Raw genomic sequence first — 576716 nt, forward strand, 5'->3', positions numbered from 1 at the left:
ACTTTATGCAAAGATTTAATTGGTCTGGTGAAGGCATTGAAAATTTAGCAGAGTCCTGATCAATGACAACTGTTCATCGACGGTTAGAAGACAAGTCTTAAAGCAGTACTATAGCATAAAGGAAAATAGTTTCCTTCCTTACCTGTAGAGTATGCCACAAATACAAAAGAAATATATACGAATATGGAAAACATCCTGACAGGAGTAGAGATAGCAGTGGGAAGTATGTGGAGATTTTAAAGTCATTGCGATTTTATTAGGGGTGTAATCCGGCTACACCAAATCGTGTTGTTTCGTTTGAAGGTGGGATAGCCGTCCTAAAGATAAAAACTATTCTCAGAAATGCTGGCCCATGAGACAGTCATTAACATGAAAAGCATGCTCTACAAACCAATGATAGAGTGAAACATTGTCTCCCAGTAGTACATATAAAACTGGGACTTATGAAAGATTATGTCAAAGCTGAAGATTGACTTGGCTCTGCATTCACTTGCGTACGTCAAAAGTTCCTTAGTCGCAGTTTTGAATAATCGAAAGCAGATGTGTTTTTTCGCCCACATATCAGAGAAGACAGTAAGTCAGAATTAACGCAAAATGATAAGGAGGAAAGAGCATGGCAGTCATTTGATATTAGCAGTGTCATTCATAATTAATCTTGCGGCTCACAAAGAAGTACTGTAGATTTTCGTATTTCATTGGCAGAGTCATTACAGCACACTTTTGGTTGGCTTGGTAATTTTTGACGCATTCATTCCATACCAGGGTTTCTAATCTAAAATTGGCGCATCATCTATTAAAAACTGCATCATCATCATTGAGACGCCCTGTATTCTACAGGGAAAAAAAATATTTCGTGAAAAGCGAGAGACGGATTTAAACCCTACTCCATAAATTCGAAGAACAGCATAATGTAACCACCTACCAACGACCTGACCGTCTCGCAGACACATTGTACATTCGTGCTAGAGTAGCTCTGAAAACTCCCAAGCCGGTTTCTCACAAACGAGGGACAGAGTGCTAGAATCCGTAATAAGTGGTGACTATAATTGTGCGAAATTCCTTTCAAATTTACTGCCCAGAAGTTGTCGACCTCTCCTTTAAACCGTGTACGAGAAATCAAATCTTGACTGTTCGGCTCTTGCTAATACAGATTCCGCCATTGCTATTCTCGTAGGCACGCTTAGCGGCGAAATGAGCAGCGGAGGAACCTCATTCCGCCCGCGGCGCGGCCGGCCGGCGTGATCTCATATCCCTCAAATCCCACGGGGACGCTCATCCGCCCGCGGCGCCCGTTCCAATTGCCCTGCCTCTCCTCCTTGCCGGGTTTCTTTCGCGGGAAGGCAGCAGCGGCCCTCATCTACTGTCCTCAGCGACGTGACTCGAGTGCGGAACGGCAGTGCGCCGATGTGGTCGCCCGCCGGCTGGAGTTCTCCCCTGAAGATGAATGGGCTGCTCGAAACAACTTCTCCCTCACGGCTGCCGAAAGTAGGATGAGGAAGTGCAGGCCGAATCTAAAGAAAGTGGTTACCTTACCGAGAATGCCTTTCAGGAGTCTGCACAAGCTAGAAACTGTTGTCTGTTCACCAAACAGAACAAGCTCTCGTGTTAAACTAAATAACAATTTTTTTTAAAGTACTTCTGATGTCTTGTGAAACACAACTACCGAAAATGACCTAAAAAAGCGTAATCGCTTCAATATCACACACATTCACACACAACAAATCTTTTATTGCAAGTCATAAAATAATTTTCAAAAATTATGTTGAAAATGGGAGCCCTGAACTTTAAAGTATATTATTGCTTCTGAAATCACATTCGAACTCATTTTGGGCAGAACTGAAACTTCGATTGCTTCGATGCTTCGTCGTACGATTTTCTTCTGTTAATCTACCGTTTTAGGAGTGATTTCGTATACTTTTCCTTTCAAGTATCATCACAAAAGAAAAATCGCAAGCAGTTGAGTCCAATGAACTATGTAGCCATGTAGACACCAATCTTTGCTTTCATTGCGTTTTTCTATGAAGGTTTCGTGAATACGAAGCACCGATTGATAAACATTTAGCAAGTAGCGCCATGTCACTGAAAGGGCAGTACTGCATTTCAAGTTTCTGTCACAGAGAGCACAATTTCTTCAAAATTTGAATCTAAAGGTCGGTATTGACGGTGGCTTCAAAGAACTCTGGGCCGATAAATCATGAACGAGAAATCAAACAGCAGAATCTAGAAGAGTTGTTTCATGCACAATATGAGATTTCTCGACACACCAGCAGTCAATTGTCCATCTACTGACATGGCCAGCTATACGAAAACAAGCTTCGCAACTCATAACGCTCAAGTTCATCAGCCACAATCTTCTTGAAGTAACCTCTCCAGTGCTTGCTTTCTTTGATTTATCATCTAGAAGTAATGCTTGAACACGTGTGATCCTACAATATTTCAGAATGACAAGATGGGCGATTGTTGTTGTTGTTGTTGTTGTTGTTCTTGTGGTATTAAGTTCAGAGATGGTTTCATGCAGCTCTCCTTGCAACTCTATCCTGTACAAGCTTCTTCATCTCTACAACCTACATCCTTCTGAATCTGTTTAGTGTATTCATCTCTTGGTCTCCCTCTACGATTTTTATCCTCCACGCTGCCCTCCAATATTAAATTAGTAGTCCCTTGATGTCTCTGAACGTTTATACCCACCGATCCCTTCTTATAGTCAAATTGTGAAACAAATTTCTTTTTTCCCCTATCCTATTCAGTACCTCCTCGTTAGTTATGTGATCTACCCATCTTATTTTCAGCATTCTTATGCAGCACCACATTTCGAAAGCTTCTATTCTCTTCTTGTCTAAACTATTTATCGCCCATGTTTCACTTCCGTACATGGCTACACTCCATACAAATAGTTACAGAAAGACTTCCTGACACTTAAATCTATACTCGATGTTAATAAATTTCGCTTTTTCAGAAACGCTTTCCTTGCCATTGCCAGTCTACGTTTTATATCCTCTCCACTTCTACCATAATCAGTTATTTTTCTACCCAAATAGTAGAACTCATCCGGTGCTTTAAGTGTCTCATTTCCTAATCTAATTCCCTCAGACTCACCCGATTTAATTCGACTACATTCCATTATCCCCTTTTTCCTTTTGTTTAAGTTTATCTTATATCTTCTTTTCAAGACACTGTCAATTCCGTTCATCTGCTCTTCCAGATCCTTCGCTGTCTCTGAAAGAATTACCATGTCATCAGCAAACCTCAAAGTTTTTATTTCTTCTCCATGGATTTTAATTCCTACTCCGATTTTTTCTTTTGTTTCCTCTACTGCTTGCTCAATATACAGATTGAATAACATCGAGGATAGGCTACTACCCTGTCTCACTCCCTTCCCACCCACTGCTTCTCTTTCATGCCCCTCGACTCTTATAACTGCAATCTGGTTTCTGTACAAATTGTAAATAGTCTTTCGTTCCCTATATTTAAACCCTGCCACCTTCAGAATTTAAAAGAGAGTATTCCAGTTAACATTGTCAAAAACTTTTCTATAAGTCTACAAAATGCCAGAAACGTAGGTTTGTCTTTCCTTTATCTAGCTCCTGAGATAAGTCGTAGGGTACTGCCTCGCGTGTTCCTGCATTTCTGCGGAATCCATACTGATCTTCCCCGCGGTCGGCTTCTACCAGCTTTTCCATTCGGCTGTAAAGAATTCGTGTTAGTATTTCGGGGCCATGACTTATTAAACTGATATTTCTAATTTTCACATCTGTCAACACCTGCTTATTCTTATTGAAGTCCGAGGGTATTTCGCTTACCTCATGCATCTTGATTACGAGATTGTAGAGTTTTGTCAGGGCTGGCTCTTCCAAGGCTATCAGTAGCTCTAACGGAATGTTAGAGCCCTTGTTTCGACTTCGGTCTTTCACTGCTCTGTCAAATTCTTGAGGCAGTATCACAAGAGAAGAACGGCTGTGTTTGCCAAATAGTACACAGCCAGTCGCAGTACTTATGTTCGCCGCGAGGAGCCGCTAGGACACTTCATGCGCAGCAGGGGAGTAGTGCACTTGTGTGTTAGGCTACAGTTCGCAGCTGCGCTCAGAGGGCAGCCAGCGCCGAAGTCTGCAGCTCAGTCATTGCTGCCACAAAGTTTTTGTAGCTCCGTCCTAAGTTAGTCTCCAGATTCATCGGATTCCACATCCAAGATTACGAGAGATTAATTCGTCACTGCAAGATTTGTGACTTGTAAATTATGTCAGTCTGCAGACGCTTAGTCTAGTCACGTCTTCTATAATTGTCAACCAACTGATCATGGACTACAAAAAAGTTAAGTAATAAATACTTCCTTATTTTGTATTCATGGTAATTAATTGTGTTTCCCTGTTGTAGCTACCAAGCACTCTTGGCATAGTAGAACCCACGTTTCCACCTCCTTGGCTACCTCATATTTGCCACCTCATGTTGATGGACTCGATTATGGTGGGAGATCGGAAGCCATCAGTCACCATCTCCCATTTCATCTTCATCTACGTCCTCTTCCATTTCCATAATATTGTACTCAAGTACATCGCCCTTGTATAGACCCTCTATATACTCCTTCAACCTTTCTGCTTTCCCTTCTTTGCTTAGAACTAGGTTTCCATCTGAGCCCTTGATATTCATACAAGTGGTTCTCTTTTCTGCAAAGCTCACTTTATATTTCCTGTAGGTAGTATCTATCTTACCTCTAGTGATATATGCCTTTACATCCCTACGTTTGTCCTCTAGCCATCCCTGCTAAGCCATTTTCCACTTATAGACGATCTCATTTTAAAGACGTTTCTATTCCTTTTTGCCTCCTTCATTTACCGCATTTTTATATTTTCTCCTTTCATCAATTAAATTCAATATTTCTTCTCTTACCCAAGCATTTCTACTAGCCTTCGTATTTTTACCTACTTGATCCTCTGCTGTCTTCACTATTTCATCTCTGAAACCTACCTATTCCTCTTCTTTCCCCCTTCTTGTCAATCGTTCCCTAATGCTCTCCCTGAAACTCTCTACAACCTCCGGTTCTTTCATCATCGCCATATTGGCGTATCACCCGGCGTGATGGTATGGGGTGCCATTGGTTACACGTCTCCGTCACCTCTTGTTCGCACTGACGGCACTTTGAACAGTGGACGTTACATTACAGATCTGTTACGAGCCGTGGCTCTACCCTTCATTCGATCCCTGCGAAACCCTACATTTCAGCAGAATAATGCACGCCCGCATGTTGCAGGTCCTCTACAGGCCTTTCTGGATACAGAAAATGTTCGACTGCTGCCCTGTCCAGCACATTCTCCAGAGATCTCACCAATTGAAAACGTCTGGTCAATGTTGGCCGAGCAACTGGCTTGTCACAATATGCCAGTCACTACTCTTAATGAACTGTGGTATCGTGTTGAAGCTGCATGGGCAGCTGTACCTGTACACGCCATCCAAGCTGTGTTTGACTCAATGCCCAGGCGTATCAAGGACATTATTACTGCCAGAGGTGGTTGTTCTGGGTAGTGATTTCTCAGGCTTTATGCACCTAAATTGCGTGAAAATTTAATCACATGTCAGTTCTAGTATAATATATTTGTCCAATGAATACCCGTTTATCAACTGCATTTCTTCTTGGTGTAGCAATTTTAATAACCAGTAGTGTATTTGCTTTTCCTTATTAAAAAAAGTACAATGACGTTCAAATTGAAAACTTTTGTTCTTTCAACGTTTTCAACTTTTCCAACCAAATTATTTCCTTCAAATATTCGTTCATATTGTATATTGAAAACTGTGTACATGGGAGAACAATATTCTTAATATGAAGACTATGAAGAATGATATGTTTATTCGCTGGATTCCCAAATTACACAAGAGCCAGAATGATATTTGTCATAAAAACACTCGAAACAAGAGATGTTTGAATAATTTGCTCATCAAATAAATGAAGATTTTTTACACGAGCAAAAGGTTTTTAGGATATCTGTCGAAAAGCAGACCTCGTTAACATTTTTAATGTGTCTTTCTGCATTTAGTTTCGACGCGAACCATGCGTATTGGATCATATTGGGAAAAACAGGAGATGGTGAACGATCGAGTGAATGTTAATACTATTTTCTCGTGAATTAATCTCTCGTTCCTGTTCAATTAACGTGGGGCAATTTTGCAGGCATTTAATGAAATTTTTCACCTGTCTGTAAAAATAAACATCACAGGGCTGCACTAGTGGTGTACACTTCGGTGGAATAACTTTGAGGGTACAGGTGGGACGTTGTGCGTCGCCCTGGAAAACCTCGTCATACAGTTGTGGTTGTGTTTGCCCTACCAGGTGTCAACGATGAAGAGAAACCTTTTGTTCCCAACATAGGGCTTCAAAGATATTTTAAGGAACTCGTTGTGCGTGTTTGTAGTCAGCTTTTCAGATTTTGATGACGCCATAATGACGTTCTTCTATGTTTTGGTGCATTCATCGAACGTCTTCTGGACTCGGGGTCCAAATGCATCTGTTGTCTCCTGCAGGCATACGGAAACACTCGGCAGGACACGCCCAGAAAAAGTAATAGCATATTGTGTTGTATATGAATGCGTAACTTTGTTCATGTCCACTCTCTTCGCAAGTACGGTCTTGCCTCGTTTGTGGGTGAGAGTCCGGTTGAAAGTAGACTGGTACTGACATCCAGGAAGCAAATGAAACAGAACGATATTTAAGGACCGAAACGATTGTACAATTACACGATTATATAAGGAAATTATTCAAATGGGTATTCGTTGTTTGAAATACCATTCATATAATGTGATTTCATTTCGTGTCACATACTTGTTTTGTCCGTGTTAATAATATAGTCCTTGTCAAAAGTGGGTATTAAATCTCGAGTTTGAAGCCGGAAAGTTTCTGCAACAGCCAACGTTTCTTCCAATGTCACTGTTTACTTTCGTGATACGAATTTTGTTACTTTTCGTTGACGAATTCGGTGCCGTTGTTTAAACCTCGCCACCCATCGGCTAGAAGCTTTAAATTCAAAGTTTTCATATCGTGCGGCCGCTGCTAAAGCCCATTGTTGCAGATTTCGAGTGATAACTTGTTGGTAATTGTGCCTAGTTGCGACAAAACGATCGTAAGTCCACGAATCTATCGCTGTGTATTTGTCAAATATAGTTCCACCCTTTTTAATTTCGTCTTCCCATCATTATAAATCCTCCCCCCATGAACCATGGACCTTGCCGTTGGTGGGGAGGCTTGCGTGCCTCAGCGATACAGATGGCCGTACCGTAGGTGCAACCACAACGGAGGGGTATCTGTTGAGAGGCCAGACAAACGTGTGGTTCCTGAAGAGGGGCAGCAGCCTTTTCAGTAGTTGCAGGGGCAACAGTCTGGATGATTGACTGATCTGGCCTTGCAACATTAACCAAAACGGCTTTGCTGTGCTGGTACTGCGAACGGCTGAAAGCAAGGGGAAACTACAGCCGTAATTTTTCCCGAGGACATGCAGCTTTACTGTATGATTAAATGATGATGGCATCCTCTTGGGTAAAATATTCTGGAGGTAAAATAGTCCCCCATTCGGATCTCCGGGCGGGGACTACTCAGGAGGATGTCGTTATCAGGAGAAAGAAAACTGGCGTTCTACGGATCGGAGCGTGGAATGTCAGATCCCTTAATCGGGCAGGTAGGTTAGAAAATTTAAAAAGGGAAATGGATAGGTTAAAGTTAGATATAGTGGGAATTAGTGAAGTTCGGTGGCAGGAGGAACAAGACTTCTGGTCAGGTGACTACAGGGTTATAAACACAAAATCAAATAGGGGTAATGCAGGAGTAGGTTTAATAATGAATAGGAAAATAGGAATGCGGGTAAGCTACTACAAACAGCATAGTGAACGCATTATTGTGGCCAAGATAGATACGAAGCCCACACCTACTACAGTAGTACAAGATTATATGCCAACTAGCTCTGCAGATGATGAAGAAATTGAAGAAATGTACGATGAAATAAAAGAAATTATTCAGATAGTGAAGGGAGACGAAAATTTAATAGTAATGGGTGACTGGAATTCGAGTGTAGGAAAAGGGAGAGAAGGAAACATAGTAGGTGAATATGGATTGGGGCTAAGAAATGAAAGAGGAAGCCGCCTAGTAGAATTTTGCACAGAGCACAACTTAATCATAGCTAACACTTGGTTTAAGAATCACGAAAGAAGGTTGTATACGTGGAAGAACCCTGGAGATACTAAAAGGTATCAGATAGATTATATAATGGTAAGACAGAGATTTAGGAGCCAGGTTTTAAGTTGTAAGACATTTCCAGGGGCAGATGTGGACTCTGACCACAATCTATTGGTTATGACCTGTAGATTAAAACTGAAGAAACTGCAAAAATGTGGGAAATTAAGGAGATGGGACCTGGATAAACTGAAAGAACCAGAGGTTGTACAGAGTTTCAGAGAGAGCATAAGGGAACAATTGACAGGAATAGGGGAAAGAAATACAGTAGAAGAAGAATGGGTAGCTCTGAGGGATGTAGTAGTGAAGGCAGCAGAGGATAAAGTAGGTACAAAGACGAGGGCTGCTAGAAATCCTTGGGTAACAGAAGAAATATTGAATTTAATTGATGAAAGGAGAAAATATAAAAATGCAGTAAATGAAGCAGGCAAAAAGGAATACAAACGTCTCAAAAATGAGATCGACAGGAAGTGCAAAATGGCTAAACAGGGATGGCTAGAGGACAAATGTAAGGATGTAGAAGCTTATCTCACTAGGGGTAAGATAGATATTGCCTACAGGAAAATTAAAGAGACCTTTGGAGAGAAGAGAACCACGTGTATGAATATCAAGAGCTCAGATGGCAGTCCAGTTCTAAGCAAAGAAGGGAAGGCAGAAAGGTGGAAGGAGTATATAGAAGGTTTATACAAGAGCGATGTACTTGAGGACAATATTATGGAAATAGAAGAGGATGTAGATGAAGACGAAATGGGAGATACGATACTGCGTGAAGAGTTTGACAGAGCACTGAAAGACCTGAGTCGAAACAAGGCCCCCGGAGTAGACAACATTCCATTAGAACTACTGACGGCCTTGGGAGAGCCAGTAATGACAAAACTCTACCAGCTGGTGAGCAAGATGTATGAGACAGGCGAAATACTCTCAGACTTCAAGAAGAATATAATAATTCCAATCCCAAAGAAAGCAGGTGCTGACAGATGTGAAAATTACCGAACTATCAGTTTAATAAGCCACGGCTGCAAAATACTAACGCGAATTCTTTACAGACGAATGGAAAAACTGATAGATGCAGACCTCGGGGAAGATCAGTTTGGATTCCGTAGAAATGTTGGAACACGTGAGGCAATACTGACCTTACGACTTATCTTAGAAGAAAGATTAAGAAAAGGCAAACCTACGTTTCTAGCATTTGTAGACTTAGAGAAAGCTTTTGACAATGTTGACTGGAATACTCTTTTTCAAATTCTAAAGGTGGCAGGGGTAAAATACAGGGAGCGAAAGGCTATTTATAATTTGTACAGAAACCAGATGGCAGTAATAAGAGTCGAGGGGCATGAAAGGGAAGCAGTGGTTGGGAAAGGAGTGAGACAGGGTTGTAGCCTCTCCCCGATGTTATTCAATCTGTATATTGAGCAAGCAGTAAAGGAAACAAAAGAAAAATTTGGAGTAGGTATTAAAATTCATGGAGACGAAGTAAAAACTTTGAGGTTCGCCGATGACATTGTAATTCTGTCAGAGACGGCAAAGGACTTGGAAGAGCAGTTGAACGGAATGGACAGTGTCTTGAAAGGAGGATATAAGATGAACATTAACAAAAGCAAAACGAGGATAATGGAATGTAGTCAAATTAAATCGGGTGATGCTGAGGGAATTAGATTAGGAAATGATACACTTAAAGTAGTAAAGGAGTTTTGCTATTTAGGAAGTAAAATAACTGATGATGGTCGAAGTAGAGAGGATATAAAATGTAGACTGGCAATGGCAAGGAAAGCGTTTCTGAAGAAGAGAAATTTGTTAACATCGAATATAGATTTATGTATCAGGAAGTCGTTTCTGAAAGTATTTGTTTGGAGTGTAGCCATGTATGGAAGTGAAACATGGACGATAACTAGTTTGGACAAGAAGAGAATAGAAGCTTTCGAAATGTGGTGCTACAGAAGAATACTGAAGATAAGGTGGATAGATCACGTAACTAATGAGGAGGTATTGAATAGGATTGGGGAGAAGAGAAGTTTGTGGCACAACTTGACTAGAAGAAGGGATCGGTTGGTAGGACATGTTTTGAGGCATCAAGGGATCACAAATTTAGCATTGGAGGGCAGCGTGGAGGGTAAAAATCGTAGAGGGAGACCGAGAGATGAGTACACCAAGCAGATTCAGAAGGATGTAGGTTGCAGTAGGTACTGGGAGATGAAGCAGCTTGCACAGGATAGAGTAGCATGGAGAGCTGCATCAAACCAGTCTCAGGACTGAAGACAACAACAACAACAACATCATTATAAATATTCCTTTTTTTCTTTTTTTTTAACGCTGACATCCTTTACTTTTCAGCGCCTGCAGACTCCATCGAGGATGGGCTTTCGCAATGTTGACGCATTGTATTTTGTATTCTAGCGGAATATACGTAGGCTCTTTGGATTCTTTCCCTGGAGGATCATACTCGTCCGAAGAATCGTCTATCGTAACCTCTTCACTGCCTTCATTCTCGTGAAGTAACTCTTCATCAACCACGATAGCGTTTTCACTCAGTAAATCTATCATAGCGTTGTACAACTTCTGTGCCATCAGCATAGCTTCGTGTGGAATCGACGGCGAACCTTCTCAAACTAGTAAATCGTTTTCAACCAACAGTGCACTGAAATGGGTAACTGCATCTTTGACCAGCAACTCCGATTTCTCGCTGTGTAGAGAATCGTCGTTAAGTCCCTCAGAACTCGCGATGTGTTCACTTCAAGCAGTGTAACCACAAAACGTTAGCAACAGGAAAAACTTTCACAAACGCGTACTCGTTCCGAGCGCGCAAAAGCGACTGGTAGGTTCTTCTTCCCTGTTTGTAGTGCAGAGAGCGCGGATGCGCGGCTATCCCTTCGCTCTCCAAGTTTGTCAAATGCCCTTTGTGGTATGCACTCCGTCATCAGGCCACAAGTGACCCATCGGGACCATCCCACCGCCGTGTCACCCTCAGCGCAGGATGCGGATAGGAGAGGCGTGTGGTCAGCACATCGCTCTCCCGGTCGTTACTATGGTTTTCTTTGGCCGGAGCCGCTACTACACGATCTAATGGCTCCTCCGTTGGCATCACGAGGCTGAGCGCGTCCCGAAAAATGGCAACATCGCATGGCGGCCCGGATGGTCACCCATCCAAGTATCGGCCACGCCCAACAGCGGTTAACTTCGGAGATCTGACGGGAAGCGGTGTATCCACTGCGGCAAGGCCGTTACCCCCTTTGTGGGGACCCTCGTTTATAGCAGTCTCACGACACTGAAGTCGATCGTGTGCCTGAACTAGTCGGATAGAAGCCGTATGCTCCTGTTCGACGGATGTTATGTATAATATACATGATAGAAATGAAATATTGTCAGTATACAATACGAACGAATATTTGAAGGAAATAATTTCGTTGGAAAAGTTGAAAATGTTGAAAGAAGAAAAGTTTTTAATTTGAACATCATTGTATTTTTTTAGTAAGGTAAAGCAAATAGATACTTTGAAAATACGAAGCACGAATTGTTATCAATATTGCGTCTGCCACCGCGCCATTCAGTTCAATGAGCGGACGCATGGGTATTATATACTGTAGGACTGGAAGATTCGGAGCGTTTTTCTCGTAAATAGCTGGCCATCTGGCCGTGTGGCTGGGGCATTGTAACTCGGTGCGGTAGGGCTGCAAACACGCGCCGTCCCACTCCGAACTTCATTTCCCAACCCTGGCACTCTGCTTGTAAGGACTGACACAAGTGCGCCTGTGTTTACTAAAAGCATATATTGCTTGTTCTGTAGTATGCGTAACAAGCAGCATTCTCTCTCTGCATATTTACCTATGTGCAGAGTCTTACTGGGAATGCCTTTCCTCAGACGATGGTTTCCCATCTGTGTTTAACGGAGCCTTTCTCTGGTGATGCATTCTTGTGCCTCATGACCAACTCGACTGCTGTTACAACAGAATGGTTAGCGACGTTGCTTCTGAAGATGACCCTTACATCCACATCTGTAGCACTTTACGTCGGATGCTAATCTCCGATGGACATTACATCCTTTTGTAGCAATGTCGATTTCTTCTAACTGCGTAATGATCCTAATAGATTTGGCCAGATGAAATGCATTCTTCATCCTGCCTGTGCTTGACATGTTGGCGGAAATACCTTCTAAAAAAGAATCGATGACTCTATTTTCAATTTCACACGACGTAATTGCGTCAGCTTCTACCTTTTGTGTCACCTCGTACGTTTGTGTTTTAATCTTTGGGATGCTATCCGAAAAAGATTCCACTGGGTCATTAGGCGCCTTCACTAAACTACTCAGTTTCTCTCTAAAAATCCAGCGCTATTCGGGTAGGGCAGGCACAGACTATCAGCCAGGTCTTTGCTAAGTACCTGACGATACATTACATATATTTTAGCCTGTCGCATTAACCTAAGTTAGCCATACAGATACACATTTCATTCGCTCAAACTGCACAATTCTGGGGTAGCTGCTACATCTCTAAAGAACACAGTGACGTCCTCCGTTGTTTTTCTGCAAAAAAAAAAAAAAAAAAAAAAAGGTTCAAATGGCACATTGTGACTTAACATCTGAGGTCATCAATCCCATAGACTTAGAACTACTTAAACCTAACAAACCTAAAGGCAGCACACACTTCCATGCCCGAGGCAGAATTCGAACTTGCGACTGTAGCAGCAGCGTGGTTCCGGAATGAAGCGCCTAAAACCGCTTGGCCACAGCGGACGGCTGTCTGCAAAAACTCATTAAAATTATACTGAGTGATATGGCGCACTGGTTAGCACATTGGGTTCGCATTCGGGAGGGCGAAGGTTCAAACCCGCGTCCGGCCATCCTGGTTTAGGTTTTCCTAGATTTCCCTAAATCGTTTCCGACAAATTCTGGGATTGTTCCTTTGAAAGGGCACGGCCAACTTCCTTTCCTCCCCTCCCCCGAGTCAACCGACCAGCCAGCCAACCAAATATCAAATTTGCTATTGATGGATAGGGAGTTGGGGGGTGAGTTCACTTAAGGTGATCTTAGCTTCTCCTGATCCTGATTCCAACTGCTGAACCAAACCTTGTATTGTATTGTATGTTAACTGGGGACCTAGCAACGACGGAGAGGCTCCATCCCCGCCGCAGCCGCGGTGGTCCACAACCCCACGACGACTACCGCAGTCCACTTCTCCCCTCCGCAACCCTACACCGAACCCAGGGTTATTGTGCGGTTCGACCCCAGGTGGACCCCCCCGCCCCCCGAGGGAACGTCTCACTCCAGACGAGTGTCACTCATATATTTGCGTGGTGGAGTAATGGTTGTGTACGCTTACGTGGAGAACTTGTTTGGGCAGCAACCGCCGAGATAGTGTAGCTGAGGCGGAATAAGGGGAACCACTTCGCATTCGCCGAGGCAGATGGAAAACCGCCGAAAATCCATCCAAAGACTGGCAGGCTCACCGGGCCGGATTCGTGCCGGGGACTAGGCGCTCCTTCCCACTCCAGAAAACCGTGCGTTAGACCGCTCGGTTAACCGGGTGGTCATGTTTCACCTTACTTACGAAGGTCTTCATTTTCTTGCTCATGTAGTTTTATTCGTTGTGTTTAAGCGGTGACAGATTGACTAGTAGTAGCTATATGTGTTTCTACCATTTTGCCGATTGTGTTACTGTCGTAACATAAGAAAGAGATGAGAAAACTGAACTTATATTACTTACAACAATAAACAACTCCTACACTGGATCGTAGGCCAACTCTGAACAGTCCTGTGGCAGGTGACAGAACGTTCTACAAATGTCACTCATAGCTGGTACTGACTTGCAATGCAACACATGTCCTAATAAATTATAAAGTCTGCATCTCGTTATCATTAAATACATCTCCCTGGTGTTTCCTCTACACAATGTCAAGTGTGCAGGTTCGTGTAGTTTAACCGACGACACTCTGAGCATGTGGAATTAATGTCAAAACGATTCGACATGGCCACAAACTACAACACAATCAGAAAGGCCAACGGAAAAATTATCACTCACCACACTGCACTTCATGGAGACGGACGTCTAGTCGATGATGAGGATGATGCTGCAGAGGTCGTTCTGTTACGATGGCGGCAGCCGACACAAACACGTCTGATGCCACTTTGTATTCGCCTGATTTTAGATATCTACTGTTGTCGGGATGACGGAGCATGGAGTGAAGTGGAGCACGTTGGATGGCACGCTGGGTGTTAATCGTACATTACCGGAACACGGACCTTCAAATTCAACATTTACAGTCGTGTATTCTCCTCTGTGCTGTCCCCCATGCCAGCAGCTCTGCAGAGCACAGACACGGCACTTGTTGAAGAAACCTCAGAAACTTCAGAGGACGTCACCCCGGCAGCGGCTGTTCAAGTAAACCCCGTGTCAGGTTGGCGGCAGGTCTCGCTGGCGGCCGACGTAGCCTGTACAGAGCAGCGACAGCGTATTACCGGACGAGCCGTGTGGACATCTAAGGGCTGTGCTCGGGTAATCTCTCAGCAGCTCTCCGCGGTATGAATATGGACAGCAGAATAGTCCTTTCACCAAAGAAAGCCAGGGTTGTCGATGATTACTTGCAGGTACTAACTGAGGTTGAAGCTGACCTCGGGGAAGATCAGTTTGGATTCCGTAGAAACGTTAGAACACGTGAGGCAATACTGACCTTACGACTTATCTTAGAAGAAACATTAAGGAAAGGCAAAGCCACGTTTCTACCATTTGTAGACGCAGAGAAAGCTTTTGACATTGTTGATTGGAATACTCTCTTTCAAATTCTGAAGGTGGCAGGGGTAAAATACAGGGATCGAAAGGCTATTTACAATTTGTACAGAAACCGAATGGCAGTTATAAGAGTCGAGGGACATGAAAGGGAAGCAGTGGTTGGGAGGGGAGTGAGACAGGGTTGTAGCCTCTCCCCGAAGTTATTCAATCTGTATATTGAGCAAGTAGTAAAGGAAACAAAAGAAAAATTCAGAGTAGGTTTTAAAATCCATGGAGAAGAAATAAAAACTTTGAGATTCGCCGATGACATTGTAATTCTGTCACGGACAGCAAAGGACTGGGAAGAGCAGCTGAACGGAATGGACAGTGTCTTGAAAGGAGGATATAAGATGAAAATCAATAAAAGCATAACGAAGATAATGGCATGTAGTCGAACTAAGTCGGGTGATGCTGAGGGAATTAGATTACGGAATGAGACACTTAAAGTAGTAAAGGAGTTTTGCTATTTGGGGAGAAAAATAACTGATGATGGCCGAAGTAGAGAGGATATAAAATTTAGATTTGCAATGGCAAGAAAAGCATTTCCGAAGAAGAGAAATTTGTTAACATCGAATATAGATTTAAGTGTCAGGATGTCGTTTCTGAAAGTACTTGTATGGAGTGTAGCCATGTATGGAAGTGAAACATGGACGATAAATAGTGTGCTCAAGAAGAGAATAGAAGCTTTCGAAATGTGGTGTTACAGAAGACTGTTGGAGATTTGTTGGGTAGATCACGTAACTAATGACGAGTTATTGAATAGGATTGGGGAGAAGAGGAATTTGTTGCACAACTTGACAAAAATAAGGGACCGGTTGGTAGGACATGTTCTGAGGCATCAGGGGATCACAAATTTAGCATTGGACGGCAGCGTGCGTGGTAAAGATCGTATCAGCAGGCTCATAGGTGTTCTTGTGAAATTAGGAAATCAAGCTGTGGTGCTGTTAGAATGACATTATATCTTCACCTCATTGACGCCATGTTGCTGAGTTTACGATTCAGGCCTCTTGCTCACATGAGGTTAGCAATCTTCCGGGTTTGCTCTGCCATTCGCAATGTTAGCTTTCTGCCTGTTTGTAGTTCTGATTGCGACACAGGTTGTTGGCCTGTCTTGATGCTGGTTGGATAGGACTGTGAGAAAATACATTGCCCTTAATACATTCCTGCTGTGTGAGACCAACACATATCCGATTCGTGTAAAAGAAGAGAATTTATCCAGTTTTTACTAACAACTGCAGAAAATAAGAACGTAATTTCCATTGCGATCAGTTCTCAAAACAGTAAATCGCAATATCAAATCATTTAGATCAAAGATAAGATTATCAATACCTCATTGAGTTTGAACGTGATCGTGTAGTAGGACTAAGAGAGGCTAAATGTTCCTTCTGCGATACAGCATAAAGATTTGGCACCAGTAAAGCCACTGTATATGATTGCTGTCAGCGGTGGTCACGAGAATGTATGGAAGCAAGGAGACGGGGATCTGGACAGGCACGTAACACTACCGAGGAGGCAAGACCGTCGTGTTCAGCGTATGGCTGTGGCGCATCGTACTGCATCTGCAGCAGCAATCTGAGTAGCAGGTGGAGTAACAGTGGCACAACGACTCGTTATAAATCGGTTACCTCAACGGCAGCTCCGAGCCAGAAACCCTGTATCGTGCATACCACTGACCCCAAACCTCTACCATTTGCGGCTTCAGTGGTGTCGATCTGTTCTATTTTCTGATGAAAGGTGGTTCTGCCTCGGTGCCAGTGATGGCTGTGTGTTGGTTCTGAGGAGGATAGTTGAGGGCCAGTAACCAATCTGTCTTCGAGCAAGACGCACTGGAACTAAACCGGAGTTACCATCAGGGATGCATTTTCGTATGACAGTAGGGGCATTTTCATAGCTATCCCACGCACCCTTGACTGCTAATATGTAGTTTAATATCCAATAAAATAATACCAGTCACCTTTATTTAGGTTTTATTTTTACTTTTAGGCCTAAAAAAATAAAACCTAAACAACGGCGATTGGTATTGTATAACTGTAAATTGACCAGCCGTAATCCTACACTCCAGCCAGAAGATGGAGTTACATTCATCGTACGTTAATATGGTAATTCGACCTATTCATGAACAGCATTACGGGGGAAGGGGGGGTTCCAACAGGATAACACTGGCCCACGTACTCCTGTTGTAAACTAACATGCTCTACAGTGCCGACATGTTGCCTTGACCTCCTCGATAAGCAGATGTGTTCCCAATCCAGCATATACGGTACGTCATCGAACAACAACTCCAGTTGAACCACTCCTGGAAATGGAAAAAAGAACACATTGACACCGGTGTGTCAGACCCACCATACTTGCTCCGGACACTGCGAGAGGGCTGTACGAGCAATGATCACATGCACGGCACAGCGGACACACCAGGAACCGCGGTGTTGGCCGTCGAATGGCGCTAGCTGCGCAGCATTTGTGCACCGCCGCCGTCAGTGTCAGCCAGTTTGCCGTGGCATACGGAGCTCCATTGCAGTCTTTAACACTGGTAGCATGCCGCGACAGCGTGGACGTGAACCGTATGAGCAGTTGACGGACTTTGAGCGAGGGCGTATAGTGGGCATGCGGGAGGCCGGGTGGGCGTACCGCCGAATTGCTCAACACGTGGGGCGTGAGGTCTACACAGTACATCGATGTTGTCGCCAGTGGTCGGCGGAAAGTGCACGTGCCCGTCGACCTAGGACCGGACCGCAGCGACGCACGGATGCACGCCGAGACCGTAGGATCCTACGCAGTGCCGTAGGGGACCGCACCGCCACTTCCCAGCAAATTAGGGACACTGTTGCTCCTGGGGTATCGGCGATGACCATTCGCAACCGTCTCCATGAAGCTGGGCTACGGTCCCGCACACCGTTAGGCCGTCTTCCGCTCACGCCCCAACATGGTGCAGCCCACCTCCAGTGGTGTCGCGACAGGCGTGAATGGAGGGACGAATGGAGACGTGTCGTCTTCAGCGATGAGAGTCGCTTCTGCCTTGGTGCCAATGATGGTCGTATGCTTGTTTGGCGCCGTGCAGGTGAGCGCCACAATCAGGACTGCATACGACCGAGGCACACAGGGCCAACACCCGGCATCATGGTGTGGGGAGCAATCTCCTACACTGGCCGTACACCTCTGGTGATTGTCGAGGAGACACTGAATAGTGCACGGTACATCCAAACCGTCATCGAACCCATCGTTCTACCATTCCTAGACCGGCAAGGGAACTTGCTGTTCCAACAGGACAATGCACGTCCGCATGTATCCCGTGCCACCCAACGTGCTCTAGAAGGCTTAAGTCAACTACCCTGGCCAGCAAGATCTCAGGATCTGTCCCCCATTGAGCATGTTTGGGACTGGAGAAGCGTCGTCTCACGCGGTCTGCACGTCCAGCACGAACGCTGGTCCAACTGAGGCGCCAGGTGGAAATGGCATGGCAAGCCGTTCCACAGGACTACATCCAGCATCTCTACGATCGTCTCCATGGGAGAATAGCAGCCTGCATTGCTGCGAAAGATGGATATACACTGTACTAGTACAGACATTGTGCATGCTCTGTTGCCTGTGTCTATGTGCCTGTGGTTCTGTCAGTGTGATCATGTGATGTATCTGACCCCAGGAATGTGTCAATAAAGTTTCCCCTTCCTGGGACAGTGAATTCACGGTGTTCTTATTTCAATTTCCAGGAGTGTAGATACAAGATACTAGTTGAACAGTAACAAATTTCATGCAACCTTTGAGCGACAGACGTGTGTGATAAGAGAAGCGTCGTAGCAGACGCAGTTGTCAGAAGCTGTAGTTCAATGCACACATACAGCCAACTTCATGAACAGGGAAAAGAATGAAGTGGCCCACAATTAACTGCTCAACATAAATTCGCAAAGTGCTGCTGGTGAGTGCTTAAGTTTCATTGTAACAACTAACTGGAAGTGCATCAGAAATCTTCTCATCTTCGGCTCAATAATTCAGTTTGTACCACCTATATTCTCAGGTTGTGGCAATACTTCTGTCTGTCTAGTCCCTTTGGTACACTGTTTACAGCTTCACACTCTCGTCACGAATACAAAACAAGGAAAGAAGGAAGGTTAGGGCTGAATGTTGCGTCGAGTCCTTAGAGACAGTATAGTCTCTTAGTGTTTCAAATTGTCCATTGTGCTAACCAGCCAGCCACCTTTCTCACTCGGTGACGTAGGAAACTTTTGTTCACAGATTATTCAGAATATGTTTCAATAAGTTTTTCGTCCCAAATGCTCACTGGTTTCTCTGACACACTATTAAAAAGAATTGGGGATAGGACGTCACCTTGTCGTACACCTGTTTTAATTTTGGAAGGCTGTGAAATTTCTCCCATAAATTTTACTTTACAGACTGTATCTGTGTCTGACAGACTATGTTTGCCAGTTTAGACTTAAGGCCAAATTTTTGAATTATTTTACCTGTAGGTACTCTTTCAACAAAATCAAAAGCCTTTTTGAAATCCACAAACACAACTAAAATGTCTTTTGAATTAAGTAATCTCTGGCAAATTACTGACTTGAGATTAAATATTTGTTCTGAGCATGACGTAATCATAAAGTTTTAATTTCTTAATTATTTAATGGAATAGGTTACAACTGATGTTCTACTTCAGATTTCAGATACACCTGACGGTGGTACTACAATCCCCAAACTTGGTGCAAGACTTCGGTCAATAGAGGTATTTTACTACTGTGGCGGATTTGTTTGCATGAATATGTTGCAGAACAGTTGTGGATGTCCCACAAATAAATATTTAGTCTAATCATGAACGACAGCAGTAGCCGCTACTTGACATGCGGAACAGGGGGTCTTCTTCTCTTTTGAGAACTGTGGAAGCCAGATATGCAGCACAACTCTCTGGTCACATCATCGGGACGAGGAGAAGGGAGCCGAGACTCAAAGAACAACGGCACGGAAGAGATACGGGCGACTGAGAATTCCCCGAACGCAAAAGCGACCTGTCGGAAAAGCGGGGTCCGTAAATTGTGCCGTGCAGGGCCCCTTGCCAGTAGAGTGGCTGGCGGAATATTTTCCACCGTATCGAGGAGACAGATTGCAAACTGGCGGATGCCGTGAAAGAGACGGCATTATGGGAAAAGGACGCGGCAGAGGGCGCCGCAGAACGCCTGCAATTCGTCGGCGGCGGAGCAGAAAAAGTCCGCAGGGCGCCGCGCAGGAGATATTTACTGGCGCCAGCGCCGGCGCCGGCGTCGTGTTGTTAGGAGCGACGCGGGCCCGGCTAGCGGCTGTTTGTGGCTGCGAGACGGATGGCGGGGTTAGCGCGGCGGGAGGTCCCTGCCGTTTGTCAACGTCCCTCCTGACCTCCCTACCTTGCTCCACCCCCACCCAATAGCCTCCGTTTCTCCCTCACACTCCCCTCGTCTCCTCTCTTCATCATTACCCTTACCTTCCTCTCATTCGTACTCCCGATAGCGCTCGGACTGCTGGAGATCTGCATTTACAAGTCTAGCGCACTTTCCTCTTAGAGACATCAGTGGCACTAGCAATTTACCACAGGTATCAGTATTTCCTGAATGCTGTGCATAGTTTAGTCTCTCCGCCTCCTGTATTTTTAACAGTTTCTTTTACGACGGGTTGCCATAATGTCCCCTCACGAACAACTGACGTTGCCGACGCAGGGTGGCTGCATTCCTCAACCTAATAGATAGCTGTACTGCAGATGCAACCAGAACAAAGGAGTATCTGTGGCGAGGCCAAACATGTATTTCCTGTAGAGGGGTAGCAACTCTGAAGAACTGACTCATCCGATCTTACTGTACTGGTACTGCGAATTTCTACAAGCAAGGGGAAGCTACAGCCGTAATTTTGTCCAAAGCCATGCAACTCTATAGCAAGGTTAAATCCTCTTGATTAAAAAATTTCGGAAGTAAAACAGTGGCTCATTCTGATCTCCAGGCGGAGACTGGTCATCAGAAAAAAAGCCAAACTCTACGTATCGGAAGATGTAACGGTACATCTCTTAATAGGGTAGGGAGGTTAACAAATTTGGAAAGGGAAATGGGTACGTTGAAATTAGATAGTGCAGATTAGTGAAGTTCGGTGGCATGAATAACAGACTTGTGGTCAGGTGAGTACAGGGCTATAAACACAAAATGAAGTACAGGTATGCAGGAGTAGGTCTCATAATGAGTAAGAAAACAGAAATGCGGGTAAGCCATTATGAACGGCAACTGTCGTAGTCAAACAGAAAGCCAACACGTAACACAGTAGTCTGTATGCCAACTGTCTCCGCAAATGATGAAGAGATTGAAAAAATGTATGACGACATAACAAAAAGTATTCGAGTAGTTAAAGTAAAAGAAAACGTAATTGTGATGGGTAACTGGAATTCGGTAGTAGGAAGGGAATGAGAAGCAAAAACAGTAGGGGTACATGGACTGAGCGAAAGGAATGAAGGACCAAACCGCCTGTTAGAGTTTTGCACAGAGCATAATTTAATCAACGCTAACACTTCGTTTAGGAATCATAGTTCAAATGGCTCTGAGCACTATGTGACTTAACTTCTGAGGTCATCAGTCTCCTAGAACTTAGAACTACTTAGACCTAACTAACCTACGGACATGACACACATCCATGCCCGAGTAAGGATGCGAACCTGTGACCGTAGCGGTCGCTCGGCTCCAGACTGTAGGAATCATGAAAGAAGGCTGTACACGTGGGGGAGTCCTGGAGACACCGGAAGGTATTAGATTAAGTATGTAAAGGTCAGAGACAGATTTCGGAACCAGATTTTAAACTGTACGACATTTCCAGGGACAGACTTCGACTTTGACCACAATCTGTTGGTTGCGAACTGCAGATTAAAACCGAAGAGTTTGCAAAAGCGTGCGAAATGAAGGTTAGGAGACCTGGATAAGTTGAAAGAACTTGAGTTTGTTGAGAGTTTTACAGGGAGCATTAGGCAACGATTAACTAGAACAGGGGAATGGAATACCGTGGAATACGAATAGGTAGTTTTGAGAGGTGAAAGAGTGAAGCCAGCAAAATATCAAGTAAAAAACATAATTCTTAGCAGAAAATCTTAGATATCACAGGTGATACAGAGTTCAACGGTGAAAGTTGAAAATAGAAAAAAAAAATAGTAAACGAAGCAGGCAAAGGGGAATAAAAACGACTAAAAAAGAAGATGGATTGAAAACGTAAAATGTTATTTATTTATTTATAAAAGCTCTCTATTACTGTTGGATTAACTTGTTTGTAATTAAATGTGACGTTTGTTTGAGTACTAAAGCCTTTTAGTGTTAAAGTTTGTGCATTTTGGTCTGGAAGGTAATTCACCCTTTTACTAACAGAATGTCCATCTAGTACTTAAAAATGAATAAAAACATTGTCAATGGCTATGCTACTGTTCCCCTGCACCATAGTTGGAAAAAACACTGTCTGCATCAGATCATATGAATTTATGAGACCTACCAACATCCTTTTTCTTGCACCATCGTATACAAAATTAATACTGAAGTCACCACATGTAACTAATTTCTGGTACTTCCTACAAAGTAAATCAAGAACCCTCTCTAGCTCGAACAGAAATGCTCTGAAGTCAGATTTAGGGGACCTATAAACAATAACAATTACAAGTTTAGTTTCACTAAATTCAACTGACCCTGCACAACATTCAAATACCTGTTCAGTGGAATTATGCTTTGTACGTACATAGCCCCTCCCCCAACCCGCAAGGAACTTCTTGAAAAACAGCCAGCTAATCTATAGCCTCTTAAAGGAAGCCTCTGAATTGTCAAATTATCATTACGTCCTCTGAAGGTGAGCCCTTAGTTAGAGAGACTTCCTTTAAACAGGTATACTTATCGACTGACTTCAATCTAAAAAAAAAAAAAAGTGCAGCTCTATCTCCAACTACTACAGGAATTTTTCCATGAGTGATCCCACCACCCACTACACTGTCTAATCAGTGGTGGTTAGAGTACAAATGTAAGTCTATAGAAGTTTTTAGAACGAAAGATAGATAGCGCCTATTGGGCACTTAAAGTGGCCTATGGTAAAACGAGAAGTAGTTGTATAAATATCAAGAGCTCTGATGGAAAACCAGTACTAAGCAAAGAAGAGAAAGCTGAAAGCTGAAAGGTGGAAGGAATATATACAGGGACTATACAAGGAAAATGTACTTGAAGGACTTGAAGGCTATATTATAGAAAAGAAGGAGGAAGCATACGAAGATGAGTTGAGAGATAGGACATTGCGAGAAGAATTTGATGACCATTGAAAGATCTAAGAGGAAACAAGACCCCTTGAGTGATGACATTCCCCCAGAACTGCTGATGTTCTTAGGAGAGCCAATCGTAACAAAATTATTCCACCTGGATTGCGAGATATATGAGGCGGACGAAATGCCCTCAGACTTCAAAACCAATATAATAATTCCAATTCCAAAGAAAGCAGGTGCTGACATGTGTGAATATTACCGGGCTAACAGTTTAATAATTCATGGCTATAAAATACTAACACGAATTACACTGGCGTCCAAAATTAAAGCAACAAATCGTTACTTCAGCGTCCCGTGTCTAATTCACGATGTAATCATACAAACTGTGAACAGATGTTCGGCGTTGATGATGACGTACTGGTCAATAGATAACGACGCCAGCAATGACATCAGGCCACCGATCAAACGGGGTAGTGTTTGCCGGTTAGTTGCACATCCACAGTCCCTGTGTGTACAATCACAGATGCTGCAGTATGGCACATAGAAGACGCCTGCCAGGCTCTCTATGGAGGAAGGCCATAGTAAGAATGTAAGCAGGACAATCGCAAACTTATGTGGCCCAATGGCTTAGTTTGAATCTCTCTATTGTTTCCCGGATGTGGCGACAATTTATAGAGACCGAAACTGTTTTGGCCGTAAAGGTACGACGATACTTCACGGTAACAGCCATCTGTCCTGCAACATCCACACCACCTGTTGTATCGAGGTAAATAATGTACAGCAGGCTTCAGCTGAGTAGCCTTTATTGACGGAGACCTGTGATGTGTGTTCCTCTGATGGGCTTTCACAGAAGGGAACGTCTAGACTGGAGTCGTCAAAATGTCACCTGGGCGGTCGAACAGTGTGCTAATGTTATTTTCACAGATGAGTCCCGATTTGATCTGAGGAGTGATTCTCGACGGATTCACATTTGGAGGGAATATGGAACACGATTTAGGAACCCAAACATTGTTGAAAGAAACCTAATCCAGGAGGATCACTAAAGGTGTGGGCAGGGATTATGTTGACCACTCGAACACCTCTTCATGAACTTGTATGGGTAAATTGGAAAAATGTAACTGCTGCCAAGTATTGTTACGAGATCTTGGGACGTCATGTGCGGTTGCTGCATATTGATGGACGATAATGCTCGACCTCATAGAGCATGGGTTGATGTTTTTTTTAGAATTGGAAGATATTGCGGGCATGGCGTGACCCGCTCGCTCTCTAGATTTGAATCCGATGGAGCATGTATGGGATGCGCTGGGGAGACGGGTGGCATCATGTGAGCATCCACTAAGCACTCTCCAACACAGGCGAGCAGCTCTGCAGCAGGCTGTTCCAACCGAGCTCCATGGAGCCGGAGCGCTCCGGAGCGCTCACTGTGGCAGCTCGGAGCCCGCGTGGAGGGGGAAAGCGAACTCACTGCCCCTGGCCGCATGCAGCTGCAACTGACGCAATAATCTGCGTTCAATGACAGCTATGACTAGCCGTGGGTGTCCTGTGCCTCTATTGGACGATACCTTTCTATTCATTGAGAGGGATGGTCGTCTGCAGTGTCTTGTATGTCATGAAGTATTTAATTCTGCGATTAGGTACAACATACAACGACATATTCACGTCTTCACGCAGAGCACTACGATCAGGTAGAAGGCGTTGCACGCAGAGAACCGGTAGCCAGGCTTAAGAAAGACATACCAGGAGACGTAAGTTTAAAAACGGTTTCCTAATACGGAGGGTATCAAACCATGCAACATACTTCGTGTTCTGTAATGCGTTTATAATTTTCAGGTGAATGAGAGCGGAGAAAACACTACAGAATCTGCAATTCGAGCAAGCTACAGGGTCGCTCACGTCATTGCGACGAGTGGCAAGCCATTTTCGGTGGGACCACTCGTAAAATCGTGCACGGTAGGAGTTGCAGAATGTTTCTTTCCAAGGAAGGTGCAGGCAATTGAAGGGGTTTGCCTGTCGAAGCAAACAATGTCTCGTCGAATCCTGGATATGGCAGCGCATTTAGAGACACAGCTCAGGAAAAAGGCGGAGAGCTTTGTTGCATTTTCGCTAGCGCTTGACGAAAGCACCGACTGTGATCAGCTTGCAGTCTTTGTGCGTGGTGTCCACATGGAGCTGCAAGTAACTGAAGAACTCTTGGATGTGGTACCACTCGATTAAACCGCAACAGGACGTGATGCTGTTTGTGAATCAGTGGACAATATGAATTTGCCGTGGGATAAGCTCCATTCTGTAACGACAGACGGTGCACAGCAGATGATCGGGCGTCACCAAGGTTTTTCTTCTCGTTTGAAAAGTAAACTCAGGAACGAATTCGGGAAAGACATTTTGACTCTTCATTGTCTTATTCACCAAGAGGCACTGTGTGCTGAAAAAGTAGAGCTAGATAGCCTAATGGAAGATGTAAAGTGTGTGAATTTTGTGTGGCGTCACTGTACGACTTATCGCCAATTCAAAGAATTCCTCAAAGATAGGGACGCGGAGTATGGGGATATACCCTACCACAGTAGAGTTCTTTGGCTGAGACGGGGAAAAGTTCTTTATGTTTTCTTTGCCACTCGTGAGGAAATATTCCTTTTTCCCGAAATGAAAGGGGAAGAAATGCGTTGTCTGAAAGATATAAAACGGATATCAGATCTGGCGTTCTTTGCCGACATAACTGTGCATCTGAATAATTTAAATCTGTCATTGCAGGGCAAAGGGCAGCTAATCGTTGACATGCACGACCAGATCAAAGAATTCAAGAAAAAGTTACGTTTATTTGAGAAGCAGATGAGTAATGGACATTTAAGTTTGTTCAATCGTCTTGCTTCTTTAAATTACCTGAAGGTACTTCTTTCGGAGATTACCAAGCAAAGTTAAAGCAGCTCATCACGTAGCTTGAAACACGGTTCCGAGACCTCACTAGTTTGGAAACGGAACTTAAGGCGTTCAGCACTTGTTTTCAGTTTCCCCCGATGTCTTGTCATCGTCACTTCAATTGGAGATTATTGATTTGCAAATTTCAACTTTGTTGAAAGAGAGGTACTACAACACATTGGATTTGTCACTATGGTATCGTTCATTACAGCAAAAAACATTTCCCAAGCTCCACAACAATGCCGCTCAGATCATGTGCATGTTTGGATCTACGTATTGCTGTGAGCAGCTTTTCTCGGCAATGAAAAGAGTAAAAGGTAAGGAACGATCGTTCCTTCGGGATGCAACAATGAAGGCCATCCTCCTCATTAACGCTGCGAACACTTTTACGCCTGATATTTCCGATCTTGTAATGAAAAGAAAATGTCAAGCTACAGAGGCCCAATAAATTTAGTATGCAATTTCTTGTAAAACAGTTGTTTCTTATTTATTTCCTGAACATCGTATTTATTGGTTTCGCATGTCACCACGTCTTAGCAGCTGAGAGTACGAAGTTGCCGATCTTGTAAGACGCAGCTGGCACATCAAAACGCTTGCCTTGGCGCCTGCCTCAGCCAGCCGTGCCACGTGCCCGCGTGCCGGCCCATTTGAACGGTCTCAGCGAGCGACACGGCTCCCTGGAGCAGGGAGCGCTCCGCGGCTCACAACGGAGCCGACGAGCTGGAACAGCTTGCTCTACGGGATGAGTGGGCGTTATTGCCTCTACATGAGATTAAGACAGCATTCACAGCAAGCCTCTTCGTTGTAAGGCCCACGCTGAGCGCAGTTGCCGAAATGCGTGGGGTAGATCAATCAGGATTCCAGAGAAATACTGCAACACGTGAGATAGCTTCGACTCTACAACTTATTTCGGAAAATAGGTTAAGGAAAGGCGAACCTACGTGTATAGCATTGTTAGATTTGGATAGAGATTGTGACAATGTTGACTGCAATATGTTTTTCAAAATGGTTCAAATGGCTCTGAGCACTCTGGGACTCAACTGCTGTGGTCATTAGTCCCCTAGAACTTAGAACTACTTAAACCGAACTAACCTAGGGACATCACACACATCCATGCCCGAGGCAGGATTCGAACCTGCGACCGTAGCAGTCGCACGGTTCCGGACTGCGCGCCTAGAACCGCGAGACCACCGCGGCCGGCAATATGTTTTTAAAATTTTGAAGGTAGTTAGGGTAAAATACAGGGAGCAAAGGTTATTTACAACTCGTACAGAAACCAGACGAAGGGTGGAAACACATGACACGGAAACGGTGGTTGAGAAGAGAGTAAGACAGGGTTGTGGCGTATCCCCTGTGTCATTCAATGTGTACACTCAGCTGAGAAGAGAAAAACTTTGAAAGAGAATCAACGTTCAGGGAGGAGAACTAAAAACTAGGCCGTTTGACGATGATATTGTAATACTGTCAGCAAAGAACTCGAAAGTGAAGGTAACTGGTTGGACAGTATTTTGACAGTAGGATTCAATGTCTTGACAGGAGGATTAAAGGTGAACATCAACAAAAACAAATTAAGGGTAATAGAATGTAGTCGAATTAAATCAGTCGATGCTGAGGGAATCATATTACAAAATGAGACACTAAGAGTAGTAAATGAGTGTTGCTCTTTGGGCAGTAAAATAACTTCTGATAGCCGAAGTAGAGAGGATGTAAAACATAGAATGGCACTGGCAAGAAAAGCGTTTCTGAAGCAGATAAATTTTTTTAATGTCGAATATGAATTTAAGTGTTAGGAAGCCTTTCCCAAAGGCATAACTTGACTAAAGGAAGGGGTCGGTTGATGGAACACGTTCTAAGACATCAAATGATCAGCAATTTAGAATAGGGGCGGGGGGATAAAAGTTGTAGAGGGTGACCAAGGGACAAGCACAGAAACAAGGTTCAAATGGATGTGTATTACAGTAGTTATTCGGAGATCAAGAGGTTTGCACAGGATAGAATGACGTAGAGAGCTGCATCATATCAGTCTTCAGGCTGAAGAACACAATGACAGTCATTACGGTTTAATTAACGCCTCGAAAACATCAAGCTACGACCAGGTGTCTTGGTACTACTTCCTCTCTCTACACCTGCACCCTTCAGTGCGATACTTTTCTCCCAACTATACATGAGTTGGCGGAGACGCTGAGTATAGGAGACTGCAATTTGACTGCTTAGAAAACTTGTCACCTCGAAAATCATCCCGTCGTAATTATGGAAATTAAATCCATGAATGATTTCTTCATCGATTGAAAGAGAAGAAGTCACTGGGTGCCATGACAGGGGTGTGAGGCAAAATTTGGTAACACAAACGACCAACATGTGTGACTGCGTCCTGTGTAGTTACGGAAAAGAAGCATAGGCTTGCAAAACGTCCCGTGACGCTTTGTCTCGATAGTCTCCCATAACCTCTTCGGGATATTTCTGTAGTACGATCCCGTGGCGGTTTGTCCTTTACAAGCATTATTTGCCCAACCATGGCAGTTCCAAAACAAAGCATAACCTCACCTCTTCGTCAAAGTGATACGTCCACTATTCATCAATTGTGATAATTCATCTGGATTTGCCTGAGACACATGCAATATTTCCGCTTCTGCATCAGTTCGACGGATTTTTGAATGGTGTTGGCAGACGCGGACCTCATATGGTGCTAAACTTTCTTATTATATGAAACTTTCTTATTATATGAAACATACATGTAATACTTTCTTACGTTCGATCCATTATGCAAGATGTTGAAAACTAATCCCTGACTGTTCAAATAACTAACGGGAACGCAGCTGGTGACATGGTCGACAGCAGCCGATATTTCGACAGAAGCGTGCCCTGCCGGTTTCATTTTCGTGGCATAACTGCAGCAAGTAAGCGCTGTGCAAGGAAATTAAAAACCGCGGTTTGCAAAGAAACTCCGGAAATATATCACACACACACACTGTAAACGCCAGCAGCACCACAAAAACCGAAGATGTTCGATGTCAGAAGTTATCGATAGTGAAATTAGTAATCAAGGAATGAGATAACATTAACAATGTCCCTATTTTCTTTGACAAGGGAGAGGGCAGGATTCCAAGCACAATTTAAATAAAAGCCACTTTCTTCTTTTATAGGATTCCTTGCTAATTCAAATCCAATTGCTTCGTTAACAACACTATCCCAATAGCTACAAGTGCATGTCAGAATCTCCGCGTTGTTATATTCTATAGAAACACCATGTTCTGCAATGGCAGATTTGCTCGGCTGTGCCGCGCTGAGAGGCCGCGCGGTTAGAAGCGCCATGTCACTGATTGCGCGGTCTCTCCCGCCGGAGGTTCGAGTCCTCCCTCTGGCATAGTTGTGTGTGTGTCTTGTTCTTAGCACAAGTTAGTTTAAGGTAGGTTAAGTAGTGTGTAAGTCTAGGGACCGATGACCTCAACACTTTGGTTCAAATAGTTCAAATGGCTCTGAGCAGTATGGGACTTAACAGCTGTGGTCATCAGTCCCCTAGAACTTAGATCTACTTCTATCTACATCTACATGACTACTCTGCAATTCACATTTAAGTGCTTGGCAGAGGGTTCATCGAACCACAATCATACTATCTCTCTACTATTCCACTCCCGAACAGCGAGCGGGAAAAACGAACACCTAAACCTTTCTGTTCGAGCTCTGATTATCTTATTTTATTTTGATGATCATTCCTACCTATGTAGGTTGGGCGCAAAAAAATATTTTCGCATTCGGAAGAGAAAGTTGGTGAGTGAAATTTCGTAAAAAGGTCTCGCCGCGACGAAAAACGTCTATGCTGTAATGACTTCCATCCCAACTCGTGTATCATATCTGCCACACTCTCTCCCCTATAACGTGATAATACAAAACGAGCTGCCCTTTTTTGCACCCTTTCGATGTCCTCCGTCAATCCCACCTGGTAAGGATCCCACACCGCTCAGCAATATTCTAACAGAGGACGAACGAGTGTAGTGTAAGTTGTCTCTTTAGTGGACTTGTTGCATCTTCTAAGTGTGCTGCCAATGAAACGCAACCCTTGGCTCGCCTTCCCGACAATATTATCTATGTGGTCCTTCCAACTGAAGTTCTTCGTAATTTTAACACCCAGGTGCTTAGTTGAATGGACAGCCTTGAGAATTGTACTATTTATCGAGTAATCGAATTCCAACGGATTTCTTTTGGAACTCATGTGGATCATCTCACACTTTTCGTTATTTAGCGTCAACTGCCACCTGCCACACCATACAGCAATCTTTTCTAAATCACTTTGCAACTGATACTGGTCTTCGGATGACCTTACTAGACGGTAAATTACAGCATCATCTGCGAACAGTCTAAGAGAACTGCTCAGATTGTCACCCAGGTCATTTATATAAATCAGGAACAGTAGAGATCCCATGACGCTTCCCTGGGGAACACCTGTTACCACTTCAGTTTTACTCGATGATTTGCCGTCTATTACTACGAACTGCGACCTTCCTGACAGGAAATCACGAATCCAGTCGCACAACTAAGACGATACCCCATAGGTCCGCAGCTTGATTAGAAGTCGCTTGTGAGGAACGGTGTCAAAAGCTTTCCGGAAATCTAGAAATACGGAATCAACTTGAGATCCCCTGTCGATAGCGGCCATTACTTCGTGCGAATAAAGAGCTAGCTGCGTTGCACAAGAGCGATGTTTCCTGAAGCCATGCTGATTACGTGTCAATAGATCGTTCCCTTCGAGGTGATTCATAATGTTTGAATACAGTATATGCTCCAAAACCCTACTGCAAACCGACATCAATGATATAGGTCTGTAGTTAAATGGATTACTCCTACTACCCTTCTTGAACACTGGTGCGACCTGCGCAATTTTCCAATCTGTAGGTACAGATCTATCGGTGAGCGAGCGGTTGTACATGAGTGCTAAGTAGGGAGCTATAGTATCAGCGTAATCTGAAAGGAACCTAATCGGTATACAATCTGGACCTGAAGACTTGCCCGTATCAAGCGATTTGAGTTGCTTCGCAACCCCTAAGGTATCTACTTCTAAGAAACTCATGCTAGCAGATGTTCGTGTTTCAAATTCTGGAATATTCCATTCGTTTTCCCTGGTGAAGGAATTTCGGAAAACTGCGTTCAATAACTCCGCTTTAGCGGCACAGTCGTCGATAACAGTACCATCGGCACTGCGCAGCGAAGGTATTGACTGCGTCTTGCCGTTTGTGTACTTTACATACGACCAGAATTTCTTCGGATTTTCTACCAAATTTCGAGACAATGTTTCGTTGTGGAACCTATTAAAGGCATCTCGCATCGAAGTACGTGCCAAATTTCGCGCGTCTGTAAATTTTAGCCCATCTTCGGGATTTCGCGTTTTTCTGAACTTCGCATGCTTTTTCCGTTGCCTCTGCAACAGCGTTCGGACCTTTTTTGTGTACCACGGGGGATCCGTTCCATTTCTTACCAATTTATGAGGTATGAGTATCTCAATTGCTGTTGCTACTATATCTTTGAATTTGAGCCACATCTCGTCTACATTCGCATAGTCAGTTCGGAAGGAATGGAAATTGTCTTTTAGGAAGGCTTCTAGTGGCACTTTATCCGCTTTTTTAAATAAAATTATTTTGCGTTTGTTTCTGATGGATTTGGAAGAAATGGTATTGAGCCTAGCTACAATGACCTTGTGATCACTAATCCCTGTATCAGTCATGATGCTCTCTATCAGCTCTGGATTGTTTGTGGCTAAGAGGTCAAGTGTGTTTTCGCAACCATTTACAATTCGCGTGAGTTCGTGGACTATCTGCTCGAAATAATTTTCGGAGAAAGCATTTAGGACAATCTCGGAAGTCGTTTTCTGCCTACCACCGGTTTTGTACAAGTATTTCTGCCAACATACCGAGGGTAGGTTGAAGTCCCCGACAACTATAACCGTATGAGTGGGATATTTATTTGTTACGAGACTCAAACTTTCTCTGAACTGTTCCGCAACTGTATCATCGGAGTCTGGGGGTCGGTAGAAGGAGCCAATTATTAACTTAATTCGGCTGTTAAGTATAACCTCCACACATACCAATTCACACAGAGTATCTACTTCGACTTCACTACAAGATAAACCACTACTGACAGACACAAACACTCCACCACCAATTCTGCCTAATCTATCTTTCCTGAACACCGTCTGAGACTTCGTAAAAATTTCTGCAGAACTTATTTCAGGCTTTAGCCAGCTTTCTGTACCTATAACGATATCAGCTTCTGTACTTTCTATTAGCGCTTGAAGCTCAGGGACTTTTCCAGCGCAACTACAACAATTTACAACTATAATTCCGACTGTTCCTTGATCCAAGCACGTCCTGTAATTGCCAAGCGCCCTTTGACATTGCAGCCCATCCCGCACTTTCCCGAGGCCTTCTAACCTAAAAAACCGCCCAGTCCACGCCACACAGCCTCCGCTACCCGTGTAGCCGCCAGCTGAGTGTAGTGAACTCCTGACCTATTCAGCGGAACCTGAAACCCCACCACCCTATGGCGCAAGTCAAGGAATCTGCAGCCAGTACGGTCGCAAAACCGTCTGAGCCTCTGATTCAGACCCTCCACCCGGCTCTGCACCAAAGGTCCGCAGTCGGTTCTGTCAACGATGCTGCAGATGGTGAGCTCTGCCTTCATCTCATAAGCAAGACCGGCAGCCTTCACCAAATCAGATAGCCGCTGGAATCCAGAGAGAATTTCCTCAGATCCAAAGCGACACACGTCATTAGTGCCGACATGTGCCACCACCCGCAGCTGGCTGCACCCTGTGCTCTTCATGGCATCCGGAAGGACCATTTCCACATCAGGAATGACTCCTCCCGGAATGCACACGGAGTGCACACTGGATTTCTTCCCCTCCTTAGCCGCCGTATCCCTAAGGGACACCATTACGCGCCTAACATTGGAGCTCCCAACTACCAGTAAGCCACCCTCTGCAATTGCCCGGACCTTGAAGGCTGAGAATGATCCTCTGAAACAGGGCAGGCAGCTGCATCTGGCTCAGCCAGAGACAGTGCCTGAAACCGGTTTGTCAGACGCACCGGGGAGGCTTTCTGATCAGACTCCGGGGACGCCTTTCGCTGCGTGCCACGCCTAACTATCCTAAGGACAACACACACATCCATGCCATAGGCATGCGACCGTAGCAGCAGCGCTGTTCCGGACTCAAGCGCCCAGAACCGCTCGAATCAAGGAAGGAAAGACAGCCATGACTCACTGACATCAGGCCAAAAACAAAAGTAGTGTCTACATAAATGAAACAACACGTAGGTTTCCAAACAGCCTACTCCAAAGCACATCCTCGACGTCTCTCATGATCAAATTGGCAACAGTAAGTGACAATAGGCTTCCCATCGCGTGTGCTCATTGTGTTGGTCACTGAATAGAACGGAAGTAGATGTCGACACATATCGATATAAGTTCGTTGGTTCAACACGAAACTAACCTAAAATAACCGTACCGAATCAGAGTAACAGGAGCGAAGAGACAGATCACATAAAAACTTACAAGAATATCAGAGTCATTCAACGCATCCAATCGAAGTAAGAATTCCGAAAATTTCTTAATGTGGTGCTCACACCAACTTACTATGAGGCTGAGCAGAGTGCCAAGGTGTTGTAACACCAATGTTACTTACAATCGAACGAAGAGGAGGTGCTTCCTTTTGGACCGTAGGAAGGCCTCTCAAAATATTTTGTGGGGTCAGCACCGATCCTGCAATAAGCAGACAGTCAACACTGCATCTTTTGAACGTAATCCTGCTTGTCGAAAACAATGGCAGCATTGCCCTTGTTCAGAAGAAAAATAACAAAATAACAATATCCGAATCAACTCTAAGTGAACGTAAGGCAGTCTCCTCAGCTGCTGTGCCATTACTCAGTGAACGCGCCCCAGTTAACACACGAACTGCCTCCCTCCTAGCCTCCTCTGAAACATCACAAGGTAGTTTAAAAACAGCCTTTCAACAGAACTAATAAAATCGACCACTGACAAATGCTCGTGTGTCGGTGCTAAATTTAAACTTTGCCCTAGCAGGGATAGAACTTGTCGTCCAAACCTTTCTCTGTGAGAGTAATCACGGGAAGTCGGAGTATTAGACTACGAGCCACGTCCAAACTGCGCTAAATGCCGGGCAGTCATGGAATAAAATTCCCAGCCCGACTGCGGCCGTGGAGCAACGTCCAGCCAGGCCCAACAAAAATCCGATATTTTTGAAGAAATCATTAAATGTAGTCGGAAATAATTCCTTGGAAACAAATTCCATCTGTCGACGAGTGTAATGGATCCTTTCACGAACAAGAGGTAGGCCAGCGCGTTGCTTCATGCTACTGGCGACAGAAGAATTAATGTGATGCACAGCTTTGGCAGACGTTGAAACAATATTTTGATCACGATATTTCAGTAACAATAACGCGCATTTTAGTCTTATCCAACCTCCAAAAGCGACGATACATTTCTCGTCCTTAGAGATAAACAATATGACTCCTGAGTTTCTCGCGGCTATACAGTGTTCACATAACTTACGGTTGTCGACGATGTCACCCGGCTGCTTTCCTTTAAGTTATTTGAGTAGTGTACAGGGCACCGACTTATAAAAATGTTTATGTGGGAGGGGGGGGGGGGATACTGGGGGTCTTGCCCTGGCAAATTTTCTAACTTTTAGGTGAAAAATAGTGAGATTCTTAAAAGCATTTTACAGTCATATGATCAACATTAGAACGGATACCACTGTACCCTTATATCAAAGTAGTCAGACAGTACTGCAGTATAACTTCAGAGTCACTCTGCGTTACTAAAAATTATCGTTCACGACAATATCTTTGAACACGAGATCTGACAGAATTGTGACAACTAAACACTATAATTAATGATCTGCTTACTATCAAATATATTCTAAAACGAAGTTAGTTATGAGCGCGTCCAGTCTCCTTTGTATGTTTCTGTTGTTTCCTGACATAGTGAAGTTAGAGATTAGTGATCTATGAATGTTAAAATAATCATTTATTAGTCAAGATCTCAAAAATTATTCATGATCATTGATAACTAGTTTCGGCTAAAAAAGCTAGCATCTTCAGATCAAATAAGACAAGCACTGTCTAATCACCAGGCTGGTAGGAGACAACTTGACATCAATAAAGTACAGGGTGTTTCAAAAATGACCGGTATATTTGAAACGGCAATACAAACTAAACGAGCAGCGGTAGAAATACACCGTTTGCTGCAATATGCTTGGAACAACAGTACATTTTCAGGCAGACAAACTTTCGAAATTACAGTAGTTACAATTGTCAACAACAGATGGCGCTGCGGTCTGGGAAACTCTATAGTACGATATTTTCCACATATCCACCATGCATAGCAATAATATGGCGTAGTCTCTGAATGAAATTACCCGAAACCTTTGACAACGTGTCTGGCGGAATGGCTTCACATGAAGATGAGATGTACTGCTTCAGCTGTTCAATTGTTTCTGGATTCTGGCGGTACACCTGGTCTTTCAAGTGTCCCCACAGAAAGAAGTCACAGGGGTTCATGTCTGGCGAATAGGGAGGCCAATCCACGCCACCTCCTGTATGTTTCGGATAGCCCAAAGCAATCACACGATCATCGAAATATTCATTCAGGAAATTAAAGACGTCGGCCGTGCGATGTGGCCGGGCACCATCTTGCATAAACCATGAGGCGTTCGCAGTGTCGTCTAACGCAGCTTGTACCGCCACAAATTCACGAAGATAGTCCAGATAGCGTGATGCAGTAATCGTTTCGGATCTGAAAAATGAGCCAATGATTCCTTTGGAAGAAATGGCGGCCCAGACCAGTACTTTTTGAGGATGCAGTGACGATGGAACTGCAACATGGGGCTTTTCGGTTCCCCATATGCGCCAGTTCTGTTTATTGATGAAGCCGTCCAGGTAAAAATAAGCTTCGTCAGTAAACCAAATGCTGTCCGCATGCATATCGCCGTCATCAATCCTGTGCACTATATCGTTAGCGAATGTCTCTCGTGCAGCAATGGTAGCGTCGCTGATGGGTTGCCGCGTTTGAATTTTGTATGGATAGAGGTGTAAACTCTGGCGCATGAGACGATACGTGGACTTTGGCGTCATTTGGACCGGAGCTGCAACACGGCGAACTTAAAATCGAGGCCGCTGTTGGATCACCTGCTTCACTAGCTGTGCGTTGCCCTCTGTGGTTGCTGTACGCGGTCGCCCTACCTTTCCAGCACGTTCATCCGTCACGTTCCCAGTCCGTTGAAATTTTTCAAACAGATCCTTTATTGTATCGCTTTTCGGTCCTTTGGTTACATTAAACCTCCGTTGAAAACTTCGTCTTGTTGCAACAACACTGTTTTCTAGGCGGTGGAATTCTAACACCAGAAAAATCCTCTGTTCTAAGGAATAAACCATGTTGTCTACAGCACACTTGCACGTTGTGAACAGCACACGCTTACAGCAGAAAGACGACGTACAGAATGGCGCACACACAGACTGCGTTGTCTTCTATATTTTTCACATCACTTGCAGCGTCATCTGTTGTTGAAAATTGTAACTACTGTAATTTCGAAAGTTTGTCCGCCTGAAAATGTACTGTTGTCCCAAGCATATTGCAACAAACGGTGTATTTTTATCGCTGCTCGTTTAGTTTTTATTGCCGTTTCAAATATACCGGTCATTTTTGAAACACTCTGTACATGCTAGTGCATAATATCATTCATAGCCGCAACTTTTTCTACGCGTACAGCTCGATGAATGTTTATATTAGGTTCACCCAACTATATGAGATCTTCGTAAACATTGTAAAATAGCGTTGTATCAACTAGTACCTGCATATGAAGAGCGCTTATCACAAACTAGCGGAAAAATTATCCCTGTCACGTAACACCAGTAAACAACAGATTATATGTTCGTTCAGGGCATGTAGACCATATGCTTTGTACGTTTATTTGCGTGTAACTACTCAGCGTTTTGACCTAATTCAATCATTCTTGACGTATGTGCTCGATGGTCCATCCAGGATGGTCTCATATCATCCTGAGCTGGGACCTGGTCAGTATTGGGCTAGGTACAGAAACAGAAAATGTTTTTTTTTTTAACTTTTCGCTAATGTTGGAAAAAATTTCGAAGCTTTTTGTATCCTGACGTGACGTAAATCGTCATTTTTGAACGTAATTGTCGTAAGCTACATTTATTGGCTTTATTTTATTTATATTAGTAACCAGTTTAATTTTTTAAAAATGGTTCATTCAATAGCGCGACATATTCATAAACCCAGATTACCCTACAAAATGTTTATATACCGCAGTGAGTTCACCAACTACGCCACTCATGCTCACAGAGAAAATGTCACAATTTTTATGAGAGCAAAGTCTTCTGTGCTGTAAATACAGCTCTACCTGTTGGATGCCTCCCAGCGCATAGTAATGGAATAAACCCACAAAGGTCGTGCAAGAGAGGCCACATATTTCGCAAGTATTTAATCTAATTTGAGTGCTTGTATCCATGATACTTTCTGGCCCTCTTGCGTACTGTGAGTTCTTTATAGGATAGGAACGGCAGGTACTATTACGTAAACCACGGAAAATTCGCAGACTGACGGTAGTGTCATCTAATGGGCGCTATTGTAGTTCATGTGGGTTTCGACGGGGCATATACGAGAAAAAACGTGTCGAGTTTTCCCTTAAGATAAAGTCTCTCTCATTTAATAACTTTCTGTTTATTTAATTATTTATTTTGTTTTAAATCTGGGCCAGTCATGCAAACGTTAAGTTTATCTGCATCAAATGATATAGTGTTGGCTCATTTTTGATTGCGACGATCCCTTGGAAGTCGGTTTGAATTTTTTTAAAGGGAAACTGTGTTTAGCTAATCGCTGACAGCAAAGTAAATGACTACCTGAAATTTTTCATTCCATTTGGTTCATAGTATCTTCGGTTTGAAAACATCAGTGGGTGTGAAAAGCACCCAAAACAGTCAACATTTGACTGTTAAAGCTAAGTTATGGTTAGGTGTATGAGTAGATCCGATAAAAATATGAACAACTCATTTTTTACGATATTCTGCTCATTAGTGAGTTTCAGATAACGATGCCCTCTACATGTCATTGTTTTGGAAAAAAACAAACTACCACTCCGATGTCATTAAGTTCAAATCGAAGTACCATTGTCTGAAAATTTTTACTGTTGTACTTTTAATAAATCTGTTTTGGCGACGTTTTTCTCAGTGAGTTACCACAAATTCGATAGCCTGTGCTACAGCGTGGTTTTACAGTAGTACGCTTCCAAATCGTGACCTTCCTTTGTGGTGGACTCAAGTTACCCCCCTCCCCCCCTCGCCAGCCCCTTACAGCATCCAGTTGTTACCAGTAAGACTGCTAGCAGGCAGCTAGCGATGCTGCACATCATTTGCCTTGCAAGTTCACTGCCGAATAGAATGCTGGCCTCAAGCGAGTAGATACTCGTTACTGTGGCTGGTAAAGGACCTCTGCGGCGCTGCCAAAGCCGACTTAACCTCCGACATACAGGAACCGCTCCTCTCTGTGGCTCGACCGCGCACACAGGACGCTAAGGGCTTGTTGCAGACGGACTTGAAATACCCCGGTAAGCGTTATTCCACTATTAGCCCTCTGTCCTTACACATGCAAATGATTTGGAAGCTCTCGCCGATTTATGATGTAATTTTTCCAATGTGTAAAGCGTTCAAGAGTTCCGGCCGCTGCAGTAGAAACTGAAGATACACCATGTGGGATGGGGAGTGTGTACGAGAACATGCTTCGTGGGTGCAGTGTCTGTAACAACGTTGGCGGTCGCCACATCGATCGGCTGTCTTAATGCATCTGTACTGTTCGGTACGTACAGTATGCTGGCATCTTTATTGGTTCAAATAGCTCTGAGCACTATGGGACTTAACATCTATGGTCATCAGTCCCCTAGAACTTAGAACTACTTAAACCTAACTAACCTAAGGAGATCACACAACACCCAGCCATCACGAGGCAGAGAAAATCCCTGACCCCGCCGGGAATCGAACCAGAGAACCCGGGCGTGGGAAGCGAGAACTCTACCGCACGACCACGAGATGCGGGCCGTCTTTTTTGGTTTGTAATAACGTAAACTCGTAATGTTTAAGTCTTAACACAAAGAAACGTGTTTGAGTGATAAATGGGTGTTCCGTTATGTTTCCTTTCAAACTGTCAAATAATGATTGTACTGCTGCACGCCAAATTCAGTTTCTCAAGCAGAAGTGTATGAGTTAAACATCTGAATTGAAACCGCCGTCTAACGGAAACGATACGTTTTCGGACGTGGGTTCCTATTCAAAATATTACGTTCTCACTCCCCTCTGCACGTCCTAGAAGTTTCGGCAGGGAATTTCCTAACGCCCTGTATGAAACAATTAAAAGTTTTTACTAGACAATACTTTTTGCGCACCACCAGAAACTACCGTATTTCTCTTAGTAGCACGCTTGTCCAAGTGTGTCTATCTTTCTCAAATCAGTAACCTCCAAGAGGCCTGGAGCATAATTTAGATAATAAAAATGTTGTTGGCTGTCTCGTAAGACAATATAAGCAAGGATTTTTAATTTCCATTCAAAATTTCGAGTACAGATGTGTTTTAAAGACTCGAACTGAAATCTCAGATGTTTTCTCTTAGTCATTTGTCAGTAGTTACGTTGTTCCCACTGGAACTTCTGTCCAAATGCGTACGGAGATAGTGAAACAGTATAGAAGAATTGTAAACTAAAGTATCCCAATAGGACACTAGTTGACAGCAACTACTGACAGTCAAATACTGTACATTGTTGTGTTTTTAGAAATGCGTGATCTGTTTTCAGATTCACATGTTCTTCAGACGCCTTTCCACAATTATTTCGAGTCATTTATTTAGTTCTTATTACAAAATGTCGACGTTATCCAATTACGGTGCACGAGTTAGAACTACACAGCCGGCTTTACGTGTGAATAAAATGGCGTGGTCTAGCGGTTCTAGGCGCTCAGTCTGGAACCGCGCGACTGCTACGGTCGCTGGTTCGAATCCTGCCTCGGGCATGGATGTGTGTGATGTCCTTAGGTTAGTTAGGTTTAAGTAGTTCTAAGTTCTAGGGGACTGATGACCACAGATGTTAAGTCCCATAGTGCTCAGATCCATTTGAACCATTTTGAATAAAATTGTCGTGTGGTATTTACATTGACAACCTCTTCCGTTAACAAGGAATCTTCAGTATATACACACTGTCTAGAGCAATGTGTGTTTGTACTGTGACACATGGCTGTGACCGCCAACCTGTCTTCGCACCTCCATGGTTTGGCTTTCCTATGTCCATATTTGACGACTGCGGATTTCGCTTTAACGTCATTATCTCAGTGGCCTTTCAATAAGTCTTTGCGGTCTACTATGTACAAAATAACGTCATTTTTAACAAACCATTTGCAACAGAGACTTTTCTAATTTTGGAACACTGAACCACTGTTGCTGCATCTGACCAAAATGGAGTGGAATAATGTATACTTTAATTACTAGTTTCGTTTCATATCGTTTCGCATCGCTGCAGATGTGTCGACGTTAATTGAATCAGATAGCGCATGATTAATACTGTTTCCGAAGATACCCGTCTGTGTAAGCACGATTATCTAGTTTCAACCAAGCAAAACCCCCTACAGATACCTGCCTGCAATAATTCTCCAGACACGACGTTGATGTCAGCAAACAGTCCCAATTGTTCAAGCGAAGTATAGGACAGGTCTTACTCAACTTCCCTCAGTCAGTCCTGATGTTACCGTATTCTGCACTCACAGTACAGAATAGTATTCTAGATTCTATCACTGAAAAACTCATAAAGTGCATCATATATTTCAATAACTATTCCATATTCTCTGGTCTTTGTTAATATTCTGCAGTGTGGTACAGTGTCACTAGCGTTCGGAAGCACAACAATATACACTATCTGACCAAAAGTATCCGGACATCTGGCCGAAAATAAAAGTATCCGGACACCTGGCCGAAAATGACTTAAAAGATCGTGGCGCCCTCCATCGGTAATGCTTGAATTCAGTACGGTGTTGGCCCACCCTTAGCCGTGATGACAGCTTTCAGTCCCACAGGTATACGATCAATCAGGTGCTGGAAGGTTTCTCGGGGAATGGCAGCCCATTCTTCACGGAGTGCTGCACGGAGGAGAGATATCGACGTCGGTCGGTGAGGCCTGGCACGAAGTCGGCGTTCCAAAACATCCCAAAGGTGTTCTGTACGATTCAGTTCAGGACTCCGTGCAGACCCGTCCATTACAGCGATGTTATTGCGTGTAACCACTCCGCCACAGGCCTTGCATTATGAACAGGTGCAGTCGCCATCCCAGAATCGCTCTTCAACAGTGGGAAGCAAGAAGGTGCTTAAATCATCAATGTAGGCGTGTGCTGTGATTGTGCTTCGCAAAACAAAGGGTGCAAGCCCCCTCCATGAAAAACACGTCCACACCATAACACCACCGCCTCCGAATTTTACAGTTGGCACTACACACGCTGGCAGATGACGTTCACCCTGCCATTGGATCGCCACATTACGTACCGTGATTTGTCACTCTACACAACGTTTTTCCACGGTGCACTCGTCCTCGCAGCAAGCGAGGCGTCGTTTGGCATTCACCGCCGTGATGTGTGGTTTACGAGCAGCCGCGCCACCGAGAAATCCAAGATTTCTCACCTCCCACCTAACTGTCATAGTACTGGCAGTGGATTCTGATGCGGTTTGGATTTCCTGTGAGATGGTCTGGACAGATGTCTGTCTATTACACATTACGACCCTTTTCAACAGTCGGCGGTCACTATCAGTCAGTAGACAAGGTCACCCTGTACGATTTTGTTCTGTAAGTGTCCCTTCATGTTTCCACTTCAGTATCACATCAGGAACAGTAGACCTATGGATGTTTAGGAGTGTGTAAATCCCACGTACAGACGTATGACACAAGAGACACCCAATCACCTGACCACGTTCGAAGTCCGTGAGTTCCGTGGGGTGCCCCATTCTACTCTCTCATGATGTATAACTACGGAGGTCGCTGATATGGAGCACCTTGCAGTAGATGGCAGCACAATGCATCTAATATGAAGAATGTATGTTTTAAGGTGTCCGGATACATTTGATCACATAGTGTATATCGCAAAATGTAGAGGTGGAAATCACAGTTTTGTGTATATCATTAACGACCCTTTCTAAATCCGTGTTGACTTTTGAACAGTAGCTTTTTTTCTGACTCACTTTCTCTAGAAGAATGATTGTCTTCAAATCTAGAATATGCTCAAGAACCCTACATCAGGCGGACGTTAGAGTTATCATTTTGCTCCTCCGCTCTTTCGCGCTTCGATTTCGTGTAAAAGTGATACGCTCTAAAAGAAAATTAAGAAATGAGCCAATGCTGGAGAGTGCTCCTAGCAAAACACGGTTCTAAACTAATGCGTTTGTGGCACCTATCTTTTTTTTTTTTAGATATTTCCCTTGCTTCCATTTGGGAGGTAGAGTGGCAGTTGAACAGTGGTGTCTCTTAAAACCTTGTACGATTTTTTCGGTGTGAAATTAAGGACTGCGGCTTTCCATTTAGTGAATCATGTTTCTGTACAAACTTCTCGATTAATGATTCAAAAAAAGTTTGAACCCGCAAAGAGATTTTGCATAGGACCAATATTTTAGAGGATTTTTCAGGAAGAGTTATGACTTTGAAAATTATACGCAACGCACATAAACCTCCTTGTAAACGTATGGATTTCTAGTAACTACCTCTCGGCATGTCTGCCCTATTTTAGAACAGTATTGGCATAAGTGTTCCCTCAGCATCTTCCGACTGCTGTTATTAAACGAGGATTGCTCTTTCCCATCCTTGAACACTGGGACTTGCAGCTGGTATGCTCTTCCAGAGTGTTGATTTATTCTGAGTGTCCACAGGAAGCTCCAAACCTCTAGCGTCAAAATTATGTAGTGGTGCTGGATTTTAAGTAATTTGAGATGAGGAACCAATGGCCGAAAATGAAAATTTTGTGTCTGTTATGTAAATTGAAGAGGGACTGGGGAGGAAGAAGAGGAAGGGGAAGGAATTAGAGACATCAGATGCATCAGAACTTTGTGTGGAATCGGCGGCAACGAGTAAAAGTGTGTGCTGGACCGGAGCTAGAACTCGGGGTCTTCTGCTGGCCAGGCAGTTGCGTCAAGCACTGGACACCCGGACACAATGTTTACCGCAAATGGTCGGACTTTCTCGGCACGCTACCCGGCCGACTCACATTCCCACTAAGCGCCACTGTCCGCACTCCGCTCCATGTCCTCCAGGGTCGCTAATTTTTAGATTCCCGCTGGAGGTCGAACGTAAACGTGGATCTGCACTGATGGTTGTCCGAAAGAACGGACACCACACATTCCTATAATTGATTCGGACGTGTCCGTAAAAACAGACACCACGCATCCATACACTTTATTCGCCTCGATGGGCAATGAATCCACAACCCTCTTAAGTGGGAATGTGAGTCAGCTAGGTGGCGTACCAAGACAGTCACCGCACTGGCAGTTACCACGTGTCCTGATGGCGCAGTGATTCGAATTACGGTCCGACGCAGCTGATGTTAACAGTTCCTTCCCATTCCTTTTCTTTCTCTCCCCTCCACCTTCAGTGTACATAATAATAACTGAAGTTTCTGGCTACTGTTCAAAGTGACGTGCGCCAGTTCCCTTGCAGAAACTACAACACAATCCATTATGTGTGAGATGCAACTACTGCTCCACCAGTAACTTTCGCTCAGAAGGGGACAGGATTGTACCTCAGGGCCTCTTCCAGTCTTTCGTCTTTAGCCTGCCATATAATAGATTAATATATTTTCTTAATCTATTTTTTAATGACAGCGTTCAATTCTTATGGGCTGCAGTGTCTTTCTGAAAATAAAAAAAAATTGTTCCTGAAAAATAAAATCCTTCCAAATGTGAAAAAATGTTCCAAGGTACAACATGATTATGTGTATCCGGAACAAGTATTCTATTCAAATTTAAAAGCGTTGCAGTCGAGAAAATCTTTTCACTACTGTGGCTCTGAGCACTGTGAGGCTTAACATCTGAGGTCATCAGTCCCCTAGAACTTAGAACTACTTAAACCTAACTAACCTAAGGACATCACACATATCCATGCCCGAGGCAGGATTCGAACCTGCGACAGTAGCAGTCGTACGGTTCCGGACTGCGCGCCTAGAACCGCGAGGCCACCGCGGCCGGCTTTCACTACTGTATTTAATCGTCTGTCTGTTGCACAATTAATCCACTACACAGAAATAATCAGTAACGATAAGTATAATCAAAAACCAGTTACAAGTGGAATACATTTAGAAACAGGAACTGCCAGACTCTAACAAAAATTTACATTTCCAAGACAGGTAAAACTATCATGACATAAAAGAATCTTAGTTCATTTGCGGGAATAAAATGTTCCATGGTAAAAGAGTTTCGTCTCTTTGGAGGTACAAGATGGTGCTGGACCGACAAAGAATGGCTTAACTGTCGACAAGTTATATAAATAGTTCTAAAAATATGTATCATTTTACTACTCATAAAATTCTGCAACTGAAAAAACTGACAATATGTTCCAAATAGCTGTAACATATTACACAGACAACATGCTGTTATCTTAGAGCTCATGTCTAACATCAACAGAAACTGCTTGCTGCTATCTCTAGTGCACATTCCTTCATCTGATTCTAAACTTATCTACTAGACTGAAGCACCTACCAAAAAATTTCATGTGCTGCTAGGTTCACTATGCTCTAGGTACAAAACTCGATACTCTGCCGCATTCCTCGCAGTTCGCATTTCTAAGGCCATTTGACTGGCGTGTACTGATCAGTCATCCCCCTCTCGCCCTCTCATTATATCCTCTAATTCCAGTCGAGACACGAGCCAGCCATCTCTCTGAGTCTTAAACATCCACTTTCTCGTACGTTTCGGCCCACAGAGATAAATTTCTTCCAATTAGCGCGATGCATGTTTCGAAACATTTCGCTCCTTCCTTTTTGCGGGTGTCCTACAGGTGATAGCATACTACCTAGGTACTTAAGCTGTTACATACTTCAATAAGGTGTCCGTCAATGCTCCAAAACATAGACATTTCGTCTTCTTAAAATTAATTTTCAAACCCCATTTTTTTACACTCTTCAAACAACTTCAAGTACGTAAGAAGTAGTATACATGAGAACACCGAGAAATTTAACATCACGATTGATGGTCACGAAGTAGATGAAGTTAAGGAATCCTGCTACCTAGGCAGTAAAATAACCAGTGACGGACGGAGCAAGGAGAACATAAAAAACAGATTAGCAAAGGCAAAAAGATTATTCCTGGGGAAGAGAAGTCTACCAGTATTAAACATAGGCCATAGGCCTTAATTTGAGGAAGAGATTTCCGAGAATGCACGTATGGAGTATAGCATTGTATGGTAGTGAAACATGGACTGTGGGGAAACCGGAACAGAAGAGAATAGAAGCATTAGAAGATGTGGTGCTACAGACGAATGTTGACAATTAGGTAGATTGATAAGGTAAAGAATGAGGAGGTTCTTCGCAGAATCGGAGAGGAAAGGAACATATGGACATCACTGAAAATAAGAATGGACAGGATGGTAGGACATATATTAAGACATGAGAGAATGACTTCCATGGTACTAGAGGGAGCTGTAGAAGGCAAAAACTGTAGAGGAAGGCAGAGACTGGAATACAGCCAGCAAATAATTGAGGATGTAGGTTGCAAGTGCTACTCTGAGATGGAGATCAGCACAGGAGAGGAATTCGTGGCGGGCCGCATCAAACCAGTCAAATTACTGATGACCAAAATAAAGTACGTACGGTATATCCTCCTCATAGTCTGCTGCAACGACCTGATCATCAGCGTAGAAAAGGGTGTGCATTCGCTGGTTCCCTACTTGAATCCCCATGTCCATGCACATTCTACTTCTCAGACCCAATGCCTTCTACACATACATGTTAAAGATTCTAGGAGACAGACTGCATCCTTGCTTCACTGAAGATTTCTCTAGAAATTTTTGCCCCTTCTTTAATGATTCTGCTACTTGTTTTATGACACTTCTTACACAAAGTTTTGGCAGTTTCCCTGCCCACAGCATCTCAAACAGTAGCTTTAGTGGCACAGTGTCATATGCTTACTCAAGATCTTTTGAAACCAAATGACAGCTTAAATTCCTGTCCAATCTCGTCTCCATGGTCTGTAGTAAGGTAAAGGTGTTATCTAAACATGACCTGCCTGTTTAAAGCCACTTTGTTCTTCCACTTCTTTTACAAACTTCTCCACTTTTCATTTTCAAATCGTCCCGTACAGCCTGCTAATTACACTTGTGGCACTTATGCCACCAGTAATGCTACATACTTTCTTGATTTTTTTTTAATGTATGTGGCTTAGATGTGCTATGTTCCACTCTGCAGGAATTTCCTTCCTATCCCACATACATCTATTAAATAACTTGCTTCGATATTCACACAAAATGCTTGGGCCATACCTCACTAATTCTAATGGTACATTTGTACGCCCTGTTGCTTTCTCAATTTCCATTTGTGCAGCAGCCTTCTGAACCTCTTTCGCGGTTATTTTCTCTACCTGTTCACTCTCCTTGTATTTCCCACTTTCTTTCCTTGGCCTCTGCCCATTATTCTTCTAACTGGCCTTTAAAATGCTCCTCCCAGGCTACCATAATGACAATCGGCAGGTATGCTCTTTCTTTTACTTCTTTCCACAGCCTTGCAGTTATTTTCCATACTTCTGGCACTTTTGTGCATCGATCGACTTCGTATTTATCCTCAGATGTTTCATTTTTCATTTTTTAGATGTCCTTTTTTACTTCTCTACTCATTCCAACACACAAGACTCTATCACATTTGAGCCGTGTTCTCAACCATTTACTAAAGAACTTTCTTAGGTTCACTCTTTCTCAGTGCTTTGAGTTTACTATTGTGGGCGTCACATTTTTCTTCCTCTTGCGGCTCCAGAGCTTCAAATGCTGCTTAATGAATGCATTCTCTAATACCTCGGTACATATGCTCCACCGTTTCTTCTTCTAAGTGCCCCAGTTTGTTTTACAACCACAATATATAAAGAAATTGTTTCAAGCTATCTAAGTTTTATTTCATTTCTCTGTTAATTTGATTGACCACTAAATCCTTCTGTTTCGTTTGTTAGGCATGTCTGCAAGTTCCTATAAAGAGTAATGATCTCTCTTGGACAGCCATGAATCATAAACTGTGATACCCTCTATCACATATCATAGGATCCCGTACATCGTTTTCCAAACAGTGCCAGCCATGTCGAGATGGTAGGCACTTGTTTTTACATCTGCAGCCAATATACGTACATACAGTGTTTCGGGGGCCATCTTGCGGCGCGTGGCAGAGAGTATCTCTGGTAACACCATCATTTACCACTTTCTCCGTACAGGGGAGGAAGAGTGGTGAGGTAGTTTGCGGGCAAGGGCGCAGGTAGAGGGGAAGATGGTTTAAGAATTAAATTGGTGAGTTCTCCTTCTCCTAGTGTTTCTGTCTTCCGCATACGAAGAGAAACCTCTTCCTCTTGTAGCGACTGTAAATGTAAGCTGTAATTGCATTGTCATTTCGGCAGTGCCACTTCGTTCAAGTAGCATAATAAAGATCCGACTGTTAGAGTGAACGGGCGTCCCTCGCTAACTTGATTTGTGTGGCAACAATGTACTTGGCTGATACAGCTGCCGTCACAACTCGCTCCTGTTCTTGAAACTGCTTCATTACGTTATTGTAAGATCTCAAAGACCGGAGAGTTGAGACAAATATGTTATTTTGTTCACATTTGCCATATTCTAGGTGTACACCTTTAATTTGATTACACGTAATCTGACTACAGAGCTTGTCAGTCAATGCTCACACATATTATTTAATGATTAAACCGGTTTCGAGACTAGTGTCATTTCAGGAATCCATATTACTTTTCAGGCGATGGTTGCGTCAGTGCGTAGTAGGAGACTGCAACTCCTCAAGTCTCCTACCTATAGCAAATGACTTGAGTATCCGGTTTAGCCAAAAAATAATATTTATGAGTTTTAGTTGATACTCTCTGTAGTTAAATATGACGTTTGACCGAAGGCTTGTAATGTTTGCTTATTTCTGACGAGCGAGGACAGAAGCGAAACACTAGTGGAGAAGGCAAGCAAATCAGGTGTAGCTCATATATAATTTACTTGATCCTGCAGTCAGTACTTTACCTGCTGTCAAATTTCGCTGCTGTGTACATAAAGAAAAATTCATGGTTAACAATATTAAGGGAGTTGTTGCTCCTTCATCAGTTAGGTGTATACTCTGTTTATCTAAAAACAAGTTGAACCCTCGTGTTAACAAACGTGTGCTCTGCCGTTGGTCACGAGCATTTCTCAAGCATCTGGGGTCTTAAGAGCGCTGGGAACTGGCCTCATCTATGTATCAGATAGTTCTTTTCATTTTTAAGGGTAATCAAACTCATCCATCCGCTAAAGCATCAAACGTCTTACGTTTCTTTGCTAAGACTGTGCCCGCATCTCGTGGTCGTGCGGTAGCGTTCTCGCTTCCCACGCCCGGGTTCCCGGGTTCGATTCCCGGCGGGGTCAGGGATTTTCTCTGCCTCGTGATGGCTGGGTGTTGTGTGATGTACTTAGGTTAGTTAGGTTTAAGTAGTTCTAAGTTCTAGGGGACTGATGACCTAAGATGTTAAGTCCCAAAGTGCTCAGAGCCATTTGAACCATTTTTGCTAAGACTGTGCAAAAAGTTTAACACATGAACCTTCCTGGCAGATTAAAACTGTGTGCCGGACAAGACACTCAAAATCGGAACCTTTCCCTTTCGCAGGCAAGTGCTCTACCAACTGAGCTACCCCAGCACGACTCACGCCCCGTCCTCACAGCTTTACTTCCACCAGTATCTCGTCTCCCACCTTCGAAACATAACAGAAGTTCTCCTGCGAAACTTACGCGACTAGCACTGCTCGAAATAAAGCCGTGAGGAAGGGTCGCGAACCTTGCTTGGTTAGGTCATTGTTACTTTTTAGAGCACTTGCCCACAAAGGCCAAATAGGCCGAGTTCGAATCTCGGTTCTGGCACACAGTTTTAATCCGTCACTAAGTTTCCTATCACCTCAGCCCCATGCACAGTGAAAAATTCATTCTTGGAACATCGCCCAGGCTGTGGCTAATCCGTGTTTCGCAATATCCTTTCTTCCAGCAGTGCTAGTGCCGCAAGTTTCGCAGGAGAACTTCTGTGAAGTTTGAAAGGTAGGAGACGGGGTACCGGTGGAAGTAAAGCTGTGGGGGTGGGTTGTGAGTCGTGCTTGCATAGCTAAGTTGGTAGAGCACTTGCCTGCGAAAGGCAAAGGACCCGAGTTCAAGCCTCGGTCCGCACACAGTTTTAATCTGCGAGTAAGTTTCATATTAGCGCACACTCCGCTGCGTAGTGAAAAATTCATTCTGGATATAGTTCTTATACAAGTGTCCCTGGAAGTGTCGTTCGTTTGCACGTATGCGAGAGTAGAAATAGTTGCAGGGTGGAAGCTTTGGCATACGGCTCTGCGTGGTTACAGCGGTTGTGGTTACGAAAGGTAAGCGGTTTGTAACCACGTACTTCACACGCATTGTTCATTCATGAACTTGTACCGCCTGAAATAGTCATTTCCGAGCTTTGGTTCCTTATCTCAGAATACTCAGTTTAGCGTCCTTTGCCATCCGTATAATTTCAGCCCCCTTGACTTTAGGACACTCCAGACATCAGAGGAAAGGAAGATTATGCTATCGGTGTAAGTCGAGCGTGCAGTTGGAGTGTTAGCTACATGATTATCCTTCGACGTTTCGACGTAACGCGGACTTCCATCTTGTGTTGCAGTGGTGGTGCAGAACTACGAGGTGCAGGTGTACCGGGCGCATGCGCTGCTGGGCAACACGGCGGTGTTGCGCTGCGTCATCCCGCCCTTCGTCCGGGACGATGTCTCCGTCTCCTCCTGGTTCCGGGACGACACCATCATCCTGCCAGGCAGCCACGAAGCAGGTGAGAGCGATTTCTTTCTCGTGAGGAGGTCGCGAGCGAGACTACGGGGATCTACGCTACTGGCCATTAAAATTGCTACACCACGAAGATGACGTGCTACAGACGCGACATTTAACCGACAGGAAGAAGATGCTGTGATATGCAAATGATTAGCTTTTCAGAGCATTCACATAAGGTTGGCGCCGGTGGCGACACCTACAACGTGCTGACATGAGGAACGTTTCCAACTGATTTCTCATACACAAACAGCAATTGACCGCCGTTGTCAGGTGAAACGTTGTTGTGATGCCTCGTGTAAGGAACAGAAGTACGTACCATCACGTTTCCGACTTTGATAAAGATCGGATTGTAGCTTATCGCGATTGTGGTTTATCGTATCGCGACATTGCTGCTCACGTTGGCCGAGATCCAATGACTGTCAGCAGAATATGGAATTGGTGGGTTTAGGAGTGTAACATGGAACGCCGTGCTAGATCCCAACGGCCTCCTATCACTAGCAGTCGAGATGACAGCCATCTTATCCGCATGGCTGTAACGGATCGTATAGCCACGTATCGATTCCTGAGTCAACAGATGGGGACGTTTGCAAGACAACAACCATCTGCACGAACAGTTCGACGACGTTTGCAGCAGCATGGACTATCAGCTCCGAGAACATGGCTGCGGTTACCCTTGACACTGCATCACAGACAGGAGCGCCTGCGATGGTGTACTCAACGACGAATCTGGGTGCACGAAGAGCAAAACGTCATTTTTTCGGATGAATCCCGGTTCCGTTTACAGCATCATGATGGTCGCATCACTGTTTGGCGACACCGCGGTGAACGCACATTGGAAGCGAGTATTTGTCATCGCCATACTGGCGTATCACTCGGCGTGATGGTATGGGCTGCCATTGATTATACGTCTAGGTCACCTCTTGTTCGCATTGACGGCACTTTGAACAGTGGACGTTACATTTCAGATGTGTTACGACCCGTGGCTCTACCCTTCATTCGATCCCTGAAAAACCCCACATTTCAGCAGGATAATGCACGACCGCATGTTGCAGGTCCTGTACAGGCCTTTCTGGATACAGATAATGTTCGATTCTGCACTGGCCAGCACATTCTCCAGATCTCTCACCAACTGAAAATGTCTGGTCAATGGCGGCCGAGCAACTTGCTCGTCACAATAAACCAGTCACTACTCTTGATGAACTGTGGTATCGTGTTGAAGCTGCATGGGCAGCTGTACCTGTACCCGCCATCCAAGCTCTGTTTGACTCAATGCCCAGGAGTATGAAGGCCGTTATTACGACCAGGCGTGGTTGTTCTGGGTACTGATTCCTCAGGATCTATGCACCCAAATTGCGTGAAAATGTAATCACATGTCAGTTTTAGTATAATATATTTGTCCAGTGAATACCCTTTATCATTTGAATTCCTTCTTGGTGTAGCAATTTTAATGGCCAGTAGTGTACAACAGTGGTGGCGCTGTTCACACACATCCATGACCGAGGCAGGATCTGAACTTGCGACCGTAGCAGTCGCGCGGTTCCGAACTGAAGCGCCTAGAAACCGCTCGGCCACCGCGGCCGGCTCTGTAATTATCGCACTGTGGATATCTGCATACACTCCAGCACGTCTGTCAAGATCGTGCTTGCCTGCATCTCCGAATAACATAATCTGCTCTACCCACCGGATGTCAAGTGAAGGCTGCAACCCACCCTTTCCTTACCCAGCTGTCATCCGATGCATCTTTCAACACTCACATCCTATCTATACTTTCCTTGCACATAGACAGCCCGAATCCTTTTCACTATAACATCCTCTCCAATACTTCCTTACGCAATGTTATCAGCAGCCACCATCACATAATTTTCATAACGAAAAGACTGTACAACACAATGACCGTGGAATAAGCATCTTCATTAATTTTTAAATTTATTTAATAAAAAGGCTAAAGAACGGCAATTTGGCCATTGTTAGGTCACTTCCATTAGCGAGCACGTAAATAACTGTTAAATATAAAATAACAATTTTCAGATGTGATTTTTCCTAAAAATTAGGAGTACCTGAAATTTTAATAGTAATAAAAAATTAATATCGCTGACTACCATGTTCAGCAACGTAAGATTTGATGCATTGTCTGTCTGTCCACAATACTGATCAAAGGGTGTATCTCATTATCCTCTGTACATTAAGAAGAAAATTTCTTGCAATTTCCTTATAGTATGGTGACAAAGTACTGTTTGCAGATGACGTGGTGTCGTCTATCGTAGATGCTGTGGACACTAGGTACATGACTAGGAAACTTGAAGAATGTAAGAAGTGGGGCCTCGAAATAACTTCGACAAAGAAAGAGTGTTTAGTTGCAGAATCTGATGAACAAGGTTTGGATATTTATGGGAACATTAAGGCTTGCCAAGAGCATACGTACCATGGATCTTTGTTTGATAACCATTCGATGGTAATAAGAATAAATAACACTGAATGAACTATGGTCGTAATCGGCGTATAATAGCTAAATGGTGCATGGTAAAGCAACACCAAAAGAAACGAATATTTTCAAGATTATTGAGGGACTTACGGCACAGCCTCGAAGCACAGAACGTCAGCGAAACTCAGACGAAAATTAGAAAACAATTTTTCTTATCGTTCATTTGTCAGTCCCATTTGCACCCAGTAAAAATGAAAGTTTTGCGTATAATTACTTCAGAAGTACGTACAACATCGTAGAAAATTGTTTCATGCCAATTCCTCATTAAAATTGTTACGGGACTCCTGAAATGAAAATAGTATTGGCATGATAGGAATCAGCATGCAACTATGTGTCTATAAACGTTTCCACAATACCTAACATGAAGCTACGCTAATTTCTTTTTCATGACAATGTAATGGCGAGGGAGCACAACTGTACAAACCTCGATATACGGGAGAAATTCAAAGCTACCTTTATTGAATCATCTACAGGGTGTTACAAAAAGGTACGGCCAAACTTTCAGGAAACATTCCACACACACAAATAAAGAAAAGATGTTATGTGAACATGTGTCCGGAAACGCTTAGTTTCCATGTTAGAGCTCATTTTAGTTTCGTCAATATGTACTGTACTTCCTCGATTCACCGCCATGATTTCATACGGGATACTCTACCTGTGCTGCTAGAATATGTGCCTTTAAAAGTACAACAAAACACGTGGCCCATGCACGTGGCCCAGCACATTTCAGTCGAAGTGTTTCGTACGCTTCTCAACAAAGGGAATCGGTAACCGATGGATTGGTAGAGGCGGACCAATTCCATGGCCTCCACGCTCTCCTGACCTCAACCCTCTTGACATTCATATATGGGGGCATTTGAAGGCTCTTGTCTACGCAACCCCGGTACCAAATGTAGAAACTCTTCGTGCTCGTATTGAGGACGGCTGTGATAGAATACGCCATTCTCTAGGGCTGCATCAGTTCATCAGGGATTCCATGCGGCCGGCCGCGGTGGTCTCGCGGTTCTAGGTGCGCAGTCTGGAACCGTGCGACTGCTATGGTCGCAGGTTCGAATCCTGCCTCGGGCATGGATGTGTGTGATGTCCTTAGGTTAGTTAGGTTTAAGTAGTTCTAAGTTCTAGGGGACTGATGACCACAGCTGTTAAGTCCCATAGTGCTCAGAGCCATTTGAACCATTTGATTCCATGCGACGGAGGGTGGATGCATGTATCCTCGCTAACGGAGGACATTTTGAACATTTCCTGTGACAAAGTGTTTGAAGTCACGCTAGTACGTTCTTTTGCTGTGTGTTTCCATTCCATGATTAATGTGATTTGAAGAGAAGTACTAAAATGAGCTCTAACATGGAAAGTAAGCGTTTGCGGACACATGTCCACATAACATATTTTCTTTCTTTGTGTGTGAGGAATGTTTCCTGAAAGTTTGGCCGTACCTTTTTGTAACACCCTGTATGTTAGAACATAGCCGGTGTCTGAACATATGGCTCCATTATCACATGTGTACCACCAGACTGTATATTTTACATAGGTAAGTCGGAAATCAGAACACTGTAGCAAAAAAAGTAAAGTCGTATGGCGTCGTCAATAGGGGTACTTCGAAAGGCAAGTTCAGCTAACTAATTCTGAAGTTTTTTCCTTTTCATCGTACACAGGGGCAGCTTTCCTTCACGTAGCGTCAGAATTGTGTGTTCAAATTCATCTGAAAAATATAGATGATTGTAATGAGTGTGCTTGGTGTGGTGCCGTGTTCATTTGTGCTGGACATACACCGCCCACGTTGACGTCTCCATCTGATGAATTACAATCAACAGTATTACATGCCGTCAATTCATGAGACACGGCGGAGAGGTTTGAAATCAACTCCAGGACACTGGACCAGTATTCTTAGGTCACGACCTCTCCTTCCCTTTTACCGGAAATACAAAGAGAAAGGAGCTAACAGCACGTGGCGTAGTAGCAGTGGGGTTACCCATACAAGAGGGCTGACCGTGCCCAATGCTGTTCAACTGCAGTTATTCTGAGTAATACTATAGCGACATGCAGGCAAGCCTGCAAACGGTTGATGGTTGGTACGAGGACTAGCAGCTGAATCATATTGCGGGTAAACAGGCGGAAAATCCACCACTCTTCGATTACACGATTGGCGAGTAATCATTGGAAACGGTCACAAAACATTCAGTATCTAAGAGCATCCATCCAAAGCGACCTAAATTCAAATGACCACATAAAATTACTAGAAATAATTCAAAAGCCAAGATCGCTTAAATACTGTTTACTGGATAACCGGTTTCAACACACTGAAGGAGCCATCATCGGATCTGTGACGATATAACATGACAGGTTTGAGGGGGAGGGGGGGGGGCCTACTTGAGTTACACTGTATGCATTACTATTAGTACGGTACCACATACCTGAATGTACAGTAACATTTATAAACCATTTGGATATAACGATGCATGAGGGAGACCAGCTGATACAAAATCACTGTCACATAACATTTGAACTAACAACTGTAAACAACAGATGTGCATTCGACCAGTTAGTTGTGAGAATTAGTGTTAAGTATTGGAGGTGAGGCCGTAGTGTGTCAATGTTGTTGTGTCACAAATCGCAACGGGCAACGAATTGAACATTTGTAAATCAAGCGTTCACGGCATTCTCCAGAATGTTTTGAGGAAGTGACAGGTGTGTAAAAAGTTTGTCATTGAGAGTTTGACTCTCAAACAAAAACAATGTGGTGTTGACGCCTATCGTGACTTGACTGAAATGCAAAACAAAGTGGTGACGATATAGTCCAAAATGAAGCCAGCGTGACGCGCGAGTTCAGCAACATCCCGAAGAAAAACAATTTCACATGATCGTATGAACGTGCTGTATTCTTTGCTCAAATGTGGAGAGACTATGTAGAGCACCTTAACCATTAAAACCATTGTCTTCACTTCTCTCTCTCTCTCTTTTTGTATTAATACAGTCTTCAAAATTTTTGAGCCGCGGGGGCTATATAACTGATGCAGAACTTGCCTACATACGATCTCCCGTGCACTGTTCGCAACTGGAACAGGATATGAGAGAGGGTGTTAGTTGTACCCAAATACAATCCTGGAAATTGAAATAAGAACACCGTGAATTCATTGTCCCAGGAAGGGGAAACTTTATTGACACATTCCTGGGGTCAGATACATCACATGATCACACTGACAGAACCACAGGCACATAGACACAGGCAACAGAGCATGCACAATGTCGGCACTAGTACAGTGTATATCCACCTTTCGCAGCAATGCAGGCTGCTATTCTCCCATGGAGACGATCGTAGAGATGCTGGATGTAGTCCTGTGGAACGGCTTGCCATGCCATTTCCACCTGACGCCTCAGTTGGACCAGCGTTCGTGCTGGACGTGCAGACCGCGTGAGACGACGCTTCATCCAGTCCGAAACATGCTCAATGGGGGACAGATCCGGAGATCTTGCTGGCCAGGGTAGTTGACTTACACCTTCTAGAGCACGTTGGGTGGCACGGGATACATGCGGACGTGCATTGTCCTGTTGGAACAGCAAGTTCCCTTGCCGGTCTAGGAATGGTAGAACGATGGGTTCGATGACGGTTTGGATGTACCGTGCACTATTCAGTGTCCCCTCGACGATCACCAGAGGTGTACGGCCATTGTAGGAGATCGCTGTCCACACCATGATGCCGGGTGTTGGCCCTGTGTGCCTCGGTCGTATGCAGTCCTGATTGTGGCTCTCACCTGCACGGCGCCAAACACGCATACGACCATCATTGGCACCAAGGCAGAAGCGACTCTCATCGCTGAAGACGACACGTCTTCATTCGTCCCTCCATTCACGCCTGTCGCGACCCCACTGGAGGCGGGCTGCACGATGTTGGGGCGTGAGCGGAAGACGGCCTAACGGTGTGCGGGACCGTAGCCCAGCTTCATGGAGACGGTTGCGAATGGTCCTCGCCGATTCCCCAGGAGCAACAGTGTCCCTAATTTGCTGGGAAGTGGCGGTGCGGTCCCCTACGGCACTGCGTAGGATCCTACGGTCTTGGCGTGCATCCGTGCGTCGCTGCGGTCCGGTCCCAGGTCGACGGGCACGTGCACCTTCCGCCGACCACTGGCGACAACATCGATGTACTGTGGAGACCTCACGCCCCACGTGTTGAGCAATTCGGCGGTACGTCCACCCGGCCTCCCGCATGCCCACTACACACGCCTTCGCTCAAAGTCCGTCAACTGCACATACGGTTCACGTCCACGCTGTCGCGGCATGCTACCAGTGTTAAAGACTGCGATGAAGCTCCGTATGCCACGGCAAACTGGCTGACACTGACGGCGGCGGTGCACAAGTGCTGCGCAGCTAGCGCCATTCGACGGCCAACACCGCGGTTCCTGGTGTGTCCGCTGTGCCGTGCGAGTGATCATTGCTTGTACAGCCCTCTCGCAGTGTCCGGAGCAAGTATGGTGTGTCTGACACACCGGTGTCAATGTGTTCTTTTTTCCATTTCCAGGCCTCATAGCGTAAGGCGGCTTGCAGAACGCAGATGTCGATTATTTGCAAACGTTTCTTAGTCACGAAGTTCGTCATGCATTTCGAAGTATACTTTAGTACATGGCCCAGTATTTAAAAAATGTGTGCGAAATCTTATGGCATTTAACTGCTAAGGTCATCAGTCCCCAAGCCTACACACTACTTAACCTAAATTATCCTAGGGAGAAACACACACACCCATGCCCGAGGGAGGAGTCGAACATCCACCGGGACCAGCCGCACAGCCCATGACTGCAGCGGCTCAGACCGCTCCGCTAATCCCGCGCGGCTGACCCATTATTGCCAGTAGAATATCTCAACTCAATATGTGTAGGATGGACTGCCGTAGAAGTTCTTGTAATTAAGCTTATATTTATTTCATTGCTTTACTGTCGACGTTGTACATTGACTGGATTCACCAGCCCAGTTACTTAGAGCACAATATGAAAGTGTTATTCAAAACGAGTAGATTGTATTGGAACGCTAAACAGCTGATGGTGGAGGGAGATCAGTAATGCGTCACATAACAAGAGTAGGAAACAGATTTTCAAGCAGAGTTAGAAAGACACTGCTCAGTCAACTTGTAAGATAGGTGAGGCACACTAGTCTTCCAGGTGAGACGTATTTACTGCTGTGGCCTTCTCCACCAGACATCACGGCGCCTAGAGTATCAGCAACCAAACTGACAGCCTGCAGCCGCGGGTTGCCCGCCTTCGCAAGCACACCGAAGCACTACACAACCGACAGGCAATATTGATTAACGGCCACAGCAACAACCACAACAACAACACCACCGCAAAGACACCAGCCGCCACCAGGGGCCACTACCGGCCCACATAAACATAAGGAAGAGGTCACTGAAGATCCCGGAACTATTTTCTCACGTCAACCACTGGATGGAAAATAACTCCGAGGTACTCATCGGCCGAAGCGCTATAAACGCCGACGCTCGGCCTGACGTCGGCAGTTCATCGACCGCCAGCAGACTGGGATAGCTGCCGCCCTGGCAGCACGGCTTGAATCTTCTCGCTGCTCTCTGGATTAGGCTTGGTATATCGGAGAAGTCTCTGGCGGAGACTAGTAGGAAATTATTTCAGTTGTTTTCTATCTTGTATATAGTTTTGATTCGAAGACGGATCGCTGTTTTATATTGGTATTACAGTTGGAGAATTTGTTTTGGTTAATTGAACAGCCCAATAAATTGTTTTCGGACTTTGATCGTTAGTTTCTTCTGCTTAGAAAAAAAATCAGAACACCAAAAAAATAACTGATGTAGAATAATGAAATTTCGGGAAACGTATTAGTCTAGGTAATATTGGAAGACCACGGGTTATAAGCGCGAGATAAGCCATTCTAAATGTGAAATGCTGGTACATTAATAACCGCTATAACCGCCATAATATTGAATGCATTCATGCAGATCTATGTGCTTTGTACTGTACAGGTGTGGGATGTCAGTTTGTGGGATTAAGCACACTTTCCGATGCACTTGGTCGGGCAATACGGGGACAGTTTGCTGTTTGTGTCTGGCGCTAGAGGTGTCGTCCAATGATGCCCCATATGTGCTCGACTGGAAAGAGGTCTGGTGATTGAGCAGGTCGAGGCAACATGTCTTCACGCTGTATAGCATGTTGCGTTACAATAGCGGTATGTGGGCGAGAGTTATCCTGTTGGAAAAACACCCGCTGGAATGCAATTCATGAGTGTAGCGCAACAGGTCTAATCACCAGACTGACTACCGATTTGCAGTTTGGGTGTGTGGGATAACTACTTGAGTGCCTCCTGCTTTCATATGAAATCACACCCTCGACCTTAAATTGAGGCGTAGGTCCATTGTGTCTAGCATGCAGACAGGGTGCTTGGAGGCCCTCAGTTGGCCTCCTTCTAACCAACACAATGCCGTCACTGGCACCGAAGCAGAACCAGCTTTCATCCGGAGACACAGCAGACCTCGACTCTGTCCTCCAATGAACTAGACACCAATTGAATTCACAAGTGGCGGTGGTTTGGGGACAGCGGAAGACACGCTACATGGCGTCTGGCACGGAGCTGTCCTTGAAGTAACCGATTTTTAACAGTTAGTTGTGTCAATGTGTGGCTACTTTGCATGAAGAGGCAGCTGTGTTCAGCGCGGTTGCCTATGCGGATGACCTTCTTGTGCTGGGGCAATCGAACTCTAGAAGGCGACTAGAGGAACTGGTAAAGGCGGATATGACGTTTTTAATGGATTGGTGACAGAGGTCAAAATTGGGAGTTGCAGCTTCCAAAGTTATAGTATGTTTAAAGGTAAAATTCACTATGAGATAATGAGGAGTCAGACGTTTGCGAAATAGCTGCGTATCCACCTCGACCAGAGGATGACCTTCGACACACATATAGAGCAAGGAAGTCACAAAACTATTGGTTTGCATAATAAAATACTCACAGGAGGTCTCCTCTTCCTGCACATGTTATTAATATCTGTCACAGTAGTCTTGGGGTACCGAGCGAGTGTCTGGCCCCACTGGCTCAAGCTTGTCTGGCTGTGTTTGGCCGTTAGGCGAATACAAAGAAATTTAGTAATACAATCAATTGGGGCATTTGGCACTACAGGAACAGATGTCTCGGCAGTCAGTATGGGCTTATCTCCAGTTGGCTCATTTATAGGCAAAGGGCTGCCACATATTTTCTGAGTGAGAACTACTTCATTAAAGTAGAATATATCACGAGAAGGAATTGTCAGAATGTAAGGGTAATAAAACTGTTTGTTATGCACTAAATCAGACGGAAAATTCAGCTTCTAGTAGCCCTATTACGCGACCTCGTTCAAACGCGGTGAAGTGTTCATAATGGTATACTTGTCGCCTTAAAGGCATTCTTGACTAACAACAATTCACCACATCGAATCTTTAACGCTCACGACCTTTACAGCGTGTATTTAAAACAAACCTGATTTGCATCCTCATGCTGACATTACTTGCGCAAGTATTATGCGACAGGCGCGAAAACTGAGTAGACACCGTCTTCCAGGAGTAGAAACACGACTACCAACTTACGTTTATTTCGCACAACTCCTTCTTGGTGTAACAATTTTCTTTCCGACAGTGTACGTAAGGCGAGTAGTCACTGACAAGAGGGCTAGATGGGGAAAAAGTAGGGAAGTATTCTACATTTTAATTTGTTTCATTGCTGCACAGCGCATAAAGCAGAAGACCAACCAAGTACGTATATATATCATTGGCTTTTGACGATTCCGTGCGAGAGTTAATGTATTCATATTTAGGGCTGGGAGACGCCCTGCAATATTGTTTGCTACCCTTATAGAATTCGGTTGCAACCTTGTTGGTAACAGACGATACTGAACAGGTAATAGAGGTATAATACAAGGAGTTTAGCTACGGCGCAAGAGCAGCGTCCATCTTGGCGCGGGAAAGCAGGCTCTGGTCGCCAGCGATGGTGTGGCCCGTTCGTCGGCCTCTGGCAGTTGGCGTATCCAATTAGACAAATTAGAGGCGGCTTCCAAGTAAATACGGGAAAATTATTGCGTAATTTAGCACTGCATATTGGTGCGCCACTAGTACACATGGCTGCATTCTGGTGTGTCAGTACTACACAGCTGTTCACAACCTCACACTGATAATGCCTTACACCAAAAATTAGCAGTTATACTGTCACTGACGCTGCAGGACGGCTTAGAGCGTATTAGCAGGCAGGTTGTTTGAGCAAGCGTTCACCTCAACCAGATTCTTATTTAAAAACCAGTGTTTTGAACAACCAGAAATGCCCTATCTCTGGTGGCAGTGACGAAACCGGCACCCCACGAATATTAACCTAACTAGAAATGACCGTAATTGTTAATGAAAGTGAACGGAACCATGTGGCGTATCCCTTGATTTCTCACATTTGTAAATTTTAAGGTAAAAGAAACTTTTCCCAGGAAAATTTCTGTTGCGATACTGACAATGTTGAGTGTTTATGAAAAAATTTCAAGGCAATCGTAAAGTGCGTTTTAGACAGGTACGTGGCGAGTAAAACTGTGAGGAGCGGATAAAACCCACCGTGGTTCAACAACAAAGTTAGGAAACTACTGCGAAAGCACCGCAAGTTTAAACGCAGCCAAAACCTCTCAGACAAACAGAAGCTAAACAATGTCAAAGTTAGCGTAAGAAGGGCTATGCGGAAGCGTTCAGTGAATTCGAAAGTAAAATTCTATGTACCGACATGACAGAAAATCCTAGGAAGTTCTGGTCTTACATTAAATCAGTAAGTGGCTCGAAACAGCATATCCAGGCACTCCGGGATGATGATGGCATTGAAACAGAAGATGACACGCGTAAAGCTGAAATACTAAACACCTTTTTCCAAAACCTGTTTCACAGAGGACGACCGCACTGCAGTTCCTTCTCTAAATACTCGCACAAACGAAAAAATGGCTGACATCGAAATAAGTGTCCAAGGTATAGAAAAGCAACTGGAATCACTCAACAGAGAAAAGTCCACTGGACCTGACGGGATACCAATTCGATTCTACACAGAGTACGCGAAAGAAATTGCCCCCCTTCTAACAGCCGTGTACCGCAAGTCTCTAGAGGAACGGAAGGTTCCAAATGATTGGAAAAGAGCACAGGTAGTCCCAGTCTTCAAGAAGGGTCGTCGAGCAGATGCGCAAAACTATAGACCTATATCTCTGACGTCGATCTGTTGTAGAATTTTAGAACATGTTTTTTGCTCGGGTATCATGTCGTTCTTGGAAACCCAGAATATACTCTGTAGGAATCATCATGGATTCCGGAAACAGCGATCGTGTGAGACCCAACTCGCTTTATTTGTTAATGAGACCCAGAAAATATGAGATACAGGCTCCAAGGTAGATGCCATTTTCCTTGACTTCCGGAAGCCGGTCCATACAGTTCCGCACTGTCGCCTGATAACGTAAGAACTTACGGAATATCAGACCTACTGTGTCGCTGGATTGAAGAGTTTTTAGCCAACAGAACACAGCATGTTGTTATCAATGGAGAGACGTCTACAGACGTTAAGGTAACCTCTGGCGTGCCACAGGGGAGTGTTATGGGACCATTGCTTTTCACAATATATATAAATGACCAAGTAGATAGTGACGGAAGTTCCATGCGGCTTTTCGCGGTTGATGCTGTAGTATACAGAGAAGTTGCAGCATTAGAAAATTGTAGCGAAATGCAGGAAGATCTGCAGCGGATAGGCACTTGGTGCAGGGAGTGGCAACGGACCCTTAACATAGATAAATGTAATGTATTGCGATAAATAGAAAGAAGGATCCTTTATTGTATGATTATGTAATAGCGGAACAAACACTGGTAGCAGTTACTTCTGTAAAATATCTGGGAGTATGCGTACGGAACGATTTGAAGTGGAATGATCACATAAAATGAATTGTTGGTAAGGCGGGTACCAGATTGAGATTCATTGGAAGAGTCCTCAGAAAATGTAGTCGATCAACAAAGGAGGTGGCTTACAAAACACTCATTCGACCTATACTTGAGTATTGCTCATCAGTGTGGGATCCGTACCAGATCGGGTTGACGGAGGAGATAGAGAAGATCCAAAGAAGAGCGGCGCGTTTCGTCACACGGTTATTTGGTAACTGTGATAGCGTTACGGAGATGTTTGGCAGACTCAAGTGGCAGACTGCAAGAGAGGCGCTCTGCATCGCGGTGTAGCTTGCTCGCCAGGTTTCGAGAGGGTGCGTTTCTGGATGAGGTATCGAATATATTGCTCCCCCCTACTTATACCTCCCGAGGAGATCACGAATGTAAAATTAGAGAGATTCGTACGCGCACGGAGGCTTTCAGACAGTCATTCTTCCCGAGAACCATACGCGACTGGAACAGAAAAGGGAGGTTATGACAGTGGCGCGTAAAGTGCCCTCCGCCACACAACGTTGGGTGGCTTGCGGAGTATAGATGTAGATGTAGGTGTAGATTAACTGAATATTACGCTCACACAGGCAGTATCCACACGTCTGTCAAAATAAAGAAAAAATCCCATATAAATATTTCACCAAACACACCAGACAAATCGCGATGGGCTATTGTTTGCTAACGTAATGGCGATTCTGCATTACGCGGGTGTTTCATCGACACAGGACAGTACTGCACATGAAAATTAGCACAACTACGAGAAAACATGCAAATGCAGGTAAACACAAATAGCACAAATAAATACGCATAAGCGCCCAAAAAACGAAGAAAAATGGAGGCTGAATAACTTTGGTCTCATTAGGATTGACTATTTAGAGTAATAAGGAGAGTGTCGGAAGATAAAGGGTTTGCAGAATTATAGCGTTTACAGTAGAAAATGGTTTAATCCTGGAAGCAACTGATAATTATATTTCTGAATATTATTGAAAAGGAAAAATGCAGTTCAGTATGCTACTTTGAAGTTACCTAAAATCAGTGACAATGGGAACTTACCATTGCTTTTGCAAAAAAATCGTAACAGCATTATTTATGAAATAGTTCGCGAGAGCTGAACTTTCATCAGCGATTTTAAAAGTTATTCTCTTCTTAGCTAGTGATGTCGCCTAGTCGTCTACGTCCGCGTCGTTGGTGCATAATCCTTGAGCGTGCAGTACGGTGATTATCGTCGGCTTGCTGTTTCATTTGATCGTAACCGCCCGCAGAGAATGTAGCAGCAACGCTTCTACGTGCTTCTACGTGCAACGACGAAAGTAAGATACGTTTCATTCAATTAACGCGTGACGTATCCCGACGTCATAATACCTGTTAGCTGTTTCTAGTCAGAATTTCAGTTGTATGGTTTTCCCTTCGATGTCGGCTCGGCACATTTCAGAGGAGAATCGTCCGCAATAACAAAGAACATTAATAATGTTGTAATTTGAATTAAGAGTCTGCGGTGTGTACCAAACAATCCGCTCTGTGGAGAAAGTCACAGTCCAGTAACAGAAATCTTGGTGCGATTCGCACACCGTACATTGTCGATAAAGTTCTTACTTTCACTTCACGATAGTGAAATCGTTATCATATTTCTTTCTAATTTCACTGTCCGTGGTATGCCCTAAAAAGTCTGTATTGTCTACAACCAAAACAGAGCACTTGCAGTATTTCCGCACCTTAGGGGACTGCACGTCGAAGTTCTTAATATTAATGTTCAGAGAAGCAGTTCCGACTACAAAGTAACGCGACATGCATGGTTATTAACTTGCTGTCCGCCGTACACACCGAAATCACAAAACATATCACCGCTCAAACAGTTATCTTCTATCGGCCACGGACAGAATACACCTTAGTACTGACGTTGGAAGACAATCACCTTGATGTCCTCGCTCTCGAATCATTGTTGGCGCTTTTCTCTGTCGCACTATCGATATGTTTCTGTCTTCACATTACATTTTGTGAATTCCTAGTGGATCTATTCGCAGTTTCGGACAATATTACGACAGCACATACTTTGTTCATGGAAAATGATTTTAAACAACAGTTTAATAAACGAGATAATGATTAGTATGAGAACAAATGAAAATAAGAATTACATTCATGATCACTGCACGACATAAGCATATTTATACAAAAAAGTAAATTTGCACGAGAAACCCTGAAATAACTCTTTCAATGTATTACGAAAATAACCGAGAAAAATGGAAAAAGTAAGCACAGGAAACACGAAAAGAATCTATATCGTACTGTAATGGTAACTTCCCATGGGTAACTCTTTTATGCGAGACTTTGAGGAAAAGCACTGCTGCCGGCATCTCTCCAGTCTTCCTGTTTGTAGTGGTATTTGGATGATACATTTGTGGTATGGCTCCACGGAATAGACTCACTACCCATGTTTCTCCAGCATATGAACTCGCTCCATTCGAATAGTCAGTTCATCATGTACGTTATGATTAGAAGAAAAGCCGAAAGAAAGCTGCGATATTTATCTAGCGCAAACCAAGTAACGCTGGTCTTATTTCCAGGCCAAACCCTGTTATCACCCAGTCTTATGCTCCCTCGTACATAAAACACACGTCTTGTCACATCATCCCAGCCTTCTATTGTTCCAGAGAACAGTAATTCTGATAAAGGTACGTAATGTACTCCGATCAAAGTTATTTGGGACAAAAATGAAGATGCGGAGGCGACCATTGCAGCGCCCTTCTTGTCATATTTTGGCGGCATGTCTTCAAAAATCGAAAAGATTAGAAATACCACATCAATTGCGTTTTTCGACCACTAGTAAAATTGGGGAACTAGTAATGTTCTGTCAAACACGCTGCTGTCCTTACAAAAGTCGGCTTAAATAACAACCTAGGGCAGTGTGGGTAGTTTATATAGGGCAACTCGGCACATATTGCATGTTGCACCGTGCAAGAACTTTGTGCTGAACGCAATTGACATCCAAGCCTGGGCGAGCCTGACAAATCAGTTGTGGCGGAGTATTCCCTGAACACCGTACGTCGTATGTTCTGTAAAAGATTGAAGTTCTATCGTCAGCAGCATCGTCTCGGAATTGTGTTTTAAAAGAGGCCAAACGGACCTGTACGACAGACAATTTTATCAACAGGTTTGCGTAATTTCAACTAAGTGCTGCCTGTAAGCCAGCACTGGCTGCCCTTAAATTAAAATGAAAGAAACAAGAACGTCACCTTTCTGACCCGACGCAGTGCGCTGCACAAAGTTCGTCCAGGTTGCAATCACAGCAGCGTCCGACGCAGTCACTGCCAAATGCCCCTGCGCGGAAGGTCTGTCTTGGGTTCCCAGCAGAGGGCACTACGAGCGCTATTTTCATACAACTGTGACCTTGTCTCCATGCATCCATAGTTCCAGCTCCTGGCACGTGAAAAATTGCGAAAGCCGCACAACGTTGTTCGGAGACGAATCAGAGAAGTGTATTTGCAACAGATCCGCCGGTAAAGCCTGAAAAGTTCGTCTCCTCAGATTTTATAACTCCATCTAATTCTCAACATCTGCCTATAGCATCACATCTCAAATACTTCGTTTCTTCAAGATAAATGAAAACAATCCAGTTGTACTTGACAAATTGTTTATTTGCATAAAACCGTACACTCGACAGGGAATCCCATCTTCAGACACTTGACTGCGTACAAGAAAATCGTACTAGTCATGTAAGAAATCCAGTAAATTTATCATCAACCTGAGATGAGATTTACATCCTGAAACCCGGGTTGCATTTGCGATTTTATCCAAATATAGAATTCTTCAAGTACCACTGGAGCGGTATTTTTATCATGAAAAATTTTAGCAACAGTTGTGGATGCCCTCCAAAGAGTATATTATGCTCCGATTCTCTTCTTTTTCGGTTTCCCTACATTCCATGATTTAATAAGATACAGTCCTTGCTCCAAACGACATTCTCAGAAATTCATTCCGCAGATTAAAGCCGACGTTTGATACAAGTAGAATTATTTTGATCAAGAATGGCTTCTTTGCATGTGCTACGCTTATATCCTCTTTGCCTCTTCCGTCATGTCACTTTGCGTCCAGAGTAGCAGCAATTTTTCTCTCTGTCTACTTCGTGGTCACGAATTTTGATGTAAAGTTTATCACTAATCATATTTCTGCTATTCCTCGTTACTTTCGGCTTACTGAGCCAGATGGCACTGTGGTTAGCACATTCGACTGTCATACGGGAGGACGACGGTTAAATTTCCGTCCGGTCGTCCATCTTTAGTTTTTCTGTGATTTCTCTAAATCGCTCCGGACAAATGCTGGTATGGGGTTCGTTTTGAAAAAAGCGCTCCCGATTTCGTTTCCCATCCTGTCGTAATCCGAGCTGGTGCTCCATCTTTAATGACCACGCTGTTGACAACAGGCTAAACTGATCGTTGCAAACCAAGACCAGACGACAACGTCGCTTAAGAAAGTCTGTTGGTGGCCACCGGAGAAATAAACGAGGGTGAGTCAAATGAAAACCTTAATATTTTTAAAAATTATTTATTCTGCAGAAGTGGAACAAAGCTGTATCACTTTTCAACATAATCTCCCCCACGCTCAATGCAAGTCCTCCAGCGCTTAGATAGTACATAAATTCCTTTAGAAAAAAATTCTTTTGATAGTCCGCGGAACCACTCATGCACCGCGTGGCATACCTCTTCATCACAACGGAACTTCTTTCCTCCCATTGCGTCGTTGAGTGGTAGAAACATATGGAAATCACTTGGGGCAATGTCTGGTTAGTATGGTGGATGAGGAAGACACTCAAAATGCAGGTCAGTGATTGTTGCAACTGTTGTACGGGCAGTGTGGGGCCTTGCATTGTCATGTTGCAAAAGGACACCTGCTGACAGCAATCCACGTTGCGTTGATTTGATTGCAGGCTGCAGATGATTTTTTAGGAGATCTGTGTACGATGCACTGGTAACAGTGGTCCCTCTAGGCATGTAATGTACCAAAATGACGCCTTTTTCGTCCCAAAAGAGTCTGCATAACCTCCCCTGCTGGTGAATCTGTTGGAAACTTCTTTGGTTTTGGTAATGAGGAATGGCGCCATTCCTTGCTCGCTCTCTTCGTTTGCGGTTGGTGGAAGTGAGCCCAGGTTTTGTCCCCAGTAATGATTCTTGGAAGGAAGCTATCACCTTCTCGTTCAAAGCGCCGAAGAAGTTCTTCACGAGCACCAATACGTCGTTCTCTCATTACAGGTGACAGCTGCCGTGGCACCCATCTTGCAGACAGTTTGTGAAACTGAAGCACATCATACACAATGTGGTGTGCTGACCCATGTAAACATGCTGCAATGTCATTCAGTGTCACTCGGCGGTTTTCCTTCACTATGGCTTCAACTGCTGCAATGTTCTGAGGAGTCACAACTCGTTGTGCCTGATCTGGACGAAGTGCACCTTCCTCCGAAGTCACACCATTTGCGAACTTCCTACTCCATCCGTAGACTTCCTGCTGTGACAAACATGCATCACTGTGAGGAACCTTCGTTCGTCGATGAATTTCAGTAGGTTTCACACCTTCACTACGCAAAAACCGAAGAACAGAACGCTGTTCTTCCCTGGTGCAAGTCGCAAGTGGGGCGGCCATCTTTATACCGATACTGCGACGGTATATGTGTATCTACACTATGTTGCCATCTACAGGCCATCCTGCACGCTGTTTGTAGCACGCTTACCAACTAACAGAATAATGGCGCGAAATTTCGATTTGTTATTGCAAATTAAAGGTTTTAATTTGACTCACTCTCGTATATCGGACAGACTGGTAACCCACAAATTTAGTACTTTCAAACGATTGCTTTTTGTCCGATTGCTCAACGGTCGCCCTCTTTCTCGTGCGACGCCTTTCGCCGCTGGTGGATGCTCACTGCACTGCTGCCGAATGCAAGCTACCCCATCTCGTGCAGCGCCTGATAGCTGAGTTGTCAGGAGACATTACTCGCCGCTGCAACAAGGCGATGGTATCGCAGTCGTTGGGCGCCGTGTGTAATGACAGTGGTGACCGAAGTACTCCCCAAAAGACGACAGGAGAAGTTATATGAACATTTCATCGACGGCGCGCAAACGTCACCCTTCCACCCTTCCGTCGTAAGGGTAGAAATCACGCATTGGTGGATTCGCTCAACTGTTTCGGAGTGCTGCGCGAAAAGTCACACGATCGGCATGGAAGTGGCTGCTGATGTAAACTACTCCCAGCTGGCTTGGCTTCTCACAAGGGCAAGAGTTGTCTCTGTTCGGAATATGTGGGCACAATGGGCCAGAGATGGAGTGTGAAGCGCGATGGTCCGCACACAGAAGCCTCGCAGGACAGTAGCAGCGCCCCTGAGCCCGTGGCTCCGTAATTAAGCGGGCCCACCGGAAACGCAATTAGTTTCGGTCAGTGTGGCCTCTCCAGGGGACCTCGGCCACAGTGGGATGCGCTGGCCCGCGCCGGGTCCGCTAATTACGTCTGCGCTCCGCCGGCCCGGGACAACTTGTTGCCGCCGCGGAATGGACTTCCTGCCCGCTGTCTGCATTCTGCTGCGGCCGCAGGAAGCCCAGCGAGGCTGCTCGCGCAGCTACGGCATGCAGCTGACCGCTATGCGATCTCTTAGAGCTAGCCACGAATTCCAGAACTCTGCACACAGTCACGTACTTTACAAAGAACACCGGGGGATGTTCGTAAGACTAATATTGTTCAGGTTGAATACTGGTGCAACTAATTGTGGTGCTTGTAACCTCTGACTTTTTGGAGGTTTTCGTAAACACTATAGTACAAACACTGCACTAATTAAGGTGAGCAGTGAATTGCAACATGCCATGACCATCGGTGACGCCACAATATTGACTTCCAAACCGTTACCTTTGAAGTACTACTCAGAAAAATACGACAGTTACCATTTTCGTATTCTGAAAGTAGAAACAATAGCATCCTGAAAGCATAGTCTCTTAGTTCCACAGGGCTCTGTTCTGGGTCCAATTTTGTTCTCCTATCTGAATGGCATCTCATCATTTTTATCCTCCCGTAAACATTATTTCTGTGCCTACGAGGTCCAGCTACGATTACGAGTAAGTGTCCAACCTAATGATATCAGTAATGTCGTCCAGATGAATGACGATGTCTTAAGTTTTCTGTTACCGAGCAAGGTGGCGCAGTTGTTGGCACATTTGACGCGCCTTCCGGAGGACGATACTTCAAATTCCCGTTTGTCTATCCTCATTAAGTTTTTCGTGATTACAGTAAATCGCTCCAGGTGAATGTCAGGACTGTTCCTTTGAAAGACCTCTTTCCTTCCCCATTCTTCGAACAATCCGAGCTTATGCTTCTTTCTGATTACCTCATTGTTGACGGGACGTTAGACCCTACTCTTCCTTTCTTCCTTCATTCGCTACTCTATGTACACAAAATTTAAGACTTCAATGCGAAGGAGTTAGAAGTATAGTCTTCCATCAGAAATTAATTAGTCCTGAAATTCGTGAACGTCTCTCAATTCCACATCAGAGAATGAGAAGAACTTCGGTGTAACTTTAGACCAGTGTCTCCAGTTAGCAGAAAATACTACCACCAACTACATCATACTCCGCAAGTCACCTGACAGTGTACGGCGGAGGGTACTTCTGGTACAACTAAATGATCCTGCCTACCCTGTACCATTCGCGAAGAGCGTGTGGGAAGAATGACTGTCGGTAAGCCTCTGTATTAGCTCTAATTTCTTGTATTTTTCTCTTCGTGGTCATTATGCGACACGTTTTTGGAAGCAAGCAATATGTTGTCTGGCTCTTCCTGGAGCTCTCTCAAAATGTCAATAGTAAACCACTCGGTGATGCACAACGCCTCTCTTGTAACGACTGGCAGTGAAGTTGGTTGAGCATTTCCGTAACGCTCTCGCGCCGACTAAACAAACCAGTGGCGAAACGAGCCATTCCTCGTTGGATCTTCTCCCTCCCTCCCACCCTCCCTCTCTCTCTCTCTCTCTCTCTCTCTCTCTATCTCTATCTCTCTCTCATATCAATCTTATATGGTAATGATCACACGTCGATGAACAATACTCAAGAACAACACTCAAGAACCGATAGAACAAGCACCTAATAAGCCACTTCCTGTGTGGATGTGTTACATTTCATTAAAGTGCTTCCTATGACTCTCAGTCTGGCGTCAGTTTTTCTTAATATTTGTTTGACGTGATCCTTCCACCTACCGTCACACTAAATAGTTCCTCCGAGATACTTTAAGGTAGTTACTGTTACTAGCAGTCCCGCACCTGTAGTGTAGTTGTACAATAGCGGCTTTTATTCCTGTGTATGCGCAATATGTACACATTTACCCAACCATGGCTAACAGAATAAATGCTAAACGTCAACTTATACAATTCTGTCGTACCTAAGCTATTACGATGTATTTCATCATGACACGAGTCTTAAAGATTCTAGGCGGTTATAAACAACCACAAATGCTTGTGTGCGCAACATTAGTAATGCCTGTCCATCTCACGATGTCAGTGCTTCATACAATCAGTCGGTATGGTAAGGGGCAGACGAGTTAAGTGACTACCCTACGCTATACGTACTTAGTCATCTCCTCAGCGTGCACGCAGCCTATTAATTGTTCTCTTTTCATAAGCCCAAAACAAGGTCTCATTTATCTAGTATACCAGTTGTGTCTACCTAAAAACCAATCATTTCCAGACTTCTCTGTTGCTGCCATGCGCTCTAGGAAAAACAACCATAAACTCTGCACACAGGTGTATTCGTAGTTGCGTTCAAAACAGGCTGAAGCACTTTCTTTCGTCAGTGTCATAACTTTTCCAAAACGATTAACATATACGTTAAATCAAATACTCCCGTTTTATCCCAGTTACGCTCGTTTCTCATTTCTTCTCTGAAGTTGGTGACGCTGCTCTCTTTCCCCACACCCCTCCTGTACTTGTGTTCCTCTTTCTCGCGCTCTCTCAACGTTTCCTCTTAAGTCCCTTACTGCCAGTGTCACCAGATTAAATCTAACTGCACGAAATTTATCTTTGTAGTTCTACTTTTCCTTACCTAAAATAAACTTGGATACCTGGGGTTTAGGGGTAGCATCTTTGTTTAGTAATCAAACCATCCTCGGTCCTGGGTTCGAACCAAGTCACAACTAAAATTTAGATTAATAATGAACATTGGCGGCCGAAGAACTCCGGCATAAGAACTCACCCTAATTCTGCCATCGGACATGTCAAAGAGGGCAGAGGAGCGGACAGAGGTTCAGGTCACTCTCTTGTCCTTCGAGTGGGAAACTGACCCTAAAGGTGTAAGAATCAATAATGGTCAACGGAATAAGGATGCAGAAGGCAATGGAAACCACTGCATTTACGACCCATAATGTGCATCCACAGGACATGTAGTCTATAATTGAAAAGTGTCATGATGATCTTTCCATTGGCAAAAGATTAAGGAATAGTCCCCCATTCGGATCTCCGGGAGGGGACTGCCAGGAGAGAGGTGAGCATGAGAAAACTATAGAACAACCAGCGAAAGGATAAGGTTCTACGAATCGGTGTGTGGAATGTCAAAGTTTGAATGTGGTAAGGAAGCTAGAAAATCTGAAAAGGGAAATGCAGAGGCTCAATCTAGATATAGTAAGGCTCAGTGAAGTCAAATGGAAAGAAGACAATGATTTCTAATCAGATGAGTATAGAGTAATATCGACAGCAGCAACAGTTGTAGGCCGGCCGTCGTGGTCGAGCGGTTCTAGGCGCTACAGTCTGGAACCGCGAGACCGCTACGGTCGCAGGTTCGAATCCTGCCTCGGGCGTGGATGTGTGTGATGTCGTTAGGTTAGTTCTAAGTTCTAGGAGACTGATGACCTCAGAAGTTAAGTCCAATAGCGCTCAGAGCCATTTGAACAGTTGTAGAATTTTGGAACACGGCTTATGTTCGAGTATAATGACTTGGGTTTCAGAAAAGACGATCGTGTGAAACGCAGCTCGCTCGCGCTATTCATCCACGAGACTCAGAGGGCCATAGACACTGGTTCCCAGGTAGATGCTCTGTTTCTTGACTTCCGCAAGGCGTTTGATGCAGTTCCCCACAGTCGTTTAATGAACAAAGTAGAGCATATGGGCTGTCAGACCAACTGTGTGATTGGATTGAAGAGTTCATAGATAACAGAACGCAGCATGTCATTCTCAATGGAAAGTAGTCTTCCGAAGTAAAAGTGATTTCAGGTGTGCCGCAGGGGAGTGTCGTAGGACCGTTGCTATTCACAGTATATATAAATGACCTTGTGGCTAACATCAGAATTTCACTGAGGCTTTTTGTGGATGATGCTGTAGTACATCGAGAGGTTATAACAATGGAAAATTGTACTGAAATGCAGGAGGATCTGCAACGAATTGTCGCATGGTGCAGGGAATGGCAATTGAATCTCAATGTAGACAAGTGTAATGTGCTGCAAATACATAGAAAGAAAGATCCTTAATCGCTTAGCTACAATATAGCAGGTCAGCAACCGGAAGCAGTTAATAAATTACCTGGGAGTAGGCATTGGGAGTAATATAAAAGGGAATGACCACATAAAATTAATCCGTCGGTAAAGCAGATGTCAGATTGAGGTTCATAAGAAGAAACCTAAGGAAATGCAGTCCGAAAACAAAGGGAGTAGGTTACAGTACACTTTTCCGCCCACCGCTTGGATATTGCTCACTGGTGTGATAGAAGAGATAGAGAAGATCCAACAGAGAACAGTACGCTTCATTACAGCATCATTTAGTAATCGCGAAAGCCTTACGGAGATTATAGATAAACTCCAGTGGAAGACTCTGCAAGAGAGACGCTCAGTAGCTCGGTACGGGTTTTTAGTTGAAGTTTCGAGAACATACATTCACCGAAGAGTCAAGCAGTATATTGCTCCCTCCTACGTATATCTCACGAAGAGACCATGAGGATAAAATCAGAGAGATTAGAGCGCACACAGAGGCCTACCGACAATCTTTCATTCCACGAACAATACGAGACTGGAATAGAAGGGCGAACCGATAGAGGTACTCTAGGTACCCTCCGCCACACACAGTCAGGTGGCTTGCAGAGTATAGATGTAGGTGTAGATGTAGATCAAATGGTATAACAGGAGAAGGATTCGTTATGAATGTCAGCAAGTCTTTCTGAAAGTATTTGTGTGGAGTGTACCCATGTCTGGAAGTGAACCATGGAAGTAAATACTTTAGACAAGAAGAGAATAGAAGCTTTAGAAACGTGGTGCTATAGAATAATCGTGAAGATTAAACGGAATAATCACATAACTAATGAGGAGGTACAGAAGAGAATTTGGGAAAAGAGGAAATTGTGGCACAACCTGACTGAAAGAAGGGACAGTGGTAGTACACGTTCTGAGGCACCAAGGGACTACCAATTTAGTATTTGAGGGAATCGTGGAGGTAAAAGGTCGTAGAGTTGGACGAAGAGATGATTACACTAACCATAATCAGAAGGATGTAAGTTGCAGTAGTTACTCTCAGATGAATAAGATCGCACAGGATAGAGTAGCATGGAGAGGTGCATGAAACCAGTCTCTGGACCGAAGACCACAATAAAAACTACAGGATATTCAGAGGGTACTACAGTACGTAAAGGAAGATGAAAATCTGCCACGGGGGACAGGAATACAGGGGTAGGGGAAGGAGAAGAAGAAACGGTTACAGGAGAATATGGGTTTGGGGTAAGAAATGAGAGAGGAGAAAGACTAATTGGATTCTTTAATAAATCTCAGCTAGTAATTCGAATACTCCGTTCAAGAATGACAGTAGTAGGAGGTACACTTAGAAAAGGCCGGGTGATACCTGGAAGATTTCAGTTCATTACATCACGGTCACACAGAGATTCCCAAATCAGATACTGAATTGTAAGGTGTACCCAGAAGTAGATTGGTCACAGCATAGTGGTGATGAAGAGAAGGCTGAAGTTTAAGAGATTAGTCAGCAATAATCAATACGCAAAGAAGTGGGATACGGAAGTACAAATAAATGACGAGATACGCTTGAAGTTCTTTAAGGCTTCACACACAGCAATAAGGAATAGCTCAGTAGGCAGTACAGTTGAAGAGGAGTGAACATTTCTACAAAGGACAATCACAGAAGATGGAATGAAAAACATAGGTACAAAGCGAGTAACTGCGAAAAAACCATGGTTAACAGAAAAAGTACTTCATTTGATCAGTGGAAGGAGGAAGTGCAAAAATGTTCATTGAAATAAACGAATGCAGAAATACAACTTGCTGAGGAACGAAATAAATGGGAAGTGCAGTGAAAAATGTAAAGAAACGAAAAAAGAAATAATTGTTGGGAGGACTAACTCAACATATAGGGAAACCAAAACAACCTTCGGTAAAATTAAAAGCAAGGGCGTTAACATTAAGAGTGAAACTGGAACTCCACTCTTACACGCAGAGGAGAGAGCGGATAGATGAAAAGATTACATTGAAGGCCTCTATGAGGGAGAAGATTTGTTTGAGGTGATCGAGAAAAGGGAGTAGATTTAGAAGAGATGGGGGATCCAGTATTAGAATCAGAATTTAAAAGAGATTTGGAGGACTTAAGGTGAAATAAGGCCAAAGGGATGGATAACATTCCATCAGAATTTCTAAAATCATTAGGGGATGTGGCAACAAAACGACTATTCATCTTTGTAGGTAGAATATATGAGTCTGGCGATATTACGCCTGACTTTTGGAAAAATATCATCCACACAATTCTGAAGACTGCAACAGTTGACAAGTGCGAGAATTATCGTACAATTAACTTAAGAGAACATGCAACCAAGTTGCTGACAAACATAATATACATAAAAATGGCAAATAAAATTCAGGATGTGTTAGATGGTGGTGAGTTTGGCTTTAGGAAAGATACAGGAACCAGACAGACAATTCTGACTTTGTGGTCGATAATGGAAACAAGACTAAGAGAAGTCAAGGCACGTTCATAGAATACGGGGACCTGGGAATTGCGTTTGACAATGGAAAATGGTGCGAGATGATCGAAACTCTGTGGAAAATAAGGGTAAGCTATAGGGAGAGGCGGTAATATACAATATGTACAAGAGCCAAGAGGGAATAATAATCGCGGACAACCAGGAACGAAACGTCAACACCCTCCGTGTTCTGAGTGGTGCCTGCTGGGGAGCGGACCGAGTAGTCCTCCGCCTCTATCGCGCCTTAGTGCCCTCGAAATTGGACTGTGGAAGCATAGTTCACTCCTCTGCACGACCGTCTATTCTTCGGCGTGTATTCTGTCCACCACCTCGGATTGCATTTAGCGCCTGGAGCTTTTTACACCAGCCCCGTGGAGAGTCTTTACGCTGAGACTGCTGAACTTCCACTGTTCAATCGGCGAGCTGTCCTTCTGAGTCGTTACGCTAGTCATTTGCCTTCCATGCCAGCTCATCCGACCCATGCCATTTTTTTCGACGCCTCCATCCATTTAGGGTATGCAGCCAGCCCTTTCTCTCTAGTACTGCCAGAGTCCACTTCCGTCAACTGCTACATTCACTTTCCTTCCAGTTTCCTTAAACTTTCTTGACAAATGGGGGTATGACGCCACCTTGGCTTCGCCCCCGGATCTGCCTTCCCCGTGATTTTTGCCAGCTTCCCTAGTACTCCCCCCCCCCCCCCCCCCCCCCCCTCCTATACTTTATCGTCGGGCATTTGCTACTCTGTGCACACAGATGGAGGGTGCCACATTTATTTACACTGACGGCTCCAAGACCAATTTTGGTGTCCCTATATTATTGACGACAACCCTATTTGATTTCGGCTTTCCGACCAGAGTTTGGTTTTTACTGCGTAGCTTTACGCTTTTCTCTAGGCTGTCCAGTACATCCGTCGCCATCAGCGGATACAGTAGACAGGTTGTTTCAAAAGCCATATAAGTATTTTGAATGCATATATTTATTAAACTTTAAGACATGCGAATATGAAACTGTACACACATATTTTCGAACCTCTCAAGTTCAGATTACAGATGTTCAACCAAAGGAAAGGAATTCATGGTGGGCTACGTCAAACCAGTCAGAAAACTCATGACGCAAAAAAAAAAAAAAAAAAAAAAAAAAAATACAAACTATGTTTCTTCTACTACAGCTAGTACTGTTTACATTATTTACATTAAAGTTATTTCTAAAGTTTGTATCCAATCTCACAACTTAATTATAATAAGTGTGACGTAATAAACATAAAGTGAAAAATGGTAATTCCTGGTTTACATGCAGAAGAGAGCGTGATGTCCCAAATTTTGCCAGAATAATTGAATCAGTAAGTAAAATAAGATAACTAAGCCTAATATTCAACGAGATCTTGACAAGATCTAACAGTATATCCTGGAGTATTTTTAAAAAGGCAGTTTTAATGGACACAGGTTAGTTGGACTAGCGGGAGAGTGTAACATACACTCCTGGAAATTGAAATAAGAACACCGTGAATTCATTGTCCCAGGAAGGGGAAACTTTATTGACACATTCCTGGGGTCAGATACATCACATGATCACACTGGTAGAACCACAGGCACATAGACACAGGCAACAGAGCATGCACAATGTCGGCACTAGTACAGTGTATATCCACCTTTCGCAGCAATGCAGGCTGCTATTCTCCCATGGAGACGATCGTAGAGATGCTGGATGTAGTCCTGTGGAACGGCTTGCCATGCCATTTCCACCTGGCGCCTCAGTTGGACCAGCGTTCGTGCTGGACGTGCAGACCGAGTGAGACGACGCTTCATCCAGTCCCAAACATGCTCAATGGGGGACAGATCCAGAGATCTTGCTGGCCAGGGTAGTTGACTTACACCTTTTAGAGCACGTTGGGTGGCAAGGGATACATGCGGACGTGCATTGTCCTGTTGGAACAGCAAGTTCCCTTGCCAGTCTAGGAATGGTAGAACGATGGGTTCGATGACGGTTTCGATGTACCGTGCACTATTCAGTGTCCCCTCGACGATCACCAGAGGTGTACGGCCAGTGTAGCAGATCGCTCCCCACACCATGATGCCGGGTGTTGGCCCTGTGTGCCTCGGTCGTATGCAGTCCTGATTGTGGCGCTCACCTGCACGGCGCCAAACACGCATACGACCATCATTGGCACCAAGGCAGAAGCGACTCTCATCGCTGAAGACGACACGTCTCCATTCGTCCCTCCATTCACGCCTGTCGCGACACCACTGGAGGCGGGCTGCACGATGTTGGGGCGTGAGCGGAATACGGCCTAACGGTGTGCTGGACCGTAGCCCAGCTTCATGGACACGGTTGCGAATGGTCCTCGCCGATACCCCAGGAGCAACAGTGTCCCTAATTTGCTGGGAAGTGGCGGTGCGGTCCCCTACGGCACTGCGTAGGATCCTACGGTCTTGGCGTGCATCCGTGCGTCGCTGCGGTCCGGTCCCAGGTCGACGGGCACGTGCACCTCCGCCGACCACTGGCGACAACATCGATGTACTGTGGAGACCTCACGCCCCACGTGTTGAGCAATTCGGCGGTACGTCCACCCGGCCTCCCGCATGCCCACTATATGCCCTCGCTCAAAGTCCGTCAACTGCACATACGGTTCACGTCCACGCTGTCGCGGCATGCTACCAGTGTTAAAGACTGCGATGGAGCTCCGTATGCCACGGCAAACTGGCTGACACTGACGGCGGCGGTGCACAAACGCTGCGCAGCTAGCGCCATTCGACGGCCAACACCGCGGTTCCTGGTGTGTCCGCTGTGCCGTGCGTGTGATCATTGCTTGTACAGCCCTCTCGCAGTGTCCGGAGCAAGTATGGTGGGTCTGACACACCGGTGTCAATGTGTTCTTTTTTCCATTTCCAAGAGTGTATATGCTGAAAAGTCTCAATTCGCAGTCACTAGATTCTTTTTCTTTATGGTACTTCAGTTCCCCATCTGGGGCTGGCTGGCAGCAGTATAGGCGCCGCTCTCCAGCCGAAAGACATTAATTACACAATAGAAGACAGGTAAAATAACATCTACATCTACATGATCAACATCTACATCTACATGATTACTCCGCAATTCACATTTAAGTGCTTGGCAGAGGGTTCATCGAACCACAATCATACTATCTCCCTACCATTCTACTCCCGAACAGCGCGCGGGAAAAACGAACACCTAAACCTTTCTGTTCGAGCTCTGATTTCTCTTATTTTATTTTGATGATCATTCCTGCCTATGTAGATTGGGCTCAAAAAACTATTTTCGCATTCGGAAGAGAAAGTTGGTGACTGAAATTTCGTAAATATGTCTCGCCGCGACGAAAAACGTCTTTGCTTTAATGACTTCCATCACAACTCGCGTACCATATCTGCCACACTCTCTCCCCTATGAAGTGATAATACAAAACGAGCTGCCCTTTTTTGCACGCTTTCGATGTCCTCCGTCAATCCCACCTGGTAAGGATCCCACACTGCGCAGCAGTATTCTATCAGAGGACGAACGAGTGTAGTGTAAGCCATCTCCTTAGTGAACTTGTGGCATCTTCTGAGTGTCCTGCCAATGAAACGCAACCTTTGGCTCTCCTTCCCCACAATATTATCTATGTGGTCTTTCCTACTGAAGTTGTTCGTAATTTTTACACTCAGGTACTGAGTTGAATTGACAGCCTTGAGAATTGTACTATTTATCGAGTAATCGAATTCCAACGGATTTCTTTTGGAGCTCATGTAGATCACCTCGCACTTTTCGTTATTTAGCGTCAACTGCCACCTGCCACACCATACAGCAATCTTTTCTAAATCGCTTTGCAACTGATACTGGTCTTCAGATGCCCTTACTAGACGGTAAATTACAGCATCATCTGCGAACAACCTAAGAGATCTGCTCAGATTGTCACCCAAGTCATTTATATAGATCAGGAACAGCAGAGGTCCCAGAACGCTTTCCTGAGGAACACCTGATATCACTTCAGTTTTAGAGGAGAAAACATGGCGGTACATAAATATAAAAAGAGGGAACATTATGGAAGAGAACAGACGAAAATTGGGCAACTGTAAAATGGAGAAAAAAGCCTTAAAAAGTAGTGCTCACAAAAGAACACACACTGGGACAATTAAAAGAATAAAAGGTGAAGGACGGCCGGAGCACAAAAGTTGTGACAGTCGCCGTATCGCAGAACAATCACAGACAGCAACACTATGTACAAGTCCAGCACACGATTGAAATCTTAGCTCTTGACGTCACTGGAGAACAGCACCAAACACAAGACATACGCAGCACACTGATGACAACAAACAAACTGAGAGGATCTGCCAGGTGTACAGAGACGAGGGAGAAGGGAAGAAAGTGGGGACAGCCGTGCCGAAGTGGACCATGGAAGGGGGTGCAGAGGCTCAGGGGGGGGGGGGAGAAGCAAAAACTGCTCTGGGGCAAGGAGTGGAGGGGAAACAGGGGGGGGGGGCTGGGGAAAGGGAGGGCACAAGGCCAACCTATAGTTGGTAGAAAGGGTAGGTGTCATGGTGAAGTTCACTATCTGGGAGGGAGAGGTGTTGGAAATTGCCCTGATGAAGGAGATGGAGGGTGTGGAGGTGGAGAGAGGGAGGGATACAGCGATAGAGGTGCAGCAACAGGCAGGGATGGAGAGGAAGGAGGACACCAGGAATGGGGGGAATCAAGCCTGTGGACAGTTCAAAGAATGTGTATGTGTTGGAGCAAAAGGAGGAGGTGGGGGAAGGGGATAAGGCCATACAGGAACCGTGTAGGGGATGATAGGCAGATCCAGAAACCAAGGCAGGGCACATGGCGTTCGAGGATTTGGAGGGCCGTATAAAAGTGGGGAGGGGCGGGGATCCAAGCAACGCTGGCATAACACATGATAGGATGGACGAGGTATTTGTAGGTGTGGAGGATGGTGGAAGGATGCAGTCCCCATGTCGTGCCAGACAGGAGTTTCAGAAGGTGGAGGCAGGAATGGGCTTTCTGTTGGATTCTCAGGAAATGAGGGATCCAGGTGACTGTCGAAGGTGAGGCCAAGGTATCTAAAGGTGGGGGATGATCTGGATGCACCGGCCATAAATGGTGAGGTAGAAATCATGGAGACAGAAGGGGCAGATGGTGCGGCCTATGATGGTTGCCTAGGTTTTGGAGGAGTTGATATGAAGGAACCACTGATTGCACCAAGTTGCGAACTGGTCATGGTGGGTTTGGAGGGTGCGTTGGGGTGGTCACTAGAAAAGAGAGGTCAGTTATTATGCTTTGACTTTGTTACAAAGTCCAAGAATCGACTTTCAAGACAAATAGGTTCTCATATCAGTTCAAATTGATACTTCGATTACTGTCAATGACTGAGCATAATTTTTGAATCTTATCCTGAATGCTTTAGCAGTTAATTTCAAATTAGGTTATAATTTTCTACTGTAACGCAGTGAAGATTGTTTGCCAGCATATAAATAAACCACAAATGACCCACTTTTGGCCGCATGGTACGCCTAGCCACATCTAAGTACTCATGTGGCGCACAGATGGAATGGCAGTCATACTCTGTTCCCTGAGTAATTGGCTCTAAGGAGCAGTGCATATTAAGGGGGACCCTGGTGATGCTGGTCAAGAGATTTGCAACCGAAGTCATCGCCCAATCTACAGAACCTCTGGTTTAAACCTTCCACCTGGCTCCAAATTCCATTGATCCTCTGAATGATGCTAAAAATCACGAACTGTGAGTTCACCCCTTGAACTAGGCTTTTAACCTTCACCTCTTCAGTCGCCACCAGAAGGAAACTAGAACGGCCGAGCGCAGGCGACAGACCTAACTGGCGCCCATACCAGCCATGACTTAAAGCTCGCTGCACCCAGTGCCTTCATCAGCTATCCTCTACGTCTCTGATGAGATGCATCAGATAAGCATGCAGAGTCAACATTTAAATTTTTCCTAAGAGGCTCTATCATCATCATAACAGAAACCACACCCGAAGAAGTCCAGACCTTGCAAGAATCTCGGCGAGCCTCAGTTGGAGAGATTGCTCCTGCTTGCTAAACCCGTTTGTACACCTGTGTGCCTTGCGGATAGGCGTCGTGCGCCTGTAGCTTGCTCCACGTCGAAGTAGATGCGCAGAGTGTGAATTCATGTGTGAATGGAATCACTCGCACGAACATGTTGAGGAAGAGGCATGCAACCCTCACTCGCGCCTCTACTTGCGTGTAAGCCACGCACAGTCTCACGGCGACTAGCCGCAGGGCACACTGCTGTAAACGGATCTTTAGTCACACTTTCAGCAATGGACAACACATTATACCTCTTGCTAAGGCGGGCATGGGCAGCCAAGCACCTTCAACAAGTTATATGCTGCTCCCTTCTGTTGGGAAGGAGGAACCGGCCAGACAAACTGCGTCGCCAGGCGCAACGGTGTCAGCGTTGCTTTTGTATCGTAGTTCATGAGGAGAACCTGCACAGCATTTGAAGAAACGAATGTGGAAAACCGCTTAAACAGCCGGTTTACCAGCCTGAGGATCGCTAACATGCCGCGTGGATTCGGATTTGGCTCATATCTCCGTCACGCAAACGTTACGCATGGCAGGTAATTAGAGGCACGAAATCACGGAACCTTATCAGAATAAAACGACATACTCCGGCAAATTGATCATTAATGCTGAAATGTATCAGAATGCATAAAATATAGCAGGAAACAAGTATAAAGAGGAGACTGATACTTTGTGGTAATTTATAGAGAATGAATGACAACAAATTAACCAAATACACTGTCAAATACCATTGTCAAAAATAGTGAATTATAAGCTGTGCTTTGAAGGTCAAGAAAAATTTAGAGATAAATCACGTACGAGAAGAAGAGAGGGTAGATAGGGATATTTTTATAATAAAAGTGTAACAGGTGGAAGGCAGGAAAGAAAAGATTCAAAATAGACTGAGGTTACGAAAGCGGAGGCAAAAGATGAGGGAATATTGGAGGGAGAGGAAGAGAAAACAGCAGAGTATGAAGTATTGGAATTGGTACGTGATGCCGCACGAGGTGGGAAAAGAGTCAAAAGCCAAGCTTTTCATCTTAGAGTAGCACCTACAAATGACGTCCTGGCTTGTTTGTTGGATATATTCCAAGTTGTGTCGTCCCCTACATTTTTCCCTCCATTCCTCAAAAATTCTGCGAAGGCTCTCATTATTTCTTACTAGCCCGTTTTAAACATCCTCTGTAACACCGCACCTTCGATTCTTTACTTCTCCTTATTTTCTCACAGTCCTGATTCACTTCCAAACAGTGTTGTGCACCAGAAGTATATAATCACAAATTTCTTTCTCAAACGATGGCGTACGTTTGATGTTATTAGACTATTTTCTTATATTTATTCCCTCTTTGCCTGTGCCAGTCAGCCTGTCATATTCTTCTTGCTTCGTCCTTCAAGCGTTATTTTGTTTGAAAGGTAGCAAAATTCTTTCACTTCGCTGCTTCACACTTCCCGAGTTTGATGTTAAGTTTCTCGCCAGTCTCTTCTGTGCAACTCTTCTTTACTTTCGTCTTTCTTTGATTCATCATCAGTCCACATTTTGTGCTCATCAGGCTATTCATTCAATTCAACATGTCTTGTAGTTCTTCCTCACATTCAAAGAGGATACCAGTATCATCAGCGAACGTTATCGCTGATCTTCAGTTTCATACATTAACCTTTTTATTACCCCCGTTATTGCTTTTCCTTTCGTACAGGGCAAACAATGGAGGAGACAGACTGTATCCTTGCCTTATTCCCTTTTTAAACTGAGTATTTCTGTTTTGCTCATCCACTGTTACGGTTACCTCTTGGTTCCTCCCCAACGCTAACGATAGTAAAATACAGGAAATATTAGTGACTTAAAGGTACTGCCAATCACTGGGTAAAAGGAAACGCAACCTTTCACCCCCCACCCCTCGCATAAATGTCTATCATTAATACGGTCAGATTACGGAAATTCCACCCTATAAAGACACGCGTGCCCTCAGTGAATAAAACAATACTGACTCAGTGACTGTTCTCCACCGCACACCTTACCCCGGCCTGTATGTTGTGCATGCAGGTGCCGTAAGGGTTTTTTTTTTCCTGGAGTTTCCAGGCGTTCCATCTACACATGGTGCCCTTGCTTGGCTGCGCCCATGTCGACCGCTTTGCGACGCGGGGACTTCCCGTAGTTGCAGGGGCCAGGGCTCCACGGCTGTGGAGGCGGTTGCGCCCGTTGTTCGCAGTTTTAATGGTGACCCCCGACTGTGCTTTGTTCTATTGTTCGCTGTGAACCGCAGCAATGCTGTATCAGGCACTGTGGGGAGAGTTGTGGGCTCAGAGGAATCCATTCATGCCTATTGGTTAACACTCCATCACTTTTAGCTAGTAAAAACGAAAATTTGGCAGCCCATCAAACTCTTTCACCTGCTCAACTTTTATTCCTGCTCTCAACCTCGTCTCTCTCTCTCTCTCTCTCTCTCTCTCTCTAGACACACACACACACACACACACACACACACACACACACACACACACACACACCTGAAAATGTTTCCCTTGCGTCACGATCTCCATAGAAAAAAAATGTATGTGGAACACAAATATCTCTTTTTTATTACAAAGCAGGGTGCATTTAAAGCCCTGAAGGCACATCTTCAGGCGCTTAAAATCACTATGTCGTCATACCTACATACCTGTTCCAACTGACCTTGTTAAAAAAAAACACAGTTTCCTGTAAACTGAGGGTGGAAGGGGGAGAAAGGGAAGGTAGGGAACTGTTGATGTCATCTGCATCGGGACTACAGGCGGCATCAACAGCGACGAGTGAAAATGTGTGTAACGGGCGGCGATTCGAAACCGCGATCTGCCGCTTGCTAGACAGTTGCCTTAACCACTGAGCTGCCACGACACAGTGTTTACAGCGGGCTACCCGGGCATGCCTCTCGGCCGACCAACTCTCAAGCCTAGCGCCGCCTATCCTCAGTCGGTCACTAGTCGCCGCTGATTACGCATAAACTCCTGACGCAGCTGACATCAGTAGTTCCTTCCCTATCGTTTTCTTTCGCTCCCCATCCACCTTCAATTTACATGAAACTGCATTTGTTTAACAACGCCAGTGCGAGAAGTTACGTGGATATGATGACATTGCGATTTTAATCACATCCAGATTTAAGAAATATGTGTCCATTGTCCGAAAGAAAAGACACCAGGTGCTCATATAAATACAGTTTCGTTAGATCACCCATAAAAGGTTTAAAATTGACAAAGGCTCTGTACCCGCTCTTCTCCAGGCGAGAGATGAATTTAGATACCAAGCTCCGGCTATATCACTCCGTTGTCCTACCCTCACTAACATAGGGTCCTCCGCATGGGCCACGATTAGTAAGTTCCGGATGTGACACTCCAGCGCCTACAGAATAAAGTTCTCAGGTGGAGTCTTCACGCCCCTCTGCTCACCATGATTGTGACTCTGCATGAGGAGACAAATTCAGCCCTTCTCAAGACGACCAGTTCGCCGAAAGGCTCGCCAACTGTACAGAAAAGTGGACGTCCTCCGTGAGACAATCACTGGACCCCAGGCCATCGTCACCGCAGTTCCACGGCGCTGGCACCGACACCCCGTTCCGCTCACCATCCTGCAGGACTCGGATTCGGGCTATGACTGACGACAGGCCCAATACGACCACGTTTTTCTCTCCGATTTCGTACAGTCGCTAGCAGTAGCCTGTTCTCGTCCAGCCACTTTTTTCTTTGTCCATAGAGTTGGCGCATTACTGCACCCCTCCTCTGTACTTCCACCGTCGGAGGGTGGCACTTATAGTTCCACCGCCACACCTTCAACGTGCTATCCTCGGCTGTTATTCAGCCGTTGCTTTGAGTGTCCTCTCACTTTTCCACCGAGACAGTTGGACCGTATCTGAACCGGTGACGCTGTGTATTACTAAACAGCCAAAAAATCATAAAATAATTGTTACTAAAACAAAACAAACTGATTCTGTGTCGGATTGTACAGACTTGAATCAAGGATCACTTCTTTGCAAACACAGGTTTGGCACATTATACTGGTTTACTTGCACAAGATCAGCGTTCTGAACACTTGTGTACTCTACTAAAACGTGAACGTACTAAAGAATAAACGTACGTGTGCAGTGCGTGTGGACCAACAGTCCACGAAGACGAATGCAGATATCCCACAAGACTATGCAATGGTAGACTCGGTAGATAAGTGAAAATGGAAATCAATTATTACCTCTTCTTTTCGTGAAGCCTGTATTAATTTTTCAGAGCTGCTCTTATGTACCTCATAAGGCACCAGGTTGATCAGCTTTCTGTCGTTGGTGAAAGGTAATCTGGTTTCACGTAAATTATTGATGCCGGTACTGGCGGTTGAAATTTTTAGTTCCTTCTACTTTACTGCTGATTCTTTCCTGCTCCCCCAGGCACTTTAAATTGGTTGCCATGTGTGACGAGGAAAATACTAAATACCCCTCTAAAGAAGATACTGGTCGCTTTGGATAGCTGAAAAAATTATATACAACTGGTAGTGACCCTCCACCACTGACGTAATCATGGTAATGAAGTGATAGAAACGTGTCGGTAGTTTGCATGAAATCAGCGCAGTATGATGGACCGATGTGGTGACATGACAGAATGGCAGGAACAAGCTACCGTGTTTATATGCGCCCATCTTCATACTGTGAATGAGGTTGTCAGATTAGTTGCTATTTTAGCGTGGTCTGTGTAGCATGTCTACAAGGACCGGTGTATCACTTCCTATCAGACTCCCGATGCCAAACGTCTTGTGGAGGTCAAAAAACAATGGTGGGGCTTTCAGTTGTTCAACCCAGAGCGTCCCATCCATGTATTGTGATAGAACCGTTCACTACATAGTTTGTCATTTTGTAGATTCTCCTCCAGCAGGCCAAGAACGTGCGGTCGTTCTATATCCACCAATGAAAAGAAGTGTATACCGTTGTAACACATCAGCCGTACAGATTGTACCCACCACAGACCCACTACGAAGTATATACAGAAGCGTACCTGTGCCTTATATGATATTACCCCAGATTAGAAATATCACACCGCCATGTTGGACCCCTTTTCGCCGTATTGGCAGAATTGTGAACTGTCCTTTGGACGTGCAACAAGAACAGAGAGGGAGACTTTTCTTCAGAGTATAGCACGACTCACATTCGCAAGGATACTAGTAAGTTCGCGGAGAGCAAGGCAACGCATTTGGCGAGGCAAGTGTTGCCTTTGTGAGGCGAATGCGTCAGACGATTCACCACGGCCTCTCAACAGAAGATGTGTCGCCAAAGACTATTGCAAGGCGTCTAGCCACGAAATGTGTTGGGGCGATTGGAAATTTCGAGCACTTACGGCAACGATCCTATCGCTGGGTTGTTCCACGTATCCGAATTGGTCGGTATTGCATTTGCATGTGTCCTACTCCCTTATTATTCCCGATAGCAGTGAATAACGCTACAGGTGGCAAGCGTCTCCCACCCAACATCGTCTATCAATAAAGCTACCACTCACAATGTCATCCAAATGTGCTCCCTGTGTCACTCTAATTATCCCTTTGTTAAACACAGACAATGTGCATTGTCACCCAAACCTATGCAAGTGCATTAGGCGGGCTCATACTCTATATTAGGCGGGCTCATACTCTATAGCCATGTGCGTCAGATGTTTGTCAGTTGTCATATCGTAATTTTTCTGCACAGTGTCAAATTGATACATTCTTAATCCGTGAAGCTCCCTTATAAGAATTTGTAGTAATCAGAATCCCCTAAAAACACTCGATGAAAGCAAAATTATTTCTGTCAAACATGACCAATCTACATCTACATCTACATCCGTACTCCGCAAGCCACCTGACGGTGTGTGGCGGAGGGTACCCTGAGTACCTCTATCGGTTCTCCCTTCTATTCCAGTCTCGTATTGTACGTGGAAAGAAGGATTGTCGGTATGCTTCTGTGTGGGCTCTAATCTCTCTGATTTTATCCTCATGGGAGCAATATACTGCTTGACTCTTCGGTGAAGGTATGTTCTCGAAACATTAACAAAAGCCCGTACCGAGCTACTGAGCGTCTCTCCTGCAGAGTCTTCCACTGGAGTTTATCTATCATCTCCGTAACGCTTTCGCAATTACTAAATGATCCTGTAACGAAGCGCGCTGCTCTCCGTTGGATCTTCTCTATCTCTTCTATCAACCCTACCTGGTGCGGATCCCACACTGCTGAGCAGTATTCAAGCATTGGGCGAACAAGCGTACTGTAACCTACTTCCTTTGTTGTCGGATTGCATTTCCTTAGGATTCTTCCAATGAATCTCAGTCTGGCATCTGCTTTACCGACGATCAACTTCATATGATCATTCCATTTTAAATCACTCCTAATGCGTACTCCCAGATAATTTATGGAATTAACTGCTTCCAGTTGCTGACCTGCTATTTTGTAGCTAAATGATAAGGGACCTATCTTTCTATGTATTCGCATCACATTACACTTCGCTACATTGAGATTCAATTGCCATTCCGTGCACCATGCGTCAATTCGCTGCAGATCCTCCTGCATTTCAGTACAATTTTCCATTGTTGCAACCTCTCGATACACCACAGCATCATCTGCAAAAAGCCTCAGTGAACTTCCGATGTCATCCACCAGGTCATTTATGTATATTGTGAATAGCAACGGTCCTATGACACTCCCCTGCGGCACACCTGAAATCACTCTTACTTCGGAAGACTTCTCTCCATTGAGAATGACGTGCTGCGTTCTGTTATCTAGGAACTCCTCAATCCAATCACACAATTGATCTGATAGTCCGTATGCTCTTACTTTGTTCATTAAACGACTGTGGGGAACTGTGTCAAACGCCTTGCGGAAGTCAAGAAACACGGCATCTACCTGTGAACCCGTGTCTAAGGCCCTCTGAGTCTCGTGGACGAATAGAGCGAGCTGGGTTTCACACGATCGTCTTTTTCGAAACCCATGCTGATTCCTACAGAGTAGATTTCTAGTCTCCAGAAAAGACATTATACTCGAACATAATACGTGTTCCAAAATTCTACAACTGATCGACGTTAGAGATATAGGTCTATAGTTCTGCACATCTGTTCGACGTCCCTTCTTGAGAACGGGGATGACCTGTGCCCTTTTCCAATCCTTTGGAACGCTTCGCTCTTCTAGAGACCTACGGTACACCGCTGCAAGAAGGGGGGCAATGACTCCTTGACTTTATTCAGTTGGTCAATCGAGTTGCATGTAACGGGAAAAGGTGGTCAATGACGGTCAAACATTAAAAGACATAGAGTAAGGGAACAACTTCTATTGTTACTGTCGATTTCATTGCACAACAATCAATTATCAAAAATATCACATTAACTGCAAATAACAATAATTACTGAATGGAGATCAATCAATACATAAACTGCAGGATTCTATGTAATCCAGCAGCAGATTAATCATGAATTAAAAAAAAAAAACTATCTCCGCAATCAGGCCCAAAAGATCACATGATACCGACCGCCCATATGGCGTCATTTGGGTACAGTACAGAGTGGCACGCCATCAGTATACCGCTTTCTTGATGACTGTCAGCTTTCTGAATCTTGGAACAGCTACTTTTTATTTTCTGATTAAGCTAGGTCCTCAGTTGGTCTCGTGTGTTTGAGTGCAACATGTTCCAGTCCTTTCATCAAAGAAAATTCTCTGGCAGCAATAAGATCTATACCAGGACCCTCCGCAAGACAGCCAAATATGATGGCCATTTACGTGCATAGGCTGACTGAATTAAAGCAAATATTGAATCACAGTAAGCTCAAAATGTGCGTGGGATCCAGTCACGACTGTGCTCGTTAATAACTCCCCAGCAACTGTAACGAATGACTATAATGAACAACTATAATGTGGGCGGCGCCAACCCACTATCCATTGTTTTCGGACATTATCAAATCGGAAGACAGGTGACCTGGTATGTTAAAATGTGCGAATCAAAAAGCCTTTGTCAAGATAGCTAAAACTCCTTTATTGATTACTAGTTTGTGTTCATTGACGAGCCATCTTCAGACCAATGAAAATTATTATTTAATTCAGTGCGTATTAACCACCAGGCATCAAACATCGTCATTATTATTTAGTTCAACGGATTACTACGATGTCTAAGACCTGGAGGCTGATACACAATGAATTAATGCTAGGTTCTCATCCAAATGAGAAAAAATAGGCAAAATTTCGATTTTATTTGAGGGGGGGGGGCTGTGAAAAGACATACAAAGCATCTGTTTCGGGATTATGATTGATCATACTTTGAACTTCACGAACTTTATTTTAGATTTTAAAAACAAAAAAGGAAAATGGTGCCCATAATCATGGTTTTTTCAAGGGACTGCGAGTTTGAAGTTCGCAGACTGCACGTTTGTAGCCCCTCAGGAGTTATCTGAAACAAATAATTGATGACATCAGTCGATACTTCATTTAATTTATGGGAGCTTATACCTAACCACAATGAAGTAACCTTAACCCTAGGATGCATATACATGGCCTCAAAGGCCCTTGTATGTCTTCATTTTTAAAAAATTCTGTAATTTTTTGTTTGATTTCAAACTGCTTTCCAGTACTCTTTCACTAACACTGTGCAGTCCTCCTATCAAGTCTGAACCAGATACCTTTTTAAAGTTTTTTGTATAATTCAATACGTTTACCCATACACTATGAATGCATAAGCAGGGCTTCAAAAGCCCTCACACATTTATAAATGTTCTTTAGCCTATATTGTCTTCAACATTTGTTTGGGAGCAGTTACTAATTCAACAATAACTGTAGTGATATTTCCAGCAACATGAGTGTCAACAGCAGCAGTAGCTGTAGTAGTAATAGTATAACTAAAAAATAACACACACTACATTCACATATTGGCGATGTCGGTGTATTATTGATCTTTTTGCTATCAAATGTTTTATTATTGCATAGTATTGTTATCCTGTGCTGCTCTTGTCAGCCTCATTGTTGCTGTAGTTTGTTTGTTGCTGCAAGGCCCATATTGTTACGAGTATGATTCATTTAGTGCTGCACAAGCTGCTGTTCGAGAGACACGCCAATTGCTATGGCTTCGACACGCAAAGCAAGAGAGTCAGTACGTGCAAATGCACCTAATGTTGAAAGAGTTGTGGCTCAGTGGTTCGAAGAAGATGATTCTGGTGATGAAGGAAATATTTTTGAAGATGCAAGTAGTGAAGAATCAGATGTGAATATTGCGGCAGCTGACAGTCCTTCTGATAATATTACTTCATCAGAGTCTGAAAATGAAGAACCACGACAAAAAGGTATAGAAGACCACACATGCATTAGTCGGAAGAGAACGATTTGGAAATTAGATCTTCCTGCAACTTTTCGTTCACCTGTCCACAATATCGTGAAGAAGGCACCTGGTCCAACTCGTGGTTTGAAAACCTGTAAACCCAAGGATGCCTGGGACTATTTCATCTCCAAGGAAATACTAGAGGAAATCATCAACTGCACAAATATTGAAGGCAGAAGAGTGGCTGCTTTACGTGGCAAAACGTGGAAAAACGTTTCGCTGGCCGAAATGGAAGGTTTTCTTGGTCTTTTACTGCTTTCTAGTGTTGAGAGGAGTTGGGATGTCCCTATTAGAGAATTATTCTTGGATGAAAAGACAAACCCTACATATAAGGCCCCATGTCAGTAAATAGATTCGATAATATGAGGAGAATGATTAGATTTGACGACAGGTGTACCTGTGAAGCTCGATCTGCAGATGACAAACCTGCAGCTGTTCGCTATGTGTGGGAACTATTTCCTGACAAGTGTAGAAATAGAATGATTTCCAATGATTCACACACAGTTGACGAACAGCTAGTCCCATTCCGTGGAAGATGCAGTTTCCCCCAGTATATTCCCTCTAAACCAGCCACGTATGGCATAAAAATATTTTGGTTATGTGATGCTACAACTGCATATGTTTTACACGGAATTGTTTACACGGGAAGGAAGCCCCATGAACCTATTCAGAAAAATCTTGGATTGAATGTGGTGAAAGATCTTGCTAAAAGAATTGAAGGATCATCAAAACATATTACTGTTGACAACTTCTTTACTAGTGTGCAGCTGGCAGAAGAGATGCTTCAGAAGCAAATTACAGTGGTGGGAACAAGCAAACAAAATAAACCAGAAATTCCTAATGAGATGAAAGCATATGCCTCAAGAGCGTTTCATTCCTCTTTGTTTGCATTTAGAGGTGACATCACAATGGTGAGTTATGTTCCCAAAAAGAAAAAGTTTGTAGTTCTCATTAGCACAATGCATCACGACAGAAACTTTGATGAAATTCATTCAAAAAAGCAACCAGATATAATAATGTTTTATAGCTCTACGAAGGGTGGAGTAGATCAAATGGACCAGAAAATTCGTTATTACGCTTGCAAGAGACAAACAAGAAGATGGTCATTTGCATTATGGATGAATATGATGGACGTCGCAGCAATGAACAGTGAAATTTTATTTTCCGCCCAACATCTGACATACCATAGTGGAAGAAGTGATAAAAGGCGTTTGTTCCTAAGAGATTTAGCACAGGAAATGGTAAGACCACTAATGGAACTTCGTATTCAAATCCCTAATCTTCCAAAGAAATCTTTGATGCCATGCAAAGAAGTGGTGTTCAAAAATATGTCATACTGCCGAACCAACTACCTGTTTCAGTAAAAAAAAGAAGATGGAATTATTGTCCATATAATAAACACAGGAAAAGTTTTATGACATGCATTAAGTGTAAAACCAACATTTGTAAGGAACAAAGTGGCGTTCTTTGTTCTTCTTGTTTGTCACATGTTGAAAACTAAGAAAAATACAATTTTATGTGAACAACGAATATTAACTTTTTGTCAAAATATTGCCTATATACATAATATTGTGAGTAATGAGAATGTTTTAATTGAAAAAAGGCAGTAATAAATTTTATAAAATGTAAACTGCAACTTATAAGTGAATTAATAAAATTATTTGTATATGTTGTATGTAAATGGATGAATCTAATAAAAATTCACTCTTGGAGATTTTAAAAAATTAATAAAATGTTAATCAGGCCAACTAGATCCTATTACTGTAAATTAGGAATCTTTCAATATGACAATAAATTTGACAGAAATAAATTTAACTCCAAAGAATGATTATATGAAAAGAGGAAAATTTTAAATTAGGGCAGGGTCTTTGAGGCCCTGCATATGCATTCGTCTGGGTTTTCGGCACCATGTATGCTGGGGTTAAATTTGTTAACTTCATGTTCGATTTTTGGAGGTTTTGCTCACTCTCTATGGCTTTACAGAAATTGTTAATATTATCAATTTTCACGTCTTGAGGACATGAACTCCCAAGAAAAGTGTTTAAATTTCAGGGGTCAAAGGTAGAAGTTAATAGGTTGAACCGTTTTTATTATATGTTGCATGCAGCTTTCACAAATCATTTCTCGAGAAAAATCTGTTTGAAGTTTAGGGAAAACTTTTATATGTACTATTAGCTAATTTGGATAAAAAGTACATGTTATTATATGCTGACAACAAATCTGAAGTTCGATTTTCAAAATGGGTAATGCAATAAAGTTATGTTTTGGCTAGTTTTGACCAAAATTTCACAAAAAAAGTGTTTTCGTTACTTACGTTCAGTCTGCAATTCCAGGATGGTTTATCAACCCTTCCTCTACCTAGAACTGTTCCACGACATCAATTCCTTCGTTCTTCTTGGCGAGAAAAGCTGATCTGGCTGAGATGAATATGCTGCGATTGGAACCCTGCACATGTAGTTCGTCAGCTATTTCAGCGAATATGTTTGCATACACACTGCAGTATAAACCATTTTGTGAATGTTCTTCCCGGCACGACAAGTTTTCTACCTGAGCCGGTCATCTCCGGCTCAGACGTCCCACGGTGGTCTTGACACTGCTTCAAACAATGGGTTGTAAAACTTCTGTAACGCACGAACTAAAAATCCTTTTCGTCACTACATTCCAGACACAAATACCTTTCAGAAAAAGTAATAAAAATTTAATTTTCTACCATTTTGAATGAGAACCTGGCCATGAGTAATAATTTTTATCGATCTGAAGATATCTTGTCAGTTAGCTGAAACCAGTAATGAATAAAAAAGTTTCAGAGATCTTGAAATAGGATTATTTTATCCACACATTCCATTACCCATTGATGCGAGCAAAGACTTGTGATGATTTTTCTTCCATTGATCAACCGTTCCTTCGGGGAACTATCTAGAGGTCAGAAATCAATGCCGATAGTTAGCCAGATAAGTAAATAAATCAGACAACAGATAAATAATACTCTACTGGCCATTAAAATTGCTACACTACGAAGATGACGTGCTACAGAGGCGAAATTTAACCCACAGGAAGAAGATGCTGTGATATGCAAATGATTAGTTTTTCAGAGCATTTACACAAGGTTGGCGCCAGTGGCGACATCTACAACGTGCTAACATGAGGAAAGTTTCCAACCGATTTCTCATACATAAACAGCAGTTGACCAGCGTTGCCTGGTGAAACGTTGTTGTGATGCCTCGTGTAAAGAGGAGGAATGCGTATCTTCACGTTTCCGACTTTGATAAAGTTCGGATTGTAGCCTATCGCGATTGCGGTTTGTCGTATCAAGGCCAGATTCTCATTCATAATGGTCGGGATGACAGGCATCTTATCCGCATGGCTGTAACGGATCGTACAGCCACGTATCGATCCCTGAGTCAACAGATGGGGACGTTTGCAAGACAACAACCATCTGCACGAACAGTTCGACGAAGTTTACAGCAGCATGGACTATCAGCTCGGAGACCATGGCTGCGGTTACCCTTGACGCTGCATCACAGACAGGAGCGCCTGCGATGGTGTACTCAACGACCACCCTGAGTGCACGAATGGCAAAACGTCATTTTTTCGGATGAATCCAAGTTCTGTTTACAGCATCATGATGGTCACATCCTTGTTTGGCGACATCGCGGTGAACGCACATTGGAAGCGTGTATTCGTCATCGCCATACTGACGTATCACCCGGCGTGATGGTATGGGGTGCCATTGGTTACACGTCTCGGTCGCCTATTGTTCGTATTGACGGCTCTTTGAACAGTGGACGTTACATTTCAGATGTGTTACGACCCTTCATTCGACTCCCGAAACCCTACATTTCAGCAGGATAATGCACGACCGCATGTCGCAGGTCCTGTACGGGCCTTTCTGGATACAGAAAATGTTCGACTGCTGCCCTGGCCAGTTCATTCTTCAGATCGCTCACCAACTGAAAACATCCTGGCAATGGTGACTGAGCAACTGGCTTGTCACAATATGCCAGTCGCTACTCTTGATGAACTGTGGTATCGTGTTAAAGCTGCATGGGCAGCTGTACCTGTACACACCATCCAAGCTCTGTTTGACTTAATGCCCAGGCGTATCAAGGCCGTTATTACGGCCAGAGGTGGTTATTCTGGGTACTGATTTCTCAAGATCTATGCACCCAAATTGCGTGAAAATTTAATCACATGTCAGTCCTAGTATAATATATTTGTCCAATGAACACCCGCTTATCATCTGCATTTCTTCTTGGTGTAGTAGCTTTAATGGCCAGTACTGTAGCTATCAAAATTCATAGCAACCGAGACAGGAGGACATAAGATCTTCACAACATGAATCCATAAAAACTTTGGTCTCTCGTTGGAACCGCAATCAACGAGTGCATTAATGTAATAGAAGGTATTATGACAAAAACAGCCTATAAAATGTTGCACACTTGTATGGTACCGCAATAAGACACCTCTACAATGTTGCAGGCGGCGGCCGCTTCGTGGTGGCGAGCACCGGCGACCTGCTGGTGAGGCGGGCCACAGCGTCGGACGCCTCCTCCCGCTACAGCTGCCTCACGCTGCACGCACTCACCGGGGAGCGACGCAGGAGCACCCCGGCGCAGCTGCTCACCGTCACAGGTAGGGCTGCCACAGCCGCAAAACCTTCTAGTCAGAGAGGCTTGAAAGACTCGTTATAAATGCCCTGCACCAAATCCCGAACTAAGTGCCTAGTGGTCGCAAAACAGGCCACAGGCAGAGAATAGTGGTAGGAAACAGACACTGCTGCCACTCAACAGGTGGCAGAACGTCACGAACCTTTCTTTCTCCGCTATCGAAGCTTCGTTTCTTCAGGAGCATTGCAATACGCTAGCCGTAAATTATGCAAGTCACCAACTAGCTCTTTTCCTGCCTTGTGAAGTAAATACTGTACAATCAGCTATCGAAACCTCGAAATTAAATTAAATGACTCCAAATGCGTTCCAAACCCCATATCCACTCCAATATGTGACACTTCTTAATATGACCCTAAGGCCCCAACAACCAAGCCGGAACTCACAGTTCACATCAAACCTACTGATACATCTCTACATAGAAACTGCAATAAATAGTCCTTGTTACCTATTCTGAATTTCATCTCAGTACCAAAGAAATCTATTCGCTCATCGAAGTTCGCTCCATTTCGAACCACCGCGACGCTTAAGCTTACATTCCTTTCTTAACTCCACCCACTGCAGGTTATATCATGGCATAAGAGCAGTATAACAATATTTTCTACAATGTCCCCGCCCTATGAACAAAAAAATCTTTATATCACACTTGGTTGCGAAGGTCACGCAATAGCCTTGTACGCAGACAAAATTACTCGATTTCAGGTCTGCCTTTTATGCAGAAAACAGTTTACATCGATTCCTACATGTTTCGGCACCTTTGTGTAATTGCCACTGCGTGCTCTTCATTCACTTCTTAAGATTGTGTTTCCAGTAAGAAGAGAATAAATAGTACCCACTGACCATTACACATATGTGCTGAAACATGTTGGCGTTTATATACAAAAAAGCTGCTAGCGTAACATGCGGACTTCATACCCAATAAACAACTCTTTATTTCTCAAAACTCTCGTAGTATCAAGTTCATATTTTCATCCTCAACGAAACTTTCTTTTAACCTTATCACAGAATAACGCAGCTTTCATGGCGCGTGACGGAGCTTCTCCTATCTCTCTCTCTCTCTCTCTCTCTCTCTCTCTCTCTCTCTCTCTCTCTCTCTCTCTCTCTCTCTTCTCTTTTTCCCTGAAAACGTCTATTCGCTCTCCGATCGAACTTTCTCGTGTGATAAAATACCGCCAGAAATAAATCGCTAATAACTGCGAGACTAATAATGCCTAAACAATGGTTGGAGCCACAAGGGACCGATCGTGTCCGTACGTGTTTCACACGCAGCATTTGTTTTACTTGTGACTTCACAGCCCCACTTGGGTGTCTGCTACGAATTAGCTTTGTGTAAAGATATAGAGTGGTGTAGCTTGGAAAAGTGTTGGGCTAAGGCATTGAGTCGGGCGTCATTGTGAAGAGGTTGGGGGGCACTACTCAGACCCAAAGTGCGACAATACAAATAGTCACTGGAAAATAAGTGCAAATCGGCATTACATTAAACTTGCAAAATAATGAAAGCTGTTCTCTCATACGACTGGTAATGTGCCTCCAATTAAAGAAAACGAAAATCAGACGAAAAGTCGCGTCGAATGGAATCCAAAGATACTAAAAATTTCAGTTCCAAGCGAATGCGAGAGCTACAGCAGTGTCGAAAAAGAATTAAAAACTAATACATAATGAAAGACATCGATTCGTGTGACTCGTAAGTATGCTCCGAATTACGGTGTATACGTCACAAATTGGCACAACTCATACTCGACTGGTGAGCTATCGTCCCTGAAATTTTCGTGCTAGGTGCTAAGAGAGCAGACAGTTTGTAACTACAAGACCAAGAGAGAAATCCGTTGTTTAAAAAGTGTGTAAACAGCTTGTCTCCTCTACTGTATAATCTACACATCGAAAAGCAATGAAGGAAATAAAAGAAAGGATCAGATCAAAATCAGGGAGATCAAAATTCAGGGTGAAGTCACAGGTAAGGTCGAGATGAAAGGAATTCTGAAAACCTGAAAATCCCAGAGTCGAGTGAATACGAGAACTTTGGTGAGGTCGAAAAGGAAACGAAAAACGGTGCAGAGCCATTACGTAATTGGCACAATGGCCATTCAGAGGCCAGCGAGAGCCCAAAATTATAGTTTATCTATTCTGTAACCATTATACTACTCTGTGCAACCATTGCATTAAAGAGATTGACAAATTACGTATTAAGACTTGCTATGATTTTATACCGACGTTTTATACAACGCACACAGAATTTTTGTTTCTTTCACAGGTTTGATACGACCTCCCAAGAGTTTGTCTCCTGTCCCAACGTCTTCATCTCAGAGTATCGCTTGCACCCTCCGGCTTCAATCATACGTTGGACACATTCCAGCCTCGGCTTTCCTCTACAGTTTTTACCCTCCACAGCTCCTTCAAGTACCATGGAAGTTACTTTTTGACGGCTTAACGCACGTCCTATCGCTTTGTCTTCTTGCCGATTCTGCTGAGAACCTCCTCATTTCTTATCAGCCCACCTGATTTTAGCATCCTTCTGTAGCATTACATCTCAAGTGCTTCGATTCTCTTCTTTCCCGCTTTTCTACTGGCTGCGAAAAGAATATCAAAAATGGCTCTGAGCGCTATGGGACTTAACATGTGAGGTCAACAGTCCCCTAGACTTGGAACTACTTAAACCTAACTAACGTAAGGACATAACACGCAGAACCGAGAATCGCTCGGCCACAGCGGCCGGCAAAAGAATATTCCTGTACGGTCACAGCGTCCGTACAATTCTCCTACCGAAGACTTCATCTTCACCTTAATCTTCCTAAGCTTAAGCTTTACCTGTGCCGTTGTTTAACCAGTTTCACGCTCGTCATTTTCAGTAGCCCATATAGGCTAACAAGTAATATGAGTTGTTGACAAAGACATAAGAGCAGAAACCAGTTTAGCCATTAAACAACACTTGTGAGCGTTGATTTTCAACATTTGTAGTGAAACGTGGGCCGACCTCAACACTATATGCCCAATACACTCCGCTAAAAACTGTAAAGCCTTCTACGGCGTTTCACTGATAACAGTCATATTCCATACTATGATCACCCATTTCTTAGTAATTTAAGTCTGCATACTATATCTCATATACTTTTACATTTCCTGGTGGTGAATAAATGTTTCAAGGAGCTCTTCCCGCGTCACATTTGTCAATCTCAAGCTTCCTGCGACCTCGTCCACAGTCATCGTAAGATTGGACTCCAGTAGGCCGTTCGTTGATGTCTATGACTGAAAAACATTGGTAGCGATGCTGATTGCATTAGATGGTGAAAGAGTTAATTGATTCCCCTGTTACTCTTCAGCATCAAGCGCCCGTTTCCATGCACCATTGGGGTGCAGTCACTATCCCGGTTAAAGTTTTTTTGTTACAATTTCTGATATCAACGGCTTCTCTGATGACAGAAACCCAGCAAGTAGATACGTGGGATAATATTATCGTTTTATCACACATAAACGTATGTTCATTCATGAGGCTGTGTTCAGCAAGAACAGATCTGTCCAAATAGCGATATTTAATATGATGTTAGTACTCTGTGGATCATTCTGAAATTATTCACACTGCTGATTCATTTAACTTCTAGCACATTGATAAGGTTTATATTTTATGAAAATTTCAGGAACACCGAGAACAAGGTACCTCCGGAATACGTTTATTAGATATCTGATCTCGAAAGTCCCCAAGCATCAACTCTTCATTTTAGTGCATCAGCAGCACGAGGTGGTCTGTGACCTAAGGTATGCATACAACCTTCAGTTTATGTGGTTTCCCTAAATCGTTTAACGTGACTGTGGGAAAGGTTACTTTTCAAGGAACACGAGCTGTAAGCGCCGCATCTGAAATTGTGCTAGTCCCTAATGGCAGGACGTTAAATCCTACAGGGTGTTTGAAAAATGACCGGTATATTTGAAACGGCAATAAAAACTAAACGAGCAGCGATAGAAATACACCGTTTGTTGCAATATGCTTGGGACAACAGTACATTTTCAGGCGGACAAACTTTCAAAATTACAGGAGTTACAATTTTCAACAACAGATGGCGCTGCAAGTGATGTGCAGGATATAGAAGACAACGCATTCTGTGGGTGCGCCATTCTGTACGTCGTCTTTCTGCTGTAAGCGTGTGCTGTTCACAACGTGCAAGTGTGCTGTGGACAACATGGTTTATTCCTTAGAACAGAGGATTTTTCTGGTTTTGGAATTCCACCGCCTAGAACACAGTGTTGTTGCAACAAGACGAAGTTTTCAACGGAAGTTTAATGTAACCAAAGGACCGAAAAGCGATACAATAAAGGATCTGTTTGAGAAATTTCAACGGACTGGGAACGTGACGGATGAACATGCTGGAAAGGTAGGGCGACCGCGTACGGCAACCACAGAGGGAAACGCGCATGTAGTGCAGCAGGTAATCCAACAGCGGCCTCGGGTTTCCGTTCGCCGTGTTGCAGCTGCGGTCCAAATGACGCCAACGTCCACGTATCGTCTCATGCGCCAGAGTTTACACCTCTATCCATACAAAATTCAAACGCAGCAACCCCTCAGCGCCGCTACCATTGCTGCACGAGAGACATTCGCTAACGATATAGTGCACAGGATTGATGACGGCGATATGCATGTGGGCAGCATTTGGTTTACTGACGAAGCTTGTTTTCACCTGGACGGCTTCGTCAATAAACAGAACTGGCGCATATGGGGAACCGAAAAGCCCCATGTTGCAGTCCCATCGTCACTGCATCCTCAAAAAGTACTGGTCTGGGCCACCATTTCTTCCAAAGGAATCATTGGCCCATTTTTCAGATCCGAAACGATTACTGCATCACGCTATCTGGACATTCTTCGTGAATTTCTGGCGGTACAAACTGCGTTAGACAACACTGCGAACACCTCGTGGTTTATGCAAGATGGTGCCCAGCCACATCGCACGGCCGACGTCTTTAATTTCCTGAATGAATATTTCGATGATCGTGTGATTGCTTTGGGCTATCCGAAACTTACAGGAGGCGGCGTGGATTGGCCTCCCTATTCGCCAGACATGAACCCCTGTGACTTCTTTCTGAGGGGACACTTGAAAGACCATGTGTACCGCCAGAATCCAGAAACAATTGAACAGCTGAAGCAGTACGTCTCATCTGCATGTGAAGCCATTCCGCCAGACACGTTGTCAAAGGTTTCGGGTAATTTCATTCAGAGACTACGCCATATTATTGCTACGCATGGGGGAAATGTGGAAAATATCGTACTATAGAGTTTCTTCTATATCTTGCACATCACTTGCAGCGCCATCTGTTGTTGACAATTGTAACTACAGCAATTTCGAAAGTTTGTCTGCCTGAAAATGTACTGTTGTCCCAAGCATATTGCAACAAACGGTGTATTTCTATCGCTGCTCGTTTAGTTTGTATTTCCGTTTCAAATATACCGGTCATTTTTGAAACACCCTGTATTTCTCCTTCAGTTCATTCGGCCCAACTAAAGCAATTCTTAATCCGTGCTGGATACAGAACTTCAACGAAAATAACGAAAACTGATAAGTCAGAAAAAAAGCTAAGAAGCACAATAACAAACAACTACGAGATTGGTGTGCTGTGTACCAGGGTGTATGCCTCGCTAATTGATTCAACTCATACAACACCTATCGACCGTGGAGTTTGGTTGTGAGGTCCTAAAGAGCAGAGAGCTTCTAACTCCAAGACCAAGAGACATTTGCTTGGAGTAACAGGGTTGTAAGCAGGTCTGCAGCCTTTCTCCCTTACTGTTTAATCTGTAAATCGAAGAAGCAATGAATGATGTGAAACAAAGGGGGGATTAGAAGTCAGGATGAAAGGATATCAACAATAACATTTGCTGATTACATTGCTACACTATTGGCCATTAAAATTGCTACACCAAGAAGAAATGCAGATCGTAAACGGGTATTCATTGGACAAATATATTATACTAGAAATGACATATGATTACATTTTCACGCAATTTGGGTGTATAGATCCTCAGTAATCAGTACCCAGAACAACTACCCTTGTCCGTAATAATGGCCTTGATACGCCTGGGCATTGAGTCAAACAGAGCTTGGATGGCGTGTACAGGTACAGCTGCCCATGCTTCATCACCATACCACAGTTCATCAAGAGTAGTGAATGGCGTATTGTGACGGATGCGACCATCATGATGCTGTAAACAGAACTTGGATTCATACGAAAAAATTAAGTTTTGCCATTGGTGCAACCAGGTTCGTCGTTGAGTACACCATCGCAGGCGCTCCTGTCTGTGATGGAGCGTCAAGGGTAACCCTAGCCATGGTCTCCAAGCTGATAGTCCTTGCTGCTGCAAACGTCGTCGAACTATTCGTGCAGATGGTTGTTGTCTTGCAAACGTCCCCATCTGTTGACTCAGGGGTCGAGAAATGACTGCAAGATCCGTTACAACCATGCGGATAAGATGCCTGTCATCTAGACTGCTAGTGATACGAGGCCGTTGGGATCCAGCACGGCGTTCCGTATTACCCTCCTGAACCCACCGATTCCATATTTTGCCAATAGTCATTGGATATCGACCAAAGCGAACATCAATGTCGCGACACGATAAACCGCAATCGCGATGGGCTACAATGCGGCCATTATCAAAGTCGGAAACGTGATGGTACGCATTTCTCCTCCTTACACGAGGCATCACAACAACGTTTCAGCAGGCAACGGCCATCAACTGCTGTTTGTGTATGAGAAATCGGTTGGAAAGTTTCCTCATGTCAGCACCGTGTATGAATGCTCTGAAAAGCTATTCATTTGCATATCACAGCATCTTCTTCCTGTCGGTTAAATTTCGCGTCTGTAGCACGTCATCTTCGTGGTGTAGCAATTCTAATGGTCAGTACTGTTGTAAGGTGTCAGGCAAATCCAACACCTCCCATGAAAACCCTGACATGATAAGCAAATCCAGTTGTATGTCACATAGCTCCGAATAAATCGTGACATTAAATTAACCAAAGTAATACGAGTAACGAGTGAGCAAATGGAATACCACAGACTAACACAAGAATGCCTGAATGCATGTCGTACCTCCCAACGTGAGACCGACGCAGTTCCGAGGGGAGAAACGAGAAAAGAAGACGAGAGCAGAACCGTGTTAAGCTAGAAGGCCCTACGATAAGGGACGGACTGGACACCCACGTCGCCAGCCTACCTCTAAGACTACCACCCGCACATTTTAGCGTGAGACTGTTTCGAGTCTCTGTTACATCAAGTACCACCCCCAGCCCATGTTAAAAGCTAGAGCCCTCCAGAAAAACAGTATAGATCTTACGATAACACAAAAAGGGCCACTACCACCCGCAAGTTATAGTGTGAGACTTTTTCGCGTGTCTGTTACATTAGCACCACCTGCCAGCCCATGTTAAAAGATAGAGCCCTCCAGAAGAACAGTATAGATCTTACGATAATGCTAAAAGGACCACACCAGCTGCAGGTTTTAGCGTGAGACTCTTTCGCGTCTCTGTTATGTTGCAAACTTTAAAAACATTGCCCCACCGCGAAAAGTATAACGTTTCTCATTGGATAGACAGAATTTTTGTAGGCGGGGCTTAAGGTTAATATTGAGACCCTGATTGGTCAGCTGAAAACACAGCCAGATAGTTTTTTTAAACCAACTTCGGTAAAATTGTAGTAAGGAGAAGTTAGGAGGGAGTTGTTTCCGAGATGGCGAGGTGAGCGGAGCTGTGCTGCCCGCCGCTGCCCTGACGCTGTCTAAACACCGCACGCAATGCCGCATTTTTGAGCGCATAAAGCTTCACTCAGAACTGCAGAAGTCTCATCTGTTACACCTCCTTTTTTGCGCAACACTAGTGTCGATCGTCAATTGAAGCTCATGGTGTTCACATTTGCCACTTGAAGTAAAAATCTGAAACGCGATGATTTTTCTGTTATATAGTTATTGAGAAGCCACATCAGCCACTGTAATTTACGACAAGTTAGATAAGTTATTAAAGATAATTGAGGGTCACTGTAGACAATTTTGATAGTTTTCTTTTTTGTGAAACTTAACTTAAATGTAGATTATAGACGTGATATGGCATAGGTCATCCTTCGATCCATTGTAGAACTTGGAAACCCATTCAGGGAATATTCGTTCACATTTTTGTTGAACGCAGTTGGTTTTTACCATCCTGTTTTTTATCAACAGTGCAAATAATGAACCATGTTTTGTGAGTAGAATAAAATTTCCAATGGTAAACTTAACTGCTTTTTCGACGTTATTTTACCAGCTAACTAAAAATAGGAAAGCCTTGAACCCCTTCCACTAAATTTAGTTAGTATTAAGTTTCTTTTACAGGGAGTGCAGTGGAGCTGACGCTGAGATCATTTAGTATATTCTTATATCATCGCTAGTCTCACTGAACTCTTCTGAATTCTACATGTCATGTGTGGTCCGGCGTCTCCTTACCAGCAACAGGTCCCAGGTTCCAACTAGTCAATTCCCTAAAAAACACGCTCAGAGCGTCGTTGCGCGAAAGTGGTAGGGAGACACGATATAGAACAAACAGACACCCCCATGAATGTTTAGACTGCATCTTCGGTATAAGCCACGAAAAATTACAGGACCTGTTGGATGAAATAAATACTGTAATAAGCAAGGAATATGTGCTGAAAGTAAACCAAAGACAGAATTAATTATTGAGAAGCAACAGAAGTGATTAGGTGTAATGTGGGCTCAATGGAGGTTACATCTATCTGATGTTTGAATTTGTATCAGTCTCTAAGCGCAAGTTTTCCTTTACTTCATTACTAGTTCAGATCAATTACGACAATGTTCGCAAGTGCCACTGGGGAGGTCCGGCTTCGAGTCCCGGTTTCTACCATAGATTTTTTTGCTGGCCCCAGGAGTGGAACGCGGTGCACACCACATCGTGTTACCAGCTGAGAAGCTACTTGACCCATTAGCAGAGGCTGCAGGTCACGAAAACTGACAATGGCTGGGATAGCGGTGTGCTGACCCCACATCCCTTCACACCGCAGCCAACGAATCTAGTGGCAGGGGATGACACTGCGGTCGGTCGGTGCTGGGAGGGAGGGCCGCCAGGGCCTGTGGACGGAGTTTACTTTTACGTCTGATAACGTTGAGATTGGTTGTCCTTGTGCTTACTTTTCGGGGCTAAAACGCACACACAGAATACATCATCCTTGTCTTCAATGACTTGATGTAATGCATAAGCGTGCTCGTACGTGAAGAAGGAACCACATATCTGTAGATTATCGTAACTGACTGGAACTAATAATAAAATAAAAAAATAGAAAATTCTTGCTATCAGAGATTGATGCAAATCGTATAGATTCTAAAAAGTACATGGGGAAAGATAACAACAACAAACTTAACATTGATGTTGCGGAGTACATGTTAGTAAAAATGAAGAAGCACTGTAATCTTTGCAGCAACGTAACACGTGACAAGCGAATCATGAAGGACACAAAAAGCGGAATAGCATAATCGGAGAGGGCTTTCCTCGCCAAGAGGACTGTACTGTTATCAAATAAGGGCCTTAATATGAGGAAAAAATTTCTGATAATCTACGTCTTGAACAAAGAATTTGTGGAAGTTGCGCGGTTCTTTCCGTCCCTTTACGACGAACCTGCACCTACCTGTGAACATCAGTAGGAAAGCCGAGTGAAATCTACTGTACTTCGACGTGAACCAGGCTGCAATTAAAGTCACTAATCTACCTTCCGGGAGAAAGTTTTCACACAAATGAAAGGTTGGAAATTTTGTCCTCAATTAATATATTCTGAAACTTAGGTGAACAAGTATCACTGCCAAGCCCGTGCTAGTGTTACACAGTCACTCACAATCCCTTTCACTCACGTTAGCAAGTTTATGGTGTTGCATTTTCCGAACACGTAATAGCTACAACAATACTGATTGTTTTTGATTGATACTGCTCGCCAAATATTAAGTCTGTCGGTACCAAATGCAGTCACAGTGGCTGACCTGCTCAATACGCCAAAAGAAATATGTCTTTTCTCGTCACAAAACTCACTTAAAAATTCCGAAATTTCTACACGCCCATCGGAATAATTATGCCGTCACTTTACCACACTTTTGATGTATGAAACACTGCTATATCCGGCAACGTATCTTTTCCATCGGAACTACTACTACACACGTCAGATCTGTTTCATGGCTAGGCTCCGACGCTTCTCTATAATACTCTTAGTCTTCTCTACCAGCAGAGAAAGGCGCGCGAAGAATATTGCTTTACCATTGGCCAGTTTACTTAACAGCCAATAGCAAAACAACTCTCTTCCGCGTCAGTCCGCGCTTTTCATCAATAACCAATCGCAAAATAGTAAACCTCACAACTGCACTTTTTACCGACGTAATTATCTAATATGCTGAAGTTTTGTTTATGCATAAAGTTATTTACTAATGCTTTTTATACCTGAATTATCTTTCCCTTTACCATAAACTTACCTTACAAATCTATTCTACAAAAATCCCCTTTGTCCACATCCATACTTCTGCGAAACGTTCCCACACTAAATCCTACTACATAACTCGTTAAACAATTATCTTCATATTAACCTTAAAGCACACTCACACATCATTCATACTGGTAAAACACATTTATAACGTTTTACATACACAAAAAGACATAATAACACTTTATGAAAATACTAGAACAGTTTATGAAAAACATTCTGTTACTTTAGTGCACTCTAGTGGGCACAATCGAAACTAAAATCACAGTCGCCCTTCTCCAATACTGTCCTCTTTCGGCTGATACATAAACTACGTGTGCGTCCAGTCTCGCGTCACCATCTGTCACTATCCAGCTCTGAGACACATCTCCCACTTAACCACCTCCAAGGCAGGATCGTTATACGGCGCTACGACTCAAAGTGAACTGATAAGTACAGAGGTTTCCATAGAAATAAGTGGAAAACAGTAACAAGAAGGAGGGGCCTGATGTTAAGGAATGGGAAATAATTTCCACGGTACTAAAGAGATCCATGGACGGCGCAGTTTGCGTGGGACGACAGAGAACGAGACATGTCTAGCAAATATCTGAGGATGTTGGCTGCCAGTGCTACTCTGAGATGAAGACGTTGGCACAGGGGAATCAGTTGTGAGACAGATGACAAAATATGAATATAATCATCTTCTCCATTTCCTGCACATCAGATCTCATAGCACTGTTTAATAAGAGTGAGCACCCGTAGAAATCACTGAATACTTTACATAGAGGACACTTTCCTTTTTTAGAAATGCTGAGGTTTCCCAACCATCGAAAACTCCGTGGAAGATGTTGTGCAGGCACTTTGTGAAACCCTGTTGGTAGAGAATAAGTTTGCTTGGGACTTTAAAATTTCACGCAGTGCTCGCTTTAGTCGTGGCGTAAAGCTAAGCTGAAAAACTTTGCGGAATAACTGTGGAAAGAACTTGTTGGCTAACCTAAGGCCTATGTAGTTATTCTGTGTGGAAAGAGCCTGAGATTATTTGAACTATGAGGCCGCATCCCGTGAGACAGAAAAGTTCACAGTCGCGGAAAGTTTTTACGCCGACCATATTACCGTTTCTGTTCGCAGAGTAGAAACTTCGGAACAGCTATAAAAATAATGTATAGCCATCGAGGACACGCTCGGTGTACCTCTGAATTTTACATGCCTGTTTGTGACCAACTCCAGTGCGGTTCTGTGAAACTAGTTTCAGGAATTGGTGTGCCTCTTGCCGGCTGAAACATAAACGACTTATTACAGTCGGTTGGGTCGCTGATGCTATCATCATTTTGCATAATAGTCGTACCTGCGCTAGAAAAGGGAATAGCAGAAGCATACTTTCAATAAAAATAACTTAAAAATGCATTCAGGACTTAATGATGTGCTAAGCATTCTGTAACAATATGGTAATGATAAACTAATAGGAAACACATAGAAAACAGAAAATATGTTGTTAGGATGTGCGTCTGGGAAGTTTTGTTCCTATGTTATAACTCATTTTTCGCAAACCTTCAAGTGCATTAATCGTGGTATGCATAGGAATAGGGCTTAACAGCAAATCATAAGAAAATCTGTCGTATATAAAGTGTGGGAAATGTTTGATGAATTTACAATTTGATGTATTAACAGTACTTGATAATGTTTACTTGTGACTTATGTCGGTTGCTTAGGTTGACAGGCGATGGCTCACTTCATGCATTACACTTCGTATCGAATGCTTAAGAGAGCATTACAAACTTTGCGAGAAGATAACTGTTTACTAATATTCATGGCGAACTTAGTTTTCGGTATAATGCAAACCTCTTCATCTCACAATAGCACTTACATCCAACAACCTCAATTATTTCTTGGATAACTTCCATCCCTGTTTTATCCTACAGTCTTAACCCACTACTGATCACTATAGTAGGAAGTTATTCCCGTACTAACACATGAGCCGGGTGAAGTGGCTGCGCGGTTTGAGGCGCCATCTCACGGATTACGCGGCCCCTCCCGCTGGTGGTTCGAGTCCTCCTCGGGCGTGGGTGTGTGTGTTGTTCTTAACATAAGTTAGTTCAAGTTAATTTACGTAGTGCGTAAGTCTAGGGACCGATGACGTCGGCAGTTTGGTCCCTTAGGAATTCACGTACGTTTGAACACTTATTAACACATGGCCTATCATCCCAGTCCTTCACTTTTTCAGTATTTTCCACATATTTCTTTCCTTGCCAAAAATTAGGTGGACTGATAAAAATAGAAATGAGGGGGTTCGCATAATCTGCTAGGGAATTCATAGGTGGAAAACATCGACGAGAGAAACGGACAAGGTGATACTACATTAAGGCATTGTACTGGAGGTAGTTATAAAAGGTAAAATTCAGGACGCTGGATGTAAGTGCTTCCCTGAGATGAAGAGGTTGGCACGGGAAAGTAATTCGTGGAGGGCCGCGTCAAACCCGTCAGAAGACTGAAGGCCCAAAAAATAAAAATAAAAATAATTGAAAATAAAGTTTCATACACTCGACAGTGTAGTTCCGCGTATCATCACGATCGGAGAAATAAATCCTGTACAAAAAGTACCCTCTGCCCGCTGAGTCTTTAGCAGCACAGATAAAGTAATTAAGCGGACTGTGCCAATAGGTGGAAGATGCCAATACCCAATGGGTGGCAGTCCCATCCATCACCACTTGTTACGGAAAACGTTTTGTTTGTAGGAAGAAGAAAGTTATCCCTACTTCGTCATTAAAGGCGAAGAAGAAACCTGAATTTACCCAGTAAAGACGAAGTAATCTGAGAATCATAAGCACGCAACTTATATTTCCTTTCTTATTTATGTTAACAGTTTTTTCGTGGTTGTTCGTTTTGAACGTGTTGTCAATATGTGTTTTGAAACGGCATTGTGTGGCTTCGAGACAGTCAGTTTAGCAACTTTTATTGCAGGTTATCTGGAAGAAAATGTAGAGTTCATCTTCTCCATACGAAATGAGTAAGATGCCACTTCATTAAATAATTATTCTCTGAGTGCCGGATAACTTCAAAAGAGCTCTTTGGTGTAAAGGTTACTTGTCATGCCCCGTCAATACGAGAAATAAGCAAATAAAGCTACTGGCTACAGAAGAAATCAATAGTGGAAAGATGTCCTTATTAAATGTATCGTAACTCTACCAAATACCATACAGAATACTGAAATGAAGAACGGAAAACAAAAATTTGGCCAAAGGTCTATCAGGTCCTGTACGTAAGAATATTATAATAAAATCAACAGTGGCGCCAACTTCCCCGTTACGATCGAAGGTGGTATTTTAGTAACAACAAATAAGTAACAGTAATTCACTTTGAAAATTTATTCAGGACACCTTGGCGATGAAAATGAGAGCAAAATTGTGGACTGTATACAAAGACTGTACGGTGCTGTATATCCACCATCGCCAAAACCAGTTCAGCGATTAGTGTTTTCATTTGGAAGAAGACTGGAATATCTAACTAATTAAATAAAGTAAGTATGAAGGCCGACTATGAATGGTTGAATCTATTCTTAAAAAGACATCCCATTGCTGTTGTAAGGAATGTCCAGGATTTGTCCTGCAAGAGGGCTGGAATGTGTCGAGAAAAAGCTGAGACCTGTTTTTCCCTCTTGTTACACGCCTGTCAGGCGGAAAGTTGTTTAAGCAGCCAGGGAGAATATATAACATGGCTGAGTGTTGACTTCAGCTGAACAATGAACATGGGAAAGCTGTTGCAGTCAATGGTTTAAAGATCTCCAACACGAAACGTCAGTCCAAAAACGGTGAAATAATATCCCCAATCGCTTGCTGCAACGCCAAATGGAAATTCCTGAATTCGACGAGGTATGCCTCCAGGTTCCCTCGTCGAAATTAATAACAGTTCTGCTTGTGTAAATACGGATAGTATTATGAACTGCTTGAATGATCGTGTTTTTCCTAGGAAGGTATCTGGCAAAGTATTGCTAATTCTGTGTGGGCACATCACATTGTTTTGATGTCAATCTTCTTGGTCTTGCAGCTGAGAATGAGATTATTCTCCTCTGCTTTAATGGTCATACTATGCAATAGTTGTAATCCCCAGATCGGACCTCGTTGAAGCCCTACAAACATTTTGATAACACGCTAGCAACAGTCGAAGCCACAACCATCCAAGTCACAAAGTTACTCGTCTGCAGTTTGGGCGATTGTTGAGATCTGAATGGAATTGTGCTGTAACTACGGACAACGGTACCTCTGGAGTTTCGGCCTGTGGGTGTTATCAGCACCATCCATCTAAAATCCCAGACCACGCATTAGCATTATCCGACAGAGCGAACTGTAATACAATTGACGGAAAATTGGAAATGGAAGCTAATGTAACACCAACATGCATTGTAGAGCTACATAGTGGTTCTGCTGTACTATTCACAAGCGGTGCTTCAATGTCTACTCCTGCACCACCGCTACGCACACCCGAAGCAGGACCATCCGGAAGTCGTGGAGAACAATCTATTAATTCCTCGTCTGATGGCATATCCTGTTCTTTAAGCCTTAGAATCCAGGCTAACCAAGACGAAAACGAAATTTCAGAGGTTCTCAGTCCAAGAAGAAAACAGTTAGAGGCAAACCACAAAAGAACGAATCAAAACGTTGTATTCTGCAAAGAAAGGAGTTGACACCACCAATCAGTTCGTCTTAAAGTAACGAGGAAACTTTACATTTGAGTAACACTAACACGAATGGAAAGAATGAGAGGGCCGGCAATGTTCGTCTAGCCTGTAAGGTCTCCTTTTATGACAAAAAGGACCAATGTGTGTCTGGATACATTGGATGTAAGAAGTGGTCGCATAAGAATTGTGGAAACAACAGTAACTACTGCTGAATTTGTAAAACGAAACAGGTAACACTGAACAACAAATGAAAGCCTTAATCTAGCAACTGCTGACTGTTAGAGTATTTTGTCTGTATTTTTCGTAATCAAAATAAATTTTGTTCTGTGAGTCACACTTAACTGATTCACAAATTTTGTTTCTTTCACAACTGCATCTTCCCCCCAGTACAGGTGGCATCCGTACAGTGCTTTCAATATAAATTTGTATCTATCATTTATTAAAATATTCATTGTTTATATTTTCAGTGTAGTTAAATGCAGGATCATACTTTAATTCAACAGGAATTTCAAGTTGTTTGGATCGGTGTTTCAACCGTTAAAGAAGAAAGTTCTTAACTAACGCATCTTCCACCGACTTAGCTTACAAAAACTGTAGCTCAAAGCTAAAAATATTGTTGTATTTTGTAAGAACCTGTTGAATAGTTTTAGACCAGTTTCGTGGAGAGTTTGCTTTGTTGGCATAACGGGTTGCCTGTAAGGACGTTAGCTGACACTTTGCCCGCTGTTTGCTTGCAGAAGCGACAGGAGGGATGCCGCCCCGGCTGACGCAGCGCTCCAGCACGTCACTCACGGCGGAGCAGGGCCGTGACGTCACGTTGAGCTGCACTGCACAGGGAAACCCGCCGCCCACCTTCACGTGAGTAACACACACACACACTCTGCCGACCAAGTAGCCTCAACTCTGCTTCAGACCAAACAGGATGTCACCAGGCTCAGGCAGGTATACACAGAGAGTGCTGTGACGTCACAAGGACGCGGTGTACCTTCCTGCCGCAACTCGGAGTCCAGTCTTATCGACGGTGCACATACAGTGTGAACAAAAACCTATGATTTTCTCCTTTGCGCTACTCTGCGAAAAGAAACTGAGAGGAGTATCAAAGATATTTCCGGAGTCCGGAGTTATTAAGCTCTGAATTTTGTCATTCTCTCCCCCCCCCCCCCCCCTCTCTCTCTCTCTCTGTCTATCTACCTATCTATCTATCTATCTATCTGTCTCTAACTCTCACTCATCACCTTCGAATGCTCGTGGGAATACAGATGCCGTAAAAGACAGTAATCGCTTCAGATATTCTCGAAATCACCTTCCATTGCATAACTTACATACATAAAAAACTTGTTTTTTTTATAAATTATGTAGAATACAATGTGTTAACCTCATATTGGAAATTAATTTATATGGTGATCAGTTTGTTAAATACACTAATGGAGTGGTCAGTGATTACTCATATTACTCAGCTTGCTAGTTAAATCTACATTCATTATATCCATTAATTGGAAGCAAGTGCACATCAGCGTAACATTTGAAATCAATATCAAATAAACGTGTTAGGTATGCCAGATATTGCGAAAGCACATTAGGTACATAACAATCGGTTTTATTGGTACAAAATTTATATGTTTAAGCCTGATTCTTCGGACTTCGCAATAATTAACACCTTTCAGTCATACTCTAAGATAAAAAGAAAGCAATAATATTCCTAGTGTGTTGATAATGATCTCCGAGTAGCATTGCTGGATATAAATTAGTGCTTCGAGTAAAACAAGATATTATCTGGGGAACTTTTATAGGAGTGTTTTGATGGATGTTGTTCCCAGGCAGCTATTCATCAGTCAGATACTATCTCTCAGTTGCCATTAGGCACCCAATTCCCGCATTTGTGGCACACTCTGAACAGCTGCGTAACCCCCTGCTCTTGGCTTATTACTCTGTCTCAACCAACCTTTCAGCTACCGTCTTATTTGCCTTCTGCTGTTACTTGCATCAGGGTCGCCACTATCACCTCTATCACCTAAGTACCAGTGCCCCTTAACGCTGAGGCTATTAGTTACTAGTAAATATGATAGACCACTCAATTTTATTTGTCACAGGTTCAAGCGATCTTTTCATAAATTCCATCGAGATATATGAGAATTCTGTGTGTGAGTGAGTCCTCATTAGCGACATACAGACACAAACGGAAGAAAGATAACAAAAAACGTATGGTACTTTCAAATAAACAATCTCTTCTGTGTTCCTTTCAAACCAGAGGATTTCAGGGATGAGGCCATTCGTCCATATTCCACACTGAAATTGGAGTTTCTTTATCTTACATATTCCTGAGTACATCCCTTATTATCGATATGGAAAATCCCTCTCACCGACATTCTCTATTCTAGTCCATAATCGCAACCTACTTCATCTTACATCTCCATCCTCTTTCCAAACTATCGAACTACAAAACACTTCACCCTCTCACTACTCGGAACTTCGATTCTACTCAGAGTACGCGAAAGAACTTGCCCCCCTTCTAAGAGCCGTGTACCTTAAATCTCTCGAGGAACGGTTCTAAATGATTGGAAAAGAGCACAGGTAGTTCCAGTTTTCATGAAGGGTCATCGAGCAGATGCGCAAAACTATAGGCCTATATCTCTGAAATCGATCTGTTGTAGAATTTTAGAACATGTCTTTTGCTCGCGTATCATGTCATTTCTGGAAACCCAGAATCTGCTCTGTAGGAATCAACATGGATTCCGGAAACAGCAATCGTGTGAGACTCAACTCGCTTTATTTGTTCATGAGACCCACAAAATATTAGATACAGGCTCCCAGATAGATGCCATTTTCCTTGACTTCCGGAAGGCGTTCGCTACAATTCCGCACTGTCGCCTGATAACAAAGTAAGAGCCTATAGAACATCAGACCAGCTGTGTGCCTGGATTGAAGAGTCTTTAGCAAACAGAACACAGCATGTTCTTCTCAATTAAGAGACGTCTACAGACGTTCAAGTAACCTCTAGCGTGCCACAGGGGAGTGTCATGGGGCCATTACTTTTCACAATAAATTGAAACGTCCCCTTTGTAAAATTATACACGAATGTGATTAAACTGACACACAATAGTTTTTTGGCGCAACGCAATCTGACTTCCAAAAATCCCTACGAAAGAATGGCCCTGACTAACATTAACCTATACGTTTCACAAATCACGTACCTCACAAAAATCTTCGTTACTCGAACTACTGCAATACAGCGAGCACCACTACTGCCAGCTAACTAAAAGATTCAAACTACGGAAGGCATTAACTACTGATAGGTATAGTTAGCAAATGAAAGGTTTTAATGGAAAACAAACAATGTATTTACCTTAATAGTCATAATATATATATCAGTTCATGACACCAATTCTTACAAATTTCAAAACTCCGCCATCTCTCTCCCCACGTCCACCACAGCTGGCGGCTCAACTCCAACTGCCCAACGCTACGCGCTGTTAGCATCCAGCTGCCGCTGCCCGACACTACAATGGCAGACAACAATGCAAACTAAACACAGACTGCGCACAGCACAGCCAGTGATTTTTCATACCGAGCGCTAAGCGGCGTTACCAATAAGAAAACCTAAACAGCCTACTTACATAGCCCCCATGCTCCCCACAAAAAAATTTTACAAATTGTTTTGGGCAGTGGCCAATAATGATTTGATAAAATTTTTCATAAGTAGGCTGTTTAGGTTTTCTTATTGGTAACGCCGCTTAGCGCTCGGTATGAAAAATCACTGGCTGTGCTGTGCGCAGTCTGTGTTTAGTTTGCATTGTTGTCTGCCATTGTAGTGTCGGGCAGCGGCAGCTGGATGCTAACAGCGCGTAGCGTTGGGCAGTTGGAGGTGAGCCGCCAGCAGTGGTGGACGTGGGGAGAGAGATGGCGGAGTTTTGAAATTTGTAAGAATTGGTGTCACGAACTGCAATATATATTATGACTATTAAGGTAAATACATTGTTTGTTCTGTATTAAAATCTTTCATTTGCTAACTATGCCTATCAGTAGTTCGTGCCTTCAGTAGTTTGAATCTTTTATTTAGCTGGAAGTAGTGGCGCTCGCTGTATTGCAGTAGCTTGAGTAACGAAGATTTTTGTGAGGTAAGTGATTTGTGAAACGTATAGGTTAATGTTAGTCAGGGCCATTCCTTTGTAGAGATTTTTGGAAGTCAGATTGCGTTGCACAAAAAATATTGTGTGTCAGTTTAAGCACATTCGTGTATAATTTCACAAAGGGGACGTTTCAATATATATAAGTGACCTAGTTGATAGTGTCGGAAGTTCTATGCGGCTTTTCGCGGATGATGCTGAGTATACAGAGTAGTTGCAGCATTAGAAAATTGGAGGGAAATGCAGGAAGATCTGCAGCGGATAGGCACTTGGTGCAAGGAGTGGCAACTGACCCTTAACATAGACAAAAGTAATGTATTGCGAATACATAGAAAGAAGGATCCTGTATTGTATGATTATATGATGGCGGAATAAAGACTGTTAGCAGTTACTTCTTTAAACTATCTAGTAGTATGCATACAGAACCATTTGAAGTGGAAAGATTATATAAAATTAATTGTTGGTAAGGTGGCTGCCAGGTTGAGATTCATTGGGAGAGTCCTTAGAAAATGTGGTCCATCAACATAGGAGGTGGCGTACAAAACACTCGTTCGACCTATACTTAAGTTTTGCTCATCAGTGTGGGATCCATACCAGGTCGGGTTGACAGAGGAGATAGAGAAGACCCAAAGAAGAGCGGCGATTTCGTCACATTGTTATTTGGTAAGCGTGATAGCGTTACGGAGATGTTTAGCAAACCCAAGTGGCAAACTCTGCAAGAGAGGCGCTCTGCATCGCGGTGTAGCTTGCTGTTTCAAGTTTCGAGAGGGTGCGTTTCTGGATGAGGTATAAAATGTATTGCTTCCCCCTACTTATACCTCCCGAGGAGATCACGAGTGTAAAATTAGAAAGATTAGAGCGCGCACGGAGGCTTTCCGGCAGTCGTTCTTCCCGCGAACCATACGCGACTGGAACAGGAAAGGGAGGTATTGACACTGACACATAAAGTGCCCTCCGCCACACACCGTTGGGTGGCTTGTGGAGTGTAAATGTAGATGTAGATGTACTTTAGTGTCAGTACGTCCAAACTCTCTAGCCCAGCTGCTACCGTCCCCCATCCAGCTGTTCACTAAGTGTGTGTTGGCACATCGTTGATCAAGTTTGACACTCCCTCCCTCTGCCAATCATTAGGCCTGTTTGTCGCAGTGTTGACACTGGACATTTTGAACCATTACTATTGTACAAAAGTCTGAATTAAAATAACATTGCGAAGTTTAGTGCAGGGGTATACAGATTTGCTAGTACCGCGGGCCAAAGACACCTCACTGTCACTACGAAAGGGATATCAGTATAAATAAATAAAAAAATAAAAGTAAAAAACTGCAGTGTTATGCAAGTACGCAAATTCAAAACTACGTGCCGTTGGAGACAAATTGTTGAGATACCGCGCCCATTGTCAGCTAAAATGGCGTTACACAAAAGAACTGCGTTGCACAGGGGTCCTCCCTTTGCTTTACGGGAGGGCATGAAAGAAGAGTATTAAATAAGATTACGAGGAAGTACACAGAGGGAGGGGCCGCATGCGATCAGCCGTCTGTGGACCACCTGTTTAGTGTGATTGTTTCACATTTTCTGTAAATTTAACATTATTATCCGTAGCGAAAAAATAGTAGGTCCCACCCATTCATTTCTCATCCAAAGCGTTTCTACTAATGCGTTTACTCCTCCTTAGTAAAAGCAATTGTTCCGCTCCCTAGGAGTTGGGTCAACGCCTCAAAAATCGCAGTTTCAGTTGATGTATCTTGATTAGTGCAGTCACTACATTAAGAATGATTTCCAGTACTCGCTAATTCTTTCTGTATTTCTGTCTCGAAACAATTAGTAGTATCTAACGTTTGTAAACATTCCTGGCAGATAAAATTATTCATCTGTATGACATTACTGCAATAGTAAATATTTATCGTTGAAAATGTTTTACTATATTGATAAATAAATCAAAACAATAATCACAGTGTAAGGTAAAATCAAAAATTTCTTAACTTGAGAAATTTGGCGGTGACATGGGCTGGACTGGGAGAACTTCAACATCACTACTACAATTATCAGACGGAATTCACGCCCAGAAGTTCCTGGCAAACTGCTGCTATCTCGTGGCAGTTCAGAGAAGCTGCTGGGGCACCCATTTTCCGGCAACAGTCCCGGCATTAGCTGTTCTTATCAGCGTCTCGTCTGCGTGGTGCGTTATTGTTACTCGCTAATTTGCTGAACTTTGCTCCCATCATATTAACACTTGTTTTGCTAGAGCTAGAACTTCCTAATGTTGCAAGATATATTTTGAAGAATCCTTATAACCTGCGGAAATTTAAAAATCTTCTCACTGTTTCGTTATATGGTTTAATTTGCGCCTGATACTCTGAAATGGAAATTCCTCGGTCGTTAATGCTGCCCCACATGAATCCTCTGTAAGCTTATCAAATTCTCGTACCTCATCGACCTTTTTCGAAACATACGTATGTCTAACTAGTTTCATTCTCCAACATTTCTCCATTGCTGCGATTTTGCCAACACCCCCTCCACAATTTTACACTTACACGCCTTTAGTGTATAGTTACAAACCAACGATCACCACCTAGGGCCTGAAATCCGACATGACTCTTGGCCCTAGTTTTCCAGCTTTCTCAGCCCTCGTCTTCTCTTTCTTCTTTAGCACTATAGCACTTGATTAGCTTTGGCCGCTTTGGCCTCTTTAACAATCTTCCTCCATACGTTTTTCTTCTCTACTTTTCTCTTCCATCCTCGCATCTCCATCTTGGTAAGGTAAGCCAGCACAATATCTGTAGTCGGCTGTCTCTTCTGCCTTTCATTATACGTTTGGTCATGCTGCCCTAAACAGTGCATTCCTTGAGAATTAATAAATTGTCTTTTCCTTGTTTAGGCCGTCGAATTTTATTGATATATCTTATTCTTCATTTTCCTGCCTCTCTCATAGGATTTTCCTGTCAAATGCTCTTAGATTCTTCACATCCGCTTCTGTCAACATCCGCATATTCGACCCATATGTAACAACTGGTTATGCAAGGGAATAGTATAATCTTAACATTAGATATTTGTTAAATACATGTAAGTTCTAAGTAGGCTCTATTTCCTCCTGATATTCTTCCTCTAACACACACTGTCATATTCTAATGCTTATTAAAAGGACACCTAGGTAATTGAAGCAGCAGACGGTTTTAAAATATTTATTAGAAACCTTCAGGTCATGCGATATTCGTCTAGCCTTAGAATTGGACGTTATCATGTATTTTGTCTTGCTTTAGTTTACAGTAAATCCAATTTTTGCTCCTTTTTCTTTTCTTATTTCGCACATTTCTTCGAGGGTGTTCACATCTTTAGCAACAATTGCAATATGTACCTTTCTGACTCTGTATCAGCACGGGAACAATTTGCAATGTCGTGGACTCCGAAGAAGCTTTCAAACGCCAAGATCGCTATTAAAATATTTATTCGATTCAGATAAGCAGTTTTGGCAAGACTATGTTACCATCTTCGTATCTTATACTCTATAATATTACGCAATCTTACAGTACTGATAAAAACCATGACGCATTGTTATGAAGTATAAGATCTTCACCAGGTGCACCATTGTTTTTTGCAATTTATACATCGCTGACTCCACCTATTGCATTTTTGGTATTTTTGCTTCTTCCTTTTCCTATTTTCTTCTCTTGCATTATTGTGCCCTCACACATGTTGCCAAGGTTATTTCGAGTACATAACAGAAGTTTACTTGGGAAGTCCTTACACATCCTCCATACAGTCCCGAAGTCTCCCCATGTGATTTCCATATTTTTCCAGCCCCTGAAGAAAGACATTCACGGTCGACTATTTGCTTCTCACGAAGAAGTGCACATCCAGGTACCATTATGGTTCTGCACGCAACCATAAACTTATTTCCATGTAGGCATTGGCCAAGTTGCCTCACAGTGATATGAATCCAATAACAATTGTGGCGATAATTTTCGAAATAATAAACAGTTTACTTACTTTTCTCCCCACATCTGTATCGTTTTCATTTGACTACACATTATAGTTTCATTACCAAAACACAATCGAACATTTATGTTTTTACTCCTCAGAAAATTTCATTTTACCCCTCAGGGATAAATAATCACCAAGTTGGGAAACACTTCTGTTTTCTAGCAATAAAGCATAGTCTATGGTTCGGCTTCCCAACAACATTTTCTATGTTTTTCTTTTTTCTCGTAACTGTAGGCCCCTGATATTTAGTTGAGTTTACAGTCTTCAGATTTTTGTAATTTATCGTGTAACCGAAATGTTACGGACTACTTTTAGTACCCATCAGAATGATCTCACACTTACGGTTTTTTAGAGTCATTTTCCACTTTCCACGCGCTACAGATCTCTTTTCTGTATCACCTTGTAGTTCGATTAGAACTTATGGTGACTTTGCCAGACGGTAAACGACAGCGTCATCTGCAAATAATCTAAGAGGGCTGGTCAGATTGTCTCCTAAATCGATTATGTAGATTAAGAATAACAGAGGAAAACGCTGGATATCACTTACTCGATAACTTTCCTTCAGTTACTACGAGCTGTGACTTTTCTGAGAGCAAATAACAAATCCAGTCTTACAACTGAGGCGATATTTAATAGGCATGCAATTTGATTAAAAGCCGATTGTGAGGAATTTAATAGGCATGCAATTTGATTAGAAGCCGCTTGTGAGGAACGGTGTCAAAAGGCTCCTGGACATAATGAAACATGGAATCAATCTGAGATCCTATGCCGATAGCACTCATTACTTCGTGGGAACAGAGAACTAGTTGTGTTACACAAGAACGATATGTTCTGAATTTGTGCTGATTATTTGTCAAGAGATCGCTTTCTTCGAGATAATTCATAATATTAGAACACAGTATATATTTCATAGTCCTACTTCAAATCGACGTCAGTGATAAAGGTCTGAAATTCAGGAAATTAGTCCTGTTTCCTTTCTTGAGTGCTGATGATATCTGGGCAACTTTCCTGTCTTTAGGAATGGATCTTTCTTCGAGCGAGTTGTTATGTAGTATTGTTACGTATGGAGCTATTATATAAGCATACTCTCTGAAAGGTACCTAACTGGATTACAATTTGCACAGGAAGATTTGCCTTTATTGAGTGAAGTTGCTTCACTACTTAATTCGGAATACGTTCCAGGCGGCATGCGAGCGGAAAGACGCGGCTATGCAGAGGAGGGTTGGGAGGGGGGTGTGGAGGGGGAGGGGGGAGAGGGATGGACAGAGAAGGGAGGAGGAGGAGGAGGACATGTCTGCAGTATATGTGACGTACACGTGCACGAGCGAAGTCGCTGAAAAAAAAGTAGTGTTATTAAAAATGTATACATAATATCATCAAAACGTTTAAAATCTATTGAGAAATTTCGCACACATAAGACTAAACACAAGAAAATAATTATTTAAATAAAAATAAAACTTATTATATAACACGTTTTTAAATAGGACTAAAAAGTATAAAGTAACTTCTCCTAGTCCGGTAAACATTCCTAGTTTCGTACAGATAATGCTGAAAATTTGTACTTCCGTATTTTTAATAGCTATCACAAGAGTTGTAGGATGTATAACAAACACGTGAGGCGCATGGAACAGATAATAGTTAGAAGATGAACTACTCATTCGTCAATTGTGTACTGCATGCGTCCGCATTTTCGTTACAAATCTTACAAGTACTGTCATGGGTATTAAAAATTCACAAGCACAACTGTCGAGAACTTTCTGTGTAGGGTGAGAGATCTATATGGGGCGAGGAGAAATTATTTTATACTTTTTAGTCCGATTTTAAAACGTATTCACCACCATCGAGAAGGTTATCTCCACCGTTGAGGCGCATGCGTTTTCCTGGCGAAAAAGGAAGATGGAGACGAGTCTCCTCTGTCAATCATAAGCCATTCACAGCATGTTCTTCCCAGGGGAAATCAGTACTTTTGTCTGCGCGTCAACATTATCCGTCGCTGGAATTTCGAAAAAGAATTTCCAGAGTGCACCAACAGGCACTACGTGACCCCTTTTGTATATATAACCGATGAATCCCAGTCACACGCTGTCCGTTACACTTGCGTTAACTACACTGCTACGAAAGCAAACAGAGAATCGCTGTAAATTAAAACGTACCTATAGCCCCACAAACAGAAACTGAACGAGACCAAAATTAGCGTATGGACAGCCATGTCTAAAGCATTCAACAAATTCGAAAGAAAAATTATATCTAACGACTTGTTAGAAAATCCTAAGAACTTTTCGTTTGATTTAAATTAGTAAACGGATCGAAGCCATCTGTGCAGACACTTTGAAATCATAATGACATCGAAACGGGGAATGACAAAGACGAGACTGAAGTACTAAACACCATTTTCCAAAACTGTTTCACTGAGGAGGCTTGTACTATGGTTCCTCCTTTCAATCTTAGCGCGAACGTCAAAATGAAGATTACCGAAATGACCACTGGATACAAAAGCAACTAAAATGGAACACCATTCGACGTGATGGGATGCCTATACGATTGTACATAGTGTATACGAAAGAACTGCTTCAAATTCTGAGTGCCTGTTGGTACGTGGACACGGAACTGATATTCTCTTAATTTCTATACACGAGGGTTGTCCAGAAAGTAAGTTCCTATTGGTCGCGAAATGGAAACAACAGTGAAAACCATACATGTTTTATATGCAGCAGTTAGGTACACCTTCCACTTAATTCTCTACATAGTCGCCACTGCAAGTGGTCGTAGTGTTGTATCAAGTTTCCAATATCCTCGTCACAGAAAGTAGCCGCTGTGCTTTCGGCCAGTTATCTGCACCGGTGCGCAGCTCGTTGTCGGTGGGAAAATTTTGTCTTCGTGGCCAGCGGTTCTTGTGAGCAGAGATGAGACTCAAGGGGAGCTAATTACTGACTCTATTGCGGTGATCAAAGACTTCTCATCGGAAACGCTGCAGGAGCGTCTTCATTGCCCCTGCAGTGTGCGGCCGAGAATTGGCGTGAAGAAGGAACTACTCGACACTTGTGTTATGTGGGCTGCATGACACAGGCGAAATCTCTAACCAGGCCCTCATACTTGGCGGGAGACCCTATTCCCTACGCATCTTTACGTGCTTACTATTCACCCAAAACTGAAAAGAGCGACGTGACACGATCGATGGACATGCTAGGCACACTGCCCAACACATCTATGCAAAACTCTGCCGGATTTTCACAGTGGTTTCCCTTTCGCGACTGACCGGAACTTACTTTCTGTACAACCCTCGTATAATTTCATTGGCTAGAAATGTTTACTAGCAAGCTCGACATATGTGATGTTAGTCGCGTGAAGTGAGCTTAATTTTAATACGATCAACCAACCCAGAGCACGCAGGAGCACCATCTGGTGCACGGTGCAGGGTGATATCGCAGCCACATTTCCGGCACCTGGCAGTAACGGCGGCCGTACATCGCCGGTGTTTACACCCCGATTGAGCAGACAGATAAGCGACGCGTGGTGGGCGCCCAGATATTAACGGCGCCGGCGAGATAGCATTGCACTGCGAGTCCGGCACTTCGGCGCAGCCATTATATGTTGTGGGACAGCCGACGCTCTACTGACGACCGCGTGGAGACAGCTCTGCCTCGGAATACGCTTTCGAAGATAAGCCCGTCAGCAGCCAGCCACTCACGTTCCGGCCCAGACTGTACGTACAGTCCGATTCTGAGAAGACTGCGTACGACAGAACGCGGCAGGAAGTCGGAAGTACAACGTGAATTGCTCTAGAGCAGAACTATAACGAGTCTATCCTGCGCCCCTGGCAGTATAGGCAACACTAAAGCCATCCTCATTCGCATTACCTTCCAGTAAACCTATCCTTCAGTAGTCTTTCTGCAGGTTCAGCAAATTGTTTAATTTTCAATGTGGAGTTAATTTAAGTGAAGCATTATTGCTCATCACAGAAGATTTATTCTTCTTTTCTTGTATACTACTGGCCATTAAAATTGCTACACCACGAAGATGACGTCCTACAGACGCGAAATTTAACCGACAGGAAGAAGATGCTGTGATGTGCAAATGATTAGCTTTTTAGGGCATTCACACATGGTTGACGCCGGTGGCGACACCTACAACGTGCTGACAGGAGGAAAGTTTCCAACCGATTTCTCACACACAAACAGCAGTTGACCGGCGTTGCCTGGTGTAACGTTGTTGTGATGCCTCGTGTAAGGAGGAGAAATACGTACCATCACGTTTCCCACTTTGATAAAGGTCGGACTGTAGCTTATCGCGATTGCGGTTTATCGTATCACGACATTGATGCTCGCGTTGGTCGAGATCCAATAACTGTTAACAGAATATGGAATCGGTGGGTTCAGGAGGGTAATACGGAACGCCGTGCTGGATCCCAACGGCCGTAGTATCACTAGCAGTCGAGATGACAGGCATCTTATCCGCATAGCTGTAACGGATCGTGCAGCCACGTCTAGATCCCTGAGTCAACGACTGGGGACGGTTACAAGACAACAACCATTTCCACGAACAGTTCGACGACGTTTGCAGCAGCATGGACTATCAGCTCGGAGACCGTGGCTGCGGTTACCCTTGACGCTGCATCACAAACAGAAGCGCCTGCGATGGTGTACTCAACGACCAACCTGGGTCCACGAAAGGCAAAACGTGATTTTTTCGGATGAATCCAAGTTCTATTTACAGCATCATTATGGTCGCATCCGTGTTTGGCGACATCGCGGCGAACGCACATTGGATGCGTGTATTCGTCATCGGCATACTGGCGTATCACCCGGCGTGATGGTTGGTTGGTTGGTTTGTGGGATTAAAGGGACCAGACTACTATGGTCATCGGTCCCTTCACCCGGCGTGATGGTATGGGGTGCCATTGGTTACACGTCTCGGTCACCTCTTGTTCGCATTGACCCCACTTTGAACAGTGGACGTTACATTTCAGATGTGTTACGACCCGTGGAACTACGCTTCATTCGATCCCTGCGAAACCCTACATTTCAGCAGGGTAATGCACGACCGCACGTTACAGGTCCTGTACGGGCGTTTCTGGATACAGAAAATGTTCGACTGCTGCCCTGGCCAGCACATTCTCCAGATCTCTCACCAATTGAAGACGTCTGGTCAATGGTGGCCTAGCAACTGGCTCGTCACAATACTCCAGTCACTACTCTTGATGAACTGTGGTATCGTGTTGAAGCTGCGTGGGCAGCTGTACCTGTACACGCCATCCAAGCTCTGTTTGACTCAATGTCCAGGCGTATCAAGGCCGTTATTACTGCCAGAGGTGGTTCTTCTGGGTACTGATTTCTCAGGATCTATGCACCCAAATTGATTGTAAATGTAATCACATGTCAGTTTTAGTATAATATACTTGGGAGCAGCACAATTACTAGCTGGTGGGTAAGTGTGTACATATCGTCTCCATCTTATTGGAAGCCTTCGGTCAAACAGCATATTTGATTCACTACCCACTCGCTGATCTTTGACGTCACACAATGCCGTAGCGAAGTAGCAGCGAAAGCTCCATTGTCGGACATGGACGAGATGTGTAGACTGCCAAGCACACTGTCGCGGTATAAACCTATTTGGCACAGACGTTTCTTAGGTATTAGTCATTACTTCATGATACTACATGGACTAATGATCCTGTGAGAGCAGCACGCCTTTATAGTGTACCACCCCACCCGTCTGTTAGCTGGTTTTGGCGTGTGTTCACACTAACTAATTGACTAACAGATCAACAGAGAGTGCAAAACTCCCGCAATATCGGATAACGGAAAAATGTAATATGGACCTGTGACTCCCGATTGAACTGCGGTGGCAGTGTTGACATTAATTTATTCAGAATTTATCACTTGTAATTAAAAAGGGGTGCACATTGATGTTATATTCAGCTATTGAACACCAGATGCAAATGTTGAACATAAAATTAATTAAGAAAGTGACTTGGGATTTCAACTACTTGATTGAAAACAGATGTAGTCGATTAGCACAAATTTATTTTAACTCCCGACCTTCAATCATCACATTAAAAGACTCTCCTATCAGGCAGTGGTAATAAATTGCGTTTGTGTGGAGTAAAGCGCAGTAATTCAAAAGTAATTCCTATCGACTGACCCAGGCGTAATGCAAAGTGCGAGAAGAATTCTACAATACATGGCCCATGAAACCCTCGTGGAAACTTTGCCGACGTGATCCAACAAATTAATCAGTGGCCGGAGAGGGCGCAATGTCACCGAATACAGCGTGGCGGAGCGTCGTCGTTGTGCAGACGTCGGCCGACCTCGTGGTGCTGCAAGGCTGCACTCGTCTATTCACTCCTAACTATCTTGCTCAGTACATACACCCTAGCTGAACCAAAACTTCCTATCTCCAAGCTCAATCATTCCATTTGCTAAGTCCTAAACTGCAGATATGCTCACTCTTTCTCAGGCCAGCTGATTAATGAACGCCACATCCGCACTCTAGGCAAGCTGGGAACGAAAGTTATGGATATTAGACGAAGCCCATTTTCACCTGAACGGATTCGTGAACAAACAGAATTTTCGTTATTGGGCACAGGACAATCCTCGTGAGTGTCACCAGCGACCACTACATAGCGCCGAGGTCACAATATGGTGTGCTTTATCATGCCATGGTGTTATCGGCCTTTATGTTTTTGAACGTGAGGATGGTAGTGCAGTGACAGTAACATCTGCTCGATATGTTGGAATGCTTCAAACATTTTTTACACCGTGACTGTACGAGCTTAATCTTAACGTCGAAAACATGTGGTTTCAGCAGGACGGAGCCACGTCACACACTGCTCGACAATCGATGGCAGCAGTTCGTCAGTTGTTTGGAAAACGCACTATTGCACTTAACGGTGGCATTGCATGGCCTGCGAGATCCCCTGATCTCAGTGTGTGCGACTTCTTCCTGTGGGGATATTTTAAAGGCAAGGTGTACCGTACAAGTCCTGCAACAGTCCATGAACTGAAGGAGAACATTGAAAACGATATTACTGTCATTCCCCAAGATTTGCTACACCGCGCATTCCAGAGTTTTCATAACAAGCTGTTAGAGTGTGAACGCCGAATGGGAGGACATCTTTCCGATGTCATCTTTAAAAAGTAAAGAGACACTTTTGGACATTTTGATTGTAAAGACATACTGAATAATGGCATACTGAATACATTCACTTTCGTTAATAAATTACTAGTTTTATGAATTTATTCATGGAAATGACGTTATTTCGAAATTTCCCGTTTCCCTGCACCACCTTGTATATTAATCCTATTAAGGACATTATTAATAGTATCCTCAGATTTTTCACAAATGATGCAATCATTTATAGTAACGTACAGTCAGAAAGAAGCTGGACAGATATTGAGTCAGATTTTGATAAGTTTTCAAAGTGGAGCGTAGAGTGGTAACTTGCTTTAAATCTTCGAACAATTAAATTGTTCGCTGCAGAAAACCAAAAATCCTAGAATCCTGTGCCTATAAAATCAACGAATCGCAACCGGAATCTGTAAACTCGTACAAATACGCGGGTGTAACTCTTTGTTGGGACATGAAATGGAACAATCACATCGGATCATTCGTGGATGAAGGAGGTGGCAGACTTCCCTCATAGCCTTTACATCCGACCGAAATTTCTTTGCGTTTTGTGAGAGATCTTTCGATAACATTCAGCTACGATAGTCTTGAAGGCTTCGCGCACTGCTCTCTAGACAACCAACTGCGTTTAATTGAGCGTTTATCTATAGTCCTATGCTTCATTTTATACCTATTACACAGTAGCCTCCGTTTCTTTAGAAGTTTCTTTACAGTGACTATACTCCAGCATGAACTGTTCTACTGGGTACATATCTATCCGGTGCATGATTATTTAAGATGTACGATGAAGGAGATCACGAATGGTGACAGGTAGTTTACTACGAGGCAGAGTGTCATGGAGATTCTGAGTCGGTAGGCACTCGAAGATAGACGCAAATTATTCTGAGAATGACTAATTACAAAGCTGCAATAACTAGCTTCAAATGATGATTCTAGGAATACGCTGCAACCTCCTACCTGTCGGTCCCACAAGTATCATGAGGGCGAGATTAGATTAATTACAGCTCGCACTGAGGCATTTCAATAGCAATTATTCCCACGTCCCGTTGTAAGACGTCGTGGTCTCCTGACCTTCATGCTTACATATTCCACCCTTGCAATCATATTGCGTACATCAAGACGCTTCATTCGAACCCAAACTCCATAAGATAAAGTCAGTGTTGTATGAATTCATGTAAATAACTAATAAATCGCAAGTGCGCACCGTGGTTGAAATACTCGAGGCTGGTATACACACATACATTTCAGACACGGCGGTCACAGGAGCTTTTATTTAGAGAGAAGCAACCACACGCCTGGAGGCCAGTCCAAACACATCTATGTCGGCCGGTGAACGCCCGCGGAGCGGACAGCGTGTGCCCGAGGAAAAGGAGTAACGACCCCGTGTTCGGCTTAAAAGCAAATTCCGCTACATTGTGTGGGAGCGGCCAGCCTACGCATTCTTTACACATAGCATGCAGTTTCAGAGATTTTCACAGGGAGACAGCAAACGCCAAACGCCAATGCTACGGATTTCCGGATTGGTCGCCTTAAACGAAACGTCATCCTCCCGTTTTAGAAGAGCAATGCTGATTGGCAGACGATATTTCTGATGCCTTGAGCTGAAGGAGTAATAGAAGAGACCGAAAGATATACCACTCCACATCTGGCGTGGAGAGGGACCGTTCCGTTGTCGCTCTTGGAGTGAGAACACGTAACGAGAGCGTGAGCGCTCGTACGTGTACTCAAAGAATGAGGAACAAGTCTCTCCTCAGTACTTCACTGGGAGAGCACCTCTATCGAGAGCGAATCGAAGTGCGACTCCATATAGAGTCCTTGCGTTTAAGCGTTGCTCACTGTGTTGGCGGACACACTTATTGTGCTGTGTGAACGGAAAGAGTTACAGTTAAACGCCTGCTAGCGAATTTTTGAGTGGCATCGCAGTGGACTGGTTATCTGACTGGTGTACCACGCCAATAGTTAGACTAGGGACGAATAGGAATCCTTGACTTCATCAAGGCGTAGGGAGAGTTTAATTGGCGAAGGTCAATCCAGATAGATTGAGAGTTATCTTATTTGTCAGCAGCGAGCGGTGCAGACAGCAGTCATCGCAGCTTATGGTATTGTGCGCTACAACTATTGCGAGCCCTGTATTTCCTGCACAACAGTACACTTCACTGCATTTCACATGCGACAGCATCGACCATACCTAACAACATTCTAAAGGATAATTATTTAAGTTGAGTAGGCGCGCCTTTCAGCCATTCTGCCAAGTCAACTACCATCTTAAGCTTTGTATAGAAATTTCATTAGCGAATCCTATCCTTGAGAGGTAACTTCACATTCCGAAAAGAACCAGGATATAACTTGTTCAATTCATAACTAAAAATGCCATTATGATTACTCAGAATTTTTGCAAAATAAATAATAACTTTCGTTAGTTTCATCTTTTTCTTACACTAACTAGCACTACTCCAGTACCCAAGTATCCCACTAGTTACGTAAGAAAATTTGTGAATTTTTGTGTCATTTCCTTACAGCAGACGACTCCAGAAGATATTTATTGCTGAAAGTTTTTCAGGCATTTCTGTTTAGAACGTTAGGAGCGTCTGTCTGACTTCTGTAGTAGTGTGGGGGTGGAAATTGCATCTTGCAGGAGCCACAGGGTAAAGGGTACACCTTAGATTAATCCGTTGCGCGGAATGACAGAATCTCAGATCAACCCCAAACTCATACCATATATGAATGGAAGAGGGAAAAGTCCTAATAATTGGTGTAATGAGAAGTACACTCTCCCATGTGCTTCATCCCAGTTTGCGTAGCACGGATGTGGATGTAGAAACAGACGTAGTTTTTGTAGATGTAAGATTGTGCGAGTGTATTGGTACGAAGTTTGTGAGAAGTTTAGGATACCTGTAGATGTACTGTAAAGTTGTGGAGAGAATGAAATTTTGTGTTGTCTAAGAAGCATTTATAGTGAACTGCCGAATTAATTTCGGAACTGATACGGCTAGACTGCCAGACTGTTTTAGACATCGAAGGACACACTAGTAAACTCTGCGACGATCTTGTGTCTTCCACACGTTGCAGGTGGTGGCGTGAGTCCGGGACACCCGTGGGGTCTTCGGGACGTGTGTGGGCGTCGCAGGAAGCGCTGCACATCCGCGGGGCGCGGCCGGAGGACGCGGGCAGGTGGGAGTGCCGAGTGAGCAACGCCTTCGGGGAGCAGCGGGTGCACGCCTCGCTGCAGGTCACCGCGCCGCTGCAAGTACACGTCACGCCGCACCTGCTGGTACGTCACCTCACAATTGGCTAGGCGCCAAATACACTGGTGTGCAAAACTTAAGGACGAAAGTAGCGTTCACGTGATGTCACTGCAAAGTAACATAGCCTGATGAAACTTGGATCATACATAGTAAGAACTGCTATAGTATTGTACAGAAAGAAACTGAGAGAAATACACAATGAAACGGATATGACTCATTTCAGGGGGGTAGGACGTGAAACGGGCCGACTTGGAGCAGGAGAGGCACCACAGGACATTTTAATTTGCACGGTCTATACTTTTACAAATAAATTTATAAAACTTTGTCAACATGAAGGATTCAGGATTCACATTCATAGCAGAGGAAGTTCAAAAACATAACAAAACAAATATTTTTACATGTGAAATTTCATCATTATTTCACTTGGTATTGGCTGCATTTGTTGCTATAGGTACACTTTTCTTCATAAGTAAGAGACATTCTTCGATGAATTTTGCGCAGCATACAAACAATACTTACAGGTGAATGAAACCCTAGAATGTCCCAAATCTGTTAAAAACTGTGGTAAAAATTGAGATAATTAACTATAAATTTCGAGTTTTCTGTAAACACGAAGTTTAAAACGTAACAGCGCATTCATTTTTCCATAGATTAAATAAATTCTAGAGTTTCATACACCTGTAAGTATGGTTTGTAAGCTGTGCAAAATTCATCGAAGTATCTCTCTTACTTATGAAGAAATGTGTACCTATAGCAACAAATGCAGCCAACAGTAAGTGAAAAAAATCATGAAATTTCACATTTAAAAATATTTTTTCGTGTTTTTGAACTTCCACTGTTATGAGTGTGAATCCTGAATCCTTCCAGGTCATACTGACAAAGTTTTATGAATTTATTTGTAAAAATATAGACAGTGCAAATTAAAATGTCCTGTGGTGCCTATCCTTCTCGAAGTCGGCGCGTTTGGCGTCCTATCCCCCTTAAAGATAGTACGAGGGGTATTCCAAAAGTAAGATCGGATTGGTGGCGCAATGGAAACCAATGTCAAAATCGAAAATGTTTTATTTGCAAAAGTTGTCTACACTTTCCAGCTACCTTTCCACACAGTCGCCGCTGCTATTGAACATCTGTCGTACAGTTGTACAAGCTTTCCAGTACCCCCGTCATAGAAGGTAGCCGCCTGTGGTTTCCGCCAATTCTCTAGGTCGGTCTACAGTTCGTTGACTGTGCTAAAAAATTGTCTTTATAGCCAGCGGTTCATGTGAGCAGATATTAATCTCAGGGGAGCCAATTATGCGTTGTATTGTGGGCGATCCAACACTTCCGATAGAAAACGGTGCAGGGGCATCTTCATTGCCCCTGCAGAGTGCTGCCGAGAATTGTCATGAAGAAGGAAACGTTTGATAGTTATGTTATGTGGGCTGCATGACATTAGGCGAAATCTCTCACCAGGTCCTCATTCCTGGCCGGGGGCAGCAACTTTCTAGGTACGTTTAAGTGCTCACTGTGTGCTCAGACTCCAAAGAGCAACTTGACTGAAAAGAGCAACTGGGCGCGATCGAAGGGTGTACTAGAGACACTGCACAACACATCTTTGCAAAGCTTCATCGGATTTCCGCTGTGGTTTCTATTTCATGTCCGATCGGACCTTACTTTCCGAATAGCCCTCGTAATTACACTAAAGTCACCTCGAATCATGATGGTCCACTGGACATTACAAAAGATAGGACACAGTTCTTAACCGTCTCACTGGTACAGGTGTGCTCTTTGCATTCCGTGCAGGGGTCCCTTTTGTTATAGCTTTACTTCTCGCCAAATGCTGGTTTCTACAGTGAGAGATAGCGTTCAGCCGGTATGAAACTATTATTATCAAATTTTTCGGAAACTATTAAGCGAAAAAAATTGTTTTTGCACATCTTACAATCTATTGTGTTCACTCAGTTTCTTTCCGTTATCCCTCATACTTACTGCACCGCATCAAATCAAGTAAAACATTGCAAAACATCTGAAAGAGTTCCCAAATGTAAAAACGAATTGCGCAAACTTTTTGTGTGGTTCATTTTAGCTCATATATTGCATTGAATGAAATGTACATAAGATATCGAAATTTTATTTAAAATCTGTATCAGAACGGTACCTCACTTCGATCTCGAATTACGGGTTTTATACGAGGGTTGTCCAGAAAGTAAGTTCCGTTCGGTCGTGAAATGGAAAGTACTGGGGAAATCCAGTAAAACCCTGCACAGATGTCTTGGGCACTGTCTCTAGAATGCCTGTCGATCGTGTCGTGTCACTCTTGTCAGTTTTGAGTGAACAGTGAGCACGTAAAGATGCGTAGTGAATAGCGTTTCCCGTCACGTGTAAGGGCCTGCTTATAGATTTCGCCTGTGTCATGCAGCCCACATAACACAACTGTCGAGCAGTTCCTTCTTCGTGCCAATTCTCGGCCGCACACTGCAGGAGCAATGAAGACGCTCCTGCAGCTTTTTCCGATGAGACGTGTTTGATGACCCACAATACAGCCCGTAATTGGCTCCCCCTGAGTCTCATCTCTGCTCAGAAGAACTGCTGGTTATGTAGACAAAATTTTTCCACAGACAACGAGCTGCAGACCAGGCAGATAACTGGTCGGACGCACAGGCGACTGCTTTTTATGATGAGGATATTGGAAAGTTGATACAGCACTACAAAACTCGAAGTTGGAGCGGCGACTATGTACAGAAGTAGGAGGAAGGTGTACCTAACTGTTGCAAATAAAACGTTTCCGATTTTCACTGTGGTTTCCATTTCGCGACTGATCGGAACTTACTTTCTGGACAAGCCTCACATACGAAGGATGGTCGAGAAACAAGCGCCCAGTTCCATCCATGCGGACTTGCCAGTTCCTGTAAAATACTTATCATCCGTTCTTAAGAAAACTATTGGATGAAAAAAATCTGATTTTTGCATACCTTACAGCCTGATATCTCTCTCGATAAAGGATTAAAGTTCTTTTCGTTGTATGCCATAGTTAGTGTGCTGCCTCAAATTAATTAAAACATTTCCAGGGGTAAAAACACATTGCGTAAACTTTGCATATGTTTGATTTTAGCTCATATACTGCGGTGGATGTAGTGTAGATAAGACACAGAAATTTCATTTACAATTGAGAGCAGAAAGATATCTCATTTAGTTCTCGAGTTATCGTGTTTTATATATGAAAAACGGTCGCGCTCGACACGTCCATTCACGTCACTGCGCATCGCGAATCATGTGGTCATAACAATCGCTATATATCATAAACGGTTCAAGATACCTAATCGAATTTTTTTTAGCATGCAGTGGGGTGCATGTGTTGTGTGATAAATACTCAAAACTGTTTCATTCACCAAAATTAGAAGTAACTCTTCCGCAGCAGTGACAGGTCTGCTGTTGAGGACACATTTAAATGTCCGCAGCACAGTAAGAAAATGCAAGCGGAGCGCGTGTACAGACCCACGACACCCGGCGAACGGTGTGTCAGGACGTGAGTACACGCCCACAACTGCCAAAGGGTGGGGCGTGTGATGGCCACGAGCAACAGTGCACGCTCAGCAACGTGCTCCCACGTTGACCGAGGTTCGTAAAGAGTTTTTGCAGCAGAGCATTCGATGAGGTCGTGCATTGTCATCCATAAGAATGAAGTCAGGGCCGAACGTATCCCTGAAAAGACGTACACGGGGAAGGACAGTGTCACCATAACGCTGATGGGTGAGTGTACCGTGTTCAGATATTTTGAGGTCATTGAGAGAAAACAACATTACGCCTCCCCGCTCCAGAACGTCTGGACCACCGAAACGATAATGTTCGGCAATGCTCCTGGATGGATTACCCGTTCCCAATTGTCACTTCTCATCGGAAACGTTGCAGGAGCGTCTTCATTGCTCCTGCAGTGTGCGACAGAGAATTGCTGTGGTAAGTTGAAGGAAATAGTGTTAAAATGAACTGTGCACAGTCTCGTAAATTTTTATAATTGTTAGGCACACATTTCCAAAATTCAGTGTACTGTTGAGTTTCCGTTTGCTATTATAGAGAGATAATATTTTGTAAATGATTCTCCCATTATTATTTTAAGTATGTACTGCGGTTTTGTGATCACTAATGACCTGACGACGGTACTGTGTACCGAAATCGGTAGCCACTAGACAACATAAGAAGATTACGTCTAAAGACTGAAACAAATATTTTTTTCTTCGTTGGTCGCTGTTCTAACCGCCAGTATCTCGAAATATGCATTACGATTGATTACCTCAACACTTCATGACAGAGTCCTCGAAGATCTAGCCTGCAGGTATACACTTGAGGACAAAGAGTTTACAGCAAGCGATTTACATGGCCATCGCTCAAATGAAGGCAGACTTCAGCATGTCTCCTCATCGATGCCTGTACAGGTTCAGAATCCCAAGGCGTCTTCCGAATGCACTGAAAATATGTTCCCCAAGCTCATAGACACTATTCATAGAGGGAGAATACATAAAAGCTTTTAAATATCTCCTGACAAAAATGGCCATTTCGATGTTTTTCCCATAAGAATCATAGTGTCCCACGAACTTCAACTTTGGGGTACGTTTCCAGTTGCCACACTATTTCGATTACACTCTGATATGTACCTGTTACCTATACCACACCACAACTGTCTGCTGGAAACCCAGGTCACTTATTATCTTCTGCAATGAACCTCTTTTGTTGCGCCATGGTCTTAATGTGGGGCGATATAAGTAACTTACTTTCTGAAGTTCCTATGTTTTTAATTAAGTGTAAGCAACATAACAATAATAATCATAATAAAAATAATAATAATGAATAACCAAACTCATTCACCTGAATTGATAACACTGTAACAAAAAGGACTCAACACCTCGTTTGTAATGTACTGGCGTCTCAGAAAAAAAGTAAGCGCCTAGCATACCTCAAGGTAGTGTCATGGTCCCCTGCTATACCCGATGTTTGAAAATGACCTGCTGGATCAAGTCTTTGGCCCAGTGATGCTGTTCGCAAACGATGCAGTTTGTGTACAGTGGGATGGCATCATTTAAAACTTGTTAGGAAATGCTGAGAGACATCTAGATCATAAGCAGTTATTGCGAACGTTGACAGTAGACCCTCACCACAAATAAACGAAAATATCCGATATCGCTGCACTACGCGATCGGAAATCTGTCACTGGAATCAGTCACAACCTCCCAGTATCTAGAATTTTCAGTATGGAGCCGCTTACTCTGGAACGAGGATATAAAGCTAGCTGTGCAGAAGGCTCATACGGGCCTTGGTTCTTCTTAAGGTTGCTAAGAAAGGGATCTTCACACACTAGATAGGTCATTTACAATAACCATGTCGACTGTTTCATAATTTGTTTGTCGGTTGGGGACTATTACCAAACTGGATTAACGTAAGAGGCAGAAAAGACTCAAAGAATCTGTTTAGTCAGCGCGAGAGCCCCGCGCAAACATTAAAGAAAAGAATTGGGACAAACTTCCTGGCAGATTAAAATCGTCTGTCAGACGGGGACTCGTACCTGAAACCTAGGTTTTAGTGGACAATGTTCTTCACGTCCGAGCAATCCAGGTGCTAACTATGACCTGTACAAAGCTTTGCTTCCGTTAGAATCTCTCCCTTACTTTCCAAAATTCACAGGAGTTCCTCGCTGTAGAACGAAAGATTCATTCTCGAACCAGCGCATAGGCTATGCTTAAGTTATTCATGGTAATGTATTTTCTTACAGAATCTACAATCCAGGAGAACTGCTATGAAGACGCCCCAAAGATGAAAACCTTATTTCGGTTGTTAAAGATGACCTAGGACTCCGAAAACCAAGGCTGTACCACATCCCCTGCCAGTGTAAGAAAATGTGCGTAGATCAGTCCATCCAAACGGTGGAGGAATGATGCGCGGATTGGAAGCGTCATATAGATAAGCCAAAACTAAAGAATCTGTAGGGATCTGGAAACACAATGAGCTGATAAACGAAGACAGCGGTTCCAGATGGTCCCAGCGTTGAGCGTGCTCAAACCACGACAGTCTATGGGGAAAAAGTACGACTTCTGGTTTTATTTATGTGACACAAAAGAAGTTGATGAGCACTATATGTAATACAAGACATACCAAGTGTGCCTAATAATGACTCACGACTAAAATTAGCTAATAGCATGACTTTAATAAATCACAATACAGCATACAACGAACAATGCATTCTTTTATTAAACACTTATAGGCTGTGGATCCCCACGGAAGCAAAGTCTGTGGTGAGACGCATTCATCTCCACGGAAGAGCTTACGTCAGTAACATCCCGACCCTCGCAGTGATGATGTTTGCTTTGTGGGGCAGTCAACTGCGCGGTTATCAGCACCCATTCAAATTCCCAATCTTTACTCAGTCCCGTCTCGCCACTTTCGTGAATGATGATGAAATGATGAGGACAACACAAACACCCGAACCCCGGGAGGAGAAATTCCCGCACCCTGCCGGGAATCGAACCCGGGACCCGGTCATCCAGAGGCAGCAACGCTAACCACTGGATCACGACCCCCGCAGTGATGACGCGAACCGGACACACTCTTCCCCTACCACCTCGCTAGAGAAGACATCCTCGGTTATTATAGACGTGTGTATACGTGTACTGCCTAACAAGGGCCCCGAAGACATGATCGTATGTCAGTCTAACTTCGTACACATACACGTCATTGGCGGCTAAGCAAATGATTATAGTTTCAATTCTCTATGAAACGTTGAACGTCCACCCGAGTGCATTTGTGTCGTTGGTGTTTAGCGTAGTGATATGGCGCGTCACATGCTGAGTGATCACTGTGGTACACGGAGATGCCGCGTGCTCTTGTGACGCAGCTTTATGAGAACCTGTAAGACTTCGAAAGGGTCCAGCTAGTCGCATCGGCGCATTCCCCACATCTGTGGGGCATTCGGATGCCCGTTGTTGAAATGCATGGTAACGTGAGGGCAGGTGTATCCGCCGCCAAGGTTTCGGTCGACCTCTCCTGACCGCTGCAAGGGAGGAGCACCGACAACAAGTCGAGTAATGGACTCCCCGCAACGCTCTGTGCCAGTCCGCGCCACTGATCGGAGACCAGCAGCAACCAAACCAGGGAATTACTGTCACAAGCATAGGCTGCCGTTACCACAACAACATAAACTGGGACTGCAACTGCTGTGCTCGGATGCAGGCTGAGTTGGCATCCCTTCACTCCCAGCTCCAGGCAGTGTTGGCTTCAGTCACACAGCATGAGGCTGTTGCCAGTGGGCATCACTGTAGGGGTTCGGATGGGGGTTTGTCGGGGACGGCCAGCTCGTCCCACGCATCCCACTATCGGACTACAACTGTGGCGTCCCGGGATACTGCCCACATTGAGGCTGATTCCTGACCTGTGGTACAGTGGGAGGTCGTCTCGAGGTGTGGCAGGGGGCGAAAGACATTCCGGAGGGCTGAACGGAAGGCCTCTCCAGTTTGTCTGACGAACTGGTTTCAGGCTCTGCCTCCGTCTGATACTGATCTTCGGCCGGAGATGTCTACTTGTCCTGTTCCAGAGGTTTCCCCTCAGTTTGTAAGATCCGGGCAGTCGCAGAGGGTGGGCTTACTGGTAGTTGGGAGCTCCAACGTCAGGCGCGTAATGGGGCCCCTTAGGGATATGGCAGGGGGGAAGAAAACCAATGTGCACTCCGTGTGCATACCGGGGGGAGTCATTTCAGATGTGGAAAGGGTCCTTCCGGATGCCATGAAGGGTACAGGGTGCACCCATCTCCAGGTGGTCGCTAACGTCGGCACCAATGATGTGTGTCGCTATGGATCGGAGGAAATCCTCTCTGGCTTCCGGCGGCTATCTGATTTGGTGAAGACTGCCAGTCTCGCTAGCGGCATGAAATCAGAGCTCACCATCTGCAGCATCGTCGACAGGACTGACTGCGGACGTTTGGTACAGAGCCGAGTGGAGGGTCTGAATGAGATGCTGAGACGGTTCTGCGACCGTGTAGGCTGCAGATTCCTCGACTTCGTTATAGGGTGGTGAGGTTTCGGGTTCCGCTGGATAGGTCAGGAGTCCACTGCACGCAGCAAGCGGCTACACGGGTAGCAGGGGTTGTGTGGCGTGGACTGTGCAGTTTTTTTAAGTTACATGGCCTCGGGCAAGTACTGAAAGGGCAACAGCATCAAAGGGTGAAGGTCAAAGTCAGGACATGCGGGGACCAAGCAGCAATCAGTATTGTAATTGTAAACTGTCGAAGCTGCATTCGTAAAGTACCGGAACTTCAAGGGCTGATAGAAATCACCGAAGCTGAAATCGTTATAGGTACAGAAAGCTGGCTGAAGCCAGAGATAAATTCTGCGAAATTTTTACAAAGGTATAGACGGTGTTTAGAAAGGATAGTTTGCATGCAACCGGTGGTGGCGTGTTTGTCGCTGTTAGTAGTAGTTTATCCTGTGAAATATTATGGGTGGAGCTTACACTCAACAACCGAGCTAGGTTAATAATTGGCTCCTTTTACCGACCTCCCGACTCAGCAGCATTAGTGGCAGAACAACTGACAGAAAATTTGGAATACATTTCACATAAATTTTCTCAGCATGTTATTGTCTTAGGTGGAGATTTCAATTTACCAGATATAGACTGGGACACTCAGATGTTTAGGACGGGTGGTAGGGACAGAGCATCGAGTGACATTATACTGAGTGCACTATCCAAAAATTACCTCTAGCAATTAAACAGAGAACCCACTCATGGAGATAACATCTTGGACCTACTGATAACAAACAGACCTGAACTTTTTGACTCTGTAAGCGCAGAACAGGGTATCAGTGATCATAAGGCCGTTGCAGCATCCCTGAATATGGAAGTTAACAGGAATATAAAAAAAGGGAGGAAGGTTTATCTGTTTAGCAAGAGTAATAGAAGGCAGATTTCAGACTACCTAACAGACCAAAACGAAAATTTCTGTTCCCACACTGACAATGTTGAGTGTTTATGGAAAAAGTTCAAGGCAATCTTAAAATGCGTTTTAGACATGTACGTGCCGAGTAAAACTGTGAGGGACGGGAAAAACCCACCGTGGTACAACAACAAAGTTAGCAAACTACTGCGAAAGCAAAGAGAGCTTCACTCCAAGTTTAAACGCAGCCAAAACCTCTCAGACAAACAGAACCTAAACGATGTCAAAGTTAGCGTAAGGACGGCTATGCGTGAAGCGTTCAGTGAATTGGAAAGTAAAATTCTATGTACCGACTTGACAGAAAATCCTAGGAAGTTCTGGTCTTACGTTAAATCAGTAAGTGGCTCGAAACAGCATATCCAGACACTCCGGGATGATGATGGCATTGAAACAGAGGATGACACGCGTAAAGCTGAAATACTAAACACCTTTTTTCCAAAGCTGTTTCACAGAGGAAGACCGCACTGCAGTTCCTTCTCTAAATCCTCGGACAAACGAAAAATTGGCTGACATCGAAATAAGTGTCCAAGGAATAGAAAAGCAACTGGAATCACTCAACAGAGGAAAGTCCACTGGACCTGACGGAATACCAATTCGATTCTACACATAGTACGCGAAAGAACTCGCCCCTCCCCCCCCCCCCCCCCCACTAACAGCCGTGTACCGCAAGTCTCTACAGGAACGGAAGGTTCCAAATAATTGGAAAAGAGCACAGGTAGTCCCAGTCTTCAAGAAGGGTCGTCGAGCAGATGCGTAAAACTATAGACCTATATCTCTGACGTCGATCTGTTGTGGAATTTTAGAACATGTTTTTTGCTCGAGTATCATGTCGTTTTTGGAAACCCAGAATCAACTCTGTAGGAATCAACATGGATTCCACAAACAGCGATCGTGTGAGACCGAACTCACTTTATTTGTTCATGAGACCCACAAAATATTAGATACAGGCTCCCAGGTAGATGCTATTTTCCTTGACTTCCGGAAGGTGTTCGATACAGTTCCGCACTGTCGCCTGATAAACAAAGTAAGAGCCTACGGAATATCAGACCAGTTGTGTGGCTGGATTGAAGAGTTTTTAGAAAACAGAACACAGCATGTTGTTATCAATGGAGAGACGTCTATAGACGTTAGAGTAACCTCTGGCGTGCCACAGGGGAGTTTTATGGCACCATTGCTTTTCACAATATATATAAATGACCTAGTAGATAGTGTCGGAAGTTCCATGCGGCTTTTCGCGGATGATGCTGTAGTATACAGAGACGTTGCAGCATTAGAAAATTGTAGCGAAATGCAGGAAGATCTGCAGCGGATAGGCACTTGGTGCAGGGAATGGCAACTGACCCTTAACATAGACAAATGTAATGTATTACGAATACATAGAAAGAAGAATCCTTTTTTGATTGATTGTATGATAGCGGAAAAAACTCTGGTAGCCGATACTTCTATAAAATATGTAGGAGTATGCGTACGGAATGATTTGAAGTGGAATGATCATATAAAATTAATCGTTGGTAAGGCGGATACCAGGTTGAGATTCATTGGGAGAGTCCTTATAAAATGTGGTCCATCAACAAAGGAGGTGGGTTACAAAACACTCGTTCGACCTATACTTGAGTATTGCTCATCAATGTGGGATCGGGTTGACAGAGGAAATAGAGAAGATCCAAAGAAGAGCAGCGCGTTTAGTCACAGTGTTATTTGATAAGCGTGATAGCGTTACGGAGATGTTTAGCAAACTCAAGTGGCAGACTCTGCAAGAGAGGCACTCTGCATCGTGGTGTAGCTTGCTCGCTAGGTTTCGAGAGGGTGCGTTTCTGTATGAGGTATCGAATATATAGCTTCCCCCTACTTATACCTCCCGAGGAGATAACGAATGTGAAACTACAGAGATTCGAGCGCGCACGGAGGCTTTCAGACAGTCGTTCTTCCCACGAACCATACGCGTCTGGAACAGAAAAGGGAGGTAATGACAGTGGCGCGTTAAGTGCCCTCCGCCACGCAACGTTGGGTGGCTTGCGGAGTATAAATGTAGATCTAGATGTAGATGAAACGGCTACGTTTGGACTGCTGGTGAATGGCGTTGCATTGCTTTCAGTGACGAATCGCGTTTCTGTACTACGGATGATCATCAAACGGGGAAGTATGTGGCAACCCTCCGAGAAGTCCCATTCTTCCAATGGTTTACAGTGGCAAAGTGGTGTTGCTGCGGGCGTCATCGAGTGGGGAGCCAGCGGGTATGAACTGAGGTTATGGCTGCTAGTGATGGAGGGAAGTGTGACGGCATGATGATACGTCACGGACATCCTTCGTCCTCGTGTGTTACCTCTCACGGTGACTAAAGTAATGGCACTTTTCTACTGAGCTGCCGGCCGGAGTGGCCGTGCGGTTCTAGGCGCTGCAGTCTGGAGCCGAGCGACCGCTACGGTCGCAGGTCCGAATCTTGCCTCGGGCATGGATATGTGTGGTGTCCTTAGGTTAGTTAGGTTTAATTAGTTCTAAGTTCTAGGCGACTAATGACCTCAGAAATTAAGTCGCATAGTGCTCAGAGCCATTTGAACCATCTACTGAACTATGTTTGTCCTCACATGGTACGTGTCTCTACAGGCTGTTTACGTGCTGTTGAGGCACTCCCGCGGTCAGCGAGATTCCCGGATCTATCGCCAATAAAAACCCCTGAGGGAGCAGCTCACCAGCTCACCAGCTCCGTCCCAGTGACAGTAACCACGATATCAAGGAGTAGTTACAACAGTTGTGGGCCAGCTTGCCTCAGGGAAGGATACGGCGACCTTCTCTATTTTGTAATCAATGTAATAACATCATATATTGTCTCAATCCACGGAGTTTCATTTTATTTCCTCCCCTTTTGGGTGCTTCACTGTTTTGTCAGGCAGTGTATTATAACTGAAGAACATTCCCAAAAATTATATTTTGGGAATGCCAAAAATATGCAGATCTCACGTAATGAGCACGACAGTAAAATTAGAGAAATTCTGGATATGTACGAGGTGCATTCAAGTTCTAAGGCTTCCGATTTTTTTTCTCCGAACTGGAAAGAGATAGAAACATGCGCATTGTTTTAAAATGAGGCCGCGTTCATTGTCAATACGTCCCAGAGATGGCAGCACCGTATGGCAGATAGAATTTTACCGCCAGCGGCGAGAATGAGAACTGTTTTAAATACTTAAAATGGCGACGTTTTCCTTACTTGAACAGCGTGCAATCATTCGTTTTCTGAATCTGCGTGGTGTGAAACCAATTGAAATTCATCTACAGTTGAAGGAGACATGTGGTGATGGAGTTATGGATGTGTCGAAAGTGCGACCGTGGGTGTGACAGTTTAATGAAGGCAGAACATCGTGTGACAACAAACCGAAACAACCTTGGGCTCGCACCAGCCGGTCTGATGACATGATCGAGAAAGTGGAGAGAATTATTTTGGGGGATCGCCGAATGACTGCTGAACAGATCGCCTCCAGAGTTGGCATTTCTGTGGGTTCTGTGCACACAATCCTGCATGACGACCTGAAAATGCGAAAAGTGTCATCCAGGTGGGTGCCACGAATGCTGACGAACGACCACATGGCTGCCCGTGTGGCATGTTGACAAGCAATATTGACGCGCAACGACAGCATGAATGGGACTTTCTTTTCGTCGGTTGTGACAATGGATGAGACGTGGATGCCATTTTTCAATCCAGGAACAAAGCGCCAGTCAGCTCAATGGAAGCACACGGATTCACCGCCACCAAAAAATTTCGGGTGACCGCCAGTGCTGAAAAAATGATGGTGTCCATGTTCTGGGACAGCGAGGGCGTAATCCTTACCAGTTGTGTTCCAAAGGGCACTACGGTAACAGGTGCATCCTACGAAAATGTTTTGAAGAACGAATTCCTTCCTGCACTGCAAACAAAAATGTCCGGGAAGGGCTGCGCTTGTGCTGTTTCACCAAGACAACGCACCCGCACATCGAGCTAACGTTACGCAACAGTTTCTTCGTGATAACAACATTGAAGTGATTCCTCATGCTCCCTACTCACCTGCCCTAGCTCCTAATGACTTTTTGCTTTTTCCAACAATGAAAGACACTCTCCGCGACCGCACATTCACCAGCCGTGCTGCTATTGCCTCAGCGATTTTCCTAAAGACACTTTTCCTAAAGAAGCCTTTTCGCATCCAGATGGAATCATGGCGTCAGCTTTGTGAAAAATGTGTGCGTCTGCAGGTCGATTACGTCGAGAAGTAACGCCAGTTTCATCGATTTCGGGTGAGTAGTTAATTAGAAAAAAAATCGGAGGCCTTAGAACTTGAATGCATTTCGTACAGAGGGCTGCTGACTTTATTCCCGCGAACTGTGTGCTAATTAAATAGGAAGGGCAGACAACTCTCCGCCACACACCGTTCAGTACTACAAATGTAGATGTAGACATACAAGCACTCTGAGAAATAAAATCCGGAACGAACAGTTACGTCTCACCCAATAAATGAAAGGAAATGACACAAATGAGGTGCCAATCGAAAAGACCAGAATTTAAATCCTCCTCTGGCCATCTGAATTTTTTCTCTAAAACTATTAAGATCTGGACGGCTGCTCCCAAGAGGACACGGACAATATCGAAGGGAGAAAGCTTAGAGTTTAACGTCCCGTCAACGACGGGATCATCAGAGGAGACAGAGCATATTCCTGGATTTGGGGAAGAACGGGAAGGAAATCGGCCGTACCCTTTCAAAGGAACCATCCCAGCACTACCCTTCAGCAATTTAAAGAACTCAGGAAAAAATTAAATTTGGATATCCAGATGGATATTTTAACTGTCGTCCTCCCGGATAGTGTCCATTGTCTCAAGACCACAGTGCTTCATTCGGTGTCCAGTTTCATTTTCCACGCTTGTCCAACCACAGCTCGTGCGCCCTTAATGCCTTCCTCATTGACACGAATGTCAGCCCCCGGTGGCAGAGTGCTCAGCGCGACAGAATCTCAATCCTAAGGGATCGGGTTCTAGTCCCGGCTGGGTCGGAGATTTTCTCCGCTCACCAACTGAGTGTTGTGGTGTCCTAAACATCATCATTTCATCCCCATCGACGCGCAAATCGCCAAAGTGGCGTCAAATCGAAAGACTTGCACGAGGCGAACGGTCTACCCCACGGGAGGCCCTAGTCACATGACATTTTTTTTTCGACAGGAATATTAAACCAAACTATTCCTTTCCTTTACATCTACGCTGCAGTGACAAGTCGTGGGATAACTTCTAACATCGTGCCCGGCCTCCTTTTGTCCTGCTTAGCGCACCAACTTAGACGTGGTATGTACTCATCAAGTCCCCTATGGAAATATTGACCAATGCTGCTTCCATAGCCGTCCACAATTGCGTGTAAGTGCTGGATTTTGTGCACGAGCTGACCTGTCGACTATGTCCCATAAATTTTCGATGGGATTCGTGTCAGGCGATGTGGGTGGACAAACCACTTACTCGAACTGTTCTCTACAATTATGGCCAAGTGGCGGGGTGCATAATCATCCATAAAATTTCCATCGTTTATTGGGAACATGAAGTCCATGAATGGTTGAAAATGGTCTCAAGTAGCCGAACGTAACCATTTCTAGTAATGACTGGTTCATTTGGACCAGAGTACCGAGCCCATTCCATGTAACCACAGCCCACACCATTATGGGCCCACCACAATCTTACACAGAGCCTTGATGACGACTTGGGTCCATGGTTCGTGGGGCCTGTGCCACACTCGAACCCTACCATCTACTCCTACCAACTGAAATTGGTGAATAGTTCACGATTTTCCAACAGTCTAGGATCCAACCGATATTGTTACGAGCCCAGGAGAGGCGCTGCAGGCGATGTCGTGCTGTCAGCAAAGGCACTAGCGTCGGTCGTCTGCTGCCATAGACCATTAATTCCAAATTCCCCGCACTCTCATAATTGAAACGTACGTCGTACTCCCACATTAATTTCTCCGGTTATTTCACACAGTGTTGCTTGTCTTTAGCGCTGAAAACTCTACCCGAACCCCCCTAATTTTAGTCGTTAAGTGAAGGCCGTCGGCCAGTGCGTTGTCCTTGGTGAGAAGTAATGCCTAATATTTGGTATTTTCGGTGCACTCTTGACACTGCGGGTCTCCGAATATTCAGTTCCCTAACGGTTTCCAAAATGGAATGTCTCATGCGTCTAGCTCCAACTACCATTCTGCGTCTGCTAATTCCCGTCGTGTGGGCGTAATCACTTCTCCAACGTTTTCACCTGACTCACTTGAGTGCAAATGACAGCTCAGTTAACGCACTACCCTTTTATACCTTGTGCACGCGATACCGCCGCCCTCTGTATATGTGGTTATCGGGTTGCACCTCATAAGAACTTCCGTGATATATAAAGTGCTCTCAATATTATATGTTATAATAATGCTACCCCAGACCCAAAGATTTTTCTTGTGAAACAGGTACTTCAAGCCAACGTCTCGCCGTAGCGAGAGCCGTTAAAGTGATTCATGTTTTTATACGTCGTCAGTCGAAGTCGACGAGAAATATTCCGTTCGGCTCACAGCCCTTCAGGCAATAAATTACACCCATTCCGGTATTTTAACGCTGTTACTAAGATTCATGCTGCTCTGGAATAAGCAGTATTTTTTCAGTATGAAAATTATTACCTCTCGTAAACATTGACGGGTTGGATATCCATTTCTATTCATGGTATTACGACACGCACACGGAATGCCGAGATTTACGACCTATCTGCGTGAAGATTACACATGTATCATCTGAAAGTTTATCGGCAATAGCTATTGATTCCACCCTCAGCAAAGAAGTTTCTAAACACCGTCTTGGAAAAGCACTATTAATTTGCTGCATGACTTAGATCTGCAGTTAATGTATTATAGCTGTCATTATTATATTCTTTCATAAACATGTAGTACTTACTTGGTTTACAATAATGTATTAACATAGTAAGACATTGTATGTATGTAACTCTGAATATTTTCATTACACAAGTGAATTAGGAGTAAGCTACGATCCACTATTGGAACATTAGCCACAAATGGCACTGTATTGCTGGCCTCTCCTACGGAATGCAATTTCTTGTTTATCTTGTCTCACAAGTTTGTGTTTCACTTTATGTGACATAATAGCAACGAATCTGGGTCTTCAAGTGGATCAATATAAACTATTGTGTGAGTAAGGTTAGTTCCCTCTCCCTAAATCGCCACAATCTCTTCTGCTGTTATGTAGTCTAAAGAAGAAAAGAATGAATAAGAAATTCTCAAGCTACATGGCGTCAGTGTTCTAAAATTAGAACATTATAAAAGCCCTGTACAAATATTTTGCTTTTACCGCTGTTGTGGGAATTATACCAAATACAAAACTAGAACCTTCAAAGTGAGAAACTCAACGTAACTCACAAACATCTGATATTTCGATTCTTTGTTGCAATCTCATCCTTTCTGCTGACTCATTTTCCCAGAAAACTGTTATATGTGCTTTTGAAATTCTGATTTTTTTTAAAAAAGTGGTGCCAGCAGTTTTCCGTAACATTTCACTTTTGTTGCAAAGAGCACTAATGCATTAATTGTCCCCAATAGTAAATTTCTTGTAAACTGAATTTTAACTCTCATTTTCGTAAGACATATTTCCATTATGGTATCTAAGGATCACCTACCACAGATCATTAAAATAACCTTGACCATGTAACACAGAAAGTGCAGACATTTTGCAGACGAAAATTCCTATTCATTTTCTTTTGTTTAACAGTTTAGCTAATATTAAACGTCAAAGTTTTTTTTTCTTTATAGGAAAAATTTATAGAAACTGGCTTTGGACGGAACAGGGGGCTGCATTCAGGCGTTTGAAGAGAGACGAGCGAAGCTCACATCTAAGCCAAAGTAGAGCACTACCAACCAAGCCCAGAGGAAGTACAGTCAAGGCTGCGGCGCAAAGTAAGAGGGACGGAAGCGAAAACTGACACTATGAAGTCATACGAGTGAAGTGGGGGGCGGGGGGGGGGGGGAGGGATGATATGAATGATAAGTCGCTTGTGTGGAAAATGTTCTCGAAAAGGCCATGAATACAGTGCCTCGAGAGTTACGGATCCCCTACTGCTTGGATCAAGACAAACTTTTCTATTATATTTTGACCGACCTGCTTTGTTTAGACCAAACGGTTTCATTATACCTTAGCAATTGGATAATTTTACCTAAGAACTGGTTGGATTTTTTCTTCAGGCCACATAACGTAACTTCCTTGCAGGTCATCTCCTTTCGGTACAAAACTTTTCTCACCGTATTCTAGATCACACCTACCTACATCTCGCCATTGGCAAAAAAAAACTGATTTTTAACACGTATGCGTCCCTATAAAATTTCAGCGAATGGCGCTGGGTTCGAATCCCTATACGTATTTAACATCTTTCGTGTTTAGTTAAGACGAACAGTAGTTCCTGGCTAAGATCCCTGGTACAGTACAAGTATTTTCGTCATTTAATTTCAAGATCATACTTGCTAACTGATGCTGACCAAACGTTAGAAATTTCACGTCGCATCACGCCTAGTCAACGACGACTATCATACTGTCTCGGTATATCCGGTCAGGCGCGAAAGCTCTGCTTATTTCTCATTGACTGCAGGCAGTGGGTCCAGAACAAAATCGTTCAACACGTTATTTAAAGTTCGAACATGCGCACAACTAGATGGTCATAAATACCTGAAATACGCATTTAGTGTCACTTTACGCTAGATAACAAGGGCGATAGTTGTTGCACATAGTTCAATGTGTCATCATGAGTACATCGAAATTACTAGTGATACGCTGTTAATGTTGAGCTTTCCATAGAACGCTTGACGCTGTTAATTATGGTTTATCTAACTGGTTAGTTCATTAAGCAGTTCATGCAAAATCATCCGCCAAGCTATCGACAGTAAACAGGTGATCAGAAAATCTTTTAGAGAACAAGAATACTTACTGGGAATGCACAAAATTACATAAACAGCAAAAACACTACACCTCACCTGAGATCACACCTTACCACCACCCCATATACGGTGCAGGAAAACCGCTGGCGCTCAAAACAGCTTTCAGTCGTGTCGGAACAGATAAATACAGGCCCAGTATAGTTTTCAAGGCAATCTTATACCATTCTTCTTGTAAAATAGTGCCAATTTCAGATAACGATGATAGAGCTGGATAGCGATCAGCACCTTTCTCTCCAAAACAGACCACAAAGACTCGATAATATTCAGATTCTGTGGTGATCAGTTCAGATGCAACCATTGATCATCATTCTCACATAACAGCAGTCCTGGACGATGCAAGTTCTGTCAACTGGGACATGCCTTCTCGGAACACAGAATCACCATTGGGGAACCCCGATGATCACATATTCCAGTAACACGACCTTACAGAGTCACAATGGGGCCAATTGAATACCACGATATGGTAGCCAAAATCATCACGGAATGCTCGTCAATTTTTGCTCTTGGGATGTAAGTAAATTCGACCAGATGTTGGAAACAATGTGAAACAAGACTCATCCGATCGAATGACATTCTTCCACTGCTCCATAGTTCAGGTTCTACGGCTTTTCGTCACGTACTCATTTACTGCCATTTGCATCACTGTTGAATGGTTTTGAAATTCCAACTCGCCCTGCAATTCGCGTCTTATTGACCTCCCTCCGTGTAGTTCTGGTGTGAATAGGGTTCGCGAGTAAGACATCCAGTCCTGCAGTGACTTTTGCACCTGTCGACCTAACACAGTTCGTCGTCACATTTCTCTCTGATGACCGTCGCTACCACTCAACACACACTTTCGTCCGCGTTGTGACTTAGCGGATGCTAATTTTCAGCTTTCCAGAACGTGTTTTAGATATTCGTCAAGGTGCCTACTGAAACGCCGATCACTTTCGTTCTCTTGGTTACAGAAGCACCCGACATGCGAGCACCACCTACCTGCCCGCGTTCGAGTTAGCTTAGCTTCGACGTAATGCAATCACAGCTGCACAAAACACTGTTCCGACCAAGGGTGGCACTTAGACAAATAAAAGAGGCCAACCTGCAGACTAGCCTAGCACCCTCATTTATGTTCAAGTATACATTTATCGAGGTGTTTCCACATTTTTTTCAACAACTGTAAGTTCATTACAGAATTTTGGTGGACATGATATTCTTGCCAAATTAACTGTTCACAAAAATTTAATGTTGACTACGGACTACTGAATGACTTTTGTGACAAAGTTACAAGTATTTGTTGTCTCCGATACTCAGGAGAGTGGTGACATTTTTCAGTCGTAATAAATTCGAATTTACAAGCGTTAATATTGTAATAAATTTGAAATTACAAGCTTTAAGGGCTGTCTCATCTCTATTACCGTGTTTCCTGATACTTGCAACACCGTGGTGTTAATTTACACCTGCATTCATTGCCACCCAAGACCAGTGCTCTCTCGTTGTTACTACTGATAACAATTTTGCATGGTCAGATGACTGTAAAGAGATTAGATGATCAACAGGGAAGTTACGATATGTGGGCTGCAAATCAGGTGAAACGCTATTCAGGTCATTCGGAAATTTTTTGAACATGAAGGTACTTTATCTGATTTTATGCACACGTCAGAATGTAATGAAGTCCGCATTCCTATTGATTTGATTTTATTGGAAAAGTTGCTACGTTGGTCTCCATATATATTAACTTACTTAAAAAAAGATGTTAATTAAAAAAGAGAAGAGAGACTCCATAAGTCACATGGCTTCAGAACAAATACGGAGAAAAGCAATTAAAGCTTTAATGTTGCATGGAATCGACAATCTTTAAAATATATCAAATTTCTGACTCTTATCCTGAGATTACACTCAAATTTTATATTCCTATATTTGTTTACTGTGTAAACTAGCATTGAATACACTTTGCCACATAGGTAGGAAGTGAGGAACTGTGTTATAACTTTAAATGATGTTTTTACTTATAACTTTAAATTGTATATTTACTTAAGCAAGTTAAGAGACAAGCAAAGAAGCACAAAAATTTCTCAGTATTCACTCTACAGGTGAGTCTGTCAAACTCCAGTGTTAAGCGAAATGAACACTTGTACGAGATTTCAATTCCCTATCAACATGAATGATGTGCAACCTTTCTGTGAGTCAAGATCTGAAATGTTCTCATGAAAATTTGGTTGTAGATTGAGAAAATGATGTAGAGGATGTGAAGAAACTTGAGTTTATCTTAACATTGTTGTTTTTATAGATACAACCAAACTCTCCGAAAATCAAGGACTGATGTTGTTTGGACAATGTCGTTCCCATATTCCTAATTTCCTTATCATACGTTTATTTTCCTCTTCTATTTCAAAGCTACTGTCCCCTGCTCTCAAATCTTCATTTTATGACAATGGAACAAAACAGAGCGAATTAGTAGGAGATACATAACATTCTAGGTCTCATCGGTTACACTAATTTCTTCATGGAAAATTAAAAGGCCCTGAGTGCGAAGGATGCCGCGATTCCACTTATTCACTAAATATAGATGTGGAAGGCTTCGGTAGTTCCAAGTACTAGTTGAACAATTTCTCACAGAACATTCGTACAAAGGGAGACCTACTATCAGCCATTTGATAACAAGTTGGATAATTTATGCACGCATCACGGCCTTAGCTGTACGCACATGCGTTTCACCTGCACGTCTTCTGGCGTCATGTACCCACATCCGGTCAGGTCATTGCCTGAACCCAGTAATAAAATTACGTGATATATCTACCGTCTTTTCGCCTGACTGCATACCTTGCTCGTCTTCGTTTCATTTTCATTATCGTCATAATTATGTCTTCGACTTCCCGATCTGTATATTGTTTTCCTCCTCCTCCTCCTCCTCCTTCTTTTTCTTCTTCTTCGTTTTCTTCTTTCATTTCAAGGAGTGGGTGTTTCACCGATCCGAAACTAAAGGAATTTGAGAGAACGGTTGTCTCCATGTCGTCGCTGGCCATCCTATATCCCATCTTCCCATGTTGTTAAAATATAATGCTTGTCATGTCAGTCGCTCAGGTGGCATCATTTTGATGTGGTCATACTGTTTTTTCCTAATCTCTTCGGTCACCTTGCCTTCACGTGTAGTTGTTGTCTTACGTCCCCAATTTGCACACTACCACTTAATGTTAATTCAAGAAGTGACCTCATAGACCTCATCTCAAAACAATTCTTTGTCCCTATTTTCTTAGATTCCAGTTTTCACTACCACATATAAGGGCAGGCTTACCCACCACGATGTGCAGTTTTAGTTTTATCCGTTTTCTAATTGTTCTAGAAAGGTACTTCCTTCTACAACCATTTATAGCGTTACATTTCTGTATACTTTGAGCCACATCTGAATTAGTTTTGTAGATGGATATATCTATCCCTAGATATTTAAACGAATTTATCTGTTCTCTTATCTTATTGTTTACCATTACTTTTGCGCTTCTTACGTGTTCCCTTTCCGTTGCATTTACTTTTATTTTATTTGTAGATAAAGCCATTCGGTAAGTTTGTAAAACATATTGTGGGCCAACCATATTTTCTTACTAAGTGCTTTCTCTGCCTGGTAGGAGTATTCCGTAATCCACAAATAAAATAGTGTTAATTAATTTGTTCCTTCTACGGTGCATCTTCATGGGGTTTTTAGAATGTCATAATCCTAAAAATTTGTTGATAAGTATACATATATCGAAAGTACTTTCTCTGTCTGGTAGGAAAATTCCGTAATCCACAAATAAAATAGTGTTAATTAATTCGTTCCTTCTACGGTCCATCTTCATGGGGTTTTTAGAATGTCATAATCCTAAAAATTTGTTGATAGGTATACATATGTCGAAATCGGTTCTAGAAAGACCAAACGCTTGTTTTACTCCCTGGTTTAAAGTCAGTAGCTCTTCGTTTATAATAATTTTAGTGTTATCGCACAGTGATTCAGTAGCATTCAACAATACAAAACATTTATCTGCCGAAAGTATACCGAGTAAGCCAAAGTTTTTGTATGGTATTCCCACTAAAAGGCCTTGTCTCAACGTATGTTAAAACTGGCAGCAGAAACTGGTCGTAAACTTTTTGTTTCAGAACATTGAAACCTTAGTTTTGAAAGTTCTACTTAGTTCTTCAAATGCACTCGACATCGTATTTCTTTTTCTGTTTATTTATTTTGCTGTCGAATATTTTCAACTGCCCTGCGAAAAAATAGTCATCTGGTTGTCATTGTTAATGTGCAAATTTTTTTTCGATCGAATTTTGGTTTTTGGCGTCCTTGCTTCTTGTAATTTCAAATAGAGTCCAGTTGATCCTCCCATCTCTTCTCAGGACGTCCAACATTTATTTTCGCCTGAGGTGTATATTTATGCATTAACTTAGGTGTTCGTTCATCTGAAATCCTTATAACGTGTTCGTGTCATTTGTTTGTGTACGCTTCGTTTTCTGAAGTACACTTCTGAAGACCAGTTCATTTTCAACTACTCTACGAAAAATGTCATATGGCTGTCATTGTTAATTTGTACAATTTTTTTTATTGATCCAGTCTTGGCTACAGTATCCTTGCCTCTTGTAATTTCAAATAGATCCCAACCGATCTTTCAATCTCTTCTTAGAACGCCCACCACTTATCTTCCATTGAGGTGCACATTTATATATTAATTCAGACATTCGTTCATCTGAAATCTTTATACTGTGTTCATGCCATTTCTTCCGGTACGCCGTCATTTTCTGAAATACATTTTTGATGCCAAGTTCATGTATTCAAATTACTCTGCTGACCTGTAAAATAAAGTGATCTGCGTAATGTTTACGGCAACTATCTAGTCTTAGCAATTTCGAACGTGTACACAAATTCCACATTGCGCAAAACAACTAAAGCCCGGACCTCGTGGTCGTGCGGTAGCGTTCTCGCTTCCCGCGCCCGGGTTCCCGGGTTCGATTCCCGGCGGGGTCAGGGATTTTCTGTGCCTCGTGATGGCTGGGTGTTGTGTGTTGTCCTTAGGTTAGTTAGGTATAAGTAGTTCTAGGGGACTGATGACCATAGATGTCAAGTCCCATAGTGCTCAGAGCCAAAACAACTAAAGGGTCGAACCCCCGTAATTTCGTCCCATTGCGGCACCGACGTTTGAAACTCGGCTCAAAAGTGTCTGCAACCTTCCTCTTGTTATGATGCAAACGTTCGTTGCCTGCGACGTCTCCGTTGGGTACGGCGGCGCTTCCAACAGCAAGTGTCGACACCTGTATCAGTGCTCGCAAGTTCACGTCAGGAGTAAGATGGCTCAGTGACGTCACAGTGGCACCAAATTTCACTACAATTCCACTCAACGCAGTCGGGCATGTGTCACGTGATGGGAATGCCGTCATACACCTCTCACGCAAATTTTATGCCTCCGTTTCACGCCTCTGCAACGGAGGTCAGAACCGCAGCGCTCAGAGTTGAAGTCACGATGTTTTCTTATGGATAGCTGAGGAGAATATTTTAGAAACACCGGCGCTCAGTGCTGACCCGTTCAATACCAGCCTCGTAAACTCTCTAAATGCTTTTGTTATTCCGTACACAAAATGACCTCCATAACTAACACACTCCTTTCGCTCGCTACATTAATATAGAATAATTACACATTCTTCCTACGATAAATGGAGGGATACTGGCATTTAACATCCAGCCGACAGTACGGTCATTAAGGACAGAAGACACAAACTCAGGCTGAAGGAGGACAGGAAAGGAAAGAAGCTCTGTCCTTCCCAAGCAACCACACAGATTACAGCCATTTTCTGTAAATGTGCACGTGTTATGATTCTCTACAACTATATAACTATTTGTTAATCAGATTTAAGTATTTGGCAAGGTTTCCCGACCGTGTGGTAAAAGTGAACATTTCAATCTTTCAGTCTTTCCGTGCTAGCTCTGATATCTTTTATTTCGACGGACAATTCTCCGTATATGTGGGAATCGACAAATATGTTGATATGCGGGGGAACAAACTTCTGATTGAAATTTCGCGAAAAATCTCGCCGTAACCAAAAGCACCTTGTTTTAATGATTTCTACCCGAATTCGAATATGTTATCCCTGACACTCCCTCCCCTACAAAGCTAGCTTCCCTTACCTTCTTTGAACTTTTTCGATGTCCTCCATCAACACCCTCTCTTAAGAATACAGTGCTCTAGAAGAGGACTAGCAAGCATAGTGTAGGCAGTCTCTTCAGTAAATTTGTTGCGTCTTCTAAGTGTTCGTCCCATTTTTTAAACGCAGCCTTTGGTTCGTTTTTCTCACATTTTATGTGATCAAATTGAAGTTGCTCGTAATTATAATCCCAAATTAGTTTCGTTTATCCTGTAGACGAAATTTAATAGAGGTTTTTATTACTTCTGTCGATGATATGACATTTTACTTTTTAGGGTCAATTATCACTTTTCACGTAATACAGATAGCGTGTCTGAAACATTTTGCAATCCATTTTGATCTTCTGAAGATTTTATTAGACCATAAACGACATCATTATCTGCAAAGAAGGCTGTTCAGATTGTTTCCTAAATCGTCTATGCAGATTACGAATGGCAGAGGACCTATAACGTTTGCTTGGGAACACCTAGATACGACTTTTGTTTTTCTCGATAACTCCCGGTTGCACAACTGATACATTACTCCAAAGGAATTCATTTGGTTACAAACCGCTTGTGGGAAACGATGTTAAAAGCCTACTGGGAATCTAGAAATATGGAATCTACTAGTGATCCCCTGTCAATAGCATACATTACTTCGTGTGACATTTGTTCATCACAAGAACGTTTTATTCTGAATCGGTGTTGGTTATGCGTCAGCAGATCGTTCCCTTCGAGACATTTCATAATGTTCGAGAGGAGTGTATGTTCCAAAGCGCAGGAAGACCTGACTGCGGATGGTCGTCCGGAGACTTTTATGGCTGCTTTCCCTTATATGAGCCAAGAGTCTAACCACTCCGGAACCTCGCTCGGTTTGTCACAGTCCATTACTTAGCATAACGACGTTACACTGGGCTACAGCTCTCGGTCTCAGTTTACTAAAACCGCAGGTTGTGGCATAGTCCATGCACCACAGCGTCTCTCATTTATTACTATTTGCAATAGACAGCGCATTACCACCAAACCAGACAGATCACTGCCTTCAGTCTGCTGATTCAGCCCCTGGTATTTTACTGTTGTGCCCAGCTAGGAAAATTAAGTTTAGTGACAATAACTTTTCCATAACTGAGGTTGTGATCGAATAGAAAATTTTGAAACTTTTTTAAAGTAGATGGCAGCCCCACCGATTACAAATATTTATGAAATACCATGTTGCGCATCGACAGCTGCAGAAATAAAATACTCGTATGTTACCGTTACGAGTTTCAAGTTCTTGCAAATCGTGGAGCATTTAGTTACAAACCTAAATGGACTGATGTGAAAATACGAAAACGTAAGTAGTACTACCCTATAAGATAAAGTATTTACTCTTTTTTTATTTACAGCGACTGTGAGGATATATACTTTATGTTTCGTGCCACTCTACACAACGTCAAATATACGCTAGTGGCCATAATATCCGTGAGTCAACATATGGTGACGTTTGCCAGACAACAACCATCTGAACGAACAGTTCGACGACGTTTGCAGCAGCATGCAGTATTAGCTCGGAGGCCGTCGATGCGGTTACCCTTGACGCTGCATCACAGACACGAACGCCTGCGATGGTGTTTTCGACGAGGAACCTGGGTGCACGAATGGCAAAACGTCATGTTTTCGGATGAATCCAGCTTCTTTTTATAGCATCATTATGGTCGCATCCGTGTTTGGCGACATCGCGGCGAACGCGTGTATTCGTCTTCGCCATACTGGCGTATCACCCGGCATGATGGTAGGGGGTGCCATTGGTTACACGTCTCGGTCACCTCTTGTTCGCATTGACGGCGCTTTGAACACTGGACGTTACATTTCAGAAGTGTTACTACCCGTTGCTCAAATGGCTCTGAGCACTATGGGTCTTAACTTCTGAGGTCATCAGTCCACTAGAACATAGAACTACTTAAATCTAACTAATCTAAGGACATCACACACATCCATGCCCGAGGCAGGATTCGAACCTGCGACCGTAGCGGTCGCGCGGTTCCACACTGCAGCGCCTAGAATCGCTCGGCCACCCCGGCCGGCTTACGACCCGTGGCTCTACGCTTCATTCCATCCCTGCGAAACCCTACATTTCAGATGGATGATGCACGGCTGCATGTTTAGGTCCTGTAGTGGCCTTTCTGGATACAGAAAATGTTCGACTTCTGCCCTGGCCAGCACATTCTCCAGATCTGTCACCAGTTGAAAACGTCTGGTCAATGGTGGCCGATCAACTGGCTCGTCACAATACGCCAGTCACTACTCCTGATGACCTCTGGTATCGTGTTGGAGCTGCATGGACAGCTGTACCCGTACACGCCATCCAAGCTCTGTTTGAATCAATGCGCAGGCGTATCAAGGCCGTTATTACTGCGAGAGGTGGTTGTTCTAGGTACTGATTATTCAGGATCTATGCACCCAAATTGCGTGAAAATGTAATCATGTGTCAGTTCTAGTATAATATATTTGTCCAATGAATATCCGTTTGTCATCTGCACTTCTTCTTGGTGTAGCAATTTTAATGGCCAGTAGCGTATTAAGTACAGCTCCGAATAAACGTAAATTGACAAATTTGGCGTCGCCGCGGTCTTGTACGTGTGTTTTCAGCAGCTTTGTCAGCCCAAGCTGGTTCGCTCGTGCCGGCAGGTGGTGAACTCCGGCGAGCCGGCGACGTTCAACTGCTCGGTGTCGGGCTCCCCCGTGGCCGGCGTGGAGTGGCTGCACAACGCGGAGGCGCTGGCCGCCGGCCGCGCGCGCCTCCTGTCTCCGCTGGTCCTGCACGTCGGCGCCGCGACGCGCGCCCACCGTGGCGTCTACCAGTGCGTCGCCAGGGGGGGCGACGACAGCGCGCAGGCGTCCGCGGAGCTCAGGCTTGGAGGTCGGTGCGCGGCGCCGTGCTTAGGGTCCGTACACCACGAGGCCAGGCTAACACCTCTGACGCGGGCCCTTGCCATCAGTGAAAAAGAGCATTGCAGGCGCCTTTTCGATTTCAAAGCGCGTACAACAGCGTCTGAGGTTTATTATCTAAGTGAAAAAAATTTAATGAATTGGTGTGATTAAAATACGAAAAGAAATGGTATCAGAAATGTGTTCATTACACTTTATTAACATTGCTATACAGGATGAAAAGTATTTAAACCGACAAACTCTGGGAGGTAGTAGGGGACGTCAAAACAAATATTTTTCCCTAATGTCATTTTTTCTTATGAGGATTATTTAAACCGGTGGAGGCCGTATTACGTTCTTCAGTTGTTAGAGGGCCTATTACGCTCTTCAATTGAAGGCAACTGGTGTCCACCAGTGTAGTAGTGCATTGTCTCTGTTTATTAATGGAGCGGTACATCTGGAGTGAGTACTCTGATATGGTTGGCGCGTACTACGTAGCGCACCACAACGGACGAGATGCACAGCGGGTTTATCAACAACAATATCATAATCATCCGTATCCCGCATCACATGACCTTTGCTGCTGTGTACCAACGTCTGCGTGAGACCGGGTCATTTAGCAGATTACCTGGACAGGGACGCCGTCCCACGGTAAGAACGCTACAATACGAGGAAGCTCTCTTGCAGCATGTGGAGCGGGATCCTTCAATCAGCACTCGTTCAATTGCACGTAGCATGAGGACGAATGTAAGAAGAGTCCTTCGAGAGCAATTGTTACGTCCATTTCACATACAGCGTGTCCACAACCTGGAACGACTTGATTATCCAGCCAGAGCACAGTTTTCGCAGTGGTACCTAGAACAGTGTGAAACGCATCTTACATTTCCATCCTCTCTGTTGTTTACCGAGGAAGCAACGTTCGGGCTTGATGGAGCCCACATGCACAATTCTCATGTTTGGAATGAGGATAACCCACATGCCACAGTTACTAGCGCTCATCAAGTGCGGTTCTTCGTTAATGTGTTGGTCGGTGTTGTTGGGAACTGTTTAATTGGCCCGTATCTGCTACCTAGGCCATTAAATGGCAGGCACTATTACAATTTTCTCGCCAGAGCATTGCCAGAATTGCTGGAAGACGTCCCGCTCCCTACAAGACAACGCATGTGGTTCCAGCATGACGGGGCGCCGGCACATTTCAGTCGTCGTGTGCGACGATTCCTGGACCGACGGTTCCCTGAAACGTGGATTGGCAGAGGTGGTCCTGTACCATGGCCTGCTCGAACCCCAGATATGTCGCCTCTGGACTGTTTAGTATAGGGAGAGATGCGCAACCATGTTCACGCAACTCCTGTTGCATTAGAAAAGGATCTGGTTGCCCGGATAGTAGCAGCAGCAGGAACAATTCAGGATACTCCTTGGGTTTTTGCCCGTGTCAGACAGAACATGATCCAAGGGTGTAACCTTTGGTTGCGTGTTAATGGAGCCATTTTTGAAAATCTACTGTAATTGAAATTGGGTTGTGTAAATGTGTTGTCTCTTGGTCATAAAACAATGGAAAAGTGTTTGTTGGTTTAATTAATTTGCCACCAGAGAAATCTTCCTCTGCCGGTTTAAATACTCCTCATAGGATAAAATGACATTAGGGAAAAATATTTGTTTTCATGTCTCCTACAACCTCCCAGAGTTTGTCGGTTTAACTACTTTTCACTCTGTATACAGGGTGTACATAAAGTAATTTAACACTTTCAGTTATGTATTGCACAAGAACCAAACATTGTACACATATCATTCATATGTCATTTTGAAGAGAAACACCGAAAGTTTTTTTTCATGTATACCACCACAGCGTAGTTTGGTAATTTGCCGACAGTCAGCTGCTTCATCGATGAGTCGGCCGTGCTACAGAAGCGTACAGCTGTTTCATGAAATGGCCTCCCCGATCATAAGATATCACGCCATGTGACTTTTTTCTGTGGGGACACATTGAAGGTCTGCTGTATGTTCTGCCTCTACATGTGATGTAGCAGAGCTCTGGGAGAATGTACGGCAAGCGACTGCCACAGTCAACGATGCCATGCTGGGACGGGTGTGGCAAGTATTCTATTACCGTATTGACGTCTGCCAGGTCACTCATGATTAGCATATGGAATGTTTGTTTCTCTTCAAAACGCAATATGTATGACATCTGTATAATGTTTGTTCTTGTGCAATAAATAATTGAAAGTGTTCCTGGACTTTATGTGCACCTTGTAGTGTAAAATTACCGTAGACTATCATAAGTAAGCATAGACTACCATATTTTCACAGTAGCGTTGGTCGGTTAACATCATACCCGCATTACCTGTACGCTAGGTGTGTTGCATACCTAATGGACGTTACCTCATAATGAGCACTTTCCTTATGTATGCTATCACTATCTTAGGAGATTTCTCTGAAAACCAGAAATGGTGTGATATGTCTGCGTAAGTAGAAGAAACTAACGATGAAAGTCGCTGATAATTAGTGACTGGAACAACAAAGCAAGGAAATTTAAATGATATACGAAGTAACCTACACCACATTTACTTATTTATATTTTTTGCGTACAATCTCGTCATTCATCACCTATTATCTAATGATGGTCATATTTGTAAACAGCCACAGAAAGTTATATACAGCTGTGATTAAACTTTCGTTTCCTGATTTGTTACGCTATGTGATCAAAAGTATCCGGACACCCCCAGAAACATACGTTTTTCATATTTGATGCATTGTGCTGCCACCTACTGCCAGGTACTCCATATCAGCGACCTCTATAGTCATTAGACATCGTGAGAGAACAGAATGGGGAGCTCCGCGGAACTCAAGGACTTCGAACGTGGTCAGGTGATTGGGTGTCACTTTTGTCATACGTCTCTACGCGAGATTTCCACACTCCTCAACATCCCTAGGTCCACTGTTTCTGATGTGATCGTGAATTGGAAACACAAAAGCGTAAAGGCCGACCTCGTCTGCATACTGACAGGGACCGTTGACAGTTGAAGAGGGTCGTAATGTGACGTCTGTCCAGGCCATCATACAGGAATTCCAAATTGCATCAGGATCCACTATAAATACTATGACAGTTAGGCAGGATGTGAGAAAATTTGGAATTCATGGTCGAGCGGCTGCCAGTAAATGACAAACGACACCTCACTTGGTGTAAGAAGCGTAAACATTGGACGATTGAACAGTGAAAAAACGTTGTGTGGAGTGACGAATCATGGTACACATGTGGCAATCCGATGGCAGGATGTGGGTATGACGAATGCCCAGTGTACAACATCCGCCCGCGTGTTTAGTGCCTACAGTAAAATTCGGAGAAGGTGGTGTTATGGTGTGGTCGTGTTTTTCGTGGAGAGCACTTGCACCCCTTGTTTTGCATGGTACTATCACAGCTCAGGCCTACTCTGATGTGTTAATCACCTTCTTGCTTCCCATGGTTGAAGAGCGATTCGGGGATGGCGATTGCATCTTTCAACACTATCAAACACCTGTTCATAATGCACGGCCTGTGGTGGTGTGGTTACACGACAGTAACATCCCTGTAATGGACTGGCCCGCGCAGAGTCCTGTCCAGAATCCTCTGAATCCTACAGAAGACCTTTGGGATGTTTTGGAATGCCGACTTTGTGCCAGGCGTCACCGACCGACATCGATACCTCTCCTCACTGCAGCAATCCGTGAAGAATGGCCTGCCATTCCCCAAGAAACCTTCCAGCACCTGATTGAACATATGCCTGCGAGAGTTGAAGCTGTCATCAGGGCTAAGGGTGGACCAATACCATACTGAATTCCAGAATTACTGATGGAGGGCGCCACGAACTTGTAAGTCATTTTTAGCTAGGTGTCCGGATACTTTTGATCACATACTGCATGTTGTATAAGCGCTTGCAGTAACTGCTAAAATTAAATACAAAACTGAAAAAGGAAAAACCATGCTAAACCCTTAAACCATGATACTACATCACTAACCACGCAGGGTCTCTATATTTACAGTACAATTTCCTTCAGATATGCATGCAAGCATATCGTATTGTGAAGATACAGACACTGTATAAAAGCAGTCATTTTATCAATTATCTATCCATGCCTCGGCGAGCGAGCATAAGAGTTGTGATAAAGAGATGTGTGGAAGTATGGATAGGTCCTGGGGACGTGCTCGGAAACCAGACGTAGTTGAAGCGACCGTCTGCCATAAGGGAAAAACCAGGTTTGAGTCCCAATCCGGTACAAATTTTCATGCGTCGCAAACAGCTGACGTCAGAATGCGACTCTGTTTCGCATAATACCACACTTGACGATTATCAACACTACCATCGCAAGTAGATGGCTTACTAACAGCTGAAGTTCTTAGCCATTGGGACACCCTCAGGGTTAAAGAAGTTACATTCTTGAGGAATCTTCTGTTGCGTAAGTCTGCATCTACGAGTTATGCTAACACTATTTACGCCTGTGCTATTGAGCCTCTGATTGCTGGGGACAACATGCTAGAATCGGTGTTCCAGGAAACATTACCATACCCAAACCAACTCGAACTCCAAGCAGGCCAGCATCGTCATCTGCAATCCAGGGTCCGCACCTCGTGGTCGTGGGTAGCGTTCTCGCTCCCCACGCCCGGGTTCCCGGGTTCGATTCCCGGCGGGGTTCAGGGATTTTCTCTGCCTCGTGATGACTGGGTGTTGTGTGATGTCCTTAGGTTAGTTAAGTTTAAGTAGTTCTAAGTTCTAGGGGACTGATGACCATAGATGTTAAGTCCCATAGTGCTCAGAGCCATTTGAACCATTTTGCAATCCATTTTGCAATCTCCACCCCCCCCCCCCTCTCACCCGGAACCTGTTCTTGCTGGGTTGCTCAGAAACATGTATCAGTCACCACAAGTTATTCATTCTGCCGGTTCTGCCATTGCTCCCACGTTGTTGTTAGCTGCTTATCATCGTCCGCTGTGGACGGTTAATTCCAGAGTGTGTGAATCCCTCGCTGATATTCACTGCACTCTCAGTATTCAGTTAAGCATTATCGCATACAGGCGGGTTTCCTCTTACCTTGCCACATTTTCTAAATACTTTCCTGGTTTCCTCCCGGATACTTTATTTGCTGCTTCGTTGCATTTATCTCCAAAAGTTTAAATTTACACTGTCTGTTATTTGAGACCACAGATCTAAAGGGCATTCTAATACCTTAGGGTCTGGTGTACCAATGGCACCACGTACACATAGGTTTGCCAGTTGTTTCACTATTCTACATAACTATTCATGATATGGGCCATGCCCTTTCAGGCAGTGCATCATGCCTCTAGATGGATTTATATGACTCATAAGCATCCCCTCCTTGATGTATGGAAATATGCCGCACGCCATAAGTTGGCTTTCAAGGTTTCAATGTACATATACACCTACGTGATTACTCTGTATTCACAATAAAGTGCCTGGCAAAGGGTTAAATGAACCACTTTCAAGCTGTTTCTCTACCGTTCCACTCTCGAACGGCGCGTGGGAAAAACGAGCACTTACAATTTTCTGTGCGAGCCCTAACTACTCTTATTTTATCGTGATAATCATTTCTCCCTTTGTAGGTGGGTGCCAACAGAATGTTTTCGCAATCGGAGGAGAAAACTGGTGATTGAAATTTCATGAGAAGATCCCGTCGCAGCGAAAAAGAGCGTTTGTTTTAATGATTGCCACTCCAATTCACGTATCGTGTTTGTGGCATTATCTCTCCTATTTCTCGATAATACAAAACGAGCTGTCCTTCTTTGAACTTTTTCGATGTCACCCGTCAGTCCGACACGATGTAGATCCCACACCGCACAGCAGTACTGCAGAATAGGGCAGTCAAGCGTGGTGTAAGCAGTCTCTTTAGTAGACCTGTTGCACCTTCTAAGTGTTCCGCCAACAAATCACAGTCTTTGGTGTCCTGTACCCACCATATTATCTATGTGATCGTTCCAGTTTAGATTATTTGTAGTTGTAATCCCTACGTTTTTTGTTGAAATTAACGGCCTTCAGATGTATGTGACTTATGGCGTAATCGAAATTTAGTGGATTTCTTATAATACTCATGTGAAGAGCTTCACACTTTTCTTTATTCAGGGTCAATTGCCAGTTTTCGCACCATACGGATATCTCATCTAAATCATTTTGTAGATGTATATGTAAATGTAGACGCAGGCAAAGCTAGAAATGGTAGAGGTATCCGAAACACACTTTGCCAGGACATTCGGAGCCCGCAGTAAAACTATTTCCTAATCAATAAGTTACTTTTGCAATATTCAGAGCACCAACTTCAGCGGTGAGAAGTGTGAATGTTACTCAGTACACGATTCAAAACATGACAGTCATCTGTTAAAAGGAACGAGAGAGATTCGAGTGTCGAAATCTACAACACAGCTGTTGCTCGGTCCCCTTTATTGGCATTCATCTGTGCTGTCGGAACGCGGGAATAAAACCGTGGCTAATGTAATGGCAGCACATCACATGCTGTGACGTTAACAGCGGTGCATCCCGCTTTTCGCTGCTCTTTTTGTGGTTACCGTAACGGGATGTAATATTTGCATTTTCACTCAGGGGGCTGTCAAAGCGGTGTAGTGCTCTGCCTTAAATTTAAAAATCAACATTAATAACTGGTCATCACGCAGCTAGCAGATAAATTTAGAAACTGCAACGCTGTGGTTTAATTTCTAAAGTAAAATAAAACATCCCTCTTTAATGAACCAACTTGAAGGGCGTCAGCTAGTTCTGAGTTCCTTTTGTGTGGTTAATTAATTGCCTTTCCTAACCGCAGAAAAGCCGAGGTAAATGGAACTACACTCCTGGAAATTGAAATAAGAACACCGTGAATTCATTGTCCCAGGAAGGGCAAACTTTATTGACACATTCCTGGGGTCAGATACATCACATGATCACACTGACAGAACCACAGGCACGTAGACACAGGCAATAGAGCATGCACAATGTCTTCACTAGTACAGTGTATATCCACCTTTCGCAGCAATGCAGGCTGCTATTCTCCCATGGAGACGATCGTAGAGATGCTGAATGTAGTCCTGTGGAACGGCTTGCTATGCCATTTCCACCTGGCGCCTCAGTTGGACCAGCGTTCGTGCTGGACGTGCAGACCGCGTGAGACGACGCTTCATCCAGTCCCAAACATGCTCAATGGGGGACAGATCCGGAGATCTTGCTGGCCAGGGTAGTTGACTTACACCTTCTAGAGCACGTTGGGTGGCACGGGATACATGCGGACGTGCCTTGTCCTGTTGGAACAGCAAGTTCCCTTGCCGGTCTAGGAATGGTAGAACGATGGGTTCGATGACGGTTTGGATGTACCGTGCACTATTCAGTGTCCCCTCGACGATCATCAGAGGTGTACGGCCAGTGTAGGAGATCGCTCCCCACACCATGATGCCGGGTGTTGGCCCTGTGTGCCTCAGTCGTATGCAGTCCTGATTGTGGCGCTCACCTGCACGGCGCCAAACACGCATACGACCATCATTGGCACCAAGGCAGAAGCGACTCTCATCGCTGAAGACGACACGTCTCCATTCGTCCCTCCATTCACGACTGTCGCGACACCACTGGAGGCGAGCTGCACGATGTTGGGGCGTGAGCGGAAGACGGCCTAACGGTGTGTGGGACCGTAGCCCAGCTTCATGGAGACGGTTGCGAATGGTCCTCGCCGATACCCCAGGAGCAACAGTGTCCCTAATTTGCTGGGAAGTGGCGGTGCGGTCCCCTACGGCACTGCGTAGGATCCTACGGTCTTGGCGTGCATCCGTGCGTCGCTGCGGTCCGGTCCCAGGTCGACGGGCACGTGCACCTTCCGCCGACTACTGGCGACAACATCGATGTACTGTGGAGACCTCACGCCCCACGTGTTGAGCAATTCGGCGGTACGTCCACCCGGCCTCCCGCATGCTCACTATACGTCCTCGCTCAAAGTCCGTCAACTGCACATACGGTTCACGTCCACGCTGTCGCGGCATGCTACCAGTGTTAAAGACTGCGATGGAGCTCCGTATGCCACGGCAAACTGGCTGACACTGACGGCGGTGGTGCACAAATGCTGCTCAGCTAGCGCCATTCGACGGCCAACACCGCGGTTCCTGGTGTGTCCGCTGTGCCGTGCGTGTGATCATTGCTTGTACAGCCCTCTCGCAGTGTCCGGAGCAAGTATGGTGGGTCTGACACACCGGTGGCAATGTGTTCTTTTTTTCCATTTTCAGGAGTGTATTACTGAACGCACAACTCTGAATGAGATAGTTATTCTTAGAATCTAAAAGGGGGAGAACTGAAGTAAGCTCCTGAAAACATTTACACAAACACTACGTATTGTCAGTTCTCGCTATTGATTTGTTTCCTTTTCACCAATCAGTGAAATATATTACTTAAAATCAATTACCCGTTTCTCAGTTGGTATTAATAAATTGAGCTGTCACAATACTGCCGATGAAATGAGACATTGGCCTGGTAACCATAGCATAAAGAGTCCATGTAAGGAGAATAAATAAGAGAGGCCTGGAGTAGTCACATGATGCCCCGCAGTCCCCTGGCCGTTAATGTCGGCTGCAGAAACCAGAATCGCTGCTTCTCAGAGAAAATCCTCAGCTACGTTCTCGAAGATGTGTGAGATCCATCAGGTCCTCCCACGATAATAAAAATCTTTGTTGGAGTCAGCAAATAAACTGAGGTGACAAAAGTAGTGGGATAGCTGTAAATATCGTGCAGGACCTCGTTTCTAGCAGCGAATTGCAGCAACTCAACTTGGCATAGACTCAACAAGCCGTTGGATGTCCCCTGCGGAAATAATGAACAAGCCGTCCATAGCCGCAAAAGTGTTGCCGGTGCAGGATTTTGTGCACGAACATAGCTTCTAGGCGGGGAAGACGTCCAACGTTCACTCGGTGTGCTTGCCGGGAGGCCTTGTCCAGGATGTGGAAGAGGCTCTTCCGGTGGCTATCGAACGTGCGGGGTGCAGCCATCTGCAGATCGTTGCGCATGTCGGCACCAACGATGCCTGTCGTCGGGGTTTCGAGGAAATCCTTGGGTCCTTCCGACGGCTGGCTAAATTGGTGAAGGCGGCCTCCATCTCTCGAGGAGTGGAAGCGAAGCTGACGATCTGCAGCATCGTACCCAGGGTGGACCGGGGTCCTCTGGTTTGGAGTCGAGTGGAGATTCTAAACAAGAGGCTACGTCGACTCTGTCACGAAAATCGTTGTAGATTTCTCGACCTACGCTATGGGATGGAAGGTTGTAGGACGCCGCTCGATAGATCAGGAGTGCACTACAAACAGGAAGCAGCTACGTGGGTTACACAGTACTTGTGGCGTGCACATGGTTTTTTTTTTCGATTATGTTCCTCCCCATGGGAAACAAACCACTGCCCGAAAAATTACCATTTCATGACACTGATGCGGGCGTGCCAACTGTAAAAATTGTTAGTTCGCCTAAACAGGTCATTCCAAAGGATTTAAATATGCTTAATATCATGTTAGTAAATTGTCGAAGTGTCTGTAGCGAGATCTCCGAAATAAACAGTAGCAATGCCAATATTGTATTAGGTACCGAAAGCTGGTTGAAATGAGATATAAAAAGCTGTGAAATTTTGAACTCTGATTGGAAAATGTTTAGGAAGGATAGAACTGATGCTATGGGAGGTGGTGTGCTCATTGCAGTTAAAAGCTGTTTAAGCGCATTTGAGATCGACACTCGGACTGTGAAACTGTCTGGATAAAGCTGTCAATCCGACAAGGATTGACCATTGTATTAGGATGTTTTTTATAGACCACCAGCATCCGCAACAAACGTCGCAGATTGTTTTAGGGAAAGTCTTGAGGACATAGGAAGTAAATATCCAAATATCCATTAGTTATAGGTGGAGACTTTAATCCAGCATCCATTGACTGGGAAAATTACACATTTATCACAGGGGGCAGAAGCAAAGATTCGTGTGAAGTAACTCTACGAGCGCTCTCAACATACAACCTTGAGAAATTGGTTAGAAAACCAACTCGAGATGGGAACATGCTAGATATCTTGGCGACAAACGGACCTGATCCTTTTGAGGAAGTTAATCTAGAAGAAGGTGTTAGCGACCACAATGTCGTTGTGGCTTCTATGTCAGTGGAAGTTGAAAACAAAAAACAACAAAGAAAAAGCGTAGAGTTTTCTTGTTTTGGAAAGCAAATAAAAGAGTCATTAATAAATATCTTCATAGTCAACTCCAAGCATTCACCGTGGAACACAAAGATATTGAGCATCTTTGGTCGGAATTTAAAGCTATTGTCCACCATGTGCTACAGAAGTATGTGCCTAGCAGAAGTATAGGGGAGGGAAAAGATCCACCTTGGTACAACTAGGAAGTACAACTAGGAAGTTGCCGAGAAAGCAGAGAATTTTGCACAGTCGTTTTAAACGTAGTCACTGCCCGCTGACAAACAGAAGTTATTCGAAATGAAAGCAGCTGTCAGGAGGACAATGAGAGATTCTTTTAACGAATTTGAAAGCAATATTTTATCTGCAGATTCTAAAAATAACCCCAAAAAATTTTGGTCGTACGTAAAATCTATGAACGCTACAAATAATTCAATACCTTCTCCTGCTGACAGTACGGGTAATGTAATTGATGATGATAAACAGAAGGCCGAAATTCTAAACCTACCTTTCAAAAACTCGTTAACGAAAGAGGACTGCAGCACCATTCCCCCTTTTCAATTATCGAACAAACGAAAGGATGGCTGACATAATGTTTAGTGTATCTGGGATTATAAAACAGGATCCTTAGACGGCAGGAAGGCATCTGGCCCAGACGGTATCCCCGTAAGATTTTATGTTGACTATGCTACAAATATAGCGCCATTCTTAACCGTCATCTATCAGAGATCATTGGAAGGGCGGAATGTTCCACGGAACTGGAAGAAGGCACAGGTCATAACAACCTATAAAAAGAGTAGAAAATCGGATGCACATAATTACCGGCCAATTTCAGTCACATCGATTTATTGTAGAATCATGGAACATATTTTATGTTCAGACCTTTCTAGACTCAGAGAGGCTCATCTGACAACAGGCTCTAGATACCGGCTCTCAGGTTGATGCCATATTCCTCGTCTTTCGAAAGGCGTTCGACTCAGTTCCGCACTGTCGCTTGCTACAAAAAGTGCGCGCTTACCGTCTATCCAATGACATATGAGGTTGGATGGAAAGTTTTCTAACAGACAGAGAGCAGTATGTCGCCCTAAACGGGGTAACTTCAACAGAAATAAGAGTAACTTCAGGTGTGCCCCAGGGCAGCCTAATACGTCCTCTGCTTTTTACGATTTACATAAACGATCTGGTTGATGGTATTGACAGTGGCCTTAGACTGTTTACCGATGATGCTGTAGTCTACAGAAAAGTAGTATCACACGAAAGTATTGAACAAATCAACGAGTATTTGCAGAAAATAAATGCGTGCTGTGATGATTGGCAGTCATCTCTCAATATTAGTAAATGTAACCTATTGCGTATAACAAGGTGAAAATCCCCCTCAGTGTATGAGTACAACGTAAATGACCAGTCTTTAGAAACGGTAACATCAGTCAATTATCTGGGTGTGACTATTCGAAATGATCTCAAATGGAATGATCAGATTACACAAGTAACGGGTAAGGCGAACACTAGATTGCGGTTTATTGGTAGAATCCCGAAGCGATGCAGTCCTTCAGCAAAAGGAAATATCTTACAATACGTTAGTTCGCCCAGTCTTAGAGTACTGTTCGTCTGTATGGGACCCTTACCAGTTGGGTCTGATTCAAGAGAATGAGAAGGTCCAAGTCCGCAGCTCGTGGTCGTGCGGTAGCGTTCTCGCTTCCCGCGCCCGGGTTCCCGGGTTCGATTCCCGGCGGGGTCAGGGATTTTCTCTGCCTCTTGATGACTGGGTGTTGTGTTGATGTCTTTAGGTTAGTTAAGTTTAAGTAGCTCTAACTTCTAGGGGACTGGTGGCCATAGATGTTAAGTCCCATAGTACTCAGAGCCATTTGAACCATCGAGAAGGCCCAAGGAAGAGCGGCAAGATTCGTGACTGGTACATTAGCCATCGCGAGAGCGTTACAAATCTCATAGAAAGTTTGAAGTGGGACAAACTTACAGACAGACGACGCGCTAAACGGAAGGCGCTGCACACTAAATTCCAAAATCCGATCTTCGCCGAGGATGTAGGGCATACATATTACCACCAACTTTCAAATCGCGTAATGATCATCATTCAAAGATAAGGGAAATAAGAGCTCGTACTGAAGCGTTCAGACAGTCATTTTTTCCTCAAGCGATCCGCGAGTGGAACAGAACGGGGAAATATGACTTTGGTGCGAATTGTGCCCTCCGCCACACACCTCTTGGTGACTAGCGAAGTATATATGTAGATGTAGATGTAGAACTGGCCTCTCGACCATGATCCATAGATATTGGATGGGATTCATGCACGTCGGGCGATCTGGCTGGTCAAATCATTCACTCGAACTGTCCAGAAAGTGTTCAAATCTACAACGAACAATCGTGGTCCGGTGACATAGCGCATTGTCATCCATGAAAATTCCATCGTTCTTTGGGAACATGAGGTCCATGAATTGCTGCAAATAGTCTCAAGTAGCCGAACATAACCATTTACAGACAGTAATTGGTTCAGCTGTTCCAGAAGACCCAGTCCATTCCTTGTGGATACAGCCCACATCTTTATGGAGCCATCGCCAGCTTCCACAGCACCTTGTTGACAGCTTGGTTCCACCCCTTCGCGGGCTCTGCGCTACACTAGAACATTCACCATCAGCTCTTACAAACTGAAATACATGACCAGGACACAGTTTTCCAGCCTTCTAGAATCCAACCAATATCGTCGTGAGCGCAGAAGAGACTCTGCAGGCGATGTCTGTCAGATCGTCAGCGAGAGCGCACCGCTAGTTCCTGCTACTAATAAGGCGAGTACACCGTTCGCTTGTTACATATTTTTAAGAGCTTCAAAGAGGAGCGACTGCAGTAATGGATAGGAAGTATAATTGTTGTGTACAGATGCGAGCTGAGCTGGCGACCCTTCACTCAGAGCTCCAGGCTGCGTTGGCTTCTGTCACACAGCTTGAGGCTGCTGCCAAGGGGCGTCACTGTGGGGGAACGGACGCGGGGATGCGATGGACGTCGAGCACGTCCCACGTGTCCTCCGATCTGTCCACTGCTGTGACCTCCCCCGGCACTGCCTGCACTGAGGTTGACCCCTCACCTGTGGTCGAGTGGGAGATCATTCCAAAGTGTGGCAGGCAGCGAAAAACTTTCCGAGGGGCATCGTAGGGCCTCCCCGATTCGTTTGACGGACAGGTTTCGGGCGTTATCTGTGGCCGACGATGTCTCTAAGCGGGATGCAGTCGTCCACCCTGTTCCAGAGGAAGCTTCTCGGCCCGCAAGGTCTGGGCATTCACAGAGGGTGGGTTTGCTCGTAGTTGGGAGCTCCAACATTAGGCTCGTAATGGGGCCCCTTAGGAACATGGCTGCCAAGGAGAGAAGGAACCCAGTGTGCACTCCGTGTGCATTCCGCGGGGAGTCATTCCGGATGTGGAAAGGGTGCTTCCGGATGCCATGAAGAGTACATGGTGCAGCCAATTGCAGGTGGTGGCTCATGTCGGTACCAATGACGTGTGTCGGTTTCGATGGGAGTAGATTCTGTCTGGTTTCGGGCGGCTAGCGGAAATGGTAAAAACTGACAGTCTTGCTTCTGAGATAAAGACGGAGCTCAACATCCACAGCATCGTCGATAGAACCGACTGTGGTCCTTTGGTGCAGAGCCGAGTGGAGGGTCTGAATCAGAGGCTAAGGCGGTTCTGTGACCGTGTAGGCTGCAGATTCCTTGACTTGCGCCATCGGGAGGTGGTGGTGAGTTTCCGGGTTCCGCTTAATAGGTCAGGAGTCCACTACACACAGGAGGCGGCTACACGGGTAGCGGGGGCTGTTTGGGTGGGACTTGGCGGTTTTTTAGGTTAGAGGGTCTCAGGGAACCACAGAAGGGGCGTCCGTCTAAAAGTGGGCAGGTAAAACACAGTATAGTTGTAGAAACAATTGGTACTGTAGCTGTAAATTGTCGTATCTGTGTTGGGAAATAACCAGATCTCCAAGCCCTTATAGAAAGCACTGAAGCTCAAATAGTAGTAGGTACAGAGAGCTGGCTAAAGCCGGAAATAAGTTCAGCCAAAAATTTTTCAAACGACCTAACAGTGTTCAGAAATGATAGGTTAAATACAGTTGGTGGTGTAGTATTTATTGCTGTCAGAGGTCGTTTGCCTTGTAGCGAAACTGAAGTGATATGGTATGGGTAGAGGTTATACCTGACAATCGGACTAAACTATCAATTCTTCTAAGTACGCCGCTCATACAAATATAGTCGGTGGTGACTTCCATCTACCCCCTATATGCTGGAAAAATTATATGTTTAAAGCCGGTGGCAGGCATAAAACTTCATCCGAAATTGTACTGATCCCCCATGGTACACAAAACGGGTCACAGAGGTGTTGCAGAAGGAACTAAAAAAGCAGTCCAAATTTAAAAGAACTCAAAATTCCCAAGATTGGCAAAGTTTTACAGAAGTTCAAAATATTGCGCTTACTTCAATAATAATTTCCACAACGAAATTCTGTCTCGAAATCTGGTAGAAAACCCAAAGGGATTCTTGTCATACATAAAGCACACCAGTGGCAAGACGCAATCAATACCTTCACTGCGCGATGACAGTGCCACTAAAGCAGTTACTAAACACGGTTTTCCAAAACTCCTTCACCAAAGAAGACGAAGTAAATATTCCTGAATTCCAATCAAGAGCAACTGCCAAGATGAGAAACATCGAAGTAGATATACTCGGCCGGCATGAGTGGCCGAGCGGTTCGAGGCACTTCAGTCTGGAACCGCGCGACGGCTACGGTCGCAGGTTCGAATCCTGCCTCGAGCATGGATGTGTGTGATGTCCTTAGGTTAGTTAGGTTTAAGTAGTTCCTAGTTCTAGGGGACTGATTACCTCAGATGTTAAGTCCCATAGTGCTCAGAGCCATTTGAACCATTTAGATATACTCGGTGTATCAAAGCAGCTTAAATCACTTAATAACGGATCCCCCGTGGTACACAAAAAAGGTCCGAACGCTGTTGCAGAGGCAACGGAAAAAGCATGCGAAGTTCAGAAGAACGCGAAATCCTGAAGATGGGCTAAAATTTACAGACGCGCGAAATTTGGCACGTACTTCGATGCGAGATGCCTTTAATAGGTTCCACAACAAAACATTGTCTCGAAATTTGGTAGAAAATCCGAAGAAATTCTGGTCGTATGTAAAGTACACAAGCGGCAAGACGCAGTCAATACCTTCGCTGCGCAGTGCCGATGGTACTGTTATCGACGACTGCGCCGCTAAAGCGGAGTTATTGAACGCAGTTTTCCGAAATTCCTTCACCAGGGAAGACGAATGGAATATTCCAGAATTTGAAACACGAACATCTGCTAGCATGAGTTTCTTAGAAGTAGATACCTTAGGGGTTGCGAAGCAACTCAAATCGCTTGATACGGGCAAGTCTTCAGGTCCAGATTGTATACCGATTAGGTTCCTTTCAGATTACGCTGATACTATAGCTCCCTACTTAGCACTCATATACAACCGCTCGCTCACCGATAGATCTGTACCTACAGATTGGAAAATTGCGCAGGTCGCACCAGTGTTCAGGAAGGGTAGTAGGAGTAATCCATTTAACTACAGACCTATATCATTGACGTCGGTTTGCAGTAGGGTTTTGGAGCATATACTGTATTCAAACATTATGAATCACCTCGAAGGGAACGATCTATTGACACGTAATCAGCATGGCTTCAGAAAACATCGCTCTTGTGCAACGCAGCTAGCTCTTTATTCGCACGAAGTAATGGCCGCTATCGACAGGGGATCTCAAGTTGATTCCGTATTTCTAGATTTCCGGAAAGCTTTTGACACCGTTCCTCACAAGCGACTTCTAATCAAGCTGCGGAGCTATGGGGTATCGTCTCAGTTGTGCGACTGGATTCGTGATTTCCTGTCAGGAAGGTCGCAGTTCGTAGTAATAGACGGCAAATCATCGAGTAAAACTGAAGTGATATCAGGTGTTCCCCAGGGAAGCGTCCTGGGACCTCTACTGTTCCTGATCTATATAAATGACCTGGGTGACAATCTGAGCAGTTCTCTTAGGTTGTTCGCAGATGATGCTGTAATTTACCGTCTAGTAAGGTCATCCGAAGACCAGTATCAGCTGCAAAGCGATTTAGAAAAGATTGCTGTATGGTGTGTCAGGTGGCAGTTGACGCTAAATAACGAAAAGTGTGAGATGATCCACATGAGTTCCAAAAGAAATCCGTTGGAATTCGATTACTCGATAAATAGTACAATTCTCAAGGCTGTCAATTCAACTAAGTACCTGGGTGTTAAAATTACAAACAACTTCAGTTGGAAGGACCACATAGATAATATTGTCGGGAAGGCGAGCCAAAGGTTGCGTTTCATTGGCAGGACACTTAGAAGATGCAACAAGTCCACTAAAGAGACAGCTTACACTACACTCGTTCGTCCTCTGTTAGAATATTGCTGCGCGGTGTGGGATTCTTACCAGGTGGGATTGACGGAGGACATCGAGAGGGTGCAAAGAAGGGCAGCTCGTTTTGTATTATCGCGTTATAGGGGAGAGAGTGTGGCAGATATGATACACGAGTTGGGATGGAAGTCATTACAGCATAGACGTTTTTCGTCGCGGCGAGACCTTTTTACGAAATTTCAGTCACCAACTTTCTCTTCCGAATGCGAAAATATTTTGTTGAGCCCAACCTACATAGGTAGGAATGATCATCAAAATAAAATAAGAGAAATCAGAGCTCGAACAGAAAGGTTTAGGTGTTCGTTTTTCCCGCTCGCTGTTCGGGAGTGGAATAGTAGAGAGATAGTATGATTGTGGTTCGATGAACCCTCTGCCAAGCACTTAAATGTGAATTGCAGAGTAGTCATGTAGATGTAGATAAGCCAAGGCCACTGATCCAGATTGTATACCAGTCAGGTTCCTCTCAGCGTATGCTGATAAAATAGCTCCATATTTAGCAATTATATACAACCAATCACTCATAGAAAGATCCGTACCTAAACACTGGAAAATTGCGTAAGTCACACCAATACCCAAAAATGGAAGTAGGAGTAACCTGCTGAATTAAAGGCCCATATCACTAACGTCGATTTGCAGTAGGGTTTAGAACATATACTGTATTCAAACATTAAGAAGTACCTCGAAGAAAACGATTTATCGACATATAGTCAGCACGGATTCAGAAAATATCGTTCTTGTGAAACACAACTAGCTCTTTATACTCATGAAGTAATAAGTGCTATCGACAGGGGATGTCAAATTGATTCCACATTTTTAAATTTCCAGAAAGCTTTCGACACCGTTCCTCACAAGCGTCTTCTAACCAAACTGCGTGTCTACGGAGTATCGCCTCAGTTGTGCGACTGGATTCGTGGTTTCCTGTCAGAAAGGTCACAGTCTGTAGTAATAGACGGAAAGTCATCGAGTAAACCGGAAGTAATATCCGGCGTTCCCCTAGGAAGTGTTATGGGCCCTCTCTTTTTCCTGGTCTATATTAACAACATAGGAGACAATCTGAGCAGCCGTCTCAGATTGTTCGCAGATGATGCTGTCATTTACCGTCTTGTAAAGTCATCAGATGATCAAAACGACTTGCAAAATGATTTAGATAAGATATTTGTATGGTGCGGAAAGTGTCAATTGACCCTGAATAAAGAAAAAAGACTGCTATTCATTGCGAGAACACTTGGCAGGTGCAACAGGTCTACGAGAGAGACATTACACCACGCTTGTCGGCCCTATTCTGGAGTATTGCTGTGTGGTGTGGGATCCGTATCATATGGGACTGACGGATGACATAGAAAAAGTACAAAATAGGGAAGCTCGTTTTGTATTATCTCACAATAGGGGAGATAGTGTCACAGACATGATACGTGAATTGGATTGGCAATCATTAAAACAAAGGCTTTTTTAGTTGCGACGGTATCTTCTCATGAAATTTCAGTCACCATTTTTCTTTTCCGATTGCGAAAACATTCTATTGGCACCCACCCTCATAGGGACGAATGATCATCAGAATAAAATAAGAGAAATCAGGGCTCGCTCAGAAAAATTTAAGTGCTCGTTCCTGTCACGCGCCTTTCGAGAGTGGAACGGTATGGAGACAGCTTGAAGGTGGTTGATTGAACCCTTTGCCAGGCACTTTATTGTGAATAGCAGAGTAATCACGTAGATGTAGATGTAGATGTCGTGCTGTTAGCAAAGCAAACTGATTCCTGCAGATTTTTCACGGAGCGTTGCTTGTCTGTTAGCAGTGACAACTCTACGCAAACACCGCTACTTTTGGCGTTACGTGAAGGCCGTAGGCCACTGCCTTGTCCGTGGTTGGAGGAAACGTCTCAGATTTGGCATTCCTGGCACACTTTCGACATTGTGGATCTCGGAATACTGAATTCCCTAACGATTTCCGATATGGAGTGTCCCACGCACCTAGTTCCCACTACTATTCCGTGCCCAAAGTTTCTTAAGTCCCATCGTGCGGCCCTATTCACGCCGGAATCCTTTTCACACTACTAGCCTGAATACAAATGATAGCTCGGCCAATGCACTTCCCCTTAAAACCTTGTGCACCGGTGATACTCCGCCATCTTTATATGTACATTCCCTATCGCGTGGCTTTTGTCACCGCTGTGTATAATACACATAAAACAAATAATGGTTGTATTGAGCCACGTATAGTGTTGAATCACTCGACCCTTTACAGTCTATTATCACGAAGTGCTAGTGTTCGATTCCTCGTTGATTTGAATACAGAATAGTAGCCTTTGTTCCGGTTTGCACTGTGTGCCAATTCATAAGCCACACACTTTTTATGCTCACTTACAAACTTAAAAGAAACGGAATTGTAGACGACATTTTCTGTGTACACCATCAAAAGTTGCTTAAAATATTATTGTCTGCAAGTGGGTCGACAGTTTACGTTATCATCCGGCAGTTTCAAAACTTAGAGTCTGCGGTGTTGGACCCTTCTTCTTCGCTGAGAGAAATGTCAGTGCAATCATGTGTCTCGATTTTCTGCAGTTGTGATCCGTGGCACAACTTGAGACTGGCGGCAGCTGTTTCATCTTTCTAGTTAGGTGACACCTCTCCATATTTCCACAGCTGCATACGACCCTCACTGAATACGACGTTGTCACATCACTGGATCAGTCGTTTTTTTACCGCTGACCTGGTGGTACTTGATTTGCCACCAAGGTCGCTGAGCTTGAAGACCTGCGATTTTTTTCTTGCGGGTTTATATCAAGGACAGTGTTCATGTTCCACCAGAACAACGAAACCTCGAACACTTGCGACACTGCATCGCAGCGGCTTTTCTTACCGTCACTCCTGATATGCCTGGTCGGGTTTGGGCAGACTTGAACGCCGATTATATGTGTGCTGTGTGACAAATAGTGGAGACGCAGAACATTTATCGACATTGTAAATAAGATGATAGTTTGCCTTTTCCATAACTGCATCACTGTTACGTTGTTCTAGCCCATTTATCTGTATTTATTTTTTATAAAATGTTTAATAGACTTCATAATTACCCTGTACAGTTTTAACCGTTTTCGGTGGTACACAAAAAAACAGTTTTTGAAGAAGATTGTGTGAAGTATAAACCTGTTGAAGAAATGGCTCTCTTATTGCCAAGGCGAATGGAATGTCTCGTCACGTGGCGTGATTGGGATGACGTTAGCTTGACACTGATCGTTGACATCCAATTTGCGCGAAGAAGGGGCAAGACGCACGATAATAAAGCGGTTTATCGTACACAGGTAGTGGGTGGCCAAGGCATTAGTCATTCCAGCTCCTGGTTATACAGGCACTGGGATTTTTTCATGGAACCGTGTCAAGATTGTACTGTAAGTGTGAAGATTCGGAAAATATATCCACCGTCTGAGTCAGCTGTTGCGGACAACAATAGGAGTTTTACGGTGGTAAGGGAATCAACAGCATCGCTATTCTCTCGCGATTTCAACTGTGGACAACAGCCAACTGTGAGCAGCTATACCATTCAGAACCACCACCAAGATCACCACGCTATCGGGTATAAAATCCGCCACAGTGTAGATGAACCTGTCCACAATCGCATCTTTCTGAGTATCACTTCCCAAGTTTAAACAAGTATTTTGGGCAATGACCGTGCCACTGATAAGACTCACTGTGACCTCACCTCAGTTATTGTATTTCGATTTTGGTTCAAATGGCTCAGAGCACTATGGGACTTAACATCTATGGTCATCAGTCCCAGAGAACTTAGAACTACTTAAACCTAACCAACCTAAGGACATCACACAACACCCAGTCATCACGAGGCAAAGAAAATCCCTGACCCCTGCCGGGAATCGAACCCGGGAACCTGGGCGTGAGAAGCGAGAACGCTACCGCACGACCACGAGCTGCGGACTTCGATTTTGGTCTCTCATTAGTACCAGTAACTATACTATGAATTCTGCTAGATTTTATAACTTCCTGCCATTCATACTGCCTCTCGCTTATATTCTAGAGTTTTAGGCTTTGTTTTTTCGTTATCCTGGGACCTACAATTTCATTGACCCTGTCTACATCTTTTCGCTGCAGCTGTCGTTTCGCAGCCAGATATGTCACATTTATATTGAACGGTCATACTCCAGGAATCACAAACAGGGTTTTGGCGAGTGTAGTCTGAAAGCTCCGGAGATTCTTAGGTGTAAAATCAATTGCGCTCACCTCAGCATTACCCTGTAACGTTTCAGGCAAAATCGAAGTGCATATACATTCGCTCGAAAGCTTTTGTTCTGAATACAGCGTTTTGATATACACGCGTAACGATAGTTAATAATCTGCAAAGATGGAACGGGCCATCATGTAAATTTCATTTTACTAGAATGCCATGTAATCTACAGCGGGAGTCCTTGTCACAGAGAGACGAGAATGGCCGATATTTAATGTCCCTATACAAATAACGGTGGTGGTATTTCCCGAATTCACCTAATAGAGACAGTGAAAAGCAAAGAGAACAGTAGTCTGTTTTTAGTATAAAGAGCAGTCAAATTAAAACAAGAATTTTGACAAAAGTAAGTAAACTGTTTATTGTTTCAAAACTAATCGCCATAGCTATTAATATACACTCCTGGAAATTGAAATAAGAACACCGTGAATTCATTGTCCCAGGAAGGGGAAACTTTATTGACACATTCCTGGGGTCAGATACATCACATGATCACACTGACAGAACCACAGGCACATAGACACAGGCAACAGAGCATGCACAATGTCGGCGCTAGTACAGTGTATATCCACCTTTCGCAGCAATGCAGGCTGCTATTCTCCCATGGAGACGATCGTAGAGATGCTGGATGTAGTCCTGTGGAACGGCTTGCCATGCCATTTCCACCTGGCGCCTCAGTTGGACCAGCGTTCGTGCTGGACGTGCAGACCGCGTGAGACGACGCTTCATCCAGTCCCAAACATGCTCAATGGGGGACAGATCCGGAGATCTTGCTGGCCAGGGTAGTTGACTTACACCTTCTAGAGCACGTTGGGTGGCACGGGATACATGCGGACGTGCATTGTCCTGTTGGAACAGCAAGTTCCCTTGCCGGTCTAGGAATGGTAGAACGATGGGTTCGATGACGGTTTGGATGTACCGTGCACTATTCAGTGTCCCCTCGACGATCACCAGAGCTGTACGGCCAGTGTAGGAGATCGCTCCCCACACCATGATGCCGGGTGTTGGCCCTGTGTGCCTTGGTCGTATGCAGTCCTGATTGTGGCGCTCACCTGCACGGCGCCAAACACGCATACGACCATCATTGGCACCAAGACAGAAGCGACTCTCATCGCTGAAGACGACACGTCTCCATTCATCCCTGCATTCACGCCTGTCGCGACACCACTGGAGGCGGGCTGCACGATGTTGGGGCGTGAGCGGAAGACGGCCTAACGGTGTGCGGGACCGTAGCCCAGCTTCATGGAGACGGTTGCGAATGGTCCTCGCCGATACCCCAGGAGCAACAGTGTCCCTAATTTGCTGGGAAGTGGCGGTGCGGTCCCCTACGGCACTGCGTAGGATCCTACGGTCTTGGCGTGCATTCGTGCGTCGCTGCGGTCCGGTCCCAGGTCGACGGGCACGTGCACCTTCCGCCGACCACTGGCGACAACATCGATGTACTGTGGAGACCTCACGCCCCACGTGTTAAGCAATTCGGCGATTCGTCCACCCGGCCTCCCGCATGCCCACTATACGCCCTCGCTCAAAGTCCGTCAGCTGCACATACTTTTCACGTCCACGCTGTCGCGGCATGCTACCAGTGTTAAAGACTGCGATGGAGCTCCGTATGCCATGGCAAACTGGCTGACACTGACGGCGGCGGTGCACAAATGCTCCTCAGCTAGCGCCATTCGACGGCCAACACCGCGGTTCCTGGTGTGTCCGCTGTGCCGTGCGTGTGATCATTGCTTGTACAGCCCTCTCGCTGTGTCCGGAGCAAGTATGGTGGGTCTGACACACCGGTGTCAATGTGTTCTTTTTTCCATTTCCAGGAGTGTATTTATCCCACTGTGAGACAAGACGATCAATGCCATCACGGGAAAATGTTTCGTGGTTGCCTACGTACCTACGACGTGGCGGCTTTTGTACCCGATTCGGTGGTAGAGGCGGTGTTGGTTTTGAATGGTATCGCTGCTCACAGTCTGCTACTGTCCACCGTTAAAATAACGAGAGAACGGCTACACTGTGGCTTCCCTATCCACTGGAAGAATGTGCAGCTTGTTGTCCGCAACAGCTGACTCCGACAGTGGATGTATTTTCCGAATCATGGCACTTAAAATACATTCTTCATATTTACCACGAATTAATCCCAATGCCTGCATATCCCAGGAGATGGAACACCTCATATGTTGTCCACCCTCTATCTCTCCCTATGCCATTTTCATATATTCCGTGCCATTATGAAAGACGTTCGTGACTTTTAATTTGCTTTGGACGAAGAGGCGCAGGCCTGGATTCAATCATGGTTCCGTAGGCGATCGCAAACATTTTTCTATGAAGACACTGAACGTCTTATCTCACAGTGGGATACATGTATTAACGGTTTTAATTATTATTTTTGAAATAATAAACAGATTTCTTGCATTTTCCCATGTGTCTCGTTTTCATTTGGCTGCCCCTTATAGAATGCTTTATTCTGTTTATAATTTCAATAACTTTAATCAAATAAGTATCATTTGTGCCCTATCTCTATTACAGGCTTCTTTGAATACCGTATAGTAACATATTACAGACACAGATAGCTACATCCGGTGAGGGTGTTACTCGCGTGCCTGTAAAATATTCGTTCTCTGGCAACATTCCATCGCAGCCGTAACGTCGTAGCTCCATCCATTTTGCATGCCACTCGCAGTTTTCTCGGTAACAGTCGATAAAGGCGGAATGGCGGATGCAGGGTTGTCACATTACGCAAAACATTCCAGTGCAGAGGTCGTGAAAGTTTACAGTCCTAACGGTGCTGTGCTTTCTCGACTACAATCTTATACTCGCATATTACGCATATGTGTTGTACTATATGACACGGAAGTGGAGAAATATTATATTCACTCCTTTGTGTATAGTTGAATGTATTTGTTAACAATGAATAAAAGACAGAAAATAATTATTTTTGCGGATATTTTTATGTCAGAGGTAAAAGCAAGAGAGTAGCACACTACGATTTTGTGTTCAAACAATTTGATTGTGATTAACCTAAGAAAGCATCTGAAGCGAAGGCATCCAAGAATCTAAAACAATCATCCTGACGCTAAAAAGTAAATGTTGACGTAGGGTGGATAATATTTCCAGTAAGACACAAAACGTTGTGCCCTGTAATACGTAACGTTAGTAAGATCCGACATCATCAGGTGACAAAGATAAACGATCAGCTATACTCTTAAAACTTTTTTTTTAGTCTTTTAGCTGTCCTGATGTCAATAATACATAACTTTACAACTGACTACTAGTTTCGGTTGCTAAACAATCATCTTCAATCAGTAAAAGTAACAAAAAACAGAAATTAGCCTTTAGCTTAAAATTACTTTTAGAATCTTCAAGAATTTTTTTTTCCAAAGTAACGAAAGTTAAGTAGCGAAAAGATACCACTCATGCTGGAGACTCTGTATCTTCATACACTGTAGGTTAGAATGCCACCATCTGACAGTGTATGTCGTATCTATGTAAATAAATGGAAAATATTTACCAGGTCAATGCAACCGATTTTCAGTTTTTACTACATATATTATTCAAGTGGATGTTACATCGCAAATTGAACTAATAAAAACTTGGCATGCTCCTAATTAGCTAGGTTTTGAATGGGACTTAACTTCTGAGGTCATCAGTCCCCTAGAACTTAGAACTACTTAAACCTAACTAACCTAAGGACATCACACACATCCATGCCCGAGGCAGGATTCGAACCTGTGACCGTAGCGGTCACGCGGTTCCAGACTGAATCGCCTGGAACCGCACGGCCACACCGGCCGGCGACTGGTATTTATATTATTTGGTTAGTCATCTTTGAGTTGGTGTACGTATTCCTATTTCAGAAACGTGAGTCATCTTCCCAGTGCCATGTGTGTGGGTTCCTTTCTCATGTGAGTCGTGTTAATGATTTTGGTACTTGTTAATGGGGAAACTAGGTGAAGTGGTAAGGAGCTGGCTGGAGAATATAGAAGTGCTGGGACCACAAATTAAAGTATTTCTTAACAACAGTTTATTAAAATCAATCACAAATCTTTACAATTAGAAAAATAAACCAGTAAAGCAATGTCAGGAAAAAATTTCAATTAAAATAACTTGCAATTCAAGTAGTGATCAAAGCATAACAAGACAAGAAAAACAAAAAAAAAAAAAATTCTTTAGGCCACATGACATGTGTCTTCCAAAACATAGTACTAATGAGTAGCAAATCAAAGCCAATATTAACATAATTCCTTAACAGTGACTGTTAAATACTTTGATAAAATTAGCAACTGTTAAATTGACTTAGAGCCCAATAACAGACACGATTCATCAGTAAGTCAAATAACTTAAGGTTACAAGCAGGCACAATACAAACCAAAACATAGCAAACTGCAAAACTGACATAAAGACCAGTTGAAGATATAGTTCATTAGTTCGCAAAACCTTCAAGTTAGTACAACACAATATAGTACAGTTAGCAAGGTAACAGTGTAAGGCAAATTCTGATCATTCTTGCAAATTGCACCAATGGCTTATCGCAGTGAAGTAAATGGTAGCAGTGAGTTTACCAAGAACAGTTACAGCGTAACAACGTAAATACTAAAACTAAAATTTTAGCCAGATCTAAAACTTAGAATTTTTCTTAAAAATAGGATTTTAAAAGAAAGACATATACTGACTTAACGGTCAGTGGCCTCACGAACAAATTTTACAGTCGGTGAAGAAGCTTTAAGGTTTGCCTGAATTTCACCTAAGACGCAAGAACTCGGTTATGGCTGTACGTTCTAACCGTCACTACCCTCTTGTAGCTTAAAGTAGATTTATTAATTTTGAAGTAAGTTAATAATTTGGCTGGCTGGTCACATTATCACAGCACTTGGCACGGTGAGTTAGCGACACATTGCAGCGAGAGATAGCAATGGTAGAACTGGTATAAACAGTTTTCATAATACTCATCTTTAAATTGTCCTTCATTGTTGAAAGTTGTAGTCTCGAATTCCTTCCTGAAATGCAATTTTTTTATACTAGTCTAGAGGATGCTCGGTTTCATTTTGTTTAATAATATCAACACTGGCGGACTTTCTGTTGTTGAATATATATATTTGCATTCATTTCACTTCAAAAGACAAACTAACATCAACCACCATGCTAACACAACAAGCACATAATTTATACTTCATCCTCGCACTTTAAACTTGTACCACTATCTGCCCCAAGGCAAAGATTTACCTCTAAAAAATGTAGCAAAGAAAATGCTATCAAATACCGATCTACATTCCTGGAAATTGAAATAAGAACACCGTGAATTCATTGTCCCAGGAAGGGGAAACTTTATTGACACATTCCTGGGGTCAGATACATCACATGATCACACTGACAGAACCACAGGCACATAGACACAGGCAACAGAGCATGCACAATGTCGGCACTAGTACAGTGTATATCCACCTTTCGCAGCAATGCAGGCTGCTATTCTCCCATGGAGACGATCGTAGAGATGCTGGATGTAGTCCTGTGGAACGGCTTGCCATGCCATTTCCACCTGACGACTCAGTTGGACCAGCGTTCGTGCTGGACGTGCAGACCGCGTGAGACGACGCTTCATCCAGTCCCAAACATGCTCAATGGGGGACAGATCCGGAGACCTTGCTGGCCAGGGTAGTTGACTTACACCTTCTAGAGCACGTTGGGTGGCACGGGATACATGCGGACGTGCATTGTCCTGTTGGAACAGCAAGTTCTCTTGCCGGTCTAGGAATGGTAGAACGATGGGTTCGATGACGGTTTGGATGTACCGTGCACTATTCAGTGTCCCCTCGACGATCACCGGAGGTGTACGGTCAGTGTAGGAGATCGCTCCCCACACCATGATGCCGGGTGTTGGCCCTGTGTGCATCAGTCGTATGCAGTTCTGATTGTGGCGCTCACCTGCACGGCGCCAAACACGCATACGACCATCTTTGGCACCAAGGCAGAAGCGACTCTCATCGCTGAAGACGACACGTCTCCATTCGTCCCTCCATTCACGCCTGTCGCGACACCACTGGAGGCGGGCTGCACGATGTTGGGGCGTGAGCGGAAGACGGCCTAACGGTGTGCGGGACCGTAGCCCAGCTTCATGGAGACGGTTGCGAATGGTCCTCGCCGATACCCCAGGAGCAACAGTGTCCCTAATTTGCTGGGAAGTGGCGGTGCGGTCCCCTACGGCACTGGGTAGGATCCTACGGTCTTGGCGTGCATCCGTGCGTCGCTGCGGTCCGGTCCCAGGTCGACGGGCACGTGCACCTTCCGCCGACCACTGGCGACAACATCGATGTACTGTGGAGACCTCACGCCCCACGTGTTGAGCAATTCGGCGGTACGTCCACCCAGCCTCCCGCATGCCGACTATACGCCCTCGCTCAAAGTCCGTCAACTGCACATACGGTTCACGTCCACGCTGTCGCAGCATGCTACCAGTTTTAAAGACTGCGATGGAGCTCCGTATGCCACGGCAAACTGGCTGACACTGACGGCGGCGGTGCACAAATGCTGCGCAGCTAGCGCCATTCGACGGCCAACACCGCGGTTCCTGGAGTTTCCGCTGTGCCGTGCGTGTGATCATTGCTTGTACAGCCCTCTCGCAGTGTCCGGAGCAAGTATGGTGGGTCTGACACACCGGTGTCAATATGTTCTTTTTTCCATTTCCAGGAGTGTATTTTTGTACAATCATCTTTCAAACACACATAAATAAGGTGTAAATAATTGTTTGTCACTGCTCATCATTTTATGAGGTCCATAATCATCAACGTTATTACATTGTTTATATATGTTTAAGTTTACACATTTTCGTATCGCTGTATGGTAATGGGTTCCTGGGTTTTGATTCTTCAACTTGGGAATCCGTCATTTCATTTGATCCAAGATCGGTTATTACACTTATCTCACTATAACCAGTTTTATTACAATGTCAGCACATAAACAACTGATGATGCCGCTTCTAACGGCGAAGCGCTTGGCTCAGCAGATGGCAATGAATTAAGGCTCGTGCCCTTGCATGATTACACTGAAGCGCCAAAGAAAACGGTATAGTAGTGCGTACTCAATTACAGAGATAGGTAAACATGCAGAAAACAGTGCTGAGGTTGGAAACGCCTATGTAAGAGAGCAAGCTTCTACAATGACAGGTTATCAAGAGAAGTGCGTTTGAACGGGGGTTACAGTCTGCGCAAGTGAGATGTGACACAGCATCTCAGAGACAGCGACGAAGTGGGGATTTTCCCGTACGACCATTTCACGAGTATGCCGTAAATATCAAGACTCAGGTAAAACATCAAATCTCCGACAGCGTTGCGACCGGAAAAAGATCCTGGAAGAAGGGGCCCAACGACAACTGAAGATGATCGTTCAACGTGACAGAACTGCAATCCTTCCGCAAACTCCTGCAGATTTCAACACGTGTCAGCGGGCGAAACATTCAACCAAACATCATCGATATGGGATTTCGGAGCCGAAGACCGAATCGTGTACCCTTGATGACTGCACGACACAAAGCTTTACGCCTCGCCTGGGCCCGTCAATACCGACATTGGACTGTCAATGGCTGGAAACATGTTGCCTGGATGGACGAGTCTCATTTCAAATTGTACCAAGCGGATGGACGTGTACGAGTATGGAGACAACCTGAAGAATCCATGGACCCTGCATGTCAGCAGGGGACTGTTCAAGCTGGAAGAGGCTCTGTAATGGTGTGCAACGTGTGCAGTTGGAGTGATATGAGACCCCTGATACGTCTAGATACGACTCTGACAGATAACAAGTACGTAAGAATCCTGTCTGATCACCTGTGACCATTCGTGTCCATTGTGCATCCCGATGGACTTGGACAATTCCAGCGTGACAATGCGATACCCCACACGACCAGAATTGCTACAGAGTGGCTGCAGGAACAGTCTTCTGTACTTAAACACTTCCACTGGCCAGCAAACTCTCCAGACATGAACATTATTGAGAATATCTGGAATGCCTACCAATGTACTGTGCACCGCCCCCTTGTACTCTTATGGATTTATGGACAGCCCTGCAGGATTCATTGCGTCAGTCCCCTCCAGCACTACTTCGGACATTAGACGAGTCCATGCCACGTCGTGTTGCGGCACTTCTGCGTGCTCGCAGGGTCCCTACACCATATTAGGCAGGTGTACGAGCGTGGTGAGCATACTGTAAGACCTTCAGTGCACACACCATCGGATTAATTGACTTGTCGCTCTAACGAAGGAGGCGAGAGTCAGCATATGTCTCGTGGTCTTATCGTGGCGTGTTTATCTTCTGCCGTTAGGTCAGACGATAGAATTTCCACTTGCACGCTTAGAGTAGCAGATTGACAGTGACCAACTTTAAACAGAACTTGATCAATTTTCACACACATTTATTAAAATAATAACAAGCATAAAAATTACTTAACTTGGTTCTGGATGCTATTTACAATGACAATCTGAAGTTCCTTTGGTCTTGGTGCGTTAATCTTATTCTCACATATATCTCTGATACTTGACAAAAGTGTCTATACATTTATCTTCATGGCTATGTAGTGGAATATGGTAATCTTATTAGGCGCAGGCTGAAACTTGACTATAGACTGGTACAGACAAATGTAAAACTCATACAGACTGGTACAGACAGATGCAGACTGACTAATCGGAGGTCTGTACACTTGTTATAATAGCTCGCGCGTTCATGTATCACTGCGCGAGTGTGATCCGCGAGGAGAAAAGGTTCTACATTAGCAGCAATCTCATTGGCTGCATTACATATTAATACGCGGATCGGCGGAAGTAGTATTTGGTCCGTCTCTATGGCAGCGCCATCTCGTAGTGCGGAGACGGACGAGCGCTGCGCCTGCGCTGTTGTGTTTAGCGGGACGCGCTCTAGTAGGAAAGTTGTGTACGCGCTGACTACGCGGAACTATGTACACAATAACGAGTTTCTTTAGCTCTTCAGTGTATTTGGCACAAACTGTGCACGGCACCGCTCTGGCAACGGCGAACAGTCTGTGTGCGAAGTTACAAGGTCTGGCTGGAGGAATTTTCGCCACCGGCCTAAGAGAGGGCTGCGTCGCGTTGCAGACACGGTGCCGGAGCTGCAGTGGACGTTCGTGGAGCAGGCGCTGAGCCCGGGCAGCCCGGTGTCGCTGCGCTGCGCCGCCGCCGGCAGCCCGCCCCCGCAGTTCACCTGGCATCTCGACGGCCGGCCCCTCACCGCCTCGCGACTCGGCCACAGGTAGGCGTCGGCGCCGGTGTGCACCGCGCTCAGCTTCTGCAGGACATGCGCAATTCGCTCCATCACCCTGACTGGCGTCCTCTTGAGTTCGCCAGGAAAGTAGCGCCGGCGCATTTATTCTCCCTATATAGAAATTTGCTACGTCAGGTATTGCTTCATTAACCATGTACATTTTCAACGAATTTTCTATGGTAACATTTCGTAGCATTGTCGCGTGATCCCAGATTTTGGTAGAACAACTTGTGTTCAGAAATTCCTGCAATTCAAAAGAGTAAGCTTGTTATTTTTGTTGTGGTCTTCGTTCCGGAAACTGATCTGTTACAACCCTCCACCGTAGTCCATCCAGAGTGTGGCTCTTCATCTCCGCATAAGATTAGATTATATTAGACTAAAAATTCATTCCATAGACCCATAAAAGAGGGAATCCTCCTGGGTGTGGAATATGTCAGATAAACAAATTACAAAAATGTAATTAGAAAAACCTGAGTTTCATTCATTTTAATGATACTCAGTCAATAAACAATAAAACTATGTACGCGAATTAAATTTAAACTTCTAACATTTACAGGTTTAATAAATGGCTCTGAGCACTATGGGACACAACTTCTGAGGTCATCAGTCCCCTAGAACTTAGAACTAATTAAACCTAACTAACCTAAGGACGCCACACACATCCATGCCCGAGGCAGGATTCGAACCGCAGCGAACCGCAGCGGTAGCGCTGTTCCAGACTGTAGCGTCTAGAACCGCTAGGCCACCCCGGCCGGCACAGGTTTAATACTTACATCTGCTTTCATTAAATCCATCATTCAGACAATTGCTAGTTTCTTGGCTATTACAACCAAGTATTGTCAAAAATTAAAGTAAATTATTCATTTCAGTCACCCTCAGTTAAGAACGGTCAGATTATGTACAAGATTTCAAATTAAACTTCCACTATTTACAGACTTAAGACTTACATCTGCTTTCCATCATCCATCATTCACACATTAGGTAGTTACTTGGCTGTTACAACCAAGTATTGTCAAAAATTAAAGTATAATAAATTGTCGTTAAAATGGTCTACTGCACTTGTTGAGAAAGTCATGGATGCAAAAGAAGGAGTTGGCCACCAAACATTCTTTTAAAATATTTTTAAAATGTGCCTTGTCTGAAACTAAACTCTTAATGGTTGCTGGTAACTTATTGAAAATATCGTTGGTGAACACTGGACTCCTTTCTGGGAAGACTAAGTGATTTTAAATCTTTATGTATATTGTTCTTATTCCTGGTATTGATACTGTGTACTAAGCAGTTAGTTGGAAAAAGTATTATTTACCACAAACTTCATTAACGAAAAAATATACTGAGAAGCTGTGGTTAATACGCCCAATTCTTTGAATAGGTTTAGACATGATGTCCTTGGATTTACACTACTCATTACTCTTATTATACGCTTCTGTACTCTAAAAATGTTTTCTTTGTTTGTGGAGTTACCCAAAATATGACACTACATGACATAATGGAGTGAAAATAAGCAACATATGCCAGTTTTTTTATCTTTATATCTCCTATGTCTGACATCATTCGCATTGCAAACACAGACTTGCTTAGACGCTGAAACATGCATCCACTAGAATGTCAAGTTTTGGTCTGGCTCCACTATGTCCTCTATCAACCAATTTGCGCGATATATCTCTTATTTTTTTCCATTTATTTGGGCAGTACCTATCATAACCGCAAAGAAATACGTCACAGCTAGAGAGACACGTAGATAACTAGGCAGCCACCAAGAGATGCACCGACTGTTTCAATAGCGCTCAGATCACCTGTTTGTTCGCAGGTACACTATCGGCCAGTATGTAGACCAAGTCGGTGACGTCATCAGCCACGTGAACGTCTCGTCCGTTCGCGTGCAGGACGGCGGCTTGTATACCTGCAGCGCTGCCAACTCAATGGGCATCACATCTCACGAAGCCAGACTCAACATTTACGGTTGGTATTCGCTTCAGCTTCCTTAGGCCCTTCTCTTCCACACACGTGCAGTTTTTACTTTTACAAAGCGAGGTATTAAACTCATAGCCACAGCGTACTTCTGTGCTTCTTTGACATTCATCAGGTATGCACTGTATCTAAGATCTCGACCTACTCCTGTCAAGTTTGTCACAGCTGTTGGTAAGCTGGCATCAGGATATGGAATTAAGAGGACTGACACGAGTTTCGTAGTAAAAAATTTGTGGTTTTCTGATAATGAGACATTGTTTCGAGAACATGTGACCACTGCTAACAGTTGAGAATTTTTGTGTTTTATTTTTATTTTGTATCAAATTTTGAACAACTGCATTTCATTAAAATTCGCTTATGTCAGTTCAGGCAGCAGCTGTTCTCAATGTCTATAAGTAGTTGCCTGTGTACACGGCATATAACCTGTTACTGTGGACAGGGGCGCCGTCTTTAAAAAATATTGGAGGGAGGCGGCCACACTGGGGTCTTGCCCTGGAGAATTTTCTAAATTTTAGATGAAAAATAGTGAGTTTTAAAGTTTTTTAAGCATTTTTAGAGTCATATGATCAACATTAAAACCCAGAAAACTGGACTCTCGATAACTCGACACTCCGAGAAACTCGACAAGCCCAACACATTTTTTGGCTTTGAAAAAAGAAACAAAACATAAACACGCACGGTATTTTCGTAAAAAGCTAATTTAATTTACAGTAATAATCATGCTTATAGACTGTCGCATATATAGCTCTGAAAAGACTGAAATTATGTTTAAATAAATCCTAAACTATCATTAAAAGAATAAAACATAAAATATTGCTGTCGCACAGTAATAGCACTTTGATTAATAAGTGAAATAGCTAATTTAAGCTTTATTTGAATAAGGCTCAGGTTTCATTAAATAAAAACAATACTCAAAGTTAAGGCTTTAATACAGTTAATAAAATTAATAAAGTACTCCTAATACTTTCAGTCAAAAAGTAAGTAAATAGCTCTTACACCCTAAAAATATTTAAGTATTTGAAAATAACTAATGCAGTACTACAGTAATATATTAATACAGTAGTAAACTAGTACTAATATTACGAAACTGAAAATTTAACATTATGTCTGTATTTAACTCTCTATTTTATAAATTTTTTAAATATTTCTCTAAATGCTATTATTAGGGCTAGAGTGTCTCTAGAAAGGTGCAAATGTCGACCGTCTGACTGGATTACTGAATATGAGGTCGTTGATGACTGGTCAGATATTCAGTTCATCCAAAACATCTCGATGGGCATGAAGAACAGCCAAGCTGTTCAATCGCTTCTGTCATATTTTTGATCGGAGATATGACTTCAGGCGTCTAAGGGCGCTAATGACCGTTCTGCTGTTGCTGTTGTGATTTGAACTATTTGGAGAAGCTTAATGCACTTCACTACTTCACATAATATTTCTCCAACTGCAGGCTCTTGTGTAATGTACTTTCTTACATCCAGCATCTTTTTTAAGACTAGTTGTTTTTTTATTAGCCATATCGGCTAATACAATCAAGCGCAAGCGCAGTCTTTCAATGTCTAGGTCATTTTTGAAAAACTCTGTTGATTTTTCCAAATTTGTTTCACCTCTGTTTATTATAAGCAAGCACTCATGTTCAACTGCAATAACTTGTGTGAGTCCAGTTGAAGCAAACCGGTCAGTAATGCAAGATTGCACCGTTTCACAAACTTCGTTGCTTTCATACTTCTTTTGTATATTTCGATTCCGTGGAAGCGAAGCATCATCAACTTGTGGAGGTTTTTCTTTTAAACACAATTCCCAAAAGCGTTCAAAACTATCACGCCTCACGCCATCCATTCAATATACAAACCAAGCCCTCATATATTTTTTTCCGGATCAGCAACTCTTACATGAGGGCATTGAAGTTTTTCATTCACATCCTCTACTGGGTTCATTGCATAGCAATAAAGACGTAAAAAGAAATAAGTCTTGAATTGTAACATTGACTCAAGGTAGCCTCCACATTTGTAACCTGCCTCCGTTTTGTCCTCAGCAGATTATGTTTCATGAAACTCTAGAAGTTCTTCAAAGTTTTTCAACATTCTCAAGATACTAGAAGCTCGCGTAGTCCGTCGAGTCGCGCAAAGGGGTCGTAGACCAGCTTGGTCGTTGGCGCTCTCGCAGCGTATGCTTCTGAAAAGTCTCATCCTTTGGTTGGATTCCCTTACGGTGTTTATTAAGTCCTTGGCTAAAGCCATAACATCCCTCATAGACGTAAGATGGCGGAGACTGTCTATAACTGCTAAGTCTAAACTGTGAGCGGTGCAGTGCACATAATGTGCTTTTGGTTGTATATACAAAACTAACTTTTTTTTAGTCCTTTAACTTACCTCATCATAGCACTATTCTCTTAAGTTATCCATTGACAAATGCAGACGAGGTCTTTTAAAATACTAAGCACAGTTTGTGATTCAGTGTTGGGGGTCTCGTATAAGCCAATAAAGACCTCGCTGATTAAGGAATCATCGGCAGTACGAATGCAAAATGACACTTGTTCCTGAATCGAAGAATCACTTGTTTCGTCAACCATAATAGAAAAATGTTCAGCCTTCTTGATTGAAGCCAATATCTTTCTCATCACAGACTTTCCTAGTAGATCAATGAACTCGTTTTGAATATCATGGGCCGTCCACTTATACCCCGAATGCCCTAACCAATCTTTAAACTCAGGTATGTCATTCTTTCGGAGTTCCAAAAATTGAAAAAAAATTGAGTTTACAACTTCGTGCCCTCTAATTGCAAGTTCTTATCAGCGTATATGTTGCACTGTAGTGAAAATTGTATCAAGAGCTAAACGGCCTTTCTTCGTATCACTATCTAACTTTTTATTCAATTGGGAGGCCACACTACGGTTAGTGATAGAATTCAGTTTCAGGACATCTTCTTTATGCGTAAACGTATTTTCATGAAAAAGGAATTTTTCCAAAGCCTTTTTTCAGTTAGAAATCCTTACGGAAGTAAATGCATCTTCTTTTTTTTAAAGAAAATTGTAATAGATTTTTAGCATCTGCCTCTTTGCAGGTTTTGCAAAAAACTTTTTGGTAGGTCCTTCACATTCTAGCCATTTATATTTGATCAATAAAGACTTCTAAAATGATCTTCCGTTACCGGATTGACCAAGTTTGGGCTGTGAACGGTTCTCGCCTGAAGACAATGAGGCAATTGACGACACAATAACTGTTGGAGGTTGACTTGCAGTATTATCAACTTCCAAGCGCACGTTTTTGGTAACAATTTCATCCAATGCAAACTTAGTTCACAATACACTAAGAGACTAAAGTACACGAATAAAATATAGTCATATAAAATAGTCCACTAGACACTAAAGTCAGCACACTAAACACGGGTGCAGTGTACACTGAACAAAGCTGTCCACATTGAATGACTGCGACAGCAGGGTGGGCTTTGTATAGCCGCGACGTCGTAGTGTCTCGAAGCGTCAAGGCGACGCGAGGCGGAGGGTTCCAGGCGATTCTGCTCCAGTCCTTTTGAGGTCACCGCGGCAGCAGCGCTGGCCCGCTGGCTCCAGACTTTACCTGAAGGTTCGCACACCGGGACAAATTCTATGTGCGCCCGCAGCACTGTAACACTATCATGATTCACACCACTCGTTTTCAGTTAACCTGCTTACTACCGTAACAATTATTTGTTTTAAATCATTACTGAATGTCTTTTTAAAGGTAAATATCGTTAAACAAGGAAAAAAATTCAAACATAATTTTGTCATTTCACAAATCATAGTACAAATAATAATTTTCTTAAACTATTGGAATCGGCACCTGTGACCGTGTATCATAGACGAGCTGCTGAGGGACCTGAAACCATGACAATAGAAGCCCGTAAGATGAAACACAAAACGTTCATGCACCAAAGCTGCAGGTGTTCTCCATTACTAAAGGCAGCATTAATTAAAAGCTAAAATGATGAAAGACAGCTCAAAAGAAAAAAGCCTCTTAGTAATAAGATATCTCTCATATGCAACAATCTGTTTCTACTATTAAAAATACATGTGAACTACGGACATCTGATGTCAGTTGGGGGCTTCTGAAGACATTATATTTTCAGTTTGGTAAAGCTGGTCGGTCAACTTCCACAAAACTACACACACGTAAAAAAGCATCGTTCTTCATGGGTATCGCATGCTTTGAATGGATCTCGATTGTTGGTTGACTCTCATAACGTACCGTATCTCGTGAAGATAGCGCAATTATTTCGTAAACGGCGCATCTCAGTTTGGATAAAGAACTGCTGCAGGCAACAAAACTTTACTACTATAATAATCCCATCATTTCTCAGAAGTGGAAGTTCGACGAAGATTTACACAGTTCGCAACACAAATGTCGTGGTCCGTCAAGTCGACAATGGTGATCACTAGACAGCGGATTTTAGGTAAAAACCTATTTTGTTCCTGAGTTCCTATTTGCGTAAAAATTTGTACTTATGTGTTTCATGACTATTTACACTTAATAGCGTTAATTCTATAGGACCTAACAAATCCTATTTCGACGTTAGTGCCTATTTTTGCATATTTCGACTTTAATATCCAAAAAAGTGCCTATTTAATCATATAACACAGTGGCTCCAAGTTTTTCCACACTATACTGCCCAGCATGCAGCAAGATGGTTAGTTGATATGCGCCCATGATTAGTATTTGCCTAACACTTCGGTCTTTTTTCTTTTTTTATGTCGCTATCCCTGTTAATACCAAATACTCTTTATAGATAATCAAAATATCCAAGACTGTCAGTAGTTTCATCCACAGAAATCCATATACAAGATTCTCCAACATCTTCTCGGATTCTGTGCAATGCAGCATTGCAAGCTGAATCCACATAATTCTTACGTAAAGTTGACTCTGCAGGAATAGACTGATGGCAGTAATTCTGAAGAAAACCTCTGAAAATAGGATTTTCTAGTTTCCGAAAGGGGATGTTTGCTGCCACAAGTGCATAACACAAATCACTGCATAACTTATTTTTTTCGGAGGATTCACCAGATTCACCAGATTTGCTTCAATTTTGACTTTCGTTCAACATTAGCTTCATGTGCGATTTCTTAACACTCGAAACCTAATACGAGACAACGCATTCTTTGCAGTCGAAAACAACACTGAAAAAGCTGCTTTGACTGCTGTGACTGTTCGAAACCAGCGTGCAAAGTCCTTTGGAAAAATATTTGTCAAATTTGTCATAACAACTTGTTTTGAAAATGTTTTATATATTCAAAATTTCATCTGATTTGTAAATTAATTTATAAAATCTTTATTTCCTGTTACATGATGAACTACTGTCATTTACTGCTGTTAGCTTTATATTTTTCAGTAATGTATGTATTATTTGTCATACTATGCTAAATAGTATTTGTTCGTTTCAATGATTCTTCTTATGTTTTATGAAATGTTCAATAAAAAGTAAGTACACTCTCATATTTCCACTGATCACAACAATCGTATAATAAAAAATACTGACATTATACGTATTATTGGCTTTGTAGCACTGTAAAAAATTACCAATATTTTGTAATAAATGTTGCATCTTGCTTGTTTATTATTACTTTGTATTACTCCAGAAACTTTATATTAATAGAGGCAATTTAGAAAAACGTGAGGTAAAGTTTTACCTCATCTAGTTACTTTTCTCAGAGTTCGCACCTTTTTATTCTAGGGTTGATAATAAAATGCTCGAGGTGCTGCCCCACAATGTCAGTATTGGCGCAGGAGCAAAAGCTTTGACGACCACTGCTGTAAGGTTATACATCCTGCTCAGCTTGTGCCGCGTAATGCTGCACAGGTCCGCCGTACGTCCGATCCTCCATGAGCCCCGTGCGCGTCCTGGAGTCTGCCGACGTGACGCTGCGCTGTCCGTACGCCGGCTACCCAATCAGCGGCGTCTCCTGGGAGCGCCGGGGAGTCCCCGTGACAGCTGACTTGCGACACGAGCTGCGCGACGGTGGCGCCGCGCTGCACATCCGCGGCGTCGATCCGGCGGCCGACGCGGGCGCCTACGTCTGCCAGGTCCGCGGCGCCGCTGGGGACGTGGCGCGCGGCGAGCTGCTGCTGGCCGTCGACAGTGAGTAGCGCCTGCGTCAGGGATTAAAGGCTCTGAGCTGGAGCCGCCCCAAAGCGTACACCAAAATACAGAGTGTTTCAGAAAGAATATACGTGTCACAGAGGGTTCTCTTGCCAAAACTATCGATCGCTGCGCCACGGCTCGGTTATTCGAGGAAACAATACATTGTCTAGTTTTTATTCGTTGCTGCTAGATGTCGCTTGTCTTCTCTTTGCTTCGTTATCATCACACGTTGCAAAATGGCTATTCCGCAGCAGAAATCATTTTGTGTTCTCGACTTTGCGAAGTGTAATTCCGCAATTACAGTACAAAGATGTTTCAAGCTGAGGTACCAAATTGATCTTCTCAATGGATAGAACATTTGTAGATGGTATCGACAATTTGTAGACACAGGATGTGTATGTAAAGTAAAGTAATGGCGGCCCTCGTATTTCCTCCGAAAATGTCGCACGAATTGAAACTGCTTACCATCGTAGGCCTGCAAAATCAGTCGCCATGCCAGTTGAGGATTAGCACTGCCTACAACAACAATTTGGCGTGCTTTGATATGTCGGCTGGTTATGAAGCCGTACAAGTTACAGATGTTACAGGTTCTGCGTCATGGCGACAAATGCAAACGTGTGGCATTTTCTGATGAATTTCAGAATGCTTTGCCAGTGATAACAGATTACCACAATGTATCGTGTTCAGTGATGAAGCGATTTTCCATCTTAGATGAAAAATAAACGAACACCATGTTCGATTTTAGGGCGTACAGGATCCCCATGCACACAATGTGCATATATGAGATTCACTCAAGGTCAATTTATTTTGTGCGATATCCCATGACCTTGCGTCCTATTCTTATTTGAAGGAAACACGGTTAACGGTCAGTAGTATCTTCCTATATTACAAAACTGTTTACTTCCGAAGCTGAATGAGGACAACTTTATTTTTCAACGAAACGGTACACCGCTCACTGGAGTCACCAAGTGCGTGAATATCTGACAGAAACTCGATTGAGCGACGGGACTGATCGCCAAACAGCCAGCGACTTAGCACTTCTCAACTGGTCTCCGCAGTGATGGGATTTGGCGCCTTGTGACTTCTTCCTGTAAGGTTTCATTCAGGACGAAATAACAATACCTACCACAGAACCTAGTTTAATAACCGGATGTATACTGCCCTAACAACAGTGACGATGGACATGCTTACCCGAGTGTGGAAGGAATTCGACTATCGATGTGATATTATTCGTACAGAGGACTTATTGAACATTTGTAATCTAAACGTGAGAGTGTCGTAAATATGTGTACCAAGTTTGATAGTTGAATGTCTTTCAGTTTAATAAATATATGCACTCGGAATACACTACTGGTCATTAAAATTGCTACACCACGAAGATGACGTGCTACAGACGCGCGAAATTTAACCGACAGAAAGACGATGCTGTGATATGTAAATGAGTAGCTTTTCAGAGCGTTCACACAAGGTCGGCGTCGGTGGCGACACCTACAACGTGCTGACATGAGGAAAGTTTCCAACCGATTTCTCATACACAAACAGCAGTTGACCGGCGTTGCCTGGTGAAACGTTGTTGTGATGTCTCGTGTAAGGAGGAGAAATGTGTACCACCACGTTTCCGACTTTGATAAAGGTCGGATTGTAGCCTATCACGGGTGCGGTTTATCGAATCGCGACATTGCTGCCCGCGTTGCTAGACATCCAATGACTATTAGAAGAATATGGAATCGGTGGGTTCAGGAGGGTAATACGCAACGCGGTGCTGGATCCCAACGGCCTCGTATCACTAGCACTCGAGATGACAGGCATCTTATCCGCATGGCTGTAACGGATCGTGCAGCCACGCCTCGATTCCTGAGTCAACAGATGGGGACGTTTGCAAGACAACAACCATCTGCACGAACAGTTCGACGACGTTTGCAGCAGCATGGACTATCAGCTCGGAGACCATGGATGCGGTTACCCTTGACGCTGTATCACATGTATCATAGACTGGGGCGCCTGCGATGGTGTACTCAACGATGAACCTGAGTGCACGAATGGCAAAACGTCATTTTTTCGGATGAATCCAGGTTCTGTTTACAGCATCATGATGGTCGCATCCGTGTTTGGAGACATCGAGGTAAACGCTCATTGGAAGCGTGTATTCGTCATCGCCCTACTGGCGTATCACCCCGCGTGATGGTATGGGTTGCCATTGGTTACACGTCTCGGTCACCTCTAGTTCGCATTGCCGGCACTTTGAACAGTGGACGTTATATTTCAGATGTGTTACGACCCGTGGCTCTACCCTTCATTCCATCCCTGCGAAACCCTACATTTCAGCAAGATAATGCACGACTGCATTTTGCAGGTCCTGTACGGGCCTTTCTGGATACAGAAAATGTTCGGCTGCTGCCCTGGCCAGGACATTCTCCAGCTCTCTCACCAATTTAAGACGTCTGGTCAATGGTGGCCGACCAACTGGCTCGTCACAATACGCCAGTCACTACTCTTGATGAAATATGGTAACGTGTTGAAGCTGCATGGTCAGCTGTACCTGTACACGCCATCCAAGCTCCGTTTGACTCAATGCCCAGGCGTATCAAGGCCGTTATTTATGGCCAAAGGTAGTTGTTCTGGGTACTGATTTCTCTCTCTCTCGGTATCATGGTATGCACAGTGTGTTTGTGTTTGTGTGTGTGTGTGTATGTGTGTGTGTGTGTGTGTGTGTGTGTGTGTGTGTGTGTAGTCATCTAATTCATAATTTCTTTATATCAATATATCTCACATATTTCCAATACTGTTGTTGTTGTGGTCTTCAGTCTTGAGACTGGTTTCATGCAGCTCTCCATGCTACTCTATCCCGTGCAAGTTGCTTCATCTCCCAGTACTTACTGCAACCTACATCCTTCTGAATCTGCTTAGTGTATTCATCTCTTGGTCTCCCTCTACGATTTTTGCCCTCCACGCTGCCCTCCACTATTAAATTGGTGATCCCTTGATGCCGCAGAACATGTCCTACCATCCGATCCCTTCTTCTTGTCAAGTTGTGCCACAAACTTCTCTTCTCCCCAATCCTATTCAATACTTCCTCATTAGTTATGTGATCTACCCATCTAATCTTCAGCATTCTTCTGTAGCACCACATTTCGAATGCTTCTATTCTCTTCTTGTCCAAACTATTTATCGTCCATGTTTCACTTCCATACATGGCTACACTCCATACAAATACTTTCAGAAAAGACTTCCTGACACTTAAATCTATATTCGATGTTAACAAATTTCTCTTCTTCAGAAACGCTTTCCTTGCCATTGCCAGTCTACATTTTATATCCTCTCTGCTTCGACCATCATCAGTTATTTTGCTCCCCAAATAGCAAAACTCCTTTACTACTTTAAGTGACTCATTTCCTAATCTAATTCCCTCAGCATCACCCGACTTAATTGGACTACATTCCATTATCTTCGTTTTGCTTTTGTTGATGTTCATCTTACATACTCCTCTCAAGACATTGTCCATTCCATTCAACTGCTCTTCGAAATCCTTTGCTGTCTCTGACTGAATTACAATGTCATCGGCGAATCTCAAAGTTTTTATTTCTTCTCCATGGATTTTAATACCTACTCCGAAATTTTCTTTTGTTTCCTTTATTGCTTGCTCAATATACAGATTTAATAACATCGGGGAGAGGCTACAACCCTGTCTTACTCCCTTCCCAACCACTGCTTCCCTTTCATGCCCCTCGACTCTTATAACTGCCATCTGGTTTCTGTACAAATTGTAAATAGCCTTTTGCTGCCTGTATTTTACCCCTGCTACCTTCAGAATTTGAAAGAGAGTATTCCAATCAACATTGTCAAAAGCTTTCTCTAAGTCTACAAATGCTAGAAACGTAGGTTTGCCTTTCCTTAATCTTTCTTCTAAGATAAGTGGTAAGGTCAGTATTGCGTCACGTGTTCCAGTATTTCTACGGAATCCAAACTGATCTTCCCCGAGGTCGGCTTCTACTAGTTTTTCCATTCGTCAGTAAAGAATTCGTGTTAGTATTTTGCAGCTATGGCTTATTAAACTTATTGTTCGGTATCTATGCACTCAAATTGAGTGAAAATTGAATGAAAACAGTTCTAGTATAAAATACTTGGCGAATGAATACCCGTTTATCATCTGCATTTCGTCTTGGTGTAGCAATTTTAATGGCCAGTAGTGTATTTACATTCTTTTTGAAACACCCTGTATTCTTCTCAGTCGTATATTACAGAAATTAATTTAACAGGAAGCATTTCGAAAATTTCCCACAGAGATTTAAATATACCATTCTTCCTAGAACTGTTGCTACGTCTGTAAACTGAAGAGGGATCAGATTAGTATCCGCTCCCTCTACCAAAGTACGTCACAAGAAGCACCTACAGGTTGTTTCCCAATGTTATATCGTCCCTTCTGTTCGGGTCGTCGAAACGAGTGGCAACGCAGTGCTCCTACACGCTTGTAAGTCTATTTTATCCACTAAATATGTAAACAATAAACGGAATACAGAAATGAGTAACTAATAAAACAAACCGAATAAACCTACATCAATAAATTTTACGTCCGTCGCCGTACGCTGCACTGCCCTGTAGTCAGGAATAGTAGGCCTAATCCTTACGGCCACAAGGCATTCTCTAGTTCCCCCATCACAAGCACTGCTCGATCTTCAGTTTACAATCTATATCTATCGACTGAAGCGTCGGTTAGCACAATGCAGCAGAGGTTTGGGGACGTAGCTTCTATAGAAACTTCTATATGCGTTGTTGTTGTTGTTGTTGTTGTTGTTGTTGTTGTCTTCAGTCCTGAGACTGGTTTGATGTAGCTCTCCATGCTACTCTATCCTGCGCAAGCTTCTTCATCTCCCAGTACCTACTGCAACCTACATCCTTCTGAATCTGCTTAGTGTATTCATCTCTTAGTCTTCCTCTACGATTTTTACCCTCCACGCTGCCCTCCAATGCTAAATTTGTGATCCCTTGATGCCTCAAAACATGTCCTACCAACCGATCCCTTCTTTCAGTCAAGTTGTGCCACAAACTTCTCTTCTCCCCAATCCTATTCAATACCTCCTCATTAGTTACGTGATCTATCCACCTTATCTTCAGCATTCTTCTGTAGCACCACATTTCGAAAGCTTCTATTCTCTTCTTGTCCAAACTAGTTATCGTCCATGTTTCACTTCCATACATGGCTACACTCCAAACAAATACTTTACTTTCAGAAACGACTTTCTGATACATAAATCTATATTCGATGTTAACAAATTTATCTTCTTCAGAAACGCTTTCCTTGCCATTGCCAGTCTACATTTTATATCCTCTCTACTTCGACCATCATCAGTTATTTTACTTCCTAAATAGCAAAACTCCTTTACTACAAGTGTCTCATTCCCTAATCTAATTCCCTCAGCATCACCCGATTTAATTTGACGACATTCCATTATCCTCGTTTTGCTTTTGTTGATGTTCATCTTATATCCTCCTTTCAAGACACTGTCCATTCCGTTCAACTGCTCTTCCAAGTCCTTTGCCGTCTCTGACAGAATTACAATGACATCGGCGAATCTCAAAGTTTTTATTTCTTCTCCATGAATTTTAATACGTACTCCAAATTTTTCTTTTGTTTCCTTTACTGCTTGCTCAATATACAGATTAAATAACATTGGGGAGAGGCTACAACCATGTCTCACTCCTTTCCCAACCACTGCTTACCTTTCATGTCCCTCGACTCTTATAACTGCCATCTGGTTTCTGTACAAATTGCAAATAGCCTTTCGCTCCCTGTATTTTACCCCTGCCACCTTTAGACTTTGAAAGAGGGTATTCCAATCAACATTGTCAAAAGCTTTCTCTAAGTCTACAAATGCTAGAAACGTAGGTTTGCCTTTTCTTAATCTTTCTTCTAAGATAAGTCGTAAGGTCAGTATTGCCTCACGTGTTCCAGTATTTCTACGGAATCCAAACTGATCCTCCCCGAGGTCCGCATCTACCAGTTTTTCCATTCTTCTGTAAAGAATTCGCGTTAGTATTTTGCAATTGTGACTTATTAAACTGATAGTTCGGTAATTTTCACATCTGTCAGCACCTGCTTCCTTTGGGATTGGAATTATTATATTCTTCTTGAAGTCTGGGGGTATTATGGGCAAGTGGGAAGCTGTCGGGCCTGGTGTTCAGTCAGAGAACTGGTCCCCACATACCAGAAAACTGAGTGAAGTTCTTATCGATGGAATTTGGAAGATGTCACAGAACCACTAATGAAAATCTACGAAGAAACAGATCGAAATAAAGACGGAAAAACTGGTAAGCTGTGTGCTTCGGAACTGTAAGGACGTGGGTCCGAATCCAGGTTGGAGTATGTAACATTCCAGTCTACTTTCAACCTAGTCTCCACCTTCCAATGATGTGAAAATTCGTCATAGGCAACACATGGTTCGCGAGTTTCAACATAGTCGTATTACAATTCTATAGTAATCCAGGAAAAGCTTTTCTTATATTTATTCCAGTTACAGACTACAATATTTTACACCAGATGATTAATTTTATTAATTGTGACCGATTTCAGACCTGAATGGAAACATTTTTTCACTCAAATACACCCAAGAGACCCAATATACGTAAATATGGTACAGTAAATGTAATAGGCCAAACAAGCTGCGTAGTTTTTATGCAGAAATGTGAGTACCGCATACAGTACTCTAATAAGCATGTTGTCTCTATACAACGTCTTAGGTACCTTATGTGCAGCGATAAAATGTCTGTTAGCACTATGGGGGAGAGGTCTGGGATCGTGGATGCACGCCAAACTGCTCAGATGTCGTACTTGGCCAAAATTTTATAACAGTGTATATGGTACTTAAATGTTTACATAAAAACGATGAAGCTTGTTTTGTTTATTACTTTGTACCATATTCACACGCACAACACCGTCCATCCAAAAAGTTGCGAGACTGATTTTATTCTTGGCTTATAAGTGACGTCTGCGTCGTAAATACGATGGCAGTTTGTTCTAACAACAGGAAACGGCAGCTGTACTTCTCGAATGTCAACACTGCTGTATAACAAACTGCAAAGGAGCAACATCTCTAAATCAAGTGTTCAAGACATTCTCTACAACGTTTTGAAGAAGATAAAAGTGTGTTCAAAGTTTGTCCTGCACACCTTGACTCCAGAAACTGGGCCGGCCGGTGTGGCCGAGGCGCGTCAGTCTAGAATCGCGTGACCGCTGCGGTCGCAGGTTCGAAACCTGCCTCGGGCATGGATGTGTGTAATGTCCTTATGTTAGTTAGGTTTAAGTATTTCCAAGTTGTAGGGGATTGATGACCCCAGATGTTAAGTCCCATAGTGTTCAGAGCCATTTGAACCACCCAGAACATGAACAACAACGACACGTGGACGCCTGATACGACTTGGTGAAAAGCAAAATGCGGGAAAAATCATCGCCTGTGATGAGACTTGGTGCTACTAATACAGCCTATAACAAAACGACATAGTCCAGAAATTCATACGAAGGGTCAACGCTTTGACAAAGTAACCGACATTCAAGTCAAGATGATGCTAGAGTTGAACCACATCCCAAAGAAAGATTTTCTGGCACTTTCACACGGTTGTATGAACGTTCTGTGCGTTGTACTCAGCTGGGACGGGTGGCGACACAGGGGTGGGAGATTATGTAGCACACCTGAATCATTAAAATCACCGTGTTAACTTCTCTCCATTTTTTTTCATAAACCAGTCTCAAAACTTTTTGGATTAATAAGATGGATTGGCTCTATGTAATTGAAAAATTATTTGCACACAGGTCTGAAGATGGTCATCATAGACCAAAAGTAATACCTGGTATATAATATTGTGGTCCGTAATTACAGGAAAAGGCGAATGATGTGTTTTCTCAGATGTAGCATTGGTGCAAGAACAGCAAACTGGTTATAGCTGTTCATAAAACTTCTGAATGGAAGACTTTCTCTTACCAGAAATCCTTCCTTGAGGCTTGACGGAATACCTCTAAAACGCAGCACTGTTTGTAGATACTTACGCTTTCTTCTATGGAGAAAAGAAACTTTCTAGAAAACGTAAACTCTGTTACTTAGAAAGCGGCCAACATTATGCATAAGATTTCCCGTGTTGGATCTGCGGACTATAAATTACCGCTGCATATGATGCGGTCATAACAAGAAACTATCTTCGACGCCACTGTGGGCTTCGCTATTGTTATAAAACAATACTGAGACGAATTCAGAGAAGTGTACTTCTGAGGCTCAACTGTGCCTTTTTCACTACACCTGTCGAGGGTTTACAGGCGGCTCTCTGGATATATCCAACGGATATCGCGGTATGTTGCAGGGCAGCGCTGTATCGGTTGGGACGTGAGCAATACGCTCCTGTGTACGAGGTCATCGGAACTCATATTACTGATGAAAGACTCTACGAGCCTGGACGTTAGATGAATGGCAGTCTGATGGTTCAAATGGCTCTGAGCACTATGGGACTCAACTGCTGTGGTCATTAGTCCCCTAGAACTTAGAACTACTTAAACCTAACTAACCTAAGGACATCACACACATCCATGCCCGAGGCAGGATTCGAACCTGCGACCGTAGCAGTCGCACGGTTCCGGACTGCGCGCCTAGAACCGCGAGACCACCGCAGCCGGCGTGGCAGTCTGACTGGTGCACTAGGAACACTGCAAGGCGTATTTATAGCATGTTCCCAAACTGCGCGACATAGCCCCTACTCGAGGTACAGTGCATTTACTAACACTACATAATCCATATCCGAAACATCTGCATCGAGTGGGATGTAGTAACACACTAATCTGTGAATATGGATGGGAAGGTTCCGCTGATCATGTCGTTCTCAGATGCCCTCTTCTTCACGTAGAGAGAGACTGTGGACAACTAGACTGCGATCTGCAAACAATTTTTAGTGCCCCAAACTTGTGGACAACAGTGAATATGACAAAATTGTTCAAATGGCTCTGAGCACTATGGGACTTAACATCTGAGGTCACCAGTCCCCTAGAACTTAGAACTACTTATTCCTAACTAGCCTAAGGACATCACACACATCCATGCCCGGGGGAGGATTCGAACGTGCGACCGTAGCGGTCGCGTGGTTCCAGACTGTACCGCCTAGAACCGTTTGACCACAGCGGCTGGCTCAATATGACAGCAAGTCGAGTGTCTACAAGGTAATTGCTTAACTTTCAGTGTGTTCTGAATAAGGAAAAGAAAAAATTCAAATAAAAAGAAAAGAAAGAATGATATGACCACCAACACAGGTATGCGTAGACTCGAGGATTGCCGAGGCACGCACCTATTAGTGTGGGTGATGTAGAATAATGCAGGGACAATTAGTTTAGAAGTAATAGTCAGTCGGTAAACCTCAAGCTATTCCGATGCTGCCAGTACAATATCTAGTAATGTAAGCTGGTAGTTATTCACTAGGGATTTGGGTTAATTCCTTTTATTTATTTTTTTACATTGGTTCTTATTTTTCAAGTGTTCAGTTTTATTTTCACATCAATATAACCAGTGGTTCTGTTACCATGATTTATGACTTCATACAAAATATAAAACAATGTAACTCCCCATCATTATTGAATATATACGACTTGTGTAGAGTTTCCAGTAACAGGTTTAAAATTCGTTGAAATAAACTTAACTGAATTGAAGAAAATGGTCTACAACTAGATTCCTATAAAAAAAAAAAAAAACGCGGTTCGGTTTCCACGTTAAACTGCAGCACCCCTTCGTCCGGTAAAATAATTGGATTTGCTTAGGGACATGTAGGTCGTCGAAATGACGTTCAACTGGAAGAGTTGAACCATGCTGTCGGGCCACACGAATTTATTACCAGTCTAGATCAGTGGTTTCCCACTTGAAGGTACCTAAACCCATGAGTGGTGAAATGTAGTTTTCTGAGGGGTAAAAACAAAAGTGTTCGACTGTGTTTCTGTCACGAAATTAAATTATTTTCTAAAGATCACTACTATGTTACTGTTTCTGAAGACTGTAATAGTGAATATATAAGCTATCAATAATTAACTTCTTCTTCAAATATTGGCATTGATGCGTGAAACAATGTTGTGAGGATTACAGCTTGTGAAACGAATGCACGAACAACTTCCCCATATAATCTATCCACTAAACACGTACGCTGCACGTTGCACCAGGCATCTATGACAGTAAAATTGAGGCATATACATCACATATGTTTAAATATATCATGGAAACGCCTTCTCGCAGGTTTTGGTGCTTCCCACTTTGACCACAAATTCAGTTCCCAACAATAAACAATCTAATTGACAGCACAAACAACAGTAACTATGTACAGGGTGTTGCAATATGCTTGGGACAACAGTACATTTTCAGTACTTTCGAAATTACAGTAGTTACAATTTTCAATAACAGATGGCGCTGCAAGTGATGTGAAAGATATAGAAGACAACGCAGTCTGTGGGTGCGCCATTCTATACGTCGTCTTTCTGCTGTAAGCGTGCGCTGTTCACAACGTGCAAGTGTGCTGTGGACAACATGGTTTATTCCTTAGGACAGAGGATTTTTCTGGTGTTGGAATTCCACCGCCTAGAACACAGTGTTGTTGCCACAAGACGAAGTTTTCAACGGAGGTTTAATGTAACCAAAGGACCGAAAAGCGATACAATAAAGGATCTGTTTGAAAAATTTCAACGGACTGGGAACGTGACGGATGAACGTGGTGGAAAGGTAGGGCGACCGCGTACAGCAACCACAGAGGGCAACGCGCAGCCTAGTGCAGCAGGTGATCCAACAGCGGCCTCGGGTTTCCGTTCGTCCTGTTGCAGCTGCGGTCCACATGACGCCAACGTCTACGTATCGTCTCATGCGCCAAAGTTTACACCTCTATCCATACAAAATTGAAACGCGGCAACCCCTCAGCGCCGCTACCATTGCTGCACGAGAGACATTCGCTAACGATATAGTGCACAGGATTGATGACGGCGATATGCATGTGGGCAGCATTTGGTTTACTGACGAAGCTTGTTTTCACCTGGACGGCTTCGTCAATAAACAGAACTGGCACATATAGGGAACCGAAAAGCCCCATGTTGCAGTCCCATCGTCCCTGCATCCTCAAAAAGTACTGGTGTGGGCCGCCATTTCTTCCAAAGGAATCATTGGCCCATTTTTCAGATCCGAAAAGATTACTGCATCACGCTATCTGGACATTCTTCGTGAATTTGTGGCGGTACAAACTGCCTTAGACGACACTGCGAACAACTCGTGGTTTATGCAAGATGGTGCCCGGCCACATCGCACTGCCGACGTCTTTAATTTCCTGAATGAATATTTCGATGATCGTGTGATTGCTTTGGGCTATCCGAAACATACAGGAGGCGGCGTGGATTGGCCTCCCTATTCGCCAGACATGAACCCCTGTGACTTCTTTCTGTGGGGCACTAGAAACCAGGTGTACCGCCAGAATCCAGAAACAATTGAACAGCGGAAGCAGTACATCTCATTTGCATGTGAAGCCATTCCGCCAGACACGTTGTCAAAGGTTTCGGGTAATTTCATTCAGAGACTACGCCATATTATTGCTACGCATGGTGTATATGTGGAAAATATCGTACTATAGAGTTTCCCAGACCGCACCGCCATCTGTTGTTGACAATTGTAACTACTGTAATTTCGAAAGTTTGTCTGCCTGAAAATGTACTGTTGTCCCAAGCATATTGCAACAAACGGTGTATTTCTATCGCTGCTCGTTTAGTTTGTATTGCCGTTTCAAATATACCGGTCATTTTTGAAACACCCTGTAATAGCTACTACTCGGTGTAATGGTACATGAATTACGCAACCATTACGGCACCTCACCTGAACATCTCGCTGCCAGTAACATTCTACTGTGTTTCTGTAGTACTACTTAACGTATTTATGAGACAACATTCAGATTTGATTCCATTTTTGATACATTGATAAACTTCATGTTGCAATGCTATTATTCTTATGTGTATTCTTTCTTTTGTCACTATGATCTTTAACGTACTTGTAACTCTGATTTTTGGGCGCATAAGCGATTATTAGTTAGTTGTTAACTTGTTAGAGAGTCGGACGTTGAGAAAGTCCAGTCTTTGACGTCATGTTGAAAAGACGCATATTGTAGTTGGCTTCTGAAATGTGAGGAAGATGTTTTGTATTGTGAAGTGATGTTTAGTGTGTCGCATGATATTGCAATAAAAGCAATTAAAATGAAGTGTAACTTAATTTCGGAGGGCAGATTATTTTTTTACATCACCATTGTCCAGCAAAAGCGTGAGCTTCAAGAATGGTTTGTGAAGCCCATCTACAAAACTTTTGAATATAGCAGAATAAAACCTAGGCCTCTTTGCATCCGAGCTTGGAATCATAACCACCTAGATTTTCAACGATTGAGCTATGATTTTACGTCGAGACCAGCGTGGGAAACACAAAAAGATGAGTGCCTAGTTTTTTCATTATTACATGAAATGACTATTAACTGTGCTCTAATGACACCTGCCACATAATATGTCTGTTGTTGTCCGATAATGTAGTATTTAGCAGTGACTAACACCAGAATCGTTATTAAAATTTTGACCTTTGTTGTGGTAGGGTTGTTAGAACTGGTAGAGCGCCCGCACAGTATTATTATTATTGGCGGCAGCGATCAGATACAAAACAGTGACTGCTTAAGGTCATCCAGTTTAACTAAGGAATCCAGCAATCAAGTGATTTACATACAGTAACATAGTGCACACGTTTTAATTTGGTTGATTCTTGATTGTGATCCTACCTGTGGGTGTAGCAATACTGCACACGAGGGTGTTTTTTAACAAGCGTCTCTCGATATAGTTAGCTTTCATTTATGAGAAGTAGTTTTAGGTAACACTCGCAACGCACCGAAATACCTTCTCGTACCAAGTTCACTTGGGTGCTAATCTTGATTATGATGGTGTGAGGAAGGGGGGGGGGACTAGCTAATAACTGACTGATCTCAGTAGTAATTGTTTCAGAAAGACTGAAAACGGGTTCTAGATGAATCAAGTAGTGGAGCCTAAAGCAGTTCTACCAACATCCACAAAATTACAAACAGCGGGAACCAGTACTGCGGCTGAGCTTTCCCCTGTCTGTATCTCTCTATTATGCTTCGATACGTCCGAAAAATTAGAAATTTGTGGTAAATTCTTATGGGACCAAACTGCTGAGGTCATCGGTCCCTAAGCTTACACACTACTTAATCTAACTTAAACTAACTTACTATGGACAACACACAAACCCATGCCCGAGGGAGGACTCGGACCTCCGATGGATGGAGCTGAGCGAACCGTGACAAGGTGCTTCAGGCCGCGCGGCTACCTCACGCGCCGTCAGTAATCGTCGTTTAATATTAATATATTATTGTTTCTGGCTATGTCAATTCCATCCATTGTAGTAAAGGCATAGTACATACGCGTGGCGCGACAATCACCTCCCCTCTCTTCTTCTTGCTCCTGACCCTTTGTTGATGCCTTCACTTCCGACATAATTCGACATCGCTCATACAACTCGCATCTCATAACGCTTTCGAAAATTCTGTTTACATCGATTTACAGTTTTATACTAAATAACAATTTCAAGTTACTTTATCCATACAAAATTAATTCAAAAATAATGTTAACAAAAAAGAAAGTATACAGCATCAGAATAACTGAAAATCGCAATCACCTTCATAACAACTGCATTATGTCAACGGAAACATAATTATACTAGGAATTAAATTTACAAAACTCAATCCGAAATAACCTTTTCCGTGTATGATGAAACTAAAGCAGGAAAGACATAAAAGAAAATACAGTAAAAAAATTGTATATCAGCCTATAATGTTATCTTCGTAAGGTCTCATTCTGCTGTCTATCCCTGAACTGTGCAATATGGATTTTCACCGAAGTCAAACGTTCTGGGTTGAGTTGTAAAACTACCATAGGATACTGTGGACTGTCCCAAGCAAGTGTTGACTACAGTAGCTTAGGAGTAACCTTGGTCAGTTAACATCGTAATCGCGTTACCTGCACGTTAACATGTGTTGAATACCTATCGGGATTTACCTCTATCGATCTTTTTGTTGCGTATGCGGTCAGTGTCTTGCTAGATCCCCTAGAAAATGGAAGCAGTCAACCGTATTAGAAATGAATGCGGATACATAAATGGCCGTGTAATATATGGAACGTTAATATTCCACATAGTTATGTCCCTGTTTGTTACTTAGAAGTAAGAAGTATTTGTAGCAAAATTGAAATTGGCAATGTTTAATTCAGGTTTCTTTCGAAAAGTGTTGATTTCTAACGTGAACTAGAGGAATGGTGCAGAAAAAATTCATGTTTATCATATAGCGCTGGAAAACGCAGTTTTCACCCCAGAACAGATAGAGTTCAAAAATAATGCAAAACATAAACATGTCATATATCTCTTCAATACTCCACCGAGCTTATATAAAACATGTTTCTGTTATTCATAAACAACTTGCGCGTTTATCAATAATAAAAGGAAATTTTGCTTTTGATCATGATGAAAAACGTTTAACTGCGTAAAAAATAATAGCCATTATATAGATTTCTTTTATATTTCTGCATGGAAAACGTACTTGAATCAAAAGTAATTGCTCCAATTGCATAAAAGCGCAGGAATTACACGACGAACTAATTTTTATTACTTTTAAAACGCAGTTATGTTCCGTAAGGATATAAAATACACAATGGACTAAAATTAATTAATAATGATGTGCAGCTGAAATTACGTGCAAAAGAAACAAACAAAGAAACAAACAAACAAAAAGAGGAATCGTCGGCTCCTAGTTCTTCTCTTTCTTACACATTAATTTTTCTTTCCTGTTCATTGCCACTAATATTATAGGTAATCCTACCATTCAGTACGTCATTTACGTGGCTTACAAAAACTACCGCACCGTCGTTTTGGCAGAGCGCAACTCCAGTGTACCTACAAATGTAGAAAGACGCGAGGAACTTTTTGAAGCTGAGTTTCTGACTTCATAACTGTGTTGAATGTTACTTCATTAATATGCCAAAGACGTTTTCGGACATACTGTATTTTGGAATTTCTTTCTTGTTTTCCTCTGAGAAATCCGCCTCCAAAATCCGTAAATGTATTTCTCATAAACGTGCGTGTGTCCGTGCGTGCATCCATGTGAGCAAGGCGAGTGATATGCTTTCGGGTTTACATGTTAAGCTGATTCTTATCCGATAACACATTCATCATTACCGACGTCTCGAAGTTACATCGCTAGGCAAAGAGCTATTAATTAAATCTGATCCTCGACTACTGGATCTGTGGCCATGAAGCTTAACTGTGCTTTGTTCACAACATCATGATTGTATGAACAGACGGCTACCCACGTCCCAGGACTAGTAAAACGGATACGCGGAGGCACAAAGGTCGCTAGGCAACGAGTGTACACGATGCGTGTCGCATGTTGACCAATGAGCTTTAGACTGCGGCAAGGTAACGTACCACTCTGTCACAAAATGAGCAAAACTGACGTTTCAGATCTGGTTATTTCCTAAATACGAGGATAGTCTTTTAAGTTTTTACAAAAACAGTGAAAAAAACTTGTTCCCGTACAAACCGTTTTATAGTTTCTCGAAATATTACCCTCTGCAATTTACATCTTTTGCATGCTTTCGAAATAATTCTGAAAACATTTTTTCCACGTTAATGTGTGTACCTCACAGAGACAGTTCTGTAAGGATTCAACAGCTTCTCGAGATGATGAAAGTAGTTTTGCACACATATTTTCTTCGTGAAATGTTCTCTGCATGCCAACTGAGTGGCAGCATCATCTTAGTGAAACTGATGCGCCATGAACGTTGATTTACAGGATCGAATGCTGAATAGTATTCTACAATTTGTTTGGGAAAAGCCATTGAAGAAATCAGTAAGTACTGTAGAAAGTGCCACATCATCCTTCATCATGACAGTGCTACAAGTCATATAGATTATCTGACGGAGAAATACGTCGAATTAATGACTCATTGTCCGCATTCATTCGATTCAGAGTTAGTCTCCAGTCATTCAAGGACAAGGCGGGGACCTGATATTGACAGTAGCAGCCGAGTGGCAGTGTCTCCATGTGGCAACGTTTCAACAAGTCTCCGACTCATTATCTTCAGGCGAAAGTTTTCATCAATTAAACTCTCCTAGACAGGCTGCATTCCCATATAAAGGTTGACAATTATCGAACTATATGATATAAAATCATCATAACTTCTGAATGGTTGGTGTCAGGAGGCTCAAAACTGGACGGTTGGCCACGCGGCATAATGGAAATTAGTACGCGCATACATGGGTTGGTTTAGCGACGAAGCCCACTTTTGTTTGGATGGGTTCGACAATATGCAAAATTGGGGTATTTAGGGACTGAGAATCTGCATTTCACGATCTATCAGTGTCTTCACCCTCAACAGGTGATTGTGTGGTGTGCAATGTCCTGTCACGGAATAGTCGATGCGCTATTCCTTGACGACACGGTGACTACCGAATGGTACGTGAAGGTTTTGGAAGATGATTTCATCCTAATTATCTAAAGTGACCCTGATTTCGACAAGATGTGGTTCATGCAAGACTGAGTTCCACCCCATTGAACCAGGAGGGTGTTTGATGCCCTGGAGGAGCACTTCAGGGATAGCATTCTCGCTCTGAAGAACTCAGAGGCTACTGGCGCTGGCCTCGATTCGCCGCCATATTCTCCGGATTTGAACACATGTGACTCCTTTTTGTGGGGCTATATTAAAGACAAGGTGTACAGCAGTTACGCCAAAACCATTGCTGAGCTGAAACCAGCCGACAGCATCGATATTCCGACGCTTCAGCGGGTCTTGCAGAATTTCGCTATTCTTCTGCGCCACGTCATCGCCGATGATTGCAAGCATACGGAACATGTCATAATCTAAATTCGAATATCTGTAGCGACGTTTACATGTTGATCAAAGTGTGTGAACGCCGTAGTTCGTAATTAATTTACGTTTTTTCTTATAGTTCAATAATTGTCACCCTCTATAAACAATTTTGTCTAACATAAGGAAACAAACGAAGCCGTTAAGCAATAAATCAGGTGAATACGGGAAATGTGACATTAATTCGATGTATTTCTCCACCAGATAATCTGTTGTTTGATGTGTTGTGTGCGTTATTGGCAGTGTCAGGAAGAGTGTTGTGACGTTTTTTGTAGTATTTGCTGATTTAATCAATAATATGTCCCAAGAGAACTGTTGTATGTTACTTAGTATTAATTGTTCTTGGATGCTGTACATCACTGTTCACAACATATCCAGTACAACCAGAGAAACAAACCATTTTCTTCGAAATGCTTCGTGAACGAACCACTTTGTTTATCTTGGAACACACAAGTACATGCTTGCAGCTTAGTTTGCGACTCGTACGAACATATCAAAATTTCATATTCTATGCCATGTAAACGAATATTGCATTTCATCAGTCGTATTTTTTTTGCGTTTTCTTACACGAACTGACACTAGCACTTTTGTAAGCTTTGGTCAAACTGTGCGTTTCCTTTCAGAATCAACATTTTTTGCAGCTAAATGTTCATGCAGCGTCGAATACACTGCAGTCTTCGATATGCCTGTCACATGCCGATGCCATTTGTGTGTGTGGAATCTTATGGGACTTAACTGCTAAGGTCATCAGTCCCTAAGCTTACACACTACTTAACCTAAATTATCCTAAGGACAAACACACATACCCATACTCGAGGGAGGACTCGAACCTCCGCCGGGACCAGCCGCAAAGTCCATGACTGCCACTTCCCAGACCGCTCGGCTAATCCCGCGCGGCCCAACGCCCTCTAATCACGCTGTGCACAGCGATGATTTTTTTAACAATAAACGATTTTTGTCAGCGTACATGGAATTCATCGCTGATGTGAACAAGACCACTACGAAATTATGGAACCCAGTAGCAAACAGCCTTCGCTGAAGGTAACTGAGAGCCAAACGTTGAACGAACGATTGTTGTTGGGCTGGTCCGTTATGAAAATCGTCAAACGCGCGACTGGCTGTAAAACTTGAAGCCTTCAAAACAACCCAAAGAACTTCTGGTCGTATGGAAAGTTTGTTGGTGGTACCAGAGTTAATCTCCAATTATTCACGGACAAGACAGGAATTGAACTGAGAGTAGCAAAGCAAAAGAAAAAAGCTTAACTTCGTTTTCAAATATTCTTTTACAAAGGAAAACAAGCAGTATTGCACCAAATTAATAATCGTACCACTGAAAAGGTGAGCGTTATATATATTAGTGCCAGTTGCACTGAGAAACAACTGAAATCACTGAACCTGAACAAAGAGCCAGAGCCCGATGGAATCCCTATTAGATTCCATATCCAATTTTCAACTGAGTTAGTGCCTCTGTTAACTGTAGTCTATCATAGATACATCGGACAGAATACGGAGTCCAGTAGCTGAAAGAAAGCACAAGTCACACTCGTCTACGATATGGATAATGGATGTGATCCACAAAAGTACCGTCCAGTATCCTTGAGATCCAAGTGTTACAGCATCTTATAACATATTCTGAGCTAAAATATAGTGAGGCAGCTCGAACATAATAAGCTCCTCCTTGCAAACCAGCATGGATTTCGAAAACTTCAGTCATATGAAAACCATTTCGCACTTACACTGAAAACCATGGATCAGGGCAGTCAGATAGACGTAGCATTTATTGATTTCCGAAAATAATTTGTTTTAGCAGAACACCTGTGCTTGTCATCACAAGTACGATCCTATGGGGCATAAAGCGAAATTTGTGACCGGACTGAGGATTTTTCGGTAGGGAAGACGCAGCAAGTTATCTTGGATGGAGAGTAATAGACAGATGACGGAACTTCGGGGTGCACCTCAAAGTATCTGTCATGACAGTAATACAGTATCCTTTGTTTGCAGGTCCTCCAGTGGTGGAACCCTTCAACTTCCCAGTTAACGTGCGAGAGGGAGCCAGAGCGCAGGTGACGTGTAGCGTTTCTTCTGGGGACCTCCCGATTCGTTTCTCATGGCTCAAAGACAACGCACCGATCCCAAAGGATCTTCAGGTACTTATGTTGTATGTTTTTCTAATAAGTTGTTAATTTAAATATCGTAACTGTTAAAAGTATTTATTTATCACAGATTACAAAAGATTTACGGAACATTGGCTCCTCAAAGACACACAAAAAACATTGTACTAAACACGTTTTTGATTTTACCAATTCCAAAGATTCCGCTGCACTTGCACAAGAAAGATATAAAAACTCACATATTACAATATACTTCATATTTTCCTTTTCAATGATAACGAAGTTTGGCACATTGATAGCATCCTTCCGTGGTGATTGCAACCCAAGTTGCACTAAGGTATGGTTCGAATGAGTGATTCATTGAAGATGTCGTCGTTGAATTCGAAGCTCAGTTCAGGATGAGCTTGTCGGATTGGGTAGAGTATGACATCAATCATACTCTCTTTGAAAGAGTCCCATAGCTGTTTTGAAATTGATGAGTTACATGTTTTTAGAATTATGTCAATTTTTTTCAGCTGAGACCAGCTAGTGTTAATTCCCAGTGGTTGTCGTTTTCCACTATTCCTGAGCGTTGGCACGCTTCTCTGTACTTCTGGCATAGGTAATCGTCTACAATCTTTAGATCAGCAAAACTTATTGGTCCCCGTAATTAGTGTAGTAACACCGCAGTACAAACATTCGGCATTGTTCGGATGTATGGGGTATACTCGGCCTAGTGTTCCAGTTTTCATCATTTATGACTGACTTTCTATTGGAATTCCTCGTTTTCGTCATTGAAAGAGTTTTCCTGTTGTGTTCCGCGTGTTATAGGTAGGGACGCCGACATGTAGTGTTATTTTCGAGAATGGATCCGTTTGCTGCAGTTGGTAAAAAAACCGTTAATGTCATGTTCTGAGGTGGTTGTCTTGCATTTTTCCTGGCGGCGTCTTTTGAGAAATAAATTCTCTGTCCATTCTCCAAATGTGGTGCTGGATGTTGCACAGTTGGTTTCCGTTCGTATATGGGATAACTGAAAATCGCACACGCTGCTTCGTTACTGTTGACGTATCTTCCCATTTGATACATGAGGATCTCGTCGTTTCCGTTTTGTTGTTCGTTTTCTTTGCCTATTTGAAATACTGCCATGTCACTGCCATTGTTCACAGAGTTATAAATATTTGATGAATTTCACTGAAACCCCGTATTCTACATTTATGTATTCTAGGAACATTTTGGAAAGTAGTATGTTGTATGGTACTACTAATTGATTACCTACTTCCAGTTCGTCGCTGCCACGTATTTGCATTTTTACTGTGAAGTCAGCGTTTTTGGGCGATCGCCTTCGGCATTTGGAATAACCGTCAACTCCGATTTGTATGTCGACCATGCATGATTTTTCGTAATTTTTGTACATATTCCATCACTCATACATGGCGAATTGAGCTTTAATGGTCCGCATGGCCCGTGAATCATGTTTTTCATTACTATGCCGTACAGTTCGAGATCACATCCGTGGTATGAATTCTGTTGTGTAGCCATATGAGATTGTGTGAGTGAGGCAGTCCTCGTTATTGCCATTCGATTGTGTGCACCCAGCGTCTAACAGTTGCAAATATATGGTATTTTGAGACACTTAAATTAATCTGTAAGAAACTCGGGCTATTATATCGTGTCGATGCATGGGGGCTTGTCCGTATCTTAGTTGTTCTTTGATTTGTCGTCACGACGAGTTGCATGTAAATGTTATGGAGAAGTCGGGGTCGTCCATATTTTCTTATGTAGGTCATGGCATCTTGAGTGTATTCGTGCATGTATCTCGGTTTTACTGTGTATGATGAGGGTAAGATTATCATTGTTCCAATGTCGTCAATGTTTCCGTGATTTATGATTGCGTCTCGAAGGTGGATATATTCTTTCGCGCGTAGTTTCTTCTGATTCGTATAGCATCCGTTCCACTTCTGTTTCTGCGCACATGTCTACCAGGAATTGTTCGAATAAACGGCGAGTGTTGTGAATGTGATTCTACGTTTCACTGTTTCTGATCATTAAGCGGTAGGCGTAGAACTCTTTGGAAATGACATTTTGTTTGTTTCTACGCCTTTTTTTAGGTAGAACTTGTTACGCATTAAAATGATATCCCACCTCTCCGTGTGGAAATATTAATGGATGTTAGAAGGCATCACATGGAAGGCGTGACTCTACAGTCCGTCGTGCTCCTCTTTTTCATTGTACAGTCAGTCAAGGTTGTGTTTTCATTGTCCACAACTACGATGGTGACTTCGTCTGCTCGAGGTGCATTAAATCGACATTCATTTTCTCCATGTGGTCTTTTGCAGAAATTTATGATCTTCGTTGTGTAGTGGTAGTAACGTTCCCATGTTGTGATAGTTTTGTCCTTGGATGGAAAAAGCATAATAGACTTCACCGCTGTTTGTGTAGATCGAAGTGACACAGAAAGAAGTCATTTGGAAGTGGGCGTTGTACGTTTTTTTTGCATTTTGAAGGTTTTTTGTTTCTGGAGTTCTCCCGGTCATGTAATGTAAAAATTCCTGCGGAGGTGCTTCCAGTGGTGGTAACCGAATTTTTCCATTCATGCAACAGAATACTGGCGTTTCTCTACTGATTTTTTTCACTTTGCAGAGTTGACAAATGTTATCCATTTTTCCGAATACGGCGTGTTTGTGTTTCTTACGTTCTTTCATCGGGGCGTAGTGGAATGCTTCATTTGTTAGGTTGTACTGTTTATTTGTCCTCGTCCGCACTTCTCGTAGGGTGATATTTTCATGACTGGATTAAGGACACGGTTTTTTTTTTTTTTAATAAGACTGTGTCGCAATTCTTGATTCTTCGTTGTTCTTCGGTTTCTTTGCTTCTCATGGTGCTTATTTCGTTCACTGGGAACTTAAACGTGCTTCGCGCTCTCCGTCAGTTTCGGTTTTTCGCTGTTCTTTTTGTTTTCGCCGTTTTGCTTCTGAACTTGCTAGATCTCCTCCTCTTTTACATGGGGGATTATCTAAAACATAAATCAAATCAACTTTTTATTAGAAAATACACTAGGTACACTTTACACACTATATTTTCGATTTACAGTGAAGAGCCAAAGAAACTAGTACACCTGCCTAATATCGAGTAGTGACCCCTCGATCACGCAGAAGTGCCGCAACACGACGTGACTTGGACTCGACTAATGTCTAAAGTAGTGCTGGAGGGAACTGACACAGTGAATTCTGCAGAGCTATCCATAAATCCGTATGATTACGATGGAGTGGACATCTCCTCTGAACAGCACGTTGCAAGGCATCCTAGACATGCACAATTATGTTCTCGTCTGGCGAGTCTGGTGTCCAGCAGAAGTGCTTAAACTTAGAAGAGTGCTCCTAGAGCCACTTTGTAGCGAACCTGGACGTGTGGGGTGTCGCATTGTCCTGCTGGAACTGCCCAAGTCCGTCGGAATACACAATGGACATGAATGGATACAGGTGATCAGACAGGATGCTCACGTACGTGACACCTGTCAGAGTCGAATCTAAATGTATCAGTTGCCCCGTGTCACTCCAACAGCACACGCCCCACACCATTACAGAGCCTCCAGCAGCTTGAAGAGTCCTCTGCTGACATTCAGCGTCCATGGGTTCATGAGGTTGTCTCCATACCCGTACAGGTCCATCCTTTCGATACAATTTGAAACGAGACTCGTCTAACCAGGCAACATGTTTCCAGTCACAACAGTCCAACGTCGGTGTTGACGTGCCAAGGCGAGGCGTAAAGATTCGTGTTGTGCAGTCATAAAGGGTACACGAGTAGGGCTCCGGCTCCGAAAGGCCATATCGATGACGGTTCATTGAATGGTTCGCACGCTGACACTTGTTGATGGCCCAGCACCGAAATTTGCGGAAGGGTTGCACTTCTGTCACGTTGAAAGATTCTTTTCAGTCGTCGTTGGTCCCGTTCTTGCAGCATCTTTCCCCAGCCGCAGCGGTCGAAGAGTTGATGTTTTACCGGATTCCTGATAACCACGGTACACTCATGAAATGGTCATACAGGAAAATCCCCGCTTTATCTTTACCTCGGAGATGCTGTGTCTCATCGCTCGTGCGCCGACTATGACACCACGTTCAAACTCACTCAAATCTTGATAACCTGCCATTGTAGATGCAGTAAACCGATCTAACAAATGCGCCAGGCACTTGTCTTATATATATGTTGCCGACCGCAGCGCCATATTCTGCCTGTTTCTGTTATCTCTGTATTTGAATACACACGCCTATACCAGTTTCTTTGGCGCTTCAGTGTATATTCAGTCACTGTATTAGTCTGACTACTTACACTTCACTGTCTGTTTTTATTCACTCGTTGCACTACTTTTTCGGTTCCTCTATTCGTTGGTGACGGTCGAACCCACAGCGGGTCTTGCCTTATGTAGCCCCACCAGTGGCGAATTTCAGGACATATCGAAAAGGATATCTTCCAGGCTATTCCCCAACATTCCAGGACATCGCAAATCATTATGGAACATTCCGGAACATTCTGGAATCTTGTGGAATGCTCCTGAATACTCTCGAATGTTTTGGAATGTTCTAAAACGTTCTAGAAATTTCTAGAGGTCGAAACTTCCCCCCGCGTATATCTTCAAAAGCACACCCTTCAGATAGAAACGGGAACCTTCTTCAGGGATTGGGGATAGAGGGTATCTCACCATATAACTCTCTAGATCGTACCGGAACTCGTTTCTGAGTTTTAGCGGCACGAAGATTTTACATTTATTTTTCTAACTTAAAAACAGATTGATTATTAGTACCGATGTCATATAACATAATACATCGTGTCAAGTGAAGTAAGATGATACATGATGTCATGTCATATAACATGAGATATGCCATCGTGTCATGTTTACTATGGCTGGTGAATGTTCTGGATTTTGGGCGCAGGATCATGGATTTTAACCAATAAATTGCAAAATACCGGTGTTCCAACACCCTGCACCTAAGAGAGCTCACTGTACTGGGGAAATAGGTAGAGTCACGGTCCAACGTAACAGTCAAGACATTCTGTCGCGTTTTTGTTACCCATAGCGAGAACAACGCCCAAGTGGTCAGCAAGCGACACTTCTGAATACGATATCGGATGAATGCCAATACTAAAGTTTATACTGGTTTGTAACATAGCTTTTACAATAGGGAATGTATGTAATGCACTAAAAATCAACAATTACTACCATATAGCGCCATATTTGTCTATGTTTAGTTTCCTAAGGACGCTAGGAGGTATGAAGCTGTATGTTACGGAACAGTTTATTTACAATTCTCTTACAACGTAAAGACAATTACTGAATAATGTCACTATCATTTGGTAACAAAAAAATGCAAGTAATTATCAGACGACCCGAGCTCTTGCAGAAAGACTAAGCAGAGTTTTGTTCGCTACGCTTTCAGCCGAATCAGTAAATATGGAGCGTAGGAAACCTGTATGGCATATAGTCCCTGTGTTAATTTACGTACCAAATAAGCCAACACAACCGTAACTTAAGGGAAAGCGAAACAGACGTGATAATTAATCGTCAAAAGCAATAAAACTGTTTCCCAAAACAAAAGAAAGCAATTCCACAGCTGTTGCCAAATCCGAGCCACAAACGGCAAGACTATTAAAAAATTCGCTTTTGAAGCAAAAGTAATTACATTTACAAAAATATCCATGTATTACAAAGTCGAGTGAAATTTAAGAACGGGTTAATCATTAGACCTGATAAACTAATTTTTTTTCTTTTAGTATCAAGGAAAGTGCCTATGATAACAACAACAGACCACTTGCCGCATAGTCGGCAGAACCGATTGTGGACCTCTGCTATAGAGCCGAGTGGAGGGTCTGAATCAGAGGCTCAGACGGTTCTGCGACGGTGCAGGCTGCAGATTCCTCGACTAGCGCCATAGGGTGGTGGGGTTTCGGGTTCCGCTGAATAGGTCAGGTGTCCACTATACGCAGGAGGCGGCTACACGGGTAGCAGGGACGGTATGGCGTGGACTGGGCGGTTTCTTAGGTTAGAGGGCCTCGGGAAAACACAAGAAGCGCTTCAGTCCCATAGGGTGCAGGCTGAACACAGGAGAAACGTAGACACAGTTTTATTGCTTTTGGCGATTAATTATCACGTCTGTTTCGCTTTTCCTTAAGTTACGGTTGTGTTGGCTTATTTGGTACGTAAATTAACACAGGAACTACACTCCTGGAAATTAAAATAAAAACACCGTGAATTCATTGTCCCAGAAAGGGGAAACTTTATTGACACATTCCTGGGGTCAGATACATCACATGATCACACTGACAGAACCACACGCACATAGACACAGGCAACAGAGCATGCACAATGTCGGCACTAGTACAGTGTATATCCACCTTTCGCAGCAATGCAGGCTGCTATTCTCCTATGGAGACGATCGTAGAGATGCTGGATGTAGCCCTGTGGAACGGCTTGCCATGCCATTTCCACCTGGCGCCTCAGTTGGACCAGCGTTCGTGCTGGACGTGCAGACCGCGTGAGACGACGCTTCATCCAGTCCCAAACATGCTCAATGGGGGACAGATCCGGAGATCTAGCTGGCCAGGGTAGTTGACTTACACCTTCTAGAGCACGTTGGGTGGCACGGGATACATGCGGACGTGCATTGTCCTGTTGGAACAGCAAGTTCCCTTGCCGGTCTAGGAATGGTAGAACGATGGGTTCGACGACGGTTTGGATGTACCGTGCACTATTCAGTGTCCCCTCGACGATCACCAGAGCTGTACGGGCAGTGTAGGAGATCGCTCCCCACACCATGATGCCGGGTGTTGGCCCTGTGTGCCTCGGTCGTATGCAGTCCTGATTGTGGCACTCACCTGCACGGCGCCAAACACGCATACGACCATCATTGGCACCAAGGCAGAAGCGACTCTCATCGCTGAAGACGACACGTCTCCATTCGTCCCTCCATTCACGCCTGTCGCGACACCACTGGAGGCGGGCTGCACGATGTTGGGGCGTGAGCGGAAGACGGCCTAACGGTGTGCGGGACCGTAGCCCAGCTTCATGGAGACGGTTGCGAATGGTCCTCGCCGATACCCCAGGAGCAACAGTGTCCCTAATTTGCTGGGAAGTGGCGCTGCGGTCCCCTACGGCAATGCGTAGGATCCTACGGTCTTGACGTGCATCCGTGCGTCGCTGCGGTCCGGTCCCAGGTCGACGGGCACGTGCACCTTCCGCCGACCACTGGCGACAACATCGATGTACTGTGGAGACCTCACGCCCCACGTGTTGAGCAATTCGGCGGTACGTCCACCCGGCCTCCCGCATGCCCACTATACGCCTTCGCTCAAAGTCCGTCAACTGCACATACGGTTCACGTCCACGCTGTCGCGGCATGCTACCAGTGTTAAACACTGCGATGGAGCTCCGTATGCCACGGCATACTGGCTGACACTGACGGCGGCGGTGCACAAATGCTGCGCAGCTAGCGCCATTCGACGGCCAACACCGCGGTTCCTGGTGTGTCCGCTGTGCCGTGCGTGTGATGATTGTTTGTACAGCCCTCTCGCAGTGTCCGGAGCAAGTATGGTGCGTCTGACACACCGGTGTCAATGTGTTCTTTTTTCCATTTCCAGGAGTGTATATGCCATACGGGTTTCCTACGCTCCATTGGTATAACAGTTGTAAATTGTTGTAGCTCCAAGCACTGATGTTTAAATCGTTATAGGCACTGAATGCTGACAAAAGCGAGATATAACGTCAGCCGAAATTTCTGCGAAGAACCTAATGGTGTTCAGAAAGGAGAGGCTTAACACGGTTGGCGGTGGCGTGTTTGTTGATGTCAGAAGTAGTTTAACCTGTCGCGAAATTGAAGCAAAGTAGATACTTCCTTTCATTTAGTAGGGGCAGAAGTCATTGTTGGCAACCGGAATAGAATAATAATTTGACCCTTTGTCAACCTCCCAATTCAGATGATACAGTTGCTGAAAGATTCAATGAAAACTTGAGTTTGATTTCAAACACGTACCCGACTCATACGATTATAGTTGGTGGTGACTTTAATTTACCCTCGATATGTTAGAAAAATTACACGTTATTTTCGGAGCTACGCATAAACAAATCGTCCGAAATTGTGCTAAGCCCATTCTTTGAAAATTGTTTCGAGCAGTTAGTTCATGAGCACACGCGAGTAGTAAACGGTTGACCTCTTAGCAACAAATAATCCCGAATTAATAAAGAGCATCAAAACGGATACAGGAATTGGTTCAAAAATAGTTCAAATGCCTCAAAGCATTATGGGACTTAACATCTGAGATCATCAGTCCCCTACACTTACAACTACTTAACCCTAACTAACCGAGGGACATCCCACACATCGATGCCCGAGGCAGGATTCGAACCTCCGACCGTAGCAGCCACACGGTTCCGGACTGAAGCGCCCATAACCGCTCGCCCACAACGGCCGGCAGCAATTAGTGAACACACGGTTGTCGTAGCGAGATTGAATATTGTAACCCCCAAATTCTCCAAAAATAAATGGAAAATATACTTATTCAAAAGAGCAGATAAAAATTCACTTGACGCCGTCGTGAGAGACAGTCTCCATTCCTTCCAAATTAACCATGGAAGAGTAGACCAGATGTGGCTTGAATTCAGAGAAATAGTATCGGCAGCAGTTGAGAATTTATACCAAATAAATTAACAAACGGCGGAGCTGATCCTCCTTTGTATACAAAACGAATCAGAACACTGTTCAGAAACAACGAAACAAACATGCCAACTTTTAACAGACGCAAAATCCCCATGATTAGCGATCTTTTGCAGTAGCTCGAAATTTAGCCCCGACTTCAATGCGAGATGCTTATAACAGTTTTCACATGAAATTTTGTCTCGAAATCTGGCAGAAAACCCAAAGAGATTCTGTTCGTATGTGAAATATGTTAGCGGCAAGAAACAATCAATGCCTTCTCTGCGCGATAGTAGTGGAGATATTAATGAAAGCGGTGCTGCCAAATAAGATTTACTAAACACAATCTTCCGAAATGTGTTAACAAAAGATGACGAAGTAAATAATCCAGTATTCAAATCAAGAACAACTGCCAACATGAGTCACGTAGAAGCAAATATCTTCGGAGTAGCGAAGCAACTTATCACTTAATAAAAGCAAGTGTTCTTGTGCAGACTGTATACCGATTAGGTTCCTTTCAGAGTATGCTCCTGCGTTAGCTCCATACTTAACAATCATATACAACCGTTCGCTCGACAGAAGATCCGTACCCAAAGACTGGAGAGTTGCACAGATCACACCAATACTCAAAAACGTAGTAGGAGTAATCCACTTAATTACAGGCCCATATCATTAACGTCGATATGCAGCAGAATTTTGGAACATATATTGTGTTCGAACATTGTAAATTACAGGGAAGAAAACAGTCTATTGACACACAGTCAACATGGGTCTAGAAAACATCGTTCTTGTTAAACAGAACTAGCTCTTTATTCGCATGAAGTGTTGAGTGGTATTGGCATGGGATTTCAGATCGATTCCGTATTTCTGGATTTCCGGAAGGCTTTTGACACTGTACCACACAAATGGCTTGTTGTGAAATTGCGTGCTTATGGAATATCGTCTCAGGTATGTGACTCCTGTCAGAGAGGTCACAGTTCGTAGTAATCGACGAAAAGTCATCGAGTAAAACATAAGTGATTTCTGGCGTTCCCCAAGGTAGTGTTATAGGCCCTTGTTGTTACTTATCTACATAAACGATTTGGGAGACAATCTGTTTGCAGATGACGCTGTCGTTTATCGACTAATGAAGTCATCAGTAGATCAAAACAAATTACAAAACGATTTAGAAAAGACACCTGAATGGTGCGAAAATTAGCAGTTGACCCAAAAGAACGAAAAGTGTAAAGTCATCCACATGAGTGCTAAAATGAATCTGTTAAACTTCGGTTACACGATAAATCAGCCAAATATAAAGGCCGTAAATTCAACTAGACAATGTAACAGATCTACTAAGGAGACTGCCTACACTACGGTTGTCCGTCCTCTTTTAGAGTACTGCTGCGTGGTATGGGATCAATACCAGTTAGGATTGACGGAGTACATCGAAAAAGTTCAAAGAAGGGCAGCACATTTTGCATTATCGCAAAATATGGGATAGAGTGTATCTGAAATGATACAGCATTTGGGCTGGACATCATTAAAACAAAGACTTTTTCGTTGCGACGGAATCTTCTCACGAAATTCCTGTCACGAACTATCTCCTCCGAATGCGAAAATATTTTGTTGACACCAATCTACATAGGGAGAAACGATCACCACGATAAAATAAGGGAAATCAGATCTCGCACGGAAAGATATAGGTGTTCGTTCTTCCCGCGCACTACACGAGATTGGAATAATAGATAATTGTGAAGACGGTTCGATGAACCCTCTGCCAGGCACTTAAATGTGATTTGCAGAGTATCCATGTAGATGTAGAACAACAGAAATACATGCTTATCATGCGTATCTTGCTTTCGGTGGAAAAAACTGCAAATATATTTGCCTACACAAGAATGGTTCTGAGCACTATGGGACTCAACATCTTAGGTCATAAGTCCCCTAGAACTTAGAACTACTTAAACCTAAATAACCTAAGGCCATCACACACACCCATGCCCGAGGCAGGATTCGAACCTGCGACCGTAGCAGCCCCGCGGTTCTGGACTGCAGCGCCAGAACCGCACGGCCACCGCGGCCATTTGCATACACATACGAGAGTATTTCTTCATGAACAAGTTGTAGCTTATGTCATTGATTCAGTGTGGTTTGGATTTTTTAAAAGTATTTCACAATAATTCAAGTATCTTGGTAATTTACTAACGCACGGAACGCAAAAATATAACAACTATTTCGTGAAACGAGTAGAAGATAAACAAACAGTATCCTCAAGTGCTAGCGTCGCTCAATTTGTCAAACGGTAACAGCTTCGCACCAGAGTGTGTCGTGAGTGATGTATTAAACCAGTGGTTCTCAAACTTTTTGAGCTTCGGGCGCATGTAAAAGGCCGCTAATAATTGTGGACAGACTATATACAAGTTTTTGAGGAATATTTTGCAACAGTCAATACATAATATAAATACTGTGATAAAATAACAATTACGTCATTTTAATTTGAATCTCGCGTCCAGACTACGGAAAATGCAACTTAACATTAGTAAAAAAGAGCCTACCCTGCCAAGACGAAGAGGAAGAGAAACTCTGAAGTGAAGCGTATTGAAATGAAACACTGCAATAAAACTAACGATTAATTCAAATTTTAGAGAAAGTAACAATGCAATACAAATGAAACGTACCTTACGTCTACTCTTTAGTGTTTATGAGAAACATGAGCCTGATGTGTCCTCGCGATTTCTTCAATATTTGGAGATATATTTGAAGGACAAACCCTCATTTCCTCGTCAGTACACTGAAAAGTTCCTTTTAAAATTTAATTGTGATAAGGGCGGAATATCCCAATTCACATAAATACCACGTCGAAAACTGAAGTAAAATGTTCAAAGCCTTTTTAGATATCGACACATATTCTTATCTTATAGAAATCAAAATGCTTCAAGAGACAATTCCTTATTGTTAATCATCAGTCCATGATCAGAAGATACAGCTGTAATTTCTTCTTCTGTTAACGTTAAGCCGAAATCATCTGAATTTTCCATGAATGGGTTTCGAATCCAGTCGTACTGTTCAGTGTTGAAGGATGGAAAATATGAACCCATTTTCTCTTCTAAACTTATTAAATAATCTACTGTGCTCCTTACCGACGGGAACATTTCCAAGTTACCTTGAACAGCTTTTCTTTTCCATATTTGTAGTTTTATGTGAAACGCTTTAATTTTGTCGGTGGATGTGAGGATATTTTCTTCTTTCCCTTGCATGCTAGTATTCAAAATATGGAACTGCTGAAATGGATCGGCCAAATACTGCAACCTGACAATCCAAAATTCACTCCAGAAGAGGATGCAAAAATCTAAATGTTTCATTTCTTCGAAAACACGAGTTCTTTTCGTACCTCATGCACATGAGTAAGCACTTTCCCCCTCGACAACCACCAGAGTTGTGTGTGTAAAAGCAACCGCCTTTGTTCTGACTTCATATCGATACAAAGTTTTTCTAATAAACGAGTTTTCACAAGACATGTTTCAATAAAATTTACCATCTCTCAATTTTTCTCCCAATTCTTTTGCTGTTAAGGCCTCCCTATGAAGGAAGCAGTGAGTTACGATAGCATCTTCATTTTATTTTATTTTTTTTACAAAAGAAATAAACCCCTTAACACAGCCTACCTCTGAAGTTGCGCTATCTGTACAAATGCCTATACACGACTTCCATGTTAACTGCCACTTATTAATATAATAATTTACAATGTCGAAATCGTCCTCACCTTTAGTAGACACACTGGATCCTTTGCAAAAAAAGAAACTGATTTACTATTTGATCTCGATTAATGAAACGGACAAACGCTAAGAGTTGCGACTGGTTGGTAATATCTGTTGACTCATCAACTTGCAATTACAGGCTTTGGAACTGTATCATTAGACAAAGTAATCTTGCTTATTTTCATAGCTGCCCCATGTTCTAGCATCACCGTATGTATATTTGCAGGCAAAATAAGTGACTCACCCTATAGTATGAACTTTCATACTCATTAGTTTAGAAACTTGGTGGGAAGTGATTAGAGTTTTATCAGAAACAGACTTTACACTTTTAAAAGGATTTGCTGCCCTTGTTTGCTGTTCAGACAATCTCTTGAAAAAGTTTACAGGTTTATCTAGCAAATGTGACTGCATTGTTTTAAAATGTTTGCTCATTTTACTAGGAAGCAGAGATTCATTTGCCATTTTATAGTCACATACTAAGCATAGTAGGAAAGGATAATCTTCACTCCCAGTCCAAGTGAAACCATAACTTAATTATCTTTCATTGTGCTTGCGGGTAGACCGCATTTGGTACCGGCAGTATGAATGAGCCGGATGTGGTGGTGGTGGTGACTACGGGAGCGGAGGAGACTTGTCCCTGTCAATGTGTTCTGGCATATAAGTTGTTGTTGTTGTGGTCTTCAGTCCTGAGACTGGTTTGATGCAGTTCTCCATGCTACCCTATCCTGTGCAAGCTTCTTCATCTCCCAGTACCTACTGCAACCTACATCCTTCTGAATCTGCTTAGTGTATTCATCTATTCATCTCATGGTCTCCCTCTACGATTTTTTCCCTCCACACTGCCCTCCAATGCTAAATTTGTGATCCCCTGATGCCTCAGAACATGTCCTACCAACCGATCCCTTCTTCTAGTCAAGTTGTGCCACAAACATCTCTTCTCCCCAATCCTATTCAATACCTCCTCATTAGTTATGTGATCTACCCATCTAATCTTCAGCATTCTTCTGTAGCACCACATTTCGAAAGCTTCTATTCTTGTTTTGTCCAAACTATTTATCTTACATGTTTCACTTCCATACATGGCTACACTCCATACAAATACTTTCAGAAATGACACCCTGACACTTAAATCTATGCTCGATGTTAACAAATTTCTCTTCTTCAGAAATGCTTTCCTTGCCATTGCCAGTCTACATTTTATATCCTCTCTACTTCGACCATCATCAGTTATTTTGCTCCCCAAATAGCAAAACACCTTTACTACTTTAAGTGTCTCATTTCCTAATCTGATTCCCTCAGCATCACCCAACTTAATTCGACTACATTCCATTATCCTCGTTTTACTTTTGTTGATGTTCATCTTATATCCTCCTTTCAAGACACTATCCATTCCGTTCAGCTGCTCTTCCAGGTCCTTTGCTGACTCTGACAGAATTACAATGTCATTGGGTAACCTCAAAGTTTTAATTTCTTCCCCGTGGATTTTAATTCCTACTCCAAATTTTTCTTTTGTCTCCTTTACTGCTTGCTAAATATACAGATTGAATAATATCGGGGAGAGGCTACAGCCCTGTCTCACTCCCTTCCCAACAACTGCTTGCCTTTCATGCCTCTCGACTCTTATAACTGCCATCTGGGTTCTGTAAAAATTGTAAATCGCCTTTCGCTCCCTTTATTTTACCCCTGCCACCTTTAGACTTTGAAACAGAGTATTCCAGTCAACATTGTCAAAAGCTTTCTCTGAGCCTACAAATGCTAGAAACGTAGGTTTGGCTTTCCTTAATTTAGCTTCTAAGATAAGTCGTTGGGTCAGTATTGCCTCACGTGTTCCAATATTTCTACTGAATCCAAACTAATCTTCCCCGAGGTCGGCTTCTACTAGTTTTTCCATTCGTCTGTAAAGAATTCCGTATTTTGCTTCTGTGACTTATTAAACTGATTGTTCGGTAATTTTCACATTTGACATTATTTCATACATAGAAAATTAATTCAAATACAATGTTAACAAAAAAGAAAATATACAACATCAGAATAATTGAAAATCGCGATCACAATCATAAAAAGTGAGTGGTGAGCTGGCTGGCGTTGTTGTAGCAATGAATACAGTTGATCTGCGATGTAGAGAGGAGAGATGAATGACTCGAAGGAGTGCAGTAGCCAGTGGATCTGTAGGTCAGTAGGCAGTTGGCAGACCACACCACCAACAGTCTGACGTCCAGCTGAAGGTGGCGCCAGAGTTGTAATGGGGTTTGGTCCCCCAGGTGTTCCTCATACAAGGTCTTAATTATTAATTCTTGTGGTGAGCAGGCAAGGTGTCCTATGGTCGTCTTCTTCGCAAACTCGTATTTCGGTGGAGGTGGTGGCGAGGAGAGTAGATCCCAAATTAAGTCTGAATAATCATGGGCGTGCATGACGAGGCGCACGTGTCGTCGGACATGTGATACAACTTGAAAAGATACTTGACAAGTGCAAACCATGACACAGGGTTGTCCTCGTATAAAGATGGCAGCTGCAGCAGACGATGTGGGGTTGGGGACGAAGGCAGCTTCGGTGTCTCTTGGAAAACTGACTGATCTGTGGCGGAAGAGGCTATACAGCAGGCTGCCGTGGTAGGCACGGGTGTGTTTCTAGCGAAAACGTCCATAGCAACGGCGGACTGCATTGTCCTTGATGTGTCATGAAAAAATGATGCTACTGACACGGTCAGTACCATGGGATCAACTAGTTGTGCAGCAGGTGTTGGGCTCCTGTAAAGTGGTCTGTAGGCTACAGGCACTGATTTGAATTGACCTGCCATGGAAATAATGCAGAAGGCTGGTGCGGTAGACACAGGCGGTGCTGTGGGAGAGGCGGGCGGCCAAATGGCCGGAACCTGGGCACCTCGCGAGAGCGGGGGGATTTGGTAACTTGTGTGACCAAAGTTTAAGTTCTTCACCCACTTGCATTTTGAAAGAGAAAGACATTGCATGCAATCAGATTTCATCAATTACATGGATCTGTAGGACACTATGAATGAATGATTTGATAGTGGTTAAACACAATACAGACTGTGACACTTATTCCCCTGAACTTGCTAATAGTAAATCATTGTTGAAATTTCCAAAAGTTAGCAAGATGAGATGTTGATATTTTCATCCAGATGGGAAGGTATAAACAGTGAAATTATGTAAAATCTTTACATTCTTGGTTTGCCTATGAAAGATTCCTACTTTTATGCAGGTAACTGAAAAAGAGAGCAGTGAATTCTACAGCATGCTGGTTTTCACAAAGCTGTCATCAAGACACAGTGGCATGTACACTTGTGTGGCTTCCAACAATGCTGCCAGTGGCAACTACTCTGCTCAGCTTCGAGTGAAAGGTAAGTTTGTGTAAGTTACTGAATTGCTCAGGTGCTCTCAAAGTGCATATACTTCACATAAGTACATATCTTAAAACATTAATAATTGGTTTGCCTCATTGTCATGTTAAAGCCAATTCCAAATTAATATGAGTGATACTTGAGAAATTTTGTCACTTCATTTAAAACTCTTTTTTTTCTTTCAGTTGCAATTTCTTAGCTTTTCAAAGATGTCACTTCACAATTAAAGTACTTCTGCATTCATCATCACTTAAAAAACTCATTGCTTCAAATATTGCATTTAATGATTCGTGTTCTTTGAGTAACATGGCATTTTCATCAGAATAGAAGCACCCATTCTTCCAATGCCATGTATATAAATTATTCACCTAAAGTGAGCTCTGCGTAACATAAAGCATGTGACTGTAATCAAACACCGTTGTGCCACACCAGTTGACTGCTTTAACTCTGACAAGCTCATGGCCATTATGAAACAACATTAATTATTCTAAATGGCCACAACATATTCAGAAGTCTGAGATGGCAACACTGACATTGTAAAGATTGTTGAGATGTTGAATCACTATTAAATTTGACTATTTTAGTGATAAAAATCTGCAGTAAAAGTACTAGATAATTAGAAGTTTGATTCTGGTGTATCTATGTGTTAACACACACTTGTTTACAGTCATTAAGTGACAATAGACAGTCTTCCAAGGAAAGAAAACTAAAAGATATAGTACCATATAATAAACAACAGTAAATTTATTACAAAGGATGGTTACTAATTTTTCAGTGATACACAGGATAAAAAGTAATTATGTTCACTTTTTTGCATTAAAGAAGACCACTCACCAAAGAAATAAAAAGCACAGACGTGTTGAGTCATTGATAGGCATGCAAAGAAAAACAAAACAACCTCCACCACAACTAGTTCATCTGCAAAAATGCAGTTCTGCTTTTTGGTGGTATCTTGTAATCCAAAAGTATTTTTATTAATTTCATTACTGTATGTTAGTTCAAATTGTTTGTTCATTTTATACTTTATACATGGGAAATGAACACAAACCTAATACAATCTTATTCTCGACTCTCTTCCTAGTTAAATCACATACATAAATCATGAATCTCCATTAAAACCCTTATGTTTATATAACTCAATAAAGTTTATAAATGATCTATACAGGTGCCTCCCATAAAATGTCATGAGTCATTTGTTTTTGAGAAAAATCAAACAGAAATGTGTAAAGAATTGTATATTTTCATAAACATGTATCATTAAATAATGTGTCAATGCTAAATAAACACTGTCACTATGAACAAATGTACAGACTGCCATAGAGAAGTGTGAAATGATTGATATTGTGGTGCTTGTGTACACTGTCATGTTCAATGTTGTGAAGCTACCTGCTTGTGTGGAGATGTGGCTGGAATTTGGTGCTGTGATATTTGTGTATAATGCTCCATAATTATGGAGATGGAGTAGTTGATTTTAAAAGTCAAGGTAGTTCTGGTGTAACACAGGCAGAATTAGAACATTTGTTATTTTCAGTTGGCAGCAGTAAGATGTGGAACAAGGTAGAGGACTGTAATGTAGTCAAACAAGCCACATTGGGCAAGAGGTTTAAAATATGTTTCAACTCTGCTGGCTCATTCTGAATATCTGCAAGTGAATTACTGCTCTGGAGACTGGACAAAAGTATGGATACAACCCAAGAAGCTTGAGAATAGTCTGAATAGACAAGGAATAAAGTGCAAGTAATGGCTTGAGTTAGCCAAAGAGTTGAAATGGAAAAAATGCTCCTTCTGTCAAGGGTAGTCATGAAAGAGTAATGTACACTGTGCAGGATGGCAAACTTATCCTTTTTGAAGAGGAAACCCCATTTAAAAACACATTCTTTCAGTGCCATGGGTTGGTGAAGTTTGAGATTGTTGGCATCAAAGCTCCTTTTGATTGTGTTTGGAATTGTAATGAGTTAGGCAACCCATTAACCATTGGTGTAAAGGGGGATACATGAAGAGCACCTATGGGATTATTAGTTCATTGAGCAGGACAGTGAACATATAATTTCTGATGCCAGAATCCACAGCCAGAAGTTTGTGGTTTGGTTGATGTGGGACATCAAAATTTAGAACAGTTCAGATATGGTGGTGTGCTGGCAGGGCTGTATTTAAGATGTATAATACCCCTGTGCTGTAATTTATTTTATGTTCTCCTTCCAAAACTTCAGCATTGCTATTTGTTTATGGACTACCAACCATAAAACATTGTAGTCACTAACTTCAAGTTTAAACTTATTGAAATATTTTAACACTTTAATGTACAACAGAAAGCTTATGTGCAAATTAAATGTTCAGAAATGATAAAATTACTACCACAGTTCAATAGCCTCTTTTACCGAATAATTATGAGAGAAAAATCAAACATGGACACAATATATAGCAAAAATATGAAGAAAATCGCTACAGTTTAATATACTATACCAAAATTATTTCACTTAAATGTGAAATTTAGTCAGTGCAAAATACAGGATGGAAAACCATTTACTTGACTGTTACCCAAATTTAGCCACCTTAGACAAATGTATGCTGTTTGGGAATTCATTTATCACTTCCTCCAAATCAAGACTGACTATCATTCCTTTTGATTCTATGGCTAGTACCACAAGAATGACCAGGTTTTCTTGATTCTCTACTGTCCATAGGTAGTTCACTTCAGTTCACAATTTTACTAAAACAGATGGCATGGCTTACAAACATGAACAGCCACAGGCTCCACAAAATAAAGCAGTCTCCTGGATACCATTGCTTTTGGAGGTACAGTCTTGAAGGCAACATGATCTTCCCTTCCTCTTACTTGTGGAAGAGCATTTTGCTAAGACTGAAGGATCAGAAGAACCCACCTGTAGTGAGGACAAGGGACCAGATTTTCTCTCTTGCAATTTGTATTTTTCAAGTGTATTTCTTTTGATATAATATTATTTTTCCATGACAAATACAAAACATTACACTACAAATAAATATATATAATATAATTTCTTATTTACTGCCCCCTTTTAGCAACTGTCAAAATGCAGATATTAATTCATTATCAATGAAATAAATTAGCCAATACCATGAAACACTGGATCATGTAGTACAATCCATGAGATGTTACTGAACAGTTTGTCCAGACCACTATGCTCAGTATTTTGAACAACTACTATAAATAGGTAATAACCACCTCTGATCTGTAAAGAATTATGACAAATGAAAACAAAGTTGGGTTAGTTGATAGTAAAATATATGCTGTCTTAGATTCCTTTCTTCCCTTTCTTTCCCCTCTCTCCTCCCTGATGAAAGAACATTTATTCCGAAAGCTAGGAACTTAAATTTTCGGTTGTTTTTTGTGTTTCTATCGGCTGTACTGAGCTGAGGTAAGTACTGGCCAGCCCCTCTATCTCTTTGTTAGTAATTGTTTCATTCCTTGTATCTAAACATTCACCCGACACCCATCGACAAGTTACCTCAGATTTTTGCCAGAGTCTATGTTTGTAGATAATATGGGAGCCACCAGATAAATATCAGGTATCACTTATCTTCATACAAGATAAGTCTTATACATGTTGTCTTTTTTTGTTTATTAGGCATCTTTTTGCAATTGCAGTTCGGTACTGAAAAAAAAGTATAGATGATCAGCACATTGCTGTATTTACAAATGCATGTGCAATGTGAGTATAAAATGACCTTTTCCACATCATTATGATTAATTGTACAAATGATTCATGGAACATGAAACTAACTAACAAGTTATATATGATCTCTTGTGTCTGTAATAAAATTCATATTTAGAACAAACACATTTCGCTTTATTTTAAAGCACCTTCAGCAATCAGATTTTTTGTTTCCTACTTCATTCCTGTCATTCATCTAAACATAGATGTTTGATTTTAATACACTGCTCTTTCCTGACAGGGAATATGTTTTTGGAATGAAATTTTCACTCTAGAGCAGAGTGCACTGTTATGAAGCTTCCTGGAAGATTAAAATTGTGTGCCAAACCGAGACTCAAACTTGGACTCTTCACCTTATGTAGGCAAGTGCTCTACCAACTGAGCTACCCAAGCATGATTCATGACCTGTCATCACAGCTTTACTTCCACCAGTACCTCATCTTCTCACTTCCAAACTTCACAGAAGGTCTTCTGCAGACCTTGCATGACTAAGACTCCTGGAAGAAAGCATATTGCAGAGACATTGCTTAGCCACAGTGTAGGGGATCTTTCCAGAATGAAATTTTTGCTCTGCAGTGGAGTGTGTGCTGAAATGAAAATTCCTGACAGATTAAAACTGTGTACTGGACCGAGACTCAAACTCAGGACCTTTGCCTTCTGGCAAAAGTAAAGCCGTGATGACGGGTCGTGAGTGTGCTTGGGTAACTCAGTTGGTAGAGCACTTGTCTGCAAAAGGCAAAGGTTCCAAGTTCGAGTCTTGGTCCAGCACACAGTTTAAATCTGCCAGTAAGTTTGAATATATTTCTGTTTTCATCTGTTGTACATCTATGTTAGTGTATAACTTTTATTACTTATAAAAAACAATTTTTCAGGTGTGTGTTAAGCTTCCTGGCTCATTTATAGGATAGTAGTTTTATTCCTTGCATCATTGTTTTACAGTTTCCCCACGATGGCTCGTTGAACCACAGGACATGTCTACACTAGCTGGCAATCCCCTCCTTGTTAATTGCAAGGCAGAGGGCTATCCTCAGCCAGTTGTGTCGTGGCTGCATGGTCAAGGTGAGATTAGTAACGTGCTTGAGTTCATCTTGCTGTGAGCTGCAGAGTGCACTTATCACACAACATAAAAATATTTTATCTCACTACTTCCTAAAGCAGCATGTCAGACTGGAATAATTCTTCCTCATTTGTGAATATATGATGAATATATTGACATGCCGGCCGCGGTGGTCAAGTGGTTCTAGGCGCTTCAGCCGGGAACCGCGCGACTGCTGTGGTCCCAGGTTCGAATCCTACCTTGGGCATGGATGTGTGTGATGTCCTTAGGTTAGTTAGGTTTAAGTAGTTCTAAGTTCTAAAGGACTGATGACCTCAGATATTAAGTCCCATAGTGCTCAGAGCCATTTTGAATATATTGACATGGTGATGAATATATTGACATGACCAGCCTTAAGCCTCAATTAACAGTCTGCTTTGCTGCCTTTAGCCTTCCCTTGTGTCAGCCATTCTGCACCTATAGAATATTCTGAGATACCCTCTCCTGATTTTTTACATTTGTATCTGACTTGTTTTGTCACATTTCAAAATATTTTCACACCTCATGCAGCTCTCTTGGTTGTTTGTTAGCTGGGCTCTAACCAAGATCACATCCTCTGCTGATGTCCTTCATTTTAGCTGGCTTGCAGCACCAGGACACACACACACACACACACACACACACACACACACACACACACACACACACACACACACACACACAGAGAGAGAGAGAGAGAGAGAGAGAGAGAGAGAGAGAGAGAGAGAGAGAGAGAGAGAGAGAGAGAGAGAGAGAGAGAGAGAGAGAGAGAGAGTTAATACAGGCTATTAAGAAGTTACTGAAGCCATTAAAAATGTTATTTCATAATGATGGTTTTATGATTACTTTACAAATTATTGTAATGTTATTTTTATAAATTTCAGAATGAAAACTGTTCCATGAATTTGCTGAAAAAGAAAATGACTGGATTACAGTTTCTGTTTAAATTTTAATTTTTATATTTCAGACAAATTAATAATGATTTTAGTAAAAGTTGATTTACTGACTGGTCACAGTTCTCTTTCAAGTATGTGAAGAACTTATGTGCTGTATCTCCCCACTTAGGTACAGACTATTGTTTATTTTGCATGGAAGGCAGTATTTTCCACAAATGCAACAGAAAAAAGAAATGATGTAAAATAGATTTCAATTTTAATGTAGCCAGTGATTCTAAATGAGTACAGGAATGTCCTGTTACATAATTACCCATTAATGTGCTGATTTTGTGTACGCTTTCTTATGTAGTGTACAACAAATGGCTCATATTAAAACAAAACAGATGTGTATACAGTATGAGAACATACAGTGTAGTTTAAGACTCCAAGTCACAGTTAAGGACACATATTCTTCGTATGTTCTTCCTTCTTCACTGCAAATGGTTTACTCCCCTTTCCTTACTGACACAGAAAGCTGTTCCTCTTTGTACTTAGTTTGTAAACCACATATTTTTTTATCTTACATTGTTTATACAAACATCATTTAAGCAAGCTAATATTTTCATCATTGTATCTTCTACAGTGGACTGTTACTGCATGGCATGGATCTCAGAAACTAGAAATCACTTTAGATTTTGGTAAATTGACTTTACAATCACTGCTGATAAATGGAAATTAATTTTATTATTGTTGAAGATGTCGTTTATTTAATTCACAGAATGCTCTCTTGCTGTTTTGTTTTAATTTAGGTGGGAAAGCATCAGACTTTCAGTCGCTGGATACATCAGAGGTTCACATCATGGTGTTGTCGAATGGGACCCTATCAATCCCAGCAGCAAATTCAGAAGATGAGGGTTTCTATCTCTGCCGTGCTGATAATGGGATTGGGGCTGGTCTCAGTAAGGTTGTGAAGATAACAGTGAATGGTAACAGAATAAACTTAGTTATAGTCAATAGCCATACATCAATCTGCTCCAGTCATAGAAATAAAGCATGCTTTTGACACTCTTCCTAGAGTTAATTTGTTTTTATTACTTTTTTGTTCATTCTATTAATCACTTTAGCTGTAAATTTGCTACAATATGGAATGACTTGGTGTTCCTTTTTTTAAAAAAACACAAACGTAATAATTTGTTTTTACACATACACTGAGGTGACAAAAGTCATAGGATACCTCCTAATATCATGTTGGACCTCCTTTCGTCCAGACTGGTTCACCAACGCAACGTGGCATGGACTCATCAAGTCATAGAAAGTACCCTGCAGAAATACTGCACCATGCTTCCTCTATAGCCATCCATAGTTGCAAAAGTGTTGCCAATGCAGGCTCTTGTGCATCAACTGAACTCTTGATTATGTCCCATAGATGTCTGACAGGATTCTTGTCAGGTGATCTGGATGACCAACCATTCTCTCAAACCATCCAGAAAGTTTTTCAAACCACTCGCAAACAAATGTGGCATGTTGATGTGGCACATTGTCATCCATAAAAAGCCCATCATTGTTTGGGAACTTGAAGTCCATGAATGGCTGGAAGTGGTCTCCAAGTAGCCTAACATAAGCAGTTCCAATCAATGATTGGTTCAGGTGGGCCCCTGGATGCAGTCTGTTTCATGTAACACTGTTATGGAGCCATCACCAGCTTGCCCAGCACCTTGTTGATAACTTGCGTCCACGGCTGTGTTTTGTCTGCACCACACTCAAATCCTACCAGGACTCATCTGACCAAACCATGATTTTCCAGTCATCTAGGGTCCAACCGATGTAGTATCGAGCCCAGGAGAAGCACTGCAGTTAGTAAAGGTCACATCGATCATATGTTACCACAGCCTATTAAAATCAAATTTCACCACACTGTCCTAACGGATGTATGTCCCACATTGGTTTCTGTGGTTATTTCACTCAGTGTTGCTAGTCTATTAGCACTGACAGCTCTAAGAAAATATTAAGTGAAGGCCGTCAGCCACGGCGTTATCCATGGTGAGAGGTAAAACCGGAAATTTGGTATTCTCAGCACACTCTTGACACTATGGATATTGAATTTCTTAATGATTTCCAAAATGCAATGTTCCATGCCTCTAGCTCCAACTACCATTCGGCTTTCAAAGTCTTTTAATTCCTGTTGTGTGGCCATAATCGTGTCAGGAACGAATCACCTGAGTACAAATGACAGCCCCACCAATTCACTGGCCCTTTACACCTTCTGTACATGATATTACCACCATTTGTATATTTACATATTCACGTTCCATGTCTTTTGTCACTGTCATCTCACTGCACACTGATCTCACATCCCAGTAATACCAAAAAGCTATGTACCAGGATGCTCATTTATGACAGAAAATACATTAGCTGAATAAAATGATTTTTGCATCTGGTAGTCGTTCAATTTTCTCTTGTATTCTAGTGTTTCAATTGCTAGACTTTTGATACTGTTGACAGGCCACTAATCACGTGACAAGTGTATAGTGATGGTAAGATATAATTGAGGTACAACATGATATGCAATGATAATAATGTTTCATTGCATGGATATTTACATGGTAAAAGGTACACATTCTTCTCCTTGGGAGCTAAGAACATACTTACATCTGTGGCCAAGTCAAGTAGCAACATATGTAACTGGATGTTCCAACAGAGCCCCTCCCCCCATAGTGTAGACTACTGAAAGGAAGACAAGAGTGGGGTCGTTGGCTGCTTCTGCGGGGGCTAATGATGTGAATGACCAGTCATAACATGGCTGGTACTTTTGCAAGAGACAATCAAGCCGTTTCTTCAAGTTGCCGTAGGAATGGTTGAGCACTGAACAGATGGTATGGTTGTAGCTGACATGGGAAGTGCCCAGTTTGTCCACATGGAACACTATCAGCATGATTGGAGAGACAAGGGTGGAGTGCCAGAAGTGAGGATGTTGTCAGGTGGATGCCACACAAGCCAGTGAAACTTGTATCTGTGTATGTTGAGGGGGTCATGGGATTGATGCCAGATGGTAATTTATTTGCTGGAGCAAACTTCGATGAGTGTGGTATGCATAGAGGCAGTCCATGGAAGAGCGAGTGCCATGAGTAAGCACGAACACAGGGTATCAATCTGTTTCACATCATGGTTGAAGTCAGTGAAGCCAGAGATGCGATCTTGAGAGATTGGCATTGTTGTATTGAAATTGTGCCAGGAAATGGTGGTTTAGTTGTCAGTGGTGGTTTAGGGTGAATTGTGCAACTAAAATTGCTCAAAAAGGCATTGTGTTTTGTTTCGTTCCTCCACTGTGTTCTGGGTGTAGTGCTGTAGAGCATCAGCAACCTGTGATAGTCATGCGGTAGTCAAAAGAGAAACTAGGTAAATATAGCTGTCATGTGAAGAAGGGCAGTGAGTCATGGTCAAGTTGCATGGTGGTGAGTCTAATCAAAAGTTTGAGGTTGGTCCAGGAAAAATTATGTTCCGGATCCATCCTCAGTGCAATGCGAATGTTCACAATCTGGACAGCCGGCAGCAGTAAACGTGGGTGTATCCAATTTGCAGTAGGTGTGGAAGGTGCAGTGCCCATAATGAATGAACACAAATCTGAGCAACCAGAATGTTACACAAGAGCTGCTGCCTGGTGTTTCTGCAACATGGGAATGGCACTGAGGTCCAACAGTAAAACATTTGTTGCTTTCAATTGTTTGGCACCAATGTCATAATTTTACTGTGATTTTGTTTTGAACCACAGTACTGAAGCTCATCACTTGCAAAACTGATCACTGTACATGGTCAAAGAGTCAACTGAGAAGCACTGCACTATCCAGAATGGAAAACATCAGTGTGGCATGCAAATTTTGGCACTTTATAGTAGTGGAGTATCTAGTGCAATATGTATTTGGGATAATTCAGTCATTGATGGCCATCAATGTGGTAGGTGTATACATATGATATAATAAAAGTGTGACATAGTACAGAACAATAATAATGCCTTATTGCATGAAAATTTACACAGTAAATGGTACACCGCTGTTCACCGCTGTTCTGCTTGGGAGATAAGAAGGCACTAAAGTCTGTGGTCAAGCCACAGATATTCCACGTATCATACATAAGTTATGTATAGTGGATGTTCCCACAAACACTCTCATGCCTGAGTAATTTACTGCTACTTTCACATCGCAATTTCTGTTTTAACTTCATATTGTGAACATGACATCAACTATTGAGTGTCAAAATTGTTACATGTTTATAATATATTTCTTGCTTACATCCTAGTTTATAGCAAAAATTGGTACAAGAGATGTGAAATGAATCTCAAATAAGCATTCATGCAAATTACTTGCAGTTTCTGTGTTTCACTATGGCTTTAACATAGAAATAGCCAACAAACATCCACAATTGTGCCTTGATATTGGCAGAATAACTGACCCCATCAACATTTGATCTTCAGGCACATAGCATGACAAGTCTAATCATTTATAAACAAAAAATTAGATGTGAATTTCACCAAAAATGATGCAAATATCTCAATAATAAGTGGTAATTTTGCCAAAAATAGGTGCCACATTTTCAGTTTTCAGGTCCCTAGGCACTGTTATGACCTCATTCTCATCACTTGATTAGCCTAGCTTGTCACACTGTCAACAGGTCCTTGCTCTCATTTGACAACATAGTCAGAATGATTTCTTTAACTCAATGGAGAATGTTTGTGCATACACAAACAGCACTTTTGTGCACACTAGCACATAGTAGAAGCACGTTTAATGATATTTCAGACAATGTTAGCAATATTGCCCAATACGTTTATGAGCAAGGTAACAATTATAGACATAAAAATAGCAAGAAAAATATGACAAGTAATGATGAACTGCAGAAGATGCTAAATGCATCATCAGAATACCTTAAAAGCTATCCCTCCAATATCTTAGTCTTAATTTGCATAGGTGGCAAATATGGAAAAACTAATATGTATACAAAACATTTCAATGAAAAATATTTAACCTTTTTGTGAGCCATGAAGATATACTTTCCACTAAATGTATGTCGTTACAGTGTTTAAGGGAATATGTGTTACCAGTTATGCTCACTCCTGGCATCTAGTGGCAGTCAGCTGCACCAGTTGTAGTTTCTGTTATTTGTGAAATATAGTCTTCAGGATTTTGGGAAGGGGAAGCAAAAGTAACCATTTTGTCAGGGATGGCAGGAGGGAAAGCAACTTTATGCATGGTGGAATGGGTTCGTTACTTGGTTCAGTAGGTGAGGTGTGAGAGAAACATTGGTGGTTTTGCTAACAGTCATTTATTGAGGCATAAGACCCTTTAAACAAACAGAGTAATACAATGTGTTTTAACATGCTTAATTCCTCTTGGCTCCAGAACAGTGGAGTTGTAGCGTGCAGGTTCCATTGATCACTGATACAACAATGGCTCGTGTTGCAGCAGAGGGCTGGCGGCATATTCTTCCATTCAGTACCGTGCATGTGACCCACTGTGGCAGCAGTGCAGTCTTCTCCTTGTAAATCACTCATTGCATTCTTAACAAACAGCTATGGCATGGCACTGAGTGCTCTGTCCTGGAATAAAACCAGTGACCCTCAGGTTCAGCATCTTGTGGTGGAATTCATCAACCTCTAGGTTCAGAGGTGACTCATTTGTTGAGGCCACTGTCCCTTCATCCACAGCAAACCTGAGTAAGTACCACACAAACTTGAATGTTTGTGGTAACGTCTGAGATGGCGTCTTCTGCATTGACCTATTGGTGCAGTACTGACATCTTCTTCTGTCGAGCAGTGTAGTGGCTGAGTCATTGTAGTGAAGTAGGACATCACTCCACCCACCCAGGTGACATTTGTTCATGTCTTCTTTCTCTCCTTGGAGGACCTCCTCTAAGGTCCACCTCACACAAATTTGTCAGAGATATTTATTCTGTGTTTTCGCAAATGTCGTGAAGTTTCTAGGGCAGTAACTGAGTCTTCCGTCATTCATCTATGCTTCTCATATTGGGCAGAAACATGATCAATGTTGATACACGTTTCGGCTTTCCATTGTTTTGCCTGTATGCTGACATGGTCGGGCTTTGCCATTTTGTCCTCTTCTGCATCATCAGATACGTCACGCACGTGAGTTCAGTATGCTGCCAGTTCCTGGAGCATTGACTGCTGATGTGTAAATTGAGCTGGTCATTGTTCTCCTTGGAAAAATTGCCCATCTGCTCGGTCACTGATCTGCCGAAGTGCTGACTGCTGTTGCGCAAACTCTGCTGGCCATCGGCCTTCTTATGTTGGACAAAATTGTGGGTTAGTGTGTCAAAGTCTCTAAAATGTTCACTTAACCTATAATAAGTCTTTATGTATTTTTCTGCCAGATCTCTGCTTTGAACAACCATAAATGACACATAATCATTATACACAATCATAAACAAAACATAGTTATTATAAATCCTAAACCACAAAATAATGGTGTTTTAATTATTATTGGGAAGTATGGTTTCCACCAAAGTTGTTTCTGGAAGGGGCTTGGGAAGTATACTTACTACAAAATTAATCTGTCATTTGTAGTCCATGGGAAGCATACTTACCACCTCAGTTTATGTGTGACATCTTGTGGTAGTGCACAGTTTCTGTTTGTTGATGGGTCACTTTTGTTAATGGAACACATTGCTTTGCTTTTGAAATATACACTCCTGGAAATTGAAATAAGAACACCGTGAATTCATTGTCCCAGGAAGGGGAAACTTTATTGACACATTCCTCGGGTCAGATACATCACATGATCACACTGACAGAACCACAGGTACATAGACACAGGCAACAGAGCGTGCTCAATGTCGGCACTAGTACAGTGTATATCCACCTTTCGCAGCAATGCAGGCTGCTATTCTCCCATGGAGACGATCGTAGAGATGCTGGATGTAGTCCTGTGGAACGGCTTGCCATGCCATTTCCACCTGGCACCTCAGTTGGACCAGCGTTCGTACTGGACGTGCAGACAGCGTGAGACGACGCTTTATCCAGTCCCAAACATGATCAATGGGGGACAGATCCGGAGATCTTGCTGGCCAGGTTAGTTGACTTACACCTTCTAGAGCATGTTGGGTGGCACGAGATACATGCGGACGTGCATTGTCCTGTTGGAACAGCAAGTTCCCTTGCCGGTCTAGGAATGGTAGAACGATCGGTTCCATGACGGTTTGGATGTACCGTGCACTATTCAGTGTCCCCTCGAGGATCACCAGAGGTGTACGGCCAGTGTAGGAGATCGTTCCCCACACCATGATGCTGGGTGTTGGCCCTGTGTGCCTCGGTCGTATGCAGTCCTGATTGTGGCGCTCACCTGCACAGCGCCAAACACGCATACGACCATCATTGGCACCAAGGCAGAAGCAACTCTCATCGCTGAAGACGACACGTCTCCATTCGTCCCTCCATTCACGCCTGTCGCGACACCACTGGAGGTGGGCTGCACGATGTTGGGGCGTAAGCGGAAGACGGCCTAACGGTGTATGGGACCATAGCCCAGCTTCATGGAGACGGTTGCGAATGGTCCTCGCCGATACCCCAGGAGCAACAGTGTCCCTAATTTGTAGGGAAGTGGCGGTGCGGTCCCCTACGGCACTGCGTAGGATCCTACGGTCTTGGCGTGCATCCGTGCGTCGCTGCGGTCCGGTCCCAGGTCGACGGGCACGTGCACCTTCCGCCGACCACTAGCGACAACATCGATGTACTGTGGAGACCTCACGCCCCTCGTGTTGAGCAATTTGGCGGTACGTCCACCCGTCCTCCCGCATGCCTACTATACGTCCTCGTTCAAAGTCCGTCAACTGCACATACGGTTCACGTCCACGCTGTCGCGGCATGCTACCAGTGTTAAAGACTGCGATGGAGCTCCGTATGCCACGACAAACTGGCTGACACTGACGGCGGCGGTGCACAAATGCTGCGCAGCTAGCGCCATTCGACGGCCAACACCGCGGTTCCTGGTGTGTCCGCTGTGCCGTGCGTGTGATCATTGCTTGTACAGCCCTCTCGCAGTGTCCGGAGCAAGTATGGTGGGTCTGACACACCGGTGTCAATGTGTTCTTTTTTCCATTTCCAGGAGTGTACATTATTGTGACCTGTATCAGCTCATACCTTTGTTGTGTGATAAAGTTTCAAGGATTGTTTTCACATTGTGATAAATAAACTTTAATATCAGCAACAATTTTTTTAAAATAAAATAAAAGAAAACATAAAATAAAAACAGGAAACACTTCATTACAAAAAATGCACCCAACTTTTTTATGACTTCTTATATTTATGTCTGCACATTTGATGGCTTACTGACCATTCAAATCTGCCTCCTAGTGGAACTACACCACACTGAAACCTATTGTAAATAGGTAACCAGCAATTTTCGTACACGTAAATATTTTTATTCATTTTAATTTTTTTTGTAAATTATTTAAGATGGTGCCAGTGCCAGCTCAGCAGCACACCTAAGAAATGAAAGTGTGAAGCAACAATCCCAAAACCCAAGTTATATCTTAATGGCATCAATGTTTATTATTTTGTTGGAACATTTTATGTCTACTGAGTTATTTTCTAGCATATAAAAAAATTCTCCCCCCCATCTCCCACCCTCTAGACATTCCCTAATGGTTTCCCTGAACTACTTGAAGTGGTTCTCTACATCCATCACATACACATACTCACACACACACACACACGCACACACACACGCACACACACACACAAGCACATTGTGTTATTGTAATTTGTAAAACTGAATTTTCAGGCAAGATTATCAATATTTCCAGATTTCTCAGATTTCTAAACTATTTCCAATGTAACATTCTGTATTACATTTTTGCGTAATGTAGGTAGAAATGTGCATAACACATAAATTAAAGTGATAAGATCTGAAGCCTGATATGTACATTCTGTAAAGCCTGAAACAAAAAATTGTGAGACATTTCTTTTTAACATAGAGGCAGATCTCAAGAAACTGCAATGCAAAGTATATCTGCTGCACACATTGTGTTTCATAATCCCCACAATGAAGGAAAACATTCTGGCAACAAAGCATCCAACAGCATCAACAACTTCCTTCTCACATGTAACATTTCTTCTGAATTAGTTATGTAAATGGCCTTTCCTTCCATCCATCACCAATAGAGATTTCCATTATGTGCTTCTACTTGCTATCCGATTCCTTATCCAAACAAATGAACTGCTTGAGAAATACTTACATATGACCTCTGGTTCAATAATATGTGTGCTATTTGTATTGTGCTTTTTCTTGCTTACATAGTTCATAAGTAAATATGTAAATCCATTGTCATCTTATTTTCCTTGTCAATACGAAGTGCTTTGTTTGTTGCTTGTATGGTTTTCTATATTGGTGTTGAACTTTGCTCTTTAGGACAAACCAACTTTTATTTTTCAGAGCCTGTGAGCTTTGATGTGATGGAGAAGAATGTAACAGCTCGCCATGGAGAACAAGTAACTCTCAAGTGTGATATTAAAGGTGATCATCCCATACAAGTTGACTGGCTGTTTAATGGGCAAAGATTAAATCACAATTACAGGTCTGTTCCTCAGAGCTCTTTGAACGTATACCTAAGACTTGTAAAAACAGGTATCATAACAGTTACTCAGTTACAAATAACAGTTCCAAGAGTTTTTTTTTATTTGTATAAGAATGGGGCAATCAAATAAACAAGTATATTTCAAACTTGACGTTGTTCAGTTATTTATCTTACTCCTCTTTCATAAAATATAACAACTACATAAATTTCTTTTCACTACTGTAAAACTGTGTTCTTGCTTTAATTTATAGTAAGTACTCATCTCACAATATTCATGTGTCTCTTCTGTCAAGTTTTATTGCAAGAAATATGATTGTCTACAGAACCTCCCCCAATCAAATGTCAAACTAATTTTTACGTTGATCAACTAACAATAGCTACTAGAAAAAGAAGTTGCTTACTACAGTAATTTCTTCAGAATGGTAATAGAAGGAAATGAGTCAAAAAACATATTAACATGGTTCATCACCAGCAGTGTTATAAATGAATATTTCAATAATTAGGACCATTTCATAACTTCAGTTTCAATTATCATAGTAAATACTTTAATTTCATTTTGCATATTATTTAGTTGAGCTTTTAGTTGGCATAGTTGGAGACTTTCTTAGTTTGTTGCACTGTTGAATGCTAAATAAATTCTCACTCCTTTTCGTTAAAAAAAAGTAATTATTTGGTTATATAGACAACCAATTTTTAAAAAATTTAAAATAAATTTGAACACCTGGCAATTGAATAACCTATTTTGTAACATTCAAATGTTGATGCTGACATTAACTTGGCCACATTGATAATACTGCAGCTGATAATACTAATGGTTTTATGTTTTTGGTGTCAAAGGAGTCAGCTCTTGAAAAACTAGAATTGTTTCTGTGTGAAAAACATAAGATGAAGCTTAAGAGCATAAAAATGATATTTAACCCCTTGGTTATCGAATTTAGTAAAAAGCAGAGATATTTGTTTGTTTTGTGTGTGTGTGTGTGTGTGTGTGTGTGTGTGTGAGAGAGAGAGAGAGAGAGAGAGAGAGAGAGAGAGAGAGAGAGAGAGATTATTATTATGAAAACCTACAAAAAAGTTATAGTTTGCTATTTAATGTTGACAGAACAAGCATGTCTGAAATCAAGACAGATAGTGGCCTGCAGTCCCTGCTGGTTATTGCACAGGCTGAGCGACATGACTCAGGTCTTTACACATGCCAGGCAGGCAATATATTTGGTCACAGCAAGCTTATTATACACCTGGCTATACAAGGTTGGTTAAGTTTTCTTTCCGCTTTTCTTTCTATCCCTCAATATATATATTGTCACCCAAAAAATTTGGTAATAGTAATTTACTTTCCTTTAGAAATCTTTGTATAACACTCCTCCTATTACTTGTGTGTACTTACTCATGTTTAAATATTATGATAGACATAAAATCTCATTATTATTTGCTATATTCTTTAGCAGCACTATCAGAAGTCTTGCTGCCCTCAAAATAAAACTGCTTTCAAAGTTTAGACCCTCCTAAATGACTGTTTTAATAGGCATTGAGAAAAATCAGCTTCTGGCTTCAGAATTCACGAATTCACTACAAAGTATAGTATATAAATGTACCAAATACACAATAACTCCTTTATTTGACAGTTATCACTAGCCACACCTCTAACCTCTACAGTTTTTATGCACTGACATCAGACGCAAAAAAAAAAAAAGCCACAGTATTTGATTACCTTTTCTTTATGAAAAGTTCTTTCAAATGCACAATATTCCCCCACTGCTTTTAATCATAGTTACTGTAACATTCCCAAAGGACCACCTTGATTGGTTGAGCTTAAAATTCTGTGGTAACTTCTTATTTACACAAAAATTATTCATTACACGAAATAAAATACTGTAATTAGAATTAAGTTGGCAGTTCATGTATGTACATTGTGCAGGAATCTGTTTAATCAATTGGGAATACTAAATGTATCCCCACAATACATTCACCCACAGATGAAATTTGTTGTCAACAATCCAATGAACTTTGATATTTTAGAGGTATTCACAATACGAAACTGCAAACGATAATGATTTGCTCTTTCTTCTCTTGAGTGTAGCCTTCTTGCAGAAAATAGTGAAATGCACAGCTATACAACTTTCTGAGAACCTCCCCTGGCAATAAACTGACAGACAGCGTGTTTGTCAATGAAAATATTCAGTTTTTTAAAAAGTAATGGACATAGTGGCAGAAGGGTTGAACCGGAAGGAATAGGGGTGAAGGTAAGGGACTGGTGAGGTATAGGGGAAGGGGTAAAGAAGTCACTCAGAACTCAGTGTCAGAGTAGACTTGCTGGATCGGATGAGAAGGAAAGACAATCTGGTATTTGAATAGACACCTTTAAATGGCCAAATGTAATGATGTATATTATTTTTAAGTGTCTATGCAGTCTTTTCTTGAGTTGATACAATCCACTTCCTAAGATTTATCTGTGGAATGTAGAATGAACCAACTAAATTCCTAAACCAATGTCCACCCACTACCACTTTAGCTTGAGAAGTTGTTGTGATATCCAGAAGATGCATGTTGTAAAAACTAGTCATATCAACAATATGGGAAGGATAGATAGATACTTGCCACATCAAGGGGACACTGAGTTGCAAACAGGCACAATGAAAAATACTACTACAATACAAAACACATATATATTGACACAAGCTTGTAAAAAGCTTAATATTTTAGCTGACTTTTTCACTGTGCCTGTGTGTCTACAACTTGATGTCTCCTACGTGTGCTGAGTAGCAATCAATCCTTTTCATTCTGTTATTATTCCATCCAGGACTTTCCACTGTTTTATCAGTTCATATCAGTATCATTGCATTGTTGTAGAGCATATTTTCAAACATTTTACTGAGCATTGCCATTACACAGTGTCTTCCTGTTCTCATTCACAAATCACACTCTTTGGATCATAACATGAAGGGAAATCCTCACAAGCATTGAACAAATATTGGAGTATTTAGTTAGCTTTTATGAAGTGGTTAGGTGTGGGGTACTAGCTGCTATTATTATGAGCAATTGTAACTAAACAACATTAATCAACAATATATAATTTCTTTGTGTATTTGTTTATTCTTGCTGACAACCTTCTGAACATCAGGCCCATATAAAACACTAACATCATTTGTGTATGAGTTAACAAAAAGTATGGATATTCTCTGAGAATTGTATCCATTTTTGATAATGACACGCCAAGAATGAACGTATAACAATAAACTGCTAGCCAAGACCACAGGCATTCTTTTTATTCCATGATTACCGGTTTCGGTGAAACTAAAGCTGCCATCGTTGGATCTTAGGACACATACAGGTTACAACATCAAGGCAGACAATGGTGATATTAATAGTTGCCTATAACATGCAGGCCTTACAAAATCGTCATACGTAGCACATAGCACTATGTGGCTACCAGTTTATTGTTGTACAACCATCTAGATCACTCCCACATGCTCCCTACCAAGAATGAATACTAGCAGGGGTACTCATAGAGTAACTGTAAGCTGATTATTTGCATGCCATTCTTTATATACCAATGCAACATCCACAGTAGTTGTATCCCTTCTTTGATTTTCCATCCTCTCTGTTACTTCAGCAAATTTTGTCTCCCAATATTCCCCCCTCCCCAACTGCAGAACTAGAAGGACAAATTTAACTTTTTGAGCTTTTAAAGTAATCTGGCTCATGTGAAGCAAATATTTATTATTGGCTTATTTCATTTGAGGAAGTACAGATATTTTAATGTTTAATAAATGTAGACATGGTCCTTAGTAGGCTGCAATGTGATTTTTATTTCTTCACATGATTAGCTAATTTCGAACACTTGTCATTTCCAAGCTTATTTTATGATTAAATAAAAATCACATTACAGCCTACTACACACCATGTTTATGTTTATTAAACGTCTGGAGGCTGTAGATCGCTACTTATGCAAAATATTTTAATGTGGTTGTGATCATGTAGATTCAGTTCATTCATACATTTGTGTCTTAAAAATCACAGTTTGATACATTTTTCAGAGCCACCAGATCCACCGCTTGACATAGAAGTGGTCGAAATAAACAGTAGATCAGTTCGTTTATCATGGCATCCTCCATTTGATGGACACAGCACTCTGATTGGTTATCTGATACAGTATAAGAAAGGTACCAGTCTCATCAATGATTGGCATCATTCTGGAACAGTCAACCTCTCCCTCCCAGCCTATGGAGCTGAATTTACAAGTAAGAAGTGAGTACTTATAATATAGCTGTAAAGAGCAGCCCAGGCAAAGAGTGAAACAGGCTTCAGTCAAAGGTAAAACAGATGGGCTGATAGCAGTTTCCTTATCAAGCTAGATTAAGGGAAACATCTATAGAACTATGTAGTGTCTGTTATGCATTGGAACAATAACTGTCTGCGAGAGTCCCAAAAATGAAAAATCACCTAATCCATGTGGAGTGTTTACATTCACATTGTGTGACAATGATTCTAAGACACAAATTTCACTACTTACTGTTTACTTATTCAGCATAGAATCAAAAATCACAGCCTAATCATGTGATAGTCACAGCTGATTAGAAAAAAAAGAATCTTTATTCCTGTATCATTCCAATGTGGGATAATGGGCAGCATTATGCCACTGTGGATTTATACTTTACACATTTACTTGCATAATTCTGCAGTTATATGAAAACAAGTGCAAAAAAAATGGACTAATCTAGAATTTATAAAAAAAGAGTTTCTTGCAAATGAGACTGCTAAAACATATCAAATTATTTTGTTATTTTTATAATAGAAATTCATAAAGAAAGGATGTGTTACTCTTTTTGATCTGTCATATTCTTTATAATGCAACTTAATATGAGAAATAATAATTTGCTAATGAAGAAGAACAATATTATGTTAAATTTTTTTGCATATTCTCAAACATCCATAATTACAAATTACCACTAAGTCCAGTAAAATGTATTTTTTTTTTTTTATCCTTAAAACAGTATAATAGGGTTAATGTATTTTAAATGCATTTGCTCCATAAAAACATTATTGATTAACAATAATCAGTTTTATCAAACAATGCATTGTCATTAATATTTTCACAATATGTATCATGTTAACATTCCTGCTTTGCTCTTAATAAACTGTTACTCCATAATTTAGTAATTCCTGTCAATCCTTTGGTTGCAGGTTTTGTAAGTTTTGGAGCATCATATTTGAGAGGAAATGTCAAATTAGTGATGGAAGGACTACCTGATACTTGTTTGTCCCCCCCCCCCCCCTCCCCCATAATATTGCCAGTATCAAAATTTTCCAGATTAGCGTAACTACATTTAAACAAAAACTTAACAGGTTGATCTTTAATAATTTTCAAATATTTAATCTCACTTAATACAACTTCCTGCCCAGATTTAGATATTTAGATAGTGTTTGTCTCAGTATCTTACGAAGCAGAGGTTTTACAGCAGTAAATATGACAACTGTCATTTATGCAACACCGAAAGGTATAATTACTCTTGACTTTTTAACAAATTCCATCCACTGATCTGGAATATAAATGAAAGATACGGTATCTGTCTTTTATTTTTCTCAGTTAACTCAATATTGTGCTCACAGGGTAAATAAATATGACCAGACACTAGAAACTTATGTTCCTGACTATGTTAAGTACATCCAAAAGCTAATCAAAGCTTGGCCAAAACAAGAATCTGAATACACCGTAAGGTAGTGTAGATTGTTGGGAATCAATGCTGTAATATGTTGCTTAAGACATGAAATAGTGGCATCTACCCCCTATCAGTTACTTACTCTGTCAACATAAACATTTTGCATATTAGACACATCATGTACGTAGAAGTTAAATGTCATAGTTGGTGTTTGTAGAATGTGATTTCCACAGGCAAGTAAGGTGTATGGCATAGGTAGACACTGATGCATGTTTAAAACATTGACAGTAACAGAATTATTAGTTTTTAAGTATTCTGTAACCAGTTTCAGTTTTCCATAGACAACACTAGCCTGTTTAACATGGAAGTTCAGTTTTGCTTCTAGATCATTCTTTTTCTGGGTGTGTTTCTCAGATAGAAAACAAACTTGACACTTATCACTACATGGTGTTGCAAAGACAATATCGAAAAACTGATAAAATATTGTATGATACATGCCAAAGCTAAAGGTGTTCCTTATTGCTGTCTTTGTGCTAATCTTGAAGAAGATTGTACATCTAGCTAATGTTTAGATGTGTATACAAATATTTCATGTTGGGAATCTTTTTACTGGAATAGAGACTTGACTGCATAGGAAATAGGAAAACTATTTATAAGAGCCTGTGCAGTTTTCCAGTCCTCTTTGCTGCATTTATTTCAGTGATTCTCAAGGGTAAAAGACATGAGATTTTATCTTACCTCTTCGACAGGCACAGTATAATATTAATGAACAGAAATGCATATTCTAGTTAATAAGTTATCCCTTGTTGTAATGGATTTTCTCTTCATCACAAAAAATTGCAACCAAAATCAGAAGTGAAATAGGGGCAGTATAAATATTGGGGAGCATGCTGCCCCTCTACTAAACCCTTGGCTTTGGGCCTACATAAATCTCTCCTTGTGAATGTATGTCTAATGTTTTGTTGTATTATCAAACACAGAAACTTGCTTCAGGAGTTCTAGATGTTTTCTTTTGTTGAATCACACCAGATAGTCATCAACTGCTTATACCGAATATTGTTATAAAAACTTTCTCACAAATCTGAACATCTGCTTCACCTACAACAGCCATGTAGATGTTGGTTGTCTGCTAACTACTCCTCTCTGGATCATCAGTATACCTCGTCTTGCCAAAATTCATAGTCACACATTCAAATATATAACAATTTTGAAGATCACAGTTACTTAGATTCTAGAAATTGAGGAAAAGCTTCTCTCATGTATCTGTAGGTACAATGTCCAAGCATCTTCTGGCACAAGCACAATCTGAACGTTGTGATATTTGCCTTTTCACTACACCCATAAATTCCTGTTTTCTTTACCGCTGTTTAGCTCCGTTTTCTCAACTTCTTTGCATTAATTTAGTGGATTATACTTCCTCCTCTGATAATTTCCACAGATTTTCATAATTTTGTCAGTGTTTCCATTTCTTAAATCTGCCATATTTATTACCTGTATTCTCTATTGAATGTGCCAGTCGAACACTTTAAATGCTCTAAACCTAGTTCATAAATTTATTTAATTAAACATTATACAACTTTTATATTTTGTGTTTACTGGCTTATAAATTCCAATACAATCTACTTTTGCCACCCCCATGCCCCTGCCAAAGCTTTTAAAACCCAGCTAATTAATTCTTGTCTTTTTATCATTTTATGCTGTGGTGACTATCTTCCTACTCAGCTGTTCAGCTCCTTTTCACTAGAGAGAGGCTGCCATCATGCAGTGACCTTGATAATGTGTGTTACATATCCTATTCTTTGCCTGCCTCCACAATTCTTTCAGTGTTATGTTAACTTGTCAGCTGATTTTCATATCCTATTTTTCATTTTCTCCTACATTGCCATTTTTGCGCTGTCGTTGATATGAAGATGCCTCAGATGACGTAGCAGATCAAATCTGGAGTGAAACATGAAATCCCATGGAGGGTGCAGGGTGTGTCTGTGTCTAACAAAGCCTGCATCTGTGACATTTTTCATTTCCTGCCTTCAACATTCCTTATCAAAATGTAAGACAGTAGCTGAAGTAGTTGTGCAACAGTGATTACAATCTTCTGCTGTGGTGCACCAGTTACTCAGTTCGGTGTTAAGACTCTTTTGATTCTTCTTGAATTGGCCGTTAACATGCTTCAAACAAGCACTTCGGGGTCTCACTTCATTAAAAAAAAATTTGTTGAAGAATTTGTTGTTTCTCGATGTGACTTGTTGTTTCTCATCTGCTGGACATGCCCAACCCATCTGAGTGGTGACAAGTAACAGTGGCTTCTATACTGTACATCTTTGCCTTCTTAAGAACAGTTGTTGTTGATGCAGAGTCAAAACACCATCAGTTTGGTGCATGGTGTCAGAGCTTTATTCAAGAAGACTTAATATAGGAAATATCCAAAAGTAACATATGCAACATGAATCCTGGTCTTCAAGTCCTTTTCCAGTTAGCAGTTGGTTGATAATATTGCTCCTAGATAGAGGAATGATCTACTTGTTCCAAAGGTGTGCTGGAAACAGAGATAGTGAAATCCAAAAGGCAGTTCCAGGAGTAAGTTGTGTGAGTGTCTTTGTTTTTTGGATGATGATGGTCAGGCCAAACCATTCAAATGTAGTTTTAAACAATTTGCAGATAATTACAGCTCTGCAGGTCTGTGAGCTGGAAAGCATTGTTATCTGCATACCATAGTTCAGTTACTAGAGTGAGACTTGTAAAACTCTTAGAATCAGTCTGCACTGATTAAATAGTGCTCTATCAAATGTGTATGGAAGTCCTACACCTGCATTGTTTACAAACAATGTCTCATAAAACATGGCTACTAGGCACAAGGACACATCCTTGTTTGAGCCTATTAGTGATAAGAAACTTGTCAAATCTTTCATTCTGGTGCAGCACCTGCCCAGACATTTCTTCATGGAAGGCTTGAATCACTCAAACAAATTGTTCAGGCCAGCAAAACATTTTAACACCTTATACATAACTTTTCTGGGCACTGTATCAAAAAACTTTTCTAGGTCACAGAACACAAACAATAAAGGTTTATGTTGTTCCCTGAACTTGTCCTGCAGTTGTTGTGCACTCGAGAGGGGGGGGGGGGGGGGGGGGGGGGGGAAATCCTCACAGAGATTCAAAATGTATAGTCTTGGAAAGAGTCTGGAGATGATTCAACAGAATTCTGACAAAAATTGCACCAGCTGCAGGGAGAATGGATATAACATAGTAATTACCACATATACGCTTCACTCATATTTTTTTAAAAATATGGTGACAGTTGTGGAGCTTGCTTTAGAAGAAACACGGAGAAGACCCCAGTTTTTCGAGCCAAAGTAATCACTTTGAATGATCTCCAGAGGAATGTTGACAGGCTCAGGTGCCTTTCTTGGTTTCATACTATCTAGAGCCTTGTTGAATTCATGAAATGTTGGTGAGACCATCATCCAAGATTGTGTTGGATGTTGTGTGACATTTTTGAGAAAGTCATTAGCAGCAGTAGAACTAAAGTTTAAGAGTGAGCTGAAATGCTTTTTCCAGCAATTCAAGATGTCCTGACCATAATTGAGGATGGTTGTACTATCGGTGCCTTTCAGGGTTCCTGATGAGAATTGAATAGACCATATATTTATTTTATTCCAGTGTAAAAGCTCTGCAAGTCCTTGATGTCTGACACACTTGGAGTACCCTGGTTTTTTACTGCCCCCAGTTGTTCTTGATTGTTCTTATTTCAGTTTGAAATTTTGGTTCATCACTTGAAAGCATGTTTCCTTTTCCATGGAGCATGGACCTCGAGCAAGAGATAGGTAAGCGTCCTGCTTGACGCTTATGAGATTCTTAATCACTTCATTATCATCATCAAACCAGGCACTTTCTTCTTCATTTCAAAACCAATGACCTCTTCTGTATCTGTTTGGTGGTGTTCTTTAAAACAACCCATTCCTGAATGAGATTTTCACTCTGCAGCAGAGTGTACACTGATATGAAACTTCCTGACAGATTAAAACTGTGAGCCCGACCGAGACTCGAACTCGGGACCTTTGCCTTTTGCGGGCAAGTGCTCTGTTCCCAGGAGAGCTTCTGTAAAGTTTGTGGAAGGTAGGAGACGAGATACTGGCAGAAGTAAAGCTGTGAGGACCAGGCGTGAGTCGTGCTTCGGTAGCTCAGATGGTAGAGCACTTGCCCGCGAAAGGGAATGGTCCCGAGTTCGAGTCTCGGTTGGGCACACAGTTTTAATCTGCCAGGAAGTTTCAACCCATTCCTGTTCAACATCTGTGTTCCCAGAATGATTTTTACACTCTGCAGTAGAGTGTGTACTGATATGGAAGTACCAGGCAGATTAAAACTGTGTTCTGCACTGAGACTCGAACTTAGAACCTTTACCTTTCACAGACAAGTTCTCTACTTTCATATTAGCACACATTCCACTGCAGAGTGAAAATTTGATTCTTGAAACATCCCCCAGACTGTGGCTAAGCCATGTCTCCACAATATCCGTTCTTCCAGGAGTGCAACTCTTGCAAGTTTTGCAGGAGACCTTCTGTGAGGTTTGGAAGGTAGGAGAAGAGGAACTGATGGAAGTAAAGCTGTAGGGCATGTTGTGTGTCATGTGTGGGAACCTCAGTCAGTAGAGCACTTTCCCATGAAAGTCAAAGGTCCCCAGTTCATGTCACAGTCTAGTAGACAGTTTTAATCTGCCAGGAATGTTTCATATCAGCACACACTCTGATGCAGAGTGAAAATTTCATTTAGGATGTTTCTTTTTATTTAATTCATGACTTTTTTGTGCTTGGATTGCTCAGATACCTACAGTTGTTGTGTGAATTGCCATCCTTTCGGTACTGAGCATAATATCCATATAAGTCCATAGTTCTGGCAACACTGGTCATGACCTTCTTTTTCTGTGCGGATGCACACATATTCCCCGAACTCTTATGGGACTGGGTAAGACTGTCTTTCATGAGTCATGAGTGTGTTCGGGTGGGACATTACGAATGTAGTGTGTTGACATACAAGATGAGAATATGGGTCGCACGGGATGTGTGCTCGAGATAGTCCCTGCAGTCGCACACTGTCCTCTGTACCCTCAGTGCCTCAGATGGATAGAGCATCTGCCATGTAAGCAGCAGATCCTCGGTTCGAGTCTGGTCAGGGCACACATTTTTACCTGCTCCTATTGGTATATATCAACGCCTGTTGGCAGCTGAAGGTACTAATGCAATTATAAATGGATGCAGGTCATCAGTGGTGTTTGTTCTTTCAGATATGTTTGAAAGAACAGACACCATATCCATATAAGTATAGAGTAATGTTATGTTTTGTGTCCTTACATAGTGGCAAGAACAATAAAAAAACAGCACCAACTGTGACAATGAAAACAATGCACTTATTGATAAGCACGTAATCAATCAGTTCACAATGCTGATGTTAGGATAGAACTAATAGCTACTTCAAGTGGCTGCTTGACTGGAGTCCCACTTCATATCCTTGGGCAGAGTCCAATTGGTGTCATAGGATGAGTCTGACAGTGCTTGGGTTAGTGTCCAGCTTGGTTAGATGTAGTCTAACCAGTGCTAGTGCCGACTGGGAGACTGGGTTCAAACCGAAGGCCACCACCAAGACACAAGGGTGCTGATGTGTTCGTTCAAGCGCTGACATCCTAGGTGGCGTGTGGACAGTATCTGGGTTAGAATACACTCCGAGTTCTGAAACTCACTGGGTTGGTGTCTGGTTGGAGTCTTGAACTGCACTGGAACTGTGTCCAGCCAGATCTTGGGCTGTGTTTGCAACTGCTGCTGGTGAATACTGCAGATAGATTGGATGTCGAGTGCAGCCAGCAGACAGCCCAGAATGTCAACAGATGATGTGGGCTAGTCATTGCACAGTGTCTTAAATAATCTGTTGGGAGAATTTCTGCGAGTTGGCACTTGATGCGTCGAGGTAAAAGGCCGTGCGTGCAGCACCATCGTTGTAGAAGCACATGCAGCTAGTGGGTGATGGTAATGTGTCCCAAAGAGCCCATTGGAGTCTGGTAGATACACAGAGTGATGTGTTGCTGTTGTCATCTGGCATGTACACTGTACACAGACTGATGTGTTGCTGATGTAGTAGTCCAGCAGTAATGGTAAGCCAGAAGTCAGACTGGCTCCATGTAAGCTGGCTTCAGTGGATGACGCCTGGATTATGCCAACCCACCAACCACGGGTTTACAGGCAGTGGCAGAGGCCAGGTGACTGGCCTGGCTACAATATTCCTCCTTGCTTAGACTAGACAGTTGAGCCATCATAGTATTGTAGGGCCGGTGGGATGCTGACAGGCTCATCAGATGGGAAGAAGGATATGTCCAGGTAGACAGAGATAGGGCCATGGGTAGTGGGCATTGCCTCAGTGCTGGAAAGAAGTGAGCAGGAAAAAAAACCTGAAGATGAGATGGAGAGTGCATGAACCTACAAGGTGCCCAAAAAGGCAGACAGTGGGTTTGTGATGCAGAAGCACCAGAGATGAATAAGGTGCTAGTGGTGCCCGAGGAAGAATGGGGTTAGAACTTGCAAAAAAGTTAGCACTGAAAGGAAAAGTAGAAAACCGGTGCAGGAAGAGGAACAGTAAAGGAGAACATGTGCATTGATTAGGCACAAAAGAAAACTGAAGACATTTCCAGAAGTGACATCTGACTGGGTAAAGGGTGGAGCAGTTCCAAAAGCAGAAAGATCTGAGACCACAAAACTGGCGAGGAGGCAGCAGCAGCATTATGCTTGAAAACATGCAAAATTATGGCAGGGAAGCTTTGTAAGCATCATGGTGCTGTTGGTGCAGCCAGATTCTGACTGGCCAGAGGGACATCAATCAGTATGACACTGGTGCCCAGTGGGAGACAGGAGTTCAAACCAACAGCAGCCGCTGGGGAAACAATGGTGCATGGACTTGGCCAGGCAGTTGTATCTGGGCAAGACACAATGGCAGCTGAGTCTGGATGTGACTGTACCACGCAAGTACCCAGGCAATGGAAAACTCATTACCAGCTTTTGGTGGTGTCTTGACATTGAGCCACTCACAGGAACAAAGGGCAGCCATGGCTGCTGGCTTCTGGGAGAAAGTGCAAGCAACATTGGTATGGCTGGTGGAAGACAGCTGCCAGGCAGGACATGGGCATTGGACAAGGTGGAGTTGTGTGGGACCTGTAGTCAACTGCTTGCTCACCAACTGGTATGTTCCTGCACGGCTGGACCATCTTGCACCAACTTTTGTGTCCTTAAAAGGTGATTAGGACAGCATATGAAAAAAGGCAATTCCCAGGATGACAATGAAAGAAACACATATTTTGGTAAGCACGCAAATGAAAATTTCACAGTTCTGACATGCAAATGTAAATAATAGCCACTTCAGGTAGAATGATACAACTTCTTGACTTGAGTCCTGCTTGGTATCCTTGATTTGAGTCTGGATGGTATCATTGTCGGTGTCGACCATTGCCTCTCTTTGTGTCTGGCATAGATGGGCGCAAGGCTAACCAGTTGTACATTGGCAGAGTGCTGGTGGCCAATGGGAGACCTGTGCTTGAACCAACAGCAGTCACTAGGACATGAGGATTCCGACAAACTCAGCCAGGACCAACGTACAAGGCAGCGTAGAGTCATTGTCTAATCTGGAATCCAGTTGAATCTTGGGCTATGATGGATTCATGCTCAAACAGAGTCCTGGGCTGCACTGGAACTAAGCTGATCAGTGCTACCAATAGATGGGTTGTGGGGTGCAGCTGCCCTTGAGCAAGGAGCATGAGTGAATGCTGTCAGTTAGTTGTGGTGCAGCATCTTAAATAATCCAGCAGAAGAATTTCTGTAAGATGTCATACAATGAGCAGACTCGACATACTGCTGTGCTTGCAGCGTCAAAGTTCGGGATGCATACACCACTGGTGGGCATTACTAATTCATCTCATGGAGTCAGCTGGAATCTGTTGAGTACACAGAGCAATGTGTTGTTGTTGCCATTTGGTGTGTACAAAAATAAGCATGTTTCTGCTGTGGTTCAGCAATGTTAGTAAGTGCACGAAGTGTTAAGCCAGAATTTAGATTGGCTGCATGTAGGCTGGCTTTGGTAGATAATACTGGGCAACTGGCCTGGTTACAGTAGTAAGCATTAGAAAGAAGACAAGTAATTCATAGAAATTTAATCTGTATTTTATATCAAAAATAAACTATTACTATATTTCTTAATGCTATCTGTACATACATACAGTTGCCACAACTTCTTGTGCATTTTGTAAAAATTCTACAGCTCTGTAATCTGCTCCTAATGTCTTTCTTGCTTTGGCCACACTTTGTAATTTCATTTCCTAGATTCCCGGGGAGGAGAATGAGGATCAGCTCAATCCTTATGAGCTCATTTTAGACTGATTCCTATCTTGTAACTGCCTCTTCTCCTGCTCCTAAATCATTTATAGCAACCCTCACCCATCTACTTCTCTTCCCCCCCCCCCCCTCCACTTTGTTTTATGGTCTAAATAGTACTGTTTTCTCAACAGTGCAGCCCCAAACTGTCCCTCCGCCTTTTTTTCTTTTACCCATGTTCAGCATATGTAATTACAAGGGGCTGCGTTTGAGCAAGCTTCTCTGCCCCCATATTCCTATATTCTGCAATATCATTCCCTTTCATACTACTTAAAATTCCTTTCCATTTGCCTTTTTGATTATCATTCCACTCACTCCACAACATTCAATCAGCCAACCCAGTCAGGCTGCACATTAAAGTATCTCTTTTACCCTCTCTCTCGGTATCATGGTATGCACAGTGTGTGTGTGTGTGTGTGTGTGTGTGTGTGAGTAGTCATCTAATTCATAATTTCTTTATATCAATATATCTCACATATTTCCAATACTGTTGTTGTTGTGGTCTTCAGTCCTGAGACTGGTTTGATGCAGCTCTCCATGATACTCTATCCTGTGCAAGCTTCTTCATCTCACAGTACTTAGTGCAACCTACATCCTTCTGAATTTGCTTAGTGTATTCATCTCTTGGTCTCCCTCTATGATTTTTACCCTCCACACTACCCTCCAATGCTAAATTTGTGATCCCTTGATGCCTCAGAACATGTCCTACCAACCGGTCCCTTCTTCTTATCAAGATGTGCCACAAGTTTCTCTTCTCTCCAATTCTATTCAATACCTCCTCATTAGTTATGTGATGTACCCATCTAATCTTCAGCATTCTTCTGTAGCACTACATTTCGAAAGCTTCTATCCTTGTTTTGTCCATACTATCTATCTTACATGTTTCACTTCCATACATGGCTGCACTCCATACAAATACTTTCAGAAATGGCTTCCTGACACTTAAATATATACTCAATGTTAACAAATTTCTCTTCTTCAGAACCTTGCAATACTAGTACTGAAGTATAACTAGTAATACTTTGCCCTCCAATATTTATACAGAAATTTATGCACAATAGCCTGTGTGAAATTTTAAAACTATGAGGTACAAAGTAGTACATGTCACAGTGGTCATAATTTGTTACTGTTATTTTATAGTTTTGATGATGGCCATTGTAGGCCAACACTGGTTAATATTTTGAAGCATTTGGTGACTGTGTCAGATGAAAATATAGTGTTAGTAGGTTAATATGTTCAAATGTTTCATATGTACTTTTTCTTACCTCCCATGAACCATGGGTGTGGCCAGGGTGGATGACTTCAGTGCCTCAGCAATACAAACAGCTGTACCATAGGTGGAACACCAACAGAAGAGTATCTGTTGAGAAGCAGATTTGCATTTCCTGAAGTTCAGTGGCAACAATCTTGTCAGTAGTTTGCAGTGGTAATAGTCTGGATGATTGGCTGATTGGCTGACCTGCCCTTGTAACATCAGCCAATATGGCCTTGTGCTAGTATGTGAATGGCTGAAAACTACAGCTGTAATTTTTCCTAAGGATATGCAGCTCTACTGTATGGTTAAATGATGATGACATCATCCAGAGGTAAAACAGTCTCCCATTTGGATCTCTAAGTGGGGACTATGTAGGAAGATGTCGTCATCAGGAGAAACAAACTGGCCTTTTATGTTTCAGTGTGTGCAATGTCAGGTGTCTCAATTGTGTGGGTAGTTTAGAAAATTTAGAAATGCGGATGAATAGGTTGAAGTTAAATATAGTGGGAACTAGCAAAGTTTGGTGCCCAGAGGGGCAGGACGTCTGATCAGGTGAGTAAAGGGCTATAAACAGAGGATAAAACAGGGACCTGGAGACAGCAGAAGGTTGCAGATTGGTTATGTAATGATAAAACAGAGATTTCAGAAGCAGATTTTAAACTGTAAGACGTTTCCAGTGGCAGATGTGGACACTGACCTTAATGTATCCATTATGAACTGGTCCAGTCAGTGAAGGAAAATCAGGGAAAAAGATGGAGGAGTCACAAATTTTTCTACAGTGGTAGAAGGGAGTGTCATGAACAGTACACTAACACACTAAAAATCCTGACTGCAGATATTCTGTTTTTCATGAGTAACTCAAAATTGGAGCCTATAGCGAAAATGATCCCAGTATAAAATTAAACTAAATTACATTTCCAACAAAAGGGGCATTATTCATCTTTTTCTAGGACTAAAAATTTCTTCATTTCAGGGGATGGAAAAATCATGTATTATTAAAAATATTGTTTTAATGGTATAAAGTTAACATTTGCTGTTACATAAGTGTGTTATGAACAAATAGTTAATGTATGTACTTCATCTAAGTCCATTAAAGCTAGGTTGCCAGATTCTCGTCTTGCACTGATCCTCTTCATGGTCTACAAACTGAAGGAGAGGTTGTGATTCCCTGTTCTGTCCACTCCTCAACATCACAAGAAGCACTGCAGGGTGTTTCACAAAGTTAGACTGATCCTCTGCAGCATGCATTTTTGAAGCACTGGTGATGAAGTCATAGACATGCCTGGGGGTGTTAATTTTCCCCAAATTGCATTAACACTCCATGTAATACAGATATGAGTTACTAATAATACTTATATAAGAAATGCATATGTGCAGAATCAGTCAAAATCTCTACATTGCTAAAGGAGAAATTGATTCTTAGTTGTTCTGTATGATAACAGTAGCATTTCTCCAGCAAAGATAACTTACCCCACCATGAGCACTGCTTCCTTTTCATTTTACAAACACACTCTACCTGTCCAGCATTTCTTGTTCAGTTTTCTTCTGTGGGTAGGCAAAATAACTTCACTGAGCTCATGTTTATAAAGTGGAGTTATTTTTAGTTCATTAAATGAGTACTTAGCTACAGTTGTTAAGTGAGCTTTTGTGTGAAATGTATTCCTATAAACAATGACTGAGAAGTCTATAATTTGCTACTGTTATGTTGTCAGTAACCTTTGTAGTGTTGGTGGGGAAGGGATTGGATTGCTAAATGTGGTACCTTGCTGTTGTTTATTGTTGACAGCATGTTGTTGAGCCATGTAATTGTGTTGTAGTCACTTGTAGGTGAACTAATGATTGGCTAGAAAGATACTGCACTTCTCTCACCCTTAATTGTGTTACTTGTAAACTGCATAAATCTCTTCCATTCAGAAATTACTGGCTTCTGTAAAGTAGACTGCATTGAGCGGAGCCACTTACTACACACCTACATTATATCTTCCAAGGTGAGTGTGGTTATGTCTGATGGAATGGGACTGATCAAGTTCAAGTCCTGAACAACAATCAGCTGTAATTCATTGCTTGATTTATATTGAGAACTACTTATGTTGCAGAGGGAAACAATTTAAGCCTCTATACCTCTCCAGATTTTGGGAGACCTGAGGCTGGTGTGACACATTTGATATCCCTCATGCTGTGAGGACTATTTCAGCCAGGACAATGGAATCTATGTTGTCGAATATTTACTAGCAGCATATTACGCTTGTGACACACAGTGTGGTAGACAGTTGACATCTCCAGCTGTTCAACATTTTTATAAAATAGCTCATTTAACAGTTGCAAATAAGAAGTCATTTAATAAACTGGAAGTAATTCTACTATGTAAACATGAACTTATAGAAGTTATTTTTTTCATTACATAAAAGAGATGGAAAGCAAAGAAAGCAAGTTCAGGGGAGGTACAGACTGTCTGCAAAAATGAAAATTTGGCAGTGCATGTTGTGGGAAAACTTGCATTTCCCAGAAGAATGCTACAGCTGCCATACCAGATTGACTAAGAATCAGTTAGCCTTCCAGCAGAGCAGAACAGCATGCAAAGATTTATGCAGATTGTTTTTCAAGTGTATTTCTTGCATTAGTAATATAAGTTATTAATATCTTTATTCCATGTGGTGTTAATGCACTTCACAGAAAATAAACACCCCCAAGCATTTTGGATACTTTGACAGTAATTCATAAGATGCACTATGCAGGATCAGTATAACTTTGTGAAATATCCTGTCACTGCTTATTGTGATGCTGTGGAGTATATAGAGTGGGAAATCACCTGCTTGCTCTTCCCTCACACTTCTACATTCCTCTCCCTCCCCGTCAATCCTTTTACAACTTCTGACCACAATTTATTCCTTAATATGGCTCTACTACACTTGGAGGTCGTACACAATTTAACATTTGCTCTTCACACACTTCATTTAACAGTAAATACTAAAACACTATTTGAATAACATGTGACTTTCCATCTCCGGCACGGTGAAAACTATTTGTCCTAGGGAAAAAAAATGAATAGGAACTTTTTTGTAGGAAGTGTAAGTTAATTTAAGTTTAAGAATGAGATTTTCACTCTGCAGTGGAGTGTGTGCTGATATGAAACTTACTGGCAGATTAAAACAGGTCCCGAGTTTGTGTCTCAGTCCAGCACACAGTTTTAATCTGCCAGGAAGTTTCATGTGAGAGCACATTCCACCGCAGAGTGAAAATCTCATTCTGTAAATATCCCCCAGGCTGTGGCTAAGCCATGTCTCTGCAATATCCTTTCTTCCAGGAGTGCTAGTTCTGCTAGGTTCACAGGAGAGCTTCTGTGAAGTTTGGAAGGTAGGAGACAAGGTACTGGTGGAAGTAAAGCTATGAGGGTGGATTGTGAGTCATGCTTGGGCAGCTCAGATGGCAGAGCACTTGCTCGTGAAAGGCATAGGTCCCGAATTTGAGTCTCGGTCCGACACACAGTTTTAACCTGCTAGTTTAATTTTGTACTGGGAAACATTTTCACTGAAGACCACGGTTTTTGAGATATTCAAGAAAAATATAAAAAGTTATCTTTAAATGTGTCCCCACCCACAGGAATCTTAATGTGTTGTTTATGTCCTTCATCCCCCACCACTGAACAAGAATTTGCAGCTACACAATTTTTTCCCGTATTCAATCTGTTTCTTTCTTCTTTTACTGTGCTAAACTGTAGATTAAAACTGAAGAGATTGCAAATGATAGGAAATTAAGGAGATGAGATCCAGACAAGTTGAAAGGATCATAAGTTGTTGAGAGATTCAGAGGGATCATTAGGCAACAATTGACTACAACAGGGGAAAGGAATACAGAATGAATGGGTAGCTTTGAGAAATGAAATAGTGAAGGCAGAAGAGGATCAAATGGGCAAAATAACAAATCCTAGTAGAAATCCTTGGGTATTGCAGCAGGTATTGAATAATGAAAGGAGGAAACATGAAAATTCAGCACATGAAAGGGAACACAAACGTATATGAAACGAGACAGTCAGGAAGTGCAAAATGGCTAAGCAACAATACCTAGATGACAAATGTGAGAATATAGAGATACGTATCACTAGGGTAAAGATAGATACTGCCTAGAGGAAAATTAAAAAGGCCTTTGGAGAAAAGAGAAGCAGCTTTATGAATAGAGCTTAGATGGAAAATCAGTACTAAGCTAAGGTGAATGGAGTACATAGAGGAGCTACACAAGTGAAATGAACTTGGAGGGAATATTATAGAACCTAAACATCGAGCAAGCAGTAAAGGGAACCAAAAAACTTGGAGAAGGAATTAGAGCTCAGGCAGAAGAAATAAAAAGTTTGAGGTTTTGCCGAAAACATCGTAATTTTGACAGAGACAGCAAAGAACTTTGGAGAGCAGTTCTATGAAATGGACAGTATCTTGGGAGGAGGATATAAGATGACCACCAATGAAAGCAAAACATGGCTAATAGAATAGAGTAACATTAAATCAGATGATGCAGAGGGAAACAAGACACTAAAAGTAGTAGATGAATTTTGCTAATTTGGGCAGTAAAGTAACCGGCCAAAGAAAAGAGGACATAAATGTAGACTGGCAATGACAAAAAAGCATTTCTGAAGAAGAGAAATTTGTTAGTCTTTTGACTGAAGGTCACAACAATATTTGTTCATAAAATGAGATGTGTTTGACCTGTTCCACTCATTCTTCTGTCAGCTGTTATGGTCACGTACCTCATTTAAGATTAAAAATAATATACTGGAATGAATTTTTGCATGCACTATTGGACTATTGCTGTATCATGCTGTAAAATTATGTACCAAAATTTGTGTCTCTATTGTAAGTGCTTTCATTATGGTATGTATGACCACAGTGTTATATATTCTGGTGATGATCACTAGCAATAGTGGCTGGATTACTGGTACAGCATGACATGGTCTACAACCCAAAAGAAATTTGTGGAAATTGACCTTGAAAGCTTCTATACTTACAAAGATGGTAAATGTCTCTTACTGTTACATCTAAGACACCAAATTTTACCTTCTGTTTTTATTTTGCTTATCATTCTAAGTGTGTATCACCACTTTTTCACAGGTCATAATAAAATCAAACTTTGTTTTTGAATGACAATTCATACATGCACATCTATGTATGGTAACTGCAGCATTAACAATATCATTGAAATACGTATGTTTCAATCTGCTGGGTGATGAAGGTACATAAATTATTTATCATCTTCCAGTTGTCACCTTCAGGAGACAAAAGTCCAGTACCATTGAAGGACATAGGTAAAAGTTGAAACCCTAATCTCAGCTTTCAGAACGGTTAGTTCCTTTATCACAGGGGGATGAAAGATAGGTTTTGGAAGGTTGAGAGGAAGGAGCAAGTCACTCACACCACATCTTGAAAGGATAAGGAGAGACAAATAATGGAGAGACAACTCACTGTGGTGGCACTGTGAAATTCTACAGAGTATGAAGTTCCACTCACCTTGTGGTGATTCTCTTCTCACACACATGCCTCTTTGAAGTTACTGAAATGCAGTTCTCAGCCCGAAAAATATACAGAAAAACTTCTGTACACCTAGTAACCACAAGTCACACTAAAAATTGTTTTGTTGGTGGAAGGTTAATAACAGTTAAATGAAAGTAATTATGTGCATAAATTTCACTTTTTTATGGTAAGCTTGCATACACCAGTTACTACCAAACCTTACTCTAAGCTGTACAAAGTCTGGAAAGTCCACATGCACACATCATTCATAACACTAGCCAGTTTATGGTAATTATTAATTATCCTTCACAGAAAGTTCACAAACGGATTGTTTCTTTTAGAATAGCTCACTCAAATGCTGTTATAATCAGTCTCATGTTGCAAAGTGTTCACATTAATGAGTGAGCACTACGCCAGGCAGTATTTAGTTATGTAAAATGTCACCATCAGTTATGAATTTCATACCGTACATTAAATCAATCTCTCTTCCACACTTTACAGCACTCCTCAAACATTTTGGTACCAAAATACCAAATTTGTCACTGAATCAGAGCAGTAAATTAATACAAATAAATTTAAAAAACCCACAAATACAAAATTAGCTCACTATTAACAAAACTACTTTACCAAAATAATAATCTCATTCTCCCAGTACCATAAGGTGACAAAATAGTTTATAACAAATTCCCTGTTACGTATGACAACGCATACATTGTTCTTGAACATTCCTCACAATGCCAGTTACTTCAATGTATAGTAAAAAAACTTTGCATAAAACATTATTTCACATTCACACCTTCATTCACTCTCATAACTAAGCACAATTATAATAGTTATTAATAAACAATTAGACAATTAAACAAATAGAACTGCAAATAAAAATGACAGTATTTTGACTGCAGCTCAAACAGTGTCTGTCAGCTGCCCTCTACTATTGTGGGCAGCTCTAAATTTCTAATATCTGTTTGCTAATGACACTAGCTTTGTAGTGAAGTATGTTGTGTGCAACAGTTGCTCAGTTTCAAATAGTGCAGTACATGACCTAAGTTCATGGCTTGTAGAAAATAAACTAACGCAAAATCACAATAAGACTCAGTTTTGAAAGTTTCTGACACACAATTCAATGAAACCTGACGTTTTAATTTCACAGACTGGGCATATGGTTAGTGAAACTGAACAGTTCAAATTTCTAGGTGTTCAGACAGATAGTGAACTGTTGTGGAAAGCCCACATTCAGGATCTTGTTCTAAAACTTAGTGTTGCCATTTTTACTGTTCGAACGGTATCTAAAATGATTGATCGTTTGACATGAAAATTGGTCTACTTTGCTTATTTTCATTCACTTATGTCAAATGTTATTTTATGTTGGGGTAACTCTTCCCATTCTAAAACGATATTTTTGACTCAGAAATGGGCAGTTGGGGCAATAAGTGGTGCAAGTTCATGAACCTCTTGTCGACCCCTGTTCACGAGTCTGGATGTTTTGACATTGGCCTCCCAATAAAGAAACTTCCACATGGGAAAAATATATTAAAAACAAAGATTCCAAGACTTACCAAGCGGGAAAGCGCCGGCAGACAGGCACAATGAACAAAACACACAAACACACACACAGAATTACTAGCTTTCGCAACCGATGGTTGCTTCTTCAGGAAGGAGAGGGAAAGACGAAAGGATGTGGGTTTTAAGGGATAGGGTAAGGAGTCATTCCAATCCCGGGAGCGGAAAGACTTCCCTTAGGGGAAAAAAAGGACAGGTGTACACTCGCGCACACACACACACACACACACACACACACACACACACACATATCCATCCGCACATACACAGACACAAGCAGAAATATGTCTGTGTATGTGCGGATGGATATGTGTGTGTGTGTGTGTGTGTGTGTGTGTGTGTGTGTGTGTGTGTGCGAGTGTACACCTGTCCTTTTTTTCCCCTAAGGGAAGTCTTTCCGCTCCCGGGATTGGAATGACTCCTTACCCTCTCCCTTAAAACCCACATCCTTTCGTCTTTCCCTCTCCTTCCTGAAGAAGCAACCATCGGTTGCGAAAGCTAGTAATTCTGTGTGTGTGTTTGTGTGTTTTGTTCATTGTGCCTGTCTGCCAGCGCTTTCCCGCTTATATATATATTCCTTACTGTCATTTTGTGTTAACGATATTGGCTTATTCCCAAGTTTAAGCAGCTTTTGCTCAGTTAATACTCGGCAGAAATCAAACCTGCATTTGGATCGGACTTCCATAACTCTTGTGCAGGAAGGTGTGCAGTATACTTCTGTATCCATTTTCAATAAGCTACCACTAGAATTCAAAAATCTTAGCAGTAATCCATGTGCTTTCAAATCAAAACTGAAGAGTTTCGTCATGGGTCACTCCTATTCTGTTGAGGATTTCCTTGAAAAATTAAGCTGATTCTTCTTGTGTTATTGACTGTGTTTACTTAAACTTATGGCTTGACTTTTTTCAGGTTCATAAACATTTTATTTTTATCTGTTATTACTTTTATGTTGTAATTTCATGTACTGAAAGTTCTATGACCATGGAGATTTGCTCCTCAGTTTGGTTCTACGTGTACATAAATAAATAGATAAATCACATAAAAACTACATACACTCTGGCACCTGACATCACATGTCCTGCATGTGATTCATACTGCACATCTGTTCATTGTTGTTCCTATCTCAATAGGCATGCTATAAGGTGCTTCGCCTCATCATGTTAGTTTTGCCATATATGATGGATTACTTTAAGACTTTGCAAAAAAATTGCTGTGTGCAAATTTGATTTTCGAAGACTTTTTTCTAATGGGGATGGAGGCAACTGTTTCATGTTGGGTGTGTGCACATGAAGGAGGTTTTATGGATGGAACAGTTGCAAGGATAGCAACCTTTGGGAAAAGATAATGATCCGAGAAAGTCATATACAGGGTGGAGCAGAGTAAATTGTTTTTTTAGAATTCACATTGTGGCTACACTGTTTGTCGAATAGAGTAGAGTGGGCATGGTTAATAGTGACCAGTGGGAGGTTTGTATTCAATTGTTGTTCAGTTGCAATAATGCAGTAGACGTGTGAGGAGCGCTCATTTTGAGCTGAAGTGTATTTCTCGAGTTCCCACTCGATTATTGCAATGAAGGATGCTTTTCAGTCGTGATTTGCATTAACCCCACATGGACATGTTCCTGGACAGCAATCAATTTTAAATTGGGTAACTGCATTCATTTCAACAGGGGATGTGTCATCTGTACAAATAGGACCTGAGAAAAGTGTTACAACAACACAAAATGTTGAATGAGAAATGCTCAGCTCAGAAACATGCACTTGTTCTTGGCATTTCAAGACATTCTCTCCACCGGATTCTTTATAATGTACTGAATTTTCAACCGTACAAAATGTGCATGGTCCAGCAATTGTCAGTACAGGATTATGTTACATGAAGAACATCTTGTGAAGTGAATACATGCTTGCAACCATGACCCATGATGCAAATGTGTTCTTTTCTTATGAGGCACATTTTCACTTCAGTGGGTGTGTAATCAAACAGAATATGCAGTACTGGAGTGACATGAACTCCAGACAAATTCACCAGAGACCTCTGCACTCAGACCACATCACTGTGCGGTGTGCCAATCACTAGTAGGGATCATTGGCCCTTACTTTTTCCAGGAAAATCATCTTGCTGTAACTGTGAATTTTGATCATTACTTAACTACACTGCAAAAGTTTTTCCAGCCAGCTTTCGAGGCAATGTAATTACAGGATATCTGGTTTCCAGAAGATGGTGCCACTGCATACACAGTGGGCATTATCATGAATTTTTTGAGGCAAATGTTTCCTGAAAGACTTCTCTCTTGGACAGGAGATCTGAACCAGCCCGCACGCTCACCAAACTTTGCCCAATGTGATTTTTTTCTTTCGGGTTACCTGAAGTCAAAGGTGTATTGCAACTGTCTCAACACCCTGGAAGACCTACAAACCAATATTGAGGCTGAAATTGCAAGAATACCAGAAGACATACTTAAAAGAGTGCATGAGAATTTTAGAAAACATCTGCAGCAGTGTATAAATTGTGAAGGTAGACATTTGCCAGATACACTGTTTAAGACATATAATTAGAAACTCTCATATTGTCCAATATGAGAAAAATAAAAATGCAATCTTTTAAGAGTTCATTATTTTTTTATTTCATTCCCAAATCAGCAATTTATCGGATTTCACCTTGTAGATTGATGAAGACATTAAGGAGATTAGACAACAGTGGGTGGTATAGGAAGGATATGAGGGGGAGATGATGTCATTTTCAGATATCTAAAACTACATATACGTACATACTCTACAAGCTGCCACTACTAGTTATTTCCTTTCCTGGCCCACTCACAAATAGAGCAAGAGAAAAAAGACTGCCTATGTGCCTCCCTATGACTCCTAATTTTTCTCATCTTCATGATTCTTACAGAAAATATACATTGGCAGTAGTAGAACAGTTCTGCAGTCAGCCGCAAATGCTGGTTCTCTAAATTTTCTCAGTAGTGTTCTGCAAAATGAACATTTGTGTTCCCTCCAGGGATTCCCAGTTCACAAAGCATCTTTATAATACTCAAGTGTTGACTGAATCTACCAGTAACAAATCTAGCAGTCCATTTCTGAATTGCTTCAATTTCTTCCTCCAATTCAACCTATCACCAAACATTCAAGCATTATTCGAGAATGGATGACATTAGTGTTCTACATGCTTTCTCCTTTACAGATGAACCAAGTTTTCTTAAAATTCTCCCAATAAACCCAAGTCAACCATTCACCTTGTCTACTACCATTCTTATGTGCTCATTTCATTTCATATTGCTTTGCATCATTACATCTAGATGAAAAAGTCATAGCTTGACACACAGTAATGAACTGATGCATTCAAGAACATAGTGCTAATGTGTGACAGTGACAGGGTAGTGACAGCTGTGTTTTATGGAGGTTGAGAGAAAGACATTGCCTGTGAGATTTTTTTATGTACAAAATACATGTAGTTGTCAGAGACACATGATGTAGATGTTCAGTGTTTTGGTGCTCAAGCAGATATGTTTTCCTTGAATGAATAGGCTGTTGGGAGATAAGTGTTTATGAGGGAGGGTTGACAACTATCAAAGTGAAGATACAAGCACCAAAACGGCTGCTGGACTAGAATGATTTTGCCCTCTGCCATATGGCATTACGTGAGGAACAGCTGCACTCATATTATGTGCAAAGTGGCAGACCATGGTCACACCTGACTGCCTGGATTGCCTTCTGCCAGTGAATGAAAGACACAATATGGGAATGATCCACAGTCTCTTGTGCATGTGTTATTTATGTTATTTACAGATGAATCATGTTTTACCAGAGACCATGTTATGAACATATACAATATGTACATTTGGACTTATGAGAAATCACATACATCACATCAACAAAGATTTTGAATTATGTTTTTGCATGTGTCATTGGGTGAGTAGTTCATAGGTCTGCATTTCACATCCTAGCTGACTGCAACACAAGCCAATCGACTATTTGGATGATAGGTACTCCAACTTGAACATTAATGTGTGTGTGTGTGTGTGTGTGTGTGTGTGTGTGTGTGTGTGTGTGTGTGTGTGTGTGTGTCCCAGCCCTGTTAATAGTATCAATATACTTCAGACCATTGGTTTCTGGACCTATGTTTATCAGAATTATTTTCTTGTTCATTTGTGCTGTATTTGCTTTTTCATTTGTATCTGCTGTGACCAAACACCCTAACCTATTGCAGTTACAATTAAATATTTCATTTTATACTCAATCAGCAGTGTAGAAACAAAAGAAAAAAATAATTTAAATATAACAGGAATTGATTTTTCGATTAAGGTCCACTAAGCACACTTTATCAGAAACTCTACACTGATAATACTGAATACATTATATTTTTAGTACTATCTCACAGCAAGGGGACACTTTCATTGGTCCACAATGTGACAAATTTCGAAAAGAGGGCATATTTTCATTGGACAATCATATGAGTAGCCTCATGGTGAGGGCACACTTTCATTGGTCTGTCGTACGTCAGACACCCTAGCAAGGGCACACTCTCATTGGTCTTTCATGTATGGGTTTCAGTGGTAAAGGGACACATGCAGGACTTGGAGCCTCACAGAATGGGATGACTAGAATGGTTGTTCCTGTGTATTTTGAGGTGTAAGGGGAGGGTAGAGATGTGCAGATCAGGATGAGTAAGGAGTTCTACAGATGAATTGTGAGCCTTTGTCAGAGGCCTACAGTTTTCATTATTTTCTTCAGGATAATAAGGATGTAAGGAATATGGTCATTAAGCACACTTTTGTATGTCAGGGTGTCAGGGATCTGACCTATTTCCTTTACAGCATACTCCCTATTTTTCAAGTAACATGTTGTTAGTGTGTGACCTCCCTCTCATTCCAACCTGGAATTTTGCCTCCTGAAAGTAAGTTCTGTAATTCTTGTAGTTTATAGTTTCCTCAAGTGAGTTCTGCTTTTGATGCATGTATTCATAGCTTTACATTTAAAATTTTCTTCTTTTCCACAACAGAAACTACATGAATGAATGAAAATGTTTCAGTGCTGATTCCATGAGAACTGCAGTCATAACTGACTTACACCCTGCCACAACGTACCACATAAGAATGCTTGCTACTAATGCTATTGAGGCTAGCCCTTTCACAGATACCCTCACTGTGAAGACACAAGAAGAAGGTAATATTTATTTGAAAGTGCTGTCTGAAAGTGGCAACTTTTTTATTCTTCTCTGAGTATATTATATTTCATGCATAATTTCCTAAATGAACCTCAGATTTTGATTGTGAAATAAACTACTGCTTCTAACAAATGACTATCAGTTCCAGCTGCTCCACCACAGGACCTGAATGCAGAAACTATTGGTCCTGATGAATTGCTGATATCATGGAAGGTACATTTCATTTCTCATGAAAGTAGGGGGAATAAGAAATAACAGTCTGAGTATCAATAGTATTAAAAAAAATTTGGCACAGAGAAACTAAAGTAGCAGCAAATATCTTCACACTGGTTTCTTTTTTTGAACAATGGGAAGTCCACAATGGAATACAAACAATATGAACAGGGCAGATTGTTACTCACCACAAAGAGAGGGCACTGAGTTGTGGGCAGGCACTATGAAAAAGAATGCTAAAAATTTGGAATAAGGACTTTGTCTGAAAGCTTAAATATTTCAGGCATCCATTTTCATTCTGTCTGCCACTCAATGTCTCTTCCATATGGTGTGTGGCAATCTATCCTTCCCATATTGTTGGTTTCTTCTTTTTTCACTTTTCTTGTAAGGCAAGCATAAGATTATATTTGTTCTAAGGGAAATACATTACAATAGATTACATATTATTAAAAAGAAAATGAAATCAGCATAATGTTTCAAATTTTTGTTGGTACAGAGAGAAAAGGAGAAGAATATTTGAGAATTTTTCAGCACTTAAACACATAATACGCTCAATATCTGTATGGCCCTGTGAGCATGCAGAAGAGCCACAACATGACATGGCATGGACACAACTAATGTCTGAAGCAACACTGGAGCAAATTGATACCGTGAATCCTGCAGGACTGTCCATAAATCCATATGAGTAAGAGGGGGTGGAGCTTTATTCTGAACGGCATGTTGCAAGGCATCCCATATATGCTCAATAATATTCATGTCTGCGGAATTTGGTGGCCACTGGAAGTATTTAAACTCAGAAGTGTGTTCCTGGAACCAATATGTAGCAATTCTGGACATGTGGGGTACCACATTGTCCTGCTGGATTTGTCAGAATGCACAATGGACATGAATGGATGCAGGTGACCAGACAGGATGCTTAAATGTGTGTCACCTGTCTGAGTCATATCTAGACATATCAGGGGTCCCATATCACTCTGACTGCACATGCCCCACATCACTACAGAAGTTCCACCAGCTTGAACAGTCCTCTGAAATCTTCAGCAGTTTGCGAAAGGACTGTACTTCTGTCATGATGAAAGAATCTCTTCAGTTGTCATTGGTCCCGTTCTTGCAGGATCTTTTTCCAGCTGCAGCAATGTCAGAGATTTTATGTTTTATTGGATTCCTGATATTTACAGTACACTTGTGAAATGGTTGTACAGGAAAATCCCCTCCCCACATCATTAATATATGCGGGATCTGTGTCCCATCACTTGTGTGTTACCAACTATAACACCACCTTCAAACTCACTTAAATCTTGATAGCCTGCAATTGTAGCAGCAGTAACTGATCTAACAACTGTGACAGACACCTGTTGTCTTGTATAGGCATTGCCAAAAGGAACACTACATTCTGCATGTTTACATATCTCTGTTTTTGAATGTGCATGTGTATACCAATTTCTTTTCTGCTTCAGGGTATAAGTTGTATAGAAGTGAAGTTAAAGCTGAGATCATTAATAATCACTTGATTAATTATTCATTATGTAGTTGGTGATGCTGAGAATGTAGGCATGACAGTCCAACAAAACACGCAGAATGAGAAATATCATACTGCCAAAATATAAAACGGATTCCAAATCATTTTTACTGCTCTTTCCAATTTTCTTTAAGCGTTCACAGCAAACAGCAGACTGGATGGTTGCATTAGATCTGTATAAATGCACCATCTATATACATGACTGTCATCAGGAAATCATACCATAAGTTGGAATCATTTGAAGCTGTGTATTTTGATTGTATTTTAAATAGACCCAGTTTCATGAAAGCCTGATGTTCACTCATTCATTCACACATAGTGTTCCATAAATCTCATCATTAATCTTTATAGGAGAGAGTGAAGTTGCAGCCACTTCAGGCCATTCTATCTTAAACTTGCAAATGTACTGAACTATGGAGAAATCAATTAACCAATTCTTATGTTCACAACTTGTTTAAAGATATCGGTATTTGTTTAAAACTTTTGCAAACCCTGAAATGCTGTGAATGATTCCCCCAGTAGTTCAAATTTTACTGCCACAGATGAAACTGATTTTTTTAAAACCATCTTTTCCCCATACCATGTTTATTATTTACCCTTTAAAATCTTGCTATGCAATTTAGATAGGGTTCTGTGGAAGTCACCTATACGTGCCTATATTCCTCCTAGAACACACTGTGTGTTCATTATTAATCTTCTCCCTCTCAATTGCAATTTAAGGAAATTTTATCAGCATGTAATTGCTAAATATCTTCTCTGAAGATTTGTTTGAGCTACAGGAATAGTTCTTTAGTGTTCATGTTTCTTCTCGTAGCTGCACAGAGTGGTCAAATATTCTTAATGCACACATATGCTCTGTTCTCTAGTATTTTTTCTGAGAATACTGATGGTATTATGTTCAAAAAAGAATATTGTGACTCATGGTGTCCTTTTTTATTTAAGTAGCCTCCACCACCTGACACTTGGAATGGAAATATACTTGGATACATTGTTCATTGGAATATTCACGGAATGGCTCCATTGGACACAAATAGTACAAACACACATCTGGTTAGTAAAAACAAGCACAATCTTTTGTAAGTTAGGAACTGTAGTAATAGCTAAGAACTCACACCAGTGCTACAATAACATTTCATGTTTCCAGGTAAGAGGTCTAATGACTACTGAGGCACGATTAAAGCAGCTTAAAAAGTTCACAAGATATGATGTGTATGTTCAGGCATTCAACAGTATGGGGCCTGGACCAAAATCATCTGCTGTCACTGCTACAACACGGGAAGGAGGTCAATTACATTTAATTCTAATAGTCACATAGGATTAAGAAGTCACATTAACTCCTTCTCTTTCCGTTGTAGATGCCTAATAAGGCTTGTTTCTGTAACTGCTGAACTAGCCTACAGTCCTTTTTTATGTTTGTGTTTACAGTTACATCAAGTTTCTTGAAATAAGTGATTTTCCTGCAGCATGGAACTATTTAATTTGAAACAAACAAATAAAAACCACTTTACATGGGATAATGAGTTTTTCAGAAGTGCTTTACTAGCGACTTACATTTACGTTATCAATGTGATTTAGAACACTGAGTCTCTTATTACATTATATGATTATTCTTTTTTTACCTAAAGGTGCAGCCAAGGCATTTTTAACAACTCTAAGAAATAACTTCCAAACAAAATTAGAGCATTAGCAATTCTGCAATTAGCTTTTAGGAACCAGGTGCAGAATCTTCTTAAACTCAGCAGCCCATCCCAAGAATGATCACTTCTGCTCTGAGAGACAACAAAACCCAACTTCAGGCCGTTGGGGAGAGAAAATGATACATCCTCAAAATGTAATAAAGAGGAAAAAATACAAATGTGGGTAAGCTACTGTGAACAATGTAGTGACTGCTGTATTACAGGTGAGATATACCAGGTGCAAATTTTAAGTTAACAAACCAGAATAACTCAAAACATAAGCTTCACACGAAAAAATGTGTAGAATCAAAAGTTGATTATTTTTGAGGGGAACATCTGCTGGTGCTAAATTTAGCCCACCACCCCAGCCTCCTGGGGATGGGGCAGAAAGCAGCTTTCAAATTTCAAATGGAAACCCCATTTTTTATCGCAGAATCAGATTCTACATAAAAACTATGTACATTTTGTCTTAAACATTTGCTTTGATTCTTGGTAGCTGGCACTGTAATTCAAGGACATCCATGTTCTCATTTTTGCATGGAAAATGGTTACACATAAATAAAAAATACTTATTTACTTCGTAAGTTTTAATTCACTCAAACTAAAACTCTCCGTCTCTCTCACCATAGGGTGGTGTTTGAGAGAGAGGAATTAGAGTTTTACAAATGTTGACCCAAATATTATTGTTTTCCACAGATTTTGATAAGTTTTGTTTGTTTCTTGGTTATGAGGCCACACAACTTTTAATTATCAAACAAATCATCTAACTAGCTAAATAACTAACCAAACATCCTACTTACTAATGATTGAACTCGTTGACTAAAAAACTAACTGGCTCACAAATTTAATTTTTATTAGTCTGGAGTAATCACCATTGTTTCCCAAAAAGTCTCATAACTGAGGTGCTTTCTTAGTTTGAGTCTTTTAGTTTCAGGTGGAAAAACATAGAAAACGACATTCATAAATTTATTGACTTAAATCATATTGTTCACACCTTTATTTTATTTTGGAATATCGTGGCTGTTATATAATCTATATCCCACTTAGCCCTGATTGATAATCAATGCTCTTATCCAGCCCTTGCTGATGAGTGGTGTAATGTTTCAGAATGCCACTGATAGGTAGCGCAGGGATGAGAAATTCGCCCTTTCTTGTAGTAAGACAGGACTTCAGAAATATTAAGTATTAATATCATAAATGCACTTTAACTTTTACCCGTCTGAGCATTCAGACAGCAATACATCATTTATAAGTATTGTCTTTTGAGTGACTTATGTTTGATTAACTTGTGCAACTTCTTTCATGGCTTTTGCTTGCTACCAGTCATGTTTGATGTGGAGTTAGTATTGCTAGGTGGAATTACGCCGAGTCGGCTACTCCTCGCTCATAGAAATTCTAACGCTGCCTTTCTCGATGCCCCTTATCTTTCCTCTCTTGAGATTAACATGCGGTATATGTCTGTGGAACAAAAAATTGAGATGGTCTACATTTATGGAGAAAGTAGGAGAAATTTTGATGATGCAGTCATGATTTATGCGCTGCGTTTTCCCGTCCAAGTACGATCATGGTCCTCTTTTGTACGAGTTATTAAACAATTTTCTGCAGAAGGTAGTGTGAACCAGAAATAAAGAATCTGTGCAGCTACTGTTTGTGGAGAAAACAATCAATCGGCAGTGCTAGCCACTGTGACTCATAATCCAGATGGGAGCACAAGAGGAATATCAAGGCAATCAGGAATTTCACACATGAGTGTTTGGAAAATCCTGAAACTCTACAAATTTCATCCATACCCTGTATCCATGCATCCGGAACTACATGGCAATGACTTCCAAAACCATCTAACATTTTGTCACTGGGCAGGTCAGCGGATGCAAACATTGACTTTTCTCCAATGAGGCAACATTCACAAACCACAATAAAGTTAATTGCCATAACATGCATTACTGGAGTGAACAGAAACCACATTGGATTCGAGAAGTCAGCCATCAGCGACCTTGGTCAGTTAATGTTTGGTGTGGTATATTTAGCAATAAACTGATCAGTCCATATGTTATCAATGGTAATTTGAATGGCAACAAATTCTGAAACCTACTTGAAAATGAACTGCCAGATCTACTTGAAGACCTGAGCATCAAACTTTGACAAAACATGTGGGTACAACATGATGGTTGTCTAGTGCATTATTCATTAGTAGTGCATGATATACTAGATTGACTTTACCATGGTCACTTGATTGGCAAGGCTGGTTCTGTGAATTGACCCGACAGATAGCCTGACCTTACCTTGCCAGATTTTTTCTTATTGGTTTATCTAAAAGATATTGTTATCAGGAAATGCCTAACACTCATGAAAGCATGATGCAAAGAATAAGAGATGCTTGCACTGCCTTACACCAGACATGATATCAAGATATGTGCAGGGATTTACAGGACAAGTCAATAAATGCATCAAAGTTGGAGGTCATCTCTTTGAACATTTGATATAATAAAATGGTGAGATGCAAGAGATTTATGGACAACAAGAAGTTTGAAAGTGAGAGGCAAGGGGTCTCACTGGAGACAAGCACCCTGAAATTCATTTATTTGCTAGTATTTGCAAATAATTAACAATAACACGAAACCAATCATTCCTTTTCAAGATCACCAAATCTCAAATGGGATAAGTTCATCTTTAGTTGGTGAGTGGGTTAGTCTTTTCCTCAGTTAGTCTTTTATTTTGTTTACTCTGTGAGTTAATGAGTTCACTCATTAGTAAGTAGGATGTTTCGTTATTTAGTTAGCTAGTCAGATGATTTGCTGGTGTGGCAGACTAATTTTAGCACCAGCAGATGTCCTCCTCGAAAATAATCAATTTTGGATTCTACACATTTTGTTGTGTGAATTATTTTTTGAGTCATTCTGGTTTATTAACTTAAAATTTACAACCTGTATATAAAGGCATCACCCACTGCCATAGTACACATTCATGCATACTGCTTCCAAAGGTGATGAAGAGTTTGAAATGATATATCATGTGGTAAAAAAATATTTAATTTGTTAGGGGTGGCCAATTTAATTTTGATGGGGGATTGAAATTTGATAGGGTAAGGATGAGAAGAAGAAAGGAAAAGGGGGTGAAAAGGGAAGGTGCTAGTACAATGTTGCATGAAAGACACTATAATCAATGTAAAACCTCAGTTTAAGAATCATGAAAGATGGCTGAGTATGTGGAAGCAATAGGAAATGACTGACACAATGAAAACAGAAGATTGATTAAAGTTGTGAAATATTTGAGGCAACAGGGGATCAAATAAGCAAAAACATACTTGGATAACACATGCTATATGGAATTTGAATGATGAAAGGGGAATATGCAATAACTGTAGATGGAGACTAAGGTTTTACTAGAGTGACAACATTCAAATGGGAGTAAATTAGCACAGTTGAGACTGGTGTAGAGGCCACATCAGACCAGTAACCAGAATGGGGACATTAACAGCAGCATCAAGAAAGGGAAAAAAATTGTAATATTAAGTTGAGCACGTATCACAAAGCTCCAAAACAATACTACAACCACCTGTGTTTGTTATATGGAATCTCCTGATAAGTTCGACACTGAGTCAAAATTCAAACACTGAAATAAACTTTTTTATTCTTATAAAAAATTTTCAGTCTTGTTATAAACTAAATGAAACAGATAAGAATAAAGCATAGCTAATGTTCTATTTTGTATAGTTCCAGATGCTGCGCCACAAAATGTAAGTTGCTTTCCCTTGTCATCACAGAGCATGAAAGTGAACTGGACTCCACCACCAGTACAACACCATGGGGGAGTCATACAAGGCTATAAAGTTATTTACAAGCCTGTCATCAGTGATTCCAGTAAGCTACATATAATATATTTGTGCATATCTTTTGTAGCCTACATAAATGAAGTAGTAATCATAATATATATCTTCTTTTTAATTGTTTTAGAACATAGAAATACAGGAAATAATGATCTCCCATATAATGGGAAAGAGCATGACTTTTTCATTTGCCAGGAACTATGTAATCCTCAGATTTACATATACTGCATAAATCTCCATTAAGTCCAGATACATTTCTTGGTCTTGTATCATTGTTACCTGTAAAATGTAAAAATAAATGTCATGTGACAAGGGCCTCCCATCGGGTAAACCATTCGCTGTGTGCAAGTCATTTGATTTGACGCCACTTCGCTGACTTGTGCATCAATGGGGAGGAAATGATGATGATTAGGACAACACACCACCCAGTCCCTGAGGGGAGAAAATCTCTGACCCCACTGGGAATCAAACCCAGGCCCTTAGGATTGACATTCTGTCGTACTGACCACTCAGCTGTGGGATACAGACATTGTTACCTGTAATTCTTACAAGAACATGCAAACATAGGGAAAGATTTTTCTGTCCAAATTTTGACAAATGTAGTAATTTATATTCTCCATTCTCGTCCTTTTACTCATTAAATTCACTACTAGCACCAAACCTCATTTGAATCTATATAGTTAATAGCCTGCTCTGTGGCTCTGTGGCAAAGCATAATTCAAAACAATGTAATGCTTCCACTTTAATGTAGCATAAACTGCAACAGTTAATGTGCTCTTTTATGTCTTTAAAGTATGAGAACTGTAGAGTGTACGGAATAAAATGTGTTATGAAAAGTCAAGAATCACTCACAATACTAAGTTCAGGAACAAAGGAACCTTCTACTGCACTAGCATGCTTACTAAATATATTCTGCAGAATAGAAATGCATCTCTCACTCTTACTTCCGTATATGGGGACAAAAAACTTTCAAAAAAATAAATAAATAAATAAAAATGTGGAATTGGTGGTTTTTAGCACAGTAAAGCTAAATTAGTCATTTTTACAAAGTGTCACAAAATTTGGACTTTTTCCACATAAAAATGTTCCTAATATTCACAGCTAATGGTTACTGAAAGTTGAAATTGGATTTTGACTTCTTTGTCCCACCTTACAAAGAATGTTCATTACCCATAATGAGCTATGATGTGATGTCCTTCTTCCATCAAACTCCATTCAGTAACAGTTTTAATCACTTATATTACATTTCCTAGTACTTTTGTACAACAAATAAAACAAAAATGAAGTATTTTGTAGAGTTTTTATGTGGTTCATCAATTAAATTACATAGTTTTATAGTGTGTTAAGTATAAATAAGATGACCACCAAATATGGCACTTCAAACATAAATGTATTGTATGCTAGCCAAGATCTGCCAGGATACTTGATGTGACAGAAACATCACAGTTGTCACATAGGACATCCAGAAGAATTTATACCATGTTGCACAAGTAGTATAAGCGATCACTTATGAAATCACATTCATCAGTTTCACCAACTCACAACCAATTGATTACCTTTCAAAATTACCTAGACCTCAGTCTAACTGCATTCAGTAGTAAAAATGATACTGAATAAATAATGAAATAATCATTCTTAGTGTCCTGTTTACTGCCAGAAACATGTCTGCATGACATCAAGTGTCCTATGCTGTGATTTACTGATAGAAGCAAACCAAGGAGGCACCATGTTGATTTACATGTTTGGGAAGCTAAAGTACAGATTTGGCTGTTTTCGTGTTTATGCTTGTGTACTACAAAAATATGTAATTTAACTGATGTATCACATTGATAATCTCTCCAAAGTTCATCTTTTTGGTTCAGTTTGTTGCACGAAAATATTAGAAAATGTGACACTGCTGAATAAAACTATTATCTCTATTTCAGGTTAATTATTGTGGGAAAAGGAATTTTGGGTAATAAAATGAGCAAGCTTCTGAAAAATGTAATGGGACAAATACTTCAGACAGGTATGAAGGGAGAAACTGTTATGTACTAGACTGCACAGTCAAATTTGACTAACACCTCTTTCAGTCACAGATCCATGCAAGTCTGTGTTCACAGCCCTAGGTCATTGTTTTAACCATGGAATGATAATTATAAACTCTAGTAATGCTGACATCACAAAAACACCATTAGCTTTATCTGGAATGGCATGTCTCAGCCATGTTCACATTCTAAACACAATTTCCTTTGTAATTTAGTGGAAATACTACTTTACATGCAAGCAGGAAATGTGGACAATGTCAAATGTCTTGTGTTGTGCTGAGTGAACACAATCTGAAACAAATATATGTAAATACCTTACTACTGGCATTGTGAAACAACACTGAATGGCAACACAGTAATTCCACATGACACAGTTATATGACATAACTTTGGATGCAACTCAGAAACACATCAACACTTCTTTTATATACATACACTCAACAAAAAAAAAAATTAAAACAACCCAGCCAACTCTAAGTTTGTAACTGCAGCAATTTGTAGCTAGTTAATCAATGCAAAGGTTAGAGGTCAAATAATGAGACCAAATAGTTTTAAATGAACATTATCTACAGTCTGTTTCAATTCTGCTTCAGTTGTGATTCAGTTTTGTTGATATATTAGGAAACAAAGAAACATCCCCAAATTTATGAGCAGTTTCTCACTCGTTCCAGAAGCACAGATCTGTTTTGTGTAGACTCAGAAGTTTTTCCAGTCAGCTGTTCACTTCACTGTCCCTTAATGTGCAGTAAGTAAGTGCATGCTCAAGTTCCTAGAGTGGTTGCCTGGCTTACACACTATCATTAGATGGCACTGGCTGATTTTGAGATGAGTCAAAGAAGGTGCTACAACATCACAAGGAATGGATATAGCGCTGCTAGTGATGGATTGCATTGAGAAAATGTACCATGATCTAATAGCGTCTGTGTGTGTGTGTGTGTGTGTGTGTGTGTGTGTGTGTGTGTGTGTGTGTGTGTGTGTGTGTGTGTGTGTGTGCGAGATGCCGTACAATAGATATCAGAACCTCTTTTTTATGAAACAAGCACTGGGAATACACATATACAATTGTATGGTTTAGTATTTTATGAAAATAATAACATTCATACAAAATTAATTGAATTAAATATGAAAATAATTGAGCTATCCGTAACAACCTGTAGCAAATAAATCTGAAATATAGCAAGACGTAAGTAATACCAGTTTATGTAAAATGTGAATAGTTATTTTTCTAATGACAAAATGTAAATCAGTAGAGTATATTGCTGTTTTGATAAACTGCAATTTTTTAAATCTTTGTTGTAGATCTTTGGGCTGCTGGGAGTGAAGTGAAGAGAACTGCAAGTCTTGATACTTACCTCCATGGTCTCCTTAAGTTTACAAATTACTCTGTGAGGTTGCTGGCTTACACAAGTATGGGAGATGGTGTACTGAGTCGTGCAGTGTTTTGTTCAACAGAGCAAGATGGTAATGTTAGACAGCTGCAAGAATACTTTCTTATTATACAACCATAAACTTTCATCAACACATCTATTATGAGGGGTATTCAACTTAATTATTACCTCAAAAAAATAAAGCTGTTACCATGGAACTATGGATGACTTGGCAGAGATCTTGGTTGCATAAGTTTACCTTTTGGCTGATCAGGAAATATTCCACCTAGAAAATAACATTATCATCATTCTGCAAATGCTTGCCATCCAATGGTTTCTTCATCTGAGAAAAGAGGAAGAAGTCACTGGATGCCACTTCAGGAGAATATGGGAACTAAGACAAAATTTCATAGACTAAAAATAGCAAGTGTGACTGTGTTCTAAATAGTATGAGCTTGGGCATGGAGTGTAGACAACCTCTTGGACAGCTTTCTGTGATGCTTCATGGTGGTGGTGAAGCCATGTTCCCTACTTTGATCCTTTGTCTTGGGTCATAGTGGTACACCCAGCATTTCATGGTGACTAGCCTTTTCCCCACAGCTTCATGAGCATATGCATTCTACACATATATTTCAGACATCTCCCCTTCCACCCTCTTCCTGCCCATCTCTTCTTCCCCTGTCTCTCTGTCCACCTCACCCTCTCCCTCCCTCTGTCCACATATTCCTCACCCCTCTCTGCTCATCTCTTCCTGCCCCCCTCAACCGATGCCCATGTCCTCCAGCCCCCATCTCAGTGTCCATCTCTTATGTCACACTCCTCCCTATTCATCTCCTTCTCTCCAGCTCCCATTATTCATCTTATCCTGCCCCCTCTCCCATCCATATCCCCCTCCCCCTTGCCATGTCCACCTCTTCTCCCCCCTGTAAGTCTGTTCCCATCTTCCTACCATATCTGTCAATCCATATCTGCTCACTACATCTTCATCTACATGGATACTCTGCAAATTACACTTAAGTGCCTCACACAGGGTTCATTGAACCACCTTCAAAATAATTCTGTATTATTCTGATCTCGAACAGTGCACAAAAAAAAACACCTATATCTTCCCATGCAAGCTCTGATTTCCCTTATTTTATTATGATGATCATTTCTCCCTATGTAGGTCAGTGTCAACAAAATATACTTGCATTCAGAGGAGAAAGTTGGTTATTGAAATTTTGTGAGAAGCTTTCATCTCAATGGAAAACGCTGTTGTTTTAATGATGTCCATCCCAAATCCTGATCATGCCAATGACACTCTCCCCCATATTTCACAATTATATAGAAATGTGCTTCCCCGTTTTGAATTTTCTTGATGTACTCCATTAATCCTATCTGGTAAGGATCCCACACCACACAGCAGTATTCTAAAAGAGGGCAAACAAGCATGGTGTAAGGAATTATTTTAGTAGATCTGTTACAATTTCTAAGTGCCCTGCCAATAAAACACAGTCTTTGGTTTGCCTTCCCCACAACATTTTCTAAGTGCTCTTTCCAATTTAAATTGTTAAACTCTACTTCTTCTTCTCCTCCTCCCCTTTCTCTTTGACCATTTCCACTGCCACCTCTCTCTGACCGTACCTGCCTCCCTGTCCATTTCCTGTGTCTCCTTTCCTCTCCTCCTCGCATCTTCCTAGCCCATCTGCCCAGTATCTGTCTACACTTCCCACCTCTTGCAGCTTCCTCATTCCCACTTTTTGTCCATCTCCTCTGCCCATCTATCTCCATGTTGTCTCCTCCACACTTTCTCTCTGTTTATCTCCTCCTCCCCTTTCTCTCTGCCAAGCTTCTTCTGTTCCTCCCCACCCCTTGCCCCCTCCACCCCCTATCCATATCAACCTTCCCGAGCTGTGCCTATTCGCACATGTCGCCCTTGCAAAACAGGTCAGTTAAGCAGTTCAATACTACTACAACACAAAGCCTGAATTATTTCCTTGTTTCCTATCTGTCCATTACCTCCTTGTTCTGTACCTGTACATCTAATCCTCTCCCTCTCTCCGTTCATCCCTTCCCCTCTTTCAGTCCATCTCATCCTTCCCCTCCTTATCTGTATTTACATATCCTCCTGCCCCCTCTCACTACCCATCCTCTCCTACTCCACCCTTCCTGTCCCCCCCCCCCCCCCCTCCTCTATCTTTCACAACCTTCCCACAGGCCTGCTCACACGTGTAGACCTGCAAAAGAGGCCAATAAAGTGACAGATACTATACCCATAATACACTGTTTGTTCAGCACAGCCTATGTACCAAGGCTGTGAAACCCTTTTTTTTCCTATGTCATATAGGCTGCCAGGCAAAGCAGGATGATACTACTACTACTACTACTACTACTACTACTACTACTACTACTACTACACATGACTACTGCTGTTCTGGGCAGCTTATGCATTGGGGGCTGGAAAACCATTCCTTCCTGGGGGCTGGAAAATCATTTCTTGTCCCTGACATGTAGGCTGCCCTGCAAAGCAGATCAATAAGTTCAACTGATATTATTCCTATGCAACGCATCTGTTATGAAGGGCAGCCTATATGGCAGGGGCTTAGAAACAAGCACACATCTGTATCTCCATAAATATTACAGTGTTACAAGCCCCCTATGTTGGTCCTCTCAGGGCAAACAGTTTGTGTGTCAGGTTTGGCCCAGTTTGGTCCAGGGGCCTGAGAGAAGGTGTGTGTGTGTGTGTGTGTGTGTGTGTGTGTGTGTGTGTGTGTGTGTGTGTGTCTGTCTATATATAGGAACACACACACACACAGAGCCTATTCCCTGCGGCTTTGCCCGTGTACATGTTCCCCACTGTACCCATCACTTCTTTTTCCCCAGCCGGCTGGGATGGCCGAGCGGTTCTAGGTGCTACAGTCTAGAACCGTGCGACCGCAGGTTCGAACCCTGCCTCGGGCATGAATGTGTATGATGTCTTTAGGTTACTTAGGTTTAAGTAGTTCTAAGTTCTAGGGGACTGATGACCTCAGAAGTTAAATCCCATAGTGCTCAGAGCCATTTGAACCATTTTTTTCTTCTTCCCCATTCCTCTGTACACCTTATCGTCCCACGTCCATTAGTTCATCTCCTCCTCCCAATTTCTTCATTGCCTCTTCACCCCATTCACGGACCATCTCCTCTGCACTCTTTCCTGACCACATCTTCATCTCACTCCCTCTGTCCATATCCTCCTCCCCCTCTCTGTATCCATCTCCTCCTTCCCTTCTTCCTTTTCCATCTGCCTACTATGCACATACACTTTCGAGCTGCCTTCTAAATTCCCCCTCCTCCCCACCTCCACCACACTCTGTCCATTCCTCATCCTCCTCTCTCTGATTATCACCTTCTCCACCTCTCTTTGTACATCTTCTCACAACACTCCTCACCCTTTACTCTGCCCATTTTATCCATTACCCCTCCCTGTCCATCTTAACCCATACCCCCTCTCTCCGACCATTTCTTCCCTCCCCTCTCTTTATTCCACTGCCTCTCCCCATTTATCTCCATCTCATCAGCCTCCTCCCTCTGCCAATCTCCTCCTCCACACAACTCTCTCTCTTTGTCCACCCCCTCTCTTCATACACCTAGCTGCCCCCACTTCCTATCCATTGCCTTCCACCCCACTTTCCCTACACATCTTTCTTCCCACTTCACTCTATTCATCTCCTCCTAACCCCTCTCCATATCCATCTCGTTCTGCCCCTCTTGCTCTTAGTGAGCAAGATGTATGAGGCAGGCGAAATACCTTCAGACTTCAAGAAGAATATAATAATTCCAATCCCAAAGAAAGCAGGGGTTGACAGATGTGAAAATTACTGAACTATCAGTTTAATAAGCCACAGCTGCAAAATACTAACACGAATTCCTTACAGATGAATGGAAAAACTGGTAGAAGCCGACCTTTGGGAAGATCAGTTTGGATTCCACAGAAATGTTGGAACATGTGGGGCAATACTGACCCTACGACTTATCTTAGCAGCAAAATTAAGAAAAGGCAAACCTATGTTTTTAGCATTTGTAGACTTAGAGAAAGCTTTTGACAATGTTGTGTGAAATATTCTGAAGGTGGCAGGGGTGAAATACAGAAAGTGAAAAGCTATTTATCATTTGTATAGAAACCAGATGGCAGTTACAAGAGTAGAGGGACATGAAAGGGAAGCAGTGGTTGGGAAGAGAGTAAGGCAGGGTTGTAGCCTCTCCCCGATGTTATATTGAGCAAGCAGGAAACAAAAGAAAAATTCGGTGTAGGAATTAAAATCCATGGAGAAGAAATTATAACTTTAAAATTTGTCGATGACATTGTAATTCTCTCAGAGACAGCAAAGGACTTGGAAGAGCAGTTGAATGGAATGGACAGTGTCTTGAAAGGAAGATATAAGGTGAACATCAACAAAAGCAAAACAAATAAAATGGAATGTAGTCGAGTTAACTTGGGTGATGCTGAGGGAAGTAGATTAGGAAATGAGACACTTAAAGTAGTAAAGGAGTTTTGCTATTTGGGAAGCAAAATAACTGATGATGGTCGAAGTAGAGAGGATACAAAATGTAGACTGGCAGTGGTAAGGAAAGCGTTTCTGAAAAAGAGAAATTTATTAACATCGAGTATAGATTTAAGTGTCAGGAAGTCGTTTTTGAAAGTATTTGTGTGGAGTGTAGCCATGTATGGAAGTGAAACATGGGCGATAAGTAGTTTGGACAAGAAGGGAATAGAAGCTAGCGAAATGTGGTGCTACAGAAGAATGCTGAAGATCAGATAGGTACATCACATAACTAATGAGGAGGTACTGAATAGAATTGGGGAGAAGAGACGTTTGTGGCAGAACTTGACTAGAAGAAGGGATCGGTTGGTAGGACATGTTCTGAGGTATCAAGGGATCAACATTTTAGTATTTGAGGGCACTGTGGAGGGTAAAAATCGTAGAGGGAGACCAAGAGATAAATACACTAAGCAGATTGAGAAGGATGTAGGCTGCAGTACGTACTGGGAGACGAAGCAGCTTGCACAGGATAGAGTATCATGGAGAGCTGCATCAAACCAGTCTCAGGACTGAAGACCACAACAACAACAACAACAACATGATGATGCACTATTGCCTTACAGTTTCACTTCCTCAGTATCAACTTTTCTTTTTAAGATATAATTGCGATTTGACTGTACAACAGGTTATATCTTTCAAAAAGTTTGTTACGATTGTATGGAATGTTGTCACTTTGTTTTCTTTCAAATGTGGGAAAAATTATGGTATGATACTCCACTTTATCAATGTGGTGTGCCATTTTGTTTTGGCTCCTCTAGCAGAGTGCTTCAGGACTGTGGCTTACATATTTCATACATACCAGGACAGCAGCTAACTAACTACAAAAAGGCAAATAATTCATTGGTTAACTTTTTTTAAAGTTTTAATTAAATATTTGACTAGCCCTCACGATGGTGACCAAGACAGACATCATAAATTGTTCTGACCAAATGACAATGAATCTGACATATCAACTGCTGGATCATGGCCATTATTTGTGAAAAATGAAATAGTTTCTCTGTAGACTGGATTAATTAATTTGATGGATGTTTAATGGATCTTCTGCATAATAATATTGTATGGTGCAGAGTACTTCAGATGGTTCAAAAATGTGTTAAGTTTTCCTGGCACTCAAATTCATTAATTTACTCATACACATTTATATTATAAAGGAGAGCCTTCAGGGACAAGAAACTAGACCAGTTTTACATTAAAAGGTAGAAGTAGCCACTGCAGTCTACTTCTGTAAAGTAGACTAAAAAAAAGACTAGTTTTAACGGACTTGTATTGTTAAGTATTGGAATGACTTTTAAATTACTTCATGTAAATAAGTATTGAGGTCTGTACATTGCTAGAATTACTCCCTAGTGTTTCCAAGTCTATTACTCGAGTACATTGTTCAAAGATCTACGCAATGCATTACTCATTTAGGTGTATGGCCTGTGGCTTCATTCTACTTTTTATGTGTGTAGCTCTTCCACCATTCCTGATATTATATCTACAGTACTCTGATTCTTGTATCTTCATCTACATACGTACTCTACAAGCCACTGAACGATGCACGGCAGAGGTGTACCGCTGCTAGTCACTCCCTTTCCTTTTTCACTTGGAAATGGCTCAACTGTCTATATGCTTCCCTATGAGGCCTGGTGTCTCTTATAATGTATTCACAGTCCTTATGTGAGATGTGTGTTGGGGAGGGGGGGTAGGATTGTTCTGCACAAACGCTGTTCACAAATGCTAATTCTGTAAAATTCCTCAACAATGTTTCCCATTTGAGTTCATGAAGCATTTCTGTAATACATCTGTGTTGATCAAACCTACTGATAACAAATCTAGCAGCATATCTTTCAATTGCATCAATGTCTTCCTTTAATCTGACCTGGTGAAGGCCCCAAACACTTGAGCAGTGCTCCAGAATGGGTGACACAAGTGTTCCAAATGTAGTCTCTTCATAAATGAGCTATGCTTTCATAGAATTCTCTCAATAAACTGAAGCTGACCACTTGCCTGCTCTAATACTGACCTTGCATGCTCATTCCATGACATGTCACTTTACAACATTATGCCTAGTTATTTAACTGACATGACTGTGGCAAGCTGCACACCACTGATACTTTATTGAATGCTGTTACCATTCATGTGCACGCTGTTAAGTGTTTTTGAAATTTTGCTTGCACCTTTCTTGATAAATAAGTTGGAAATGTCCATCAGCAGGAGGACCACATTCGTGCCATAAATTTCCTTACTCTCATACATACTGACATTCAGTTTCCTAATTTGGTCCACATAACTCTCAATGGACTCACCCCGTCTTTATGAAATACTGCTTAACTGCTCATGATAATATCTGAAACTATTTATTCTCCTTCGACACTACAATAGGCCTTTCCTCAGAACTCATAATGGCTGAGGATTTGTTGATTCCTCATGATACATCACATACTTTCACACTGCCTTCTAAATGTAACATAGCAATATATAACTAATGTCCCTCTGACCAACAACTCTGCTGTCAACAGGTTGTCCACAAAAACTAACACATCCTCTTATGCTGTACCTGAAAAAGAAGAAACTGGGGTAACAGCACTGGTATCCAAATGGGCACTGAGAAACTGGACAAAGCCTCTTTTAATGCATCTAATCATCTATGCAAGTCTGTGTTATTTGCCCTCATCTGAGCCATTTGCTTTAGTACTGCACCTTTAATGGTAGCCCCTTTGTTACCCTAGTTTGCTCATTTTAAATCATGAGTCTACAAAAATAGGACAACAGAGGGAAATACTTAACAAAGCTTTTTCATCTTTACAAACACTACGTAATCCCTTGCTTGAGTGCTAACTGTGCATGCTCTTTGCAGTCTCTGGGATAATGACCAGGCCTATACATTTAAAACAGATGACATATGACGTAGGTCACTGTCACAGACTATTCTGACACCAGTGTAATAACGTGAGTTGTGGATGCTGTTATACATGGAAATGGCTAATTCAGAATGGCATGCAGGATGCAACTGGGAATGGCATGCAGGATGCAACTGGTGGTTGCAAAATCAGAAATGCTCCATTAGCAATGGAGATTCTCATACAGAGGTTGCTGGCAGTGACTTGAAGGCAAGCATTGACCCCCAGGCAGCTGTATCCTGCTTGGGAAAGGCAGCATGCTCAGATCGTGGCAGGTGAGGATGCCCAGTTGACTGTGTGGTGTCTCAACAGAGGATAGCAGCAAAAAGTGTTGCTGAGGGAAGACTGATGTCAAGTACCTGGCAAGCTGCAGGCGCAGAACATTCAGCCACTACTGCAAATGGTCAGGTGTGTGGTATGTTGTCCATGAACCCAAACCCTACACCCAAAGGCCAGTTGGAATCACCCTGGATGTTGCCCCAGCTGGTCGTCCCTAGTTTGTCGCCCCAGCTGGTCGTCCCTAGTTCAAGCACCAGCATCATCAGATCTATTGGTGACTCATAGACCCCAGCTATCTAAGATTAATGGCTAGATATAGTTCAGGCTGAGTCACACACATTGGGCCATTGCCCGGCACGGAGTATGTCTCAGTGTCAATAGCAGTCAAAGACAATGTACTGCTAAGTCTGAGTGTTGAATAATTGTGGTAGAGTTACCCATCTCTGTTATGACTGGACTATGCCTTTGGATTGGTAGGGACAGAGATGGTGCATTGTCAGGTCATGGCCTTAAGTAATGCAGCTCACAAATGCCGCAGACTCGGCAGACAATTCATGCAAATCACCTCAAGCAAAATTGTGGCCCTGGCAGCGTAACTGTACAGATAGCTAGCTAGACTGCCTGGCCAATGCTTGTGAAGTCTGTTCGGAGGGGTGTTGGCACAACACTGCACTTCATACATAAGTGCAATGGGAAGCAGCCCTAATAACTGGTACAATGGGAAGTGCCCTCAGGCATGCACTTCATAGAAGTTTGCAGAGTATGAATGTGGATGTGGAATGGAGTGGAGCAAGGGGATTGAGATGTACCTCAGACAAATAATGTACCCACAGAAATAGAACTCATGTTCAAGTTAACTTATATATACAATACTGAAAAGCACTTTAATTTTTTACATTCAAAAAAAGCTGAAATTGTCTTCTGAAGTGACAGATTTGCATTATGATATGCATTGATACATTGTACAATCATAACTGCAGCTGCAGCTATTGACAATGAACATTTGCATTAACTGTTTTGACTTATGAGAGACCAAACAAGGTAGTGCAATGGTTGGCACACTGGAATTGCATTTGGGAGGATAACAGTTCGAAAATGCATCATGCCATCTGGGTTTAAGTATTCCATTGCACAGCCAATTCCCTGCTCCATCCTTCCCTAAACAGAGCTTGTGCACCATCTCTAATAACATGCTCCTCCTCCTTAACTTCTAAGAGCCAACAGATAATAAAAAGGCAAATGCATAGTAATAGTACACCGCAATTATATCCACAAAGAAACTACTAAATTAAAAATAAGCAAATTAGAACAAAGTGTAGCCTTTCTTTGTACTAAAATTGATAATTTCAAAGGTGACTGATGTTCTTATACTTAGAAATCTCTTAAAAGTTGAAAATGTGTGATTTTGATTTCAAGCTCTTATTCGTAAACTTCTGCAAAAATTATTGGTACTAAACACTTTCATGTGACTGGGAAAATCCACATAGGCTTAGAGAGAACAGGCACAAAGTAGATGTGACTAGCCCACTTGTTAAGCACAGACAAAAATCTCAGTTACAGTATTTCATTCACTCTGTATTCAGTCTTTATGGCTAACTTCTGTCAGGCACATATTATACTTTTCTTTGCCTTATACACAAAGTACAAAAGGAGGGAACAACTCTGAATTTTTATCCAGTCTCAAGGCATTCCTAAGATTTCAAATCCAACAAAGAAACCAAGGCTCATTTCTACATTTATGTACTGGTAAAGAAACATTTTCACCAGAGATTGTTTGTTATGAAAAGGATAGATTGCTAGTCACCCTATGGCAGTCACAAACAGACGCAATCAAAAGCCTACCAAACATTTTAACTTTAAGGCCAAAAGGACTTTTCCTGAAGTAGAAAAGACACACACATTCACACAAGCACAATTTTCTCACACATGACCACTGACTCTGGCCACTGTCACTGGACTGAGTCTGGCCAGAACCAGAGGATATGTGTAGTGAGTTGTGCTTGTGTGAATGTCTGTTTGTTTCCTACTCAGAAGAAGGTCTTTTGACCAAAAGCTGAAATGTATAACAGTCTTCTTGTTGTGTCGATCTGTGTGTCTGTCAATGTCTTGTTTATATGGTGAGTAGCAATTACCTGTTTCATAATACTGCTGCTATCCCATTCCAGATTTTCCATTGTTTAGTTTTGCTCTTTATTATTATTGTAGTTATTATTTTATCCCTGAATATTATTCTTTTTGAAGGGATAAATGAAAAAAATTATGTGTCATGTTTAAGAGTTCCAGAGCCTTTGGCATTAATTTAGGAATTCAAGCTGTCTCCTGTGTACTCAATAGGCACACAGTATTTGCAAAAAAATATTAAAATCATATTCAACAACTGTCATACCGCTCCTATTGTTGTTGTTGTGGTCTTCAGTCCCGAGACTGGTTTGATGCAGCTCTCCATGCTAGTCTATCCTGTGCAAGCTTCTTCATCTCCCAGTACCTACTGCAACCTACATCCTTCTGAATCTGCTTAGTGTTATAACCTTTAATCTCCAATATTGCATGGATATTCAAACACTCTCACTAAGGAACAATAGCTGGTTACATGATAGCAACTCAGTATCTCATATTCGACTGCCGTGCCATGACCTGCGGCCGGCACCGTTCGTAGCTAGGTGGCGCTCCCGCGCTCAGCCGAGTTGCGGAGCGCCTCTATCGCCGTTTGCGCGTACTGTCGTGTTGGTACAATTAAATGTCGTGGCACTGTGACAATACTTTTCCTCCCTTGAAAAAAAAACTCACTTCCTTGGAGGCATGGACAGTGCGGAGACATCCGTGGCCTCTTGTGAGGCCCAGAGAAGATCCCGCGGAGAGACACGAGAGTATGGTCGAAAATGTCCAGGAAGGAAGCTCGTGCGTGGAACGTGACTCCTGGATGAGATGATGGGTGAAAACTCCAGAGCAGCATCCATAGGTGTCATGGGCCTGGAGGTGTGCCCCAGCGAGATGGGTCCCGGAGAAGGCAGCGTCGCGACTGGGGCCGGTTCCAGCGTACTCTGAAGTGGTAGCGACGTCAGCTGCATCAACACGTACAGTAGATCGGCAGCAGCAACAAGACTGGCTTCTCGGGCTGGTGGAGGTGAAGGAAGGGGAAGTGGCACCGGCGTGGCCACCACTCATGGGCGCATCTGGCCATAATGGCGAACAACCGTGCCATCGTCCGTACGTATTTCACAAAGCCGGCGGCCCCAAAGAGCCTTGACCACCCTTGGAATCCATTGAGGGCGAGATCCATACCCTCGTGCCCACACATCGGCGCCCACCGAGTATTTTCCCGCACTTGGGGACACAGCACAAGGCCTGACAGGGTGAAGCAGGTGCAGTAGAGTGTGCGGTTGGCGGCCATGCAAGAGTTCAGCAGGGCTGCGATCACCCAGAGGCGTGAAGCGATAAGAACTCAGAAATTACAGCAGAGCATCATCTGTGGAAAAATCACTAAGGAATTTTTTCATCTGGCTTTTGAAAGTGCGGACAAGGTGCTCGACCTCCCCATTTGATTGCGAATGGAAGGGCGGTGCTGTAACATGATGAATCCTTTGTCCGGTACAAAAATCACGGAAGGCCTGTGAAGAGAACTGAGGGCCATTGTCTGTGACGATCGTGGATGGAAGACCTTCTAGTGCAAAGATTTTGGACAAAGCCAGCATCGTCGCCACAGTGGTGGTCGACGGATATCGAACAACAAACAGAAACTTCGAGAAGGCGTCAATCAACAGTAGCCAATAAGTACCGAGGAAGGGGCCGGCTAAGTCAGCGTGCACCCATTCCCATGGCTGTGCCGGATCAGGCCACGGAGAGGGCATTGTACGAGGTGCAGCCAGTTGTTGAGCATCTCCGAATCAATACCGGGCCAATAAACGTGCCTGCGGGCCAGGGACTTAGTCCGAGAAATACCCCAATGGCCTTCATGCAACAATTTGAGAACATCTTTGCGAAGAGAGGCTGGCACCACGACCCGTGGAGATGCACCACCCATGGCCAGAAGAACAACACCATCACGAACAGACAGACAAAGGCACAAGGCATGGTAGTTGCGAAGGGGATCCGATGCCATGCCCTTGGTCTGTCCAGCCAACCCCGTTGAACAAAACCAATCACCTGACGCAGGACCGGGTCCCACGCAGTAGCCGACGCGACCTGCGAACCTGTAAGTGGAAAACCCTTGACCACACGGCGTTCTTCCTCATCAATGTGGAAGCAGAGTAGTTCATCATGATTGAAAACCGGGTCGGGGCCCATCGACAATCGCGACAATGCGTCAGCATTGGCGTGCTGGGCCGTGGGGCAATAGTGAATCACATAGTGAAAACGAGACAAGTATAAGAACCAACGTTGCAGGTGGTGAGCTGCCTTATCCGGAAGCGATGCTGCTGGGCTGAACAGAGAGTCGGTGATGAGGTGAAACTTAGAACCATACAAAAAAACGCTGAACTTTTTTAGAGCATAAATGATAGCGAGCGCCTCCTTTTCGATTTGAGAGTAACGCCGTTGTGCATCGTTGAGGGTCTTGGAAGCATAGGCGATGGGTCATTCTGACCCATCCTCATACCGATCGGCGAGAACAGCCCCTAGGCCATACTGTGACACGTCAGTCGCCAGAACCAAGTGCTGACCCGGACAAAATGTGGCAAGACAAGGCGCCGACTGCAAATGAGCCTTCATGTGGACAAAAGCCTGCTCACACTCTTCGGACCAACAGAAAGGGACGTTTTTGCATAACAGCTGTTGCAGAGGATGAGCTACCGCCGCCGCGGATGGAATGAATTTGTGATAATAAGCAATCTTGCCTAGCAGCGCCTGAAGTTCTTTGACCGTAGACGGCCGGGGTAGAGCGTTAATGGCCGCAACGTGCTGACTTAGAGGACGTATACCCTCAAGGGACAATTGGAAACCAAGATACACAATGGAGGGTTGGAAGAACTGTGACTTCTCCAGATTGCACCTCAACCCAGCCGAATGCAAAACCCGAAACAGTGAAAGCAAATTGCAAAGGTGATCCTCAGTGGAGGCCCCCGTGACAACAGTGTCATCCAGATAGTTCATGCAGCCGGGAATGGAAGCTGTGAGCTGTTCAAAAACCGATGAAAAATGGCCGGCGCGCTAGCGACACCAAATGGTAACCTTTGATACAACCCACAAGGAGTGTTGATGACGAGAAATTCCTTGGAAGAAGCATCCAATGGCAACTGATGGTACGCCTCCGATAAGTCAAGTCTGGAAAAGAACTGTCCCCCAGCGAGCTTAGTAAAGAGCTCTTCAGGACAAGGAAGAGGATAAGTGTCAATGAGGCTTTGAGCGTTGACAGTGGCTTTAAAATCACCATACAATTGCAGACTCCCATTTGGTTTAGCAACCACCATTCGCTGGAGGTAACAGGAAGGAGAATCCCTGAAGCTGTTAACCTGTCTATCTCAGTCTTGACACGTGCACGCAACGCCACCAGAATAGGGCATGCTCGGGAAAACTTAGGGCGAGCTGTAGGTTTAAGAGTAATGTGGGCTTCAAAATCCTTGACACAACCCAGTCCAGCAGAGAACACTGACGACAATTCAGAACACAATCCATCCAGCTGCTGATACGGAATATCCGCAGATATGAGGTGCACACCATCATCAATGCAGAACCCAAACAACTGGAAAGAACCGAACAGGTTTTCAGTGCCCGCATGATCCACCACATAAAACATGAGGGGTCTAACAACAGACTTGTAGGCAGTGGAAGCATCAAACTGGCCAATGATAGGAATTTTCTGTTTATTATAAGTTCTCAGATTTCGCGTAACTGGAGAGAAAGGAGGGAAGCCCAACTCCAAATACGTGCAAGAATTAATGAGAGTCACTGCAGAGTCAGTGTCCACTTGCATGCGGATGTCTTTATCCAGAACACGAACAGTAACAAATAACTTATTTGCTTGAGAAAGCTCTCAGTTAACATCCATTTCCGATGCCTCGTCCTCGTCGACGAGAACTTTAGGGGACTGACACACAGAAGCAATGTGGCCTCTTTTTCTACATTTGGAACACGCGGCCCTGTCATGCTGTACGAAACAACGTGGACAAGAAGGAAGTGCGGAACAAACCTGCTTCTGTGGTTGCTGTTTTCGCTGCGAGCGTTGCAGCCCAACGCGACGTTGTTTACATGAGTGAACCGCCACCACATCTTCATTCTCCTGTGAAACAGGCAAATTGTCCGTGTCGAAAGTGGACTGTACAGCGCCTACATCACACCATGCGTCTATTTGCACGCCAGCAGCGTGAGACACTTCAAAGGATCGAGCGATGCTTAGAACTTCCGACAACGACGGGTTTGGCAGTTGTAGGGCACGTTGCCAAACTTCTTTATCAGGAGCAAGCCGTAGAATAGCATCCCTAACCTCTGAATCAGCATAAGACTCATGATGAGTGTCCGTGACAAACATTTTGTGCTCAGACCGTGTAGTTCCGCCGCCCAAGCCCAGTAAGATTGATGGGGCTGTTTATGACACCGGCAGAATGCTACGTGGGCGGCAATGATGTGGGTGTTTTTGAGGTAATAGTTAGACAATAAGTCACATATTTCTTGGAAGGACAGAGAGGCAGGTTCCCGCAGAGGGGCTAACTGAGATAGCAGCTGATAGATCCGTGAGGAAATCCAAGATAGAAATAACGACTTACACATAGGAGCGTCGACAAAAGCCAAGAAGTGTTGCCGCAAATGCTTCTCATAATCCTCCCAGTCTTCAGCGGCCTCGTCGTAAGGAGGGAATGGAGGCGGAGTAGAGGAAGACAGACGATGAGTAAGCGACGTCGACAACGCCTGAATCGCAGCCGTCAGCTGTGTTTGTTGAGCCGTCAGCTGCGTTTGTTGTGCCTGAATAGCAGCCATCAGCTGTGTTTGTTGTTCAATGAGCGCTTGCATAATCTGTTCCATGTCTGCCCCGTCACGAACACACAAATCCACAGCGCAGTGAAAATATCCCATCCTCGTCGCCAAAAAGTGTTATAACCTTTAATCACCAATATTGCGTGGATATTCAAACATTCTCACTTAGGAACAATAGCTGGTTACATGATATCAACTCAGTATCTCGTATTCGACTGCCATGCCATGACCTGCGGCCAGCGCCGTTTGTTGCTAGGTGGCGCTCCCGCGCTGAGCCGAGTTGCTGAGCACCTCTATCGCCGTTTGCGCGTACTGTCGTGCCGGCACTATTAAATGTCGTGGCACTGTCATAACACTTAGTGTATTCATCTCTTGGTCTCCCTCTATGATTTTTACACTCCACGCTGCCCTCCAATGTCAAATTTGTGATCCCTTGATGCTTCTGAACATGTCCTACCAATCGGTCCCTTCTTCTTGTCAAGTCGTGCCACAAGTTTCTCTTCCCTCCAATTCTATTCAATACCTCCTCATTAGTTATGTGATCTACCCATCTTATCTTTAGCATTCTTCTGTAGCACCACATTTCAAAAGCTGCTGTTCTTTTTTTTTGTCTAAACTATTTATCATCCATGTTTCACTTCCATACATAGCTACACTCCATACAAATACTTTCAGAAACGACTTCCTGACACTTAAATCTATACTCAATATTAACAAATATCTCTTCTTCAGAAACGCTTTCCTTGCCATTGCCAGTCTACATTATATTTCCGCTCTACTTCGACCATCAGTTATTTTGCTCCCCAAAAAAGCAAAATTCTTTTACTACTTTAAGTAATCTAATTCCCTCAGCATCACCCGAGTTAATTCGACTACATTCCATTATTCTTGTTTTGCTTTTGTTGATGTTCATCTTATACCCTCCTTTCAAGACACTGTCCATTCCATTCAACTGCTCTTCCAAGTCCTTTGCTGTCTCTGACAGAATTACAATGTCACTGGCGAACCTCAAAGTTTTTATTTCTTCTCCATGGATTTTAATACCTACTCCAAATTTTTCTTTTGTTTCCTTCACTGCTTGCTCAATATACAGATTGAATAACATCAGGGAGAGACTACAACCCTATCTCACTCCCTTCCCAACCACTGCTTACGTTCCTATTAATTTATGATAAAGTTTACTTTTATCTTCTGAACAGTTAATTTTCATTATCACAAGAAATGAAGAATTTTCTAGCTTAGAGCTGAATAGGCCAGCAGATGATGACTTGGCAGCTACTGTGTAGGATAAATCAATAAAGGCAGCCCATCTTTTTTTTGTAAAAGTAAGTGGAGGAGCATGCTTTGATATATGTAGCTGACTGACCTGGTAACGGCTGTTCTCTGACCACGACAGGAGAATTGTGAAATTCCAGAACATAGTTGTATGATTAGGTCTCAGAAACTTAAAGCTGTGAAAGAAAATCATAAATTCACTTCATATTATTGTAACTAGTTTGCAGTTACTTCATCAATTATGTACTCATGTAGTTCATGTGATTTCTACTTTAAGAAACTTCAGTACAACACAATTTTTATCTTTGACTTTCTCTTCTTGAGATGTAAAAATGACAATGTTGCCACTCAGGTAAGGATTGTCATTAGCTTTAGTGCAAACAAGGCATGAATATCCTGCAGAAAACCAACATGTTTCACATCAGTAAGATAATTGTATATTGATTTATTTAACCAAAATCTATGTAACTGTAAATACCTACAGGAATAAAACAAGTTTAATAAAGAGTGTGTCTCATTAATTCACCCATTTGTGGAAAAGCAGATTGGCTTTAAAATGCTTTAAAAGCGCAGTTTATTGATTTGCTATCTCTTTCTTTTCAGTTCCTGGCTCACCAGCTGCCATTAAGGCAATTTCACTGACTTCTGACTCTATACTTGTTTCATGGTTACCTCCTGAGAATGCAAATGGAATTATTACATATTACACTGTCTATTTTAAAGGAAGACATCATGTAACAAAGGTTTGTTGTAATGATATTCTATGTAAAATAAGATTCTAATTAAACCACCTCTTGGTACTGGTGTTCTCATTGCATCACTTATTCATTGTAATGTATTTATTTATTTGTCTTTGGAGACCCCATTACAGTCTCTGACATCCTGATTTCCATAACATCAGTGGAAAATAATAATTCCCCCCCCCCCCCCCCCTCTCTCTCTCTCTCTCTCTCTCTCTCTCTCTCTCTCTCTCTCTCTCTCTCTCACACACACACACACACACACACACACACACACACACACACACACACACACACAGCAAAGGGACACATTCCCACTTTCCTCCACCATCCACTCCATCTTTCGAATGATTCAATAACCTCTGTCCATATGAGCTACACTAATTATCAACAGGCACCTCCATTTAAATAGCTGTCATCCCTCTCACACTGAAAAGTCTCTCCCATACAGACTGGACACGTGAGGAGGGCACATAAAGCAATCCTTTTTCTCAATAGTTTTCTCAAAAAATAACATCACCTTCCCTCCAGGGATTCCCTCTTCAGTTCCCAAAGCATCTCTGTAACACTTATGTTTTGTTCAAAGCTAACAGTAAGAATTCTTGCAGCCTGCCTCTAAATTGCTTCTATGTCTTCCTTTAATCCGAGATGGTACATATCCCAAACACTCAAGCAGTACTCAGGAACAAGAATGGGTTGAACCAGTGTCCTATATGTGATCTCCTTTACAGGTGAACCATTCTTTCCTAAAATCTTCCCAATAAACCGAAGTTGACCGTTTGGCTTCCCTACCACAGTTTTCGCATGCTCGTTCCATCTCATATCACTTTGCAACATCATGCCCAGATATTTAAATGACTTGACCATGTTTAGCAGGACACTAGTAATACTGTACCTGAACATTACAGGTTTGTTCTTCCTACTCATCTACAATAACTTGCTTTTTTCCACATTTAGGGCTAGCTGCCATTCATCACACCAATTAGAAACTTTGTCTAAGTATTCTTGTACCTTCCTACAGTCATTGAACTTCAACACCTAACTGTACACCATGGCATCATCAACAAACAACTGCAGATTTCTGCCCATCTTGTCCACCAAATCATATATATATATAAAACAACAGCAGTCCTGTCACACATCCCTGGGGCTCTCACTATCAATGACACCCGTCTCTGATGAACACTCACCATTGAGGAAAACATACTAAGTTCTATTATTTAAGAAGACTCTGAGCCAATCAGATATCTGTGACCTTATTGCTATATGCTTGTAACTTTTTAACAGCATGCAATAGGGCGCCATGTTAAATGCTTTCCAGAAATCTGCCTATTGTCCTTTATCCAATTTGCAGTACATCATGTGAGGAATGGGATAACCAAGTTTTGCACAAGCAATGCTTTCTAAAACCATTCTGATTCATGGACATAAGCCTCTCAGTCTCAAGAAAGTTTATTACATTCAAACTCAGAGTACCTTCAAGGATTCTGCACCAAACAGAAGTTAGGGATATTGGTCTCTAATTTTGCAGGTCTGTTCTTTTACTTTTCTTATATACTGGAGTCACCTGCATTTTTTTCCAGTTGCTTTGGACATTTTGCTGTGTGAGAGATTTACAATATATGCAAGCTAGATAAGGGGCCAATGCTGTTGCTTACTCTTTGTAAAATAGAACTGGGATTCTATCCAAGCTGGTGATTTATTTGCTTTCAAATCTTTCAGTTGTTTCTCTACACCAGTGATGTTTATTACTTTGTCATCATCTGTCTGATGGTCAAATGATGGTATGTTTGTATGATTCTCCTGTGTGAATGATTTCTTGACTGGGAAATTTAAAACTTCGACTTTCGTTTTGATCTTCAACTGCCACACGAGACTGGTAAACAAGGGACTGACAGGAAGCCTTAGATTGGCTTAGCGATTTTACATAACACCAGAATTTTCTTGGGTTCTCTGCCAGATCTTTTGCTAAGGATGATGGTAATTGTTGTATGCTTTTTGCATAGTTCTTTTCAAAGATGCACGAGTCTCCTCCAAACTTCACTTGTCATCATTTGTGCATTCCCTTTTGAACCAAGAGTACAACAGTCTTTGCTTCCTCAGCATCCTCCGAATTTTGTTATTAAGCCATGGTGGGTATGTCCCGCCCTTTATCCACTTACTACGCACTTAACTCTCCAGAACACGACAATTTACAATCTGCTTAAACATTGCCCATAATTCCTCTACATCCATGTTACTGGAACTAAGTGATGCCAATTCACTGTTTAAGTGAGATGTCAGTAACTGCTTATCTGCTCTATACAGCAGAAACTCTCTCCTAGCCCTTGTGACTGATTTATTAACTTTTGTAATCAGAGTTGCTATAATGACATCATGGTTGCTAATACCCGTTTCTATAATGACAATGTCAATAAGGTCAGGACTATTTACAGCTACAAGGTCTAAGGTATTTCCATTACATGTGGGATGTTGAGCTAGCTAGTCAAAACAGTGTTCACAAGTATTCCGCATGACTGTCTGTCTGTACCCCCAGCAATGAATCCATAGACATCTTGTTAGGTTAAAGTCACTTCCAACAAGTATTGCGTGATCTGGGTCTTTATGCACTATCGACCATAGACTTTCTTTTAATGACTATAGAACTGTCACAGCAGAATTGGATGGCCAGTAAAAACATACAACAATTAGCTTGGTTTCACATACTTCTTTTATGTGTGACCAGATGACTTCACTGTCACACTCAACTTTGACTTCAAAACAGACCATATTTTTGTCAACTGCAATGAACACTCTCTTTCTTATGGTCTCTAATCTGTCTTTGTGATATACGTCTCTAATCTGTCTTTGTGATATACGTTCCATGACTCTCAGAGCTTCCCTCCTCGGGTTACAGCCAGCTTTCACACCCCAAAAATAATTTGAGCATGAGGACTTTCCTGGAGGGCTGTAAATTTGGGAAATTTATTACAAATACTTTGACAATTTACGGATAAAATTATGACAGCTGAAGTGTCTTTATTCTGAATGCTGTTTGATTTCCCTTGCTGTGTATCAGCTGGTGGTTGTTCATCAGAACACCTTAAACTACTGCCTAACCTAAAAAAAAAAAACATCATGAGCACTCCACAAGTACTCTGCCACCCGAATAGCTGCTTCCTTTGTGTAGTGCGCTACTGACCTATGAAGGGGAGTTCTACAAATCCCCAAACAATAATACAGGTCTAGAAATCAACAGTGAGGACCATCAAAAGAGTCAACAAAGCCTTTGGTTGAGGCCTTCCACTCGGATCCAAACCAAAGGACCCCAATCGACTCTGGGAACAATGCTGCAAATTGTGAGCTCTGTTTGCACCCCACTACCCACCAGCTACCTGTACCTGTTATCCACAGGTCCTTTCCAGTTACCTTTCGTATACCTCAGTTTGTTTGGCCATCTCCTAAGACTGCCCTCTAAGAACTTTGAACACACACACCATAATTCCACAGTATTTCAATATCTGTCCTCCATGTATGCTGATCATTCCTGACAGTTTTCTTGAACCTGAGTCTGTTTTTCATGGTTACTAAATCACTAAATTATATTTTGGGCTAGGTAGCCTGTAGAATCTAATACCTGTTTTTGGAAACTCTGTCTTATCATGATGTACTCTATCTGGTACATTCCTTTTTGATGGCTCCTCCTACTGTGATTTTTCAACAGAGTATTTACTATTACGAGCTGAAATTTACTGTAGAACTCAAGAAGTCTTTCTTCTTTCTTGTTCCTATTGCAGAACCTGTGTTACCCCATTAGTCTGCTTTCTATTCGTTTCCTTACTTTTGTTTTACTGATAACTGGGCAGATCACTGCTGTGAAGTACCTAGAGTTTGCAAATAAAGACTTGCACTAAGTCAGTGGTCAAAAATGCAGTAGAGAGTGGCTGTTACAACTGCAAGAAACATGAGTCCAAACCGTAGCCTCCAGGACTTGTTCCTCTCCAGGCAATGGGACTTCACTTGAAAACTGGTTGCCACTATAAAAAAGCCCTTGTTTTTAAATGTAGTTGCATGAGTAGGAATGAAATAGTCATGTGTTCATTAATGTTAACAGTAATCTTGTATACATTTCCAATAAACTGACTAGTTCCACATCATTTTGATAAAAGTATCATTCAAATGATCTATGGAATTGTAACTAACTAACTAACACAACTGGGGAAAATGGTTCATTCCCCATAGACTCTCCACTGCTTAAAGGCTATGTCTTGGCTTAGTAAGCCTGCAGTGTGGGCAGAGATGATAACCATGCCTCGCAGAATGTTGAGGTGAGGAGCTCTGGCAAGTAGTGAGTGGAAGCCTGGGAGGCAGCAGTGTGGACCTTTACCAGATGGGAGGCTTAGTTGGCAGTGGTGGGAAACTTGGTTGTTTATATGGATCCTGATGAGGACATAACATCCCTTAGCTGTTGTGAATAGTGGTGACTGGGATGATACACAAGGTGCTCTGGGCAACCACTTGACACATTTGATGTCCTCAGTGACAAGTGAAGACATCTTCAGTCCACTCCAGTATTGATTGTATGTAAGAGATCAAGAATAGTAAGGGCATGACTGGGCATGCTGGGTTATGTGCAGAAGACCAAAAACAATACGATGCCTGTGCCAATACATCATCATGGCTGCGTTATGGTTGCATACCGAAATTGATCTGTATGAGGTGAGGAAGCTTATCAGGGCTTCCTCAGAGGTTGCCATTGTTATCATCTTGTTCATTTGAGCCTTAACATCCTGACTCTGGTGCAAGATAAAAATTAGTAATGTTAGAAGTATTATGCTGTTACTTTGGCAAAAGAAATGGAACTCGCCTGTTGTCAACTGTGAGCTATTTTCAGATATGGTTTCAAACACTCTTTCCAAGACATAGATCATATCTGGTGCCCATATTTTAGTTGCTGATGTCACTGATATGAGCAAGGTTTCATGAATGACTGGGCGTCAGCTGTGAAGAGAAATGTCACACTCTTTTTGAAAGCTGAACCAAATATTTGTTGTTAATGTCAATGTTCCACAACATGCATTGAAACAGAGTTCCAAATCAAAGTTGAGGTCCAGAATTGTGTGGTAAAAGCTGTAGTCTAGAATCCGCATAATGAAGGCTCCAGTATTGAGAAACAAACAGCCAGTCAACCTGTCAGGCAGATTCTCTTTCCTTTTCTGAAGAGCATCCTCCTCTAACCTGTGTTCTATAGCCCCATATTCAAAGAACTGAAGGTAGTGCTGTGCGCCACACAAATAATATCACTGTCCCTCTCCAAATTCACCTCCATGGTGTTGGAGTCGCAGGATATTGGACCTGCTACAGTGTTCAAATCCCCCTCCCGCATGACTATGAGATTTCCACCTCCCTTTATATACTGTGTTACCCATTCAGTCCTCTCATTTACTTCCTCTGTTTTTCCATCTCCTGCTAGCGAGATTGACATATACACTGGAACTATATTTGTGCTGTTGGTTTTGTTTAAGTTCTGATGAAAATCATCCTATTACTCTGCTGTCAACAGTATCTCAGTCTTTGTGAGCTTTCCTGTTCACAGAGAGTCCTGCTTCCATTACATTATTTATTGATGCAGTTGATAATACACTAAATTTATCTGACCTTCATCTACTTTTCATTTCATGTCATCGACCCCTGCTACATCAAGATTCAGCAGCTGGCTTTTGACTTGTGATCTTCAGTTGATGTTTGTTTCTAATTTTTTCAGACGTTTCACCAACATGGTTTTCAGCAGAGTAAGTATGATTCCTTATATCTTTAGTCTCACGACTCTATAGGTGAAGATTTTTTACTAAAAATCTATACAGTGGTATGGATCAAACACAATACACAGGCCTTTTAAGATTAGTAGTCGAAGACATTATTCCTAGACCAGTCCATTCTTTCTTCACATACATTAAAGTTATGTCAGAATCAACATTTTCCTCACAGGTATAAGAAACATGCCGAAGCAAATGCCAAATACTTTATGACATCCCAGTTATCTGGACACACTCTTGCAGGCTCTCCCTGCCCCCTCTCTTGCTCCCTCTCCCTTCTCTTCCAGTGCTGAAAGAGAAGGGAAATTTTTCCATCCCTATATTAGAGACATTCTGGAATGGTAGTTGCTCTCCAGATATTTGCTGTCTTTGTGCAGATTAAATTTTCATCAACGTAAAACCTTAGGAAAAAATTAAATTTGCTCTACAAATGAGTTTAATTATTTTATGAATTATCACTGGAGCTTTGGCTCACAATCACATCAGCTGATGAAATATAAATTAACTATAATCAGTTTATGAAATACAAATTGACTATAATAATGATGCTGATTCCTATCTTATCAATAATCATATGATTGAATTTAATACTTCTTGTGCTCTGTTTATAATATACACTCCAATATTTCTGAATTCCATTATTTACAGCCAATGAGTTTCAAGGTAGGACCTACAATAAACACTCATGAAGTTCGAGGTCTGAAGGAAACAGAGCAGTATGAATTCTGGGTGACAGCATCTACAATTGTGGGAGAAGGAGAAAGTGGAAGACCAGTCATCCAAACACCAAACTCAAAAGGTAGCAGAATTAGTTTTATTATTAATATAGCTAGATTCACATAAGTGCTATAATCAGCAATCATACAAGAAATTACTTGTACTCAAAAAACGTTTCTTCATACAGAAAGTATTAGTGATAACTAAGGGATTGGATATAAAGCACCTACCACACTTTAGTTACATTGAAAAGGATTTCGAAAAATGAAACTACAGTCAAACAATGATGACATAGTCTTTTATCAACCAGAAAACTGTGAACATTCCAACACATCCTCCCATCTGTAGATGAACAGTGTTATTAATAATTAAAAAATGTAGACACTTTCATAGTTAATATCTTGAACAAAATGATATATTGTTGCAATTTTGCATGTTAGTGTAGTCCATTGTTATCTCATAGGTTCTTGGTGTGAATTTTCCAGCAGATGACAATGCAGCAATGAATGAAGTTAAGAATGTTGTTTGAGTAATGCAAGGCAATATTGAAATAGGATGTATGTAAAGAAGGGTTTGGCTGACCAAAAGCATCAACTCCATCTTCCAGCACTACTGTGTTGCAACATTTTACAATGTCACCTCAAAAATCTGTGAAGCAGGTTCCATGCGAAAGCGGGGTAAGCCGATCAAGCATATGGCAAGTTCTGGAGATTACAAAGTGGAAAGTGCACGCTACAGATGAGGAAAACCTTGACTGAAGGCTGGGGTACTGAGAGGAGTGAAGGCATGCTTCGCGAGGATGAATAGTTTGCAGGGATGGTTATCTGGTCTGATGAGGTGCAGTTCAAAATGAATGGTACAGTAAACTGCCACAACTGCATGTATTGGGCTCCTGGAATGCTCATGTTCACTTTGACATACGTTTCTAATCTACTGGGTGTTATGTGTGGTGTGGTTTGTCATTGCGTGGTTTGATTGGATCACTCATCTTTGAAAGTAGCATCACAAATTAGGTTTATATTTTCATATCCTGCAAACGTCAATTTTACCTGCCATACTAAAGGTGTTTGGAAACGAAAGGTTTTACCTACAAAAAGATGGTGCTCTGCGTCACTACCACAGAGAGTCAGAACATACTTAGATGAAAATCTACCTGGATGATGGATATGTCGAAGAGGAGCTGTTGAGTACCCACCACAGTCTCCAGACCTTACACCTCTTGACTTCTACCTGTGGGAGACCTTTAAAAAAATGAAGTTTTTCGACAGAAGCCACCTACACTGAATGAGCTATGAGAAACCATTGAGCCATCCTGTGCAGGAATCACAAAGGCAACACTGACAGCCATAGTGATAATATCATACATTTTCAACATAAATACTATTGGATTAAACAAGACCACTCACCAAAAAGTAGAAGCATTGAGTTGTCAATAGGGATACACAAAAGAAAGAAAACTTGGTAGACTAACAGTGCCAATGTAATAGTTTAGCAGGTGGACTGGCTGTGGTGGGGGTAGTTTTTGAGAGGCTGGATAAAGGGAGAGGGAAGTGGGAGGCAGAGAGAGGGACTGGGGGTGGGTGGCTAGTGATTTGGAGGGAGACAGCCAGTTTGCCAGTTAGGAATGAGGGAGGGAGAGGTGGCGAATGCATGGGCTTGGCATATAATACACAAATGTTCAGGCTGGTGGGGAGTGGCACATGCTCAAAGCGATGTGATGACATGAATTGGGAGGGGGTGACAGGAAGGAGGAAGGGGAATCTTTGGGTCAGACCCTTCCTCCATCTGTTCCCCTTACCAATTCATGACCCCGTGTCACCTGCAGCAAGTGCTGCTCCCCATCTTCCCTTACATTTTCACAATTGCCTTTGTTATGCACACATTTTTTAGTTGCTGACCAATGTGATCAGTGCGTGATTTTTCAGACAAACTATAGCATATGTTGTGACTGTTATGACTGTGTTGCATGCTGTTCGTTCTACACATTACCCATCCATTGTATCACAGTTGTAACACCTTCCAGCAAGCAACTAATCACTATGTTTAACTGCTGAATCCACCAATCCCTCTTCACCTATTGCTCCCATCAGAATTTTATGTTTCCTCCTTTTTTCTCACATGACAATATCTTATGCATGATCAAATATACATGCACCATAAAACCATCGTATTTCTCCCAGGACATTTTCTTCTGTCCCTTTTACTCCCTGAACTCATGCTATATTACCCAGTTCCTCTTATAACAACCCAACATTTTCACTCACCCATTTCCCATTTTCTAATACCATACCTACAAAATGGACCACTGCTTCATCTTTCTGCACCAGTTCAGAGAAGTATCTGTTTCCCTGGTTAAAGCCCGGTCCCATATCATGTTCCTTAAATGCTGTCTAAAACATAGAACCCCCCTCATTAGCACCTCATAGCGCCCGACACTGCCTAGCTGACCTCTTCAATTTACCACATCCTCCAAAATTCCTTCCCAACACTGCACAAAACCCAGAACCAAAGCAAAGCCAAGACACTGTTGTTAACATTTCCACCACACACCCTTAGTCCCACAGAAGTTTTATTCCTATCCAAAGACATTACCTTCAGCCCTACACCCAAGTTTAACCATTCTGAGCTTGTCTAATTCCTACTCTCTTCCCTGTTCATGCCCTTATTGCTACTAATCCTCCAATCACAGCCAACCCAATCCCAACACTGAACCTTGCATCTCCCAGTTCATACCTAAAGTCAACTGTGACCTTCCCCCTCCCCCCCCCCTAACCCCCCCCCCCCCCCAACCTAACCACCCCTTGGTCATCTTCCAAGACTTTCTTACCTCCAACTAGACATCACCATCCTTCCCCAGCTCCCTTCATAGCAACACCAACCTTTCAGCAGAAGAAAGAACAGCCTCACACAGCCCTTAAGCACATCCACCATTACTAGGAATCACAGTGACTATCTGGCAGAAGTCCTCTACCAATTGTCTGACACCTCCACATATAAACTCTACCATAGTGATCCCATGCCAGAAGCCCAACATTGTCTCCAGTTGCTATGTGCTGCTGTTTTTGTGGCCTTCAGTCCAGAGACTGGTTTGATGCAGCTCTCCATGCTACTCTATCCTGTGCAAGCTTCTTCATCTCCCAGTACCTGCTGCAAACTACATCCTTCTGAATCTGTTTAGTGTACTCATCCCTTGATCTCCCTCTACGATTTTTACCCTCCATGTTGCCCTCCAATACTAAATTGGTGATCCCTTGATGCCTCAGAATATGCCCTACCAACCAATCCCTTCTTCTAGTCAAGATGTGAAACAAGTTTCTCTTCTCTCCAATTCTATTCAATACCTCCTCATTAGTTATGTGATCTACCCATCTAATCTTCAGCATTCTTCTGTAGCAGCAGATTTTGGAAGCTTCTGCACTCCTGGAAATTGAAATAAGAACACCGTGAATTCATTGTCCCAGGAAGGGGAAAACTTTATTGACACATTCCTGGGGTCAGATACATCACATGATCACACTGACAGAACCACAGACACATAGACACAGGCAACAGAGCATGCATAATGTCGGCACTAGTACAGTGTATATCCACCTTTCGCAGGAATGCAGGCTGCTATTCTCCCATGGAGACCATCGTAGAGATGCTGGATGTAGTCCTGTGGAACGGCTTGCCATGCCATTTCCACCTGGCGCCTCAGTTGGACCAGTGTTCGTGCTGGACGTGCAGACCGCGTGAGACGACGCTTCATCCAGTCCCAAACATGCTCAATGGGGGACAGATCCGGAGATCTTGCTGGCCAGGGTAGTTGACTTACACCTTCTAGAGCACATTGGGTGGCACGGGATACATGCGGACGTGCATTGTCCTGTTGGAACAGCAAGTTCCCTCGCCGGTCTAGGAATGGTAGAACGATGGGTTCGATGACGGTTTGGATGTACCGTGCACTATTCAGTGTCCCCTCGACGATCACCAGAGGTGTACGACGAGTGTAGGAGATCGCTCCCCACACCATGGTGCCGGGTGTTGGCCCTGTGTGCCTCGGTCGTATGCAGTCCTGATTGTGGCGCTCACCTGCACGGCGCCAAACACGCATAGGACCTTCATTGGCACCAAGGCAGAAGCGACTCTCATCGCTGAAGACGACACGTCTCCATTCGTCCCTCCATTCACGCCTGTCACGACACCACTGGAGGCGGGCTGCACGATGTTGGGGCATGAGCGGAAGACGGCCTAACGGTGTGCGGGACCGTAGCCCAGCTTCATGGAGACGGTTGCGAATGGTCCTCGCCGATACGCCAGGAGCAACAGTGTCCCTAATTTGCTGGGAAGTGGCGGTGCGGTCCCCTACGGCACTGCATAGGATCCTATGGTCTAGGCGTGCATCTGTGCGTCGCTGCGGTCTGCTCCCAGGTCGACGGGCACGTGTACCTTCGGCCGACCACTGGCGACAACATCGATGTACTGTGGAGACCTCACGCCCCATGTGTTGAGCAATTCGGAGGTACGTCCACCCGGCCTCCCGCATGCCCACTATACGCCCTCGCTCAAAGTCCGTCAACTGCACATACGGTTCACGTCCACGCTGTCGCGGCATGCTACCAGTGTCAAAGACTGCGATGGAGCTCCATATGCCATGGCAAACTGGCTGACACTGACGCCGGCGGTGCACAAATGCTGCGCAGCTAGCGCCATTCGACGGCCAACACCGCGGTTCCTGGTGTGTCCGCTGTGCCGTGCGTGTGATCATTGCTTGTACAGCCCTCTCGCAGTGTACGGAGCAAGTATGGTGGGTCTGACACACCGGTGTCAATGTGTTCTTTTTTCCATTTCCAGGAGTGTATTCTCTTTTTGTCTAAACTATTTATCGCCCACGTTTCACTTCCATACATGGCTACACTCCATACAAATACTTTCAGAAACGACTTCCTGACATTTAAATCTAAACTCAATGGTAAAAATTTTTCTTCTTCATAAACGCTTTCCTTGCCATTGCCAGTCTACATTTTATATCCTCTCTACTTTGACCATCATCAGTTATTTTCCTCCCCAAATAGCAAAATTCCTTTACTACTTTAAGTGTCTCATTTCCTAATCTAATTCCCTCAGCATCACCCGAGTTAATTCAACTACATTCCATTATTCTTGTTTTGCTTTTGTTGATGTTCATCTTATACCCACCTTTCAAGACACTATCCATTCCATTCAACTGCTCTTCCAAGTCCTTTGCTGTCTCTGACAGTATTACAATGTCATCGGCGAACCTCGAAAGCTAATATTTCTTCTCCATGGATTTTAATACCTACTCCAATTTTTTTCTTTTGTTTCCTTTACTGCTTGCTGAATATACAGATTGAATAACATCATGGGTAGGCTACAACCCTGTCTCACTCCCTTCCCAACCACTGCTTCCCTTTCATGTCCCTCTACTCTTGCAACTGCCATCTGGTTTCTATACAAATGATAAATAGCTTTTCACTTTTTGTATTTCACCCCTGCCACCTTCAGAATATTTCACACAACATCGTCAAAAGCTTTCTCTAAGTCTACAAATGCTAAAAACATATGTTTGCCTTTTCTTAATCTTGCTGCTAAGATAAGTCGTAGGGTCAGTATTGCCCCACTTGTTCCAACATTTCTGTGGAATCCAAACTGATCTTCCCAAAGGTCGGCTTCTACCAGTTTTTCCATTCATCTGTAAAGAATTTGCGTTAGTATTTTGCAGCTGTGGCTTATTATAGTTTGTTAATTTTCACAACTGTCAACCCCTGCTTTCTTTGGGATTGGAATTATTATATTCTTCTTGAAGTCTGGGGGTATTTCGCCTGCCTCATACATCTTGCTCACTAAATGGTAGAGTTTTGTTAGGCCTAGCTCTCCCAAGGCTGTCATTAGTTCTAATGGGATGTTGTCCTCAAGGACATCACCCTTGCATAGACACTCTATATACTCCTTACACCTTTCTGTTTTCCCTTCTTTGCTTAGTACTGGGTTTCCATCTGTGCTCTTGATATTCATGCAAGTCGTCCTATTTTCTCCAAAGGTCTCTTTAATTTTCCTGTAGGCAGTATCTATCTTAACCTCAGTGATATGTGCCTCGACATCCTTACATTTGTCCTCTAGCCATCCCTGCTTAGCCATTTTGCACTTCCTGTCGATCTCATTTTTGAGACAATTGTATTCCTTTTCGTGTGCTTCATTTACTGCATTTTTGTATTTTCTCCTTTCATCAATTAAATTCAATATCTCTTCTGTTACCCAACGATTTCTATTAGTCCTCGTCTTTTTACCTACTTGATCCTCTGCTACCTTCACTATTTCATCTCTCAAAGCTACCCATTCGTCTTCTACTGTATTTCTTTCCCCCATTCTTGTCAATTGTTCTCAAATGCCCTCTCTGAAGCTCTCTACAACCTCTGGTTCTTTCAGTTCATCCAGGTCCAATCTCCTCCGTTTCCCACCTTTTTGTGATTTCTTCAGTTTTAATCTGTAGTGCATAACCAATAGATTGTGGTCAGAGCCCACATCTGCCCCTGGAAATGTCTTACAATTTAAAATCTGGTTCCTGAATCTCTGTCTTACCATTATATAATCTATCTGATACCTTCCAGTACCTCCAGGCTTCTTCCATGTATACAACCTTCTTTTGTGATTCTTGAACCAAGTGTTAGCTATGATTAAGTTATGCTCTGTGGTGCAAAATTCTACCAGGCGGCATCCTCTTTCATTTCTTACTCCCATTCCATATTCACCTACTATGTTTCCTTCTCTTCCTTTTCCTACTGTTGAGTTCCAATCACCCATGACTATTAAATTTTCATCTCCCTTCATTATCTGAATAATTTCTTTTATCTCATTGCTATGTGAAATGTGTTTTATTCATCTCTTAACCTACAAAATTTCAGAACATATGTCTGATGTACAGGAGACATTTCAAGATTACAATTTGCTTACTTAAAATTTTGTCACACTTACAATAATACTTTGTGGAGAATTTACTTACTTGCAATTGGTCAAACTTACAGTATTTACGTCTACTATAACCATCATAAATTTTTATTCCATTTTAGGGATCAAGCTCAAAGTATCACTTTCTCCTTCATGAAATTTCCACAGAGCAGTAGCATCATTCAGTTAGAAACTCATGTATCTTAATTTTTAAAATGTTTATCTTCATATTCATTATGTCACACCCTTTTATTATCTAGTGAATTTTCATGGTGGATTTTGAGCACGCAGTTTTAAGTGATGAGAAGTGAGCATAAAGTTCTCTTCATGTCTTGTGTCATTTGAGTGTTCAAAATGACTTTTTTTTAATAGATCAGCTCTGCAGTGCAGGAAAAGAACCACCTCAAAGATCCATAAAGAAGGGACAGTTAATATTTTAGGTCTTTAAATAATGGCTGACATGATGCCCTCAGCTGTGCAGAGCACATGTTGTGAATTATTCTTTTTTTGCAACTCTAAAATTCATGTAACATTTCCCGAGTTTCCCCAAAAAATTATTCCATATCGAATAACCAATTCAAAATAGCTGTAATATGCTATTTTGCTGGAGGCCATGTCAGTGGCACAGGCTAAAATTTCCATTGCAAATGCAAGGCTGTTTAATTCATTTGCTAGATATTCTATATGAGAATTCCAACTCAAAAATCTGGCTAAGTTTATTCTCAGGAACCTGACTGAGTCAAGTTCTTCCAATTTTTGATTGTTGTGAGTGACACAGATTTCTCCATTTTTTGAATGTTTGGTTTTAAAACTCATGACGTGGGTTTTTGATATGTTTAGCCTTCAGCCATTTTGACTGAACCATGTTTCCAGGCTACTTAAAGTATTCATGACACTCTGTGGCATATTGTCATAATTTTCATTTTTAACTACGGCAGAAGTATCATCTGCAAACAAGGTTAAATGAGTATGTATGTTGAGGGCCAAGTAATTTCCATAGAACAGGAATAAAAAGGGTCCAAGGATGAACCTTGAGGAACACCTTGTGACACAGTTTTCCACTCTGAGAAGTGATCTGCTCCATTTGATGTGATTACTACCCTTTTGTTTCCTCTCCAAGAGGTATGATTCAAACCATTTCAAAGCAACATCCCTTATTCCATATCTGTTGAGTTTGAAAAGCATCAGGGCATAGTTTACAGAGTTGAATGCTTTTGTAAGATCACAGAATGAATCTTGTGTACTTTGACACGTTCCACATCATTACGAAAGAATCGTGTTCGTGATCCATGGAACAAGTAATATAACTAACTAACTAACAGAATATTTCTGTGACCTTAGCTTTCCAACTTTGGGTTGGCAGGCCTGGGTAACCAAGAAGGCTTCCTCTAAGCGACCCATGAATAGATTGGCGTACGAGGGGGCCATCCTGGTACCCATGGCTGTTCCCTTTAATTGTTGGTATGTCTGGCCTTCAAAAGTTTGGTACAGATTTATTGATGACATCTTCATGATCTGGACTCACAGTGAAGAACAACTCCAGAATTTCCTCTCCAACCTCAACTCGTTTGGTTCCATCAGATTCACCTGGTCCTACTCCAAAACCCATGCCACTTTCCTTGACATTGACCTCCATCTGTCCAATGGCCAGCTTCACACGTCCGTCCACATCAAACCCACCAACAAGCAACAGTACCTCCATTATGACAGCTGCCACCCATTCCATATCAAATGGTCCCGTCCCTACAGCCTAGGTCTTCGTGGCAAACGAATCTGCTCCAGTCTGGAATCCTTGAACCATTACACCAACAACCTGAAAACAGCTTTCGCATCCCGCAACTACCCTCCCGACCTGGTACAGAAACAAATAACCAGAGCCACTTCCTCATCCCCTCAAACCCAGAACCTCCGACAGAAGAACCACAAAAGTGCCCCACTTGTTACAGGATACTTTCCGAGACTGGATTAGACTCTGAATGTGGCTCTCCAGCACGGATACGACTTCCTCAAATCCTGCCCTGAAATGAGATCCATCCTTCATGAAACCCTCCCCACTCCACCAAGAGTGTCTTTCCACCGTCCACCTAACCTTCGTAACCTCTTAGTTCATCCCTATGAAATCCCCAAACCACCTTCCCTACCCTCTGGCTCCTACTCTAGTAACCGCCCCCGGTGTAAAACCTGTCCCATGCACCCTCCCACCACCACCTACTCCAGTCCTGTAACACGGAAGGTGTACACGATCAAAGGCAGAGCCACATGTGAAAGCACCCACGTGATTTACCAACTGACCTGCCTACACTGTGAATCTTTCTATGTGGAAATGACCAGCAACAAACTGTCCATTCCCATGAATGGACACAGGCAGACAGTGTTTGTTGGTAATGAGGATCACCCTGTGGCTAAACATGCCTTAGTGCATGGCCAGCACATCTTGGCACAGTGTTACACCGTCCGAGTTATCTGGATACTTCCCACTAACACCAACCCGTCAGAACTCCGAAGATGGGAACTTGCCCTTCAGTATATCCTCTCTTCTCGATATCCACCAGACCGCAACCTCCACTAATTTCAAGTTGCCGCCGCTCATACCTCACCTGTCTTTCAACAACTTCTTTGCCTCTATACTTCCGCCTCGACTCACATCTCTGCCCGAACTCTTTGCCTTTACAAATGTCTGCTTGTATCTGTATATGTGCGGATGGATATGTGTGTGTGTGCGACTGTACACCTGTCCTTTTTTCCCCCTTAGGTAAGTCTTTCTGCTCCTGAGATTGGAATGACTCCTTACCCTCTCCCTTAAAACCCACATCCTTTCGTCTTTCCCTCTTTCCTGAAGAAGCAGCCGTTGGTTGCGAAAGCTAGAATTTTGTGTGTATGTTTGTGTTTGTTTCTGTGTCTATCGACCTGCCAGCGCTTTTGTTTGGTATGTCACATCATCTTTGTTTTTAGATATATTTTGGTGCGTATCCCATCCCTGCCAGCAGAGTTTTTGTCTTTTAAGGAGAGTATGACATTTTCAACAAATTTTGCTGAGACTGTGCTGAATTTTTTGAGACATTCACTGGTATTGCCTTTTGACACAAAATCATTTACTTTCTGCTCGTAATTTGCTGTGTCTAAATCAGATTTTGCTACATTTATGACGTACTCATTGAAGCACTCAGATATTTGAGCTGAATTTACAACCAATTTTTCCTTAAGTTTGATTTCTAAAATGTCTTGTTTATGATTTTGGACAGACTTAACTACAGACCATACAGCCCTTGTTTTATTTTTCTGCACTAAGATGAATTTGTTGTTTGCCATTTGTTTTAAAGCTTTCCTAACTTTTAAAAAAATAATTTTATAGTTTCTAACATATCTTTGTTGTACTTCAGTTGATTGTGTAGCTTCCTTTCCTCTCACTCGACATTTTTATTCCTGGTGTGATCCATCTTATCTTACTTGATATTTTGTTGCAATATGTTCTGGAGGGGGAAAGCTCCATTAAATACTTCAAGAAAACTATTTAAGAATGTACTTAGTTATCATTTGTTGAACCACCATCCCCAAAAGACCAACTAACTTTACTTAGTTTCTCACAGAATATTTCAATATTTGTTTTACTGAAACTTCTTTTCAAAGTAGTAATTTGTTACAATGTTATCAATGCATGTTGCTGAGCGAATATTTTCTGTGGTGAACTCCAAAAAATTTAGTTTAAAACCAGACCTTTTAATTGAATCAATAAATGTTGTTGATTCTTTATTGTCATTTGCAGTGTTTATATTAAAAATCTGGCACTATTATGATTTTTTCCTTCTTTTCTTTCTTTGGCTTATTTAGCAAGCACTGGAATTTAGAGAGGAATGGTGTGACTAAAGCCCTTTCCAAAATTCTATAAATTGAAATGATCAACATATTAAAGTCTTTAAGCTCTATGCAACAACTTTTGAATATGCACTCTTGATTTAAACAATTAAAATCTGTTTTCACTTCATAGCTCACAGAAGAGTCCAGGAGTGTATAGCAACCTCTGTGAGATTTTTTCTCCCTGCAATAGCTGGTATCAACATAGAAGTTTTCAATTTTATTTAAAATATTTGTTGTACGACAGCTAAGCCTAAAATAATTGATATGTTTTCACATTCTGAGAGAAGAATTTGTAACTCATCGAGTTTGTAGCTTAGGCTGCTAGGAGATTTAGAACTTAAGCCATTTATATTCTAGTGCGTCAAATAAGAACTTTTGCTTGTTTTAATGGAGGAGGGATAGCATGGCATGAGTGGGGAGAGAGAAAAGCATTGTCTGCTAGAGCATGCATAGACTAGAAGGTAGCAGGACAAGGCTGCTAGGGTCAGTGTCAGGAGTCAGTGGAGGACGGCGGGAAGAGGGGCAGTGGGGAGCAGGAAAGGAAAAAAGACTGGTGGGTGCATTGGCAGAGAGCACCACACAATGAGAATGAGTGGACATGAATGGGAAGATGATAGCAGAGAGGGTGTGGGAACTTTTGGGAGGAGGGTGGGGGGACAGTAGGTTACTGCTGGTTGCGACAGGGATAACTTTGGGAGCACAGAATGTGTTGTAAAAATAACTTCCATTGGCACAGTTCAGAAAACCTATGATTGAGGGGAGGATCCTGATTGCCTGGGTTGTGGAACAGCCATGAAATCAAGCATGTTACATTCAGCTGCATGTTGTGCGAAGGGTGATCCATTTTACTGTTGCCCACAGTATGACACTGACTATTCATCCTGATGGACAGCTGGTTGGTAGTCATACGAGTACCAATATAAAAAGCAGCACAATGCCTGCAGCAGAGCTGGTATAGAACATGGTTGCTTTCATAGGTGGCTCAGCCTCTGATGGTGTAGGATAAGCCTTTTCCATGGCTGGAATAGGCAGTGCTGGGTGGGTTGATTGGAGTGGTCTCACAGGGATATTATTCCTGTGGCAAGGTATTGGGATTGGGAATTTCATAAGGATGGACTGGGCTGTTGCACAGGATCTTCCATAGGATGTCACTCATTTCAAGGCATGATGAAAGATAATTAAAGCCCTTACAAAGGATGTGGTTCAGTTGTTCCAGTCCAAGATGGTATTTGGCGATGAAAGGTGTGTGTGGGGATATGGCATGAGAAATCAGTCTGAGGACTAGGTCTGGGGGTAATGCCTGTCTGTGAAGCCTTTGTGAGACATTCAGTAGAAAGGACAAGGGATTTCTTGTCACTGCAGATACACTGTCGCTCAGTGGCCATGCTGTCTAGGATGGATTTTTTGCTGTGGAAGGGATGACAGCTGTTGAAATGTATGCCCTGTTGGTGGTTTAATGTGGACAGAGGTGTGTATGGAGCCATTGGAGAGGAGGAGATCATCATCCAGGAAAGTGGCACCCTAGTTTGAGGACAAGGTGAATGAGGAATGAGAAAAGGGCATCTTGGCCATGAATCCTGAGCATGAAGATATGATAAACCTGAACCACACCAGGGATTTGGAGTTTTGGAGGAGCTAGAGAGTTTTTCTCTAGATGATCCATAAACAGGTTGCCATAGGAAGCTGCCATGTGGACGCCCATGGCTGTTCCACGGATTTGTTTGTGTGCTTTCGCCTCAAAGAGGAAGATGTGTGTTAGGATTAAGTTAGTAAAGTTTATGATGAGTGAGGTTATGGATCTGGTGCCTGAAAGGCATTGGGAGAGTAGTGTTCAATAGTGACAAAGCTGGTGTTCACAGAAGTGGCAACAACAGTGATGAGTAGGAACTCAGGAAATAAATGAGTGGGGATGGTGGGAAGACGGTGGAGAAAATGGTTGGTATCTTTGATGTGGGAGTCTAGATTTTTGGCATTTGGTGGAGGCACTGGTCAAATAGGGTCACAATCTTTCAGTGGGGGGACAATAAACAGCTGCAAGGGGTATTCAGGATTGTAAGGTTTGTGTATTTTGGGGAGCATGTTGAAGTTGGGTATGCAGGGTGTCATAGGGGTGAGGAGAGAAATTTATTCAGGGGAGATGTTCTGGGGAGGGCCTAAAGTTTTAAGCAGTGACTGGAAGTTACAGTGTACTTCTGGGATGGGATCACTCTGGCAGAATTTTAACTGAATAAAACCAATGCAGTACTGTGAGATAATATAAAAATTGGGAGGTTTACTATGAAAAATGAAATAGACAATTCTGTTGTGTTCTGTCAGTTGTATGTATTGTATTCTGCAATATCTGAAACTCAGTCTGTCTTAATACATCATGCATTTTTTGCACAGAAATGATACATGGCATTAAATGCTCCAACAGCCCAATGAGACAATTAATCTACAGTGCATGCAAGGTGAAGTTTAGGCCAGATTTGGTTCTTTGATGCTTTTGGAGTGCTTTTTGGTCCATGACTTTGGACCTCTTATTCAGGTTACCACAAACATGAAACAGAATATTTATTTAAACATTCTCTGAGAGCAAGTCTTGCCCTTTGTCACATCTGTGTGATGAGTGTGATGTGGACATTCCTGTGTTCCAAGGTGACAGCAGCCATGTTAACAGTACTGCATGCATGCTTGCATTCTTATTTGATAAACATCCTTGCACTCTATTTCACTTCGACTGTTCCACTAAATCACCCAATCTTAATCTCCTAGAAAACCTATGGGACTGTCTGGAGAAGTGACTGAAAAATACCAATCAGTATCCTCACAATTTGGTAGCTGTATGGGATCTAACCATAAATGAGTGATTTCAACTCAACATGGCATACTTGAAGGATTTTACATTCCTAATTGAGATGTCTATCAATGCTAGAAATGGTATCAGTGTGATGTGTGCTTGGGGTAACTAATTTTTTGTCCGAGATGCTTACTTTTCAGCTGCAGTTCATCAACCACTGATATTTCAAAGTGATGTATTTAAACCAGTACATAGTGCCTTATTTAATCATTTTTATTCATGACTGAAACTATCTCTTCTGGTGTTTGCATTTATGAGATTATCATATGAGATATTCTTTTACTTCAATAATACAGTATTTATCTTTTTTCAATTACCCTCAACTAATAACAAATTTTCACTGTTGTCATTGTGATTTACAGCTCCAGCTCGTATTGCATCATTCTCACAAGTTCTAAAAGTGCCACTGAAATCAAGTACAAGTCTTAGTTGCTTAGCTGTTGGCAACCCTACACCAAATATTCAGTGGCTTTATAAGAAGCGTGTACTTGAATCTGACTCAAGAACCAGAATACTGCAGGATTCACTTCACATTATAAGTATGTGCTACAGAATATTTGCTCCACTCTAAATATGTTCCTAAACAAACTTCTATTTCATGAATTAATTATATACATGCATGCTTTCTACTGCTTCAAGTTCCACAGTAATTGTGATTATCACAAAGTAAATGAAAAAAAAACAGGTTCCAAATTCACATAATTGTTGAAATCTTCTTAAATATTGTCTTCCAGTCATAAGTATAGTTTAAAATATGAAAGAAAATATTAGGTCTACAACTTTGATTCTGCCATTTTATCTCAAAGTTTGAGGCTTTATTGTGAAAAACGTACAACAAATTTGTAATTCAAAGTATTGGCTTCCACTTGCCACACCTTTCTCCCATCTTTCAGCTCACATAAAAATCCAGCAGCAGAAGAACTGAGCATCTTTTGAGCAGATCCATGAATTGCTCTAATTTTGCACTTATTCATATCACCACAGATACTGGTTAGTCGGGCTGTATACTACTGATCCAAAGATATGGTAGTCAGAGGGAGCAATGTTTGGTGAATACAGTGGGTGGGGTAGGACTTCCCATTTCAACATTTCCAAATATGTTTTGATGCAGTTTGTAACATGCAGCCAATCATTATCATGCTGCAAAATCACGTTCTCATGTCTATCACTGTATTGTGGCGACTTGTCTTTCAGTGCGTGGCCCAAACACATTGTTTCGATGATCTACTGTGACTGTTTCCATCAGTTTCAGTAGCTTCAAAAAGCTTCTCTCTTCCACTCCACCTCCATGCTGATCTTTGATGTCAAAATCATCACTCTTGAAGTGTTGAAACCATTCTCTGCACATTCTTTCACTAATAGGTGCTTCACCACAGGTCTTACCCCATATTTTAAGAGCCTCAGCTGCAGATTTCTTGATTTTAAGCAGAAAATTAAAACTTTCCACAAATGGTGAGAATTAGCCTCATAAGTTGATGAATTCAATTGAGGATAACTTTATGATGCAGTCACAAATTGACTAATATTTTGATGGTGTTATGTTTACACATCTGTATTCTTATGGTGTGACATTTATGACCTACTGCCAGCACCACCACTTGCCTCTACTGCTATCTATTGCAAAATGGCAGAAGAAAGTGGTAGACCTAATAATTGGTACAGGCTATAGTGAAGCTAAGTAGTAACTTAGAGAGTGGGACAGTTTGTCCAATAATGAAAACAATGGGTTTGACTCTGTATCTAAATATATATTCCACATAACACCACTGTATAATTAGCAGATGATGATTGTGGCCACTTCATGTAATTTACCAGAGGCATGATGATTTTGCTAAATGGCAACAAACAATAGGAAACAATCCCTGAGATGATAAGCAGCAAAAAAGTCATATAAACAGATGACCAGAATTGCTTTCCAAGGGAATGATATTAGAATACGGACAGACACAGTCCTCTTGTAGGGAAGCAGCCTACTCACGCCATATAAAATTCACATGTCTTTCCATTGTGTGCCAGCCAGTCCGCTGTAACTAGCTCTGACGTCATAAATGTTGCGCAAAACTTTAAAAATCAAGTACATAACCTGAAAGGTTTCTAGCATGCCAGGAGTAATACTAAATCAATATGTGTTGAATATCAGTTCAATAACTTTAACCATTTTCGAAATTTGGACGTTTTTCTGTAAAAATCATTGGCGCAACAGAAAAGAGCTAGAAACTTAAAAGTTTATATTTAGATTCCTTCTGCATAATAATTTAGTAGAAACAGTATTCTGGATCTCAGAAATTAAAATTTTAGTTGAAATTCGTGATTTTCTGGTTTTGTCTTACAAATTAAGGAAGCAAGATAGATTAAGTAGGCGAATAAATAAAGCTAGGATGTTTAAATTTAAGTAGAAGGGAGATCCGCTATAATCATAAAGATGTGAGAAGTTTCAACTGAATAGTTATAAAACTATAGTGATAGCGTATCTCCAAAGGGCAAGTTCAGAGCTCGTCTACTGCGTATAGTGTAATTAAATTAATTCTCTCGCCCAAAATATTTGACTGAGCCACGTCGGACTTTTATTATGATTACTTACTTGTGTGCTGATTTCACATTTAAATTGAGAGCTTCATCGGCCATCAGCAAAGGAAGCAATGATTTATTCGATAACTTAAAGTGGTGCATTACTAGCTCAGTGGCTAGTCGGGAGAGCGGATTTAATCAGGCGTTCCCTTAGCCGTGTGCACTGCGGCTTTATATATAAGAATGCTGCGCGAGAAAGAAAGGCCCCAGTTCTCTCCAGATGCTGATTAGCGCACCATCTGTGCTGGGAGTCGCGCTGCATTGGTATCATTGCTATAAACAGCCTCGGATGCCGTAATAAGTTACTCGGGTTATGCGTTACCATGAAATCGTTTCCGAGTGAAGTGTTAATTCTGGGATGACTTTAATGATCTAGCTTCAGTTTGCATATGTTGTATTTTCACGTATCGCCACGGGACAGAGATTCTACCATTATTTAGTGTGGCATTTGATGAACATTATCATCAAAGTATGGCGAGCATTCACTTAAACTTTTAATTTAAACAGTTACAGTTGCATCAGCGCATTAGACTCTGAACTGCTCTGGTAGTTGGATTGTGTGGATTCTTTTTTGGCCTGTGACTTTCAGAATATAGTGAACATTTTACACATTTTAGAGAGAATCGTTTTTGATTATGAATCCCAGACGATCTCCTAATTCCTCAGAGCTATAAGCTGTAGCTATAAGTGTATGTCTCAGATGAAGTGGGCACTAGGAATTCTAATTACAGGCATCAAGTTGGCATCAAGTTTTGCTAATCACTTTCTGGTTGCCAATATTGTAGTTAGAGAGGCAGTGTTGAGAACAGCAAACAACAGCATTAAATAAATCATAGGAACATTATAATAACAATAATTCCACCCACTGCCCCATATATGTTGCTAATTGGCCGGAAAATGCATCTTTTCTACATTACATTCCACATCAGTACCTGGCAGATTGTCCATCAGCTTGGGGTAAGCCAGATGAGCATGTGGACCATGGAACAACAAGTGCTACTGTCCATATTAGTTACAACATGAGCAGACCTCATTTATCAATGCACTTGCCTCTGCAGAAATGTTTTGTTACTGGTTCATCACATAGGCCACTATGCTGCTAGGATTTCTGTCAAATATCCTATTCACAGATGAGTCTACCTTTACAATATCTCAAACTTCACTACACCCACCTGTGGGCTACAGGGAACAAGCAGCAATCAATCAGCACTGGTTCAGCCTCAATGTGTGGACAAAGATGATTGGTGATCATCTCAAGGGACCAGTCATCCTGGCACACCTGCCTCCCCTGCTGGAAGGTGTGCCTTTGGTGGTATAAAGTGTAATGTGGCTATTACTCTAGCTCACTGCCCTCTTGGTTATGGAGCTAAAACACAAGTACAGGCAGAACATTCCCACTTGCCAAAACTGTTGTCACACGTGCTTTCAATCACTGAAATTTGTGTCATCAAAGATCTTTTTTATCTTCACCTTCAAGTGGGTGTACCTTTGTTGGAATATATTTATTGCAATATGTCTATAAATATGGCCTTTTTTGTTCATTATCCTCTCAGGAATTACATCGTGCAGTTTGTTGTAATTCAGCAAAATCACTCTGTATGTATGGAATGAGGGATACATGACTGTGTGTGCTTCTGTGTGTGTTCCAATCTCATTCAGTTTCATCTTGAAAGATGCATTGGAAGAGAGAGAGAGAGAGAGAGAGAGGGGGGGGGGGGGGGGGTTTGAACTAAAGGAATCCTAAGATTTCTACATAGGGCCCACTGCAGGATTTTCTCTCTTCTGTTATGAGAATTGCATCTGTCATTTTAGATAACAAACCATTCATTGTCTTGTATGAATACAGTGTAACTATGTAACAATGTTACCCAGCAATAATTTATTACCATGCAAAATAGTATCACCAAAGAACAATCTCATGCTGGAGCTTATTTTATACCTGTAGTTGATTATAGTTATTAAGAGTAATATTGGCATTTACCCACTTTCTTTGGGTGTGCCTGCAATTACCTTCATTTCTGATGAACAAAGCCTATTGAGAACTGCTTTCTGCCTCTTTTGTTTGTATAAATCTGTGGATCAATCACATACATTGAAAGACAATGTTCATAACACATATCATGGTACCAGCTAATGCTGTGGTACAGTGTTGAACTTCACTCTACATGAATAGAGAATCTATCAGTTTAGTATCTGTCCAAAATTTGTATGATTTTACGAGGTGTGATTGGGAAGTTTTAAGAATGGTTCCACTACTGAAATGCAGGAGGATCTGCAGCGAATTGACGCATGGTGCACGGAATGGCAATTGAATCTCAATGTAGACAAGTGTAATGTGATGCAAATACATAGAAAGATAGGTCCCTTATCATTTAGCTACAAAATAGCAGGTCAGCAACTGGAAGCAGTTAATTCCATAAATTATCTGGGAGTACGCATTAGGAGTGATTTAAATTGGAATGATCATATAAAGTTGATCATCGGTAAAGCAGATGCCAGACTGAGATTCATTGGAAGAATCCTAAGGAAATGCAATCCGACAACAAAGGAAGTAGGTTACAGTACGCTTGTTCGCCCACTGCTTGAATACTGCTCAGCAGTGTGGGATCCGTACCAGATAGGGTTGATAGAAGAGATAGAGAAGATCCAACAGAGAGCAGCGCGCTTTGTTACAGGATCATTTAGTAATCGCGAAAGCATTACGGAGATGATAGATAAACTCCAGTGGAACACTCTGCAGGAGAGACGCTCAGTAGCCCGGTACGGGCTTTTGTTAAAGTTTCGAGAACATACCTTCACCGAAGAGTCAAGCAGTATATTGCTCCCTCCTACGTACATCTCGTGAAGAGACCATGAGGATAAAATCAGAGAGATTAGAGCCCACACAGAAGCATACCGACAATCCTTCTTTCCACGTACACTACAAGACTGGAATAGAAGGGAGAACTGATGGAGGTACTCAGGGTACCCTCCGCAACACACCGTCAGGTGGCTTGCGGAGTATGGATGTAGATGTAGATGTAGATGTACTGCTTACTGTTTTGGCGGCAGGTACAAGGAGGGTGGGGACTGAGTCATTGTCTTGTCCTTGAATGCCCTCTGACAGGAAACTGTGTTTCCTTTATTCAGTTCATTGTGGCAGCTGGTTGAGTGCAGGTCTGTTAGGGCTTGTTGCCGGATTCTGTCTGTGTGAAGATGGACGTAAAAACAGAGCAACAATTTTGTTTTAAAACAGGGAAATCAGCTTCTCAGACTTACAAACTATTAAAAACAGATTTTGGAGATAATTGTATGAGCCAGTCAAATGTTTTTATCTGGTTCAAGAGTTTTAAAAATGGCTCCAAATCATTTTAAGATGAACCATGGTCCAGCTCTCCTTCCACCTCAAAAACAAATGAAAATGTTGTAAAAGTTCGTGACTTAGTGTGCTCTGATCATAGACTTACAATTATGGAGATGGCTGATGAACTTAATTAAAGTTTTTATGCAGTTCAGTCAATTTTAACTGAAGATCAAGTGTCCGTAAAATTAATTCCAAAAGTGTTGTCAAGTGACCAGAGACAATACCGACTTGAAGTGTGCCAAGATCTGATTAAGCAGACTAAAAATGACCCAGATTTCTTAAAAAGGGTATTTACAGGTAATCATGGGTATATGGATATGATCTTGAAACGGAAGTGCAGTCCTCGCAGTGGAAGACTCCAGGTTCACCACGACCAAAAAAAACATGGCAAAGTTGGTCAAAGGTGAAGACTGAGTTGGTGAATTTTTTCGATTCTACCGGCATTGTGCAACATGAATTTACCCCTGGAGGACAGACAATTAACAAGTAATACTACAAATGTGTCCTTGAGCTTTTGTGCAAAAAGGTGCAGAAGAAAAGGCCTGCATTGTGGAAAGACAGGAGTTGGGTGCTACAATATGACAATGCTTCGGCTCATCGTGCCTTCTCCATCATTGAATTTTTGACCAAATTCAACATTACTCTGCCTCCACAACTGCCATATTCCCCTGATTTGGCCCCTGTGGACTTCTACCTGTTTCCTAAACTAAAAGTTTCACTGAAAGGGAAGCAATTTGACTCGATTGAAGACATTCAAGTAAATACAGAGAGCATCCTTAACACACTTAAAGAAAAAAAATTCTAGGAATGTTTCCAAAAGTGGAAACACTATTGGAGATGGTATGTTCAGTCAGAAGGGGACTATTTTGAAGAAGGTACATCACGGTAGCATGTAAGTACCACCATTGTACAATTACAAGCCCATTTTTAAAACTTTCCAATCACACCTCGTATATCTGGAAATAGGCAATTCCTACACCAATCTTGAGCTTCCAGCCAAAGCTTTTCATTATATTCAAATTTGCAATATATGCCAGTATCCTGCATCATACAATAATTCGTGATACTGGAATACAGTTTTGCACATTTACATATTTCCTTTAAATCTTCTTATTAATAGGAGTAATCAACATTTTAAAAAAATTAGATTAGAACATATTTTTTGATTATATTAGATTCAGTTTCATTCTGTAGACCCAAAAGTAATGTAATTCTCATGGTTGTGGAACTTGACAGAAAGTATAACATAGAAAAATATAGCAACACTGTGAAAAGGAAAGTTGCTACTCACCATATAGCGGAGATGCTGAGTTTCAAATAAGCACAACAAAAAGACTGTCACAAATATAGCTTTCGGACAGTAAGGCCTTCATCAAAATGAGATGACAAACCTACACACACATACTCACACAAATGCAACTCACACATACACTGATAAAAAAAATAGAACATTTGAAAATAATATTCACTTCCCTAATTACATGTCTCCTCTTATATGAGACTGTTCTCTTTGCACAAGTTTTTTATCTTGTTTTGTGAAGAAATGGATTAACTGCTTGTCATACTTAGTGTTAAAATTCCATCAGGTCCTGAAACCTTGATATTCATAAGTTTTGATTGCTTTTAAACAGCGTGAGTGCCCGTTTCATTCCTAAATTTGGGAGTTTTTGACACACTAAGTAACTGATCCTAGGACCAGAGTTTTAAAGATTGATTCAGGTATCTTTATGAAAAACTTTGCAACACAAATGAGATGATAATGTAAAACTCACAGTACCACTGTAGATAAACAATTATTAACCTTTGAATGTCATACATATAACACATGCTCCTATTCCTCAATTTCAGTAATGACCTGAGTCCTAATGGTTACAATTTGCAGTTTGCACATGACACAATCTTGTTCTCCTTGATAAGGGTGGAGTTTAAGCAGTAAAGGTAACTGTTGTCCTATTTGATGAGATCGAGACTTTGTTTCTCATAAATAAAATGAAAGTAAATAAGAGCAAAGCAGGCAACATATTCTTGGTTGTTCAGGTAAGCTGATAAGTCCATTTTTGTGCAAAAATGGACACCTAATTTGAGTGGACATAAAAAAATGTGCTATATCAAAAAATACCAAGGAAAGCAGTAGAATAAAATGCAAAGGAATACAGCCTAAGAATACAGGACCTCAGGGTGATATTCAAGTCATTAATATTACAGGTTTTTAATATTAATAGTACACTGACATGGCTAGAATGTGCCACAAATTTGTGTAAGAATCTCTTTAAAGGATATTTCCATTCAGCTTTTCTTTTTAAGACTATCTGTGGTTACCCATAGCTGTCAATGAGCTCAAGAATTGCATTTAACTTCATTGCTGTTAGAGTAACACAAACATGTCACATCATAGCTTCTGAACATGTTGTTTGAAGTACCTAAACAATGTATATGCTTAAATGTCTTGAAGTTACATCATAATGAGTACTTTTGGTATTTTCAGAGTTTATGACTTGCAGCTTTTATCCAAGATACATAACTGGAAACACTTCATCATTTTTCAACGTGCTATAAAATAAAGAATAGTCTTTTTGCATGTGCACAATAATAATGTCCTCACTCTTATGAAATTACTTATTTTGCTTATTGTTATATAAATGAAGAAGACAATAGCTCGATATCTCTGTTGTAGAAATGGAAAAACTCAGTGAGGGGAACTATACCTGCATTGCAAAAAATCTCTTTGGCGAGGACCACATTACATACAAAATTATTGTGCTCTTGACACCTGACCCGCCATTGCTTGAATCTACAGGCTCAGATCATAACAACATTGAACTCCAGTGGAGGTCTATCAAAGATGGAGGAACACCAATATTAGGTATGTGAAAGTACTGAATCTGAACACCGATGAGCCAATACATTATGACCACTTGCTTACTAGTGTACTGATCAACTTTGGAGTCAATACAAAAGTGATTCTGCATGGCATCGATTCAACAAGTTCTTTGTAGATTTTGACAGTTATATGACTTATATCTATGTACAGGTCACATAGTTTCTCATAAATTACAGGCCACTGATTTGTCAGTGTGGTGCTGATGTTCAGGAGTGTCCATGGTCAAGGCATCAATCTGAGTCAACTATAATAATCCTCAAAAACTACTGTAGCAAGATTTTGTTCATATGACATGGACAATTATCCTGCTGGAAGATACCATCAGTCATGGAAGACATCAAGTAGTCCACAATAATATTCACATACTCCACAACCATCATGTGGTATGACTACTACCACAGATTTTGTGGAAGACCAGGCAAATGTTTCTCTCAGCATAATACTGACCCCACTGACCTACATCTCAATGGGACCTGCATGTTTTGTACATTCATTCACCTAGATGATGGCATGTCTAGACATGACCATCAACCTAGTGTAACAAGGAATTTGATTTATCAGACCAGGTGACATGTTTCTTTTTATCCACAGTCCAGTCTCAATGATCCTATGTCCACTGAAATCACAATTTATGGTGTTGTTGGGTTAACTTGGGAACATGTATAGAGGTTTGCTGTAATGACCTATGCTCAACAATGTGTGCTGAACACTGTGCTCTAAAACACTTCTGTCTGTACCAGTAAAGTAGCATGGCATCAGTTCTGCCAGAGATCGTCACCTATCATGCTTTAAAGAGCAGACACACCTCTGACTCCCACACTCTGATGAGACATGGGTGCCCAATGCCTTGTCTCCCTACTTGTGGTTTTGCTGTCCTTCAGCCACTTTCCATAGATGCTCACAACAGTAGCATGCAAACAGCGACCAGCTTTGCTCTTTCTGAGTTGCTCATTCCCAAGTTCCAGGTCATAACAGTCAGTCACTAATGTCAGTGGATTTTCCCATTTGCAGCCTGCATCTTCACTAGAATGACTGCCCATGTACTTCTGCTCTATGTACATACTTTCCTAACCATGCCACATGCCTGTAACACCGCCAGGCAGCATCAGCCTTGCAGTGGGCAGTGGTCATAATAATTTTGGCTTATCAATGTATGTGAAATAAATTGTTAAAGGGTACTTACATCTTTGTGTATATCCATTATATTTGGCTACACTGAGTCAGTCATGTTATAGTACTTTAGTTTTATAATGGACAAAAATGATAGATTCTGTAACCTCAAAAATTATCTTTCATTTTACTGAAACAATGAGGAAGCAGATTTTATTACACAAAATTTGTGTCTTTTCCTGCCAATATATTATGTATGTATAAAATTTCTCCATGATGAAGTTCATTCTATAGTATTCACTAATATAGGTGTGTGTGGTTTTTGTATTGAATAAACACTACATCCTCTGTCTTAGAGCAACATTTATTCTGTTGGTATGCCAAGAAATGACAGTCATTAAACTAAATAATATTTTTAAAAAAGTATTATAATTTTCAAATTATTTGAAACAACACACTTTTAGATACTTGATCAAAGATAACGGCTGTGAGATATTTTAATATTTGAGCAAAACAAGCTATGAGATACACTTTATTACTCTGTTAGATTATTTTATTTAATGAAACAAACTAACAATAATATTGCAAAGATTCTCAACTTGCTTTAAATGTACATAAATGTACAACTGTGCACTTTACAAAATGAAAAAGAAAATGTAGTATATAAGAACCTCATTTATCCTAACGAGTTGGGACCAGATGCAATTAATAAAAATATTCTATTAAATGCAAAAACTTTAATATGTACTGCAGTGTAGAAATGATTTATTTTGGCACCAACAAGAAACACTTTTTTGGTACTTGTACTCTACAGTTACTAGAGTCTACTCACATTTATTTATTGAGGATGTGAGTAAGTTTCTTTTGTTTCAGACTTGGTGACATTTGAGAGCAGCACGCTCATGTAGACATTTCAATTCAGCTGGAGTTGTTTGTGGCTGATGTTCTACATAAACCATTAGTTCTTCCAGCTGTACTGTTGACTCTGCATGCAGCATTATTTCTTGTCCTGAAACTCATTTTCATTGTCTACTTCACCTTTACTGTTGGTCTCTATGGCACAACGAGTGTAAATTTTGTGATAGGTCTCATGCCATAACCAGAATCACTGTCATTTTGCAACCAAGTATCCACATCACTATCATCTGCATCTGAATGAGCATGAATGTTTGCTAACATTTCAAGGAATTCAGAGGTGTTGACAACTTCACAGACTTCAACAGTGGAATCACAGCTAGCAAGCCATGCTGTTTGCCATGACTTCAGAATTGATAGTTACCAGAAGCTGGCATATGCCATGATGAACTTTTCACCTTTCTAACCAACCTTTGCTGTCTGTGAAGTTAGATTTATCATTCAGTTAAGGATCAACCTCAGGTAGCTTGCTGTTTAACACTTTTTTCTACAGAACTGGACAGGATATGGAACACCATGCTGTCTTTTTTCAATGAATGAAGTGAATAATGGTTCATCCAGTGTTTCGTTTCTTGCTTCTTTCTTTATTGTACCATCGTTCTGCAAACTGTCATCATTTTTAAACAGAAGTCTTCAATTTTTGCTTTGTTCTTCTTCCAGTCTGACACAGTTGATGTCCCTGCACCGTTCTCTGCAGCTATGTTTTTCAGAAGTTGTTCTTTATCTATTAAGTTTAGTGCTTCCAATTCTTTTGTTCATCAAAACAACTACTTTCTTTTACTTTGAAAACATTTCACACAAGTCGACACAAAACACATGAAAAAAAAAAAAAAAGAATAATACTGATACAGCTTCTTGACTCTGTAAGGAACAGATCCACCCTGGTCACAGTAAAGGCAGCTGGAGTGTGGGAGTGGTGATCTCTATGCAGTGTGCAGTCCCAATCTCTATGCAGTATGCAGTGCCAACATAGCATCTGTACATAATTATACCATATACTGAACATGCCAACCCTGTACTGCACATTAATGCATTAAAAAAATTCTGAATACACTGGAAGTTTGGATTAATGAGGTTCTTGAGTATCCTGTGACTAGAATATTAATAAGTCATAACTGAGATTGGGAAACTCATAGAAATAACTCTGTGCGACAACCTGCAGGAATAAGAAATTTAACAGTCACATAGATGCAGTCACAGGAGAAATAGGTGGCAGACATTGATTCATTGGTAGAATACAAGGGAAATGTATTCATTGATCAGTCAACAAAAGAGACTGATTTGCACTCATACAATCTATTCTAGAATATTGTTGAAGTGTGTGTGACCCAACAGTGGATTTAAAGATATAGAGAAACAAAAGTGGATTTAAAGATATATAGAGAAATGCAGCACAGATTTATTTGGCCCATAGGTAAGTGTCTTGGAGATGCAGAAGTAACTGAATTGGTAGATACTTGAAAAGAGACACAAACTATTCTGAGAAAGCCTATTTACAAAGTTTAAAACAATGGCTTTAAATGATAACCCTTGAGAATATCATACAACCTGCTAAGGTTCACTCCCACAGGGATTGTGAGGGCAAGGTTAGATTAGTTAGAACATACACAGAGCCATTTAAACAGTCCTCTTTCCTCCACCCCATATATGAATAGACCAGGAGGAAGCCTTAATAACTGGAACAAAGGGAATACCCACAGTCATGCATTTTTTGGTTGTTTGCAAAATATGAATATAGATGTTACTATAGAAATGAGAAAAATCAGGAATACTTTCTTGTCGTGGCAACAGAAGCATCTTAAGCACATTGTGATGCTAATGGCCGTCTTTGTACTTCTTCTTGTACCAACAAAGGACCTATTTACATTTTAAAAGTTTCCACTCCTTTTAAATTAAGAATTTTCTATGTTACAACATTAGATGTTGCAGAATACAGTCTGTTCTAAGGTAGAAAATCTCACTAACTAAATAGGAAACTTAAAAGTGTTTCTTCGTGTTCTGACAGTACTAAGATTTTTAAATAAGCATTTCTCTTGGCAAACAACCCAATGTGAACTGGAATCAATTGTCAACTAGTTTGCAAATGGTATGACTGCCTTAAATTATGTGTTCTACGAGATTAATGCTACTGAAAACAATTCACACTATGACATACTTCCTTTGCTACTGTTAAATAATTTCGTGGTTATAGTTTATGTCGACATTATGAAAAAACTATTATTGTATAGTAGGCAGTGTGTATTCAAGTGCAAGGAAGGTAACATCACACAACAGTATAAAGTTCACTTAGTTTTTTTAAGATGGCTTCAAAGTACAAGGGAACTGATGACATCCATTCCACATAATATTTCACATTTATTTTCACAATGTGACAGTAAATATCAAAAGGTGGAGCTTATAACTCACCACATGTTGCAAAGAGCTTCTCTACATATTAACATGTCAAAAACAGCCTATATGAGTCTGACCTGACCTGAAACCAGTCTTAACTCTACTGACTCAATTGTCACTAAATGTACGTTATATGAGACTTCTAAATGTTCCTTAAAACTTCCAGAACACTCCAAATCAAAATGGTATTAAGATAACTTCAGTTTTTTAAGATTATATATCAGATTAAGTGTACTGAATGTCTCTTGAAGAACTGTAATTATGTAACAATATTATGAAAGTTCCTATTCACCATATAGCGGAGATGCTGAGTCACAGAAAGGCACAACAAAAAGACTGTCGAAAAGTTAGCTTTTAGCCAACAATGCCTTTGTCAGAAATAGACAAAACACACACACACACACACACACACAAATGTAATTCACCTGCACATGACCACAGTCTCCGGCAGCTGCAGCACATTAAGGGAGATTCAACAGCTGCAGCACATTAAGGCAGAGGCAACCGGGTGAGGGTAAGGTGGGGACTGGGGCAGAGAGGGGGAGGGATAGCAGGGTAGGATTGGGGGATGGTAAAGTGCTCCTGGGAACATGCAGGGACGAGGTGAAGAGTAGGGCAGCTAGGTGCAGTTGTAAGGTTAGATTTTTTTTTGCGGTGGGGGGGGGGGGGGGGGGGGGGTGGAAAAGGAGAGAAATAAAAAGTCTGGGTGAATTGGTGGAACAAAGGGCTGTGCAGTGCTGGAATGGGATCACATGTAATTATGTAAAGATTTTTAGTAATAATAGCTGATAACAGAGGTTACAAAATTTGCAAATACACTGATGAAAAAAATGCAACACCAAAAAATGGTAAATGTAGAATTTTGAAATTCTGGAATTACATTTGTCTAGGTAATATATTTAAGTGATTAACATTGCAAGATCGCATATTAATGTAACCACAAGATAAGCCATTACAAATGCGAAATGTGGGTACATTAATATATTTAAGTGATTAACATTGCAAGATCGCATATTAATGTAACCACAAGATAAGCCATTACAAATGTGAAATGTGGGTACATTAATAACCAATGAAACAGCAATAATGTTGACTGCAAGCATGCAAACACAAATGCATTGAGTTGTACAAGTGCCAGATGTCAGTTTGGGGGTTTGAGTTCCACACCTGTTGCACTTTTTCATTCAATACAGTGATGGTTAGTGCTGATTGTGGATGATGCTGGAGTTCTTGTCTGATGGTGTCCAATATGTGCTCAGTTGAAGATGTATCTGGTGATTGAGCAGACCAACACAACAAGTTCAACATTCGGTAGAGCATATTGGGTTACAACAGCAGTATGTGGGTGAACGTTATCCTATTGGAAAACACCCCCGATGCTGTTCATGAATGGCTGCAGAAAAGGTTGAATCAGCAGGTTTATGTACAAATTTGCAGTCAGAGTGCATGGGATAACCAAGAGAGTGCTTCCACTGTCATATGAAATCATACCCCAGACCATAACTCCAGGTGTAGATACAGTGTGTCTAGCATGTAGACAGGTTGATGGCACTGAGGCAAAATCAGCTTTCACCAGAAAACACAACAAACCTTCAACCTACACTCGAGTGAGCTCTTGCTTGACACCATAGAAGTCACAAACGGTGGTTACTTGGGGTCGGTGTAATGTGTGCTACCTAAATTATAAAATTCCTACAAAATTACACACAAACAAAGAAATAATCCAAAAAGAAAATAAACACATTTTACATTCAAAAGTAGCTTTTTAGTATTTATGATGTTACATTGATAATCAAATACATGTACTGTTGAAGTGAAATGGTGATAGCCACAATGCATCAGCTTGAGGAATCAGCACATATCTCGACAAGAGGCCAATCACTCGGATACTTAAACACACAATGAAAAGGGTTTGGAGCTACTAGTGAAAAAGCATAATTGCTGTTGATGATTGACAAATTATTGACAGAAATTTCTGCCATGTATCAATTTGATTAGTTGTGCTTCAAAAAGAGTTTAATGCCATCTCATCTCTTTCAATGTACATGGAGACAAAAAAGGAGGAAATTTACAAGCCATGTAACTGACAAGGATTTACAGTTGTTCTAGTAACATGGAAAACTGTTATTCCTATCAAAATAGCTTTTGAAACTCACTCTGGTAATATGTATGTACTAGTGAAACACAGTCACTCCTATAATAACTATAAGTAGCAAGCCCAGTTGAATAGATTTGCAAAAGGTAAAAATACTTCCTTCCTTACAGGTTACTTGCTCAATTATAAACGAGACCATGGGAACTGGATAGAAGTTCAACTGGATGCTGAACAGAATTCTCTCATGCTACCAAATCTACAGTGTGGTACCACATATCATGCCTACATGATAGCATATAACAGAGTGGGAAACAGCCATCCTAGTGCTACAGTCACAATCAAGACAAAAGGAACAGGTAACTTATAAAACTTAATATGGAGTAATTGAGACATATATGTAGAGTAATCTCAGACATACAACACTGTCTAGTATTTTCAGCATGTGTAGAAATTTAAACCTGATACCGGCACTGAAATATGACAAAAAAACACACTGTTGACGGGAGCAGCGATTTTAGTTGTGGTAGGTGGAGGAGATATGGAAGGTTAAATAAAAACGTAAAAAAAGAGGCTTAAAAATAGTGTTAGATAGTATATGTAAGTGCAGGCAAGTGGTGATGCCTTCATAGTTGAGAGACGAATGTGTCTGACTGCCATGTGGGGCATCTGGATTCAATTGAGATACTGCCAGGGAGTTTTTCTTTGTTAGCAGAGAGGGATGGGGTGCATTGTAAGAAGAGATCAGAGGCAGGCATTAGCCAACAGTGATGGCAGGGAGACTGAGGGAATCGGTTCATACCTGTGTAATTGAGAAAAGTTGTGGATGGGGGTGGGGGAATTGAGTAAAATCCATATGATGTGGGAGGCATTAGAATCACCTACATTATGCTGGGCAGTATTTTCACCAACTCCATTATCCTTTTAGCTATCCCTTTCAGTTAGATATTGGTTCATTGCCATATGTATACATAACTCTTTACAGTGGTTGTACTGAAGTTGATGGTTGATGTGCTAGCTTCAACATGTGGCACCTCTGATGGGGTATGGGGTAGATTGACAACTGCCACCTCCAAACCAAAGGACTTCTCTTGAATGTACTGCCCACTCCGGTGCACCTCATTTGTACTGATAAGCAATCCCTATCACAGGACACTGTTTTGCTGAAACTTTTGTGGACCAACATCATATGGTCCAGAAATTCTTTCATCTGCATTTACTAATGGCCTTATTGTTGGTAAAGCGGGTGCCAAGTTGAGATACATTGGGAGAGTTCTTAGAAAATGTAGTCCATCAACAAAGGAGGTGGCTTACAAAACACTCGTTCGACCTATACTTGAGTATTGCTCAGCAGTGTGGGATCCATACCAGGTCGGGTTGACGGAGGAGATAGAGAAAATCCAAAGAAGAGTGGTGGGTTTCATCACAGGGTTATTTGGTAAGCGTGATAGCATTACGGAGATGGTCAGTAAACTCAAGTGGCAGACTCTGGAAGAGAGGTGCTGTGCATCGCGGTGTAGCTTGCTGTCCAGGTTTCTAGAGGGTGTGTTTCCGGATGAGGTATCGAATATATTGCTTCTCCCTACTTATACCTCCTGAGGAGATCACGAACATAAAATTAGATAGATTCGAGTGCGAAATGAGGCTTTCTGGCAGTTGTTCTTCCTTCGAACCATACCCGACAAACAGGAAAGAGAGGTAACGACAGTGGCATGTAAAGTGCCCTCCGCCACATACCATTGGGTGGCTTGCAGAGTATAAATGTAGATGTAGGTGTAGGTAGATTATCAATGGTGCATTAAAACCACAATCTTTCTTCTTTGTACACCCAATACACCTAACCTAATAGTGTACCAGCCAACTCTCTGCACACAGTATCATGCAGGATGGGGGACAATTAATCCTTGTTCTTTTCCAGGGCTGTTACTAATTGACAACATGCCATGAAGTGAGGAATATCCTCAGCACTATTCATTCCACCTTTTTATATTGGTATTCCAACACCCACTTGAACCCATTCTCTTATGACCTGGGTCATACACCTGTGCAAGACCCAAATTTAAGACCTGCCAATGATCTCCTATAAAATTCTCTCAATTTCTTTTGGAATCCTTTCCATCTCCTGCCAAATTTTCTTTATCTCCTTTTGTCTTCTGCACCCTCCAAAGGTCTAGTCACCCAGACCTGTTCCTCTATTTCTTCTTCCTTCTCCTTGCTGTTATCCAGTTCCTGTCATTTTTCAATTTGCTGAACTTCTACCACGTCCTTCAATCCCTCAATGCACCTATCTAATATACTGGTGGAGCAGCAGTAGAATAGAAATCACATGGCATGGTTGACTAGAAGACGCTGTGGGATAGGTTCAGCCATCTATTTGAAAGGTATTTCTTTCTTTGGGCGCATTCAAAAAGTACCACAGGGTCTGCTGAGCTTAACATCCCCACCCAGCAGATGGATCCTGATCAGCAATGTCACATGCCCTCACTGGCCAGATATTGGTGGTGAAAATTTCTTCCATCTTCCAGGATTCTGACCAGATTACCTCTGAGTCAAGTGCTACTACACAGACATTTCTAAAAGCAACATTGGCTATGGAGGCAAAGTGACAACAGCTACATCCCTCACTTTTTGCACATTTTTCATCTAGGTGTAACAATAAACCTTCACAGGTGTCTCTGTAGTATGTGTCTTTGCTTCAAACCATGGAATTTATTCAGCACTCTCCTAACCACATCTATCGGGAACAGGTGGCCAACCTGTTCATTGTCTTCTTTTAAAATTCCTTCTAGCTGTTTTGCAATCTACATATCTCCTAGTGGTAACTCATCCAAAATTCAATCCTTAGTTCATTTTGCCCCCACACATGGCACGTTGATTTTTCATGTTGTTATGTCTTTCCATGAGGCATGTTTCTAAGTAGATATTACCTACTGTGGCTATGAATTCTCTTTTGCACTGTTGTTTCTTGTCTTCTATGTAGAATATTGATGATAATTTTTTTATCAGCATCTCTCTCTCTGCAGTCTAGTTTTCTAGCCTGCTCATAGTTCTGGTTCCTTTTCATCTCTGGGTTTTGCCTGTGCAGTCCATGATGATATCCCATTTTGACAAGGGCCTTCACTGCAGCGGCAACATATTCCCTGCTTCATTACACTGCAGTTCTTAGTTTCTTGATTTTTTTACTTTATAAAGCCACCAAATAGCTACCTCTACTATTTGTTAGGTTTTCCTATAAACATTCCTCATCATATTTAGCTTAGGCTCCTATGTACTTCTGGGATTGGCTTAATCTCTATTTTGTTCTTGAAGTTAGTTTGGCCTATTCTCCCCTCTCCCTAAAGTTCTTTACTGCTTTTCAGCAGTTCATACAGTCTGTATTGGTAGTTTTTGCCAAAGTTTCCTAAGCTTCAAATAACTTCTTTGTAGCATAGTTAGTTCATAATTAGTTTGTTCATAATTTCCTACAGTATTCTTTTATGTTACTTAAGCACTCCTCCACAATCAGAGCTTTTCATGAAACATTGGAGAGTATATGTCTGGATATTTTTAGATGAACCTGGCAATAAAATCTTCAAACTCAATTTACTGATTGCAGATCTCATACACTCACAACTGACACTCCTATTTCAGTACTGCATCTTCCTTATATATTCTTATACTTTGTCTGATGATGTAAATAAAATAGAAAGAAACTTCCACATGCTTGTGTCTGTGTATGTGCGGATGGATATGTGTGTGTGTGTGTGTGTGTGCGAGTGTACACCTGTCTTTTTTCCCCTAAGGGAAGTCTTTCTGCTCCCGGGATTGGAATGACTCCTTACCCTCTCCCTTAAAACCCGCGAAAGCTAGTAATTCTGTGTGTGTGTTGTGTGTTTTGTTCATTGTGCCTGTCTGCCGGTGCTTTCCCACTTGGTAAGTCTTATACTTTGTCTAGTGCTTAAGCATTTACTTCGTAAACTTCTTCATGAAGTCTGTATGGTGCACTCGACTTCCCTTCTTAAATTCCAAACCAGTGAATTTTGTCTTTTCATAATGTTTCAAAACTATCCTGTGTAGTACTTCTGATTTTCAGAACTGTATTTTGTTTTGTAATGTCTTTCCTATATCACCCACCAGCTCCTCCACAATGGATGTTATTTCCCATAACATGTCTATCTTAGATTTTGTACTGTCCTTACTCTAGTGAAACATCAGTATCATTTCTTGCTCTGTCATACTGATCTGCACAGTTACCACTCTCTTTCTCTGCATTGTGCAAAGAAGCAAACATGTTTGAGAACACTTTTAAAAAGTTAATTAAAAAAACTTAGGGAATTTCAAAGTAAATGAAAAAAGGAAGCTATGTAAGAAATGTTCAGCGAATTTAAAAGCTAGGTCTTACCTGCCAAGTTATAAAAAATCGACACAGATGCGAAGAAACACAGGGAAGTTTCACTGACATAAATTTGCTCTAAAACTATGGAATTTATTTCATGTTCCAGATCGTGACATTTTTAGAGACAAGAAGAACTCCTTTGTAGGAATCAACATTGATTACACAAGCAGTTATTGAGTGAAACCCAACCAGTTTTGTGTTCAAGAGAGCCAAAAAGTTGCAGATAGTAGATTTAGTCCTTCAGCATCATTTAGTAAACAAAATACAATTTTGTGCAATATCAGAACAGGAATATGACTTGGACTGAAGGTTAACAGAAAGCAATACATCAGGCCCATGCCAGCAGACTGCTGTATGTCAGTTCCTAGTTAATAGAATGGATTACATCATTCTTATTCCTAAGAAATAGAATGCATCTTGCCTTCTTAATGGAGAGCTTTCTTCTTAGTGGAGAGAAGTCTTCTGATGTAAAAATATTTTGGGTATACCCCAAAGAAACATTTTTGTATCATCACTGTTCACAGTATACATTAACCACTTAGCAGATAACACCAGATGCTCTACAAGATTATTCATGGATAATTCTTAGCGCGCACACACACACACACACACACACACACACACACACACACACACACACACACACACACACACACACACACACACACAAAATGCAAAGATTTGAGCTGACCATCACATACATGAATATAAAATATTATACATAAATAAGCAGAACGACCTACGAATGTCTTACCTATTACTTGAAACAGTCACATCATTTAAATATCTGGAATCTTGCATAGGGAGTGAATTAAAGTGAAATGACAACAAAACTCCCTTCTTCTTCTGCTTTCGTTCCTTATTTTACACTTCTCTTGGGGTTGCCCCTCCAGTCTTGTTCCACCTTTCTGAATGTTGTTTTATTTCAGGGCACATTCCCATCATTTTCTTATGATGTTTCATGGTCCTAATCAATGTATGTACTGGTCATCCAAGGCTGCTTGTCAGTTCTATTACATTAAGCACTGTTCTTGTCCTATGGCTTAGTTGATGGTTCATGATGTGCCTGTACCTGCATAGGCAACACTCCTGAATCTTTTCTGCTATGTTTGCTTAAATGAGCTTTGGATGAAGTCACTTCTTATCATCTTTTGGTATCACTTCTCCAGACCAGCAAAGAATCTTGTCTCTGTAACCTGGAGTTTCTGTTTGGCTGATATTTCATGGCCCAACACTATGAGCCAAGCATTACAGCTGGTCGTATCACTCATCACTAGACATTGAAGTTGTTCTCAATTTCTGATAGAGATTCTGCTATTAGACCTACATTGTCAGAATATAAGTGTCCATGGAGTCGGTTTCTGTAGATGTTCTTTGGCATAGTTCATAATCAGAATGAGTAACACTAGACCCAAAGCAGATTCTTGGTGCGACACCTCGCTGACACCTACAGAGCTTACAGTTTTTGTCTTGATTTTCTCAAACATATCCTGGAGATTTTAGATGTAGTACTTTGGGATGCAGTGTGTACCAAGAACCTGCCATATAAACTTTCTTAGCATTTGGTCAACATCTTGTTCAAGATTAAGAAACACAAAAGGGAGGTTGAAATGTACCCAACTCTCATAATACTATTATTGAAATGATTTATTAATGAAGCCATTCCTAGAGCAAAATTTGCTATTTTTGCACTTTGATTAAATTCATTGGAGAAAAGTACATCTGACAAATAATTAATATTATATTTCTTCAGCAGAACCGTCTAGGGAAAATTTTTTCTGCTAGCATTGTGTTAATATTGGTACAAGTTTTGATTTCAAGAATAAAAGGCACATCTTCTTCTTGGTTGTTTATTCTGTTAAAAATAGCTATTGCTAATTCTAGATTGACTTTGGATTCCATTTCAATACTTCTAACATTGTGTTTTACACTTTCATAAGTACATGTTGCCAACAAGATACTTATACAACGAACTGCTTCGAACTCAAACTGCTCAGTGACTTGACTTAGAACAGATAGTTTACCTCACCTGGCATCATCTCAACACCCAAGATAATAATATTCTGAAGATACATTATGGCAACATTACAAAGAGTTAAGTATAGCCTGTGATGTGCCTTGTGTTATTGCAATATATAATTTGTGTTAACTAACTTATTTATGTTTTTTATCTACATTTCTTCAAATTAACTACAAAAATACCAGGATGACTAGCTTTTCAGAGTTGTCATAAATTTTCATTCTGAGCATACAAAAGTCTCTAACAGAATCAAAAAGGCTGACGAAACAGTAACAACTGAAAAGTACATACACCAAACTCCCTTGCAAAAACTGAAAATCATGCAAATGCAAATAAAAATGGTTTCGGTAGCATTATTACACAAACTGTCATTGCTAGATTCAATTTAGACAACAGACTATCAACCTTGGATTGTTACAAAATATGCCTTAAGATCATGAGGCAACAAGAAACCAGTTGTTGGAAAGGCAGTACGCTTGTTCGCCTACTGCTTGAATACTGCTCAGCAGTGTGGGATCCGCACCAGATAGGGTTGATAGAAGAGATAGAGAAGATCCAACGGAGAGCAGCACGCTTCGTTACAGGATCATTTAGTAATTGCGAAAGCGTTACGGAGATGATAGATAAACTCCAGTGGGAGACTCTGCAGGAGAGACGCTCAGTAGCTCGGTACAGGCTTTTGTTAAAGTTTCGAGAACATACCTTCACCGAAGAGTAAAGCAGTATATTGCTCCCTCCTACGTATATCTCGTGAAGAGACCATGAGGATAAAATCAGAGAGATTAGAGCCCACACAGAAGCATACCGACAATCCTTCTTTCCACGTACAATACGAGACTGGACTAGAAGGGAGAACCGATAGATGTACTCAGGGTACCCTCCACCACACACCGTCAAGTGGCTTGCGGAGTATGGATGTAGATGTAGATGTAGAAAGGCAGCCATGAGACTGAGTCCACTCATGAAGAAACCGTTATTCTGCAGTATTTAATTATTTCTCCTTAGTTGGGAATGCTTACTCAGTAGGACTGAAAGAGGAAATAGAGAAAATACAAAGAAGAATAGGGACTTTTGTCACAGGCTCATTTGGTAAGCTCAAATGTGTCACACAGACAATCATCTAACTCCAGTGGCAGACACGAGAGGAGGAGCTAATGTATCACAGGGTGGTTTACTGTTAACTTTTTTTGAAAAAAACGTTTTTAGAAGTTTCAGGCAACAAATCTTATCCCTACATTATCTTGCAAAAAGGGCATGAAGGCACAATTAGAGAGAGTTAGGTTGAAATAGAAGCTTAACAACAGTCATTCTTCCCCTACACCATTTGCAACTTGGAACTGGAGGAAGCAAAAGTATTACACAAAGTGAAAAGTAGTACACACAGTTCTCTCTGCCACACACCAGAAGGTGGATTTTGGAGTCTAGATGTAACAGGGAGAGGTGGTGAGAAGTAATTTTAATATACAGTTACCTAAAAAATCAATTCTGTTCAGTACTGACAGATAAAGATTTTAGCTCTCTGAGGCTGTTTACAAACGATGCAATGATATGAAGGAAGACTTGGAGAAAAGAATGACAGCTGGCCCTTTACACAAACACATGTAATGTGCATAAATGAACATAAATACCCAATACTATTTGACTACATGACTGGTGATCAGTCAGTAGTAGTAGTAGTAGTAGTAGTAGTAGTAGTTGTTGTTGTTGTTGTTTATTCATCCAGACACAATGTACATTGCATGGATTTCGTCAAAAAATACATAGCATACAAAGGGTGAACAATACTCTACACTATACAAATGTGCATAGTGGACTACAGAACATTAGACTGCACTGAAATAGCATGTACAACTTTGATTAATTACATCAATGTATGAAAAAGACTTTTTACATGGAATACACAGTTGATATTTAGATATAACACATAATAATTCTAACACTTTTGTACATATTATTTATTTGGATCGTAGCAATAGTAAGATAAAAATTACTATTGGCACAGAGTACATAAATCTAATTTTTTGCATGAAGCTCTTCCAGGTATTTATTTACACTGTAATAGCAGTTGGTCATTAAAAATTTGAATACTGCTTCTTTAAAAGAAGACAACTTTTTTTCTTTTATCTTTAACAGTAGTTTGTTATACAATCTACTTCCTTGTATGTTTATTTGTTTCTATGCCAAAGCCTTGTTAACTCTTTTAATATGAATGTCATTGCACTTTCTTGTGTTGTAAGTATGTAGATCCGAGTTGGATTGGAAATTGTCAATATTTCTTTTTACATTAATTACATTTTTTTCTGTATAGGGGCACGGTAGAGGTAGAATATTTAGCTGCTGAAATAATTGTTTTGAAGGAGCTGGCCTGAACTGTTGGTAATTATTCTAACAGCTCATTATTGTCGAGTGAAGATGGTTTTGAGATTTTTCTTACTATGACCCCAGAAGGTGAGGCCATAGGAAAAGCAGAACGTATATAAGCAAAGTAAACAGTTCTGCTACATTCCCTACTACATACAAAGCTAATAACATGTAAATCAAAGCAAGCAGAGCTTAACTTATGAGAGAGATACAGGATGTAGGATTTCCAGTCCTAATTTTCATTTATATGTACACTAACAATTTTGTGGTAGCAACTCTCACAATTTCTTTATTTTGTATTCTGAGATCCAGATCAGGGTGTGTTTTCCTGTAATGGATATAATTAGTTTTAGATATATTTATGGTTAATTTGTTCATTTCAAACCAATTTTGCAAATATTCTATAACTCTGCTTGGCAATACCCGGTTTATGTCAGTTACTACAATGTTTGTGTCATCCGCTAACAGGGTTACGTGAGTACCATTTACTGAAATCTTGATATCATTTATGTAAAGAAGAAATAGAAGAGGTCGTAGAACACTCCTCTGTGGTACACCAACTGGCACAGTCTGAATATCCAATCTGTAAACGATACTTGGTTTTTACGGTTTGTTGTTGCAATTTCTACTACCTGTTTCCTATTATGGAGATATGACTGAAACCACTTTCTGACTAGTGCACCTTGATCATCTTTTAAAATAAAGTCATCTAGATTTCTAACATCTCTGCTTTTTACTACATTCCATATAGCTTTCGATTTGTTTGCTGACCCAGCAATTACACTGTCATTGTACATTGTCTTGGCTTTTTTGTCACTTTCCTGTAAATTTTCTTTCATGTCTTAACAAAATCTGTGAAGTGTTCATCTTTGTTGTCTTTTTTTAGTTGACTGATATGTCTTAGTGTTTGACTAGATACTCTAATAGCAGGTGTTATCCATGGCTTGTGTTCTTAGGCATGGCATTGATCTTCGTGAGCTTTTTTGGAAAACACATCTCAAATCGGGACATCAATGTACTAGAAAAAGCGTTGAAAGATTCTTCGGTTGTTGTTTGTGCAAAGACATCTTCCCAGGTTTCATTAGCTAACAACTGAATGAAAGTATTCACTTTTTCTGTATAAAAATTCCTTTTGTATTCCCACTTATATTTTACTGCCTTGGATACAGAGGAATTTATGTATGCTAATAGTGTATTGTGATCCAAAAGACCTAAGTTAATGTTTAGTGCCTCAGTGATATCATTATCCATATTTGTGAAAATATTATCTAAAAGAGAAGATGACTGTTCTGTTATTCTGGTGGCATCTGTAAAGAGTGGCTTCATGTGAAAGATGCTTAGTGTACTCAAAAGCTGTCGTTTTTCATCACTTTCAATTAACAGGTTAATATTAAAATCCCCACATAATAATTTCACTTCATTACTATAAAAAGTGTTTAATGCTGCTTCTATTTTATGACAACTAGTTTCTCACTCTTCTCCTCAGTTTTTAACTCTATGGCACATGAATCAAAATGTTTTTCTGTATTTAGACGGTCCAATTCTGTTTTCACTTTGAACTGCAGTCCTACTCTAGAGTAAATGCATACCCCACCATTTTTAAAAACACTTTGACAATAATGTGATTCCAAATTAAAGTTGCTTATATTTATGAGACTTAATTCACTAGCCTTGCACCAGTGTTCAGATAAACAAATACAAGAGACATCAGCAAGATTGTTTAAAGCTACTTCTAGATCTAGCACTTTGTTTTTGAGGCACTGAATATTCTGAGACATTATCCTGGCTGGTTTGCAAGTATTTTTTCTTTTGTCGTTACCTGGTAATGTGCTGCTTTTCCCATAGTAGTTGTGACTTATCTGCAAATTTTCTTGCTGGTTTGTCACAATTTTTTCCTTTTCTTTGTTTGAAGCCATAAAAAATCCTAATTTAATGATGTAGATGTACCTTGTCTTTGACTCCTTCTTAAGCAGTGTTGTGTTGCTGCAACTGTTGTTGATCATTTTGTAGCTGCTGCTACTGTTGTTGTTGGTTTCGTTGCTGTTGCTTCTGTTATTGTTGGTTCTGTTGCTACTGTTACTGTTGTTGTTGGTTCTGTTGCTGTTGTTGTTGTTGCTGCTGCTGCTGGTGCTGCTGCTGCTGCGGCCGGAGGTGATGGTGGTAGTGATTGTGATGGTGGTGCTGACAGGATTCTTCATCCATTTGCTGTCTTTGTTTCTTTTATTGGCACTACTTCTGTTGATGGTGGATCTGTTGTTGTAGTATCTGTTGGTTTTGCTGGTGTTTCTGCCGATGGTTTTGTTGCTGTTACTGGAATAAGTCACAGGAATCAATCACAAGTGCCAAGTATTTAGGGTATCCGTGTAGAGAGAGTGAAGGTGTTGCAGACATAACATAATTAACAAACCATGGATGGGTAAGACAAGTGTCAGAAACATTTATTGGTAAAATCTTGAGGATTTTCAATTACAGCAAAGTAGGAGGCCACTTACAAAGCCCTCATGTGGTCATTCTCAAGTACTGTTCGTCAGTTGGGGACACTTGTAGATTGTAGATTGTATTTTATTGGTCCTGTTGTCTACATAGCAGCTTATGCATAAGACATTGGACAAGTCAAGTTATAAATATACAGGCTGAAAGTAATTTCAAGGCATACATATGTAAGCTTACAATAATACACTTTATACATAAGTAAGTATTTATATAACACATTTCATAAATTTAAATATTCTTCAATGGAGTAAAAGCAGTGATGCTGTAAATATGACTTTAGAGATTTTCCAAATGTATTGACCTCAGTGCTAGCTTTTATGTTTTCAGGAAGTTTGTTATAAAGCTTAACTCCCATGTGAAAAGTACCTTTTTGGCACAGTGCTGTGCTGATTTGAGTCATATGTAAGTTTCTGTTTTGTCTGGTAAAGTGCTCATGTATATCACAGTTTTTTTGTAGTCTCCGGTCCTTGCGTATTACATTTAATTTAAAGAACAAAAGGGTTTCCATAATGTATACACATGGTAATGGGGGAATACCAGATTTCTTAAACAGGGGTTTACAAGAGTCTCTAGGCTTGCACCCAAACAAGATTCTAATGACCCTTTTTTGTAGTTTAAAAGTGCTATTAGCTGTTTTAGAGTTTCCCCAGAAGGTGACCCCATATCTAAGACGAGAATGAAAGTACGCATGATATGCATTCAATACTGTTTTCTCACTACAGCATGATTTTAATGAACAAAGAAGATAACATGTTTTGCTCAGTTTAGCATTGAGATATTCAATATGCTTATTCCATCTGATGTTACTCTGCAGCCAAAGTTCTAAGAATTTGATTTCAGTACTGTTACCAACTGGCTCATCATTGATAGAGACTGATGGGATAAACATGTCCTTGTTAGGAACATTGTGAAATTTTAGAGCAACGGTTTTCTTACTGTTTATTACGAGCTGATTACTCTGTCCCAGTTACTAAGTTGTTTCGTTACCGTGTTTACTGTCTGCTGTAACTGTTCATCGTCGCCTCCTTTTAGTAGAATCGTGGTGTCATCTGCAAATATGATTGTTTTGTGTGCATCAGTATTTAAGCTTAGATCATTTATGTACAGAAGAAACAGATGGGGTCCCAATACGGATCCTTCGGGTACACCACATTTTATTTGTTTATAGTCAGATAAGTGATTAGATACAGTTTTTAGTTCAATATTTGTGTGCTTGACGCACACTGCCTGCATACGATTTGTCAGGAAGGAACTGATCCACTTGTTGGACAGACCTAGAATACCATATCTTTCTAGCTTTGATAGCAGAATTTTATGGTCCACCATGTCAAAAGCTTTTGACAAGTCAATAAAGACTCCTATTGTTTCCTGTTTTTTGTCCATTAGGTTTAGAATGGAATTGATGCACTCATAGATCGCAGTTGTTGTTGACCTCTTATTTCTGAATCCATGTTGTTCATTACATAGGATGCTGTTTTTATTAATAAATTTCATAAGTTTCTCATACATCACTTTTTCCAGTACTTTAGAGATGCAGGAGGAAATTGTGATGGGTCTATAGTTATTTACATTGTCTTTATCCCTTTTTTTAAATACAGGAATAACTTTTGATGTTTTCAACACAGCAGGGAAAGTGCCTGCCTGAAGTGAGCAGTTGCATAAATGTGTGAGTACTTCAATCAGGTTTGATGCGCTCTTCTTTAACATTGTTGCAGGTATACCATCAATACCTGCTGATTTGGAATTTTTTAGTCCTTTTATTGCTTTAGCTACTTCATCTTGTGAAACAGAACTGATGTACATTGATCCTCTACATGCACTTATTTTATATTCATTTGCCTGGGTGCTCTTAAAGTTTGACTGTAACATATTTTCAGCAACACCTGTGAAAAAGTTGTTAAATGTGTTGGCTACTTCTAAGGGGTTTGTTACTTTTTTATTTTTATGTGATAGTGTTATATTTTTCCAAGATTGTCTGTATTCTCCGCATTCTTTTTTTATAACACTCCACATAGCCTTTGACTTATTAGCTGAATTATAAATGATTTCATCATTATGCATTATTTTTGCTGCTTTTATTACATTTCTTAATATTTTGGAGTATTTTCTATAATATGCGCGTACTACAGGTGAGGAATTTTTTGAGTTACATATTTCATTAAGTAGTCTTTTCTTCTGACATGAAACTCTTATTCCCTTTGTGATCCAGCTGTTTGTTCTAGAGTTTCCCCGTATGGTTAATGTTTTCAGTGGGAACGCAAGTTCAAAGAAATGGGTTAATACATCAATGAAAGTGTTGAATTTTTCATTTATATCGTTCATTTTGTACACTCCTAGCCATTTTTCTTTCTGTAATAAGTTGTTGAAGTAGTTCACATTATGCTGATTATAACTTCGATATGCTGTTCTGAAAGACATGTTGTTAATAATACTGCCTTGTACTTTTATGCTTAATATTTGAGCAAGATGATCACTAAAACCTGCATTGAAAATTCTTAGTGAGGTGTTGTGTAAACTCTTCTTGACTAGAAACTGATCAAGAGCTGTTTGGCAAGTTTCTGATACTCGGGTAGCTGCTTTTACTTCAGCCTTTAAATTGTAGGACGTTGCAACGTTCAAAATGGTCTCCCTATTTCCACTATTCGTGAGGAAGACAATATTGAAGTCCCTACAGATTATCAATTCACAATCCATTTTATTTACTTTATTTAGTAGTGACTCCATTTTGTTTAAGAGAAGTTCAAAATTCCCTGACGGTGATCGGTAAACTTTAGCAATAACCAGGTTGAACTGAGTAATTTTTATAGCTGCAATTTCATAATCCTTTTCGACATTTGCCCTAGTTAAGTCAGGTAGTGTAATAAAATCTACATTATCCTTTGTGTAAATTGCTACCCCACCCTGCTTGCTGTTTTTCCTGCAGTAGTAAGTAGCCAAGACAAATTTGTTTATTTTTGTATTCTGGATTAAGTCTGGGTTAAGCCAGTGCTCAGAAATGCATAACACTGAGATATCATTAAGTTCGTGTGTTAATAGAACGTTAATTTCATCAATCTTATTATGCAGGGATTGCACATTATGGTGATAAATGTTTAGTTTGGGCGTATTCACGGTTTGGTAATTGGGAATCATATTTACAGCATCACATACCTCTAGTTTAAATTAGGAACGTCAGCAGTGTTGTATTTTCGTTCTTCTTTCTTGTTTATTTTGTTTTCCTTGCTTTTGGAAGGATGTTCAGGAAGCTGATAAATTGTTCTATCCCTTACAAGTCTTTCTTTAATTATTTCACTAACACGATCACAAACAAATCTTTTCCCTTCAAAGTTCAAATGCATTCCATGCTTCGTGTGCAGATTTCGATGCAGTTTGCTTATATCCAGTACATCGCACTTTGTGTGTTGAGAACACAATTTCCTTATTTTAATGTTTGTTTTCCGAATTTCTTTGTTTACACACGAACTATAAATAAGATCATGCCTATGAGGAAGTGTGGCAACAACTGTGTTTCTGCAGTGAGTCAATATCGCTTCTTAAGGAACTGACTATGAATTGTAAGCTAGCAATTCGTTCTTTTAGTGTTGTTATTTCAGTGTTATAATTCTTACAAACTCCCTTTTTAACTGCATAACTATAACTATTTCTCAAGTTAGATTAACACACTTCTACACTCGCGGCCATCTTACTTGCCAGTTTGGATTAATGAAAAAGCAAGAGAAGATTTAAAGAGGAAGTGTGTAGTTTGTCACATCTTTAATTAGAAAGTTTGAGAGGATGACAGACATTCCCCAATGGGAAATACCACAAAAGAGGTATTTTGGAGAGATTTACTCGGAAAATGCACATTCCAATAGTAGTTGAGAAGATAGTACATTCTCCAACTTACATCTTGCCTAATGACCACAAATTAAAATAATGAATACATATAGAGAGGGATATAAATACTCTTTCTTCCTACACATGATATGTTATGCATATAAAGAGGGATATAAATAATCTTTCTTCCTACACATGATATGTTAGTAGAATTTGAAAAGGACGAGGGGGATTATTCTACTACAGCACATACCTTGAGATACACACACATAGGTGGGTTGTAGTATGTAGATATGTAAATTAAAAAAAAAAATGTATGAGTGTGAAAGAGAAATATGTTTAGATATGATTAGACTAACGCAAGTAGATATTACGTAATATTCACATTTCTTTGAAGAATATATGTATAATTAATGTCATATGGTATTTTATAAGCTATAAACTAATCACAATTCAACAACTTCATAATTATACTTGGCACTGCCTTAAAGCCATACTGGATGTATGGAATAAGACATACTCAATGAAGTAACAGTAAACATGGCTCACTTATTTGAATTTATTTTTTCCAGAACCACAAGTTCCTGAACTAAAAACACTTTTAACAACAAATGCAACTTCTGTGCTCTTGCACTTACCTTACTGGCCAGATGGAGGATGTCCCATGTTATATTTTGTTGTTGAATATCGGACTTTGGGAACCAGGAACGAATGGATTTTGGTGGACAACAATGTGCCATCAATGAACTTTTTGATTGGTGATCTTCAGCCTGGTACATGGTATGAACTTCGGATTACAGCTCATAACAGTGCCGGATCAACAAGAGTACATTATAGTATGGCCACAACAACCATATCTGGAGGTAAAATTTCTGTATTTTAAGACTAATCTTGGAGGGTTTTCATTGGGGCTAGGATACTGTGTTCTATAGCCCCTGTGGTGTTCATCTGCTTTATTTCCTTGTTGATTGTCCTTGGTGTTGACTTACTGCATTAATAGGTTGCAAGCAAACATCAACATACTGCTACTGTAGTTTACTCTCAAACATCTACGAGCAGTAAAAACCTAACTGCACAGTTCTTGCTGCATAATACGGTTCATATTGAACAGACACTGTCACTGTTTTAGCATACATCCTATTACACTTTTTTCACAGTTAAGTGGATGCATTGTTGTTGATCTAACCACTATGGGGTCCTTGTCTGAAATTTGGCCGTGGAATGACTGTCTCAGGACCAAAAATTGGGCCCTTATATGTCATCATAATAGGCGCTGAAACTATACATTGGCGACTATCTACCAACTCACGTGTAATATCTTTGTTTTGTCAAGCTCTTTGTAACCAGTCTGTGGTTGCACCCGAAACGGTACACACAGGCACTGAGAATCAAGAACGTAAATAACTGCATATGTGTGCTTCTGAGTAATAAAATAGTGCTTTTTACATGTGGTATAGTGTGCATCATTGGCTCCGGCAAACCTACAACACTAAATCAATACTGGTGACCCTGAATTTTGTTCATGAGTGCAACAACAAACTCTTGTACCATCAAGCAATATACAATGGATCGCTTGCCGCCAACTACACCGCACGCATGCCAACTAAGTTTTCCAATGGACGCTTCGGCATGGTTTTCCAGTTACTCACCTTGTATTTGCAATAGTTCGACGCATTGCTTCAACACATCAATTAGCTGTACTCAACAGGACAGTGCTTCTACATCCCCACAGCCATGTGTGGTGGCATCAGGTTCGAACAATAACTGTTTTATCGTACATGACTCAGCAGTTGTGTGGCAGTGTTTGTACCAACAGAACGTTTTTTACACACACAACTTTGAATGTGAACGTTTTACACTGAGTAGGAACTTTCCACATGTCCCACATGCTCAAAAATGGCAGACACAATGTGCTCAAGCCCCAGCGACTATGATTATGGGTTTCCCAAGTGCCAGTGTGAACTTTCCACATGAATCAGTGGCAGTACAAATCGAGTCGGACGCTCAAGAAAAGGAAATTTCATGTTTATCCCAGAACTCTGGATATTGCACGAGCCTCCCCCCCCCCCCCCCCCCCCCACTATCAGTGTCTACTTTATGAGTGTTTCCAATGGCACATGCCGTTCCTGCTGCATCTGCCATGTGTTTTCCACAACACCTGTTATCCAACAACAATTTTAATGCACCTGCAGGAAACTGTACTCCATCATTCCCCGCACATTTTCCAACTACGGTTGACTCTTAACAAGCCAGTCCATTCTACACCTGTTGGCATTACTCCATCGAACACCCGACTCGTTGATTTCTTGACAAAGGTCGAGTCAGCCACACCTACCATTCCGCATGCCACTGACAGGGTCGGAAGCTGGTGCACTGCTACTGCACCTGAGCCAATTACGCTGCAGAGCTATAGACGGGGAGTGACTGTTTCTGACAAACAGTTACATCAAGACTTTCCCATCCGTTTGCCTAAGCTACCACCCCTTCGCAAGTACCACCCACGCACATGGTTTGCCTTGGTGGACCACATCCTGCAGCTACACAGTGCCGGTGATGACAACTCGAAGTTCCTTTGCTGTCACATCCATGATGAACTGGACCTGATCAGCAACATTGTGGCTTCGTCCCCCACTGTGGACAAATACGCGTTCGCCCGACGTACCATCCTCGAGCGACTATCCACACTGACAGAGGAAGCTATCTGCCTCATCGGTCATGAGTCACTGGGTTCCAGATCCCCGTCACAGCTCTGGCGTCATCTTCACACCATGATAGACACACATTACATGCTGGACGTTACACTTTGGACCATCTAGTTGCTCAAACTTCCTCCGGAAGTTCAAGTTCACCTTCTGTATGTAACTTCAGCCCCACTAGACACTAAACTGAAGATCACAGACCAGGTTTACAACATTCTGCCCCCCTCCCTGCAACCCCCCCTTCCCCTCCCCCAGGCCTCAGGGGTTGGCACACCTGCGTGGCAGTTTCCATTGTGCGGTACAGAGTTTCACTTCGCGTATGGGGGCGCTGCCTGGCAGCCGCCGCCATAACTCCTCTCCTACCAGCACTACTGCAATGCCGCCATCAGAAGAATCTACTAACAAGACTCCCTCCACTGCCGCTTCGATCTCAACCATCGCAACTGACGATGCATGCACAGTCCCACTTGGTGTTATTTCCATTCTTGCTTTGGCGATACAGTTAAGAAATGTCGTTCTCCATGCACATTCCCAACGCGTTCTCTTAACGTTCAGAGTACAAGGTAGAAGGACTGGTGGTGTGAATAAATACTTCCAGAGCACAAAGGGACAGCACAAATTCGAGCATTGGCCTTGCCCCAGCTTTGAGCTGACAACAATCCCCTCATCCAATCTCATGGAATAACTAATTTAAACCTTAAAATCCCCTTACAGTGGATTTGTTATAGCGGAGGTGTATGAACCCGTGCTCAGGGTAGATTTTCTCTTAGCCCATGCACTGTCATCCAACCTACAATGAGGTACACCAACCTTTAACTTGATACACCATACCACCGGTTCAAATATCTCTTCCCTCTCCTCTGAGAGTGCTACTCTATTGTGTGAGCTAGCTGAAAACGCTATGGCAGTGCTGTTGCTTAGATCGCACAATGATGAACTTCGGGACAGCAATGAAGGCCTCTGCTTATGCATAGCCGCCGTGCAAACCAAACTCATGGGTGCTCGTAAGCAGGTCGCTCAGTTGTCACACTCGGCCATGCCCCCAACCCCCACACCGCTTCCTCGCACCCACCACTGACACTGTGTGACGTTTCTGCTGCGGGACATAAGCTGTGCCCGCGACACTACCAAGTACCCCACTGAGCTCCACAACAAGGACTATCAGTGGATCAACGTCTGCTGCTGACCTGCCGGCCTGGGACACACAAGCGTGTGCATTACAGGTTGGTCATAGTGCATCAGCTGCGGGTCCATCATCCCCATCGGTGTTCGTGATCAACAACGGTACTGTCCACAGAATCAATACCACAGAATACCTGCAAAGGCTAGGCATTTCAATCCAGAAAAACTTAAACACGTAAAACTATAATTCAGGAACTTTTAGATAGTAAGACTGTTCACCCTTCTTCTAGTAGTTGGTCATCACCCATTCATTTGGTGCCCAAGAAAGATGACACTTTCCGCCTCTGCTGTGACTATCGGGTGCTTAACACCAGAACAATTCTAGATAAGTATCCCATCCCAAATATTCCAAACTTTGCTTCACAACTACACGGGGCACAAATTTTCAGTGTAATTGACTGTCACAAGGCTTACCACTAACTGTCAATGGCAATGGAGGGCGTTGAAAGAACTGCTACCATCACCCCATTTGAGTTGTTCGAGTATTTGTTCACCCCGTTCGGCCTTCAAAATGCTGCACAGACGTGGATGGTTCATCGACTCGTTGGTTGGAAAGATGGACTTTGCATATGTGTACCTGGATGACTTGTTAATTTTTTGTTCCTCCCTTGAGGAACATGAACTCCATTTAAATAGAGTGTTCCAGCTATTAAAAGCAAATGGTTTTGCAGTGAACAATGCTAAGTAACATCTCTGCCACACTAGTGTCACTTTTCTGGGCCACGGGGTATCTGCTGACGGCATCTGCCCCCTACCTGAACGAGTCGATGCTATTAGTACAGTGCCTTTGCCCAAAGATTTTCAGGGGCTCCGCTGCTTCGCTGGAAAGATAAATTACTACCACAAACACATCCCCCATGTTGCCAAAATTCAAGCCCCACTGACGGATGCTCTCAGAGGGAAAAACACTTCAGGGTCTCAGGTGGTCAAGTGGACTCCAGATATGCGTTGCACATTTGATAACTAAAGTCAGCCTTACAGACGGCCGTTACGCTCGCTCACCCCATTCCTGATGCTCCCGTCTCGCTTACTACAGGTGCTAGTGACACAGCAGTGGGGGTGGTACTTCAGCAATCCATGGGTTCTGTTGTACAGCCACTCAGATTTTTCTCGCACAAACTGTCCACTTCCCAACGTAAATGGTCGTCCTTCGACCGGGAACTGTTTGCTACTTACACCACAACCAAATATGTCCAAGGTGATATCGAAGATCACCAACTCGTGTATTTATTGACCACAAGCCAGTGGTGTACGCTTTCCGTAATACTCATCCCCAAGACGTTTTCGACATATTGACCTCATATATGGGATTCCGTAGAAATAATGGAACATGTGAGGCAATGCTGACCTTACGACTTAACTTAGAAGAAAGATTAAGGAAAGGCAAACCTACGTTTCTAGCATTTGTAGACTTAGAGAAAGCTTTTGACAATGTTAACTGGAATACTCTCTTTCAAATTCTAAAGGTGGCAGGGGTAAAATACAGGGAGTGAAAGGCTATTTACAATTTGTACAGAAACCAGATGGCAGTTATAAGAGTCGAGGGGCATGAAAGGGAAGCAGTGGTTGGGAAGGGAGTAAGACATGGTTGTAGCCTCTCCCCGATGTTATTCAATCTGTATATTGAGCAAGCAGTAAAGGAAACAAAAGAAAAATTTGGAGTAGGTATTAAAATCCAAGGAGAAGAAATAAAAACTTTGAGGTTCGCCGATGACATTGTAATTCTATCAGAGACAGCAAGTGACTTGGAAGAGCAGTTGAGTGGAATGGACAGTGTCTTGAGAGGTGTATATAAGATGAACATCAACAAAAGCAAAATGAGGATAATGGAATGTAGTCGAATTAAGTCGGGTGCTGCTGAGGGAATTAGATTAGGAAATGAGACACTTAAAGTAGTAAAGGAGTTTTGCTATTTGGGGTGTAAAGTAACTGATGATGGTTGAAGTAGAGAGGATATAAAATGTAGACTGGCAATGGCAAGGGAAGCGTTTCTGAAGAAGAGAAATTTGTTAACATCGAGTGTAGATTTAAGTGTCAGGAAGTCTTTTCTCAAAGTATTTGTATTGAGTGCAGATAGTTTAGACAAGAAGAGAATAGAAGCTTTCGAAATGTGGTGCTACAGAAGAGTGCTGAAGATTAGATAAGTAGATCTCATAACTAATGAGGAAGTATTGAATAGGATTGGGGAGAAGAGAAGTTTGTGGCACAACTTGACCAGAAGAAGGGATCGGTTGGTAGGACATGTTCTGAGGCATCTAGGGATCACCAATTTAGTATTGGAGGGCAGCGTGGAGGGTAAAAATCGTAGAGGGAGACCAAGAGATAATACACTAAGTAGATTCAGAAGGATGTAGGTTGCAGTAGGTACTGGGAGATGAAGAAGCTTGCACAGGATACAGTACCATGGAGAGCTGCATCAAACCAGTCTCAGGACTGAAGACCACAACAACAACAACAACAACAACATGTCAATATATGAACAACATACGTTATGTCAAAGGGCAGACAATGTCATCGCCAATTTGCTATCTTGTGTGTCAGTTTTATCTTCACAGCTGGACCTCACTGAACTCCCTAAATTGCAAACAGAGGATAATGAACTCGCCACATTGTGCTCCGATGTTGAAACAGGGTTCAAACTAGAGCTACAGACACTTCCTCGGTTTTCATCACGCAGCTGGTGTGACATTTCAACAGGACGCATATGTCTGGTGATTCCTGCACCTCTTCACCAGGACATTTTTAATAGTAGCCATGACCTGGAACACCCTGGCATTCGCACCACCGCGTGTCTGGTATCTAAATATTTCGTTTCCCTGGATAATAAAACAATGTCGCAGTTGGGCACAAGCGTGTGTGGCTTGTCAGCACGCAAAAGTAGGTGGTCAGACACAGCCCCCCATGGGTACATTCGATGTGGCAAAAAGAAGATTCCAGTACATACACATCGATATTGTCAGACCCTTACCCCCCTCGGGCCCCTTCCATTACATAATTTCCACCATTGACAGATTTATCCGCTGGGTAGAAGTAATTCCTCTCACAACTATCACAGCTGACACAGTGCCCTGAGCCCTTTTATTAATGTGGATCTCACACTTTGCCTGCCCAAGTTCTATCATCACTGACTAGGGATGCCAGTTCGAGTCCGCTCTCTTTCGACAGCTTTGTGAACTGTGTGGGGTGAAACAATTTAGGACTACAGCATACCACCACCCAGAGAAATGGGCTATCGAACATTGGCACCGAATGCTTAAAGCTTCCCTGTTGCGCCACAGAGGTGAGTGGGCCGACGTCTTACCATGGGTAATGTTAGGTGTTCGGGCTGTGTACAGAGAGGACCTTGGCACATCCCTGGCAGAAGTACTGTATGGAGAACCCCTCACACTCCCAGCAGAGCTAGTCGAGCCTTCACCCCTCCAGATCAAATCTGCAACTCGACATTCAGCGGGCATGTTAAGGAGCTAATAACTAACGTTCGCATGCCTTCTCTTCGACCACACTCCCTCCCTCCTGTATTTCTGCATAAGGACTTGGCATTGTGCACTCACATCATGGTGCGCAATGACACCATCTGACCAACACTCAGACCTCCATACTTGGGCCCGTACAGAGTCATATCACAGTGTACCAACATGTTTCAAGTGCTCATTAATGGCACATCTCAATTGGTGTCTGTCTGCCGCCTCAAACCAGCATGGTCTCTGGGAGAACTGCCTGATACCCCATCCAATCAGTCCCCACCCCCTTTCACACTTGTCTCGCACGAGGCATCTACCGATGGTCCGCGGATGAGTGACACCCATTCCCGCATGTGCGACATTACCCACTCCCAGTTGTGTGACAGTGCCACAGGTGCATGTGACATTTCCCTACAGACTGATGCGTGTGATGACTCCCCCTCCTATAGGCGGCCCCCTGCCTCTCCCCTGTTAGGATTTAGTGATGTATCAGGGACCAGCCTCTGAAAGTGTGATGTCACCGACGACAACTCTTGTGGAGGTTTTGTCAACCCATATTCAGAAGTGGTAGTGAATGTCAACACAGATTTTATTTGCAGCTCTAAAGTGTTTATTTTATTTTTTTTTCCAATCAGATAATGTGTGTGTGTTCTATGAACGAGCCAGCTCCCCCAATGACAACTTAACCCACATTCATCTTCTTCATCTGGCCTGTTGATACTGGCCCATCAACAGTAAAAGTCCTACATACAACAATCAATGGTAAAAATCCTACATATAGCAACAGGCATTCAGGTCCACTACCCCAGCTCCTCGCAACCCACCATCGCCCCCCCGAATCGCTTGACTGCTGTACAAGGATTCGCCCGGTCAGGCAGGACCATCCACCCCCTCCTTCCTGGGTGTTTTATTTACATGTATGCCCCAATATTTATGTTTTGTGCTCCACACTGTGGGGGAGGGGGGGGGGGTGAATGTGGCAACTATCAACCAAATTGCGTGTAATATCTTTGTTGTGGCAAGCTCTTTGTGACCAGTCTGTGGCCACATGCAAAATGGTACACACATGCACTGAGAATCAAGAATGTATATAACTATATATGTGTCCTTCCGAGTAATAAAATAGTGCTTATTACATGTGGTGTAGTGTGCATCTTTGGATCCAGCAATTCTACAACACTAAACCCATAAACTGAATACCTAGAACAATTCCATCTTTTAACAGTTTCTTCTACTACAAGAGTTAGGTTGAATTATTTGTTTAAATCATGAAATCAACAGATATAATTATGCAAACAATACTTTTGACAAAACTGGTAATTACTTTGGAATTAATTAAGGGCTGGCTTTGCTAACATGTTTTCGAATAAAGCCAAAGAAACACTTTAAGAATGGCTGTTTCCAATCCAAATGTTTGTAATCAGTAGAGAATTTATGTTTGTTTATAAGTGGCTGTGTTTCAAATTTCAAATGTTTTTCATTAGTACAGAATTTATATTTGTTTATAAGTCAACAATGGAATTTAAGTTATGAAACCATTACTGATTTCACCCTGTAACAAAAGATAGTAACTAGGAATGGTAAAAATAAATTAGAAAATCAATTACATACATAAAACTAAGCACCAAATTAGATCTGGTGTTATATTCTTTAAAACTGAGTTCCAACCTTTCTCTTTTATGGAAATGCAGATTATATTCACATATCTTAATGATAATGAGCTAAAAGTGAAAAAAACAATTTAAGGAGGCAAATGGTAAAACAAGAGAGGAAGTAAAAATATTCCAGCATGCTTCATCACACACCCTGAAAAATAACAAAAAACGTCATTAGCAAAGTTGTCCCAATATTTCTTACTATTTAAGAAATTTTGGTGCTGAAATTTCAATGAATGTAGAATCAACCAGTATGCACATATTTTTAAGTAAGAGTATAGTGAGCTATTCTCTTTTTCCAGCAACTGTTGCTCCAATGCAGGAGAGTCAAAGCTTGACAGACACTCCCCACTTCTATGAAGACATCTATGTTGTGGTATCCACAGTCTGTTCTGCAGTTTTATTATTAAGTGCTGGACTTCTGATATATGTGGCAATACGCAGAAAGTAAGTTAGTGAAGCCCTAGTATGTTTATTTGCTATTTTTTTCTGGCTTTGTGAAGAATTATTCCTTCTTGCAGACAGTGCAAGGATAGTCTTGGTGGCAGAGCATGTCAGGATGCTCTTGAAAGTGCCAGCATTTGCAAAGCAGCTGCTGAAATGGACAATAAACGAAATTTCCAACAGATATATTCATCTTCACCAAGTAAATCAGATGAACATCATACTTCAAAACAAATGGATACATCATCTGGTGAGACAAATGTCAGACTTTCTAGCAATAATTTTTCTTGACTTTTTATTTTTAATAAGTAAGGAATGTACAACACAGACATTTCCTGCTCACACACAAAAGCAAACCAGCTCACAAAAATGTAGGAGATAATGTGAAGAAGAGAAATGAGATAATTTCTCAACTGCAACCTTTTTCTTATCATGTATGCTCTTTTTATGATCATATTTATATATTAGGTTCATAATTATACAAAAAAGTATCTTGCTGAAAAAAAACGTAAATGTTAGACAAAGATATTTATTCTTCCTTATTTCACATGGAAAATACAATGATTTTGATAATATTTCAGATATATATGAGATGAGTCCGTATGCTACATTTGCTGTTTCATCTGATTGTCCAAGATCAGTGAATCCAACAGCTTTAGATTATACAATTGAGTTCAAAACATTTGGACATTCAGAAAACAATAGCAGTGCTCAACATGAACGACCTCATCGAAGCAACAGGAAGCATCGAGGTATGTACATTCAAATTGCCTTCCAAAAAAAGGTAGTCTAAAATAGTTTCAGGAATGGCTGGGTGTGGGAGGCACTTCTCTGCCAAAGAAGGATACAGGGGCATAAGAAGATATCCAGTAGATACTAATACTTCTTTATTATTGTTGGTTAACAACCATTGGACTTTGAAGTTGCTAGCGTCAACAGTGAGGTAGAACTGTGAGGGGTTTAAATGTGACTGCTCCCGCCTGGTACATAATGATTTCCTGCTGGTGTTTGAGAAAATGGCCCAAGAATATCCATGACAGTCATATGAAATGGTTTATCTGCCTCTGGTAACCTCTGTAGGGAAGTGTTTTGATGAATGAGTTCTGCCCTTTGAGCACTTGTGACAATTTTTTGTGTAATGACTGGCATTCTGTTTGCACTCATCCACCAGTCATTTTGTGAAACTCTGTGTTCTGTGGCTCTGCAGGCAAATTATCCAGCTAAAACTAAACCATGAGTTTGCCTCTATATCTTGCTTTGTAATTTTTCTGGTACCACTATGCATAACCTACATCTTGTCTTCCTCTAGGGTACTCTGTCTTCTGTGCTGGTTTGTGGCTGGTGATAAAGTGAGTAAGAGTTCTGCAGCAGGAAAGGGAATTAGTCAAAACTGTTAAATGAATGCATTTCAAGTTTACAGCTAATTGGGACTTCACTAAGATGTGAAATTTCATATATAAGAGGAAGGAAGGAAGATCAGAGTTTAACATTCCATTGACAGCATGGCCATTAGAGAAGGAGCACAAGTTCAGATTATGAAATTATTGGATGCAAGTCCAATGTGCCATTGTGCCACATCACTCAGTGCACATAAAAGAAATTAAAAAAATGAGAGCTGCAGAAATCACATTCTGTTCCATTGTAAGTCGGTAGTAAGTCAGCTGTACATCAGAAACCCATCAGTGTTTTCCAGAGGGTGGTTGGCACCCAACAAAAGGCTGAAGGGCTTTGACTGAGTTACCAGATATAACAGTTGGGATGACATGATGTGTTCGAGAAACATGTGCTTTTACTTTGATGGCACCCACCTATAGTAGTTCAAAAACAATGAAGAGAACATTAATAGGCTGGACAAATTCCAGCTAAACTGAAGGAAACATCTAGTGACAATCAAAAGCAAGTCAATTTCACAGAAGAACAATTAAAGAACAGGGCCCAACACTGTGGTGAAACGACACAGTCATACACGCAAAATGTTTTGGCCCTTTGCAACATTGTGAATCAGCATATGACAGAAGGCAAGAGAATCCCCCATTCAGCATATGACTAACCCAGCTACAACTAACTACTTCACCAAGCAGAACACCCCGTAGAAGAACAGACGTTTGGAGGAAGGAGGACAATGCGCTAGTCTCTTTTCACTGTGGATGTCCTGGACACATTTCGTGCAAGTGTAGAGAGAGAAGATGAGTGTTTGACTACTGTTACACCACAAGTCATCAGCCATCACAACTGTCCTATTCACGCCAGTCAACTGCAGACAATTACGGTCTATATGTGGACTGATGCTCATAATTGTACCATGGATGAGTTCACTCTCCAACATGGCATAGCATTCCCTGTTGCTTACCTAGATGCCAAATTCAGAAAACTGAGGTGACTACCTACAGCAGTTACACCCCCCACAGATGATTATCCTCCTTGGACAACAATTACCAAGATAACAGGAAATCTCATCACCAGAAATGATGGTGAACCTATCTGGGCACTAGTCAATGCATTCGATACAGGGACTTCTTTTCCTGTAATGTCAAATGCTACCATTGCCATCTAAAGAATACTATAGTTTGTGATATGAAAATAACCTAAGGAGCAGAAAAAGTTCTTGGACCACGACCTCACACCCCGGAAAGTGTATCAACAGCCAATTGTGTTCAGTTCTGTTCAGACAGCACGTATCAACCTGAATCCATAAAAGTGGCTCTTCGTTGCCGAAGAGATAAAAGTCTTTGGGCACTTAGTGAGTGATGATGGAATCTGTCCTGATTCAGAGAAAATAAGAGCAGTCACAGATTTTCCAACTTCTCAGCACATTTCTGATGCAAGAAATTTTCTCAGAATGTGATCACATTTCCAGCAATTCATAAAGGACCTCTTGACAAAGGTACATCTCTTGCAAGAACTACTGCAAGGAGATGCCAGATTTTTCTGGAACAAGGCAGAAGAAAGACTTTTTCTTGACCTTCAGGAAGGAATGCTAACATCTTCAGCTCTAAAATTGTATGACAAGAATGCTGAGACAGAACTTCATACTGTCATTAGCAGTTTTCCGATAGGGACAGTTCTTCTACAAATTCAAGGAGTTATGGTAGTGTATGTTTCCAATGTGCTCTAGAACTGAGAAAGAGGGCCTTGCAGTTGTTTGGGCCATTAGAAAATTGCATTTGTATTTATTTGGCAAATCTTTCACTGTATGGATGGATCACTATTCTCTGTCCTGGCTGATTAGCCTGAAGGATCCATCAGGTTGACTCATGAGAGGGGCTTTGAAGCTTCAGGTGTATAATATCGCATGGTACACAAAAGTGGAAGCAAACACCAGGATGCTGACTGCCTTTCAAAAAAGCCTTTGGCAGAACACATCAGCATGGACCAAATCCCAATCATCAGTGTATTAAATGACATTCTGTTGAACACAGGAAAGTTCCAGCATTGCTGAAAAACATGTAATCCTTGAAGATTGAGCAACCAACCAAAAGTGGATTCCAATTAACAGACTGAACATCATATAAGAGGAACTATGATTTGACTGGTATTATTGGTTGCTTATCATCAAAGCTCATCCATAGCCAATGATCCCGAAGTATTTTCATGATTCTCCAGAATCTGTTCACTTGGAGTTTATAAAGACGCTAGACCAAACCTGATGCAGATACCACTGGCCCAGTTTCTACTGATCCATTAGACACTACATGGGCCATAGTAAGGAAACGCCAATGCATTTACCTCTGCGGTATCTGGTATCACCCACTATGCTGTCACCAAATCTGTGAAAACTGCCACAGCTCCTGAAACTGCAAGGTCCCTTGTAGAAGACATCATTCTGAAGCATGGAGCATACCATGTGATGATCTCTGATCACAGAAAAGTTTTCCATTAGGCTAGTATCAGTGATAATTTAATGTAGCAACATTACTCCCAGGATGATTGCTGCCTACCATCCACAGAAGAACAGCATCACAGAATTCTTTAATAAGATGTTGTGAGATATGATCTTGATGTGTGCTGATGTCAAACAGAGAGATTGGGATAAATATGCATGTCACAACATTTGCATACAACACACTGAAGCAGTGCACTACATGCTTCACACTGGTCTTTCTGCTCCATAGTCACAAACCTGAAACAACAGTAGTTATAATCTTTATGTTTCAACCAGACAATAGCTCGGGTGACTACATGAAACACCTCATGACCAGGAACGAAGCTGGGAGGTTGCCGGCTTGCATAGTGACTCTGATTGCCCAGGAAAAGTACAAAGAATGCTATAATGCCAAGCACTGGCCAATGTGTCTCTTCTGCAATATTTAATTCTTGGTGCACAACACTCATGGAATCAGCTGTATCAATTATGGCAGTTTTAGACTTTTGCCCTAATACATAGGTGATCACTGCTGTAGACAAGAATAGAAGCCTCTGAATTTTGTTGCTACAGAAGAATGCTGAAGATTGAACATAACAATGTTATGAGAATAAAGATTGAATGGGTGGATTGAGTAACTGATGAAGAGGTAGGTGCTGAATAAAATAAGAGAGAGAAGAAGTATATGGCACAGCTTTAATAAAAGGAGGGATGACTGAGAAGATGTGTCCTGAGACAACAAGGAATATTTATTTCAGAATAAAATTCAGTCATCAGTTGGACACATCTTTTTACCTGTTTCAACAAATTAATTTGTCATCTTCAGAAACCTACAAAATTAGCGATATCATAAAACGTTGGACCTTGGCCATAAATTTTCGTAAAGCATAAGAAGTGTATTACAGAAATGTTCTTTCCTGTTAATTATGGTCTTTCTGATTTATGATGCACAGCTAGTTACAGTATATGACATAGCTCCATACAGTAATGCAAAACAGTCTTCCAAATAGTGTGTTCAGTTAACGATTTAGTAACTGCAAATTTTAGGGAAAGCTTGTAACAGTTAGACTGGGATGAGGTGTACAGTGACTTTGATGGCAATTTAAAAGTTAATCTATTATATGATACCTTTGTGAGAATAGGGTTATTCTAAATGATGAACTCATTTTCAAAAAATCATATGTATGGAATTCGGCAGTAGGAAAAGGGAGAGAAGGAAACGTAGTAGGTGAATATGGATTGGGGGAGAGAACTGAAAGAGGAACCCGCCTGGTTGAATTTTGCACAGAGCACAACTTAATCATAGCTAATACTTGGTTTAAGAATCATGAAAGAAGGTTGTATACATGGAAGAACCCTGGAGATACTAAAAGGTATCAGATAAATAACATAATGGTAAGACAGAGATTTAGGAACCAGGTTTTAAATTGTAAGACATTTCAAGGGACAGATGTGGACTCTGACCACAATCTATTGGTTATGACTGTAGATTAAAACTGAAGAAACTGCAAAAAGGAGGGAACTGAGGAGATATGACCAGGATAAACTGAAAGAACCAGAGGTTGTACAGAGTTTCAGGGAGAGTGTAAGGGAACAATTGACAGGAATGGGGGAAAAAAATACAGTAGAAGAAGAATGGGTAGCTTTGAGGGATGAAGTAGTGAAGGCAGCAGATAATCAAATAGGTAAAAAGACGAGGGCTAGTAGAAATCCTTGGGTAACAGAAGAAATATTGAATTTAATTGATGAAAGGAGAAAATATAAAAAAGCAGTAAATGAAGCAGGCAAAAAGGAATACAAACGACTCAAAAATGAGAGTTGAGGGACATGAAAGGGAAGCAGTTGTTGGGAAGGGAGTAAGACAGGGTTGTAGCCTCTCCCCAATGTTATTCAATCTGTATATAGAGCAAGCAGTAAAGGAAACAAAAGAAAAATTCGGAGTAGGTATTGAAATCCATGGACAAGAAGTAAAAACTTTGAGGTTCGCCGATGACATAGTAATTCTATCAGAGACAGCAAAGGACTTGGAAGAGCAGTTGAATGGAATGGATAATGTCTTGAAAGGAGGATATAAGATGAATATCAACAAAAGCAAAACGAGGATAATGGAATGTAGTCGAATTAAGTCGGGTGCTGCTGAGGGAATTAGATTAGGAAATGAGACACTTAAAGTAGTAAAGGAGTTTTGCTATTTGGGGAGCAAAATAACTGATGATGGTTGAAGTAGAGAGGATATAAAATGTAGATTGGCAATGGGAAGGAAAGCGTTTGTGAAGAAGAGAAATTTGTTAACATCGAGTATAGATTTAAGTGTCAGGAAGTCGTTTCTGAAAGTATTTGTATGGAGTGTAGCCATGTATGGAAGTGAAACATGGACGATAAATAGTTTGGACAAGAAGAGAATAGAAGCTTTCGAAATGTGGTGCTACAGAAGAATGCTGACGATTAGATGGGTAGATCACATAACTAATGAGGAAGTATTGAATAGGATTGGGGAGAAGAGAAGTTTGTGGCACAACTTGACCAGAAGAAGATATCCGTTGGTAGGACATGTTCTGAGGCATCAAGGGATCACCAATTTAGTATTGGAGGGCAGTGTGGAGGGTAAAAATCGTAGAGGGAGACCAAGAGAGTAGCATGGAGAGCTGCATCAAACCAGTCTCAGGACTGAAGACCACAACAACAACAACATATGTATTCAAGTACAAATCCAAAATGAACAAGCTTTATGCCAAATTTTTGGCAGGCAGTGATGGTTGCAGAAGTAGCTGGTAGAGTTTGCGCGGCTATAGGGCTGTCATTCCCTTTCACTGTCAGTTGTGAGTGAGATGGGTACTATGGAGCACAGGATTTTCTACGTTCTTGAGTTTGCGAATTTTAAGTGTCACAAATTGAAGTGCCAAATTTGGTATTCAACCACTAACTCACAAAAACATTAGCCGTTGGTTTAAACAATTTAAACAGACTGGGAGTATGCGCAAAGGCCAACTGGGTGTGTCAGAGGATGATGTCCGCCGGATTCAAGAAAGCTTTGTGCGCAGTTCCAGTAAGTCCACCAATAGAGCCAGTCGAGAACTTGGAATACCCCAACCAACTGTATGGGAAGTTATGAGACGTTTGCTGTACTAGCTCTACTGATCACAACATGTGCAAGCTCTCAATCCAAATGACAGATAGAAGAATCTCGCATTTTGTGCTTATATGCTACCAAAGACGATGCATTTCTATAGCATGTAATTTTTAGTAAAGAAGCCACGTTGAACATTTATAATATTTATCACATTTGTAATTATTAAATAATCATCAAAGACTAATTAATTACAAATTATTACATTTATTAAATTGGTATCAAACATTATGAAAAACTTTTAAACCTCCTCTTTTCATTTGTATTAAGGTTGTTCATTTTGGATTTGTACTTGAATAAAGTTTTGAAAATGGGTCCACCATCAGACTAACCCTGTATATTTGAAAACAGTTTCCTAAGAAAATAGTGCAACGTAATTGTAAGAAACCAGCTAAAGAGCCATAAAGGCATAAAAATATATTGTAAATAGAAAAGAGAAATGTATCTTATAGCTATAAGAAGTAATGATCCAGAAACTGTCAAACCTTATAAAAACTGTTGCACTGTATTAAGAAAAGTTATTAAAAAGGTCCAGAAGTATGTGTGTTACATATGAATAGAAGTACCTCTGATAATAAAATTAAAACAGTTTGGAATATTGTTAAAAGGAAAATGAGAGCACAGGAAGACTGCACATAGAAAACTCAATGAAAAGTTTGTTTAACAAAAAGTCAGAAGTAGAAAATATTTTAAATAACCATTTTTAAGTGTTGGAGAGAAAATAGGGTTCAACTATTTATTAGAAAATGCAAGGTTGCATATGGAAGAGGCAATGACTATGCAATTTGATAAAATTGACATCCAACCTACCTCTCCTACTGAAATTAGGAAAACAATAAATTCACTCAAAAAGTAAAAGTTCTGTTTGTTCCATCCTGTTGGAAGTAACTGTAGGTCTTTCCCTCATCCTTTAATGCTGCATCCAATCACATCCACTCACCCAGGCCACTTTTACTTGCTCTACCCTGTATAGATAGATATATAGGAAGACTTATGTAGAAAACATATGAAAAACATCACACATAGTTCAATATCAGTAGGAATAGGCTAATTTTCACATTTATAAGAGACACGGCACAATCAAAATAGTGTCTGTTTTTCAATGCAGACACATCATTCAACAGAGCTTTTAAATTTAGGTTCGGAATGTTTATATATTTTGTATTCTTCCAAAAGGTTCTTCCTTCACAGGAAGCTGTCTGAAGGATTGGCACTTGGTACTGGGATTGAAAGTTGACCCTCAGTATCAACAAATTAACATATTGCATTAAATATGCCTATTATTTTTTCTATGGAAGTCAAAATAAAATGAGACATCCAGAAAAGAAGTAAGTAAACTGTTCATTATTTCAAAAGTAAACATTATAACAGTTAATATATTTATCGCTCTGTGACACGGTACAGTCAATGCCTTCATGGAAAAATGTGTCTAGGTCCACATGATGGTAAGGTTGTTTTTACCACTCTGCAGAAGTTTAGTAGGGAAGGCCTTATACTTCCTTTATACAGTCCCAATCTCTCCCCATGCAATTTACATACTTTTGGAGCCCTAAAGAAACACATTTGTGACTATTATTTGCTTTGAACAAACAGGTGCACTCCCGGGTGCAATCATGGCTTTGTAGGCAAAGACCAACATTTTTCCATGAAGCCTCTTACTGAGTGACTGTCTTGTCTCACAGCAGGATAAATATACAAACAGTTATGGTGATTATCTTTTAAATCATAAATAAACAGTTCACTTACTTTTATTTCATCTGTCCCAATTTTTATTTGACTGGTCCTTGTATGATTACACAATTAGGGAACAATCACTGGAAGCAATAAAATCAGTGAAATATCTGGGATGATGGCAAACAGATTCATTCGAAGAATCCTCAGGAAGTTTACCATAGTCCACCCACAAAGCAGGAAGATTACAAAATCTTCATTCAACGAATACTTGAATTGATTTTTGGTTTGGGATTGGTACCAGACAGGATTGATAGAAGAAATTTAGAAAATCCAAAGAAAAGCATCTAGTTTTGTCACAGGTTCATTTAGTAAGCATGAAATCATTATGAAGATGTCATCCAACTCCAGTGGCAGATATTAGAAGAGAGGCATAGTGCATCACAGTGTGGTTCACTGTTTAAATTCTGAGACCTTACATACGAAGGGGCAGCGGCAACCAATATATTTTTTCTTCCTATGTCAAACAATGGAAAATCCAGTATGGCATAATGACAATAATATGAAAAGGATAGATTGCTACTGACCATACAGAAGAGTAGTTGAATCATAGACAGGTACAACAAAAAGGCTACTAATAATGTAGGCTTTCAGTCAGAAGGCTTTCTTCTGGAATAGACAACATACACACAGAAATTCACACAAACTCAGCTCACACTCACATGACCACTGTCTCTAGTTGCCAAGACCAGACTGCCAGCAACTGTACACTATGGGAGAAGCAATCTGCGTGGTGGGGATAAGAATTAGGCAGGGGTGGTGAGGGGGAGGGCGAGCAGCGTATGAGTGGGGTATGGTAAAATAATGTTTGTGAGAGCTTACAGAGATTAGGTTGAGAGAGGGTAGGGCAGCTAGTTGCTGTCAGGACATTGGGCGGAGGGTGGGGTGGGGCTGGTAAAGGACAGAAGTAAGAAGACTGTGCCTGTATGTGTGGAATAAAAGGCTGTTGAGTCGCAACAGGGAAGGGATAAGTTAGGTGAAGGACAATGACTCTGACTAATGAAGGTTGAGGCCAGACAGGTTACAGGAACTTAAGATAAATTGCAGGGAGAATTTGCACCTGCACAATTAAGAATGTGGTATTCGTAAGAAGAGCCCAAATGGCACAGGCTATGAAGCAGTCATTAGAATGAAGAACATTATGATGGGCAGCTTGCTTAGCAACCAGGTGGTCCACTTGTTTCTTGGTCAAAGTTAGTTGATGGCCATTCTGGTGGTCAGACAACTCGTTGGTTGTCATGCTCACATAGAATAAAACACAGTTGTTACAACTTAGCTTGCAGATCATTTGACTTGTATCACAGGTAGCCCTGCCTATGATTGGGTAGGTGGTGCTCGTGACTGGACTTGAGTAGGTGGTGGTGCGAAGATGTATGGGACAGGTTTTCCATCTAGGTCTATTAGAGGAATGTCAGCCGTGAGGCAAGGTGTAGGGGGCAGGGGTTGCATAGGGTTGGACAAGGATATTGTGTAGGTTCGATGGGCAGTGTAATACTACTGCGAGAGAAGTGCGCAGGATAGTGGGTAGGGCATTCCTCATTTCAAGGCATGATCAGAGGTAGTGGAAATCCTGGCACAGAATGTGATTCAGTTGCTCCAGTCTTGGGTAGTACTGAGCCATGAGAAGTATTCTCCTCTGTGGTCAGACGATGGAATTTTGAGAAGAGGTGGGTGCCTGGAGAGATAAGGCATGAGAGATCTGTTTCTGTAAAGGTTTGGGAGGGTAATTATGGTCTGTGAAGACCTCAGTGAGACACTTGCTACATTTTGAGATTGACTGCTCATCACTACAGATGTGGCAGCCAAGCATTGCTAGACTGTATGTAAGGAACTGCATGGCAGCTGTCAGAATGGAGGTATTGCCAGTTGTTGGTAGGTCTGATAAAGAATGAAGATGCTGATGCAGCCAGCATTGAGTTGATGGTATAACGATATGTTTATGTAATGTGTATACATAAACATACGTTATAAACATCCCCGTTCGTAGTCGCTAATTATAACAATATGTTTCTTTTATGCTGCAACATATAGCTATAATCAGCGGTGGAAATATATTTGCGATCGCCGACCGTGTGCCTATTCGAAATATAATTATTTTTGGATAGCTCAACATGAATTTCCTAAGGGACCGTAGTTTATCATGCATTTACCAGTAGAATGTGGTGCGGAGAAAATATTTCGCCACATACAACTTCCGTCCGATTTCGACGAAAGAATTCGTGACTGTGAACTGTCTATTTGGCAGAAACATAAAGAAAATTAAATAACTTCATGAAGGAGTGAGACATAGATTCTACACTAAATAAATAGTCCATACACCAATTCCATTTAAATCTGAATTTATGGCAAATAATAGAAGAACTTACACTACAATGAAAGGTTGAACATGGATACTGTTTTGACTGGCACTTCTCTTCTGGTAATGACAATAATTCCTTTGACATTTTCACATACACGTCGCACAATAAATTTACTGCTATGCAGTATTGCACTTTACTTTACACTAAAATAATATTATTTTTAACAATAATAATACGGCGGCAAGACATGCGCGTCCGACACAAGTTACAAGAGACAAGAGAAGAATGAGTAACTGTTCATTGAGAATATCTCGTACATAAAAAAAAGAAAATGTGTAAAAGTGTTCTTCTTCTGTCCGTTTTTCACGCCTCGGTTTTCAAAGTCAATAACTCACTGCATCTCTGATGGCACTTCGACAATAAACAAGTTACGTCACAGGTCGTTCACCTTTTACATTCTCGCAACATTATTTGCTAACTGTAGCTGTTGCCGAGTGACTGCTCGATTAGTGAATGATTTAAAGTGATAAGGCAATCACATAATGTTACAATGGTCAACATCAAGGAATGTGGATTGTTGAGTTGAGGAGGACCACATGAAGTGAATAGGGTAGAAGGTATTGAGGTTGTGGAGGAATGTGGATAGGGTGTTCTAACCCTCAATCCACATCACAAAGATGTCATCAATGAATCTGAACAAGTGAGGGGTTTGGAATTCCGAGTGTTTAGGAAAGATTCCTAAAGATGGTCTGTGAGTAGGTTGGCATAGGATTGTGCCATGCAGGTGCCCACTGCCATACCCCAGGTTTATTTGTAGGTGATGCATTCAAAGGAGAAATAATTGTGGGTGAGGATGTAGTTGTTCATGATGATGAGGAAGTAGGTTGTAAGTTTGGTTTCCATCAGGCATTGGGAAAGGTAGCATTCCATGGTGGCTTGGTCATAGGTCTTAGGCATGTTAGTGTAAAGGGATGTTGTGTCAATAGTGACGAGGAGGGTACTGTATGTAGAAACACGAACTGTGGGGAGTTGGTGGGGGGAATGGTTGGTATCTTTTATATAGGAGGGTAGGTTTGTGTGTAATAGGCTGAGAGTGTTGGTCCACAAGAGCAGAAATTCTCCCAAAGGGGGCACAGCAGCGGCCACAATGGGGTATCCTGGGTGATTGGGTTTATGGACTGTACAAAGCATGTAGAATGTAGGAGTGTGGGCAGTGGTAGTGGTGAGGATAGAGATAGACTCTATGGAGAGGTTCTGTGCTGGGCAATAGGCAGATAGCAAAAGGCAAAAACGCACTGAAATCGACATGAAAATCCATCCATTTTCTGTCCTTTTTGTAATTTTTCCCACTTATTTTTGTTGTATTGTTGTGAATCTATTCACGTGTATATCTATGTTATTTATGTATTTTTGTGATTGCACCTTCCATCTGCACCAATACAGAAAAGTGTCCTGTTCCTCCACTACTGCTTGGCTTGTGGAATTCCTCTCAAATTGCATTACCATCAAATTACGCATCACTGGCTGCAATCCTTCCTTCCACATTGACCTCCATCTGTTGAGATTCCACCATTCCTTGACCCTCACTAACATAGTCCTGCAAAACCATGCCAATCAGGCCCAAACTTCCTTGCGGTACCCCCTCTCCATCTGCAAAATTCTCCTGCTTTGCAATCCCAAATTCCTGGATCTCATCTTACATACTGAAATTCTTACCCTCCAGAAACTAGAGCAGCATGCGTTACTCCACCTCAAAAATCTCTGCAACCTGGTCACTTCCTACTCCTGCCTTAGAATGCCACTATCCACCACCTCTACACCAGCCTCCAAACCTCCCCCACTTTCGCTCATGGCTGACAAACCCTACCTTTCAGATGTACTAAATTTTCCCTACCGTTCCTAAAGCCCATAAATGCAACCACCCAGAACACACCATTGTGACCACCTACTATGCCCCCACTGAGAGAATCTGCACTCTTGTGTGGGTCAACACCTTCAGCCTATTACCTGCAACCTAACCCCTTGCATGAAAGGTGCCAACCATTTCCTCCACAGACTCTCCACAGTTCCTATTCCTTTACCACACAGTTCCCTGCTAGTCACTATCTACGCCACCTCCATTTACACAACATCCCTACTGCCAACGGCATAGTCACCACTGAACAATACCTTTTCCGAAGCCTGATGGATTCCAAACCTACAACATCCTTCCTGGTCACCATGACCAACTACACCTTCCTTCTCCTATGACAGCATCATCTACAAACAAATCTGGTGTATAACAGTTGGCACCTACTTAGCACCATCCTATGCCAACTTATTTATAGGCTATCTCAAGGACTTCTTCCTAAACACCCAAAATCCCAAGCCTCTCACCTAGTTCAGGTTCACTGATGACATCTTCATGATCTGGATTGAGAGTGTGAACACCCTATCCACATTACCCCAGAACCTCAACTCCTTCTGCCCCATTCACTTCACCTAGTCCTCCTCAACCCAACAAGAAGCCAACTTCCTCAATGTTAAGCTCCACATCAAAGCTGGCTAAATCAGTACCTCTGTCCTTATCTGAATCACATTCTGTGCCAGGATTTCGACTACCTCTGATCATGCCCTGAAATGAGGAATCTCCTACCCACCATCCTGCTCACCCCTCTCACAGTAGTATTCCACTGCCCAGAGAATATGCTTGTCCACCCCTATACAATCCCTGCTCCCAACACCTTGCCTCGTGGCTAATATCACTCCATACTCCATTACAGTCACGAGCACCACCTATCCCAGCAAAAGCAGGGCTAGCTGCGAAACCTGTCATATGAACTACAAGCTAAACTGCAACTGTTGTGCTTCATTCTATGTGGGCATGATGACCAACAAGTTGTCTGAGCACAGGAATGGCCGTCCAACATGAGGATGCATGTATCGGGGCCCCTTAGGAACATGGCTGCCAAGGAGGGGAAGGAAGCCAGTGTGCACTCCGTGTGCATTCTGGACGGAGTCTTTCCGGATGTGGAAAGAGTGCTTCTGGATGCCATGGAGAGTTCAGGGTGCAGCCAACTGCAGGTGATGGCTCATGTCGGTACCAATGAGGTGTGTCACTTTGGATCGGAGGAGATTCTGTCTGGTTTCGGGCGGCTAGCAGAAATGGTAAAGACTGCCAGTCTTGCTCCCAAGATTAAGGCAGAGCTCACCATCTGCAGCATTGTCAATAGAACAGACTGTGGTCCTTGTGGTGCAGAGCCGAGTGGAGGGTCTGAACCAGAGGCTCAGGTGGTTCTTTGACTGTGTAGGCTGCAGATTCCTTGACTTGTGCCATCGGGTGGTGGGTTTCCGGGTTCCACTGATTTAGATAAGATATCTGTATGGTGCTAAAAGTGGCAATTGACCCTGAATAAGGAAAAGTGTGAAGTTATTAACATGAGTACTAAAAGAAATCAGCTAAATTTCGATTACGCAATAAGTCACACAAATCTGTAAATCCAGCTAAATACTTAGGGATTAAAATTACAAATAACCTAAATTGGAACAATTACATAGATGAAATTGTGGGTAGAGCAAACCAAAGACTGCAATTCATTGTTAGAACACTTAGAAGGAGCAAACGGTCTACTAAAGAGACTGCTTACACCATGCTTGTCCACCCTACTCTGGAGTATTGCTGTGCAGTGTGGGATCCGCATCAGGTGGGACTGATGGATGACATCAAAAAAGTACAAAGCAGGGCAGATCGTTTTGTATTACTGTGAAATAGGGGAGATAGTGTCACAGACATGATACCTGAATTGGGGTGGCAACCATTAAAACAAAGGCATTTTTTGTTGCGATGGGATCTTCTCATGAAATTTCAATCACCAGTTCTCTCCTCCGATTGCGAAAACATTCTGCTGGCACCCATCTGCACAGGGAGAAATGATCATCATGATAAAATAAGAGAAATCAGGGCTCACAGAGAAAAATTTAAGAGCTCGTTTTTCCCATGTGCTGTACGAGAGTGGAACGGAAGAGAGAGAGCTTGAAGGTGGTTCACTGAACACTTCACCAGGCACTTTATTGTGAATAGTACAGTAATCATGTAGATGTAGATGTAGACGTGGCCAAGAAGTAGATGGACCACCCAGTTGCTGAGCAAGCTGCCCATCAAAACGTTCTTCATTCTAATGAATGCTTCACAGCCTGTGCCATCTGGGCCCTTCTTACCAATACCAGCATTTCTGAATTGTGGAAGTGGGAACTCTCCCTGCAATTTATCCTATGTTTCCGTACCCTTCTGGCCTCAGCCTTCATTAATCATAGTCATTGCCCTTTACCCACCTATCCCTTCCCTGTTACCACTCCATAGCCTTCTATTCCACAAGTTCACGCACAGTCTTCTTACTTCTCTCCTTTATTGGCTCCACCCCACTCTCAGGCCAACATCCTGACAGCACCTAGCTTCCGTACCCTCTCTCCACCTTATCGCTGTATGTTCCCACAAAAAGGACTTTACTGTCCTCCACTCATGTTGTGTGGAGGCCCTCCTCCTCCTCATCATCCCCGCCTCCTCCTTACCCCCACCAACCAGACTGCTTCTACCATCGTCCACAGTTGCTCACAATCTGGCCTTAGCAGCCATAGACAGTGGTCATGTGCGTGTGAGCCATGTTTATGTGAATATGTATTTTGTAAAAGATAGTGAAAATAAAATTAGAAAGATATGAGCTCGAACAGAGATTTACCAGCAAATGTTCTTTTTGTAGAACATTTGTGACTGGAACAGCAAAGTGGGGAAGCGACAGTAGTTCTTGAAGTACCCTCTGCCACACACCATAATGTGGTTTAAGGAGTATATATGTAGATGAATCGTGGGGTGTAAGAATTACATAGGGGACTATGGTTTGGGTACTGTGGACAGGTTTTAGTGGATGAAGCTGACAGTAATTATGCAAAACAACAACAACAACAACAACAACAAATTTAATAACATAATGTACTAGCTGAAGTACTTGCTATGCAGCTTAGAAATATCGTATCAACTTTGCCTTGTGCAGCTCACCAATGGAAGTATCATAAAAATATTAGCTACAACTGATAAATCTCATACAAAATATGAAACTTTTGCTTGTCTCGTGGAAAACTGATGTTTCTTGCTAGTGAGCTTTTGAGACACCCAACGAACAATGTTTTCTTTCCACATTCTATTTCTGGGTTTTCAGACTTGTATATAAACTCTCCAAATGTCTACAGGGAAACCAATACTTTCAAAAATAGAACTCTCCTTTTCATTGTATGAGAGGATCAATTGCAGTATAATAAAAAAATATATATAAAAAAACACCAATGGAAATCACACAGAACATAGCAAGCATTATTCCATTGGTATATTTTCACAGAAAAACTCATTTTGCATTTAACTTGCTTCTGAGACATGTTTCAGCAATCACAATAATAACCAAGCCCTAACCTGATTGCCTGACTCACAAAAAGAGTGCTCCAGTCTGAAAGCTATGATTCCACTCTCATGTGGTATTTTGAAATTGTAGTGGTTAAATAATGTTCCCAATCGTTATGGAACTGATGAACTGATGAAAGATGTAAAATATTACATGGAACTGAATAGCATGTGAGAGTGCATTTTAACATGTCTGTGGAGTGAAGTAGGCGTGTGGACTAAACAAGTTAACATATTAGGAACCGTGACAAGAAAAAGTATCACATCTGCTTGCAAACAATGTGTTCCACACAGTAAAATGAGAAAGAACCAGAGGGAAAATATTACTTGACCACAATATTATTGCACCTGGGGGTGAGGGCACTTCAGTTGGCTTATCTCGAGTTTTTAATGTGATATTTCTTGAGGATGTACTGAACCACTTGATAATATATACACACCTTTCTTGAAGGCATTCACACTGTGATGAGTTTTCCTTAGTCACTACTGTACTTGTTTACTGCAATGTCACTGCATGTTTCGAACAACGGCCTTGGAAAGCCAAGTGCAATAATACCATGGTCAGGTGATGCAATTATTATGAGCATCTCACTGTAACTAAACCTTTCACACTGTAAGTAATCTATATATCCAGTGTTCTTGTTTCAGGAGACTGCAGACAGCCAACAGTAACAGTGTCCAGCCTTCACAGACATAACAATGCAAATGAGCATGAAAGAAAATTTGAAGTATGTCACAACTCAGAGACTGACTCAAGTGGTAGCCCATCTGTACTTAGTAGTTACAGGACACCCATAAAGAAAACTGCTGCAAGAAGCTTAGGTTGGTATTATTAATTCATTATATGTATGTCAAACATTACCTGTCTCTGTAGCTAAGGCTGCTGATGGATCCCTCTATGGTGGTGCTTGACAAGCTGGTAATCTGTTTAAATCAGATTGCAAAAAATATTTTTACTGTCAGCGTTTGGCTAGCAAGCAGAGGAGAGGTAGCAAGCAGAGGAGAGGTGGTACCATAATTTCTGAGGCATCAGACTTTGTGCCAGTCTCCTGGATTAAATTCCAAACCTGTCTGCAGTTTCTCATGTGACACTGCCGATTGTGAATCTATTGAATGGGGACATTATGCTTGGTGGCTCCTTCGAGCTATTTGAGAGGTTTGGCCTAGGTGCTGACACTCAGTCTCACCCTATTTCCTCTCTAATTAACATATGAAACAAAGACAACATCATACTATAGACATCTTCATTAGTCACTTACACTCATCAGATACACATATGACAGTTTTCACACACCAAAAGAAAAGGGACTATTTTGTGGGAAGAAAACTTTTCCAATTAGGAGGCTAAACTGTCTCCTTTGGATATGCTAGTGAAGATTATGGGATTTCAGAGGCAGTATTAGGCAATGACTGACTACAACAGGGGAAAGGAATATAGCAGAAGATGAATGGGTGGCTTTGAAAAATGAAATAGTGGAAGCAGCAGATGATTAAAGAGGTAAAAAGACAAGGTCCAGTTGAAATCCATGATAACATGAAATATTGAATATAACTAATGAAAGAAGGAAATTTAAAAATTCAGAAAAGGAAGCAAGCAAAGTCAATACAGGGTGATTCTTTTAAAAAGAGAGAGAGAGAGAGATTTCAGTTGTTTAATGTAGACATACTATGAAAGATAGGAAAACACTGTGCACATCAATGGATAGAGGAAGGTTCATGTTTACGTAGACACTACACTCAAGATGAGCAACTTGCATTGCTTGAGAAATGTTGAAATGCTAATCCATTTCATTCCGCACATGAATCAAGAGGTCCCTGTTTATCGAGTCAACAGCTTCAATAATTCGATTTCTCAGCTCTTGAAGAGTAGCTGCCATAAGTGAGACAAAGACTCTGTCTTTTCTGTACCCCCACAGAATAAAAGTCACACGGTGTGAGATCCAGTGACCTGGGAGGTCAAAAGAAATGAACAAGATCTTGTTGTCCACTTCTTTCAGTTCAACATTGTGTTAACACAATGCCACACTTCAAGGTGAAAATGAGGCAGGGTGCTGTCATGTACAAAAATGAAATCATTGTAATCTTCGTGAAGCTGAGAAAACAACTAATTTGCAGAATGTCCAGCTATGACATTCCTGTCACAGTTTTCTCTACAAAAAAGAAAGGTGCACAAACACATTCAGTTTCAGTGGGTCTCTTTCATATTTGCCGACGATGCCAGAATTTTGTGATCCCAGATTCTTACAATATGGTGGCTTACTTTACCTGGTAAATGAAATGTAGAATCATCCAAACAGATGAACCATTTGGAAAAAGTGACCTCTGCCATATCTGGAGAACTGAAATAAAAAATTCATACCTTCTGTTATTGTGACTGGGAAACAATTGCTGCAGTAACTGCAAATTGTAAGGCTTCATATGGAAGCACTGTTTCAGAGCATCCAACACTGTTGTTTGAGGAAGCTGAAGTTCCTTGCCTGGCCATCTTTTAGACTTCAGAGGGCTGCATGTAAATGCATCTCGGATATGCTTGATGTTTTCATCAGACATATGTGGCTGACCACTGCTCTTCCCTTCACATGTGCAACAAGTTTCCAAGACTTTTGAATGCCAGTCAAAAATCTGCTTGTGCGGAGATGCTTCTTGCTGAAAAACAGATTGTGTTCATGTGAATTCCAACACGCAAAATGATTTTTCTTGTGATGTAATCGCCACGCTACTACAGTCAAACAACAATGCAGATGTGTCAAAACTTTGAACATCCTTCTGTCTAGTGACATGCACACTTTGTTTCTATTTTTTATGGTTTTTAATAAACAATTGAAATCTGTTCTATCTTTTTGGCTCACCTGGTCAGGTATCTAAAAGATGAGACTGACAGAAAGAGGAAAATGCTAAAGCAGGATGGCTAGACTAGAAAAGCAAGGCAGTAGATGTAAGCGTGATAATAGAAAAACCCATAGGGAAATTAAAGGGACACACACACACACACACACACACACACACACACACACACACACACACACACACACACACACACACACACACACGACCACAGTCAATGGCCGCTGAGACGACTGGCCTTGGTGGACAGAGACAATGGTCGTGTGTGTGAGTTGCACCTGTGTGTGTGTGTGTGTGTGTGTGTGTGTGTGTGTGTGTGTGTGTACTGTCTAATTCAGATGAAGCCCTTCACGGCAGAAAGCTTACATATTTGACAGTCTTTTTGTTGTGCCTATCTACGAATAACATCTCCATTATATGGTGAGTAGCAACCTATTCTTCTCATAATACTGATATTATTCCATTGTCTGAACAGTTCATATAAGTAAAGAACAGAAGCTTTTGAAATGTGGGACTGTAGAATAATGCCCAAGATTCAGTAACTAATGATGACTTACCAAGTAAAATTAGAGGGAAAAGCAATTTATGGCACAACCTGACTGAAAACAGGGATAGGTTGGTAGGACACATTCTCAGGTACCAAGGAACTGTGAATTTGGTGATGGACGTGTGTGTGTGCAGAAGGGGTAGAGGTTGCAAAAATTGTATAATATGTAATATGTATAATGTGGAAAGGATAGAATGCTACTCACCACATAGAGTTGTTGTTGAGTTGCTGACAGGCACAATGAAAAAGAATACAAAAAATATTTAAGTCTTTCATCAGAAGTAGAGCTCTCGTGCATTCACAAAACTCACACAGACGTGACCACTGTCTCCGGGCACCAAAGCCCAACTGTGACTACATTTGATGTGACCAGCAATCTGTGCATCTGACATGAGCAGCAATCCACACATGGGAGAGGAGGGATAGCAGGGTAAGTGTGAGGGAAGATGCTAGTGTTGCCTGTCGCCATTGCTTGACTGCAGCAAAAAGATTCAAATAGATGTAGGTTGCAGTAGTTAGACAGATATGAAGAGGCTGGCCCACAATAAACTAGCATGGAAAGCTGTATTGAAGCAGTCTTCAGACTGCAGACCACAAAAACAACAAGAACATCAACAGCAGCAACAATACAATGTGTATTAAATTACAAATAGATGATTGTTAACAATAAATGCATTCCTTACTCAATATAACTGTGGATGTATCTAAATGTCCGTAAATGACAAAAAACAACAGAGTCCCAAACTACAGCACCTAAACTAAGGACACTATACAATATAAACATTACATGTGAAGCAACTGAAGGATTTATATACGTAAATATTACAATATAGTCATATAAATGTTTTGTTGGTACTACTTTTATACAGGTCAGCTTATACAGATAAGTTCATAAATCCCACTATTGTCTTTTTCAATCTGCATGTACCCATGTGTCGTGTATTAACTGTTGTCATATTTGTTATTAATTAATCAACATAGAAGGCCCTATTAATATTGGAATTCTGGAAAAAGCTGGATATTTTGAAGGAGGTAGGATATGCTGGAATACTTTTATATGTTGTTGATGTCCATGACTTTGTTGCCTTCCTTGAGTGACTGTGTCTTTGCAAATTATCTGTAGATAGGTGTATGAGAGAAGTCAATCTTGCAATGGAAAGTCCAGGATGGAATAAAAACAATATGGAAAGGATAGATTGCTACTTGCCACATAGAGGAGGTGTCAAGTGGCAGACACGCATACTGAAAAAGAATATGAGAACTATTTAAGGTTATTGACAGAGATTTTTAACAGAAGTATAACCCTCACACTTTCACATAACTCACATTTCCATGGCCACTGTCTCTGGGCACTAAAGCCCAACTGTGACTGTGTCTGATGTGACCATCAATCTGTGCATCTGACATGAGCAGCAATCCATACATGGGAAGGGAAGGGATAGCAGGGTATGGGTGATGTGAGGTGCTAGTGCTGCCTGTTGTAGTATACAGAGGCAGGCATGATGGGGACAGGGTAGGGCTGCTAGATGCAGCACTAGGAGATTGTGCTTGGGTGGTGGTGGAGGAGTGGGGGGGGGGGGGGGGAATGGGAAGTGCACTGGCAAGATAGATGGCATGTGTGTTCTGTAGTGGAAAGGGGATAGGCTGTGAAGGATAGGTAGTAGTGAAGGTTGATGCCTGGGGAATTAAGGGAATGAAGAATATTTTTTAGGGAGAGTTCCAACTTATACTTAACCCTAGGACACCCAAGCCTTTTTTTCTAACTTGGATGCCTAGGGGGCGGGGGCGGGGGGGGGGGGGGTTCAGTGAGCCCACAGGTATTAAATAAGTTTACTGATGAAAAATTACAACTTTCAAAATGGTTTATGTACTTTAATTTTTAACTAAGGTATCGGTTTATAAATGTTGTTAATTGTTATAAATATTGGATTGAGTGACTAAAAAATTGGCATATTGCAAATACAAAATACAGATGTGTTCATATACAATAGACTACTCTGAGTCCTCAACTTCAAAGCAAGAGGCACAGTTCACAATTTTTTCTAAATGTGTGTACACACATGTTTATGACACTGTTCACAATACTGTTTTGCTTTACTTCGATTGTTGTACATCTGCTTCTTTGTTTTATCTTTTCTTACACAAATGTGGCAGTGACCTTTCCCTGCAGGAGGCTGTCATGCTTCTGTTGTCACTTTTTGATTTTCTTTTGTAGAATAGTCTCCATTGATTGAACAATTTGGTTAGATAACCCTCTTGCATTGGCACTTCTTTCACCTACCTGCAGTTTCACTAGTTCCATCCCAGCTTGTTGCAGGTGTACATACGCGCCATTTCATCAATGGTATCAATTCCAAGTTTAGTGGAATTGTAATATGCTTTTATCTCGGTTTTATTCTTCTCTCCTAAAACAGTGCCTTTATCTTGGTGCACTGTTGCCAAACATCAGTAAGTTTTTTCTTGGTTTCATTTTTACTGTGTAGGACACCAAAGTTACTGGAGGACTACATGTTGGGAACTGCACTAACTCACTGCAAGTTTACAAGATAAATAACAGCTGACTGACATCAACAATCACTTCCTCTGAAATGAAACCGATTGTTGTGAATATCAAGAATACCAACCAACAAGAAACTAACTTGCATTCTTGTAGAAATGAGAAATATGAAATCCTACAAAGGGAAATTTTCTATAGCCTGGAAGCCTAAGGGAAGGGGGGGGGGGGGGAGGGGTTGTTGGGCCCATAACAAGGTTATTTATTTTTTCTTTCAAAGCAGTAATTTTCTATAAAATATATTGACACTAAACTTTCATAAAATAGCCAACAAACTCAAAGGGAATATGTAGTATGAAAGTTACTTGGGCAAAAGCAGGGGACATAAAAAAATTGTGGGTCCCCCCCCCCCCCCCTAGTCGTCCTAAGAAAAGCTGGTGTTGGTGGGAAGAATCCGGATGGCACAGGCTCAGAAGCAGTCATTAAGTCATTAGATTGAAGTATACCATGTTGTGCAGAACATTCAACAACTGGATGGTCTGCTGCCTATTGGCCATAGTTTGACAGTGATCATTCCTGTGGACAGACTACTTGTTAATGTTCATGGCCAAATAGAATATGGCATAGTTAACTGCAGCTAAGTTTGTGGATTACATGGCATCTTTCACAGGGGACCCCACCTTTGATGGGGTAATATACACAGTGACCAGACTGGAGAAGGTATTAGTGGGAGAATATACCGGATTGGTCTTTCAACCGGGGCTATTGCACGGAGATGAGCCAGGAGGCAAGTGGGTGGGAACAAGGGTGCAGTAAGAACAGACAAGGTTATTGCAAAGGTTGGTTGGGTGGCAAAATACCATTGTCGAAGGGGTGGGGAGGATATTTCTCATTTCTGGGCAGGTTGATAGATAAATAAAACACTGGCGGACAATGTGTTTGAGTTGCTCCAGTCCTGGGTGGTACTGAGCCATGAGAGAAATGTTCCTCTGTGGCTGGTCTGTTGTTATGTGAAAAATAGTAAGTAACTGATGAGCAATGCATGGCAAATCTTTTTCTGGACAAGGTTCCTACTCTTCCCCTCCCCAGCACAGCCAACTGATGCGACTTCTTGCAGCCTTATCTTGTCCCTACCATGTCCCTGCAAGTTCCCAAAGGTCACACTACTGTCTTCATCCACCTCTATCCTGTTATGCCTCCCACACTATCTACACTTACATCATAATCTGCAGGCCATCTAATCATGTGTGATGGAGGGCACTCCTGGTGTCACTAACTGTTCCACCTGCAGTGGCATGTGGCTCTTGTAACGTCTGCCACTGGAGTTTAATGAGTATCTCTATAAAGATCCCATTTGAATAAACGATTCTTTGATGGATCTTTGTTGAATCTTCTCAATCTCTTTTGTCATTCCAACCTGGTAAGGGTCCCAGAATAATGTGCAATATTCAAAAATCGACCAAACAAGTGTCTTATACGACACTTCCTTCTTGGATGAGTTACATTTCCATAAGAATAATCCCATGAATCTCAGTCTGGCATCTACCTTTCCTAGCATTTACTTCATGTGGTCATTCCATCACCAATAGTGTAGTCCTGCAGTAGTGGATTTCTTTTCAAATGTATTCACAGTATGTTACATTTATTTACCTTGAGGGCAGCTGCCACAGCCTGCACTATTCATCAATCCTCAACATGTCAGCCAGCAAATTAATACTGTCTTCTGGCATTGCTACTTTCTTACAGACAGCCACATCACTTGCAAACAGACTGAAATAGCTTTCAGTGATTTCTACTAGATTATTTATATACACTGCATACCAGTAATGGTCCTATCACAATTCCTTGGGTACTCCAGAAATTACATTTATGTCTGTTGATTTTGTTCCATTAAGTGTAACATGTTGAGTTCTATCTGCAAGCAAGTCTTGAATCCAATCATAAATCTAGTCCAATACTCAGTAAGCTCATTTTTTTCACTAAACGGCAGTGTGGGATAGTGTCAAATACCTTAATGAAGTCAAGAAACATGGGACCAGCCGGAGCGCAATTGTCTAGAGTGCTATAGATTACATGGAGAAGCAGAGCAAGTTGAATTTTGTAAAATCTCTGTTTGCAGAATCCATGCTGATTTTTACAGAGGAATTTTTTCTACAAAAATGTCATAATTCTTGAGCATAAAACATGTTCCATAAATCTACAACAGTTTGACATCAACGATGTTGTTGTTGTCAGTACTGAGACTGGTTTGATGCAGCTCTCCATGCTACTCTATCCTGTGCAAGCTTCTTCATCTCCCAGTACCTACTGCAACTTACATCCTTCTGAATCTGCTTAGTGTATTCATCCCTTGGTCTCCCTCTACGATTTTTACCCTCCATGCTGCCCTCCAGTGCTAAATTGATGATCCCTTGATGCCTCAGAACATGTCCTACCATCTGATCCCTTCTTCTGGTCAAGTTGTGCCACAAACTTCTCTTCTCCCCAATCCTATTCAATACTTCCTCATTGGTTATGTAGTTATGTGATCTACCCATCTTCAGCATTCTTCTGTAGCACCACATTTCGAAAGCTTCTATTCTCTTCTTGGCAACACTATTTATCGTCAATACATACATGGCTACACTCCGTACAAATACTTTCAGAAATGACTTCCTGACACTTAAATCTATACTCGATGTTAACAAATTTCTCTTCTTCAGAGACAGAGATGCTTTCCTTGCCATTGCCAGTCTACATTTTATATCTTCTCTACTTCGACCGTCATCAGTTATTTTGCTCCCCAAATAGCAAAACTCCTTTACTACTTTAAGTGTCTCATTTCCTAATCTAATTCCCTCAGCATCACCAGACTACATTCCATTATCCTCGTTTTACTTTTGTTGATATTCATGTTATATTCCCCTCAACTGCTCTTCCAAGTCCTTTGCTGACTCTGACAGGATTACAATGTCATCAGCGAAACTTAAAGTTTTTATTTCTTCTCCATGGATTTCTCTTTTGTTTTCTTTATTGCTTGCTCAATATACGGATTGAATAACATCGGGGAGAGGATACAATGGTGGCCGAGCCGATATAGGCACTTCAGTCTATTCTCTCCTTGTCCAAACTCTTTAACGTCCATGTTTCACTTCCGTACATGGCTACACTCCATACAAATACTTTCACAAATGACTTCCTGACACTTAAATCTATACTCGATGTTAACAAATTTCTCTTCTTCAGGAACGCTTTCCTTGCCATTGCCAGTCTACATTTAATATCCTCTCTACTTCAACCATTATCACTTATTTTGCTCCCCAGATAGCAAAACTCCTTTACTACTTTAAGTGTCTCATTTGGTAATCTAATTCCCTCAGCATCACTCGACTTAATTCGACTACATTCCATTATCCTCGTTTTGCTTTTGTTGATTTTCATCTTATATCCTACTTTCAAGGCACTATCCATTCCGTTCAACTGCTCTTCCAAGTCCTTTGCTGTCTCTGACAGAATTACAATGTCATCGGCGAATCTCAAAGTTTTTATTTCTTCTCCATGGATTTTAATACCTACTCCAAATTTTTCTTTTGTTTCCTTTACTGCTTGCTCAATATACAGATTGAATAACATTGGGGGGAGACTACAACCCTGTCTCACTCCATTCCCAACCACTGCTTCCCTTTCATGTCCCTCGACCCTTAAAACTGCAATCTGGTTTCTGTACAAATTGTAAATAGCCTTTCGCTCCCTGTATTTTACCCCTGCCACCTACTGGATTTGAAAGAGAGTATTCCAGTCAAAATTGTCAAAGGCATTCTCTAAACCTACAAATGCTAGAAACGTAGGTTTGCCCTTCCTTAGTCTAGCTTCTTAAATAAGTCGTAGAGTCAGTATTGCCTCACGTGTTCCAACATTTCTACCGAATCCAAACTGATCTTCCTCGAGGTCGGCTTCTACTAGTTTTTCCATTCGTCTGTAAAGAATTCGTGTTAGTATTTTGCAGCTGTGGCTTATTAAACTGATTGTTTGGTAATTTTCACAGCTGTCAACACCTGCTTTCTTTGGGATTGGAATTATTATATTCTTCTTGAAGTCTGAGGGTATTTCGCCTGTTTCATACATCTTGCTCACCAGATGGTAGAGTTTTGTCAGGACTGGCTCTCCCAAGGCTGTCATTAGTTCTAATGGGATGTTGTCTACTCCGGGGGCCTTGTTTCGGCTCAGGTCTTTCAGTGCTCTGTCAAACTCTTCATGCAGTATCATATCTTCCATTTCATCTTCATCTACATTCTCCTCCATCTTTATAATATTGTCCTCAAGGACATCACCCTTGCATAGACACTCTATATACTCCTTACACCTTTCTGTTTTCCTTTCTTTGCTTAGTACTGGGTTTCCATCTGTGCTCTTGATATTCATGCAAGTCGTCCTCTTTTCTCCAAAGGTCTCTTTAATTTTCCTGTAGGCAGTATCTATCGTAACCTCAGTGATATGTGCCTCGACATCCTTACATTTGTCTTCTAGCCATCCCTGCTTAGCCATTTTGCACTTCCTGTCGATCTCATTTTTGAGACAATTGTATTCCTTTTCATCTGATTCATTTACTGCATTTTTGTATTTTCTCCTTTCATCAATTAAATTCAATATCTCTTCTGTTACCCAACGATTTCTATTAGACCTCGTCTTTTTACCTACTTGATCCTCTGCTACCTTCACTATTTCATCTCTCAAAGCTACCCATTCTTCTTCTACTGTATTTCTTTCCCCCATTCTTGTCAATTGTTCTCAAATGCTCTCTCTGAAGCTCTCTACAACCTCTGGTTCTTTCAGTTTGTCCAGGTCCCATCTACATCTACATCTACATCTACATCTACATCTACATCCATACTCCGCAAGCCACCTGACGGTGTGTGGCGGAGGGTACCCTGAGTACCTCTATCGGTTCTCCCTTCTATTCCAGTCTCGTATTGTAAGTGGAAAGAGGGATTGTTGGTATGCTTCTGTGTGGGCTCTAATCTCTCTTAATTTCTCCTCATGGTCTCTTCACGAGACATACGTAGGAGGGAGCAATATACTGCTTGACTCTTCAGTGAAGGTATGTTCTCGAAACTTTAACAAAAGCCCGTACCGGGCTACTGAGCGTCTCTCCTGCAGAGTCTTCCACTGGAGCTTATCTATCATCTCCGTAACGCTTTCGCGATTACTAAATGATCCTATGATCCTGTAACGAAGCGCGCTGCTCTCCGTTGGATCTTCTCTATCTCTTCTATCAACCCTATCTGGTGTGGATCCCACACTGCTGAGAAGTACTCAAGCAGTGGGCGAACAAGCGTAGTGTAACCTACTTCCTTTGTTGTCGGATTGCATTTCCTTATGATTCTTCCAATGAATCTCAGTCTGGCATCTGCTTTACCGACGATCAACTTTATATGATCATTCCATTTTAAATCACTCCTAATGCGTACTCCCAGATAATTTATGGAATTAACTGCTTCCAGTTGCTGACCTGCTATTTTGTAGCTAAATGATAAGGGACCTATCTTTCTATGTATTCGCATCACATTACACTTGTCTACATTGAGATTCAATTGCCATTCCGTGCACCATGTGTCAATTCGCTGCAGATTCTCCTGCATTTCAGTACAATCTTCCATTGTTGCAACCTCTCGATACACCACAGCATCATCTGCAAAAAACCTCAGTGAACTTCCGATGTCATCCACCAGGTCATTTATGTATATTGTGAATAGCAACGGTCCTATGACACTCCCCTACGGCACACCTGTAATCACTCTTACTTCGGAAGACTTCACTCCATTGAGAATGGCATGCTGCGTTCTGTTATCTAGGAACTCCTCAGTCCAATCACACAATTGATCTGATAGTCCGTATGATCTTACTTTGTTCATTAAACGACTGTGGGGAACTGTGTCAAACGCCTTGCGGAAGTCAAGAAACACGGCATCTACCTGTGAACCTGTGTCTAAGGCCCTCTGAGTCTCGTGGACGAATAGCGCCAGCTGAGTTTCACACGACCGTCTTTTTCGAAACCCGTGCTGATTCCTACAGAGTAGATTTCTAGTCTCCAGAAAAGACATTATACTCGAACATAATACGTGTTCCAAAATTCTACAACTGATCGACGTTAGAGATATAGGTCTATAGTTCTGCACATCTGTTCGACGTCCCTTCTTGAAAACGGGGATGACCTGTGCCCTTTTCCAATCCTTTGGAATGCCTCACTCTTCTAGAGACCTACGGTACACCGCTGCAAGAAGGGGGACAAGTTCCTTCGCGTACTCTGTGTGAAATCGAACTGGTATCCCATCAGGACCAGCAACCTTTCCTCTTTTGAGCGATTTTAATTGTTTCTCTATCCCTCTGTCATCTATTTCGAAGAAAGCACAGTGCAGTCTTCCTCTGTGAAACAGCGTTGGAAGAAGACATTTAGTATTTCGGCCATTAGCCTGTCATCCTCTGTTTCAGTACCATTTTGGTCACAGAGTGTCTGGACATTTTGTTTTGATCCACCTACCGCTTTGACATAGGACCGAAATTTCTTAGGATTTTCTGCCAAGTCAGTACATAGAACTTTACTTTCGAATTCATTGAAAGCCTCTCGCATAGCCCTCCTCACACTACATTTTGCTTCGCGTAATTTTTGTTTGTCTGCAAGGCTTTGACTATGTTTATGTTTGCTGTGAAGTTCCCTTTGCTTCCGCAGCAGTTTTCTAACTTGGTTATTGTACCACGGTGGCACTTTCCCATCTCTTACTATCTTGCTTGGCACATACTCATGTAACGCATATTGTACGATGGTTTTGAACTTTGACCACTGATTCTCAACACTATCTGTAATTGAGACAAAACTTTTGTGTTGAGCCGTCAGGTACTCTGTAATGTGCTTTTTGTCACTTTTGCTAAACAGAAAAATCTTCCTACCTTTTTTAATATTTCTATTTACGGCTGAAATCATCGATGCAGTAACTGCTTTATGATCGCTGATTCCCTGTTCTGCATTAACTGATTCAAATAGTTCGGGTCTGTTTGTCACCAGAAGGTCTAATATGTTATCGCCACGAGTCTGTTCTCTGTTTAACTGCTCAAGGTAGTTTTCAGATAAAGCACTTAAAAATATTTCACTGGATTCTTTGTCCATGCCACCCGTTATGAACGTTTGAATCTCCCAGTCTATATGCGGCAAATTAAAATCTCCACCCAGAACTATAACATGGTGGGGAAATCTACTCGAAATATTTTCCAAATTATTCTTCAGGTGCTGAGCCCGGGGGTCTATAGAGACATCCAATTACCATGTCTGAGCCTGCTTTAACCGTGACCTTCACCCAAATCATTTCACAATTCGAATCTCCATCAATTTCCTTCGATACTATTGCACTTCTTATCGCTATAAACACGCCTCCTCCTTCACTGTCCAGCCTGTCTCTGCAGTATACATTCCAATCTAAGTTTAGGATTTCATTACTGTTTACATGTGGTTTCAGCCAACTTTCTGTCCCTAGTACTATATGGGCGTTGTGACCGTTTATTAATGAGAGCAGTTCTGGGACCTTTCTATAGACGCTCCTGCAGTTTACTATTAGCACATTAATATTGCTATTCCCTGTTGCATTTTGCCTACTCCTGCCTTGCCGCGTCTCAGGAGGCGTCTTGTCGGGCCTAGGGAGGGAATTCTCTAACCTAAAAAAACCCCATGTGCACTCCACACGTACTCCGCTACCCTCATAGCCGCTTCCAGCGTGTAGTGCACGCCTGACCTATTCAGGGGGACCCTACATTTCTCCACCCGATAGCGGAGGTCGAGAAATTGTCACCCCAGCTCTCCGCAGAATCGTCTAGGCCTCTGGTTTAAGCCTTCCACTCGGCTCCAAACCAGAGGACCGCGATCGGTTCTGGGAACAATACTACAAATAGTTAGCTCTGATTCCACCCCACGATCGAGGCTTTCTGCCTTCACCAACTCTGCCAACCGCCTGTACGAAATGAGGATGACCTCTGAACCCAGACGGCAGGAGTCATTGGTGCCGACATGAGCAACAATTTGCAGTCGGGTGCACACAGTGCTCTCTATCTCCTTAAATTCCCACCTTTTTTCAGTTTCTTCAGTTTTAATCTACAGGTCATAACCAATAGATCGTGGTCAGAGTCCACATCTGCCCCTGGAAATGCTCTGATTCATAAATCTGTCTTACCATTATATAATCTATCTGAAACCTGTCAGTACCTCCAGGCTTCTTCCATGTATACAGCCTTCTTTTATGATTCTTGAACCAAGTGTTACCTATGATTAAGTTGTGCTCTGTGCAAAATTCTACCAGGCAGCTTCCTCTTTCATTTCTTTGCCTCAGTCCATATTCACCTACTACGTTTCCTTCTCTCCCTTTTCCTACTACCGAATTCCAGTCACCCATGAGTATTAAATTTTCATCACCCTTCACTATCTAAATAATTTCTTTTATTTCATCATACATTTCATCAATTTCTTCGTCATCTGCAGAGCTAGTTGGCATATAAACTTGTACTATTGTAGTAGGTGTGGGCTTCATATCTATCTTGGCCACAATAATGCATTCACTATGCTGTTTGTAGTAGCTTACCCGCATTCCTATTTTCCTATTCATTATTAAACCTACTCCTGCATTACCCCTATTTGATTTTGTGTTTATAACCCTGTAGTCACCTGACCAGAAGTTTTGTTCTTCCTTCCACCAAACTTCACTAATTTCCACTATATCTGACTTCAACCTATCGATTTCCCTTTTTAAATTTTCTAACCTACCTGCCCAATTAAGGGATCTGACATTCCACGCTCCGATCCGTAGAACGCCAGTTTTCTTTCTCGTGAAAGCGACGTCCTTCTGAGTAGTCCCCGCCCAGAGATCTGAATGGGGGACTATTTTACCTCAGGAATATTTTACCCAAGAGGATGCCATAATCATTTAATCATGCAGTAAAGCTGCATGCCCTCGGGAAAAATTACGGCCGTAGTTTCCCCTTGCTTTCAGCCGTTCGCAGTACCAGCACAGCAAGGCCATTTTGGTTATTGTTGCAAGGCCAGATGTGTCAATCATCCAGACTGTTGCCCTTGCAACTACTGAAAAGGCTGCTGCCCCTCTTCAGGAACCACACGTTTGTCTGGCCTCTCAAGAGATACCCCTCCGTTGTGGTTGCACCTACGGTTCAGCTATCTGTATCGCTGAGGCACGCAAGCCTCCCCACCAACAGCAAGGTCCATGGTTCAACGATATAGGCCTACAATTAAGTGCATTTGTTCTATGACCCTTCTTGAAAACAGGAATGACCAGTGCCTTTTTCCAGGCACCAGGTACCTTTCGGTGTTCCAGAAATCTATGATAAACTGCTGCTAGAAGGGGAGCAAATTCTTTTACATTATCTTTGTAGGATCTTATAGGTATCTCGTATGGCCCTGCGTGATGCCTTTCCATTACTAAGTGAGTGCAGTGGCTTTTCTATTCCACACCTGGTTTTCTCAACATCTGCCATTTTGATGTTCATATGATCATTGAAAGGAGGGACTGTGTTCAATTCAGAAGGCCAAATTCAGTATTTCAATCTTCTCTCTGCAGTGCCAGTATGGCCACTGAGTGAATGAATAGAGGATTTCAAACTGCTTACTAATTTTATGTAAGAGCATAACCTCTTAGGGTCTTTACTCAGATTGGTTGACAAAATTTTACTTTCAGAATCATTGTATGCCTTTCTCACTGCTCGCCCTAGGCTCATTTTTGTTTCATTCAGTTTCTATTTGTCTGCTAGGTTTTCACTTCTTTTAAATCTGTGATGAAGCTCTCTTTGTTTACAGAGCAGTTTTCTAGCACAGCAATTAAACCACAGCTGTTCTTCCCCATTCCTTAAGACCTTACTCAGAACACACTGGTTTAAGGCATACTTAATGATGCTTTTGAATTTTTTTCTTTTTTTGCACCACATCTTCATCCTCAACCCTGAATATATGATTTTGGCTAGTCAGATATTCTTCAATTTGTATTCTGTCACTTTATTTTCCTACCATTCATAACATTCCTCATCACACCCATAGTTACAGTTGCTATGACAGCCTTGTGACCACCTCTACATTAACTGATGTGGTAAGTTAAGGTCTGTATGTCGCTGGGGTCTGTATGTTGCTAGAAGTCTAAGGCCTCCCCACCACAAGCCTGTGACTTAACACCTCCTGTATGTGGGTATAATAATAGTAATAGTAATAGTAATAATAATAATAATAACAAATTTTGTAGCTAAATGGTCTGTGTGTAGCAATCTATCCTTTCCAGAGGATTCAATCTTGTTTATGTTTGTATAATGGTATGTAATTATTGCTGTAGGTGACATTCTGTTAAATGTTACACGCTTTTGAGTGTCACAGTGAAATGGTATGATGTGACTGATATCTTCGTTTGTCTATGGTACTGATACTATTCTTAAATAATGCCCAATTGTGTTAATGGATTCATCTGTCACTTCTTTATAGAAGAATTTCATATATAGGAATGGAAAACAAGGAAACTGTATTTTGTACCATTAACATTTGTTTATTTCATATCAGTTTTTGACTTGTCAGGCCATGATCAGGTAATAACCTTTGTTACCAGATAATGGCCTAACAAGCCTAAATCCAATAGTAATAAATATTTGTGGGACAAAATACAATTTGTCTGTTTTTCATCCTTAAATATTTCCTGATTGTTATTGTTTCCTCCAATGCTCTCTTCTCTAATTCTAGATGAAAGACTCACTGGTGTCACACATTGGCTGATTTGTGACAATCTGTCGGTTTTCTGTCACAGTTTCTGCTTCATAAGAAAAAATTAACTTAAGATTTATTTTATTGTAATTTTATTTGACTACAGTCTCATTCGACCACAATACATTTAAAAATTGGTTCATAGAGCTTTGAGCACTATGGGACTTAATTTGTGAGGTCATTAGTCCCCTAGGACTACTTAAACCTAACTAACCTAAGGACATCACACACATCCATGCCCAAGGCAGGATTCGAACCTGCGACCGTAGCGGTCATGCGGTTCCAGACTGTAGTGCCTAGAACCGCTTGGCCACTCCGGCCAGCCCACAATACATTTCCTGAAATGCTACAGTGCTGCATCTTTGGCATAAAGCAAAGAGTATTCTCACTGTGCTACCTATATTTGAACAACTGAAACATTTTGAAATATGCATTTAAGATGTGGATTGTTAACAACAGCCATATATCCTCAAGCAACTCATCTTAAGTGCATACAGCTACAAGATTCACCAAGGAATAATTCTCTTTCAGAGATGTACCATGCTGACTCAAGTCCAGAATCTAATGAGATTTCACCCCTTCCAAGAAGGAGGCGAACACCTCATCAGCATCCACTGAGCAGTGTTGAAAGACCAACACAGGTGCATGCCAGGTAGTCAAGGTTTGTCTCTACAAGCTGGTCACATCTTGATTTTATCTGATGCTTGGTACTACTAACTGTGCTGATAGAGGTTTTCTTTCTTCCTATGCCATGTTCAAAGTACATCAGTGTTCCATTAATCTTGGCATAAAATCTTAACACATGCTGCAGTGACAGAATTTTGTGTATTAACATATCTCAGATTCCTTCAACTACACAGAAAGAATAGAAATACTGTTCAAAATTTCAAAGAAATAAAGGGTATACATACAGAAGAAAACAAAATTACACTAACTTGCAGCATGAAGCACCTTATACACACATAAATGATTATGTCAAAAAATTCAGCTTCTTGATACACCCTTTTCATACAATAGACTTCCATTTAGCCACCTGTCTCAGATGTGATCCCTCTTTTTTCAAAGTTTTGTGTGGAATAAGCCAAAATTATAGTATTCATCATTGCCACACTTGTGTATAACATATCACACAATCACAAACAGTATTTTATAAATTGATTGTTCTCTCTCATGTCTCTAGCAGAGTACTCAAAAATGTGACAGTTCCATGTATTACATGCAAACTAATCAAATTAACTGATTTGCCTCATTATTGCTTGTGTAACACATATAAATTTAATTTTTCTAAGTTCACTTCCTTGGCAGTGAGAGAAGCTAAGAATAGCAGGAATCTCGTCAATTCATGTGCATCACTAATTGGAAGATGAGACATTTGGTATGTGAGTGGGCATCTCTAGTTGACTTTTCCAAGCAAACAATGGAAGATCCAGCATGAAATGTAACAATATTATGAGAAGGAAAGTTGCTACTCACCATATAGTGGAGATGCTGAGTGACAGATTGACACAACAAAAAGATTTTCACACTTAAAGCTTTCAGTCAACGGCCTTTGTCAACAATAGCTACACACACACACACACACACACACACACACACACACACACACGTACGACTGAAGGCTCAGGCAACTGAAGCCTCACTGTGAGCAGCAGCACCAGTGCATGATGGGAGTAGCCAACTGGATGAGGGGAAAGGAGGAGGCTGGGTAGGGGAAGGGGGCCGAGGGATAGTATGGTGGGGATGGCGGACAGTGAAGTTGCGACAGGTTGGGCGGTGGCGTGCAGGGGAGAAATGGGGAGGGGGGTAGCGGAAAAGGAGAGAAACAGAAATAAATAAATAAAATAAAAAAGAAGACTGGATGTGGTGGTGGAATGATGGCTGTGTAGTGCTGGAATGGGAGCAGGGAAGGGGCTGGATGGGTGAGGACAGTGACTAAAGAAGGTTGAGGCCAGGAGGGTTACAGGAACATAGGATGCATTCAGGGAAAGTTCCCACCTACACAGTATACTACTCCATCCTTACACAACCCTTGCTCCCAATCCCATACCTCATGGTCATAGTCCTGTAATAGACCTAGATGCAAGACCTGTACCATACTTCCTTCCACCACAACTTACTCCAGTCCAGTCACCACCATCACCTATCCCATCGAAGGCAGGGCTACCTGTAAAACCAGTCATGTGGTCTACAAGCTAACCGGCAACCGCTGTGCTGCATTGTGTGTAAGCATGACAACCAACAAGCTGTCTGTCCGGTATGCCCACTGACAAACTGTGGCCAAGAAACAAGTGGATCACCCTGTTGCTGAACTCACTGCCAAACATGATATCCTTCATTTCTATGACTGCTTCACAGCCTGTGCCATATGGATCCTTCCCACCAACACCAGCTTTTCCGAATAATGCAGGTGGGAACTTTCCCTGAATTACGCAGGTGGGAACTTTCCCTGCAGTACCTCCTACGTTCCCATAACGGTTCTGGCCTCAACCTTCGTTAGTCGCTGTCCTCACCCATGCAGCCTCTTCCCTGCTCCCATTCCAGCACTACACAGCCGTCATTCCACCACCACAGCCAGTCTTCTTTCTTTCATTTCATTTATTTATTTATTTATTTCTATGTCTCTCCTTTTCAGCTATTCCCTCTCCCCCCTCCCCAGCCCGCTGTCCAACTTGCAGCACTACACTGTTCGTCATCCCCACCATACTATCCCCTCCCCCTATCTGCCCCGGCCTCCTCCTTTCCCCACCCAGTCGCCACTCCCATCATGCACTGGTGCTGCTGCTCACAGTGTGATTTCAGTTGCCTGAGACTGCAGTCGTGTGTGTGAGTTCCATTTGCATGAGGGAGTGTGTGTGTACGTGTACCTATTGTTGACAAAGGCCATTGGCTGAAAGCTTTAAGTGTGAAAATCTTTTTGTTGTGCCTATCTGTGTCTCAGCATCTACGGTATATGGTGAGTAGCAACTTTTCTTCTCATAATAGTGTGACTTTTCCAAGCTCAAGATACGGACACTAGCTGTTTCAAGCTGGAAATAGTATTTAGTATGATATTCAAAACAAGTGATGTATTACCTTTTCAAATGATAGTGAATGATGCCCTCAAGACCAGCTGCCATGTACTTCAATTTGTGAACTAAATTCTTTGTCTAATTCAAAGAAAATGACTCACAGCCTTTTTCATGGTTCATGGATCTAAAGTTTCAAATTGACAATGGTACTATTAGTTTCACCTGCTTAGTAGCCCATGAAATCCTTATTTAGTTCACGCTCAGCCTCCTGTATGCAGCTCATTGTGTCCTCTTCATTAAAGAATTTGTTAATGAAATTGGTTCTCCTGTTTAGGCAACACCATGGTTCATACCCCACATTAAACCATAGGTACCTCTATAATTAGCTGGGAAATCCAGTTTGATGGTCACAACACTTCAAATGAGGCTATGCATAGTACAGTACTGCTGTATACAACCTAACTTTTTGTTTGGTGGCAGCTTTACTTTTTACTTTATTTAGCCAACACCTAGTAAAAACAGATTCTGAAAAAGAATTGAATATCCATGCATAGAACAGTTTCAAACTTCTGATTACTTTATAAATGACTTATATATTTGACATTAAGCATGTAAGTGAGTAAATGTTTGGAAAAGGTTTCAAATTTTTCTTAAAAGTTTGTTGTGAGATGCTAAGTGCTCTCATTGTCAAACACTGGATCTACATCTACATCTACATCCATACTCCGCAAGCCACCTGACGGTGTGTGGCGGAGGGTAATATAGTCTGGGTAATTTATGGTCTTCTGTAAGCAAAAGCTGGTTTTTCACACCTCACAATGTTTATGATGTCATATCTCCTGAACTGTGTGTTGCATAATGGTATAAGTTTCCAAGTACATTCAGTGGGATCTGTGGGTACTGTCTGCAAAATGTGTTCCAAAAAGAATAGTAGTGGAGAAGTAACAAATTAAAATGTCATGCCTGATGTGGCAGTTTTACCACAAGAACAGCAAAAATGTAATTAGCAATACTCTTTTTTCCCTTTGATCATTCTGGGTGGGCGTCAGCAAGAGAAAGTTTTGTAAAGGTTTGAAATTTTGTGTAAAGTATGTTGCATTTCACTAAGTGCTTTCATCTCAAATTCTGAGTGAATATAGCCCAGGTATTTCCACACAGTGAGTTATACTGCCTCAAGATATATAGATAGTTTATAGCTGTAACACTTGTCATACTGTCTTAAACCATTGACATAAGATTATGCCTCTTAATGAGCAGGTTGTGAAAGCATTCTAAATTTTTAAATTTGGTCAGTAATTATACGAAATACTGAAAACAAAAATTTTGTTGCCACTGAAAGCGATTAGATAGGCAACATTCAGCTAGGGCTTTGCACTGTGAACCATGAACAGATTCAGCCATTTAGTAACAGAGATTCTGAGTATTTCAAAATTGACGAGATTTTTCTTTTCTCTCTCTGATGCTCTTATGCTTGCCACCACCTTGTAGTACCTAAACTCAAAATTTTGTTTTCCACCTGCTCATCTATTATTCTGTAAGAGTTCTCAAAGAACAAATCATAGTGGGCACCAGTTATTCTGACAAAGTTCCAAAAGGTGCCATCTGTAACATCGAAACGGAATTGTGTACTGTTGTCCCACCTTCTGCATTAACCATCCATTTGAGTTAACTAATTCAGCTAGACATGAGCAGTCCACTTGTGTTTGCAGTACACCTCCAACAACACAATTTCCTCCATTTCAGCTGTAAACTAATTACCTTTATGTTTACCTGCAGCACATAGAAAGGTGCATTTGTGAACATGCCTGGGTGGGTTCTTTTCTCATAAAAACACTGGCCACACACAATATAAGCACTCGTGTAAATATGTTTTCAGCAAAGGAGCCTAATAGAGGTTGAGTGTGCCTGCCGACCTTGCTATGCTGGCATGGGACGCACACGCGGGTTCATGTGCACCAGTCATGCTTCATGCTGGGCCAGACGAAGCATCCAGTAACCAGCCTCATTGTGGCCTGCGTTTCAGGATGGGCCAAGTTGGGCAAAGGATTAAAAACCCCTGCACTGAAGAGCGGAGGGTACCAAGGGGTGAGGAGTGCCCTTAGAGAAGTTGTAAAGGACAGGGGTTGTCAACTCGTGAATGACATGAGTATAACTAGTCGCTGTATATCAATGTCTTCAGTCTGAAGGCAGGGTTAACACACACATGCAAGATGGTAGTTTGCTACAACATTCTCCACGCCACGAATATAGCATGCATTGAAAGAGTGCTGACAGACATAGTCCATATGGCAGAAACATCTTGGCGGAAGGTCCTTAGCCGGTTTACGAATAGCATCCATTAGAGGCTTGTGATCTGAGTGGATCATGAAAGGTTGCCCCTTGAGGTCACTATGAAAGTGTTTAATCACTCTGTACATCGCAAGAAGCTCACAGTCCAAAGCCGATCACTTACACTGGCTCTTAATCAGTTTCTTGGAAAAGAAGTGGAGTGTTTGGGTGGAGTTGCCGGTTGTGCTGTTTGGAGACAGCACCCACAGCTGAGTCACTAGCATCAGTCATGATCGAAGCATGAGCATCAGGGTCACAGTGGGCGAGTGTGATGGCTTTTAAATTAACCAAATGCATCGACCATAGGTTTGTTCCAGTCCAACTTCCATTTCTCCATGGTGTTTTTGCAGAGAGGACATTGGTGAGGCCCAATTGGACAGAGGCAGCCTGAGGGATATCAGCGATAAAAGTTTGCCATATCCAGAAAACGATGGAGTTGAGCATATTCTTTAGGAAGAGGGAGATCAACTACGGTTTTGATATGAGAATCCATGGGTCAGAGGCCGTCACCATAGACACTATGGCATAGGAACGTAACTGATGTGGGACAGAGTTGAGATTTATCATTGTTGATCACCACGCTGTTGATAGCGAGGGCCAAATGGACTGCATCAAGGTGGACTTGATGCTCCTCAACAGAGGAGGAAAAGATCAGTATGTCATCTAAGTAAGTGCAAGAAAACGGCAGAGGTAGCAAAATGGAATCAATGAACCACTGCCATGACTGCACAGCATTTTTCAACTCGTAAGGCATGTAACAGTATTCAAATAGGTTGAATGGTGTGATGATGGTAGTCTTCGTAATATCCAACAGATGCATAGGGATTTGATGGTATGCCTTCAAACAATCTAAAACAGAGAAGAACTTAGAACGATGTAATAATTGCAGGAAATCCTGGATATGAGGAATGGGATCATTATTGATAATTGTGCGAGCATTAAGGGACCTCTAGTTCCTGCACATGTGTAAGGAGCTGTTCTTTTTAGCAAAAAGTTGGATAGGTGACAAAAAGTTGGATAGGTGAAGACTAGTTGCTATCGGAGGGGCGGAGCAAACCTGAAGCCGAAAAATCCTGAATGATTTCTTTTGGGCGCAGAAGTTTGGAAGCGTTAAGGCACCTAGCCTTATAACATACAGGTCTGTGGTGTGAATCCTATGACAAGTGCCATTACTGATAGCTGATACCTGCAAAGGGAGACCAGGGAGGGGGGGGGGGGGGGGGCAAGAGGGGATCCAGATGCAATGGCGGTTCACTGATCTTGCAGGGTTGGGGCGGAGTGGCTTGGGTGTCAGCTGTAGTCCATGAAGGAAGGCATGGCACAGAAGCCACACAGTGCACAAGGAATCCTCAGTACCATGAACAGGTGTGTCTCGGAGATTCGTCCGTGGCAATGTGGAAATGGCAACAGTTGGTCGAATGCTTGACACAGGAGCAATGTGGTGAGAAGACGCAGTAGATGAATGTGTCGGTTCACCTTGCTTTGGTTCTGTAGACAGGCAACTTACTGTGTGCCATGTGTTTAACATTTCAGCAGAGACAGAGGCAATGCGGGTGAATAATGCATCGTTCTTGGTGTGGAGTACGCCAATTTGTGTGCACACCTCTGACAAATCAGAGAGCCATGTAGTAATATGCTCGAGCAGAGATGGACATGTGGAAAGTGTAGCCAGGGAGGTGGAGAGCGCAGTTGTGCTGAACTTGATCAGGAATGGAACAGACATGTGGCGGTGTGTGGCAGCCTGCAAGCCAGGTGAAAGTTTGTAATGGTGTAGAAAGTCCAACCCAATCCACATTGGCGACATGGAAAGTCCAGGGGAAGGTTGGACTGGTGATAGGTGAAGTGACATCTCAATGGAGCCAAGGACCATGATAGGAGAGTGATTTGAGTGATCAAAGCGAGGTTAGCAGGTGAAAGCATGCTGACTGCATGCTTGGCCGGAATAATGCTAACATCGGTGCTGGTGTCAACGAGAAAGTGAGTGCCCGATGAAAAGTCAGTGATATAGAGACATCGCACCGCTGAAGCCAATGGTGTGGCATCAGATGGTAGGTGCCGTGAAGGAGCATGGTGAGACGTGGCACCTGAACGTGCCCACCGAAATCATTTGGGCAAGTGCAAGGCATGCGACAGTTGTGTGTGGTGTCCCCATAAGTAGGATTGCAGCAGAGTAGCAGGTAAGCTTGGAAGTGAGGCAGTGTGGAGTGAGGGGGAGGGGGGGGGGGGGGGTTGCGCAGCTAGCTGTGTCGTCGGTGGTGGCCGCTCGGGCTGTTGCTCGAGAGAGGTTGGCTGCTGTTGGACGGCCACAGGCCGTACGTCCTGTAGGTGGCAGCTCCTGACAGGGAGCTGAGGAAAGCAGACTGGCCTCTGCTGGCAGAGTGTGGAACCGAACATGCGGGCGGTGTCAATGACAGGCGGTGTTGGTGACGAATGATAGTATAAGCTCGATCAGCCTCAAGAGGGTCAGCGACATGAGACAGTAGGTGAAGTCGTTGGTTTGAAGGCAGTTTCACCATCCACAAAGTCCAAAGCATGGCGTGAGGTAAATGCTTGATCATCAATTAATGGATGAAGGCGCTGCCAAAGCTGTGAAGGTATGCGGTCGTCAAGGTGCTCATCTTGAATAATGTGGTGGAAAGCCTCTGCTTATGGGCAACAAAAGCACTCGATGGGCAGTGCTTTCACCATTGAATACTTGGGCAAGGGGGATAGTGAGAGGGCAGATCGCTGATGAGGTAAGGATGAGCGTGGAGGTGACCCACCATTCAGACAAAATGGGCATCATTGTCTGGAATACTGTGGATATCCAGTAGGTGATCCACTAAAGTGAACCAAGTCTTAGGGTTACCTTCTTGCAGAGCAGGCAGCTTAGGATACCTGCCGGGTAACACATGTTGATGCAGCACTGGCAGCAAAATTCCATGCGTGCAGAGCAGGAATCCCCCGACACCAGGGGTGCAGTAGTGGTGGACGGTGTGGCGCCCGAGGTCTGCATGTGGGGTGGGGAGGGGGGGGGGTACATGTAGCACATGATGTGGAGTGAGCAGGTGGAAATGTCAGCACAGTGTGTCCCAACTGCAGGCCCGCCAACAAACACGGCGCAGGTGTAATGGCTCGTGTCAGTGGGCGGAAGGTGGTCGTGGTGCAGCCACAAGGGGGGAGGGGGGGGGGGGGTTAACCTCATAACCAGCACCAGCGCCATTATGAAAGCAGGTGGAAGGTGATCATGGTGTAACGATGGAGCGACAGTTGCAGAAACCAGTCCTACGAGGCCTGGATTCGATTCCCGGCTGGGTCGGGGATTTTCTCCGCTCAGGGTCTGGGTGTTGTGTTGCCTTCATCATTATTTCATTCCCATCCAGCGTGCAGGTTACCCAATGTGGCGTTGAATATAGTGAGACCTGCACCAAGGTGGGCGGACCTGCCCAGTAAGGGGCTTTCTGGCCAATGATGCCAAACGCTCATTTTCAGATATGTAGCAATTAAAAGCACTCAGTTTTCCAGGATTAACTCACGAACACACATTTTTAGTGTGTTTTCATGAATAATCCTACTGAGTCATTCTGCAGGAGTCTGAGCCTGTTGTTGTCTTCAGATTCTGAGTGCTGCAGAATCATGACATCAGGGGCATATGTATAGAGTCAAGAGTCTCATGAGGTATGTTTTACAATAAACGGTTTAATACTTCTTGAGTGCCGAGTCATGGGCTCCTATTTCCTATCCCTAGGTAAGAATCAGGGACAAATCCAAAGTTCTAGCCTCAGTTGGTCACTTTTTCTGTCACTTACTACTTCTTTGTAAAAAGTGGAAAATGCCATGGTATACCATGTTTCAGAGTCCACAATACACTGTAAGTACCCCTATAAGGGCTGGAGCCAGTTAAAATACAAGGGAAGGCATGGGCATACAACCTCCAACAGGACCTTTCCTAGTAAAATACCACAGCGTTCACAAACCAACATTCAATCCAAAGACAGCTTTATGATCTTTATGGCTGAATGAGGATCAATTCCTTTATTGCTTTCAATCTGTCCTCTTACTCCATAAAAAGATCTGTCAACAATTGTGAAGAATTGACTTATTGGAAAGTGAGAGACAGACATATATATATATATATATAGAGAGAGAGAGAATAGAATAGAATAGAATAGAATAACATAAAGGGAAACAGATCTGGGTTGGTTTGGTTTGGTTTGTGGGGGTTAAAGGGACCAGACTGCTACGGTCATCGGTCCCTTTTTCCAAATACTAAAAATACCCACAGAGAATAAAAACGATCAAAAGACGATAAGACAGACGACACAGAACAAGAGAAACGTAGACAAAGACCAGACAAGACGAACTAAAATCACACAGACTGTGACGGTGGTTGGCCGACCATACAAACAAAAAGGGAAAAGCCAACCACTGAGAAACATGAAAAAAATCAGACAAATCGTAGGCCATAGGCCAGAATCAATACAAAAACTCACACACTTACATTAAGCGATAAAATCCCCCTGCCCGAATAAAACGCAGAACTATGTCCGCTATGGAAGAGTCGTCAGATAAAAGCACAGAGAGCGTATCAGGCAGCGCAAAAGTCTGCCTGAGCACAGTTAAAAGGGCGCACTCCAACAGAATATGGACCACCGTCAAGGATGTCCCACAATGACAAAGAGGGGGATAACTGTGTGTGAGTCGGGTGTGGCCAATGCGGAGCCGACAAAGGACGACTGATTCCCTGAAGGTTGGCTCGCATGGATGACCCCCACACAGTAGTCGTCTCCTTGATACGGCGGAGTTTGTTTGGCACGGGCAGGTTGCGCCAATCAGTGTCCCATAAATCGAAAACTTTGCGGTGTAATAGTGCCCGCAAATTAGTCTCCGGGAGGCCAATCTCCAGAGATGGTGCGCTAGTGGCATCTTTCGCCAGGCGGTCAACAGTTTCATTTCCAGGTATCCCAACATGGCCCGGGGTCCAAACAAAGACCACAGATCTGCCGCAATGGACAAGAGTATGCAGGGACTCCTGGATAGCCATCACCAGACGAGAACGAGGGAAACACTGGTCTAGAGCTCGTAAACCGCCCAGGGAATCGCTACAGACAACGAAGGACTCACCCGAGCAGGAGCGGATATACTCTAGGGCACGAAAGATGGCGACCAGCTCAGCAGTGTAAACACTGCAGCCAGCCGGCAACGAACGTTGTTCAGAATGGTCCCCTAGAGTTAGTGCATAACTGACATGACCAGCAACCATCGAACCGTCGGTATAGACAACGCCAGAGCCCTGATACGTGGCCAGGATGGAATAAAAGCGGCATCGCAAGGCCACCGGAGGGACTGAGTCCTTTGGGCCCTGTGCCAAGTCGAGCTGAAGGCAAGGGCGAGGCACACACCATGGGGGTGTACGCAGAGGGGCCCGGAAAGGAGTTGGTACAGGGAAACACCCAAGCCCGTAGAGGAGCTGTTTGACGCGTACGGCGATCGGACAACCCGACCAGGGCCGACATTCTGGCAGACAGACGACTGACTGCAGGAACAGGACACGATAATTTGGATGCCCGGGCAAGCTAAAAATATGGGCAGCATAAGCAGCCAGTAATTGTTGGTGCCGTAACTGCGGTGGAGGGACACCTGCCTCCACAAGTATGCTGTCCACAGGGCTGGTCCGGAAGGCACCAGTGGCAAGGCGTATCCCGCTGTGTAGTATTGGGTCCAGCACCCGCAACGCAGATGGGGATGCTGAGCCATAAGCCAGACTCCCATGGTCCAGACGGGACTGGATTAACGCCTGGTAAAGCCATAGGAGAGTAGATCGGTCGGCACCCCACTTGGTGTGACTCATCTGGGGGTAATGAATCAGCAATCATAAGTGCTTTTGTGGAGTACCTCTACAGATCGAAGAGTAACAAATGAATTAAGAAACCTACATTACATAATTGTATTATGTACCAATTCTCTGAAAAATGACATCAAGGAACTGATCTTTTTTTTTTTTTTTTTTTTTTTTTTTTTTTCCCACAATAGCTATGAATCAAGCTCCCCCGAAGTTGATGCCAATGTCCTCAGCTATCACTTGCAGCCACCATCTGGATTTTCAAACAGCCAAGAACTGAGTGAAGCTGAATGTGACCGTGACTCCAACCAACTTGCCAAGTTTCTTGCCAGGTAAATTCTATTTAACTACAAGTTCACATAGCATTCACAATGATAGCGAACAATTGTAGCTTACTGTAATTCAAATATGTTTGATCTGCAATCTTCACAATATGTTACCATATTCATAAAATTTGATCTTGCTTTACAAAAGTATGAAGTGACTATGGAATATATTGGAAAAACAGATACATTTGCATTAGGAGCTTTCAAGACAATACAAAATTTCAGCCAAAACCAGTTGATATTGATTAGTGGCAAAGTGAGTTTCTTTCATGTTTCTTGGTTCTTTGAATTTCATAGATAATCTATTTACTTGATTTTTATATATATCACAATTTTATTTATTTATTTGTTTTTGTCAGTTGTTGTGCATCTTTCTGTCCATGTGTAAAGACCTTTTTTCTCAGGAAGGTGTAGATGTTAGGCACTAAGATCTATGGCCCTTGGTAGTGTAAAAAATGTAAAGTTTTTAGTCAAAGCAGTTAAAAGATGTGACCATGTATGTCACATATTTTGATACAAACTCACTCATTGAAAACTGTATATGAACTATTTACATTCTTGTCAGTTCTGGTGGTCTAGCATAAAGTTTATGCCTGGAAACTGAGATGTCATGAGATGAAATCTTGGTTGGACCATACAGTTTTTCAGCCTTTTTTAACCTAGCCTTCAACTATTTTAAAAGTTGTTGGAAACAACATAGTTAGGATTCCACATTAAACTGCAGGTCACCTACCCATTCTCTGGTTGGATGACTCAGGTTAGATAGGGACATGCTGCTAGTTCACTGCTTACTGCACAAATTTCAAGGTAAGGAAAACAGGAAGTTTAATCTGATGTCAATATGAAGAGGAAAACACAAGAAGTTTAATCTGATGTCAAATGTACCAATAACAGAATTTTAGGTGCTTTGAACGATTATTCTGTAACTTTTGTTTGTGTTCTTTTAGTTTTAGATATGGAAAAGGTAAAAATTTTATCAGCATAACAGTAACTGGTTCATAATGGCACTGCCAGGTATTATCTTTAAATCCCAATAAAATGTCCTGGTATCTGGTCACTGGACCTGATGGGATATGTCTACACAGAGTATGTAAAAGACCTTGCTCCTCTTCTAGCATCAGCCTACAACTGATTCTGGATCAGTGAAGTGTTTCTGGTGATTGGAGAAGAGTGCAGGACATTCCTCTTTTCAAGATGGGTCGGTGCACAAACTCACAAATCTATAGGTCTATCTTCTTGCTCTCAATATGCTGTAGAATTTTGAAACATGTTTTATGCTACTCACAAATCTATAGGTCTATCTACTTGCTGTCAATGTGGTGTAGAATTTGAAACATATTTTATGCTATCATAGTTTGACATTTCTGGAGACAAAAACTCTCCCCTGTAGGAATCAATGCAGATTCTGCAAAAAATGATTACGTGACGCTTGGCTTGCTCTGTTCATCCATGAGAGCCAACAAGGAGCGGCACATTTTGTTAAGGTACATTTAGTAACTGCAAAAGCATCACAGAGATACTCAGCTAATTCCAATGCCAGATGCTGCAAGAGAGCCATTTTGGATCACAGTATCATCTGCTGTTAAGGTTCCAAGAGCATGTGTTCCTAGAAAATTCAACCAATATATTGCTTGCTCTTACCTTATCTGGCAAAAAGACCATCAAGATAAAATTATAGGGAATTGAGCTCACTTGGAGGATTACCAGCTCCCGTTTTTCCTGTGAACTGTATGCAACTGGAAAATGAAAAAGGGGAAGTGACATGGGTACACGAAGTACACTCCACTACACATCACAAGGTGGCTTTCAGAATGTAGACACAGATACAGGTCTAGAAAGCAATAGATACCAGTGCCAATATTGATGCCTTGTTCCTCGACTTCCAGAAAACATGCAATAAAGTTCTGCACAGCTGCATAAAGAACAAAATAAAAGCACACAGAATATCAGCCTAGCTGTGTGACTGTAGATGAGAAATCTGCATGTGTAAAAGTAGCTTCAGGCATATTGCAAGGAAATGTTATAGGACCATTGCTTTTTACAATATATACATTAATGACCTAGTGGACAACATCATAAGTTCAATGAGGTTTTTCACAGTTGTTGTTTTGTATGGAGAGAGTCACAATGCTATAAAATTGTAGTGGAATGCAGGAATACCTGCAGAGGACTGATGTTTGGCGCAGGGATTGACAGCTGAGCCTCCACATAAAGGAATGTACGACATTACACAAAAGCATGCAGGAGAACCATTATTGGATGATTATACAATTTCTGAATAACCACTGAAAAGAATTACATACATTAAATATCGAGGTGTAAGGGTATGGAGTTTAAAGTGGAATGACCATATAAAACTAGCCACAGGCGAGGCAGATGCCAGTCAGATTCATTGAAAGAACCCTCAGAAAGTGCGGTGAGAAAGAAGACGGCTCGCGGAACCTTCATTTGACCAATACTTTAATACTGCATCTCAGCCTGGAATATGTATCAGATAGAGGAAATAGAGAAGATCCAAAGAAGAGCAACACTTTTCACTACTGGTTTATATAGTAAGTGCAAAAGCAACTTGGATATCTTCAGACAACTATAGCGGCAGGCACTGCAAGAGAGGCTCCACACCATGGTGTGGTTTACTGTTGAAGTTCTGAGAATTTATGTCCCAGAAGAGTCAACCAGTATACTGTTATCTCCTACATATGTCTCGTGAAGAGACTGTGAAAAGAAAATTAGAGAGTTTCCACCTCACACAGAGGCTTTCCAACAATTGTTCTTCTGATCATCCATGACTGGAAACAGGAACAGGAAAGGGGGAGCAGCAGGGGGAGGGGTCAGTAGAAGACAGTGGTATGCAAATTACCCTCTGCCAAACACCATAACATTGCTTGCAAAGTAGATGAAAATTGCACCTAATATGGTGGTCCATGAATTCATGTACTTCACACAGCAGAGCAGTTTCCATCTTGTACATCACACTGTTAACTTGCACAAACACAGTATCACAATTGCCACCAACCAAGTCTTGCTCTGCTTTCATATCAAAGGGAAGAGTTATATGCTCTACTATGCACCTAAAGGGCGCACATGTCTAAGCAGTGTGCTAGTTAAGAAAACAGCAATACGTGGTGGGAAGTGATGGATGAGCTGTGCAGGCTGGTTCTAACATATTAACCCAGAAGCTAATCAGTACAGTAACATTCGAAATGAGTAAATACTTCTTAATCAAGGAGGGTCTGCACCGGGCAGTCCATAGGTGGCTTGCACCCTTTGTTCCATGTTGCCCAGCAGCGTGGGAAAACCACTTCAATGATGTGCTTGGCAGCAAAGGAGTGCCAAAACAGCCAGATATAGAATAGTAATAAATCAGCCTGGTAGTCCCACCACACAATCTATTTGTGCTGTACTGCATGCAGTGTTCCAATTGCTGATACGGGGAGGACGAACAGGATGTCCAGTGCCAGGCTTTTTACTCCTGTATTCAGTAGAATCGCCTGAGAAGACACAGCTTGGGAAGGCAACACGGGAAAAAATGTGGCAGCGCTCCTCTTATTAAACAGACCACAACAGGACAACAATAAGTGTGAGACAAGAATCCTGTGGTTCACACATACACTGGCAAAATGAGGTGGATGACAATGTGGGCCACATGGAGTTGTGCAGGTGAGCTGCCAAGAGCATGGCCAGGGATGTTGCCTCCTCAGTGCAGAATAAGAGACTGTCAATAAATGGTTCGGCATACCTAGAATTCAGAGAGTGTGGCGATCTAACTTCTTGCTTCGGAAGAAGTGACCAGTGAGGGTGTTGTGAGGCTGATTGCTGGTCTACACAGCCTGTCATCTGCTGCTACAAATGGAGGTGAGGGAAAGAGTTGCCACTCAGTCCCCCCCCCCCCCCCCCCCCCCTCAAGAGGAAAACACCAGTGTCAAATGCGCAGAGGGATGTTTAAAGCTGACTGATGATGCTTGCAGTTGAGCAAGTACAGGTTGCTGCTGCTGTGGTTTCTGTATGAAATAGCGTCGCTGCTCCAGTGGTGCAGGTGCTAGCAGCAATGGTGATGATATTCTGTTGAGCATGGCGGATGGATGGGAGGTGTGTCACTCATGTAGTTGGCTGGTGGTGCAGCACAGGCAGCACTGGCTGGTGGTGTGTAGGACACAGTGTAAGGGGTGGCGTCGGCCAGTGGCACATCAGAGACACTAGGGGGGATGGTATTGGCCTGCATCATATCGGGTGCACTGTTGATGATGTTGCATCTGGATCTAGTGGTAGGTGGGAGCAACTCTACCTTGACGGTGCTGTATTCATTGGCAGGAGGGGGCTGTAGGACGTAGGCTGGATTGAGCCTGTCTATAGAGATGGTTGTCTTGTCCCCATGTTGCAACACCACGTGCGGGCTTGAATACTGGGGGCAGAGCGCCAGTTGGTATGCATCCACATGACGTGTACATGCTGTGAGGTCATTGTGGATGAAGGTAAGGTGCACACTGGACCATTGTAGAGGAGTTGGTCACAGTTGGACCATGCAAGAGCCCTGGATTTGCTGTACGAAATCTGAGATGGTGCAGTCAGAAGGCAGTGGATTTGATTCCAAAAAATCACCAGGGATGGTGAGTGACTGTCCATATACAAGCGTGGCAGCTGAAGATCCCAGTTCAGTTTTGTGTGGAATCTGCAGGCCTAGAAGTACCAGGGCAGGGCAGCAGACCATTCAGAAGAATATCAAGTGGAGGTGGCTTCAAGTGTTTGTTGGAACTGCTCCAGCATGCCATTAGCTGCAGGGTGGTGGATGGTGGTATGGTGGAAACTGGAGCCACAAATGGCTGCCAGAGATCAGAGGACAGCCAAGGAGAATTGGCACCCACAATCTGTAGTGATGCCGTGTGGGCAACTGAAGTGGGAAACCGAGGCCTGGCTGCAGCAAGTTTTGGCTGAAATGTCTGGGATAAGCATGGCATACAGCCAGCGAGTAAATCTTTTAATAATTGTCAGCAGATATTGATACTGGTTGGAGGAGGGTAGTGGGCTCACAATGTTGATGTGAATGTGCACGAATCAATAATGTATGCGGTTAAAGGTGGCCACAGGGAAGTGAACATTCTGTCTGACCTCGATGGCGCTAGCAGCAAACACAGGATGAGGTGCAGTTCTTGCAGTCATGTTGGATATCCAGCCAGACGAAGCATTGTCCTGAGGGTGGCAGATCCTGGGCATGTGAGGCTGTGGACCCATTCAAATACCAGTTTTCAGAAGGCAGGAGGGAGTAAGGGACAGAGGAAATCATTGGAGCCATCAGGTTATGAAGGATCCACAAGGACCTTGCGCCAGATCTTGTGGTTGGAGGCGGGTATGGATCTTACCTGGAATATGAGGCCAGAGTCCACTTCCGAAGGGCATGGGACAGGTCCGGGTTGCCTTTTTGAGCAGCGGCCAGAGCATTGAAGTCTAAGGTTGATGGTGTAGTCTAAGGATGATGGTATAGGAGCACCTAAGGCAACCTGCAATGATCTACATCTACATCTACATCTACATTCATACTCCGCAAGCCACCCAACGGTGTGTGGCGGAGGGCACTTTACGTGCCACTGTCATTACCTCCGTTTTCTGTTCCAGTCGCGTATGGTTTGCGGGAAGAACGACTGTCTGAAAGCCTCCATGCACGCTCGAATCTCTCTAATTTTTCATTTGTGATCTCCACGGGAGGTATAAGTAGGGGGAAGCAGTATATTCGATACCTCATCCAGAAACGCACCCTCTCGGAACCTGGCGAGCAACCTACACCGCGATGCAGAGCGCCTCTCTTGCAGAGTCTGCCACTTGAGTTTGCTAAACATCTCCGTAACGCTATCACGGTTACCAAATAACCCTGTGACGAAACACGCCGCTCTTCTTTGGATCTTCTCTATCTCCTCCGCCAATCCGATCTGGTACGGATCCCACACTGATGAGCAATACTCAAGTACAGGTCAAATGAGTGTTTTGTAAGCCACCTCCTTTGTTGATGGACTACATTTTCTAAGGACTCTCCCAATGAATCTCAACCTGGTACCCGCCTTACCAACAATTAATTTTATATGATCATTCCATTTCAAATCGTTCCGCACACATACTCCCAGATATTTAACAGAAGTAACTGCTACCATTGTTTGTTCTGCTATCATATAATCATACAATAAAGGATCCTCCTTTGTATGTATTCGCAATACATTACATTTGTCTGTGTTAAGGGTCAGTTACCATGCCCTACACCAAGTGCATATCTGCTGCAGATCTTCCTGCATTTCGCTACAATTTTCTAATGCTGCAACTTCTCTGTATACTACAGCATCATCCGCGAAAAGCCGCATGGAACTTCCGACACTATCTACTAGGTCATTTATATACATTGTGAAAAGCAATGGTCCCATAACATTCCCCTGTGGCACGCCAGAGGTTACTTTAACGTCTGTAGACGTCTCATCCATTGATAACAACATGCTGTGTTCTGTTTGCTAAAAACTCTTCAATCCAGCCACACAGCTGGTCTGATATTCCGTAGGCTCTTACTTTGTTTATCAGGCGACAGTGTGGAACTGTATCGAACGCCTTCCGGAAGTCTAGGAAAATAGCATCTACCTGGGAGCCTGTATCTAATAATTTCTGGGTCTCATGAACAAATAAAGCGAGTTGGGTCTCACACGATTGCTGTTTCTGGAATCCATGTTGATTCCTACAGCGTAGATTCTGGGTTTCCAAAAACGACATGATACTCGAGCAAAAAACATGTTCTAAAATTCTACAACAGATCGACATCAGAGATATAGGTCTATAGTTTTGCGCATCTGCTCGATGACCCTTTTTGAAGACTATGACTACCTGTGCTCTTTTCCAATCATTTGGAACCTTCCGTTCCTCTAAAGACTTGTGGTACACGGCTGTTGGAAGGGGGGCAAGTTCTTTTGTGTACTCTGTGTAGAATCGAATTGGTATTCCATCAGGTCCAGTGGACTTTCCTCTGTTGAGTGATTTCAGTTGCTTTTCTATTCCTTGGACACTTATTTCGATGTCAGCCATTTTTTCATTTGTTCGAGGATTTAGAGAAGGAACTTCAGTGCGGTCTTCCTCTATGAAACAGCTTTGTGGATTGCAAGCAGCTCACAGTCATATGCACCCCAGTGGCATTGTATATTGGAGAGCTTGGATGAAAAGAAGGTGAGCAGTTGCTAGATGTTGTAGGACAGGGTTGGGCCAGAAGGATCGCATTGGCTCGATTCCATTTTGTTTATTCTAAGCTCTCAATAATGGCCAGGGTCCAAGGGACCAGCTTGTTCCCTTTGTTCTTATCGCCACAGAGTGCTGTAATAAGGGGTTCTTGGGTGGCACTGGTATCCTTAAAATAGTGACAGAAAAAGTTGTCCATGCCAATGACACGCCAGAGCACTATGAAAGTAGTAGTGCATGGAAAGTCTGCCACTGCCTGAACTGACTTGAAGAGTCGGCAGGAGCCAAGCGACACAGACAAGTGTCTCGGGAATTCGACCTAGCTCACCCCAAAAACACATTTTACCAAATTGAGGATCACTCCAGCTTTCTGCAGGCAGGAAAAAATTTTGCATAGGTGTTGGTGATGCTCAGTAGGGTCTCTGGAGTAAATGAACACACCATATCGGTGGGCAAAACACCTTAGTGCACCCCAGAGGGTGTTGTCCAAAAATTGCTTCCATGTTTGAGTGGCACTGCAGAGGCCAAATATCATGAATGCACTCTCGAAGGCAGAAAATTTTCTCAATGTTTTCTGAAGCGACTGGGATTTGTGTGTATGTTTAGCTGAATCTATCTTACTGATGGTAGCACTAGGAATCGTCCTTCTTGGGGTGAGGTGAAGAGCTGAAGTCCAGGGTCTTCTGGAAGGGCGGAGTACACCAGCAGTGACAAGCTATTCAAAATCCTTTTGTGTGATTTTGCACTTGCGAGGGGGTAGGGAGTGGGCACAGCAGAAAACTTGTGGCGGGGGGGGGGGGGGGGGGGGGGGGGCAGAGGTAGTGGTGATGAGATGAACAATGTCATGCTGAACATTCCAGGGGGGCACTACGCTGGATGGCTTTTTGAGGAGGGGTAATTCTGCAAGGAGCTGAGCATATGGACCTGAAAGTGCGAGCGTTTCACAGCAAAGCACATGGCAGGGCAGGAGCTGCAGAGGATGGTCCTTCTGGAGGTGCCATCAACTACACCCCTGGAAATGGAAAAAAGAACACATTGACACCGGTGTGTCAGACCCACCATACTTGCTCTGGACACTGCGAGATGGCTGTACAAGCAATGATCACACGCACGGCACAGCGGACACACCAGGAACCGCGGTGTTGGCCGTCGAATGGGGCTAGCTGCGCAGCATTTGTGCACCGCCGCCGTCAGTGTCAGCCATTTTGCCGTGGCATACGGAGCTCCATCGCAGTCTTTAACACTGGTAGCATGCTGCGACAGCGTGGACGTGAACCGTATGTGCAGTTGACGGTCTTTGAGCGAGGGCGTATAGTGGGCATGCGGGAGGCCAGGTGGTCGTACCGCCGAATTGCTCAACACGTGGGGCGTGAGGTCTCCACAGTACATCGATGTTGTCGCCAGTGGTTGGCGGAAGGTGCACGTGCCCGTCGACCTGGGACCGGACCGCAGCGACGCACGGATGCACGTCAAGACCGTAGGATCCTACGCAGTGCCGTAGGGGACCGCACCGCCACTTCCCAGCAAATTAGGGACACTGTTGCTCCTGGGGTATCGGCGAGGACCATTCGCAACGGTCTCCATGAAGCTGGGCTACTGTCCCGCACACCATTAGGCCGTCTTCCACTCACGCCCCAACATCGTGCAGCCCGCCTCCAGTGGTGTCGCGACAGGCGAGAATGGAGGGACGAATGGAGACATGTCGTCTTCAGCGATGAGAGTCGCTTCTGCCTTGGTGCCAATGATGGTCGTATGCATGTTTGGCAACGTGCAGGTGAGCGCCACAATCCGGACTGCATACGACCGAGGCACACAGGGCCAACACCCGGCATCATGGTGTGGGGAGCAATCTCCTACACTGGCCGTACACCTCTGGTGATCATCGAGGGGACACTGAATAGTGCACGGTACATCCAAACCGTCATCGAACCCATCGTTCTACCATTCCTAGACCGGCAAGGGAACTTGCTGTTCCAACAGGACAATGCACGTCCGCATGTATCCCGTGCCACCCAACGTGCTCTAGAAGGTGTAAGTCAACTACCCTGACCAGCAAGATCTCTGGATCTGTCCCCCATTGAGGATGTTTGGGACTGGATGAAGCGTCATCTCACACGGTCTGCACGTCCAGCACGAACGCTGGTCCAACTGAGGCACCCGGTGGAAATGGCATGGCAAGCCGTTCCACAGGACTACATTCAGCATCTCTACGATTGTCTCCATGGGAGAATAACAGCCTCCATTGCTGCGAAAGATGGATATACACTGTACTAGTGCCGACATTGTGCATGCTCTGTTGCCTGTGTCTATGTGCCTGTGGTTCTGTCAGTGTGATCATGTGATGTATCTGACCCCAGGAATGTGTCAATAAAGGTTCCCCTTCCTGGGACAATGAATTCACGGTGTTCTTATTTCAATTTCCAGGAGTGTAAATGGCACTTCACTACATCGACCAGTAGGCTGTAATACAGAGGAAGTCAGTGCCCAGAAAGGTGTCAGTAATGTCCGTGACCATGAAGGTTCATGGGAGTTCATGCTGGAAGCTTAGGTCGAGCAACTGGGTATGCACCCCATAGGTAGGAATGGCTGTGTTGTTGGTGGTATGATGAGGAGGGGAGAGGGGAGGCCGGAATTTGGAGTAGTTTGTGGAGAATATGGATAAGTCGTAGCCAATGTCAATGACGTAGCGGGCAGGGGGGATTAGCGTCAATCAAATCCCATAAGAATACATGCTGTGAAGTGGCACAGTAACCGAGAACGCCTACTGCTGGTGGCTGCTGGGGTTTGGGGACCAGGAGAAATGTGCTCTGCCATTGGTCGCATTCTCACCAAACCTCTGGTGGTACCAGCAAGCTGTGCCTAGTTCGCAGTGATTTTGATTGTCAGGGGGTGGCTGTTTTCACCTGGACTGGTCTCCAGCAAGCTGTGCCTAGTTGGCAGTGATTTTGGTTGTCAGGGGGTGGCTGTTTTCACCTGGACTGGTCTCGCATGTGTGAGGGCAGTCAGCACCTGGCAGCAGGTGCATGAGGTGTAGGTAGGTGATGCTAGTGTTAAGTGCTGCCATCTCAGAGTTCAAGCGTGCCAAAATTTGGTAGAGGTCAGGGGCCTGTGTGCTAGGCACAGGTTTGTTAGAGGCAGGAGGTGCGAGTCACGTTGCGCATTTCATGGCTTGGGATGGGGTGAGAGGCGTGCGTGAATAGTCAGCTGGAGCTGCAGGGTGGTAGCCAGTAATCCACACTGTAGCGACAGTGGGAAAGGAGTTCAGGGTTTAGAACAGTTTATCAACCAAAATGGCTGCATTGCCTAACGATAAATGAGCATGCGATACCAGGGCAATCTGAATGGGGGTGGAAGATCCCCGAGCCAGCAATTTAGGAGCAGGTTTTCAGGGAGAATGTGCAGTTTGGCAAGTACTCGGATTTGATCCAGCAACAGGGATGGGTGCATTTCATCACATTGTTCGGATGATAACAAATTAAGTGCCCACTGCAACTCTGAAGGCACGAAGCTGGAGACAATGCATTCTTTTAGTTTACTGTAGCTGCCAGTGGGGGGAGGGGGGGCTGAAATAACATCCTGGACTTTGGTGGTGGTGGTTGGGATGAAGTGACAGACAAACATCACAAACTTCATTGCACCACTAGTGATAGAGCAACCTGCAAAAACTGCCTTGATGGAAGCAAACCACAGGCTTGATTCTTATGGGGGGGGGGGGGGGGACAAATGAGCAGCAGTGCAATGGGAGGAAAGGTCTGCAGAGTCGGCTTGTTCCAGGCACACTGCACACTGCTCTGTTCGTGAGCTGAGTCAAGCGGTTCTGTAGTGCTGACAGTTGTATGTGGGTTTCTGTCTCCCCCAAAGTGCCCATCAGGCAAGAGTGCCTTAGGGGTGGGAACATGTGGCAGAGACTTGGCTACTTAATCTTGCAGGCAGCGTTTTGTGGAGAAGGAAGCAGGCAGGGCATACGTGGCATGGACTGCGCAATTTGATCTCCACCGTGTGTTGTTGCAGCCAGGGGTGGTTCAGTACACTGCACAGTTAAATTGCATCTTGTATGGGTGCACATCTGTCAGCTGGAGGAGGGGCAGGGTGGTGCACACGATGGGCTGGCATACGTGGAGGGACGTGGGAAGGGGTGTGGAAGGGGGAGAGTGGTGCACACAAAAGGATGGCATGCGTGGAGGGGTGCGAGCAGGTGAAGAGGGCCAAGGGCAGGTTGAGTTGCAAACAGGATGCATCCGGCTGACCTAACGGGAACTGATTTCATGACCACATAGGTTTGCTAATAGGAATAATAAAAAAGGAAAACCATCATGTTTCTCTAATGAGACTATCGGAGTACTATGTGTGTAAAGAAGTGGTTGTTGCTGCTGTTGTTTTTCGTGGTGGTAGTAGACTTAAGTGTAAAGATGGATTTGATAATGCTGTCCATAATATTCCATCCCACGCATGTGACTTCATCTCTCCGTAACTACTGCAACCTATATCCACTTGAATTGCTTACTGATGCCAAGCCTGTGTCTCCCTGTACAGTTTATTACCCCCTCACCTCACCTACTCTCCCGTTACCAAAGCAACTACTCCTCGATCTCAGTACGTGTTCTATCAAGCTATCTTCTCTTTTAGTCAAGTTGTGCCATGGTTTCTTCCCCACACTGATGAAATTAGTCTTCATTAATTAACCTAGTCACATATAAACTTCAGAATTTTCGTGCAGCATTTGATTTCAAAAGGAGTTCTCTTTTTGTCTGAACTATCATTCACATTTCACTTCCATATAATGTTACACTCCTGCCAAATACTTTCAAAGAAGACTTCTTAACACTTAAAACTACATTAGAAAGTTATCAAATTTCTTGTCATTGCCAGTCTGTGTTTCATATCTTCTCTACTTCAGCCATGATCAGTTATTTTGCTGTCCATATAGCAATACTCCTCTACTTCTCTTAAATGTCCTATTTCCTAAACTAATTCCCTCAGCCTCACTTGATTTAATTGCAATACACTATGTTACCCTCGCTTCAAGTTTGTTAATGTTTTTCTTATAACATTTTCAAGACACTGTAGCTGAATTACATTACGTGATGTTGAGAGAATGAGATTAGGAAATGAGACACTTAAAAGTAGTAGACATGTTTTGCTATTGTGCAACAAAATAACTGATGATGGCTAAAGCAGAGAGGATATAAAATATAGACTGGCAATGGCCAAAAAGCATTTATGAAGAAGAGAAATTTACTAACATCAAATATAGATTCAAGGGTTAGGAAGTCTTTTCTGGGAGTATTTGTATGGAGAGTAGCCATGTATTGAAGTGAAACATGGTCAATAGATGAGAAGAGAACAAAAGCTTTTGTAATGTGTTGATACAGAAGAATGCTGAAGATTACATGGGTAGGCCATGTAACCAATGAGGAAGTAGTAAACAGAGCTGCGTGAAAAGAAATTTGTGGCATAACCCGACTAAAAGAAGGGATCAACTGATAGCACACAGTCTACAACATTAAGGGACCACCAATTTAGTACTAGAAGGAAGAGTCTATGTGTGGGGGGGGGGGGGGGGGGAGATTGTAAAGGAAGACCAGGAGATGAATACAGTAAGTAGTTTCAAAAGGATGTAGTATGCTGTAGTTACTCAGAGATAAAAAGGCTTGCACAGGATACAGTAGTGTGGAGAGCTGCATCAAACTAATCTTCAGATTGAGGACCACAAAAAACAACATTCCAATCTCTATCTTCTGTAGTGTCCTCATTAAGACTGTTGTGTCCTCATCAATACTGTAGAGTCATGTACTATAGGAATCAAGGTAGAGGATGTTGTTTGGTGGCCAGTATTCTCTTTCTATAACACTACTGCACACATGTATTAACAGGGTTCTGTATTTACATTAAGAGGAAGCTACTTGTCTTTAAGGGGGTTCATGTGTAGTGGTATAAGCTCCATGTTAGCCTTACTGCTGGTGAATACAAGTCCCACTATAAACACTACTCTGGTCACTATGCACTCTCGTCATGTGAACTGACAGACACCAACTACGACAGTGACTGTGCTAGTGGTTAAGAGTGAGCTAGTGACTGAGCCCTCCGGTCAGTGGCAGCAATGTAAATACTTGCGGTTCAGAAGGCATTGGCAGCATGTTGCTTGTAAGTCTGTCTCTGGCCTCTCTTCTGACAGGCGCACTTGATCCAGCACCTCCTATCAATCCTCTTGCTACATCTTTGCTGACAGGTGTGGTAGTGACAGCTTACACCAGCATATTCCTTCCCCACGAATTGCCACACTGTTTTCATGTAGTAAAGATGTGAATGACGATGGAGTGGGAGGTAGGATGCTGGATGTAGTGATGAGCCAGGAGCCAAGATTGTGCAGGATGATGTACTCCCAACTGTACCCTGCAATCTGGCTTGTAAGCCAACAGGAACATCCTCTGGAAAACTGCTGCCAGGGCACATGTCCAGGACTGAGGGCATGTTGTGGGGCAATGATGGCAATGGCGAGTCCAGGTCCATTGAGTCAGTGTGTGAAGGTGAGAGCACATCATCCATCTGTCCTGGTGACAGCAGTGGGCAGCTGCGAAGGCCACATGGTCCTGGTAGACCTTGAACCTTAGGGGAAGAAAAACAGCAGAATCATGGGGCAAATGGCATGCACAAATTTAGTTCTGGTGGTGGCTCAGCAAAACCATTGGGACCTGCAGTTAAGTACAGAAAAGATCCAATGCATTCCTGGATCTTGCCTCTTTTTCAGTGCCCATGGTTGCCATAACCCAGAAAAGAAAAAGATCGCATGGGCACAAAGCGATACTTGTGGACCATTGATGGCCCTGCATGCTGTGGTGGGTGTAGCAAGTGCAGCAGCATCTGATGGCAGTGACCATGCAGAAGTTCTGCCGGTGATGGTCCGGCTGGAGCAATAGGAGGTGAGAAAGAGTTGCACCAGCTGTTCCTGTGTGTGGGAGGTGTGAAGCTTGTCCATTTGTTGTCTGAAAATGCGTACTAAAAAGTGATCTGTTTCCCCGCTTGACTGGGGGTGAAACAGAGCAACTGTTGGATGACAAATTCCATTTCATTCACAAACAGTTTACAAACGTGAAGCGAAATTTCCAACACAACCTATGCAAAATATGGAGGACAACGTTGGAATTGTGCTATGTGAAGTGGTAGAAGCGATATGCACTGCAAATGGGAACTTGCTAAATGAGTCTACCACTATGAGCCAATGATTGTTGCAATATAGTCCTGCAAAGTCTATGTGCACTCATTGCCATGGCGATTGAGTCTTAGGCTAAGCTGAGAATGTCTGTGGTGGAGCAGATTGGTTTTCTGTGAATGTGTGACACTGTGACATCAATTGTTCAATGTAAGCATCCATGCCCTACAAAGTACAGTGCCATTGTGCTATCTGTGTAGTGCAAACAATTCCCCAATGTCCTTGATGGAGCAACTGCAACACATCCTTTTGCAACACTTTGGGAATAAGCACACATGATTGTCCACTGTCATTTTGAATTAGAATCACACCTCATTGAACTGAAAGGTTATGTCGACTTGCAAAATATCAGTACACAACTGAGTTCAGGACACTGTTCAGTGAACAAGGCCAAGACATGCGAATGTAATGCAACAAAACCTTGAGATCTGGGTCTGCTTCCATGGCTTGTGCAATTTTTCTGTAGTGCAAGAGAAAAGATTCTAGCAATTCAGAGTCCTGTGCTCTGATGCGGCAGATGCATCAAAATCAGAGCCTGGGCTAATTAGAAGGTGAGAGTGGGTGTTTGCATTGCCATGCTTTGCTGTAGGTCTGTATAAAATTTCATACTGATACTGCGAAAGTAACAAAGCCCAATGTCGCAATTTTTCGTGTAGGAAGTGGCACCTGTTTCTAACTGAAAGTTCACATGATGGCCAGCAATTTGTAATGAGACACATAGTTTGTTAGAAAGTCATTGCCCAGCACTAGGGTGAGGAGGCGACATAACCATAATCTTACTTTCATCAGAATATGTTGTAGGTTTTGGAAACACAGTGTTCACTGAATGTGCATGAGCATTTTTTTCTGGGGTATGGGAAAAATTGGTGGTTTTGTGCTGTTGCAAACAGACCGGTTGGACATGGCCTTTTTTTCTACATGTGTAATATGTTGTGTTACATGATTGGCAATCCTGTTTTTCATGACAAGCAAAACATCTAGGGCAGGACTTCACTAAATTCACAGTTCTGTTTATATGTCTACTTGGCTGCCTGCATGGCTGTGTAAGCGCTCTTTGTTGTGGCTGCTTGGGGCAGTCACGAGCAAGAGGTTACTCAACCCAACAAATCGGGGCCTGATCAAACTTGCCAGCCACTATGACACCCGAATCATATTTGCTCTAAGATTTGCAATATTTGAGGAAGTGATGGATCTTGCTCTAAAAGTTACAATACTTGAGGAAGTGGTGGATCACAGTACTTTAGGATCTGTTCCCATATTCTACTATCTGGGTCTAATCATTAAATCACTGTAGAAATTGCCACAAATACACTTAAATTTACACTTCCTAGTCATGCTCTTTAGTTCTGTGTACCACTGGTGGTAAATCTGTTCCGCCTTTTTCGGCAAGTGAAAGAACTATCTGCCTTCAGTTGCTTGGACTTGCTGGTCATAGTATTGAGTTAATGCAGTGATTACTTGGTCATAGCTGATTTTGTCCAGAGAGGTGGTTCGGAATAGTTTTTGTATTAACCTGAACACTGGGGACCCTGGAATCAAAAAAAGTATTGTAGCTTTATAGTACCTTGAAAACAATGAACTTGACAGTGTGCTTAGAATTGAGTAATTTATTCAGTCCATTCCTCTTCTGTGTTGTTAAATTGCTGGAACATTGGTATGCTGGTTGGCTGCACTTGCTGGGCTGGTTGGTTGGTTGGTTGGTTGTGCGACCAACACAGCTTGTGCAGCCAGTAGCTGTTGTACTGTCGTCAGCAGGGTATCGATTTGTTGGTTCTGAAACTGAAAAACTTGTGTTAGGTCCATCACATTGGTCATCTGAGGCTAAGCAGGGGCAGAGGGTTGGAGGGAGTGGGGTAGCCATTGTCTACACAACTCAGTTACAGCAAAAAAGCAAGCAAAACTTCTGAAAAGAGAAATTTGATTAGTTAGGTGGCTCCCCTCCTGGAATATATGCAAGAACACAACAAATCAGGAAACACTTGAACATGAGCACCCCTGCAAGCAAAATCTTTGGCCAAGTTGATTAACTTCAATTGGCACTGAATTTTCCTCTTTGCCACTGTAGTGTCCTTGTCGCTACTTTTGTGTCCTCTTTGACACTGTAGAGTATTGTACCATAGGAATTAAAGGAGAGGCTGTTCTTTGGTGGCCAGTATCCTCTTTCTACAACACAACTGCACACATGTATCAACAGGGTTCTTTATTTACATTAACAGGAAGCTACTTATGTTTAAGAGAGTCCATGTGTTGTGATACAAGCTCTTCAAATAATAGTCCATGTTAGCCTCACTGCTGGTGAAGTACATGTCCCACTATAAACAATATTCCTGAAGCTATACACTGTTGTAGCCAGTGATGTGAACTGACAGATGCCAACTAGGATAGTGAGGCTGGTGACTGAGACTGAGCCCCCTGGTCAACGGCAGTGATCTAAATACTTGCGGTTGAGAGGGCATTGGTGGTGCATTGGTTGTGAGTCTGTCTTTGGCCTCTCTCCTGATAGGTGTGCTTGGTCCAGCGCCTACTATTGATCTTCTTGCTACATCTTCGCCGACCAGTGTGTTGGTGACAGCTTATGCCAGCACATTTCCCCCAACAGTTTTTACGCTCTTCAGCTCCCTCTGGTACCATGGAAGTTATTCTATATCGTATCATCCTGCCATATGTTTTTGTCAGTGTTCTCCATATGTTCCTTTCCTTGCTGATTCTGCCAAGTACCTCTTCATTTATTATCTTATAAATCTACCTCATTTTCAACACCCTTCTACAGCATCACATTTCAGATGTCTCTGTTCTCTAACAATTTGCTTCCTATATTTTGTCCCTGCCACCTTTAGAATTTCAAATATATATTGTAAATGGTAGTATGTCTTTATTTTTCTGGAATCTGAGTTTATCTTTCACCAGGTCAATTTCTATAAGCCATTTATAAATAATTCTTGTAATTCTGGAACCACCATTTATTAAGCTGATGATTTGGTAATATTCACATCTGTCAGAACCTCCCTGCCTTTGTGCTAGGGCTATTGTATCCTTCTTGCAGTCACAGTGTATGTTGCCTGTCTCCTAAATCCTCCATACTATACGGAACTGGTTTGTGATGGTTCATCCTCCAACGACCTCGGTAATTAAAAAGGTGTGTTTTCTACTTCTGGTACTTGTTTCAACTTATGTCTTTCTGTACTCTTTTTCTTACTGTTTCACATACCTCATCTCATGTTTTTCTATTTCCTCTTCCCTTTCCATAATATAGTCTTGAAAATCACTTACATGTGTTTCTCCTTTTGGCAATTGAATAGAAATGGGATCCAATCTTGTTTGGCCATGAAGGTTCATTTCACTGAAAGAACTGGTGAATGGTGACAAAATTCATTATGATTTCAATAAACATATTTCCTTTTGTTACAGATTTCATCAACAGAAGGAAGAGGAGAGATTGCAGTATACTATTCATGTCTGATATGCCCTGCTCTTCACTGGCCTACTGTAAATGATATTTTCACTGTGACACTGTCCCACTTAAATGTGTACTTCAGTCTCCTGGACTCAAGAACAGCAGCATTATGAATGCCTTCAAAGGCTGATAAATATAAAACATGTATCATCAACAGTCTTAGTGGATGTGGATGAAATAGCCATGCTGCCATTTAATTGAATAATATTTTCTTAAGATATTTTTTGATCAAAATACATGTGATTAATATATTTTAAAAATATTGCACTATGAACTTCAATCATGAAGCTCAGTTATACAGAGCATCAAGATTGATTAGTGCCAAAATTTTATGACTGTTCTGTCGCTTCTATGTAAGAAGATTAACAATATATTCATATTGTACGGTTCTTGTCATATTTTCAAATGTACAAATTTTTGTAAAAAAGATGAATGTAAAAGTGTTGGGCATAGTCTCAATATTATACTTTTTTATACTAAAGTTTGTTATTTCTGGTATATTGCACAATAATAAATAAGAGGTGAAATCAATAAGAACACATTTTAATGCTGCTCAAATGTAACCATATGATGAATTTTGCAGCGACAGCACTGACAAGAAGAAACTGATGAGTTTTTTTAATGAATTCATAAAAAATGTAAAAATAATGTGTCAATATTACCTTTAATGAGAACAAATATCTTTTTCATATCCATAATCCTATAACAGAGATTTCTTTTGAACAATGAGGAGTTTGTACATAGATGAGACTGGTAAATTGGCCTTGTAATTCTTTACACAACCCAAAGATTTATAAATATCACCTCTTAAATCGCTCTATCATAAATTCAAGTTTTATTCTGCACAATATAACTACACTAACCCACAAACTAAAAACCAAATATATCCAGGTATCTTGTCCACCTCCATGTCACCAACGCACACTTAAATGGTGGTATTTGATTCTGACATAGCCAGAACAAATCCTCGTGGTGGCAAAAACTTTTATCATCAGTATTTGGCTGCCAAGGGTAGGTGAGGTGGTAGTGTACAGGTTCCAATTACGAGACTTTGCACCAATGCAATGGATTAAATTCCAGGCCTCCCCACATTGTCTCAAGGAGCAAGGGGGTGTGACACTGGTCTACACCTAGACACATACTCTGCAAATCCCTGTGGAGTGCTTAGCAGAGGCCACTTGCAATGGTACCAACGGTATTACATATCAGGGATCTAACCCATCTAATCATTTATGGTGAGAGGGAAAACTGATTGCTTAAATGCCTACGCACACACTGTAATTAGTCTAATCTTGCTTTCATGAACTCTAGATTAGATTAGATTCAGTTTTCATTCTATATACCCAAGAATGAGACGAGTCTCATGGATACAGAACATGTCAGAAAGTGCAACATAAAAAACATAAAACATTTAAATATAATACCCACCACCCTAACCACTTTTCAGGAGACTGTCGTTATAGTAAACTGTAACTGTTAATATTTATGGAATTAATAAACTGTCAGGATGAAACATAGTTATGCAATTTTAATAAATTTATCATACACAAAATACCTAATCTTGACTGTTGTGACCAAGTGAAATCTGACAGATGTTTTTACTTAAGCTGGTCTAACAGTCCCTGCTAAAACATTCATCTAAGGAGTAGAAGGAGTGACCTACCCACAAAAAAAAAAAAAAAAAAAAAAAAAAAAAAAAAAAAAAAAAAAAAAAAAAAAAAAAAAAAAAAAAAAAAACTCTGAATAAACTGTGCTTTATCTGAAATCCAGTTCTTAATGGTTGCTGGCAATTTATTGAAACTGTTTGTTCCTGAATAATACTGGACCCCTTTTTTGGACCAAGGTAGGTAATTTTAGGTCTTTATGTAGATTGTTCTTATTCCTAGTATTGATACTATGAATTGTGAATTGTGTTGTGAATTGTGTTTTATTCATCTCATGACGTACATTTGCAATCCATTTGGTTTGCGTACAGGAGACATGTCAAAAATTTATAAAACAATTACAATGATTTTTACATTAATTAATGATAGCACTATAATAAATAACAACACTATAAGGATATTTCTTGGAACATGTAACACATTGTACCCAGCTCAAATTTCCAGATTGTCCTGCATGAATTCATCCACTGAGTAATAACACTTCATTGTCAGTACCTCATATAGCTTTCTTTTAAGTGAACCTAAATTCATCTGCATCAACTTGTTCCCTTTTAATTTATTAAAAATTTTCATTCCCATGTATTGAGGTCCCTGGGCAAACAGTCTGAGGCGGTGGGTGGGGAGCATAAAATTTTCTTTGTTTCTGGTATCATGTGAATGGACAAAATGGTTTCCCTCAAATAAGTCGCGTCTGGAGTACAAAAATATAATAATCTCATATATGTATAAGGATGGCAGAGTTAATATTTTGAGTTTCCTAAATAATGGTCGACATGGTTCTTTGTGATTGGCAGTGCACATATTTCGTATGATTTTTTTCTGTATTTTTAGTATCCGCACTATGTTTGTCGAGTTACCCCAAAAAACAATACCATACCTAATAATGGATTCAAAGTAGCTTGTATATGCTACTTTCCGCGTGTCAATGTCCGTTGCAGTTGATAATATTTGCATTGCAAATGCAAAGCTGCTCAATTTGTTTGCAAGGTATTCAATGTGTGCCTGCCACCTCAAATTTTCATCTACTTTTAGACCTAAGAATTTGACTGAGTCAACTTCTTCTATAACTTGGTTGTTGTGTACAATCTTAATTTGCTCACATTTTGACTGTTTGGTTTTGAACTGCATCACGTGAGTCTTAGATATGTTTAGATTTGATTGGAAATAGAGATATATTACTTGCAACAAATTTCATTAAGGAATAAATATACTGAGAACCAATGGTTAGTATACAAAGTTCCTTGAACAGGTTTTTACATGATGTCCTTGAATTTACATCACAAATGATTCTTATAACGTGCTTTTGAGTGCTAAAAAATTTTGCTCTGTTTGATGAGTTACCCCAGCATATGATCCCATATGACATAATGGCAAGTAAGCAAAGTATGTAAGTTTTTTATCTTTATATCTCCTACATCTAAGGGACTGGAGACCACCCCTAAATTTATATGGTGATCAGGCTGTCAGTTAGTTTAAAACAGTATTTGCAAAATCTGTTGCTGAGTGCATCTGTTCTCTAATTCAGTTCTCAGAGTTATGACTTATGGGATGGATGACCTCAGTGAAACATTTTGTAAATACTGGTTTTAGCTCTGAATATATTTTATGTACCAGTACTGCTTTTAACTTTGACACGCCAATACATCTTACATCACCTGTCCAGCTAATTAAGATAAGGAGTACATTTATAGCTCAAATTGGCCATATGTATTAACCTGTATTGAAATCACATGATGGTAACTCTGTTTACCAAAATGAGTCATTGTACATTAAGATTTGACAAATGCAATCTTGGCTGAGGAGCTGCCTTTCTTCAAGTTGAATATTTACAGATCAGTCTTTATTACTCAGTATGAGCTAGTTAAGGACAAAATGTTTATTACATTTTTGGTACAAGAGAATATATGAGGAGGAGTCCATGTAAACTCATATAAAAGTCTGACAGTAGATACATAACCGTGGGAAATATTTTCCATTTCCTCAAGCCATTTGATTATAGTTAATTGTAAATAGAATGTGCACAATTTGTTTCTTGGTGCTACTTTTCATTTCTTGAATCAACAACCAGAATTAATTTTGTCCTTCATAATGCTTCCATAAAATATGGGCAATGAATAACTAAATGAGTGTTATGATAATATAAATTAATGGAAAAGTTCTGTGAAAATCAAGAAATTCTTGTAACATCCAATAAATTTAAAGAAGTTTGCAGAATGAAGTTTATTGAAGCAAGTAGTGATTTAAGAGATCAGTTTACAAAGCATGTCTGCACAGAAACAACTATCTAAGAAAGAAATGTCTGATGAGATAATAGGAGCAATTCAAGCAATGTCAGATTGGTTACAAATACTCCAACTACACAGCCTGAAAAGACATCAGCTCAAGAAATTGACGTTGTGTTGCAACTGCTAGAGATTTAGAAGCACTGGACATATCAGAAGTTGTTCCAGAAATTTTGGTGACAACACAGACCAATCCTTAGGTAAAACAGCATCAGATGCCTCACATAAGCCAGGTGGAAATTTTGTAATCTCAGAGAGATAAGAGAAAAGATCATTGGGTTCAGCTGTCAGTACTTCAGAGATTTGAAACACATTCACAGTAATCTCCCAATTACACAAAAGATCAGTGGAAGAAAAAATGCACATATTTAGAACCCTTGACACACCAGTATTTTTTGTTTTCAGAGTTAAAGGAAAATGTAACACAGGAAATTGGAAAACGTGATTTGTGATTGTAATCTAAAATTGTACTTCAATATGTGGCAAGTACAGCACAAGCTACTGAAGTCTGAACAGGTGCCAAATTGGTAGCCGTATTTTATTTTTTATCGTGGAACTAAAAGTTTTGAAATATAGCAGGACATGAATTTGGTACAGACTGCATTTGGGTTGTGAAGTTTATGTGTATGTAAGCAGTACAATATGGATAGAACACTATGGCCTATCGTTAACTGTGCTGAAATGCTTTTGAGGCAGCTGTTGTACAGGTAAAAGTTCAAGGAAAAAACTGCATAGTAATAAGAGTGTAGGCCAACAGATTCCCTTGCAGCCTGGCATATAGTTTTCTTGGGGAATCAGAAGCTACACTGGATAAAGAAATCAGGTAATTTACACACATTAGCAATGGGAGATATCAATATTAATACTTGAAGCAAAGTTGCTCAAAATGAAGCTTAGGTGATTTTATTAGCACCTATAATCTCAAACTAAGAATGAACTACCTTGTTAAATTTGTTACTGAATCAAACATGCACATATCACATAAAATTGATGCTCTTAATAATATTGAAGTTTATAAAGGAGTGATGTCATTCACTACATGTCCAGCACACTACAGAAGTGTTATTCATTATGCTGTGTTGTGTTTAATTGTATTTTATGAGTGGGAAATGGAGTTTAATGGGAAAACCAAAGACAGCAACAATAAGAGTAGTGAGAGTGGGAAAAAAGTGTTCAAATGTGTGTGAATACCTAAGGGACCAAACTCCTTAGGTCATTCGGCCCTTAGACTTACGCACTACTTAAACTAACTTATGCCAACAATATCACACACACCCATGCCTGAGGGAGGGCTTGAACCTCTGGTGGGAGGGGCTGGGCATTCCATGACATAACACCTCAAACTGTGTGGCTATCCCGCGCAGCTGAGAGTGATCAGGCAGTGCAGATACAAGATTACTGCTTGCAGGTGAGGGCTCACTGCCCAACACTGGGGAGTTGGTCTAGTCCCAGGTGAGTATGATGATGCACAGCCACAACATGCTAGACATAATTGTGTGAGTAACCACAGATGTACTGATTACAGCAATAATGAAGAAAATCCAAGGTACAAGGGTTGGAACTATTTATCCGCAACCATACAAAAAGAGTTACATGTTTGCACCTGTTACTGTCTTTCAAAGTAGTCACCAACGTTGTGTAGAACCCGTTGCCAGCAATGTGGAAGGCGTAGTATACCATTAGCAGAGCCTGTTCTGTTGATGGTGCAAATGGAGCACTCTGCCGCCTATAGTGCGAATGGAGCGGTGTACTGCCTGTCGAATCTATGGAATAGTTCTGAAGCGAATGCCACAAAGTGGTTCCTTCATCTTCGGAATCAAATCAAAGTCAAGAGGACTTAAGTCCAGGGAGAATGGTGGACAGTACAGTACTTCCCAGTCCCATCGACAAAACACACAGCAAACACAGCTTGTACTGCATGCGCCCGGGCACTGTCGTGCATCATGATGGGTGGGTTGTGCAGAAAGTGTCGCCGCTTCTTTCGCAATGCTGGTTGCAGCTGATGCTCCAAAAACAAACAGTAATACTGTGCATTGACGGTCTGCCGTGGGGGAACATAATGCATTAGAATAACACCATCACAGTCATACAAGAGAATCACCACAACTTTCATCAACCTGCGGCTCTGAAGCACTTTCGACTTTTGCGGCGAGCCATAATGATGCGATTCGTTGGATTGGTGTTTCAGTTTTCACTCATACGATGTGGCCCATGTCTCATCCAGTGTTATGATAAGGCATAAGAAAGCCTCTTCTTTACGCTCATAGTGCTCCAAGTGAGTCTGAGCAGCATCATAATGCATCCATATCTGCATTTCTGTCAAGTCTTGCGGAACCCACTGTGATGCAATTTTTCACATGCCCAGGTGTTCCTTCAGAATACGAAGCACAGTCGTACTTTCTAATCCGGTTTCATGGGCGAGCTCAAGAATCATATGGCATCGATCACTGGCCACTATTGCAGCAACAGCATGAACTTCTTCTTCAGACATGCTAGGACGACCTGCCCAATGCACGTCTGGCACAGTTTGCGGACCTTTGTTGAAGGCTTTTACCCAATGTGCCACTGTTCTGTATGGCAATGCCGATTCCCCACATACCTCTTGAAGACCTTGATGACTCTGTCATTCTGTACGACCCCTGGCACATTAAATCTTGATCCAACTTCGTTGTTCCTGTTTCGAAAACATAGTGAGACCGTTATGTTAGGCTGCTCGCTCACAAGTGACTGTCTTTCCATCGATTGTCCGCATGCTGTTGAAGTGGGCGAGTCCATTTCTTTGGTTGTAAGGTAGGTATGTGACCAACATGTACTATCAGTGAAAATAGTAGATTCCATTGCATAGTGTCTCGACAGCACTGTTGCCACTATTCAAGTTCCAACCTACGTATAGTCAGTCATAATAGTAACCAAATTCAGTCTTTAGGAAAGACATTGTCTAGCCTCCATAAACCAGAGCAATACCTCTCTATGCATATCAGATATATACCGGGTGACCAAAAAGTCAGTATAAATTTGAAAAATTAATAAACCACGAAATAACGTAGATAGAGAGGTGAAAATTGACACACATGCTTGGAATGACATGGGGTTTTATTAGAACCACCCCATATTGCTAGACGCGTAAAAGATCTTTTGCGCACATCGTGTGGTGATGATCCTGTGCTCAACTGTCACTTTTGTCATGCTTGGCCTCCCAGGTCCCCAGACCACAGTCTGTGCGATTATTGGCTTTGGGGTTACCTGAAGTCACAAGTGTATCATGATCGACTGACACCTCTAGGGATGCTGAAAGATAACATCCAATGCCAATGCCTCACCATGCACCGGACATGCTTTACAGTGCTGTTCATAACATTATTCCTCGACTACAGCTGTTGTTGAGGAGTGATGGTGGACATATTGAGCATTTCCTGTAAAGAACATCATCTTTACTTTGTCTTACTTTGTTATGCTAATTATTGCTATTCTGATCAGATGAAGCGCCATCTGTCAGACATTTTTTGAACTTTTGTATTTTTTAGGTTCTAATAAAACCCCATGTCATTCCAAGCATGTGTGTCAATTTGTACCTCTCTATCTACATAATTCTGTGATTTATTCAGTTTTCAAATTTATACTGGCTTTTTGATCAGCCGGTATATCATATTTCTCAACTGAAATCCATAGCATACACATCCACCTTCCTGGATGTGCCTATGCATAATGCTAAATCTATCTAAATTTCAGCCATAAGACACTGCTTGCCACTCTACATTCAAGAGGAGAACAAGACTTTATCTATTAACATTGGGATAGTCGTTCTTTCTGCATGTTATAATGCTACAGCTTCCAAAATTTCAAGTCAATGTTGCAATACCAGTCCAATATCATACACTGTCTGTATAGTTAAGTAGTTATCGTACAGTTCTATATGCGCTAAAGTGTATATAAGTAAATTTGACATTCCAGATTAATCACCAAGTACATTCCTAATTGTTAATTGACTGACACCATTAATCGGAACCTGTTCCTATGCCAAATTAGTCGTCATCTCATAAAATTGTAGTGATCATTCTGTAACAGTAAGTAATCAGACTGCATAAATGGTAATATGAAAAATCATTACTTCTAATTAACAAAACGGTAATTCAAAAATCCAATAACAGAAAACTTCATTACATTTGTGAGACAGCTTAAAAGTTATTATCAAGCAATGTATTTTCACTCATTATTTATTTTTATGCCCTCCTTTATAATCAATATTCTTTGTAATTACATTTCTAATTAACTGTCCATTGTTTACACCGTCCAACTTTCCTATTTATAGAATTTGAAGCTATATTTGTGAGTTTTACATATGTAATCAGATAAAGCATGATTTCTGTACAGTCAATAAATGTTGGTATCAAAATCCCTACAGTAACTAACTACAAAACAAAAATAATGCAAAAGACATTATTGTAATTAAAGTTCAGATTGATTTACATACTTGAAACCACAGATTATACTACAAAAATTATGTCATTCGAGTTTGTATTTTATACATTTTACTGTATTATCAGTTTTTTATGTTTTGTGATTTTTAATTAGAACATCAAAATTGTACCAAATTAATAATGGTTATTTTGAGTTCATTGTTAGAATTCTATAGAAAGAAGTGCAGCAGAGCTGCCTCAGTCTCAGTTTTTTATGTCAGGCTCAGTCTTTTGTCTCACTCTCAGTGTTTTATCTCAGTTTTTTGTCCTGGTGTGCTTTGGACAGTCAGTCTTTTGGTAATGCCCTTTATTTCATATCATTAGGTGGAAGCACAAAAAAAGCAACACGTGCAGACGTCAATGCGAAATGCTTTCAATAGTTTCCACAATGAAATATTGTCTAAAAATGTGGTAGAAAACCCAAAGAGATTCTGGTCTTCTGTAAAGTACACCAGTGGGAAAAAACAGTAAATACCGTCACTGCATAATAGCAATGGAAATGTTACTGATGATAGTGTCACTAAAGTGGAGTTACTAAATACAGTTTTCCATAATTCCTTCATGAAAGAAGACAAAGTAAATATTCCAGAATTTCAAACCAAAACAGCTGTTAGCATCAGTGAGATAAAAATGGATATCTTAGGTGTTGCGAAATAACTCAAATCACTTAAGAAAGGCAAGTCTTCCGATCCAGATGGTATACTAATCAGGTTCCTTTCAGAGTATGCAGATACAATAGCACCTTTCTTAGCAATCATATACAACTGCTCACATGACGAAAGGTCTGTTCCTAAAGACTGGAAAATAGCATAGATCACGACAATATTCAAGAAAGGAAATAGGAGTAACCGATTGAATTACAGACCCATATCACTGACCTCAATTTGTAGTAGGATTTTGGAGCATATACTGTACTTGAACATTAGGAATCACCTTGAAGAAAATTACTTATTGATACATAACCAGCATGGATTCAGAAAATATTGTTCTTGGGCAACACAGCTAGCTCTTTATTCCCATAAAGTAATGAGTGCTGTCAACAAGGGATCTCAGATGCATTCCATACTCCTAGATTTCCAGAAAGCTTTTGATAGCATTCCTCACAAGCGACTATTAATCAAATTGCGTGCATATGGAGTGTTGTTCAGTTGTGTGACTGGATTCACAATTTCCTCTCAGAGAGGTCATAGTTTGTAGTGATAGATGGTAAATCATCGAGTAGGAGACAAGTGATATCTAGTGTTTTGCAAGGTAGTGTCATAGGCCCACTGCTGTTCCTGATTTACATAAATGATCTAGGTGATAATCTGAGCGGCCCCCTTAGATTGTTTGCAGATGATGCTTTAATTTACCGTCTAGTAAAATCATCACATGATCCAATTCCAATTACAAAATGATCTAGAGAGAATTTCTGTGTAGTGCGAAAAGTGGCAATAGGCACTGAACAAAGAAAAGTGTGAAGTAATCCTAGTGAGTACTAAAAGAAATTCGACAAATTTTGGGTATACGATAAATTGCACAAATCTAAGGGCTAGGAATTTCAAATTACGAGCAACTTAAATTGGAAAGACCACATAGATAATATTGTGGGAAGGCAAAACAAAGACTGCACTTTGTTGGTAGAACACTTAGAAGATGCAACAAACCCACTAAAGAGACAGCCTACATTACATTTGTCCGTCATCTGCTGGAATATTGCTGTGTGGTATGGGATCCTTACCAGGTAGGATTGACAGAGGACATCGAAAAAGTGCAAAGAAGGGCAGCTCATTTTGTGTTATTGTGCAATAGGTGTGAGAGTGTCACCGAATGATACACGAGTTGGGGTGGCAGCCACTGAAACAAAGGCAGTTTTCTTCCCAGTGAGATCTATTTACGGAATTTCAATCACCAATTTTCTCTTCTGAATGCAAAAATATTTTGTTCAAACCCACCTACATAGGAAGAAATGATCATCATAATAAAATAAGAGAAATCGGAGCTCGAACAGAAAGATTTAGGTGTTCCTTTTTCCATGCGCCACTCAAAAGTGGAACGGTAGAGAAGTAGTATGAAAATGGTTTGATGAACCCTCTGCCAGGCACTTAAGTGTGATTTGTAGAGTAACCATGTAGATGCAGATGTAGCTGTAAATAGGTTATGTATCACTTTAGTGTAACTTCCACTCATCTTGTTACTGCTCAGAGTGTTAAAAACTGTGTTCATTACAGTAGAAACACCACTTAGACTGTATCAGTTTGACTTTTGGATATTTATTATTAAAGAGAGGGTGGTAGAGTTACAACGTCCTTGCTATTTTCCTTCTATCTCACAGTGAAACAGAATCTTTGTCACATTGTCAACACTATTAGTACTATTATTATCCTTATCTGTTACTGTTGTCTTCTTTCCGTCTCATTTACTAACAATATCATTTCTCATGCTTCTTCCAACCATTCAGCTACCCCAAATTTGATTCCTTCTTCAGGGCTGCCATAAATTTCTGTTAGATGCCATTACTCACATTTGATAAAAACATAGTAACACAATGACAATAAAAATGTCCTTTCTTAAATTACATATGTTCATTACTATATTTATTTACCATGAACATCATCATGTAATACCGTTCTTGTGCTATTCATACTGTAATGTTGACTCGCTAAGGACATCTGATTAGATAATATTTTCTCAAGTATGTCAACAACTGACATAGATGTAACAAACATAGATTTAAGATTTTCTGACCTCAATGATCTCACCATTGAAATCCCTTTAAGGTCAAAGGAAGATAAAGGTGTGAATAATATTTATGAAAGAAACTTCTCTGTAGACAATTGTCATCGGTTCATAAGTATCTTAGAAAATGAAAATTGGTTATATCTTATGAAACAAAGTACAGATGAGGCTTATAGTACATATGCATCGAATTATATGGTAAACTCTGAGATGTGTTTTCCAAAACAACTGACCAGAATCAAGTCTACTGGACACATAAAGTCAAGTTCTTGGGTGACTCTTGGCATTAAGAAATCATGTGAAAACATGAAAAAACTAAATTCAGAGTTGAGGGAGTGTGCAGATACTGATTTTATAGAATACGTAAAAAGGTATAGGAAAATATACCACAGAGTAATTGCAAATGCAAAGTTACTAAGTAATGTCATGGAAATGAAACAGTCCAGAAATAAAACTAAACTAGCATGGGAAATTGTGTAAAAAGAAACCAGGGTATCTATCAAAGATAAGGAAACTATTCTAAAAGATGAGGAGAATAAAATGGTAGATAAATATGCCATGCCTAATTATACCAATAATTAATTTTTAAATATACCCCACACATTAAGCAGGAATTTTTGGAGAGCAGATTAAGAGAGCAGCACCCAAGGCAGCCAGCAGTATGATGACAGACCCAACAAATGAAAAGGAGGTTTTAAAAGTGATTAAAAGTCTGAAGTCCAAGATGTCAGCTGGAGTAGATGAGGTGCCAATAACACTAGTAAAGAAAACAGATAATCAAATAGTGAAACCATTGGCGCACATAGCAAACTTGTCAATGGCTGAGGTCATGTTTCCACAGAAACTGAAAATTTCTAAAGTCGTTCCCCTGTCGAAAAAGGGTGATAAGCTTAAAATAGAAAACTACAGACCTGTCTCACTTCTTCCAACTTTCTCTAAGGTTTTAGAGATACTAATGAAATATAGAGTCACACATTATCTTAATATCCACAATCTGATAAACAGTAATCCGCATGGATTTCAAGCTGGCAGAAGTACCAAAACAGCTGTAATGGAATACACAAAAGAAATAATCAGTAAACTGGAAGAGGGAAAAAGTGTAGTCGGGATAAAGCCTTTGACACTGTTGAACACAACATACTTTGGGAAAATCTTGAAGCTATAGGTATCAGAGGACCGGTAAAAACGTGGTTTGAGTTGTATCTGGAAAGGAGGATGCAGGTGGTTGAAATTACAGCACCAAATATTAACCAAAAAATTAAACTAAAATCAGATCCAAGGGAGGTCACAGTAGGAGTACCCCAAGGAAGTATATTAGGCTTCTTGCTGTTCCTCATTTACACCAATGATATTCAGGTGTCAGAGAGAAAAGCTAGAATCATGTTATTTGCTGATGATACTAGTTTAATAGTTTGTGATATGAAGCAGTCGTTGCACAGTACTGTGGACCATGTCCTTCAAGATATACAAAAATGGTTTAGTGCAAACAAGCTAACACTGAATGCAACAAAAATTAGTTATGTGCAATATGGAAAAATAAGTGAACATGACGACCTAAATCCCACCACGGAGGACAAACAACTTGAAAGAGTACAGTGTTCAAAATTCCTGGGTGCGCACATTGATGAGAAGATAAACTGGAAGGACCATGTGGTGAGCTTAGCGCTAAAACTAAATTCAGCATGTTTTGTACTAATAATAATTTCAAGTTTGTAGTAATGACTGTACCAGATTAGTATAGTTTGGCTGTCTTCAGTCTATTGCATCCTATGGGATAGTATTCTGGGGAAAAACAAATTGTCATCTAAATGAGATTTTGAAATTACAAAAATGCGCTATTCGGATAATGACCCAGAGCACACCTCATACACATTGTAGGCCCCTTTTTAAAGCATTGAAAATTATACATTCTGAAATGTCTGTTGGTGATCAGAAGAAATCAGGACAAAATGAAAACCAATACAAGCTACCATAATTATGGTACATTAAATTAATGTGGCAAATGAAATTACATCAATGAATATGCCTGTCAAACGCATAAGAAGATTAGGAACCACATGCTTAACAAATGTCACTACTGTATAAGTGAATAGCTCTGCTCAACTGTATAAGAATATATGATATCATAAATGTGACAATCGAAATCACAACATCAAGGAATAGATCTGTCAAGCACATAACAAATTATGTTATAAAAACACTTATTAGTTGTATATTGTATTAAACATAAGATAGATTCATATGAATTCAGCACAGAACATTTTTTGTGAAGATGTTATATACTTATTGAAATGTATCCTGACAAATCCTATATAAAAAATGTGATCATTCGGATCATAATAAATAAATAAATAGATGTAAGAGATGGTCTTAAGGCCCTAATCTTGCACTGTGAAATAAATGCTTCACACCAACCTTATGACTTCCACAATATATGTTTTTATGATCAGAAACCTCTTTCCCAATACCATAATGATCACAGGAAATTGATTCATAGAACCACCTGTACATTGCTGGTAAAAGTACATCAGCATTCTCAGTTCAGTTCAGGGAGAATGCATTGTCTCCAAGTTGTGAATAGGATAATATGGTTTGTGCACACTATTCATTGTGCCACCAGGCCTTGAAGGGTCCTTTCAAGTTTAGACCAATGTATATAGCATAGCAACAATGGTTGTCAGAGTGGACCTCTGAGGTCAACAACACCAGCTGTTGACCAATATCTACAAATTATGACTTGTACGTATTATACATATTATGAAGAGAACAACAGTGCAAAGAGAAGAACAGGTTGATGGTGACCAACCTGTGGGCCCTTTCTTATGGCCTGAAAGAGGGTTGATATACCCTCCTTCCCAAAGTTCTAAAGCTGATCATACTTTTTTTTCTCTGAGGAAGAAACTAACATTTCTGAAAGTAGGAACCGTTTTCTTCACTTCTGAATGTTGTGTTGGAGTTATTGGAATTCCACCCTCTGTATCCTACAACATAAGAAAAGGTAGATTGCTACTTACCAATGATAACACACTAAGTTACTGACAGGCACTATTACAAGTTTACATTACTTACACATAAGCTTTCAGTCACAACCTGTGTCACAAAAGATAAACACATACCAGCCATTCACACCTCACACACACATGACCGCCAACTCGTACCAGAATGATGGCATGACTGTTAAGGAACCTATCGCCTGAAGATGCATTTCTGATGTGAAACTAGAAGTGACTTTAGGGCGGAAAAAAAAAAAAAAAAAAAAAAAAAAAAACAGTGTTGAAGATTTTATTCATCATGTGGAATTTTGGCTGTGGGCACACAATCTTTAAAAGAATGTGTCACAATTTACCCTCCTGGCTAAAATGAGGTCTTATGGCAATGGCAATAAACTGGCAACACAGTTTTGGAAAGAACAAAAGGTATGGAAATTTAAAAGGAATATTTTGATGAGCTTTTAAATTTCATGATGGAAGTACAGCAATAAGAGAACAATGTAAATATGAGAACAGAGATTCCTTATTTGCACTGCTGACAGTGAAAGAGACAGTAGACACAATTAAAAACAAGTCAGGAAGGAGAGATGTAATAACAGCTGAACTGCTTAAAAAGGGAGCAGATTTAACTGTAAAAGAAATACACAAACTCGTGACCAACACTTGGAATGGAGAAAGATTACCAGATCAGAGGACAGAAACGATCATACACTGAGGTTACAAAAGTCATGGGATACCTCCTAATGCTATGTTGCCCTCCTTTTGCCCAGCATAGTGCACCAATTCAATGTGCTTCTATAGCCGCCCATGATTTCAAAAGTTTTACTGGTGCAGAATTTTGTGCACTAACTATCCTCTCACTTATGTCTCATAAATGTTTGATGGGATTCATATCAGGCAATCTGGGTGGCCTAACCATTTACTTGAACTGTCCACAATCTTCTTCAAACCAATCACAAAAAAATTGCGGCCCGGTGATATGGCGCATTGTCATCCATAACAATTGCAAACATAACAATTTCCAGTCAATGATCAAACCAAAGGACCATGTCCATTCCATGTAAACACTGTCCACGTGATTATGGAGCCATGAACAGCTTCCACAGTGCCTTTTTGACAACTTGGATCTGTGGCATCATGGGTTCTGCGTCACATCTGAACCATACTGTATGCTCTTACCAGACAAAATTGGGACTCATCTGTGCAGGACAGGGTTTTCCATTCATCTAGGGCAAATCAATATGGTCATGAGTCCAGAAGATGTACTGCAGGTGATGTCATGCGGTTAGTAAAGACAGTCATGGCTGTCGTCTGCTACAGAAACCCACAAATGCCAAATTTTTCAGCACTGTCATAACAGATATGTTCAAAATACATCCCACATTGATGTCTGCGGTTATTTCATGCCGTGTTGCTTGTCTGTTAGCACTGACAACTCTACACAAATGGCACTTCTCTTGGTCATTAAGAGAAGGCCGTCGGCCGCTCCACTGTCCGTGGTGAGAGGTAATGCCTGAAATTTGGTATTCTCGGCACATTTTTGACACTGTGGCTCATGGAATACTGAATTTCCTAATGATTACTGAAATGGAATGTCCCATACATCTAGCTTCAACTATCATGCCACGTTTGTAGTCTGTTAATTCCTGTTGTGTGGCCATAATCACGTGGAAACCTTTTCACATGAATCACCTGAGTGTAAATGACAGCTCTGACAATGCACTGCCTTTTTATACAAAATGTACGTGATAATATCACCATATCGCAATCCCATGACTTTTGTCACCTCAGTATAGTAACAGTACATAAAACAGGTGATAAACACGACTGCAGGAATTAATCTCATTCATTAGCACAACTTACAAAGTGTTCTCCAAGATTCTCCAGCAAAAATTGGAACCATATTTAAAGGAGGTAATAGATGAGAAACAAGTGGCATTTATGAAGACTCTGTCCGCCACTAACCAGATATTTGTACTCAAAGAAGCCATATCAGAATACTGAGAATACAGAAAAACAATGGTAATATTGTATGTTCATTTTAAGAAAGCTTAATATAGTGTATACAGATAAAAGTTGTGGAGTAAATGAAGAAATTTGGACTAGCAAAGAAGATTAAAAATCATGTAAAAGTTATACTGGAAGGCTCAAAAGGGATAGTAAAAACAATATGTCAAAGGTTATGACTTAAAAACAGGAGAGAGGCAAGGCGATTGAATATCATCCACCTTGTTCAACATTATAATACAGGAAGCACTGGCTGCAGCAGCTACAGCGGACGAGGGAATTACCATAGGAATAAAATAAATGTACTGGCCTCTGTGGATGGCGTAACACTAATAGCTGAAAACTACAATGACCTGAAAATACTGCAAGAAAACCATTTAAATAAGCAAAGTAAGTTGGATTAGAGCTAAATGATGAGAAAACAAAATTCATGTGAGTAGAAAGAAGATACATGACAAAAAAGGTGGGAAACTCTGCAGGCTGATAACCACAAGTCTGAAAAAGGAGATGAGCTTCAATATCTGAGGGTGGTAATACACAACAGAAATAAGAAACAGAACTGAGGATCAAAGAAGCATCCAGAGTGTCATATTCACCCAACAAATTACTGTCATCCAAAAGGTTTTCAAAAGGAACCAAAATGATATATCACACTACGATCAGACCAGAACTACTGCAAGGGGTAAAGAATAGGAGAATTTATAAGCATATAGGGAGATAAAGTTTTTTGAAAATAAAATCCTGTGAAAGATATTTTGACAAATCTGTGTGGGAGGAGAATGGCAAAGAAGAAAGAACAGGGAGCTCCAGGAGATACATAATGAACAATAGAAGAAATGGTAAGTAATGTTCTTTTAAAGATATTATTGAGTAGCTTTCTGCGAAAGGTCTCACTCTCAATTTTCAATAAATTGCAAGCAACCATTAAAGCACAGTTTAATGTTTGAAAGACTTTTCGATAGGCAACGCCTTCTACTCTATAGATAAATTTCATAAGAGGGATGGTTAGCCCAGCTTAAGTAAAAATATCTATTAGATTTCAGTGTTGACAGCACTTGGTCACAACAGTGAAAGTTAGGCATTTTGTATATGATAAATTTATTAAAAATACATAACTATGTTTCATTATGACACTGTATTAATTCTATAAATATTGGCAGTTCCCATTCACTGTAACGTATTCACTTATTTTGACAATCTCCCGACAGATTATCAGGGTAGTAAGTATTATATTCAAATGTTTTATGTTATACTTTCTGACTTGTTCCACCCCCAAGAGAATCATCATTTTTGGGGCTACAGAATGAAAGCTGAATCTAATCTAATCTTTAAGAAGACAAACATATTTAGTGCTGTGTATCTAGCGGTACAGCACTAGTCATAAGTGTAACACATGGTGAGGAAATAATAATTATTGCTTTAAAGTCATTGGAAACCTTGGGGAGAGACAAATCAGTATGATGGCAGTATTCTGTGTATTTTCATTCAATAATATCATTTGGAATAATGTTCTGGGGTCACTCATCTTTAAGAAAAAAAGTGTTCATTGCTCAAAAATGCACTGTAAGAGGAATATGGGGGTGCTCAGCCACCTTCATTTTGTACACCTCTTCAAGGAGCTAGGTATTTGACCTACTACATCACAGCATATTTATACCCTCATGAAAAAAAGAGCTCCTCATCCAGGCTGCGAAGGTGCAAGGGATGACTACTACTGTGTTATCCTCTGCTTTGCAGTGACATGCAAATGTGGTATGGAGGGGCAAGTGGTCAGACCACTTTTCCAGCTGTTTTGCACACTTTCCGAACCATGGAGATGCTACTACTTGGTCAACTGACATCATGAGGCTGAGTGCACCCTGAACCAGTCCTCCCATCACTTTCGTTACTCCATATTAAGGTCGTCTCTAGTGTGGGAAGGGGTTTACAATGCTGCTACCAAAATGTTTGATCACTTTCTCACTGATACAAAGTGCCTAACGGTTAAATTTGAAAACAATCTGAAAATTAATGTATGAATCTGTAGTGTGAAAGTAAAATGACAATTAATTGTACAAATGGTTCATGGAACCTGAAACTAACTGTGCCACATAAATCCATTGCTGGTAGTGGTAGTAGAAATCATTTTCATAGATTTTTGGCATTTGTTGCAGTTAACACAATCCATCAGCATACCATACTTGTGCACAAATGGCATGATACACGTTTTGCATATCCCTGTTCAACATGTGGCTATCATGCTTCACCATATGATGCATGGCAATGTCAAAACAACTTTTAGAAACAATTTAGGAATAACATCGTACACTATACCGTAGCTTTCCAGACATCAAAGTCTGTCACAAGAATGTCACACCAAAGATCATTACTTAAAAATATTGTTCTCACATGCCAGTTTCCAAATACACCACCTATGTATCACATCACACACCTTAGCATTATTACGACATGGTGACAAGTTCCAAATAATTTGGTTGACCCAGAGTGATGCATGAGCATGAATAGAACTGTAAGCAAACCAAGCTTGCATTTTGTGCTCTACAAATGTTCTTGAGTTCCCCTCTGATCACATGGCACATATCCAAGCAGTGGTCAAGTTTGTTCCATGCCTTATGTAGCAACATCATGTCCATGGTCATTGCAGCATCACTGATGTGTTCTTTGAGCTATTCAAGTGTTCCCAGCAGTCAGAATACATAAAAATGATTGTTAATGTACACACAATGTCAAAGCAAAGTGAATGCTTACTGCCAAGTCCCATCATTCATTGTAAAGATACAAACAGATAGCACCATGCCACACACAGCAAAGGAGTATGTATGACACCAGCATTAACTATGCCGATGTGTCTGTATTATGGGCCACATGTGACCACGCAAATGAAAACTATATTTGAAAAGTACACGATCATATCACGTAATTGATTTAATAACTGTAGCTTCAGGTGCCCCACAGGGAAGTGTGTTGGGATTCTTGGTGTTCATGTTGTATATTAATAATCTTGCAGACAATATAAATAGTAACCTCAGACTTTTCACAGATGATGCACATATGTATAATGAAGTACTGTCTGAACAAAGCTGCACAAATATTCAGCTGGATCTGGATAAGATCTCAAAGTTGCGCAAAGACTGGCAACTTACTTTAAATGTTCAGAAATGTAGAACTGTGCACTACACAAAACTAAAAAAAAAAAAAAAAAAAAAAAAAAAAAAAAAAAAAAAAAAAATAATAATATATTGTGAAGGCAGTATCAAGTAAAAGTACCTAGGTGCAACTGTTTATTTGTTATGAAACTGAATGATCAAGTATGCACAGTTGTGGGGAAAGCAGATGGCCGACTTCACTTCCCCGATAGAATATAATGCAGTCAATCTACAAAAGGGATTATATATATATCACTCATGTGATCAACTCTAAAATATTGCTCAAGTGCATAAGACCAGTACCAAAAAGGAGTAATAGGGGATATATGGAGATGGGAAGTACAAATGGTCACAGGATTGTCTGGCCTGTTGTAGAATGTCATAGAGATGCTGAATAATCAGAACTGGCAGATGCAAGATAGGCGCAAGCTATCTCAATAAAGTCTCCTTCCAGAGTTTCAAGAAACAGCTTTAAATGACAAATTGAGGAATATACTACAACTCCCTACATATTGCTCCCATAGGGATAATGAAGACAAGATGCACAGATGCATTTTAATAGCCACTCTCCCTATGCTCCATAGACGAATGGAAATGGAAGAAGGCCCGATAAATGGCACAGTGGGAAGTAATTTCAGCCCTGTACTTCACAGTGGTTTGCAGATATGGATGTACACATAGATAGTAGTACAAAGAAATACAGAAAATTGATAGTGAATGATGGAAATTGTTCCTATAAGCTCTTCTGCTAGAAATTAAAAACAGAATGTTGGTGATTTAGCCTACTATCATTTTTAACACAGCACACTGTATTCTTTCTGAATTAAGTATTTACCATTTGTTAGAATGGTTTTGGTAAACTTAATATGAGTGAAGCACAGAAATAGAACCTGCATTCCAGAATAACTCAGTGTCCCAGCATCCAAGTGTATGCACACCAATGGATCAACCTATTAACCATGATCTGTTCATAGTACTTGAAAAGCCTTTGATGTACATGTCCACTGCAGTGGAAATCTGTTAGTGTCACTTTTTTGGCATATTCAGTCAGTCCTGAGGCTACAAATGCATGCAGTCCGCTAAAGTGAGCACTCCTACTGATGCTGTGCCGTGCATGCATTTGCAGCCACCTAACTAATTGAAAGACCAAAGAAGCAAACATTAACAACTGCCCACTCCAGTTGGCATGTGCACCGCAGGACTAAATGACAAATACCATCCTTGGAGAGCAGGCCACACACCATTGTAGAAAGCCGACTTGCTACGATTAACCAAGTGACGAGACACCCTAGCCTGCCATACCTGTCACCATAGGCGTTCACAAAGGTAGGAAGGGGCGGGGGCAGAGATTTCATTCATTGCAGGATCCTCACACACTTTTAGAAGTGATTTCCCACAATGGCCAATTGTAGCATATGTTAACTCAGTTATTTTGGTATGACATGTCTTGATAGTGAAAAACTCATTTATATCGAAAATGGCTTGGCTGTGAAGGTGCTGATGATGATGTATGGTGCAGATGATCACCAGACTAACCCTTGAGATTATTTATGGGGCTGAATGAAGTCAAGGAGTTTGTTCCATCCATGCCACAATCCTTTTCATGGCTACAGCAGTGGTTCACATATGTGTTAGATTCTGTTATCTCTGACATGTGGCACTAAGTTTTAAAGAGTATAAACATCATGACGATATTTGCTGTGTGTCCAGAGGATCACATGTGATGTCCTCGTGACATGCAAAACAAGCTTCCAGAGATATCCTATGGACAGAATAAGATTTGAAGCAAATAAGTTGTATCATTTTGATTGCATGAATTTTTGACAATCAAAGTTTTTTTGTACTTGACCTCTATATGTGTATACATAAGTATATATGCATGCATGTGAATATGTATAAATCACAGAACATCTAACAACTATATTGACATAGACACATTTTTGACACGTTGTCAAGTCTGTGACAACGGCATAAGAAATCAGGCCATGACGCTGTAGCTTATTCAATAAATTGCGATTAATTATTAAAATAAATTTGCAGCGTCTTCAAAAAAGTTACAATAGTGACTGATAAGCTACATAACTCGCTATTAGCCCATAAGTGCACGTTGCTATGACCAAACAAATTTACGAATAGCGTATTTTTTTGCAGCAAAGACATAATAATTACATTGTTCTGTAATATGTTTTCGTTTAACGAAGCACATTTTTATGTTTTCTGATTGTGGATGTAAGATAAACAACAATACAGCTGTTTTATTTGCAATGATCAACGTTTCTACGGTATGTTTTCCCCTGAAAGGTGGACTAGAACATCGAATTTTTTTTTTCAGACATCGTACTTCCTGTAATATAGCATATCTGCAACTTTAAACATTGTATCACTTAATTTACTTAACCACTTAAATTACAGCTATTTTAGAATCCATCTGACTCTGACAATCAGTAATTTGAGCTCAATCAATGCTACTTCACAACAGCAAGATCGTGCTTCAGTAATAGGTATACAGGGTGTTCCATTTATCTTGACCACCCTAAATAACTGTTTGTCCATCTGCAAATTACAAAATGTTTCCAGCAAATGTTCTTTAGCCATCACGGGGACGTCAATCAGCATGATTGCCTTCGTTGTAGCTTTGTTTTTTACAAAGATATGAACAGCGATATGACTTTTTAAAAGGCATCCTGTATTTTTTATTCAGTAATTCATTTCCTCTCCTAAAGACCTATTCAAAAATGTATCACAGTGTACCATTCACTGAAACACAATGTTATTAATTAAATAACACAACATTGACTTTGAACCTGGGATCACAAACTCGTCCACTTGCTGGAGTTGTCAGAAAACAAATGAAAACCATGTAAAAACATAACACAAAATTGACTTTGACTCTCCTGTACCATCGCCCAGGAGTAGAACATTCAAAGGTGCTCAAAGTGGTGACTCTGGACACCGATACACTGGTGCACTCGTTGAATGAAAGAATTATTTACTGCTTCCAGTGTTGCCTGCTGAAGAGAATAACAAGCAAGCACGATTCTTTCCTGCACGTCCTCTGGAGTTGTTGGAATATCGCGATAGACAACATCTTTAATACATCCCCAAAGAAAAAAGTCGAGAGGATTTAAATCAGGAGACCTAGCAGGCCAAGTAACTGTTCCTCCTCGACCAGTCATCTGGCAGGAGGATACCTTCAGTTCAGAACGCGACGTGCACGCAAGGCATTATGTGCTGGACATCCATCGTACTGATACCACATAAGTATTCTGGTTCTTAGAGGCACTTCATCCAGAAGAGGAGGAAGAATTTGTCTGAGGAAGTTGGCATACGTTGTGCCATTTAGACTACACTGACGAAGTAAGGGCCAATAATTGTTGTACGAAGCATCACACACCAGACGTTAACTCTCCAGTGACGCTGATGTTCCACCTGTCTAACCCATCGTGGGTTGTCGCTGGACCAATAATGCATGTTCCTTGTATTTACTTGTCCTTTGTTTGAGAAGGAACATTCATCGGTAAATAGAACATTGGAGAAGAAGTTCAGGTTGGTGAGGACTTGCTGCTGTGCCCACTGACAGAACTGGACACTATTCTGGAAATCATTGCCAGGCAATTCGTCATGTAGGTGTACATGGTAAGGATGGAACCGGTGATGTGTCAGAATACGATGTACACTGGTTTTGGGAATGCCAATGTTGTGTTCAAGCTGTTGTGTGCTCACATGTGGATTCATAGCAACAGAAGCGAGGACAGCAACTTCGGCAGCTTCGTCTGTGCGAGTGCTACGACAGTCAGGCAGCCGACCGAGGCAGACGCAGCACCAGGGGAGTAACCGCTTTTGTGACATTTACGAGTTCCTAACAAGGAGCGATTTTTATTGTATCATCTGTGTGCTTTAATAGTTTAGTTTCTCGAGTTGCTGCGTGTCTGTGGCCGTCACTGTCACTGAGCCAGATGCTGTCACCTGTCCTATTTCAGAAGAAACCACTCAGCCTGCAAAATCCGGGCAATCACAGAGGGTGGAATTATGGGTAGTTGGGAGCTTCGTAGTTGGGCACGTTATGGGGACCCTTAGGGACTTGGCTGACAAGAAGGGTAAAAAACCAACGTGCATACCGGGTGGAGTCATTGAAGATGTGGAAAGGGTCCCCCCGGTTGCCATGAAGACTACAGGGTGCAGCAAACTGCAGGTCGTTGCTCACATCGGTACCAGTGATGTGTGTCACTTTGGATCAGAAGAGATTCTCTCTGGTTTCGAGCGGCTAACAGAAGTGGTAAAGGCTGCCAGTCTTCCTTGCAAGATGAAAGCAGAGCTGACCATTTGCAGCATAGTCGACAGGACTCCTTCGCATCTGAATTAACAGTATAAGCTTAGAATCCTATGGTAATAGAAATTCATCCTTCAGTGGCCAACTGAACATTGTTAATAAACGATCTTAGGCTAATGTTGCCAGCTACCTCCTGATGGTAACTGAAATGGCTTCGAGTTCGCAGTATTGCTAAATTAAAAATGCTGCCAATTTTGTTCCCCAGAGTGTTACTTCATGACATTTTAACACACCAAACGTACCACAAGACGGAAAATAGACTGTTTGCACTATACGCCAGGGCAAAAAATATTCATCAAAACGCCTCGTGTTTGCTACGAAAAAACGGCATACCAGAAATGGAGAATATACTGTTTACAGAAGAATTCAGCACATGAAATATATATCTAAATGGTGACGAATGTACGAAAACACAGCACGGCTTACGTTTGCAGCTCTTCAGATGAGTACTACTGTTGGTACGTCATTATCATTGGTCGTACCCAATCAGGTGACAGTATTCCGTGGCCAATTAGGAATCACTGCTTCTTAAAATCTTGGTTGTCACAAATACTCCAGGCATCCAATAAGCGGAAAAAATAGGGTCGTTTATGGTACGAATCAGTGTAATAAAATATGAACAAAATTCGCAGAAGAGGGAAAAATCTTTTAAGGTGAGAGATAAACGAACCATCCTCCTCATTAATGCCGTGACTTCTTGATGCACGTTAATTAACAAGATCTACGACCGTCCTAGTTCTGGCATATTAGCAAAAATGAAAACGACAAATAAAATGAATTGAAAGTGAACTGTACCCACAATGTCAGTTTTATAATGCCGTAAACGAGAATATTATTCAATGTTCTATATAGATCCGTGAAAACAAAAGTTCGTTCATGTGTAAACTGTAGAGCAGTTTCGAATTTGACAGTTTGATACCGTAACCATTCCACCAAATAGTACATTTCCTATTTACAACTAGCAGATGAAAATCATAATACGTTGTACGTTAAAAGCAGTAATGCTACTAACTAATCAAACTCCTATCTCATGATGTAATTAAATTTTTGCACAATAGGCCTATTTGCCATACATGACGCAGAAACGCTGTAAACAATATTTTCAAGCAATTGAAACAAAACACTAACAAGCAAAACTCTATTATAGATATCACTAAATTAAAAACACAAATTAAAAAGCTAAGTCCCTGCCTACCAAGGCCAATGTGTACTTCGTATTTACACATAACGACTTACCTAGGAACGACTTACCTAGCGCCATTAGGGTTAATGCGGTTTACTTCAATCTCTTTTTAAATATCTTTACATGCTTGGGTGCGACCGAACATACATTCGTATTAACGAAGCATGCTGAAAGGGGAGAAAAGATTTTTGTTATTTATCGCTTCACATGATCTACAGGAGCTTCAAACCTTAGTAAAATGAGTATCTACAGTTTCTTCCACAATCGATAAAATTGTTATACTGCACTATTCACTCTCAACATTGCATCACCAGACTATAAAGTAACTCAAAATTTATAATCGATATAGAAAACTTCCGGTGACTACTGAGTGTAGAAAGCAGATTAAAAGACACGAAACAATTTGAAATCTTAATATCCACGGGTGTACTGTCGGTCTATATTGTCCAACGGGCACAATATTTCGGCGATCAACCATGTCGCCATCATCAAGTGAACTGACGGACTGAGCTCCTGTGAACGTGCCGGCAAGGAGATCCGTACGCTATGGCTGCTCAGGGGGAACTGGGTTCAGTCGCGGCGGCGGCCGATTTAAATACCCTCCGCCCGCGGCCTGCTCCCTCCGCCGTCCGCGCCCCACGCCACGGTCTCGCGGTGGAACAGATTGCGACGGCGTTTGAGATGACGTCGGTGTGATGGCTCTGTCCGCCGTGGTCGTCACAACTATGCGTTTGCTCGATTTACTCTTGATTAACCCAATCGCTGGTTCCCAAGCCTTGCTAAGATTATAGCCACAGTCACGGTTTATGAGGTCGTCATTGGTGCGAATTTCGATGGCCTCTCTAACAACGCTGTCCCAGTATCTCGACGTCTGTGCCAGAATCCTCGTGCGGTCATACTCCATAGCGTGATTTTCCGACAAACAATGTTCAGCGACCGCCGACTTGCTCGGATACATCAGTCGATTGTGCCTCTGGTGTTCACGGCATCGATCCTCGACAGTACGCATCGTCTGACCAATATACGACTTGCCACATTGACACGGAATCTGGTACACGCCGGTCTTCCTCAAACCGAGGTCATCTTTGGCGCTCCCCACCAGTGCACGAGTTTTATTCGGAGGACAAAACACAGTTCCGACCCGGTGTTTCTTCAGAACTCGGGCGATTTTCCCCGAGAGTGCGCCTGTGTATGGAAGAAATGCAGTGCCTACCTCCTCCCTCGTGACTTCATCCATCTCAACAGGTTGTGCTGCAGTAGTTGGGCGGAGAGTACGTTGGATCTGCCATTCTGAGTACCCATTTTTTTCGAAACACAGTTCTCAGATGTTCCAATTCCTGGGGTAGACTCTCTGTGTCAGAGATAGTGCGCGCCCTATGTACTAGAGTTTTAAGTACCTCATTCCTCTGTGAAGGGTGGTGGCAGCTGTCTGCGTGCAAATACAGATCAGTGTGTGTTGTCTTTCGATACACCCCATGACCTAGGGTGCCGTCAGCCCTTCTCCTGACCAAGACGTCAAGGAAAGGTAATTTACCCTCCGTTTCAGTCTCCATAATGAATTTGATGTTGCGGTGTATGGAGTTTAGATGTGTAAGGAAGTCAAGGAGTTTATCCATACCATGTGGCCAGATGACGAACGTGTCGTCCACGTAACGGAAAAAGCAAGTAGGTTTTCATTCGGATGACGGCAGGGATTCCTCCTCGAAGTTCTCCATGTACAAATTCGCTACCACCGGTGAGAGTGGGCTACCCATGGCGACTCCCTCCGTTTGTTCGTAGTATTCTCCATTAAAAAGAAAATACGTGGAAGTCAAGACATGCCTAAAAAGTCTGATCGCCGAAATATTGTGCCCGTTGGACACTATAGACCGGCAGTACACCCGGAAGAAACTCAAGAATCACAATTTGAAATCTATTATACCTCCATGATTAAAACAATGTCTAAACATTCATGGTGGTGACTGATTGTACTATATCGTGTCTCCCTACCACTTTCGCGCAACGACGCTCTGAGCATGTTTTTTAGGGAATTGACTAGTTTGAACCTGGGACCTGTTGCTGGTAAGGAGACGCCAGACCACACATGACATGTAGAATTCAGAAGAGTTCAGTGAGACTAGCGATGATATAACCAAATACTAAATGATCTCAGCGTCAGCTCCACTGCACTCCCTGTAAAAGAATCTTAATTCTAACTAAATATAGTGGAAAGGGTTCAAGGCTTCTGCAGTTCTGAGTGAAGCCTTATGCGCTCAAAAATGCGGCATCGCGTGCGTTCATTACCTTGTCTGTGTCTAAGCAGCGTCAGGGTGGCAGCGGCCGGCGCAGCAGCCATCCAGCCCGCCGTCTCGGAACCAACTCTTCTAACTTCTCCTTACTACAATTTACCGAAGTTAGTTTAAAAAAACTATCTGGCTATGTTTTCATCTGACCAATCAGGGTCTCAATGTTAACCTTTAGCTCCGCCTACAAAAATTCTGTCTATCCAATGAGAAACGTTATACTTTTCGTGGTGGGGCAATGTTTTTTAAAGTTTGCAACGTAACAGAGACGCTAAAAAGTCTCACGCTAAAACCTGCAGCTGGTGTGGTCCTTTTAGCGTTAGCGTGAGATCTATACTGTTCTTCTGGAGGGCTCTATCTTTTAACATGGGCTGGAGGATTGTCCTAATGTAACAGACACGCGAAAAAGTCTCACGCTAAAACTTGCGGGTGGTAGTGGCCCTTTTTGTGTTATCGTAAGATCTATACTGCTTTTCTGGAGGGCTCTAGCTTTTAACATGGGCTGGGGGTTGTCCTTGACATACCTGAGACGCGAAAAAGCCTCACGCTAAAACGTGCGGGTTGTGTAGTTGTACAGGTAGGCTCGCGGCGTGGGTGCCCAGCCCCTCCCTTTTCTAGCTTACACGGTTCTGCTCTCGGCTTCTGTCCTCGTTTCTCCCCTCGGAACTGCGTCTGCCTCACGGTGGGAAGGTACGACATGCATTTAGGCATTCTTGTGTTAGTCTGTGGTATTCCATTTGCTCACTCGTTACTCGTATTACTTTGGTTAATTTAATGTCACGATTTTTTCGGAGCTATGTGACATACTACTGGATTTGCTTGTCATGTCAAGGTTTTCATGTAAGGTGTTGGATTTGCCTGACACCTTACATATCACCACCCTTCGAACTTAATTTTTGCACTGAATTTAGGCAATGATTGAATCGTTGTCTAAGTCAGTCAAAAATTTTCTAATTTATCTAAATTTTGATGCGCACTGTTCAGCCACATTATTCTGTTCTATGCTAGTTTGCATTACTAATTTATATTTTTATATTCTTCCACACTATAATTAAAAATGACAAGAGAAGAATATTTTTATTCTGTTATTAATATTTAATTATTTTCTTTTTTTATTTAAGTGTGATGTTTGTTTTTTAAGAAGTTTGTTATCGAAAGTGAGGAGTCTTTCACATCGATTTTCTTAGAAATATTGTTTTTATAAATGTAGTAATTAAGTAAAATCTATTCCTAACACATTTTCTAAATATCATGTACAAGTAAAATATTTTTGTTTCTCGACACGCATTTCAACATTGTTACAATAACAAATAAGAATTCTTTCCAAGAATTGCTTTGACAAAGAAATATACATTCACAAGTATTCAAATATTATCCTAACAAATGGTACAAATGTAAAAAAAAATTGCTTTGACAAATAAATATACATACACACGTATTGAGGTATTATCCTAATAAATGGTACAAATGTTAAAGAAAGGGAAAACATCCAACAAGGTAATTTTTATTCTTTGTTTTTATAAGGAAAAAATAAGTAAAATATATTTATTCTTTTATTTTCATAAGGAGAAAATAAGTGGCATATTGTTTCTTTATATACTGTCCATTTTAGAACTAATGACTTGTTTTTATCGATAGTCTATTCCTTATTTAAGTCCATAGTCAATGACTGTTATTTTTTTTTAGTTTATTATCTGTCTGGTGTGCTTAACTTATTTAGTTTTTCACACGTTTCTTTTGCACAATTCCTACATCACATAATTTGATTTCACACGTTCATACAATCCTATGAATGTTCAAGCATGTGGTTGGCGAATGTTTTTGCACGAAGGTGATGGACTTGAGCGAGATGGATGTGGGCAAGCATTTGATGTCCAGCTTCGTTCGTCGTTCCTTGTTGGCTTTGCAAGTGTGTGTTGCTGTTGTGGAGGTTCCTTAATGGAATGGAGCTGTGAGTGCAGAATCTCGTGGTTTACTGGCTTTGTATGCGTGAAAGTCATCGTTATGTGTCGCTGAATGCGGTCGTTTTTCGTTGTAAAACTTCGCAGACGACTTGTTTACAATAGGATAGGGATTTGGGAAGGTATGTCGTCTATTCTTCACCAATCTTCTTTCTTGGTCTCAATCTTGCGAATCTTCAACTTCTGTTCTTCCCGCTTTTTCTCTGCTTCTTACTTGCTTCTTGGTTCTTCTCTGGGCAGGATATGGAAATATTTATTGATAACTAGTCGCTTTGAAGCTCTCCTCCTAGTAACAGTTTGATAAATTGTTTGGGCGTGTCATTTTTACTTTGTGGACGTTCTTCTTCAGTTTCGTGCATCAGCGTGCTGTTTAATAGCAGAAGTGTGACATTTACGCATATTTTTTGCCAGCGGTGGCTTGCCCAAGCGGTCTTCTCGTCCGGCCGTTTTTTGCTCGCTCCGTTCATTCGGGGCTCGGAGACCATTCCGGCGTTCGCCGTCCCGCCGCGACTCAGCAGGGGTCTGTCACTGTGCGGCTCGGTGTTCCGTCCCAGCAAGGTTCCACCTAACGGGCATATTTATTGCCCACTTTCGCTACAAGGGCCTTCTGTTGGTTCGCTGTCCGTTCCCTTCTCCCGACGCTCCTGCTATGTAGGAATCGAGTCTTGCTAATTACGTCCTTTTCTTTCTTGATACTTCTCGCGTTGCAACTTGTGGGTCGTTGCATCTCTTCCTTGTTGGAGTTTTTATAATGGTTGTTACAAAAGGTTTTACTTATAATCATCTAACATATATCTAGAATCTACTTGTTTTACGCCTTCTTAAAAAGCTTTACAAATTTCGGCGCCCTTTCCATGTTACAATTCTAAAATATTCGGAGTCTTAACTTCTACTCAAGAATCCTCAAATTCGTTTTTTATTTTTGTGTAGTGTCGTGTTGTATAGTATTTTAGTATTTCATGCTGTTAGACTATCTACGCTTTATCCCTTCACCTTAATCTATGGTACTATTGTGTTATTATTGAAACTACTTTCTTTTTCCCACCTTCCTCTCTCTTCATTCTTCTTTCACCTGACGATCTTATCTGCAACATAATCTTGAAATATTGTGCTGATTATTTACCAGTAATAAAATTAATCTTCAAACTTTTTTATATGGCTCACATGGTGAAGTCCTAAGGTTTTGCCCGTTTTTGGGTTCATTAGTTCCACAGCATTATCATGAGCAATTCGGCTAATTATGACAGGTCCTTTGTATGCAGCGTAAAACTTATGTATTTTGTGTTTCTGTTTGCTGGAGAGATGGTGTGTTTTTACAAATACTTTCTGGCCTACTGAGGATGTTCTTTTAATTGCTGTTCTATCTCCTCTTTCTTTTCTTTTAATGGCTGCCTTTCTGATGTTGGAGAGTGCTGTTGCTATGATTTGTTTGTGCTGTCTACGTGGTACAATAGGAAATCTAACATTTTCTCTGGTTATGTTTGGGGGTTCAATATTTTTAAGTACTGTAACTGGAGGTAGTAGTGTAGTGCTATGTGGCATTTCATTTATTACTTCTTGAAAATCTTTAAGGTATATATCCCAAGTGTTGTGTCCTTTGCCTGCATATAATCGGCATAAAGTGCCTATGTCCTTCATAGATCGTTCTGCTGGATTTACGCTAGGTTTGTACTTAGATATGTAGACGGGTTTTATTTTGTGTTGATTTAACGTGTTCTGCCATTGCACTGATTTGTATTGTGGGCCATTATCAGAAATTATTCGTTCCACTCGACCTACTTGTCTGAGAAAATCTTGTCTAAAGGCTTTACTTATTGCAAGACCTGTTGCCCGTTTTAATGGTGTCAAGGTAACATATTTGGAAGTAAGTTCCAAAACGACAAATATGAAAATATATCCATTTTTTGTGCGTGGGAGGGGCCCCATCAAATCTGTTGCAGCTATTTGTTTTAATCTTTTAGGGATTATTGAAAACATAGGTGGTTTGGTTTGGAAAGTGACGTGTTTAGCCCTCATACATTTTTTGCATTTGACTAATACTGTTCTAATTCGTCTTTCCATATTAGGAAAATGGCTTGTTTGTTTTATTTTTAAAAAGCATTTCTTTGGTCCGAAGTGGCCATTACTTAAATGTGTATACCATATGTATTTATTAATTAGTTCATCTGGGATATAAATTAACCATTCATTCGTTGCAACATTTCGTCTAAAAAATAAAACATTGTTTTTTACGAGATAGTGCTGTCGAATGTCTGGAAAATCCTTACTTCTCCACTTGTGTTTGATTCCTAGTATTTCGGGATCCTTGTCCTGTTCTTTGCCTATGTTTTTCAATGCTGTCGTAATGTAGTTTTCGAAAGTTACTTGTTTTATATAGTACATTGTAAACTGGTCTTCTGCTGCTTCCAAACCTATGTTTTTGGATGCACCCTGTGGACATCGTGATAAAGCATCTGCTAATACATTCGCTGGTCCTGGTATGTGTGTAATAGTGAAGTCAAATTCTTGTAGTATTAACATCCACCTGGCTAACCTCCCATGAGTTAGTTTGGCGGATAACAGAAATTCTAATGCTTTGTGGTCAGTATATACTTTTGTTTTTCTTCCGAACAGGAAGTATCGAAAACGTTGGAAGCCCCATACAATGGCCAATGCTTCCAGCTCTGTGACTGAATAGTTTTTCTCGCTTTTTGTGAGTACCCGATTGGCAAAGGCAATTGTCCTATATGATCTTAGCCCTGCCTGTTCGTATTCTTGGAATAAAACAACTCCTAAACCTGTTTTTGCGCTATCAGTGGCCATACAAAAATTTTGTGTTAGATCAGGATGTGCTAAAATCGGTGCTGTTGTTAGTGAGTTTTTCACTTTTAAAAATTCTTCATTGGCTTGTTGATCCCATACCCATGGCGTGTTTTTTCCAGTCAATGCACATAGGCGTGGTGTTGCGAGAGAGTCGATCCAAATAAATTTTTTATAGAATCCGGTGAGACCTAGAAATCCTCTGAGAGTTTTCTTATTATATGGAGTACAGAATTCTTTGATAGCCGTTAGTTTTTCTGGATCGGGCATTACCCCTTTCTCGGAAATTATGTGTCCTAGAAATTTGACCTCTCGCCTTCCAAATTTGGATTTTGTTATATTTACTGTGACCCCATGCTCTTTCATGATCTGTAAAAACTGATTTAATGTGTCGTTGTGATGTTCCCAAGAGGGTTCTGCTATAATCACATCATCAACATAACAAGTAATTTTTTGTAAAATTTCAGGACTGAGTATAGTATTAAATCCCCTAATAAACGCTGCTGATGATATGTTTAAACCAAATGGCAATCGTTTAAAATGGTAACATCTACCGAATACGATAAATGCTATAAATTTTCTACATTCTGGGGCCAATTCTATTTGCCAGAAACTACTCCGTAAATCAATTGATGAAAATATCTTAGCACCGTGGAAGTTTTGTATCAATTCCTCTAATTTTTCTGGGCGATCTGTCTCAGTGATTATGATTGTGTTGATCTGCCTGGAATCAAGCACTAACCTGATGCTCCCATCTCGTTTTTGTACAATATGGAGCGGGCTGTTATATGTGGAGATAGCTGGTTCAGTAATATCGTCATCTAACATTTTGGATATCTCCTGGAATACTTTATTCCTGTAGCTTAATGGGATTGTATAGGGTGGCACTCTAAATGGTTTGTGCTGTTTTACTTCAAACTTGTACTGAAAGTGCTTAATACTGCCAGTCTTAGGTAAAAATACCTCTGCTTTATCTCGTAAAATATCCTCTAATTCTCTTTTACTGTGTTCCGAAATACCTTGAACTTCTTGTAATTTTTCGTCGATTTCTTTATGGACTTCTAACATGAGTTGAGGCGATTCCCCCTTTTGTACATACCATTCTAATTCTTCATCCTCTTTATCTCGCATCATTCTTAATTGTTTGTTTATAACTGGTATCTCTTCTAATTTTAGCTTTTGCTCAAAGAGAAGTGTGACATTCCCGAATGTTACGCTACCTTTCCCCATATCTATTATCGCTCGTCTCTCATTTAAAAAATCTGCACCTATAATCAAATCTACATTTAGTTTAGGTATAATCACGAAGTTGGCTTCGATCTTTTGACCTTGGCACGAAAGAGTTAACCTTGTTTGTCTCGTAACTTCCGCAGCATTGTTTCTAATAGGACCTCTTACTTTAATCTTACGTGTTTTTAGAACTGGCAATTCCTCATTGGCGTTACACTGCATGAATAAATTTTCTGAGATCGCAGTCAGTTCACTTCCGCTATCAATTACAATATTGACTGGGATATTCTTTACCATGGCCTTCACAATTGGTTGAATTTGAAAGGGTTGGTTCTGTTCTTCTTCCTCTTGCATCAACGAATCCTCCACTGAATCATACATGAGTCTTTTTAGGAATTTACCTTGTGAATTCGAACTTTCTGTGGGATAAGCTTCGACTGCTACTTCTCTCTCTTTTATTTCCTCTTCTCTATTTCTTCCTTCATTTACGCTTTCTTCTACATCCTCTACTTTTTCCTCATCCTCGTCTATCTTCTCCTTCTCCATCGCTACTTCCACATAATCGCATCTAAATGCACTAATTATCGCTTCATAACTTCCTTCATTATATACGTTGGGTTGTGTGCCCACTTGTAACTTATTTTCAACTTCTGTCGACTGCGCATTATCCTCATTCAATTCGCTTTCCCTGGTTTCCATCTCAAATAGATCTGCAATACTCATTACTTCGTCCTTTCCTCCTACATTCGTTGTGCATGCCTCTGGTAATTCATCTTCCTCGTCAGTATTCTCCCAATTAATTTCGTCTCAACACGATATTGTTATTTTCTCTTCTTCGATTTCATCTGGTCTCTGCGGATTTGTTTCTTCCTTCTTCTCTTCTCGTGATAAGATTTTGATTTCTCTGTTCAAGGTGCTTCAATTGTCCTGGGTCGGTGCGTCATTCTCTTTGGCATGGGCGCTTAGTTGTCAATCCGAACGTTTATCGGGTTTTGGTGGTCTTACCTCAACCTCTTATATCTGTATTCGCTTTTCTTGTTCAGCTTGTTGATAGTGGTTTCTTTGTTGATAATTTGTCGGTCTATTGGTTCTCCAGTACCCATTCCGGTTGTCGTTATTCCCTCTGTAATAGTTGTTGCCGTTCCTGGGTGAATTATAGTTATTGCCATATTCTCTTCTAAATCTATAACCGGTTCTTTGTTGAAATCTATCGTCGTTTCTTGGTGCGAAGTTATCACGTGGTTCGTAATTATTGTTTCTTCGTACTGTGTCTTGTGGATTCCACTGCTTTTTGCTTTCGTTTTCACGTGCGCTTCGTCTTTTTCTTGCATCATCTTCCGAGAGTATGAACTCTAGTTCCCTTAGAATACCTTTAAATGCTTCGACGTCATTGCCTCCGCGACCTACTAATGATTGCTGGTATTTCAATGGTAGCTTCATCGCGCATAATTTAATCAACTCTCCGTCACTGTATGGTACATCTAAGAATTGATTTTTGTTTGCCATTGCTTCGAAAAATTTCACGGGACTCTTCTCTCCTGAATTTTCAAAATATGGGTTCTGTAATAATTCGTGCTTCACTCTGTTCTGTGCTTCCCTGGACCAATATCGTGAGAGAAACTTCTCTCTGAAATCTTCGTAATATCGGCATGTCGCTGCAACATTCTGCATGGTTTCTGCGACTGTTCCTGACATGTGTGCACATATAAAGTCTAATTTGTGTGCTAGCGGCCAGTGTTCTGGTAATCCTACTCGGAATTGATCAATAAAAGTTCTCGGATGTAATGAGTTTCCTTCGCGAAAGTGTTGAAATTTTCTGATTGTGAGGAAATGATCATTGTCGTACTTCGTCATAGTTCCATATGAAATTCGCGATTCTTCGCCACTTTTGTTTCTGATCATTTCTCCCGTCATTCTTTCCGGTTGTGGTAGATCCATTGGATATTGTCCACTGTAACTTTCGCGTACTCGCGGTGCAGGCTGTCTGATTTCACATATGCTACTTTCCGCTTGTGATTGGAATCGCAAATGTGTAATATCTTCCTTAATTACTTGTTTTTCCGGTGCTGTTACAGATATGGACGTGGTTGCAGACTCCGTGCTTGTTCGATCGTGTTCACTACTCTCTTCAATGGTTTGCAACAACTCTGTTCGCAATTTCTGACATTGTCGCTTCGTTTGCGCTTCTATTTTGACTAAGCGATTACCATATCTTTTCAGCGCTGCTTTTGTGGTACTTTTGTGTAACACACTGTTTTCAACAATTTCACGCGCTGTACCTGCTGCTTGTCTAGTAATTACGTTTATCTGTTTCTTTAGTTTCTTGACTTCTCCCTGGGTGTTGTTACGTAATGTTTTGATCTCGTCCTGAATGTCATTACGCAATATTTGTACGTCCACTTGTACCTTGTCAATGTCTGTTCTCAATTGATTGTAACCTGTTATTAAGTTTCCTATCACTTCTCGAGATTCTTTTGCCTCGTCTTCAATATGACTTAGGTGTAACTGAATTTCTTTGTTTTGTTCTTTAATCTCACGCATTTGTCTCGTGGTTTCTGCATTCTGAATTTGTATTTGGTTGGCTATGTCTTTATTTTGTCTTGTAATCGTTTCCGTAATTTGTTGTAATAATTCTGCCAGATTGGTCGGTCCTATTGCGTTTTCTTCCGACGTCCCACGCTCTGTGTTTTCGCCCATGTGTTGGTTCGCAACCGATTGCATTGAACTGTGCTGTGACACGTTTCTGCTCGCATTTCTTGTACTCTGTGGTGAGGGAGCTCTGATTACTTGTACTATGGGTTCTACGTATTCAAGAGGCAAGTTAGAATCCTCATCGACTGTCTCTCTACTTTCCTGCTCCTCTGTCGTATGCTGACTTATGTTTTCTGTGCCTTGGCGTACATTATCCTCGTTATGGTGCGTTATCTGTCCTGTTTCTCGCGATACTGCATCGTCTGTTGTACTGTCCTCTATTCTCTGTCCATTTTCATGCTGGGTCTCTACCTCAATTCTGTAAAGGTCACGATCTGCCATTGTTAAACTTTCCGAATCCCTTATTTTCTGTTTTAAATGCAATTCACACGCCCTACTTCGCGTCAACATGCGCTCACACGATCTCCCGCGTTTCATAAACTTTTTGTTCACACGACTTGACACTACCAAGACTGACAATCCATTCACTTACTTGTTGGGTCAGAACCAACTTGTCAACGATGTATCCGCCACCTGCGCGCTTGCATTGGAGAGAAAACTTAATTCTAACAATTTTCAAAATTCATAATTTAATTATGCTATTGCCACTGCTAGAATTCTCACTTTTTCTTGAACACTTTTACTATCTATCTATCGCCGCAGCTACTGTTTACGACTATGTATAACTTTAAGACAAAAAATTTTTTCAGCGAAATTTTTAGCAGGATATTTTTCTGACCTAATTAGGCATGTGGTCGACCTTCAATTATGGTATTTTACCATCCTGGCAGGGTCGCCATTTTCTAAACATTCATGGTGGTGTCTGATTGTACTATATCGTGTCTCCCTACCACTTTCGCGCAACGACGCTCTGAGCATGTTTTTTAGGGAATTGACTAGTTTGAACCTGGGACCTGTTGCTGGTAAGGAGACGCCAGACCACACATGACATGTAGAATTCAGAAGAGTTCAGTGAGACTAGCGATGATATAACCAAATACTAAATGATCTCAGCGTCAGCTCCACTGCACTCCCTGTAAAAGAATCTTAATTCTAACTAAATATAGTGGAAAGGGTTCAAGGCTTTCCTATTTTTAGTTAGCTGGTAAAATAACGTCGAAAAAGCAGTTAAGTTTACCATTGGAAATTTATTCTAATCACAAAACATCGTTTATAAATTGCACTATTGATAAAAGGAAATGTTTTAATACAGGATGGTAAAAACCAACAGCGTTCAACAAAAATGTGAACGAATATTCCCTAAATGGGTTTCCAAGTTCTACAATCGATCGAAGGATGACCTATGCCATATCACATCTATAATCTAGGTTTAATTTAAGTTTCACAAAAGAGAAAACTATCAAAATGGTCTACAGTGACCCTCAATTATCTTTAATAACTTATCTAACTTGTCGTAAATTACAGTGGCTGATGTGGCTTCTCAATAACTATATAAAAGAAAAATCATCGCGTTTCAGATCTGTTCTTCAAGTGGCAAATGTGAACACCATGAGTTTTAATTAACGATCACCATTAGTTTTACGGAAAAAAGGGGTGTAACAGATGAGACTTCTGCAGTTCTGAGTGAAGCCTTATGCGCTCAAAAATGCGGCATCGCGTGCGTTCATTACCGTGTCGGTGTCTAAGCAGCGTCAGGGCGGCAGCGGCCGGCGCAGCAGCCATCCAGCCCGCCGTCTCGGAACCAACTCTTCCAACTTCTCCTTACTACAATTTACCGAAGTTAGTTTAAAAAAACTATCTGGCTATGTTTTCATCTGACCAATCAGGGTCTCAATGTTAACCTTTAGCTCCGCCTACAAAAATTCTGTCTATCCAATGAGAAACGTTATACTTTTCGTGGTGGGGCAATGTTTTTTAAAGTTTGCAACGTAACAGAGACGCTAAAAAGTCTCACGCTAAAACCTGCAGCTGGTGTGGTCCTTTTAGCGTTATCGTGAGATCTATACTGTTCTTCTGGAGGGCTCTATCTTTTAACATGGGCTGGAGGATTGTCCTAATGTAACAGACACGCGAAAAAGTCTCACGCTAAAACTTGCGGGTGGTAGTGGCCCTTTTTGTGTTATCGTAAGATCTATACTGCTTTTCTGGAGGGCTCTAGCTTTTAACATGGGCTGGGGGTTGTCCTTGAGACGCGAAAAAGCCTCACGCTAAAACGTGCGGGTTGTATAGTTGTACAGGTAGGCTCGCGGCGTGGGTGCCCAGCCCCTCCCTTTTCTAGCTTACACGGTTCTGCTCTCGGCTTCTGTCCTCGTTTCTCCCCTCGGAACTGCGTCTGCCTCACGGTGGGAAGGTACGACATGCATTTAGGCATTCTTGTGTTAGTCTGTGGTATTCCATTTGCTCACTCGTTACTCGTATTACTTTGGTTAATTTAATGTCACGATTTATTCGGAGCTATGTGACATACTACTGGATTTGCTTGTCATGTCAGGGTTTTCATGTAAGGTGTTGGATTTGCCTGACACCTTACAAATGCGCCAAATTTAGACTCTGCCAGATACCATTGTTACGTCAGAATGCACAGAGATACAAACAACTTACCTAGCAAGATGAACAAAGCATAGTCTGGTGGGACACAAACTACCTTAAGACATTTGTTCAGCCATTGTGTTTCCGTTGTAGCTGTGAACACTTTTCATCCGTAAAACAATACAATAAAGGAATGTATTTTTATGGAGGACAATGAGCACATTCCAAAGATATTATGAATGTGAATAGCAATTTCTTGAAGTTGCTTCTGGTCCGTAAAATTATATAGCTTGTAGCAGCTGCGTAGTGTTTGTGCAACGTAGTACAATAAGGCGTAGAAGTCCGCAAGCTGTTCAGTGATTACATTTAGAGGTAATATCTTTGACTTTGTGTTTATTATTTTTTTAATATATTTGTGCCGTTGTTGAATTTTGAGGTATATAGAGTATTCTCAGATAGTTTTGTGTAAGAGTTAATTTCATACCTGTCGCAACATTTTTGATGACCCCGGCGTGATGTCCGACTGCAACTAACGTTGTAACCGTTCCGCGTCGCAGCGAACGTCAAGAGCAAACCAACCGCATACTACACAGCTGACGTCCTTCTAACGTCAAGAGCCGATTTACCGTGTCAATCGCGCAGCGCGATATCTGTGTAGAGCGATATAGCGATATTGGACCCGGCACCATCGATCGACATGTCCTCGAACGATTCAGCCAATCAAGTCGTTGTCAAATGACCACCTTTTGGCAGATGAGCCCCGTCTCATGGTTCGCGAATCTCGAAGGTCAATTCGTCTTCGCCAGTATCACAACACACGAAACCATATACAGTTACATCGTAGCCGCACTCTATAAAGACATGACTGTCGAGGTACAGGATATTTTGGCCTTGTCGCCGAGCGACTGAAGAACGCTCTAATCACTCGGCTGTAGCAATAGAAAATAAGTCACCTTGAAAAGTTGCTGCGAACAGAGGAGTTATGAGACAGCACTCCCTCGCAGTTGCTGCTCCGTTTACGAACGCTATCGAGCAATTCCATTGATGAAATGCGAGCGAGCAATTTCTGGCTGTTGAGTCTCCGTCCAGACGCACAGGAGATCCTCACACAGTATGCGCCGGATACGCGACGCGCAGACCGCGGACCTAGTCGCGGAAGTGTAGCCGGCTGCAACGGTAGCAACTGTCAGCTCACCGTCGGATTCCATTATGGCGTCATTACAGGCGCAGATTACGGAGTTTACGGCGCAAGTCGCTGCACCGCGAACGCGGCGGACCAGTCGTCATTCTTAACGGCCTAGCCTCACCGGGAAAACGCAGCCGGTCGCCCGCATCTAAGATCTGCTGGCACCACAGAAGGTTCGGACTTCAGGTACAGAAATGCATTCGACAATGCAAGATGGGTAACGTGACCGGAGGGCAGTGATGACGGTGTCTGACTTCCTGAACAGTAACCGTCGATTGCTCGTCACAGATCACTACACCAAACTCCAGTTCTTGTCGGACACTTGAGTTGACGTGTGTATGTCTACTCATCCACTCATCTACCTCGCCGTAACTGTGATGTCACCTTTTCGCTGCTAATGGACAGAAAATGTAGACATACGGTCGTGTGACGTGTACGCTACACATAGCCTACGTCGGAATTCCGAATGGCAATTTATCGTAGCGAATGTTACACATCCCGTAATAGGAGCCGAGTTTCTGTCATTTTATCGGATGTTGTTGTTGTTGTTGTTGTTGTGGTCTTCAATCCTGAGACTGGTTTGATGCAGCTCTCCATGCCACTCTATCCTGTGCAAGCTTCTTCATCTCCCAGTACCTACTGCAACCTACATCCTTCTGAATCTGCTTAGTGTAGTCATTTCTTGGTCTCATTCTACGATTTTTACCCTCCACGCTGCCCTCCAATACTAAATTGGTGATCCCTTGATGCCTCAGAACATGTCCTACCAACCAATCCCTTCTTCTGGTCAAGTTGTGCCACAAACTTCTCTTCTCTCCAATCCTATTCAATACTTCCTCATTAGTTATGTGATCTACCCATCTAATCTTCAGCATTCTTCTGTAGCGCCACATTTCGAAAGCTTCTATTCTCTTCTTGTACAAACTATTTATTGTCCATGTTTCACTTCCATACATGGCTACACTCCATACAAATACTTTCAGAATGACTTCCTGACACTTAAATCTATACTCGATGTTAACAAATTTCTCTTCTTCAGAAATGCTTTCCTTGCCATTGCCAGTCTACATTTTATATCCTCTCTACTTCGACCATCATCAGTTATTTTGCTCCCCAAATAGCAAAACTCCTTTACTACTTTAAGTGTCTCATTTCCTAATCTAATTCCCTCAGCATCACACGACTTAATTTGACTACATTCCATTATCGTCGTTTTACTTTTGTTGATGTTCATCTTACACCCTCCTTTCAAGACACTGTCCATTCCGTTCAACTGCTTTTCCAAGTCCTTTGCTGTCTCTGACAGAATTACAATGTCATCGGCGAACCTCAAAGTTTTTATTTCTCCCCCCCCCCCCCCCCCCCCCCGGATTTTAATACCTACTCCGAATTTTTCTTTTGTTTCCTTTACTGTTTGCTCAATATACAGATTGAATAACATCGGGGACAGGCTACAACCCTGTCTCACTCCCTTCCCAACCACAGCTTCCCTTTCATGTCCCTCGACTCTTATAACTGATATCTGGTTTCTGTATAAATTGTAAATAGCTTTTCGCTCCCTGTATTTTACCCATGCCACCTTTAGAATTTGAAAGAGAGTATTCCAGTCAACATTGTCAAAAGCTTTCTCTAAGTCAACAAATGCTAGAAACGTAGGTTTGTCTTTCCTTAATCTTTCTTCTAAGATAAGTCGTAAGGTCAGTATTGCCTCACATGTTCCAGTATTTCTACGGAATCCAAACTGATCTTTCCCGAGGTCGGCTTCTGCTAGTTTTTCCATTCGTCTGTAAAGAATTCGTGTTAATATTTTGCAGCTGTGGCTTATTAGACTGATAGTTCGGTAATTTTCACATGTGTCAACACCTGCTTTCTTTGGGATTGGAATTATTATGTTCTTCTTGAAGTCTGAGAGTATTTCGACTGTTTCATACAACTTGCTCACCAGATGGTAGAGTTTTGTCAGGACTGGCTCTCCCAAGGCTGTCAGTAGTTCCAATGGAATGTTGTCTACTCCGGGGGCCTTGTTTCGACTCAGGTCTTTCAGTGCTCTGTCAAACTCTTCACGCAGTATCATTTCTCCCATTTCATCTTCATCTACATCCTCTTGCATTTCCATAATATTGTCCTCAAGTACATCGCCCTTGTATAGACCCTCTATATACTCCTTACACCTTTCTGCTTTCCCTTCTTTGCTTAGAACTGGGTTTCCATCTGAGCTCTTGATGTTCATACAAGTGGTTCTCTTATCTCCAAAGGTCTCTTTCATTTTCATGTAGGCAGTATCTATCTTACCCTTAGTGAGATAAGCCTCTACATCCTTACATTTGTCCTCTAGCCATGCCTGTTTACCATTTTGCACTTCCTGTCGATCTCATTTTTGAGACGTTTGTATTCTTTTTTGCCTGCTTCGTTTACTGTATTTTTATATTTTCTCCTTTCATCAATTAAATTTAATATTTCTTCTGTTACCCAAGGATTTCTACTAGTCCTCGTCTTTTTACCTACTTGATCCTCCGCTGCCTTCACTACTTCATCCCTCAAAGCTACCCATTCTTCTTCTACTGTATTTCTTTCCCCCATTACTGTCAATTGTTCTCTAATGCTCTCCCTGAAACTCTGTACAACCTCTTGTCCTTTTAGTTTATGCAGGTGCCATTCTTCTTAAATTACCACCTTTTTGCAGTTTCTTCAGTTTTAATCTACAGGTCATAACCAATAGATTGTGGTCAGAGTCCACATTTTCCCCGAGAAGTGTCTTACAATTTAAAACCTGGTTCCTAAATCTCTGTCTTACCATTATATAATGTATCTGATACCTTTTAGTATCTTATCGGATTATTAGTATTTTATCGGATACCCAGACTTATTTTAGATTTGACTAGTTTTAAGAAAGATAGCCCTACACCAGATTTGACATTCCAATCTCTGTTTTTTAACATTTTAGATGTGTATCATGGTTTTACCGTCGTTTACACTGATGGTTCCAAACAAGAGAATTTCCTTACCTGTTCTGTAGTGTTCCCCGACCATGTTACCCGGATTCGCCTCCCTGATGAATATACCGTGTTCGCAGCGGAGCTCCACGCGATCCTGAAGGCACTGGAGCAGATGAATCGTGTTCGGGGCAATCGATTTCTCCTCTGCTCCGATTCTCTTAGTGCCTTACAATCATTGCAGAATTTGTACCTAACTGAGGAGATGGTCCAGCTGATATATGACCAACTGTACCTGCTCCAATGGCGGGGTAAGGAGGTGTCCTCCTGCTGGGTGCCTGGTCATGTTGGAATATGGGGCAATGAACTGGCCGATCAGGCTGCCAAGGAGACCTACAGAGAACAGGATGTGGTCCAGTGTCTCATTCCCTTGCAGTGTGTCATTTCTGCTCTCCACAAGAAGTGCATGTAGTTGTGGGAGAAGAATGGCTTGCGGTGACGGCCAATAAATTGCGGTTGGTGAAGTCAACAACTCGGCCGTGGTGTTCCTCCTGCCGGTTGCTCAGGCGGGAGGAAATCACTCTCACGCGTCTTCGAATTGGGCACTGTCCTCTCACACATAGCTTTTTATTACGGCGGGAGGGTCCACCGTTTTGTGATGCTTGTGGTGTGCACATCTCTGTCCGTCACATTTTAACAGACTGCATTTTATACCGTGATACAAGGCCAGAAGCACAAGTTGCTGGGGATATGACCTGTGTTTTAGCTAATGATGAGACGTGTGTGTCTAGGGTTTTAAAGTTTTGTGATGTTCTGGACTCTGGCCTAAACTTTTAGGCTGGAGGTTTTAGTGTATTGCAAAGTGGATGGCTCCTCCCTTTTTCCCTTGTGGTTAGCCAGCCACTTCCATCTGCTACATTGTTTTAGCTCCCTCTACCACTTTCTTCTTGTGTCATCCATGTTTTATTGCTGACGGCATGCTTCGTCCCACGTTTCGGTATGGGTAGGCACGTATTTTTCCAAACTTGTTACCTGTGTTTTACGTTCTGTTTTATCTTATTGTTCTGAGTCTTTTCTTGACACCCGTCTCAATCTGTTACTGAGCGGGCACTGAAGACCTTGCCGTCGTGCTATCCCACCTCGGACATCGTGGGCTACTCAATTCCACCACAAGTCTGGCCAGCCGATGAGTTAGTGTTGGTTGTGCAGATGGTACAGCTCAGCTGTTTGGATGATCGCACGCGACTCGCCCTATGTCGAACTTCTTAAACAGTTCCAAGGGATCACCTGACAACCTACAGACCCTAGCACCCGTACTCCAATGGACAGTTCACTACATCCTCACAACTTCCGTACCGCTGGTTCATGCACGTCCACGCCGCTTGACACTTGAGAAGCTGAGAGTAGCTAAGGAAATATTCTCTTGCATGCTTCGCGCAGGGCATCTGCAGACCGTCAAGTAGCAGCTGGGTGTCGCCGCTACACGTCGTGCCTAAGAAGCACAATATGTGGCGTCCGTGCGCTGCTCATGATCAGCTAAATGCAAGGACAATCCCTGATTGATATTCAGTACTGCACATTGAGGACTTCACGTTTAACATCTACGGTAAGAGAGTCTTTTTCACCTTGGTTTTGATGCGTGCATATTATCAGGTACCACTGGCCTCAGAAGATATAACTAAAATCGCTGTCACCCCTCCCCCCTCTTCCCATTCGGCCTCTTCGAGTTTACAAGAATGCTATTCGGGATGTGTAATGTCATACAAACATTCCAGCGTTTCATGGGTGAAGTGACGAGAGACCCGTACTTCTGTTATGTGTATATTGATGATGTATTAGTTATGTGCAGCTCAGAATCAAAGCATGTGGAACATCTACGTCACATACTCACGTGCCTTTGTTCACATGGACTTCTTGTCAACTCTCTGAATGTGTGTTTGGAGCTTCAGAAGCTCATGCAGAGAATTTGGCCGCCAGATGACAGATATATATAAATGACCTAGTAGATAGTGTCGGAAGTTCCATGTGGCTTTTCGCGGATGATGCTGTAGTATACAGAGAAGTTGCAGCATTAGAAAATTGTAGCGAAATGCAGGAAGATCTGCAGCGGATAGGCACTTGGTGCAGGGAGTGGCAACTGACCCTTAACATAGACAAATGTAATGTATTGCGAATACATAGAAAGAAGGACCCTTTATTGTATGATTATATGATAGCGGAACAAACACTGGTAGCAGTTACTTCTGTAAAATATCTGGAAGTATGCGTACGGAACGATTTGAAGTGGAATGATCATATAAAATTAATTGTTGGTAAGGCGAGTACCAGGTTGAGATTCATTGGGAGAGTCCTTAGAAAATGTAGTCCATCAACAAAGGAGGTGGCTTACAAAACACTCGTTCGACCTATACTTGAGTATTGCTCATCAGTGTGGGATCCGTACCAGATCGGGTTGACGGAGGAGATAGAGAAGATCCAAAGAAGAGCGGCGCGTTTCGTCACAGGGTTATTTGGTAACCGTGATAGCGTTACGGAGATGCTTAACAAACTCAAGTGGCAGACTCTGCAAGAGAGGCGCTCTGCATCGCGGTGTAGCTTGCTCGCCAGGTTTCGAGAGGGTGCGTTTCTGGATGAGATATCGAATATATTGCTTCCCCCTACTTATACCACCCGAGGAGATCACGAATGTAAAATTAGAGAGATTCGAGCGCGCACGGAGGCTTTCAGACAGTCGTTCTTCCCGCGAACCATACGCGACTGGAAGAGGAAATGGAGGTAATGACATTGGCACGTAAAGTGCCCTCCGCCACACACCGTTGGGTGGCTTGCGGAGTATGAATGTAGATGCAGATGTAGATAGACGCAATAGTTATTTATCTACACCACGTCCCGCAAGCGCTAATCGCCTTATGGTTGATGCGTCAGCGACGACAATGGGAGCCGTGCTAGAACAACAGTTAGGCGATCAGTGGCAACCTTCGGCTGTCTCCTTCACAGCACAACTGGTCTACTTACGACTGTTAACTGTACTCGGCATACGCTTCTATAAAAAATTCAGACTCATGCTCGAAGGCAGAAAATTCGTTCTCGTCACGCACCACAAATCGCTGACATATGCATTTCGTCAACGCCCGGACAAGGCGTCGCCACGCCAGCTTCGTCATCTGGTCATCATAGGACAGTTTACAACCAACATTGTTCACGTGGAGGGAGAGCTTAATATCCCGGCAGATGCTCTCTCTAGCGCTGAGATGATCCCAAAGGCGGTCGATTAGAAGCGCTACCTGTAGCACAACAGTCCGACAGCGAATTGCGATATTCTTGACCCAGCCCTCTAGCGTTCAGCTACGTCGCGTCCAGATGCCTTCAACAAACGTGCTTTTGTATTGTGACGTCTCTGCATCGTATCCACGGCCCTTTGTGAATCAGGGTTTCCAATAGCAAGCAGTTGCGTCACCACACGACCTGTCTCACACTGGTATTCGTGCTACAGCGCAGATGGAGAAAAGAACGTTTATGTGGCCTAACATTCAAAGGCACTTTGGGCACCACCATAACAAGATCACTCGTCACGCTGGTGCACAGCTCGGCATGTTCGTTCTTGCTAATCTGTGATTAGAGCATGTCAGAATTAACATCATTTGACCGTTGCCGCCATCAGAGGGATGTACACACTATCTATTATAATCCAGTTGACTCGAGGGCCGGAGGTATTCCTCATGTCCTTCTAACTTTCTCTAGGATTGGATTGTCTGTTCTGATCTACCATTACGCACCACTGCCAACCAGGGCAGGGTATTTGAATCTTGTCTATTCAAGATACTCGCCGCCCTGTCAGATACGAAACGCACCCAGACAATTGCTTGCCTCTCGTCAGCGAACGGTCTGAGACAATGCTTACACCGTCAGTTTAAAGCATCTCTTTGTCGCCACGAGACACAGCGTGGACCTGAGACACTACCGACCGTGCTGTTGGGTCTCTACAGAGCCATCAAAGAAGGTTTGAGCACAATCGCACCTGAGCTGGTCCACGGACAACGAAGTAGACCACATCTACATCTACGCTATTACTCTGCTATTCAAAATTAAGTACCAGGCAGAGCGTTCCATGAACCACCTTCAAGCTGTCTCTCTACCGTTCCACTCTCGAACTCTCGAGCCCTCAATTTCTCTTATTTTATCGTGATGATTATTTCTTCCTGTGCAGGTGGGTGCCAACAGAATGTTTTCGCAATCGGAGGAGATAACTGGTGATTGGAATTTCATAAGGATATCCTGTCGCAACGAAAAACGCCTTTGTTTTAATGATTGCCACTCCAGTTCACGTATCATGTATTTCGCAATAATACAAACCGAGCTGCCCTTCTTAGTACTTTTTCGATGTCATCTGTCAGTCCCACCTAATGCAGATCCCACAGTGCACAGCAATACTCCAGAATATCGCGGACAAGCGTGGTGTAAGCAGTCTCTTTAGTAGACTTGTTGCACCTTCTAACTATTCTACCAATGAATCGCAGTCTTTGGTTTGCTCCACCCACGACATTATCTACGTGATCGTTGCAATTTACGTTATTTTTAATTGTAATCCCGAAGTATTTAGTTGAACTTACAGCCTTCAGATTTTTGGGACTTATCGCGTAATCGAAATTGAGCATATTTCTTTTAGTACGCATGTGAATAACTTCACACATTTCTTTATTCAAAGTCAATTGCCACTTTTCGCACCATACATATATCTTACCTAAATAATTTTGCAATTCGTTTTGATTATCTGATGACTCTACAAGACGGTAAACGACAGCATCACCTGCAAACAATCTAAGACGGCTACTCAGATTGTCTCCTATGTCGTTAATATAGATCAGGAACATTAGAGGGCCTATAACAGTTCCTTGGCGAACGCCGGGTATTACTTCCGTTTAACTCGATGATTTTCCGTCTATCACGAAGAACTGTGAACTTTCTGACAGGAAATCACGAATCCAGTCGCACAACTGAGGAGGTATTCCGTAGGCAGGCAGTTTGGTTAGAAGACGCTGGTGAGAAACGGTGTCGAAAGCCTTCTAGAAATCTAAAAATATGGAATCAATTTGACATCCCCTGTCCATTGCACTCATTACTTCTCGAGTATAAAGAGCTAGTTGTGTTTCGCAAGAACGATATTTTCTGAATCCGTGCTCACTATGCATCAATAAATCGTTTTCTTTGAGGTAATTCATAATGTTCGAATACAGTACATGTTCCAAAAGCCTACTGCAAATCGACGTTAGTGATATGGGCCTGTAATGCAGCGGATTACTCCTATTTCATTTTTTGGGTGTTTCCAGTCTTTAGTTACAGATCTTTCTGTGACCGAGCGGTTGTATATAATTGCTAAATACGGAACTATTGTATCAGCATACTCCATAAGGACCCTGACAGGTATACTACCTGGACCGTAAGCCCACCCTTTATTAAGAGATTTAAGCTGCTGTGTTACACCGAGGATATCTACACTCCTGGAAATTGAAATAAGAACACCGTGAATTCATTGTCCCAGGAAGGGGAAACTTTTTTGACACATTCCTGGGGTCAGATACATCACATGATCACACTGACAGAACCACAGGCACGTAGACACAGGCAACAGAGCATGCACAATGTCGGCACTAGTACAGTGTATATCCACCTTTCGCAGCAATGCAGGGTGCTATTCTCCCATGGAGACGATCGTAGAGATGCTGGATGTAGTCCTGTGGAACGGCTTGCCATGCCATTTCCACCTGGTGACTCAGTTGGACCAGCGTTCGTGCTGGACGTGCAGACCGCGTGAGACGACGCTTCATCCAGTCCCAAACATGCTCAATGGGGGACAGATCCGGAGATCTTGCTGGCCAGGGTAGTTGACTTACACCTTCTAGAGCACGTTGTGTGGCACGGGATACATGCGGACGTGCATTGTACTGTTGGATCAGCAAGTTCCCTTGCCGGTCTAGGAATGGTAGAACGATGGGTTCGATGACGGTTTGGATGTACCGTGCACTATTCAGTGTCCCCTCGACGATCACCAGAGGTGTAGGGCCAGCGTAGGAGATCGCTCCCCACACGTTGATGCCGGGTGTTGGCCCTGTGTGCCTCGGTCGTAATCAGTCCTGATTGTGGCGCTCACCTGCACGGCGCTAAACACGCATACGACCATCATTGGCACCAAGGCAGAAGCGACTCTCATAGCTCAAGACGACACGTCTCCATTCGTCCCTCCATTCACGCCTGTCGCGACACCACTGGAGGCGGGCTGCACGATGTTGGGGCGTGAGCGGAAGACGGCCTAACGGTGTGAGGGACCGTAGCCCAGCTTCATGGAGACGGTTGCGAATGGTCCTCGCCGATACCCCAGGAGCAACAGTGTCCCTAATTTGCTGGGAAGTGGCGGTGCGGTCCCCTATGTCACTGCGTAGGATCCTACGGTCTTGGCGTGCATCCGTGCGTAGCTGCGGTCCGGTCCCAGGTCGACGGGCAAGTGCACCTTCGGCCGACCACTGGCGACAACATCGATGTACTGTGGAGACCTCACGCCCCACGTGTTGAACAATTCGGCGGTACGTCCACCCGGCCTCCCGCATGCCCACTATACGCCCTCGCTCAAAGTCCGTCAACTGCACATACGGTTCACGTCCACGCTGTCGCGGCATGCTACCAGTGTTAAAGAATGCGATGGAGCTCCGTATGCCACGGCTAACTGGCTGACACTGACGGCAGCGGTGCACAAATGCTGCGCAGCTAGCGCCATTCGACGGCCAGCACCGCGGTTCCTGGTGTGTCCGCTGTGCCGTGCGTGTGATCGTTGCTTGTACAGCCCTCTCGCAGTGTCCGGAGCAAGTATGGTGGGTCTGACACACCGGTGTCAATGTGTTCTTTTTTTCCATTTCCAGGAGTGTACTTCTATGTTTCTCATCTTGGCAGTTGTTCTTGATTGAATTTCAGGAATATTTACTTCGTCTTCTTTGGCGAAGGAGTTTCGGAAAACCGTGTGTAATAACTCTGCTTTAGTGGCACTGTCATGAGTGACTTTACCGTTGTTATCGCGTAGTGAAGGTATTGATTGCGTGTTGCCACTGGTGTCCTTTGTGTATGACCACAATCTCTTTGGGTTTTCTGCCATACTTCGAGATAGATTTACGCTGTAGAAATTATTAAAAGCATCTCACGATGAAGTACGCGCTGCATTTCGAACTTCTTGATAACTTTGACAGTCTTGGGGATTTTACATTCTTTTAGATTTTGAATGCTTTTTTGCTGCTTCTGCAACAGCGATCTGACCCGTTTTGTGTACCATGGGGGATCAGTACCATCACTTATTAATTTATGTGGTATATATCTCTCAACTGCTGTCGATACTATCTCTTTGAAATCATTCCACAGCTTTTCTATGCTTACATGATCAGATCGGAAGGAGTGAAGACTGTCCCTTATAGAGGCGTTAAGAGCATTTTTATCAGCTTTTTTTAAACAGATATGCTTTGCCTTTCTTTTTGTTGGTTGTAGGTGTTAGGCATTCAGCCTAGCAGCAACTGCCTAGTGGTCGCTAATCCCTGTATTCGTCACAATACTCACTATTTGTCCTGGATTATTTGTTGCTAAGAGGTCAAGTATGCTTTCGCTACCATTTACGCTTCGGGCGGGCTCATGAACTAATTGTTCAAAATAAGTTTCTGAGAAACCGTTCTGTACAATTTCGTATGTTTTTTATGCCTGCCGCCGGCTGTAAATGTATAATTTTTCCAGAATATCGAGGGTGGATTGAAGTCGTCACCGACTATAATTGTATGAGTGGGGTACCTATTTGAAATGAGACTCAGGTTTTCATTGAACTGTTCAGCAACTATATCTTCTGAGTCGGGGGGTCGGTAAAACTATCCAATTAATACTTTAGTCCAATTGTCATTTCTACCCATACTATTTCGCAGGAACTATCTACTTCAATTTCACTACATGGCGAACTACTTCTGACTGCAATAAATACTCCATCACCAAAAATGGTTCAAATGGTTCTGAGCACTATGGGACTTAACATCTGAGGTCATCAGTCCCCTAGAACTTAGAACTACTTAAACGTAACTAACCTAAGGACATCACACACAACCATGCCCGAGGCAGGATTCCAACCTGCGACCATAGCGGTCGCGCGGTTCCAGACTGAAGCGCCTAGAACCGCTCGGCTACACCGACCGGCACTCCACCACCAACTGTATTTAATCTATCCTTTCTGAACACTGTTAGATCGTTTGAAAAAAATTCGGCTAAACTTATTTCCGGCTTTAGCCAGTTTTCTGTACTGTAACTAATTGAACTTCAGTGCTATTAGGGCTTGGAGCTCTGGTTCTTTCTTAACACAGCTACGATAATTTACAACTACAATACCGATCGTATCTACAACTGCCTTACTATGTTTTACTTGCCCTCTTTTGGACGGACGTCCTTTCTGTGGTTCCCTGTGACCCTCTAACCTAAAAAACCGTCCAGTCCTTTCCACACAGCCCCCGCTACGCTTGTAGCCGCTTCTTGTCTGTAGTTGACGCCTGACCTGTTAAGCAGAGCCCGGAAACTCACTTTCCGATGGCGCAAGTTGAAACTGTTCAAATGGCTTTAAGCACTGCGGGACTAAACATCTGAGGTCATCAGTACCCTAGACGATCTATACAGTTATTTGGTTAGACTTGTATACGGTTAGCAAGCATCATAGTCAATTTTGTGACTGAATAACAGAAATATATTTCAAAGTTTTTAGATCAATTCTATCTAAGATAATTTACCAAAGTAGGTTCCATTCTATCCATTATTACTAACCTGAGAAAATCCTAATAATGAGAAGCAACTGTAATGTGTTTCTATAAAAGAATTACTTCAAATAAAATAGCTAAGCAGTTACCATGTGAGGAGTATGCAGACAGAGTTATTCGTCCACCTGGGACTGGTATTGAGAAGAGGTGATGTTGCTTGTGCGTCGCATCCAGTAGGGGCCAGCTGAGTGTAGAGAATAGTGTGAACGGATGAGGGTAAGTCCCAAATCTGAGAATCTCGACGACAGCCACATCGCTTAGCAGAATGTGGTATGACCAGCAATGGTGAGCTTCGAGACAATCTGAAAAATGGCTTCTTACTGCTATTTCAGATCCTATAATAATTTACACTTAAGTATTAAAGCAAATATGAATACATTTACGATCTCTGATAAATAAGGCGCATCCAGTGACACAGCAATATTTCAATATCTTTAAAACTCTAGAAGTTAATATTTCACAGCAAATAAACATTTACACCGCGAACCCCTGAATCTACAACTTTTAATCGTTTCATGTGATTTCAGCAAACTATATCTCAGAAGATAGCACTGCATTGTAGGTAACATCCCTGAAAGCTACGTATCTGTATCTATTTTATTTATTGTTTTACGACGTCTTTTATACCTTTTTCATTATGCAAATGTTTCTCAGAATATCATATTCTCCACAATACGATAACGCAAATTAATGCAGCATGAATATCTCACATTTTATCATACTCGTGTATCTATTTAATGAAGAGTTTACTATTTTGACAGAAAATTCATTCAAACGTTGGTTGCAAGCACGAGTGCTATTAGAAATCTGTGCTACCTTAAAAGTGGTCAGTCGCATGTGTTAGCAGACACCACTATTGAAAATAAGGCATAAATAATTGTTTAAAAAACATTTAACGATAATTTTTTGTCACTAGTCATTAACTTAACTCATTTGTGCAAGAATTCTGACTTATTTATTTACCAAATATTACTTACACTTTTTTGCAAATGATCTGAGTGCAACCCAATGATAAAGCCATTTTTTTAAATTTAGATATTGTTGTAATATATTAGTTTAGTCCAGGAAGTGGTCTTGCTGAGTCAAATCATGTTTGTAGAGCTCAAGAACGATGTATTTTTGGTGGGAACGGCCTGCAAACAATGGAAAAGCAGGTAATAGTGGAACACTACGGGGTTCAAGTGGGGAGAGGTTCGTTTCTGGCGAAGATCTCAAGGGGCCGACGTGGGACACTTGGATGTTCGTCCTGAGAGGAGACAGATCTGCCTGATATTTGATCGAGTAAAAGATAGATTCTGGGCGGTGAACGGGTGCTCTGAGACTTAAACTTGATTTTGGATAGTGAGCGGCAATGCAATACTCTAACTTTTGAAGGGACTAACGCAGAGAAATGTGAATATACCCCAGAAAAGGACTTTGATTTTTTCCACTTGTATTACGGAAATGAGAACACCCAGGGTATGAGTTACATTTCTTCGTATCGCATGTGCTAATTTGTAAATCACTATGTTGAACTCGGAACTGTTTTGAGCTGGTGAGTATTTTGTATACTGTGATTACGAAGTGGACTTAGTTTTCATGTACCTTTGATTACAATTTAGTTTGTGGATTTTGCTACCATTCTCGGAACTGGATTGCGTTTGTTAAGGGTATTTTTAGTCTGAATTGTAACTGAATGTCGTAGAACCACTTCCCACTTCTTTGAGAAGTCCTTTCTTGAATAAACACAATTCTATGTCTTCTACATCAATTACAAACGTTGGAGTAGAATCCTTTTTATTAAACTGTTCATTTCAGTTTTGTTTTATATTTCTGTGTATTTTATTAACTCACAAATCTAGTCAATCCGTATACCATATAACCGCAGGATCAGAACTACAAGTTATTCTTTGCAGCTAATTAGCTGTGGGATGTGAAATCAGACATGAGCGGCTCGTCCCTATGACTACATCGAGCTATTCCTTTTTACACTGAAGAGCCAAAGAAATTGGTATAGACATGTGTATTCTGTCTGTTTACAGATATTTGTAAACAGGCAGAATACGGCGCTAGGTCGTCAACTCCTACATGAGATAGCAAGTTTCTGGCACAGTTGTTAGGTCGGTTACTGCTGCTACAATGGTAAGTTATCAAGATTTAAGCGAGTTTGAACGTGGTGTTGTAGTCTGCGGGCGAGCGATGGGACACAGCATCTCCGATGTAGCGAAGAAGTAGAGATATTCCCGTACGACCATTTCACGAGTGTACCGTGAATATCAGGAAACCGGTAAAACATCAAATCTCCAACATCTCTGCGGCCGGAAAAATATCTTGCAATAACGGGACCAAAGACGACTGAAGAGAATCGTTCAACATGACAAAAGTGCAACGCTTCCGCAAATTGCTGCAGATTTCAATGCTGGGCCATCAACAAGTATCAGGGTGCGAACCATTCAACGAAACATCATCGATATGGGCTTTCGGAGCGGAAGACCCACTCGTGTACCCTTGATGACTGCACGACACAAAGCTTTTCGCCTCGCCTGGGCCCGCCAACACCGACAATGGACTGTTGATAACTGGAAACATGTTGCCTAGGCGGAAGAGTCTCGTTCCAAATTGTACCGAGTGGATGGATGTGTACCGGTATGGACCCTGCATGTCAGCAGTGGACTGTTCAAGCTGGTGGAAGCTCTGTAATTGTTTGGGGAGTGTGCAGTTGGACTGAAATAGGTACCCTTATACGTCTAGATGCGACTCTGACAGGTGACACATACTAAAGCCTCCTGTATGATGACATGCGTCTATTCATGTCCATTGTGCATTCCGACGGACTTGGAGAATTCCAGCAGGACAACGCGACACCCCACACGTCTAGAATTGCTACAGAGTGGCTCCAGGAACACTCTTCTGACTTTAAACACTTCCACTGGCCACCCAACTCCTCAGAGATCAACATTACTGAGCATATCTGGGATGCCTTGCAACGTGCTGTCCAGAAGAGATCACCAGTCCCTCGTACTCTTACGGATTTGTGGACACCCTGCAGGCTTAGTGGTGTCAGTTCTCTCCAGCACTACTTCAGACACTAGTCGTGTTGCGGCACTTCTGCGAGGGCGATAGGCAGTGTTAGCCAGGTGTACAAGTTTCTTTGGCTCTTCAGTGTAAAAGCATCCTGTCTGATCACCTGCATCCATTCATGTCCATTGTACATTCCGACGGACTTGGGGAATTCCAGTAGGACAACGCGACAGATACCTTAAGTACAAGTAGCTACGTTAAAGACGGACGGAACTGGTTTGGTAGTTAGGGATGCTGTTTGGAGGAGCAGTTACACTCAGCTGCAGTCGTTAGGTATAGTCGTACTTTGAGTAACTTTTAGCTATGCTAAAGAAGTAACAGTAATTTAAGTTTCAGTTGTTTGCAAGACAGTAATTAACCGAAGTACCTACGTCTAGTAACTGGAACAGTAATTTCAAAAGCAATGCTTAACAAAGTAAAATTCAGCAAAAGATATTTTTGGGATAATTTTTAAATGATATACAAGTTTTGGTTTGACACAGTTGCAATGTGTCAGAAATGTTTGTTAATTCTTTAGCACATAATGGTAGTAATTTTACAAAGTGATTTTCAGAATCTATTGACGTATGACAGTGAAAGTTGAAGTTATTTAAGATCAAGAAGTCAATCAAATCATTTCTCGAATTTCGACATACTTTTGCAATTGACAATTGGATTTGTTGGATTTGTGAATTACTTAATTGTAAACCACATGAAAGTAATTACTCAACATGGATTTAATCTTTACATTGTTTCCCGGTTTCAATGAACGAGTATATGTGCCTTTCGCGCAAAACTAACGACAGTAAGTGCTATAGTGAGTGACGTCAAGAGTTTTGCATTTTACGTAACGCTCTAGAGCCATTTAAATTTTGTTGTTCTCTCATCATTATTGAATTGTTTCCATGTTTTACGATTTAATTGAAAAGTATTTGATCACTGTGCTGTAACCATTTTAAGCAGTGCTAACGTAACTTTTGACAATTTCGTGTTTTTTCACGTGATAGCAAACCAAGTTTTCTCATATACATTTACCTGTAATACAAATAAGTAATTACAAAAATGGTTCAAATGGCTCTGAGCACTATGGGACTTAACATCTGTGGTCATCAGTCCCCTAGAACCTAGAACAACTTAAACCTAACTAACCTAAGGACATCACACACATCCATGCCCGAGGCAGGATTCTAACCTGCGACAGTAGCACAGTAATTACAAAAACTGTAATTTTGCTCACGTAGTGAGCTTGTGACCGCTATTTTTCTTTATTTATTAACTAAATTCATATAATTTTTTTCCAAATTTTACTAGCTACTGTGATTCCATTTCATTCTTTATCTTCATTGCTAAAACCACTGGGTATTGGCGATCCGGTTATAGCCACACTTCTAATATTTCGGGGATTTTATTTGTTCTTTGGAATTTATGTATTTTCCACACAACGGGGAAATTTAAGTACACGGTTTTTTAAAATCCTAATTAATCGGAAGTGGAAAGGGTTGTAATAACCAGCTCTTTTTTCCAGTAGCTTGGGACTTTACTCTGGGCGATAAATGCAAGCTGAGTAAGGGGTCAATTTGTAAAACCTAACTGGACCTGGTGATATATATATTTCCAACTCTTTCATTTGTTTCTCCACGCGAGGGATGTCTATTACTAATGCGGGAGTCTGTGCGATGGTCAAACGACACTGTATTTGTACGGTTCTCCTGCATGAACGATTTCTTAAAGCGGAAATTAAAAACTTCACCTTTCCGTATGCTGTCTTCTACTGCCACACCATACTGGAAAACGACTTAGAGGCCTTTGTCCCCTTAGCGATCTGGCATAAGACCAGAATTTTCTTTGGTTCAAGATCTTTTCCTAAGGTATTATGATGGTAGTTGTTGTATGCTTCGTGCATCGCTCTTTTTACAGACGTATGAATCTTTACGAACTTTATCTTGGCGTCATTTGCAGTGTTCTCTTTTGAGCACAGAGAGCAACAGCGTTTGTTTCCTCAGCATTTTATGAATTTAGCTGTTAAATCACGGTGTGTCTCTCCCGCCATAATCCACTTACACGGCGCATATTTCTTCAGAACACGATTTACAGTCCGTTTAAACTTTGTCCATAGTCCCTTTACGTCCATCATACTAGCACTAAATCAGGTTAGTTCTTTGTCCAAGTGGGGCACTAGCAACGACTTATCTTCTCTTTCCAGCAAAAATAGTCTACTAGCCTTCTTGATTGATTTATTGACTTTATTAACTATCTTCGCTGTAATGACATCATGGTCATTAATCGCTGTCTTTAAGTCGACACCATCGGTAAGATAGGGCGTGTTTGTAGCTAAAAGGTCTAAAAAAATATTCAAATGTGTGTGAAATCTTACGGGACTTAACTGCTAGGATCATCAGCCCCTAAGCGTACAGACTACTTAACTTAAATCATCCTAAGGACAAACACACACAACTATGCCCTAGGGAGGACTCGAACCTCCGCCAGGATCAGCCACACAGTCCATGACTGCAGCACCTTAGACTGCTCGGCTAAAAGGTCTAAAATATTTCCAATGTGTGTGGGCTTCCGAACTAGCACTCAAGACAGTTTTCGGGAAATGTCTTGAAAAGTATCTACAGTATGTGCTGTCTGTTCTTTCGGACGTTAGGAACAGTTCGCTCCGAGATACAGAAGAGAGAACATCGGCGCGCTACGATTGTGTTAATACTTCGTACTCGGCTAGTCTTCACACAGTGTAAACATTGATAGTTTGCTACTTGCAAGGGCTCCATGACAGACGAATGGTCGTAGGAAAATGAAACTTCGTGGTAACATTTGTGAGGACATTCAGAAGAAAAATAACGCTAAACCACTGAAGGAAACTCATTTTAATTCCTAATGGGAGGGTAACATCTGTTAACTGCGTATCATGTTTACGTTACAGGTAAGAAATTTTACTCAGTGCGAAAACCACAGGCATCTACGACACCTTGGAGCCTCACTACAGATTACTCGTCTGTGGACTATGGAATGTCCAGCGGTCGTAACACAGCGCGTGCACTACTTGAAGATCGCACATTGTGTCCGGCATTCTCGTTCAAATTATTACATTTAATGCTGCACCAGCTGATTCGTCTTTTGAGACATTGTAATTTTCGCGATTTCTTACAGTGTACTGGTTCCAGTACTACAGTTAATGCTGCCTCAGCCTGTTCTGTTGTTGGCTCACTGTGATATTCTTCGTTTTTGGAGTGTGTTGATCCATTTAATGATAAAGAACTGGTTGTGCTTTTTCATCTACGTGATTTTCCTAGTTCTGGCGATAAGTAGGAGATTTTATTTTCTTGCCATTATGGTTTGAATTGCGTGTATTGCATTAATGCAGTTTGCGTTTTGGATGGCAGTATACATTGTATTTCTCTATACAGCATCTTTTTCCTGTTTTGTTTAAATACAGTCCTTGCGAAGTGAAACGCTGTCTTTTTAATAATTTGTTTACTTCAGCTACTGTGACGTGATTGTATTGTTCACCTGCTTTCAAAATGTAGGTTTTTCAACTGATACACGACATTCTTTTATCTACCCAGTCTTTCTGACATGAAATTGTAAACAGTGTCACCCTCTGTGTACTGTTTTTCCTATTAATTCATTTACAACGTTTCTGAAAATGTAAGTTTTTTTCTTGTTACTGTTGTCATGTACCAATAAGCACTATCAATTCATCCACTGTTCCCTGGTGTGAAAGTCTCTGTGTGCGTACTGGGGGGGGGGGGGGGGGGGGGAGTATTCCCAGACATGGAACGGGTCACTCCATGAAGAACACAAGGTGCAGCCAAATGCGTGTCGTGAGTCGTGTCAGTAACTAGGATGCGTGACGCATCAGACAGGAAGAGACTGTTTATTGTTTTTGGCGGATATGTGAAGTGGAAAAGACAGCCAGTCGTGCTTGCAAGATGAAGGAAAAGCTCGTCATTTGCAGGATCGTTGAGAGGACCTGTTGCAGGGTTTGAATCACAGTCTCAGAAGATTCCACAACCGTGTAAACTGTGGATTCCCTGATCTGATTCATGGTGGTGGGAAAAAGAATCAAATATGCGTACGGCTTTATTGGCCGGAAGACTCCATCTGCTATGTTCTGACGCCTGGTGAAAATCGTTTTATTTGATGCGTGAGTCGATGATAACACACACAGCAAGTCCCCAGCTGAGAAAATCTCTGACCCGGTCGGGGATCGAGCAGGGGTCCCTGTGATCAAGAGTCAGGTACGTCAACCTCAAAACCGCCATTTTCTGACCGTGATGGGGTGGAAAGGGTTTGGGATCCGTTTAACAGCCCAGGGATCTACTATGTGCAGGAGACGGCTACACAGCTAGTGGGGTCTGTGTGTAGTGGTTGATTGGTTGTTTTGGGGGAGGGAACCAAACAGCGAGATCATTTGTGCCATCGGATTAGGAAAGGATGGGGAAGGACATCGGCTATTGCCTTTCAAAGAAGCGCCTGAAACGATACAGATAAATCATGTAAAGCCTAAATCAGAATGGCCTGACCCGAGTTTGAACCGTCGGCCTCCCATGCGCGAGTCCAGTGTGCTAACCATTGTGCCACCTTGTTCGTTGTGTCGAGTGGACTGCGTGGTCTTCCTAGGTTAGAGAGTCTTGGCAAGGTATCGTATCAAAGAGTTCAGGTGACGGTAGGACGAGAGTAGACCTAGAAAACATTGGTATTATACACTGAAGATCCAAAAAACTGATACACCTGCCTTATATCGTGTAGAGCCCCCGTGAGCAAGCAGAAGTTCCGCAACACGACGTGGCATGGACTCGATTAATGTCTGAAGTAGTGCTGGAGGGAATTGACACCATGAATCCTACAGGGCTGTCCATGAATCTGTAGGAATACGAGGGGGTGGAGATTTCTTCCGAACAGCATGTAGCAAGGCATCCCAGATATGCTGAATAATGTACATCTCTGGGGAACCTGGTGGCAAGCATAAGTGTTTAAACCCAGAAGAGTGTTCGTGGAGCAACTCTTCTGCAATTCTGTATGTGTGGGGTATCGCATTGTCCTGCTGAAATTTATCTAGAATTCACGATGAACATGAATGGATGCAGGTGATCATACAGGTTGTTTAAGTACGTGTCACCTGTCAGAGTCGAGTTGGTCGGTGTGGCCGAGCGGTTCTAGGCGCTTCATTCTGGAACCGTGCGACTGCTTCGACCGCAGATTCGAATCCTGCCTCGGGCGTGGATGTGTGTGATGTCCTTAGGTTAGTAAGGTTTAAGTAGTTCTAAGTTCTAGGGGACTGATGACTTCAGATGTTAAGTCCCATAGTGCTCAGAACCATTTGAACCTGTCAGAGTCGTATCTAGACGTATCAGGTGTCCCACATCACTCCAACTACACACGCTCTATATCATTTCAGAGCCTCCACCAAATTGAACAGTCCCGTGCTGACATGCAAGGATGGTAGTTTCATGAGGTTGTCTCCGTACCTGTACACACCCATCCGATCGATACAGTTTGAAACGAGACTTGTCCGACCATGCAACATCTTTCCAGTCATTAACAGTCCAACGTCGGTGTTGACGCTCTCAGGCAAGGTGTAGGCTAAAGCTTTGTGTCGTGTGTTCATCTAGGGTACACATGTGGGCCTTCGGCTCGGAAAGTCCATGTCGTTGAATGGTTCGCATGCCAACACTTGTTGATGGCCCAGCACTGAAATCTGCAGCAATTTGCGGTTCAAATGGCTCTAGCCACTATGAGACTTAACATCTGAGGTCATCAGTTCCCTAGAATTAGAACTACTTAAACCTAACTAACCTAAGGACATCAAACACATCCATGCCTGAGGCAGGATTCGAACCTGCGACCGTAGCAGCAGCGCGGTTCCGGACTGAAGCGCCTAGAACCGCCGGCCACAGTGGCCGGCAACGTTGGATTCAGCTGGCAGCAGCAATGCACTGATGCGATGAACACGAGTTGCGAGGATTCACGAGTTTGCTAGCACTGTCTTCCTCCCGCCTCGCCATCAAAGGCCCATAACACTGACTTGCCTATGATGCGTCATTGCAGTCTACGGTGCCAGTGAGCTTGAAGTGACAGCGATTTGTATTAATAGGTGGTTTGTTAGTAGCTAGGTTCGTAAAGGAAAAAAAGGTATTCATATGACGCGGGATTTAAATTGAAAGTACATACAGAAGAACTTGGAAACACGGCAGCTGAGTGGCATTTCGGCCCTCTATCAACAGAAAAAAAAAATTCGCAATTGGCTTGTGTTTCCACCTGTGGTTCGTTTCCATCACGTTACACAAATGCTTGAGGGCCTTCGCTAGTACACACACTAACCTGTGTTTATGGAGCACCCATATTTCATACAGATCTCATGAGCAGAATATGGCGAAGTGAGTGAACTCTAGAAACTTTTACGTGCTGTTTCCAACATTAAAGGAAAGAAAAGACGCATTTTCTGCGACTACTGATATGGTGCCGATGTTTATGTGCACATTTTTATGTTGTTTATTGTTCATTGAAGAGGTTTATTTTCACAGTGGTTGCATGGGAATATTTCATCTTGCTCACAGTGTGACGTAGATACCACTGAAAAAGCAACGTGTGACCACAGAAAGACAGAACAACAGATTATCCACAAAAGTAGTGCATACGAGTCTTCCACATTATATGAACAAACATAAATCCTCTGTGTAACGGAGACAAAATCTATCGAAACATATATCGGCATGATCAATAAATGTGGCAGGCTACAGTAAACGTCAGAAATTTGTATTTTAAATTGAAATAGCGTCTTCGGCGTAAACAGTTGTCACGGAATGAATACTGACAACAAATGTGTAGTTTTTGGAGTGCGTTGGCATACTATTCGAATGTTTCGTTAATTTCTATGGACTACAAAAATAACGAAATTAATGTGGAATGTTGAAAAAAATTATAAACTGCAATATGTTACAGAATATTCGACTAGTTGATCCCAGAAAACGTAGATTTTCTGGATCATAGGCTGTGACACTTCGAAAAGGAAAAACATATACACTAAGATGACAAAAGAAGGAACACACCTGAGAAGTTGAGCACAAATAATACCACTGCATAACAAATATTGTTTTTAGATTGTAAACAAATTAATTTTTGTTAAGAAATTATGTATTTTTTTTTTACATTGTATTTGAGAAGGATCAAAGAGATTCTAAGTCGAGAAATTGTACCGACAGTTTTGAGGAGCTAAAACAAAATAAAAAATGTGATGAGCCATCCAGAGTTACCGTTGTGGCTCTTTCACGTTTTAAAATATAAGCCTTATATGTAGCAAACGTCCTACATTTTTATGAATAAATTTGGGAGATACATTATCAAATCATCATTTTTAATCCTATTATAGCCTTTGTTTATTTCAGGGAGGGTTTACGAGGTCAAATATTATTGTTTACGTAGTTAGGAGACGGGAAGTTGAAACACACATCTTAAAATATGCGTAAATCCGCGGTATTTCAACAACATCAAGGTTAAACTACATTTATAACTCATCTGTAATAGTTCAATTTTTGCAACATATCGTGGAAAACGGATGTAAATGAACTTCCGTTCTGTTATTTACATGAGGGATGGCGGGCAACTGGCTCGCGAATGACGTTACGAACAGACCGAGTGAATTCACCCACCACTGTTGTGTACTTCTACTACCTTTGTCCAAACGCAACTGTGTACGCTGTATCCCCAAAAGTAATACAAAATACTAGGTAGCTCAATTATTAAGCACCGTTCGTAGTTGGTCGTCTGCCGGAAAGATTTGCCAACGTTCTTGCAACCTCATTTCTAATACGAAAAAGTAAGCGGCAGGCTAAGAGGGGCGTGAGGCGGCGTCGGTTTTTCTTGGAGGCGAGACGTGAGAAAGCCGATGCGATGGAGCTTTCCGCGCCGCGGAGTTAGGCGGTTCTCAGCCCGTGACGCGAATACATTACGAGCGGCGCAAACTTTGTTCTGCCTAATACGATTCTGTTTTGGATGCCGTGTTGGGCGACGCCGGGCCGGAATACGAGTACAGCGCGAGCGGCCGCGAGCTGAATACGGCAGCAGCCCGCAGCCGTAATGACGGAAGGCATTCCGGCGCTGTGCGGGGGCCGCTTAATAAAGCCCCACCGCACTGGCGCTGCATTAACTTCATCAAATCAATCAGTATTAGATATTCTCCTTCAGTACGGTTGCCATTAAGAGAAATACGTTGTGACGTTCCAGTCATAAACATCGATTATTTCTCGTGACCCACCATCCAGCATCAAAGAAAGCCATACTAGGTTCGTATACAGGGAATACGTAGTTGGAGTAGGTAATTGATCTATCGCACACTCTCTTTGTTCAGCTGTTAATGGTGACGTGTTTCAGATGGAGATGATTACAACAACGATGTTACCTGCAAGGCGTTTCTCAGAAAAGCTCGCGGTGCCTGGAACTGCTTGTCAATGCCTGCACTCGTTATATGTGTGACGTTAAAAGTTTTTATAATATTTCACCATCACATGCACAGTTGTCCTGGCTGCGTGTAGACAAGCGCAGATATTTCCATACTCTCTGTACCTTCTCTACTGTCTTGTAAAAGTACACTGTCCCCAATATCTCCCCTCGACATTGACCCTCTTGCTTGAACAACGTAACAGAAACACCCGTTCCCATGAGAGAAAAATGCTTTCTGTCCTACTCTTTGCCGGCCGGAGTGCCGAGCGGTTCTAGGCGCTACAGTCCGGAACCGCGTGACCGCTACGGTCGCAGGTTCGAATCCTGACTCGGGCGTGGATGTGTGTGATGTCCTTAGGTTAGTTAGGTTTAAGTAGTTCTAAGTTCTAGGGGACTGATGACCTCAGAAGTAAATTCCCATAGTGTTCAGAGCCATTTTTTTGTCCTGCTCTTTCGTTCAGCCACTTTCTCGAAGTCCTTCTCAGTAGCATGAACCTAACCCTGGAACAGCCTCCCGCTGCATATTGGAGAACTAAGTGTCATATCCAGCTTCAGAAGACAGCTTATGACATATCTACTAGTACTACGGTAATTAAAACTGTCCATGTACGCACTCATTACTTTCGTGTATTCTTCTTTCCAACCAGATATTCCTCATTTCACACTATTCTTAGCTGGTGTGATCTTCTTAAATTCCCTTCCATCAGAACTCTCTGTATCAGGAATATCTATTTTGCACACCTACAAAAAATTCAGTATTTCCTCATTAGTTACGTGATCGCCCCAGCTAAACTTCAGCATTCTTCTGAAGCACTGAACAATATGCCAGAAATATTCCGATTTATCGACTTAGCACTCCATTTTCTAGCGCTCACAGGTCCATTTCCTATTTCCAGATGACAAATTACAACATGTAAACTGAAGTACCAACAGTGCTCTATAAATGAAGAAAAGGACAATCGGCAGATGAAACTGTTGTTGTAGTTGTGGCCTTCAGTCCTGAGACTGGTTTGATGCAGATCTCCATGCTGCTCTGTCCAGTGCAAGCATCTTCATCTCCCAGGACCTACTCCAACCTACATCAATCTGAATCTGCTTAGTGTATTCACCTCTTCGTCTCCCTCTACCAATTCTATTCTATACCTCCTTATTAGTTATGTGCTCTACCCATCTAATCTTCAGCATTCTTCTGTAGAACCACATTTCGAAAGCGTCTATTCTCTTCCTGTCCGAACTATTCATCGTCTACGTTTCACTTCCATACATGGCTACACTCCCTACAAATACTTACAGAAACGACTTCCTGACACTTAATAAATTTTTCTTCTTCCGCAACGCTTTCCTTTCCTTTTGCCAACCCACATTTCAAATCCTCTCTACTTCGGCCATCATCAGTTATTTTGCTCCCTAAATAGCAAAACTGATTTACTACTTTAAGTGTCTCATTTCCTAATCTAACTCTCGTAGCATCACCCGACTTTATTTGACTACATTCCATTATCCTCGTTTTGCTTTAGTTGATGTTCATCTTATACCCTCCTTTCAAGACAATGTCCATTCCGTTCAGCTGCTCTTTCAGTTCCTTTGCTGTCTCTGACTTCTGTAATTCTACAGATGCTAGAAATGTAGGGTTGCCTTTCCTTTATCTTTCTTCTAAGATAAGTCGTAGGGTTAGTATTGCCTCACGTGTTCCAATATTTCTATGGAATCTTGACTGATCTTTCCGAGGTCGGCTTCTACCAGTTTTTTCATTCGTCTGTAAAGAATTCGCGTTAGTATTTTGCAGCTGTGACTTATTAAACTGATAGTTCAGTAATTTTCACATCTGTCAACACCTGCTTTGTTTGGGATTGGATCTATTATATTCTTCCTAAGGCTGAGAGTATTTCGCCTGTCTCATACATCTTGCTCACCGGATGGTAGAGTTTTGTCAGGACTGGCTCTCACAAGGCTGTCAGTAGTTCCAATGGAATGTTGTCTACTCCGGGGGCCTTGTTTCGACTCAGGTCTTTCAGTGCTGTGTCAAGCTCTTCACGCAGTATCATATCTCCCATTTCATCTTCATTTACATCCTCTTCCTTTTCCATAAAATTGTCCTCAAGTACATCGCCCATGTATAGACCCTCTATATACTTCTTACACTTTTCTGCTTTCCCTTCTTTGGTTAGAACTGGGTTTCCACCTGAGCTCTTGATATTCATACGAGTGGTTCTCTTATCTCCAAAGGCCTCTTTAATTTTCCTGTAGGCAGTATCTATCTTACCCCTAGTGAGATAAGCCTCTACATCCTTACATTTGTCCTCTAGCCATGCCTGTTTAGCCATTTTGCACTTCCTGTCGATCTCATTTTTGAGTCGTTTGTATTCCTTTTTCCCTGCTTCATTTACTGCATTTTTATATTATCTCCTTTCATCAATTGAATTCAATATTTCTTTTGTTACCCAAGGATTTCTACTAGCTCTCGTCTATTTACCTACTTGATCCTCTGCTGCCTGCACTACTTCATCCCTCAGAGCTACCCATTCTTCTTCTACTGTATTTCTTTCCCCCATTCCTGTCAATTGTTCTCTAATGCTCTCCCTGAAACTCTGTACAACCTCTGACTCTTTCAGTTTATCCAGGTCCCATCTCCTAAAATTCCCACCTTTTTGCAGTTTCTTCAGTTTTAATCTACAGTTCATAACCTATAGATTGTTGTCAGAGTCCACATCTGCCCCTGGAAATGTCCTACAATTTAAGACCTGGTTCCTAAATCTCTGTCTTACCACTATATAATCTATCTGAAACCTTTTAGTATCTCCAGGTTTCTTCCATGTATACAACCTTCTTTCGTGATTCTTGAACCAAGTGTTAGCTATGATTAAGTTATGGTCTGTGCAAAATTCTACCAAGCGGGTTCCTCTTTCATTACTTAGCCCCAATCCATATTCACGTACGACGTTTCCTTCTCTTCCTTTTGCTACTGTCGAATTCCAGTCACCCATCACTATTAAATTTTCGTCTCCCTTCACTACCTGAATAATTTCTTTTATCTCATCATACATTTCTTCAATTTCTTCATCATCTGCAGAGCTAGTTGGCATATAGACTTGTACTACTGTAGTAGGCGTGGGCTTCATGTCTATCTTGGCCACAATAATGCGTTCACTATGCTGTTTGTAGTAGCTTATCCGCACTCCTATTTTTTTTATTCATTATTAAACCTACTCCTGCATTACCCCTATTTGATTTTGTATTCACCTGATCAAAAGTTTTGTTCTTCCTGCCACCGAACTTCACTAATTCTCACTATAGCTAACTTTAACCTATCCATTTCCCTTTTTAAATTTTCTAGCCTATCTGCCCGATTAAGGGATCTGACACTTCACCCTCCGATCCGTAGAATACCAGTTTTGTTTCTCCTGATAACGACGTCCTCTTGATTAGCCCCCAGATGAAACTATAACAACAGAAATATGAAAATGCGAAACAAAAACCCTACGAATTTATCCACCAACCCAGTACTTGTCACATTAAAATTATTATTTCTTAGGTACCTATGATGTAAAAAAAGGTACTGTACATGAGATGTAGAAAAGGTACTGATTGTAAGAGAGGGCCTTATAGCCATCATCAGACCAAATTAAATAAATAAATAAACAAACTAAACGCAATCGTGGGCGAAGCACATTGCAGATGTCGGTCCATTAGTAGCATACGTAACATTCATGGAATATACTGCGTATTATTTTCATAGAGATTATAAGACTCGTTTAATTGCAGCGAGCACAGAGATATTAAAACATTCATTCTTATTACACCCTAACATGAGGCCGAACGGTTAGTACCTTCCTCTTGCACTTCACAGTGAATCGAAAAGTATAGATTTAGTATCTGTTTTACTGAGAATTTCAAACATCTTGTAGCATTCTGCATTATTACAAGTAAAAAACTCCAGAGTAAATGTCTTTAATTTTCTTAGTGCTTGCCCCCATTATCAAGAGCAACGTCGGAATCACTCTTTAATGTCTTTACCTTTACTAAAGCCAAACTGGCGGTCATCGAGTAGATCCAAATCTATCTTCCATTCTTCAGTATACTATCTGTTTCAGCAACTTGGATGCATCTGCTATTAAGAAGACTGCTCGATACTTCTCGCATCTTTTACCATCTTAAGGTTTGCGTCGCTAATATTCTTTTACACTCTGCAAGACTGTATGGATGATAATCTTCAGAAAGCCTGATAGCTGGTCCCCAGTCTTATAGATTTCCCTGATAATTTTAGAAATTCCGGAGGAATGTCATCTATCTCTTCTGCGTTACTTGATTGAAGGTCTTCGAAATCTTCGTCGAATTACACCTCTAAAACTAGATTTACTATGTTTTCCAAATCGACATCCATTTAATCTTATGGGTTTAAAGGAGAAGTTCCTTTTGCACTATCGTGTTGAGGCCCTTGCTTCTAAAGTCAGTTACTATTATTTTGAATTTTCTGTATACTGAATTCGTTCTTTCGACGACCATTTCCTATTCGCTTTCTTAATATTTTCCTGTAGTCACTTCTATTTTACTTTTCTGCATTTTTTATTGATTTCATACGGAGCCAGCCAAAAATTATGAACACTGCCCATCGCGATACTGAACACCACCTCATGGTGACGAAGTCGGGCTATTCAGCAAGGAAAGGTGAGCGGGGAAGAATAGAGAATCATTGTCGGAAGTCGGCCCTGTGGCCGAGAGGTTGTAGGCACTTCAGTCCGGAATCACACTGCTGCTACGGTCGCAGTTTCGAATCCTGCCTCGGGCATGGATGTGTGTGATGTCCTTAGGTTAGTTAGGTTTAAGTAGTTCTCAGTCTACTGGACTGATGACCTCAGATGTTAAGTCCCATAGTGCTTAGAGCCATTTGAACCACCATTGTCGAAACAGTACAGTTCACGATTAGGGAAACCCACTGACATCGGCCATTTTGCATGGGAACTATGATCTCGGAAACGGTGAAGCGTGCAGGGAAAGTGACTGAAGAACGGTGTGGTGAGTCGTCCACGCTCCATCGTACAACATGGAGGACGGAAACTTGCCTACTCTGTAAAGCAGGATGGCTGGTGAACTGTGGCAGACCTGACGACAGATGGAATGCTGGTGCAGGTATAGGTGCTTCGGAGGAGCTCGTTCAGAGCACATTGTTGAATGTGGGGCTCCGCAACATATCACCACTATATGTTCCCGTACTGACCCAACGACACCGTGACTGCGGCGGGCACGGGATAATCGAAATTGGACCGTGGATCAACTGTCAGCTCATCGGATAATCACGTTCCTTGATACCCCACGATAAAGGACGAGTTTAAAACGCTGTCATCCTGGCGAACGGGTGCTCCAACCATGCACCACGCTGTTGATGCATTTCGCTAGGGGTAGTATAATGACAGACATTTTGGCATCTACATCTACATCTACATCTACATCTACATCTACATGGTTACTCTGCAAATCACATATAAGTGCCTGGCAGAGGGTTCATCGAAAGACCTTCACAATTCTCTATTATTCCAATCTCGTATAGAGCGCGAAAAGAAGGAACACCTATATCTTTCCATACGAGCTCTGATTTCCCTTATTTTATCGTGATGATCGTTCCTCTCTATGTAGGCCGGTGTCAGAAATATATTTTCGCATTCGGAAGAGAAAGTTGGTGTTTGCAATTTCGTGACAAGATTCTGTCGCAACGAAAAACGAGTTTCTTTTAATGATTTCCAGCCGAAATCGTATATCATTTCTGTGACACTCCCTCCCATATTTCGATGTACTCCGTCAGTCCTATCTGGTAAGGACCCCACAACACGCAGCAGTATTCTAAAAGAGGACGGACAAACATAGTGTAGGCAGTCTCCTTAGTAGGTCTGTTACATTTTCTAAGTGCCCTGCCAATGAAACGCAGTCTTTGGTTAGCCTTCCCCACAATATTTTCTATGTGCTCCTTCCAATTTCGTAATTGTAATACCTAAGTATTTAGTTGAATTTTGAACTTTTAGAGTCCGCAGCTCGTGGTCGTGCGGTAGCGTTCTCGCTTCCCACGCCCGGGTTCCCTGGTTCTATTCCCGGCGGGGTCAGGGATTTTCTCTGCCTCGTGATGACTGGGTGTTGTGTGGTGTCCTTAGGTTAGTTAGGTTTAAGTAGTTCTAAGTTCTAGGAGACTGATGACCATAGATGTTAAGTCCCATAGTCCTCAGAGCCAGTTGAACGATTTTAGACTGATTTATCGTGTAATCGAAGTTTAACGAGTTCCTTTTAGTACTCATGTAGATAACCTCACACTATTCGTTATTTAGTGTCAACTACCAAATTTCGCACCATTCTGATATCTTTTCTAAATCGTTTTGCAGTTTGTTTTGATCTCGTGATGACTTTATTAGTCGATAAACGACAGCGTCATCTGCAAACAATCGAAGACTACTGCTCAGGGTGTTTTATACAGGGTGTTACAAAAAGGTACGGCCAAACGCTCAGCAAACATTCCTCACACACAAATAAAGAAAAGATGTTATGTGGACATGTGCCCGGAAACGCTTAATTTCCATGTTAGAGCTCATTTTAGTTTCTTCAGTATGTACTGTACTCCCTTGATTCACCGCCAGGTGGCCCAATTGAAGGAAGGTAATGTTGACTTCGGTGCTTGTGTTGACATGCGACTCATTGCTCTACAGTACTAGCATTCAGCACATCAGTACGTAGCATAAACAGGTTAGTGTTCATCACGAACATGGTTTTGCAGTCAGTGCAATGTTTACAAATGCGGAGTTGGCAGATGCCCATTTGATGTATGGATTAGCACGGGACAATAGCCGTGGCGCGGTACGTTTGTATCGAGACAGATTTCCAGATCGAAGGTGTCCCGACAGGAAGACGTTGATCGCCATCTTAGGGAGCACGGAACATTCCAGCCCATGACTCGCGACTGGGGAAGACCTAGAACAACGAGGACACCTGCAATGGACGAGGCAATTCTTCGTGCAATTCACGATAACCTTAATGTCAGCGTCAGATAGGTTGCTGCTGTACAAGGTAACGTTGAACACTTCACTGTATGGAGAGTGCTACGGGAGAACCAGTTGTTCCCGTACCATGTACAGCGTGTGCAGGCACTATCAGCAGCTGACTGGCCTCCACGGGTACACTTCTGCGAATGGTTCATCCAACAATGTGTCAATCCTCATTTCAGTGCAAATGTTCTCTCTACGGATGAGGCTTCATTCCAACGTGATCAAATTGTAAATTTTCACAATCAACATGTGTGGGCTGACGACAATCTGCACGCAATTGTGATGTCTTGATTGGGCCTCATGTTCTTCCACCTACGCTCAATGGAGCACGTTATCATGATTTCATACGGGATACCTAACCTGTGCTGTTAGATCATGTGCCTTTACAAGTACGACACAACATGTGGTACATGCACGATGGAGCTCTTGCACATTTCAGTCGAAGTGTTCGTACGCTTCTCAACAACAGATTCGGTGACCGATGGATTGGTAGAGGCGGACCAATTCCATGGCGTCCATGCTCTCCTGACCTCAACCCTTTTGACTCATTTGAAAGCTCTTGTCTGCGCAACCCCGGTATCAAATGTAGAGACTCTTCGTGCTCGTATTGTGGACGGCTGTGATACAATACGCCATTGTCCATGGCTGCATCAGCGCATCAGGGATTACATGCGACGGAGGGTGGATGCATGTATCCTCTCTAACGGAGGACATTTTGAACATTTCCTGTAACAAAGTGTTTGAAGTCACGCTGGTACGTTCTGTTGCTGTGTGTTTCCATTCCATGATTAATGTGATTTGAAGAGAAGTAGTAAAATGAGCTCTAACATGGAAAGTAAGCGCAAGTCACACTGGTACGTTCTGTTGCTATGTGTTTCCATTCCATGATTAATGTGATTTGAAGAGAAGTAATAAAATGAGCTCTAACATGGAAAGTAAGCGTTTCCGGACACTTGTCCACCATAACATATTTTCTTTCTTTGTGTGTGAGGAATGTTTCCTGAAAGTTTGGCCGTACCTTTTTGTAACACCCTGTATAGATAAGGAACCGCAAAGGGCATATAACACTACCTTGGGGAACGGCAGAAATCACTTCTGTTTTACTCGATGACTTTCCGTCAATTACTACGAATTGTCACCTCTCAGACATAAAATCAGAAATCCAGTCACATAATGAGACGATATTCCATAAGTACGCAATTTCACTACGAGCCACTTGTGTGGGACAGAGTTAAAAGCCTTCCGGAAATCCAGGAATACGGAATCGGATCTGAAATCCCTTCTCAATATCACTCAGAACTTTCATGTGAAAAAAGAGCCAGTTGTGTTTCACAGGAACGATGTTTTCAAAACCCATGTTGACTGTGTGCCAATTGACCATTTTCTTCTAGGTAATTCATAATGCTCGAACACAATATATGTTCTAAAATCCTGCTGAATATCGACGCTAAAGATATGGGCCTGTAATTTCGTGGATGACTCCTACTCCCTTTCTTAAATATTGGTGTGACCTGTGCAACTTTCCAGTCTTTGGGTACGGATATTTCGTCGAGCGGACGTTTGCATATGATTTTAAAGCATGGAGCTAATGCGTCAGCATACACTGAAAGGAACCTAATTGGTATGCAGTATGGACGAGAAGACTTGCTTTTGTTAAGTGATTTAAGTTGCTTCACTACTCCGAGGATATTTACTTCTACTTTCCTCATGTGGGCAGCAGTTCTCTATTCGAATTCTGGAATATTTACTTCTTCTTCTTTTTTGAAGACATTTCGGAAGGCTGTGTTTTGTAACTCTGCTTTGGCAGCACTGTCTTCGATACTATCTCCATGGTTACCGCGCAGAGAAGGCACTGATTGTTTCTTGCCGCTAACATACTTCACATACGACCAGAATCTCTTAGGATCTTCTGGCAGGTTTCGAGACAAAGTTTCGTTGTGGAAACTGTTATAGGCGTCTCGCATTGAACTCCGCAATAAATTACGAGCTTTCGCAAAGGATCGCCAATATTGGGGATTTTGTGTCTGTTTAAATTTGGCATGTTTGTTTCGTTGTTTCTGCAACAGTGTTGTAAACCGTTTTCTGTACCAAGGAGGATCAGCTCCATCGTTTGTTAGTTTATTTGGTATAAATCTCTCAATTGCTGCCGATACTATTTCTTTGAATTTAAGCCACATCTGGTCTAAACTTATATTATTAATTTGGAATGAGTCGAGATTGTCTCTCAGGAAGGCATCAAGTGAATTTTTATCTGATTTTTTGAATAGGTATATTTTTCGCTTATTTTTTGAGGATTTGGGGATTACAATATTCAGTCTCGCTACAACACCCCTGTGTTCACTAGTCCCTATATCGATTTTGATGCTCGTTATTAACTCAGGATAATTTGTTGCTAAGAGGTCAAGTGTGTTGTGGTAGTAACCGAAGGGAAAGTGACAGCTGTGGACTATTACAGACTACCTGAAGCATTTCATAATTGACGTTTTCCCGGATGCTGACGACGTCTTCCAGTGGGATAACAGTCCGTTTCATAAGGTCAGAATCGAGTTACAGGTGCATGACAGGAACTCATGCTTCCGTATTGGCTACCAAATTTGCCTGAACTGAACCACATGGTACAAATTTAGGATGCCACCCAGTGCCTGCTCCGAGCCCACAGACAACCAGCTAATAATTCAAAGAAATTGCTGATTTGTTCCTAGATTCTAATGTATCAATGAATCACGTTATGTTTGAGGGTGAAGGCTCTAGTGCTTAGCACCTGTGAGTAGTCGACCGCTACGTCTGTGTTCAAGACGAGTGTACTTCGGGTGCATCGGCGTTCAGATGTATACTAATGTAAGATGTAAGTTTTACGTACAGTATTTAGTTCGATTACCGTTTCCATGTTCTTCTGTGAAGAAGTGAATTGTAGCCACCTGTTTCACACTAGTGTTTACTATCTCACTCAAACTTCTTTTGTTGGAGGCTGATTCGAACGACTTCATTTACCACTCATGCCCTATTGGCATCTGTAAGTGCGGGAATTTTTAAATCAAAGCCTTACTGAACGATGGATCTCTCTTACTGGACCAAATGATTTAGCATCGTATTACTGGTCTCCAAGGTCACCGGATCTGACTGTATGTAATTATTTCTTGTGGAGGGTTTTATAAAAGTCTCTGTTTATGTGCCTCCGTTATCAGCAACAATGAATGAACTCAGACATCGTAGACTTCTACGGTCGCAGGTTCGAATCCTGCCTCGGGCATGGATGTGTTGAAACGTCCCCTTTGTAAAATTTATACAAGACTGTGCTTAAACTGACACACAATAGTTTTTAGCGCAACGCAATCTGACTTTCAAATATCCCTACAAAAGAATGGCCCTGACTAACAATAACCTATACCTTTCACAAATCACTTACCTCACAAAAATCTTCGTTACTCGAACTACTGCAATACAGCGAGCGCCACTACTGCCAGCTAAATAAAAGATTCAAACTACTGAAGGCACTAACTACTGATAGGCATAGTTAGCAAATGAAAGATTTTAATAGAGAACAAACAATGTATTTACCTCACTAGTCATAATATATATAGCAGTTCATGACACCAATTCTTACAAATTTCAAAACTCCGCCATCTCTCTCCCCACGTCCACCACTGCTGGCGGCTCACCTCCAACCGCGCAACGCTACGCGCTGTTAGCATCCAGCTGCCGCTGCCAGACACTGCAATGGCAGACAACAATGCAAACTATCCACAGACTGCACACGGCACAGCCAGTGATTTTCATACAGAGCGCTACGTAGCGGCGGCGTTACCAATAAAAAAACCTGAACAGCCTACTTACATAGCCCTCATGCTCCCCAAAAAAAAAATTTACAAATTGTTTTGGGCAGTGGCCAATACAGATTTGAAAAATTTTTTCATAACTACAATGACAATGAAATGAAATGCACACACTTATCGATACAATGTTGGTCAAAAGCTAAAATTTTCTCACAGTCCATAAAGACAGTCCTGATCATTCATCAAAGTAAAATTGCAGTGTTTTTCTCAAAGTCTGAGTAGTAAAAGAAAATGCACACGGAAGTAGTGGATTTCCATGCATTCTTGAAGAAGTAGTGTTGTCCTTCCAACGGAAAGACAGTGCTGACTCTCGACATGCAGACAGGTAATGGGCCACAACAGAGCAAACCCACAGCAGAGTCAGTCGAAGTTTTCAAGAATATTGGTAGGTAGGTCGTCACAGAGTAGACCCATTGTAGTCCTGGTAGAGATTACGGTATTGGTGGGCCACCAGAGGTGCAGACCCACTGCAGTCCTTGTAGAAATAATGGTATCGGTGGGTCGTCAAAGGTGTAGACCCACTGTAATCCTTGTAGAGATGGCCAGCAGCCATCTGCTTGACTGTGCAGGCGCACAATCACCATTGAAGAGTCTTGCGGATAATATAGCAAGTCCATAACCACCACTTGTGCACTCAGAAAAATTGTTTTTGAAATGTCCTTAGAACCAGCAATGCTGTTATCCAGTCCCTTACTGAGTTATTAACACATGTGCAAACACTATCAGTCCCTACTTCTCACATATTGTCCATATACTATGACCAACAGAAACGTGTTCAGTGAAATGTAATTTAAAAGTTACTTAATTTGATGAACTGGTGTCAATTACAATTTTATAACATAAGAATGCAATAACAAAGGTACAAAATACATCTTTAAAGAACATAACAATACAGATAACATTTGCAGTAGTATAGGCTTTACAAAAGAATCGAAATAGCAAATACATCAGTGTTACAAAAATTACGACATAAGTACATACATAAAAGATCAGAATAACTTTGGAACATCAACTTCACACATGAGCATTAAAACAAAACAGAATAAATAATGTGTAAACATCTTTACAAAGTAAATAACATGTTATTAATGCAAATTATATTTGAGGATAACAGTATTCCTCATCATAGTGAATGTAGCTGAATATTAGAAAATTCTACAACATAAGTCTTATCAGATGAACATATAAAGACAGGAAGAACATAAATACACAAGGGTACACAAACACATAGGGGGATAACACAAAAGGAAAGGACAGGGTTTGTTTTCAGTGTAACGTTTGGTACTGCAGTATAACCCAAAACTTCATTCTGTAGATCTTTCGTCATATCTCAACATTTGTTTCCACCAAAAATATCCTATCCAAGCATGCTTTCTGTATTTTGCTCACATCCTCTTTCAAAAATAGTTTTTCTTCACTGTACACTACTTTTTTGGCCAAACCATTTTCTTAGAGCTTCTCAATGCTTTTCTTCCAATTCATCATAGTTTCTTATATAGTCTACTCCCTCTTAAGCTAACTTAAACCTACTGAGCTCAGATGCTAAACTAAGGGACGAGGCAATGCAGCAGCACAAAACAATTAATACAAATAGCAATGATAAAAAAATGGAAATTGGCAAAAAAAGGCAGCAATATTACAACTAATATAAGGCAATGCTCAGCAAACAAGAAAAATAAATCAGTAATAAAATTGGCTTAACCCAGTAATACAAAGTGACATTCAGTAGCACTATGAATGGCAAACAGCCGCAGCAAATGCTATAACTTATACCTAAACATGGTAAAGCTCAAGCATAAAAATATTACACTAAAGACAACAATGCAGATAAGGGAAATGTATATTCACATCTTAATATCTATGTAATTAAACTGGTGCACCACAATAACTTATTGTAAAAAAAATATTACCATGTACTTGAAAAGAAAATTATATATGCAGTTACTGTTACTAGTCCCTTCTTATTGTTCTTTCCTTTCCAAGTGCTCCTTTTTGAAGAATGTGGATCATAAAATCGTTATTTAATAGATCTGTTGACAGAAAGTGTTCACATTAGCAAATGCATTTAATTTTATAAAACCAATGCTGCAACACAGTTGGAAAACAGATATCAAATGAAATAAGCAACTATGGACAAAGCATAAAAGTATCATTCAATAGTCATGTGACATTTCATAAGTTAGTAGAATTCTCTCAACTCTCGTAGAAAGACGTTTGTTATAATCAGGTGTATCTTTCTCGGTAATGAGTGTGTCGTATTTGCGGTGCTTTCTACAAAGGAATGTCAATAGCGAGGATAATGGCCTCCTTTTTTTTTCACCTGTGCCTCTGAAAGGCACACACTAATGGCTTTCTTTTGTCAGGTGGTTGTCGCGCAGCTGGGTGCACACGACGCATTACGTGCAGGTGGTCACTTAACTGTCTTATCGAAATATTTACGACACCAGTTTCTGCTACAGTGGCAGTCTCATATAAAAAAATTCACAGGTCAAGAATTTGCGTTACAAATCTGTAGAAATAAAATCATTTAAATATAATAGTGTTCAAAAATTTTCAACAGCATAGTGATACATTCACGCGTATACACACATTTTATAACTCTTAAAGTACGATTCTCGGTTTCCAACATCCTTTTTCACAAACCAGAGTCCCTAACCACTACTCATTATTCCTTACCTTATTACACATATGTATATTCGTCGACACTTCTTCAATATGTCATCATAACAGATACGTAGCATAACCAAATAACTCATATAGCATCAGCTTAATGATCATAAACATACCGCAACAGCATAATACACATAGTCATCGTAATAATATCATAACACCTCAGTCAAATTCTCAAAAACGTCATAGCTTTCTGCAATAATTTCAAAACCTAAAAAAAATTCTCTGCTCATGTCAAAAGTGTCATCTACCTCAAACGTACTTTAAAAATCATGGTCTCATAGCACATACATCATTCATAACTCTCATAGTATCACAGTGGTTCCGAAAAAATACGAACAGTTCACAAAGTACAGACAAAATACAATTTCGTAAGTGTGAATTTATCCACCTGCGTAATTGCGTAAACATGTGTCAGTGACGTAGTGAAAAGATGTTTGTTTCTCTGTTAAATAATCAGATAGCTCTGTAATTCTGTGTTAGAGAAATATGGTACCGATGTGTAAAGTTGTATAAGCAAATACCATATTAGCTATGGCTCCTTGTGCTTGCCATACACATGGTACACAAAGTAAGCGTGTACCCCCCTGAGGATTAATGTAATTATACCCTCAGGTGTTACAGATTACAGCAATGGAATGAAATGTATCACAAAAAACTTTCTTTTTAATTCAACAATATTAATAAATAAATGGTTAAAGTACCAAATTAATCACTCAAATGCGTGCTCTGTGTTGCTAAATGTGCGTTTTGCTGTAAGATAATTCTGTGGAACTGTCGTAGTTATCGTCCTCTGTAAGCAAAGATCTGCTGAAGTCAATGTACTTACCTCATCATAAACGAAGGTGAAACGCTTTCCGTATAGATGTCGTAGTTATTACGTACCTTACCGTGATCAAGAAAGTACTATAATGTAACGCATTTTTGTGCTATGGAAATGGCTGTGTCATTGAAGCTGGCAGGGTCGCCATATGAAACGTCCCCTTTGTAAAATTTATACAAGACTGTGCTTAAACTGACACACAATAGTTTTTAGCGCAACGCAATCTGACTTTCAAATATCCCTACAAAAGAATGGCCCTTACTAACAATAACCTATACCTTTCACAAATCACTTACCTCACAAAAATCTTCGTTACTCGAACTACTGCAATACAGCGAGCGCCACTACTGCCAGCTAAATAAAAGATTCAAACTACTGAAGGCACTAACTACTGATAGGTATAGTTAGCAAATGAAAGATTTTAATAGAGAAAAAACAATGTATTTACCTCACTAGTCATAATATATATAGCAGTTCATGACACCAATTCTTACAAATTTCAAAACTCCGCCATCTCTCTCCCCACGTCCACCACTGCTGGCGGCTCACCTCCAACCGCGCAACGCTACGCGCTATTAGCATCCAGCTGCCGCTGCCAGACACTACAATGGCAGACAACAATGCAAACTATCCACAGACTGCACACAGCACAGCCAATGATTATCCATAAAGAGCGCTATGTGGCGGAACCATGGACCTTGCCGTTGGTGGGGAGGCTTGCGTGCCTCAGCGATACAGATGGCCGTACCGTAGGTGCAACCACAACGGAGGGGTATCTGTTGAGAGGCCAGACAAACGTGTGGTTCCTGAAGAGGGGCAGCAGCCTTTTCAGTAGTTGCAGGGGCAACAGTCTGGATGATTGACTGATCTGGCCTTGTAACATTAACCAAAACGGCCTTGCTGTGCTGGTACTGCGAACGGCTGAAAGCAAGGGGAAACTACAGCCGTAATTTTTCCCGAGGACATGCAGCTTTACTGTATGATTAAATGATGATGGCATCCTCTTGGGTAAAATATTCCGGAGGTAAAATAGTCCCCCATTCGGATCTCCGGGCGGGGACTACTCAGGAGGATGTCGTTATCAGGAGAAAGAAAACTGGCGTTCTACGGATCGGAGCGTGGAATGTCAGATCCCTTAATCGGGCAGGTAGGTTAGAAAATTTAAAAAGGGAAATGGATAGGTTAAAGTTAGATATAGTGGGAATTAGTGAAGTTCGGTGGCAGGAGGAACAAGACTTCTGGTCATGTGACTACAGGGTTATAAACACAAAATCAAATAGGGGTAATGCAGGAGTAGGTTTAATAATGAATAGGAAAATAGGAATGCGGGTAAGCTACTACAAACAGCATAGTGAACGCATTATTGTGGCCAAGATACGAAGCCCACACCTACTACAGCAGTACAAGTTTATATGCCAACTAGCTCTGCAGATGATGAAGAAATTGAAGAAATGTACGATGAAATAAAATAAATTATTCAGATAGTGAAGGGAGACGAAAATTTAATAGTAATGGGTGACTGGAATTCGAGTGTAGGAAAAGGGAGAGAAGGAAACATAGTAGGTGAATATGGATTGGGGCTAAGAAATGAAAGAGGAAGCCGCCTAGTAGAATTTTGCACAGAGCACAACTTAATCATAGCTAACACTTGGTTTAAGAATCATGAAAGAAGGTTGTATACGTGGAAGAACCCTGGAGATACTAAAAGGTATCAGATAGATTATATAATGGTAAGACAGAGATTTAGGAACCAGGTTTTAAGTTGTAAGACATTTCCAGGGGCAGATGTGGACTCTGACCACAATCTATTGGTTATGACCTGTAGATTAAAACTGAAGAAACTGCAAAAATGTGGGAAATTAAGGAGATGGGACCTGGATAAACTGAAAGAACCAGAGGTTGTACAGAGTTTCAGGGAGAGCATAAGGGAACAATTGACAGGAATAGGGGAAAGAAATACAGTAGAAGAAGAATGGGTAGCTCTGAGGGATGTAGTAGTGAAGGCAGCAGAGGATAAAGTAGGTACAAAGACGAGGGCTGCTAGAAATCCTTGGGTAACAGAAGAAATATTGAGTTTAATTGATAAAAGGAGAAAATATAAAAATGCAGTAAATGAAGCAGGCAAAAAGGAATACAAACGTCTCAAAAATGAGATCGACAGGAAGTGCAAAATGGCTAAACAGGGATGGCTAGAGGACAAATGTAAGGATGTAGAAGCTTATCTCACTAGGGGTAAGATAGATACTGCCTACAGGAAAATTAAAGAGACCTTTGGAGAGAAGAGAACCAAGTGTATGAATATCAAGAGCTCAGATGGCAGCCCAGTTCTAAGCAAAGAAGGGAAGGCAGAAAGGTGGAAGGAGTATATAGAAGGTTTATACAAGGGCGATGTACTTGAGGACAATATTATGGAAATGGAAGAGGATGTAGATGAAGACGAAATGGGAGATACGATACTGCGTGAAGAGTTTGACAGAGCACTGAAAGACCTGAGTCGAAACAAGGCCCCCGGAGTAGAAAACATTCCATTAGAACTACTGACGGCCTTGGGACAACCAGTCCTGAGAAAACTCTACCAGCTGGTGAGCAAGATGTATGAGACAGGCGAAATACCCTCAGACTTCAAGAAGAATATAATAATTCCAATCCCAAAGAAAGCAGGTGCTGACAGATGTGAAAATTACCGAACTATCAGTTTAATAAGCCACGGCTGCAAAATACTAACGCGAATTCTTTACAGACAAATGGAAAAACTGGTTGATGCAGACCTTGGGGAGGATCAGTTTGGATTCCGTCGAAATGTTGGAACACGTGAGGCAATACTGACCTTACGACTTATCTTAGAAGAAAGATTAAGAAAAGGCAAACCTACGTTTCTAGCATTTGTAGACTTAGAGAAAGCTTTTGACAATGTTGACTGGAATACTCTTTTTCAAATTCTAAAGGTGGCAGGGGTAAAATACAGGGAGCGAAAGGCTATTTATAATTTGTACAGAAACCAGATGGCAGTCATAAGAGTCGAGGGGCATGAAAGGGAAGCAGTGGTTGGGAAAGGAGTGAGACAGGGTTGTAGCCTCTCCCCGATGTTATTCAATCTGTATATTGAGCAAGCAGTAAAGGAAACAAAAGAATAATTTGGAGTAGGTATTAAAATTCAGGGAGACGAAGTAAAAACTTTGAGGTTCGCCGATGACATTGTAATTCTGTCAGAGACAGCGAAGGACCTAGAAGAGCAGTTGAACGGAATGGACAGTGTCTTGAAAGGAGGATATAAGATGAACATCAACAAAAGCAAAACGAGGATAATGGAATGTAGTCCAATTAAATCGGGTGATGCTGAGGGAATTAGATTAGGAAATGAGACACTTAAAGTAGTAAAGGAGTTTTGCTATTTAGGAAGTAAAATAACTGATGATGGTCGAAGTAGAGAGGATATAAAATGTAGACTGGCAATGGCAAGGAAAGCGTTTCTGAAGAAGAGAAATTTGTTAACATCGAATATAGATTTATGTATCAGGAAGTCGTTTCTGGAAGTATTTGTTTGGAGTGTAGCCATGTATGGAAGTGAAACATGGACGATAACTAGTTTGGACAAGAAGAGAATAGAAGCTTTCGAAATGTGGTGCTACAGAAGAATACTGAAGATAAGGTGGATAGATCACGTAACTAATGAGGAGGTATTGAATAGGATTGGGGAGAAGAGAAGTTTGTGGCACAACTTGACTAGAAGAAGTGATCGGTTGGTAGGACATGTTTTGAGGCATCAAGGGATCACAAATTTAGCATTGGAGGGCAGCGTGGAGGGTAAAAATCGTAGAGGGAGACCGAGAGATGAGTACACTAAGCAGATTCAGAAGGATGTAGGTTGCAGTAGGTACTGGGAGATGAAGCAGCTTGCACAGGATAGAGTAGCATGGAGAGCTGCATCAAACCAGTCTCAGGACTGAAGACAACAACAACAACAACGTGGCGGCGGCGTTACCAATAAAAAAACCTGAACAGCCTACTTACATAGTGTAATGTCCTTAGGTTAGTTAGGTTTAAGTTGTTCTAAGTTCTAGGGGACTAATGACCACAGCAGTTGAGTTCCATAGTGCTCAGAGCCATTTGAACCATCAGACATCGTACAACAGTAGCTGTGGAAGCTGTAGCTCAGGACATGCTCGCTGCAGTGTGGGAACAATTTGAATACTGCACTGACCTATGCCGTGCATCTCAAGTGGGACATATTGAACACCTATGAAAAGGTGTGAAAAAAACTTTTTGAGTTTCCTGTTCATCAAAAAACAAAATTCATTGTATATATTTATTAGTTTCAGAAATATAGACGTGCCAAACTTGGTGACTGTTTTTGATGCATCCTGTACAGCTAACCTTGTAGAGGCGTTACCCAGTGGCATTTCTTGAATAATAAGGCGAAATAGTTAAAACTCTTAGGGCACCTATGTTGTCATTGTCCTCAGACATTATTACCAAGTAGGGTCCCTTTCCTTTCCATGCAATCACCGTGTGTCGTAAGAATATGAAAATTGATTAACTATTTACTGCTAGTTTTGTTTATTTGCTAATTACCAGTTTCAGTTTAAATTTTCTGACTCAGTAACTGTTCTTTCCTGTACTGCATGACAGAGGCTTAGCTACCTTGCAGTTTTAGGTATTAATTTCATTCACTTAAAGCAACGTAAAAATTCATTGGCAAAACTAATAACCAAAGATACAGCACAAATTAAGAGTGTGCAATATCATTGATTCTGTTTTTAGATTAACGAGTGACTTCTGCTGAATTGATTTGTATTTTATTGTAGTCACATTAAAGATAAAATCAGTTACTGATTTGCTTAAAGTAAATTCAATCCAATCTTTTAATAATCAAAAGTAAATTGCTTGCCTAATTCTAAATTTTGCGTTACGTTACATTGAGGTTACCTAAAGTATTTTTTACGTAATGGAATTTTGGTTACCTCCAATCACGTATTTAACCAGTAACTTCATTTAACTTTCCTTTCAAAATTTAATATTTCAGACTAAGTAACTGCAAACTCATTGCTTTTGATTCATTTATTTTCTCGTGATCCGTTATGTTGTGGAAGAGCGTGACAACCTTCTGTTGCCACACCAGTGATTATTTGCCATTACTTTTCTTAAGATTCTGGAGATTCATTGCCCTAGTGGGCTGGCAGCTATTTAATTATACCCTTTTAGGCTAATCAGCATTTTCTTTGTATTATCAGTATTTTTTGTATTAAAAATATTACGTATACCCTTATCCCCCCCCCCCCCCCCCAGTGTGGTTCGTGAGTGATTGCAGTAAATTTCCACCCATTTCGAAATTATCATCAGATTTAGATTAGGTTTAGAATGGATACTTCCTTGAGAAGGGTCTGTTGTACACTTTTCTCCTACTAACTGGAATTATTTTCCGTGAGTAACGATAGCCTTATTCACTGTAAAACTTCATTAAGCATATGCGATCATAGTCAATCATATCGCAATCCAGTAGGCCAACTAGGCGTGGGAAGTCACACAAGGATTTTTAACACCATCGACAAATGAAGTCTCCCTCACAGAAAGGTCTACCTAATCGCTTATAACGAACCATGTCACTGAATCCCAGGCAAAATCCACACTCAGGAAACGATGTAAATAAATTTGGTGACAGATGTGGGATACACAAAGGCACTTGCAGGTAGAGTAAGAATCTTGATGGACACAAAAAGGCAATGAAATAGGCACTGACAGGTTACTATTCCTGGTAGGTGAGTCAGTAGAATTGCTGCAGTGAGTGTGGCATATGCAGGAATCTGTGGCGACTCAGAGCTTTCATTGCTAGAAATTCAACCCCAAGAGAGTGAGCAAGGTGGTGCAGTGGTTAACACACTGGACTTCCAATTGGGAGGACGACGATTCCAACCTGCATCCGTTCATTCTGATTTAGATTTTTGGTGATTTCCCTAAATCGCTTCAGGTATGTGATGGGATGGTTCCTTTGAAAGGGCACAGCTTACTCCCTTCCCCATCCTTCCCTAATCCGATGGGACCGATGACCTCGCTGTTTGGTCCTTTCCCCAAAATCAGCCATTCAATCAACCAGTCAAGGAGTCCTAGCAGGTGCAGGGCAATGGCAAAACAGCACAGATCCACTAGCCACTGGGGTGCCTAGGTAGCCAGAGGTACACAGGTTTAGGGCCAGGGGTCTGATCTCAGTAGCAGCGGCAACAGCAGCAGCAGCCAGGACAAGTGATGGGGTTGTGTGCAGCCAAGCTGGAGAGTGGCTGACTCATACCAGGATTGTTGACATAAGGACAGCTTTTGAGCACAGAGCAACACAGCATAGCACAATTCAAAGCTCCACAAGGAAAGCGGCACATATAGAATATTTTAGTAATTGTAATTGTATCTTTAAAATTCCCGGGCGGGAAGGAGCGCCTGGTCCCCGGCACGAATCCGCCCGGGGGATTTGTATCGAGGTCCGGTGAACCGGCCAGTCTGTTTATAGTTTTTAGGCGGTTTTCCATCTGCCTCGGCGAATGCTGGCTGGTTCCCCTTATGCCGCCTCAGTTATACTATGTTCGCGATTGCTGCGTAAACAAGTTCTCCACGTACGCGTACACCACCATTACTCTACCACGCAAACATAGGGGTTACACTCGTCTGGTGTGAGACGTTCCCTGGGGGGTCCACTGGGGGCCGAACTGCACAATAACGCTGGGTTCGGTGTGGGGCGGCGGAGGGGTGAAGTGGACTGAGGTAGTCGTCCTGGGGTTGTGGACCACTGCGGCTGCGGCGGGGACGGAGCCTCTCCGTCGTTTCTAGGTCCCCGGTGAACATACAATACGATACGATCTTTAAAATGCTAAGATTGTTAAAGTTGGTCAGACGGCCACATGCAGTGAAGTATCTTCATCCAGCAATACTGGTAAACTTACACTTAAGGAAGCTTTGTGAATAATATCTAAGTCATTTGATGGCAACAAACAGATCTTATATAATTTTTAACGAAAGTAGATACCGCATTTGATTTAGTGAAAAGTAGAGGAATATGAAATTTCATTGAAATTTCTTAAAGCTAATATAACTGGCGAAGTGAGTGCCGAGTTGTAAGTATGTGAAAGAACCAGTACATGGGTAAAAGGAAAGTGGGTTCTGGAGGAGAATTACGTGAGGAAAAGGACGATATATTATTATGCTTGTAAAATACTTGAGGCACTGAAAGGCTAAAGGAAAGCAATATCGCTGTACACAGGCAAAACTGATGGGATCCAAAGATATTTTTGGGAAAATTTGAACTGGGTTACGAATTTTAAAAAAATCTGAAAGATACTACAGAAATGTTATGTCTTTGGGAAGAGCATGTTTCATTCAAGGACTAAGCAACAATGGGATTCTGAGGATAGTGGAAATCTGAGGAGACGAAATAGGGTTGGGATCACTGTTGAGCTAGTGCAACAGGACGAAAGTAGGTTATTATCAGTGAGAGAACGAAGATTAACGCCAAAACTAAAATTTAACCACAGAATGGATACAGGGAGGAGACGCAAAGAAAGATAAAGATTTAAAGCGTTTCAAATACAGCTTGTGAGCACAGATTGGTAGCAAATGCAGAAGGAGTAAGTCAGAAGGCAGAGTCCAGATAACGACAGCCAAGAAATTTACGATTTTTTGTTATCAGATTGACAAGAAAGATCACACAGAGGCAGAACGTGGAGTACAGTTTCATGTGTCATGGATCAGGGTTAGAAATACCATATGACAGGTTGAGTGGTAGGGATTTACTACGCAGCACAAGATAAATTAAGATAAAGCATAGGAGTGTTAAGACTACAAGAACGAGGAATGCCCTTAACAGTAGAAGAGGAACTGGAAGGTAGTAGTTTCGAAAAGAATGAGAAGTCCACCGGGGAAATCGGAGCCATGGAGGAAAAAATAATGTTATTAAGAGAGGGTGGTAAAATACCACAAGACTGATCAAAGATAATGGTTGTCCTGAAGCAGGAAATTATACATACGGTGTAAGAATCCGAATCATAAGTGAGAGTTCGAAATGAAAGGTGCTTAGTAAATGCAATGCGTCTGTTAGAGTTCAAAGCTCAGGTGAAGAAAGTCACGTTAGTAATGCAAGTACGAGAAGTAAAAGGCAACAAGGAAGCCATAGCGAAGACAGAAAGTCGTGGTTGTGCTTTATGGGAAAAAGTGAGAGTTGATCACTTAAATGCATCAGAGGAGATTTGCACTGACTATGGAGATATATTCCACTTACCAGGTGACGAGCTGTCACAAACAGTCGCAGTAAAGGGTCTAATTCCGATAGCACCGAACGTGGAGGGAAGATAGTGAACGCCAGACCATACCGAATTCCAGAAACGCAGAAAGAACTTTCAAGTGGTCAAATTGAACAAATTCTGAAAGATGACATAACCATTGAATGTAAGAGCACCTAGAACACATCTTTATTGTTTATTTAGTAGAATATAGACACCAGTGGCAAATAGAAATGGAGAGTTGTAGCGGACTACAGGCCGTTAAATGACATTGCTGTAGGCCATGCATTTTCCCTTCCGAATATCTCTGACATCCTGGACAAACATGGGCAGGCAAAATACTTCTCGAGCGTGACCTAGCGAGGAGATACCATAAAATATTGACGAATGGGAAGGATAGAGAAAACACTGCGTTCAGTTCGATCAGCATTATGAGTATAAGAGTTTACCAGTGGGACTGGAACGATCCCCAGGATGTTCCCAGCGGCTGACAAACACAGTATTGGCAGATCTGCAAGGAGTAAAATGTTTAGTTTATCTAGATGATGTAGTGTGCTAAGGGAAAAACCTGCAGGAGCGTAATGAGAAGCAGTGTGAAGTCTTTGATGACTGAAAGAGCATAATTTGAAGCAGCAACTGGACAAATATGAGTTTCTAAGAAAATACGTGATCTTCTTATGCATTTGTATTATAGACAGAGGAATTTAACCAGTCTTAGTGATGGTGGAGAAGGTAAATTTCTCTCCTCAGCCAAGACCAACGAAGCAATTAAAAGGGTTTGTAGGCTTAATCGTACGCTACAAGAGATTCCTTGCTAAATTTAGCAAAAATTGCAAAGACACTCAATGAGTTATTAAAGAAAGGAGAAGCATGGGAATGAGGAGAACGACAAAACAGTGCGTTCGAGGAAATGAAGGAGAAATTGGTTAATCCATCGCTACTTCAGTATCCAGAATGAGATACGATACTTGCAGGGGAATTAAATTATGTCTCTGGTCTGAGTATCTGGCTGCTGAGCTATAGATGCAGCACGGGTATCTTCATCCTCTGCCGTTCCATATATTTTAATTTTTGACTTCGATCTCATATAGGAAGATGAAATAAATCATTGTGTCGTCAGACACTCGCCCTGAAAGAAACGAATATTTACTATGTGCGGTTAAGTCGCTATTGTGTGTGATGAGACTACAAAAATATTATATCCTGGTGAGCATTGGAAAGAAGCCTTGATATTATTGACTTATTACAAATTATTTATGGAGATTTATGTTGCAGTGTATTATGTTTATTAGTGTCAATGAGGACACGGAGCGCATGCATAAAAAGAATTTTAATCCAATACTTTTTTCTAAATAAAATAGATCTATTAGTGTTACGATTTGTTTAGCTTTTTATTTTCGTTAATGTAAGATTTCGTGATTGAAATTCGCCAAAGATTCAGACAATATTTTCAAACAGGTAGAGTTAGCAATATTAGAGATTATAAAAAGCTGATGCTATGGTTCTGCTGAGACTGGAAAAGTTCTTTCAAAAGCTTCTTGCAACCTACAGAAAATAAGTAAACACTTTCAGGGTTACAATATTTAGTGACTATCAATATTAAAACAGCTTAAATCGCCATATTAATTTACCTAGGTAAATACTTAGACTCCACAAAAATAAAAGGAGTAGAAGGAACTATTGTTGATATTTACTTTTAGGGTGCTTCACAGCAGTGTTTCAAACTTGTCAATAACGCGAGAACCTTTAGGGTTCTTTCACACGAAATAGTCGACAGCAGGAAATTTTTTTCAGAGTACCAAGGACGGCAGACGAAGTCTGAACTCGTGACGGTGGACTGATGTAGCGTTCGGCTGGTGCCCCATGATCCAGCCACACATCATACTGCGGAGTGCTGCGGGTTGCCGCCTTTTCAGACGTTTTTAAGGCAGTGCGGTACATCATTCACTGGGAGAACTTGTGCAGTATTGAAGGCGCCAAATTAACTGTAAATATCCTTGCGTTCACAGGCCACTGACTCCAGACTACTTCCCGGTATTCCTTCGCCGGGCGGCCTTTATAGGACACCGCCCCCCGCTCTCTAGCCAGTGCTAGATCGAGCCTGGAAATCGTCGCTTTACTTCGGGAGTGCGGCGAGTGTATTCCTCCAAGGACAGCTTATGTTATTGGAACCTTGGTCATCGTAAGTGCAGTGTACACCGGCCGTGACTACGGCACTGAGGACTGACTGCGCGACTTGCACCTACAAGAACGGTCTCGTATTGCCTTTCTTTCATTAGACCCCGACAATTTTTTCGTTGCTTTTACTTGGAAGCTGTTTTCTTTTACTCACGTTATTGTGAATTTCTCTCCAGTGATAAAGTTCTATTATTCTTGGCTACCTGCGCATCCTGTGTGTGCATCACTCACAACGGGATACTCTAGCTGAGACGACGGATTCCGTAGAGTCCAGTAGAGCGAAGAGGTTTCATACCCAGAGTCCAGTGGCCGTGGTGTGGTGTAGAGTAGATGCCGATGATCTGCTTGAGGTGGCTACGAGCTGCCCCAAGATAAACCGACTTCGGCCTGTGCTGTGGCCAGTTACGCTGTCCTTTTCATAGCTCCCCAGGAAGCCAGCTTGTGTAACACGCGATCACTCGGCGTAGTTAGCGCCGCTTGGGTGAGGTCGCTGAACCTAACATATCCCTGGTCCTTAACATCGACGGCAAAGATATAATAAATTTAAATTTACTGACACGTGAGGAGCCAACACAGCCAGCCTTAAAGACATTTAACATACCTGTAACCTAAAGGTAAAAGCCATTATCTTCGTGAACATTTTTTAAATTTGTATTCACGAATAAGTGACTGATGCGGATAATACTTTCAGTGTTGTTACCATATCAGACTCGAGTAAAAACCGGTTTTCTACGTATTCCAAGACGTCCAATTTGACGGAGAAGACAAAGAAAAAGACCGTCGGCATCTCTTGGTGCATCCACTCCACTTGGGCCAACCATAAGAGCTGAAGACCAAGCTTGCCTGTTAGCCGGGCAGCCGAACTGTCGCTTTGCTCCCATCCGAGCCAAGCTATGCCCAAATCCGAGTAGGCTAAAGGAACTTTGCTTGCCTGCCCGTCTTTCTGCTGTGCTGCTCTACGTGGAAGTTCATTATGTACGCTTTCACTGTAGTGTTATGAGTAGGGTTCGGAGTTTGATGAAAAGTCCTCTTTTACGCGAGTATCAAGATACTAGGCCCAGTGTAGTACACAGGGTAATTGTAATTAAAGTTCCAGTTTCAAAACGCTGTAAAAAAGTCGCAAATATTGTTTACTACAAATACAGGTTTCGGTCAATGTGTGATCGTCTTCTGTGGAGTATATTCAAGTTAAAACGTTAAAACCACTTACATATACTACAAATAACCTTATACGTCGTGCAACTACAGATAGAAAACTTGTACATAATGCGAAGGACAATCAAAAAATTTAAAATCAGATATGGTAAAACAGTCAATGTTAAAACTGAGTGGAAGTCCAAATCCGCAGTAGCTGGTTATTGCATTTTCGCTGTGTGACGACCGGTTTCATACCCTGAAGGTATGTCTGTCATATAAAACTAATACTTCATGTGCGCGTAAAAATGTGTCACTAACTGGATGAAACTGCACATGGGCATCCGAACGAAATCATGTATGATCACTAATACATATCTAAAACACAGGCATACGATGAGCCGGGACAAAAAATGGCTCTGAGCACTATGGGACTTAACACCTATGGCCATCAGTTCCCTAGAACTTAGAACTACTTAAACCTAACTAACTTAAGGACATCACACAACACCCAGCCATCACGAGGCAGATAAAATCCCTGACCCCTCCGGGAATCGAACCCGGGAACCCGGGCGTGGGAAGCTATAATGCTACCGCACGACCACGAGCTGTGGACGATGAGCCTGGACAGCACAAGACAATCCACGTATAGGATCGTCAAAAATCGCGGTGGAAACAAAGAATTAAAAGACACAGAGTCCCTGTGAGACGTCAACGTACCAAAATATACTGTCAAACAGAACTACAAGTTACAGCGTTAGCCACACACCGGTGTGTGGCTATGGTATGGAACGACTGCTGGACATGTGGTAGCAGTTCAGCGTAAATGTCCGAACAGGCTGCAGTAACATGTCGCTGCGTATCACCAAGTGTATTTTGTATGTCCTTATAAACAGCATCTTTCAGCTTTCCCCACTGAAAAATGTCTACAGGCGTCAGAGCCGAGGAACGGGCGTGCAGTCCAAGGATTTGAAAACAATGCGTGAAGACATGCTGTAGTACTTCGCACACTGTGGGCTGGACACAACCACAATGGTACCACGGGTTCCACCTAGTCTGCAGAGGAACGTTTTCTGGCATCCGTGGAAAATAGTCTGTTAGGAGGCTGCAATACTTATGCTCGTTCAGTGTCAAGTCTACGAAAAACGGATCTTTGAGCTGATTGTTTACACGCCATGGACGCTGAAGTTCCACCTGACGAAGCCAACGGGGATTATCAACAGACCAATAATTCATGTTTCGGCGATTTACCTGACCATGAGCGGTAAATGTGGCTTCATCACTAAAAAAATACATTTGGAGGTCTTAATGCTCAAGCATTTAAGTTAACACGATCCTCATAAACGTTTCCATGCAGCTGTTGATGGAGAGAGATGTGACAGGGGTGGAACTAGTCGATGGGGAATGCGTAGAACACTTGCCTGACTCATGCCACCTATTCGTGCGATGGTGCAGGAGCTAACGTGCGGAAAAACTGCAGCAGCAACAAGAACATTAATTTTCTCTTCTTCTGTCGTCACATGTTTCCTTCTGTTACGTTGTCTAGGTGCTACACTACCACTTTCACATAACTGGTTGAAGAGGTAGATAAATCATTGCCGAGATGGTTGGCGTCTATTGGGATATCTTGCCGCAACCACAGTACAAGAACGAACTACGTTGTTCCTACACTTTCTATACACCATGAGCATATCGGTTTTTTCTGCACTGGTAAATTCCATCGTCCACTCAAGAGTAACGGGTGGACTGTCACACACTAACTGACCAGAAAGTTGCAGGCCACTGAAGAAACACTGGAGGATACATAACACCCTCGTAACAGGCTGAACGGCACAAACAAGTATCGGTGTGAAAACTTTTAAAAATACAATATCTCGTAAACAACTTGCGCTAAAATCCTACTACAAACACCACTGACACTGTGAAAACTGCACATCAATAGCACTTTCCATTTCCGCAACGGTTGTAGCGCAAGTTTCAGTTGAGTCACCTTTACGTCCCACTACCTCATTTTTACTTCACAAACTATTTCCTTGGAACATTTATTCACGAATGCTAGTATTACATCATTTCTTTTCACTTTTATACTCAATATACTTTGGAGTTAAGCTTTTGTGCTCGACTCCAGGCCCCGGTTCAACCTCACACCTTGTCCACTGCTGCTGACTGTCTCACTCTCGCGATACCGAAGCGCGCGCAGACTCCCACGGGTGCCTCTTCTGCTGGTACTTATCTGTAACTTCCCTACCTTCAAGAACATCAATTATATTGCAAGGTAATGAGGTGCTGATATCGACAGTGTTGATAAGGTGTTGATAATTCACATTTCCGAGGAAACCTCAGATGAATTTCGACAGTTGTAGGGGAAGCAGTTTGTGTAGGGGAAGCTTATCCCCACGCAGGGGATTGGCGATGGACTACCACCCCATCACAGAAAGCTTGATAATAGGTGAAAAGTTCGAGAACAAGGTCGTGTACGGCTTGGAATGTTCGTTGCTTATGTAAAGTAGGTGCCTGAGTCAGTTAATCAAGGAGACCTAAAGTTATAAAGTGGATGGGAGGGTACTCTTACCCTTGATGTCGATAAGCATACATTATCTTATGGACGCTGCTACTCAGGACACAAATTAAGTGTAGGGTTCTGTGTAAGACCCTAGAAGGCAGGACAATCGAAGAGGAATGGAAATCTCTAAACAGGGCCATCACAGAAGCTGGAAAGAAAAACTTAGATACAAAGTAGGTAACTGCAAAGAAACCATGGGTAACAGAATAAATTGATCGATGAAAGGAGGAAGTACAAAAATGTTCCGGGAAACTCAGGAATACAGAAATACAAGTCACTGAGAAATGAAATAAATAGGAAGTTCAGGGAAGCTAAGACGAAATGGCTGCATGAAAAATGTGAAGAAATCGAAAAAGAAATAATTGTCGGAAGGACAGACTCAGCATACAGGAAAGTCAAAACAACCTTCGGTGACATTAAAAGCAAGGAAGGTAACACTAAGAGTGCAACTGGAATTACACTGCTAAATGCAGGTGAGAGTGTGGATAGGTGGAAAGAACACATTGGAAGTCTCTATTGGGGGGAGGTTTGTATGATGTGATAGAAGAGAAACAGGAGTCGATTTAGAAGAGATAGGGGATCCAGTTTTAGAATTAGAATTTAAAAGAGCCTTGGAGGACTTAAGATCAAATATGGCAGAAGGGATAGATAATATTCCCTTAGAAATTCTAAAATCATTGGGGAAAGTGGCAACAAAACGACTGTTCACGTCGGTGTGTAGAATGTATGAGTCTGGCGACATATCATCTGACTTTCGGAAAAATATCATCAACACAATTCCGAAGACTGCAAGAGCTGACAAGTGCGAGAATTATCGCATAGTAACCTTAACAGCTCATGCATCCAAGTTGCTGATAAGAATAATATACAGAAGAATGGAAAAGAACATTAAGGATGTGTTACATGACGATCAATTTGGCTTCAGAAACGGTAGGGAGGCAATTCTGACGTTGCGGTTGATAATGGAAGCAAGACTAAAGAAAAATCAAGACGCGTTCATAGGACCTGTCGACCTGGAAAAAACGTTCGGCAATGTAAAATGGTACAAGATGTTCGAAATACTGAGAAAAATAGGGGTAAGCTGTAGGGAGAGACAGGTAATATGCACTATCTACAAGAGCCAAGAGGTAATAATAAGAGTGGACGACCAAGAACAAAGTGGTCGGATCAGGAAGAGTGTAAGACAGGGATGTAGTCTTTCCCACCTACTGTTCAATCTGTACATCGGAGAAGTAGTGATGGAAATAAAAGAAAGGTTTAGGAGTGGAATTAAAATTCAGGGTGAAGGATATCAATGATAAGATTCACTGATGACGTTGGTATCCTGAGTGAAACTGAAGAAGAATTACATGATCTGCTGAACGGGATGAACAATCTACTGAGTACAGAATATGGACGAGTAAATAGAAGAAAGACGAGAGTAATGAGAAGTAGCAGAAATGAAAACAGTGAGAAACTTAACATCAGCATTGAAGGTCACGAAGTAGATGAAGTTAAGGAATTCAGCTGCCTAGGCAGTAAAGTCCTCCCCCCATGAACCATGGACCTTGCCGTTGGTGGGGAGGCTTGCGTGCCTCAGCGATACAGATGGCCGTACCGTAGGTGCAACCACAACGGAGGGGTATCTGTTGAGAGGCCAGACAAACGTGTGGTTCCTGAAGAGGGGCAGCAGCCTTTTCAGTAGTTGCAGGGGCAACAGTCTGGATGATTGACTGATCTGGCCTTGCAACATTAACCAAAACGGCTTTGCTGTGCTGGTACTGCGAACGGCTGAAAGCAAGGGGAAACTACAGCCGTAATTTTTCCCGAGGACATGCAGCTTTACTGTATGATTAAATGATGATGGCATCCTCTTGGGTAAAATATTCCGGAGGTAAAATAGTCCCCCATTCGGATCTCCGGGCGGGGACTACTCAGGAGGATGTCGTTATCAGGAGAAAGAAAACTGGCGTTCTACGGATCGGAGCGTGGAATGTCAGATCCCTTAATCGGGCAGGTAGGTTAGAAAATTTAAAAAGGGAAATGGATAGGTTAAAGTTAGATATAGTGGGAATTAGTGAAGTTCGGTGGCAGGAGGAACAAGACTTCTGGTCAGGTGACTACAGGGTTATAAACACAAAATCAAATAGGGGTAATGCAGGAGTAGGTTTAATAATGAATAGGAAAATAGGAATGCGGGTAAGCTACTACAAACAGCATAGTGAACGCATTATTGTGGCCAAGATAGATACGAAGCCCACACCTACTACAGTAGTACAAGTTTATATGCCAACTAGCTCTGCAGATGATGAAGAAATTGAAGAAATGTACGATGAAATAAAAGAAATTATTCAGATAGTGAAGGGAGACGAAAATTTAATAGTAATGGGTGACTGGAATTCGAGTGTAGGAAAAGGGAGAGAAGGAAACATAGTAGGTGAATATGGATTGGGGCTAAGAAATGAAAGAGGAAGCCGCCTAGTAGAATTTTGCACAGAGCACAACTTAATCGTAGCTAACACTTGGTTTAAGAATCACGAAAGAAGGTTGTATACGTGGAAGAACCCTGGAGATACTAAAAGGTATCAGATAGATTATATAATGGTAAGACAGAGATTTAGGAACCAGGTTTTAAGTTGTAAGACATTTCCAGGGGCAGATGTGGACTCTGACCACAATCTATTGGTTATGACCTGTAGATTAAAACTGAAGAAACTGCAAAAATGTGGGAAATTAAGGAGATGGGACCTGGATAAACTGAAAGAACCAGAGGTTGTACAGAGTTTCAGAGAGAGCATAAGGGAACAATTGACAGGAATAGGGGAAAGAAATACAGTAGAAGAAGAATGGGTAGCTCTGAGGGATGTAGTAGTGAAGGCAGCAGAGGATAAAGTAGGTACAAAGACGAGGGCTGCTAGAAATCCTTGGGTAACAGAAGAAATATTGAATTTAATTGATGAAAGGAGAAAATATAAAAATGCAGTAAATGAAGCAGGCAAAAAGGAATACAAACGTCTCAAAAATGAGATCGACAGGAAGTGCAAAATGGCTAAACAGGGATGGCTAGAGGACAAATGTAAGGATGTAGAAGCTTATCTCACTAGGGGTAAGATAGATATTGCCTACAGGAAAATTAAAGAGACCTTTGGAGAGAAGAGAACCACGTGTATGAATATCAAGAGCTCAGATGGCAGCCCAGTTCTAAGCAAAGAAGGGAAGGCAAAAAGGTGGACGGAGTATATAGAAGGTTTATACAAGAGCGATGTACTTGAGGACAATATTATGGAAATAGAAGAGGATGTAGATGAAGACGAAATGAGAGATACGATACTGCGTGAAGAGTTTGACAGAGCACTGAAAGACCTGAGTCGAAACAAGGCCCCCGGAGTAGACAACATTCCATTAGAACTACTGACGGCCTTGGGAGAGCCAGTAATGACAAAACTCTACCAGCTGGTGAGCAAGATGTATGAGACAGGCGAAATACCCTCAGACTTCAAGAAGAATATAATAATTCCAATCCCAAAGAAAGCAGGTGCTGACAGATGTGAAAATTACCGAACTATCAGTTTAATAAGCCACGGCTGCAAAATACTAACGCGAATTCTTTACAGACGAATGGAAAAACTGATAGATGCAGACCTCGGGGAAGATCAGTTTGGATTCCGTAGAAATGTTGGAACACGTGAGGCAATACTGACCTTACGACTTATCTTAGAAGAAAGATTAAGAAAAGGCAAACCTACGTTTCTAGCATTTGTAGACTTAGAGAAAGCTTTTGACAATGTTGACTGGAATACTCTTTTTCAAATTCTAAAGGTGGCAGGGGTAAAATACAGGGAGCGAAAGGCTATTTATAATTTGTACAGAAACCAGATGGCAGTAATAAGAGTCGAGGGGCATGAAAGGGAAGCAGTGGTTGGGAAAGGAGTGAGACAGGGTTGTAGCCTCTCCCCGATGTTATTCAATCTGTATATTGAGCAAGCAGTAAAGGAAACAAAAGAAAAATTTGGAGTAGGTATTAAAATTCATGGAGACGAAGTAAAAACTTTGAGGTTCGCCGATGACATTGTAATTCTGTCAGAGACGGCAAAGGACTTGGAAGAGCAGTTGAACGGAATGGACAGTGTCTTGAAAGGAGGATATAAGATGAACATTAACAAAAGCAAAACGAGGATAATGGAATGTAGTCAAATTAAATCGGGTGATGCTGAGGGAATTAGATTAGGAAATGAGGCACTTAAAGTAGTAAAGGAGTTTTGCTATTTAGGAAGTAAAATAACTGATGATGGTCGAAGTAGAGAGGATATAAAATGTAGACTGGCAATGGCAAGGAAAGCGTTTCTGAAGAAGAGAAATTTGTTAACATCGAATATAGATTTATGTATCAGGAAGTCCTTTCTGAAAGTATTTGTTTGGAGTGTAGCCATGTATGGAAGTGAAACATGGACGATAACTAGTTTGGACAAGAAGAGAATAGAAGCTTTCGAAATGTGGTGCTACAGAAGAATACTGAAGATAAGGTGGATAGATCACGTAACTAATGAGGAGGTATTGAATAGGATTGGGGAGAAGAGAAGTTTGTGGCACAACTTGACTAGAAGAAGGGATCGGTTGGTAGGACATGTTTTGAGGCATCAAGGGATCACAAATTTAGCATTGGAGGGCAGCGTGGAGGGTAAAAATCGTAGAGGGAGACCGAGAGATGAGTACACCAAGCAGATTCAGAAGGATGTAGGTTGCAGTAGGTACTGGGAGATGAAGCAGCTTGCACAGGATAGAGTAGCATGGAGAGCTGCATCAAACCAGTCTCAGGACTGAAGACAACAGCAACAACAACAGGCAGTAAAGTAACCAATGATGGACGGAGCAAAGGAGGACATCAAAAGCTGACTAGCAATGGCGAAAAAGGTATTCCTGGCCAAGAGAAGCCTACTAGTATCAAACATAGGCCTGAATTTGAGGAAGAAATTTCTGAGGATGTACGTATGGAGTACAGCATTGCATGGTAGTGAAACATGGACTGTGGGAAAACCGGAACAGAATCGAAATATCTGAGATATGGTGCCACAGACGAATGCTGAAAATTAGGTGGACTGATGAGGTAAGGAATGAGGAGGTTCTATGCAGAATCGGAGAGGAAAAAAATTGGTTCAAATGGCTCTGAGCACTATGGGACTTAACTTCCGAGGTCATCAGTCCCCTAGAACTTAGAACTACTTAAACCTAACAAACCTAACGATATCACAAACATCCATGCCCGAGGCAGGATTCGAACCTGCGACCGTAGCAGTCGCTCGGTTCCAGACTGTAGCGCCTAGAACCTCTCGGCCACCCTGGCCGGCTCGGAGAGGAAACGAATATGTGGAAAACACTGATAAGGAGAAGGGTCAGGATGATAGGACGTCTGTTAAGAGATGAGGGAATAACTTCCATGGTACTAGAGGGAGCTGTAGAGAGCAAAAACTGTGGAGGGAGACAGAGACTGGAATACGCCAAGCAAATAATTGCGGACGTAGGAGAGGAATTCGTGGCGGCCGAATCAGATCAGTCAGAAGACTGATGACACAAAAAAAAGGAGTAACTTCGATGGCCATTAAAATCAATAAGGACTTGCCGCAGATAGGCCTAGTGTGTAATTTGCGGCAGGAAACAGGGAACAGAATCTGGTGCACTAGGAGTCTTGTGGCTGTGCGGGGTCTTCTGGTCCTGACTGAGAAAATTAAGTAATTATTGGTAATGGTACGCTTTAAACTTGCTAATTCTGTTTCATGTCACTTTATCAGCTGATGTATTTGGCGCGCTGTATGTGTACAGCCTCGTTCGGTGATCTGTAGCTTTCACTGATCTGAAGAATGTTCACATGCAAACTTGATTTTCTCGAACACCTTGTAACACCAGAGCTACATAGCTATACTGAAATAAATTTTCCTTTTTTGTTTGGTCTACCTTCTGTCATTGTAAATATTGTTTGAATGTATTGATGGCACTAGAGTGTTCGCTTTTTCCTTTGTAAAAACTTTGATCTCATGATTTGATTCTATGCAATGTAGTGTATCTATCATTTAAATTCTTGTTTCATTTGGAGGGGACAAAACTTAATGTATATAATTGTAATTTTGTTTATATAATTTTGTGTAGAACTACCAATATGTGCAAATGATATGTTTTGTTTAAAGTGATTATTTACTGTTGTGTAAACTGCTGATCTTCAGTTAGGGTTCTTAGTTATTTTGTATGTAAAAGGTGTTGTGGTTCCGCTCGGGAACGGAAGCATGTAGCGCGCTCAAAATCTGGTGGGCGTGGATGGAAAGGTGGAACCAAGAGTCAGTCGGGGATGTGCTACTGAACCACCAACAGCTCACGAAAAGGTTGTGAATTGTGCTGGTGCCGAGAGGAGCTTTTTGTGCCGTTTTCCAACGTGTCAAAGCCTCGGAGAGATGCAGTAACTAGCTGGAACTATTCTGGATTGATATCTATCATCGCCACCAAGGAATGACAGAGTCCAGCTATTCCATCTGCAAATCCACCCAACAACATGTACTCGCCACCACGTTGCGCAATCACTGGAAAAGGAACCAAGGAATTGTAGAAATGTACAGTGAAGGATCAGCTCATGTGGATGATTTATTTGTTTTCAGTTATAAGGTAAATCAAAAGACTATTTATGAAAACTTACATTGCTCTATCCTCTGTCACCTTCGCATGCTAAAGTGATTACCGAGTGTCCTTATTGATAGAACATTAAAGCACAGTGTTTTACGAATTAATGTCTATTTAACATAGTAAAAAGAAAGTTGAAGTTAATGTAGTAAAAGAATGAGCTAAAGTAAATAATGTTTGATGGAAGTAATTTTGCAATGAGACCTGCTTTCCAAAGATTAAAATAAATAATTGAATATAAGGCAGTAGAGTAGTTCAAACAGGCATTAAAACAATTTTCTGTTACTTTTAAAAATTAAAAGTTCTTAAAACTGAGTCTTATAAAGTTTTGCTTAGTGATCATAGTGCTGTCTGTTGTAGATTGCAAAAGGTGAGTCAGTATTTTACAAATATGTCAGTTTTGTGTCTCACTGCAGTAAAAGTTGAGAACTGCAATTGCGGAAAGTTATATACTGATGCTTGCTAAGTGATTGTTTCTCTTGTGTATTAAAAATGCATATTAATAGTGTAACAGGATCCGCAGTTTGTCCATTGTGCTCATGATAGATAACAATTAACAGAAAGACCACTATCTATGAAAACAGTAACTCTTTTATTCAGAGGACAGTGAGAAAGTGTTTGCTAGTGTGCTTTTTTATTCCCATGTCAGATAGAAAATTAATTGGTAAAAGAAAGGCTAAACCTATGCTCAGTTCATAATTTTTCAGTGAACTACATTTACAATTTTTTTTGGGTCAGATAGGAAAGTGTTTGAAAAGTAATACTGAACCTATGTCCAATTTATGATTCTACAGTGACTATTAACCGCAATATTATTGAGACCATTCGGGTTGACTAAGCCCTGAAGGTAACAGTGTGTATCATTACCTGTTATATTTTGTGCAAGTAGTTTATTCTGCTCTAACTGTCAGCTCCAATCTTAACGTTAACATATGCAGGTGCCAGAGTTCATTGCACTTTCGTGTGACAAAGTACAGGCTGTGTTTGCCCATTGAAGTTACTTATTTTCAGTTTCTTGAATAAGAATGTTACTTATTCTTTTGCCTAATTACGTTGCGACCCTTTTTTATTATTATCTGGACAGTGTGGATAGGTAAATTATTGTTTGTTAATGCTTAAATATTTACGTAATTCTGACTTTCACTTCCAATTAGCCACCTCCGTTAGGTACATCACGGTCAACACAACAAAATTCCTTTCAGAGGGTAACATTGCTCTGCTTCTTTATACTGTAATTACTTTAACAAAACTAATTTCATTATACAAACTGCCTCCAGCTTTCAGGTCATAGTATAACAGTAACGGACAGTAGCGTTATAACCTTCTTGAGGATACGTCTGTCACTTGAAAAATGCGTTCCAAGACCAAAACGGGCAGTCGCGTTAATTTTTAGTTTTGTACAAAAATTTTGTGTTTCACATGGCGATCAGAAACTGAACGACGTCTACTAAACTTTTTTCTTCAGACTGGTAAATTTTAGTGATGAAAATTTCATCCACGTCCATCATTCAAACACGCTACACGATTTAGCAATCGTCGCCGCGCGGATCAGATGCCTTGTCACGGCCCGCGTGGCTTCCCCCCCCCCCCCCCCCCCCTCCCCTCCCCCTCCCATTGGAGGTTCGAGTCCTCCCTTGGGCATGGGTGTGTGTGTGTGTCGTCGTTAGTGTAGGTTAGGTTAAACAGTGCGTAAGCTTAGGGATCGATGACCTCCACAGTTTGGTCCCATAAGACCTTACCACAAATTTCCAATTTTAGCAATCGCCGCCACACGGGTCAGTCGTATATGTTTAATGCCCACATAAAAAGCCGTTCGCGATCGAATATTTGAGGGAGATGTTTTATTATACCTGAATAGAACACATTTGGTTGCGGAAATTTCAAAAACCATCTTTATACGGCTGCTGTTACAGTCGGCCAGATGGAATGGGAGATATTTCACAAGAACTTGATTTGCTGGTGTCAGAACTAAAGAGTGAGGATGCCACCGAGTTGAAGCTCAGAGAGCTCTGCATACACCAATCACAATTCCCGTCTGGCAATGCGCAGCTGCTCTCACCGCTATGGAAGCAAAATAACGCCCTGCGGGAATTTTCCTTGTGTTTGATGTTATGCGCTATGCGTCGCTCGTAGTAATCGTCCTTGTCAGCTTTTTGCCGGACGCGTACGTGTATTGCACGTACGTGCGTGTTTACGTCTGTGTGAGTCGATGCAATCCTCTTTTCCGCGTTTCGCTTTCATTCTGTCAATGTGAGAAAAAAAAAAGCGCTATATGTACGGTCGATTACTGTGTATGAACCTCCAGCATGCTGGACTGCGGGGTGCTAATGTGGATTGATAGTCTAGTGCATTTCAGTGTTCCGAAGGAGGTGACTATAAACTTTGTGTACGGCAAAGCGCTCATGTGAAATAGCGCCAACGTTCCGAGAGAAGCGGATGTAATAGAAACGACGGTACTGAGGACGGAAGGACGAAAAAAGAAACACTAAACTGAAATTAGGTGATACTACCAGGGTTTTGCATGGCACAGAAAAGAGTATAGCCAGCAGCGCATTTTTCTGTACTAAAGACTGCGTGGCTGTGAGCTAACATAACATTATTTAGAAGTCTCACGTGCTAACAACGTCATTTCTAATAGACACGCAACTGAGGAACCTTAAAGGCTTTGCTCTTGAGTACAGATGGTAAATAGTTGGTTCAATATTAGTAGTTATCGTATTCTGATACCCACACTGCGCATGAAAATCGTACTATAGGCCTACTATCGGAATACTGGTACGTGTGAAGTTGGAAAATACGGCCTCTTAATTTGGTCAGGAAGGAAAACAAAGAAGGGGTACAATAATGAGGATTTGGCACAGTTCATTCACTGGTACAACATACAAATTTATTTTACACAGAGTGAATTACATTAAACATAGTTAATAATTTAATTAAGCAACAATTAATGTGAATTCTGAACAATAGTAAGCAATGGTAGTGAATGTAAGTTATAAGTAGCATTCACTGTTTGTCAGACCATGAGATAAAAGACTAAGAACACAAACTTCAAGCCAAATTTAAACAGCCATAAAAATTATCAGAACTTCATGAACAGAAGACACCAATAAAAAGTTTAATGAAACTGGATCGGCGACATAATAGCCCCTTACAAAAAATTCTTATACTAAAATGCAAAGTGAACAAAGAAGGAGAACACAAGATTTAAAGCCTCATAAAATAGACATTGTGGCAAGGTTTACGTGGTTCCACTATTATGTTGAAATAATAAAAATTTACATTTAATAAGAATGACCGTTGAGATCTTAACCACTAGTAGAATGTTTAAATAACTTAAAAGAAGCAATGAGGCTACAAAAAGGGAGCCTCTTTTAATTAACAAATAGAATGACTCAGAATTGCTGTAAAATTTCAACTTAACTGTAAACAGCAGCATTAAAGGCTACTGCTGCGTTTGGAAGAAATAACACTGTAGAAGACGGACAGCGTGGCCTTTCGCTGCTCGTGACCTGTGCACAGAATTTCATAAGCAGACGGCTATGTAAGCGGACAGGCTCCAAAATTAGTGCGCCTGATAAGGATTGGTAAACAGCCAAAATTCCCCGCAGCGCAAATAAATTCCAGTAAGTGCAAGCTCAAGTCACAGCCAATATTATAATAAATAATGGTTACCTTCAAAATAGTAAATGCAATTTCTTACAGACATGTACTCGAAATTTAACAGTCTTCTAAAAACTTCGCAGTAAATTTAAGAGATCACTAACAGTGGGCTTAAGAAATTACAGAATTAAATTTTGATACGAAATCCTGCTGGAACAAATGATTGAGCCAACCCGTGTAAATTGTTTTAAATTCTATGGCTCCTGAGCATGTACACAGTCCATACCAAGCTTAGAACGGATAATGTGTCCTAAAACAAAATAAAGTAGCTATATAAACCACTCAAAAAATAAACAACCGATACATGTTACTTGAAGCAAAGTAACTGCCCGATGAACTAGAGACTGAGAGATTAAACATAGGTCAGGACTAGATGACATTGCAATATTAACTCGCTTTCTTAGCGGTCGGGTTGGTGCGGGTGGCGTTGGAAAATTTTGCTAATGCTTGACCTCTAGGCTGCCCAGAACGACTGGTGTATAGTGCACATAGTATTGGAATGTGTTTCAGGGGGTATACTGGGGGAAAGGCATAACTGAGCAGAAAGTGGCAGAACCAGAAGGTGAGATGCACAGACACAGGGGAGAAGAAGAGTTGGATGGACAGCAGTGAGAGGAGGGAAGAGGCAGGTGGGAGGGGTAGATTAGGCAGGAAGAGGGGGACAGATAGTTGGAGAGAGAGAGAGAGGAGAGAAGGAGATGGACAGAAAGAGGGGAGAGGAGGAGATGGACAGTGAGAGGGGTAGGAGGAGATGGATAAGAGAGGAGACCGACAGAGAGAGGGAAAAGGCGAGATGTAAAGAGAGTGTGGGGGGCGGGGGGGCCGCGGGGTGAAGAGATATATGCTATATTTGTAACATACACATTGCAGTGCGAAGCTGCTGGTATGAAGCTAGTATGAATAGAAATTCTAATTTTAAAAAGTCTCGTAAAATTAATTCTGCTCGCTTCTTTATTTTATGTTTTGGGGAAATAGTAATCAAACTGACTGATGTCTTATTAGCATGTAGGTATGACACTATTCTGTTTTAGATATTATCAGGTGAAGAAACACTGAAAGCTGAAATTCAACATATGTCCCTCTTATAATCTCATGAAAATATTTAAAATCGACTGAGAAATTTCTCACACTCAAGACTAAAAAGGAGAAAACAGCTATTTAAATAAAAACAATTTTTTTAATATAAAACGTTTTTAACTATAACTAAAAAGTACAAATAAATTTCTCCTAGCGCCATACATGTTCCTTATACCAAACAAATAATTCTGAAAATGTGTGGTCACGAATTTTTAACAGCTATGAAAATACTTGTAAGATTTATGCGAAAAACGTGGGACGCATGCGATTCATAATTGTTGAATGGGTGGTTTACCTCTTAACTATTATCTGTCACACGTTTTTCATTATTTCCATAGCAATTCAAAATCTACAAATTTTCATGACTGTAAGGGAATAGGCATCTGTATGGGTCTATGAGAAATTATTTTATACTTTTTAATCCAATTTAAAACCAAGCTGTATTAATTTTTTATTTTTATTCAAATAATTATTTCAGGACACTTACCATGCCTTTGGAAACAGTTGCCGGGATGTTTTAGCAGTCATTCAATCCAGACGTTGTTCACGGAGGTCTTGGAGAACCATTGTGTGAACGTTTCCATCGTTGTAAAATCTTTTTTCCCCATATATTCTTTAAGCTTGTCGAAAATATGGAAATCGCATGATGCAAGATATGGATTTCCCCATCAGCGTCAGCCACGCGTGTGTCTCGGTCAAACTGTTTGCGATATTTCGCTACAGCTCGACGCGACGTTGCATTTGGTCCGCATACCTCCGAAATTCATCGCAGACTGCTGTGCAAGAGGGTTATAATAGTTTTCACAACGACCCTTCGTCCCGAAACCTGGCATCAAATCCAAACAAATTCTTGTCGTATGTAAAGTATGCTACCGGCAAGATACAAGCAGTACATTTTCTGCGCGATATCAGCGGACATACTATCGATAATAGTGCTACTAAAGCAGAGTTACTAAACACAGCCTTCTGGAATTCCTTTATTAAAGAAGAGGAAGTAAATATTCCACAATTCGAATCAAGAACAACTGCCAACATGAGTAACTTAGAAGTAGATATCCTCGCAGTAGTCAAGTAACATAAATAACTTACTAAAAGCAAGTTTTCTGCTCAAGACTCTATATCAATTACGCTCCTTTCAGAGTATGCTGACGCAATAGCTCAATACTTGACAATAATGTACAACCGCTCGCCCGACGAAAGATCCGTACCCAAAGACTGGAATGTAGCACAGGTCACACCAGTATTCAAAGAAGGCAATAGAAGTAACACACGTAATTACAGGCCTATGTCATTAACGTCAATATGCAGCAGCATTTTGGAACCTAGATTGTGTTAGAACATTCATAATGAGAGAACGGTCTACTGAGTCACAGTCAAAACGGATGTAGAAAAAATCATTCTTCTGAAACACAAGTATCTCTTTACTCACACGAAGTGTTAAATGCTATCGACAAAGAATTTCAAATTGATTCCGTATTTCTAGATTTCTAGAACGCTTTAGACACTATACCTCATAAGCGACTTGTAGTTAAATTGCGTGCAGTTGGAATAACCTGTCAGATATGTGACTGGAATATCGTCTCAGTTATGTGACGGGATTCGTGATTTCCTATCAGAGAGATCACAGTTCGTAGTAGCTGACGGAAAGTCATATAGCAAAATAGAAGTGATTTAATGTCACAGGCCCTCTGCTGTTCCTTACCTATAAACGTTTTAGGAAACAGTCGGAGGAGCCGTGTCAGGTTGTTCGCAGATGATGCTGCCGTTTATTGTCTAATAAAGTCATCACAAATCAAAACAAACTGCAAAATAATTTATAAAAGCTATCTATATGGTACGAAAATTGGCAATTGACCCTAAATAATGTAAAATGTTTCATCCACATGAGTGCTAAAAGGGATCCATTAAACTTCGGTTACACGATAAATCAGACAAATACAAAATCCGTAAATTCACGTAAATACCCAGGAGTTACAATTACGAACAACTGAAAGTGGAAAGAGGACATAGAAAATGCTGTCGGGAAGGCAGGCGAACCAAAGACTGTGTTTTATTGGCAGAACACTTAGAAGGCATAACAGATCTACTAATGAGACTGCCTACGCTACTCTTTAGAGGTACGGCTGCTCAGTATAGGATCCTTACTATATAGGATTAACGGAGTACATGGAGAAAGTTCAAAGAAGAGCAGCACGTTTTTTATCATCGAGGAATAGGGGAGATAATATCACGGACATGATACAGGATTTGAGGTGTACATCATTAAAACAAAGGCGTTTTTCGTTGCGACGGAATCTTCTCAAGAAATTTCAATCACCAACTTTCTCCTCCGAATCAGAAAATATTTTGTTGACGCCGACCTACATAGGGAGAAACGATCATCGTAATAAATAAGGGAAATTAGAGCTCGCAAGGAAAGCTATAGGTGTTCGTTTTTTCCACGCGGTGTTCGAGAGTGGAATAATTTAGGTTCCAATGGTTCAAATGGCTCTGAGCACTATGGGACTCAACTGCTGTGGTCATTAGTCCCCTAGAACTTAGAACTACTTAAACCTAACTAACCTAAGGACATCACACACATCCATGCCCGAGGCAGGATTAGAACCTGCGACCGTAGCAGTCGCACGTTTCCGGACGAATAATTTAGGATTATTGTGAAGGAGGTTCGATGAATCCTCTGCCAGGCACTTAAGTGCGATTTGCAGAGTATCCACGTAGATGTATATGTGCTTATACGTGTATAATATCACGTCCAGTCTACAATTTAGCCCTCAAGAATCGTGCTGTATAGGGTGCCTCAGCTTTGGAGTACGTTCCCATTTGCTGTGCCATTTCAATTGCGACTTCGGAAAGGGCGCCATTTCAAATGTACGTTGCGATGCAGCTGTTATCCGTACTGCAGCAGAATCCAGATAATGTACCCTCTTCTGATAACACGCCCCACTTGTTCCGCAATTGTCTTACCATGGGACAGCATACGAATTCCCACAGGTCCAATTTCTAGCTTAGTGACCGCTGCTTCGCTCTTGTGACAGTATGGTCTGCAGAGATATTTTCTTTTCCCTTCATCGAATTTTTATGTTAACAAATTGCAACGATTTAAAAATTTTTCACGCTAATTAAGGTCATAGAAGCATGGTCCAAATGTACTTCTGATTAAAAAAAGTGATTGTGGTAACTGCTGTACAATCACGCTTTTTAAATTTTTACATCCATAGAAACTTTCATCCCCAAATACATATTTGTTTATATCTAGCTGGGAAATAAAATACCAGTTATCATAGATTTAACATTAAAATTTTTTAATGTAACGAAATATTTTCTTAAAAATTTTCAGACTCCTATTTCACGCCATTATGGGTTGATTTCCAAAAAACCATTAAACATTTATTTTCGTTCCAACAGAGAAGCCAAATAAAGATTTACATAGATTTATCTTTGAAAATGATTTAGTAATAAAATAGTTTTATAAAACTGTACATTATCTATTGCATTTCCTCAGGGTTTTGACTTCCCAAAAATACTGAAACACATTTTTTTCTTTTTTGTTTTCTGACCAGATGTCAAATAACAATTTTCAGAGATACAGCTTTAAAAGGCTTTAATAGTTATTTAACAATGATTTGTTATCAGAAAACCTACCATCCACTCTTTTACTCCTTTAGTGGTTGAATTTTCAGAAATACTGAAACATGATTTTTTGTTTTTGATTGAGAAATCAAAAATCAACTTTCCGAGTTCTAGCTTCATAGTTGTCTTAATAGAAACATTTAAAAAAAGTTCCACCTTATGACTCCGAAGAATTCCTATTTAAAGGATGCTTACAGTGTAAGATAAACACTGTCTCCATATTTCAGATTCTCATCCTTAGCGGTCTGGGTTGAGCGATGATGAGCCAATGAACTGGTCTGGCGGTATTTCACCCCCTTGGGTATTGAATTTCCAAATGCATTGAAGCACATGTTTTTTCTTTTCTAACCGGGAAGCTAAATACCAGTTTTCAAATATTTAATTTTAAAAATGCTTTCACACTGAAATATTTTCATAAAACATTTCCCTTCCTGTTTCGCCCCCTTAGGGATTGAATTTACAAAAACGATGAAATGCATAATTCTTTATTTCTAGTGAAGAAGCCCAATATATATTTTCATACATTTAGCTTGAAAAATTCATTTATAATGAAACATTTCCATAAAGCTTTCATCCACATTCTCCCCCTCCAGTCCCTTAGGAGTTGAATCTCCAAAAACAATAAACCACATATTCTTTTAATTTGTAACTGAGAAGTCAAATATCAATTTTCATAGAAGTAGGTTTAAAATATTTTAATAGCTGCTTAATAATGGTTTGTTGTCAAAAAGCGATTTACCTACTGCTAACCCACAAGGGGCTAAATTTTTAAAAAATGTTGAAATACCTGTTTCTGTATTTCTGACCGAGAAACCACTTGCTAATTATGTAGGTCTAGTTCCAAAATTGTATTAATAGCGACATATTTTCAAAAACACCTTTCATGCAGTATTTCACCCCATTAGAGGTCAAATTTCAAAAAATCTCTTCGTAAACGTCACCTACAGTTTAATGCAAACAGCTTGTCCAAATTTCAAATTTCTATCCTCGGCAGTGTGGGTTGGGCGATGATGAGTCATCTGGTCGGGACATTGACTTTCATATACATAAAAATATACTGGGGGATCATAAATATCCTTCATATTAACAAATAAGAATAATGTTGTACCTGTTAGGAGGTTTAGAGTTATCAATTATGTGGTTGAGAAATTCATTTGATGAAGTTGTCATCTTGTAACTAATTTTCTGGTTGGTAAGCATTCCCCTAGGCTTTGAAGAGACCATCTTCAACACAAAGCGAGTGTTTTTCTCCTCAATTTACGCCAGAGAGGGTAGGGTACCTCTTTCGTCAGCTGTGCTGTACCAAGGTATCCTTCTCCAACGAGATGCTGTTGAGGTCTTATTGTTTCTTATTTATTCACTGACAACCATTTAATTTCTCGTGATGGTGAAAATAAGTAAGAAGCTTCATTACAAAGCTTACAGTACCAAGAAAATAATACAAAACTTTTTACTGTTAAGACAAAAGTTACACATTCAGAGGTGTCGAAAAGATAAGATAAAATTGCCATCTACGACAAGGTAATAAAATATGCAAAAAGTTTTAGCTATCATGGAAATCAAATAAGTTGTCTGTAAGATCAACATTTGAATAAGAACTTGGAAAATTTCAATAAATTTGTGGCGCTCTAAGCAAAACTTTTAAGAGAGGTTAGGAGACATACTAAGCTTCAATTTTCTAAAACTAAAGCAGTAGCCGCACTTCAGTACGGTACTGAGACTTGGACCTTAACCAAATGGCGGAGCAGTGAGATTGAAGCGTCTGCAAAGAGATTCCTTAGCGCTGTGGTAGGACATATAAAATCAAAAGAAATAAGAAATATAGATAGTAGACAAAAAGTTACAGTTAGAACCAATAAGCGAAATGATAGACGAATATAAATATACATGGAAGGACTACGTGGAAATAATGTCACAACGTTTATAATTACTACAAACATAGCATACACACTAAGAGCCAAATAAAGCTGCCTATTATTGTGGCATGTACTCGACTAATGTCTGAAGTAACACTGGAGGGAACTGACACCACGAATCCTGCAGATACAAGGACAGAACGAATCTGTCAGATACAAGGACACTCTTCTGTGTTTAAACCCTTCCGCTGGCCACCGTTATTGAGCACATCTGGGATGCCTTGCTACGTGCTGTGCAGAAGAGATCTCCACCCCCTCGTACTCTTACGGATTTATGGGCAGCCCTGCAGGATTCATGGTGTCAACAGCCTCCAGCCTACTTCTCACATTAGTCGAGTCCATTCCGTCTCGTGTTGCGCGCTTCTGCGTACTCGCGGTGCCCCTGCATGATGTACCAGGTCCTCTGACTCTTCAGTGTGTATGGCGTCATCACGGACGAAGAGTAATTAATGTGTCAAGAGACATGAAGAAGCAATGCAACCTTTGTTTGCCAACCGATCATCGAAACGACACACGCAATAACGAATCTCACAACACTACAAGGTAAGACTCTCCAACTAATTTTCCTAACGTCTAGAACTGTGCGGGAACTTAGTGCAATTTTCTGGCTAGTGATGTTTGATGAACTATACGTAACCAATTCTTAAAGACAGTGTATATTTCAACGTAAACCATTTCACTCTCCCAATTCCAAGGCAATTCCAGAAACATTGGATGCGTTTTGTTTTTTTTGTAAATCATAGTGCTTCGTAAAGTAAAAGCCTGGAAGAGAACTATATTAAGACTGTTGAAGTAATTTTGATCACTTTCATAGATAGACAGAGGTTTTAAATGAGTGCATTGGTCGATTTGTTATTCAGTTCTTTTTAGAGTAAATATTTTGCTGCATTAACTTCACAGTTTACAGAAAGCTATTTTTTTTAAGAAAATTTATTTCAATAAAGTGATATATAAAGTTAAAGATGGCTGCTTCACTGTATACGGATTACTCAGAATGCTAGCTTACATATGAAAAAAGTAATTAACATTAACTGAAATTGAAATCCAGCAACCATCCAGAATTCAGTTAAAAATTGAATCAAAGTAAATTAACTCCATTAGAGCTTAACGACTATAAATAAAACAAGAGAATACATGGGAATAGTATTTATTGCATGAGCAAAATACGAAGTGAGTCATAAACTATTCTTTCCTGAACTGGACTCTTCAACTGTGGACTTCCGGCTATAATCACGATATCAAAAAGATATTAAAGTTAGGTAGCGCTAACATAAAGGCAGTGTCTTGTTTGTCACAGAGGGCATAGTTGAGGATCAAATCTCTATATCAACCAGTCGCTTTGGAATAGGCGCAAACGGGTCAAACGAAAGGCGGCGAAGTTGGTACGTTATTTGCTAGATATTAACAATGTCGGTGTGTCTCTGAGTGAACACGAAATTCTTGCTTGCAGTGGAGTTCTCCTCAACGCTTTTGGGACAAAGCACTAATGTGGCCAAGGCTACATGCAGCCATAGTTCGGGCTAATGGTAGGAGACTCAAAAAACAGGGCGCGGCGACTGGGGATGCAGAACGTGGTCTGTCGTCACGAAAAACAGAAGCCCTAAACCAACCTGTTTAACGAAGCGATATTAACTGAAACAATAAACAAAATCTAAGATCTCTTGGTCAACAATCAACAGTCATTGTAGAAATGATAAGTAAGAATTTGATGTCATTTTTATGCATTTTGTCGCTAGTTAAAAGGGCGAATTGAACTAATAGTGAAAGATTATGAGGGTTCGGTCGCATTTCACAACTTAGGCCTTCTACATTTCTATTTCTAAAGCTTGTGTTCTCCCATCTTCTATTTCTATTTCACTCCATCTGTAATTTTACCCTTCCACACATTACCATTAAAGTTCTCATTATTTGTACAAATTTTGAAAAATTCGAGACGAGTAGGATTACAAAAGAAGAACTTTTTTACTTATCTTGATTATCTCGTTGTTGTTGTTGTTGTTGCTGGCTCAAAATCTTATTGTGTCTAGGAATACGTTCTTGCTGCTGAAAATTTTGATTTAACGGGTTCCTGCAGACGAAATAGCAGATGAAGATTTGTCTGTTGTTATGATTTTCTTTTATTTTCATCTCATTCTTCTAAATGACACTGACTTTTCACTTATCGCTTTTATCAAACAAAAAATTACATTGTTGTTGACAAGTTGAGAAAAACATTTACTTTCATCATAGGCATGCCCACTATTACTTACATTCTGCGGTACTCAAACTATGCCAAAGAATTTACAAAGCAAAAGAGTTTACAAACTTTCTTTAACAAAGAAGAATCTTCACAAAAATCTATCATTATTTTGAAAATTAATTTAGAAATAAATTTAAAAATTGGTGTTAGATTGTGCAATTAATAATATAATTTTTAAGAATGCCAGAAATTTAGTAATTTCGATTTTTTATGAAAGAAGAGAATCCCTCGCCCCCCCCTCCCCCTCCATGAACCATGGACCTTGCCGTTGGTGGGGAGGCTTGCGTGCCTCAACAATAGAGATAGCCGTGCAACCACAACGCAGGGGTATCTGTTGAGAGGCCGCCAGCCAAACGTGTGGCTCCTGAAGAGGGGCAGCAGCCTTTTCAGTAGTTGCAGGGGCAACAATCTGGATGATTGACTGATCTGGCCTTGCAACATTAACCAAAACGGCCTTGCTGTGCTGGTACTGCGAACGGCTGAAAGCAAGGTGAAACTACGGCCGTAATATTTCCCGAGGGCATGCAGCTTTACTGTATGGTTAAATGATAATGGCGTCCTCTTGGGTAAAATGTTCCGAAGGTAAAATAGTTCCCCGTTCGGATCTCTGGACATCGTTATCCAGATGTGGTACAGAGTTTCAGGGAGAGCATACGGGAACAATTGACAGGAATGGGGGAAAGAAATACAGTAGAAGAAGAATGAGTGGCTTTGAGGAATGAAATAGTGAAGGCAGCAGAGGATCAAGTAGGTAAAAAGACGAGGGCTAGTAGAAATCCTTGGGTAACAGAAGAGATACTGAATTTAACTGATGAAAGGAGAAAATACAAAAGTGCAGTAAGGGAAGCAGGAAAAAAGGAATACAAACGTCTCAAAAATGAGATCGACAGGAAGTGCAAAATGGCTAAGCAGGGATGGCTAGCGGACAAATGTAAGGATGTAGAAGCTTATCTCACGACGGGTAAGATAGATACTGCCTACAGGAAAATTAAAGAGACCTTTGGAGAGAAGAGAACCATTTGCATGAATATCAAGACCTCAGATGTAAACCCAATTCTAAGACAAGAAGGGAAAGCAGAAAGGTGAAAGGAGTATGTAGAGGATCTATACAGGGGCGATGTTCTTGAGGACAATATTATGGAATTGGAAGAGGATGTAGATGAAGATGAAATGGGAGATATGATTCTGCGTGAAGAGTTTTACAGAGCACTGAAAGACCTGAGTCGAAACAAGGCCCCAGGAGTAGACAGCATTCCATTAGAACTAATGACAGTCTTGGGAGAGCCAGTTCTGACAAAACTCTACCATCTGGTGAGCAAAATGTATGAGACAGGCGAAATTCCCTCAGACTTCAAGAAGAATATAATAATTCCAATCCCAAAGAAGGCAGGTGTTGACAGATGTGAAAATTACCGAACTATCAGTTTAATAAGTCACAGTTGCAATATAGTAACACTAATTCTTTACAGACAAATGGAAAAACTGGTAGAAGCCGACCACGGGGAAGATCAGTTTGCATTCCATACAAATGTTGGAACATGTGAGGCAATACTGACCCTACGACTTATCTTAGAAGAAAGATTAAGGAAAGGCAAACCTACGTTTCTAGCATTTGTAGACTTAAAGAAAAGTTTTGACAATGTTGACTGGAATACACTCTTTCAAATTCTGAAGGTGGCAGGGGTAAAATACAGGCTGCGAAATGCTATTTACAATTTGTACAGAAACCAGATGGCAGTTATAAAAGTCGAGGGACATGAAAGGGTAGCAGTAGTTGGGAAGGGAGTGAGACAGGGTTGTAGCCTCTCCACGATGTTATTCAATCTGTATATTGAGCAAGCAGTAAAGGAAACAATAGAAAAGTTCGGAGTAGGAATTAAAATACATGGAGAAGAAATAATAAACTTTAAGGTTCGCAGATGATATTGTATTTCTGTCAGACACAGCAAAGGACTTGGAAGAGCAGTTGAACGTAATGGCAGTGCCTTTATAGGAGGGTATAAGATGAACATCAACAAAAGCAAAACGTGGATAATGGAATGTAGACGAATTAAGTAGGGTGATGCTAAGGGAATTAGATTAGGAAATGAGACACTTAAAGTAGTAAAGGAGATTTGCTATTTGGGGAGCAAAATAACTGTTGATAGTCGAAGTAGAGAGGATATAAAATGTAGACTGGAAATGGCAAGGAAAGTGTTTCTGAAGAAGAGAAATTTGTTAAAATCGAATATTGATTTACGTATCAGGAAGTCGTTTCTGAAGGTATTCGTATGGAGTGTAGCCATGTATGGAAGTGAAACATGGACGATAAATAGTTTGGACAAGAAGAGAATAGTATCTTTCGAAATATGGTGCTACAGAAGAATGCTGAAGATTAGATGGGTAGATCACATAACTAATGAGGAGGTATTGAATAGAATTGGGGCGAAGAGGAGGTTGTGGCACATCTTGACTAGAAGAAGGGATCGGTTGGTGGAACATATTCTGAGGTATCAAGGGATCATCAATTTAGTACTGGAGTGCAGCGTGGAGGGTAAAAATCGTAGAGGGAGACCAAGTGATGAGTAGAGTAAGCAGATTCAGAAGGATTTAGGCTGCAGTAGGTACTGGGAGATGAAGAGGCTTGCACAGGATAGAGTAACATGGAGAGCTGCATCAAACCAGTCTCAGGACTGAAGACCACAACAACAACAACAAACATTTCGATTATAAAACATTAATTTCTTTTTACAAATTTTGTCTGATATATAATGCATTGTATTTAAAATGATATGAATTCTTTCAGTTTAACAGCTGAGATGATTTTAACCTATGCAAGAATCGATAGTATACATGGTATCGTTTATCTCTACAAAGAAAAGGTAATGTTAGAGGATGATTCATTATTATACAAAATGCTAATATACTTCATACTTGTGTACGATGTCAATTAAATTGAATTTACTTATGATGATGAGAAGATGGAACACAAGCTCTCTAAATGTTAGACATAAATGAACAGCCAGAGGGACCGCTGTGTACGAGGGCTTTTAGCGTGGGTCAGCGACTGACAAACTGTGGACATATATTACTTTTAGACATTAACGAACATATGGTCAACCCTGGAACTTTCAATTCGTATTTCGGCGTAAATGGGCATATTCAGGACATTAAAGTAATTTAACAGAACAGTATCTATATCAGAACAATCGCACATACAGTTATTTGCCACACTAACCTCCCCCCCCCCCTCATAATGTACTTTGATCAAGATCTTGAGATGAGACTATGCTTGCACTGTTTTATGGCTTTGTCGTGGGAGCTGAAGACGTTGGCTTAACTCCAAAATTGTAATATTTCATATGAGGGAAATAGTGAGTGAAGACATGTCACACCCTCAGGAATTCCATTTTGCAGGAGACGCAGGAAACGTATCAGAGCGAGTTGATTGTTATCCGACTAATCCTTCGTAAATTACTTGCACGCCTGAATGATGAGCATTATTTCATGAGTGTGACGCAAGGCAAATAGATTTTATTAAAATTGTTATGGAAGTTACACGCAGAATAAACAATACACCACAGAGATGCCTGTGAATTCTGTGTAGTACAAAAAGTCTGTACTTCAAATTCCAGACTATGGGAAGGGATGCGGGGAAAGGAGAGCAAGTCCTCCCTTTTTCCTGCCGCCTACCCTTTCAGTCTGGAGATGCCTGTGCTTGAAGGTAGAGAAGATCCGCAAGTTATATGCCTAGAATTTAACGAAGAGTTTTAAAGTTGGGGTTAAATAGTGCTAAGAAAACAATTTTCGAGTAGGATCCGGAAATCGAATGGGAAAGTTAATGGCTGTATATGGTATTAAATATTTGGAAGTCAATGTCATAAGTTATCATAAGCACAAATTACGCGCACAGCAAAAGCGAACAGTGAACAAGCAATATATCTGTTGTATTCAGTTCTGTAGGACTGAAATGTACGTGTATTAATCAGACATGTTGTCAGCAAGACAGTTGATACAAGTGTTTGATCTTATGTGCACAGACGTGCTCGTTGAATTAGAGACAAACACAAAAGATTATTGGCACTGGAAACGTGCTCCTTTAGGAAATGCGGTGGCGTCTCTGGTTGTGGGAAATGTTAACGTTAGAGAATGTATTGGGAATAAAGGTGGAACGTGACAAGTCCTGAGGCTTGAGTTTTAACAGGGGAGTTTCAGCGCAACGACTTAGCGATGTCCGTTGAGACGTTACATCCTTCACACTAGTTGAGTGAACGATGACGGCCCAAAGAAGAGATTAAAAAGCAAAGAAGGTTTCCTGCCCAGGTGTACACCTGACTTCTTCGACTATTTCCCAAGTAGTTCAAATGGTTCAAATGGCTCTGAGCACTATGGGACTTAACATCTGACGTCATCAGTCCCCTAGAACTTAGAACTACTTAAACCCAACTAACCTAAGGACATCAAACACATCCAGGCCCGAGGCAGGATTCGAACATGCGGCCGTAGCGGTCAAGCGGTTCCAGACTGTTGCGCCTAGAAGCGCTCGCCCACCCCGGCCGGCTTCCCAAGTAGTCTCCCTGATGTTTATGCTCTTCATTGGTATGCTGCCGATGATAGTATTCACTACTCGATATTTCTGAGATTCATCTGGCTGCCATCTTCAGGTGCGATCAGTGAGTACACAATCACACCGGAACTGAATGGACATCAGAAACGGCGTCTCCTTGTACTCCGTGTCCAGGCCTCTGCGTCTCAGCGAGAAGCGGAAGAACTGACCTTTGCGAAGCGAAGAATTGCAGCGCCGCCGGCGGTAGAAACTGTGGAAAGTAATAAATCGCAAATTAAGAGGTAGCGGGTCGAAAACCAGACCGTTGTTATTTTATATCAGATAAAATAGGGTTCCATATGTTGCTTAAAGGAAAACGTTTATCTCTATTAATAACGACATCAGATAATCGTATTTTGAAGGATTCCTTGAGCACACAATCCCAGTAACGAGAAGCCGGAGCGATAATTTGCGTCTCTTTAAACGATATGTTACGCCCTTCATTGAGACAATGTTCGGCGACGGCAGAATCACAAGTCTCCCTGATGTTTGCCCCATACATCGACAGGGATGCATTATTTTCGTACAGTTGAAGGGCAACGCTGGTGGGGACGGTTTAAATGATTGTGTTGGCATAATTTTAGTGTTCAAACAACATTTATTTTTTTCCTAAGAGAACAGACATACATTACGCAAAACAAGTTATTGATTGAATACTGTAAACATCTAACGGGTGCTTTAAGACTACACTGGGCAAGGATCCTGTGTTGGCAAAGTCAGTTTAACTCTGGCGCTAAAAATGTGGATAACGCAATCTGAATTGATCTGACGCTGAGCAGACTTTGACTAATCAAATCTACTGAAGTTTATCTATAAAGGTGCAGCTGAGAGCAAGTGGCGATTGAGATCTGTATGCCCTGGCAGTGCTGGAGTGGGAGTACGTTACCCTGTTTGATTCATGCGGCGATGTAAATAGCAGCTGGCGAGATATGTACGGCGGAGGTGGGATGTGTAAGCGGCACCTGTGAATCGATCGCAGCCATGAAAGAAATGTAAAAACGTCACGGTCTAGTGATCAGGCAGACTGATCGCAATTTACTCTCTACCAGAGCCCTGAAAACATGGTAGATTTCAGTGTGTGTTTCACACCCGTTCACTGGTCGTACCAAGGACTAATTTGGCTCACTTATACGACAGAGTGCACAAGGGTATCAAAGTCAAGACTGGTAAACCAAAAACGAATAAGTGTGCCCTCAGAAAATGAGTAGTTCGAGACGTTTTAAGACACACTGTTGGTACAGTAAGAACTTCACCACAGGCTCCCCAGTCTAAACTATTCGCAAATGAAGTAAGTCTCAGGAAATGTCCCACGTACCAACCACACATGCCAGAGCCCCCACTAGAAGTAATTACCAGACCGAAATCCAGCACCTGAGTGGTTCGCACCTCTCCAGAAAAAAATTGCGTTTTCTTTAAAAGTGAACGAACGACACTGTCTTCACCCCATCTTGAGCTAATCACAGGACTAGAGACGCTAAATCTCCCCTCCCACATGACAGAACAAACTCATGTCGAAACAGAGTAAGAGTTAAGAAATCTGTGTCTCTGAAAAAAAGGAAACGGCCAGTCACTGTTTTTTTTTTTTAAGTTTTTGCAGAGGGGGAAGATGATTTTCTCCAAAATCGTTTCTCTTCCCTGGCAATAAGCAAACAGATACAATCTCAAAGATCTTTATCTAAATCGCCTGTGCCTTGGAGCTTGTTAGTCTTAGCCGTGAGGTGTAATGCGGATTCTATCTCGAAACATTTCACAGACACTGGATTTTCCTAATACAACTGATGGAAGTGGTTCACAGGCCTATTTGCAGAACTGATGAACACAAAAACTTGTGAATTTTTATTATGCACGGCTCTGCACACATTGCCTAGTTTAAGACTCCACTGTGTAGACGCGTTCCTTCAGTCCATCGCCCCAGCCCAGGCTTCCTCTGGCCCCGAGGCAGATAGCGCGGTATTGCCAAATTCAGAGGAACGCAAAATCCCCAAGACTGGCTAAGTTTCACGGAAGCTCAAAATTTAATGCGGACGTCAATGAGAGATGCTTTTAATAGTTTCCACAATGAAACATTGTCTCAAAATATGGTAGAAAACCCAAAGACATTCTGGTCGTATGTAAAGTACACCAGTGGCAAAAAAACAGTCAATACCTTCACTGCACGATAGTGATGGAAATGTTACCGATGATGGTGCCACTAAAGCGGAGTTACCAAATACAGTTTTTCGTAAGGAATGAGATTTTCACTCTGCAGCGGAATGTGCGCTGATATGAAACTTCCTGGCAGATTAAAACTGTGTGCCCGACGAGACTCGAACTCGGGACACAGTTTTAATCTGCCAGGAAGTTTCACAGTTTTTCGTAATTCCTTCACAAAAGAAGACGAAGTAAATATTCCAGAATTCGAAACAGCAACATCTCTTAGCATGAGTGACATAAAAGTAGATATCTTAGGGGTTGCGAAACAACTGAAACCACTTAAGAAACGCAAGTCTTCCGGCCCAGATGGTATAACAATCAGATTCCTTTCAGAGTATGCAGACACAATAGCGCCCTTCTTAGCAATCTTACACAACAGCTCACTAGACGAAACGTCTGTTCCTAAAGACTGGAAAGTAGTATCGATGATTCAAGAAAGGAAATAGGAGTAACCCATTGAATTAAAGACCCATATCACCAACCTCAATTTGTAGTAGGATTTTGGAGCATATACTGTACTTGAACATTATGAATCACCTTGAAGAAAATGACTTATTGGTACTTAACCAACACTGATTCAGAAAATATGGTTCTTGTGCAACATAGCTAGCTCTTTATTCCCATGAAGTAATGAGTGCTGTCGACAACGGCTCTCAGATCGATTCCATATTCGACGACTGCCAGAAGGCTTTTGATACCGTTCCTCACAAGCGAATATTAATCAAATTGCATGCAGATGGAGTACCGTGACTGGATTCGTGATTTCCTCTCTGAGAGGTCACAGTTCGTAGTGATAGACGATAAACCATTGAAAAGAACGGAAGTGATACCTGGCGTTCCGCAAGGTAGTGTCAAAGGCCATCTGCTGCTCCTGATTTATTTAAATGATCTAGCTGATAATCTGAGCAGCCCCCTTAGATTGTTTGCAGATGACGCCGTAATTTACCGTATAGTAAAATCATCAGACAATCAATTCCAATCAAAAAATGATCTAGAGTGTATTTCTGTATGGTGCTAAAAGTGGCAATTGGCACTAAACGAAGAGAAGTGCGACGTCATCCACATGGCCACTAAAAGACATCCGATAAATTTCGGGTGTACTACAAATCGCACAAATATAAGGGCTGTCAATTCGACTAAATAACTAGGAATTACAATTACGAGGAACTTGAATGGAAAGACCACGTAGATAATATTGTGGGGAAGGCGAAACTAAGACTGTGCTTTGTTGGCAGAACACTTAGGAGATGCGACAAGCCCACTAAAGAGACAGCCTACATTACACTTGTCCGTCCTCTGCTGGAATATTGCTGCGCGGTGTGAGATCCTTACCAGGTAGGATTGACGGAGCAGATCGAAAAAGTGCAAACAAGGTCAGCTCGTTTAGTGTTATTACACAATAGGAGTGAGGGTGTCACTGATATGATACGAGAGTTGAAGTGGCAGTCACTGAAACAAAGGCGGTTTTCTTCGCGGAGAGATCCATTTACCAAATTTCAATCACCAACTTTCTCTTATGAATGCGAAAATATTTTGTTGACACCCACCTGCGTAGGGAGAAATAATATCGTAATAAAACAAGAGAAATCAGAGTTCGGCCGGAAAGATTTAGGTGTTCCTTTTTCACGCGCTCCATTCGAGTATGGAATGGTAGAGAAATAGTATGAAAATGGTTCGATGAACCCGCTGACAGGAACTTAAGTGTGAATTGCAGAGTAACCATGTAGATGTAGGTGTTGGTTGTTCTGCTGGAGTCCTGTCTCAACGAGGGGCTGTCCTGTACGGCAGTGGACCCGTCCAGCAGGATTTACTAAGGGATGGGCTCGCCGACCATTGCTTTCAACTCCCAACAAGCCCTCTCTACGAGATAAGAACCATAAAAATACCTCATTATTTTAGCACCCTACCAGGCTCCATCAACGTCTGCTCAGGCCGTTTACTTTCTAGAGCCTCGCTCAAGGTGTGTCAGGTTGTAACGAAACCTTCAATAATTTTCTGAATGAGAAAAATAGGTGAGAGAGTAACTTGTCGTCTCATCAATTTCCTGTTTTGAATGAGGTATATATATATATATATATATATATATATATATATATATATATATATATATCAGTGAATAAATATGGTATTTTTTCTTATCTGTATTATAAAGCACAATATGCTTTAGGCTAGAATTTCACTTTTGTAGAGCTGACATAGAAAGGAGGAGGTGCTACATTCATAAGGAATTGCCCGACTAGGGTAGCTAGTAACTGCTCAGAAACAGTCATTGATAATATCTTGATAGAGATATCTAATGAACAAAATTATAATACAGAATCAAAAGGCAATAGCCTCTAATACCATGACATTGTGTTCATTTGGTAGATGTTATTGTTAAAAGAATATAAAATTTATTAAATGTGGATTCAAGTCAGTAATCAAAAAATTGATTATTTTAGGACACTCCTCAAAGACATGAACTGCAGTGATGTAAACAGCGCTAAAGGTATGAATCAAATATACAACACTTTTATTAACAAAGCACTTACCTTGCCTGAACACTGATTTTCCCAAAAAACTTACTCAGGTCAGAAAAATGTCTACAAAGAAACTGAGGATTATCCAAGAAATAAAGGTATCGTGTAAAACATAAAGGAAAATGTATCTGTCAGTTAGAAACAGCTCTCGGTTAGCGCTGCATCCCCCCTCGGAGGGTCGAGTCCTCTCTCGGGTATGGTTGTGTGTGTTGTCCATAGCGTAAGTTAGTTCAATTTAGATTAAGTAGTGTGTAAGTCTAGGGTCCGATGACCTCAGCAGTTTGGTCTCATAGAACCTGACCATAAATTTCTAAATTTCCAGAAACAGCTCTAATGTTGATGCTACAGCACATTACAAGACATATTGCAAAATATTAGTGCCAGTAATACGGACGACAAAACAATTACATTACAAGAAAAAGATAATTACATCAGATAATGAAATAAAGACAATACGGGATATAGAGAAGGAGGAGATTGGTAGAACCACACACGAGGAGGGGCAAATAACATTAAGAGTAAATGATGCGATGGTGACAGACATGAGCAGTGTTGCAAAACTGTAACTCAAATGATGGGGTTGTGAGGTTCAGTAATGTTGCAACGGATTACCTCAGACTAAGAAGTTTGAAGTTTCAGGTTACATGAATATGAGCCTCACTACCTAAGCAGGAGTATTGTCCATCATAAAATATTTAAAATCGAAAAACTCTAGTGGTTATGATAAAATATCAGCAAAGTTAATTGAAGAGTACTACTTCCTGTATCATGCTAAAGGTCTAATAGGTAGCCTATGCTATATTTATTGATATTGGTGACATTTGCTGTTGTTTCTGAACTGCGAGTGACAGTTGTAAGCAAAGCTCAAAAGGGAATGAATCTACTTTGATGCTGTCTAACAAGCTGCGAACATGGGGTTTGGAGATGAGCACCACGTGTTGCAAGTGCCACACGTTTTTGAAAAAAACACTCAACGAAGGTTCGAAACGTAAAGTCTACCTTGGAACCAGTTGTAAATTGTACATAGGTGTCTCGATGATTCAGCTCCCTCGATCGTTACCCAATGCGAGTAAAGATAGTTTTAACACAACAACGAAAGGCTTTTTGCGTTCTTCACGCCAGGAAGTACGATTCAGCCTATTTGATTCAAGATACGTAAGTAGTAATCCACAGATTGACTCCCCACGTGCTCGTACAAGAGTCAGGGTGCATTCAACGCTCTTTTATGCAGTTCTCAGAAGGCTACTAATCGTTCAGCAGAGAGTTAGGGCTCTAGCCATTCTCCTTGAATCTGTGAATCTAGGGTTTTTCACAGCAACGTTTGTGTTTTAAACCATATAAGATTCAGTTCCCACACGCCTTTCATGATGGTGATAATCATGACGTGTAGAGTTTTGTAAATTTATTATGGTCGTGGAGGTGGAAGTTAACAAATTACTTCCAATTTCAGTGATCAGTTAAAATGGAGAAATGAACAACCACACTCTAAGAACGTGAGGAACAACGGAGCTACACAAGATAGTGGGCTGCAAGTGAGACTCTTTGATGCTTCATAAAAGATTTATGGCCCATCCTATGGACACGGGAATCATGTAACTGGATACGAGATCTGGTTGTTTCCGCAATAGCGAGAATATTTCGAAAACTTCGATTTGTAACAGGGCAGAGCATCACCACATTGGGACCTGGTTGTTAGAGCAGTTCTGCCATGCCTCCGATGGAAGGCAAATTGAACATTTGTGGACGGTAAATGGAAACTTAAACGTAACTTCAAAAAGCACTCTATGGTTGTAAGTGCAGCTTGTAAAAGGTACGCCCTTATAAAATCGGACGGTTCTTTTGACAATAAAAACCTTGTACACCTATGAGCAAGATGAAATTTTATACAAAGTTTCCATCTTCATTCACGTAGCAGATATAATATTACTAAAAGGTGTGAATCTTTTTGAAAATCCAAATATTATAAAGCACGATGCATTTCAGAACGCCTAGGAAACGTCAGTTTCATTTCTTGACACACTGATATTGCTGTACATTCCCTGCAACACATAAGTCGCTTAATTTGAGCCTTTTTAGATGATGCATAATATGTGAGCTCAAATATATTATGTGAAAGTGTGAAAGAGCACTTAATGAATGTAAAATCTTTTGTGTTGCTAGACTGCGAGAAATTTCTTCTGTCGACCGACGTTTCGATCTCTTAGTTGCGATCATCTTCAGGGTCTTGTGGTGTCCATGGTTGACTGAACTGAACTGGTTTAAGGCCCGTTCTACTATTCAGTCAACCGTGGACACCACAAGATCCTTAAGAAGATAGCGACTGAGGGATCGAAATGTCGATCGGCTAGAAGAAATACGATGAGTCCTAACATCAAAATAGATTTTACTTTCATTGGTTACGGCCACGAAAGCCTACAGTCATACATAAAAGCATTTTCTACCACCACTTCACAGTGGTTTACACAATAGAAACAGAGACGAGTAAATACCTTGAAAAAACTATGAGAAGTGTTCTGAGATGGCAACTTTTATTTATGGAGTAGATACACTGACGAAGGAGACTGTGACAAGGAGCGCAATGAAAAAAGAAGAAGAGAGGTCGAGAAGGACAGATGAATAGAGAAACAGAAGAAAGTAGAGGAGGAGAGGGGTGACTGGTTCGCGACCGCATTGTGTTTCAGAGGATGAGGAAGGAAGAGAAAGAGATATCGTGGAGAGAGAAGAGGGGGGAGCGGATAGGAACAGAGGGAGGAACGAGTGGGGGAGAGGTTGAGGTTGGGGGGAGGGGGAGGAGAGAGTATTGGCCGCTGCGTCCGGCGGGCGACCGCGTGAGTTGCAGAGCGGCCATCTGCCCACATTTATTACAGGCAAACGATAAACGCAGCGCTGCGAATATTGCCCGCTCGCTCCGCACAGATGCTGTAACTCACTGGCGGCGACGGAGCGTTGCCCCCGCTAGCTGTCGCTGTATTTCACGATGATGTTGCGTCGTTAATCACGATACTCGAAAAAAAGCGATACTGCTCACTTTTTAGTCACTGCCGTTTCGATATGTGTTGTCAATTTTCAGACACTCGACAGAACGAGGTAACAGCTCCATTGTCCAGCGAAACACGTCCGTGGGTGGCTAGCTTCAACATAGCGTCAGTAGCACACTGGCGTTATCTTAGCTGGTGATATCGATAGCATAATTTGGTAGAGCACATGTTCTTAATATTACCTGAAAAAATAATTTACTTAATTTTTTTTTAGAAGCGGTATTTTGGATTAAACTGAATTGCTGTTTGCTAAAAACAACGTGATATACTAGGGCATCTGTGTAAGTAATTCACAAACTTTCTTCTATAAGCTGCTTGGTTTTATTACAGATTCCAGAACACCGTATTATTCCCCACTCTTTTAGCTACAAAACCCTATTTTTCAACATAATTCTGTTCAGTGCGACGGCCTTACGCCACCTCCTTGGGACGGCCTTTATGCTGCATGGCAACACGCGACGTCGAACCAATGAGGAAGAACAGTCCAGTAACGCATTGTTAGCGTCTCGCGGGAGTTCAGTCTTGCGTGATACCTTGTGTTATTAGGGAGGAGGAGTAGTTCGTTTGCATTTTTGGGACGAAAAATTCGCTAAAGCACAGCACACCTCGGATTTGATCGTTGCGACATGAGGGAGGAAATCAGAATAACCACTTCGGAATCTCAGAAGACCGCCTCCATGACTTTACCGCCTAAGGATGCGGCTTCGAACTTTTTCTTCGGAAGAGATGTGGTGTGTTGCTACCCCATAAAATGTCTCTTTGTTTCCAGTTCGAAGTGATGAATCCATGTTTCACCGTCTGCGGCGATGTTCGATAAAAAAATTTGTTACGGTCAGCCTAGTAGCGCGCAAGCAATTTCTCACGGACGGTTCCTCGTTGCACTTTATGGTCTCCTTTTAGGCTGTGAGGAACACAGCGGGCAAAGACCTTTGAATACCCTGAAACGTCCCCTTTGAATAATTATGCAAGACTGTGCTTAAACACAATATTTTTTTAACGCAACGCAATCTGACTTTCAGTAATACTCGCCATTGTAGTGTTGGGCAGCTGGATGTTAACAGCGTGCAGCGTTGCGCAGTTGGAGGAGAGCCGCCAACAGTGGTGGATGTGGGGAGAGAGATGGCGGAGTTTTGAAATTTATAAGAATGGATGTCATGAACTTATATATATAACAACTCTCTGCTTGGAACGCACCTTCGTTGCAGACACCATATACACTCCTGGAAATTGAAATAAGAACACCGTGAATTCATTGTCCCAGGAAGGGGAAACTTTATTGACACATTCCTGGGGTCAGATACATCACATGATCACACTGACAGAACCACAGGCACATAGACACAGGCAACAGAGCATGCACAATGTCGGCACTAGTACAGTGTATATCCACCTTTCGCAGCAATGCAGGCTGCTATTCTCCCATGGAGACGATCGTAGAGATGCTGGATGTAGTCCTGTGGAACGACTTGCCATGCCATTTCCACCTGGCGCCTCAGTTGGACCAGCGTTCGTGAGACGACGCTTCATCCAGTCCCAAACATGCTCACTGGGGGACGGATCCGGAGATCTTGCTGGCCAGGGTAGTTGACTTACACCTTCTAGAGCACGTTGGGTGGCACGGGATACATGCGGACGTGCATTGTCCTGTTGGAACAGCAAGTTCCCTTGCCGGTCTAGGAATGGTAGAACGATGGGTTCAATGACGGTTTGGATGTACTGTGCACTATTCAGTGTCCCCTCGACGATCACCAGAGGTGTACGGCCAGTGTAGGAGATCGCTCCCCACACCATGATGCCGGGTGTTGGCCCTGTGTGCCTCGGTCGTATGCAGTCCTGATTGTGGCGCTCACCTGCACGGCGCCAAACATGCATACGACCATCAATGGCACCAAGGCAGAAGCGACTCTCATCGCTGAAGACGACACGTCTCCATTCGTCCCTCCATTCACGCCTGTCGCGACACCACTGGAGGCGGGATGCACGATGTTGGGGCGTGAGCGGAAGACGGCCTAACGGTGTGCGGGACCGTAGCCCAGCTTCATGGAGACGGTTGCGAATGGTCCTCGCCGATACCCCAGGAGCAACAGTGTCCCTAATTTTCTGGGAAGTGGCGGTGCGGTCCCCTACGGCACTGCGTAGGATCCTACGGTCTTTGCGTGCATCCGTGCGTCGCTGCGGTCCGGTCCCAGGTCGACGGGCACGTGCACCTTCCGCCGACCACTGGCGACAACATCGATGTACTGTGGAGACCTCACGCCCCACGTGTTGAGCAATTCGGCGGTACGTCCACCCGGCCTCCCGCATGTCCACTATACGCCCTCGCTCAAAGTCCGTCAACTGCACATACGGTTCACGTCCACGCTGTCGCGGCATGCTACCAGTGTTAAAGACTGCGATGGAGCTCCGTATGCCACGGCAAACTGGCTGACACTGACGGCGGCGGTGCACAAATGCTGCGCAGCTAGCGCCATTCGACGGCCAACACCGCGGTTCCTGGTGTGTCCGCTGTGCCGTGCGTGTGATGATTGCTTATACAGCCCTCTCGCAGTGTCCGGAGCAAGTATGGTGGGTGTGAGACACCGGTGTCAACGTGTTCTTTTTTCCATTTTCAGGAGTGTATATACACACTGCTGGAAATTGAAATAAGAACACCGTGAATTCATTGTCCCAGGAAGGGGAAACTTTATTGACACATTCCTGGGGTCAGATACATCACATGTTCACACTGACAGAACCACGGGCACATAGACACAGGCAACAGAGCATGCACAATGTCGGCACTAGTACAGTGTATATCCACCTTTCGCAGCAATGCAGGCCGCTATTCTCCCATGGAGACGATCGTAGAGATGCTGGATGTAATCCTGTGGAACGGCATGCCATGCCATTTCCACCTGGCGCCTCAGTTGGACCAGCGTTCGTGCTGGACGTGCAGACCGCGTGAGACGACGCTTCATCCAGTCCCAAACATGCTCAATGGGGGACAGATCCGGAGATCTTGCTGGCCAGGGTAGCTGACTTACACCTTCTAGAGCATGTTGGGTGGCACGGGATACATGCGGACGTGCATTGTCCTGTTGGAACAGCAAGTTCCCTTGCCGGTCTAGGAATGGTAGAACGATGGGTTCGATGACGGTTTGGATGTACCGTGCACTATTCAGTGTCCCCTCGACGATCACCAGAGGTGTACAGCCAGTGTAGGAGATCGCTCTCCACACCATGATGCTGGGTGTTGGCCCTGTGTGCCTCGGTCGTATGCAGTCCTGATTGTGGCGCTCACCTGCACGGCGCCAAACACGCATACGACCATCATTTGCACCAAGGCAGAAGCGACTCTCATCGCTGAAGACGACACGTCTCCATTCGTCCCTCCATTCACGCCTGTCGCGACACCACTGGAGGCGGGCTGCAAAATGTTGAGGCGTGAGCGGAAGACGGCCTAACGATGTGCGTTACCGTAGCCCAGCTTCATGGAGACGGTTGCGAATGGTCCTCGCCGATACCCCAGGAGCAACAGTGTCCCTAATTTGCTGGGAAGTGGCGGTGCGGAACTCTACGGCACTGCGTAGGATCCTACGGTCTTGGCGTGCATCCGTGCGTCGCTGCGGTCCGATCCCAGGTCGACGGGCACGTGCACCTTCCGCCGACCACTGGCGACAACATCGATGTACTGTGGAGACCTCACGCCCCACGTGTTGAGGAATTCGGCGGTACGTCCACCCGGCCTCCCGCATGCCCACTATACGCCCTCGCTCAAAGTCCGTCAACTGCACATACGGTTCACGTCCACGCTGTCGCGGCATGCAACCAGTGTTAAAGACTGCGATGGAGCTCCGTATGCCACGGCAAACTGGCTGACACTGACGGCGGCGGTGCACAAATGCTGCGCAGCTAGCGCCATTCGACGGCCAACACCGCGGTTCCTGGTGTGTCCGCTGTGCCGTGCGTGTGATGATTGCTTGTACAGCCCTCTCGCAGTGTCCGGAGCAAGTATGGTGGGTGTGAGACACCGGTGTCAATGTGTTCTTTTTACCATTTTCAGGAGTGTATATATATATACAGGGTGTTTCAAAAATGACCGGTATATTTGAAACGGCAATACAAACTAAACGAGCAGCGTAGAAATACACCGTTTGTTGCAATATGCTTGGGACAACAGTACACTTTCAGTCAGACAAACTTTCGAAATTACAGTAGTTACAATTGTCAACAACAGATGGCGCTGCGGTCTGGGAAACTCTATAGTACGATATTTTCCACATATCCACCATGCGTAGCAATAATATGGCGTAGTCTCTGAATGAAATTACCCTAAACCTTTGACAATGTGTCTGGCGGAATGGCTTCACATGCAGATGAGATGTACTGCTTCAGCTGTTCATTTGTTTCTGGATTCTGGTGGTAAACCTGGTCTTTCAAGTGTCCCCACAGAAAGAAGTCATAGGGGTTCATGTCTGGCGAATAGGGAGGCCAATCCACGCCACCTCCTGTATGTTTCGGATAGCCCAAAGCAATCACACGATCACACGATCACACGATCATCGAAATATTCATTCAGGAAATTAAAGACGTCGGCCGTGCGATGTGGCCGGGCACCATCTTCCATAAACCACGAGGTGTTCGCAGTGTCGTCTAAGGTAGTTTGTACCGCCACAAATTCACGAAGAATGTCCAGATATCGTGATGCAGTAATCGTTTTGGGTCCGAAAATTGGGCCAATGATTCCTTTGGAAGAAATGGCGGCCCAGACCAGTACTTTTTGAGGATGCAGGGACGATGGGACTGCAACATGGGGCTTTTCGGTTCCCCATATGCGCCAGTTCTGTTTATTGACGAAGCCATCCAGGTAAAAATAAGCTTCGTCAGTAAACCAAATGCTGCCCATATGCATATCGCCGTCATCAAGCCTGTGCACTATATCGTTAGCAATGTCTCTCGTGCAGGAATGGTAGCGGCGCTGAGGGGTTGCCACGTTTGAGTTTTGTATGGACAGAGGTGTAAACTCTGGCGCATGAGACGATACGTGGACGTTGGCATCATTTGGACCGCAGCTGCAACACGGCAAACGGAAACCCGAGGCCGCTGTTGTATCACGTGCTGCACTAGCTGTGCGTTGCCCTCTGTGGTTGCTGTACGCGGTCGCCCTACCTTTCCAGCACGTTCAATCGTCACGTTCCCAGTCCGTTGAAATTTTTCAAACAGATCCTTTATTGTATCGCTTTTCTGTCCTTTGGTTTCATTAAACCTCCGTTGAAAACTTCGTCTTGTTGCAACAACACTGTGTTCTAGGCGGTGGAATTCCAACACCAGAAAAATCCTCTATTCTAAGGAATAAACCATGTTGTCCACAGCACACTTGCATGTTGTGAACAGCACACGCTTACAGCAGAAAGAGGACGTACAGAATGGCGCACCCACAGACTGCGTTGTCTTCTATATCTTTCACATCACTTGCAGCCCCATCTGTTGTTGAAAATTGTAACTACTGTAATTTCGAAAGTTTGTCAGCCTGAAAATCTACTGTTGTCCCAAGCATATTGCAACAAACGGTGTATTTCTATCGCTGCTCGTTTAGTTTTTATTGCTGTTTCAAATATACCGGTCATTTTTGAAACACCCTCTATCAGTTCATGACATCCATTCTTACAAATTTTAAAACTCCGCCATCTCTCTCCCCACATCCACCACTGCTGGCGGCTCACCTCCAACTGCGCAACGCTACGTGCTGTTAACATCCAACTGCCCAACACTACAATGGCGAGTATTACAACAATGCCAACCAGCCACTGACTGCACACAGCACAGCCAGTGATTTTTCATACAGAGCGCTATGTGGCGTTACCAATAAAAAAACCTAAACAACCTACTTACAACCCCACCTGGGGGACAAGTATGTCAGCACTACCAACAGAGACGCTGTGCAGCGAGGTGTCTGATTGTGATCAGTCAACCCCCTAGAACGACAGTGCCCGCACGTTCCAACATTGTAGGGCTCATAGCTGTGTGCCGGCCGACACACGGGAGCTCAAGACAGGTTTGCACGGCCTCGTTGTGATGACAGAACCTCGTCCAACGAATCACGTCGCTGTTGTTTACTACCAGGCCTCCGTAGACATTCTGCAAGAGCCTGTGAATGTCTGCAGTGCTCTGGTTTTCCAGCCAAAAGAAACTTAACAACTCTCTGCTTGGAACGCACCTCCGTTGCAGACACCATTTTGAAGGCTATCTATAGCCCCGTCATACATCGTAACTTCTTGAAACTGTAAGGGTTGAAGCATAAGTATTCCATGATGTTTAACAAAAAGTTCCACATATTTGAAAGCGAAATTCGCCGAGAAAAAAAAGTGTTGCATTGTTTATTGAACGCACCTCGTACAAATAATAGTGGGGAATGTAAAACTGGAAGTGCATTCATTTCAGTGAATTCTGCATCTTCAAAAATCAAGTGTATAAGGCGTTAATCTCAAAGTATGAAGTCTGTTATCTTCACGTTCTGGAATATATGTTTCTATTTTCACTACGTGACCGGGAAACCACAGTTAACCTAATGAGGGGAAGTTGTGTGTATCACCTCTGTGGGATTCGGGTAACTTTTGCTCTGTAAGTTATCCTTATTCAACTATCTATCGTATTTTCTGAGACACAGCTGCAGAAACAGCCCTTCATTTGTCTATGGTGGTTGTGGGAAACCCACCTAAATAGCACATTCACGCTGGCGGTGTGCCACACTAATTGTCTCTAATCCATCGTGCAGATTCTCTTCACGTCTTCGTAACCTCCCTGCATCGCAAGTTATCGCGGTGCGCGTTAAGTTATACGAGCAGATCACATGAATAATTCTTGAGCTTGTAGAATTAATTTGCATTAATAGCATGGTTGGAAAGCAAGACAAATCACAAATAATTTTAACGAGTCAAAAGTAAATTGGAGTGAGTGTGTTACGTCCCTCTTACTGCAGGTGACAGGTTCGACGAATTCCAGAGCTTTGCATACATGTAATCAAATGTGGTACGTACATTACTTACTGCTGTTGTTTATGCTTTTATTTGAAGATGGCTTTGATACAGCAATGCACAATAGGTTGTCCTGTGCGAAGCTCACATCTCTACAACCTAGATCCAGCTGAAACCGCTAACTGTATTCGAACCTTGGTCTCCCTCTGCAACACTGTCCTCCCCATTTCCTTCCCAGGGATACACAGCACCCTCCATTAGCAAAGAACCCATTCCTTGATTCCTCAGGATACTGTATCAGCCCATCCCTTCTGTTACATAAGTTGTGCTGTTCTGTCCGTTCCTGGCCAGTTAGGTTCAGTACTACTGCTTATTTTATCTACAGATAAATGACTACTTTCAGATAGTTAACATATTTATCTTGCCAGAACAGGATTTTTTGGCTGTCACCAGTCAGTATTTTATATCCACTTTACATTTGCGGATGACAGTTATGCTATTGCCCAAGTAGCAAACCTCATCAATGATTTTTACGTACCATTTCCTAACATATTTCCCCCAGCATCACTTGACTTACTTACGAGGGTCGGTCAAAAAGTAATGCCTCCCATTTTTTTCTACTTAAAAAAATTAAGTTAAGTGAAAAATTTGAATTTGGCGCCATTCCTCAAACCTTCTTCTGCAATCCACTGCAGTAGTAACTTTCTTTGTCAACAGGTGGCAGCACAGCAGAAGTTTGTAAGATGGCCGACATCGATGTTCGTTCGAGACTGCGTTGTGTGATTGAATTCTTGAATGCAGAAGGTGAAACGCCCATACGCATTCATGAAAGACTGAAGAAGGTGTATGGTGTTGTGACAGTGGATGTCAGCACTGTTAGACGATGGGTTCGTCGTTGTAAGGAAGCTGAAGGGCAAACACCGTTGACTGACGAAAAGCGGAGCGGCAGGCCGGTGAGTGCAGTGACTCCACACAACATTCAGCAAGTTGATGACATCATTCGTGGTGACCGTCGGGTGACTGCAGATGAAGTGTGTCGCATTATTTCTCTTAGTAAAGGCAGTGTGATCACGATTATTAAACAATTGGGGTACTCAAAAGTTTGTGCACGGTGGGTTCCAAGAATGTTAACCGATCAGAATAAAGAGGCAAGGAAAACAATAGCCTCCCAACACTTGCAGCGCTTCCGTTTGGAAGGAGATGAGTTTCTGAAAAAAATTGTGACCGGGGACGAAACATGGGTGCATTTTTTTGAACCCGAATCAAAGAGGCAGTCAATGGAGTGGCGTCACACAAGCTCGCCGAGGAAGAAAAAATTCAAAACTATGCGATCGGCAGGGAAAGTTATGGCAACAGTTTTCTGGGATACAGAGGGTGTGATTCTGGTTGATTTTTTGGAGCAGGGATGCACAATAAATTCTGTTCAATACGTCACAACCCTCAAAAAAACTTAAAGCACGTCTTCAGCGAGTTCGCCCAACAAAATCAATGGCAGATGTTCTTCTTTTGCATGACAATGCAAGACCACACACCAGTCGTCACACCTCTGACGAGATTGTCAAAATTGGATGGGAAGTTTTGCCTCATCCCCCATACAGCCCTGACCTGGCACCATCAGACTTCCATCTGTTCGGGCCACTAAAAGAAGCTCATCGTGGGATTCATTTTGAAGATGTTTTCCCTTTTTTCTTTATATTTATTGACAAATGGCAGATATTATAATCGTGCATAAGTTCGCAGATTTTTTTGTTCTCATCTTAGTATCTGTGGGTTTGTTTATCGATTATGGTTTTTTGTTTATAGTTCACTATACCTACTTGAATTTATACACTGAAGAGCCAAAGAAACTGGTACACCTGCCTAATATCATGTAGGGCCTCTGCGAGCAGACAGAAGTGCCGCAACAGGACGTGGCATGGACTCGGCTAACGTCTGAAGTAGTGCTGGAGGCAATGGACACCATGAATCCATAATAATACGAGGCGGTTGCAAGGCATCCCAGACTTGTTAGGTAACGTTAATGTCTGGGGAGTTTGGTGCAGCGGATCAGATGGTTCAAATGGCTCTGAGCACTATAGGACTTAACTTCTGAGGTCATCAGTCCCCTAGAACTTAGAACTACATAAACCTAACTAACCTAAGGACATCACACACATCCATGCCCGAGGCAGGATTAGAACCTGCGACCGTGGCGAGGTGAAGCGGAAACGTTTAAACTCATAAGAGTGTTCCTAAGCTACTCTGTAGCAATTATGCATGTGTGGTTTGTCGCACTGTCCTGCTGGAATTGCCCAAGTCCATTGGAATTCACAATGGATAGGTGACCTAGCAGGAAACTTAACTACGTGTCACCCGCCAGAGTCGTATATAGACGTATCATGGGTCCCATATCACTCCAACGGCGCACGCCACACATCATTACAGAGCCTCCGCGAGCTTGAACAGCCTCGTGCTGACATGCAGGGACCATGGATTCATAAGGCTGTTTCCATACCCGTACACGTCCATCCGCTCCATACAACTTGAAACGAGACTCGTCCGTCCAGGCAATATGATTCTAGTCATTAACAGTCCAATGTCGGCGTTGATGGGCCCAGGCGAGGCGTACAGATTTATCTCGGGCAGTCATCAAGGGTACACGAGTGGACCTTCGGCTCCGAAAGCGCATGCCGATGATATTTCGTTGAATGGTTCGCACGCTGACACTTGTTGATGGCCCGGCATTGAAATCTGCAGCAATTTGCGGAAGGTTTGCACTTCTGTCACGCTGAAAGATTCTGTTCAGAAGTCTTTGGTCCCCTTCTTGCAGGATCGTTTTCCGGTCGCAGCAATGTCGGAGATTTACCGGTTTCCTGATACTCACCGTACACTCGTGAAATTGTCATACGGGAAAATCCCCACTTCATAGTTGTGTCCAATTGCTCGTGTGCTGACTATAGCACCGCCTGCAAACTTACTTAAATCTTGATAACCTGCTGTTGTAGCAGCAGTAACAGATCTAACAACTGCGTCAGACACTTGTCTTGTATAGGCGTTGCCGACCACAGCACCGTATTCTTCCTCTTTAGGTATCTCTGTATTTGACTACGCATACCTATACCAGTTTATTTAGCCCTTCAGTGTATATTGTGATTTTGTTATTTGGAGGTAGTGAGTGGAGATGTGGAAGCTAGAAACTGGAGTCCCAAGTGGAGAAATAAGAGCGTTTCCGATATGTTCTTCTGTTTGAGTTCAGTGGAAGGGTGACAGCATCGGAGGCAGCTAGAAACATTTGCAGCGTGTTTGGAGATAATGCCAATGGTAAGAGTGTGTTGCGGTGGGTGTATAATTATTTGGAATTTATATAATTATGTTTGTTGCTGTCTTTTATGAGAGCCTGAAAATTATTTGAGGGTCAGCCAGAAAGCGATGGAGAACATACTGACCGTAATTTCTGGTCTATAGGTCTACATTCTTCTTGTACTTACTGAAAGAAATATTCCTACTATATGTACTCAGTGAGATCAGGAACTATGTACTCAGTGAGATCAGGAACTATAGCTCTGTACGAAGTGTCTCCACTGCCGCTCTGGCCGCATATACACTCCTGGAAATGGAAAAAAGAACACATTGACACCGGTGTCTCACACCCACCATACTTGCTCCGGACACTGCGAGAGGGCTGTACAAGCAATCAACACACGCACGGCACAGCGGACACACCAGGAACCGCGGTGTTGGCCGTCGAATGGCGCTAGCTGCGCAGAATTTGTGCACCGCCGCCGTCAGTGTCAGCCAGTTTGCCGTGGCATACGGAGCTCCATCGCAGTCTTTAACACTGGTAGCATGCCGCGACAGCGTGGACGTGAACCGTATGTGCAGTTGACGGACTTTGAGCGAGGGCGTATAGTGGGCATGCGGGAGGCCGGGTGGACGTACCGCCGAATTGCTCAACACGTGGGGCGTGAGGTCTCCACAGTACATCGATGTTGTCGCCAGTGGTCGGCGGAAGGTGCACGTGCCCGTCGACCTGGGACCGGACCGCAGCGACGCACGGATGCACGCAAAGACCGTAGGATCCTACGCAGTGCCGTAGGGGACCGCACCGCCACTTCCCAGCAAATTAGGGACACTGTTGCTCCTGGGGTATCGGCGAGGACCATTCGCAACAGTCTCCATGAAGCTGGGCTACGGTCCCGCACATCGTTAGGCCGTCTTCCGCTCACGCCCCAACATCGTGCAGCCCGCCTCCAGTGGTGTCGCGACAGGCGTGAATGGAGGGACGAATGGAGACGTGTCGTCTTCAGCGATGAGAGTCGCTTCTGCCTTGGTGCCAATGATGGTCGTATGCGTGTTTGGCGCCGTGCAGGTGAGCGCCACAATCAGGACTGCATACGACCGAGGCACACAGGGCCAACACCCAGCATCATGGTGTGGAGAGCGATCTCCTACACTGGCCGTACACCTCTGGTGATCGTCGAGGGGACACTGAATAGTGCACGGTACATCCAAACCGTGATCGAACCCATCGTTCTACCATTCCTAGACCGGCAAGGGAACTTGCTGTTCCAACAGGACAATGCACGTCCGCATGTATCCCGTGCCACCCAACGTGCTCTAGAAGGTGTAAGTCAACTACCCTGGCCAGCAAGATCTCCGGATCTGTCCCCCATTGAGCATGTTTGGGACTGGATGAAGCGTCGTCTCACGCGGTCTGCACGTCCAGCACGAACGCTGGTCCAACTGAGGCGCCAGGTGGAAATGGCATGGCAAGCCGTTCCACAGGACTACATCCAGCATCTCTACGATCGTCTCCATGGGAGAATAGCGGCCTGCATTGCTGCGAAAGGTGGATATACACTGTACTAGTGCCGACATTGTGCATGCTCTGTTGCCTGTGTCTATGTGCCTGTGGTTCTGTCAGTGTGATCATGTGATGTATCTGACCCCAGGAATGTGTCAATAAAGTTTCCCCTTCCTGGGACAATGAATTCACGGTGTTCTTATTTCAATTTCCAGGAGTGTATGTATGGGGGCAGCGAACGGCCGAACTGAATATCTCCCATCAACCGTTCTAAGCTCAGGTAGTAGCATCTAAATGGCTGCTTTCTCGGACACGTACACCTGAATAACTCCGTTATGTATCAGTTTACAATCTTCGTAATTTTTATATGAATGGAGTGAAGTTGGATTTAATTAGAGAAAAAGGTTCAGCTCGAGTGCATTTAAACTTTGCCGGCTGCAATTTTTGAACCGAACCGACAGTAGAACATGACCTCTGAATTACTTCTTTAAGAGAACTTTTTTGATTGTTATTTACACTGAAGTCTTGAAACTTGGTACAGATGTATTATTTGCTTAACGTAACGAAGTGCTGTAATTAGAACTTCCTATCATTACTACAAACAATACTTAATCTATTACAAATGAGGAAAGTTTTTGTTCCAATTTTAATTTTTAGTAAATTACTTGAAAATTATTAGAGGTAGCTTAATGGAATCACAAAGTTAATGTTTATATAACAAACTGAAGCTTCATACGAGTTTTCGTCTCCCTGAGTCTAATATGTACCGCCTTAAATTTTTCGTAAAAACGCCGATTGTGATGAAAATATTTCTCCTATCAAGTTGAGAGTAGTAACCGTGATTGTGACATACATTTGCACATACTGCACAATTTTTAGCTTTCCAGCCGCTTTTTTTTTCTTAAACCAATGTATTCGGACAACGTATTTATCCGATTTACCATTTTTAACATTAATATACTGAAGCATATATTGACAAAGTCCGGAACGTTACTTCAATTTTTAATGCCATTCTCAGATTATGGGGCAATGCTTTGTAGGCCACGCACAGTCGCGTTATGATGACATGGTGCTGGTAGCAGTGAACTGGGGTGACTCCCGGTACACTCACTCATCTCTGTATGTCTCCTATGATACAGTGCTTGTTTGATGATAATTTTCTGATTAGTGACTCTTACGTTCTGGAAGACCTCCGCGGTGTGGCGCAGATAGTTTAAACGCATTACACGACAATGATCCACTTTGGTGTACTCGAGATCCGTCTACCATCCTGCGACAGTTGCCTGTAATGGGGGAGGTTCGAGTGCCACATGCTCTAAGTGAAAATAACAAAAATCTGTGGGTGGCCATATGTACATCTCTGCTTGCTTCTTTTCAACTGGCTCGTAAACAACATCGACCTTTCCTATCCTGTATTGTTACTGGTGACGGGAAATGGTGTCTTTATGCTAACATAAGGGAAAGAAAGGAATGGTTGCGGCCAAACAAAGCAGCAACTCTGCTTACAAAGACCTATGTGCATTCACTAAGGGTAATGTTATACATTTAATGCAACAGAGACGGTGTGGTGTACTTCGAATTGCTTCCCCGAGGTGTAGCCATCACTGCTGACATTTGTCAACAAGTGAGACGTCTTGCAGACGCTTTCCAGTAACAACGACTAAAAATTCTGCGTGTATTGATGATATCCCATGATAACGCCCGCTCGCATTCTGCTTGACCGACAGAAAAATACTGTACAGGAGTTGGGTTGGGGATTCATACCGCAACCACCTTATTCACTTGCTGTTGGGCTCTCAGATTTTCACCTTCTCTGCTCTCTATTGAACAACCTTCACGGAACTTCTTTTCTGGATGAAAATGAACTATGAACATGGGCCAGTAGAAATCCATGATAAACACACATGTTATAGAAATTTATTGACGAAAGTAAAAGATATAAAATTATTTAAGTAAAAATTGTTTCAATGTAACACATTTTTAAAACAGACTAAAATGTAAAAGTAATATCCGTAGCCTCCTACAGATTCTTGTGCGCAAGGTTACCGTAATAGCATGAAATTTTATGAACAAAAATACATCATTTAACTATTAATCTTTCACCTCCAAAACAATTGTTAGTGCGATTTGTTGTTAGAAGGCGTAGAGCTGTTTTTATATAGCTTTTTTCTTCTGAGAACTGTTTTCAGTAAATTCAAGGAGGCGGTCGTGCGAGAAGCGATTCACCACAAGGTGAGTACAGCTTTATTCACAACAGCAGCGCCACGTGCCGCCGGGTACGGTTTTCCATTTGCCCATCATTCTCTACCATAGTGTTGTCCTCCAAACGTATAGTCTCAGAAATTCTTTCCTCTAATTAAGGCCTACATTTGGTACCAATAGACTTCTTTTGGTCCGAAATAACCTCTTGTGCTGTAGTACCCTGTTTTTATGTTCGCCTTGCTTCGTCCCTAGTGAGTTTTTTGCTTCAACGTAGCGGCGTTCCTTAACTTCGGCTGCTTCGCGCCTACCAATTTTCATGTTAAGTTTCTCGCTATTCTCATTTCTGCTACTCCTCATTATATTTGTCTCCTTTATGATTTGCTCTCAAATCGTATTCCTTATTATGTAGACCGTTAATTCCATTCAACATATTATGTTATTTTTCTCTGAGGATAAGCAACGTCAGCAGCGAATCTTACCATTGCCATCCTCACTCGTTGTTGTTGTGGTCTTCAGACCTGAGACTGGTTTGATGCAGCTCTCCATGCTACTCTGTCCTGTGCAAGCTTCTTCATCTCCCAGTACCTACTGCAACCTACATCCTTCTGAATCTGCTTAGTGTATTCATCTCTTGGTCTCCCTCTACGATTTTTACCCTCCACGCTGTCCTCCAATGCTAAATTTGTGATCCCTTGATGTCTCAAAACATGTCCTACTAACCGATCCCTTCTTCTAGTCAAGTTGTGCCACAAACTTCTCTTCTCCCCAATCCTATTCAATACCTCCTCATTAGTTACGTGATCTATCCACCTTATATTCAGCATTCTTCTGTAGCACCATATTTCGAAAGATTCTATTCTCTTCTTGTGTAAACTATTTATCGTCCATGTTTCACTTCCATACATGGCTACACTCCATACGAATACTTTCAGAAACGACTTCCTGATACATAAATGTATACTCGATGTTAACAAATTTCTCTTCTTCAGAAACGCTTTCCTTGCCATTGCCAGTCTACATTTTATATCCTCTCTACTTCGACCATCATCAGTTATTTTGCTCCCCAAATACCAAATCTCCTTTACTACTTTAAGTATCTCATTTCCTAATCTAATTCCCTCAGCATCTCCCGATTTAATTTGACTACATTCCATTATCCACGTTTTGCTTTTGTTGATGTTCATCTTATATTCTCCGTTCAAGACACTGTCCATTCCGTTCAACTGCTCTTCCAGGTCCTTCGCTGTCTCTGACAGAATAACAATGTCATCGGCGAACCTCAAAGTTTTTACTTTTTCTCCATGAATTTTAATACCTACTCCGAATTTTTCTTTTGTTTCCTTTACTGCTTGCTCAATATACAGATTGAATAACATCGGGGAGAGGCTACAACCCTGTCTTACTCCTTTCCCAACCACTACTTCCCTTTCATGCCCCTCGACTCTTATGACTGCCATCTGGTTTCTGTACAAATTGTAAATAGCCTTTCGCTCCCTGTACTTTACCCCTGCCACCTTCAGAATTTGAAAGAGAGTATTCCAGTCAACATTATCAAAAGCTTTCTCCAATTCTACAAATGCTAGAAACGTAGGTTTCCCTTTTCTTAATCTTTCTTCTAAGATAAGTCGTAAGGTCAGTATTGCCTCACGTGTTCCAACATTTCGACGGAATCCAAACTGATCCTCCCCGAGGTCCGCATCTACCAGTTTTTCCATTCGTCTGTAAAGAATTCGCGTTAGTATTTTGCAGCTGTGACTTATAAAACTGATAGTTCGGTAATAATCACATCTGTCAGCACCTGCTTTCTTTGGGATTGGAATTATTATATTCTTCTTGAAGTCTGAGGGTATTTCGCTTGTCTCATACATCTTGCTCACCAAATGGTAGAGTTTTGTCATGACTGGCTCTCCCAAGGCCGTCAGTAGTTCTAATGGAATGTTGTCTACTCCCGAGGCCTTGTTTCGACTCAGGTCTTTCAGTGATCTGTCAAACTCTTCACGCAGTATCTTATCTCCCATTTCGTCTTCATCTACATCCTCTTCCAATTCCATAATATTGTCCTCAAGTACATTGCCCTTGTATAAACCCTTTATATACTCCTTCCACCTTTCTGCTTTCCCATTTTTGCTTAGAACTGGGTTGCCATCTGAGCTCTTGATATTCATACACGTGGTTCTCTTCTCTCCAAAGGTCTCTTTAATTTTCCTGTAGGCAGTATCTATCTTACCCCTAGTGAGATAAGCTTCTACATCCTTACATTTGTCCTCTAGCCATCCCTGTTTAGCCATTTTGCACTTCCTGTCCATCTCACTTTTGAGACGTTTGTATTCCTTTTTGCCTGCTTCATTTACTGCATTTTTATATTTTCTCCTTTCATCAATTAAATTCAATATTTCTTCTGTTACCCAAGGATTTCTGGCAGCCCTCGTCTTTTTACCTACTTTATCCTCTGGTGCCTTCACTACTTCTACTTCATCCCTCAGAGCTACCCATTCTTCTACTGTGTTTCTTTCCCCCATTCCTGTCAATTGTTCCTTTATGCTCTCCTTGAAACTCTGTACAACCTCTGGTTCTTTCAGCTTCTCCAGCTCCCATGTCCTTAAATTCCCACCTTTTTGCAGTTTCTTCAGTTTTAATCTACAGGTCATAACCAATAGATTGTGGTCAGAGTCCACATCTGCCCCTGGAAATGTCCTACAATTTAAAACCTGATCCCTAAATCTCTGTCTTACCATTATATAATCTATCTGATCATCCTCACTCCCTGACTTTTAATTCCACACTTGAACCTTCCTTTCATTTCCGTCACTGCTTCTTTGATGTACAGATTAAATAGTAGGGGCGAAAGTCTGCATCCCTATGTACACCCTTTTCGATCAGAGCTCTTCGTTCTTGTACTTTCTCTTATTGTTCGCTTTGTTGCCTCTCCACATTGTGTATCACCTGTCTTTCCCTGTAGCTTACTCCTATTTTTCTCACAATTCCGAACATCTTACACCATATCAACTCACAGAACGCTTTGTCTAGATCGACAGATCCTATGAGCAGATCTTGATTATTTTTCAGTCCATTATAGAGCGCGAAATGAAAACTTTAGTTGGCATTATCACCAGCCCGCAGACCAGTATCCACACAGCGCATGGCTGGAAAAGGTAATTGGGAAACCAAACACAGAGTGAGCGTTGGCGGCCATAGGCGTACAGGCGGGCGATGCGACAGGCGTGCTGCTACAGCTCTGTATAGGGAAAGTGCGGCTAACTTGCCAGTGGCCGCCGTTTTGGTTCCACTGCGCCGCTGGTGATACACTGACATCTGCAGCATATTTAGCCGTGTATATTAAAGAAGTGGACTCAACCGTCTAACGCACTGCTAAAACTGATCAGTGGCTTCAAAGGGAACATGTCGGATAAGTAGCAACAAAAAATCGCAACAAATTTAAGCTAAATGAGTCGAAAAGCATTTGTTGTGGCTAGCATGAAACAGTTTTTCCCTGCCATCCTTTATTGACAGCGAAAGCATATATCGCAGTTGTTGTTGCGGTATCGAGTTTGAGCACCTGTTTTCGTAATAAGCGTTAAGTTGATCTTATCCAACAGTCAGCAGGACAAAAGGGAACCAATATTAGTTCGCAAGTGCAAGGAAAAATCGATCGCTAATTTAAAGCTCTGTATCGAATTACTATTTCTTCCTGCTGGGTACTGCGAAAATTCACTCAAAGTCTCTTTTGTTATACGAAATAAAGCATTGGATTCAAGTATATATGCGAGGTAACTTAGTAAATAGAACTGATAAACGTGCCTATATGATTACGCATGCTTTATATTTTTGTCAGGTATATCCCATAAACTTTTGTTTGCGAATTGTTCAATGACAATAGGAGAATGATTACAAAAGTACAAGAGAATACAATATTTTAAAAATATGTTCGAATAAAACCAGGCCTACGTTCAAAGGTAGGCTCTAGGAAACAGTAAAAAGTGTTTTCGTATTAATACAACGTAGATTAGCTCCCAGGTTACAACAGTAATAACAGTCTCCTGGCAACGTTAATGGTTACTAAACTGCCGGAGCGATAGCTCAGCGTGTTCGATCAGAGAGCTGGCTGTTCTCTGTAATAAAACTCAGTGAAGGCATCAACAACTTTTTGTACATTATATTGTGTTGAACAAAGTATAATTTATTATTGTGAGCATCCCAATTATAAGTTTAAAACATACTGTACAATCAAAAGAATGGTTCAAATGGCTCTGAGCACTATGGACTTAACATCTGAGGTCATCAGTCCCCTAGAACATAGAACTACTTAAACCTAACTATCCTAAGTACATCACACACATCCGTGCCCGAAGCAGGAATCGAACCTGTAACTGTAGCGGTCGCGCGTTTCCAGACTGTAGCGCCTAGAACCACTCGGCTTTTATCTCTAAGCATTCTATTTTGTGCCGGCCGGAGTGCCCGAACGGTTCTAAGCGCTACAGTCTGCAACCGCGTGACCACTACGGTCGCAGGTTCGAATCCTGTCTCGGGCATGAATGTGTGTGATGGCCTTAGGTTAGTTACGTTTAAGTAGTTCTAAGTTCTAGGGGACTGATGACCTCAGCTGTTGAGTCCCATAGTGCTCAGAGCAATTTTGAAATTCTATTTTGTTATTTAATTACCATTAAATGATCCTATTAGCTCTTCAGACTTTTTTTTTTGCTGTTGAGTGGATTGGATATTCTCTGTCTCGTTGTATCTCTCCCTTCGGAAGAAATTCTATACAGTTTTCCTCCTTTTTCGCCTCGAAACGGAAAGCCAAAAGCACACCACTCACCACTGAGGCTTTATTCTACTTAAAACTTCGAAAATACATAATTGTTCCTATGCTTCACACGTATCGCTTGGGCCCACAATGGCTGGTAATATCACGTGACGTGGTTTCAGCTAGTACTGAACTACGGACGGCGGCGAACGCAGGGGAGTAGGGTGGCCGCACTTCCCTTTATGCAGAGCCGTGAGTCACGGGCTGCCAGCAACTCTGCGACGCTGGCGGCGTCAGTCGCTGCGGAGACTACCGTGCTGCCAGAAGCGACGTCTGCGACTTTGACGGTGGGTGCTGCGTGCGCTGGCTGCGTCCTGAATCTGTGAACAAAGAGGGGGCGCAGAATCTCCCGGGGGATTGGCCGAAGCTGGTTCTGATGCCATCTGTGAATCACCATCGGACCGCTGATGATTTAGGTGGAATGGGACAACGCCTCAGGCACAACACCTTGCTACCATCTGCGACGCCTGCCAAACCCACAAAACAACACTGGTTGATGTGACTGAAACGGTGACTCAGAAGGAGGGACGTAAGATCTCAGCAGCGGACGCAGCAAATAAAGCAGAATAGTATGGCGTCGACCGTGCAGGAGTTCCACTGGCTGGCGACATTCCATCTTAGGGCAGGGAGCGATACAATTTTTCCACCTTCTATTTGAGTGCCTTTAAAAAGCGTTCGGCTTTACTACTAGACTGCGGATGAAAGGGGCTGTAAGGAAATGGGGAATACTGTTGTCTCTACGAAACTGTTCAAAGATCCAAGACGTGAATTGCGGCCCATTATCTGACACTATCACCGCAGGTAAGCCTTCAGTGCAGAAGATCGACATAAGAACGGACACTGTACTGACTGAGGTGGTGGACTTCATTGGAACGTCGAATGGAAACTTGTTGTATGCATCTACAACCACTAGCCAGGCTGTGTTCGAATGTAGCAAAGCAAAACCTACGTGCAGGCGTTGCCAAGGTCCGTCAGGGCATAGCCACTCAAAGTACCGCTGTACCCAAGGAAGTCATGCATGGCCTCTATTTGTACATCCATTCCCAAACATGTACAAAGGCGCCTTGCCAACTGCTTGTTGCCGGCCGGTGTGACCGAGTGGTTCTGGGCGCTTCAGTCTGGAACCGCGCGAACGCTACGGTCGCTGGTTCGAATCCTGCATGGGGCATGGATGTGTGTGATGTCCTTAGTTAGGTTTAAGTAGTTCCACGGGACTGATGACCTCAGATGTTAAGTCCCATAGTGCTCAGAGCCATTTGAACCATTTGAACCAACTGCTTGGTAGAGACAATATCCCTACCTTGACTTTGGTACGACAACTGAACAACTTCTCGCTGAAGGGTCTGAGGGAGCACCACTCTTTCGTGACCACTTTCTGTGTGCATCAACGGGACGCCCATCCACACAGAGATAGCCCCCTGATGAACAAAGTAGCAATGAAGCGACGGGTGGCTGATCTCCTTCAGATTCCGCGGCTACCCACGACGAACACACCTGAGCACCATTTGCAACATCAGGCCCAATGCCGTGCCACACGGCTGAAAATGACCGGAAAATTGTTCAATAGCGGGATTTATTTTGAAACAATGTGATCACAGGGGTCTTCAGAGGAATTAAACTCAGCATCGGAGAGAACTGAGGCCTCGGCAGGAAGTTGGCGTTGGAATGTTTCGGGCCGATATGCCAACTCATACTAGGGCCCTCTGCTGTAACATTTGCACTGCACATGCTCGGACGAACTGTGAGGACTTGAACAGAGCTGTCAATGGTCTGTGGTTCATAACTGGAGAAAAGCAGCGGCCGTGCAGTTATTGATGAAAGTGTGTGACTGATAAATGATAGCCAACGCCTACTTTTCAAGTTCGCTGTAGTTGCATTGGGACTTTAATGTCTTTGACACAATCGCAGTTGACCTGTCATTGGAGCCCACTTACTGTGACAACACCACACGAATGGCATTAGATGAGGCGTCTACTGCAAGAATGACAGGCTTGCTAGGATCGGAACCTGATACAAGTGCAGCAACTATTGCTGAGGTTGTTCAGACAATGTCTGACAAGACGGTTAGTGTTCAAACTGTACGAAATGTGTTGAATGAGGCTGACATGCATGGACGTTCTCCCAGGGACATATCGGAAATTAACCGGCAGAAAAGCCTGCAGTCTGCCAAGGACTACATCAGCAAGCCAATAGAGTTTTGGAACTCTGTGATATTTAGCGCCCAATCGAAGTTCAATGTGTTCAGATTTGATGCAAGAAAGAAAGTTAGACGCAAGCCGAATACGCACTTCGACATCAGACGCATGCATCCCACAGTCAAACACGGTGTGCGCGGTTTGATGGTCTTGAGTTGTGAAGCGGCGTCCGACGTTGGAAATCTAGCTGTAATCCACGGTACATTGGATCATATGAGATACATCGATGTGTTGTGAGGTAATTTACATGTTAGTGCGCAGATATTGGGTCTTACTGGGGTGTTTCATTTCCAGCAAGACAACGACCCAAAACATACAGCCATGAAAACTCGGGAGTGTTTACTGTACAATGTCCCCAGAAGGGTTCTAACACCACCTCAGAACCCTGATTTGAATCCCACTGAGAACCTGTGGGCTCATCTTGATACACAAGCTAGAAAAAGGCGTCCGTCCGGTAGAAACGACTGGAGAAAGTGCTCCTGGTGGAATGGTCGAAAATTACCGCTGATATCACCCGGAATTTAATACGAAGCATTCCTAGGCGTTTACGAGCTGTTATCGATGCTAAAGGGATGCACACTAGCTATTAGAAGGTGAACATCAATGAAGAAAACGAACATACAGTCCGATTCATACTCGGGTGCCAATACTTTTTTGGATGAAGAAGAGCGATGTTTATTTTCATAACACTGTATTTTACTTTAAGGACAGATTATTTGGACATATTTGTAACCTATGTAACGTAAGGTGGCACGTGTCTGGGATCTGTTCTGAAACATATGTTTCGTTTAACCTACAACCACTAAAATGGAACTCTGCCAATACTTTTTGGTGCGATTGGATGTAGGTGTAGATTGAGACATAAATGGCTTATCTATTGTTTGCAAACACGTAGAATAATAAAGTTTTCAAAGCACCTAGAGACCATAGACCTTAGTAACTGACAAATTTCAAAATGTTACCTCTGCCGGTTCCTGGGGGCTCAACAGACAGATGGACAACAAAGTGATCCTGTAAATAAGAAATAGTAGTGCTTGTGTTATTAAGACGTGCATGTCCGAAGGAAATGGCGCTGCAGAGACTACAGCGGTCAAGAACCACAGGAAATGTTTTCGCAGTTGTATTCGGCTGTATAATAGAATGACAATGAAAATTTGTTCTGAACCTGGATTCGAACCCGAATTTCCTGATTTTCGCTAGCGGTCACCTTTACCACTTCGGCTGTTCATGCACGAATCACAGCCACACCAAAACTCCCATATGTCGTCGTCCTTCTGTCACAATCTGTACTCGTACGTTACGTATGTTCCCGTCCGGGATGGACGTGTTTATTGTGAGTCGAGGTTCAAATGGTTCAAATGGCTCTGAGCACTATGGGACTCAACTGCTGTGGTCATCAGTCCCCTAGAACTTAGAACTACTTAAACCTAACTAACCTAAGGACATCACACCCATCCATGCCCGAGGCAGGATTCGAACCTGCGACGGTAGCAGTCGCACGGTTCCGGACTGCGCGCCTAGAACCGCTCGGCCACCGCGGCCGGCGAGAGTCGAGGGCCTGGTACTGACGAATAAACACGAAACAGCAATGCCTGTGTTATTAAGGGGTGACAGGAGGCAATACTTATCCCCATTCTGCCAATTCTGTTTTACCCTTTGAGTAGGTACACTTTTCAAAAGAACTATTAGCGATAAAACAATGAAACTTTTACTGCATATATATAACATATATGTGTCAATGTACAAGTAAAATGAAAATAATACCTCTTATGGTTTCGAAGAAAAAGATTTTTGTTCTTTCACTAGTAAAATTTAACATTGTTTTGTACATTAATTATTATAAAACAGTTTCTGACTCATGGTGGTTCTCAATTTACTTGTAATAACGTATTACCATCTGCAGTGCAAACTGACCAAATTTCATGTTTCTAACCCAATTAGTTTATCAAATAATGGTACCTGAAAGTAAAAAAATGTAGTTTTGAGAAAACTCTATTTAAAGTTTAATATTGCAATTCTAGTAAAGTTATTGATGAGAATTACTTACCACTAATATTTTCCTGCATCATACTGAGCATCTTCTGAATCATAGTGATCTTTTATTATCTTGGTCCCTCTTCTTTACTGCCTGGCTTCTTTTGTGCATTTAAATTAGCAATATATGCTTTGCGGATTCTCTCTTTATCTATTTGTACCAAGTATTTTGCAAGTATTTCCACTAGATTTTATGCCCAATAAATCGGAAACATGTAGTTTTCTAATAACACCATGACTGAAGCATAAAATAGCATCATGAACACCAAATTGGAGGGTTGTAAGCTGAACGAATAAAATTTTCGGTAATCGGTTCCAAATGACAGTATTCGCACATTCATTTAATTTTTGGGTTTTCCCATGAAGACATTTCTTCAACAACGTATATTTACAAAGGTCTCTAAATATGGGTTTCATTTCATTCATTACTGATGCAGGTAAAGAATATTTTGTGGTCATATCTGGCACTTCTCCTGTACTTGCATCAAGTGTCAGGATCATTCGGGCAAAGACCGTGTACTGGATTTTCATATGCGGAAAGCTTATGGAAAAAGATAGCCCATACAGCTTTTTTCATGTTTCTTAAATTCCCTACATTTCTTCTTATGGCCATGCCACAATAATTCTGTAATCTGTTTCAGCATTTGCCAGGCGACCTTTACCACCTACCTTCTTACTCTCTTCCAATACTATTTATGACTTTTCTTTGAATAATCTTCTCAAGCTGGACCCCATAGGGTTGTTCTGGACATATCTGGTAATAAGGCGTGCTGTCACCGTCCCCAGATTGCACATAGCGTCACAGAGACCATCATATCTCACGAAAATACAGTCGAATTTACATAAAACAAGAACTGTTTTACACAGGAAAGACTATGCAATTTCAAATATGCTAAAATCTAAAAATCGAATTTTTGAAGCCAGCTTGCTTTCCGTCTCCCATTGTTGTTGTTGTTGTGGTCTTCAGTCCTGAGACTGGTTTGATGCAGCTCTCCATGCTACTCTATCCTACGCAAGCTTCTTCATCTCCCAGTACCTACTGCAGTCTACATCCTTCTGAATCTGCATAGTGTATTCATCACTCGGTCTCTATCTACGATTTTTACGCTCCACGCTGCCCTCCAGTACTAAATTGGTGATCCCTCGATGTCTCAGAACATGTCCTACCAGTCGATCCCTTCTTCTAGTCAAGTTGTGCCACAAGCTCCTCTTTTCCCCAATTATATTCAATACCTCCTCATTACTTACGTGATCTACCCAATCTAATCTTGAGCATTCTTCTGTAGCACCACATTTCGAAAGCTTCTATTCTCTTCATGTCGAAACTATTTATCGTCCATGTTTCATTTCCGTGCATGGCTACACTCCATACAAATACTTTCAGAAACGAGTTCCTTACACTTAAATCTATAATCGATGTTAAAAAAATTCTCTTTTTCAGAAACGCCTTCCTTGCGATTGGCAGCCTATATTTTATATCCTCTGTACTTCGACAATAATCAGTTTTTTGCTCCGCAGATAGCAAAACCCCTTTACTACTATAAGTGTCTCATTTCCTAATCTAATTCCCTCAGCATCACCCGACTTAATTCGACTACATTACATTATCCACGTTTTGCTTTTGTTGATGTTCATCTTATATCCTCCTTTCAAGACACTGCCCATTCCATTCAACTGCTCTTAAGTCCTTTGCTGTCTCTGACAGAATTGCAATGTCATCGGCGAACCTCAAAGTTTTTGTTCCTTCTGCATGGATTTTATTAACTACTCCAAATTTTCTTTTGTTTCTATTACTGCTTGCTCAATATACGATTTGATTAACATCAGGAAGAGGCTACAACCCTGTCTCAGTCCCTTCCCAACCACTGCCTCCGTTTCATGTCCCTTGACTCTTATAACTGCCATCTGGTTTCTGTACAAATTGTAAATAGCCTCTCGCTCCCTGTATTTTACCCCTGCCACCTTAACAAATTTGAAAGAGCGTATTCCAGTCAACACTGTCAAAAGCTTTCTGTAAGTGTACAAATACTAGAAACACAGGTTTGCCTTTAAGGAGTACGACCTAAGCTGTTAAGGCGACCGCTCCCATAAAGCAGGATATCCGGGTTCGAGTCTCTGTCTGGGACACACATCAAGTGTTGTCATAGTAATTTACATCCGAGGGTGGGTCGTATTCGCTACTGTGAATACATTTCCTGTTCCTATAACAGTTCCGCTTTTACCAGTTGAGGTACGTAACCTTAAAAACAATGTATGTTTCAGACGGGTAAATAAGGAAGCAAACTACTGTACTACGTTGTCTTTCCTTTAAAAAAACAAGGTGACACACACACACACACACACACACACACACACACGCGAGAGAGAGAGAGAGAGAGAGGGGGGGGGGAGAGAGGTGGGAGCAGAGACGACATAGAGACGTGGTGGTATGTAGACAGGAAGAAAGTGTGGAGGAGAGGTAGGGAGGGATACGGGACGCAGCGGCAGGTCCCGCGGGCTCCCTAGGTAACCTTTGTGCGCGGCACAGTGCCCTGCGCCGGCTGATTTCCCTGTAGAGTGGAATTACTGGAAACAATAGTGATTTTTCGCCGGCGGCGCATTCAGCGCGGGGACAATGGCGGCCGGGCCCGCGCACGCCGCGCTAAGCCACGTCACGGCGACGCCGCCGCCGACGCCGCCGCCGACGCCGACGCCGGGCCCCGGCGACGCCGCGCGGCCGCCCCCACGCCCACGCCGCGCCTTTGTGTAGGCGGCCCATTCACGGGGGCGCCGTATTCACGCCACGTCACCGCCGCGTGTTTAAATACACCGCAGTCCCGGGTCTCGCCGGAGAGCGACGGCGGCGACAATGTGGCGCAGCCGGCATAAAGCCGACTGAATTGCCGTCGCTAAGTCCTCCGGCGTGATTGATTGCGCCGGGACCTGCCGCCGCGGGAGATCAATGGGGACGCACGGGGGTGCATCACGGGGACAGAGGACCGCGGAAGAGGCTGCGGCCAGACACGGAGTACTCACCGGCAGTGCTGAGGCATCTCTCACCTAGGTTCGCGGCTTCAAGTTCAGTGGAGTTCACTGGAATCTTAATCCTGGAAGAGGCCTCGCGTTCATTGTCATCTCTAGCCTGTCGCCTGAGTTGCAGAAATGCTTACATCTACTGAGAGGTCAAAAAGACAGTATAGATTTGAAAAATGAATAAATCACGGAATAAAGTAGATAGAGCCGTTGTAACGCCGGAGATGCATATCCATCTATTGTGCTATACATTTTTTCCTTATTTTGTTACCTGAAGATATGAGATTTCTGTGTCTTTATATATATATATATATATATATATATATATATATATATATATATATATATATATATATATATATATGCATTTATGTCGATGTATAATTGGTTTGTTTTGAAAATAGTATTTGTATTTCTGCGCTGCGTCTTGCCTAGGGAAAACTATGCTATAAACGATTACATCGATAGGTCGTGTGGAGAACCAAAGTGCTTAGGATCTTTGGTAGCGCGAACTCGGCCGCGTGGAGCGCTGTCAGAGCGGAGTCTGGCTGGAGACCGTGTCGAGAAGAAGGCGCGCCAACATCCAGCTCCTGCAACAGCGACGGCCGACAATGAGTGACTGTCGCCACCTTCTCGATCGACGGCTTCAAACCTTCAATCAACCAACAAGGAAGACTAAAAGCACGTAAAGTTTTAGAACTGTATGGCAGACCTCAGCTTTTAAAATTGTTCCATTTGCCTCACAAAATTACTGCAACTTAGCATGAACCTTTGTTGCTCATTGTCCCAATTGCATTACCAAGCAGGGTCCCTTCCTTTTTCGGAATGAACCCGAGTGTCGTTGTAATTCAAACGCCAGCATTAAAGCGATATCATTCGATTTCACTGCTTTAATTTCAAAGTTCAGTGAAAGTATTCATAGCTGGCTACAATATTTAGATTACACAGGCAGAAAGTAAGAGTGCGAGTTTTGTTACCGTATTTTATCTTACCTGTGACTGTAGCTCAGCTTGGTATGTACTAAATTTTACTATTGTTAATTGTTTATAATCATTTAATTCAAGTTCAGAGTTAAATCTCTCATTTCTAAATTGCGTAGATTAAAGTTGCTTATGAAATGATTGTTGAGGTAGCCCAAAACTTACCTTATTTTATTTAATTTCTATGTGCTTCAGAAACAAAGCTCACTATTAATTTCAGTCACTAAATTAACTTTCAATTTTCCGGTTTTATTAATTCTTTTGCTAAATGAAGTGAGAGTGTAGCGAAATGTATTACTTCTGACAAACATTCAGTTTTCACACTACACGTGTCAACCTTCAGTTGCCACTCTTCCAGTGCTAATTACATGTGTAATAACCTTTCTTTTTCAGTTATTATAGTAGTTGTCCATAGGACTGGCGACCGTAATTTTCCTCAAATCTCAAATACCTAACACCAGTCAATTGTTAACGTAGCGACCGCACATTTACTTTCTTTATTCACTTTACCCATTTTTCAAAATTAATTTCCACCTTCTTCATTTACATTTTCCTTTCATTTAGATGCAACTCTTTCCTCCCTCTTTACCGACAGATTAACTTCGGTGACGTTTGCTTTTCAAAAACATTTCCATTAGGTACACGCACTTTAAATTTTATTGTCATTAAGGTGGATAAGTGAGGGGGAGGTTACAAGGTACAAATTGACACACATGCTTGGAATGACATGGGGTTTTATTAGAACAAAAAAAATACAAAAGTTCGCAAAATGTCCGTTAGATGGCGCTTCATCTGATGAGAATAGCAATAATTACCATAACAATGTAAGACAAAGCAAAGATGATGTTCTTTACGGGAAATGCTCGCGTCTGCAGCGCGTATCGATATATCCCCTCTCGTAGTATCTTTGCTCGACTCCTATTACTTCCCGGTCGTTGTCGGTCGTAAGGGATTTCGGGTCGCGAGTTCGGGCTTCTAGTGAGTTGGAGCGCGTCTGGAGCGCAGTCCGGACCTGCCAGTCGGGGAGTTGCAATGCGTCACTAGTGCAGTCGGCTCTGGGCAATGAGGTCTGCGTCGACATGGCTCGCCCGACCATTGCCGCCACACTTCGCTCGAACCAGGCCTCAGCCTTGGTGGATCGTCAGTCGGACGCCCTACTGGACGACGCGTTTTGGCTCGCCGATCGTTCACGAGTCGGCTGTGTGTGTGGGCATCGATTCCCGATTTGTCTTCGCGCGTATCGGTCGGATGGTGCGGACCAGGGAGGATATCTCCTCGCGATGCAGTCGGCTGGGTCCGCTGGCGGTCCCTGTGCAGTGTCAGAGCGTGTGTGGAGCTGTCCGATCGCTAGGAGCTTCGTGGCTCACTGACCCAGGACGTCAAAGCTGAGTAGTGGTTTCAACTACCCAAGCCACGTCCATTCATGTTGTGTGGTTCGTTTCGGTGGTTCGCTGTTGGGGAGCTTTTCCTGTGATCAACACCGAGTGTTTGTATTGCCGAAATTTAGCCGCCATGCGGTAGAATTAACTATATTGGTTGACTATAATTCAAGTGCACCATCGGAATTTTCTGCCTTGTGGCCGTTAGTGTTCCGTTACCTGCCCTGGCCACTAACGTAATTTCAGGCAGTGTCCCTTCGTCACCTGTTATCGCTGTCCAACACGTTGTGAAGTTTTGAGAGCTTAATGCATTTACATATTTGTTTGTGGATAATTACGTCCGTAACGTTTTGTGTTTGAGTTCTCTTGTACTGATTGGTGGCAAGCAAGTTGTTTTGTCGGTCAGTCCGTGGCTGTCTCCTGGTTGGGTTACCGGTGGATCTAGTGTAACTGAGCTCACCACCTGTGTCACCTAAGTGAACGAGGGCAGACCAACTCCCTGGAGTTTCTGAGAGCCATGTTCTTTACTGTCTTTCTCACTGGTGTTTAATTGACTGTTTTAGTCTATCACAGCCAATGATTTAAGAAATTCTTGGTTTTACTGTGTTTTATGTAAATTAAAGGCCTTCAGCCGCAAGTCTGAATTCCAGAAAGTGGATATTTGCTGAAAGGTTATTGTCACTGTGTTGTCTTTCCTTTTAGTGCGCTTTTAGCCACTTAAAACATAAAGCTTATGGTTACTTTTTTTTAATTTTGGGAAATTAATTTTGGGCCTTCAGCTGCTTGGAACCTTATTCTTATAATTGCCTTTCGAGCTTAAACATTGCGGCCTTCTGCCCTTAAAGATTTATGGTATTTTTGAATTTTGGAAAACTTTATTCTTAAAATTACCCTTTAAGCATAACATTGCGGCCTTCTGCCTTTGAAAGGTCATGGTAATTTATTTTAAAATCACCAAAATTTTATTTTGGGCCTTCTACCGTTTGTATTGCATCTTGTTTATGTTTATCTATCCACTTTTGCCTTAGGTTTTCAGCCTATCTGTAATTTTTAAGTGCGTTTCTTCAGTCACTTGAAATTTACCTTGTTGATTTTTAAGATGTCCTGTTTGGAGGCCTTCAGCCGTGAAAGAATTGGAGTTTGAAACTCGAAGTTGTAAATGTTCGGCTACATGCCACTTTGGTTGTAAATGTGGTATTAAATTACAATGAACTCCAGTTTTGAAGTGAAACTGACAGATAACTTTTTGGCCCTTTCCACAACCTAATCACCTGTTCTGCCCAGCGGGTTTCGTGGTCGTTTTGGAGTACTGCTCAAATGTTTGGGATTCGTAACAGTTCGGATTGAGGGAGGACATCGAGGCAATTCAGAGGCGGGCTACTGGATTTGTTACAGATACGTTCGAACAACACGTAAGTGGTGTGGAGATGCTTCGGGAACTCAAATGGAAATCCATGGAGGGGAGGCGACGTTGTCTTCGAGGAGCTCTATTGAGCGGGACAGAGTGGCCGAGCGGTTCTAGGCGCTACAGTCTGGAACCGCGCGACCGCTACGGTCGCTGGATCGAATCCTGCCTCGGGCATGGATGTGTGTGATGTCCTTAGGTTCAGTAGGTTTAAATAGTTCTAAGTTCTAGGGGACTGATGACCGCAGAAGCTAAGTCCCATAGTGCTCAGAGCCATTTGAACCATTTTTGAACTCTACTGAAGAAATTTAGAAAAACCGTCGTTTCAAGCTAACTGCCACACGATGCTACTGCCACTAACAGAGAATGAGCGTAACTATCTCGAAAAGAAATTACGGCTCATACGGAGGCATATAGACAATCGTTTTTCCTTCGCTCTATTTGCAAGGGGAACAGGGGCCGAATGTGGAGTAGTGGTACAAGGTACTTTCCGCCACACAACGTTCGGAGGCTTGCGGAGTAGATCTGTATATAGATGTAGGTACAGATGTAGAAGACGTCAGTTTTGTTTAAGAAGATTGGGGACTTCTGTTATTTACCCTTACTCATATTTTAAGGACATTATGTACTGAAAGATTAGTCCACCTCACTTCCTGAGCAACATTATATTAATTCGACAGTTCCTATTTAAAGAAAATTGTAACAATGACTTTTATATCTTAATTAGGTTAATAGTTGGTCATCTGAAATGTGGCTATAATGTCATGAAACTAGTCGTGATTAATAAGTAATTTTGGCGCAGATATTGCCGTCACCATAATTTGAAAAGGGGTTATCGTATTACGGCGAATCATCGATGTTGTGTGATGCAACAGAAATGCTGAACTCACGAGATTAGATGACAAGCGACACGGACTGAGAACTGCGTCTTACCTACTTTTAGGATTGCGCTGCTACGGTTGGGAGGGGTGTCATAAAGTCGTTGTATCCTCTCCTGAGGCTACTGTCACACAACTGTTGTAACTTGTCCCTGATATCTTGCACATAGGTGCTAGGACACAGTTGACGTCCGAGCTGGTTCCACACATTCCATCGGGGAGAGACCTGAAGATCTTACTGGCCACGGGAGTAACATAATATCGGTTCATAGACACAAATACCACAGGTGGTCGAGCGTTTTCCTGATGAAAAATGGCACTACTATATTGTCGCATGAGCGGTAACACGTAAGAATCCAGGACTTTCGTGAGGTCTCGCTCTCTCTTAGAATTCCCTCAATCACTATCCGCCATAAACATGCCATTAGCGGTGACACCGCACAACAAGACGCCAAGCGTAAAACGTTGTGTTTCCCCAAAACATTAGAAGAATGGGACCTCTCCTCTTACCGATCTCACATTCGCCTATTGGCCGACGATCATCAACCAGTATAGTGCAAAGCCGAGATTCCTCGTCGAACCAAGCGTTTGTCAGCAGTCCATGCTCCCCGGTCGCAGCGCCCCTTCAGAGGCACCTGTTTGTGTTGTGGTGTTGGCGGCAGCCAACGCACTGGATGATAACTTCTCACTCCTACTGGTGCGGGATAACATAGAACGTTGCAGTGAGTTCATTATTTATTTGGACGGAAGGCGGATACGTGAAAGGGTTACGATGTGTTTGGTGCAAAGCAAGGCGATCCCTACTCGTGGTGCTCAAATGTTTTCTACCGGAACACAAGTATGGCTACATTCACACCGCCATTCAGTCCAGCGTCCGGGCACTATTACCTCCGAATGCCCCACAAATCTGGCTGTGGCACGTTCCGATCAGCCAGCCAAATCGACACCCACAATGAGGCCTCTGCCAAACTCGGTCTGGTGCTGACAACGCTGCCTCACACGAGTATACGGCTTGGCCGCGTCCTTCACTGATCACTCGACATGACGCTTTGTACGCCTCTTACATCACCTACCAGGCCTGGTAACAACACTATCCGCAAACAACACTACTGCACTCTGGTCGCCGTTTTACAACTCTACATCTACATTCAGCCATATTTTCTAGGTGCTTAACTTTTCTTGTCAGAAGCGTATTAATATTTCCCTTGCATAAGTCGGGATATCTCTAATTGAAGGGCTGTGGCCCTTATTTAAGGCACATGTTGCAGGAAGAAACAAGCCACTCGTTCTCGAATGCACCCCGAATTTTAAGCTGTACGCTATGTAGGCGACTGGACCTGATAAGACACCAATACAGTTCTCCGGAAAGAACTTGCTCCTCCTCTAAAAGCAGTCTGTCGTAGCTCGCTGGAGGGACGAAGCGTTACAAGCGATTGGAAAAATGCGAAAGTAATTCCATTTTCCAAGAAGGATCTATTTCGCTGAAGTCAGTCTGTTGCAAACATTTTGTACATGTTTTATGTTCGCGTTCGCTTCCTCCAGAAAGCTGCTGTATGGGAATCATGAAGGATTCCGCTAACAAGGGTCCTATGAAAGCCTGCTCACTCTGTTCGTTCAAGGGAGACAGAAGGCAGTAGATATCGGCGGCCGTGTGAATGATGTGTTATTTACCTTCTGAAACGCGGTCGACGGAACTCCGAATTATCGTCCAGTGAACAAAATACGAGGGTACGTAATATCAGAGCGTCTGTGTGGTTTGACTGAAGACCTCCTAGCAAACAGAACAGTACATTCTTAACGAAGAGAAATTGTCAGACGGAAAACTAACATTGGGCATATCCCAAATCAGTGTTAAAGGTCCATTTATAAGGGCATTACTGATAGCAATATACC

General features: G+C 42.0%; 1 protein-coding gene across 1 annotated transcript; it reads left to right on the forward strand.

Moving 5' to 3' along the window:
• The first annotated feature begins 37151 nt into the window (after positions 1-37151).
• Positions 37152-422138, forward strand: LOC126297439 (Down syndrome cell adhesion molecule-like protein Dscam2). The gene is made up of 35 exons (XM_049988328.1): positions 37152-37182; positions 50037-50198; positions 95386-95538; positions 111435-111555; positions 128994-129195; positions 155875-156106; positions 186069-186222; positions 188045-188196; positions 194035-194313; positions 213269-213414; positions 228995-229133; positions 233765-233884; positions 235585-235761; positions 244216-244357; positions 245457-245605; positions 248392-248602; positions 271764-271897; positions 272041-272111; positions 274576-274680; positions 274775-274913; positions 279020-279166; positions 282459-282620; positions 299031-299170; positions 305611-305761; positions 319681-319857; positions 327904-328092; positions 334792-334977; positions 350256-350546; positions 358983-359127; positions 359202-359374; positions 359706-359876; positions 376221-376394; positions 392757-392877; positions 403574-403714; positions 421524-422138. Exons 1-35 carry the CDS (start codon positions 37152-37154, stop codon positions 421573-421575), a joined length of 5439 nt encoding a protein of 1812 aa, XP_049844285.1. The 3' UTR covers positions 421576-422138.
• Positions 422139-576716: the final 154578 nt, after the last annotated feature.

Source organism: Schistocerca gregaria, chromosome 1, assembly GCF_023897955.1.
Source record: "Schistocerca gregaria isolate iqSchGreg1 chromosome 1, iqSchGreg1.2, whole genome shotgun sequence".
Classification (NCBI taxonomy): Eukaryota; Metazoa; Arthropoda; class Insecta; order Orthoptera; family Acrididae; genus Schistocerca; species Schistocerca gregaria.

Excerpts from the sequence above, each read along its gene's own strand:
- LOC126297439 (XM_049988328.1), top strand. The coding sequence starts at position 37,152 with ATGGTCTCATATCATCCTGAGCTGGGACCTG. Across the intron at positions 271,898-272,040 it reads TGTGAAGACACAAGAAGAAG|TTCCAGCTGCTCCACCACAG; the intron begins GTAATATTTATT and ends AATGACTATCAG. Across the intron at positions 319,858-327,903 it reads GGATTCACTTCACATTATAA|AAATGGAAAAACTCAGTGAG; the intron begins GTATGTGCTACA and ends TCTCTGTTGTAG.